General features: G+C 39.6%; 23 protein-coding genes and 3 long non-coding RNA genes across 41 annotated transcripts in view; 11 read left to right on the plus strand and 15 right to left on the minus strand.

Moving 5' to 3' along the window:
- The window catches only part of camk1da (calcium/calmodulin-dependent protein kinase 1Da), a 64,447-nt gene extending 49,696 nt beyond the window's left edge, over nucleotides 1-14,751 (plus strand). For 2 of the 3 annotated variants that reach the window (XM_067581704.1, XM_067581705.1), the window contains 6 exons: nucleotides 1,292-1,367; nucleotides 4,977-5,089; nucleotides 5,735-5,813; nucleotides 5,934-6,021; nucleotides 6,810-7,059; nucleotides 7,861-14,751. In XM_067581704.1, coding sequence (XP_067437805.1) covers nucleotides 1,292-1,367; nucleotides 4,977-5,089; nucleotides 5,735-5,813; nucleotides 5,934-6,021; nucleotides 6,810-7,059; nucleotides 7,861-7,985 — 731 coding nt within the window. In that variant the 3' untranslated portion in view covers nucleotides 7,986-14,751. The remainder of the gene's footprint in view (nucleotides 1-1,291; nucleotides 1,368-4,976; nucleotides 5,090-5,734; nucleotides 5,814-5,933; nucleotides 6,022-6,809; nucleotides 7,060-7,860) is intronic. The other variant, XR_010925723.1, reaches the window with a different exon arrangement.
- An 8,585-nt stretch (nucleotides 14,752-23,336) lies between these two features.
- ccdc3a (coiled-coil domain containing 3a) lies at nucleotides 23,337-33,964 on the minus strand. The gene is made up of 3 exons (XM_067581416.1): nucleotides 33,048-33,964; nucleotides 32,475-32,652; nucleotides 23,337-25,395 (listed from the first exon to the last, which is right to left on the minus strand). Exons 1-3 carry the CDS (start codon nucleotides 33,452-33,454, stop codon nucleotides 25,090-25,092), a joined length of 891 nt encoding a protein of 296 aa, XP_067437517.1. The 5' UTR covers nucleotides 33,455-33,964; the 3' UTR covers nucleotides 23,337-25,089.
- Nucleotides 33,965-36,885: 2,921 nt separating this feature from the next.
- On the plus strand, nucleotides 36,886-44,864 carry optn (optineurin). The gene is made up of 13 exons (XM_067581565.1): nucleotides 36,886-37,042; nucleotides 39,645-39,769; nucleotides 40,028-40,227; nucleotides 40,366-40,527; nucleotides 40,648-40,832; nucleotides 41,040-41,127; nucleotides 41,348-41,463; nucleotides 41,688-41,837; nucleotides 41,970-42,054; nucleotides 42,145-42,303; nucleotides 42,433-42,575; nucleotides 43,628-43,704; nucleotides 43,835-44,864. The coding sequence occupies exons 2-13, from the start codon at nucleotides 39,649-39,651 to the stop codon at nucleotides 43,945-43,947; spliced, it is 1,599 nt and encodes a 532-aa protein (XP_067437666.1). The 5' UTR covers nucleotides 36,886-37,042; nucleotides 39,645-39,648; the 3' UTR covers nucleotides 43,948-44,864.
- Nucleotides 44,865-46,328: 1,464 nt separating this feature from the next.
- On the plus strand, nucleotides 46,329-54,622 carry mcm10 (minichromosome maintenance 10 replication initiation factor). Its single transcript, XM_067582327.1, has 18 exons — nucleotides 46,329-46,740; nucleotides 47,903-47,954; nucleotides 48,041-48,337; nucleotides 48,454-48,669; nucleotides 48,829-48,966; nucleotides 49,093-49,300; nucleotides 49,410-49,575; nucleotides 49,675-49,842; nucleotides 51,070-51,186; nucleotides 51,263-51,462; nucleotides 51,714-51,808; nucleotides 52,116-52,229; nucleotides 52,503-52,988; nucleotides 53,192-53,322; nucleotides 53,508-53,621; nucleotides 53,770-53,915; nucleotides 54,190-54,232; nucleotides 54,350-54,622. The coding sequence occupies exons 2-18, from the start codon at nucleotides 47,948-47,950 to the stop codon at nucleotides 54,428-54,430; spliced, it is 2,727 nt and encodes a 908-aa protein (XP_067438428.1). The 5' UTR covers nucleotides 46,329-46,740; nucleotides 47,903-47,947; the 3' UTR covers nucleotides 54,431-54,622.
- A 2,303-nt stretch (nucleotides 54,623-56,925) lies between these two features.
- Nucleotides 56,926-63,623, minus strand: ucmaa (upper zone of growth plate and cartilage matrix associated a). The gene is made up of 5 exons (XM_067582097.1): nucleotides 63,469-63,623; nucleotides 61,979-62,038; nucleotides 61,789-61,884; nucleotides 59,212-59,310; nucleotides 56,926-57,396 (listed from the first exon to the last, which is right to left on the minus strand). The coding sequence occupies exons 1-5, from the start codon at nucleotides 63,524-63,526 to the stop codon at nucleotides 57,308-57,310; spliced, it is 402 nt and encodes a 133-aa protein (XP_067438198.1). The 5' UTR covers nucleotides 63,527-63,623; the 3' UTR covers nucleotides 56,926-57,307.
- Nucleotides 63,624-68,482: 4,859 nt separating this feature from the next.
- phyh (phytanoyl-CoA 2-hydroxylase) lies at nucleotides 68,483-75,242 on the minus strand. The gene is made up of 9 exons (XM_067581678.1): nucleotides 75,092-75,242; nucleotides 73,547-73,602; nucleotides 72,923-73,033; nucleotides 72,482-72,650; nucleotides 72,195-72,276; nucleotides 71,876-72,057; nucleotides 71,626-71,775; nucleotides 71,241-71,375; nucleotides 68,483-69,336 (listed from the first exon to the last, which is right to left on the minus strand). Exons 1-9 carry the CDS (start codon nucleotides 75,155-75,157, stop codon nucleotides 69,283-69,285), a joined length of 1,005 nt encoding a protein of 334 aa, XP_067437779.1. The 5' UTR covers nucleotides 75,158-75,242; the 3' UTR covers nucleotides 68,483-69,282.
- Nucleotides 75,243-77,324: 2,082 nt separating this feature from the next.
- cdk17 (cyclin dependent kinase 17) lies at nucleotides 77,325-117,217 on the plus strand. The gene is made up of 17 exons (XM_067582328.1): nucleotides 77,325-77,613; nucleotides 97,115-97,259; nucleotides 101,597-101,761; nucleotides 106,939-107,072; nucleotides 110,636-110,761; nucleotides 111,115-111,171; nucleotides 111,288-111,402; nucleotides 111,691-111,785; nucleotides 112,228-112,290; nucleotides 112,509-112,632; nucleotides 112,791-112,911; nucleotides 113,765-113,862; nucleotides 113,974-114,079; nucleotides 114,394-114,436; nucleotides 115,740-115,830; nucleotides 115,964-116,041; nucleotides 116,204-117,217. Exons 2-17 carry the CDS (start codon nucleotides 97,133-97,135, stop codon nucleotides 116,242-116,244), a joined length of 1,584 nt encoding a protein of 527 aa, XP_067438429.1. The 5' UTR covers nucleotides 77,325-77,613; nucleotides 97,115-97,132; the 3' UTR covers nucleotides 116,245-117,217.
- Nucleotides 117,218-119,274: 2,057 nt separating this feature from the next.
- Nucleotides 119,275-130,358, minus strand: elk3 (ETS transcription factor ELK3). The gene is made up of 5 exons (XM_067582329.1): nucleotides 129,858-130,358; nucleotides 126,206-126,441; nucleotides 125,370-126,095; nucleotides 123,837-123,959; nucleotides 119,275-121,609 (listed from the first exon to the last, which is right to left on the minus strand). The coding sequence occupies exons 2-5, from the start codon at nucleotides 126,410-126,412 to the stop codon at nucleotides 121,520-121,522; spliced, it is 1,146 nt and encodes a 381-aa protein (XP_067438430.1). The 5' UTR covers nucleotides 126,413-126,441; nucleotides 129,858-130,358; the 3' UTR covers nucleotides 119,275-121,519.
- Nucleotides 130,359-135,082: 4,724 nt separating this feature from the next.
- hcfc2 (host cell factor C2) lies at nucleotides 135,083-141,821 on the plus strand. Of its 2 annotated transcripts, none has more exons than XM_067581411.1 (17): nucleotides 135,083-135,325; nucleotides 136,331-136,479; nucleotides 136,560-136,720; nucleotides 136,955-137,157; nucleotides 137,380-137,464; nucleotides 137,584-137,687; nucleotides 138,008-138,238; nucleotides 138,349-138,558; nucleotides 138,708-138,772; nucleotides 139,183-139,303; nucleotides 139,646-139,702; nucleotides 139,802-139,857; nucleotides 139,937-140,074; nucleotides 140,249-140,446; nucleotides 140,647-140,944; nucleotides 141,052-141,118; nucleotides 141,217-141,821. In XM_067581411.1, the coding sequence occupies exons 1-17, from the start codon at nucleotides 135,160-135,162 to the stop codon at nucleotides 141,224-141,226; spliced, it is 2,319 nt and encodes a 772-aa protein (XP_067437512.1). In that variant the 5' UTR covers nucleotides 135,083-135,159; the 3' UTR covers nucleotides 141,227-141,821. The 2 variants fall into 2 exon arrangements, with proteins under 2 accessions (XP_067437512.1, XP_067437514.1); XM_067581413.1 differs by having other exon boundaries at nucleotides 135,084-135,325; nucleotides 139,940-140,074.
- Nucleotides 141,822-143,062: 1,241 nt separating this feature from the next.
- On the plus strand, nucleotides 143,063-150,290 carry cep83 (centrosomal protein 83). Of its 2 annotated transcripts, none has more exons than XM_067581415.1 (16): nucleotides 143,063-143,161; nucleotides 144,277-144,483; nucleotides 144,586-144,736; nucleotides 144,910-145,002; nucleotides 145,355-145,486; nucleotides 145,596-145,847; nucleotides 146,009-146,140; nucleotides 146,522-146,636; nucleotides 147,086-147,230; nucleotides 147,439-147,588; nucleotides 147,902-147,977; nucleotides 148,091-148,248; nucleotides 148,372-148,501; nucleotides 148,749-148,852; nucleotides 149,098-149,287; nucleotides 149,808-150,290. In XM_067581415.1, the coding sequence occupies exons 2-16, from the start codon at nucleotides 144,284-144,286 to the stop codon at nucleotides 149,943-149,945; spliced, it is 2,166 nt and encodes a 721-aa protein (XP_067437516.1). In that variant the 5' UTR covers nucleotides 143,063-143,161; nucleotides 144,277-144,283; the 3' UTR covers nucleotides 149,946-150,290. The 2 variants fall into 2 exon arrangements, with proteins under 2 accessions (XP_067437516.1, XP_067437515.1); XM_067581414.1 differs by lacking the exon at nucleotides 143,063-143,161 and adding an exon at nucleotides 143,422-143,447.
- Nucleotides 150,151-179,029, minus strand: plxnc1 (plexin C1). Of its 2 annotated transcripts, none has more exons than XM_067581401.1 (31): nucleotides 177,926-179,029; nucleotides 177,444-177,566; nucleotides 174,755-174,889; nucleotides 174,523-174,620; nucleotides 174,344-174,449; nucleotides 174,090-174,255; nucleotides 173,508-173,610; nucleotides 173,132-173,207; nucleotides 172,116-172,157; nucleotides 171,878-172,011; nucleotides 171,067-171,246; nucleotides 169,501-169,609; nucleotides 168,935-169,114; nucleotides 168,683-168,850; nucleotides 168,428-168,533; nucleotides 168,174-168,275; nucleotides 166,409-166,512; nucleotides 166,285-166,326; nucleotides 166,072-166,196; nucleotides 164,450-164,648; nucleotides 161,115-161,261; nucleotides 156,879-157,047; nucleotides 156,204-156,304; nucleotides 154,511-154,586; nucleotides 154,121-154,155; nucleotides 153,892-153,987; nucleotides 153,571-153,734; nucleotides 153,277-153,424; nucleotides 152,871-153,011; nucleotides 152,707-152,781; nucleotides 150,151-150,973 (listed from the first exon to the last, which is right to left on the minus strand). In XM_067581401.1, exons 1-31 carry the CDS (start codon nucleotides 178,937-178,939, stop codon nucleotides 150,869-150,871), a joined length of 4,569 nt encoding a protein of 1,522 aa, XP_067437502.1. In that variant the 5' UTR covers nucleotides 178,940-179,029; the 3' UTR covers nucleotides 150,151-150,868. The 2 variants fall into 2 exon arrangements, with proteins under 2 accessions (XP_067437502.1, XP_067437501.1); XM_067581400.1 differs by having other exon boundaries at nucleotides 169,480-169,609.
- Nucleotides 179,030-180,637: 1,608 nt separating this feature from the next.
- Nucleotides 180,638-184,553, plus strand: LOC137175626 (uncharacterized). Its single transcript, XR_010925663.1, has 3 exons — nucleotides 180,638-180,979; nucleotides 183,276-183,356; nucleotides 184,416-184,553. It is a non-coding gene; the product is annotated as an uncharacterized lncRNA (long non-coding RNA).
- Nucleotides 181,287-191,594, minus strand: LOC137175621 (plexin-C1-like). Its single transcript, XM_067581410.1, has 16 exons — nucleotides 190,396-191,594; nucleotides 189,910-190,032; nucleotides 187,277-187,411; nucleotides 187,089-187,186; nucleotides 186,910-187,015; nucleotides 186,656-186,821; nucleotides 185,966-186,068; nucleotides 185,590-185,665; nucleotides 184,671-184,712; nucleotides 184,433-184,566; nucleotides 183,584-183,763; nucleotides 183,282-183,390; nucleotides 182,804-182,986; nucleotides 182,553-182,720; nucleotides 182,151-182,250; nucleotides 181,287-181,623 (listed from the first exon to the last, which is right to left on the minus strand). Exons 1-16 carry the CDS (start codon nucleotides 191,404-191,406, stop codon nucleotides 181,565-181,567), a joined length of 2,793 nt encoding a protein of 930 aa, XP_067437511.1. The 5' UTR covers nucleotides 191,407-191,594; the 3' UTR covers nucleotides 181,287-181,564.
- A 2,211-nt stretch (nucleotides 191,595-193,805) lies between these two features.
- LOC137175620 (plexin-C1-like) lies at nucleotides 193,806-203,968 on the minus strand. Of its 3 annotated transcripts, XM_067581407.1 has the most exons (16): nucleotides 202,919-203,965; nucleotides 202,437-202,559; nucleotides 199,613-199,747; nucleotides 199,425-199,522; nucleotides 199,246-199,351; nucleotides 198,992-199,157; nucleotides 198,307-198,409; nucleotides 197,931-198,006; nucleotides 197,010-197,051; nucleotides 196,771-196,904; nucleotides 195,913-196,092; nucleotides 195,611-195,719; nucleotides 195,152-195,334; nucleotides 194,901-195,068; nucleotides 194,509-194,608; nucleotides 193,806-194,142 (listed from the first exon to the last, which is right to left on the minus strand). In XM_067581407.1, exons 1-16 carry the CDS (start codon nucleotides 203,927-203,929, stop codon nucleotides 194,084-194,086), a joined length of 2,793 nt encoding a protein of 930 aa, XP_067437508.1. In that variant the 5' UTR covers nucleotides 203,930-203,965; the 3' UTR covers nucleotides 193,806-194,083. The 3 variants fall into 3 exon arrangements, with proteins under 3 accessions (XP_067437508.1, XP_067437510.1, XP_067437509.1); XM_067581409.1 differs by lacking the exon at nucleotides 195,152-195,334 and having other exon boundaries at nucleotides 202,919-203,968; XM_067581408.1 differs by lacking the exon at nucleotides 199,613-199,747 and having other exon boundaries at nucleotides 202,919-203,967.
- A 2,341-nt stretch (nucleotides 203,969-206,309) lies between these two features.
- Nucleotides 206,310-219,079, minus strand: LOC137175619 (plexin-C1-like). 2 transcript variants are annotated; one of them, XM_067581406.1, is made up of 17 exons: nucleotides 218,912-219,079; nucleotides 216,392-217,508; nucleotides 215,906-216,028; nucleotides 213,066-213,200; nucleotides 212,878-212,975; nucleotides 212,699-212,804; nucleotides 212,445-212,610; nucleotides 211,755-211,857; nucleotides 211,379-211,454; nucleotides 210,369-210,410; nucleotides 210,131-210,264; nucleotides 209,321-209,500; nucleotides 208,198-208,306; nucleotides 207,656-207,838; nucleotides 207,405-207,572; nucleotides 207,013-207,112; nucleotides 206,310-206,643 (listed from the first exon to the last, which is right to left on the minus strand). In XM_067581406.1, the coding sequence occupies exons 2-17, from the start codon at nucleotides 217,400-217,402 to the stop codon at nucleotides 206,597-206,599; spliced, it is 2,781 nt and encodes a 926-aa protein (XP_067437507.1). In that variant the 5' UTR covers nucleotides 217,403-217,508; nucleotides 218,912-219,079; the 3' UTR covers nucleotides 206,310-206,596. The 2 variants fall into 2 exon arrangements, with proteins under 2 accessions (XP_067437507.1, XP_067437506.1); XM_067581405.1 differs by having other exon boundaries at nucleotides 208,177-208,306.
- Nucleotides 219,080-219,580: 501 nt separating this feature from the next.
- On the minus strand, nucleotides 219,581-233,268 carry LOC137176294 (plexin-C1-like). Its single transcript, XM_067582494.1, has 16 exons — nucleotides 232,515-233,268; nucleotides 230,013-231,126; nucleotides 229,526-229,762; nucleotides 226,838-226,972; nucleotides 226,606-226,703; nucleotides 226,324-226,532; nucleotides 225,734-225,836; nucleotides 225,358-225,433; nucleotides 224,374-224,415; nucleotides 224,136-224,269; nucleotides 223,325-223,504; nucleotides 221,615-221,744; nucleotides 221,097-221,276; nucleotides 220,846-221,013; nucleotides 220,454-220,553; nucleotides 219,581-220,088 (listed from the first exon to the last, which is right to left on the minus strand). Exons 2-16 carry the CDS (start codon nucleotides 231,018-231,020, stop codon nucleotides 220,042-220,044), a joined length of 2,847 nt encoding a protein of 948 aa, XP_067438595.1. The 5' UTR covers nucleotides 231,021-231,126; nucleotides 232,515-233,268; the 3' UTR covers nucleotides 219,581-220,041.
- A 130-nt stretch (nucleotides 233,269-233,398) lies between these two features.
- On the minus strand, nucleotides 233,399-243,896 carry LOC137175618 (plexin-C1-like). Of its 2 annotated transcripts, none has more exons than XM_067581404.1 (16): nucleotides 242,781-243,896; nucleotides 242,022-242,144; nucleotides 240,452-240,586; nucleotides 240,264-240,361; nucleotides 240,085-240,190; nucleotides 239,831-239,996; nucleotides 239,248-239,350; nucleotides 238,872-238,947; nucleotides 237,900-237,941; nucleotides 237,662-237,795; nucleotides 236,851-237,030; nucleotides 235,280-235,388; nucleotides 234,741-234,920; nucleotides 234,490-234,657; nucleotides 234,098-234,197; nucleotides 233,399-233,735 (listed from the first exon to the last, which is right to left on the minus strand). In XM_067581404.1, the coding sequence occupies exons 1-16, from the start codon at nucleotides 243,786-243,788 to the stop codon at nucleotides 233,677-233,679; spliced, it is 2,787 nt and encodes a 928-aa protein (XP_067437505.1). In that variant the 5' UTR covers nucleotides 243,789-243,896; the 3' UTR covers nucleotides 233,399-233,676. The 2 variants fall into 2 exon arrangements, with proteins under 2 accessions (XP_067437505.1, XP_067437503.1); XM_067581402.1 differs by having other exon boundaries at nucleotides 235,259-235,388.
- A 1,519-nt stretch (nucleotides 243,897-245,415) lies between these two features.
- On the plus strand, nucleotides 245,416-296,103 carry rerg (RAS-like, estrogen-regulated, growth inhibitor). Of its 2 annotated transcripts, none has more exons than XM_067581419.1 (5): nucleotides 245,416-245,795; nucleotides 258,748-258,901; nucleotides 283,947-284,003; nucleotides 292,004-292,077; nucleotides 294,555-296,103. In XM_067581419.1, exons 2-5 carry the CDS (start codon nucleotides 258,841-258,843, stop codon nucleotides 294,963-294,965), a joined length of 603 nt encoding a protein of 200 aa, XP_067437520.1. In that variant the 5' UTR covers nucleotides 245,416-245,795; nucleotides 258,748-258,840; the 3' UTR covers nucleotides 294,966-296,103. The 2 variants fall into 2 exon arrangements, with proteins under 2 accessions (XP_067437520.1, XP_067437519.1); XM_067581418.1 differs by having other exon boundaries at nucleotides 245,417-245,764.
- On the minus strand, nucleotides 253,286-255,135 carry LOC137175795 (uncharacterized). The gene is made up of 3 exons (XM_067581680.1): nucleotides 254,722-255,135; nucleotides 253,615-254,264; nucleotides 253,286-253,511 (listed from the first exon to the last, which is right to left on the minus strand). The coding sequence occupies exons 1-3, from the start codon at nucleotides 254,758-254,760 to the stop codon at nucleotides 253,364-253,366; spliced, it is 837 nt and encodes a 278-aa protein (XP_067437781.1). The 5' UTR covers nucleotides 254,761-255,135; the 3' UTR covers nucleotides 253,286-253,363.
- A 13,884-nt stretch (nucleotides 296,104-309,987) lies between the features above and the next one.
- Nucleotides 309,988-430,383, minus strand: LOC137176169 (synapsin-3-like). Of its 3 annotated transcripts, XM_067582274.1 has the most exons (15): nucleotides 430,212-430,383; nucleotides 429,907-430,043; nucleotides 419,881-420,337; nucleotides 408,919-408,976; nucleotides 396,311-396,402; nucleotides 380,445-380,601; nucleotides 378,909-378,998; nucleotides 334,795-334,857; nucleotides 326,123-326,265; nucleotides 324,182-324,256; nucleotides 323,926-324,028; nucleotides 317,965-318,096; nucleotides 317,077-317,095; nucleotides 316,814-316,967; nucleotides 309,988-316,560 (listed from the first exon to the last, which is right to left on the minus strand). In XM_067582274.1, exons 3-15 carry the CDS (start codon nucleotides 420,276-420,278, stop codon nucleotides 316,437-316,439), a joined length of 1,608 nt encoding a protein of 535 aa, XP_067438375.1. In that variant the 5' UTR covers nucleotides 420,279-420,337; nucleotides 429,907-430,043; nucleotides 430,212-430,383; the 3' UTR covers nucleotides 309,988-316,436. The 3 variants fall into 3 exon arrangements, with proteins under 3 accessions (XP_067438375.1, XP_067438372.1, XP_067438373.1); XM_067582271.1 differs by lacking the exon at nucleotides 429,907-430,043 and having other exon boundaries at nucleotides 430,212-430,382; XM_067582272.1 differs by lacking the exons at nucleotides 429,907-430,043; nucleotides 430,212-430,383 and adding an exon at nucleotides 423,112-423,380.
- LOC137176170 (metalloproteinase inhibitor 3) lies at nucleotides 359,047-378,810 on the plus strand. Its single transcript, XM_067582275.1, is given in 6 exon segments — nucleotides 359,047-359,329; nucleotides 359,332-359,472; nucleotides 368,970-369,052; nucleotides 370,917-371,028; nucleotides 373,643-373,764; nucleotides 376,164-378,810. Coding segments are annotated over 6 exon segments (924 nt in total). The 5' UTR covers nucleotides 359,047-359,061; the 3' UTR covers nucleotides 376,362-378,810.
- A 4,570-nt stretch (nucleotides 430,384-434,953) lies between the features above and the next one.
- si:ch73-252i11.1 (uncharacterized protein LOC553517 homolog) lies at nucleotides 434,954-450,417 on the minus strand. Its single transcript, XM_067581836.1, has 12 exons — nucleotides 449,960-450,417; nucleotides 447,035-447,170; nucleotides 445,435-446,290; nucleotides 445,206-445,256; nucleotides 444,965-445,091; nucleotides 443,351-443,516; nucleotides 438,848-438,968; nucleotides 438,655-438,751; nucleotides 438,468-438,546; nucleotides 438,204-438,334; nucleotides 437,513-437,661; nucleotides 434,954-436,845 (listed from the first exon to the last, which is right to left on the minus strand). The coding sequence occupies exons 1-12, from the start codon at nucleotides 450,238-450,240 to the stop codon at nucleotides 436,145-436,147; spliced, it is 2,895 nt and encodes a 964-aa protein (XP_067437937.1). The 5' UTR covers nucleotides 450,241-450,417; the 3' UTR covers nucleotides 434,954-436,144.
- A 2,701-nt stretch (nucleotides 450,418-453,118) lies between these two features.
- On the plus strand, nucleotides 453,119-481,529 carry etv6 (ETS variant transcription factor 6). 2 transcript variants are annotated; one of them, XM_067581837.1, is made up of 8 exons: nucleotides 453,119-453,491; nucleotides 457,520-457,649; nucleotides 473,208-473,372; nucleotides 475,930-476,064; nucleotides 478,527-479,126; nucleotides 479,378-479,520; nucleotides 480,640-480,740; nucleotides 480,973-481,529. In XM_067581837.1, the coding sequence occupies exons 1-8, from the start codon at nucleotides 453,462-453,464 to the stop codon at nucleotides 481,073-481,075; spliced, it is 1,407 nt and encodes a 468-aa protein (XP_067437938.1). In that variant the 5' UTR covers nucleotides 453,119-453,461; the 3' UTR covers nucleotides 481,076-481,529. The 2 variants fall into 2 exon arrangements, with proteins under 2 accessions (XP_067437938.1, XP_067437939.1); XM_067581838.1 differs by having other exon boundaries at nucleotides 457,523-457,649.
- A 633-nt stretch (nucleotides 481,530-482,162) lies between these two features.
- Nucleotides 482,163-559,040, plus strand: LOC137175903 (chemokine-like protein TAFA-2). 3 transcript variants are annotated; one of them, XR_010925739.1, is made up of 7 exons: nucleotides 482,163-482,681; nucleotides 525,603-525,706; nucleotides 542,726-542,881; nucleotides 547,405-547,529; nucleotides 548,151-548,208; nucleotides 555,767-556,105; nucleotides 556,722-559,040. XR_010925739.1 is itself a non-coding variant. In XM_067581840.1 (6 exons), exons 2-5 carry the CDS (start codon nucleotides 525,604-525,606, stop codon nucleotides 548,178-548,180), a joined length of 414 nt encoding a protein of 137 aa, XP_067437941.1. In that variant the 5' UTR covers nucleotides 482,163-482,681; nucleotide 525,603; the 3' UTR covers nucleotides 548,181-548,208; nucleotides 555,767-559,040. The 3 variants fall into 3 exon arrangements, 2 of the variants coding, with proteins under 2 accessions (XP_067437941.1, XP_067437942.1); XM_067581840.1 differs by having other exon boundaries at nucleotides 555,767-559,040; XM_067581841.1 differs by lacking the exon at nucleotides 482,163-482,681 and adding an exon at nucleotides 518,157-518,776 and having other exon boundaries at nucleotides 555,767-559,040.
- LOC137175905 (uncharacterized) lies at nucleotides 483,185-542,700 on the minus strand. The gene is made up of 3 exons (XR_010925744.1): nucleotides 535,082-542,700; nucleotides 483,675-483,771; nucleotides 483,185-483,364 (listed from the first exon to the last, which is right to left on the minus strand). It is a non-coding gene; the product is annotated as an uncharacterized lncRNA (long non-coding RNA).
- An 8,386-nt stretch (nucleotides 559,041-567,426) lies between the features above and the next one.
- Nucleotides 567,427-572,500, minus strand: part of LOC137175906 (uncharacterized) — a 7,579-nt gene continuing 2,505 nt past the window's right edge. The window contains exon 2 of the long non-coding RNA XR_010925745.1: nucleotides 567,427-568,406. This is a non-coding gene — a long non-coding RNA (uncharacterized lncRNA). The remainder of the gene's footprint in view (nucleotides 568,407-572,500) is intronic.

Raw genomic sequence — 572,500 nt, forward strand, 5'->3', positions numbered from 1 at the left:
GTAAAACAAAGAGCTGTTTATTTACTCGTTCTATTCTCTGTAATTAATGGTCAAAACCATTTTGACTGCTTAAAAGGCAATTGATAGACATACAGTTGGCATGATTTTGCTGTTTTGCTTCCACAAGAGTGCTGGACAAACATCTGAAATCATATTTTAACGAAGCGCAAATTTTGGCACAATCGGAGGAAACAACAGTTTGTTTGGAAACGAGAACGAACCAAAACAAAAAGTCAAGTTTCGTCAACAAAAAAAATCCAAAGATAAAGTCTCATCCAGAGTCTGACAGGTGATTTGTAGGACGTGCAGTGCAGGAACGCCGAAGCAATAAGCATTTATCAGCAGAAATGTAGTTACTGTAATCAAAAATGAAATGAAAACAACATATTTCAAATGAGTGTGCTTTACCAGATACCAGATTTAGCAGTATTATACCAGCTCTAAATCTAAGTAACATCTTTGACCCTAAACAAACTTTTTGAAGTACTGAGAACCAGACACAATGACCTCAGTGTTTAACAATGTCCTCATTCTGAATCCAGCAAAACAAGAACACACACACTCACACACACACACACACACACACCATCACAATGAGTCAGGGTAGACCTATAAACAAACCTAAGTACTGATTCAGTGCATGTGTGCAACGTTTATATTTTGCCCAAGATATGACTGGTATTTCTTCATATCTGGTTATGTGTATGTGCGTTTGCCAAATCTATTTCGAGCCGGCCTTGTGTGTGTATGTGTGAGGTGATGTTTTGGTGAGCTTACTGTCATCGGTAATTTGCTCTGTCCGGGGCCGGATAATGAGCTGCAGAGGAAGGTCAGGCCAGAGTGAAGCACAGCAAAACTGAAAGAGAGGAAAACGTTCATTGAATCAAGACATTTAGCAGGTCCCTTTTCCTTCAGATCTGTTGGTCGTAACGCTGATCGGAACATGTCGACTTTAGGTTAGATAGTCACAGGTTTCGGAGCTGTGAGAACCTGTACCTCCCGCAGAAAATTTCCCACCATTAACCAAACGGACATGTGATTTTAATTTGAGCAGACGTGGAGAGTCTGCAGCTTTTCCTCAGTTTGCAGGCTTATAAAACAGCTATATTTTCACATTAAAATCCCACTGCAGCTTTAACTGGGCCTCAAGCTGACAATAAAGTCAAACGCTACTGAAAACACAACCTAAATTTTAAGTTTTGTTAAATAACCACAAGGCCACTGCAAGACGGAAGTATGAAAAGCATCACTAACCAAAGCTAACCAAAATCTCTCTCTCTCCCTCTCTCAGCTCCAGAGGTTCTTGCCCAGAAGCCGTACAGTAAGGCAGTGGACTGCTGGTCCATTGGAGTGATCGCCTATATCCTGTGAGTACCATATCTCATCTGAACCGCATATAATCTCACTATACAGCAAGTGGTTTCTAACTGGTATCACTAATAGAGGGCGCACGTGTGGCACCCCAGCAATCTTGATCAATTATTATTCAGTATTTTGGATCTGCATATAAATACATTTTTACCTTTTCAAGCATTTTGATGTCACTTCATATGGACTGTTGTCACAGTGGAACAGTTGGAGGCTAATGTTAGAAAAGCCAGAGTCAAATTTACACCAGGAGCAGATTTCCTGTGACACATCCCTTTACATTTATGACACTATCGTGCACATTCAGTTTTGCGCAGCAGTGTTTTGTTACTTGAATTAGACAAGGGAACAAGTGTGATTTGATGCTGCATTTAAGTGAGGTGGGAATTGCCGCCAGCACCACTTGGCTGAATGCAACAGAAACTTGCAATATTTAGGTGTTGAGTCTTTCCATCAGGATGAAAGTTTTCCAGACACTTTTCATCATTTATGGCCATATTTGTGTGTGAGGTAAAGTTAGACAGGCAAAAAACATGTTGTGACATACGCTAGTTTGCACATGATAGCATTCATTACTTTGTCCTAAAACAGACTAGTAGTGACTTTCTCCTCCATAGTACCTGAATGCTGCACGGGATGAAATGTCAGTCTCTGTGACAGTAAGCCTTTTTCAGAGCGGAATTTTTGTCTTGTCACAAAGCACAGGTATTACTAATAACATTAACCATGGCTCCGTTCTCTTTGAGTGTTCCAGTAAGCCATAACAGTGTGACAGTGAACCATACAGCACCATACCGGAACCCTGAAACTGAAGCAGATAAATAGACTTCAGCCATCATTAATTTAACTATTTATACCTGTGCTTTTGCTACTCTGAAATGTCAAAATGCCTTCTGTGGAAAAAGGCCTTTGGTGTATTCATACTTGTGTTGTGACTTGCCGTGACAGATTTGAGACTTACAGACAGTACATGGTCCTCCACATAACAAATAAAAAACACCTCCCTTCTTCTTCTCCTCCGTGTAGGAATTAGAAAGTGCACCACAGCTCCTCAATAGAAGAGTCAGATACACATTCTGTATGAGACAGTGTGATTCACCTCCATCTAAACACCAGCTGAGGTGTGATGTATTATACACTCAAAAACACCCAACATTAAATTAAAGAGTGTTTCCATTCTTTCCATTGAAAAAGTGTTCCACCAGTTTAGCATTGCACTCCTGTAACATTGTTGGTCTTGCGAGGGACAGTTTTAAAAAAGTACACCAGCAGCACTGCTAGTGTATGCTAATGAGTGCATGGTGTCTAATGCCCTTAAAGGTCATAGACTGCTACCCTGCACTGTAGCTGTACTTAAACCCTCGTCACGTGTGTGTGTGTGTGTGTGTGTGTGTGTGTGTGTGTGTGTGTGTGGGAGCATGTGTGTGTGTGTGTGGGGGCATGTGTGTATTTGTTGATTTTACCCTGCCAGTGTTTGTCTGTGTCAGTGTGTGTGTGTGTGTGTGTGTGCAATGATGATGATGGTGATGTTGCTGTGTGCCGTCATCGGGGCCAGATGGAGCTCTGCTGAATGGCCTTGTATGGACATGGAGCTGCAGGCTAGACTTCTTTTTCTCTGCTTTTTATTTTCTTCTGCTGTGTCACCCCCACCTCTTACCACCCCCCACCCCCCCTAAACCCCCAAAACACACATACACACACATCCACTTGTGTGTATGTAACAGTAAAAACTACAATATGTTCTTTCATTGTGATGTGCCTGAGGTGGATTTAGAGTGTGTGTGCTATGCTTCATTTTGCATGTGTGTGTGTGTGTGTGTGTGTGTGTACATTTTTGAGTCTGCTTGTGCTCGTGTGTAAGTGTGTGTGTGTGAGTGTGCGTTAATGTACTGTACAATGCTGTTGACGCTCAAAGCCAAAACACACCACTTTAAGGTGTGTGTGTCCATTTTTGTGCGTGTGATCCACCTGACACACATTATTATCTTGAGTGTGAGGTCTGATCAGGGGTCAGAGGTCAGCAGCAGGTTAATGGGATGCAGAGCGTGTGAGCATGCAGAGGAAATGGCACTATCATATATATCTTTGTGTTTGTGTGTGTGTGTGTGTGTGTTAGCGTACTGTACAATGCTGTTGGCGCCTAAAGCCAAAACACACTACTTTAATTCATTTAAAGTGTGTGTGTGTGTGTGTGTCTACATTTCCTTGTCCAGTTTTGTGTGTGTGCTCCAACTGACAGAAACATTATTATCTTGAGTGTGAGGTCTGATCAGGGGTCAGAGGTCAGCAGCAGGTTAATGGGATGCAGAGCGTGTGAGCTGGCAGAGGAAATGGCACTATCATATACATCTGTGTGTGTGTGTGTCACAGTGTGTGTGTGTGTGTGTGTGTGTGTGTGTGTGTGTGTGTGTGTGTCCTTGGTCCGGTAAACCACATTTGAAATTTAGCTTTTTTTGTAAATGTGAGTCATAAAAGATTTTGGTACAACCGCAAACTTGGTGGAGAAACGAGTGTGTGTGTGTATGTGTGTGTGCACACACGTACGGAGAGAGAAAGAGCAGCTTCCTGCTGGCAATTAGGCCAATTAGCGATGGGATTCAGACCTTGTTAGCTTTTAGCTGCTGCTCAGGTGGAAAGATCACATCAGGTAATCAGCCATTATAATCACTCGGGATTCTGAGAGTGTGTGCGTGTGTGTGCGTGTGTATATATATGTGTGTGTGTTCATTGGGATGGATGGTGAGTGACGGCTGAGCCTCCAACCAAACGTGAAAGCCAAAAAACAAAAGAAAAGTATCTCTTCACACCAGGCAGAACCCTCCTTTTTTTTCCTGGTGTGTGTGCTTGAATGTGTGTGTGTGTGTGTGTGCTGTGGGTGTGTTCAGTAGAGTGGAGGGTGAGCTGAATGACAGGTGAGTCTTAAACCAAATGAGAAAGCAAAGAAAATAAATAAATAAAAACAAATAGAAAAGCCTTTATTTCTTCACAGCAGGCACAACCTTCTTTCCACTCTTCCTGGTGCGTTTTTCTCGTCTTTTTGGTGTGTATCGATGGAGAACGGCATTTTAATGAGTTTTTATGAAAATCTCTTGGTGCATCCAGGACTCCAGTAATGAGGTACAGATGATGTTTTTGGTTGAGCAGCAGCTCTGCTGTTGGTTCAGTTGGCTCATTATGGAGAATCTGACTGGAGCTTCAGTTAATTTGTGTTCACCAGCACAGTAATGTCATATTAAACGTGATACAGCCAGCTACTGCAAGTAAAGGGACCATCACATTAACCACTGCAGTGACCAAAAATCACTTTGTCACCTGTCACGAATAAGGGCATAACAGTTTACATGGGGTGACATCAAGCTACTGATATAACACCTTACATCCGGGGTAAGGCTGGGCAATATGGATTAAAGTATTCACATATTTTTCTGATATTGATATGTATCACATAATGGCAGATACATGCTAAATAACATAAAAAAACTGAAGTAGACAAAACAGTCTACAGGAAAGTTATTGGATAAATTAGTAAATGAATAAATATACAGCACCAGTCAAAAGTTTTGATACACTTTCCTATTCACTTGACTGTGTGAACCTCTCGTCTGCAGGCTGTGTGGTTATCCTCCGTTCTACGATGAAAACGACTCCAAGCTGTTCGAACAGATCCTGAAAGCCGACTACGAGTTTGACGCGCCGTATTGGGACGACATATCAGACTCAGGTGAGCCTTCCTCTTCCTCCTTTATCTTCTCCCTCATCTTCCTTGGCCGCTCACCCTTCCTTACCTACCCCTCCGTCCACCACGTGGCACATATGGACCACATACCACCTCTCCATCACGGGCCTCTGACGTCATCTGTTTGGAATGGATGTATGTGGGAAAACGTATGTGTGGGGTCATCAGTCACCAACACAGCCATTTGCAAAGCCTGTCTGACAAACCAATTAGAGACTCCAGCCTTGTGAGTTTATGGGCATGTGTGGATGAAATGTCACTTTGTGTGCTGTCAGGTGAAGAGTCTGGCTTCCTCTTAAAGCAAACAAAGCAGATGGTGCTCAGAACTAATGGAAATCACCCAAACCAGAGTTACAAGGGTTTTACCAAACAACAGCTACAGTATTCTAAGTTTGCAGATTGCTGGTGTTTTGTAAGAACTTCATAACTCCAATTATTTATTTTTTTTCTTTGTCACCTCAACTGAAGATGCAGGTCTGTGGTGAAGCAGAAAAACATCCTAACCTGACTGAAATTTTAAAGATAACCCGTGTATTTGTGTCCTTATTTTCTTTTGTGAGTAGATTGGGTAGAATGCGGTTTTAAGTTGATGTTTGTTTGTCTAAAGGTATCTGTTTATGTTTCTTCCAGCCAAGGATTTCATCAGCAGTCTGATGGAAAAAGACCCATCCAAGCGTTTCACCTGTGAACAGGCGCTCAGACACCCCTGGTGAGAAAGACACGCACATTTACAAACAAAGGCTGACAAAAAGGCATAAAATCAATATAGATTTTCACGTACAGTCATAAGTGTTAACAGAGAATATGTGTGTGTGTTTGTGTGTGTCAGGATCGCCGGGGATACAGCTCTCTGCAAGAACATCCATGAGTCCGTCAGTCGGCAGATCAGAAAGAACTTCGCCAAGAGCAAATGGAGGGTAAATTTTGTTTACAGTAGTTTATTATCTGTGGTTTTGGCTCTATTGCAGCAGACTGCGGTACGCTCCAGTGCAACTCCTTCAACTATTGTCTGTGTTTTTTGAAAGATGAATCACTTGGTAGTAAAAACCTGGCCCGCCATACGGTCGGGAGTCATCCACTGATGCTTTCAGGACAAGTGAGAGTAATCTGCAGACTTGAGATAAATTTCTTTAAAAAGTCTTAGCTCAGGTTGTTAATAAAACATCCAGCTTGTGTAATATTTGAACCTCAGATGTTTTTAATGGAAGATGAAGAGCAAGAGAAGGCCGTATCATGGTACTTTTATACTGGTGCCAGTTCATTGAAAGCAGATTCTGGTTTGAAACTTCAAAGCAGCTATGAAGTGAAGAATCACTTTTTTTTCTAATCTTTTCACAGACATAAAAAATTCTCTATATTTTCCCACTCCTACTCCTTCCTTCCAGTGCAGTAACCTCATTCTGTACCAGCAAGTACAAATAAAAAACACAATTAATAAAACCATCACTTATTTTTTTGAACACTTCTGGACCTTCCTTTGTTTCTTTTGCACTTTTGGATGGTTCCTTGCTCTTTTGTCCCACAAAAACATCTCATTTAAACAGGAGACACATCATAAAAGATACAAGATGCCCATAAAGTGCTTTTTCACTGGTTCTCTAAATGCATTTAAGGAACTCAGAAATCAAGGCAAATTGAGAGCTCACTGTTTCATACTCCTCTCACTCTTCCATGATGTCTTTTTCCTTCCTCTTCCTCTCTCCAGCAAGCGTTCAATGCCACCGCTGTGGTTCGGCACATGAGGCGGCTGCAGCTTGGCAGCAGCATGGGGAGCAGTATGGACTCCTCCAACCCACTGACCAGGCCAAGCCAGGCGCAGAAGCCTGGCCAGAGCCAGGCAGGCCAGAACCAGCCAGCTCAGAGCCAAAGCATCGGCCAGGCAGCGCAAAGCACCAACTCAGCTGCCAGCAAAACCTCTTCCATAGACAACAACATAGCAGCTCCACGCAAGGAATGTGAGTATGAGTCAATGGTGTCAGTGGCACCACAAAAACAAGAGAACATATGTGCATTACAAAAAGTTAAAGAATTGAGTGTTCACTAAACCACTTCCCCGAACAATGGTTTTCCAAAAAGCTTAGCAACTGTAATTAGCCTTTCAAGAGTGATTATCCATTAATAGAGTTTAGAAGGTAGTTTCTGGTCTCTTTTACCCTCTCCAAAACCAAAAATACAAGAGCAAATGTGTAAGAAAGGGATTAAACTGTGTTTTTCTGTTTTAACATAAGTTGCAAATGTTAGCATGTCTGCCTAACTAGCTTACCATAGAACAGATGGGGTCTGGGACAAAACAGCACAATAAATAAAAAAGCACAGGCACAGTTCATAATGCATTTAAAAGGGTTCAGACAGAAAAAAGAAAAATAACTACAATTCAAGGTGATTATAGTAATCCCATTTTTCCCAGTATTTTTGAAGACGGCCTTTTCAATCAACGCCAACGTTAGCTTCATTAGCTAGCAACAATCTGCTAGCAAAAGCTATCATTTAATCTGCCAAAAGCAACTTTTTCCAGCTAAAAATAACAAGCTGCTTTTGTCCTCCTCTGAAAACAAGAACCCATTATTTCAAAAATGACTTAAGATTTTTTTCGGGTGGTGAATTTGTCAACTTTCATCATTATAAACTACATCTGAAAGCTTGACAAGAGTGGCAACTTTAGCTAAGGGGGCTGTGGTTTAGCTAACTGTCAATTACAGGACAATAAAAAATCTGCCTCACTGATAATCCAACCGCTGCTGACTCCTCCCTCTCAGGTGTAACCACGCCGGCTACGCCCTGCAGCCTGGCATCTGCAGCCTCTTCTCCTGCTGCGGGGGCAGAGCTGAGCCGGCCACATCCCTCAGCGGTCCCCGCCCCGATGCTCACGGAGACCAAGTGACGCCAGGTCCCGCGGGGAACCAGCTGGGAGGCCACAGCGCTGTGAGGCAGAGAGACGGAAAGAGATGGAGGACGACAGGAGAGGAAGAGGATCACCCTCTTCTTCGTCCTTCCCTCTCCTCACTGCACTTCTTCTTGGATGCGCCCTCCAGCCAGTTCCCTGCCCTGCTCACGAGAGAGCAGAGGACTTAACCTTTACCCCACCGATTCAAGCCACACAGCGCCATACTGTACACCCACCACGCACCCACCAGGACGCTGTGTAGGATTCCTAACTCCTAATCCTGACTCTCACTGAGGATGTTTGTGAAGCCAGCTGTAATTGGTTACAACTAACTGTAGTGATAAATGGGCGTTCGCTGCTCCAATTTTGAGCAGTAATTAGTGGTTCATGGTGGGGCCGGTCGCACTGTATCATGTTATTCAATGTCAGTCAACATCAACTTCCCTCTTGAATCTGGTCTTTCCTGCAACACTTTATTTAGCTTTTTTCCAACTTAGGTTTGACTACTGGCAACTGGATTGTTTTATTTTTTATTGTTACTGTTAATTTTAAAGGTGATATGCGTAACTTTTAAAAAGAAAACATCTCATTGTCAAATTAATAGTGCTACATTGGTATAATTACTGTAAATAAATTAGACCATAGTCAAGACGATTGGTCGCCTCTACCTCATGCCAATTAACAGCTATTGATTGTGCAAGCATTTCTCTTAACTGGGACCCCATTTCCCATAACCCTGTTGTTGCTTTAGCTCTGTTTGGTATGGAAGAATAACGCCCCCTTCCTGTTATGTGCTGTAAAGCAATCACAATTACCTCCAAATCTGACCTGGTGGCTGTGTAAAATGCAAAGAGGCATGATGAACTCATTTGTTTACACTCATTTTACCAATGTTGCAAACTAATGTGACAATGATTTATTCATGTTAAAAAACCCATAGCACCTTTAAGACCTTTTATATGGGCTTGTTTTTCTGTTTGTTTGTGCTTTAAGAAGTGCTTTAAAAGTACCATACGACTGTTGAGATGTGGAAACATGAGTTAGCGCTTTATCTATTTTGCACAGAGAGGGTCAGATATGTTCTCAGACACAGATTTAACCGCCATCCACCTATATTTATCAGACAGAGAGTAGAGATTGTAAACCTTTATAAAGAGTGGATGTCAGAGCATTGTACAACTTCTTTATTGTCTGAAAGAGTCTGAGTTTATTATTTTCTTACTTTATAAGACTTTTATAACAATCACCCTTTAAGGGACACATACAGGTTACTATGGACATGCAGCAGGTTTGGGTTAGGATAGGATAGGAGGTTGGAGGTACATGTTTACTGGAAAACTGCCTCCAGTTGAGAATGTTTGTGATTACACAATAGCTTGCCATTTGACTTCCTAAACTAAGGAGCTGCAAGCAGCGCAATGAACTTTCTAAGTGGCTGAAATGTATTGGTTAGAAACCATCTTTGAGATATTTAACTGTGTGCCACATGGTTTTCTTCAGATCATTTGGCCTTTGTTGAGTCAAAATCCAAGATGGAAAAGCTGTTGCCTGCTGCCGTTCCTTCCCCCTCTAATGAAGCCATGATCTCACCTTGCATCATCAAGCTGCACCCAGTTCAGTAGTGCTCAGGGAAAACTGCAGCTGCACTGTTTGCTGGCGAATACCACTTTCCTGGTTTAGGATTTTCTGTCAGTGTCGCCGTTCCAGGCGTCATGGCATCACAGTTAATGACTGAGGGCTGAAGATGTTGTGTCCTTATTTCAGTATTGTAGTGACTTGAATATAGAAGACTCAGACTTGGGCTCAGATTATCCCACCATCACTCCGAGTTTTGGACTCGATCATCCTGCGTCACATGCCCAACTAGTTACATTATTTGGCCAACAGTTTCTGTTGACACCCTCCCTCCCTGGAACAGCGCAGCTGAGCTCGTTGCTTGACCAAATTGGATGGAACCACAGATCGCCTAGTCCATGCTGTACCCTGCCTTTATGACCCCAATGCTGACAGTTACCATGACCAAAATGCAAGGCTAGGTTTGCGTAGTTTGGTTCTAACGAATAATGAAATTGTTCAATAATAGTGAATGGCCACAGTATTTATGTGATCATGAGTGGCAAAGCCCCCAGTTTGGGAGAGAATAAGTTGAACCAACTTTGGAAAAACAAGTTCACTTTTGGTCAATTTCTGGGCTTCCGAGGTTGTCATATGAAAACAAGTGGAATGACTGTCCAGAGCTTGGAGTCTCCTTTTCAACTGATACACTAAGTTTAATTTGTTCTTGATGGAACTCAGACTTAACTCCAATGTGACCTTCTAGTGTCTCAGACAGGACTACAGTAGCTTAGGTTGTGAAGGCCTTTTATAGTAAATCAGAAAGCAGATCTGTACAACGTTGGGTGCTCACTCACACATATCAGATTGTCATGTCTTTATTAGATGCAATTTTACCTATCCCTTTATTGTGAATTGTAGCCAAAGACTAGTGCTAGGTACGAAGAACATTTGGTAAAACTCGGTGAATTAGTCACAGCTGAACTAGTCAATTATGAAGCTGTTCAAGACACAAGTGAACTAAAGCTAAGGGCTGAACTCAAGCTGCAGATTCATCTGGAGAGAAAGTTATTCATCTTCAATCCCTTCCTAGTAAGTTGCCACCTGCCTTTTTTTTTAAATATATATTTTCATCTCTTCTTCCCAGAGTGCTGCTGAAGAATATCTGCAAATTTTTCATAGTGCGTGTTGATGGCATGCTAGGTGGCTATGAGCCCACATCTGGATAAAAGTCAGATTAGAGTTCACCGCATTGCTCTATGTATTAAGATCCAACTATGTGGGACTAAAGTTGACTAAACAACCCACGATGACATTTGTGAATCTGTCTCTCTACTTTCTCACATTTCCAGTGTGTTTGAATTGTCTGCTATTTTCCTGTGTTTTACAGTCAGTACAGTTTTACATCACTGTCACTTACTTTAGGAGATATCGTTTCTTGTCATAGTTGTTTTTTAAAAGTAAATATTTTATGCAAATGTTGTTTAAAGCTACTGCATGTAGGGTTTAAATATTTCTGACTTTGGTGCCCTCTGGTGGTAATATTAAAAAACATTTTGATAGATGGCAATAGGCTTTTTTTATAGAAGACAATTAAGCTTGTCACAGTAGGGAAAGCACAGGTGTTAACATTAACAATGGCTCCGTTCTCTCTTCAAGTGTCCCAGTAAGTCATGAAAGTATAACAGTGAGCCAGCAAGTGCAGTACCGGGACCCTGATACTGAAACAGCTAAATGGAATTCAATCTTCATTAATTTAATTATTCTCACCTTTGCCTTTCCTACTGTGGTACATCAAAATGTCTTCTGAGAAAGGCCTCCACATAGAGCCGTGGTATCGTTTTTTTTCCTAACCGCACAAATTAGTGTTGCAGTAACCGCCATAAAAAAAATGTAAACCTCAGATGTTATAAAATAATTGGTTCCTAAATACTTTAAACTTTTCAAATGCATTTATTCCTCTTATAGTCTATTCTTTATAGCCTCTATAATCTAAATGTCTATCTTTATTCCAGTGTTGCCATTAAGAGGCCGACTTTGCAGCAGGAATATTGATCGGCATTTGGCAGGCATGTCATTCTTTATGTCAAGCCTGAGAGAATAACTAATATCCCATCACTTGAGCTGCTCACTCAGCAGTGAACCAGTGAGCAGCCTGACTGCGGTAGGCATGACATGATTGCGACGCCGCAGTAATGCCGTTACTGCGGCAGCTCTACCTCTGCACCCTTTCATTGTACTCCATTGAACTCCTCTGAACTCCACACACACATATACACACACTCCATATTAGGTCCATGGTTGTTGGAACGCATAAGCATAAATCGTAGAACTTCTGGATGTGGTGACGGCACTGACATTGAGCAGTTACTTCTTGTCTTTACAGAGACTGATGACCTGTTTTAGATAGGTTTTACATTTTAGGCTAATTGGCTGAATACATTACAGAATATATTGTTTGATAGCAGTTACTTTATGCATGTTATCCTGGCAATTTAGTTGAATAGTCTTGATACATGTGTAAGCAAAGGAGACATGACACCTTGATCTGCAGTATAAACTCTTAAGCCTGGTTTATTTTGCTTTTTCAAATGTGCACGTGTCGCAATCACAAAGAAAGAGGAACCTTTAGTGTTTCTTACTGAATTACAACACCCATATGTCTCCTCTGCATGACTACACAGTTCATTTTTCAGAAATCTGTATTTATTCTGACTTTTTTTACTGGGGTCTTGTGTTACATTCTTCTCAGAGGAAACTAACCCAACTTTGGAGTTGATTTATGTAAACCTGCATTACTGAGGGGAACTTCCAACCATGTAAGGGCTTTATTCCAATGGTCACCTTAATCTGATTATTCACTGTAACCATGTATACAGTACATACCCATTGATTGCTATGCATTTTTTAATACATTTTTCAGTGCGTTTTCTTGTGGGAGCAGGAAACACAAAGGAAACAACATCAGCAGTTATAGTCAAGAAAAAAGATTAAAGTTTCAATTTGTGGGAAATCAATCATTATTATTATTATAGAATGAGCTACATTGTGAAAGTGGTGTACCAGATTTCTCTCCGGCACAAAGATGTTAATGAATTATCAGCCAACACTGTAAGAATATGTTTCATTAAATGTGATGTCGTCCACTTCAGTCTGGACGTTTGGGTTTACGAATGTGCTGTGAGGCAGGCAGAGGGTTCAGGTGCTCTTCTGTGGTTTTGTGTCTGCTGTTTTTGTTTTTATTGAAGGCTTGCTAAAGAGAGAGAGATAAAAAAAAAAAAGTTTTCTGAATGAATCTTTCCATGTTTAAGATGCTACTGTAAATAGATTGTGAATATAAATGATCATTTTCAAGATAATATTTACGAATGTTTTACTGTTCAGGCATGTATGAGTGAATGAGTGAGTGAGTGTGTGTCGAGGGAAGTTGATTGTATCTCTATGGAATGTTTAATGTAAAAAAAAAAAGAAAAAAAAAAGCTAATTTCCCCTTTACTCCCCACTGCAGTTTGCTTTCATATACTGTCCAGCACTGTGTGACTGTCATATGCAGAGTGCAGTTTAATGCCATCAGTGTTCCAGCACCACTTCAGTGTCAGTTCAACTAAAAGTGAAAGCATCGTTTACTGAACTCAGGCTTACGTTTTTGCCATTCTAAAGGAAGAAATCCAAAGCTGTGACCGACTCAGAAACACACTGTTACGGACATGGGGCGGTTAGGATCTGCCGTCGTCCGCTCTTTCCCCTTTGAGCTCACACACCCTGGACCTTTTTTTAACACTACGCAGAAGACGCCGCCGAAGTGCATCGTCACAAAAGATGAAAGCACAAGCATGTCGGAAAAAGTGCTTCAAGAATTCAACTTCACCATGAGTGTTTGCATAATCTTATATGCCCTTGTATGATGTTAATATCTCTGTATTATGTAAAGACATACACAGGTTGAGATGCCTGAGTCCACGAAAACCTGAGTTTACTCAGTGGCAGATTGGAGTTTCAGTTCTACAAACAGCTTGGAGGCAGATATAATCTTATTCGTTATTGCAGTGGGTGTATTAAGAGAACAAGATGGTGCCTCATTCATTTACATGAATGTTGCTCTAATGCTGCTTATTAAAGTGATTTCCTGCTGATTCGCTGCATACACAAATGGCACAAAAATTGTTTTAGAGCAGTTTTTTTGTAACAGCAGTGTATGTATTGGTTTCTTTTAGCCAGTGGTTGTCACGTTAGCTACAATTCTGACTGTTGTTACCACGCTAAAATTGCCTCACAGCCTAGAGCTGTACCTGGGGGCTTTAGCAAATGTGGCTTTGATTTGAAATTAATGACTTTTTAAAAACTTTTTTAATTCATTCGTGACCTTAAAATGTATTATTTTAGCTTACTTAGTTAGCTAGCTAGCTATCCTTGTATGTCTCATTGTAAGGTCAGTTAGGCTAACAAGGATAGCTTTGCACAACTTATTTTTTATCCCACAGAGGCCTGTTGCTAACTCTGCCTCAAAGAAAATTATGTGCATGTAACTATTGAATTTATGTCCAATTTACCAGAGAGATGTTTATTTTACACATAAATTATCTTTGCTACATTAGCTAAGCTTTACTTCTGATGGTATGTGATTGTTGGACTAGACACAGAAGCTTACTTACAAGTGTTTCAATATGAGCCATACTGATTTGTCACCAAATGCTTTGGGAGTCACAATATTGTCTCACATCGACTGAAAAAGTCTATATTTTTTGTTAATATCAGTAAATTTAGTACAGAGCTGTGCTTCATTCTAATGTGAAAAACCTGACCGCCACCCACCTTAACCATTGAGAGAAGCTCTGCCTTTGAAAATTGTTTGTAGGACTAAAACTCTGAACATGCTGCTTTTTGGGACCTAATGTCTCCCTGTGGGTGTCCTCGTCCAGAGCCTGCTGATTTAGCCGGCTGTATTTACTCTCTGCATGTGACCACAACAAACTCCCATCTTGTGCACCGTCGTCACGCCGACGACACCCTCATGTCTCAGAGCGGGCACTGCCCGCTGCACTTATTGTGCTGTGATGATGATGATGATGACTTTCTGTTAATGGGGCTTGTATATCCAATGCCTTCGACAATCATGTGCACATATCAGAGTTACCATGCTGACACAGGCCAGAGCGACTGATTGTGTTTCGTTTCTCTTTCTCCTGGAATAAATCCTGAATGATCATAACACCGCCTTATGTGTTTTTTGTGTGTGTGCATATGTATCTACAGATATAACAATGACACATTTCATATGATTGCCAAAACCTGTTTTCTACATGTGAATATTTGTGTCCCCACTTTGTGTACTCAGTATTTCAACACTTAAACACTCCAGGGTCCATGTATGTGGATATAAAGCAGACACAAGGCACTCTTTACCACTTGACCAACATTTGGCCTATATATATATGGTGTATAGCAGATGTTTAGCAGACAGAAAACAGATGTTGCAAACACTTGAGGCAGATGTTGCCTTTACTAGCACGTTGGGACATTATAAGGGTAAAACCATTAAAAACACACTGTCTACAGATGTTATTTCCCCTTATAAAAATTCAACTTGAACAGATTCTCTTTTAGTTTATACTCCAGTATCACCAACTTAATAATTGCTTACTTGCAGCTAAGAGTTCAGTAAGAGTTCAGATAAAAACACAACAGCTTTGAAAACAAAGGAAGAGGCCACTGACCGGTGTTTTTCTGTGGCAGCTGTTTCGAAATGTCATTCCAAAGATTGCTCCAGCACCACAACAACTGATTCATTTTAAGGGGTTCAAAGTCTGGTATAGTTTACATTTTACTTGCTGTCATCAAATCACATGAAAAGCCTAAAACCAACAGTTGATCCTACTAACAAGTATTGCCTGTGTAGTCAAAGCTTATTCTTCAAGCTTCATTGCTGTCCAAAACCACATCAGTCAGTCACACTGTTGCACTGGGTGACATGTTCCTTCATTACCACTAACAGACACACTGTAGTTTATTTTGAGGTGATCCTACATGCACCATCCTGCTGTCATTAACACTCATCAACACACCAAATCCATGGCTGTAAATTGTCCCAAACAAATGCACAGATCCCTGTGAGTCAGGGAAGTACCGCTTAAAGTTCTCCTGTAGGTCAGACATGTGCTCAACTATGTTCATGCTTCACAGAGTAACTCAGGGGAACACCCGTGTTCTCTTGGTAGGCAGAGAGAACAGGAAACATTGCCAGTTCTCCTGCAGCCAGCTGGGACTGCCATAAACCCAGGTGTGCAGTGAATCCTTGAATTCCATCCTCCAGCTCCAAAATGCTGTTCTCCTTTCCTTGTATTCAGTGTGTTGAGCTTACTGAAAATGTCCACGAGGTAGGCAAATCTTGCCAGCCCACGCTTGTCCTTAAAAATGCTTGGCAAGGTTAGGGTCTTCATTCTTGAGGTAGGCCATGACCTCTTCTCTCAGCTCCCACACTCTCCGCAGAACTCTTCCCCTTGAGAGCCATCTCAGCTCACAGTGAAAGAGCAGATGCTCATTCTCTGCCCCCATTTCCCTGCATAGCTCTGTGAAGAACCTGGATTGTAATTGTCATGTTTTGATTAGCTTCACTACACTCACAACCGTATTAAAAACCACTCCTAGGTCATGCTGTAATGCTTTGCTGGCCAAAGCGTTCCTGTGGATGATACAATGTGTCAGCTTCACATTTGGGACCACTCCACGAACATGAGCCACAAAACCACACCTGCACCCAGTCATGCTCCTGGTTCCATCAGTGCAAATTCCAATACAGTTTATCAATTCCAATTTGAAGTCTTTCAAATTGTGTCCACCACTCTGAAATGTATCCTCTCCTGTTGCTGTTGTGTGCAGCCAGTCACACAACAGGAACTCCTTGATATCCTTACCACTGATGTATCTGGCAAAAACCATTAACTGGGGAATCCCAGCAACATCAACAGACTCATCTAGCTGCAGTGAAAATATTTTGTCTTCCAATATTTCCTCTGTAACTGACTATGAATGTCCGCTGCCATGTCCTTGATTCTGGTTGGCAACAGTGTTATTTGAGAGTGGGACAGACTTAACTTTGTACACTGCTTCCTCACACCAAGAGAGAGACACACATATTTTTTTAAACACAGTTTTATCAGCTGCTCCTCAATGGAATGGGGCTTCTTTGCCTTGGCAATGTGGAGGCTGACTTGATATGATACCTCCAGTGCTGCTCTGTGCCCTTTGAATGCCTGATAGATGAGAGAGAGGATATTATCATTAAAAATCATCACCACATTAGTCTCTCTCTCTCTCTCTCTCTCTCTCTCTCTCTCACACACACACACTGATTTTTTGACATTTGACCAGCATGGAAACTAGCACACATACACACTTAACCAATGCAAACTTAACACACATTACTGACTCTTCCACCGTCTAAACAATGTTGAATAAATGCACTTTGCTGCCTAATCCACATTAAGGGCAAGCCTGCAAGTCGAGAATGGAATGTCATACGTGACTGTTGTGTGGCGTTGGCTGTCACTGCGACACGGAGCCAGTTTGGTAAATGGGAGAACCTTGTGAAAAGTGACATTAAAAAGTAAACAACTTCATGGCTAGCTAGCTAACTTTATTTTATCTCCAATTTGCAGGCTCGGTTAGCAAGATAACTTGATCAATCTAACAAGCTAACACTGACAAGTAACATTACCTAGCTAGCAACATACATACTAATCAATTCAAGGAGTCACCAACTAACTTACAGACACACGAAACAAACAATTCAAATACTACAAACAAATATGACTGTCAAATTGTTGCCTTAAAGTCTCTTCTTTGTACAGGAAAAATTCTTTGGACTAGCCCCGATGCTGTGAGATATCTATCCAATTGTTCATTAAGCTCTCATTACTGAGCACTTCTCCACATAAAACACATTGAGCTCTCTCCTCTGCATTTTGAATGGCTGTGGTGAAGCCAACATTCATAAACTCCTCCTTGTACTTAGTTTCCACATCATGCACATGATTGAGAGTGAGGAAATCACAGAAATCACACTCAACATTACATCATTCCAGCCTACGCTATAGGGCGCCAACACATTTTCATATCCAGGATCGCTAGAAGGTGGTGGGGATGGGGTGAGGTTAACAGCCCTGAGCTGAACAGACCAGCATAGCAAGAAAGAACACTCCTCTTCTATTTTAATTAGGAAAATGAATTCACATATCATAGAATTGTTACACATTTTACTCAATAAATAAAAACATGTCCGTGACCCATTCTGGGTTGCAACCCTAAGTTTGGGAAACAGTGGTGTAGCTTTTCAAAGGAGGAGTAACACATTCTCCCTTGCACAACTGAAAAGTTGAATTCAATAGCAATAAAATGCAACCTTGGTCAAGTCAATACACTCAGGGATTTTGCTGCTACAGCTTACTTGGTCTGGTATGACCAGTAGCTAATTGTGGCTAATGTCAGCTAATATTTGTCAACTTTAGATAGATGCTGCTGTGTTACTGAGGTTATTGAGTTAGTTTGCTGACTTTTACTATTATCATTATCATGTAACTGGCCCCCGTGGCTACAGCTTTGACTGTTAAGCAAAAGTTACATAGTCTCGATTTAAGTGGGTCAAAAATCAAACATGAGAAACATGTTGGAAGATGTTAAATTATTTGCTGAGACCAGAACACATCACAAAAAATCCTGCTCAATTTATAATTGTGGCAAGATGTTTTGTGGTTGCATTGACTTGCATTAAGCTGGTGGGAGAAGTTACATGTTGTTCAGATGAAGAAGTGTCTCTACCACTTATACGTTGGATCTGAATGTACTGAACTGTGTTACATCAAAATGAACAAGTCTATAACACAGGCTGTATTCAGATAGAACACAAAACACATTTTCATCTTCTTTTAATAACATTTTATTATCAAAATCTGTTTTTGTATTCTGGAGTATGTTTGGCTGCAGCTAATTATAGTAATCTTGAATTGTTTGGCTGGAAACTGAGTCAAAACCAGTCAATCCAGCTATTTCATTCATTTTCCGCCAGACCCTCTCCTTTTTGCCTTGTGGCTTAGGATAACCAAAAGTATCAGCTGCTTGGTGGGAATCCCAAAGTCTATTTGTTTTACTGTGTCATATAAATTTCTTGCAAAAACTGAAACATTTTCAACTCAGTAGTCACAGCTTCACCTCATTTTCTGCTGCCTACAACGAATATGCATTTGTTTCTTTGCTTTTCAACCCCCTAGGGCACCAGGTCGCCCCCGCTGTGAATGTTTTTGATTTTGTATGCTTTTGTATATTTGTGTATTATATCTGAACACACCTTAGGAGAAAGTGGGATAATCTGTTGAGGTGTGACGGTAATATGTTGCAGATGGGACAGAAACATTTCAGGTTCCTTCCTGCCCCTGTATGTTCTCTCCACAGTTTCTAGTGCTGAAGGGAATAAGCTTTAAATGATGTTGAGTATTCCCCGCCGTTTGTTAAGTTAGTTTGAAGGTTTGTGTATGCTCATCACTGTTAATATTGGTCCTTTATTAGCAGAGTTTGGTCTGTTGGGGCTTCCTGTGATTCAAGTCATCACACTTCCTCTGTTTTTCCCTCCATCTCAGTTGGAGATTTTCCTCCCGACTGTCTTTCTAGCTTGGTTCAGTACAGAGGAACACACTCACACAAACACACACACACACACACACATCAAATGCAATGCATCGGCTCATTCAAAATTATTCATCCCTCTGACACGCACACACTGAAATGAAAATTGTGAAATCAAAGTATTTCACATCCGTTTGACACTTATTCCCCATACACACACACACACACACACACAGCAAGCCAGCAGAATTGAATTTCTGTTAAATCAAAATTTCCCAGCATTTTCACACACACACAAACAGTGCTTGTTGACGTTGGCTGTCAAGCTGTAAGTGTGCTCGGAGTCACTGATCCCTCTGCTTCTTAAACTGATTTCTCCTCATCTTTAATTCAGGGCTTCACCGTCCCCCAGTTACCCCTCTCTTCTTCAGCCCCTCTCCCGCTGCAGGGTTTCCTCCTCTCTTCGTCTCCTCTCTCTCTCTCCTGCAGAGACGTGTTGTTTTGTTCTTTACTAAGCAGCATATGCGGTATATTCGTTAAAAAAACTAATTACGGGCAGGTCATCTGAAACAGAGAGATAACACTCAGTCTCTCAGGAAATGGAGGTGGGATCTTTCCATGCTGTGGAATTTGACGTGAGCAACGAGCAGCCGTATCATTTGGACAGACAGTTCTGAATGCAAACAGCAGGAGGGTGACATGATGTTACCCTCCACTGTGCCCAAAAGCTAAACTATACTTTCAGCACTGCAGTTATACCAGCAATGACCTCTAAACACAGTTTATTTGAAAGTTACAGAAATCTCAACAGCTTCTCCTAAAAAAAATAAAGAGCAGATAAAAACACTTGGGGCTTGTATTCTGGCAGGTGGCAGTGAAAACAAGCAAGGTGTCCATGGTGCAGCAACATGCTAGTTTACTAGCTATCTAAGTCATGCTGTGTTGTCAGCAACATGTTAAGCCTAAATTACAAGTTGCTCACTCAACACTCAACAGAGTTATGACCTGTCTGTATAGATTAGAGATAATAATTAAATACCATACAATACCATACAATTCATACAACTGCTTATCATACATGTCAGCCCTGCAACAATTTGTTCTTTCAAAAAGGTGGCATTTTTGTCAAGTCATAACTGTCTGATTAAGTGTGATTGAGGAATTTGGAACACTGCAAACTGAGCAGCTTATAATAAAGATGAAAACAAAGTGTGCTCTAAAACCACCTAAAAGTTAATTGAAGCTGGGTGGAGAAGCATACAAATGAAACATAGGATTAATTCAGGTGCAGCATTAAAAGTCACATTAACATTAGCTGACTGGTATCAGCTGCTTCATTCATGCTCATTGGTGAACTGTTTGGCTACCAGCTGGCCAGTAACATGCAATCATATTCATACAGGTGAACAATGTGGCCATTATAATTAGACAAATGTCAAAGCTGTTTGCTGCTGCAGCACCCTCAAAGTTTTATCTTGGAGAGTGCTACTGTATATGTCACAAAAGTCTTTTAAGGCAACAGATGGACCTTTGCAAAATATGATAAAATGCCTCAAGTGATGTCATTTGAGTCAGCATCAGATGGGGCTGAAGAATAGACTATAAAAAAATATGGACGTAGTCACCATGACGTCACCCATTGGTTTGCGAACTGCCATTTCGAAGCCTCGAATGTAGCAATTTGACCATCGCCATCTTGGATTTGGCCGTCGCCATGTTTGATTTTTGGAGCCAGAAGTGACAATATTTAGATGAGAGGGTGGCGCTGAATATAGTGCTAGCTGCTAGATTAGCATGGTGCATTTACAATCTATGGTTAACAGTGATAATGCTAATGCTAATGCTAATTTTCGCTAGCGAAAAACAGGCCTAAAACCATAAAAACAAAATGTACTCACCGGAAAAACTGAACATCCGACTCATTGATGGGTCTTTTATTACAACGAAATGCTGAACATGACTGTTTTTAGGCGACCACAATGTTACAATTAACTTTAGTGAACTGAAAACACACTGTGAATAGCAGCAGCTATGCCTATACGCAATGGTTACATTACTTAAGCAACGTTGTCGCCGTGATAGCAACTTCTCAATCACAACGGAGCCACACCCTAATGCATATGCTGCTTTATTGTCTATTTTACTCTAAATGGGGCCATAATTTACAAAATGAACATCATGCTGTATTTAAGAAGACTTGAAACTAGCAATTGAGACCATAAACTCATTAGGAAACAGTTTACTGAGGTAATGAATCAAGAGAGAATTAGGGTCATTTTCTCATAGACTTCCATACAATTGGACTTCTTTTTGCAGCCGGTGGAGTTGCCCCTTGATGGCCATTAGATAGAATGCAGGTTTTTGGCACTTCTGCATTGGCTTCATTTTTCAGCCCTGGAGGTTGCTGCTTGGGTCGAAGACTAGTTTAAAAATTGGGTGTGGAGTTAGAAAGAAGTGACTGTCAGCTTTTGAGTTGCGTTGATGATTTCTCTGGTTCTGCTGCATCAGTTATGACACTTTTTAAACTGTCCATCACTCTATGCTTTTTAGGGGGGATTGGTTCTGCCAGCAAAATCCAAACAGCAACAAGGACCTGCTCTTTTACAGCTGACTCAAAAAGCAGAGCCTTTTCCAGCAAACTATTTCTGTCTAACTGTATAAACATTTACTTTAAATGGTCAATTAATTGATGTAAGTTTTTCTGACCTGATGTTTAGAATTTCTCAATAACTCACAAAACCCAAGTACCTTTAAAGAAAACCAGTGCAGACGTATTTTCCAGTATGATGCAGTAGCTAAGTTGAGCAAATTCAAGTCTCTGCAAATTGATTTTGATAGTGTACTTAAAAGAACGAGAACCAAAGTGCCCTTAGAAGGAAAGGAAAACTAATTTAATAATTACAGCACTACTTGCATTAATTGGGAAATGGCTGTCGGTAATGTAAGTTGTAAGCACATACTGGACTGATGGTCCTTTAACAGATCTGATAGCATCTCACCAAATTCCCAACGTGCAGGCAGCAATTTGCACATTTAATTTCCTCTCAGATTAAATTTCCCATGTTTCACTTACCAAAATAGACAAAATACTTTCAACCCACAAATGAGCATGCTGGAGCTCAGCAAGACTCACAATTTATGACCGACAATCATTAGTGAAATATTATGCTGTCACCATTTGCAATCTGTGTGTAAACCGTGCTTGCAAATCACTTTTATGAAGTAGGCCCCAAAGTGACACATAGACCGCACCACTTTTTACTTGGATAATCAAATTTTTCTGCAAATGAAAAAGTTATCCCATCAGAGTGATTTGAAAGATGTTATCATTGCTTAAAAATTCTACACATGGCGGCTTAAATCTTTTAAATAATTTAGTCGTTAAGAAAATTGTTACAACTTGTCACCACAGTTACTGCATGTCTCTCAATGATTCTGTGCTCTGCAGCAACATTTCCACAGAAAATCAATTCTTCTCAGCTCCTGATTGGCTGCTGCAGGGTTAGCAAACGTTTAAAGTGTACTCCTGCACCTGTGTGACTTGCATGCTAAGTATAGACCAAAAAGATGATGGTCTGGCACACCTACAAAAAGGAAACTGTCAGAATGGAAAAACAGGAGTGAGATGTTTGTATTCATTTATTGTTTAGCGTCCCTGCTCTATCCTCGCCTCATCATCTCACAGCGTTTGATTTCTCCCACTGGACAGAAACAGCAATTCAGCTTTTGATGAACACATTTCTTTTTCTCCGCATCCACGCTGCCTCTCGTTTTGTCGTGTTTTGGTGATGTGTTTTCCTTGCGGTCACTGTGGTCTCATGATGTGACGGTTGCTCGCTTCCCTCCAGGGCTTTCGGTTTTCCAGGCTGAATTAGAGGAATATTTCAGCGACGCCCCGCTGTTCAGAACACTGCTGCCCACACAAACACATTCCATTCACTTGATGGACCAGACACACATACACACACACACACACACACACATACACACTTTCTCTCCCCAAATACTACACGTACAGTGTCTCCTTCTGACCTTAACCTCTCTTTACACTCGCTGCGTGATGCTGGACAGCTTAGCTGAACCAGTGTGTGTGTTTGTGTGTGTCTATTTATTTTCTTGTATTCCAGTGATCCAGATGTTCATAATCTACTTCAAAACATTGTCACGTTCACACTGATGTTTATCCAAATTCAATTTTATATGCAGAAAAACATTCATACAAAAACATTCACATACAAGCCGATGTTTCATCATCACTGTGGCAACAACAGTCTAATAAATGAACTTTCTCTTCTCAAACATCCCATAATCTCAGTCACCCTGCTCTCTGCTCAAACTGTCATTTGAAAGAAAAGTTGATTAATCACAGCATTGTTAAAATTAAATGTAATGTCTCTTATTATTGCTCCATTAGGCTGTGGTCAGAAAAAAAGTATCTTTTTTTAGGAGTTTTCATTGTTTGGTTGCAGAAGATTGTCATACGCTATGTGTAAAAAAGCGGAAAAAAAATAAAGATTAAAAAAAAGCACTACAATTTGAATATTACTTCTGTAGTGTAATCGGTAAATTCAGTTTGTCTGAAAGTCTGAAAAAAAATTGTGATGTCATTGTAGTTATCGGCTTGAGACTTTAAATTTAAAACAGAAAGCTTGTGTTAAAAACTGAGGTTGGTCAAGTTTGAAAAAATGTGGGCATTTTCCACGTGGAAGGGTCTAATGAAAGATGCTACCAAGTTGCATTATGGGAAGTGTAGGATCTTGGGTTGTTTGGAGTGTAACTCATAGTAAGCACTAAAAATCAAGATATCTCCACCCCTGCTGCTTTTTTAAATCTGTCTCTCACAATACCCTCAACTTTATGAAAGTGACATTCTAAATCGCTGGTGTGCATCTTTAAAGGGCTGTTTAAAGGGGTATCCCAATGAATGAGTATGTCACTTCTATAATGTTAGGCAACTTGCAAGAACCAGATATAAAAAAAGAATGGTCAAAATTGAATCACCAGAGGTCGAGATATCTTGATTTTTAGTCCCTGGCTTGGATCAACCTCCAAACACCTATCCTAATATCCTACACTTCCCAGAATGCAACTTAATAGCATCTTTCATCAGAACATCCCTGCCTGGTAAACACCGACATCTTTCAAACTCAACATCCCCGCTTCAGGCTTTATGTTAAAAATTTGAAGTCTGAGAAAACCCAGATGAGTAAATTTCTGAGACTCGGCACAGCTTCTCCAGAGCCACAGAAGACATTATATTACTGGTTTCACATGCTGAGTAATACTCCCTGTGACTAGTAAATTGTCCTTCACATCTTAAATAGATGACGTGTCCCTTTAACTAAATTCTTAGCTCTTATCGTCTTGCACCAGCATAAGCAGAGCTATTGTTTATTTCTTTACTCAATCATACAGCCAAATGGCAACCGCAATAACACGCCACTCTTTACACCATTAAGCTCCTGCCATGCTTTGTGTTGGAGCAGAGAAACACTCTATCCTGCTGTACGCCATCACGGCTTGAGAAGAGCAGTGAGCAGCAGCTGTCTGTCTCAATTGTAGTCTTTGGTCTGAATCCAGTTGTAGAAGGCAGCAGAGCTAAAGCACTGCTCCACCTGCAAGGGGAATCATTGAGGAAAATAAATGTTTGATTCTCTTTCAGGAAACCTGTTTTGTTCTTTTGTCAGATGACCAGGAATTATCCTGACCCTCAATGTTGTGTTATAGCTATCAGGGGTGCAGAAGAGAGAAAGAGTAGTGTAGTTTATTTACAAGAAAACTATATAGATTGATACTTTAACAGAGTGTTTACTCATATATGTGGCAGTTGATATTTGTTTGTCCCTTGCATAGAGACCGCCCAGCAGTCTCTCACTCTCCACAGCCAGCTTTCTGTCCAGGTGGTTGGCAGGTTGAGGGTGGATGAGATTAGTTAAAGTTGCATGCGCTTGCGTATTGCTTTGCTCGTGTAACGCGCGGGTGGAGGCTCCTCCTGCGTTATGGCGTTGATGTGATGGCCCGCTCTGCGCTCTGCAGCCTTCAGCTTCTCTCGCAGCTCCTGCGCCTCCTGCTCGGCCTTGCGCGTGGCCTTGCGGGCGTTCCTCAGGGAACGCTTCACCTTGCGAACGCGCTCCTTCAGCTGCCGGTTTCTCCTTTCCGCCGCGGTCAGGCGCTCCCGCAGCTTGCGGCCTCGCTCCTCCTCCTCGAACAGCGCCGCCTGCACTGAAGAACACAGCAGCTGGAGGGAAGAGGAGAGGGAAAGTGGTGCAGTAAAGTTACCATACAGGAAAGTTGTTTGTTTTCTCAACAGGCTAACCAAACTGCTTTAACCCACCAGTTGCCATCTCGTCAGCTGGTTGTGTATAGTGTGGGAGCACTGGTGATGTGATTTTCCCAGCAGCCTCTCAGAGAAAATGGAAAAAAACTTTGGTCTTTTGATCTCCCCAGTGCTGTTATTGTTCCCTTGCTCATGTTTATCCTCCTCTGAAAAACCTAACACACTTGGAAGCATGGAGGATGAGGAAATAAATTGGAGCTCCTGACCCTCGTCGTTTAAATTTAACCACAATGCTCCCAACACCCGGTTCAAAAAAACAAGAGGATGATATATGCTGTGCTGTTATGGGTTCATGCACGTGTGTCTAGGCAACATAAATGTATCACCCCACAGACCCCCCCAATCCCTCCCTGACATCGTGAGGATCACGTACTTTGATGTTTCAGGGGCCCTAATTTTCCATCTCATTGGCGGACCAGAGCTGACCTGAACCAGCAGGGTTAATAGGGGTGAGTGCTCTCGTAGTCCCAGTGGGGAGTGTGTGTGTGTTTGTGTGTGTTCATGTGTGACTCAGTGTCAAAGGAACATATACAAACCAAGGAAAATCTTTCAACTTCACACCGTTTTTCACATACAGTACCATCACCCTTTTTGCACACACTTTTTATGGTCAGTGGTAACTTGTGTCCCAGTAGCTTGAGTCCACAGCACCAGTATCCCCATAAATTGTGTTGACACAGTGTATTCTGTATGTGAGTCAGTGTTTGAACTTCTGTGATTATTTGCTTTTCTTTGAAACAGACTGATCTCTACGGTACTTCATACAGACACACAGAGAGCTCTACACTGTGACCTAAGTGCACTTGCAGACTACAGTAGCCCCACTTAGCAATGATGAACACAAACACATTCACATACTGTCTAAAGAAAACTCACTGTGGCCTGTTCACACCAGCCTCGCATGGCTACAGATGAGTCCACTTCAGATCCAACACCAAACTTACACACAATAATTCTAGGCTCAGAGTTTTTCCACAAAAATGTTTTGTATCAGTAGCTATTGTCACATTTTCTAACATGTGTCTTGGCACCAGCTTTAGATTTTCTTAAGATATTAAAGTAATAGTCCAACATTTTAGGAAGTTTGCTTTTTTGCTTTCTTGGCAAGAGTTACATGAAAAGATAGATATCACTCATGTGTGTGTGTGTTGAGTACAGAGCTCAGTAGAGCCCGGAAGCATTTGGTTAGCTTAGCATAAAGACTGGAAACAGGTGGAAAAATGATAGCATGGCTAAGTGCAAAGTTGAAACATATCCACCTATCTCATTTGTTTAATCTTTACACAAGCTGAAATGTAAAAACAAGCTGTGGTTTTATAGGAAGTTCAGTGTTGTTGTTGTTTCCTACTGGTGCAGTGACCGTGAGCCAGGATAGCTGTTTCCCTCTATATCCAGTTTTTATGCTAAGCTAAGCTAATGGACTCCTGGCCCTAGCTCCATGTTTACTGTACAGACATCTGCAAGAAAGTGAATAAGTGTATTTCCCGAAACATCTAAATATTCCTTTAAAGCTTGGGGCAGTTCCTCAATTAACAGGTGACTCAGCTCATCACATTCAGTAACTGATGCTTAACTAAAGGCTCCACAGTGCTGCCTAAATTAGGGTATTCCAAGATCAATGCAGGAGGACGGAGATCTGAGATTATCCCCAGAAATGTTCACAAATCCATCATTAAATTGTAAATTGTAATATAGTTTTAATAATTAACAAAAACTATTACTTTTGAAAAGTTGTGAAAGCACAAAAGGTTTTTCATGTTTCCAAAGTTTACAGAAAGTGTTTGTATTTGTCCTAATATTGACTATACTGTATACATTTCATTTTAATAGGGTTAGTCCACCAAAATGACAGCTAATCAATACTTTGGAACTCTTTTATACAGAAAAAATAGTCTAAATACACTGAGACTACATAGAGAGAGAGGTTGCATTTGCAAACACATTGCAAATACATGGTATGTGCCTTAGACCACTACGTCAAGAGATGACAGCCTACTGATGAAGTGTTTTAAATGCTAAATTTCAATGCTGTGAGTACTACAAACAAAATTTCATTCATCTCCATTTTGTGAGGGTAGAAGCATAAATCTCAGAGATAAATATCTCAAAACCTGGTCAACAAAAATCAAAACCATCTCTGAATAGATAGATAAAGCTAGAGATAGGAAAGAAAATATATTATTATATAATATGGATATAATATGAACAAACCCTTTAAGGGACGTCTTTTTCTTCTTCCTATTCATCTCCCCAAAAAAGTAAGATCCACATTACATAATGTTGATACTTTTTTTGTTACAGTTTGAACCCCTGTCCATGCTCATAGGAAGGCTCTCAGTGGGGCGCACATGCACACACAAACACACAGCACCTGTCAAAACATCCGAGTGTTACCTGCCTGCTGTTAAGCATCATCTGTATAAACAGTATTTAGAGGACATGTGAAGGCACACACATGCATGTGCAAAATGCACTCAATTTCAAATGTACAAAAATTTACAAGGCAGTAACACAGAAAGAAAAACAGACACAGTGTATCCTGTGACAAATACTCTGTATCAAGGCTGCACACTGTAAAAAAAATAAGTATTTGAAATCTACTAAAATGCATTTAAAGCTGCACTAATCTATATTTTTACTTTAACAATGGAATGGAAATGACTATATGTAATGTGAAAGTTGTAGTTGTCGCTCATAGTAAAGAACCCACAGATGATCTGACTTTTCCATTCACTTAGCTCCCTCTGTTTTAGCGTCTTTCAGCTCATTTTTTTTGGTTTTATGGACAGCAACCTCTCTGTTTTGATTCATTCCCACCGCTCTCACCATGGTTCTTAAAAATGAGTGGAGAAATATAACGAATGCAGATGCTTCCACACAGGTGCACTGCATGGTACAATTAAGCAATTAACATCCAATCATGTTCTGTGGCATGTATTAAAATGCTGAGCAGGCCCAGTTGATTCTGATTTTGTGTCAAGATGACAAGAGGAAAAGATCTAAGTGACTTTGAAAGAGGGTTCATTGTTGGGGCAACAGATGGCAGGAGCTTCAGTCACAAAGACTGATCAACTGGCTAGTGTTTGACATCTGCATTACATCTATGGGAAAGACATCAGTAAATATGGTCAGAAATTGTGGTTGACACATTTGATGAGCTTGATGCTCGTGCATTAGTGCGATATGAGAGGAAAAACAGAAGAGCAACTCTTCCTCAGGTGACTGAGAATGTCAATGCAGGACGTGATCAGACTGTGTCAGCAAGAACAGCCTGTCTACAATTACATAGAGAAGGATATTATAGTAGGGTTGCAATGCATAAACCCCTGTCACAATTGTGACAGTTCTTTCACTATGACCATGGACGTCCATGAAAAGAGAATAAAATGAAGAAAACTGACACCGTTAAAAGGAAGAGAGAGTGAAAGGGGAGAAGGAAGTGAGGGGCGTCTTTGTGTTTGTCCAACCTGACCTATACTGTTCGTTTATTTCTGCAGACTGAGCGTTATATCTGAGCATTAATGCCTGACTGGATTTCTTCTTCTAACTTGATATAGAAACTCATTGTGCCCCCCAACTACTCCCACACGCGCGCACACACACACACACACGCACACGCACACACACTCATTTAGTGTCTTTAGAGATTCACTATTGACGTCAAAGAGACAAGCCAGGGTTTCTCCTCTTCTTCCTGAGGTTTTATTTTGCTTTGTGTGTGTAGGGAGGTGAGGTTATAAAAGAGAGACAAAAAGAAAAGAGAAAGTGAGAGATGAAGAGATAAAAAGAAGAAAAAGGAGACGGAGAGAGAGAGAGAAAAAAACAAACAAAGGCGAGACGGAGAAAGCGGAAAACACAAAGAGGCACTTTTCATTAATTTCCACACTTTTCTCCTTTATTTCCCTAACACACACACACACACACACACATGCACACACACACACACACAGAGTCAAACACTGTATTCATCATGAGCTTTAGTATTTAAGCACTGAGTGGAACTGGCAGACTGTGTTGTCCTCCTTTTATCCCTCTGAGAGTCCACATAAAATGTTTATGAGAGTCAGCAAACTTGTTTCAAGGTGTTTACATGACAGTTACAGCGGGTGTTTCCTTACTGTAGTTAGAATAAAATCATTAGAGTGCATGTAAACATGTAAATGTGCTAATTAAGGAGTATTCGTGGAATTTGTCTCTACTTTCCCATCCAATTATATCTTACTCGTCTCAAATGTCACCCCTCAAATAAATAGCTAAGTGCCCGAGAAAGATCTTGAAAAAGACGCAGACTATCAGTAAAAAAGAAATGTGTATTAAAGAGATGAACAGCGGGCTTACGGCTGTCTCTACCTCTGGCCCTTGGTAAAAGCTGCTTTGAGTGCTACTGGTAAGAGGAGCCTCTGAACAAAAGCTAATTGAAGGTTTTGGCAGAGAAGTGGAGGAAGTCTCTTGTCTCTCCTCCTGGAGGGGCGTCTGGTTCCCACGAGGTTGAAACCAGAAGCAAACAGCGTTTTAGGGCTGTTTTATGTTCTGATTCCAGCTGAAGGATGTCTTGAAACCTCAAAGCATTAAGATAGTGATGCAGCCAGGGAGGCACTTTGAAGATCCTTTGGACAAAACTCAAGAATTCAAGATAGCGAAATTAGAAAAAGGCTCCTCCTTGTTGTTTTTGATTTCTTTGTTTTTCCTCAAATTTTTTCTCTCTCAAATTCGAAAGGCAAAGGGCAAGAGAACACGGATCTGTAAGGAGAGACATAAAGAGGACGAAGTAGGTCCTTCCATCGCATACTTCCCGGAGCAAAACACCTGTTTGGCGTCCCACCTCGCCTGAAGGTCACGACCTCTACATGCGAGTGCTCGTCCTCTAAATGAGCGGTGTCTTTAACCCCTGCCTAAATAACCTATGACCTCATACATTAGACCCTGGAGTCAAACCCAGAGAGAAAGGGAGAGGAGGGTGTCACCACCTCCTGCACTTTTCTTGCTATATCTCAGCACGTTTGACTGTTGATAATAAGAAAATGCTGTAAATCAATCTGGGAAACAGTCGGTCATGCCATCCTTTATGAATGCTGCAGGCAGTGTGAGGATCAGTCAGGACCAAGGTGCAACATTAATCCATCTTCATCAGAATTACAGTCTGAGATGACTGTAATAATGCTACTCAATACAAATCTTTTTCAATTGTTTTCAAGTCTTTTAGGGCGAGTCCAAGTCAAGTCTCAAGACATTTAAGACAAGTCCAAATCATCTGAGACAATTCAAGTCGAAATTCCTTTGTGATGAGTCCAAATCAAGTCTCAAGTCCCAAATCAACACTCAACAAGTCTTTCAGGTCTCTGAACACTGACCATCAAATTGACACAACATTTTCATTTCGAAGCTGTGTTCATACTGTCTTTATTCTTTACAGAGCTGAAACCAAGTCCCTTCAATGTACAGGCCTATCTGTTGCTGTCTTATTCATTTTTATTGTTTCAGTGTTTTACCAGCTCAAGAATTAAGATTTTAATGGTTTTGCTTCCAAGTTTCAAGTCAGGTCTTTAAGGAATTAAGTTTCAAGTAAGTCAAGTCTCACAGCAGTCAAGACAAGTATACAAAGACACAAATAAACACGAATACATCCATTTTTAAGTGACAAGATTTATGAAATATTCAGAAAAAGTGGGCTAAAAATGCACATAATTTGATATTATGGCACAGACAAGTTCACATAAAAGCCGTTGAAAGTTTTCTGAATGTATTTTTAGCGTTGATGCAAGCTACCAATTCAAAATCTACTCAACGTCAGTCTCTTGAAATGTGGGGCAAACCCCCAAAGCAGGGGCTTCCGAGTGTCTCTCCCTCCCCAGCCACTGTGTTCTGTCTTGTTTAAAGTGTGACCTGCTTGTCTAGTCAGAGGAGGTGTGATAATACATGCCTGAATCACAGCAGCCGGCCTTCCTCCCTCTGTCGACAGGGTTCAGCTTATCTCTGGTCAGCAGGGTACGTTGCTTTAGACTGATATGGACTGAAGCTACAGAGTGACACACTTTCAAACTGCTATCTGTCAAAAGATGTGGTTCTCTGCTATTTGACCTTTGAGCCTGGGACGGCCAGCGTCCTGTCTACCCGAGGAGCCAGACGGACGGACCTCGACCAATCAGTAATTGCTTTGATCTCCAACTGGCTGACACATGATCACATGGGACCTATCACATGCTGGGAATCTATTAAGAGTAGAATCAATTCTTCTGTGTGGATATGTGTGAGTAGTTTTTTTTTCTTGTATCTTTTATCCTTCTGAGGATCAATCCGGTGTGACGATGTGTGTGTGTGTGTGTGTGTGTGTGTGTGTGTGTAGCTCTGCACAGTGCGAGAGGGTAGTTAAACTGTGTTCCTACTGATCCTCACCACATTCCTGTCAGCGGAGTCACAACTCAAGTCAGGATTAAGTGTTCACACATACACACACACACACACACACACACACACATACACACACAAACCAAGGCCTTGCTCTGCTGCTTAATTTTTCTTCCAACACACACTTCCCTCACATTCTCATTTTTACCCCCTCAGTGGATTCAGGTCCAGCCAGCAGTGAGAATGTCAATGGTTGAAACCCAAACAATACCTGTTAGTCCCCCCCCCCCCCACTTCCCTGCTTCCTGCTGTTCATCTGGACTGTTAATCTGTTATCTCCATGGTAACGAGATGGTGTCAGGTTTGTTTATATGACCTGCAAACACCAAAAAAAAACTGACCTGACTGAAAAAGTGGCAATTATAAACTTCAGAGAGGAATGGGCAACCTGTTTGGGCTTTTTTCGATTTTAAAGAAACAGTGAGCATTACTACAACTATCAATTTAAACTGAGTGGCAGCCCTCAATGTTAAAGAAGTCTCCTTAGATTTAGACATTCGAATGGTTTGTGCACTGCATTGTATCAGACATGACATGGTATGTGTGGCCTCAACAACATGACTGTGATGCCTTACCCTGCTGTCCTCCTGAGTGTCCCACTCGGGGCTGAAGGTGTGGAACGGCTGGCTCCCTTGGGTGCAGTTGGAGAACTGGAAGAGGCTGGAGAAAGTGCGTCTGATCTCAGCCGTGTCAGGGAAGATGGCGTCCTGGAAGTTGACGCCATGGGGGAGGAGGTTGTAGTTCTCATCCATCCTGCAGGAGGAGATGAAGAAGAGGAGCTGTGAGGAGAAATCTAAGGTTGCTGTGAGTTTCTAGACGTCAACAGATGTAGGGAAGTAAAATGTACACATTTTCAAGTCTAACTTGATGGAAATACTTAAAGTCTTCTTAATTATTTTACAATGTTGACGGTAAATCACAGTTTGTTCCAACACAAATAGTGAAAAGACTCAAGAATTACTGGAATGCAAGTTAAATGTGCAAACTTCCAAAATGCACTTTCTGTCTGGCAAAGAGATTTATGGGCAACAATAAAACTTATTTCTGGACTGTTGCAGCCTAATTGCAAGAACAGTTTGAATCAGTATTTAGAGTCTAAATGTCTGTGGGAACTGCTTGGGGAATTGTGTCCAGTCCCTGCACCTCACCTGAGGAAGAAGAAGTAGGAATAGTTCTCCATCACGGTGTGGGACTGGCAGGACAGGTAACCCAGTCCGGTTAGATTGAGCCTGGATCCTGCTGGCACCTCCAGCATGCTTCCCCAGGCCTGATCGCACTGCAGTTCCACCTCCGCAGAGTACAGCAGCCCTTCCTCGGCGCCCTCGTACCCGTACCCGAACCCGAAGGGCAGCGAGTTATACAGGCTGCCCGCCCCGCCGCCCAGGGGCTCGCGGTGGATCGCCAGGACCCGGGCGTACACGATGATCTCCGCCAGCTCCGCCCGGCAGCCCTCGCTCAGCGGCCGCCACTCGGAGGGCAGCTGGCAGCCGTGCGTAAAAGTGTCCAGATGCGCCAAAACGCCGAGCGCTGCAAAGAGGAGAGCCGTGGAAAACATCCCGAAGAGCCCGAAAAAAATCCTTTAAGCAGATTATAAACGCTGTGCTGATGCTTCACTGACAAAAAAATTCAAAATTATCTTTTGTTCAAAATTCACTGTTTTATGCAGCTCAGTCTGTTCAGTGCATCCAAGTCGCTTGAAGTGAGTTCAGCATGTGTGAGAAGTAAACACTTGTGATGGTCACCTGAACGCTTAAGGATGCTGTACTTCACCAAAAGCACAAACAAAAAAAACAGAAAAAAGTAACTTTTCACACTACTGTCCAAATCTTGCACAGACTCAGACCTTCTCGCTTTTCCAAACTTTTAGGAGAAAATAAAACAACGAGATCATTTTGCAGAAACTTCAACAACTCCAACCTGTTGCTGTCTCCACAGTGTTTCCATCTCATCCGTCTGCTGTGGGAGCGAGAGGCTTCACCAGAGCGCACCGATGCTGCGTTTAAGGACTGCTGCGAAGCTCCGACGTGAGCTTTCCATGTGGGCCGGTCAGTGCATTTAAGTGCTATTTAAAAAAAAAAAGCTGATGACGTTGATAAAATTGATGGACATTAAGATTTTGAACATAAAACCTAATTTAAGATAAATAAATATTAATAGCCTATTAATAGCTGTTCTGGCAAACCTCAAACATTACTTCTTTTTTTTTTTTTTTAGTGTTTTTTCCTTTATGTTTAAAGGATTAAAAAGTTGTAATTGAAGTAAAACTCAGAGACGCTGGCGTTGGATGCAATTCTTGTGAGATTTGCTATTAGAAAATCAGTTTATCCCATATAGCACTGAAAGCATCCAGAGGACTATAAAGGGGAAAAACCAATCAATCCTGCAGTAAAGTGGTTTCTGATATGGGAGAACATATTCAGAGGAAGTTCTCCAGGGTTTCTGTTAGGAGGTTCTGATAGGGTGCTTGAGGAGGTTTAAGGGTACTGCAGGGGACATTGTTTGAGTTATAGAGGTCTCTGAGATGGACTTGAATAGGTATCTGGGATACTTAATCCATGGGTGTTTGCAGGGAGCTTTACAGGGTTTGACTATGGTTTCATCACAGAATTGGTTGGAAGTGTGTGTGTGTGTGTGTGTGTGTGTGTTGGGGTGGGGGTGGGGTGGGAGGGGGGGGATTGTTTCTTGAGAGAATTTGATGCCCCCTGGTGGTCTTGAGGGGGTTTTCAGTTCTTGAAGAGGTCCCAGTGTTTGGTTGGGATTACAGTGGACTGTGGGAAGGTGCCAGGGTTTCAAGTGACTAATCTGGATAAATTTCACAGTTGATGACTGCTTGGTATCAATCCATCAGCTGATACTATGTACATACAGTATACTCTCTATTATAGTCTGCAGCACACAGCTTGGCTCAGCATTGCCTCTTTTGAAGCTCTAATCACAAGGACTAATAATTACCAAGGAGGATTTTGTGAGGTTTGGTCTAAGTTTCTGATGTATATAAAAGAAGGAACCTTAACAGGAAGTAAATATTCCTACAATTTGTTTGGCTTTTAAGGGAAATATGCTACCCAACATGTTGATACACGGTGCCTGTTATCTTCTATTTTTCACTTGTCCACAGTTTACTGTTTGTTTGTTGTTGTTGTTTTTACTGTACTTTATAGCTTATTCTGTTTGTCCAGATGTAGTTTGTTTGTTTTCTTCTGTTAATTCTGTTGCTTATGATTCATTGATTTACTGTAGTAACTGGTCCTGTGTGTTATTATGTTTGAATAGTTGCATAATAAAAACTTTGATTACAAAAGAATGCGCATAGATCATGATTTATTGAGGACAAGCTGTCACTAGGATCTTATTTAAGATGTTATTGCTGGCCATGTACTGTCATTTAACCACAGCCTTCACCAAACTTTTAGGTGGTGATTTGGATTTTTGCTTTGACAGCACTGCAATCTAGCGGACACTAATCAGAATAGCAACTAAAGTGAATAAAGGAGGAATAGATTAAATAAATGTTATATAAATTAATTGTATAACAGATACAAATAAATATGTAAGGCTTAATATTTCACATTTGCCTTAATGAGCTACTATATAATAGGGTCGAAAGCAAACGGTGTTCTGTTCAATTAATAATCTAGTAGGCCTATGGTAAACTTGCTGGGTTTTTGTTGTTGTTTTCGCGTTTGAGAATCTCCTCTTTCCTCTCCTGACAAGCTGCAAGGTGACTCCTGAAGGGGATTCCCGCTGTCAGCTGAGGGCTGTCTGGCCTTTACTGGTGCGTAACACATGCGGATGGAGCCGTCAGCCCAGGATCTGTTGATACGCAGCCGCAGTTTTTCTCACGTCCGTTCTCTGCTCAGCAACGCCACTTCATGGAAATTGAAACCTCTGTAAAATCACAACTGCGTCGAGTTGGCGGCATTTAGGCCAAAGTAAACGGGAAGTACGCCAAATAAGCCTTCAAAATAAAAGCGTAAACTTTAAAGGGCTAGTTCGCATTTTTTGAAGTGGGGTTGTATGAAGTACTTGTTCATAGTCCATGTATCACCTGCAGAAGATGATGGTCTGTAACCCCCCCCCCCCAGTTTGGAGAAGCAGGCAGAATTACTAGCACAGGAGCTAAGCAATGTACTGTTGTTGACAGGGACAGTAGAAATATGTATTTTAGCCACCTTAAAAAATCAATATCAGTTTAAGTGCACGCTATATTTAGAATATATTCACCACATTTTCAGCCCTTTCCTTTGGGCACTACATTTTCTCAACTATTAAACTTCCATATTCCCACAGAAACAGCTGATCTGCAGCATAATACAGTGCGCAGCATGTACAGCATTTTTGTTTTGTTTTGTTTGGGTCTCTTTGTTGACTAGAGAAGTAAATTTAAAAGCTAACAATCAGTGTGCTCAATGAAATAATCAGATTGAATAGCCACAAAGGTGTAGGCTGTTTGAAAAAAATATTTTAAAAATGTGTTGCAAATTATCAGCCACATTGTATCAGACCCAAGTTGTGTGTTTTACCTTCTCTTTTCTGTTTTATTGTTACTGTTTCTGTGTATTGTCTGTTAGCGACCCATTTTCAAATTGTTTTAACATGTACTGTAAACTATATAATTTATTATTTCTGGGGCCTATACGATAAATTGCATTGGTTGGGGTTCAGCTGGAAAAATTTGACGTTGCGTACCAAACAGGATTTAATAACATTTGAATCTGAATCTGATGACAATTGTGGGGTTGTTTACTTATATGGCGGGTCACTGTCAGTGAAATCTGATCAAACCACACCCACAGAGTCCTATTTTAAAGCTATAATATGCAGGATTTGTCAGTTGGTGTTTGTAAACACAGCATTCAAAGTTGACCCCTCCTCCTCGGCTCAATGACACCAGAGCGAGAGAGAGAGAGTTTTCAGGAGCTCTAAAATGTTGATATCGTCAAAGTGATTTTAATTTGATAACATTGATAACACTGAGCGGAAGTGCTCTTCTTCTGTACGTAACGTCCCTTGACGCAGCTATAAACCAACAGCAGCCGCAGCAGCAGAGGGTCGATCGGCACATTTTGCCTTCCGGCCGAGTGTTTGTATGTGTTTTTGAAGCGAATATTCAGACTGTGTTTAGTTCCGGAGTTGACAGTAGGTGAGTTCAAATATTTAAACTATTTTAATATTTGATGTGACGCAGTTTGGCTCACATTAAACCGCATTTGTGTTGTGTACGTCGCTGGTTAACTTTTCTGTTTACTAAGAGTCGCACACTGGACAGGCCCAGGTGAAGAAAACGAAAGTAACATTTTACTATAAACAATACCAAAAAATGTACTCTAAACATGTATACAGGGAGACAGTGTGTCTGTAGTAGTCTGTGAGCATGTTAAAGTGGCACTTATCGCTCTGCTGTCACTCACTTATTATCAAATTGAGCCACATACAATGATATCAGCATTATATGAAACTGAAAGCAAAATGTAGTTCTTTACTTGAGAATAAGATATCGTGTGAGGGCAGAGGCAGACCACAGTCTTTATAAAAGCATACTCCGTTATTATGTTAACGTAATGTAATTATCATGTGACCTGCTGATTAGATAATTGCGTTTTACAAGCTGTGTGCTCCTGCTCCGCTGCTTCATGCTGAGGCCCTGAGTCACTAGATGATGTCAGCAAACAGCTGATTTCTATGTATCATTCTGACAACAAAACACACAAGTTAAGACAATGAGACGGAGAAATTTTATATTAACGTCCTATAATATATCTAATACTGATTTGCCATAAAATTAGATAAAATAAAGATTTGGGATTGTTGTGGATATGATTATTCCAAAGACTATATGCAGATCAAGTGAACATTATATCTCAGTGTCTGTAAAAGAAATCACATTCTCAAATTTCCAACAGATTATTTACCTAAGTACAACATTTCTAACAGAGAGTCTGACACATCTTTCAGAGGAAGATTAAGAAGTACTTTCATGGGCGTAGGAAGCATGTGGGTGGGGCACTTTTAACAGGCATCTGGTAGTCCTCCCTCTGAATGTATATAACAAAGTAGATGTCATTTTCCTCTATTCTGGTGCCTTTCAACAGGTGGTTCGATACTTTTATCTATATGCTATACTAGCATGAGACAATTATGGGTATATTTTGTAATTTCTTCCAGAGGAAGTGGTTGGCCGCAGATCACATATTTGAAGATATCAGAAAAACTGAAAGTACAGAAACTGATTTGATGACTCATTCAGAGCCATCTTTAATAACAACCGCTCGTTGTGTAGGTGAACTCTTTCTGCTTGCACGCAACTGCAATTTCTGTTAAATTAAATGATTTGATGTTATCAAATCAATGAGTAGGACACCTGTAGTCATTCTCCAATAAACTACGTCCATCTTCCAATCATTTCTACTACTATGAAGAATCAGCTAGTTAGACAGTTATCTTGGTGGCTTTGTTTACACCCACATTAACACTGCTACCTAGAAACACTCCACATGAATATTTAGGGCAACATTTCATGACAAAATGCATTCATGTAACAACCATTTGCCACCTGTCATGAAAAGCAATAGTCTTGAATTCATAAGTGTTATAGGTTTTTTGGAGTGTGTGTGTGAGCAAATTGATCAAGTTAGCTGGATAACATCATAACAGCTATGAGGCACAGGGCCCTGATATAGGCCTATACTTTTTTTGGCTAAAAATACATATTTGCTAACATTTCAAATAGCAAATAACTTAAAATCCAACACAAAGAACCCAAAATCTCATGAAATATTAAAATGAATGTGACACAATTAATCACCATCAATGACTGAAGGAGGTTGATGCTTTTTGCTGTTTTTTATTCAATAAATTTCATAATCTCACACAATTATCAGGTGTCCAGTTGTATCATGTGCTGGTGGCACTGCAGTAACAGCTATAGCTCCTCCCTGGCTTGGTTCCTCCTTCATTGTTTTCTTCATTAGCCCCATTCATCCCTTCCTTACTTCACTTGTTCCTTCTTTACCTCTACATTTCATCCCTTTCTTTCTCTCCTTCTCTTTTAGTCTCATTTGCCATCTTACTTTCTTCTTTCCTGTCATGTTTCCGTTCTTCCTACCTAACGTTAGCAGTGCGCTCCTATGAGTATGTGTGTGCGTGCTATGTGATAATCTGCCGGGGTACAAGGTAGCACTGAAAGGTGTCATGGAATTTCAGTGATTTGGGCATTCTTTCAAAAAGCAAGCAGAGTGGATTTGATAATGCAGCGCTCTGAAAAGAGGGCAGAGTGAAAAGACTGATGCATTGATTTTCAACATGGTAAAATATGATTAAAATGGGGGGGTCTACACTAATAATTCTCATGTAATAGCTGCAACCCACGTAAACACAGGGAGAACATGCAGACTCCACAAAGAAGCGACTTGGGACGGCTGAGGTTCAAACCCAGTGCTAAACACTGAGCCACCGTGCTGCCCTCAGCTTTATTTATGACTGTACCCATCCCATGTTGAACATAAAAACAAAAAAATCTTCTTAGCTGGATAAACCGCCATCAACAATCCTGTTTCTTCACACTGTAGGAAAATCTTATTAATGTCTACATCACAGACAAGATGAAACAAGAGCTAAAAGGAAGTCACTTGTAATGTCTTTTCTGCTATTGTACTAAATTGTAATGAACATGATAGTCACTGTGTTATTGGCAATGTTATATCTGTATTCAAAGCACTTAAAAGATCTATTTTTCTTCCCGTTAGCATCATGACATCTGGAGGCCCCGTGATGAACGGTGACATCTCTCGCTCTCCCGGTCAGCCTGGCACGCTGGAGGAAACTCTGCTGCAGATGAACATCCTCATCCAGGAGAACCGAGACCTGAAAGGTGAGAGGAGGTGTTCAGAGGAAGGTTGAGGAGACAGTCCAGTCCTCCTTAGTATGGGACTGGCCACACTGTCACGGTTAAAGGTCAGTGGACTTTGTGTCAGAGTGGAGTTTCAGAGTGCATCCTGGATGATTTTGGGGGTCCAAAGATGAACATGGTGCCTGGAACATTCCAGTATTATTGACATTTCAGTGATTTGGCTTGTACGATATTAAATGTAAATAATTCATTCAAATCCTCTCTCTGCGTCTCTCCCAGAGGCCCTGCGTCAGACCAACCTGACGATGAAGGAGCGTTTTGAGGGTCTGACTGTGTGGCGGGAGAAACAGCGGGAGGAGCGGGACTTTCTGGAGAGCAGGCTGGAGGAGGCACGGGGCCGCATGGAGGCACTGACCCTCCAAAACCAGGCGCTGAGCAAGAAGCTGGAGGGGTCAGGAGGAGCTCAGGGGGGCTCACAGGTGAGGGAGTAACCCTGATCCTGCTTCTTGTCCTGCATGATATGATGTATTTTCTGATAGTACTGTGTGTGCAAGATTGACTCATGATCTCAACATTTTTAACTGGTCAATATTCAAGATGAGTAATGTCATCTCCAGGCAGCAGCATCCAATCAGAGCGCAGAGCTGGAAGCCCTGCGTGCCCTCGTGGCTCGCCTGCAGGCAGAGAAGAACGACCTGGTGGCCATGAACTCTGAGCTGCAGCTGAAGGCGGACCAGGACTCGAATGACGACTCCTTCATCGAGGTCATCAAGGTGTCGGTGAGGAGCAACACATAAAACACAAACACATAAAAAAAATACACTTCATATCTTATTCATATTTGTTAAAGATGTTGGAAAATCATGCATCTAACCGGGTGAAATGTAATGTCTTCTCAGGATGGAGGCGTTGACGGTGTGAATGACGTGTGCGGTTCCAAGCGCTACAGACGTCCCGACCTGAGTATGACGGCGTCCCGGCTGGACAGTGAGGAGATGACGGTTAGCCAGCTCCTCCAGTCCCTGAGGAACGAGACGCAGCACGTGGAGCGGCTGCAGGTTGAGCTGCGGGCTTCTGCTGCCAGGTAGAAGACCACCATTTAAAGGAACAGTTCACCCTTAATTGAGAAAGATTGTCATGATCTACTGCCACTGTCAGAATCCAGAGAAGTTTATAGCATCAGGAGACATAGGCTGTGTTCCTGTTTTAATCATTTTCATGCAGTTTTTTTTGATTTATGGATCTTATCTTGTAAAATCTGTCACATTTTCCTCTCACTATTATCCAACAGGATTAGAGAGCTGGAGGACAGGAAGAGTAACATAGAGGAATCAACACAGACTACAGAGACCAAAGAGGATTCTGAGAAGAAGGAGAAGGTATTTACTCAGTGTTTAAGTCAAGTAAATCACATTTATAGCCCAAAATCACACACTTGCCTCAAATGGCTTCAATCTGTAAAGCCTACGACACCTCCCAGTTTGGATTTACTCACAAGCAACTTTAACATTACTGTGATTGATCTGAAAACTGATAACAAAGTTTGATTGCTTATCTTCCTCATTGTAATGTTCGTGTGTGATTGTGTGAATATTTCAGGCGGCGTCTGAGGTGGAGAATCTGAAGTCTCAGATGATGACGCTGTTCAAAGAGCTGCAGCAGGCCCAGAGCAAGCTGGATGAAGCAGAAGGCATGAAGAAGAACCTGCAGGACAGGTTAGACAAACACACAGTCAAATCTCAACCTGCAAACCATCTGGTTAAAAAAAAACTGGCTTTAGTAAGATTTTCATTCCTGATCTGATAAAAACACCATAAGGAGATCTGAGGATCTCTAAAAAAAACATTCCCAAAAATTATGCAGATGTTTCCTCTTTTATCTGATATTCATGTGCTTCTTCTTCATCTGTTCATATTCTGTTTTTTCCTCTTGTGTCCAGATGTCGGGAGGTGGAGCAGGACGTGGTGACTCTGAAGGCTCAGCTGGTGGAGAAACAGGCCGTTCAGACGGAGAACGACCGGCTGAAGCTGCAGTTGGACAGCATGCAGGCTCAGAGCCTGATAGAGCAGAAGAAGGCTGGGGAGGAGAGGTCAGACATTTGCAGATATGTATATGGCACATGGCACATGATTTGCATCGGAAACCCCCATCAGAGTTCATTTCCCAGCAATGATTAGTCTATATGTGGACGGTGAGTCACTGGTAATCCCCTTCCTCACAGGAACAACTTGGCCCAACTGAAGGATGCCTACACCAAGCTGTTTGAAGACTACAATGAGCTCAAAGAGGAGAGGAAGAAGAGAGAGGTAACTTTTTTTATATTTATAGTAAATGAAGACCTAACTGTTGAGAAATCTGAGTCAGGCGTGTTTGACCGTTGTCATCTGGTCCTACAGGCTCAGCTGGTGGAGAAGGAAGTGATGGATGAGCTGCAGGTGCGGCTGACCACTGCTGAAGAAGCCTTGGCTGCTAAACAGGAGCGGATTGATTCCATGAAGCAGGAGATCTTCCAGAAGGAGAAGGAACTGGAGACCATATCTGTCTTCCAGGCTCAGGTCAGTGAGTGAAATTATTTTCACTTAAGTACTTTGTGTATTTTCATTACGCTAACGGACCAGTGTTACATAATGATGCACAGGAGCTTCACGGTGGCCGTCACGCTTTTTGTCGTCTTCTCTCTGCAGGCGGAGGTCTACTCCTCAGACTTCTACGCAGAGCGGGCAGCGAGGGAGAAACTCCATGAAGAGAGGGAGCGTCTGGCTGCTCAGCTGGAGTTTGTAAAGAAGCAGAACACCCAGTTGCAGGAGGAGATGGACTCACTGGGCCGGTACGGAATGAAATAGAGGAGGAAAGCCAATTTCACAAGTGTGGTTTGGTTAATTTGGTCTGGATGAAGTTCTTGTCCGGTTGGTGTTTACACTGGCTTTTTACAAACAAACCAAGAGGAGTAAATTTAAAGTTATAGTGTCTTGTAAGCCCATATGGGCTGGGCACCAGAAAGGTGCAGGACACTTAAATAAACAATTAAATCAATCAATCAATATACAGACCAACAGATAATTTATCATCATCATTGCATCATCATTGCCATGTGGATCCACGTGGGGGAGATAAAACTCTGAGCAAATTTGGATCGAATCACAGCAATGCCTTATGTGTTTCAGTTTAATTTCAGCTCACAAAGAAGTAACTGATTATAAGTATCATTAGATAGTCAAGACTATAACTGGACTGGTGTATCATTAATAGTAAGGAACATGTAGAAAAAGGTCAACAGAGGCATCTTGTACTGTAATATTATGGGGTGATAATTGCTGTGTCATCGCTATGCTTCAATCGTGTTTGATTAAGCAGTTGCTAAAATACATGAGGTAGGACACAAACACAGCACACCTGGTGTATCTCCTTTTCACTTTCTGATGTGTCAGGTAATATCCACACACATGTGTGTTACCATGGTTACCCAATGATTTTTGTGTAAATATATACCGTATGTTGCTTACACAGATGGCTTAGAGGATCGTTTTCTTGACAGTTCACAATCAGCAGAAGGATTTAACAGTAGTTTAGCTATTGAATTTACGCTAAAATCAGACATCTACTATCACAGAATGTTTGGAACTGGACAGAGACCCACTTTTCCAGCCAATCCGGTTCGGTTTGGTCAGGTTGTTTACTTTTCACCAGAGTTCGAAAGCACCCTGAAACCCTTGAAGTGTGTAGAATTTGACTGTGGCGACTCTGAGTGGCACCACCACAAAGACTCTTGGGCAGACAGTAATGCATGCCATTGGGAACAGACTTGAAAAACATTTTACAAGTTTACTGTGAAGTGAAACATTTGTACAATATCCTGACGCGGTCTGTCTTTCTCCACAGGCGGTCACTGAACGAGATGCAGAGGAGACATGTGGGAGGAAGTCCACACGGAGGTGGTGCAGCTGTGGTTGGGAGAGGTACGGGCTGCTTTTTTTTTTTTTTTTTTCCCTAAGCATAGATCTTATACAACAGTCTGGGAGGAAGTGCTGGCCTGAGAGCATAGTTCAGTCTAACTGGAATGTAACATACTGTGTTTCTGTCTTTCAGGCACTGACTGGCAGCATCAGGGGAGTATTCCTGAACACGCTTGTCCAAAGTGCAACGAGATCCTGCCAGACCTGGACTCCCTGCAGATCCACATCATGGACTGCATCAACTAGACTCATCATTATAAGCATTCACAGCAGCTACATTAGCACTTTAATCTAAGTCTTCCTCTGCTTTGACCCTTACATCTTCTCTGATCCCTGTCACGAGACTCCATAGATCCCTGAAAAACTCAGTAACATTCATTCTAGGAAGGGAACACTTTGTTTTGGGTAGAAATGAAGTAGAAGGAGTAGAAGCTGTATTAAGGGATCCAACACATGAGAAGTAAATCTGGAAATAAGTCTGAAAAGAACTGGCCATTTTTAGTTCGTTGTAAATTTAGAAATTGCTTGAAGATTTGAAATAGTGTAGAAATACATTGTATGACACATCTTCTGTAGTTTTTAGCTCCATGTCATCTGGCACATTTCCTTTTTTGTTGCTGTGATGACTAAAAACTAGATGTAGAAGAAATTCTGCAAGGAAAAAGTCTGGAATATCAAAGCAGAAATTTTGATAAGATTTCAGGTTGGCGCTGTCTGCCAGTCATATATGCACATAATATAATCAACCAAAGCTGAGCCTTTGTAAGTTGAATTTGTGTACCAAGTATTTGGTTGCTGAAGGCTTTTTTTAAAAAATTAGTTCTTTGTGTAATCGAAAGAAATTCCTTCTATTTTTTGCTTGGAAAGGATATTTTAGGATTTTCATGATTGAGTTGTTGATGTTGGTAGAAAAAGGGGTGTGCACCACATAGGAACTTTAATATGAAGATATATTTTTTATTTTGACTCTGCACCAGATTATAAGCAGAATAGGAACATAATATATTTAACTTGTTAATCAACAATCATCACTGTTGTGATGTCATTAACAGCGTTTGTATACTCTATGTATGTGCTGGAGGCTCCAACACCAACCGTATTCTGTACTCTATAGATTCCATGTTGTAATTCTGTGTAGGCAAATAAAATTATTTACAAATTTCTGTCTGCTTTTACTCACTGTAATATAAAAAATATCCTTCTAAGTATTTGAAAAACATTTCAGTTCAAACCAATGAAAGTATCCCAAATTGAATCTGAACATAGTGATGTCCAATATCCTTGTATATTACATCCTTTTGCCTTAAAAGCACTCTATGGGTTTTAAACCACCTGTACCACTATGGAGCTCTTTAACAATCAGTGTGCAAAAAATAAAAAGGACCTGAAAACTTGTTAGTATGTTGGTGTTACAGTAGTTGTAAAGAAATTGGCATTCTCAGTTGATTAAAGCCCCTATGTGAAGGATTTTAAAATGTCTGACTTGGCGGCCCCTGGTGGTGGTATCAGGGAAAAAAACTATGCCTGCCATATTACCCTCCCACCACAAATTTTCACATGGTAATTCATCAGAGTAATTTGAAAATGCTGCAAAATTCTACAGACAAATTGCAAATACCTAATATTGCTGCTAAACCTTCTCAAAGCAAACTATGAGACTTGGATCAATCAACTTCTAGGGAGCTGCTGATTTTAGTTCATTTCAATACGGTTTCAGGACTAACAGAAGTCATCCGTCACATACAGAAATTGCAATATAAACTTCAGTCCTTGTGCTTAAAGTAAAATGAACTCTGAATGCAGAATACTTTACATTTAAAGCCGTCCTGTTCTGCCTCTGATTGGCTTACCCTGATATTCTTATCCTAACCCTTACCACTCTCACTCCTCTTGCCTAAACTTAACCAACCCAACCAACAAAAGAAACAAGTACTAGCCATTCAGAGGCAGAGTAGGGCAGGGCATGACTTTGCCATCCTGGGAAAAAAAACTTGCCATCCTGGACATTACCTGGCCATCAGCTGGATGTCCGAACTAACACTGTTTGGATGGTGACATTGTGTCCCTGGCCAAAAAACAGCAACATGCACATGAAACACAAATCCTGGACCTGACTTCAAAAACTTCACATACATTTCAAAGTTTCACTGTACAACACACTTTTTGTTTTTTTCATACAAAAACTGTTATATTTATTCATTAATTGGTTGAGAGCAGATTGTCCTAAAAATTTTCCCAAGTATGTGCAGATGTCCGTTAAAAAGCAATTTGACTTGAACTTGTGATTTGCATTCCATGCGCATGCTGCTGTTTTTGGGGGACCCGCTCCCTCTGTAGATATAAAGGGCTCATTCTAAACTAACGAAAACACAACATTTCTTATTGCCCGGTGATTATACACTAATGAAAACATACTTGAGTATGTTTGAGTATCATGCTCCACTTTTGCCAATTCCGTTCCGCTAGGTGCCACCAGAGACGGTTTAGAAACCGTAAGTTACAGGACATCTTTAATGCCACTAAATTTTACACACTGCACCTTTAAATACCAGGGCAACGTTTTCCCTCGTTTACAGACACGCCCTTTAGATGTCTGAGTACCCCATTAACAAATATTGCAACAAACACACTATCAAGAGTAATTCGCATTGCTTTATTCGTTTTAACATATATGAGTGTTTACCTTAATGCAAGGTAGTCGTTAGACATGGGCCGAGAAGCTTGTCTACGACGCAGAAACCTCTTTTTCCAGTCAGGCAAATCGTCAGGCACCTGGCAGTAACCCTGACAACACAACAGGGTCCTTCGTTTAGCGCCAGTTTGGATTTTCTCCCTCGCTCTACTCTGTGTGAGGTTTGTAAATATGTGCCTAATGTGGCATTTTTATCAAATATAACTGAAATTTTTCTATATAGCTACGTGTAGTGTTAATTACTGGCATACAAGCAATATATTGACGTGTTGGACGTGACTGTAAAAATCAGTCAAAGCTGCATTAAAGCTGGTAAAGGACGCGAAGTTGTTTCTTTACATCCCGGGGTAAGTTGGCTGTCAGATATTAACTTAAACATAACTAAATACAGTATATGGTACTTAATGGTTTAATTAGGTCATTCACGAAGAACATTTTAACATGTGTGACTTTATTGTTTACCACGTTAGACGTTGAACTGTGTCTCTCTAACTCTTTAAAAATTAAATGGGCTTGTTGAACCAAGTCAAAGGGTTTTCTAAGGCTAAACCTGAATCTAATACTGAACTTATCTCTTTCAAATAGATTGATCATAAGTTTTGCCTGCACAGCTTTTTAGTGCTGGACAGACACTGTTTGCAGGGCATTATACACAGCCGGTATGGTGCTGCCATACAGGAAAATAACTTATCACCACAGGTTTTTGTCACTATGCTCTGTGCTTTCAAAAGGCAGTGGTGTAACAATGATGAAACCAAGCTAGATATAAAATAAATGTTGCAGCACATTTTTATGTGGTGAAAGCAATTCCTCAGAAAGTTAATACAAGTACAGTGTCATTTTTTGCTTTTCTTTAGAAAATAGTGGGCTCAGACAGGACTTAATCTATAGTCAATAATTTACAATAGTATGCCATTTAATATAGTGTAATGTAGTGTAATTAAATCCTTGCTCATGTAGAGAACATAAGAATTAGATTTTTGTTATTAGTGCAAGAAGATACACTTATCCACATTTCAAGTGGCATCAGAGCGTTGGGATAATATAAAGCCAAGTATGTGAAATATGGGGAAAATGCACAGTTTAATATGAAACTAAGTATATGTTCTGTAAACTACGAGTACCATGTCTAGAACACATCTGAACAAAAATTTGGGTCGTAACGAAGAAAATAGTGTAAGTACTGGTGAACATCACGTCACTCATCTGTACATTTTGAGTCGAAAACCTTATGTACTTGCAAATACTCTTCACTTATGAAGCAAGACGTGACTGTGCTTTTCAAGCTGTTTAACCTTAATTGTGTGTCAGCTAAACTCTTAAGGCTCAGACTGTCTTGAATAGTTTGGTGAAATTTGAAGTACTGAATTATATTGCAAAGATTAATTTGTTTCTTTTTCCTAGAGAGAGAGCAGGGCAGGCATGTAGAGCTACAATTAATTTTACAATACCAGCTCTCATTTATTCTCAAGTGTCATTTACAATAAGTGTCTGTCTGCCTTTCTGTAGGTCGCCAGGTCATCTGAAATCAGCCTTACTGTTAACATCCCAAAAATGGACAGTAAGTACAGTAGTATTGGATTTAAAACACTCAAGAATACAACTTTATTAGTAGCTCAAGACATAAGTCATGTCTTCTCTGTCCAGGTGAGGATGATCTGGACATTTTGACGTCACTGCTGGCTGAGAGCGAGGGCGTCGGAGAGGAACAGGAAGGTCAGCAGCAGGCAGACGACTTGGATGACCTGTTTGACAACGATGATGAGGAAGAGTACAAAGAGGGCGTCGAGGAGGAAGGACAGGATGTGGAGCCAGAAGAGGCGTTGTTAGAACTCTTTGGAGATGTAGATGACATTGAAAATGAAGAGAGAGACTCTGCTAAAGGAAAAGAAAGTGGAGGAGAAGCCTCTGAGAGCCTTAACAGGTCCAAGGAAGATTTACAAGGTTTGTGCTGCAGCAGTTTCACTTTTAATCTGCTTCTAGTTGATGTAAACTGTAATGTAGTTCAGTTAAAAGTTGCTTGTTGGGTCTTGTTCACGATCGGATCCTCATGTCTTCAGAGGAGTTGAGGCGGATGCAGGAGCAGATGCAGAGGTTGCAGCAGCAGCTGGAGGCGAGCCAGACGGTTCCCACCTCATCCTCCACAATCAGGACTGCAGGGAGCTCTGCTGGTCCCAAACCAACGACCCCCAAACCAAAACCTCCCCAAAAGCCCATTTCCAAAGTGACCCAGGCTAAACCAGCTGCTACCACACAGAAGACCAAGACGCAAGCAGGTAAAACTTTTACCTGCTTGGCTTGCAGAAGTGGCCACTTTTGCTATTTTATTTTACAGATAAAGTGCAGAAGCAATAGCTAAAGACACAGTGAAATAGCTGCACATAAATGCAATAAAAAAGTTATGTGCCTCTGCTTCCTTTGTCTTACTCACACAGCATCTTCATCCACTCCAGTCAGAGGAGGAAACCTGAAGCTCCAGGAGTCCTCTGACTTCTCTGCTCAGCTGAACATCGCTGACTCCTTCAAATCCAAACCGAGAGTAGCTCACCAACCCAAACCCAGCACTTCACCAGGTATAACTTACACCGAATATTTACACAAACAAGAATTCCTGAAATAGCTCTGTAGCCCATTACATATGTTTAAAATGCTTCATGTACATTTATCTGAGAGTATTTTCGTCACTGTTTACTCATCAGAAGACAGAGGACCACTGGTGGAGATAAAGATCGGCAGCTCCTTCCAGCCAGTAGAGAGCACCAGCAAGGTCACCAATCCTCTGCGTTCCCCTCCAGCCTCTCAGAACAGACCGGGTCCAGCTGTATCAACAGGACAGCCTAAACCCGCTTCTCTTCCTCCTCTTCCTAAAGACGTGGCTGTTGAGAGATACTCCGGACTGCGGCTCAGGTCAGGACACTGAAATACAGAAAAATCCTGAATTTGACACACACGCACACAAATCCAGGTTTTTCCGTCAAGCGTTCCAGTCTGAATCTGGACTTTTTCCTTGTTTCAGAAAACCACGAGTTTCCTCCTGCGATATGGACCGCAAGATGGCGGACCGCCGTCTGATCCGTCTGTCGCAGGTGCCGGAGCGTTTGACTCGGGAGAAGCTGGAGGACGTCGACTGGGTGACCTTCGCCGTGCTGGTCAGCAAGGCCACGCCACAAAGTAGCAGCAGTGTAAGTCTATGCCCTTGATTGTTGATGGTTCCCTGCATCACTGACTACCCAGATCATAAAATGAAAACACTGTGCCGACTAACTACTTCCACCTTGCAGGGCAAAACCTTCAGCATCTGGAAGCTGAACGACCTCCATAACCTGGAAGTGTTTGTGTCACTCCTCTTGTTTGGGGAAGTCCACAAAGAGCACTGGAAGACCGAGCCGGGCACCGTCATCGGACTGCTCAACCCGAACCCCATGAAACAGAAAGACGGATATGACGGGGTGAGCACACAGTCTGCACCCAATCTTAACGTCCAGTTAATCACTAGTATAGTTTGCCACTTTATTAATGTGTGAGATAAAAGCTTAAGTTTGCACTAAAACAGCCTCCAGAACCTTCATCCTCAGGTCCCTTTAACTGCCTCTAGTCATGCAATGAAGAAGAAGTAGAAAAAATAGACCCAGGAGAGGAAGAATGAAAAGCTAGTTGCCTGTCAGAAACTAAATCGGGATGAAAGTAATTTAATTTGCAATGATGAATCTCAATTTCTTTCATGCACTGCAGATTTAAGCACCAGTAAAATCACTGCAGTTGTTCTTTTTATTTTTCAGACCTCACCACCTCTATGTGTAGAAATTAGAAGACTGCAGTGATTAAAGTTTCTAAACCAGGTGACATTTCTTCCTGTCTGGGTTAGAAGTAAATTGCGTGTCACTGTCGGCTCATTAGTCTTGAAAATGAACAGTTTTTACGAGCAGTAAAGTGATAACCTTGCTTTTTTTATCTTTTATTGAACACTTGATTTTTTTAATTTTATTTTGCTCATTAACTGGTTTGGCAGCTGAAGTGTTTGCCAATTAAAGCAGAGAACAGACTGTTGGGTTGCTGGTGTCAGCATAGCACGACAAACCGAAATGTTAAGAGACGGATGTGGTGAGGAAGGCCAAGGAAAGCTGTTCACAACTACGCACGCGCACACACACACACACACACACACACACACACACACACACACACACACACACACACACACTTACCACCCACAGATGGCATATTTTGCAACAGTATTACAATATATTTTCTTTTAAAAATATCTTTTAGAACTATCGTTATATTATATTTTAGAACAGTTATTTTCATCGTTGATTAATCTGCAAATGATTGTCTTGATTAAACACATTGTCTATAAAATGTCAGAAAAAAACAAATAATAAATAAATGAAAATAATCGTTATATGCAGCAGTATTGTAATTTTGTTTTACAATCATTTACAATGATAGAAAACAGAGAAAATAAGCAAATTCCCACACTGGAGAAGCTGTAACAACAACAATATAAATCTATAAAACAAATACAATAAGAAGTGTAACAGTCACAAATGGCTCTCAGCTGTAAATATAAGACATTTGAATAAATAAGGCATCAATGAAAAGTGCTTTTTTTATATATACATTGTATTTTAGTTGATCATCACTTGTTAACACCCCTACGTGTTGAACGTGTGCAGGTCAGCCTGACGGTGGATCACCCACAGAAGGTGCTGCTGTTGGGTGAAGCTCAGGACTACGGCACCTGCAAGGCCATGAAGAAGAACGGAGACCCTTGCTCTCAGATCGTTAACTTGGTGAGTCCATCCTCTCCTGCTACACGTTACCCCCGCGCTTTGAGTTCCGTTTGTATATCCGTATTCCTTCCTGCAGTACGAGTGCCAGTTCTGCCAGTATCACGTCAAAGCCCAGTATAAAAAGATGAGCTCGAAGAGGGCCGAGCTGCAGTCATCGTATTCTGGAAAAGCTCCCAACAAGGTGAAGGGGAAGGGCGGCGGCGGCCTGAGGGAACGTCTGTGTCAGGACGGTTTCTACTACGGCGGCGTGTCCTCACCTGCCTGCGCCGCATCGCTGTGAGTGCAAGTTCTTGCAAATGTGTTTTTCTTTGCCTCGAAAATGTTTCTTAGAAAAATCCAGGTCAGTCAGTCATTGAGAAATACTTAAGTCATCTTGATTCACAAATCTTTTTATAGTTTTCAATGAATAATTATTATTGTTAGATGATAATAATGAAAGCACCTATGTATAGGATCTAAAAATGACAATAAACTCTTAGTAGCTGTATCAAAAAGAGACACTTTGTGTGTATGTGTGTGTGTTGCAGAACGGCAGCCAAACCGAACAAACCCGTACAGAAAACTCTGGATAAGCTTTTTGTGAAAGGCTCGGCTCAGCACATCAGTCAGGCCAAGAGGCTGGGTAAGGACTGGTTGTCTCTTTGTCAACTCAGATGTACTTTATACAACTTTGATATATTCTTTTTTTCATCACTGTAATCTTAACTGTGAAACATAAAGGATGTATTTTGCGGAACCCACTTTCTCATAACATGCTTTTATCTACTTTTTTCTAGCTGTTTGAAATGCATGACCTCCAATTAAGTTGTGCACATGTTACAGTTTGATTTTTAATGACTGAAGAGAGAAAACACTGAACCATTAGCTGTTTTTTCTGATTCGGTTTCATTGTGTGTGTTTTTTTTTTTTTTTTCTTCTTCTTTTTTTAGTCATGCAGTCCGGTGAGGTTTCAGGTTGTTCAGATGAATTCAGGGGCTTGATGTCAGTGCCGACACCTGGAGCTCTGCAGCTCAAGAGACACCTGGCTCAGGACAGCCAATCAGGTAAAGAACGTGGTAATATGTCATCGCCTTTGAGTGCTCTGCTGGTTTAGAGTTTAGCTTCAATATCAAACCATTGTTCAGTTAAAGAGTTGTGGATTAAGTCACTGCATCAAAAACACTCACAAATTAAAATAATTACAATCAAAACCTTTATTGAAATACCTTTTATAAAAGCTAAAAATAGCCACTTGTACACTTGATTGTGAGGCACAAAATTTGAGAACAAGTTTTTTTTTTTTTTCTTTCTGTCTTAAATCTGTTTTCCATCCTCAGCCGCCAAAGCTGCAGCTGGAGCTTCAGTTCAGTCAATCTCAGCGTCCGACCTGCTGAAACAGCAGAAACAGAGGCAGCGGGAGCTTCTGGAGAGCCGTCGGCAGAGGGCGGGGGAGATCCAGAAGAAGATGCTGCAGAGCTCAGCTGGGGCCAGACCTGGATCATCCTTACCGGGCTCGGGTCTGATATCCCCGAAAGCCGCTTCTGAGGTCCCCAAGGCCAACCAAAGCCCCGCAGCTCCCAACACCCCCACCCTGGGCCGAGGCTTCTCAGAGGGTGAAGACATCCTGTTCTTTGACAACAGCCCACCTTCAGCACCCGCTCGCAGCGCTCTCAGCCTATCAGCTGCCAAGCTGGCTGCTCTGAAGAAGCTGAGAGCCAAAGGGGCGGGGCTTAAAAAAGAAGACCCCAACGCCGTGAAGAGGAAGAGGTGTGACGACAGTGAGATCATCACCCGGGTGGAGAAGAATCTGACCTCACCAAATGGTACACACACACTTCATTCAGACTTTAATCTTCTGATTTTTTTTTATAATTCAGTTTTTTTTTTCCTATTTTGAGGCATTTTTCTTTTTCTGCTTTTGCTCTATTGTTTTTACTTCCTATAATTAAATGACAACATACTCTTTTTGTATTTAAATTTAAATTTGAAACATTTTTATCACCTGTCCTTTGACTCACCTGTGCAGGAGAATCGTCCAGTAATGAGGATGAGGAGCCGGCTCAGAAGAAGAAGAGAGATCAACTCCGTTACATCCAGTCGGAGGAGTTTCAGAAGATCCTCAACGCCAAATCTCGCCATGGAATCGTACTACAGGCGGTATGACAAGTGACACAACATACTGGCAACACACTGATAAACTTATTTTTCTCGACCCAATTTACAGTTGTTCATACAGTAGATATAAGTCTGATCTGATTTCCTCCTTGTTTTCTGCAAATCATTTCAAGCATAGTTATGTGTGCGAGTTAAAGAAGTTGCTTTTTAAATCTCATCTCTCTCAGGCGGAGTACCAGCTGCAGGAACGCTACTTTGATGCTCTGGTGAAGAAGGAGCAGATGGAGGAGAAGATGAAGGGCATCAGGGAGATGAAGTGTCGTGCCGTCAGCTGTAAAAAGGTACAACTTGCAACCTAAATTTACCCCTATTTGGGATAAAATAACTAATAAAATAAATAATAGCATTGTGGAGATGGTTTGTAGCCCCCGACTGTCTCTCAAAAGTTTGAAAAGTAAGCTGTTATTTCCCATGTTCCCTTGCTTCCAGTGTAATTACACTTACTTTAAGCCGGCGGATCGTTGTGTGGAGGAGAATCATAATCTGAGGTGGCACGACGCCGTAAAACGTTTCTTCAAATGTCCCTGTGGACAGAGAGCCATCGCTCTAGACAGACTGCCAAACAAACACTGCAGGTAAGACTCAGACTGTCTCTCTTGCTCTTGTCATCTGTTTCAAGGCTCCCCTGTGATCATAGAATATATCAAAATATTATGCATGTTTTGAGAGGTTTAATCTAGACAGAAAGGATAAGAGAATTTGATTAATTCTATATGGAAGTTGAAGAATATTCATTTTACAAATAGGTCAGGTCAAGTCATGCTTTGTCAGCGTACAAAGTATGTAGATTTTTTTTCTTTCATGTCTTTCTCTTCTGCTGTAATAATTCATGTTCTTTTATCTTTTCAGTAACTGTGGTCTGTTTAAATGGGAGCGTGACGGGATGCTGAAGGTAAAATTTCTTTCTGTTGCATAGTTTTCTTCTCACTGGAGACATTTTTTTTCCACATTTTACACTTTCGTAGTGAAAGACAACTGAGAGGATGTTTCTCTTTTTGTTTTATCGCAGGAGAAAACAGGACCAAAGATCGGCGGAGAGCTTCTGCAGCCTCGAGGAGAGGAGCACGGCAAGTTCCTCCACAGCAAGTAAAAGCACCTTCATCTTCCTCAGCCTTGACGATGCCTTCATCAGTCGCAACTGCACACAGCTGGTCACCGTTACACTATGAATTATGTTTTTAAATGTAGATATTGTTTTTTTTATTGATTATGGATACTTGAATGTCTGATTATATTGGCTATGCTGGAATTACGCTGATTAAAGTAATAATTTGTAACATTTCATGGGAAATGTCTGTGTTTCTGTTCTGCTTGACTCTATAAAACATAGTAATGATGAAAACCTGAGTGAACAGGAGTTTGCTGCAGATCTGGAAAAAAAATAAATAAATATATATATATATATATATACACACATAGAAAATAATAGTATGATGGCAAACATTAAAATCATGTTTATTCTTAAAATATCAACATTAGGTCACTTTTTATGTTTTGTGACTGAACAGTAATGATTGGTTGATCTATTTAGAGATGAGCTTAAAGGATAGGTTTGTCGTTTTTCAAGTCTGTTAAATCAATCATCAGGAGTCCAAATGAACATTGAAACAGTTTTGCATGCTCTAATAATTCCTCCTCTTCATACTGACTATTAGAAGATCCTCTCTGAATGCTCATAAAGTGGATATTTTCCCCACTTACAGTCTTTAGTAAAAAAAAAAAAAAAATCCTCTGTTTCCTCAGACAGTGTTTCCCTGTTGAGCTGTGGTGGAAGTATAGTGACAAAAAGAGTGACTTTGGCACTAAAAAGACTGTTACATTGAAAGATATCTACTTGATGTGACTCACTTGAATCCTCATATTGGCTTCAAATAAACTTTTAAATACATTTTTGCACAGAAGGAGGACTGTGGATTTTGTCCCCCATCACTTACATTATAAATACATTATGAAGGGATCTCTTAGTGGCCAGTATGAACAGGAGAAATGATTACAGCAAGGAAAACAGGTCAGTGTTCACTTGGGCACCTGACAATTGTTTTAGGACAGACTTGAAAAATTGTGAACCTGTCCTTTATATGTAAAATAAGTTTTAAAAAAGCAAACCTTTCATACTGCAAACCTTACATTTGCAGTATGAAAAACAATGCGTTCCTCATCGTAAACATTCCTCACAAACTCCGGAAATAAAAAATGTGTGGAATTCTTGGTCCTACTATGTCTTTTCTGCTGTGCAGCATGTGATTTGTTTCTGGTTTCTTTGGAACAACTGGGTGGTGGTAGGATGAGTTGTGGTCTGTCTGCACCACTGCTGACAGAAGAGAGCACCACTAATTAATGGTAAGAAGATGAGATGTGTTCAACATTAAATCCAAACATGATGTCACAATTTAGCTATGTGAAAAAATTACATTTGATTAAAGGCACGTAGCTTTTTTTTATGCTATTGATGAGCTGTTAACCTTTATAGCGACTTGCCATTCTACCTCCTGCACTTTGTTAAGTAAACACCTTAAAGGGAAGAATCCAGCCTTAAACAAAAAAAAACACTCATGATAAACTTGATCTTTTTTTTAATTCACTGCAGGTTGTGATTATTGATTCTTCACGTAGACGATGTCACATCCATGACTGGATAGTAACCTGAGAGCAGAAAAAGTTTCAGCAATCTAAACATGTTAAGTGCTGGGTTTTTTTTTTTTTGCTTTATTTTTTTTTAGAATCTCAGGATTTATTCCTGGTGTCAAAATCTTTCATCAAAGTTCAGCAGTCTTACAGGCAGAAATGCATCAGAGAAGAGATGGTTATTTCTACATCCCTGAAATGCAAAGCATATTCAAAGCAGGTTGAGTATTGACAAAAGGAGAATAGTGATCATAATAGACACCTATGCAGTGGAATGATCACACCTTCAAGGTATTTATTTGCTCTACAGCTAACCACATTTGATGAGATGGAATATGGAAATATGTAGAGACAGGCTGCTGTTATACCACTAAAGTACACATTTCTAGCAGAACATTACAGATGATTTATGATTACTTATTATATAGAGATTATGGAAATATTACCACTTCTAACGAGGCCATTACTGTTCTGTATTTTTCTAGCTGAAGGGAATTTGGTTCAAGGGGACTGAACCAGTCTCCAGTGTCAGGACAAACATCCTCTTTAACACACTCCATGTGCTGGAGTGATGATTTGTGGCCAGGTGGCGCTCGCTCAAGTCTCTTGAGCCAATCCACATATGGCCATGAACAGGGAAATTCTGAGGTGGAATCATAGTATAGAGACAAAATAAGGTTTTTGGATCTGAAACTGTGTGATTAGCAAGCACAGAGCGCCATGCCACATCATTTCATAGGGTTTAATTTGAGCTCCTTATCCTGTTGCTGCCCCCCCCCCTTTAACCTCCTTTCTCCTTTGCCTAGTTTATGTCTAATATTTCCACTCTGGAATGTGGAATTCACTGCAGCCTGATGACTTTTGCAGCTCACCTCATCTTCTCCTTTATTCCACACTGCCTTCCTCCCTTTAAATACTCCAAATACCAGATGGAGCTAAAACACATCAGTGGTCTGCGAATCAGGAAACTTATGTTTATTTGACATTTTGACTTAAATACATGAAGTCAGTTTCTCTCCCCTCTCCGGCAAAAAGAATTAAATTCTGAATGTAAAAGATTTATTGCTGCTAACGGCTCAGACTAATATTAACATATAGCTTTTATGTACATGTAAAAGGCAGTAGAAACAAGCATGCAAAATATATAGCCTCCATTTATTATAAAGATAAGCTTACAGTACAAAGTGGGAAGAAAAAAATACAGAGATGACTTTTAGCACTTGCTAACAATGGCTAACCAAGATCACCTTTGGCACAGGGGAAAGGTGATGACAGTATTAATGTACTGCTCAAATAAGAGGCGTTGTAACGTTAGCATGTCCCTCCATGTGACAGAGCACGCTCAGTGGAACCAGTGATGGCGAGGATAGAGACCGTCGTAGTGATACTCTCGCATCTGCTCAGTCGTCTCCCTCGATCTCTCATTTTGCTCTGTGGATTTAAAAAGAGTTAAATTAAGTAAAATGTAATCATGTAACCATGGACAACCAATTCTTGATAAAATATCAGTCCAATTCAGTTCAAATAGCTTTATTGGCTTGACCATGACAAAATATAGTATTGGGTAATAGTGTTAGTGTGTTAGCATTTAGCTAAGTGTACGCTATAGTGTTAGCAATGCTGTGTACTCATCATATTGTACAGACCATGATTACAAACAGCCAAGTAGTAAAAAATGTTCATATCAGTCACATAGTTATAATTCCATGTCAGAGGAGATAAGACTTTCTGATGGCTGTGATGTCTCCAACTTGGTGAAAACAACTACAGGTGTGTCAGCGAACTAGCTACTGACAAAATGGCTGCCAAGCCACTGGCACTGGCAGTTACATTTCAATCCAGTATTAACATTAATTTAATTAATTCAACCAATTAATACAGTTTGTTTCTTCTCTAACATCTCAATGACCAACTGCAAATATGTAAAAAGAAAAAAATAGATCATTTATGCTAACACACAGAGTTTTTTTCTTTGTTGTTTTTTCCCCATTTTACACACATGGAGTGAAAGTGACAATTAAATCCAGGGACAAAAATGTAGGTTCTTACATTTATGTCTTGATGTAAATTGACCAATGAGTCAGTTTCAGAAAAAGATGTGTTATGGTCGAGATCTTTTTCTAGCAGCTCATTGACCCAAACCACCCAAAATACTGTAAATCCGACATATAAAACCCAATCACAACTTTATGATGAGCAGTTCTTAGTTTAGAAACTGTTGTTACTGCAACTATATCACACCGGACAGACAACCGCAGGGAAGATTGTCAGCTTGGGTTTGGCCACAAATGGACACTTTGAAATGGTGTGGAGTCTTAGGCATGCTGCTCTGGCTCAACAGCTCGTGGGTGCCAAGACGTTCATTCAAGATCCAAAACTAAAGCTCTGTCTTCCCTCAATGTGTTTTCTCTTGTGAGGCCTCTCGTTACAGCTGACAATCAAGTAAATCACAGGTTTTCTGCAAGGATCAACAAAGGTTAGCCCTCACGACAAGACATGATACAAAGTTGCCAATACAAAGTCTCTGCGTCATCTTTGTATTTCATCCAGTGACTCTGAGCACAGTGATTTTGAGAAACACTCAATGTTAAGTCTTCTTCAGCTCCCTGTGGAAAATAAGTGATCGATGGAGGATTATTTGTCTATTATTTCACAGAGTTTGGAACCAATTTCTGTTTTGTCTCTCTGCCATCTTGTCATTGAAGCAATTCAGTGATTCTGCCCTCAATTCAAAGGAACACATGAGTCTAGAAGAAAACATTTAAAGATGAACTCTCAAGATACATAAAAACACACTACTTTGAATAATAATTGGTGTCTGATATAGGTTGTTACAGTTTAATTAACTAGTTAAAAATTCTTAAAATGGCATCTACTCCTTCCTGTAAACATAGTTAATTTTAACAGTTTAACTGCTGGACATAAAACAACTCCTACTTTCCACATCACACTTGTGTAAGTCGCATACTGGACCTCGATTGGCTTCTTCTTCTTCGAAACTAGTTGTGATGTCACAGATCATGCTTGTAAGTACACGCCTTAAAGTCACATTTTCGGTGAGCTCAGAGAATCTTTCCTCCTTCAGCAGATTAATTTAAGAAAAGTTCTCTACTGTCATACTTGGCACAAGCATCCTACTGCATAGTGAAGCTTAAACATCACTGTCAGGTGACAAAAAGAAAAACACATTTTTGACTGGAGGGGGATTTTAACATAGAACCAAAAGCAGTTAGGTCCGGGTCTTACCATCACGCTCCTCCTCAACGTAGTTTTCAAACTCGTGTCTTTGCTCCTCATTGTGCTCCCTCCTGTGCTCATTGTTTGACATCCTCACCCTCTGCTCAGCTGTGGAGAGAAGGAGGGAAAGGAGAGCTGAAGGGTAAGCCAATCATTTTGTCTGTATACACTCACTTGTGATACTAAAGAAGCAGGTGGAGCCACTTCTGTTCTTTCCTAAAACACCATTAAACTTTAAACTCTTCTTTCCTCTTACTTTTCACGCACACAAATTAAGATTATGGAGCTCAGCTCTTTGTTGCCATTTGTCATGAACACCTGACTGAACTGCAAAATGACACCACTGCAAACTTGACAACTTTTTCTCTAGATGTAGTTGTTTTCAGGCACGCTCTTAAAAAATCAAGATATTTAATGATCGAAATATAGCACCTCAATCCGATAAATTGTTGGTATGTAAATTTGAATCAGACATCGAATGATGACTTCATCAATGGGATTCTCAGTGATGTAACATCTGCTGAACCATTAGATTATTGGACAACCTCAACACCAGAACCAACACGGGGTAAAATTGACTCCAAAATCTGATAAATGTTTTAAATAAAACATTGATAATTACAACCAAGGTTTCATATCAATACATAGGGTATAAGTCTAGTGAGGTGTTAAAACAAATAAATGAGGGAAACCCATACTACTTACTGTAATGTATTGGAAAATTTGTGGTAACACCTACACCTCCCTCTTGCTCCTTCATTGCACAAAACCAAACATCCCCACCCATGCGGGCACAGGGCAGCTTCTGTATACATTAGACATTACTATTCAGTCTGTGTTTTTCTTAAAGTCTCACATTTAACAACAAAAAGCTGTAGGGATTACATCACAACATTTATGTAAACACGCAGACTTGCATCTACTCTGCAAACGTATTTTCCGTCCAAATGGGCCAGTTATTTGGAGCTTAGCTGTAGAATATATGGCTCACGTCGTAACTTTAATTTCTGCACCCTCACACACAAACCTCACATGTAAACCTGCTTCCCGGTAAACAGGTCCCAGTTTCTTCCAATTTCTTTCTGATTTTCTTGAATGGTTGTTAAAGCTGCACAAAGCTGCTGTGTTTAGAGTTTGAAAAAGCTCTCAATAATCTCAGTCACAGAATCCGAAAAAAAAGTCTAAATAAGTTTATTTTCTCATTACAGTATCCTAAATTGTTAGCAGAAGGCCTAGTCTTGTTTCAGGGGTGTGTAAAGAATTACATCCTTTTTTTCTTTCCCTACCTTTCCTTAACCTCATTAGAAAGAGATATGACGGGAAAAACATATCTGAAAAAAGACAAGTGCACTGAACTCACAACAGGTTATGTAATCGTTCAACATCTGTTGGAGATATTGCATATACCTGATTTATGTGTCTCTACAAGAGGCATTCTGTTTTGCTAAATTATATTAAAAAGGTTCTATGAACCCAAATGAGCTATGGTTGGCGATAGAGAGTCCAGACTGAGGCTATAACTATGCTAATTTGTGAATATGGAGCCCCTGAGCCTTGTATTCCTACCTCAACTTCTTTTGCATCACTTAAGTTGCAAAAAACAAGTCAATCTGTTATACACACAAACTCAAAACTGTCCCCTTAGGTTCTCATGAACCAGGTGGGCAAGGGACATAATCAACCTTTTTCTAAGTGTTTTATTTTTTTCTAAGAATGTGGGCCTGTTTGTTCAGAGCCCAGGCCCCATTTGGTGTTCTGATGGGCAGCAAATGACCCATAGTCTGTCTCTGGAGGTATGTTCAGTGGCACGCAAGGACTTCTCTGATAAGCCTTCCAGCATTTTCTGACAGAAAACAGATTAATTAACAGGGACCTGGTGGTGAAATGATGAAAATCACAGTAGTCAGCAAGCCATTTTCATGCTTCCATGTCAGATAAAGCATAAATTCTGCATTTACTTATCGAAGAACTATTTTGGACATAACAATGTAATGATATATGTTTGCAGGATTGTCCTGAAACAATTTGCATTTAAGTGTTTGTTCACTTGGTTTGAGGTGTTTTTGGCATTGTGTATCATACAGATGCTGGCAGTGGAAGAATGAGCTTATTGTACCGAGAAACAGAGAGAGAGCCTGCTCCATACTACCCTGTGACTCCTTCTGCAGCCTCCAGCTCGTGTGTGTGTGTCTCTCAGACTCGCATTTAAAGGCCGTTCTATAGAACAACACCTGCTTCAGTTTTCAGTCCTCTCTGTCTCTCTTTCTCTGTTGCACTTTCAAAACTTGCAGTTAAAACCTCAAACCATATCATTCTTAGAGTCCTACTACAAACCACTAAACCCAACGTTCCCTCACACACACATACACAAGCTCTATACAGGAGGCCAAGCCTGACATATTTAACTCAGTGTGGCTTCATAAATCACTCGGCACGGTTGGGGTGAATCAAGCTCACATAACCCCAAATATAAATAAACACTCATCCCCTCATCTCCAATCCACAAACCAAACTCTTCACTCATACTGCTGGTTTTCTGCCAGCAGAGATGACAGGAAACCCTTCCATTCATACTGGACAACTTACCTTGGAGCTCTGCATAGTATTGGACTGAGCGCCGACTGCGGCGTTTGAAGAAGTTAGAGGCCTCCGACTCAGGCATGAACACCTGCCGTGCTGCCCCTAAAGGTCAGATGTCAGAAGATGAAGATTACATATGGAGGACATGTGAAACAAAAGTTATGTGAAATTGTTAAAAACGTTGGGCACCTATCACCTTTAGGATCAGCTGCTTTTGAGTTGTCCCGTACGGCTGCACTTTTTACCGCGGTGGAAACTGAGAACAAAAGGAGAAATAATGATTTCTTGTCTTTACTTCAAAGTTTGCTCTTGTCTCTTTATCCCGTTGATAAGGAAGATGTATTTAAAGAATTGACACCAAACTTCATCATGACATTTTGATTAAATTATCCAAGCAAAAAAAGACTTACAAACCATCCTCTACAAGATACTGCTAAATGCTAACAGTTAGAAATCATGTCTTGAGTATGAGACAAGAGAAACAAAAGAAAAAACAAAAGAAGCGAGACGAAAAATATGTGATAGCTGAAAATACAGAGACTTAGTCCCATATTACAGAGGACCTATGTTGTCATAAATATATGGAAGGTTGTGAGGGCCACAATTGTTGCTTTACAAATTATTGATGTCAAGTCAAGTTTATTTATAGAACACATTAGAAAAACAACAAATGTTGACCAAAATGCTTTACAGAGAAATTTAAAATACATTTAAATGAAAACAAAAATAAATAGACAAATAAGTTTAAAAGACAAAATTAAAATGATCACTACTGTAATAATTAATGAAAAACAACTGTACAAAGGTGGGTCTTTAGCTGGGATTTAAAAGTGGCAACAGATGGGGAAGATCTGATAGCTAGGGGCAATCTGTTCCACAGTCTGGGTGTGGTAATGGAAAAAGCTTGGTCAAATTAAAACAAGATTACTATAGCCACAGCTATAATTTTTCTTAATTACTACAAATCACAGGATGTCTAGCTTTGCAAAGCCAGCTACCAAATTTCACTTTATCCTCTGTGGTATGCCAATTCAGATTGGTCTTGCTTATTATTATCACTATCTATGTCACACTCGATAATTCACTGATTAGTCAGGTCCATAGCTGTCGATATTAGTCGATTATTAGCAGATGTACTCCAGACTTGTATCTTGTAGTGAAAACTGAGCTTGTGAGTTTAAGATTCTCTGGAAGACTACTGGACATCCCTCAGCAAATTTGCAGCAAACATACTGTACTTACTTTCCTTATGTTCCCGTACATATCCCCGAAAATATAACTTAAAACTTAATGCAAATATGACCATTTAACTCAGTTGTACATGCAGTGCAACAAACAACATTTGTTTCGGAAAACACTAACTTCTACAATTTGATTCACACTGACCCCAATCAGCTCCCAGATGAGACTGCACAAACAATATGTGTCAAATTAATAAATTGAAATTTAAAAATAAATGAGGAAATTACAAGTAAACTCAATTATGACAATTATGAACAAGTCTAAGGTCATCTGTAAGACAGCAAAATACTACCAGATTTCCCAATATTAAAGGATGACAGCACATATCAGAGCTTAATACCCTCAAACCTATTTAATCTTCTCTATCTTCATCTCACTTAAGGATGTACCCAGAAATAACCCCCATCTCTCTCCCGTTCCTCCACACCCAAGCAAGGTACTCACTGGTGAGGATGAGGAGGGTGGTGAGCAAAGAGAGCACGATGACTCGGGTCCAGGACATCTTGAGAGAGGAAAGGAAGAACTCCACTGGACTAAACAGCACACCTACCTCAAATGAACTGAGAGAGGAGAGTAAGATGAGAGAGGGAAGGGAGTAAGGTGGGAAAGGCAAAGAGGGAGGAAAGGAGTGGGAGGAGGAAGAGGGACAGAAGGTCTCAGGGAGGAGAGAGCTACTGGAATTTCAATGGCCCAAGGGAAAAGAAGAAGAAAGCAAGGAGGAGGAGGAATGATGGCGTGAAGTGAAATGAAGCAAGAGAAAAGCGGAATAGGAACCAGGCTTTGGTGACTGATTTCAAAAATCAATCACTGTTAAAAAAGTTAAAAAGATTTGAACGGTGATATCCAGAAATCCTTGATGTTAGGAAATTGTTTAAAAAAAAGTACCTTGACATGAGGCCTCTTTGTTGCACTTATTGCTAGCTTAAAGTATCTCTTGTTACAATGATAAATTTGCTTTGTTCTAATGACGAAATGCTGTACTTAAACCAGCATTAATAGTGTTTTTTTAATTATTTTTTGTAAACATTGACATATTATCACGTCACACAGCCTTCTTTCTCCATTTCAAATATGTAATTGAGTCAGTGTTGGTATGTATGCAAAGAGGAAGGTGCACATTCCTCTCACTCATCCGATCAACATTTAGTTATTCAGCCATGAAGTTGTGATGTTTAAGAAAGGCTCATTCACTTGTGTTTAGTCTTTTTGCTCACACAGGTTTTTGGTAGGGGGACTTTAATTCCCTGACCTTCTTGACCCTTCAAGAAAAAGGAGTGCACTTCCCCTTTAAAATGTCTTTGTGAGTATTTTTTCCTGCTGTAATGTTAGTCAGTTCAAAAGAAGGTAATGTTTACTTGATTATTGACAATATGTATTTTTTATTGTGCCTCTTGAAGGGGTAAATTAGATTAATATTTTTTGTCACAATACAATTGAATACCATTTTACTCCAAACGAGGGGAGATTAATGCCACCTGAGTTAAAGTGGCACTTATTCCAGAGACCCTCCCTGATTGGCCACAGATAGCAGGTGACAGGGTTTGAAAGGTTTTGGAGGACAGCAAACCGGTTGGTCTGTTTTACCCTCTCCAGGAAAAATAGAGGACGGCCAGTGTTTTGTGGACTGTTTTTTCCACTAATTATCTGCAGATGATGAACCTAATGAAATTGATTTTGTTTCTCCTTTTTGGTGGCCAGGCTGAATACATTTTTCTATTCTAAAAAATCAATGCTTCCCACTCACACTACCAACCATCCTCAAGTGCAACATATCAGCTTAATGTGTAAAGCTGATGTTGCAAACTTGTTAGCAAACAGTTGCCTATTTACACATCCAGCAGACACAGAGAAACATTAGCACTCACCTGGGGGTCATTTTTACTGTTAGGCCTACTGTTCATATTGCTGTCAGGGGTTTGATGAATACATACATACATATATAATTGCACATCTTGAGACGATTAGAAATGCTGATGAGGCCTGTCCCTTACTAATAAAAGGATAGTGTATGTCACTTTTCCCTGTGTACATATATTTTATTTGGAATTGATAGCACACAGTTTGTTGTTAGGTTTCATAATTGTATAATCTTCCCAAATTATAGTCTCATTTCACATAACTATATAGTGTACTGTACATTCATGAAACTGGGAGGACACTACAATGTCTTTTGACCTTTTTATTTTGCGGTCGTCACTTGTCAGCTTGGAGCTTGGGAGAGAGAACAACAATGATTAATACATTATGTTACAGTCATGCTTACAGTGTGCATTGAAATCACTTCCCTTTCTAGTTTCAGGATTTCCAGGTCCAGTTGTATCTCTAGGTGTTTGGTGTACAGACATCCGACAGTTTGTGAATTCTGTAAAACACCTGTCAATTAGCACAGCAGGAATTGTGCATAATGTGGATTTCCTTTAGGCAATACTCACTATGTTTCAAGCCTCACTTTTTCAATTATCCTGGATTTCTGAATTCTGCTTTTGTGCAATAGTTCTCTGGAATCATGTTTCTGACCACAAGCAAGCATTGTTAGAAATGAAGACTTTGTGCTTCTGTTTCTAATTCTGTGAGAGTGAAAAGGGAACTCAGGATGGAATATAACCTGAAGTAACAGGCTGATCTGCTGCTTTTGTGACTACAGTAATCACACCAACAGACACAAACTACACTTTATTACTTAAATTTAAGTTGTTTCTCAGCGACAAGGCGACAAGGGCATTCTAAAATGTTGTTATGTAATATCTGTGGCTCCTCCAAAGTCACTCAGTGTCATTTTGAATGCTGGAAAGCAGCTTTCAGATGCATCACTTTGCTAACATTTGTTCAAATCATGGCACATATAATGTGTAATTTTTGTAAATGCGTTGACACAAATGAAAGCACATCTCTCACCACCAGCCAATCTCTTATCATTCAGGAGGTCAATGGCCCTTTTGTTAGATCAGGTTCATACAGCTTTCCATGTTATGTTTGTAGAGAAGCACAGTGTTTTGTGTATTTTCTGTATAAAGAGCATAACTGAGTTTGCTGGCCAAAGTTCATGAAGCTTGAGCTGGTACAAAGTGAGGTAAGTAGGTCAGTTAATAGTTTGAAGACTCAAAATCATTCCTGAATCCCCTGAAAAGACAAATAAGAAATAAAAAACCCTGCCCTGCAAACTTTGTGACCTCATTTATAATGTAAAGGTGTTGCAAAATACTCCCTACCTAAAGCACTATTAGATAATATAGAATTTAACAAACTGCTGGGCTCAGGGATACCTTTTATTGGCTTTACAACATATTCTATTGTGCATTGTTACTTGTCTCTATATACTGAATGGTGTATATTTACCTTGCAGGCATAGTGTGTGCAGGTATGAACATCTTGTCGCTGTACTGGACCCATTCATTATCGTTACTGGTATGAATGATCTCAGGGTTTAGCATACATACTTTATTCCACTAACCTGTGTTTAATTCTACAACATCCTGCAAACTACTGAACTATATGACGAGTTTTGCCTGAAATGAGAGACGTAAAGATCCTCAGTTGCTGCTGGTTTGTCCTTTGTGTGAGATGTAATGAAATCTGAAATGTGTTACAGTTTCCTCTGAAGGAAACTGGGCAGAGTGATGACTCGCAACTTAGCTTAGAAAAATGACAGCAGATCTGCAGTCTGGGAAAGATTTTGCAGTGAATGCCTGAAGTTAGATGTGTGTCACTGTGTGTGTGTGTGAGAGAGAGAGAGAGAGAAAGAAAGAAACTATTTGCTGTGTGTGCATTTCTGTCCCCATGACTGCTTCTGCTGAAGCTTATTTTGATCAGTTTGTAAGTGTGTCTCTGTTCATTTGAGCATCAATATACAGGATTTGTGTTTGTGTGTGTACTTGCAGTAAGTGTATGTATCACATGTTTCTACGTGCATGAGTGTATGTGCTGTACGTGTGCACTTCAACAAAGGAGCAGCGGTTTACCACCTTCATCTGTACTGATAAAGCCTCTGCTGTATGTGAATGAACTTCCTGTATTTCTGCATGAATGTAAGAGCTGAGCTTCCCTCTGGATTTGAACAAAGACATCGTTTCAATACACCCACAGACACACTGCTGGATTAAGTGTTTTTTTTGGAGGGTTCCAGTGCGGGGAGCCAGGAAATAGCCCGGACCTCCATCTGAAAACAGATGGAACCCTGTTGCAACATCCAGTATTTTATAATTTATTTAGACAACAGATTTTCAATTTTCAAAACTTTTAACAAAAAATACTATACAGATATATATAACATGTAATTCTATGTAATACATCACACAGAAGGTTTATTAGAGCGTCACAGCAATTCATATGTTTATCACTGATTTTGAATCATTGTAGCATTTTAAAATAAAATGATCATTTGACAATAAGGCTGTCAAACAGGAACTAATATTTAACAAAACAGTCTGCAGTGGCCATTTCCTCAAGATCATACAAATAATAATGAGGGGAAAATTGCAATTTATGCAGAGGTCCATATTTGAAACACCAAACTTTCGATATTTCAATCACTTGTAAGTTTAATCATCTAAAACATAGTAAGCTAAGTAATACTGTAAACAGTTTACACTATTGTATTGTACTATTGTAACAGTTGCGTTGCTATATATCGACACATATTGCCTTTTCTATTTCCACTGCTGCCTACTTTTGACATGTATTCCAGTGGTGATGAAATAAAAAGTAATTATGCTGCTCTCCAGGGAAATGTTAAAATATGGAGAAATGCTTGCAAACACATGTTAAGTACTGAAAGTTGTGCCAAAATGAGGTGTCTGGATTCTCAGGACTCTGCACGTGATTTAGTGTTTGCACTTTCTTTATAAGGACAGTATTTTCTGTTTAAAAGTTTAGAGTCAGTTTGGTTCTTGGCATTCGGAGTTTTGCACACTGAAAAATGTGGAAACTCAGCCAAAGCCATCGTAAAATATTGTGCCATGTGTGGAAGGCAAAGTCAGCTGACCGAGGCTGAGAAACTAATGATAACTTCCGAGTTTCATTTTGGTTTGTTTAGCTTGATTTTGTCCAATTCTAGGCTAATTATGGTTGAAACAGAAGTCACATGACTGACAAGCAGCTTGTTTATGAGACAGCATTCTATTTCCTGCCAATCTGTTGGTTGTCGATCCAAAACAAATCTGAGTCTAACACTTTTATGTACACCCTTCTCTGTTGTGACATTTTGTTCAGCTTTCCAAGATATTCTTTCTACCCATAATCCCTCCTGTTTTTGGATTATTCCCTCTGATTACATAATTGTACATTCTCACCTTTCACACAGCATCATTAGTGCTTTGACATACAAAGTGAACTTTGACATACAAAGTGAACAAAGATTTATCAGATAAGTTAAGCAGTAAATAAACACATCTAAACACTGATAATGCATGTGTGTATGTTTCTGTGTCTGAAGGTTGAAAGGAAATGAAAAACAAAAGTGTCATTATTATACAAGCCATTTCTGAGTTTATTGCTATTAAATTGATCAGAACAAGATCCTAAAACAGCATCCATTCACTCATCATCAAACAGTTAAAATCATATCAACAGACACAAGAAAATTAACACTTTGACAAATTTATAAGGCAATATAAGCTCAAGGCCTCTGTTAGTGTTTATTGACAAGTACCACAGTCAACCCAGGTGATTTCTATATTTCTGCTTGAATATCACTTTCATTAAAATCTCTCTTCTCACTCTGCCTCTCTCTCTCTCTCTCTCTCACTCACTCACTCTATGAAAATACTCATTTTTGTCCTAATTAACATGCCACAAATCATCTTTTTCAAGCCTGTCTATCTGTGCGGCTAACATCCCTTTCTGTTAAGGTTTTGGTGTTATTTCAACTGCATTTTGCCCTGTAAAATGCTGTAAAGCAAGTAGCAGGAGGTGAGATAACTGATGTTTTCTAGTTAAATAACAGTTCCTGTCTTTATGTTGTTGGTGAGAACAACACGCTCTATATTATATTTCTAAAATACTACTACTTGCTCATCTCTGCAGACATTTTCCTCTTCTTTGATATATCCTGCAAGACACAGCCCAGCTCCCAGTAATCTAGAGATTACATTCTTCCACTACAAAAGAAAATTAGAAATTGTAGGATACAAACAATTAGATGACAAGATCTTTTTGTAAAAGACCTGTTGCTTCATACCCAGCAACTATATCAATCTGCTCTCATTTCAGCTCAGGGATTAGCTGTGATGTAGACGTAGATTAAAGACGTCCATGGTGACCTCACAGTGAAATCCTCTCTCCTTGCACCAGGCGACCTCGGACAGCCCAGGTATCCTGCAGGAGCAAAAGAGTTAAAGGGTCAGTTCACCAAAAACAAACTGTATGGATTTTCTTGTCTGCAGTAGCCAAATATTAGAACTAATGGTTTCAGTGCTTTTCATGCAATTTGCATTAAACAGATATTCCAGCAATTTAGTATTTCACTTTCATAAACTTGCAAGAAACACATTTTAAAAAGGAATGGTCGAAATAGAAGCAGCAGAGGCCTAGATATTCAAGTTCAAGTTCCAGAAACACTGCATCCTACATTTCCCATAATGCAACGCAATAACATCTTTCTTTAGACTCCCTATGCCTTATAAATGCCCACTTCTTTCAAATCCTGCAACACCACCACTTTGTAATTCTGGCTTTCTGTTAAGTTTTAAGTCTAAAGATATATTGAAAAATAACCCTGATGACATCATCAGGGTTAATTTTTCAAACTTTGGAAAACTCTCTCCAGAGCCGTGTAAGATGTTATAAAACTGTTTTCACAGGCAAGTGAGTAGGACTTCTCGTGACAAGTAAACTGAACTTCATGTGTAAAATCACTGGGAGTGCACCTTTAATGTCTTACTTTTCTCTCTAATTATTACTCACAAGTGTTTCAGTAAAATAATTTTTTTGATGCAACAATTACTTCCATGTCACATGGTAGGTATTAATATGAACATGACCTTTAAAAATGGAGTTTAAAAGGTTTCAACAAAATCACATATTGCATATTAATGCAAATTGGCAAAACATCACACTTCATGCTATGTTTTTTCACTGTTTACATTTGCTCGTCGAATGTGATAAGTTAGCCAATTACCAAGTTAGCCAAATTACTTTTAATTGTGTTCTAAAGATTCATTATTATGAGAGTCTTGCTTTGCTTGATTTCAGTTCTATGTATGATAATGGCTTGTATCAACACTGAAGTCACATGCTGCTGTGTTTCTGCTGAATTGGGCTCCAGGCTCGCAACTACAATATGCTTGTTTCTTTGCGAAGGCTGACCACAAAGTAAATGTAGCTCATGACAGGGACATATAATGGGATATTTTATTACACTCCTCCTTACAAACTGTATCTCCTGCTTGTAAACAATAACAAAATACTGTATAAACTGGTGATGTTATTAGTGCTGCCAGACATTAGTTATAACATGCCACTGCAATTTTACCCCTTCATAAATATCTGTTCAGCTACAAAGATGACTCATTTTCACATTGGTGTACATCACGAACATGTACATTATCTACTTAAGATGTTGGTGAACATCAGGTGGATCACTGGGAGCAGAGTGTACCCTGCAAAATGAGTAAAATGGCACCATATACAGATTCTGAGTTGGCTGCCAGGGTAGCCACTACTTAGCCCACACATAGATGATTACATCTAACAGCTAAACCTGTGTCTAATTTTGTATCCAACACAACTTTAAGGGTTCAGTTTGTTATTGCTGCTCTCTGCTCTCTCATCGCACTAAGCTTTAAAGTATATTCCTACAGGGAGTGATTCGAGATTAGACAGCAAATATCAACACTGTGCATGCTTGCATTCATTTTTATAAATCTATTTTACGGGAACTGCTATAAAAATAGTAAAGCATATGACTTTTGTGAGTCATCAGTGCTCACTGTCATGCCAACAGTTCCATTTTATCAGCCACCTCCACTATATCTGTAGCCTCTGATTCTAGGTTTAAAGTGTACTCCTGCAAGGACGGACACATTTAGAAACTACAAGCCAAATATCAACAACTTACATGCTGTTCATTCTCATAATTATTGTACACTTATGCAAAAATCAAAACTTAACCAAACAGTATCACACACTTAAAACCTTTTCCATGTCATCCATGTTGTTACGGTAACTGTAATAGAGAATGTTTAAAAAGATGAATGAGATGTGAATTTTAAATGTCTCACCTGGAAGGCAATTTCACTGCCGATAGCGTACTTCCTGGCTGCGATCTCCTGCACCTCCTTCTCGATATTTTCCTGCGTGGTTCCCTTCACGTTGATGTAATAACAGTCAGCGCCTGCATAGTGGCAGGAGATAGCCTGAAACACACACACACACACACACACAGTTTAGGTGAGAGTGACTCTCCTCAACATGAAGCCTTTTCATATTCAGCCACTTTGGTGAGTTCTTCTAACCAGAGAAGCTACTTTAAATCTTGAATCAAAGTGTTATTGGTTTTATAATTATATTTCTAATCGTTTCAATCTTTCTATTTTCTTCTGAGTTTTCAGCAAGTTTGCTTCAAAAAATATCGGGACACTGGGTGGATTATGGGTAATGTAGTACCTTGCGGAAGCCCTTTGTCTGGTTCATGCCAGAGCCGTGGATCAGCAGCGGGTGGAAGAAGACCGTGTCACCCTTCTCCATCTCTAGGTGCACCCTGGGGTGCTGCGGGTTGTATCCACGTATTCCGTGGTACATCTTGTTCACCCCACCCTGAAGGACACACACAGTGCAGAGGCAGTGCTTATGTGTGTGTAACTCATCGCAAGTGTAATCATGTTTCGTGTAGATTTTCGTGACTGTGTGTTTGTACCTCCCACTCGGGGTAGTCGTGCTCCTGCAGCGTGCCGGTGTGTGTTCCCGGCAGCACGACCAGGCAGCCGTTCTGCCTGGTCACTTTCTCCATCGCTGTCCAAGAGCAGACAATCCGGTCGGCTGGTCGGAACGGGAAGTAATGCAGATCCTGATGCATCGGGTGACGGGACGTCTTCTTACCTGAAACAGCAGGAGACAGAAATCTCATAACAGCTGAACCTGGTTTAAAAAAACTGAAGAAACACTGTTGTGTGTGGCGTTTTTTCTTTTCAAATATGTGGGGAATCTGTGTCTTGTTTTTTGTAATCGCTTCATACCTGCATCAGGAGGTTTGTTGATCAGCATGGTGTGCATGGCCATGATATTGGGTCCAGTAAAACACTCCACATACTTCAGGATCTGACATAGAATCAGTTCAATGTTCAGGCTTAAATCATTTCATACTTAAGTAGCTTTGCAGATATAAATCTCTTGATGACATCAGGTTTCGTTTGTAGAATTTTATTCATCTCTATGTTCTTTGAAAATAAACTGATAGAAGGTTTGGAAAAAAAAAGTTTGAAGCCCACAGAGTAAAATAAGTGACTTGTGTGTCTTGTTGTACCTGCGGTAAGGAGCAGTACCGGAATAGTTCAGGATCCTCCTGGAAGTCCTGGAGTTTGGAAACCGCTTTCTGATCTGGAACAAACTCTGACTTAACGATCGCCACATCCCTCATCACCACCAGACCAGGAACCTTCACTTCCTGGCGACAGATCCGTTCAAACTCCTTCCTGAAGAACGAACATGGAGAACATTCAGCATCTCACAATTGTAAGGCACTTTGTGTAGCAATATATAAAAGTAGTCTATCTGCAGGTTTTTACAAAAGTTCATTGTTTCACTGTGGAGTCATAGGTTTACTTTTTAAGAGTCACTTTGACACAAAGATACAAAAATAGTAGTATGGAATTTCTGAATCTCAGTTACAAACTGTGTGTTTTTATGTTTATACGCTGGGGTAAACGAAAAAAATCTTTGCAGTTGTCAAAGTTACTGATCTCACCTAAACATGTCGATGTCCTCCTCAGACACCAGATTCTTGATGAGAATGAAGCCATTTTCCTCATAGAAGTGTCGCTGTTCTGGGGTCAGCAGGTCGTTATCACAAGTGTATCTACCAGAAAACACACAACAGTATCACCACGTTATCTACTTTCATTGTTAGTTGGAAAGAAAAGCTATTGTAGACAGGAAATTATTGATAGATGGTGTGCTTGTGAATGTTGCATTCAAGTCACTTTGGATTTACAGTAAATTCAAGCTGATGAGTAAGAAAAAAACAGTCACTACCACCTGGTGGTGATAACAGGAAGGACATATGAGACTTTTTCTGGAACTTTTAAACAACCTTAAAGGTAGGCTTGTTTTGTTATTGTCCTCTGAATAAATGAAACTGAATGCACCACCAGCTGCTAATACACAGATGCACACATACAGTAGAGTGCAGGAAAGTAGGTCATTATGGGACGTGACTGAAGGCAGCACTGGAGAAACTGTGTCAAAGGGGGAATGACTAACACCGATTGCATAATTGTGCATAAGAAAACCTTTAGACTGAGGCAACTGTTGAGGCTGCAAAAATCTATTGGAGTTACAAAATCAACTAAAACTGAAGGTTTGTCCTTACCTCAGCTTGTGTGGGTGACTGTAGGTGAAGGTTTGGGCAGAAGTTGGTGCACCCGCCTGAAGGAGTTAAGTCAAGGAGGAAGGCAGGAAGCAGTAAATATGCTGAGTGAAATGTACAATTTCCACAAGTTTGGTAAAAAATCCAATCACGACTTTCTTTAAGATTTTTGCGTGGGATTGATACATGGCCAGAACTAAACTTTGAGATGCATTACTCCCTTACATTTCTCCCAAAATCCAACAAGTAGCCTTAATAAGCCCATTTACAATATATCTACACTTTTATTTTACACTTCTCCCAAGGTGCACTTTGGTTTACAGTGGTCTGTTTAAGTAAAACTGTATCCCAACACCCAACTGTAAAAATACTCTATTACAAGTAAAAGTCCTGCAATCAAAATTTTGCTTAAGTTAACATACAGAAGTATTAGTAACACAATGTATTTAAAGTATCCAAAATAAAAACACTTGTTATGCTCATTATAGCCCCTTTCAGACTATTATATAAAATATTAGTATTTTTCATTTTCCACTACATTTCAGAGGGAAATACTTTACTGTGCTATATTTTTCTGACATCTAGTTACCTTCATCACTTTACACAGGATTTTACATACAAAACATATAATCTTCTTATAAAATGATGCACTGTTATACATTAAACTACCAAATACTGTAGTATGTCAAGTACCATCCACAACATTAGCAGCTCCTTACATGTTCATGCATCAATAATGATAATAATCCAATAATATAAGTACCATGCATGAGTGAATGTACTCAGTTACTTTTCATCACTGATAGGCTACTTTGTTCATGTGTAGGATCAACATCAACTCAACTTTGTTAAACCTGCATTAATGCTGCATGAAAAAACAGCACGAAAAGAGAAAAGCAAAACACAGAAAGTGTTCTGATTTAATTAATTTACTGGTTATTAATAGTCTTTCAAATCGTATGGAAGCCGAGAACATCCGTGCTTGCAATTATTACTTTATTACCGTTATCTCGACATAACAAAGCTCGTTTTCTCGTGATAACAGGTTAATTGATCTCGTTACTATATTGTACTGTATAGCAATCAAAGAATGGGCTCCATCAGTATAATACAGAAGCTGCACATGTGACAGCTGTGTATCTAATATGTACTGTATATGTAATATGTCACATATGTGAATCTTTTGTAAACTGCTTTGGCAACAACATGTTTTTTTCATGCCAATAAAGCTCTTTGAATATCGACCTTTTGTTTTCTCGAGATAACGGCATTAAAAAACATAATTGCAAGCACGGCCGTTCTCCACTTCCGTACTTTTGAGTGCTAGAAGAAATTCATTAATTACGCATTTATAAACCTATTTATTCGCCTACATTATATCTCTCTATCTGTCCTCCAGGAGGCCTGTTGTCCACCGCGGGACCCCGGCCTGGCACAGCCGAGCTGCCCACCGCTCAGTGTGCAGCATACGGCTACCGGATCAGCCTGTTCCGCTCTGTCAGGCAGAGCTGTTATAATATAGCGGAAAATAGCGGAACAAAAGGATACGATCACAGCGGGTGGTCGATCAAGATGATTGATCAGCAGTCTGAGTCTCTCCGCAGCCCGTGACATTGTCCAGTCAGTTAGTGATCTGGTGATCCCGGTAAACACGGAAAACTATTCCTGACTGGGGCAAAGGGTAATGTTACAGTGATGATAACACACACCCCCTTCCCACTGTCAGTTTCATACAGGTCTGTACAGCCCGACTATTCTGAGGAAAGCGCCTATATCATCCAGTATGTTTCATTCACAGTAGTCTTCTACTGTGCAGAAAGATCTAGTAAAACTAGGTTAGGATTTAAATACCTGTAGCACAGGAGACATGAACACCACAGTATGTTAAAAGGTAAATTTATGCCCACATCACAACAAAAACCTGTTGTATCCACACTATACTGAGGAGATAGTCCCAACAAAAAACAGTAAAGACGACACTAAAGTAAATGCATGGGACAGTTTCTGGAAAAAGATGTTGACGTTAACTTAGTAAAAAAAACCAAAAAACCAAAAAAACCCAAACAGTATTTCTTCTTCATTTGAGCAGAATAAATTAATTTCCATTCACCTTCCTTTGTTGGTTGGCAGCAGACATGTTAGAAACCTGCTAAAATAATACCCAAAATATCTGCATGCAGACCTAAATGAGAAAATATGTTTATTTATTTTTTTCTGTTTTAGGTGAACTGACCCTTTACACATCAAAATTATTAGGAGGAAATACTTAAAGGAAAATCCAATAGTTTATTGCTATAATTAAGTTTATTCAAATTATTTAGATAATTGTATTTATTCAGATTTACGCACAATTTGTATTATCAATGTTCAATAATATTTTTGTGTAATATTAAAATTCTGTTCCTGCAGTTTTTATCCAGCAGGTGGCGCCACAAAATCAAAAATAAACTTATTGGCTGTTGTCTATACTGTTAATTTCTCTTTTCACGCCTATTAATGTTCATTTTTCTATCTGTCGCCCTGAAAACACTTGTTTGCTTGACTATTTATTTTGTATATGTAGAGAATGAGTTTCCTGTCTGCCTTCCAGCTGACTAGAGTTGCCTAGCATTGGAGTGGAACTAAATGTACTTTCATATTAAATTAGATATTGATTGATTGATTGATTGAATGATTGATAGATTTCATTTGAGTGAGGATAACACAATAAAGCCGAAAGGCTTATTTCCATTGTGGTCCCTTTGGGCAGTGGTTCTCAAACTTTTTCACGTCAAGGACCCCTAAATTGACACAAATTAGACCACGAACCCCCATCTGATAAGATTTTTGCTTTTAGATGTTTTATGACAGAAAATTTATGAAGCATGTGACCAAAATAGTCATACATTCTGTCATTGTGTTGATTATGGATGTAATTATAGTGAAAATAAATTATTCCCCTTTTTGCTGGGGACCCCTGGAATCACCTCAGGGACTCCTGGGGGTCTCTGGACCCCACTTTGAGAACCACTGCCTTTGGAGATGTGGGTGTGCAGAGGTCAAGACGGCAGCTCTGACATGGCAAGAATGACAGAAAAACATGAATCAAATCAATAATACAATACACTCAGCAGTTTATTCACTGTACTAACAACATCAATCAGAACCTTGGTGCTTCATTGGACTATGCATGACCCTACTCACCACTCAGCCAATAAAATGAATTAAAACTCTGTACATCTGTGATAAATATATCAATATATCAACATTACTTCACAGCCCCCTCAGCAGATTATATACAAGTCTGGGTCTGTCCATAATAATTAAAATAAATAAGATACATCAAAACAAACCAAGAAAATACAACATACGTCATATGTTTAAATATGACAAAAAAGCACTCTGAGAATGTATGTAGGCAGATGTATGTATGTGTCTGTCTTTATAATGTTAAACATTATGAAATGAGTTATTTTAATCGCTTTTATTTTAAATACTGTGACCGGAAGCAGTAGAAACACATGCTTTTATTTTTTAATGTTGTAATAGAGATCAAATGCTTTTATTTTGAACGCAACAACCCCTCCCGTCTGCCATATTTTGATTTCCTAGGATGGCGAAGTCATGACCCGCCCTACTCTGTCTTTGATTGGCTTACCCTAATATTCTTACCCTAATCCTAACCAATCACATTCCTCATGTTTAAACCTAACCAACCCAACCAAACGAAGGCAACGAGTACTAGCCAATCACAGACAGAGTAGGGCGGGTCATAACGTCGCCATCCTAGGCAAAAAAATTGGCTTCCCGTCTCCTGTGTCGACAGCAGATCTCCTCCTCCAGCGTCTTTAAACTGCTTTCACCGCCTCACAAACGACATTTTTGGGGGTTCGGTCTGCTGCCCTCCTTCTTCACACACCCTTCGCATCTCTCTGCGTGTTTCTGTGGATATTTCTTTCTCTGTCGGAAACCAAACACAGACGGAGCTGTGTTTTTAAGGCTACTTCAGTGTGCGGATAAAGCGGAGGAGGGTATCCGGGCCTGGCAGCTCCGGAGAGTCGGCTTGAAACGACGGAATTCACCATTTTCAGGTAATTTTGCTCTAATGTCAGTTGTAGAGGAACGCGTCGCCTGTCCGATAATGGACTCCGTGACGTTACATTTTGTGCGGTCGCGAAGGACGAGGGCTGAACAGTGCTGTGTGGAAATAACAACACAGAGGAAACGCCAACTGTAAGAATAATGCTGCCAGATTCTCGCTTTATGTCATATTTTACAACTGCCTTCTGTTTTACCCTTCAAGATTATGAGTGTTGTGTTTGCTCCTTTAAACATAAAGCCTCTTATTTTGCTATTTGGGGTGCAGATATTTTGGTTTGTTTACATAACGTATGTATTGGCAGCCAGTTGGCTTCCCCTCAGTGCCAGGAAACCAATGGTACATTATAGAGAAACATTATAGAAAAAATAAGAAAATACCAAAAATACCATAAACATACTGTAAGACCTCATATCACTATTATAGCAATATTGTTCACATTCATCACATCCGTCATGTTTGTGTGCAAGCACTGATTTTCATTTTATCAATGCATTGAGGATTTTCTCTCAGATTTAAAGCAGCCAAGTGTCATTTTTCAGAGTGGAATTATGCATATGTGATTACATGAAGCATCTGTGCCTTCCAGAAAACAGTAACTGTAGTTGTATCTTTCGAAAACAGTAGATGTTTCCTTTTCCTAATATGACTCATAATATCAATCTGTGAACATCTGCTTTACTGCTGATGGAAGTGCCTTAAGTCCTGCTTGTGCTGTGTTCAAGTCATACTGGGAGAAATGGAAGAACCAGCTGTAGAAGACATTTCCTCACATCGGCATGGAGACATCCTTTGGCCTGTTGGAATGCCCTTGTTTGAAATGTTTGTGTTTGGCAATTTAATTGGCTGAAAACGACTTTGACTTTTAAATGATTCTTGATATTTGCCAGTTGCATTAAGCTGCTCTGAGGACCTATCTTGTCCAAGAGTACACTTACTCACCTCCCATCCTTCTCTATCTATCTCTCTCCGTGTTGTTTACTACTTGGATAAAGTAGGAAACATCACTTTTTTGTGTGTTGCTTGGACAAAAGTGTCAAATGAATAAATATAAATGAGATAATGGTGCGCATCCTGCCTCTAAATCACCTCCAAGTAACACACAGAAATGTTTTTCCACTTCCTGTTCCTGACCTGGATTTACTTCCACTGTCCTTCATCTGGAACAACTGGCCACTCATTTGTGTATGTGTGTGTGTGTGTATTGACCCACATTCAGATCTAGGCTGTTGGCTTTGAGAGTGATACACCCCCAGAGGACAAAGTAATTACCCTGACAGCCCCTTCCCCCTGTCTGTGAGCCGTATAGCAGCGCTCGTATCGATCAGTCTCTGCATTATGTCGCATAGAGCAGGAACATGGAAGCTCAAACATATACACACATTCGCTCTTTATCACCATTTTTTCCTGGGATTGATAGATGAGGATACATCCAGCGAAGTGTCTCGCAGCAGAGACAAACTTTCAGACTTGTGATTGGTTTCAGTTTGAGCAGTTAAAGCTCCGTCATGTGATGGAAGTCCAGCGGGTGTCCAGTGACTGGTTTGAAACAAGTATTTACTTGTTAGAAAGATGGACAGTTTGGGTTGCCGTCCAAATTCAGCTATTTCTTCATTTCCTGTTAAAGGGGCATTCCACACATTTTCCACATCAGACTCAGGCTGTAAAAACCGTTAGCACGCTGTAATGTCCTCTGTGGCTCTGGAGGAGCTTTCCACAGTCTGGGAACAACCCTGATGATGTCATCAGGGGTTATCTCCACTTGATTTTGTGACTATCCAGTGTTCAACAGAAAGCTTGTGTTTCAAACTGGGGGAGTGGAAGGTCTAATAGAGAGCCGCTGTCAAGTTGCATTGTGGGAAGTGTAGGCTCCATTGTTTTTTGGAACCTAACTGATACTAGGGACTAAATGTGATGAAATGTTGGCCTCTGCTGCTTTTTTAAAAAAAAAAATCAGTGTCTCGTGAGTCCTCCAACTTTATGGAAGTGCAATATTAAATCGCCGGAGCGCCTGTTGTGAAATGCAGTTGATGACACTACAGTATTGTGAGGCAAACAGCTTTCTGTCAATAGAAATGTTCTCTACACCGCTGCTTGTTCTAGCGTAACGTTATAAGTATTAAACTGCATAAAATATAGCTGCATCCAGACTGATGATATACCATCATGTGTGGCACAAAGCATGATATCCCACCATGCTTTGCAGCAAAGCTGACTGCACCTGCTGAATATCAGCCTCTAAAACACTGTTGCTATTGACAACCAGGCCAGCAGCTTGCCATCTCTCCCTTTCTCTCTCTCTCCCGTTTATATAACTCCGACTTGTGCAATGTTTTATTGATCAGAGAGGTGTACATATGTGTGTGTGTGTGTGTGTGCATTTCTATGTTCTCACACCTCATGGTGGTTGTCTTTTTGTGTGCTCTTGTGTATGTGTGTGTATGTGTGCACTCATGTATCTTTCATTGTGTTTCATTTTATATCACTCGGTCTGTGTGCGTTTGTGAGTCTGTATGTCATGTTTTTATATTCTTTTTTTTTAGATCTCTGTTTTATTTGTGTGTATTTGTGATCATGTATTCTGGTGTGTGATTGTGTATTTATATCCATATTTTTCTGTGTGTGTGTGTGTGTGTGTGTGCGCAGGATTTTTTTTTTTTTTCCTCATGAAGATCTTTTTCTGGTTTTCTGCTGTGTGGGTGAAAACCGTCGGCTCTGTTTCACCTGACAAGGTTTCACCTGAGGAAGAACAGAGAAAGCACAGAACATATAAACGTACATATAAAGCGACAGAGCGTAACGAAATCTGAGAGGAGGACGTGCTGACGGCCCCTGGGGCTGATGGGAAACATCTTCTCAGCAGTGCACTGCCACAGGGTGGACATCATGTAGGTGAAGTAGTAATTATTGGGTTTTTTTGGGGTCTGACTAATTCAAGGGCTTCAGAATGAATACAGTTAGTGTGGGCTTGGAGTAGCATGAACACACACACACACACACACACACACATACACACACACACACACTCTCTCTCATAAGAAAAGTTATGTGAGCCATGCAAAGAATGTGGAGTGCTGTGAGTTCATTCTCTCTTTCTGTGTGTGTTTGTAGTGCTGTTTTAATATGCAGGAGCTTCACACACACACGCACACACGCAAACACACACACAGCCTCTGTCTAGCTCTAAAAAGTGAAAAATGTAGGTCATATAGCATCAAACACTTCTGTCACCCTACTTGTGTGTGTGTGTGTGTGTGTGTATATATGAATTTTTTTTTTGGTGTTAGAAGGGATGTTTGGTCTTGTAGGATGACAGCGTGTGTCTGTTTGTGTGTGTGTGTGTCAGTGGAAAAGAGAACGTGTGAGTGTGTTATAGGACTGAAAAATGTATCACGATAAAATGTTTCATTTCAGTCAATATTGATAATTATTGATCAACCAAAAACCAGTCATACTGACCAGCTGATCCTTTTTTATCAACAGTTTCTTCACCGTCTGCACTCCACGCTGTTTCTGTTATTGTGTCGCATGTCGATGGTGCAACCGAACAACACACCTCTTAAATGATTGGCTGTTTGCGTGTCACTCGTAGCGCGCTCCATTATCAAAGGATATGACAGGCTGTTTATGAGTCAGGGAGGGAGCACGCTTGAGGTTTGTTCGTGCAACCGAACTTTGCGTATTCGTTACCTGCTTTCATGACGGTTTGCATTTAATACATTTCAGTGAAACTATCAAACGTTCTATTGAACAATTTTCTTATTGCTATTGAAGAAGTGTCTGTCGCTATCGTGTCATCGCCCAGACCCAGTGTGTTAGCTTGTCTTTGTTCTCTCACACACACACACACGCTCTGTCTATCATTATTCCTGTGTGTTTTGGCATCACGCCTTGTCCAATTGCCTGGTTAAATCCCATCATGCTTTGCCAGATGTGTGTGTGTGTATGAAGGGTTGAGTTTGGTGAGTGTGATTGGCTCATAATCTGGAGATTAAGCGGTGGCATTGTTAGAGCAGCAGCAGAAGGGGATTATACTCACACACACACACTCACACACACACAGAGGTCACATTAAAATAAACTGGCTAGCAGCTCATTCATAAAGTGAGTTGAAATATTCATCACACACACACACACTAGTGAGGGTCTGACCACAGAAAGCAACTCGCAAGTCTGTTATTTGTGTCTCTGTGCAGAATGAGTCGAGATTTTTCGACCTTGTTTTTTCCGTTCTAAAATAACACCAGAAGAAATTACACATGATGAAGGAATTTCATGCTTTTTTTGTGATTTTCTGTCATTTATATACTGTTGTCATAAATGAATGTCTATCTTAAACTTGCTCAAAGTTCCAAAACATGAGGTCAACAATAAACAATAAATAAAAATGCTCCCGGAAAGTCAGAAGCCAGTTCCCTCAACTTCCCCATCGAACTGACACCAGATTGTTCGCTAGTGCCCTCAAATGACCGTCTGTTCTGTAGCCTTTGTTGTTATGATGTTTCATCTGTTGTTCATGTTGTCCACTTGCATGTTTTGGATTGGATGCATTTTATGTAGTTTATATTTCGAGTAAAGAATGAGGGGGAAAAAGAAGCAAAATCAAACTACTATTGATTGCTTTCGTAGCATCCCAGCACTGACCAATCAGAACAGAGCGGGGCCTTAAAGAGACAGGAGCTAAAACCTTCTGTTTCAGACAGAGGCTGAACTGAGGGGCCAATAAAGAGTTGTTTTTTTAACTGCAAATCATGCAAAAAATATCCCAGTAGAGCCCCAGAATAAAAATATAGATCTTTAAAAATTCAAATCTTGTGTTTCTCATAGTGATGATCTGATCACTTAACATCACCTAATGAACCCAAATGACCCGTCACGTCACTGAATCCAAAACCCCTAAACTCACTGGTTGAAGAAATATAGGCCTCACATTCCTGAGAGGTTTGTCACTCCTGAGATATCAAATTCAAAATGTTTCTCATGATCCAAGTAGGACTGCAACTAACGATTATTTTCATTCTTTCTCCACTAATCTATAATCTTAGTTTTATTTTTTTACTCAGTTATTCAGAGTTTTTGCCATTTTTTGCTTTGAAAATGAATACATACCAATACATTTTCTGTCCGATGAGTAATCGCTTCAGCTCTAATTACAAGATCATAATACAAGAATGTACACACACACACACACACACACACACACACACACACACCAACATACAAATAAGGCACAGTGTTCGTGCTGAGAGTCAGCTGTAGTTGACACTCTGCTGTTCAGTACATCTCGTCCTACACAACTCTCACCATCTGCCCGCTTCTCTAAAAACATTTTTCAACCCGTCTCACGTAATGATAACAATATTACTACCCTAACTGCAGTTTAATTAAATCTGCTCAATTCACAGTCAGATTTAGTTTTTAGAGGACGTTGTTCAGCTCTCATTGGGATGGAACCTACGAGCTCTTGGATTTTGAGATGTACTCTTTCCAACTGCGTCTCTCACCCCGCTGTCTCCTCTAACTTTAAATTCCAGTCTATGTTTCCTTTTTAATCTCGACGAGGAATCTCTAATTATGCCCTTCTCTTCTCGGCGGGTTAATCATTGCCTCACAGACAGGCGTTATCTGCAATCAGTGCCAGCAAAGTGCATCGTGGGGTTCACGGGAAAGTCAGGAAAATTGGACAACCCAGAGAAAAAAAAAACACAGCCGGGCCCTGTCGCCTCTTAATGAACCCGTTTCTAATGAATTCTATTAAGGATGTGGTTGTAGTCCTCACAGGTCCCCGTCCCCCCCCTCCAGACTCTTCTGGTTTTATATTTCAGAAGTTCTTCACCGTATTAGCACCAGTAAGTGTCTCATTCATCATTATCTGAAAGGTCAGATCAGTTCGAGGTCAGTATCTCCACGCACGTTCGTACACGCTCACAGCATAATAATCTGATCTAATCTGATTAAAGCAACACTTGTGCATGAGCAGTGATAGCTGCCGTGACTGAACAGATTAAGAACAGACAGTCTGATATGACAAAAACAGAAAAAGCACTCAGTACAACAGGGTTCGCTTGACGGGACGTCTCTGGAAAGAGCACCGTAGCTGTGAGCAGATGGCATCAAAGATAGAAACTAGATAAAACTAGTAAAGAGTAAACAGTGCTTCCTCGTGAACGCTGCAGAGCTCCAGTCAGGCGAGAAATGGAAAATTCGTCCCATCATGTTTCTTTATTGGCGGCTGCAGGGAAAGATGAAGAGGAGTAGAGAAAGTCCTTAAGTGTTTAAGATAGAGAGATAGAGAGCACATCCACAGACCAATATATGTGAATTCAAGGTGAACTAACCATAACCCTAAAAGATTTCATGTAACATTTCAGGGAATCTTTTAGGGTGTTACCAACTAGAGCGAGCTACAACCATCAGTTTCTCTGTTTTTAGTCTTTGTGCTAAGCTAAGCTAACTGGCTGCTTGCTGTAGCTTCATATTTAGCTCACAGACTGAAGAATGGTTTCAATCTTCTAACTTTCAGCAGGAAAGTGAATATTTGTATTATATGTATTTCCCAAATTGTGGGGCTATTCTTTCCAGTATTTAAAGGCAATGAGCCCATTCGTTCCTTGGTTTAGATATAAGACCTCAAAACCTTTTTGTACTGACTGAAATGTGTCTGTAGCACTGAGTATTGTGTCTGAGTATTGAAAACTGTCAACATTGAAAGTTAGCATCACATTTGTTATCATTTCCACTTATTCATTGATCAGATAGATTCTGATTTACATCAAACTTTTGCCAATTTTGGACTATTTTATTCAGGCAAAGTTCTTGCAGGACAGCTGCTGTTAGGAAAACTTCCCTTCTTTTGTTTAATTGATATAGATATGTATGTTGTATAAGAAGCATGTTTATATTTCTCATAGTAAGATATCAAAAAATGTTTTTGTATCTCTATGGAAGTATTGACAAATTTCAAGCCATATGCATTAAAGAAATTGTGTGTGATTGACATACAGACCATGCTGGAAGTGATCATTTAATTCTTTCTGTTTACATGAACTCAGTCTGTTTTAACTAAGTTAAAACACCTGAAGTCCACACAAAGATATTCTGTGTGTGATGTAATGAACTGATGGGAAACGCTGGGCCGGGACCTGGCTCGGCACAAAGACAGGAAAAAGCCCAGGCCTCTATTGGATGATGTGAGCAGCACACACACACACACACACACATACAAATACACACAAAAATGGCACCTCAGGGACCCCCCAACACCTGTTCCCAAAGGCCTCGGGGAGGGAGGGGGGGGGGGGGGGGGGGGGGGAGTGAATTGAGATGGTGGGGTTTGAGAAAGAGGATGCATGAAGGAAACCCATAAAACAGAAAAAGGAAGAGGAGGAGAGGTGATAACAGAGGGAGGGAGGAGGGTGAAGCTCTGATCTATTTGTGTAAGACGACCTGTCGTTCTTAGAAATCTCTGTGTGGTTGAGCTTTGTTTTGTTTTGTGTGTTGTCGGGTGTGTAGCCGCTGTTGCTATCATGTGACTGTCGAGGATTTTAAAGCTGCAGTTGACAGTTTAGCGTATAGATGAACACAACTGTCAACTGTTTGCTTTTCCACGCAGCTTTTGAAATTTGTTCAGCCGAACATGTTGCATTCAGGGGAATGTAAAAATATTCAGTAAACATCGAACGCTTTGCAGCAAATTCTGTAAACATTTCAGTTATTTAAACAAGAGGATATATTTATAGTTTCTTGTTGCAAAGTTTCACAATGTTAATGAAGTTCTTCTTTTAGTAAGCGTGAAAGTTTATACTGAGACCTTTGTTTTCCTTTCACTCTTTCTATTTCAGTACATTTGCATAATATACTCAATTGGTAGCATAGCGTGTGTGTGTGTGTGTGTGTGTGTGTGTGTGTGTGTGTGTGTGTGTGTGTGTGTGTGTGTGTGTGTGTCATCTTCAGCTTATACAGTTTCCCATCTCTCTCCACTGGAATGTGCCATCTCCAGCTGTGTGTTTGGATTTACCAACCAAACATCCAGACAGGAAAACACACATTCTTGTACATCATATTCATCCAGCTGTGTGCGTGTGTGTGTGTGTGTGTGTGTGTGTATGTGTGTTTGCGTGTCCGTGTCCTACAGACCGGAAGCTTCTCATTAACCCTTGTTAGTCTGGTGTGGATGCACTGGGACAGACGAGCGTTATGTAAGAGACAGACAAGAGGAGGGTGTTGATTTCACAAACACTCCGCAGGGAGACATTGTATACGTGTGCAGGAGCAGCAGCGACTGGAGAAACAAAGACAGGATTAACAGCAGGAGGTCATCTTTTTCCTTACAAAATATATAAATATAACACCAACATATATTAGTGGTTATAATACATACACTATGACTTTTACTGCCACAAAAGGATCGTTATTTTTTTCAAGGCCAAGTCTTCAATATGCTTCAATAAGCTGCAGAATGTGTGTATTTACGTGTTTATGTCTCACTGTCAGCCTGAATAAAACGCCATATACACACAAAACCAGTTAGACACAACACTATGCAGCTACGCACACAGTTAATTACTGCAAGTCACTTGTTTATACACAAACAACATAGTTTAAAAAGCAAAAGGGAACAACAGCGCTGACCGACTTGAACGCTGGTCAAAAAGCGCGTAACCTGGCAACCTGATCACACAATACTCCTAGTAGATCAGACAGCCGTGTAGCTGAGTTCCTGCTGCTGATGGGTGATAGTCATGTAACATCACCTTGAACAAACGAGGACTTACGCTCCTCACTGAATCCGCCTGTTGTTGTAGTTTAAAGGAAAAACAACATTGTGATAAAGCGAGGCCAAGAGACTTTTCACAAGGTTGTAATTTTCAGAAACATTTTTTTCGTCCACTTGGAAGCAACACAGCAAGTGGTAAACACAACACTGACATCTTTAGAGTCCCAACGATTACTTGATTTATCAATTAGCCAACTATTAAATCAATCGGCAACTATTTTGATAATCGATTAGTTGCATTGAGTCATTTCAAGCTTCTCAAATGTGAATATTTTCTGGTTTCTTTAGTCTTTTTATGATAGTAAATGAAATATCTTTGGGTTGTTGACTGTTGTGGACAAAACAAACATTTGAGCACTGACACGCAAACACACACACACACACACGCACACAAAATACATACATAAGCATACAAAGCACAGCTAACCTAGCTTGCACTATAGTCTACCTGCTGCTGAGAGCCTCGGCTCCTAACAAGTGTGTGTGTGTGTGTGTGTGTGTGGGATTGATTACAATGCCATCGTGAACAACTGATAAGAGGATCATCCATCCTGCAGACGATCTCTGTTTCGTAATTGGAAGATAGAGCGTATTGCCTTTGGCTTGACCTCAAGCTAACCCCCCCCCCTCACACAAACACACACACACACACACACACACATCGATACATACACAGTGTGTTGGCTTTTTTTTAACCTCACCCTCCTCTCGCAGCAAACAGATGACACTGGGGTGTCTAGGCGTGCAGTCAAACCTGTGTGTGTGTGTGTGTGTGTTGTGTGTGTGTGTGTGTGTGTGTGTCAGCTGAGTTCCCTGTATGTTTTGCAGCCTGTGGGCTTTGTGTTTGTCATGTGGCAAGAGAGCGACGGGGTAATGGTTCACCACGTGCTGTGTTTACATCTGTTTGTGTGTGTGTGTGTGTGCGTGTGTGTGTATGTGTGTGTATTCAGCTGGGAGACACTGCAGCCTTCATACCTAAAAATAACATCTTCCCTCCAGCTCGCCCTTCCTCTCCTCCATCTTTATCTTCATTCCTTCCATCTCTCCCATTACAGATCCGTGTCCTTTCTCCTCTCCTCCACATTGTTTTTCTCTCTATTCCCGCATCATGTTTTTGTTTACGTCTCTCCTTGATTGATTGTTTGTCTCACACGATAACAGTTTAGCATGTAATGTTTCGGAACGTCGAGTGATTTCAGCGTAAACAAAATTCGAGAAGACGTTTCGCTAATGAACACTTTCATGCGAGCGACCGTGCGTTCATTCTCTGTGCAGTGATTTTTTTTTTAGCTGTACAGTCTCCAAAACACCCACTACTGTCAGTTCTTCTAAAAACAGGAAATAGTTTCTGCTACTTAAAGTCTCCCTCCTGTCAAAAATCCACTTTTTCTTCTCGTTCCTACAGTCGGATGTCTGAGCTTCACTGTGCAGAATGATGAGTGTGCAGAGTTTAACACTAGAAGACTGTTTTCATATTGATCCACTGAGAGCGGAAGTTTCTCTAAATTTTGTTGGAGTTTAAGGTGTGTACCTATGAGCATGATTTGTGACATCACAACAATTTTGGAGCCAATTGTGGTTCAATATGCAACTTACACAAGTGTGATGTAGAAACTTGAAGCCTCCAAAGCTTTACTCTGTTCTACTCATAGATTCTGCATTTTTAATGAGGGAGGAGTAGATGTAATTTGAAGGATTTTTAAGGAAGTAATTGCACTTTTATGAGGATTTCAGACACAAATTAGAGTATTTTTATATGTCTTAAAACATGTCTGTAGGGGATCTTTCATTAAAATATTTTTATTTCTTATAATAGCTTTTTTATCATCGATTTTCTAATCTGGACCTCACAGTTACTCGCTCCCAACCTGAAGCTTCCAATCTTCCATTTCCTGGCAAAGCACCATGACTGAAGTCTTTCTTTCTAGCAGATTTAGTGTATGTTTTAGCACTGACTCCTGTAGAATACTGACATATTAAACAGCATAGCATAACAGACTGTTAAGATTTGGAGCTGCTTGTTCTTTTTTTCACTTTCAGTCCTGCTGGTAGCTTACAGTCACTCAACATAATGAAGTGTTTAATGACACAAGTGGACAAAAGGATGACTCTGGTGTCTATGATACTCTTTTTAAGTAATCAGTAAGCACTTTAGTCTCACTTCTCTTTAAATCTCTCATGTGAAAACTCATGAAACTGTCTTCCCTTGTTCCTCTTCTCTTATTCCATCTTTTTTATTACCCCCCCCCCCCCCCCCCCCCCCAAGACATTTTTCCACTTATGGTCATCGGTAATTTCCTATTAATATTAACATTGCAGCCTTTTGTGCGATTACAGACACACACATACAGGGTTATTTCAGCTCATCCCTCCGGGTCAGTCATGCTGAAGCTCCTTTTTAGTTTTCTCTCAAACAAACAAAGGGTCTTTCAGTGGAAAGCGCCCACTGCACCGGGCAGCAGCACTGATACTCTGTTTGTGTGTGTGTGTGTGTTCTCATAGCCGCACAAACACACGCTTGTGACTGTACTCGGTAGGGTTCAACTGTTTTGAAGGGCAGATGACAGCGCTAATAGTTTAGCAGTGAGACTGAAGATATTTTTGGGTTAGTATTCAGAATATGTTGGTTTTGCATGTCAAATCATTTTTGATAATATTTTCTCATTGAGTGTGTGAAAGCCTCCAAAACACACAATCTAGATATTCATGGGACATCAACGCGGAAAATATTCCTGCGTATTATCTTTATCCGCTGGAAAAATGTCAATCTCCATCCGTGTTTGGAGCTGGAAAAGCATCCAGATCGCTAAAATGCAAAGAGTCAGCGGACGCTACAGTACAGTCATTGTGAAATTGTCCAGAAATTGTTTATTTAAGCAGGTTTCACAGTTGTGCTTGTCAAAGATATCAGATGCAGGGATTCATCCAGCCTGTAGGCTTCAGGGAGGGGACACCCTTTCACTGCTCCTTGTCTTTGAAGTCTTTGTAGCGGTGTACATCATGTAGGATAATGTATACTGGCAACAAGAGGGGAAACTCCCTGGTGTTTGGGTGTGTGTGTGTGTGTGTGTGTGTGTGTGCTGCTGTGATCTCTATGATAGGAGTGATGTAAGTGGGCCTGAGGCAGCGCAGACTTTATTTATATTCCCCTCCGGTCCTACGAAGAGACGTTGGCAAATGAGGAGAAATCAAAAAGTGAGCACCTGTGCGAGTTCACGTTTCACCTTCTAGCTTTTTTTCAGCCGCACATTAGTGTTTCATGTAAAAATGCTTTGATTCGCACGTTTGTCACTGTTTTAGACAAAAGCTGCCGTCTCCGTTCTGTGGTGTGCGTGTGTGGGCCACGAGTAGAGAGTGAGCCACGTTTACAGGACACAATTTGCAAAGAAAACAAGTGTAGTGAAAGTTATTTGTTATCAGGTAGTGATGATGAGCAGGTTGTCTAGTGTGGAGCTGAGCCGAAGAGTCAGACGAGGTTTGGAACTGTGACAAAATCAAGCTAACGTTATCCGCTCCCAGAGGGCGGGGGGTGACTGTAGATGGTTGTGGCCTTCATGATGATTTAAAAGATAAGGCTGGTATTATTCTACATTTTCTTATCGTCAACAAATCCCACAGAAAGTCCAGAAACAACAATGCCATAGCCTGTACTTTCTGACTTCCCTACCCAGTCTGTAGTCTGTGTGTCTCAGACTCAAGCCAGTTCTTTCCCGAGGAAGTGTCAATCTTTCAAAGAAACAGCGTCACAAATATTTAGTTTCATTTTTTAAGAAAGGCTCATTTATTTCCCGAAACAGCTGGGCACTGTAGTGCGTGACTGGAAGAGGGGTAAATATTCCTTTTGGTAGGGACTATTTTCAACCACAGATTGATAGGCATTTGGTGCACTAGTTAGTATTTACACAGGAACATGTCAGCCAGTGCGACAGTGTGACTCACTGATGTGGTTTTAATTGTTTTTGGACAACAATGGAGGTCTATGGCACAGAGGAACAAGCTGTGGTAAATCAGGCTTTGGCTGGTTGGTAGTCTTTGTTGTCACAGCGAGAAATTGGTTTTTCCCTCCACAAACAATACTTATTAGTGAGATCAATTCATTACTGGTTTTGGTCTTTTCATGGGATTTTTTTGACAATTAGAAAAACAGGATATAACCAGTCTTCTAACTTTCCAATTCAGTCATTTAGGCTTTTATAACGTCACATTATTGAGAGTGCTTCAGTTAGACACATCTTTAAAGAGCTGTGGTTGAACAGCTGTCACATTTCAGTTTTAATAATCACTGTATTGGCATTGTTCACAATATGTCTTGTTTACATGCTGCATCCAGGTCATATTGAAGTGGAAGAGTGAAGGGCTGCAACTAACAATTATTATCATATCAATTAATCTGCCCATTATCTCCTCAATTAATTGTTTTGTCAGTAAAATATCAGAATATAGTGAAACATGTTATTATTTCTTAAAGCCCAAGGTGATGTCTGCAAACGTTATGTTTTGTCTGATCAACCGTCCAAAATCCAAAGATCATCTGTTTACTATTATAGGCCTAGATGACACATGATGACACATTTCACAAGCTGCAACCAGCAAATTTTGGGTATTTTTCCTTTAAAAAAAAGACTAAAAACAATGAATCGATTATCAAAATAGTTACCGATTAATTTTCTGTTGATCAACTAACTGATTAATCAACTAATCGTCGCAGCTTTTTGTAGTTCTACAGCATCTTTCACTTGTTTCACAAATGTAAAGTCAAGCATAAACTACAGCAGGTATTCCTCTCTCTCTCTCTCTCTCTCTCTCTCTCTGTCTCTCTCTCTCTCTCTCTCTGTCTCTGGCTGACTGTGCCGTTATTGGTGATTTTTCATACTTCAGACTGCTGACATCACTGTATTGGCAACCATTGTTTTCTGTCAGGTGTTAGATTTATGACTCCAGGTAGAAGATATATGAGCCTGTGGAAAACTCACATCTCCTTCTTGTTACAGTGTCACACAGGTGGAGATGAAGCCTCAGAGTTGGTAAGCAGTGAGCTGAAATTAGTAACATGAGCAACTCTGTGGTATAAACAAGTCTAAAGCAACAAACAAGTATTTAGGGATCAGAAACTCCCACTTTATTAGAGGTGTTAATGTTGCAATTGCAAAAAAAAAGAGTGTGTGTAGGTGTTGCAGATATATATTATAATAAATACTACATTTTGAACACAAGCAATACATCTTGTCGAAAAGGAGAAAAACAAGACCAGGTCCAAAAAAATATCTGGTGTCTTTTAACTGATCAGACACATAAACTCAGAGGGAAATATGACTCAGTAAGCAAAAAGAACAAGAAGAATGAGACACAAATAAAAGTTAATGAATAGATTTCTTTGACAAGTGAGATCATTTTCCCTTCGAGCTCTCTCATATCCGCTCTCCAAAAAGAAAGTGATGGTTCCATCTATCCGTTTTTTTAAGTGGTTGTGATATATGAGTGGGTTTATTTTGAGCGGTGTTATTAAAAACACTTACTGCTGTTTTTTTTTTTTTCCTTTGAGAAGACAGCAGCGCCAGCAACTGTTCACTCTGAACTCTCTGTCTGTTCAAGGATTCAAGGTTCTGCTTGTTTCAGTGTGAGTCACTTATTGATGGTGGTATTAGTGCTAATATAGTAGCTGAGAGTAAGGATCCTGTGCAGGGAAATATTTTTTTTTTTAAAAAGTTTGAACTGTCTCTTTAAATACAGTTTTTATCATTTTTTTTCTTATGATTTATTTTTAATATGACACCAAATTGTAACGCCAGATTCTGCTTCCTGTACAAAGCGGTTTAACTCAGACAATGCACATTTCATATCTGTGTCATATTTGGGGAAATACACACAGTTGAATTTAGACAACCAGTATTCAGTCAGAGCTGGACTTCAGCAACAGACAGCTGATGACCTTTTACATTTAGGAATAGACATCTGTGGTGACAAAATTCAATAAAAAACACTAGAAGTCATGCATTGTCTCCAACCAGACGTCTCTTACAAGGATACAAACAAAACATTTGGTACAAACTTTTAGAGCAACAACGATTAATCAGTTGATCGACAGAAAATCAATCAATTAATCATTTTGAGTACTTTCTACTCGATTCCACCCTCTTAAATGTGAATAGTTTCTGGTTTTTGTCTCTAATATATTTGGGAACCTGTCAGTCGGGACAAAAGAAGACGTTTGAGGATGTCACACTAGGTTTTGGGAAACTGTGATCCACATTTATCACCATTTTTTGACATTTCATAGACCAAACGACTTATCAACTAATCGTCAGATTAATCAGTAAAGAAAAATAATTGCTAGTTGCAACTTTCAACACGTAAAACATTTCCATAGTTGATGCTGCAGACACATTGTGGTCAGTACTCAGAACATATTGAGGTTCAGTACTCGGCACTTCACATGAGGCTGAATTTCAGGCTCACAGCTTGATGATCAGTTTTTAGAAGTTTGGATTTGGGGGAACAATCACACTCCATTGGTCACCTGCAAAAAGTGAATGCTTTGAATCTACCTCAAACACTAAATCTAGCTCCTGCAACCAGATCGCCTCCCCCCCCCCCCCCCCCCTCCCCCCCCCCCCCCCTCCCCCCTCCGACTCCCTCGCTCTCTTTCAGCAGTACTGTACATGCCTGCAGTCACTCGGGTGATTTCATGGCTCTTAACCAAACACAAAGACTCCATTATGGCTCCGTTCACTGCAAATAAACTCACTTTCTCTCTCCCGTTTCTTCTCTCCCTGTTCTTCTTCTTCTTCTTCCTCTCCTTCTTCCTCCTCCCACTGTTCCTCCTCCTCTTCGCATTCACACTTTCACCCACATCTCCGAGATCGAACATAAAGCCACATTTTCCATTTCATTACCTCATTCTGATATTGGAGTGGGAAAAGGAGAGTGAAAAAAAAAAAAAAGTAGAAGAAGAGGGGAAAGAGAGAGGAAGGAAGAAGAGGGACGGAGGTAGGAAGGTGGCTGCGTGTGTAATCATTAGCTCAGTAATTAGGCCTCGTCGTCCGTTGTCTCTCCCCATGGGTTTTGCCCTTTGAAGTCTCCTCCTCCAGACTACCCACAATGCACTTGGGAGGCATCCAGGAGGGCGCAGAGGAGTGATGGAGTGGGGGTTGTTGGGAATGTGGGTCAAAATGTGTGTGTGTAAGAGAATTTCTTGAGATGCTGATGATGAAAAAGCGAGCGGCGGGGCTCAGTTCCCTCTCTGTGTCTCTCAGTCGTTGGCAGATTGCTCGCGCTTTTCATGTTGAATTCCCCACACACACACACACACACACACACACACACATCATTCATGTGTGCCAGATGCTCAATACACGCACACACACACACACACACACACACACACATCACATGAGTCTCTTTGTTTTGGATTGCTGCAGAGATAAAACCCAGCTCTGTTACACTCCTCTGTAAGGGAGACAAAGGGTGCTTATCTTACAGACAGTGTGTATGTGTGTGTGTGTGTGTGTGTGTGTGTGTGTGTGTGAGCGAATGTGTTTGTGTGAGAGTGTTTCTCCAATTCAGTGGTTTTTATATATGTGTTTTGATTTTTATGAGCTGCCTTTATTCTCCTTTTTTTCCTATTACTTGTCTGATAGCTCTATGTGTGTGCGTGCATGTGTGTGTGTGTGTGTGTGTGTGTGTACATGCGTGTGTGGCGTCATCAGATCTGCATGCCGATACAGCCACCAGAGCCAGCATGACACACTTCCCCTTCAAAAGTGGGCTAATCACACACAGGTTACTGGACGGCGCAGCACACACACACACTTTATCAAGCGGCGAGAGTGACAAGTGTTTGGAAAAATACTAAGATTTTGAAATAAGTCGATAACACATTTAGTCATGATTTCTGCTTTTTTTTTGAGGAGTTAGTGGTCAGAGTTTGTGGTGTTTTTATGCAGATATGTCTTTGCAGTGAGCTCGTGTCAGTTGTTCCTCTTCGCTAATGCAGATTGTCTGTTTGTACTCATGATTTCAAGTCTGGAAGGGATCTTTAGAGAATAGGATCTGATTATAGTTTGGAACGAGGAATGAAGATTTTGTCTCCCATTTCTAATAGTTGCCTTACAGGGATATTGCAGCCAGAATGGAGATAACTTTCAGAATACATATAGCAGTTGTGTCTGTGTTGCAAGACAGAACTCTGAACCAAACCTTTAACATCTCTGGTTGTATTTTAGGAGCATTATTTGTCGGTTTTGGATTATTTTTCAGATATTTTAATTCACTGGAAGAGCCAAAAACAGACATTTCCATCATTCTGTTTCTCAATATGAAGAACTTTTTGGATTTAATTTCATCATTTTATATCAATATTTTGATATAAATGTGTTCTGTGACAGAAAGTTTAATCCGTCACCTGCTCAGCTTAAATATTAGTAGAAAAGCAGCTTTGTGAAAAGCAGCTCTGTTGACAATTCACTCTCAACTCAAGGTCCACTTACAGCACTCACTTGTACCGGAGCTTTCAACCTCAACATCATAGGGTCTTCGCTAGCAGATGGAGTGTGCCGATGTGTTGTCATGGAGCCGCAGACGTGTCTAGACGAGCTTGACGGTTCGTTATTGGCTGCGGAAACAGCAGTTGACAATATGGCAAACAGTATAATTAATATTCATGAAATGAAATCTTTTAATTAATAAATTCATCTTCGGTAGCCTGTCGGGCTTTAATTAGACCAACTGCAGCCAGCTGAGAGGAAATTCAGGTCATGTCACCTCTCATACACACACACACACACACACACACACACACACACACACACACAGCTGTAAGTGAAGTGTTTGTAGTTTCCGTTGAACAGAATGAGACGGACAGGTTGTGATAGTGTGTTAGTGTGAGATTGCGGTCGCATGCCCCGACACTGATTGATGAAGTGATTCTCGCCGCGCGGCGTCATGAATGACAAATCGCCGGAGGGGCGTGTGTTAGCAGATAGGCAGATGGTGTCTCATGAGTACGAGGGGAGCTAATGACCTTGAGAGGCAGAGAGAGAGAGAGAGAAACTGAAAGAGAGAAGGAGGAAGAGAGAAAGAAAGCAACGGTGACGGCAGGGGTCAGCTCGCTTTCCGCCAAGGGTCGGGGCGGGACGGGCGGGGCATTCCTGCTGCTGCTTCCTCACTGCATTTCCTCCGCTCACCCAGCGTGCCCCTTTCCTCACACACACACACACATTACACTCGCGCGGGGCGTTGACACAGCAACACAATGAGCAGGGACTGGCATTAGGGAGCTTGAGCAAGGTGTTTCCTGTGACCTGGACGACTTGCTGCTTCAACACAAACACACTCGTCTGGAACAACACTAGCATGTGCTCGTAGACGTGAGCGAGCGAGTGTGTGTATCTGCTGACTGATGTGACTCCTTCAGTTAGAGGTCATTAATCTCTCTCTGTTTCAATGTGAGTGTGTGAGTGAAACAGCTGTATTCAAGTCTGTGATATTCATCCTTTATTCATGCGTCGTTCATGGTTTATTCATGTGCTGTTCAAGCATTTGCAGAGTGACTGAATATCGGATTAAAAGCAGCTTTACGTTATTCATGAGTTGAGATATTTGGGACTGTACGGGGGCCTTTGGAATCTCCCACGCTGCTCACACACACACACATCAGGGCCAAGTGGAGACCTTTAGAGGGGCAGGTGTTCAAAGTTAAAAAGGGGCAACAAGATGTTAAAACACCAAACGCAACATCATAACCTGTTGAAGTACAGCAACACATATTCAAATAGAATGAAACATGGAATTTTACAACTAATCATCATAGTAAATCATAGTCCCCTGCCTGATGAAATCAGAGGGGGACTATGATTCGCTCTTTATTGAATATTGTAATATTGTTCTCTATTGTAACTCTCACAAGAGTTAAGCTTTTGTCATTTTGATAATACTAAGCTATGCTTTCTGTACTCCAACACAAAAAACTCCTCCCAGCACTCCTCTCTCCAACTCTACGGCTGAATATTCAGCTGATTTAGACAACAACTCAACTCTTGCGAGATTTCAGAACAAGACTTCTTCTCTAGTGAGACTTGTTTAGACACAATAACAAACAGACTGGATCAAACTCTGTATGGTCCTTTCCATAATGTTGTCAGACACTGTTGTCCCCATCAGTCACTTAGACACAAAGTGATGGGAAAACAGGGTCCAGGTTAAAAAATCCCAAAGTTTCCCTTTAATTTAAACAGATATCTGCATATGCAAAATGCAGAATCTGTAGACAACGGGACATGATTTTGGTACCAGAAACGTTCTGGTTTCTGTTTGTAGTCCGTTGTGAATTTTTAAAACACAATGTTATGATGGTAGAGGCTCAGTGGTCAATGGCTGTCGGCCCAACCTCAGTCCAAATGACAAAAAGTATTGCTGTGAAGAGTCTGATTTGCAACACAATGAAGTAAACAGTAGAGCGTAATATGAAATGATATATATCGTCATATTGCACAACTCTATTATTAATTGCTAAATGTTCTTCTTGAAAAGGGCCTTAGACATTAAGGGGCAAAGGGGCACTCTGGGCACGTCTGACACACACACACACACACACACACGCACACACAAATGCATGTATTTATATAGTACAAACACCAAAACAGTCCTCTGAATGTTGTGTGAGCTTGAATTTTTGTGGTGAATCATTGTTGACCTCTGTGTGTTTCTGTGCATCCTGCAGGCCGTGCACTGCCCTGCCATGGAAAAGATGAAGAGGATTAAGAAGCGTCTGTCGTTAACACTCCGCTCAAGTCAGACCATCGATGAGTCTCTGTCCGAACTGGCCGAGCAGATGACTATCGAGGACGGCGGCACCAAGGACAATGGTCAGTATCTGTATCAGTCTGAAAAGATCAGGATTCATTATTTTATTGTTATTCACAAAAAATCTTTAAATATATGAGATAAAAAAATCTATGAAATCGATTTTTTTTACTAAGGGACTCTAGTGTATAACCAGCTCTTCACTCTTCTCCTCATTTTCTATTACTGGAGGATTTTCTGAGCTCCAGTGATTAACATCATTTTGTAGCAATCTGCTGATATATACAGTTGATAAAACATCTGTTTAAAATCTGTAGAAAAATCCCTTAAAAAACTACAATTCCATTTAAAAATCTGTTAAAAAAATCCTTTATAAAAACTGCAATAAATTTTAAAAATCTGGTCGACATCTGTCAGAAATCCTGTGTAACAGAGTTCCAATTAATGGAAAAAAAACAAAACGGTTTAAAATATGTGAAAAATCTCTTATAAAAGCTACAATTCTAAAAAATAATTAAAAAAATCTGTGTAACACTGTAAAACAGTATTAAAATGTTTGTAGAGCATCGCTGGAACATTTCCACTAGGACAGGAAACATCAAGCATCTGATTTAATATCTTCCTGTACACATCCATCAGCAGGCATATAAAACTACACACACATAAAGAGCTTTCAGTATCTCAGTAGCTCTCAGGGGTATTTAAATTATGAAGCACTGAAGTTGATGGAGAGTAAGAACACAGTGTGTGTGTGTGTGTGTGTCAGTAACAGCTGTAAAGAACTTCCACTGAGTAGCTCTCTATAAAATTATGTAACTGGAGTAAGAGCAGAGGAGCTACTCGAGCACACACACAGGTAGTGTATAGGCAAATACCCTCTCCTTGACTTCTCTTTGTTATATAACACTCTGCCAGTTTTGGCACCACAGTACAGCGTGTCTCTTATGAGCCGTCGGTTTGATAGACACATGAAAGTGATTGGCTGGCACTTGTGATTGACAGCTGCCAGAATAAATGGACGCACACATCCATCTTTTACACAACATTTCAATCATTTGACTGACGTTCTCTATTCAGAGTGACTCATAATAAATACAGCTGTAGAATAAACTTCAACCCCGGCCACTGGGGATGCACAAGCCAGCACGTTCTTAGTGCCGGTTCCAAGCCCTGGATGAATGAGGAGGATTGCGTCAGGAAGGGCGTCCGGTGTAAAACCTATGCCAAATCAAACATGCAGATCATAAATCGGATTTCCATACTGGCTTGGATATAGGTGGTAGCAGGGGAGAACATTGCTAGGCGGCGTCAGATGGTGGTTTGGAGACCAAGAGAGAATGAAGGCAGAGCCAAGGATCAAATGGTGGAAGTTGAAGAAGGAAGACTGTTGTGTGGAGTTCAGAGAGGGACAGACAGAGGGACTGAGCTGGGAAGGATGTGCAGCAGGTTAGGGTGATGCAGGATAGAAATGGAAAGGTGCTGACTAGTAAGGAGAGTGTGTTGAGAAGGTGGAAGGAGTACTTTGAGGAGCTGATGAATGAAGAAAATAAGAGAGAGATAAGGTTAGATGATGTGGGGATAGTGAATCAGGATGTGCGGAGGATTAGCAAGGAGCAAGTGAGGGCAGCTGTGAAGAGGATGAAGAGTGGAAATGCGGTTGGTCCAGATAACGTACCAGCAGAGGCATGGAGATGTTTAGGAGAGATGGCGGTGGAGTACTTAACTAGATTGTTTAACACAATCTTGAAAAGTGAGAGGATGTCTGAGGAGTGGAGAAGAAGTGTACTGGTACCCATTTTCAAGGATATAAGGGTGCTGTGCAGAGCTGTGGTTGATCAGCCACAGCATGAAGTTATGGGAAAGAGTAGTGAAAGCTAGGTTGAGAGATGATTACTGAGCAGCAGTATGATTTCACACCAGTAAAGAGCACTAGAGATACAATGTTTGCTTTGAGAACGTTGATGGGGAAGTATAGGGAAGGTCAAAAGGAGTTGCATTGTGCATTTTGCGGATCTAGAGAAGGCATATGACAGGGTGCTGAGAGAGGAGGTATGATATTGTATGAGGAAGTCAGGAGTGGCAGAAGTAGATTGTAGATTTGATTTATTGATTGGGACAATGTGCACTTTGTGCAACATTAAAGATGCACTACACCGGAGTTAGCTCGAAGCTAATTTGCATCTGTAGTCCCCCATAGTCAAAACATACAACAGCACAACAACAAACAGTACAAAGCAAAAAAAAACACACAGAACACACCATACAAAATACAAAGCTACACACAACAGCACATCACATACACCCACAATGTCAATTAGAAATTAATAATGTAAACTTGTCAAATTAAAAGCAAGACTACCTGCACTGATGTAAGAGTGTAAGAGCAGTGCAGGATGTGTTCAAGGTGGAGGTGAGATTACATCAAGGATCGACTCCTTTCTGGTTTGCAATGGTGATGGACAGGTTGACGGATGAGATCAGGCAGGAGTCTGTGGGACTATGATGTTTGCAGATGACATTATTATCTATAGTGAGAGTCGGGAGCAGGTTGAGGAGAACCTGGAGAGGTGGAGTTATGCACTGGAGAGAAGAGGAATGAAAGTCATTAGGAGCAAGACGGAATACATGTGTGTGAATTGGAGGGAGGACAGCGGAAAGGTGAGGATGCAAGGAATAGAGGTGGCAAAGGTGGATGAGATTAAATACTTGAGGTGAACTGTTCAAAGTAACGGGAAGAGAGGTGAAGAAGAGAGTGCATGCAGGGAGGAGAAGAGTGTCGGGAGTGATCTGCAACAGAAGAGTACCAGCAAGAGTGAAAGGGAAGGTTTACAAGACGATAGTGAGACCAGTGATGTTGGATGGCTAGGAGGCGGTGGCGCTGACGAAAAGACAGGAGGTGGAACTGGAGGTGGTAGAGTTGAAGGTGCTAAGATTTTCATCGCGAGTGACGAGGATGGACAGGATTAGGAATGAATATATTAGAGGGACAGCTCACGTTGAACGGTTTGGAGACAAAACAAGAGAGGCGAGATTGAGACGGTTTGGACATGTGCGGAGGAGAGATGCTGAAGATGGAGCTGCTAGGCAAGAGGATGAGAGGAAGGCCAAAGAGAAGGTTTATGGATATGGTGAGGGAAAACAAGCAGGTGGTTGGTGAGACAGAAGAAGACGCAGAGGACAGGAAGAGATGGAAACTGATGATCTGCTGTGGCAACCCCTAACGAGAACAGCCGAAAGAAGAAGTAGAATAAACTTTAGTTCCCAGATTAGCTAACACTAGAAGCAGCCAGTAGTAACAGAGGTCAAAGGTCAGAGTCATCCTGTCTTGAAAATAATCATGAAAGGAAATCTGCAAACTATGAATGAACTTTCAAACTCAATAAGAAATTCTTTATTATTTTGTGCTTTTCAGTTGCTGGCAGGGTTTCCGTCCTCCGTCCAGAAATGTAATGAAAATCCCAACTAACCCTGATATACAATATTCACCTCCTTTATATGATTCAAGCGTGATTGGCTTGTAGTTCCGATAAGGCTGACAGGCACCTGAAGGCAGCATAAAGTTCATATGTTGGGTTGACATGTGTGAACACAGCGATGTCTGTCAGCTCAGAGTTTAAAGTGAAGTTGGCATGTGGCAAAAAGGCTTATTACCCGTCACCACACACATATGTATATCTACTCTGTAGGGACTTGGCCAGTCTGATGCAGATCTATCACCATGGGATCATTTCTGACCTTTTCGTATGGGTGTTGCTGGACTCTGGCAGCCACTTTGCGCACAGGGAGAGGTTGTAATATTTGCTCAAAGGGTTCCCTTGTCAACTAGGATTGGAAATTTATTACTGGCTCATGTGTGTGGCTCATGTCTTAATTACTTAGAGTAACATAATAACTTATCAGCTATTAATCTTCCAGTACTGCATCCACATTTCTTAATTCTTGTGCTGTTAGGCCACATTTGTCAGGCGATGTGTTCATTTCAGGTTTTCTTTTGACATAAGTCACTTCAGCTCCGGTGTTTCCCTTAAGTTATTCAGTTTCTTTCTTGAGTATTACAAAAGTTGGAAAAAAACGTCTTATTCCGCTCATATTGAGTTAGTTATTGCAACATTACATCACTTATTTACACATATTTCTCCATAATTGAGCTGGATGTTTAGTATTTCTGGAAACATCAGGACCTGGACTTGAAGTAAAGTTCTGTTGGTTTAAACAAAGCTCGGCCACACAGCGTGCATTTCTAATGAAGAACACGCTGCGAGAGGTTGAAGAAGATGAGAGCTGATATTCAGTGTCTCACCATGTTGGTGCCTGATGTGGGTTCTGAGAGATTTGTGATGCAAAGTCTCTGTTGATTTTAAGGAAAGCAGAAATTCTGACAGTTCTTCTCGTGTTTCAGAGCCCTTCATGAGGAACGGCCGCCCGCCCACCTCCCACAGCATGCACTCCTTCCTGCACCAGTACACCGGCTCCTTCAAGAAGCCCCCTCTCCGCCGGCCGCACAGCGTCATCGGTGGCACCCTGGGGTCCTTCATGGCAATGCCGCGCAACGGCAGTCGTCTGGGTGAGACACACGCACATGTTCGCATACTTACACACACACACACACACACACACACACACACACACACACACACACACGGAAGGAAGTGAGTAGTGGGAGAGCAGATGGCATCTGGGAACAAACAGGAAACGTGTCATGGTCCTGAGATTTCCGTCCTCTTTCCCTAACATTCTCATACGCGATCTTGGCAGAGTGAATGGGTGTCTTCCACATGAGGCAGCTTCTCTATTCGCCCTCAGCAGGGCTATTTTCACCCATGTGACAGCTGGATGGGGGATTCAGTCAAACATGACGCCGTTTCCTGTGTGAACTGGTTAATCACAGTTGATCCGTAGCCGTGTGTCTCATCCTGAGGGTTGGAAGGGAGACCGTGTTGAGAGCAGCAACAGATTTCAAGCTGGGGGTCAGGACAGTCCGGAGGGTGATGAGATGATTCACAGGACAGAATGACACAGAGGACGAAAGTGTTGTGGGTATCGAAATCTAACAGTCTCCAGGCTTTTTTTTTTTTCTTTTTTACTCAAGCAAAGCCTAAAGAGGAGAGGAAGAAAAAAAAAATCACGATTTGGCGGGATCTGGAGGGGATGAGGTCTAGAGCACACGGTTACAGTTAAAGCTTGCAGTTTGTTTTGACCAACAGCCTGGCTGATTGCAATGAAAACATGCTGTTGGTGAAAACATAAGTTGCTGCGCCTTATTAAAATCTTTAACCATATGCATGTGGTTGCGCCCCAGAACCCCTATCCTGTCTGTTAAAGGGGAACGCCGCCGATTTTACACATCAAAGTCTTTTTTTTCAGGTTTCGGGTAGTAGTAGCGGTGGTGGGTTCAAGATGATGTATAAAATGAACAAAAAACCTCTTCTAATATGCTTATTCATCATGTTTGTGTAAGTAACAAATAAATAGCCAGAGGTGGAAAACAGTGGTTTTGAAGATCGCTGTTCTGCACATGTACACCTTCAACAAAGATGGTTATGAGTCAAAAAAATGGAAACTCAATGCAGTACAGAGTAGTGAATAATAAAAAAAAAATGCAGAGATCTTGGAAGTGCAAACTGTTTAATTGGTTTAAACTTCATATTTTAGTGTTTTCAGATTGCTCAGTCACTGTATTCACTGGTGAATACTGTCTGTTTAACATTGATTAAACTGACAGTCAGTCCAGATTCATTATCACAGCCTGTTTGATAAGTTCCACTTCACTCTACCAGACAAATGCTGCCTTAAACCTTCAACAATTCTAGAATCACTTGTGCTGCACAGAGACTGATTTTCTTCTACATGGCCAGGCAGTAATAACAGCATCTGTGCAAACAATCTGTTCATCTTCACACTTGTTTGAAATCGTACACTCTTTGGGCTTTTTATTGGCAATGACATGATGATCGCTGCTTCTCTAAGCTAATTTTTTTGTCCATGGCTGATACTGTGGAGGACCTGTTGAGCCTTGCACTGGACCCTGGCCTAGATAGAGGAACTTGGATCTAAAAACAGGACAGTTAAGTAGGACATCAGTGTACCACATATTGCTTCAGTACTACGTGTGCTTATTAGCAAAGCTGCCCAAAGACAGGCGAGAGAAGGAAGATGAGGAGTGATGAGTAGTAGGGAGAGGAAAAGATCAAGGAGACTCAGGAATGTTTCTACATGGGGAGGGAAGTGTAGGAAGGATGTAGAGGAAAGAAAGATCAAAAATAGGGTGGAGAATTACATCTTTAAAGATTTTTTGAGAAAGGGGGGAAAAAAGTGAAGATCCGAGAGGTGCTAAAGCAAAAAGGAAAAGAATGAAGGAGGAACATTTGAAAACAGATTTTTGGGGCTTTACAGACAGGTTTGGCTGGAAGTGAAGGAATGTAACTTGGGAGAAAGTGAAAATATTATTGTGAGAGGAAGATTTTGAGAGTTTTTGGAGTGGGTGAGGGAAGACATACGATAGCAGAAGATAAAGGAGATGTATGTGAAAGTGAAAGGAGGTTGAAAGGAAAAGAAAGTAGGACAGATGAGATCATTTTGGAGGAGCTCACAAGTTAGAAAAGTGCAGGTAATGGAGGAATGTATCAGATGGGCCGCTGCCTACCAAAACCTTGCACAAGAGACACTAAAGTAGGAGTAAAAGAGACGTGTGTTGAGTGAAACGGAGAAGTGAGAAGCGAAAGGAACCGGTTGGGTTTTTGAAGTGGGGCAAGAAACATGTGAATGAGAGACAGAAGTGACCAAAAAAAAAGGGAAGAGAGATCATTTGGAAGCTTTCAAAGAAGGAACGTGTTGATGAATGAGTTGTTTGAAAAAGTGTTTTATAAAGAGAAAGTAACTGGGGTTAGAAGAGGAAGAAGTTTCTGGAGGGTTTTAATATCATAGGGCCTCATTTATCAAATGCATGGGTCAGAGCTGTCTGCACAAACATTGTGCACTCACCTTTATGCAGTAAACACTGATACATCTCACCTGTTCTCCATCCATCTGCTCGTGCACATGTAGGCTCATTCATAATACTCACTAATACTCTAATAACATTTTTCGTAGCTGCTGAGAACCTAAATACTTTACATGATGATCGAATAAAGAATTGCAGCATCCTTTTTGACAGTTATGTAGCCAATTACAGAAATATACATGGTCAAAGCAGCTATAATCAATATTTGTAACCATATAATTATTTCTATGTTAAAGGTGTCTCAATCCCTTTCAGAGAGCCGCTGTGGTGCATTAAGTTGTTCCACTGTGACCAAACCCAAAGTTCAAATGGAGAAGCAGCAGAGAAACCTCACATCAACCATCTTTGGGTAAACAGCGACAAGCCGAGTGGAATAGAAAGGGGGTCAGCCCAAGAGGAAAATCCTAAAAACATTTGAGTTTCTAAAAGTAGAACCCGAATTTCCTATAATCTGAGCAGACTTTTAACTAGATGACCACAGACAGGTTCACATTCTGGGGCAAAGTGTGCCTTTGGCTTGTGGCTGCACCGCAGAGTAATAAAGTAGGACTTTATGAAGTGAATTTCGTAAAGAAAACATTGACCTCGAGAAGAAAAGACGTATGTTAAAGTGAGAAAGTGCTGCGATTGTTTCTTGACATCTAGACTGATGCTTGTGATTAATCATCTTTAATGTGATGTTTAGAGACATAATCAGGATTATCATGTTTGGAAAAAAATACACACAGTTAATCTCCATCTACAGAAACCTTATAAAGATTTCCTTCTCGTCCCGCTTCTCCGCTCTGTGCCTTCACATTTGATGACAGACTGCATGGTTGGAGGCGCTGACACACTGATGACAGAGAGCTGCTCAGCCATGGCTACTCATTAACTGTGTGTGTGTGTGTGTGTGTGTGTGTGTGTGTGTGTGTGTGTGTTGGGGGGAGGGGGGGTGGGGGGGGGGGTGCATGTGGTTTGTACATTAGTGCATTTGCTCCTGCTGTGCTATGGTAGTGGTGGTAGTTTTACTGCCCTGGAGGAAGTGGTGCAAGTTGCAAGTAATAGTGTTTAATCTTTGGCCTCGGGGGTTACAAGGGTCTGAGAGGAGACGACAGAGGAGGGGTCTGTGTAAAGTTAGAGATGCTTATTTTAAGTCTTTTAAAGCACAGACAAGCTGATATTTCTATCCTATATTCAATTTAAAGTACAATGTAAAGTACTATAAATACATTATCACCACTCCTTTCACAACTACAACTTCTTCTATTATAGCAGCAGCGGTTCCCAAACTTTTTCTGTTAAACAGCATCATTGGAAGCCAAAAATATTACACATAAATTTCAGATTAATAACAATAAGATTATAAAGAACATGAACTGCATGTTTCTCATTCATTTCTGTTGTGAGAATGAAAAATGCGTGTTAAACTTTGCCTAATAACGATTAAAAAAAGACACGAAGCTCACCTGCTATATTGTCAGTGAACTTGAGAGCTTGATAGACTTTGACTTATTGACGTAGACACTGACGTGTTTGCCTGATGAGGACCACCAGTTTTTCCTTTCTTAAGTGTCAAAACTCTTTTTGCTGTCTGAATAAATCCTAATAAGCTGAATCCTGATTGCCTTCCAGCATTCAAATAGCCGTGTTACTTTATTGTTTCCAAATGAATAAGCCTCCCAGGTCTTTTTTTTCCCTGCAGACATTTAGACTTGTCAAAGCACAGGTGGAACTAATAACATTAACGAGGGCTCGGCTCCAGCAATTAATGCAGTGCAGCGCAGCGGTTATTCGTGTATTAGTGACAAAATGTCATCTGATGTGTGTTAACTTAAGTGTCACCGGACGTTTTTGACCCTGGTTATGTGCGCCTCCCTTGCAACGGCTCTACACCCACAGTTTGAGATCCGCTGACTAAAACTAATGATATATTCACAACTGAATACTTCTGTATGGTTGTGACATCTGCTCACAATATCTTGAAATCATTCCAGGTTGACAACCAGTGTAATGTCAGTCCATTCTAGAGCTTAAATGATTAGTCAAGTAGTTGATAAGGAAAATGTAATCAATTCATTAATTAATCAGCAGCACTGCTGATAGTGAGTTCATTGTTTTAACAAATTTATAAAGTAAAAAAGTTCAAATGCTGGTTCCAGCTTCTTAAATGTGGAGATTTGCTGCTTTTCTCTGTTTTATAGGATTGTAAATTCAATATCTTTTGGTTTGGACTGTTGGTTTTTTAAGATTTTAAGACATTCTCAATGGTTCTGGGAAATTTTTATGGCTTTTTTAACTTTTTTCTGCTTTTATAGACCAGACTATTAAAGGGGAACTCCTCCAATTTTACACACCAGTGTCTGTCTCAAAACTGGGGGTGTGGAGTGAGAGAGAAGTGAGCTTCCTAGACCTCTGTAGCTCATTCCTCAACTCTGCTTGAGCCTTACTGCTCGAGGCTACATTGGCCGCTATCGTAACATACCTGAATGTCCAACTGAACCATTGGCAGTCGAGTGTAATTGTGGGTAATGTAGGTGCCAGGTTTTTGACAAAGAAGAAGAATGCATGCAGTCGATATCTCTGGTTCTGCTGCATCGATTTTGTTCTTCTCTTTAAACTGCAACCGATCCATCATATTGAACAGACTAGAACTGATTTGTAATAAAGGGACAACTTCCATCTGATCTATCCAATATCATGTCTACTAACATGTGTTTCTGTGTAATTTAATGTATTTGTTGATTCGTCTTCTCTGTCAGACATCGTGCATGAGAACCTGAAGATGGGTTCAGACGGGGAGAGCGACCAGGCGTCAGGAACGTCTTCGGACGAGGTTCAGTCTCCAACTGGCGTCTGTCTGAGGAACCGAGTCCACCGGCGAATCTCCATGGAGGTGAGACACCCTCATACACACACACACACACACACAAACATATGCACACACTTCACAACACCTACTAAAACGGCTTACAAGGCGAGTCTACATTCCACCCTTCACCCCCTCTCCTCTCCTACTGATCTACTCTTCACCTCCTCCTCCTCCCTTCTCCCTTCTCCATCTCGGCCTCATGGGAGATCTAAGTCGGGAGGAGGTTGGGAGGGGTCTTCGTCTCCTAATGGGCTCTCGGTGCCTGGGGTGTCATGATACTGATAGCAGCTCTGCTCCCTAAGGACCACAGCAGCGGAGAGACACAGCGTGATAATCTGTGTCATAACCACAGTGATGTTCTACATGTAGACCACCCCAGCCAACCAGACAGAGAGCATTCTGGGATAGGGGTCTCCTTTGTTCTTCTCGCAAGGATGCACATAATGAATTTCTGACATACAAAATCATTTAAACACCTGCTCAACATTGGTATATTAGTTCTATTTAAATCAAAATTTCACTTTCTACCCTCTTCAAATAAAATGCAAACTAATCTTTGGCTTTTAATTATTTTCAGTAGACTACTACTGCTGGAAATACGGCACAGTCATATTTTTACTCATTCTAACTAAAAGCTGTTCAGTTTTCAGCAACCAGAAGAAGCTTTTTAAATACTCACTGGGTTCAGGATGATGAATTGGCTTCAGTGGCCTTCAGGAAACAGTAGAAACAGTCACTTACACAAGCGCAGCAAATGAAATGCGAAGAGGACAAATGAGAAAAGTCCTCATGATCATCAGGGGATTCTTCTGCCTGCTCGTTTCTACTTTCACAGTGGTTTTTGTATGAGATATTTTTGCTCCGAGCCACCATTCATTTCCCATCCTTCTGTGGTATTATTTCACACCAGTGCTTATATAAGCTGAAAAAGGTGGCAAACCTCTGTTCCGCTAATAAAATCACACTAAATTTTTGCTTTATGTGGGTTTACACTGCTTTGCATTCAGACGTGTCCTCAATAAATCATCGTCATCTTTATAAATGATGAACCTGAGGGGATGTTTCACGGATGATCGTCTCAGCCTGGACACTTCCTGCCCCCTGCTGGCAGAGGAGTGTGTATGACAGAACCCACCTTGACAACATCACTAAGTGCAGTTCAGTCTCACACACACACACACACACACACACACACCCTGACCTATTTTTCGCTCGTTTGGATTGTTTATCTCATTTGTAGATGCAGGAAACAAGAGGAACTCAAGGATGTGGTGAAAATCAGTTGACCCGCTGCACACACACACACACACACACACACACACACACACACACACACACACACACACACACACACACAAGCATAAGTTACATGAGCATAGAGCTGCTCTTCTTGTGGCTTTTTTTGATGCTGCTGGAGGTTTTAATGAAACTCTTTTGTGTCAGAAAGGAAGTTAAGGGCACAGTATGTGCTCGCTTACTGACTCTTATTACCAAACATCAGCTTTCAATTTGTCACTCGTGTGATGCCTCCATGCTTCAAGGTTATCTACTTACAAACTGGAGAAGAATCTAAACACTGTCACACTTACAGTACACAAACATAAAATCATACAACATAAATGGAAGTATTGATAGGCTGAAACATCCGCTGTACTTCTCAGTGGTAAAACAGTTTGCTTGAAGTTATTTTTACCTCATCAGCTGGTGTGATAATCTGGTGAACAATTTCAGATGCATAGTGTCAAACTGTTAACCAAGTGAACAATCCACTGGACATGGCTTGATATGTATATGAAAAATCCACACAGCTTTACAAATACATACACCCAGTGGGGTTGGGCGATGTCTACAGAATTGGCATATGACGATGTCCACAGTGAAACATCGTGGTGGACGATAGCATCACCTATGGGCCCGACCCTATCACCCAGTGTAACAATGCAACAACTGTGCTGTCAGTTTTCTTCACTATGCACAGTGTAGTGTAAGCCCAGCGAATTATTTATAATTCTAAAACTTTAAATATGAAACTCAACATCACTTTAAAAGTTCTTGTAGTTCACCTCACAGTGAGGGCTCCATTTCCATAATGGAACATTTTTGGTAGCAGCTAAAATGTGTCTGTAACAAGTATCAAAAATTGTACCAAAAGCACCAAAAGCTAGTGCCAATTTATATATTTTTTTAAATTTATATTCTTGTTTGCTATTTCTGTGATCAAATAACTGATTTAAAACATACTTTTTAGAAGTTATTATACATCCGCTTGTGTTTAGACATTATGAGACTTTTAGCATCTTGTATAAAATGACAAAAGGGTAGCAAAACATATTCCTCAAAGAAAGTATTGGAAAACAGTAATGTTTTGGTGTCTGTACCAAAAGTCAGGTATGATTATGACAATAGTAAAGAGAAATGTCAAATGGTATTTAGCCTTATTCCTAGTTACGTGACAAAGATAACTCTAAAGGAGATCCAATAAAAATAGAGGAAATGCTAAGAAGAAAAACGTGTTGGACACTGACAGAAATAAAGAGTTTTGAGACAGCATCTTACATCAGACAGAAAGCTGTACAGAGTCACATTATGTAATAATTCTCATCATCAAGATACGGAGCTTTTATTAGAAGTCTCAGGTGTGATAACTCTGGCAGCTCGTCCGAGCAGCGCTGTCATGAGCTAGGGTAAGATCAGAGAGGATGGTATTTTCGGAGAGGCTAAACTTAAAAGCACGTATGATAACTTTAACTGTGCGAAACACAGACGTGACGTCTTCTCGCGTTGTATTTTTACTCCACTCGCACTTGTTTTTCTCACATCAATCAGCGCTTTGTCAGATGTGGACTTATTCTGATCTCAGAATAGATAACATCAGTCATCTACAGTAAGATATGAGCTCAGTAACATCGCTGAATACAGACTGAGAATATGATCTGTAAACATTAATAAACATGGCCATAGGTGTTTTTTTTTTTTGTATTCTGGCTGTTTGCCAGTTTCACAATTACAATCTGATTTCTGCTCATGTTTTGACGTTCAGCCGCTGTCACGCTTCAGCTCTTATTTTTACCCTCCATAAGATGGTGAACGACCTGATCTCAGTCTTCTCTCTCTGGGAGTAGGAGGAGATGAGAGGGAGTTATTTCAGACACCGTGTGTGTGCTTGTGTGTGTGTGTTTGTCTGTCTCTGTATGTGTATGTGTGTATGTGTGTGTGTGTGTGTGGGTGGATGGACTCAGTAGCCTACATTGTCTTTGCTGCTTGCTGCTGAAACGTGCCTCACACTATAGAGACACAGGGGAAGTAGTGGTATATTATTTTCTCAAGTGTGCAGGGCTCATGTGGTTAACTTAACAACATATGCTGAAGTTTAAATATGCGTATCAAGAATTGAATCTTGCTATCGACCTTTTTTGGCTCTTAAAACAAATCTGTACCCTGTTTTGAGGGTAAAATTGGTCACCTGGAAAAAAAAAACTTCCAATCTGAAATATCTTTAAAAACATCACCACAAGAATGTCAAAACCCAAACTAAACTTACCCCACTATCTAAACATTTTGTGTCTGTATGTTTTTGTGTGTTTTAGGACCTCAACAAGCGCTTATCGCTGCCCGCCGACATCCGAATTCCCGACGGCTACCTGGAGAAGCTGCAGCTCAGCAGCCCGCCCTTCGACCAGCCGCTCAGCCGCCGCTCCCGCCGAGCCTCACTGGTAAGTGTGTGTGTGTGTGTCTGTGCCTCTGTGTGTGCTATCTTTATTGCTTTGCAGACTCCCTCTGTGCCAGTTACCATGGCAACTGGCCCGGTGTGAGCCTAGGATGTATTAATCTGGACTCACAAGCACTCACCTCTTGTCTTTAGCCAATCAAATTAGATCATAACACTCAGCTGTTATGTGATGATTTGCAGCTTTGTTGCAGATTATCACTGACAAGAAGATTTATGTATATCAAAAGCTCGCCAACAATGACACCAAAGCCAAAATAAAGTCATTGAATCCAAAGTATTAGTGGACCTGCAACCTAACTAATGCTTAATTCTGACTTTTTCCTCTGTTTTCCTCAGTCGGAGATCGGTTTCGGGAAGTTGGAGACATACATAAAGCTCGACAAGCTGGGAGAGGTGAGAAAGGCCTGAAATTCCATCTGACTCACCCGTAATGAAAGATATATGTGTTGTTGACGCCTCAACTTGTGTTGAGTCAGTAATATTGAACCAACATTGTGTGTCGCATTCAGGGAACCTACGCCACAGTATTTAAAGGACGCAGTAAGCTGACGGACAACCTGGTGGCATTGAAGGAGATCCGGCTGGAGCATGAAGAGGGAGCGCCGTGCACCGCCATCAGAGAAGGTAAGCCGTCATTTTACACTTTTCACCAACAGAACCAGGTTTCATCAGTATGTTGTCCCCTTTTTAGTCCACTGTCCAAAGGATCAGTTCACCAAAATGACCAAAGACAAATATTTTGCCAATAAACTTGTGTGATATCAAACCATGCAGGTAGTTTTGCTTTTACTTACCAAGGTTTAGAGATAGGTATCCGCTTTTGAGACTTTGGCTGCAATCCCAACACACTGCAGGTGTCTCATTAAAAGGTGTGAAATGTATTTGTCTGTCTGCCTGTGTCTGTCTCTGTAGTGTCGTTACTGAAGGACCTCAAACACGCCAACATCGTGACGTTACACGACATCGTCCACACCGACAAGAGCCTCACGCTTGTGTTCGAGTACCTGGTAAGAGTCTGCTGTTCGTACACACGTACGCCGCAATAAAAGGTATTTTCACATCAGTTTGGACAACTATCGCATATAAAGGTGAACCCGTCACATCGGATCAGAGGCCAAGTTGTGTTGTTCAATGATATCAGGTTATCAGCTTTTACCATTTAGGAGAAAGTCATTGTTTTACAAATTCGGGAACAGCATGGGAGCAAATGTTTTCACAAGATAAAAGCACTGGAAAGTGATCTACAGTGACGTCAAAAACAGGAAGGGAATGTAGGAAACGATCAGAATCATGCTGAAATTATCCTTAACGTAGATATGAGGGAACATTTGATGCATCAGTTGGAGGTGAGAAACAGCAGAGCTTATTAAGATAAAGAGACAAGGAGGAGAATCATAAAACTGTGTCATTGTTCCTACTTCCTGTCTGATGGATCGTCTCTTCCTGTAGGATAAGGATCTGAAGCAGTACATGGATGACTGTGGAAACATCATGAGCATGCACAATGTGAAGGTGACACTCTAACTATTACTGATGATCTCTGCTCTCTTTACCTTGTTATTTCAGTTTTGCACACCCTACTTAACCCCATGTGCTTGTTTTTTTTGCTCTTTTCTGTTAAATATGATGTCATTGATATGAAATGAGATCGCTAGGTATTTTGCCAGGAGCAAATCTTGGCACCTTTATGTTACTGGCTCAGATTCTAATAACATGACATATTTTTCCAGGTCTTCCTGTTCCAGATTTTGCGAGGGCTGTCGTATTGTCACAAGAGGAAAGTTCTCCACAGGGACCTGAAGCCCCAGAACCTCCTCATCAATGAGAGAGGAGAGCTCAAACTGGCTGATTTTGGTAAAAGGAACCTTTATGGCTGTGGAGAGAAGAGGAGCAGGAGTATTTCTGTCATCCTCGCAATAAGTTTGGCAATTTCATGAAAAAGCATCTGGTAATTTCCAGCTGTGCTCTGTTCAGAATCCTAATGTGTCTTTATGTCTTTGGTGGGTTTCCAGGTCTCGCGAGAGCCAAGTCTGTCCCGACTAAAACTTATTCAAACGAGGTGGTGACTCTGTGGTACCGGCCTCCTGATGTTCTTCTGGGTTCTTCAGAGTATTCAACACAAATCGACATGTGGTACGAGCCTCACAATAATACTACTAATACTTCTTTAATCAACACTACTGCTTAGTACAGACATGATTAGTCCATCAGTCAGTGAGTCCAACTGAAAACAATACATACAAATTTTGATTATCAGAAAAACAATCTGTTCTGGAGCTTTTGATTGTGGCGCACCATCTTCTGCAGCACATGAAGTTCTCATGGAATTATAGATGTTCAACTTTTCATTTTTCTACATATTTTAAAGACCTCTTACCTACCTTAAACATTGAGATTGAAAATGGAGCCCGACTGATGAATCAGCTAGATGATAAATGACAGGAAATTGAAGTACAGAAATGCAAAAGATTCCTTATAGTGACAGTAGTAGAAAGAGAATACAGAGTAGTTTTTCAACTGTAAAATGAAAGAACATGTACACAGTATAATGTACATTACAGTTCTTGGTCACAACTGTTAAAAACACTAATTTAGGGGAACCTCATCAGAAATGTTATGTAATGGGTTGTGTGACTTCATATACAGTTTGTAAAAGAAACTCACAAGGTGATAATCAATTAATGTGAATTTATCAAGTAAAAAATACACAACATTTATGTGCTACAGCCTCTGACATTTGAGGATTAACTACTTATCTGTTTCATATCGTATCTACAGTATATGGTATATAAGAATAGTACCTAGTGATGGACATTTGTGTTTATTTTTGACTTTTTATCTACATCTTGTAGACTAAGCAGTTAATATTATGATCATTTTTTTAAATATCAAATGGAAAAGTGAGCATTAGCCTCAGCTGTACAGCCATTAATGCTTTCTCCTGCTGCTACTCATGTAAATATCATGTGTTTGTGTGTGTCTGCAGGGGCGTTGGCTGTATATTCTATGAGATGGCTGCAGGTCGGCCGCTGTTCCCCGGCTCCACAGTGGAGGACGAGCTCCACCTCATCTTCAGGTTACTGGGTGAGTGACTCCAATCAGACCAGATCGTCACAATAACACATGTGTGAAAACCTGTTTAACCCTGTTTAACACGTCGACATGTGCTGATTGGCTGTGACTATGTGACTTCAGGCACACCGACGGAGGAGAACTGGCCGGGAATCTCCTCCATCGAAGAGTTCAAATCCTACAACTTCCCCAAATACAAACCACAGCCGTTCATCAACCACGCTCCCAGGTACTGTGCTGTGTATGAACCGTGTGTATGTGTGTGGCCCTGCACTCTCTGATGTGTACATATAAGTTTTATGCACACAAATCTATTTTTTTCTGTTTTTTTTGCATGTATGCAGCAATGGTATGCATCTGTGTGTGTGTGTGTGTGTGTGTGAGAGTGTGTGTGTGTATGTGTGATGGCGTGTGTTTACCATGGGCAGGAAATCCTGCTGAACATTTCAGAGATGACTGTCCTCTTCCTTCCTTCCTATGAGCCACCACATTCCCATCAGGCCGCTGACTGTAAACCATTGCTCTTCCTTTTGTCTCCTCTAGGCTGGACGGCGAAGGCATCGAGCTGCTGTTGTCTTTCCTCAGAGTGAGTGATTACTTCCCTAATACTACCCAGAATGCACTTCTCTCATTTATGTAGCTTATTTTGCACTTGCTGTTTTTATTTTCTCTTCTTTTTTTTTTTTCTTTTTTTTTGTTACACATTACACTTGTATGAAAAATTGCAAATGTGTTCCTTATTAATGAGATGAATCATACTGGTACAGTCATTTACTTGGAATTATGCACTTTTGATTGTGATACCACTTTCTAATAAGGCCCCGTGAAACACTAGTGCTTTATAAATCAGTTTTAAACCATTAATAAAAACAACTTTTGTGCTGCAATGTTTGTGAAAAATCCCCTCTGGCTCCTGTTTATCATTTCTGTTGGGTAATAATGTGGTTGCAAATATTAAAAAATGCTCAACAAAACAATCATAAATTCATAATCACAGTCACATAGAGATTGCAGTTGTAAATGTTCAGTGCTCAGAGGTTGGAGCTGTTTAAAAGTGTCATGTTGGAGGAGGATACACACCAGACAGAGAGACTTTTCACTACCTGAAACATTCTTATTAATGTCTGATCCATAAACTATCAGTAAATGACTCATTAACTACTAATAAAGCAAATAGGTACAACTTAAGAGACTTTTATAAAGTGAATATTTATACATTGATTTATTTTTCCTGAAGCTCACAATTTTTAATTCATGTTCATTAATACAATTCACTAAATCATCAGTTACAATATATTATATTATTATATTAGAGGATTAGTCTGCTCATATTCTATATTCCTCTTATTGTGAACAAATCCCATAAAAAGACCAAAACCAACATCAATTTGATTAGCTGATGTAGCTCTTTCCTCTGTAACATAGAGCTCCACTGTTATCCAAAAACTGTTAAAAACACATCAGTGAGCCACAGCGTTGCACTGACATGTTCCTACATTATGATGAACACACACGCTGTAGTTTATTTTGACTCAATCTTTGGGAACTTTTTCTTTTCTCTCTTGAGCTTTTATGCTCTTTTTATTAGACATTTTTAATAAACACGCTCTCATTCTAATCATTTGATGCTCTATGACTGCTACCTGGAAATTGTCAGCTCAACATTGTAACAATAATAATGATAGTAATCATATGTTTCTTCCTGTAATTATTAAAAATGTGAGAAATGAAAAGCTAAAGCGTCCCGCCACCACTGCTCTGACGTTAGTACCAGTTGCAGACAGCAGGGGGCATAATACTATCACCACAGTAACCCTTACTGGGAGTGCAGACAAGGACAATACAGAATTTCACAGGATGTTTGATTTTTCCTGTTTCTGCTTCCACAGTACGAATCCAAGAAGAGGATCTCAGCCGAGGAGGCGATGAAACAGTCCTACTTCAGGCAGCTCGGGATGAGAGTTCATACACTGCCTGAAAGTGAGCGAGAACACACACACACACACACACACACAGCTGAATAAAACTGACATCTCTGAGCTTTCGTGGGAGGTTTGTAGCTTTCTATGCCTTGATGTCTTGCTGCAGACTGACGCTCTCCTCTGTGTTGCAGGTGTATCAATATTCACATTAAAGGAGGTGCAGCTGCAGAGAGACCCCGGCTACAGGAACTCATCGTACCCAGAGTCAGGTGGGCGGTGAACACACGCAGACGCTTCAGCACTTGTTAGATCATGAAAATGACTTGAATCAGACAGCAGGAAGTATGAGGTTGATAGAGGGTTTTAATGTAATGATTTATAAATGATATCATAAAGCAGAGATCATTATTTATATTGTATTTTCGTTCCAGGTAACGGCAAGATCAACAGGAGGCAGAGCATGCTCTTCTAGTGTTTGATGAAGAAGACGGTCCACTGCCCAACTTCATCATCACTCCCCACCCCGACCAACGTCTCTCGCATGAGCCCATCTACCCTCGGAGTGACCCCCACTTTACCTACACACACACACACACACACACTCATTAACACGCACACACACACCCCTCTGAGCGAGTGACTCTGGGTTTGAATCTATTTGGAGACTGTGTTTTATTTATTTGGGAGTGGGAGGGAGGGGTAGAATTTTTTGCTGCTAAACTACTACTGTCTGTATTTAACACACCGTGTGTGTGTGTGTGTGTGTGTGCGTGCGTGCGTGCGTGTGTGTACATTACGTGAACTCGAGACGCCACGCACAGTTGACCAGTCAGTAAGGTGACTTCTGTTTTTCTTCTGACTACAATTCTCCGGCTTCGTTTGAGTTAGAATCCCACTGATGTTGATGTCAACGCTGTGACCCAAGTTGTTGTTCTTGTTGTCGTGCTTGGAGACCGAACGCTTCAGTTCCTTCAGATTTTTTTTTTTTATATAAATATGTATATCTATATATACATATATATTTGGAATTTATGTTTTGTTTTTCTTCGAGCTTCCGTGACTGAACTCTACGACATTTCCAGGTTTAGAGGGACTGGGAGGATAAACAGTCTTTCTTTGAGGAGAAAACGGTTTCTCTGGATTCCCTCTGGTCATTTCTCCGAAACATTTCAGATGGACACTTCTAGAGGCCCCGCTGCCGTCGGGGTGGGGGGGGGGGGCTGTCCAATCAAACTAGAAGAACATGAAACTTTCAGTTCTTTTCTGTTCCATTCTGGCATAGCAACGGGACCAAAACTGAGGAGGAGGTGGGGAGGCAAACGAGCGGGAAGCACAGAAGAAGCTGAACAGGAAGTCATGTGACGTCCCACAGGAAGCCAGCAAGCCTTCCCTAAAACCCCTCTCACAACTGCCAGGACTTCACTGCTTTAAAAAAAAAAAAGAAATGCAAGCTACACTTTCTCGCTCTGTGTGCATTTGGAGATCTCACTGCAGTAACTCTGTTTTTTAACTTGCACTTCAGTGTGTTTTTTTTTTTTTGGAATCAGGGACCCCAGCCTCGACATGGCTGAGTTTACCCAACAGTATTAAGATGTATTCTCTGTGTCTGTGACCTTTGACCTCTCCTTGTGAAACAACAGTGTCATTGTGGCATGTTTTTCAGAAAGGGGGGTGGGACAGTGGGGGTCGGGGGTTGGGGAGGGGGATCGGTGGAGGTGGTGCAGTGTCCGTCTCCGCCCTTCAAAGGTGTTCAAAGGCAGAATTTCCACTTGGCGTTGGACCACTGCTCTCTCAAGCGTTTGTACACAAGAAGAAGAAGAAGAAAAAAAAAAAAGATTTCAAATTGAAATTTTAGATTTAACTGCCCGCTGTGTTGTTTGCAACTGACAGTGATGCTACAGATGAAGCCGGTTGAGAAGTCTCACTTTTAACTGCATGTTTACTGAAGCAAATGGATGATCTCCTCAAATCACTTAAACACTTGTAACATGTCTACTGTTGTGCATTCCTGGTGTGATTTAGTGTCAATGTGTGTTTTTCTTATTCCTGCAGACAACTTGACAAAAGTAGATGTATGAAGATATTTGCAGCAGCTACTTAACAGCATAAAGTGTTTTATTAATCTAAAATATTAACAGTTAGTGTCATATTTGAATTTATTATTATGTTGCTCCAACATTCAACAGTCATACAGGGAGAAATCAATCATTGAAGAGGCAGAAAGACCAATTCGTACACTCACAGTAGCACAAAAAGACTGAGTGTAAAGTGTAAAGATCTCCACTCAATGACACCAGGAATGCATCACAGGTTGAACATGTAAGAATTTGACAAGATCTGAGAGGTTTTTTCCTGTTACTGCAGCTCTTTTACAAAGTCTTTCTGAAAAATTCAAGTAACAAAGATTTATCTGGTTACTGTTTGGCTGAGAAAGACTAGAGTTTTCAGTTTCAACACACTGATTGGGTAAAATATGAAAGAAAAGTGCGGTTAGCACTACTTATACTTGACACACGCATTAATAACAGAGACCATTAAGTTTATAGACTTTAACTTGATCATTGTTTGCAGCAAATAGTGTAATAATCCTTTAAACGTACTGTATTTCTCATCATTAGTTGTAATTAAAAACCTGAACAGAATGTTTCCTGTCGAAGTGCATCAAACTATTTTTCAATTAAAGCTCAATACAAACTATCACAACAGAATTAACACTGTAAAACTGTTTACATTTCAAATAATGTCACAAGTATTGTGTTCACAGGAAAAAAGTCATTATATTAATGGTAGTTATCCTGTATTACATTGACCCATTGCCCTATGATTTGTCCCTAGGTAGCTTTAAAATGAGGCAAGTTTTTTCCCTCCCCTCCTAATGTATTTCACACATTCTCTATCAGCTTGTGTGGATGGTTCACTGAAACTTAATCACACACGTGTGCAGATGTAGGATTATCTCACTATTTACTGCAAACCATGTTTATTTTATTTTATTTTATTTTTTACATGAACAGCAGTAACATGCATGAAAGGAGATTTCTACAACAGCTAAATATTTATCATTGTAAAACTGTACTTTTTCAAAAGTATGAATGACCTGAATTTATGTGAACATGTCTGAACGCGTATGTGTGTGTGCGTGTGCCTGATGCATGGAAGGCCTGCTGTGTTGTGAACTCGACCTCTCTGAAACACTGAGCTGCCGGTGAACAGTTGGTGTGTGACTCTTTTTACTGGAACTATTTATTTCTCATAACCATCGAAAGTAAATTTAATCTGTTTCATAAACAGTGTGTGCTGCAGTCATTCTTTCACTGGGAATGTGTTTGTATTGCCAACTAAAATGAATGTAGTAATTCTAAAATGTCTTGTTTTCAAGTAGCGCCACAGAAATCATAGGAAACTACAACTACAAACTACAGAAGTCCTTGTAGTGTATATATAGTGATTCTGAGTTAGAGTATACAGTGTGATGCTTACACACACTCAGAGAACATGGTAATAGCATTCAATGCTCATTTTATTCCAAAAAACAGTAACATTTCTCTCAACGAAACAGCAAAACACAAGCAAATCATTGAGAATACACTTCCATTAATTTCTCTATAAAAATAACCTGGAGTCGTTTTACAAAAAAAGAAGAAAAAAAAAAGCTTTTGTGCAATTTTGACCTGGAATGTCTATTGAAACCTGGTTTAAAGCTTAATAAGTTTACTTACATTATACAAGGCACAGCTGGTACAAGGCTACAGTGCATTTTTGAAAAAGCATGAAACTATACAGGTGAAAAAAAAAAAAAAAGTTCACAGCGTCAAGTACAATTGTTGAAGCATTACAGAAGACTTCCAGAGCGTTTTGGCGCTCCGGCTAGCAGGTGCTCTGCCAGGAGTCAGTGAGGGAATTATCTCATGAGGCCACACATCCCACTCAAACAATCCAGATTTGGACAAATTTATATCAAGTTATCATGAAAATGATCCTGAGAGACTTGCCATGTTATTTTAATCTCATGTCATGTTTTTTCATGACAGATTGGTTTCAGGTTGGTAAATGAGACAGCAGACAATTGAATATTTTGATAAACCAAAATTGTGCACATTAGGAGTCATGGCCTGGGAAAATTAGTGCAGAAAAAAATATAGTCACACTTTACTTGTTATATGTCATGTCAAGGTTACTTTACTGCCCTATGAAGCCTGTAGCATCAAATTATCCAGCTATGGTCCCATTTTAAAGGGGCACTCACAAGATTTAGCATTGCACTTTCATTAAGTATTCACAAGAGAAAGCCTTGACCATTCAATGATCAAAACTGATGCATCAGACACTGAGATTTCCTGACTTTTAGTTCCATGTATGACTCAAGCTCCAAAAACGCTGAATCCTACATTTCCCATAATGCAACTAAGTGACGTCATTCGTTAAACCGTCCTCGCCTGGTAAACGCCCATGTCTTTCAAACTCCACCCTCAAGGCTATCTGTTAAATTTAAATTCTCATGCCAAATTTGAGATAAGCCCTATGACACCATCAGGGTTATTTTCTTATACTTAAAAACAAGACTACATAACTTTAGCTGAACAGCTGCCACATTAGATAATGATAAATGCTAAGACCTATTTTGACAGTAGCACAAGTGGAGAACAGTCACAAAGTCAGTGAACTAACTTAGTAGTGTCAGTCTCACAGCAGTATCTAATTAAAGTTTGCTAACATTAGTACGCTACCGGTCATACCAGACCAAGAACCACTGTAACATCAACACCTGTAAGTGTTTTGAATTTAGTAAAAGAAAGAATTTAGTACAAGAAAGTTTCCCATTCGCTTGTGAAAAGCAAAATGTGTCACAACCTGCAATGTTTTAACCTAGTGAATATTCAGCCTTTGCAAAATGTTCACCTTTTATTGTTTCTCTCATTTTTCTTTAATTAAAGAAGCTGTGGTGGAGTCCACAGGTGAAGTGTCTGCCATTCTATATTAAACTTGTAAAGCTGTCTGGCTAAGTGAGGTCTCATCATTTCTGACATAGATTTCCCCAGGTCTCTTTTGTTTGTCTGAGAGGTGTGGGTATTGAGATTAGTCAGGGCACGGGGGAAAATAGCAATAACATTCATAAAATTGCACCCAGTCTGTATCACTGAGATTTGCACCAAGTGGAATGAGATGAGAAATGAAATGAGATGAAAAAAGTAATGAGTGGTTTGATCATCACTCAGTGTTTCCCGCTGGTGATATGATGGAGATTCCTATCAGAGGGATCTTCAAGAGCCTCTACTGCTGAAAGAACTTAATCAATCTTTTTTTCCTTTTTAACCGGGTCAATTTACAAGACACAAATCTTACATCCATGGATTCATCTTTCTTTTCCATCTTAGTTTAGGTTTAAACTTTTAGTGTGCCATGATAGTCTAAATGTTTGTCACAGAGGCTTTTACTCCCTGAATAGAAGAAATCACCAAACACAAATGTGAAGAACACGGGAAATGATATCAGCTGAACTGTAGTAAACAGAATGAAATGTCAAATGCAAATACTCTTCTCGGAGAGCAAAGCTTCAGAGTGAAGCTCCTGTTTCTTCATATTATAAATGTAAAGGAACAGGTTTCAGATCAAAGTGTTATTGGGCTCAGTCCCATTCCCTGTGTGGTCCATCAACAGAGTTTGAGGCTGATTGGCTTAGTCCTTATCTGGCCTATTTCAGTCTGGTTTGGCCCAGGTCGTTCTTAGGGCTCCAGGTATTATCAGGACTAGTGGGAGCTTGAGGAGAGCAGCAAAGGAGAAGGAGCGTCCACACTGGGCAAAGGCACTGGGATGTGTCCATTCAGCAAGGTGGGGAACTGCAGGGAGACATTACAGTTAGTGGTAGAAATCACCCAGCTAAGACTCAGACATACAAACATACATTTCTCAGAGAAATTTGGGATTTTTCCAAATCAGGGTCATGAAGACCTGGCGAGTTGGTGACTGAGTAATATTTCTGGTAATCTTCCTTTGTGCTGTTTTTGTGGGTAAATCCTGTAAGATGTGTCATATTTCATTCTGTATTCAACCCATGTTTTGCAAAATTTTTCTATGTTCTTTATTTGTGCATATGATAAAAGACAAGAAAAGAAAAGAAATGTACAAGAACAAAAAGGCACAGGTGGGATGAAAAAAAACCCTGACGGCTTGTGAAAAGAACCCACCCAACACTGAAAGTGAAGACAGCTGGATATGCTTGCCTAATATGTTCTTACAGTGTTCCTAATATTTTGCCCTCACGTACGCAAAGGAGTGAACAAAAATATTATGAACACCATTCAATATAATGCTCTCCAGTACACCACCACCCATTACACCCTTAAATAAATAAATATAAAGTAGAATTATCACCTCTGTGACAGTACAAAAACTGGAAATGTATAAGCTTCATAAATGTAGAATTTATAGCAGAGCTGTTGTACTGGATTGCATTAGATTGCACAGGTGTACCTAATAAAGTGGCCGGTGAGTTGTATGTGCTTGCCCATACTATATTGTCATAAGAAATAAAAGGATAAATACTAGAATAATATAGATCCTGAAAGTTTTTGACAAAATATGTCTTACTCTCTGTAAAATACCAATATTTTGGGACTGTTTTCACATAGGGGCTTTAAAGAGAATTAAGTTTGTTTTTGTGTTTGTTTGTTTTTTTTTTGTGGTGGCATACAAAAAACATAGAGTATATTGGTTTATTGAGAAGTGATAAATCAATATTGAGTCATATATATTAGTCACACAACCAATACATCACTAGCGATGTCAGATCAATGATGTTAACCATAATGTTAAGGTTAGCTAATGCTTTCACAGAAGCACTTGTGCAATAAGATGAGGAAAGGTGAGGTGACATCATTTCATGTCTTTGTAGTCTGACTGCTGGTGTATTATGGGAGGAAAGAGTGTTCTTGTTTATGTTACATTGTGAGGACTTTAAAAATGTACCTGTACTCTGGGGACCAAAGAGCTGGTCATTACAAGATAAATGGTTTATTTTGGGTTTTGTGTGTGTGTGTTTGTGGGAGGGGCTCTTGACCAACCGGCCCTCCCTCTTTCCCCTCACCAACAGGAAGTCGCCCCCTCTTCTTGTCCACACCAGAGCGGAAACATCTGTAGCTTATTTTGAAACCCGGGCACACGGTGAAATCGCACATACACGAACATCACACACACAACTGAGTGAAAAAATAATAAAAAATTGGGGAGGTAAATCTGTGGTGTGAAATGACTATAAAGACCCTGTAGTTATGAGGGAGGGAGCTGATGTAAATGGAGATAGTTTACAGGCAGATTCAGATTTATCATCACCACCAAAGTAGGCCACTGTTTTCTCTGTGAGGCTGATACGCTGATACATGACAGAGCGAATGGACAGCTGTCTGCTGCGCTTACACAGCACTGTCCAAACGGAAACCATTAGAGCTTTTTTAGAACACACTTATGTATACAAAGTAGAAGTTTATAGTTTATAGCACTGATCCTTGTTTTAATGTGACCAAGTAGCCATATGTTGAGATTAAAACTCTACATTGTTTCCATTAAAAAAATAAGTATTTGGTTCTATTTTGGCCATTGTGCTTCATTATAATCTGCATACTAAGCCTAAATACTTGCTTTTTGACTTGCTAGTTACATCTCAAAGACTTGAGACTTGACTTGGACCAAAAGACTTAAAAACTGCTCTGGAAAGGTGTAACAGAAGAGTTAAGGCATCAGTATGCTTCAGACGAAGTGCTTGCTGGATCATCAAACAGCATCTGAAACCTCCTCCACACACACGTTTCTGATGTTTTTTGGGGTCTGTATTCAACAATTTTTGTAACTTTCCAAAACTGACATGCTCTTTTTTTTATTCTTCACACAACTACTTCCGGCACTTTGTATGACACCATGACTGCTTTGGAGGAAAAGTTTTATCCTTATTTGAACACTTTTCACCTTTAGATGTATTTGGACAACAATTCATATGACCTAGTGTGTTTCAAGCGTACCCTGGCGGGGACTTTTTTAGTGACAGTTATACCAAATGTTTGCGTGTGGTACCTGGAAGAGGGGGGTGTGGCTCTGCAGTTGGGCGGGGCTGAGGGGTCCCACTGGACTCAGGTTGGACCAGAAGTGGATGTTGGAAAGCAGAGGACTGGGAGTGAGCAACAGACCAGACGGAGTCTGCATAAACAAAACCCAAAATGAAATGTCAGAGGATAAATACACCAAGATGAAACACTAGTGTTTATTTTGGCAATAAGTCCGGGGAGCCATTCATAGTCTGCGGTGAAATTGTCATGTGATTCAGTCTCAGCCAGATGGTGTGTTGTTTCAGTCAAGAGCTCAAAGCCAAGTCTGCCCTCTAGTGAACTTGCATCTACCAGACAGACTGACTCTCATTAGGTCAGGAAACTCCACTTATACATATTTCATGACATCTATTTTCTTCCCTCTGCTGTATCTTTATATTAAACTTAAAAAAATAGTTTTTCCTCTATTCTGTCATGAGAAAATAAGGCTCTGTTCCACCAGAAACCATTTTCTGAGCTTCTTTCAGCAATGCTTAACTGAATGGTATATGTTTAGTTTTGCTTGGCATGGAAATCTTTAAAAACATTTTCTTGAGGCATACTGATGGACTACTATAGGGCTTGGGGTGCTAACCATGTGCCATGGCCACTGGCTCATGTCCAGCTGGGGGTCTTTGTTACATGTCATCTGCCATCTCTCTACCCCTCATTTCCTGTCATCTACCATTAGCTCTCTAATAAAGTAATAGAATTTAAACTTGGTGATGAAAAACTGGCTTATGATTTGTTTCCATGGACCAGGAAGTCACGTTCAGCTCTACTAAGCTCCTACTTCCTCAAGACCAGTTTATGGTGTTATTGTTTGTGTTAGTGGTTTTTTGGCTGGTTGGCCACCAGATTAAGCTCACAGCTTCATTAGCAAAATACCAAAAAGCCCAACAACCACTAAAAACTGGTTTCAGGTGGACTTTTCAACAGGGATAGTTGCAGGGGCTAACCCTGAAACCAAAATCGGAACCACATCTGTCCTGTAGAAAAATGGGGCAAAACTCTAAAAGTTCTGCATTTTGGAAAATTCTTGAGTTGGATAAGTGGCTGTAAATACTTCACCTTACAGCTGAGGTGCTCCATGCAAACACTTTATCATACCAAGTGTTGAGTGATGTTTAAGCATACACAAATATTTTCCGTCAGCAGACGCAGCACCGTATGATTGCTCAGTCTGGATAAGAGCGTCGGCTGAATGCCTCAGTGTAGTCAGACTGTCCTGGTTTGGTCAGTGTGTTGTTGCCAGTGAATCAGGAGCTTCAGGAACATATGGCTTCACTTATGAACCTCCTCCCTCCCTCGCCTCCTCCCCTCTTTCCGCTCACCTCTTTCCATCTCCTCCCTGTCTACAAGTTTAACTTTCTTGGTCCACAGACTCCTCCTTCTTCTCAGTCTTTTTCTCCTATTCTGCCCCTTACTCTTCTTCTCTTTCCTCACCTAAAACCTACTGTATTTACAGAGGGACAATGCATGTGAAATTGCATTAATACATGTGTTATGTGTCAGGTTGTACCTGTGCAGTGAGGAAGGCAGGAGTCAGGGACCCTGACGGCAGTGCCGGGCTGTTGAGGGCAATGGAAACAAGGTCACTTCCTGTCAGGAGGAGGGAGGGAGCGGCGATTTCTAGACCTTTAGGTTTCCTGGTTTTTGAAGGCGCACTATTGGCTAATCCTCTCCTTTCTGGAGTGGTTGTACTCTGTGACCTCTCTCTTTCCCTCTGACCTGACGACAGGTTTAGAGGTTGAGCGCTCTGCTCTGAGTCATCAGTCTCTGCCCCAGGACCCCGTCCCCTCCACAGCGTGTGGGCGGGGCTTTGTGGCGGGGAGGAGGAACAAGAGGAAGAGCGGGCCTGCCGAGGAGATGGCCTGGAGGAATACGAGGTCTCAGTGGAGGATGGGGGTGGAGTGGAGGGGAGGGAGGAGTGGCCACGGTTGGTTATGAATCGGATGACAGAGGAGCTGTCGTCATGGCGATCGGATCTGGGCTCCGTCTTGATCGGCCGATGAGGGTCTAAGGAGTGATGCAGGGAGCTGACGGTGAAGGAGGAGTACATGCCGGAGTGGAGGTACTGGTTTCTCCCACCTCCACCCTCATCTTCAGCCTCAGCCTCTGATGTTGGACCTCCGCTTTCCTCGCTACTCCGTCCTGACTCCACCACTGCAGGGTCCATCTTCAGAATCTCAGGGAACGACACAAACTTGTAGACGAACTTCTGGCCGATGACCTTCTTGATGATGTTCTACAGAGGAAACAAGAATTGATTTTCCTACTTCACACCATTTTACTTAAATTTTCTTTAGATTTTTAGCATTTTATTGCAATCGTCCTGAAGGTGTATGTGTTGCGTACCTTGTCGTAGTAATAGCGCAGCGCTCTGCTCAGCTTGTCATAGTTCATGTTGGTCTTGTTCTTGCGCAGCCCCCACAGCTTTGCCACCTCCTCTGACTTGAGCAGCTTGAACTCACCATCGTTGGACGTCCAGCATATGAGATGTTTGTGGCTGTGGTCGAGCAGCAGCTGCAGCAGGAACTGCCAGAGTGTGATGGAGCTCTCCATGATGGGATGACACCAGAGACACAGGTGATCTGCAGAGGTCAGAGAGAATGAAGACTTAATAAAACCAATTCAGCCGCCATACACAAAGTCATTAGAACATCAATTTTGTGGAAACGAGACCATTACAGAGATAGTCAACCTCTAATTGCTTCTGCTCTCACAGTCAAATTTGGAGGGAAACTGGGTGAATTGGTTTATGACACGACTCAGCAGGAGAGCACTGTTCCTCCAGAAGAAACTGAGTTTCTGGTGAGAACTGATGGTGGAAGAAAAGAAATGTTTAACATGTTTATCCTCTTTAAGGAGGGAGATCACAAAGAATTGTGGTTGATTTGAAGTATATACAGTATGGTTCTCATTTGGAGAAAAATAGCTTTAAAGCGGCAGTTGTTATGGCTATCATGTTAGCAAACGATTGCCGATTTACATACCCAGCAGACATGGAGCATTTGTTTAGAGTCATGTTTCTGTCTGTCTGGTTGGTGCTGGGCAAATAGCACACAGTGGGTTTTTAGAGCTTTTTCCTGAAAACAGCTCTAAGAAGTTGGGGTAAGGAGGGTTGTGAGACTGAAGCAACAGAGTTCAGTCCATAAAACCAAAACAATGAGCTAAAAGACGCTAAAATGCTCCATAGAGCTGAGGGGAACTGCAGAGTTGGGTGATAATTCTCTGTTGGGTTGGTTTGTCAGTACAAGAGACACCTTTTGGATTACACATAGCCATTTGATCCATTGTAAAATGATGCAATTGTTACTGTCTAGGAAACTGTTCTAGGAGAATATATAAGTGAAAGATCATATAAAGTGAAAGAAATAATGTTTTATTTATTCAAAGTAATAAATAAATCATTTCAGACATTCTCATACTGTTAAAGGACTCAGACACCAAGGGAGACAAGAAGGAAGGAAGACAGAAGGAGGCTAGGTTGGCGGGAGGAGGAGCAACAGTTAACGTCAACACAAATGTGCATGGTGATCTTTCCTCTGATGCAAACTGCACTGACAACCACAACCACGTCAGCGGTGACCATGCCCCCACAACCCCCACAAATTTATATCTCACACACATAAACACATACTCTTTTGTCTCATGGATTCGCAGACCTTGGCTGCCCTCCAAAACAAGACAGTAGTAGTAGTAAATAAAAGCTTGAGTGAAGCCACCATTGATGCTCATGGTTACTTCACCTCCTTAGTCCATTTAAATATTATAAAAAACAGGTTTTACATACAGACGAGTGACAAACTGAGTGAATTAGTGGCTTGCATTGGAGTAGTATGTGGTGGCCCAATAGTAATAGGTCTTTCAATTAACTCATCTGTATATATATTATGGTTACTTTTTTTTGGTTTTTTTGCCTGCTAACAGTCAAGATTTTTTTTTTTTTTTGCAGAGCTGATTATACTTTTCAGAATCTAATTTAGGCCACTTCAGTTTGTGTTACTTCAGATTTACGGTATGTTTCCATAATGTCTCTCTTCTGTGACATAGAAAAAGAGTGGGAGAGGGCCGAACGTTGGTTGGTTACCATGGTGATAAAGCAGGATGTGGCCAGTGACCTTGTGCCAAGACAAGCACGGGCCTGACTGACGTGTTTACCTGGAAACCACCGACTGTCTGTGAGCGTCTGCCTGTCTGTCTCCCTTGCTTTTCCTCTTTCTCTCGAATAAATTCAACTCTGTGGCGCCTTATTGGCAGGAAGTATAAAACTACTTACTGCCAGACCAAAAACAACAAATGACTGTTTATGACGAGATTCAATTTGCAACCATGACAATATGACAGTTGAGGCTTTGCAGCTGCATCAGAAATCCCCATGGCAACCACATTTGCCTCCAACGTGGAGAAACATCGGAGGCGAGGACCTCCAACATCACCACCAGAAGTGATGGTTAGTTTACCTACTTCAGTAACAACAACATGTGGTTCAGAATAATCACCCTCTAATTCAATAAAAAACTTTCTTTCTTTCTTTCTTTTTTTCTTTCTTTCTTTCTTTCTTTCTTTCTTTCTGTCTTTTTTCTTTCTTTCTTTCTTTCTTTCTTTCTTTCTTTCTTTCTTTCTTTCTTTTGTTCTTTCTTTCTTTCTTTCTTTCTTTCTTGCCTAAAAAGAAACCCTCCAGCAAAGAGGGGAAAGTGCATCTGGTGCACACAATGCCCCACCACCATGAAAGCACAAACACACACACACACACATGCATATCCACTCTTCCTTTTTCCTGCATGGGTGTGTGTGTGTGTTAAGTGATGGAAGAACTGCGGTGCTGTCTGTCTGTCTAAACCAGGACTTCCTGTCATTCAGCATGAGGGGCGTCTTTCCCCGGAGTAAGACCTTCCCTCTGTGGACGGTAGGACTTCCTGTCACAGTGAACCACACACACATGTGCATGCACAGAGAAATGCAAACACACACAGTGTATGCGTCCTTATTCGTATGAAGATTTGTTATTGTTAATCCTACGGATGCAGAAACTGTCTTTGTCACACACACACACACACACACACACACACACACCCACACACGCACCCACGCGCGCGCGCACACACACACACAAAAATCCCCAACAACATATGGAGAATGCATCTATGTCTTGATGTCAGACTCTTTTTGATCTATGTTGTCTCGGTGACGTCAGGACTGCAGAGAAACAAAGCAGCAGGAAATGTTGATTTATGGATTTTCAGAATGAACGCAGTCCTGTGCGCTGAACCTGTGTCAAAGCCTGTCAACTCCCCCTCTCCATGCATGAGTGTAAGTTTACAAACTATTATGCGACCCATACACAACTCACTCCTTCTCTATAGGTGAATGTATCAGATACACGCTCTCAACACATCAAACTAAAAAGCTGCATAAGACTTTTCATCCATTTACGCTGGGCAAGTTATTTCTTATTTTTGGAAGTATGTGTGTGTATGTATGGGGAAGGAGGGGGGCTTCTGTTGGAACTCAAATGGTTCTTTGTTTTGCACCAGTGACTCATTTTCAAGATGTTGTCTGCTGCCAGCTTCAATCCGGAAGCGCATGGCAATTAGTCTGCGAGGTCCAGACAAACCAGAAAGTCTACTACTAGATTTTAAAGGAGCCACGGCTGATTTTTTCCACAGCAGCTGGTACACTAACCTCTTTTTCTTGTCTATTTATTTCCAAATGAAGCCCAACCAAATTGAGGAAACTTAACGCGTATGTCTGTGCCAAATCGGAGAGTGTCTAATGTATAGCTTGAACACCATTTGCGCACAGCTTTAACGCTTTTTACGCACAGGTTTAACACTTTACGCGCGGCTTTAATGTAGTTTTAAAGCTGACAATGGATATCTGGACCTGATCAGGTTTCAGCAAATACAACAAAACCTAATACAAGTTCTCTTTTTTCCTCTCTGTTACGCACGGGTGCGCATACATAACTCCAGAAAGTTATAGATAGAAGGAAACATGCGCCTACCCAGCTGTGGACGGCCGCTGCTCTTCTGTCCGTCTGCCCGTGCGTTATGTGTGTGTTTGTGTCTTAAAGTGGGGTGTGTGTGTTGTGTTGGGGCTCCATGCTGCTGCGCTGCTGCTGCTGCTGTCTGAAAGCGGATCCGCAGCTTTTCTCTCTCCTGCCTCAGAGCAGGAAGTCGGGACGCGCAGACGGAGAACCGGCGCACTTCCTCTGGCGCAGTAGGCTATTCCCGTCTGTGTAAGCACACACACACACACACACACACACACACACACACACACACACACACACACACACACACACACACATACACAAAATCTCTATTTCCCATAAACACACCTCCTCCCTTTACCTCTCCCCCGCGCGCGCGCACACACACAGACCACAGACCTTTACTCTCTCTCTCTCTCTCTCTCTCTCTCTCTCTCTCTCTCACACACACACACACACATACACACACACACACACACACACACACACACACACACACACACACTCAGACAAATAGTGTAATTCCGACTACACTCAGCGCTGAGCCAACTGACATCTGACGTCATGCACCCTCTTCCTGCTCACCGGGAGGGGTTCCTGTTCCTATACACACACACACACACACACGCACACACACACACACACACACACACACACACACACACGCACGCACGCACGCACGCTCTCTCTCTCTCACACACACGCACGCACACCCACCCACATACACACCCACACACACACCCACACACACACCCACACACTAACGCACACACAAGGTCAAGTTCTGTAACTTAAAAATGTTGCACAACCTTTGATTTCGGTAAATGCGGCAGCAAGGAAAATGCACAGATCTGTTTTCGTTTAATTAATTCAATAACATTAAATTAATTGAATAAAACTGTATATATATAGCCTACAGGTAGGACTATATGTCGCCTTGTGCTTAGTTCGATTAGCTATTTATCAGTTCTTGTTCTGTGTGTATTTCATTGATTTTTTCCCTTCTCTGGCTCTTACAGCCTATTAAGGAGTCTCCAAAGTCCCATAATACAATAGCCTATTTATTTATGCGCAAACATATTAGACCCATTCTGTTCATCTTGAGGATCATGTGAGCATAAGATTATAAGACTAATATAGGCTGTGCGCACAAGACTGATCCTGCACACAAGATATGAACTTGTGCAAGCCAGATAATAACTTGCGGCCACACCATGCGACCTTATCTTGTGCGAACAAGATGGTGAATATTGATGATGAATATGTTTTACGAACATGTTTTTTTTATCTTATCTTATTATATTGACTACTTATGTTTTAAGCTACTCTCTCAGGATTTTGGGAGCTCTGTAGACTCCTCGTGCTGGATTTAGGTACTTATGTTCTTATAACACTCAAAACGTGTAATTGGCTGCAAGATTTTTTTAAAAAATGCATCAGCTAGAAATACCTCGTGCAGTTGATTTAATATTCTAGTTTTAATCAGTGGAGAACAGCAGACCGCACGAAAGGAGCTCCCTAAGATTGCCTATGTTTGAGACATGAACTCAACATAAAGTGGCATGCTTTGTCTAAAATTGCCATTTGAATAGAAAATGATGTGAATGAAGGGAACCCTGGAGGAAGAATCATCCAACACTCAACAGGGCATGAAGGCAAAATCAGCTGTCCTGTCTATTGACCTGGCAGAAGTCAACATTGGTTATATTAGTGATGGAATGATTGAATCCCAAAGTTTTACATAGATATTAATAACACTATTCCATAGTGTTGATATGGATATATATTTCAGTAAACAGATATAATTGGCTGTTCTTGAATCACTGTGGACCTCCACTATTGTCACCAAAAGATGTGTAACCAGAATGTTTACATAATATCCATTCTTGATACTTGTGCTCTTGACGAAAACAGCAATAGTGATAATCCAATAACGCAGAAGTGTCTTCGTACTTTGACTGTCAGGCAGCTGTTTCAACTGACTTTGCACTATATTTGTGCTTATCACCATGGCAACATCTAACATCTTGTAAACATGGTATTTTTAAAGAGGTAGTCCAGTGATTTAGTATTGCACTTTCATAGAGTTAAAAAAGAGTAAAAAAGAAATCTATGCAAAGGCCTTAGTCCCCAGTAAGGGTCCTACATTTCCCACAATGCAGCTCAATAGTATATTTTGTTAGACTTCTGTCTGGTAAATGTCCTCATTTGCCAAACCCAATACCTATACAAGCTTTTTGTTATTAATTTGTAGTTTCCATTATCAGGGTTATTTTTTAGACATTAGAACACTTGTATTGTATCAGTACAAGTAAACTTAACTTTACAGGTAAAATGGTCCCTTCTGTCAAAAGAATGTCTTCATAATAACCTTTAAAACAATAGAGACCGGAGCTGAAGTATCAAAGTTAAACAGAATTTATTTTCTTGTACAAGAAGGAGCGTTTCACAGTGTAACACACAAGATGACGTTTTTTTCATACAGTATAGGTGGGCGTTTCAGTTCTTCTCCTAATTTGTCAAGTACAGACTTCATAGATAACATCATGACCGTTTTCAGTTCTCCTGTTGAGGAGCCAACCTGCAAAACTGACCCCCAGATAACACGTCTCTCCCTGTCTCCAACAATTTATTTTCTGTATCTTCCTTTTTATATGCTAATATAATGCTTAACTTCCTTTAACCTAAGCTGATGTTGCAGAGTTGCAGTACAAAACCGGAACAATTCATCATGATTTGTGTAAAATAGTAACACACATACACAGTGTAATCATATCTTTTATAACACCTTCAGCTGTTCTCTTGAACAGCAAATCGCAGTATTAAGAAACATGAACAGGTACAATTCAAACAGTGTTATTAATCCCACTAGAGGCAATTTGTTTGGAGCAGCTTGTTGTACACACAGCTCAAAAACATACAAACAAATAAACAATACAATATGCATCACACAAAAGGAATAAAAGACACCAGGGAGCTGTATGTGCAATAAAAATCCATAAATAAGATTGATAAATAAGCCGGATAAAAACAACAAAAAGATCAGGTAAAGCATTCTCCAACAATGACAGTGGTGAGACCTGCGGAGCATTTAGTGGTCGATGTGCAGAGAGAATGAAGGATTTAGAACAGTGACAACATAAAGACGCCTTGATGGCAATAGAGAAAATTCACTTGCAAGAACATGTCCAGAAGAAGCCAAGATACTGGAGGATTTGTTGGTTGCAAAAAGAATTCAAATCTCTTTGTTTCACTCAGGTGACCTTTGAACAGATTTTAACAATGCTTTTCAGGCTGTTTCTGTCTTTTACTGTGAGGCTGTGAAACCAGCAGATAAAAGAAAAGCTCAGAAGACTCTCAATAACAGACTGATAAAAACAACAGTGGTGAGTGGACAAAGAGTTCTCTGTCCTTTCCCATAGTCTAAATTTCCCTTAAGTGCACTGAGACTGGACTTTACAGTGAAGTAGGACACATCTTGTGTCCACCAGTTAAACTTTTGAAATAAAAGGTATTTGCATATTCATAGACTCTGGAATTTTTAATGAGGGAGAAGGAGTAAATGTCAGTTTTAATGATATACTATGTACTTTCTATCACATCACCCTAGTCAAAAAGTCCCAGAGGTTTCCAAAAGGAATTTACGATTAAAAATTCTACATGACGGAACCAATCCTATAGGATTTATATATGATTAACGCTACAAAAATCCAATAAGGTTGTCCTGGATTAAGTCTTATAAAAGTCCAAAAGGACCTATAGTTCCAACATTTATACTCCTGTAGGATTTTGATCATTTATAATCCTATATGATTGACTATAAATTATTATAATCTAATAATCAAATAGGATTATGGGTTTGTTTGTCTTATTCAAAATGTTATATGCTTTTTAATCTAATTTGTTGCTAAGAAATTTAGATTGACTTTACACACCTATAATTTCTAGATATTGAAATTTTTTAAATAAATATGGTATAAGCAGAAATACACTCACCCAGAAATCAGTTTCCTTACTTTAATATCTCAAAATCGTTATAGAAACGATAACAAAATAAATCTATCATCCATAGAAAAAAAGAAAATTTCAAACTCCAGACAGAGAGAACGAGAGATTAACAAGATCAGTACAAGTTACAGTGACATCTGTCTGTGTGCGATCATATCAATGATTCAAGGACATATTCATTGTATTACTATTATTATTATTTATATTGCACTTTCTGGCTTTGGTACATTTGGCTTTGTCTGCAGACACCCTTTTTTGTTCCAAGCAGAGTATTTTTACACATCTTAATACTGTCCTTAAAGCCCCCCTCCAGTCAAAAAATGTTTTTCTTCTTGTTCCTACAGTTGGATGTTTGAACTGAATGATGTATGTGCAGAGTTTGACACTAGAAGACTATTTTCACACTAATCTGCTGAAAGAAGAAAGTTTCTCTGTGATCACTGAAAATCCCATTTTAAAGTGGCGGGCCTACAAGCATGATTTGTGACATCACAGTTTGGAGCCAATCCTGGTCCATTATTCAATTTATACAAGTGTGATGTGGAACCTTGAAGCCTCCAGTGCACATAGACTATATATAGAGATATGACTTTACAGTGAAGTAGGAGACATCTTTGTGTCCAGCAGGAAAACTTCTGAGATGAAATGTAGAATCTTGAATTTTTAATGTGGGAGAAGGAGTAGATATCATTTTAAGGATTTTAACAAAATAATTAAACTTTTTTTTGTGGAAAACCCATATCAGACACACATTATTAGTCAAAGTAGATACATCTTAAAAAACATGTCTGGAGGGGATCTTTAAAGGACCAGTGTGTAGGAGAGAGTGGCATCTAGTGTAGAGGTTGCAGATTGCAACCAACTGAATAACCCTCTCCTCACCCTCCCCTTTCAAGTGTTTAGGGGAACCTAAACTTTTTAGCGAAACTCTCGAAAAACATCAAAAGCCCTCTCCAGAGCCAGTGTTTGGTTTGTCCTTTCATGGCCTCTGTAGAAACATGGCAGTGCAACAAGGCCTCCATGCAAGAGGACCCGCTCCCTATGTAGATATAAAGTGCTCATTCTAAGGTAACAAAAACACAACGATCCTTATTTTCAGGTGATTAAACACTGATTAAAACATACTTATGAGTATTATATTCCATTTCTGCCAAGTCCGTTCCGCTAGATGCCACTAAATATTACACACTGGTCCTTTAAATTTTCATACTTGAAAAACGTGGCAGAGTGAGACGTCTGAGCTTTTGTCCCGCCCTCGTCTTTGAAACGTCAACAGCGCCAAATTTCAGGCTCCTCTGACGGGAAAATGGGCACCTGTGTCGAGGAGCCGCAATGGAGAAAAGTCCATTCAGTTACCGGAGTGATACCGCGGTCTAGACACGGACACCGAGCAGCGGCGATCCGGGAGTTGATCATTGTGTTCGGGGGCGGAAACGAAGGGATAGCGGAGGACCTCCATGTTTACAACACTGGTGAGCTAACGTTAGCTGGACGCTAGTGGCCAGGTTAGCGGCTAATGTTTTTAGCATGCAAAACATCACGGTTATTGATTTGTTATTGATAGATTCACTTCAGCTGGTCAGCCTGCTGCAGTAACTACTTATTACATGCTTATTTAGCCCTCCAGCTGTGTCGATATGTGTCATGTTTTGCGAAAGATGACTAATAAGTGAGGGCGTTGTGCCAACTGTTTGCTCAACCTGGCAGCAACTGAAACGGAGTTGAACCTCCATGAGAGTTTCATAAAGTTGTGCAGTTGATTTTGTAGTTATAATCTAAGTATTAGCTGATGTTTATAATTCAGGTGAAAGATCCCCTCCAGACATGTTTAAGATGCATATAAAACACTCTACTTTGAATAATAATGTGCCTCTGATATGCTTTTTCCACAAAAAAGATGTTATCTTCTTAAAATCGCATCTACTCCTTCTCCCTCTTAATTGTAGTCTACAAATTTACCAATATATTTCAGTTTAACTGCTGGACACAATGTGTCTCTTACTGTAAAGTCTATTCTCAGTGTTTGTGCACTGCAAGCTTGTATAGTGGACCAGGACTGGCTCCAAACTATTTGTGATGTCATAAGTTATGCTCGTAGGTCTTCCCCTTAAAATGATGTTTTCAATGAGCACAGAGAAACTTTCCACTTTTAGCAGATAAATGTGAAAACAGCCTTCTAGTGTCAAACTCTGCACATACATCATTCTGCACAGTGAAGCTCAAACATACAACTGTAAGAACAAGAAGAAAAACATGTTCACTGTATAAATGGTGTGTGCTGGAGGGCACTGTGTAGCAAAGGTCACTAAGTTGTTTTGTAGAGTCTTGTTCAGTGGTGTTTGGGGTGATATTTACCGGGCTGCTGCAATAACAACTCTGTAACAGTCAGTTTCAGGTGTGGGCTGTAAAGTGTCTGAGGCAGCGCTCACTAGCGTGTTTTGTTGAATGTAATGACTGATATCTGCTCATTCTTCCAGTCTCAAAGCAGTGGTTTCTGCCTGCTGTGAGGGGCGACATCCCACCGGGCTGTGCTGCCCATGGCTTCGTCTGTGAAGGCACTCGAATACTGGTCTTTGGTGGCATGGTGGAGTTTGGCAAATACACCAACAGCCTGTATGAACTTCAGGTAAAGCCGCCACGTTTCTTTAGTGGTGACTCTTAACATTGCTGAACTTTAAATCTAATCTTTGATCCCGTGTCGCTCAGGCTAGTCGCTGGCTGTGGAAGAAGCTGAAGCCCAGAGCACCCAGGAATGGCTTGCCTCCCTGCCCTCGGATTGGACACAGCCTCACTCTTGTGGCTAACAAGTGTTACCTCTTTGGAGGGCTGGCCAATGATAGCGAGGACCCCAATGGCAACGTCCCACGGTACCGTACAAACAGATGCATACACACAAGTTTGTCTATGCTGTGCTTTTCAGAGTTTTACTTGTTACTAGTGTGAGCCATGTACTTTTCTAGTGTTTAAAATATTACTTATGAAACTTGGCTTCTAACAATCAGTTCAAATGCTCTGCAATAGTCAATTTGCAATTAAAGACATAACCTTCAGTCTGTCCAAGAGCCAGCAGTATAAATTAGTTTGACTTTTTACCATCTCAGGTACATGGGTGACTTGTATGAGTTGGAGTTGCAGTCAGTGTCGGGGGTGAGAGGCTGGAGCATCCCGGAGACAAAAGGTGGTGGTCCCCCAGCGCGAGAGTCCCACACCTCGGTAGCCTACACTGGCCTCGGCTCTCCGAAGCTTTACATCTTTGGAGGGATGCATGGATGTCGGTTAGATGACCTCTGGCAGCTTGACCTGGGTAAGACATCTTTGTTTGTTTTTTTGAGAGAGACTAATATAAATAAACTGCAAATGCAAGTGTGAGAAAGGAAAATTGAAAGCTTAAAGTGACCATCAGATGCTACCTCAGGTTCAAAGCTGTGGTAGGTTTATTTGTATGTCAGCACTTCTAAATTGTATATAATGTATTGTTTGTGTGTGTGTGTGTATATATATTTAACATGAATATATCCTTCTCCAGACACAATGGTTTGGTCAGTGCCTGAAACAAGGGGTTCCACGCCAGTACCCAGAAGCCTTCACTCTGCCGGTGTCATTGAAAACAAGTAAGGGACCCTTTATCGTTAGTGTTGAATCTCTGTTAAAGCAAACGTGCAGTTTGTACATGACACCTCACCTGACTAGACTATCCTCGGTAAACAACAGTATGTCCTTCTGTCTGCAGGATGTATGTTTTCGGTGGCTGGATTCCTGTTCCAGAGTCAGACAAACCTAACGCTTTAGGAACCGAGTGGATCTGCACAAACTCCTTAAGTGTGCTCAACTTAGGTCAGTACTTCTCACTGATAACACCCAACACTCACACACATATGAAAAAAATTAAATTCATAATTCCTAGGCTGTGAAAGGTTTTGGAAATTGCTAAGATTTGACTGATTGTATACTGAATCTTCTGATGGGAATAAATAAGTCATCATTTCAAAGATTTAAAGTCCTGGACAGCAGCTTAGTTGGTCCAGTTTGTGCAAAATTTAACCCCAGACTTTAACACCACTAGGCTGCTTTTGGTGAAATGTAGAGAGATTATGAAACTCTTTTTTTTTTCAGTATGAAACTGAAATTTCCCCTCCCTTGTTTTCCTGTCACAGACACTATGACCTGGCAGAACCTGGGCCCAGATCAGCAGGATGATATTGAGTCCCAGCTACAGAGCCAGGGACCGCAGAGTGACGACCAGTATGCCTGCAGGCCCAGAGCCAGGGCCGGCCACTGCGCCACCACCGTCGGATCCAGGCTTTACATTTGGAGCGGCCGCGACGGATACCGCAAGAGCTGGAACTACCAGGTCTGCTGCAAGGACCTCTGGTACCTGGAGACAGGTGAGGAAACAAGGTTTAAGAGCGACAGAGCAGCTGAGGTCAGCGTCAGGAAAAACAAAACAAAAAGCAAACACGGTTACCCGATACAATTTCCTGTGCTCCGCTCACAGATCGACCAGCCACCCCAGAGGCGGTGTTGCTCATCAAATCCACAGTCAGCATGCTCCATGTGGCGTGGCGCCCTCTGGCAGCGGCAGACTGCTACATCCTTCAGATTCAGCCCGTGCGTCCTCCCAGCTCGGCAGCCAGCAGTCCACCAGCCAAACCAGTCGATCCAAGCGGAGCAGATGGACAGAAGGGGAAGGATAAAGATCCTGCAGGTGCACAGCTGAGGGCAAATATTTATTCTGTCAGGAGCACAGCGAGGAAATCGGAATAGAAAGAAGAAGAGAGAAAATAGAGGATAGTAAAATCTATATGAACGTTTTTTGGCATTTCAGTGAAATGTTGTTTATCTGTCTTTTCTCAGGTGTGCAGACCGTTCAACCTCAAAGTGAAGGCAACACTAAAAAAGAAGAGAACACATCAGCTCAGGTAGATGTGGCTCACTCAACACGCTTAAATCTGTAAACAAAGCTTAGTATGTGTACACACAGGCCTGTTTTAACACCAGATATATTGAACGGACCAACCACAGTGATGTCTGCTGCATTCACACTGAACACATTTAGACATTCAAACACACGACTCTCATGTGTTTCCTACATTAGTTTGGTTCATTCGTTCATGTGAGACTGATGCAGTTTGAAACAGGACAGAGATGCAGACACCAAACCTGAAAACCTGCTGTCAATAACGATTCAGTTAGATGAAGAGACACTTGGGTTTGATATAAAAATAGGCTAATATTGCCCAGACCTTTTATTATGCACTGTTTTGTTTGTGCCTTGCTCCTATTTAAAGCAATTAATTCTTGCGCTTTTAATTCTCTCTCTGAATTTCAGGATGCTTCGATGCAGCAGGAAACTCCAGCGAAATCGTCCAGCGGCTCAGCGGAAACCCGGGCAGACAGAGGGAGGAACGGTGGGAGAGAGACGGAGGACAACTCCGACACAAAACGCTGCGGTAAGTCATTGCACCGTGTTCTGGAGGCTGAATACTCCAACATGCTGCCCTCAGAAAACAACACACACACACACACAAAAAAAAAGGAAAAACAGGGGAGCATCTTGGAAGTAGAGCTGAAATGATGAAATGATTATCATTTATCAAGCAAAAATGCCAAATATTTGCATGTTCCAGCTTCTCAAATGTGAGAAGAACCTTTAGCTCCAGCTGTTTAATCTGAGTTGCCTCCATCAAACTAGTTTTCAACAGTCTTGTCTTCTCACTTCAGCGTCTCTTTCACTGCAGTTTCTCAGCTTCCTCACTGTCAATCTGTGTGTTTTTTTTTTTTTTTTATTGCAGCTGCTCGACAGGAGACATCATCAACAGAGGTCAGCAGCTCAACTCAGCACCCGTCAGGTAACGACGCTCAAACGTCAGCGACCGACCGGAGCGCAGCATGTCGAGAGGTTTTTAAACGGTGAAGTTGATATGAGATGTTCTTTTTCCTTTTGACAGACAAACAATCTGCTACAGCTGACAAGACAACAGATTTCTACGCCCACACAGATGAGGTCAGACACGCTTCTGCTCAGTAACTGTTTGTTCTTTCGCTCCGAACTGAGACTGTAAACTGTTTATCTCCACGTCCAGCAGAGTCCAGACAAAGCAGTGTGGTGTGATGTCGGCGTATTCAAAACGCTCTTCTCTGAGGTCAGCCACTACTTTCTGCCAGCTGATAACGACCAGGCGACTACAGGCGTCAGCAGCCGGCCTCCGAATACTAAAGAGGTAAACAAAACCATCACAGGTTCATTCAGAATGATGCAACAGACTCGTTTTACTGGCATTTGATAGAGTGTTTTCATTTGGATGTCATAAAGATGCCATTGAACCCTCTCTGATACCGCAAACATGAATACTCTCACCCACTCATCTTCTGTCCACTCTTTCCTTTCCCATCAGCCCTTCCCCCAGAGGAAGCTGCCAGTGCCTCAGGACTACCAGGGCAGAGAGAAGCGGGAGCTGGCTCCAGGTCAGACCTACAGATTCAGAGTTGCAGGCTTCAACTGCTTTGGCCAGGGAGACTTCAGCCCAGTCAGCGAGTTCAAGACCTGCCAACCAGGCTTCCCTGGAGCGCCCTCTGCTGTCAAAATCACCAAGGTGACACAAGCTCTTTTCTCATATAAAACTCTGGTGAAGGTTTCCTGCCAGTTGCAAGTAAACACAGTTGTGGGGAAAATCAGGGAGTTAAGATTTATCAGACTGAAATAAAAAGCTGTTGATTAATTAAGAAAGAGTAGTTTTATGTCATAGAAACACCCCCTCTTCATCATTTCCCACTCACTCGTCTTTCTGCGTAGGCCAACGATTCAGTCCACATCACGTGGGAGGCTCCCCCCTCTCCATCAGGCCGCATCCTGGAGTATTCCATGTACATGGCGGTGAAGAAGAGCCGCTCCACCAGCTCAGAGCGTCCGGGTCAAATGGCCTTCATCCGGATCTACCGCGGCACCAAGACGTCTTGCTCGGTCAGCTCCACGCACCTTTACAACGCCCAGATCGACTGCTCCGCCTCCAACCGGCCGGCCGTCGTCTTCCGCATCGCCGCCAAGAACGAACAGGGCTACGGCCCCGCCACGCAGATCCGCTGGATTCAAGGTGGACTGATGAGGAAATTAAATTTCCCCACATTAACATCTGATTCGTCGCCAGATGCTAACTTGATTCAACTTTCTGTTTCTGTCTTTTTTTTTTTTTTTTTTTAGATCCCAGTAAAATGCGAACTTCATCCAAGGCAGACAGCGCTGAAGCCGACCAGGACGCTGCTGACAGGTAGACTAGTTGAACTCTCACTGTTCTTTTTCTCCTCTCTATTCTCGTTTCATTTCTATTAAATTGTCTCTTTTCATTTTTTTTTTTCTTTCTTGCAGCTCCAGCTGAAAAAGTTCAACCATTGCCTTTGTGTTTTGGAAAAAGACTGCACTCAGGACGTTGGCAGTGTATGCCAGTCAGACGCTGTATAATATTTCTTTAATAGTTTTGTTAATTTATTTTTATATGTATTTAATTACTCCCTTGTACATACAATATATAAACATTTTCACAGCATGTTTGATCACTTGGCTATTTTTAGTTACACAGATGTTTTGTTAAGAAATAATATGTAAGTATGATTAGAGATGTCAAACTCTTTAAGGTCGGAGGTGCCTTACTTAGTTTTCCACCTGCTGATGCTTTTATATGTTCTCGTTTTGAATGAAACACAGATGGAAACACATTTTCAGCGCTAATTACATCAGAAAAGAAAATCTTTTATTTTTTTTCTAGCGCGGATCACTTTATAATCCTATCGACTCAGTGAGGATATAAAATATCACTAATCTATCCAGTGGAATGTTAGTGTTGTTTTAAGATTATTTTCTATGATTCAGATTTGGTTCAAGATCTTTGTTAATGTTGTGTTTGGTCACTGTGCACCAGCTATCTGTTACTGCAAGTATCCTCTGTATCCATTACAAAACTGCATCACATTTGATTCATGATTTTCTCAATTTTTTTTTAATTATCATTATCATCAGATCACTCATCTCACTTTAGGTTCCTAATCAGTCCACTTGTTTACAAGTTCAATAGTTTAAAGTAACAAAATAACTCCACAATTGTTGCTGAGTCCAACTAAACAAGAGCACAACACTACTTAAAGGTATGACATACACCACTCATGTTGTCTGAAAAGATTTTATGTGTCATCTCTGATTCAAACTGCTCACCATTTAATCTACAAGAAGCATTCTTCTCTTCTCCCTCCTTCTCCATCATTTCTGACGTCAGATCATTGAGACCAGTACTGTACTTTGTTCTCTCCTCGATTTCTTGGTAAAACAAGATTTCATGCCTGTGCTCTCATCTGTAGTAGATAATTTCCCTCTGTCTTTTATTGATACACTACATATTTTCTGTTGAAAATAAGAGTTATCTTCAGGCTGAGGAAAATTTGACTAATATTTGTTCTGCAAACAATCCTGGTGAACGTCTGCTGCAGGAATTGCACATGGAGAATATTGCTTATGTTTTACATTCTGCATTTGATCAAGATGCAGACTCATTATTTCCCTTGAACTTCAGTAATGGTAAAGTTAAACTTTTTTTTAGCAATCCCTGTTTGGAAATGTGCTCATCGCAAGAGCAAAGTAGCAGGATTCAGAGGGGGAATGGCATGAGCATAAGCACTCCAAAAACCTTTATTGTACCAAAGAGATAATTCATTTTCACAATAGTGAATGGACACTCCACATGCCTCACTATGATGTAGAAACCATAGATGCATACATATACAGTGTATATGTGTAGATTCTCCAGGCACATCGTGCCTCATGAGGCAGATGCAGGTCAGTCTCGGGGGTCTTGTCAGGTGTGCATCTGCTCAGTTGAAGTCTTCCTGTGCGACGGGAGCTGGGTATGCTGGTTTTGGGATGATAAAACTCTATTTTCAGACTTACTGCAATAAAAAAAATCAGTGAAATATATGGATTTTCTCACTTTGCCACGGTTGGTAAAAATGGACAATCTGTAGTACTGATATACTTAACAGTCAATATGTAGAAAGCCACAGGTTTAGGCTCATATAAGTTATATATAAGTTAGTAATGTGCAGTTATAAAGTGTGTGGTAATGTCAATATGTACAGCAAAAATATGGTTATTATTAAAGTGTTCATTTGTAGGGGTTGGATGAAGGTGTCCCGTAACGCAAGAAATGCACTTTGGGAAATTATTCCCATGATTCCACAGTTTGTAGTTTACAGATTAGCTAGCTAGCGGTGGCTAGTAAAGCAGACAGAAGGGCTGCAAGAAAGCAGTCAAAGTTCAACACGAGGTAAGTGGATTTCGGTAATCAACTGCCCAAATCTGTAAAGTGCATAATGTTGTTTAACAATACTTTATGGGTTCATAGTTCGCTAAGCTAATGCTAGTTAGCTTGGTAAATTGTCGCTAAATATAGCTAGTCGCGTTAAGTCGCCGAATATACTTTGAATTTTTTGCACTTGCTTTGCCGCATTTGTCTGAAACCTGTCGACGACCGCTTGATAGTAATGCCATGACTTGTTGGGAAAATACTCGAGAGGAGCGTCCAGCTACGAGTGTCCGACAATGGACGCACGGTTAGCAGCTAGCTAGCTAGCTAACTTGCTAGCATTTTGAGCCGGGGGACACAGAGCGCGACATTTGAAAACAACTCAAAAGCATTTGACGCTTCTGAAACATTTTGAGACGTCAGTGTTAACTCCTGAATGTCAACCGACAGCCAGTCTAAGGATGGCATAAATGTTAATCACAACTGTTGACCCACAATCTGAAATGCGTTTCCAGTTTGGGTGATTTGAGGGGAACTTGATGTTAACAAACCACGAATACTGCATCAAAAAGTTAAATAGTCGTGTTTTGATTCATGACATCGACACAGCTATATTTCCGGATTTTTAAATTAGCCTGTAACTTCAATATATGTTGTGATGCTGGCATTAGGGAAGTTCATTGCTGTGATAATTTATTCTGATTGGGTGACATTACAGATTGATACGATGCTTGATATTCAGTGGCTAAAGTGGTTTGATAGTTACAATCACACTTCCCCCAGACTCTACGGACCCACAGCAGACCAGCAGCCAGGAAGTGGAGCTAACTAATCACTTGAGATTGATTGAGAGACTTGTCTTGACTGCGAAGAGGTTGTGGTTTTAATGAGTGGCTTTGGGACTCTCCTCAAAGCCACCATGGTTACTGACAACAAAACCAGACCTAATTTTTGTTCTCTGAAAGCACCATACAGCACTTGACTACAGGCGGTTTTTGTCACAGCCACATTACTGTTAAAGGCTTGGTGAAGATCTCTTTTGTGCTTTATTTTTTGGGATACAGACACAGCAAATCCTTTGCTTGGTTTACCCAGCATTACTTTATCTCCTCCTGTCTCTGGATGTCCTCCTGCAGAGGTGAGATGACCTCCTCTGCCCTCGGACAGTCGGCTCCTCTCATCCCAAACCTGGAGCCCGGTATGGGGAAGTCTGCAGCCATGCTAGGGTTGTCTGCCGGGTTGGGGGGAGCAGAGATGGAGCTGCAGAAGATGCTAATCGATGAGAGGATGAAGTGTGAAAACCACAGGACCAACTACCGGACTCTAAAGGCTGAACATGCCAGGTAGGTACACCTCTAATCTGATTTAATATTTAAGTTTGAGTGTGAGGAGATTGTAATTTTAGTTGTACGGTGTCAGTGTCAGCCATGGTGTTGCTTTTGCAGCTTGCAGGATGAGTTCACCCGGGCGCAGGGCGAACTAAAGCGCCTGCTCAGCGACAGACAGGCTCAGCAGGAGAAACTGCAGCTGCTGTTGGCTGAGCTACGAGGAGAACTGCTGGACAAAACCAGGGAGCTGGAGGAGCTTCGGCTGCAGGTAAACCAAGCCTGAGAAGGGAGGAAATCACACATGCTTAAACTAGCAGGAATGATATAATCGCACTGCTTTTTTCCCCCAGCATTATGAAATTTAGGTACATTTGTTTCTGATGTGGCTGAGAGATCTTCACCTGAATTTGAAGTATGATAGTTTGTGTGTGTGTTGACCAGGTGATGACCCCTCAGCGGCTGGAGTTGCTCAGAGCTCAGGTGCAGCAGGAGATGGAGGCTCCGGTCAGGGAACGCTTCAACAAGCTGGAGGAGGTCAGTCTGTCTGTTTGTTTCTGTATCACAAGTCACTAATGTCTGACACCAGCTCTGTCTGGTGTGAAACAAAGGCTTTTAACATCTGTTTATAGCAGCATTGAAACTTGCCTCTACTGACGGAGGAAAATGCTGGTGTTGTCCTTTAATACCTTCTATAAATTTAGTGTTAGCAGCTGTGACTGTTAAGTCCATAACAACAGTGAAGAGATTTGCATTGATTGCCTTTTTTGAAAATCATGTAGACGTCTCTGCTCTCAAGGGAATAGCTAATTTCCATTTTATTCTGCTTGAGTGCTCCTTCTCTCCTTTCACTGATTTGTGGCTATCGTGTGCTTGTGGTTCTTTGCAGGAGACAGAGAAGTACAGGTCAGAGTACAACAAGCTGCGATATGAGTACACCTTCCTCAAGTCCCAGTTTGACCACCAGAGGGAAGAACATGTTCGTATACTGGAGGAGCGGAGGATACGCTATGAGGCGGAGGTGTGTGTTTTGAAATAGCCCGTGTCACGCTGGTTAAATGAATGATGTAAAGTAAATACTAATTTAAAAATAAGATCTGTAATATCCTTTTTGTCCTCCCTGTTGTCAGATCTGTCATCTGGAGAAGGATAAGGAGGACCTGATGGCTCAGTACCAGGGTTCGGACCCGCTGCGTGATGGGAAACGAGTGGAGGCTCTGCTGAGGGAGAAAGCTCAGCTCCACCTGCGGCTGAAGGGCCTGGAGGCGGAGGTGGCTGAGCTCCGAGCCCAGAAAGAAAACTCAGGCCAGCAGGCCGAGAACGTCCAGCGCATTCAGATCCGACAGCTCACAGAGTCTCAGGCTGCAGTGAAGTCGCTGGAGGTGAGACGCCATCATGTTTGCATTTGCCTGGAGTTGGACTCAGGATTAAATTGACAAAACTATTGTTTTTTGATGTTGTAAATTTGACCATTTTGTTGTTTAACGGTCAAGTGTTTATGAAGCTGAGGTTTGTCCAATCCAATTGGTTGTTGGTTTTGCAGGCGGAGCGTCACTCATTGCGTCTCCAGCTGGAGCGGATGGAGAGCGAGCTTAATCTCAACCACGAGCAGAACAGCCAGCTCACCGGACGACTGCACAAAGCTGAGAGAGAAGTCAACTCCCTCACCTGCCAGGTACGTACCTCTCTGTGTCCCCCTCTGAGACGTCCGTTTAATTCTTACTTGTCATCACTGAACACTCCTCTGGAAAAAACTGAGTAGAAACAGCAAATTTCAATTTAACTTATATACTGTATGTATGTAGAAAAGACAGTTATAGCAGGTGCTCATTCATAGAGAAACTACTGACGCTACTGAAACGGTTTCATTCTCACAAATGTCTGAACTAATATACACCTGTAAATCACACACAGCTGCAAGAAAAGTAGAATGCTAAGATTTGAAGTGCTCAAAAAAAAAAATCCTGGAAGAATGAGACATTTTAATGAGTGTCCAGCAGATGTCAGTCACAGCGGCTGAATGTTGGATTTAATTTCTTGCTCTTATGGTTCTCAGATTGAAAGCCTGAAGCACTCACATAAACTGGAGGTGGCCAGCGTCAAACTGGAGTGCGCCCGGTCTAAAGGGGAGGTGGAGAGGGAGAGAGACACACTGCAGGGGCAGATTGACGGTATGGATCTTTCTCACTCACACACTCAGCGGTTGATTTTCCTCATTTTCATCTCTGCTTCAGTTTTTCTCTCTCTCTTTCTCAACCTCCTTTAATTTTTTTACATTCAGTTTTTTTATGTCGTCTTTTTTCTACATCTTTATTTTTCCTCTTGGAAAGGCCAAAAGTAAACACGTAAAATGTGGAGGAAAGTTTGTTCATAACAGTGTGTCCACATTGAAGCAGAATTTTCCTATTATAGTGATGTTTACTTCTCTATCTGTGACTATTTAACTGATTAATTTAACTAAAAACAAATCCACTAGTCCAGACCCTCACGTCATGAATCAAAGCTCATGCGTATCATTTAATTTTCCTCCATTAATGAATCCAGTCTACTACTGACTTTGACAGTGAGTGAGTATCACCCTGTTTGCTCTCTGATGCTCATGGTATCTGGTGTGTCTCAGGTCTGCAGGCAGATGTAGAGGTGTTAAAGGCGGCGGTGGAGCGACACAAAGAAGTGCTGGTGGAGAAAGAGAGGGAGATGGTGAGGAAGGTGCAATCCGCCCGCGACGAGGAGTTCCGCAAAACAGCAGCCTTGCACGAGGAGAAGTGAGAATCGATTTTGTTTCATTTCAGTTAGTGATATCATTTGTCTGGTGGAAGCTTAAAGGAAAGAGATTAAAATTAGTGTGCGTGCAATTAGGGGATTTTTTTTTTCTTTAAAGGAAATGGGAAAACAGAAATAAATGTTGCTGACGTTTCAGCAAGTGTACTTTTCGCTTTACAACATTTTCCGTGATGTTTTTCATGTCGTCAGGTTGGAGTTGGAGAACCGTCTTGCAGCGCTGGAACAGCAGAGGGCGCTGCAGGACGCTGCAGACCACTCCCAGAAAGAGGAGTGGGAGGAACGTGTCCGTAATGCCCAACAAGGCGAGGAGGCAGCTCGCAAAGAACTGCAGAGCCTGAGGTCAGCAGCAGAACTTCCCTTTTCTCCCCACGCACCGCAGACAGTTACAAATCTGCATTGAGGTTACGGCCAGTGTCATTTGCAGTCTGAGCTGGTGGTAATATTATCTGCAAAGACAACAATGACATGGCAGTATTTTTCCACTATTATAGGCCCTACACAGTACGTCAGGCTGTTTGTGCAGAACGAAAAGGGGAAATAATAAAATAAATGGCAAGAAAAGCAGCTTTTGTGTGTTGTGGAATATAATTTGATCTCTATATTCTTTTGGGGAAGTCATTGCTCTCATTAATGAAACTGTCTTGTGTCTCAGAATCAAATTACAGCAGCAAAGCTCACAGCTTGAGGAACTTGAGGGACAGAAAGCAGAGATCACTGACCTTCAGCAGGTAAGTCAACGCCCACAACCTCAAAGTCTCATTTGCCAAAAAAAGTAGACGCAAGGATGTTTGTTTCGCTGATATAAATGTGATTTTTTTTTTTTTGTGTTCGACCCAAACAGCAGAACCATGAGCTGGGTGTCCAGCTGGGGACGGTGTCGCAGTCTGAAAGTGACCTGATGGAGGCAAACCAGCGCCTGAAAGAAACACTGGACAGAGTGAGGGAGGAGCTGAGGATGGCTCGAGCCCAGACTGAGAGGAGCCAACATGAGGCAGAGAGGTACGTCTGCCGGCCTGTCTTCTAGTAAATTAGCAGCTCAAATACCATTTAAAGAAAGCACTAAACAGTTAAACTTTATGCGGCTCAAACAACACATTTCCGAGCATCTTTGTCCCCTTCCAGGCTGGTGGAGGACCGCCGTGTTGAGTGGTTGGAGGAGAAACACAAGCTGCAGGAGCGAGACGCCGAGCTGCAGCAGAAATACTCTCAGGCCAAAGAGAAACTGCAGAGGGCAGCGGTTGCCCAGAAGAAGGTACCTGCTGCAGGTTTACTCCCAGATTACAGTCTGAATCATCTCTGTTTTATCTATGTATCAGTTCACAAGTGGATTCCATTAACACATAATCATTTCTTTGTTTATTTTGTCCATATAACAAATACTGTTATACATTGAAATGGTTTTAAAAGAGACTTGAATTTGTCTTTCTGGAAGCTGCTTATAGAATTATATATATATATGTGTGTGTGTGTGTGTGTGTGTGTGTGTGTGTGTTGTGCAGAGGAAAACACTGACAGAGAACAAAGAGAAGAGACTGCAGGATAAAATCCAGTTGCTGGAGGCCAAGATAGAAGAGTTGGAACTGGAAGCTGCTGCAGCCAAGAAGTAATCCTAATGTCTCATTTCATGAATGAAATAACTCTGTCAAGTTGACCTGCCTTAAGAAATTTGCTCACAGAGTGAATATTTTTGTCCTTTTATAATGTTAAACATATCAACCAATCAATGCAGGATGAGTTAACAAAATGAAACTTCAAGTGACCCAATCAGAAGTCTGCTTTTAAAGCCAGTGAGTCTTGTAGTTAGGGTCTGATTCTAAACGCTAAATAAATGTTCTCTCCTCTGTCCAGACGTACATCCCACTCAGAGGAACAAGCTCAACTCAACAGAAGGTTGAAGGAGCTGCAGCGACGACACAACGAGTTTCGGCGCCTCCTACTAGGAGGCCAAGGCCCCTTCAGCGTTGCCCCCGCCTTCCTAACTTCCTCACCCACACCCTTCCTCCTCCTCGGGTCTGAGGGGCCTTTATCCAACATACCTGTAAGCATGAACTGAGATATTATCAGCCTGTACTGTAGATGGATGAAAACATTTAGAAAGTAGTTCAAGGGAGACCAAAACAGCAACAAATAAAAATTCCTTAACAAGAAGAGGCACACAGCAGTCTCTATGCTCACAGTAGCAGGAAATAGAGTGGAACTCAATGAAGAAACCACACATTTTTTGAGAAGTGGAAGCTCCGACTCACACCCGCTTCACACACACACTCACGCTCATAAGCAAAACCACAACTGAATACAACAAGTTCACACCTCCTCTGTTGATGAAGGGCATCCCTTAAAATGTCAAATCACTAACTGAAACGGTCGCAAATCACGAAAATCATGAAGAAGATGAGATGTTGTCAACAAAGTTACATGGCAGAGGTTGGCTGGTTAGATCATGATGACAGTGACGTGTGTAGGAGGGGACATTATTGACGAGTTTTCTTAAATATGTTTGCATAATGCTGTTGTAACATTTCCGTGGTTTTATCGTCTGTCTCCTTCTGTGTTGGCAGGAGGAGCAGCATCAGAGGGAGCTGTGTCTGTTGCGTCGGAGGCTGGAGGACCTGGAAAGCGCCCAGCAGCAGCAGCTGGAGGAACTGGGGTCTCTGGTACAGAGAGACCGGGACGCCACTCCGCAGCCTGACCTCTGACATCCACATGACTTCACATTAGACTTTCAGTTGACTAAGAGTGAGACACTTCCCTGTTTGTCCTAACAAGGACACCAGCAGTGTTTTTTATAAAAATAGAAGCATTATTTATTGGTGCGTTTAAATGAAAATGGATTTTGCACGTCTCTACTGTTGTGTTGCCGGGGAACTTGAAATGCTGCAGCACCTTTTTTTTGAAAAAAAATTGACCATGATGGCCATTACGAGACTTCCTCAGGGTTTGATTTTTGTATGTTTTTGTATGTTTACACACATTCATTCTGAAGCCACTCTGGAAAAAATGATTTATATTGAAGAGTTCATATAAAAGCTCACGACATTTCAGGCTGTGAATCGTATGTTTATACAGACTGTTGTCATTTCCACAAACCTTTACTTGAATTGTATTGAAACAATGATGAACTTTTTTTCTGACATGTCTGTGGTTTTGACTAAACAAAAGCTGAATTTCTCACACACACTAAAATAATGAAGTGGTTGATTTTCACCGCACAGCTGCAGTGTAGAACTAAGTTAAGTCCATCAGACACAAGACGAGCGAGCAGATGTGTCACATACATGCACATACAGTGCATCACTTCGTTATTTTCGAAGTGAAGTTAACTATTTGAATGCCAGAAAGTTCCCTGAATTCAAAGTTTTCTACAGACGTTTCACCTCAGAAGAAACAAAGCTCTCCAGTGACTGATGAAATGATTATGGGCATGGTTTGCAGCTCCTGTCAGTGGTGAGTATTGATTGGTACCATCAACTCCATCTGAATCGCAGAGAGAGGGAACATGCTGGCTGATACTTTTATTTAAAGGCCAAGCTCTCTCCTCAGTCCTTTCTCCACCGCTTCATATGTGCTCCCCTGTCACCACTTCTTTTATAGTTCATTTATAAGTGGAAGGACGGGCAGCTCAGCTCCAGGAGCAGCTCTTCAGTCCATCAAACAAACTTTTGACATGATGTAGTTGCTCTGTCAGCTCAGAGGGGGCGCCGTTCTGGTTCAACTTCTCTGTGATCTGTAGAAAAAGCAAAGAAAAACATCTTGTCAGGCGTCTCAAACTCTTACTTTACCCCAAGTCACAAATCTTTTACAGAAGCAAATTCTGGAGCAAAGTGTCATTTCTACTCGTGTCTTGAAATGCATTTAAATTGAATAGATTCAGGTTTATCAGGTTATGATGAAACCAGATGGAAATATTCTTCCAGCTTGGTGAGATAATAGCATTAAAGTGTGTTTACTGCATGGGCAATGCAGATTAGTCCTCTCATGAGAAAGTGAAACCTGTTTTGAGAACGCAGTTATTAATATTGACAACAAGTGAAACTCCCTCATGAAAGCCTTCTGCATTCAGGTTCAGCGTCTGCATAAGAACCGGAAACAACAGCCTGATTAACCAAGCAAAGGGAAAATCAGCAGTTCAAAAATATCGTTTCCTCTACAGGTGTCACATGTGACTGACTGTGTCAGCTTCACAATTTCCACTGTTGTCAACAATGTGTCTGGTCTTAACCAGGGAGGCCTCAAATGAAATGCGGTACTTGAAGCAGAAACCACCAGTATGAAGTCATTTCTGATATATTTTAGTATCTTCCACAAACGTTTGATGCCACTTATTGTCATGAATATAATGCTGACTCACATAAAAGTTGGATTTTAACACGTAAAAGTGTTAAAATCCAATGTTGATATTTTGTATTAATTTTAACACATAAAAGTGTTAAAATCCAATGTTGATATTTTGTATTAATTTTAACACATAAAAGTGTTAAAATCCAATGTTGATATTTTGTATTAATTTTAACACATAAAAGTGTTAAAATCCAATGTTGATATTTTGTATTAATTTTAACACGTAAAAGTGTTAAAATCCAACAAAAGTTAATTAGACAATTAACTTTAGTTGGATTTTCTCTCCTTTGCCACTCTATTAGGTAGTGTCCATACTACAGCTGATGATTTCTTATCAGTGTGAAAAGTAAAAAGCGCCACAGGCTTACTTTGTAATTCAGCCCATGTATGAGTAATGTTGCTTGTTTGTGACAAATTCTGAAAGTTTTCTCTGGCAGTTAAACAGATAACTGACAGTCTGTCATAGTTCATCTTAAACAGCTGGCAGACACCCACAGCTGCTTTAATGAGAGGTGACTAACTGAACCACATCCTGATTTTACCCATGAAGGTGAGTTTATGCAACGTGCAAAGAATTCCTCTGCCTGTAAAAACAGACTGCGGCTCTGCAGGGAGCTCTCTATAGTTTGAAAAAATAACCCTGATAATGTCTGATTAGCCTCAAGACTTCAAATATATAACAGAGAGCCTGCAGAACAAGTGTGTGAAGTTTAAATGATTTGGGAGTTTACCAGGCAGGGAGTATCTAACTAAAAACTATCAAGTTGCATTATGGGAAATGTAGGATTCAGCTTTTTTGGAGTTTCACCCATACTAGGGACTAAAAGTCAGGACAACTTAACCTCCGCTACTTAGATTTGGACTATTCCTCTTTTTATCTCTCTCTTGCAAATCCCACAACTTTGCGGGACTTTGAAAGAAAGCTTGATGCTCAATCTGTAATTAACAAAAGCAGATGTGGCATTTACAACATTTGAACTTGTCAGTTCATGTTGATATTTTGTATTAATTTAATTCTACATAAAAAAAAAAATCCAAAATCTTTTAACACAACAGAACCATGAAACACATGTGAGCTAGTCTTGAATAAATGGAGCACAGGTGAGGAGGAGTACTGACCTCTGTGAAGTATCTCTGTATGAATTTGAAGAGTTCTCTGAGGGCCGCAGGTTCATTGAATTCATTTTCATGTTTCTGAAATGAAAAACACACAGTCATCCAATTCACTGCTGATCTTCCCAGCAACACTTTTGCTTTAAAATTTGTGTTGAAATAGACGTTACCTTTGACTCCTCCTGCAGGAAGATCTTGAATTCTCTGCTGGTGATTGGCGGCTGCTCTCTGATCTGCTTGTAGTAAGCCTTCACTTCCTGCTTGTACTTGGGAATGTCTTTGGCATACAGGAGCTTGTTGGTTGGTGCGTTCTGGAACACAGTAATATTCAAGATATCATGTTCACATGTTCCTACATGAAACATGATTATTTAAACATCATATGTTCTGACTGTAGGTCACCAAAACAACATCTTGCATCACAGATTAAAGACAAGGGCTCCATGTGCAATGTCTCTAAAGTTTAGATCAGCTGCTTTCACATTAGAGTAGACATTCACAATAGACTCCATCTCAGCCTAGGAAAACCTGACTTCCTGTAATAATAAATTATAAGACACTTGTTTTGTACTTTACCTTCCCCAGCTGGGTCTCACTGAGGGAGAAGGAGTCCATGAAGGCCTGAGCGATGACGGACAGGCAGCCGTCCAAATGTGGAGCCTTCTCCATGTCAAAAACAAACTGAGGGTTTTTCAGGATGTTGACCCAGAAGCGCAGAGGCAAACTGCATAGTAGAGTAAAGTAAAGCAGGTGCGGTTTTAAGATTTGGGCACCACACTAGTAGTATCTCTACATACATTTTATTTGTCCTGACTTGTGTGTTAAAGCTTTTTCACACTGTTCACAGAGCTTTTCACGTCCCAGTCGTACCTGTTGGTCTTCCAGATGTGCATTACATCTGGATCTGTGATCTTCATGTTGTCTGCCTGAGTGTCCAGGAAGTCGAAGAAGTATTTGACAGCATGCGGAGCTCTGCCTTGAGGCATCCCCCAGATAGACCTGAACAGGTTCTCCACAAAAGAATGCACTGCCACCTTAGAGAGAGACAACGAGGTAGCCTCAGGGTGAATTAGCAATGTTGACGCGGAGAGAGAACAGCAAAAGAGATATTTCATGTTCAAATTTGGTTTTAATTCCTGTGGTTTTGTTAGTGCTAGTTTGAGTGGGAAGATATAAAATGGCTCCTCTTGCCTTTGTGGAGAGCAGCTTTGTGAGGTACACTTCTTTCACTTTGAACTTCTTCTTCTCTTGGTTCTTTCTTTGGTTCTCCTCTACATCAGGATCAATCTGCAGAAAGGAAGACGTCAGCCATCACTTTAATTCATCTTCAATCCAAGCACGCCTTAAACACTCAGTGATACACACATAGAAGTGTGGGGATCAAATGATGTGATAATTCATAACCTAAGCTGTCTCTCACCAAGTGGAAGTATTTTCCAGAGAAGTTCTCATCATCTAGTGGAAAAAAAGAACAGAAATAAACATTGATAAGAACCAGAAACAATTAACTTCCTCTTTTCTGTTCTTTTGCATTTGGTGGTTGCAGGTTTATTAAAGCTGCAATATACAATTTTTTTAAAAAAAAAAAAGAAACATTTTAAAGCTCAAAAACATTTTATTTAACACCAGATCAATTCTCATTCTTAAAAGCTCCCATTTATATCAAATAGACTTTTAAAGGATGTTGGGGACATTTTTAGCGTGATGGCTGTGTCAGCAATCAGACAGTTGGGACTACTTTCTGTTGATGAAATTGAAGAAATAGTTTGACATCTGACAGTGTGACAGTGTGTTTCTTTTCAGATCTTACCCTTCAGACTCCCCTGTGGGCTGAGAGGAGGATGAGTCTTTTTAGAAAGCACTTTGATCATGGCTCCGTCAGACACCTAAAGGCATAAAACAGACCGAGAGACCTCAGAGAGGTAAGTTAATGACACTTTGGTTAATTTAACATCCTTTGTTCCAAGATTTAAAGAAATTACACTGCTATGAAATAACTAACAGGGTGCAATGAATCTCTACATTTCAGAAACTTCAAGTGATTAATCTAAAATACATGTAGCTCTATATAGTGTCTTGCATCAAGACCTGACATTAACATCAGACATGGTTTCAATTCTAACCTTCATTGTGGTTTCCTTTCACACAAACACCAAAAACTAAATATAATTACCCACAAAATCTCCCTAGATAAGGTCTATACAGTCCCAAGTGTTCCTGTTGGAAGGAAATGTTCAGGAGACATCATCTTTTTAGGAACTTCCTTAAATTTTATAAATCTAAACATTGTAGAGTTTCTTCAACTTCCACTGCAGTTTTAACCCGGATGTTACAAACATGCCCCCAGACAGCAGAAGTTATGTATGTGGTGGTTATTTCTTGACTAGTGGTGTGCAGTGAGGTTTGCAAACACAGTCCAGGCCACCAGGCTATGATACAACTCATCCGTTTGAGTCTACAGTATCTATCCTGGACCCTGAGGGTTTTCTGATAGATAATAGGCACATGACACAAAAAGACTCCATGATCCCATTATGAAGCCATTACAAAACACTCTTCCTCCTGTATGTCTATACACTTGTTGTCTGCTAGTTTGAAATCTCCACTTGGCATGTATCTTCTTTTTTATTTAGAAATCCATCCTTCTTATCAGGCTTACTGAGAAAGTGAAACTGTAGTGGATAAGAGCCTCCCATGCTCTCTGACTAGACTGACTCAGTTGGTCCAAATTTAATTTTGTTGTTGTCTACAGGAAATGATGAATCTATTTGGCAGCAAAATTTACAGTAAGGAAGGCACAGTCAAATTTTGTCCTCTAACAGCAGTGAACAAGTACTCAGTACAGAGGAAGCTACACTGACATCAGATCATCATCATTCTGTAGATATAACCCCTTACAGGTCACCAGGGTCTGTGTGTTTTTGTGTGTGTCACCTCTTTAAAGTCATTACATTAACATCTACATTTTGCTACTATTCCAACGAATGAAACTGTGTAGCAAGTTTAGCCTTTTTCTGTTTGGTCTAATTAGTCTGCTCAAAATATTACTGGAGATATTTTGCTTTCAAGCCAATTCTTACTTCATTTTCTTACCCCCTTTCTATTCTTGAATTTAACATGCGAAACCTTTCAGAAAGTTCCTTTATGCATGCCCCTCTCCTGTAAGTGGAGACAACAACAATAATACTGAAAGTGAGAGGAGAGGAACTGAGGGCTCACTGAGTTCTGCCAACTGACAAAAGTTCAAACCTACATCCCTGCCCTTGTTTTGACTGGGACTGTGGTTGGTTTTTGTGGGTGTGTTTCTGTAGCATCCTCTATGAAACATACAACTGGCCCACGCTGCAACATAGAGCAACCAGCACACAGACCAGACAGACACACCTGATGAGCTTTTGTATGAGAGAGTAAGTGCAACAGGGCTAAACAGCACTCTCCCACACTGACACAGATTATTTTTCTGTTTCATTTTTCATTTTTATTGTGTCCATTCCTTCTCTCACCTCATAGTGCTTGAGTGTGTTGAGCATTGTCACCTCCCCGATAACCTCTGAGCTAGCATCCACTTCCTCAAGAGGAACAAACGATTGGTCCTTCTCAAACTCTGGTTGAAAGATAAGAAGAGATTATGGTTAAACAACTTGAAGAGTATTTCTTGGAAGATGTAGATGAGTTTATGGCAACTTTATCTTTTACTTTCAGTTTGTTAGTCAATTTGAATGCATAGTCATTAAACATATAAATTATTATTTATTTTTTTTAACCTAGTTTCACCTGTTGGGTTCAAAAGAAAAGGCTGGCATTATTCTATGTTTTTCTTACTGTCAACAACTTTCCAGCTTCTTTGCCCTGTCCCAAGTTCCTACTGAAGATGTAGCTCTTTAAAATCAGGGCACACACACATATATATACATATATATACATATATAGCTCCATTTTATAAAAAGGCTTAACAATCTCCTAAAACAGCTGGGCACTGTGTTTAGAAAATCTTACTCAAAAAAGAGGAAGAGGCACTACTTGTTAGTATATAGAATATCACAAGACGTATCCTTTGAAAAGTGCACAGCAATTAAACCTTAATGATTAGGTTAGAAATGTTTTTATAAGTTTGTATATGGAATTAACCTCCATGACAGCAGTATAATCTCAGTATTGAAAGACACGGGTCTTCTCACCGATACGAACATCTCTGACGGAGGTGTTGTAAGGGAAACCAAACTTGGCTTTGAAGGTAGACAGGATTTTTTCTTTGACCTGCTCTACTGTGTCACAGTCGAGGGCGTCGACCTCCAGAGGTTCGCTGACTTCACCGTCGCTTCCCACTGCAAATAGCACCTTAAGTTTCTGTAGACAATTCACAGAAACATGTATAGAGCTGATACATAATGTAGTTACAGCACCAACAGTAATTCTTATGTTATGTTTATGTTATTAATCAGCCAGCAGATGCAATGCTAGAGTGCATGTGTGGGTAGTAAATACAACTTTTACTTGCACATGCACACAGCTTGCATGCATTCTCATCAAAAACCACTAGAATAACCACTAATGCTAACCTCAGTTTTCTCATCATGTAAACAGTAACTGAATCAAAGCCGCATCAGCTGTTTCAGATGACAACAGATTAAAAATGATTTAGTTGTCTCTCCTCCTGTCATCCTTCATTCACTGGAAAGTATAATGCAGCTGCAGAGATATTTGAAAGGAGGTGTGGTTAATGAAAGGTTTCACAGCAGTTTTTCACCAGTTAAAATATCATTAGTTTCCATCTTATTTCCTTCCTGCAGTTTTGTAGCTAATGCATGAACCCTCTAATGGATGGAAACAAGCAGTAAATTGAGATGGTAGTTTGTTAGATTAGATTACACCTTCATAGGTTGGGTCACTGCAGCAGCAGCAGCAGAGAGGAGAAAATGTAAACGAAGAGGAAACACAGAGCACTGAGGATGTAACAGTCAAGTGTCACATTTAAAGAGTGAACTGGGGATAATTCAACACATTAATCTTTGTATCAGTGTTTGAGGTTTGTAGATGTTTTAGGTTTGTGCAGAACACTCATGTTATCAAATGTACTGTAAATATGTGCATATGAAATGTCAGCAGTTTGTCTTGTCAAAGTATAAACACATGTAGGTAAGCTAACTGTCAAACATTAAATACTCAGCTTGTCTAGAAAAGTTGCGAAGCACACGTGACTATGAGTCAGGTCTACTGAATATGGCCTTTTACTCATATGTGACCTAGTCTTATGAAACTGATGTCACAGGTTCATTTCTGGTTGTCATCATTTACAGACCACAGAAACTATTACAATTAACTTCGCTGCTAAACCAAAGAAAATAGACAGAATTTAATTACATAGCTAAAGTGTATGTTCGAGGTCTCTGTGCTGATGCAAACTAATGCTTGGCCCCTAACTCATATTTTCCTGCATGGGTTCGGACGCCCCAAAAATAAATCTAAGGGGTCGTGAGATGATTAAAAGAATAGGAAAGCAGAAAAATTGAATTTATTTTTTCTAATCTTATCTTCTTGTGAATTGTTATATGATATTATTCTTTAGGACTCATAACTCATATAGACATATGCAACTGTTGACCATGTATCACAAATTGCCATTACTTTATTTTAAGGGGTCACAGACCAAATAGGTTGGGAACCACCGATTTAAAGGATGTTGTAATCAGCTGTTTTCTAACATGTTGTCACTTAAAATCTGCTATCCACTTGTGTCAGCTTAACATGTGAAGTGTTGTTTCTTTTTTTCCACAACTCTACATATTTTTTCACCTCACTTCTATGCTAAAATGAACCAAAATAGTAATTAGAAACAAGTAAATCTGTTTATCTACATCTGTTTTTATTGATGTCCCAAAATTTCTGAGAATTAAGGTGTGATCAAAGGAAATGTGTACATGCAGTATGTGGGCACATTTTTGTGTTTCATCTGATATGCTCAGATGCTCTACTTCCTTGACTTCAAAGTTTTTCTCAAGATTCTGACTGTGAGTAGTTGCTTCCTTAAACAGAGTCTGTCGCAGCCCAAATGTGGTGTGTTTCACTGTTTCTCTTAAGAGGCGGCACATTTATCTAAATGAAAGACAGTATGCAGTGTCTTCACCCTTGTGGCTACTGGCTACTGGCTACTACATCAGGTGGACATGTAATATTGATTACATAAATTTGACCACATCTTGTTTTTACGTCGTAGGACTGAAAGAGCAGCAGTAGTTGAGCAAGCATTCAGTCAACAAAGCTAAGAGTCTATAGCCATGTCAGCAGCTCTCTTAGGTTGACCTTTTGCACAGTGAGCTAAATGCTAACACATCTTAATTTCATCATAACAAAAAGAACACATGAGGCTGATGGGAATGTTGTTAGTTCTGCAAAATTTACATTTTGACCTGATGATGGTGATAGAGGAAATGTTAAGGGATGACCAAACATATTACAGTTCAATTCATCCTGACATTCATGACATTTCACTAAAAACTCCAAATGTCAACCTCAACCACCAAAGTCAGTAGGATTCATCTTCTGGAAACCATGAAGTAGATGTTGAAATATTTCACAGGATAAGTGAAAAGTTTGACTTACAAAAATTCATGGTAATCCATCTAAAAGTTGTTAATATATGTTTTATATATATACATATTTCAGTCTGTATTAAAGTAATTGACCGACCAACATGCTGCTAGCATGGCAAAACTTGTCTTAATGTTTGCATCTGCATTTACTAGGGGTATGTTATTGACCAACTCAGGTCTTGCATAATATTAGTTTCCTGTCAGTATACTTGAACACATCCCTCATAGCTGTCACCAGAAATCTTCCACCGTTATTTTCAGTCTTCCTGTTTGAGAGCTTGCAAATATCAGTAGACTGAGATAGAAATCTCTCCTTGAAACTATGTTCTAAACAGAGGCCATGATAGGTTCATAGATTAAAAATGGGTATTCGATTATAGGTATAGAGAAAATATATATTTTTGTTAGCTATTTCAGGAACCATTTCAGAACAATGATTTGTTCAAGATAACCTGACAACATGCTGTAAATAAAGCAACATCAAGCTTTTTAAAAAGGCCTTGAAATACATGGTGGAGGAAGTGGTTCAGTTCCAAATGCTGAGCACTAAGAAAGCTGCTGTGGTTTATGTTATGGGTGTTTGTTAGTCCCCATTAACAAACAGCCATACTCTCAATGTGGCAAACAGCCTCCACATACACATATTGGGGACGTTTTAATATCAAGATCCTTCAAACAATCTGACCCATTATTATGGAAATGTAATAACCTAGTATACATTTTGATAACAAACTGTGTGTGTTGGTTAATGGAAGTACTGTGTGTATGTATATATATATATATATATATATATATATATATATATATATATATACACACATATATACATACATGTATTTAGTTATATAAATTATTATAAATTAATCACAGTTTTGTAGTAAACCAAAAGAGTAAAAACAGAACTAAGAATGGGGAAGTGTTAATGAATCTTACACATCTGCAAGAATATGTGGCTTACTGGCATAAAGTACTTACAGTATGTAAATGCAGCATACAGCAGGAGTCAGCAATAAGGCTCAACCATGGGCTAGTTTTTATCAGCCCTGCTTACTGGGGGCCGGCATTGCACAGGCAACGTGAGAATCACTAAATATGTTTTAAATATATTTTGTTTGTGTATTTATTTTGTTTCATTCAAGAATAACATTTATAAAACAGTTTTAGGGTTGTATCTGAGGGCAGATGCCATAATTCCCATTAGTAAATGAGGGCAAACACAGTGACAGCAGTTTATGTTAATACTGATTTGACTTCTTCTGTGTTACACTAAGAGAAAAGAAATCTATAATTATCCACACACAGTAAACAGAGGCCTGCTTCAATTATGGTCGAAGCAATGTACTGTTATTGACACAAATCTGTTCTAGTCTGATGAGCCAAATTATGTTGTGTACCTGTGTCATACATCTCGTAAGTTTAATATGCTACAAGGTCATATTTATAGGAACTTACATGAACCTTGTGTTTACATTGTTATCTACTGTGGATATATGAGGTAAATGTAAATGATTGGATGCAATCTGTAAAAGGGAAAAATGTGCTCTTTTTCGGTGGCCAAATATTTTCATTGAAAGGCCAGATTTGGCCCACAGGCCGCCATTTGCCTACCACTGCCATACAGTATACATAATTTGGTAGTTTTTCCATTTGTGTAAAGTAAGTAAACCACCACACACAAAAAGATCTTGTTTGGAATCAAGTAATCCGCTCAAGTGTGTAAATGCCCTGACATGCAAGAAAGAGAGTGTGTGTGTGTGTGTGTGTGTGTGTGTGTGTGTGTGTGTGTGTGTGTGTGTGTGTGTGTGTGTGTGTGTGTGTATGTACCAGGGAGCTGAAGTCCTGAGCCTGCCACAGCAGCCAGTCCTCGCTGAGTGTGTACAGAGCCTTCTCTGTCACACAGTCCACTGGTCCTTTGGCAATCTGCTGCGTGAGGGCGCTCACCATCAGGAACAGGTGCTGGCCAACACTCTCCTGTATAAAACAGAAACAGGAACTCAGTGGGTCAAACAAGGCACTGATGCTGTGCAGAAACTTTCTGTGGTGGATAAGTGGGACATTTGTATTTGATCCTGTGTATTGATAACTGTCACTGACAAATTCATTAACAAGAATGAATATGCATACAGTACAGTATATAACAAAACTGAGTACACCTCTGGTCAATATCACTAAAATGTTAAGTAATTCTGTCAATACAAGTTTACAATTTTACTTGTTTTTAGACAAAATCCAAGAAGAATTAAGCCAATTAATTAAAAAAAAACAGAATGTTGGACTCATTAAACCATAATGAAAGGTCCATATTTAAGAATGAACTGCATCAAAAGTCAGCACACCCTTCATTAGTGAGACTCCATTCTTTTATTTTCAATATTTTGTATGCCAGATTGGATCCTCATGGACATGGATGATACCAGCGTTGCACAAATCTGTGGAGAGATGTTCTGTCATTCTTCATAGATGATTCTTTTCAGCTGCTCTTTGCTGGAGGGGTTTTGTTTGCTCTTCCTTCCACTTTAAAATACTCTAAAGGTGTCCTGTTGGATTGAATGAAGTCAGGGGACATACTATACTTAGCCACGTCATAGTTTTCACTTTTTTCCTCTGTAAAAACTCTTATGTGATTTTTGCAGTGTGTTTGGGATCACTGTCATGTTGGAAAATTCCTCTCCTGCCAAACTTCTTGAGACTGGTAGTCATATTTTCATTCAGTATTTGGGTATACAAACTTGCATGATCTTGTACCCTTTCCCATCTTACTTGTTCAAGCAATTCCTTACCATGCGGAGCCATGCTGCATTAGACACAACTCAGGCCAAAAGTGAGAAAGTTGTGGTGGTCACAGGTTCTTTTATAAACGTGTTCAGGCAATTAATCTTAATTGGAAGTCACAGGTGTACTCACTTTTTTTTCAGTGGTCACCTGTGTACTCACTTTTGTTGCATTGAGGTTGTACTTTGAGGTTTGTATTTTCAATTTAGTCTATCTAACCTGTTTGTTTTTAATTATAAATAAGATCAAGTACCCTACACTCCACCCAAAAAACACTACAATTATTGTAAGATGAAAAAATGTTGAATCCTTTAATATTTAAGTGATACTGGACAGGGTTGTACTCACTTTTGTTATATATGGTATGTATGGTACGTCTGATAGCTGAGTTGAGTAAAAAGACTGAACTGTGAATGCCGTGAGTGTCTGAAATAACTCATCTGCTTGCACGATGGTTGCAAAGAGTTAATGTCTGTAACTATGGTAATGATGAAGCTGTTATTAGGTTATGTGAACAGAGGAAGTTTAGAGAGGACAAGGTGTGGTTTATCAAATGGCTGAAGTGAAACCTACACTTTGTAGGTTACTGTTGGTAAGTACCAGAGAGACCAGCCACCAAACTAATTCCTTGCTCCTGCACAGCAGGAATGGATTGCCCACACACAGTCTTCTTGCATCCCTGGGGCCAGATGCATAAATGATGGGCACACACAAAAACCCTGCATTAGCCATTTCCTGCACATAGAGTGTGTTGTGAGAATGTGTGCACGTCTCACATTCTTCAGACCACGTGTTTTCCTATAGCGACCTGAGGGTTAAGTGATGAGGTGAAGATAACATATAAGCTGAGACGGAATCTTTTAGTAAAGCATTGTTTGTTTCAGTTGACAAAGAGCTGCACTGATTGTGTGATTTTTTTTTTTTTTTTGGTGTTTACACAGAAATCTGTAAAATGCCAATCAAAGTCGCATTAACAAACAAATCTTTAATTGGCACATTGATTAATCATTTTTGTGTGATTAATTTTATCATTCTTTTAATTTACATAGGGGACAACATTGTATTTTGCTGTTAATATTCTTTTTATTTTATCCTTAGTTGTGACACACCTTGTAAAGTCTATTTAGATATGAGAGCTACAAACTAATTATTGATTACATTCCTGAAATATCACTGCCAACAATCGATTACAGATCCATGTGATGAATTAATGATATGGACGCTATAATGACTGTTCTAGCTGTTGGTGAACCTCACCAGTTCAACGCAATCTGTGAAACTGCACGTCTTCTTTCCCATTTATTTCATTGACAGGGGTAGAGCCTGGTGGAGCAGACAGTAATATGAATACAGCTGGTTAAGGGCGTGTCTTCATCCATTTATGGATTATTGTGATAGTGGAAATGAGGCTTGTGCCCGTGGACCCGGCTTCATAATGACTGAGATGTACACAGAACCATGTGTATGCACAGCCTTATAAATCTGATGAAAAGAATGCATATGCATGTTTCTGGCTTTGTGCATACACGCAGTTTTAATCATGAATCTATAGAGTTTTATGCGTATGGCCCCTGGAGTTATTTATCATGTAAACTGGGGAAAACTTTGGTTTCAACACTTGGATTCTGATGCATAACGACTGTGTATTTTTTCTTGGCCTCACAGAACATGTTCCTGTTAATTTCACACACTCGGTGTTGACACACACCCAATATTTCAACAAACGCAAAGCTGACTCAAAAGTAACAAGACTAAGAATCTAGTCATGCTTGCAACTCTGTGAGGCTTCACTTAGGAACATCATACTAACATGCTCATAATTGTGCTAACATGCTGGTGTTTAGCAAGTATGTTTACCATGTTCACTATCTTAGTTTAGCATTTTAGCATGCTAAAAATTGCTAATATAAACCAAAGTTTTGGGGAAATTAAACATTTGATTTACTTCGTTTTACTGCATACTGCGTTGCAGTAAATTTCAGCTTATCTGTTCGATAGAAAGAAAGCCAGCTCTGGGTCGGACGTTAGCAGACTCTATTTCTAAGCTAATGTTAGCTAGTGTTGCACCCTGTTTTTGCTGTAAGGGGATGGGAGAGAGACAAGGCACTGGGGAACGTGCATAAATGTCACATCCTTTGGAATTTCCCAGCAAAACTGTCCCAAGTCCCTTACATAGAAATCAGTCCATAGGCTGTTATAGGCAACCGAGAAAGTCGGGAAAGGTCTCATTATTATTATTATTATATTATTTATTATTATTATTTCTTCACATTCTGTTGATAATTTTATTCAATATTTGAATGTTTTAAACTAAATTTTTTACATATTGCATATTGCATATTGCAAGTTACCATGCAAAGACTAAAAAAGACATAAAAGAAGCACACCCGGAGGAAGCCGTAGAGGCAGATGGACATCCAGTTGGTCAGCAGCTTCTCCACTGTGGACTCGGTGCGTCGCAGCAGCAATTTGGGCTGAGCATTGCTCCTCTGCTGCATCAGAGCCTTCAGCAGAACCTCCATCACCTCTGTCAGGTACGACAAGTTGCTGTGGAGAGCTATGGTCAGTAGAGATGCCAGTGCACACCTGCAGCAGAAAAGGAGAATTCACCTGAACTGAAGGTAACAGAGTGAATGGGGGCAGACAATAAAAAAAAGAAATAATAGACCACAGTAAAAAACGGCAGATAACAATAGAGTTGAATGCAGCAGGCGTGAAGACAGTAATGGGCCTGGACAACAATGGCTGACCTAGCCAAATTTGATCAAAATCAATCTTTTAACAATAAATATAAAAAAAATATTTAAGGAAATAAATAAATATAAACTTGACTTATTGTTGACTTCTTATGTGTGTTGAATTTGTCTTCTCATTAAAACATAACTGAAACAAGTTGTAGGAAGTCTCTGGAATGTAACAGCTTGCACTGGTTCTGACATGCAGACCCTCCTGAGCTGCCTTCAGCCAACTAGCTAGCTGGCTTTTCAGGTGATGTAATGTTAACGCTACACCAATGCCTAAACAAAGTGTTATTTTAAAAAAAGTAGAGGAAAAAGAAACGCCACAGCCTCCATCGAGTCCTTAGTCCGCCAGACTCAACCAGGTTAGCCTGGCTGCTTGCTCCCTGGTGGTATGGTGCTTTCTCTCGATCAGCCTGATGCGAGTTCAACTGCCGATTAATGTGCAGTTGTCGAACCACTTTCACTGCTAAATTTGTAGCTATTTCCCTGCACAGTCAAGAATGGAAAATAAAGGTGCTTCTCATCAAAGTGGGATGGATAGTTCTCTTGGCTGGGATAGAGTGTGGGACGCAGTTTTCTGTAAAATGTGCAGACCTGGTTATTCATGAACTGACCGCCATAATGAAGCAACAATGGCTGTAGGATATAATGAATGCACAAAGGGATATGTTACATGTGTGATTTATGTCTAAGTTCACACCTTCTCTGCTGTTTGGATTTATGTTTAGTTGCCACTTTGTGCCATAAAATTGTTAATAACAGTGCTGTGCGCTGTAGAGCCAATACACAGCCAGTCTTGCCTATGTAAATATACTGTATTTTAGGGTGGATAGGCTATAAATGACTGCTTTGTGTCCATACTGTTGTGTACAACCTTATAGACTAATGCTCTGTTGGTTGAGCATGTTGGAAAGGCAGTGTTTGGTGTTATTGCCTTTGTGATGCAGAACGTTGCAAAATAAAATGATTGCGGATTTTTCAGTTTTGTTTTTTTTTCTTTTTCTAACTTTTTATAAATCCGTTTTTCTGGGAATAGATGGCCCACCCACTTTTGTATTGGTCCATCCAAAAAAGCATTCCTGCCTACGTCACTGGAATACAATTGCAAAGTTGAAGAGCAGAACAAAACAAATAGGGGAGAGGGAAGAGCAGACACATAATAGAACAGAGTCACGCCTGCATTTTACCACACGCTTCTGACATCTGTTGAATCACATTGTATGCAGTCACGCAGACAGACTTTGAACAGTAAAGCAACACAGACTGACTTGTCTTTGATGGTGAAAGTCTTTTGCTCCTCCAGGGCGTGCACCATGGATGTTAGGAAGACCTGGTCCTGGATCAACCTGGACAAAGCCTGGCAGCACTCGTCAAGCTGAACCTTCACAGTGTCCTGGACCCAGGTAAGATACAACAACATCGTCACTTACAGAGTTACCAACACAACACAAACAACTTCAGGAGCTGGTGTCAAACATTACCTGACCAATGTCTTTGATACATGATGTCAGCAAAGCTTCACTCTGGGAAACAAAAAGGGACCACTGTTAATCTGGCAATGATTATGATGTCAGATATCAGTATTTCTTTGTAGGTTCACTTTACCTCAGGAAAAAATATTCTGGAGGCAAAGTGCTTGTAGTCAAGGAAAGGAATCGCCCCGACGTTTTCCATCAGGTCAGCTTTCTCTGTCTGCAGATCCACAAAACCTGTGGGGGACAGTTGATTGAGGGTGTTTGTGTGTTACTAAACCTCATCTGTCATGGCTGAAGAAAACATAATTAACAGCAAAACTGTTTGGAGTTTGCAGGTCACAAATGAAAAGAGGTAGTGAAAAACCGATGCATCTGTAGGATAAATGTGTGCTGCCAAAAAGAGAAGTGAATACATATGTACTGACTCTGCAACACTAAATCTTCTTACATCTCCATGGGCACAGAGCTGATTATTACAAGTGAGGCTGTGCATGTATATGTGTTTATCACATTTATTTCTTTAATATCTACTGTATTTGTGTGACAAGTTTGACATCAGAAAAAGGAACAAGTTTGGCACATTTCATGCCAAAAACAGGAACTGCATGTGTTGAGGTTTAGCTAACTGTAGACAGTCAAGTGGTTAAACAAAGGGGCTAGTGTGATAAGTTTGAATAGTTTATTAAGTAGAATGTGTACAACTGAGGAGTCGTTTTGATGTTCAGTGGATTATAGCAGGCTTCAATGTGGGAAATCTTCACCATGTTATGTTAGTTTAGTGTATTAGAATTCTAACATTTGTTAAGGGAAAGGTTAGTACAGTTCATCCTTTGAGGAACACAAATGTTTGTACCAAATTTCATGGCAACATTGTCATGATCCCAGCCTAGCCCTTGTGTCGTCCTGGTGTTTTCCCTCTTCCTCCCAGTTTATGTGTGTCTGTGTGTGTGTGGTGTGGGTGTGTCTGTTCTCTGTGTCTCTCGCCCTCCACACATGCTGCTCGTCGCAGACCTGCACAGCCGCCATGCATCTAGTCATTACTACCTGCTACAAAAACCCTGCTCAGTCTACTTGTCCTTGCCGGATCGTTGCCAAACAAGTTCCTAGTCTCAGTTTGTCCTGTTGGCATGCTTCTAGCCATATTTGCCTAGTACACTCTACCTGTTTGCTGTGCTTACCTTATTGCCTGACCTGCCAGTAATTCTGTGTCTCTATGTGTCTAGTTTGTCTATCCTGTCTGCCTGTCTGACCTCCATTTTCGATTGCTCAGCTCTACAAACCTGCAAGCCCTCAGCCCAAACCTCCAGCCAGCTCTTCCTCCCACTTACACCCTTGTGTTGGTTAATAAAACCCTTTGTTAACCAACACACCAGTCTGTCTGAGTCTGCACTTGGATTCCATGTTCAGCCCCACACAATAAACATAATTGTTGCTACATTTAACTAAAAAACAAAAATGTCAATCTCATGGTAGTGCTAGATGAAAAGTCAGGGGATCACCCAAATGGGTAGGCTTCATTCTCTGGGGACCATGAATGTCTGTACAAACTTTCATGGCTATCAATCTAATCACTGTCAAGACAGTTAAGTCTGGACTTAAGTGGTGGGCCAACCATCATTATGATCAATAGGACCTCAAAACCTGACTACTTCTTAATGGGGATTAAAATGGCTTTCATAAGGGCTGGATATTGTTGGAAATGTTTTGAATAGGAGTGGTTTGAGAATCTTCTATGGAAGTTATGATAAAAAAAACCCAAAAAAAACCCCAAAACTTTTTCCAGCCACATTTTAAGTCTACAGAGGAGTGCTCCACACTGTGCTGGAAGATCGCTTTAATGTGAGGATTTTCCTTAGCATCATACTACGGATATATCACGAAAATGTGTGACTGACCTTGTCTGATGTCATTCCTGATGTCCATCTCCAGGTTTTCCATGCGCCTGTTCATCTTAGTAGTTAGCTTCTTCTGCTGGCTTCGGTAAATGATCACCACAGCTGAAAGACAAAACCAAGCAGACATACCGATACAGTTTTACACAAAAAAGAGAAAATGGGCATTACTGTTAGGTGTTGACCAGTATGTGCTTTTGAATCCTTGTAGTGGACCAAAATGAGTCAAATCAGTCAACCCTACTCAATGTCCTTACCAACAATAATGCAGGGTATCAGCAGTAGTACAATCAACATCGGCAGGAACATATGTGATGTAGACTTAGTTAGAGTCAGTGGTACTGTTTTGTCTCCATATGTAATCTGTAAAAAAAACAAAACATTAACCACAGTGCATTTAAAGTTACAGAGCAGTGGGTTGCAAATACTTACACTGTACTGTTGTACCTATTTTCATTATAAAATTTTCTATAGTATCGTCAAGCTCGGTGTAGTATGATTGAAAGATTTACCTCCAACTTCTGAAAATTGTTGTCTAATGTGCTATTAATAACACAGATGAAGGAGTCAGTCTCGTTACTTTTGCTTTTGGATTCCACAAAGCATTCGTGAGATTTTCCCTCCTGGATGCCGCATACTGACAACTCTGCTTTGCTCAGCTCCAGTTTGTCTGCCTTTTTCTGAAATGACAACAGAGGCAAATGCTGACCTTTTATGCACCCATGTCCTCTGTGTGTGCATGTGAGCTGAAAAATATGAATTACCTGTATGGTGATGCGGACGGTTCCCCCTACTTTCGTTGATGTGAAGCTAGTAAACTTGGGGTCTGGATAGTAGGTGATGTTTGTGGGGCAGTCCACGGTTGCATTGGCAACTTTCAGAGACACAGTGCTGGTAAAAACCTCCTGAGTATTTTCAGCTGCAGGTATGTCATAAGTTAGATTCTGCAATAAAAAAAAAAAGAAAACACAGATGTATATGATCCATGCAATATATATATGACATTATGTAAACTAATGAGTCAGCATTATGTAACATTATACAATCAATGTGACATTAACATAATGTGACATAAGTCAATGTCAACAACATATGGTAACAAATATAAGACATGAAGGTGATGTCAAGAGCGATGACATGACATTAATATGTTATTATATGACATAAAGCAGCATTACATACAGTATACATACACATGACAGAACATGACGGGACAATTTGACATGATACAGTCCAAAATGTACTATAATTTGGTGCATGTTGTGATATAACGTGACATTGTGCTGTAATGCAGCAATGCATGACTTACTGTGCATGCTTGTGGATCCACCTGAGAGTTTCTGTTTTGAGGAAGCCTGACTTCCTGCAGGGTGTGGCTGTGTATGACCCCTTCCACAAACTCTAGCAGGGATCCCGTGACTTGGATCTTCCTATGTCCACTACAGGACAGAGAGTAGCAGCCAAGCAGAGGGAAGGCATTTTAATACACATATGATACCACAGAAAGTTGTTTTTAGCATGATAACCTAATGATGCAACTTGAGAAATCTTATACGGGTTGCCTATATATGACCTGATTATTTTTAACTGAAATAAAAAGGAACCAAGAGTATAAGTCTAATCTCCACTAGTTCCCGCCAGAATTGGTATCACAACCATGACTGATGATAAACCACCATTCAAAGGTTTTATTTGTCACATACAGGGTTATACAGTGATGCAGGGTTTTGCAGTGAAATGACATTCTGGTCACTGTGTTGGAGACTGTAAAATGATTCTTACTGGAGTAAATGCCTAAGAAGACCATAAAATAACCACAATATTAACTTAAGAGGAATAAAACTGGAAATTCTTTTTCCTCTGTATTATTATATAATGGTGAGAAATCAATGACTTTTGGATGATTCATATTTTTACGTATATGTACATGAATTGTTATAAAGCTCCCAAGTAGCTTGAGTATCATGTCTTAAAATGGTGTGGCTTGGCAGAAACAACAGGCAGAAATGGAACTTTCAGTTGTTGCAACTTAAGAGGGAAGTAGTCTTGTGGTGAAAGACGTTGCTTTTGGGAAGTGGCTTTCTTTCCTCATCAGATGACCCTCAACTTGTAACTGTTCCTCAGCTACTAACATTGTTTCCTTCAATCAGTTTCAGCAAATTTTACTGAAGTCAGTCACAAAGCGCTGAAGATATGTCCAAAAATAGCCTACGGAAGTTTTACTGACCTCTTTGAAGGTTTTTAGTGTTGGAAATGCTGTCTGAAGCATTTGTAATTTCAATATATCTAATAAAAGTGTCAAATTAGTTATGATAACTTGGTATCATCACAGTAAATATATAATATGGAGATAATTGTGCTTTTCAATGATTTAGACATATCCTATCAACCAGCATTTACCTAATGACTCTTTCACTTTGAAATGGGCTGCAGAAGCTGATCTCAGTGATGATGGTCTGGCCTTGTTTGTTCAAAATCACTATTCTACTCATTAGATTAGCATGCTACGTGTGGCATTTTAAATTTGTCTGAATGACGTCATGAGAAGTCATTCTTTTTCCAGTGTGAGAACTGAAAACCTCACATCACCTAAAGAGAGGTTCATGCTAATTACATTGCCAAAATGCTAAATTCATAGAAAGTATTCTTCCTCATATCCTCTTTCACTAATATAAATTATATCAGCAGTTTGTGATGTTCTTTTTATACTTTGAGCTTTAATTTGGAGGAAAATCTGATATTAATCATAGTTTTGAAATGTGTTCTGCAGCGCCGTAGCTGCAGGAAATACTGTATCTGACCTGTCTCGTCTTATCCTCAGAAAAGCTTCTTCCATCAAGTCTGTATGTTTGTGTTGGGAATATAATAATAAAAATACAAATAAATCCATTCATACCTGATCCAGCTGCTGTTTGGTGTAATGGCAGTGCAGGCTGGTAATGACCTGTAGGTGATTTTAGAGTTGCCATGGCAACTACCATCTGGGAGGAGAACACATACTTTGACCACGCCTTTACTATCAGTACTGGGAATGTGGAACGTCAGACTCACACCTGTGTTGTTCCATACAGGAGATCTGACCAGAGAACACAGGATGACAGACAGAGAGAAATGGAGAATGTCATTAATATAGCAAACAACAAAACATTAACATACAGTCAGGATAGAAAGATGGCAAAATCAGCTTAAAAGCAGGTCTATGAAGTCTTTTAATTGTTCTGTAAAAATTGGAAACATCCAAAATTGATCCAAAACTCCTAAAGCAGAAGCACACTGTGCTTTAGTTTTGAGTTGACAGAGGATGTGTCTGAGCAACGATGCTGAGAAGTAAAAGGGCTGTTTTTACCTTATAGGGAAATGCCACAAATTTGACTGTGACACTGTGCTAAAGATAAAAACTGCGGACTGACGAAATCAGTATATGCTCTATTGACAATTAATAACCAAACTGAAGTTATAGTTGTGAGTTATTAACATGTATAAATCACAATATAAGTGGATGTGGTTTTGTGTACATTGTGTGTGGAGCAGAACCACGTTTTACAACACAAATCCAGCTCCTGCACATTCATAAATACTGCCTAGACAGTCACTCAGGCACAATATATTAATGATTAATGTGGGTGAAACTGCCATTTTGAACTGTGATTTATCAAGTAACGTTAACTTTAGACACCTAAATAAATTCAACCTCTAAACTGACTCACTCTCGTGGAGTGCAGTCCATGTCTGCCTGGATCCTCACTCTGGTCACGTCACTGAGGTTATGACCTGACAACACTGCGTGGTTTCTGCCGTAGAAAGACACAACACTGGGAGTGATGGAGGAGATCTCTGGCTTCTGATGGTAAAACAAGCACAATGTTTGTAATGTGTTATCTCCTTGTCATGTCTTTAACCTCAGAAAATGTTAATGAGGGTGATGTTCAGAGAGTTCAGACTCACAGAAAAGTTCATTCCTGACTCCACCATTTGGCAAACACTGTACTGCAGAAGGAAGTAAGAGGAAGAAATTCAGCAGGTTTAACATTCACTGTACTGGTTCAGGTACTATTTGAACTTTAGAAATGTAACTATTTATTTCCGAAATGTTGAATTAAGGACATCTTGGGGAATTTACTAATTTGCTGTCGTACCAAGAGATGAGATATCAGTTGAATCTCTGAGTGTAGTATGTAGATTCAGAATATGTTTAAGCTCATGTTAGTTTGATGCAAACACTTGAAATGAGGGAAACAGCTCGTCTACCTTTGTCAAACTCCTATGCTGTCTTATTCACATGTTTTATGTGTATGATTAACACATGTAGAAGTAGCTAAAATGAGACATCCTCAAAGTGAAGTTGCCATCCTGTTACCCCTTTGTTCTACGCTAGGCCATTAGGCTATGTTAGGCTAGGCTAAACAACGATATCTATACAGAATAAGTAAATCTTTGCATTAGCAAAGCCATGGGCAGCATATAATGTAACATATAAATATTTGATATTTTAAGAATACAATGTTGTTTGACTATGAAAATGATGACTGAATTAGTTCATCTTCTGTCTATAAACTTATTGGTAATATTTACTGTTTGTTTCCAGTATACAGGAAGCTAACATGATTTACTAACTGCTTGTTGAGCCTTTGCTGCTGGCGGATGTCGAGCTGACAGTCTGTTGAACAATATATTCAGTGGATGAATGATGAATATGTACTCAAACATTGCGGACAGTGGATTAAATAAAATGATGTGGCATCTGCCAATCTCTCTGTCTGGTAATAAAAACAAATATCTGCATATTAAGGAAGTGGTATCTAATCAGTATCACTCACAATCTTCAAATTTACAGATGTCTCAAGATGAATGTGGTGATGTACTGATGCTCAAATGTAGCACATGGAAATGTAACATACATGTAGAACATATATAATGTCTGGAAAAGCCTTTGTATAGAGGATGAATACATGTATTCTTACATTCTTTACTCCTGCAGTTGCCCAAGAACAGCCATTTTGGCTCCAGACACATCCGACATCGATACACTGCTGACACCTGAATAGAGAAAACAAATGTTACCACCTCCATTGAGATCAACACCAATGTAACACTCTAGTATGAACCATGATGACTTGATACAACACAAGACCATGAGATAGTAATATACTCTTCCTGATGATGAAACACAACCAGGAAAAATGGCTTTTGTCTAATGATTATGATTATGTGTTGTGTGTATGTACAAACACATATTAGTATATGTTTTTTCAGCTCTATCTTCTGTTAGTTATATTATTAGGTATTATTTGTCCACATTAAGTGTCTTTGATTTCTTGAAAATGTTTGTGAACTTACAAGACAGAGGTAGGTGGTCCTCTGATGTCAGAGCACTTCATTAGCTTCAGTTGTTCCGACCACTGATTCGTCCCAAGTCTAATCTTCACTGTGACAGCCAGGCCTGTTATTTCAAAACATTACAACAAAAAACTAGTTGTAGTTTTCAGCAATTCATGTGTTTATATGCATAAAACAATATTGTGAAACAACACAAATTTGTGAACTAGCAGAGATTTTTTCGTCTCTTCAAGTCAGCTCTAAATTTAATACTAATACTTTAATACTTGTGCTTTTTTGACTAATGATGCAAATCAATGAGTGGGGCTGCTTTTTTTGCACCATTGAATTCATTTATTGAATTTATGGTTGTCAGGTATTTCATTCTGGATTAGCCAAAACACAGATTTTATCAAGTTAAATACTCTCTCTCAATAACTATTAAAAAAAAAACTATCAGAGTTTTTATATCACTATAATATCATGTATATATTACAATAGGAGATTTTATTGATAGTATCCACTTCTTCCAGCTACAGAATTAAATGGACATATTATATTATATATATTATTCTGTTTATATTATACTTAAAAGTCACTGACCTTCAGCAGGAAGCGCACTATTTGAGAGGATGCAGGTGCATTGTGGGAACTGTGGGGGAGGGCCTCCCCTGCTACAAAACTCATTGGAACTTGCAGAGATTTGACAGGCGAAATTAGACGTCGCCTTCTGACCCACAGTCACGTGTGTCTGGATGTTTAGTGTGATCTGAGAAAGGTCAGGATGTGATTGTTTAAAAGAGAAACAAATGACAGTAAGAACTTATTATAAATAAAAGCTTGAACATGATCTGTACCTGCTCAGTGCCGTCCTTTACAACATCGTAGGAAACCATTTTCTGCTGGTAATCATCAGGAATGGATAACCAGTCTGAATCTGGGCATTCATCTTCAAATGTGCAACTAGGAAGAGAAAATTATATTATTACAGAGTTCATAACTGTTTGAAGATGTCATCTGCAGATGTGTGTCTGACCTGTTAGAGCCACACCAGACACAGTGTGGATCCTGTGCAGACCAACATTCCTGCAGAGTTTTGTATGTGCTGCACTTTGACACAGGTACACGCTTCATCTACAACAAAACACAAACATTCAGCAACATTGTGACAGTATGGCTTAACATAAGGCATAGAAAAAAAGCTGTGATGACTGTGATTTAATGTATTCACCACAGCCTTCAAAACTATACATAAGCAATGCACCTACCTGGTTTTGAAATGCCACATAAACATGTTTATGATCCACTTTATCCAGATGTATTTTGGGAAACACTTTGCGGTCATCGCTGGCCCTGTAGAGCACCCTGGGACAGGTGGTGTGATAGTTGTTGTCCACAGCAAGCTGACAACAAGAATATAGCTTTGGTTATGTTTCTGAGAGACTGAGCTGCTCTGATGGTTGATATCACAGGTTGAGGTTTAATGGGTGGATAATAAACATTATTTGTGCGGAAGTTAGCCACAGAATTACTCTGATCAAAATATTGCAGATGTTAATGGCAACAAATTGTTTTTCATCTATTTTCATCCATTTAAGACTGTAGCATTTATGTTGGAAGGGCAGCAGGTTAACCAGCTGTTAGCTTGTATGACTAGTTTGAACTTAAAAGGTTGGCTTTACTAGGCTTCATAATATTAGCTTTATTGTTCCTGTCTCGTCTTTCTTTCAGTGAGCGTCACTTGCTATTATTTAGCCAGAAAAAAAAAAAAATTGGCTCTTTCAATTAAGATTTAGCTCAACCATAAAATAATTTCTTCCCTAAATAACATTATCACTGCTTCTGGCAGTTAGAAGTCCAGTCTCCCAAAAACATTTGCACATGCAAGTGTCTTTACAAACTCCTTAAAATCAGAGTATAATGAATGATTATATCAGACAACACCTGTCCAAACAAAATAAAGGGAACATTATTTCCTGCTGTAATCATTAGCTGTGGTAATTCTAGTAGAAGTAGAGTTGCATTTCCTAGTATGTCTGTGGTTGAGGCATCTCTTTGAGGTCAAGCCACAAGCTAATGACCATAACCATTAGGATGGGTTCTTGAGGAAAACCTTTATTCCACTGATGCATTTTAGTCTAAATGGGAACAATCTGTTCCTGCTCTCACACCAGCACAGAGAGAACTGAAAAAGTGTGTTGAACACTTCATGCTGGTATTTCTGTTTCTGTTTCTATGTCCACATTATGTTACTTCCACTTTGTTGGCTCACTTTAGCACTTACAAATACACAAAATATGATGCAGTTGTCATGCATTAGGGTGAACATTTAAGTAGACATGTCATGATGCATGCTCTGTCTCCCACTTCAGTGTCAGGCTCACTAGATTATGTCCTGGATTTCTTTCAGGTCCTGTCATGCTTCATTTTACCTCCTTAGTGAGTTCCCCTCCTGTGGAGATCACCTGAACACTCACGTGTCTCCACAGCTGAACCTCTTTTCCTCATCAGTCTCAATAAATACTTTTGGCAGCCTGTAGCATTGTAGCCATTTTTGACTTGCTTCTTACCTGGATCTGTTTGCCTGTTATGACTGCCCACCACTGTTGATTGACAGTGCTCAGATTGACAGCTTGGAACTAAGCTAGTTTTACACATTAAAGTGTGTTTACATGTCTTGCGGAGTACTACTGCATATGTGATAAAAGTTGTATAAAGCCTTTTGTGGCTCCAGAGGGATCTGTGTGAATTCTGATAAATTAACTCAAGTGGTGTCCCTCCCACCTCATGAGGTTTCACATCAGATTTGATTTCATGAGAAGAACAGGTCCTTGATGTAACGGGCAGGTGTTGAGAAGTAATATTACACACAGTGTGATCATGTCTGTAGCAAAAACCTTCCATCTGTTCAATTTTTTTTTCCATTTTGTGTTGTCTTTTAATGTGAGGTGCACCAGGGAATCCCTGGCATTATGTTACACAGAACTATTCAATATCGTTTCAGTTTAGTTAACCTGTCTTTCACATCCAAACACTGTAGCTATAAGAACATCACATACTGTAAGCTAGTTTGCTAAAGTAACAGTTACATGATTAACTTGACCGTGGATTATACTGGTGCACCATTTAAGAAAATGAAAATAAAATGATTTAGGTTTGGTTATGTCTAATGATGACTACACACAGCAAAATACAGCAACAAATAGATCATTAGCTTGTATGTATGATCCAGTTAATTATAGGCCTCAACTTGTCCACAGCCAACAGCATCTTGCTTTCATTTTTAACAACAAAATGCAATCGGTTGGTTGGCTCTTCTTGTAACATTTTTTTTTCCTACGAACTATCCAGTGAATCAATAGAAAAGCCATTCGTCTCTGTTTGGCCTCAGCTGCAGAGCTGGAAGAAATACACTTACGGGTTTTAATAACACTTGTGAAAATAAACTCTGCATGAAAGAGCCTATTGTGTCTAGCAGAGGGTTACTGTGGAGTGTTCCTCGACTTATGTTCGATTCTTTAATCATGTGAATGAGGGTGAATAAAGCATATCAACAGAATGTCAATTGTTTTATCAAAGAGATGGAAGGAAGAACGATGTGATGTAGAAGTGATAGAGGAAATAAAGAAGGAGGTGACAGGAAGTTGGTCAGTATCAATCAAGAGTAATGCAATAAATTGGACATTATTTTTCAGGCCCAATTAGGAAGATTTTGAAGATTATGAGTTACAAATTGAAATGTCAACCTGCCAATACCTTCTGCACATAGTTATGGTAGCATTTCAGAGCCTGTTATTGCCAACAGACAATCTTTCTTTTTTCATCAAATACAATGTTGTCCAAGAAAGAAGTACAATGTTAATTTATAGATAGACTACTGGTTAATGCATTGAACGAAAGAGAGAGCCCTTTATACAGGTTTTTAGCAATAGATGTGTAACACTTTTTATTACACACCTTAATGAGCTGTCCATCTCCCGTCCCAACGAAGAAAACCATCCAGCTCTTGTGTCTCACTGCCAGCACAGAGGTCATGTAGTTCTGTCTGAGGAGCACCTTCTTTGGCTTCAGGGTCTTTGGCTGAGAAACACAAACACTGGTATCAGTTATGAATCCAACAGGTATTTGTGGATGTCTGATCTGTTGAGCTTTCAGGCTGGAAACAACAAGCATCAAAACAATTAAAGCATCAAATTACTCAACCTGTCAATTGTTTTCGGACTTTGATTGTGTAATAGGTTAAGCCTCAATCAGCAAGGTTTAGTTCCTCGAATAAGCTTTCAGCGGCTGATATGGCTGCACCTTGAAATTACTGTTTGTCTCCATGATTATTAATTTACGTTAATTTACATGTGGTAATGTCTGTCCTCTAATGCTTAACGTATGTCTTAGAGGTTCAATGCAAGGAGGTGAAACTTTTTTGCAATACAGCGACCAACCTTAAAGTTTCTGTTGTCACAACTAACAGCGTTGCAGAAATCTGGATCCTCATCGGTTCTCAGGGTGAGATCCGGACTGATGTCAAACATGACCAGCTCGGTGTTGGTTTGTCCTCCGTCCACACTGAACACGCCGCTCCAGAGCACCGGTGGCCCGCCCGGGACCACTGAGGAGGCCAGAAGTCTGCTGTCTTTATCTCCACTATCAGAGATATGGAGAGACGCACCCCGCAGTGACCTCATCGTCTGGACCTTGTTCGTTTTAACTTCGAGCCAAATGAGACGAACTTTGCTGCTTTCTGCGTCTTGAGGCACGTTGGAGAAAAGATAGATGATTGAACTGATCTGAAATCCGTCCACAAACTCCGCGACACCTTTAGTTCTGAACAGAGGGGTAGAGGAGTCGGAATTATAGGAAAATATGCCTCCTGTCTGCTTGTTATTGGTATTATAAAGATACACTGCCTCTGAATGAAGGGAGCAGCCGGTCGTTGTGGATTTGTTTTGCTGTAAGGCGGACAGAATATAATAAGTCTCAGGACTTGATCTCTTCACATCCACCAGGAATGTGACGGACGCGCTGCTGCGCTTCACGGGTACCACAAGGATGTGTTCACTGTACAGCACCTTAGAGATGTCTGACAGGTCCAGCAACTCGCAGTAGCCGCATCCGTTGTCGGTCACACCGCAGGTGATCAGAGTGCCATTGTCATCAAACGGCAATAATACGTTGACACTAAAAGTTGCGTTCCACTCATCCCTCTCGGAAACCCGGTAAAAGCGCTGATCATCCGCCCCTTTACCTCCCTTCAAGATTCCTCTCTGGGTCAGACTCTGGACCAGAGTCAGGTCGTGGTTCAGCTGGTACAGCTTCTCGTCAGTAGCGACGTAAACGGTGTTGGTGGACACGGCGAAGTGGCGGACATCTCCATCAAAAATAAAATCTCTATCCTCCTCCAGGCACCGACCTGGTTTTCCCAAGAGAATAAAAATCAGACCAGACAGCAGGATCATCTTCTTGCAGCAGTGGCAGCAAAACGCTCATACTTTGACGGTCTGCAAGTCGCTCTGCACTCCGCCACAGTGTCACTAGAGTCGTGCGTAAAAGCGCAGTGCGCGCCTGTTGAAGAGAGAAGTGCTCAAAGTGGGAGGGAGCGCCCAGCGAAACCGAAAACTATCAGACATTTTCATTCTGAGATATAATGATTTTGCAGCATCTGTCCTTCTTGTTGTACGTTTTCAAACAAAGTCTATACAGGAGTCTCTGCATGCAGTGATGGGCTACGTGCTATGTCTACATCGTGAATAAATATTGATTCTCAGTAAGGCAGCAGGCAGGTCGGATTGTGCTGCTCTATGACCAATCCACATATGAGAACGGTCCCTGGGTATCTGACAATGGTTTGCATGTCATAGCCTATATGATGCCCTCCAGCTAGTCCTTGAAAATGCCCCGTTTTGAACAGCGATTCTGTTACAATTACACAAAACAGGGAAAAAACAGTGAAGGCCCTTTCCTCACGTCCCTCAACAGATGGGACTTTGGACACATTGTCTGGTGTAAAATGTCTCGTCCAGCTGATTTTAGAGACGGAATCCTGACATGAAGGACTAAACTGTATAATGCCCTAAAACTTTTTTTCTATCTCATGGCCAACAGGGTCTGTCCGCTGACACCTTATTTTGAGACCCCATCATCTCGACCCTTCTGCAGGTTGGAACTAAACTACTACAGATATCTGTTGATATCTGAGTGACATCTAGTGTCCGCTTTGTGAATTTCTTTCTTCTAGTTGATGCTGGAATGCAGCAACTACGTTGTTAACGAAACAGGTGGATGCAAATGTATTATTTGCTGAAATCATATAGGCTACTGTACTGACGGTGACGATCGGCGCATGTAGTCCGTTTGGTATTTTAAGGTGATTAAATATGTCTTAAAATAAATGAAAGCAGCAGCGTTTCCCATCTCCAGTTCAGAATAGTTGTACTGACTCATATGAATGAGACTGCCTTATATCACCTTTATATTAATGATAAGAGACAAATCCATGATTGCAGAAAGCAACTTCTTCATCAACAGTAACCTTAACTTAAATGTAAGCTATTTTTGGATTTAATATTTAATACATTTTTTAACCTTAATTTTTCATGTGTAGGTGTGATATATGGCTTCTAGGTGTTTCAGCTGTTTTCATTGTAAACCTGACAAAAGGGGTAGTGAAGAAAAAACGGTCCAACCGAGTTGAAGACAAAGTCCTGACTGATGATAGAGAAGAGAAAATGTACAAAAAGGAAAATAATTGAAAGAAAAATAATATTACATCGTCACAATATAAATGATTATGCATTGAAACATTTAGGCTACTGTGTGCATGTTAGCTAAATGTATTTCTATGTCTATACTTTTTCTAAACAAAAAGGCTAACTGTAAAACAATTAGTAACTTTTTGACTTATTTTCTTCAATGGGAAAAATCCAGCTAATGTTCTACTAAAGTATGTATTTCCTAGTTAATGTAGGCGAAGTCTTGTTGTTTTCTTGTCGTAGTTTGATGTTCCGTTTTCCATTTTTGTTAATTAGTTTAGCTAACGAGAGGCAGGTGTTTACTAGCCTCGAGCGGTCGACATTTCTCTGATCTATGACGTAGTTTTTATTTCTTCACTTATTTCACGTATGTTTTTCTCGTCAGTTTTTTTTTTTTTTTTTAATTCTTCTTAGGTTTAGTGTTTCTTGTGGAAATTTCTATATTGTTCATTATTATTATTCCAAATTCGTGTGTTCATAAACTTTTTTCCAGTTTAACTGCAAAGTGAACTTGAGTCGCAGATAATTTCCATAATGTTTTATAGGCCTAAATCATATTTGCCGGCATTGGAGAATGGAGTCTGTAATTAAGAGATGTATAATTTGTTTTGCAGAAAGTCATGTCTAACGTGTCTCACATCAGTGTTCATGGCTCAACTGGGGCAGAAGTTCTGCACCACAGTGTTTTCGGCAAGATTGGTCTGCTGCTGGATGAAGCTGTTGGACTCAACTCAACATCTTCTACAGGTGAGTGTAAATCTCACTGAGGGTAGCAATAGCAGAACAGGACACCACAGAGGTTTGTCACCTCCAGTATGACAGCTACACAAACTTGTTGATGATGCACAATAGATAAGTTGTGGTTTTATTATTTGTTGGATTATTTATTGACCAATTGCAGCAACTACCAGGAGGTTACCAAGCAAACAGCAGAGACTCCAGGAAGGAGACTCCAAGCAAAAATATTATTAACATAGCTTCAAACGTTGATCATATGATTGCCAGAAAGCTCTCTGATATGCTCTACTCAATAAAGGCAAAATGTACACAAAAGTCTCTGAACATAATAAAACAAATACATTTTAATTCTTCAAGTGGCCTCTGAGATAGAAACTATACCTGAGTTAAATATTAAAACATAGAAAGTGGTTGCAGGATACTGTAAAAGCCCAATACTATACCACACTTACTGCATAGTTAATGTTGCTTCCCTCTACATACACATTTTGAGACTAAAGAGTGTGGTGGAGAAATGAGTATCAATGAAGACTAAGAATAAACTTGGCATATTATATGTCCATCTTGATGTTGGAGTTGCAAAATGTTGGATGATCAGAGTTTGTTCATCTCAGCACTAAGCTTCTTTTGCCACCAGCAGATAATCACCAACACTGAAAGACAAACACAAGCTGAATCAAACCAAGCAGAAAGACAAATAGAATTTCATTCATAAAACAGTGATGAAATGAAGAAGGTCTGTTTGACCTTACTGGGTGTTTGAAGGCAGAGTGATTTAGGATTGAAGCTGACAGATAGAGAAGGAATGTCAATAACTTAGCAAGGATTTGGAATAGACTGATGTTTGTATTTCCCATAAACAAAGGCAGGAAAAAAGGCAGCATTCAAGAGGTCACAGAAAGCAAAAGAATCCCTCATGTGTCTTTTGGGGCCATAAACTAAAGTATTGGATTTTTTTACTGTGACCTGATGATGGTGCTAGAGGAAAGAAAAGAAAAGGGATCATCAAAGTTATTACAATTCCTCCTGATGTGGGCAGGAATATCTGTACCAAATTTCATGATAGCATTGAGGCAATAAATGCTATCAAACAGACGTCATCATATCTATCAGAGATTAATGTCACTGACTGGATCAAAATCATTCAACCCTTTCAGTCAACCCTCTGTAGTGTACTTACCAACAATAATACAGGGTATCAGCAGGATACGCAGCGTCAGAAGCACCTGATGTAATAAAGACGGAGGTCCTAGTCTTACTGTCTTGTCTCCATACTTTATCTGGAAAACAGTGATGGCACTGCATTTAAAAAATGAATTTTACAGCAGGAAGTCTCATCAGAGCAGTGGGTCAAAAAATATTTCCTCTATGTATGATTAATACTTTAAAGGAAAGATCACAATAAAAATGAAAATGAAAGCCATTATGTTGAAATCAATATACTTCTAAGGACTTTGCTGTGATATACGTTAATTTCCTGCTACCTTGACCAACCACCTACAGTAAATATAATCACAATAAAGTCTGGGTTGTATTCTTTATTGTAATGTTTAGCTTGTTGCAGTTTGTTTGAAAGACTTACCAACAAGTGCTGAAACTTGGTGTTGGATGTGCTTTGAATTTCACAGATAAAAACGTCAATCTCGTCATGGTTTTCTTTGGTTTTCATGTTGCAGAAGTAATGCTTTCCTTCCTGGACGCCCCATACTGACAACTCTGCCGTAGTCATCTTCAGTTTGTCTGCCGTTTTCTAAAAGCACAACAGAGGCAAATGCTAGCCTTTTATGAAGTGATGTCATATGTTTGTGCATGTGTGCTGGAAATATGTTGTACCTCTATGTTGATCATGTGCTCATTGTTCCCAGTCCTTGTGGATGTGAAGCTAGTAAACTCGGGGTCTGGATAGTAGGTGATGCTTGTGGAGCAGGTAACAGTTTCATTGGCAACTTTCATAAATACGTTGCTGGTAAAAACCTCCTGAGTATTTTCAGCTGCAGGTGTGTCATAAGTTAGATTCTGCAATAAATTAAAGTCATGGTGACACGGTATATTGTAAACTACAGCAATGTAATGTGACTTCACATTATATGACATTATAAGACTTTCATGAAATCAAACCCTGTTTCTGATACTATTTGTATTCAACAAAAATATAAATTGACGACATGGCATGATTTAACATGACGACTCAATGTAATGTAACATAATGGGACTTTACATAACAATACAAGATGACTGACATGGGTTAATGATAACTCACTGTGCGTTTGTGTGTGTGTGTGTGTGTGTGTGTGTGTGTGTAAAGACCCACCTGAGAGTTGCTGTTTCTGGGAAGAATGACTTCCTGCAGGGCGTGGCTATGTACGACCCCTTCCACAAATTCCAGGTAGGAACCCATGAGTGTGATCTTCCTCTTTCCACTAAGCAACACAGAGCAGCAAAGGAATTTTCATTCTGACACATACTTCAGTTGCACAAGTACTTGTAAGTTTGTAGCTACTGCTTGTAGTTTTAGTTTGTTGGTCGATCTAGATGAGATCACATATCACGGTGTTGTTGTTTGGAACTCATCTTTACATATAATAATAAAAATACAAACAAATCCATTCATACCTGATCCAGCTGCTGCTTGGTGTAACGGCGGTGCAAGAAGGTAAGGAACGGTAGGTGATTTCAGCATTGGCATGGCAACTACCATCTGGGAGGACAACACATACTTTGACTGCACCTTTTTTATCAGTACTGGGAATGTGGAACGTCAGATTTACACCTGTGTTGTTCAATACAGGAGATCTGAGAGAGAGAGAGAGAGAAAGAGAGAGAGAGAGAAACCAGTTCGTCTCACTGAAATCTTGACTCATTTTTTAAGAGGGAACTGGTCTAGAAACCAACATAAGAACTAAGCAGAGGAGCAGTCTGACCATGTTTAATATATATATCTGACATCATATATAGTATATAAACAATATTTAAATAAAAGAAAACCACAAAAAGCATAACATGTCCCCTTTAAAAAAGAAAACATTTCATCAGTTGTTTTTTTTTTTAAATGTACACTAGATATTCTTATTAAAAGAAGCTAGAATCAAATATCAATTTAGTTAAGGCAGTAAAGTCCAGTGCTCTTTGTAGTAAAGGTGCAAATACAACATTATTTATCATTAAGTATCAGGTCTCTATCAGGGGACATGATTTTTAATAGGGTTTGTACATTGAAAATACAGACTTTTACCTAGCACTTGTATTCATTACACTATTTTTATGAAAAGCACAATAGCGAATTTCAGCATGACCTGTTATTTGCTATGTATCTATGTACATTTTTTCATTGTTCATTTTCGTTCATATCTCAAGTCCAGTTTCTGGCTTCATTACTTCAATGAATTGTCTTTTTAGAATTATGAATTTAATTACTGTTATGGGATTGTTTTGTTAACGTAAACAGCCACTAAACTGACTCACTCTCGTGGAGTGCAGTCCACGTCTGCCTGGATTCTCACTCTGGTCACGTCACGGAGGTTATGACCTGACAACACTGCATGGTTTCTGCCGTAGAAAGACACAACACTGGGAGTGATGGAGGAGATCTCTGGCTTCTGATGGTAAAACAAGCACAATGTTTGTAATGTGTTATCTCCTTGTCATGTCTTTAACCTCAGAAAATGTTAATGAGGGTGATGTTCAGAGAGTTCAGACTCACAGAAGGGTTCATTCCTGACTCCACCATTTGGCAAACCCTGTACTGCAGAAGGAAGTAAGAGGAAGAAATTCAGTAGGTTCAACATTCACTGTTAAGGTACTATTTGAACTTTAGAAATGTAACAATTTGTTTCCCAAATGTTGAATTAAGAACATTTTGGGGAATTTACTAATTTGCTGTCGTACCAAGAGATGAGATATCAGTTGGATCTCTGAGTGTAGTATGTAGATTCAGAATATGTTTCAGCTTACGTTAGTTTGATGCAAACACTTGAAACAGGGGAAACAGCTCTTCTACCTTTGTCAAACTCCTATGCTGTCTTATTTACATGTTGTATGATTAACACATGTAGAAGTAGCTAAAATGAGACATTTTGGATAAATGAGCAGTTAGCTCTGCTAATTACTGATTAGCAACAGCTGGGCCCAGCGAGGTCCATGCAGCAACTCAGACTATTCTCAAAGTGAAGTTGCCATCCTGTTACCCCTTTGTTCTACGCTAGGCCAAAGGCTATGTTAGGCTAAGTAAATATATCTATACAGAATAAGTTAATCAACTTATTGGTAATATTTACTGTTTGTTTCCAGTATACAGGAAGCTAACATGAATTACTAACTGCTTGTTGAGCCTTTGCTGCTGGCAGATGTCGAGCTGACAGTCTGTTGAACAATATATTCAGTGGATGAATGATGAATATGTACTCAAACATTGCGGACAGTGGATTAAGTAAAATGACGTGGCATCTGCCAATCTCTCTGTCTGGTAATAAAAACAAATATCTGCATATTAAGGAAGTGGTATCTAATCAGTATCACTCATAATCTTCAAATTTACAGCACATGGAAATGTAGCATACATGTAGAACATATATAATGTCTGGAAAAGCCTTTGTATAGAGGATGAATACATGTATTCTTACATTCTTTACTCCTGCAGTTGCCCAGGAACAGCCATTTTGGCTCCAGACACATCCGACATCGATACACTGCTGACACCTGAATAGAGAAAACAAATGTTACCACCTCCATTGAGATCAACACCAATGTAACACTCTAGTATGAACCATGATGACTTGATACAACACAAGACCATGAGATAGTAATATACTCTTCCTGATGATGAAACACAACCAGGAAAAATGGCTTTTGTCTAATGATTATGATTATGTGTTGTGTGTATGTACAAACACATATTAGTATATGTTTTTTGAGCTCTATCTTCTGTTAGTTATATTATTAGGTATTATTTGTCCACATTAAGTGTCTTTGATTTCTTGAAAATGTTTGTGAACTTACAAGACAGAGGTAGGTGGTCCTCTGATGTCAGAACACTTCATTAGCTTCAGTTGTTCCGACCACTGATTCGTCCCAAGTCTAATCTTTAATGTGACAGCCAGGCCTGTTATTTCAAAACATTACAACAAAAAAATAGTCGTAGTTTTCAGCAATTCATATGTTTATATGCATAAAACAATATTGTGAAACAACACAAATTTGTGAACTAGCAGAGATTTTTTCGTCTCTTCAAGTCAGCTCTAAATTTAATATCTATAGCTGTCTTGTGCTTTTTTTTGACTAATGATGCAAATCAATGAGTGGGGCTGCTTTTTTTGCACCATTGAATTAATTTATTGAATTTATGGTTGTCAGGTTTTTCATTCTGGATTAGCCAAAACACAGATTTTATCAAGTTAAATACTCTCTCTCAATAACAGTTTAAAAAAAAACTATCACAGTTTTTATATCACTATAATATCATGTATATATTACAGTAGGAGATTTTTTTTTTATATTATCCACTTCATCAGTTTGTTTGTTTTAATTTACACTAGATATTCTTATTAAAAGAAGCTAGAATCAAATATCAATTTAGTTAAGGCAGTAAAGCCCAGTGCTCTTTGTAGTAAAGGTGCAAGCCACACAATTAAAACGACATATTATATTATATATATTATTCTGTTTATATTATACTTAAAAGTCACTGACCTTCAGCAGGAAGCGCACTATTTGAGAGGATGCAGGTGCATTGTGGGAACTGTGGGAGAGGGCCTCTCCTGCTACAAAACTCATTGGAACTTGCAGAGATCTGACAGGCGAAATTAGACGTCGCCTTCTGACCCACAGTCACGTGTGTCTGGATGTTTAGTGTGATCTGAGAAAGGTCAGGATGTGATTGTTTAAAAGAGAAACAAATGACAATAAGAACTTATTATAAATAAAAGCTTGAACATGATCTGTACCTGCTCAGTGCCGTCCTTTACAACATTGTAGGAAACCATTTTCTGCTGGTAATCATCAGGAATGGATAACCAGTCTGAATCTGGGCATTCATCTTCAAATGTGCAACTAGGAAGAGAAAATTATATTATTACAGAGTTCATAACTGTTTGAAGATGTCATCTGCAGATGTGTGTCTGACCTGTTAGAGCCACACCAGACACAGTGTGGATCCTGTGCAGACCAACATTCCTGCAGAGTTTTGTATGTGCTGCACTTTGACACAGGTACACGCTTCATCTACAACAAAACACAAACATTCAGCAACATTGTGACAGTATGACTTAACATAAGGCATTACACCACAGTACACATGTACAGTAAACCTACCTGGTTTTGAAATGCCATATAAACATGTTTATGATCCACTTTATCCAGATGTATTTTGGGAAACACTTTGCGGTCATCATTGGACCTGTAGAGCACCCTCGGACAGGTGGTGTGATAGTTGTTGTCCACAGCAAGCTGACAACAAGAATGTAGCTTTGGTTATGTTTCTGAGAGACTGAGCTACAAATAGAATGTACATCTAACAAGATCTGTACAGGAAGTGTGGATGATGCAACATTTCCTGCATCACCGAAAACCCTGTGGTGACTCCATAGATGTAGTGTTGCATATCTTGGAACATCTATGACTTGGCAACTCGTAGAGGTCAAACCACTAACTATGACAAGCAGCATTTAAGTGATACTCTAAATCTACAATCTTTATTTTGATAATCAAACACACATCCCCTGCAGGCCTGAACAGCGATATAAAATTTCAATTTTCTTCATCATGAGGAAAGCAGTTCAGGCCAGGCTGTATATGGTGACAAGTAAAGGTGACACGCTTTCACATTTGGAAACTAAACATAAAAGCTTCGTCTCACACCACTACTATATCATATTTCACTTCTCTACTGTCCATTTGTATGCTGAGTGTATTCCATCAGCAATTGCTTCAACAAAATGTGGCTGAACACCCTACTTTAATTGGAATGTGTAAACTTCAAACTGGATGATAAAACAAATATTTAAAGACTCCCTTGAGACATATAGAGACATATACAGGCTGTCATTGTAAATAAGAAACTGTTCTTAATGTCTTGTCTGATAAAATAAAGTTAAATAAATAAATCAAAAAATATATATGTTATATGTAAAAATACGTTGCTTTGAATTATAATATGTATCTGATATGGTTTTTACACACAAGGTTCAGTTTGTGTTGAATTCCTTTCTTAAAATTACATCTCCCCCTTCTCCCTCATTGAAGAGTCAATGAACATGCAAATATTGCTCATTTTAAAAGTTTAACTAGTAGACACAGTAAGTCTTTTATTTGACTGAACAGCCAACAGTTTTCAATCTGGTTCATGATCTTTAACAACAAAAAGCTACATGGACTGATCCTCTAGAATTGTTTTTTGCAATTTTTTTCCTACCATATCCTGCTCAATTATATATGTAATTTCACAAAAAATGTAGATTTTATTAACACTTGTGAAAGTAAACTGGGCGCTTTTCCACATTTATGTTCAACTCTTTAATCATGCGAGTGAGCGTGTATAAAGAAGCTCTGCAGAATATTAATGATTTCATCAAGGTGATGGAAAGAAGACAGATCGATGATGTGATGTCGAAGTTACAGAGAAAATAAAGAAAGGAGTGATGCAATTATATTTGAAGATTTGAGTTTGACTTTCAAACTGAAAAATCAAACTGGAAACGTCTCCTGCACTTATAAAGTAGTGATTGGCTTGAGGTCAAAATTACATTATGTACCAGAAGCATTTCAGCATCTTACATCACGTGCATAATGTAACAAGAGTCGTTAGCTGGTGAAAACATCACCTTTTCTCCTCACTGTGACTTAAAGTTACTTTATTTAAGATTTTTACAAGTTAATACGTAGAACCAGCGGCGCCGGAATGAGTTTAGTTATGATCTGATCGACGCTATTTCAGCCATAACTCTAATGTATCTCACTTCGTAATGGTCACATCATTTAGTAATTAATGTCATACAATAGAGTGTTTCAAGAATAAAACATGAGACGCCACTTTTGCTAAAAAGAAAGTTGTAAAAGAGGCTATGATGAGCCCTGCTAACCCGACGTCTAAAGACGCAGAATATCGAGTTATTTTGGTGTGTGTAGAGGTGTGTATGATTATTCCGCAGAAGCCTTGTGTCGTTTTCGGCCGATTTAATGAATGTAAACACAGTTCAGGCCGTGCGTAACGACACTGCGCTCTGGCGCGGCACTTCTCAGCGGCTGCGGACATAAGCGGAGCGACCGACTGAACACCTATGGGAGATTCAGGACTGACGATGCTTTAACCACATTAAACGTTATTTTCTGTTTTCTGTGTGTTTTATTTGAAAAGTATTATGTATATTTCAAGCATTAATCCGTCATTGTAGCACATTAACAGCAAGTTTTTAGTTTTCACTTGTTGATAAAATCACCGAAGTGACAGCGGAGTGACTTTGTTCCAGAAACAGACGTGGTTCTGATGTCTGAGACCCAGTTTCCATAAAAACATCAACAAATCGCTTTGCGCTGCTTCGTTGCGCGTCTCATCCCGGCAGTTCGCCGTTTATGCAGCACTTGGCACCACAAAGCAAATTTCAAGGTCAGGAAAATACCAAACTGTCCGTGTGCTGCTTGCTGATGTTGCATTTGGTGATCAAATTATTTAAACTTGTCTGAACTGGCAGCCGCGGTCCTCAGTGTTCTGATTATACGGAAGAGGATTTGGGTCACGTGAAACATTTGAGTTCTGGCAGACGAAAAAGTGGGGACAAAAAGTCTCGTTGTCCCAATTAACAACTATTCTGACACCAGTATGTAGAACAAAATAGGAAGGCCTCACTGCATCATCATCTGTGTTGTTGAATTGTTGATCATTAGTCATTTCTCTCAATAGTAAAAGTTTTTCAATAATGGATAGACTGCATATCACTGTTAATACACACCTTAATGAGCTGTCCATCTCCCGTCCCAACGAAGAAAACCATCCAGCTCTTGTGTCTCACTGCCAGCACAGAGGTCATGTTGTTCTGTCTGAGGAGCACCTTCTTTGGCTTCAGGGTCTTTGGCTGAGAAACACAAACACTGGTATCAGTTATGAATCCAACAGGTATTTGTGGATGTCTGATCTGTTGAGCTTTCAGGCTGGAAACAACAAGCATCAAAACAATTAAAGCATCAAATTACTAAACCTGTCAATTGTTTTCGGACTTTGATTGTGTAATAGGTTAAGCCTCAGTCAGCAAGGTTTAGTTCCTCGAATAAGCTTTCAGCGGCTGATATGGCTGCACCTTGAAATTACTGTTTGTCTCCATGTTTTATTATTCATTTATGTTAATTTACATGTGGTAATGTCTGTCCTCTAATGCTTAAAGTACGTCTTAGAGGTTCAATGCAAGCAGGTGAAACTTTTTTGCAATACAGCGACCAACCTTAACGTTTCTGTCGTCACAATTAACAGCGTTGCAGAAGTCTGGATCCTCATCGGTTCTCAGGGTGAGATCCGGACTGATGTCAAACATGACCAGCTCGGTGTTGGTTTGTCCTCCGTCCACACTGAACACGCCGCTCCAGAGCACCGGTAGCCCGCCCGGGACCACCGAGGAGGCCAGAAGTCTGCTGCCTTTATCTCCACTATCAGAGATATGGAGAGATGCACCCCGCAGTGACCTCATCGTCTGGAACTTGTTCGTTTTACCTTCGAGCCAAATGAGACGAACTTTGCTGCCTCCTGCGTCTTGAGGCACGTTGGAGAAAAGATAGATGATTGAACTGATCTGAAATCCGTCCACAAACTCAGCGACACTTTTAGTTCTGAACAGAGGGGTAGAGGAGTCGGAATTATAGGAAAATATGCCTCCTGTCTGCTTGTTACTTGTATTATAAAGATACACTGCCTCTGAACGAAGGGTGCAGCTGGTCGTTGTGGATTTGTCTTGCTGTAAGGCGGACAGAATATAAGTCTCATGACTTGATCTCTTCACATCCACCAGGAATGTGACGGACGCGCTGCTGCGCTTCACGGATCCCACAAGGACGTGTTCACTGTACAGCACCTTAGAGATGTCTGACAGGTCCAGCAGCTCGCAGTAGCCGCATCCGTTGTCGGTCACACCGCAGGTGATCAGGGTGCCATTGTTATCAAACGGCAATAATACGTTGACACTAAAAGTTGCGTTCCACTCATCCCTCTCAGAAACCCGGTAAAAGTGCTGATCATCCGCCCCTTTATCTCCCTTCAAGATTCCTCTCTGGGTCAGACTCTGGACCAGAGTCAGGTCGTGGTTCAGCTGGTACAGCTTCTCGTCAGTGGCGACGTAAACGGTGTTGGTGGACACGGCGAAGTGGCGGACATCTCCATCAAAAATAAAATCTCCATCCTCCTTCAGGCACTGACCTGGTTTTCCCAAGAGAATAAAAATCAGACCAGACAGCAGGATCATCTTCTTGCAGCAGTGGCAGCAAAACGCTCATACTTTGACGGTCTGCAAGTCGCTCTGCACTCCGCCACAGTGTCACTGGAGTCGTGCGTAAAAGCGCAGTGCGCGCCTGTTGAAGAGAGAAGTGCTCAAAGTGGGAGGGAGCGCCCAGCGAAACCGAAAACTATCAGACATTTTCATTCTGAGATATAATGATTTTGTAGCATTTGTCCTTCTTGTTGTACGTTTTCAAACAAAGTCTATACAGGAATCTCTGCATGCAGTGATGGGCTACGTGCTATGTCTACATCGTGAATAAATATTGATTCTCAGTAAGGCAGCAGGCAGGTCGGATTGTGCTGCTCTATGACCAATCCACATATGAGAACGGTCCCTGAGTATCTGACAATGGTTTGCATGTCATAGCCTATATGATGCCCTCCAGCTAGTCCTTGAAAACGCCCCGTTTTGAACAGCGATTCTGTTACAATTACACAAAACAGGGAAAAAACAGTGAAGGCCCTTTCCTCACGTCCCTCAACAGATGGGACTTTGGACACATTGTCTGGTGTAAAATGTCTCGTCCAGCTGATTTTAGAGACGGAATCCTGACATGAAGGACTAAACTGTATAATGCCCTAAAACTTTTTTTCTATCTCATGGCCAACAGGTCTGTCCGCTGACACCTTATTTTGAGACCCCATCATCTCAACCCTTCTGCAGGTTGGAACTAAACTACTACAGATATCTGTTGATATCTGAGTGACATCTAGTGTCCGCTTTGTGAATTTCTTTCTTCTAGTTGATGCTGGAATGCAGCAAATACGTTGTTAACGAAACAGGTGGATGCAAATGTATTATTTGCTGAAATCATATAGGCTACTGTACTGACGGTGACGATCGGAGCATGGAGTCCGTTTGGTATTTTAACAGATAACTTGGTATTATAAGGTGATTAAATATGTCTTGAAATAAATGAAAGCAGCAGCGTTTCCCATCTCCAGTTCAGAATAGTTGTACTGACTCATATGAATGAGACTGCCTTATATCACCTTTATATTAATGATAAGAGACAAATCCATGATTGCAGAAAGCAACTTCTTCATTAACATTAACCTTAACTTAAATGTAAGCTATTTTTGGATTTAATATTTAATATAGGCCTATTTTTTTTAACATTAATTTTTCATGTGTAGGTGTGATATATGGCTTCTAGGTGATTCAACTATTTTCACTGTAAACCTGACAAAAGGAGTAGTGAAGAAAAAACGGTCCAACCGAGTGTGAAGAGAAAGTCCTGACTGATTATAGAGAAGAGAAAATGTACAAAAAGGAAAATAATTGAAAGAAAAATAATATTACATCGTCACAATATAAATGATTATGCATTGAAACATTTAGGCTACTGTGTGCATGTTAGCTAAATGTATTTCTATGTCTATACTTTTTCTAAACAAAAAGGCTAACTGTAAAACAATTAGTAACATTGTGACTTATTTTCTTCAATGGGAAAAATCCAGCTAATGTTCTACTTACTCCATTTTGTGAGTTCTTGAGGTTAAAGTATGTATTTCCTAGTTAATGTAGGCGAAGTCTTGTTGTTTTCTTGTCGTAGTTTGATGTTCCGTTTTCCATTTTTGTTAATTAGTTTAGCTAACGAGAGGCAGGTGTTTACTAGCCTCGAGCGGTCGACATTTCTCTGATCTATGACGTAGTTTTTATTTTTTTTCACTTGTTATTTCACGTATGTTTCTGTCGTCAGTTTTTTTTTTTTTTTAAAATTCTTCTTAGGTTTAGTGTTTTTTTGTGGAAATTTCTATATTTTTCATTATTATTATTCCAAATTCGTGTGTTCATAAACTTTTTTCCAATTTAATTGCAAAGCGAACTTGAGTCGCTTCCATAATGTTTTATAGGCCTAAATCATATTTGCCGATGTTGGAGAATGGAGTCTGTAATTAACAGATCTATAATTTGTTTTGCAGAAAGTCATGTCTAACGTGTCTCACATCAATGTTTATGGCTCAACTGGGGCAGAAGTTCTGCACCAGTGTTTTCGGCACGATTGGTCTGCTGCTGGATGAAGCGGTTGGACTCAACTCAACATCTTCTACAGGTGAGTGTAAATCTCACTGAGGGTAGCAATAGCAGAACAGGACACCACAGAGGTTTGTCACCTCCAGTATGACAGCTACACAAACTTGTTGATGATGCACAATAGATAAGTTGTGGTTTTATTATTTGCTGGACTATTTATTGACCAATTGCAGCAACTACCAGGAGGTTACCAAGCAAACAGCAGAGACTCCAGGAAGGAGACTCCAAGCAAAAATATTATTAACATTGCTTCAGACGTTGATCATATGATTGCCAGAAAGCTCTCTGATATGCTCTACTCAATAAAGGCAAAATGTACACAAAAGTCTCTGAACATAATAAAACAAATACATTTTAATTCTTCAAGTGGCCTCTGAGATAGAAACTATACCTGAGTTAAATATTAAAACATAGAAAGTGGTTGCAGGATACTGTAAAAGCCCAATACTATACCACACTTACTGCATAGTTAATGTTGCTTCCCTCTATATACACATTTTGAGACTAAAGAGTGTGGTGGAGAAATGAGTATCAATGAAGACTAAGAATAAACACGGCGTATTATATGTTCATCTTGATGTTGGAGTTGCAAAATGTTGGATGATCAGAGTTTGTTCATCTCAGCACTAAGCTTCTTTTTCCACCAGCAGATAATCACCAACACTGAAAGACAAACACAAGCTGAATCAAACCAAGCAGAAAGACAAATAGAATTTCATTCATAAAACAGTGATGAAATGAAGAAGGTCTGTTTGACCTTACTGGGTTTTTGAAGGCAGAGTGATTTAGGATTGATTTTTTTTTTTTTACTGTGACCTGATGATGGCGCTAGAGGAAAAGATAATAATGGATCATCAAAGTTATTACTATTCATCCTGATGGGCGTATGAATATCTGTACCAAATTTCATGATAGCAATGAAGCAATAAATGCTATCAAACAGACGTCATCATATCTATCAGAGATTAATGTCACTGACTGGACCAAAATCATTCAACCCTTTCAGTCAACCCTCTGTAGTGTACTTACCAACAATAATACAGGGTATCAGCAGGAGACACAGTGTCAGAAGCACCTGATGTGAAGAAGACGGAGGTCCTAGTCTTACTGTCTTGTCTCCATACTTTATCTGGAAAACAGTGATGGCACTGCATTTAAAAAATGAATTTTACAGCAGGAAGTCTCATCAGAGCAGTGGGTCAAAAAATGTTTCCTCTATGTATGATTAATACTTTAAAGGAAACATCACAATCTGAAAGCCATTATATTGAAATCAATATACTTATAAGGACTTTGCTGTGATATACGTTAATTTCCTGCTACCTTGACCAACCACCCTCAGTAATTATAATCACACTAAAGTCTGTGTTGTATTCTTTATTGTAATGTTTAGCTTGTTGCAGTTTGTTTGAAAGACTTACCAACAAGTGTTGAAACTTGGTGTTGGATGTGCTTTGAATTTCACAGATAAAAACGTCAATCTCGTTATGGTTTTCTTTGGTTTTCATGTTGCAGAAGTAATGCTTTCCTTCCCGGACGCCCCATACTGACAACTCTGCCGTAGTCATCTTCAGTTTGTCTGCCGTTTTCTGAAAGCACAACAGAGGCAAATGCTAGCCTTTTATGAAGTGATGTCATATGTTTGTGCATGTGTGCTGGAAATATGTTGTACCTCTATGTTGATCATGTGCTCATTGTTCCCAGTCCTTGTGGATGTGAAGCTAGTAAACTCGGGGTCTGGATAGTAGGTGATGCTTGTGGAGCAGGTAACAGTTTCATTGGCAACTTTCATAAATACGTTGCTGGTAAAAACCTCCTGAGTATTTTCAGCTGCAGGTGTGTCATAAGTTAGATTCTGCAATAAATTAAAGTCATGGTGACACGGTATATTGTAAACTACAGCAATGTAATGTGACTTCACATTATATGACATTATAAGACTTTCATGAAATCAAACCCTGTTTCTGATACTATTTGTATTCAACAAAAATATAAATGACGACATGGCATGATTTAACATGACGACTCAATGTAATGTAACATAATGGGACATTACATAACAATACAAGATGACTGACATGGGTTAATGATAACTCACTGTGCATTTGTGTGTGTGTGTGTAAAGACCCACCTGAGAGTTGCTGTTTCTGGGAAGAATGACTTCCTGCAGGGCGTGGCTATGTACGACCCCTTCCACAAATTCCAGGTAGGAACCCATGAGTGTGATCTTCCTCTTTCCACTAAGCAACACAGAGCAGCAAAGGAATTTTCATTCTGACACATACTTCAGTTGCACAAGTACTTGTAAGTTTGTAGCTACTGCTTGTAGTTTTAGTTTGTTGGTCGATCTAGATGAGATCACATATCACAGTGTTGTTGTTTGGAACTCATCTTTACATATAATAATAAAAATACAAACAAATCCATTCATACCTGATCCAGCTGCTGCTTGGTGTAACGGCGGTGCAGGAAGGTAAGGAACGGTAGGTGATTTCAGCATTGGCATGGCAACTACCATCTGGGAGGACAACACATACTTTGACTGCACCTTTTTTATCAGTACTGGGAATGTGGAACGTCAGATTTACACCTCTGTTGTTCAATACAGGAGATCTGAGAGAGAGAGAGAGAGAGAGAAACCAGTTCGTCTCACTGAAATCTTGACTCATTTTTTAAGAGGGAACTGGTCTAGAAACCAACATAAGAACTAAGCAGAGGAGCAGTCTGACCATGTTTAATATATATATCTGACATCATATATAGTATATAAACAATATTTAAATAAAAGAAAACCACAAAAAGCATAACATGTCCCCTTTAAAAAAGAAAACATTTCATCAGTTGTTTTTTTTTTAATTTACACTAGATATTCTTATTAAAAGAAGCTAGAATCAAATTTCAATTCAGTTAAGGCAGTAAAGTCCAGTGCTCTTTGTAGTAAAGGTGCAAATACAACATTATTTATCATTAAGTATCAGGTCTCTATCAGGGGACATGATTTTTAGTAGGGTTTGTACATTGAAAATACAGACTTTTACCTAGCACTTGTATTCATTACACTATTTTTATGAAAAGCACAATAGCGAATTTCAGCATGACCTGTTATTTGCTATGTATCTATGTACATTTTTTCATTGTTCATTTTCGTTCATATCTCAAGTCCAGTTTCTGGCTTCATTACTTCAATGAATTGTCTTTTCAGAATTATGAATTCTTAATGAGTGGCATTTCCCTTTTAATTACTGTTATGGGATTATTTTGTTAACGTAAACAGCCACTAAACTGACTCACTCTCGTGGAGTGCAGTCCACGTCTGCCTGGATTCTCACTCTGGTCACGTCACTGAGGTTATGACCTGACAACACTGCGCGGTCTCTGCCGTAGAAAGACACAACGCTGGGAGTGATGGAGGAGATCTCTGGCTTCTGATGGTAAAACAAGCACAATGTTTGTAATGTGTTATCTCCTTGTCATGTCTTTAACCTTAGGAAAATATTAATGAGGGTGATGTTCAGAGAGTTCAGACTCACAGAAGGGTTCATTCCTGACTCCACCATTTGGCAAACACTGTACTGCAGAAGGAAGTAAGAGGAAGAAATTCAGTAGGTTTAACATTCACTGTTAAGGTACTATTTGAACTTTAGAAATGTAACAATTTGTTTCCCAAATGTTGAATTAAGAACATTTTGGGGAATTTAATTTAATTTGCTGTCGTACCAAGAGATGAGATATCAGTTGGATCTCTGACTGTAGTATGTAGATTCAGAATATGTTTCAGCTTACGTTAGTTTGATGCAAACACTTGAAACAGGGGAAACGGCTCTTCTACCTTTGTCAAACTCCTATGCTGTCTTATTTACATGTTGTATGATTAACACATGTAGAAGTAGCTAAAATGAGACATTTTGGATAAATGAGCAGTTAGCTCTGCTAATTACTGATTAACAACAGCTGGGCCCAGCGAGGTCCATGCAGCAACTCAGACTATTCTCAAAGTGAAGTTGCCATCCTGTTACCCCTTTGTTCTATGCTAGGCCAAAGGCTATGTTAGGCTAAGTAAATATATCTATACAGAAAAAGTTAATCAACTTATTGGTAATATTTACTGTTTGTTTCCAGTATACAGGAAGCTAACATGAATTACTAACTGCTTGTTGAGCCTTTGCTGCTGGCAGATGTCGAGCTGACAGTCTGTTGAACAATATATTCAGTGGATGAAAAATGAATATGTACTCAAACATTGCGGACAGTGGATTAAGTAAAATGACGTGGCATCTGCCAATCTCTCTGTCTGGTAATAAAAACAAATATCTGCATATTAAGGAAGTGGTATCTAATCAGTATCACTCACAATCTTCAAATTTACAGCACATGGAAATGTAGCATACATGTAGAACATATATAATGTCTGGAAAAGCCTTTGTATAGAGGATGAATACATGTATTCTTACATTCTTTACTCCTGCAGTTGCCCAGGAACAGCCATTTTGGCTCCAGACACATCCGACATCAATACACTGCTGACACCTGAATAGAGAAAACAAATGTTACCACCTCCATTGAGATCAACACCAATGTAACACTCTAGTATGAACCATGATGACTTGATACAACACAAGACCATGAGATAGTAATATACTCTTCCTGATGATGAAACACAACCAGGAAAAATGGCTTTTGTCTAATGATTATGATTATGTGTTGTGTGCATGTACAAACACATATTAGTATAAGTTTTTTCAGCTCTATCTTCTGTTAGTTATATTATTAGGTATTATTTGTCCACATTAAGTGTCTTTGATTTCTTGAAAATGTTTGTGAACTTACAAGACAGAGGTAGGTGGTCCTCTGATGTCAGAACACTTCATTAGCTTCAGTTGTTCCGACCACTGATTCGTCCCAAGTCTAATCTTTACTGTGACAGCCAGGCCTGTTATTTCAAAACATTACAACAAAAAAATAGTCGTAGTTTTCAGCAATTCATGTGTTTATATGCATAAAACCATATTGTGAAACAACACAAATTTGTGAACTAGCAGAGATTTTTCGTCTCTTCAAGTCAGCTCTAAATTTAATATCTATAGCTGTCTTGTGCTTTTTTGGGTTATGATGCAAATCAATGAGTGGGGCTGCTTTTTTTGCACCATTGAATTAATTTATTGAATTTATGGTTGTCAGGTTTTTCATTCTGGATTAGCCAAAACATAGATTTTATCAAGTTAAATACTCTCTCTCAATAACTATTAAAAAGAAACTATCACAGTTTTTATATCACTATAATATAATGTATATATTACAGTAGGAGATTTTTTTTAATATTATCCACTTCATCAGTTTTTTTTTTTAAATTTACACTAGATATTCTTATTAAAAGAAGCTAGAATCAAATATCAATTTAGTTAAGGCAGTAAAGCCCAGTGCTCTTTGTAGTAAAGGTGCAAGCCACACAATTAAATGGACATATTATATTATATATATTATTCTGTTCATATTATACTTAAAAGTCACTGACCTTCAGCAGGAAGCGCACTATTTGAGAGGATGCAGGTGCATTGTGGGAACTGTGGGGGAGGGCCTCCCCTGCTACAAAACTCATTGGAACTCGCAGAGATCTGACAGGCGAAATTAGACGTAGCGTTCTGACCCACAGTCACGTGTGTCTGGATGTTTAGTGTGATCTGAGAAAGGTCAGGATGTGATTGTTTAAAAGAGAAACAAATGACAATAAGAACTTATTATAAATAAAAGCTTGAACATGATCTGTACCTGCTCAGTGCCGTCCTTTACAACATTGTAGGAAACCATTTTCTGCTGGTAATCATCAGGAATGGATAACCAGTCTGAATCTGGGCATTCATCTTCAAATGTGCAACTAGGAAGAGAAAATTATATTATTACAGAGTTCATAACTGTTTGAAGATGTCATCTGCAGATGTGTGTCTGACCTGTTAGAGCCACACCAGACACAGTGTGGATCCTGTGCAGACCAACATTCCTGCAGAGTTTTGTATGTGCTGCACTTTGACACAGGTACACGCTTCATCTACAACAAAACACAAACATTCAGCAACATTGTGACAATATGACTTAACATAAGACATTACACCACAGTACACATGTACAATAAACCTACCTGGTTTTGAAATGCCATATAAACATGTTTATGATCCACTTTATCCAGATGTATTTTGGGAAACACTTTGCGGTCATCATTGGACCTGTAGAGCACCCTGGGACAGGTGGTGTGATAGTTGTTGTCCACAGCAAGCTGACAACAAGAATGTAGCTTTGGTTATGTTTCTGAGAGACTGAGCTACAAATAGAATGTACATCTAACAGGTACAAGAATTCCCCTTTGCAACATTTCCTGCATCACCTAAAGCCCTGTGGTGACTCTATATGTGTAGTGTTGCATTTCTTGGTACGTCTATGTTTGGCAACTCGTAGAGGTCAAACCACTAACTATGACCAGCAGCATTTAAGTCATACTCTAAATCTACAATCTTTATTTTGATAATCAAACACACATCCCCTGCAGGCCTGAACAGCGATATAAATTTCAATTTTCTTCATCATGAGGAAAGCAGTTCAGGCCAGGCTGTATATGGTGACAAGTAAAGGTGACACGCTTTCACATTTGGAAACTAAACATAAAAGCTTTGTCTCACACCACTACTATATCATATTTCACTTCTCTACTGTCCATTTGTATGCTGAGTGTATTCCATCAGCAATTGCTTCAACAAAATGTGGCTGAACACCCTACTTTAATTGGAATGTGTAAACTTCAAACTGGATGATAAAACAAATATTTAAAGACTCCCTTGAGACATATAGAGACATATACATGCTGTCATTGTAAATAAGAAACTGTTCTTAATGTCTTGTCTGATAAAATAAAGTTAAATAAATAAATTAAAAAAATATATATGTTATATGTAAAAATACGTTGCTTTGAATTACAATATGTGTCTGATATGGTTTTTACACACAAGGTTCAGTTTGTGTTGAATTCCTTTCTTAAAATTACATCTCCGCCTTCTCCCTCATTGAAGAGTCAATGAACATGCAAATATTGCTCATTTTAAAAGGTTAACTAGTAGACACAGTAAGTCTTTTATTTCACTGAACAGACAACAGTTTTCCATCTGGTTCATGATCTTTAACAACAAAAAGCTACATGGACTGATCCTCTAGAATTGTTTTTTGCAATTTTTTTCCTACCATATCCTGCTCAATTATATATGTAATTTCATAAAAAATGTAGATTTTATTAACACTTGTGAAAGTAAACTGGGCGCTTTTCCACATTTATGTTCAACTCTTTAATCATGCGAGTGAGCGTGTATAAAGAAGCTCTGCAGAATATTAATGATTTCATCAAGGTGATGGAAAGAAGACAGATCGATGATGTGATGTCGAAGTTACAGAGAAAATAAAGAAAGGAGTGATGCAATTATATTTGAAGATTTGAGTTTGACTTTCAAACTAAAAAATCAAACTGGAAACGTCTCCTGCACTTATAAAGTAGTGATTGGCTTGAGGTCAAAATTACATTATGTACCAGAAGCATTTCAGCATCTTACATCACGTGCATAATGTAACAAGAGTCGTTAGCTGGTGAAAACATCACCTTTTCTCCTCACTGTGACTTAAAGTTACTTTATTTAAGATTTTTACAAGTTAATACGTAGAACCAGCGGCGCCGGAATGAGTTTAGTTATGATCTGATCGACGCTATTTCAGCCATAACTCTAATGTATCTCACTTCGTAATGGTCACATCATTTAGTAATTAATGTCATACAATAGAGTGTTTCAAGAATAAAACATGAGACGCCACTTTTGCTAAAAAGAAAGATGTAAAAGAGGCTATGATGAGCCCTGCTAACCCGACGTCTAAAGACGCAGAATATCGAGTTATTTTGGTGTGTGTAGAGGTGTGTATGATTATTCCTCAGAAGCCTTGTGTCGTTTTCGGCCGATTTAATGAAGGTAAACACAGTTCAGGCCGTGCGTAACGGCACTGCGCTCTGGCGCGGCACTTCTCAGCGGCTGCGGACATAAGCGGTGCGACCGACTGAACACCTATGGGAGATTCAGGACTGACATGTTAAACAGCGCTCTCCGCCACAAACATCAAAATGAGGGAATATCTTTTTGAAGAATGGTGTTCATGCGGATTAAACAACATATCAGTCCTGCTGCCTTCAGTTGCTGCAGGGACTTAATGAACTGAAGGGGAAGCTTTTCATGCAGTATAAAGCAGCTGTGGACAGCAGATGCTGTAAGAAGAAGAAGAACCCTCATTCATTTATAGATCAATGCCGATGCTTTAAACACATTAAACGGTATTTTCTGTTTTCTGGGTGTTTTATTTGAAAAGTATTATTTATATTTCAAGCATTAATCCGTTATTGTAGCACATTAACAGCAAGTATTTAGTTTTCACTTGTTGATAAAATCACCAAAGTGGCAGCGGAGTGACTTTGCTCCAGAAACAGACGTGGTTCTGATGTCTGAGACCCAGTTTCCATAAAAACATCAACAAATCGCTTTGCGCTGCTTCTTTGCGCGTCTCCTCCCGGCAGTTCGCCGTTTATGCAGCACTTGGCACCACAAAGCAAATTTCAAGGTCAGGAAAATACCAAACTGTTCGTGTGCTGCTTGCTGATGTTGCATTTGGTGATCAAATTATTTAAACTTGTCTGAACTGGCAGCCGCGGTCCTCTGTGTTCTGATTATACGGAAGAGCATTAGGGTCACGTGAAAAATTTGAGTTTTGGGAGACAAAAAAGTGAGGACAAAAAGTCTCGTTGTCCCCCCTATTCTGACACCAGTATGTAGAACAAAATAGGATCATCATCTGTGTTGTTGAATTGTTGATCATTAGTCATTTCTCTCAATAGTAAAAGTTTTTCAATAATGGATAGACTGCATATCACTGTTAATACACACCTTAATGAGCTGCCCATCTCCCGTCCCAACGAAGAAAACCATCCAGCTCTTGTGTCTCACTGCCAGCACAGAGGTCATGTAGTTCTGTCTGAGGAGCACCTTCTTTGGCTTCAGGGTCTTTGGCTGAGAAACACAAACACTGGTATCAGTTATGAATCCAACAGGTATTTGTGGATGTCTGATCTGTTGAGCTTTCAGGCTGGAAACAACAAACATCAAAACAATTAAAGCATCAAATTACTCCAACTGTCGATTGTTTTCGGACTTTGATTGTGTAATAGGTTAAGCCTCAATCAGCAAGGTTTAGTTCCTCGAATAAGCTTTCAGCGGCTGATATGGCTGCACCTTGAAATTACTGTTTGTCTCCATGATTATTAATTTATGTTAATTTACATGTGGTAATGTCTGTCCTCTAATGCTTAACGTACGTCTTAGAGGTTCAATGCAAGCAGGTGAAACTTTTTTGCAATACAGCGACCAACCTTAACGTTTCTGTTGTCACAATTAACAGCGTTGCAGAAGTCTGGATCCTGATCGGTTCTCAGGGTGAGATCCGGACTGATGTCAAACATGACCAGCTCGGTGTTGGTTTGTCCTCCGTCCACACTGAACACGCCGCTCCAGAGTACCGGTAGCCCGCCCGGGACCACCGAGGAGGCCAGAAGTCTGCTGTCTTTATCTCCACTATCAGAGATATGGAGAGACGCACCCCGCAGTGACCTCATCGTCTGGACCTTGTTCGTTTTACCTTCGAGCCAAATGAGACGAACTTTGCTGCCTTCTGCGTCTTGAGGCACGTTGGAGAAAAGATAGATGATTGAACTGATCTGAAATCCGTCCACAAACTCCGCGACACTTTTAGTTCTGAACAGAGGGGTAGAGGAGTCGGAAGTATAGGAAAATATGCCTCCTGTCTGCTCGTTATTGGTATTATAAAGAGACACTGCCTCTGAACTAAGGGTGCAGCTGGTCGTTGTGGATTTGTCTTGCTGTAAGGCGGACAGAATATAAGTCTCATGACTTGATCTCTCCACATCCACTAGGAATGTGACGGACGCGCTGCTGCGCTTCACGGGTCCCACAAGGACGTGTTCACTGTACAGCACCTTAGAGATGTCTGACAGGTCCAGCAGCTCGCAGTAGCCGCATCCGTTGTCGGTCACACCGCAGGTGATCAGAGTGCCATTGTTATCAAACGGCAATAATACGTTGACACTAAAAGTTGCGTTCCACTCATCCCTCTCGGAAACCCGGTAAAAGTGCTGATCACCCGCCCCTTTATCTCCCTTCAAGATTCCTCTCTGGGTCAGACTCTGGACCAGAGTCAGGTCGTGGTTCAGCTGGTACAGCTTCTCGCCAGTGGCGACGTAAACGGTGTTGGTGGACACGGCGAAGTGGCGGACATCTCCATCAAAAATAAAATCTCCATCCTCCTCCAGGCACTGACCTGGTTTTCCCAAGAGAATAATAATCAGACCAGACAGCAGGATCATCTTCTTGCAGCAGTGGCAGCAAAACGCTCATACTTTGACGGTCTGCAAGTCGCTCTGCACTCCTCCACAGTGTCACTGGAGTCGTGCGTAAAAGCGCAGTGCGCGCCTGTTGAAGAGAGAAGTGCTCAAAGTGGGAGGGAGCGCCCAGCGAAACCGAAAACTATCAGACATTTTCATTCTGAGATATAATGATTTTGTAGCATTTGCCCTTCTTGTTGTACGTTTTCAAACAAAGTCTATACAGGAGTCTCTGCATGCAGTGATGGGCTACGTGCTATGTCTACGTCGTGAATAAATATTGATTCTCAGTAAGGCAGCAGGCAGGTCGGATTGTGCTGCTCTATGACCAATCCACATATGAGAACGGTCCCTGAGTATCTGACAATGGTTTGCATGTCATAGCCTATATGATGCCCTCCAGCTAGTCCTTGAAAATGCCCCGTTTTGAACAGCGATTCTGTTACAATTACACAAAACAGGGAAAAACAGTGAAGGCCCTTTCCTCACGTCCCTCAACAGATGGGACTTTGGACACATTGTCTGGTGTAAAATGTCTCGTCCAGCTGATTTTAGAGACGGAATCCTGACATGAAGGACTAAACTGTATAATGCCCTAAAACTTTTTTTCTATCTCATGGCCAACAGGTCTGTCCGCTGACACCTTATTTTGAGACCCCATCATCTCGACCCTTCTGCAGGTTGGAACTAAACTACTACAGATATCTGTTGATATCTGAGTGACATCTAGTGTCCGCTTTGTGAATTTCTTTCTTCTAGTTGATGCTGGAATGCAGCAACTACGTTGTTAACGAAACAGGTGGATGCAAATGTATTATTTGCTGAAATCATATAGGCTACTGTACTGACGGTGACGATCGGCGCATGTAGTCCGTTTGGTATTTTAAGGTGATTAAATATGTCTTAAAATAAATGAAAGCAGCAGCGTTTCCCATCTCCAGTTCAGAATAGTTGTACTGACTCATATGAATGAGACTGCCTTATATCACCTTTATATTAATGATAAGAGACAAATGCATGATTGCAGAAAGCAACTTCTTCATTAACAGTAACCTTAACTTAAATGTAGGCTATTTTCGGATTTAATATTTAATATAGGCCTATTTTTTAACATTAATTTTTCATGTGTAGGTGTGATATATGGCTTCTAGGTGTTTCAACTATTTTCACTGTAAACCTGACAAAAGGGGTAGTGAAGAAAAAACGGTCCAATCGAGTGTGAAGAGAAAGTCCTGACTGATTAAAGAGAAGAGAAAATGTACAAAAAGGAAAATAATTGAAAGAAAAATAATATTACATCGTCACAATATAAATGATTATGCATTGAAACATTTAGGCTACTGTGTGCATGTTAGCTAAATGTATTTCTATGTCTATACTTTTTCTAAACAAAAAGGCTAACTGTAAAACAATTAGTAACATTGTGACTTATTTTCTTCAATGGGAAAAATCCAGCTAATGTTCTACTTACTCCATTTTGTGAGTTCTTGAGGTTAAAGTATGTATTTCCTAGTTAATGTAGGCGAAGTCTTGTTGTTTTCTTGTCGTAGTTTGATGTTCCGTTTTCCATTTTTGTTAATTAGTTTAGCTAACGAGAGGCAGGTGTTTACTAGCCTCGAGCGGTCGACATTTCTCTGATCTATGACGTAGTTTTTATTTTTTTTCACTTGTTATTTCACGTATGTTTCTGTCGTCAGTTTTTTTTTTTTTTTTAAATTCTTCTTAGGTTTAGTGTTTTTTTGTGGAAATTTCTATATTTTTCATTATTATTATTCCAAATTCGTGTGTTCATAAACTTTTTTCCAATTTAATTGCAAAGCGAACTTGAGTCGCTTCCATAATGTTTTATAGGCCTAAATCATATTTGCCGATGTTGGAGAATGGAGTCTGTAATTAACAGATCTATAATTTGTTTTGCAGAAAGTCATGTCTAACGTGTCTCACATCAATGTTTATGGCTCAACTGGGGCAGAAGTTCTGCACCACAGTGTCTTCGGCAAGATTGGTCTGCTGCTGGATGAAGCTGTTGGACTCAACTCAACATCTTCTACAGGTGAGTGTAAATCTCACTGAGGGTAGCAATAGCAGAACAGGACACCACAGAGGTTTGTCACCTCCAGTATGACAGCTACACAAACTTGTTGATGATGCACAATAGATAAGTTGTGGTTTTATTATTTGCTAGACTATTTATTGACCAATTGCAGCAACTACCAGGAGGTTACCAAGCAAACAGCAGAGACTCCAGGAAGGAGACTCCAAGCAAAAATATTGTTAACATAGCTTCAGATGTTGATCATATGATTGCCAGAAAGCTCTCTGATATGCTCTACTCAATAAAGGCAAAATGTACACAAAAGTCTCTGAACATAATAAAACAAATACATTTTAATTCTTCAAGTGGCCTCTGAGATAGAAACTATACCTGAGTTAAATATTAAAACATAGAAAGTGGTTGCAGGATACTGTAAAAGCCCAATACTATACCACACTTACTGCATAGTTAATGTTGCTTCCCTCTACATATACATTTTGAGACTACAGAGTGTGGTGGAGAAATGAGTATCAATGAAGACTAAGAATAAACATGGCGTATTATATGTTCATCTTGATGTTGGAGTTGCAAAATGTTGGATGATCAGAGCTTGTTCATCTTGCACTACGCTTCTTTTTCCACCAGCAGATAATCACCAACACTGAAAGACAAACACAAGCTGAATCAAACCAAGCAGAAAGAAAAATAGAATTTCATTCATAAAACAGTGATGAAATGAAGAAGGTCTGTTTGACCTTACTGGGTTTTTGAAGGCAGAGTGATTTAGGATTGATTTTTTTTTTTTTTTTACTGTGACCTGATGATGGCGCTAGAGGAAAAAATAATAATGGATCATCAAAGTTATTACTGTTCATCCTGATGGACGTATGAATATCTGTACCAAATTTCATGATAGCATTGAGGCAATAAATGCTATCAAACAGACATCATCATATCTATCAGAGATTAATGTCACTGACTGGACCAAAATCATTCAACCCTTTCAGTCAACCCTCTGTAGTGTACTTACCAACAATAATACAGGGTATCAGCAGGAGACACAGCGTCAGAAGCACCTGATGTGAAGAAGACGGAGGTCCTAGTCTTACTGTCTTGTCTCCATACTTTATCTGGAAAACAGTGATGGCACTGCATTTAAAAAATGAATTTTACAGCAGGAAGTCTCATCAGAGCAGTGGGTCAAAAAATGTTTCCTCTATGTATGATTAATACTTTAAAGGAAGCATCACAATCTGAGAGCCATTATGTTGAAATCAATATACTTCTAAGGATTTTGCTGTGATATACGTTAATTTCCTGCTACCTTGACCAACCACCCTCAGTAATTATAATCACAATAAAGTCTGGGTTGTATTCTTTATTGTAATATTTAGCTTGTTGCGGTTTGTTTGAAAGACTTACCAACAAGTGTTGAAACTCAGTGTTGGATGTGCTTTGAATTTCACAGATAAAAACGTCAATCTCGTTATAGTTTTCTTTGGTTTTCATGTTGCAGAAGTAAGGCTTTCCTTCCTGGACGCCCCATACTGACAACTCTGCCGTAGTCATCTTCAGTTTGTCTGCTGTTTTCTAAAAGCACAACAGAAGCAAATGCTAGCCTTTTATGAAGTGACGTCATATGTTTGTGCATGTGTGCTGGAAATATGTTGTACCTCTATGTTGATCATGTGCTCATTGTTCCCAGTCCTTGTGGACGTGAAGCTAGTAAACTCGGGGTCTGGATAGTAGGTGATGCTTGTGGGGCAGTCCACGGTTGCATTGGCAACTTTCAGAGACACAGTGCTGGTAGAAATCCCCTGAGTATTTTCAGCTGCAGGTGTGTCATAAGTTAGAATCTGCAGTAAAAAAAATGCAGTATATATATGGCATTACGTAAACTAATGAGTCAGCATTATGTAACATTATACAATCAATGTGACATTGACATAATGTGACATAAGTCAATGTCAACAACATATGGTAACAAATATAAGACATGAAGGTGATGTCAAGAGCGATGACATGACATTAATATGTTATTATATGACATAAAGCAGCATTACATACAGTATACATACACATGACAGAACATGACGGGATAATTTGACATGATACAGTCCAAAATGTACTATAATTTGGTGCATGTTGTGATATAATGTGACATTGTGCTGTAATGCAGCAATGCATGACTTACTGTGCATGCTTGTGGATCCACCTGAGAGTTTCTGTTTTGAGGAAGCCTGACTTCCTGCGGGGCGTGACTGTGTATGACCCCTTCCACAAACTCTAGCAGGGATCCCGTGACTTGGATCTTCCTATGTCCACTACAGGACAGAGAGTAGCAGCCAAGCAGAGGGAAGGCATTTTAATACACATATGATACCACAGAAAGTTGATTTTAACATGATAACCTAATATGATGCAACTTGAGAAATCTTATACGGGTTGCCTATATATGACCTGATTATTTTTAACTGAAATAAAAAGGAACCAAGAGTATAAGTCTAATCTCCACGAGTTCCCGCAAGAATTGGTATCACAACCATGATTGATGATAAACCACCGTTCAAAGGTTTTATTTGTCACATACAGGGTTAGTGTCAAATAAAACCAGTCAAATTAGTTATGATAACTTGGTATCATCACAGTAAATATATAATATGGAGATAATTGTGTTTTTCAATGATTTAGACACATCCTATCAACCAGCATTTACCCAATGACTCTTTCACTTTGAAATGGGCTGCAGAAGCTGATCTCAGTGATGATGGTCTGGTCTTGTTTGTTCAAAATCACTATTCTACTCATTAGATTAGCATGCTACATGTGGCACTTTAAATTTGTCTGAATGACATCATGAGAAGTCATTCTTTTTCCAGTGTGAGAAATGAAAACCTCCAATTCAGCTCAGTGCTTCTTTTCTAATGGTTTCAATATTTTTAAGCTGACAGCACATGACACCTGAGTGCCAAACGCACAAAACCCACAAAACACTTCACATTTAAAATAATGTGGGAAAGACATCACCTAAAGAGAGGTTCATGCTAATTACGTTGCCAAAATGCTAAATTCATAGAAAGTATTCTTCCTCATATCCTCTTTCACTAATATAAATTATATCAGCAGTTTGTGATGTTCTGTTTATGACAACTTTGAGCTTTAATTTGGAGGAAAATCTGATATTAATCATAGCTTTGAAATGTGTTCTGCAGCGCCGTAGCTGCAGGAAATACTGTATCTGACCTGTCTCGTCTTATCCTCAGAAAAGCTTCTTCCATCAAGTCTGTATGTTTGTGTTGGGAATATAATAATAAAAATACTAATAAATCCTTTCATACCTGATCCAGCTGCTGTTTGGTGTAATGGCAGTGCAGGCTGGTAATGACCTGTAGGTGATTTTAGAGTTGCCATGGCAACTACCATCTGGGAGGAGAACACATACTTTGACCATGCCTTTACTATCAGTACTGGGAATGTGGAACGTCAGACTCACACCTGTGTTGTTCCATACAGGAGATCTGACCAGAGAACACAGGATGACAGACAGAGAGAAATGGAGAATGTCATTAATATAGCAAACAACAAAACATTAACATACAGTCAGGATAGAAAGATGGCAAAATCAGCTTAAAAGCAGGTCTATGAAGTCTTTTAATTGTTCTATAATAATTGGAAACATCCAAAATTGATCCAAAACTCCTAAAGCAGAAGCACACTGTGTTTAGTTTTGAGTTGACAGAGGGTGTGTCTGAGCAACGATGCTGAGAAGTAAAAGGGCTGTTTTTACCTTATAGGGAAATGCCACAAATTTGACTGTGACACTGTGCTAAAGATAAAAACTGCGGACTGTCAAGATCAGTATATGCTCTATTGACAATTAATAACCAAACTGAAGTTATAGTTGTGAGTTATTAACATGTATAAATCACAATATAAGTGGATGTGTTTTCGTGTACATTGTGTGTGGAGCAGAAACACGTTTTACAACACAAATCCAGCTCCTGCACATTCATAAATACTGCCTAGACAGTCACTCAGGCACAATATATTAATGATTAATGTGGGTGAAACTGCCATTTTGAACTGTGATTTATCAAGTAACGTAAACTTTAGACACCTAAATAAATTCAACCTCTAAACTGACTCACTCTCGTGGAGTGCAGTCCATGTCTGCCTGGATCCTCACTCTGGTCACGTCACGAAGGTTATGACCTGACAACACTGCGCGGTTTCTGCCGTAGAAAGACACGACGCTGGGAGTGATGGAGGAGATCTCTGGCTTCTGATGGTAAAACAAGCACAATGTTTGTAATGTGTTATCTCCTTGTCATGTCTTTAACCTCAGAAAATGTTAATGAGGGTGATGTTCAGAGAGTTCAGACTCACAGAAAAGTTCATTCCTGACTCCACCATTTGGCAAACACTGTACTGCAGAAGGAAGTAAGAGGAAGAAATTCAGCAGGTTCAACATTCACTGTTAAGGTACTATTTGAACTTTAGAAATGTAACTATTTGTTTCCCAAATGTTTAATTAAGGACATTTTGGGGAATTTACTAATTTGCTGTGGTACCAAGAGATGAGATATCAGTTGGATCTCTGAGTGTAGTATGTAGATTCAGAATATGTTTCAGCTTACGTTAGTTTGATGCAAACACTTTGAATGAGGGAAACAGCTCTCCTACCTTTGTCAAACTCCTATTCTGTCTTATTCACATGTTTTATGTGTATGATTAACACATGTAGAAGTAGCTCAAATGAGACATCCTCAAAGTGAAGTTGCCATCCTGTTACCCCTTTGTTCTACGCTAGGCCATTAGGCTATGTTAGGCTAGGCTAAACAACGATATCTATACAGAATAAGTAAATCTTTGCATTAGCAAAGCCATGGGCAGCATATAATGTAACATATAAATATTTGATATTTTAAGAATACAATGTTGGTTGACTATGAAAATGATGACTGAACTAACTAATCTTCTGTCTATAAACTTATTGGTAATAATTACTGTTTGTTTCCAGTATACAGGAAGCTAACATGATTTACTAACTGCTTGTTGAGCCTTTGCTGCTGGTGGATGTCGAGCTGACAGTCTGTTGAACAATATATTCAGTGGATGAATGATGAATATGTACTCAAACATTGCGGACAGTGGATTAAGTAAGATGACGTGGCATCTGCCAATCTCTCTGTCTGGTAATAAAAACAAATATCTGCATATTAAGGAAGTGGTATCTAATCAGTATCACTCACAATCTTCAAATTTACAGATGTCTCAAGATGAATGTGGTGATATACTGATGCTCAAATGTAGCACATGGAAATGTAACATACATGTAGAACATATATAATGTCTGGAAAAGCCTTTGTATAGAGGATGAATACATGTATTCTTACATTCTTTACTCCTGCAGTTGCCCAGGAACAGCCATTTTGGCTCCAGACACATCCGACATCGATACACTGCTGACACCTGAATAGAGAAAACAAATGTTACCACCTCCATTGAGATCAACACCAATGTAACACTCTAGTATGAACCATGATGACTTGATACAACACAAGACCATGAGATAGTAATATACTCTTCCTGATGATGAAACACAACCAGGAAAAATGGCTTTTGTCTAATGATTATGATTATGTGTTGTGTGTATGTACAAACACATATTAGTATAAGTTTTTTCAGCTCTATCTTCTGTTAGTTATATTATTAGGTATTATTTGTCCACATTAAGTGTCTTTGATTTCTTGAAAATGTTTGTGAACTTACAAGACAGAGGTAGGTGGTCCTCTGATGTCAGAACACTTCATTAGCTTCAGTTGTTCCGACCACTGATTCGTCCCAAGTCTAATCGTTACTGTGACAGCCAGGCCTGTTATTTCAAACATTACAACAAAAAAATAGTCGTAGTTTTCAGCAATTCATATGTTTATATGCGTAAAACCATATTGTGAAACAACAGAAATTTGTGAACTAGCAGAGATTTTTTCGTCTCTTCAAGCCAGCTCTAAATTTAATATCTATGGCTGTCTTGTGCTTTTTTGGGTTATGATGCAAATCAATGAGTGGGGCTGCTTTTTTTGCACCATTGAATTAATTTATTGAATTTGTGGTTGTCAGGTTTTTCATTCTGGATTAGCCAAAACACAGATTTTATCAAGTTAAATACTCTCTCTCAATAACAGTTTAAAAAAAAATTATCACAGTTTTTATATCACTATAATATAATGTATATATTACAGTAGGAGATTTTTTTTTGATATTATCCACTTCATCAGTTTTTTTTTTTTTTAAATTTACACTAGATATTCTTATTAAAAGAAGCTAGAATCAAATATCAATTTAGTCAAGGCAGTAAAGCCCAGTGCTCTTTGTAGTAAAGGTGCAAGCCACACAATTAAATGGACATATTATATTATATATATTATTCTGTTTATATTATACTTAAAAGTCACTGACCTTCAGCAGGAAGCACACTATTTGAGAGGATGCAGGTGCATTGTGGGAACTGTGGGGGAGGGCCTCCCCTGCTACAAAACTCATTGGAACTTGCAGAGATTTGACAGGCGAAATTAGACGTCGCCTTCTGACCCACAGTCACGTGTGTCTGGATGTTTAGTGTGATCTGAGAAAGGTCAGGATGTGATTGTTTAAAAGAGAAACAAATGACAATAAGAACTTATTATAAATAAAAGCTTGAACATGATCTGTACCTGCTCAGTGCCGTCCTTTACAACATTGTAGGAAACCATTCTCTGCTGGTAATCATCAGGAATGGATAACCAGTCTGAATCTGGGCATTCATCTTCAAATGTGCAACTAGGAAGAGAAAATTAAATTATTACAGGGTTCATAACTGTTTGAAGATGTCATCTGCAGATGTGTGTCTGACCTGTTAGAGCCACACCAGACACAGTGTGGATCCTGTGCAGACCAACATTCCTGCAGAGTTTTGTATGTGTTGCACTTTGACACAGGTACACGCTTCATCTACAACAAAACACAAACATTCAGCAACATTGTGACAATATGGCTTAACATAAGGCATTGCACCACAGTACACATGTACAGTAAACCTACCTGGTTTTGAAATGCCATATAAACATGTTTATGATCCACTTTATCCAGATGTATTTTGGGAAACACTTTGCGGTCATCATTGGACCTGTAGAGCACCCTGGGACATGTGGTGTGATAGTTGTTGTCCACAGCAAGCTGACAACAAGAATGTAGCTTTGGTTATGTTTCTGAGAGACTGAGCTACAAACAGAATGTACATCTAACAAGATCTGTACAGGAAGTGTGGATGATGCAACATTTCCTGCCTCACCTAAAATCATGTGGTGACTATATATATGTAGTGTTGCATATCTTGGAACATCTATGATTTGTATGATTTGGCAACTCGTAGAGGTCAAGCCACTAACTATGACAACCAGCATTTAAGTGATACTCTAAATCTACAATCTTTATTTTGATAATCAAACACACATCCCGTGCAGGGCTGAACAGCGATATAAAATTTCAATTTTCTTCATCATGAGGAAAGCAGTTCAGGCCAGGCTGTATATGGTGACAAGTAAAGGTGACACGCTTTCACATTTGAAACCTAAACATAAAAGCTTCGTCTCACACCACTACTATATCATATTTCACTTCTCTACTGTCCATTTGTATGCTGAGTGTATTCCATCAGCAATTGCTTCAACAAAATGTGGCTGAACACCCTACTTTAATTGGAATGTGTAAACTTCAAACTGGATGATAAAACAAATATTTAAAGACTCCCTTGAGACATATAGAGACATATACAGGCTGTCATTGTAAATAAGAAACTGTTCTTAATGTCTTGCCTGGTAAAATAAAGTTAAATAAATAAATTTTAAAAAAAAAATGTTATATGTAAAAATACGTTGCTTTGAATTATAATATGTGTCTGATATGGTTTTTACACACAAGGTTCAGTTTGTGTTGATTCCTTTCTTAAAATTACATCTCCCCCTTCTCCCTCATTGAAGAGTCAATGAACATGCAAATATTGCTTATCTTAAAAGTTTAACTAGTAGACACAGTAAGTCTTTTATTTCACTGAACAGTCAACAGTTTTCAATCTGGTTCATGATCTTTAACAACAAAAAGCTACATGGACTGATCCTCTAGAATTGTTTTTTGCAATTTTTTTCCTACCATATCCTGCCCAATTATATATGTAATTTCATAAAAAATGTAGATTTTCTTAACACTTGTGAAAGTAAACTGGGCGCTTTTCCACATTTATGTTCAACTCTTTAATCATGCGAGTGAGCGTGTATAAAGAAGCTCTGCAGAATATTAATGATTTCATCAAGGTGATGGAAAGAAGACAGATCGATGATGTGATGTCGAAGTTACAGAGAAATAAAGAAAGGAGTGATGCAATTATATTTGAAGATTTGAGTTTGACTTTCAAACTGAAAAATCAAACTGGAAACGTCTCCTGCACTTATAAAGTAGTGATTGGCTTGAGGTCAAAATTACATTATGTACCAGAAGCATTTCAGCATCTTACATCACGTGCATAATGTAACAAGAGTCGTTAGCTGGTGAAAACATCACCTTTTCTCCTCACTGTGACTTAAAGTTACTTTATTTCAGATTTTTACAAGTTAATACGTAGAACCAGCGGCGCCGGAATGAGTTTAGTTATGATCTGACCGACGCTATTTCAGCCATAACTCTAATGTATCTCACTTCGTAATGGTCACATAATTTAGTAATTAATGTCATAAAATAGAGTGTTTCAAGAATAAAACATGAGACGCCACTTTTGCTAAAAAGAAAGTTGTAAAAGAGGCTATGATGAGTCCTGCTAACTCGACGTCTAAAGACGCAGAATATCGAGTTATTTTGGTGTGTGTAGAGGTGTGTTTGATTACTCCGCAGAAGCCTTGTGTCGTTTTCGGCCGATTTAATGAATGTAAACACAGTTCAGGCCGTGCGTAACGGCACTGCGCTCTGGCGCGGCACTTCTCAGCGGCTGCGGACATAAGCGGAGCGACCGACTGAACACCTATGGGAGATTCAGGACTGACATGTTAAACAGCGCTCTCCGTCACAAACATCAAAATGAGGGAATATCTTTTTGAAGAATGGTGTTCATGCGGATTTAACAACATATCAGTCCTGCTGCCTTCAGTTGCTGCAGGGACTTAATGAACTGAAGGGGAAGCTTTTCATTCAGTATAAAGCAGCTGTGGACAGCAGATGCTGTAAGAAGAAGAAGAACCCTCATTCATTTATAGATCAATGCCGATGCTTTAAACACATTAAACGTTATTTTCTGTTTTCTGGGTGTTTTATTTGAAAAGTATTATTTATATTTCAATCATTAATCCGTTATAGTAGCACATTAACAGCAAGTATTTAGTTTTCACTTGTTGATAAAATCACCAAAGTGGCAGCGGAGTGACTTTGTTCCAGAAACAGACGTGGTTCTGATGTCTGAGACCCAGTTTCCATAAAAAACATCAACAAATCGCTTTGCGCTGCTTCTTTGCGCGTCTCCTCCCGGCAGTTTGCCGTTTATGCAGCACTTGGCACCACAAAGCAAATTTCAAGGTCAGGAAAATACCAAACTGTCCGTGTGCTGCTTGCTGATGTTGCATTTGGTGATCAAATTATTTAAACTTGTCTGAACTGGCAGCCGCGGTCCTCTGTGTTCTGATTATACGGAAGAGGATTAGGGTCTCATGAAAAATTTGAGTTCTGGGAGACAAAAAAGTGAGGACAAAAAGTCTCGTTGTCCCCCCTATTCTGACACCAGTATGTAGAACAAAATAGGATCATCATCTGTGTTGTTGAATTGTTGATCATTAATCATTTCTCTCAATAGTAAAAGTTTTTCAATAATGGATAGACTGCATATCACTGTTAATACACACCTTAATGACTTGCCCATCTCCCGTCCCAACGAAGAAAACCATCCAGCTCTTGTGTCTCACTGCCAGCACAGAGGTCATGTAGTTCTGTCTGAGGAGCACCTTCTTTGGCTTCAGGGTCTTTGGCTGAGAAACACAAACACTGGTATCAGTTATGAATCCAACAGGTATTTGTAGATGTCTGATCTGTTGAGCTTTCAGGCTGGAAACAACAAACATCAAAACAATTAAAGCATCAAATTACTCAACCTGTCAATTGTTTTCGGACTTTGATTGTGTAATAGGTTAAGCCTCAGTCAGCAGGGCTTAGTTCCTCGGATAAGATTTCAGCGGCTGATATGGCTGCACCTTGAAATTACTGTTTGTCTCCATGATTTATTATTAATTTACGTTAATTTACATGTGGTAATGTCTGTCCTCTAATGCTTAAAGTACGTCTTAGAGGTTCAATGCAAGCAGGTGAAACTTTTTTGCAATACAGCGACCAACCTTAACGTTTCTGTTGTCACAATTAACAGCGTTGCAGAAATCTGGATCCTGATCGGTTTTCAGGGTGAGATCCGGACTGATGTCAAACATGACCAGCTCGGTGTTGGTTTGTCCTCCGTCCACACTGAACACGCCGCTCCAGAGCACCGGTAGCCCGCCCGGGACCACCGAGGAGGCCAGAAGTCTGCTGTCTTTATCTCCACTATCAGAGATATGGAGAGATGCACCCCGCAGTGACTTCACCGTCTCGACCTTGTTCGTTTTAACTTCGAACCAAATGAGACGAACTTTGCTGCCTCCTGCGTCTTGAGGCACGTTGGAGAAAAGATAGATGATTGAACTGATCTGAAATCCGTCCACAAACTCAGTGAAACTTTTAGTTCTGAACAGAGGGGTAAAGGAGTCGGCAATAAAGGAAAATATGCCTCCTGTCTGCTTGTTATTGGTATTATAAAGATACACTGCCTCTGAACGAAGGGAGCAGCCGGTCGTTGTGGATTTGTCTTGCTGTAAGGCGGACAGAATATAAGTCTCAGGACTTGATCTCTTCACATCCACCAGGAATGTGACGGACGCGCTGCTGCGCTTCACGGATCCCACAAGGACGTATTCACTGTACAGCACCTTAGAGATGTCTGACAGGTCCAGCAGCTCGCAGTAGCCGCATCCGTTGTCGGTCACACCGCAGGTGATCAGAGTGCCATTGTTATCAAACGGCAATAATACGTTGACACTAAAAGTTGCGTTCCACTCATCCCTCTCGGAAACCCGGTAAAAGTGCTGATCATCCGCCCCTTTATCTCCCTTCAAGATTCCTCTCTGGGTCAGACTCTGGACCAGAGTCAGGTCGTGGTTCAGCTGGTACAGCTTCTCGTCAGTGGCGACGTAAACGGTGTTGGTGGACACGGCGAAGTGGCGGACATCTCCATCAAAAATAAAATCTCTATCCTCCTCCAGGCACCGACCTGGTTTTCCCAAGAGAATAAAAATCAGACCAGACAGCAGGATCATCTTCTTGCAGCAGTGGCAGCAAAACGCTCATACTTTGACGGTCTGCAAGTCGCTCTGCACTCCGCCACAGTGTCACTGGAGTCGTGCGTAAAAGCGCAGTGCGCGCCTGTTGAAGAGAGAAGTGCTGAAAGTGGGAGGGAGCGCCCAGCGAAACCGAAAACTATCAGACATTTTCATTCTGAGATATAATGATTTTGCAGCATTTGTCCTTCTTGTTGTACGTTTTCAAACAAAGTCTATACAGGAGTCTCTGCATGCAGTGATGGGCTATCTGCTATGTCTACACCGTGAATAAATATTGATTCTCAGTAAGGCAGCAGGCAGTTCGGATTGTGCTGCTCTATGACCAATCCACATATGAGAACGGTCCCTGGGTATCTGACAATGGTTTGTATGTCATAGCCTATATGATGCCCTCCAGCTAGTCCTTGAAAACGCCCCGTTTTGAACAGCGATTCTGTTACAATTACACAAAACAGGGAAAAAACAGTGAAGGCCCTTTCCTCACGTCCCTCAACAGATGGGACTTTGGACACATTGTCTGGTGTAAAATGTCTTGTCCAGCTGATTTTAGAGACGGAATCCTGACATGAAGGACTAAACAGTATAATGCCCTAAAACTTTTTTTCTATCTCATGGCCAACAGGTCTGTCCGCTGACACCTTATTTTGAGACCCCATCATCTCGACCCTTCTGCAGGTTGGAACTAAACTACTACAGATATCTGTTGATATCTGAGAGACATCTAGTGTCCGCTTTGTGAATTTCTTTCTTCTAGTTGATGCTGGAATGCAGCGAATACGTTGTTAACGAAACAGGTGGATGCAAATGTATTATTTGTTGAAATCATGTAGGCTACTGTACTGACGGTGACGATCGGAGCATGGAGTCCATTTGGTATTTTAACAGATAACTTGGTATTTTAAGGTGATTAAATATGTCTTAAAATAAATGAAAGCATCAGCGTTTCCCATCTCCAGTTCAGAATAGTTGTACTGACTCATATGAATGAGACTGCCTTATATCACCTTTATATTAATGATAAGAGACAAATGCATGATTGCAGAGAGCAACTTCTTCATTAACAGTAACCTTAACTTAAATGTAAGCTATTTTTGGATTTAATATTTAATATAGGCCTATTTTTTTAAAATAAATCTTTCATGTGTAGGTGTGATATATGGCTTCTAGGTGTTTCAACTATTTTCATTGTAAACCTGACAAAAGGGGTAGTGAAGAAAAAACGGTCCAACCGAGTTGAAGAGAAAGTCCTGACTGATTATAGAGAAGAGAAAATATACAAAAAGGAAAATAATTGAAAGAAAAATAATATTACATCGTCACAATATAAATGATTATGCATTGAAACATTTAGGCTACTGTTGCATGTTAGCTAAATGTATTTCTATGTCTATATTTTTTCTAAACAAAAAGGCTAACTGTAAAACAATTAGTAACATTGTGACTTATTTTCTTCAATGGGAAAAATCCAGCTAATGTTCTACTTACTCCATTTTGTGAGTTCTCATGGTTAAAGTATGTATTTCCTAGTTAATGTAGGCGAAGTCTTGTTGTTTTCTTGTCGTAGTTTGATGTTCCGTTTTCCATTTTTGTTAATTAGTTTAGCTAACGAGAGGCAGGTGTTTACTAGCCTCGAGCGGTTAGTTTTTATTTCTTCACTTGTTATTTCACGTATGTTTCTGTCGTCAGTTTTTTTTTTTTTTTTTTAATTCTTCTTAGGTTTAGTTTTTTTTTGTGGAAATTTCTATATTGTTCATTATTATTATTCCAAATTCGTGTGTTCATAAACTTTTTTTCCAGTTTAATTGCAAAGCGAACTTGAGTCGCTTCCATAATGTTTTATAGGCCTAAATCATATTTGCCGGTGTTGGAGAATGGAGTCTGTAATTAACAGATGTATAATTTGTTTTGCAGAAAGTCATGTCTAACGTGTCTCACATCAATGTTTATGGCTCAACTGGGGCAGAAGTTCTGCACCACAGTGTTTTCGGCAAGATTGGTCTGCTGCTGGATGAAGCTGTTGGACTCAACTCAACATCTTCTACAGGTGAGTGTAAATCTCACTGAGGGTAGCAATAGCAGAACAGGACACCACAGAGGTTTGTCACCTCCAGTATGACAGCTACACAAACTTGTTGATGATGCACAATAGATAAGTTGTGGTTTTATTATTTGCTGGACTATTTATTGACCAATTGCAGCAACTACCAGGAGGTTACCAAGCAAACAGCAGAGACTCCAGGAAGGAGACTCCAAGCAAAAATATTATTAACATGGCTTCAGACGTTGATCATATGATTGCCAGAAAGCTCTCTGATATGCTCTACTCAATAAAGGCAAAATGTACACAAAAGTCTCTGAACATAATAAAACAAATACATTTTAGTTCTTCAAGTGGCCTCTGAGATAGAAACTATACCTGAGTTGCAGGATACTGTAAAAGCCCAATACTATACCACACTTACTGCATAGTTAATGTTGCTTCCCTCTACATACACATTTTGAGACTAAAGAGTGTGGTGGAGAAATGAGTATCAATGAAGACTAAGAATAAACATGGCGTATTATATGTCCATCTTGATGTTGGAGTTGCAAAATGTTGGATGATCAGAGCTTGTTCATCTTGCACTACGCTTCTTTTTCCACCAGCAGATAATCACCAACACTGAAAGACAAACACAAGCTGAATCAAACCAAGCAGAAAGACAAATAGAATTTCATTCATAAAACAGTGATGAAATGAAGAAGGTCTGTTTGACCTTACTGGGTTTTTGAAGGCAGAATGATTTAGGATTGATTTTTTTTTTTTACTGTAACCTGATGATGGCGCTAGAGGAAAAAATAATAATGGATCATCAAAGTTATTACTATTCATCCTGATGGACGTATGAATATCTGTACCAAATTTCATGATAGCAATGAAGCAATAAATGCTATCAAACAGACGTCATCATATCTATCACAGATTAATGTCACTGACTGGACCAAAATCATTCAACCCTTTCAGTCAACCCTCTGTAGTGTACTTACCAACAATAATACAGGGTATCAGCAGGAGACACAGCGTCAGAAGCACCTGATGTGAAGAAGACGGAGGTCCTAGTCTTACTGTCTTGTCTCCATACTTTATCTGGAAAACAATGATGGCACTGCATTTAAAAAATGAATTTTACAGCAGGAAGTCTCATCAGAGCAGTGGGTCAAAATATGTTTCCTCTATGTATGATTAATACTTTAAAGGAAACATCACAATCTGAAAGCCATTATGTTGAAATCAATATATTTCTAAGGACTTTACTGTGATATACGTTAATTTCCTGCTACCTTGACCAACCACCTACAGTAAATATAATCACACTAAAGTCTGTGTTGTATTCTTTATTGTAATATTTAGCTTGTTGCAGTTTGTTTGAAAGACTTACCAACAAGTGTTGAAACTCAGTGTTGGATGTGCTTTGAATTTCACAGATAAAAACGTCAATCTCGTTATGGTTTTCTTTGGTTTTCATGTTGCAGAAGTAATGCTTTCCTTCCTGGACGCCCCATACTGACAACTCTGCCGTAGTCATCTTCAGTTTGTCTGCCGTTTTCTAAAAGCACAACAGAGGCAAATGCTAGCCTTTTATGAAGTGATGTCATATGTTTGTGCATGTGTGCTGGAAATATGTTGTACCTCTATGTTGATCACGTGCTCATTGTTCCCAGTCGTGGATGTGAAGCTAGTAAACTCGGGGTCTGGATAGTAGGTGATGCTTGTGGAGCAGGTAACAGTTTCATTGGTAACTTTCATAAATACGTTGCTGGTAGAAATCCCCTGAGTATTTTCAGCTGCAGGTGTGTCATAAGTTAGATTCTGCAGTAAAAAAAATGCAATATATATATGACATTATGTAAACTAATGAGTCAGCATTATATAACATTATACAATCAATGTGACATTGACATAATGTGACATAAGTCAATGTTAACAACATATGGTAACAAATATAAGACATGAAGGTGATGTCAAGAGCGATGACATGACATTAATATGTTATTATATGACATAAAGCAGCATTACATACAGTATACATACACATGACAGAACATGACGGGATAATTTGACATGATACAGTCCAAAATGTACTATAATTTGGTGCATGTTGTGATATAATGTGACATTGTGCTGTAATGCAGCAATGCATGACTTACTGTGCATGCTTGTGGACCCACCTGAGAGTTTCTGTTTTGAGGAAGCCTGACTTCCTGCGGGGCGTGGCTGTGTATGACCCCTTCCACAAACTCTAGCAGGGATCCCATGACTTGGATCTTCCTATGTCCACTACAGGACAGAGAGTAGCAGCCAAGTGGAGGGAAGGCATTTTAATACACATATGATACCACAGAAAGTTGTTTTTAACATGATAACCTAATATGATGCAACTTGAGAAATCTTATACGGGTTGCCTATATATGACCTGATTATTTTTAACTGAAATGAAAGGAACCAAGAGTATAAGTCTAATCTCCACTAGTTCCCGCAAGAATTGGTATCACAACCATGACTGATGATAAACCACCGTTCAAAGGTTTTATTTGTCACATACAGGGTTATACAGTGATGCAGGGTTTTGCAGTGAAATGACATTCTGGTCACTGTGTTGGAGACTGTAAAATGATTCTTACTGGAGTAAATGCCTAAGAAGACCATAAAATAACCACAATATTAACTTAAGAGGAATAAAATTGGAAATTCTTTTTCCTCTGTATTATTATATAATGGTGAGAAATCAATGACTTTTGGATGATTCATATTTTTACATATATGTACATGAATTGTTATAAAGCTCCCAAGCAGCTTGAGTATCATGTCTTAAAATGGTGTGGCTTGGCAGAAACAACAGGCAGAAATTGAACTTTCAGTTGTTGCAACTTAAGAGGGAAGTAGTCTTGTGGTGGAGGACGTTGCTTTTGGGAACTGGCTTTCTTTCCCTACCAGATGACCCTCAACTTGTAACTGTTCCTCAGTTACTAACATTGTTTCCTTCAATCAGTTTCAGCAACTTCTATTGAAGTCAGTCACAAAGCGCTGAAGATATGTCCCAAAATAGCCTACGGAAGTTTTACTGACCTCTTTGAAGGTTTTTAGTGTTGGAAATGCTGTCTGAAGCATTTGTAATTTCAATATATCTAATAAAAGTGTCAAATTAGTTATGATAACTTGGTATCATCACAGTAAATATATAATATGGAGATAATTGTGTTTTTCAATGATTTAGACATATCCTATCAACCAGCATTTACCTAATGACTCTTTCACTTTGAAATGGGCTGCAGAAGCTGATCTCAGTGATGATGGTCTGGTCTTGTTTGTTCAAAATCACTATTCTACTCATTAGATTAGCATGCTATGTGTGGCACTTTAAATTTGTCTGAATGACATCATGAGAAGTCATTCTTTTTCCAGTGTGAGAACTGAAAACCTCCAATTCAGCTCAGTACTTCTTTTCTAATAGTTTCAATATTTTTAAGCTGACAGCACATGACACCTGAGTGCCAAACGCACAAAACCCACAAAACACTTCACATTTAAAATAATGTGGGAAAGACATCACCTAAAGAGAGGTTCATGCTATTTACATTGCCAAAATGCTAAATTCATAGAAAGTATTCTTCCTCATATCCTCTTTCACTAATATAAATTATATCAGCAGTTTGTGATGTTCTGTTTATACTTTGAGCTTTAATTTGGAGGAAAATCTGATATTAATCATAGTTTTGAAATGTGTTCTGCAGCGCCGTAGCTGCAGGAAATACTGTATCTGACCTGTCTCGTCTTATCCTCAGAAAAGCTTCTTCCATCAAGTCTGTATGTTTGTGTTGGGAATATAATAATAAAAATACTAATAAATCCTTTCATACCTGATCCAGCTGCTGTTTGGTGTAATGGCAGTGCAGGCTGGTAATGACCTGTAGGTGATTTTAGAGTTGCCATGGCAACTACCATCTGGGAGGAGAACACATACTTTGACCACGCCTTTACTATCAGTACTGGGAATGTGGAATGTCAGACTCACACCTGTGTTGTTCCATACAGGAGATCTGACCAGAGAACACAGGATGACAGACAGAGAGAAATGGAGAATGTCATTAATATAGCAAACAACAAAACATTAACATACAGTCAGGATAGACAGATGGCAAAATCAGCTTAAAAGCAGGTCTATGAAGTCTTTTAATTGTTCTATAATAATTGGAAACATGCAAAATTGATCCAAAACTCCTAAAGCAGAAGCACACTGTGCTTTAGTTTTGAGTTGACAGAGGATGTGTCGGAGCAACGATGCTGAAAAGTAAAAGGGCTGTTTTTACCTTATAGGGAAATGCCACAAATTTGACTGTGACACTGTGCTAAAGATAAAAACTGCGGACTGACGAAATCAGTATATGCTCTATTGACAATTAATAACCAAACTGAAGTTATAGTTGTGAGTTATTAACATGTATACATCACAATATAAGTGGATGTGGTTTTGTGTACATTGTGTGTGGAGCAGAAACACGTTTTACAACACAAATCCAGCTCCTGCACATTCATAAATACTGCCTAGACAGTCACTCAGGCACAATATATTAATGATTAATGTGGGTGAAACTGCCATTTTGAACTGTGATTTATCAAGTAACGTTAACTTTAGACACCTAAATAAATTCAACCTCTAAACTGACTCACTCTCGTGGAGTGCAGTCCATGTCTGCCTGGATCCTCACTCTGGTCACGTCACTGAGGTTATGACCTGACAACACTGCGTGGTTTCTGCCGTAGAAAGACACAACGCTGGGAGTGATGGAGGAGATCTCTGGCTTCTGATGGTAAAACAAGCACAATGTTTGTAATGTGTTATCTCCTTGTCATGTCTTTAACCTCAGAAAATGTTAATGAGGGTGATGTTCAGAGAGTTCAGACTCACAGAAAAGTTCATTCCTGACTCCACCATTTGGCAAACACTGTACTGCAGAAGGAAGTAAGAGGAAGAAATTCAGCAGGTTTAACATTCACTGTACTGGTTCAGGTACTATTTGAACTTTAGAAATGTAACAATTTATTTCCAAAATGTTGAATTAAGGACATCTTGGGGAATTTACGAAGTTGCTGTCGTACCAAGAGATGAGATATCAGTTGAATCTCTGAGTGTAGTATGTAGATTCAGAATATGTTTAAGCTCATGTTAGTTTGATGCAAACACTTGAAATGAGGGAAACAGCTCGTCTACCTTTGTCAAACTCCTATTCTGTCTTATTCACATGTTTTATGTGTATGATTAACACATGTAGAAGTAGCTAAAATGAGACATCCTCAAAGTGAAGTTGCCATCCTGTTACCCCTTTGTTCTACGCTAGGCCATTAGGCTATGTTAGGCTAGGCTAAACAACGATATCTATACAGAATAAGTAAATCTTTGCATTAGCAAAGCCATGGGCAGCATATAATGTAACATATAAATATTTGATATTTTAAGAATACAATGTTGGTTGACTATGAAAATGATAACTGAACTAACTAATCTTCTGTCTATAAACTTATTGGTGATGGTTTCTGTTTGTTTCCAGTATACAGGAAGCTAACATGAATTACAGTCGAGCTGACAGTCTGTTGAACAATATATTCAGTGGATGAATGATGAATATGTACTCAAACATTGCGGACAGTGGATTAAGTAAAATGATGTGGCATCTGCCAATCTCTCTGTCTGGTAATAAAAACAAATATCTGCATATTAAGGAAGTGGTATCTAATCAGTATCACTCACAATCTTCAAATTTACAGATGTCTCAAGATGAATGTGGTGATATACTGATGCTCAAATGTAGCACATGGAAATGTAGCATACATGTAGAACATATATAATGTCTGGAAAAGCCTTTGTATAGAGGATGAATACATGTATTCTTACATTCTTTACTCCTGCAGTTGCCCAGGAACAGCCATTTTGGCTCCAGACACATCCGACATCGATACACTGCTGACACCTGAATAGAGAAAACAAATGTTACCACCTCCATTGAGATCAACACCAATGTAACACTCTAGTATGAACCATGATGACTTGATACAACACAAGACCATGAGATAGTAATATACTCTTCCTGATGATGAAACACAACCAGGAAAAATGGCTTTTGTCTAATGATTATGATTATGTGTTGTGTGCATGTACAAACACATATTAGTATAAGTTTTTTCAGCTCTATCTTCTGTTAGTTATATTATTAGGTATTATTTGTCCACATTAAGTGTCTTTGATTTCTTGAAAATGTTTGTGAACTTACAAGACAGAGGTAGGTGGTCCTCTGATGTCAGAACACTTCATTAGCTTCAGTTGTTCCGACCACTGATTCGTCCCAAGTCTAATCTTTACTGTGACAGCCAGGCCTGTTATTTCAAAACATTACAACAAAAAACTAGTTGTAGTTTTCAGCAATTCATGTGTTTATATGCATAAAACAATATTGTGAAACAACACAAATTTGTGAAGATTGTGAGATTGTGAGATTTTTTCGTCTCTTCAAGTCAGCTCTAAATTTAATACTAATACTTTAATACTTGTGCTTTTTTGACTAATGATGCAAATCAATGAGTGGGGCTGATTTTTTTGCACCATTGAATTAATTTATTGAATTTATGGTTGTCAGGTATTTCATTCTGGATTAGCCAAAACACAGATTTTATCAAGTTAAATACTCTCTCTCAATAACAATTAAAAAAAAAACTATCAGAGTTTTTATATCACTATAATATCATGTATATATTACAATAGGAGATTTTATTGATAGTATCCACTTCTTCCAGCTACAGAATTAAATGGACCGATTATATTATATATATTATTCTGTTTATATTATACTTAAAAGTCACTGACCTTCAGCAGGAAGCGCACTATTTGAGAGGATGCAGGTGAACAAAGAGAGAAACAAATGACAGTAAGAACTTATTATAAATAAAAGCTTGAACATGATCTGTACCTGCTCAGTGCCGTCCTTTACAACATTGTAGGAAACCATTTTCTGCTGGTAATCATCAGGAATGGATAACCAGTCTGAATCTGGGCATTCATCTTCAAATGTGCAACTAGGAAGAGAAAATTATATTATTACAGAGTTCATAACTGTTTGAAGATGTCATCTGCAGATGTGTGTCTGACCTGTTAGAGCCACACCAGACACAGTGTGGATCCTGTGCAGACCAACATTCCTGCAGAGTTTTGTATGTGTTGCACTTTGACACAGGTACACGCTTCATCTACAACAAAACACAAACATTCAGCAACATTGTGACAGTATGGCTTAACATAAGGCATAGAAAAAAAGCTGTGATGACTGTGATTTAATGTATTCACCACAGCCTTCAAAACTATACATAAGCAATGCACCTACCTGGTTTTGAAATGCCACATAAACATGTTTATGATCCACTTTATCCAGATGTATTTTGGGAAACACTTTGCGGTCATCGCTGGCCCTGTAGAGCACCCTGGGACAGGTGATGTGATAGTTGTTGTCCACAGCAAGCTGACAACAAGAATGTAGCTTTGGTTATGTTTCTGAGAGACTGAGCTGCTCTGATGGTTGATATCACAGGTTGAGGTTTAATGGGTGGATAATAAACATTATTTGTGCGGAAGTTAGCCACAGAATTACTCTGATCAAAATATTGCAGATGTTAATGGCAACAAATTGTTTTTCATCTATTTTCATCCATTTAAGACTGTAGCATTTATGTTGGAAGGGCAGCAGGTTAACCAGCTGTTAGCTTGTATGACTAGTTTGAACTTAAAAGGTTGGCTTTACTAGGCTTCATAATATTAGCTTTATTGTTCCTGTCTCGTCTTTCTTTCAGTGAGCGTCACTTGCTATTATTTAGCCAGAAAAAAAAAAAAAATTGGCTCTTTCAATTAAGATTTAGCTCAACCATAAAATAATTTCTTCACTAAATAACATTATCACTGCTTCTGGCAGTTAGAGGTCCAGTCTCCCAAAAACATTTGCACATGCAAGTGTCTTTACAAACTCCTTAAAATCAGAGTATAATGAATGATTATATCAGACAACACCTGTCCAAACAAAATAAAGGGAACATTATTTCCTGCTGTAATCATTAGCTGTGGTAATTCTAGTAGAAGTAGAGTTGCATTTCCTAGTATGTCTGTGGTTGAGGCATCTCTTTGAGGTCAAGCCACAAGCTAATGACCATAACCATTAGGATGGGTTCTTGAGGAAAACCTTTATTCCACTGATGCATTTTAGTCTAAATGGGAACAATCTGTTCCTGCTCTCACACCAGCACAGAGAGAATTGAAAAAGTGTGTTGAACACTTCATGCTGGTATTTCTGTTTCTGTTTCTATGTCCACATTATGTCACTTCCACTCTGTTGGCTCACTTTAGCACACACAAATACACAAAATATGATGCAGTTGTCATGCATTAGGGTGAACATTTAAGTAGACATGTCATGATGCCTGCTCTGTCTCCCACTTCAGTGTCAGGCTCACTAGATTATGTCCTGGATTTCTTTCAGGTCCTGTCATGCTTCATTTTACCTCCTTAGTGAGTTCCCCTCCTGTGGAGATCACCTGAACACTCACGTGTCTCCACAGCTGAACCTCTTTTCCTCATCAGTCTCAATAAATACTTTTGGCAGCCTGTAGCATTGTAGCCATTTTTGACTTGCTTCTTACCTGTATCTGTTTGCCTGTTATGACTGCCCACCAGTGTTGATTGACAGTGCTCAGATTGACAGCTTGGAACTAAGCTAGTTTTACACATTAAAGTGTGTTTACATGTCTTGCGGAGTACTACTGCATATGTGATAAAAGTTGTATAAAGCCTTTTGTGGCTCCAGAGGGATCTGTGTGAATTCTGATAAATTAACTCAAGTGGTGTCCCTCCCACCTCATGAGGTTTCACATCAGATTTGATTTCATGAGAAGAACACGTCCTTGATGTAACGGGCAGGTGTTGAGAAGTAATATTACACACAGTGTGATCATGTCTGTAGCAAAAACCTTCCATCTGTTCAATTTTTTTTTCCATTTTGTGTTGTCTTTTAATGTGAGGTGCACCAGGGAATCCCTGGCATTATGTTACACAGAACTATTCAATATCGTTTCAGTTTAGTTAACCTGTCTTTCACATCCAAACACTGTAGCTATAAGAACATCACATACTGTAAGCTAGTTTGCTAAAGTAACAGTTACATGATTAACTTGACCGTGGATTATACTGGTGCACCATTTAAGAAAATGAAAATAAAATGATTTAGGTTTGGTTATGTCTAATGATGACTACACACAGCAAAATACAGCAACAAATAGATCATTAGCTTGTATGTATGATCCAGTTAATTATAGGCCTCAACTTGTCCACAGCCAACAGCATCTTGCTTTCATTTTTAACAACAAAATGCAATCGGTTGGTTGGCTCTTCTTGTAACATTTTTTTTTCCTACGAACTATCCAGTGAATCAATAGAAAAGCCATTCGTCTCTGTTTGGCCTCAGCTGCAGAGCTGGAAGAAATACACTTACGGGTTTTAATAACACTTGTGAAAATAAACTCTGCATGAAAGAGCCTATTGTGTCTAGCAGAGGGTTACTGTGGAGTGTTCCTCGACTTATGTTCGATTCTTTAATCATGTGAATGAGGGTGAATAAAGCATATCAACAGAATGTCAATTGTTTTATCAAAGAGATGGAAGGAAGAACGATGTGATGTAGAAGTGATAGAGGAAATAAAGAAGGAGGTGACAGGAAGTTGGTCAGTTCAATCAAGAGTAATGCAATAAATTGGACATTATTTTTCAGGCCCAATTAGGAAGATTTTGAAGATTATGAGTTACAAATTGAAATGTCAACCTGCCAATACCTTCTGCACATAGTTATGGTAGCATTTCAGAGCCTGTTATTTCCAACTGAGAATCTTTCTTTTTTCATCAAATACAATGTTGTCCAAGAAAGAAGTATAATGTTAATTTATAGATAGACTACGGGTTAATGCATAGAACGAAAGAGAGAGCCCTTTATACAGATTTTTAGCAATAGATGTGTACACTTTTTATTACACACCTTAATGAGCTGCCCATCTCCCGTCCCAACGAAGAAAACCATCCAGCTCTTGTGTCTCACTGCCAGCACAGAGGTCATGTTGTTCTGTCTGAGGAGCACCTTCTTTGGCTTCAGGGTCTTTGGTTGAGAAACACAAACACTGGTATCAGTTATGAATCCAACAGGTATTTGTGGATGTCTGATCTGTTGAGCTTTCAGGCTGGAAACAACAAACATCAAAACAATTAAAGCATCAAATTACTCAACCTGTCAATTGTTTTCGGACTTTGATTGTGTAATAGGTTAAGCCTCAGTCAGCAAGGCTTAGTTCCTCGAGTAAGCTTTCAGCGGCTGATATGGCTGCACCTTGAAATTACTGTTTGTCTCCATGATTTATTATTAATTTATGTTAATTTACATGTGGTAATGTCTGTCCTCTAATGCTTAACGTATGTCTTAGAGGTTCAATGCAAGCAGGTGAAAACTTTTTTGCAATACAGCGACCAACCTTAAAGTTTCTGTTGTTACAATTAGCAGAGCAGAAATCTGGATCCTGATCGGTTCTCAGGGTGAGATCCGGACTGATGTCAAACATGACCAGCTCGGTGTTGGTTTGTCCTCCGTCCACACTGAACACACCGCTCCAGAGCACCGGTGGCCCGCCCGGGACCACCGAGGAGGCCAGAAGTCTGCTGTCTTTAACTCCACTATCAGAGATATGGAGAGACGCACCCCGCAGTGACTTCACCGTCTGGACCTTGTTCGTTTTACCTTCGAGCCAAATGAGACGAACTTTGCTGCCTCCTGCGTCTTGAGGCACGTTGGAGAAAAGATAGATGATTGAACTGATCTGAAATCCGTCCACAAACTCCGCGACACCTTTAGTTCTGAACAGAGGGGTAGAGGAGTCGGAAGTATAGGAAAATATGCCTCCTGTCTGCTTGTTATTGGTATTATAGAGATACACTGCCTCTGAACGAAGGGAGCAGCCGGTCGTTGTGGATTTGTCTTGCTGTAAGGCGGACAGAATATAAGTCTCAGGACTTGATCTCTTCACATCTACCAGGAATGTGACGGACGCGCTGATGCGCTTCACGGATCCCACAAGGACGTGTTCACTGTACAGCACCTTAGAGATGTCTGACAGGTCCAGCAGCTCGCAGTAGCCGCATCCGTTGTCGGTCACACCGCAGGTGATCAGAGTACCATTGTCATCAAACGGCAATAATACGTTGACACTAAAAGTTGCGTTCCACTCATCCCTCTCGGAAACCCGGTAAAAGTGCTGATCATCCGCCCCTTTACCTCCCTTCAAGATTCCTCTCTGGGTCAGACTCTGGACCAGAGTCAGGTCGTGGTTCAGCTGGTACAGCTTCTCGTCAGTGGCGACGTAAACGGTGTTGTTGGACACGGCGAAGTGGCGGACATCTCCATCAAAAATAAAATCTCCATCCTCCTCCAGGCACCGACCTGGTTTTCCCAAGAGAATAATAATCAGACCAGACAGCAGGATCATCTTCTTGCAGCAGTGGCAGCAAAACGCTCATACTTTGACGGTCTGCAAGTCGCTCTGCACTCCGCCACAGTGTCACTGGAGTCGTGCGTAAAAGCGCAGTGCGCGCCTGTTGAAGAGAGAAGTGCTCAAAGTGGGAGGGAGCGCCCAGCGAAACCGAAAACTATCAGACATTTTCATTCTGAGATATAATGATTTTGCAGCATTTGTCCTTCTTGTTGTACGTTTTCAAACAAAGTCTATACAGGAGTCTCTGCATGCAGTGATGGGCTACGTGCTATGTCTACATCGTGAATAAATATTGATTCTCAGTAAGGCAGCAGGCAGGTCGGATTGTGCTGCTCTATGACCAATCCACATATGAGAACGGTCCCTGGGTATCTGACAATGGTTTGTATGTCATAGCCTATATGATGCCCTCCAGCTAGTCCTTGAAAATGCCCCGTTTTGAACAGCGATTCTGTTACAATTACACAAAACAGGGAAAAACAGTGAAGGCCCTTTCCTCACGTCCCTCAACAGATGGGACTTTGGACACATTGTCTGGTGTAAAATGTCTCGTCCAGCTGATTTTAGAGACGGAATCCTGACATGAAGGACTAAACTGTATAATGCCCTAAAACTTTTTTTCTATCTCATGGCCAACAGGGTCTGTCCGCTGACACCTTATTTTGAGACCCCATCATCTCGACCCTTCTGCAGGTTGGAACTAAACTACTACAGATATCTGTTGATATCTGAGTGACATCTAGTGTCCGCTTTGTGAATTTCTTTCTTCTAGTTGATGCTGGAATGCAGCAAATACGTTGTTAACGAAACAGGTGGATGCAAATGTATTATTTGCTGAAATCATGTAGGCTACTGTACTGACGGTGACGATCGGAGCATGTAGTCCGTTTGGTATTTTAAGGTGATTAAATATGTCTTAAAATAAATGAAAGCAGCAGCGTTTCCCATCTCCAGTTCAGAATAGTTGTACTGACTCATATGAATGAGACTGCCTTATATCACCTTTATATTAATGATAAGAGACAAATCCATGATTGCAGAAAGCAACTTCTTCATTAACAGTAACCTTAACTTAAATGTAAGCTATTTTTGGATTTAATATTTAATATAGGCCTATTTTTTTTTTAACATTAATTTTTCATGTGTAGGTGTGATATATGGCTTCTAGGTGTTTCAGCTATTTTCACCGTAAACCTGACAAAAGGGGTAGTGAAGAAAAAACGGTCCAACCGAGTGTGAAGAGAAAGTCCTGACTGATTATAGAGAAGAGAAAATGTACAAAAAGGAAAATAATTGAAAGAAAAATAATATTACATCGTCACAATATAAATGATTATGCATTGAAACATTCAGGCTACTGTGTGCATGTTAGCTAAATGTATTTCTATGTCTATACTTTTTCTAAACAAAAAGGCTAACTGTAAAACAATTAGTAACATTGTGACTTATTTTCTTCAATGGGAAAAATCCAGCTAATGTTCTACTTACTCCATTTTGTGAGTTCTCATGGTTCAAGTATGTATTTCCTAGTTAATGTAGGCGAAGTCTTGTTGTTTTCTTGTCGTAGTTTGATGTTCCGTTTTCCATTTTTGTTAATTAGTTTAGCTAACAAGAGGCAGGTGTTTACTAGCCTCGAGCGGTCGACATTTCTCTGATCTATGACGTAGTTTTTATTTCTTCTCTTGTTATTTCACGTATGTTTCTGTCGTCAATTTTTTTTTTTTTTTTAAATTCTTCTTAGGTTTAGTGTTTTTTTGTGGAAATTTCTATATTGTTCATTATTATTATTCCAAATTCGTGTGTTCATAAACTTTTTTCCAGTTTAACTGCAAAGCGAACTCGAGTCACAGATAATTTCCATAATGTTTTATAGGCCTAAATCATATTTGCCGGTGTTGGAGAATGGAGTCTGTAATTAACAGATCTATAATTTGTTTTGCAGAAACAACGTGTCTCACTTCAATGTTTATGGCTCAACTGGGGCAGAAGTTCTGCACCAGTGTTTTCGGCAAGATTGGTCTGCTGCTGGATGAAGCTGTTGGACTCAACTCAACATCTTCTACAGGTGAGTGTAAATCTCACTGAGGGTAGCAATAGCAGAACAGGACACCACAGAGGTTTGTCACCTCCAGTATGACAGCTACACAAACTTGTTGATGATGCACAATAGATAAGTTGTGGTTTTATTATTTGTTGGACTATTTATTGACCAATTGCAGCAACTACCAGGAGATTACCAAGCAAACAGCAGAGACTTCAGGAAGGAGACTCCAAGCAAAAATATTATTAACATGGCTTCAAACGTTGATCATATGATTGCCAGAAAGCTCTCTGATATGCTCTACTCAATAAAGGCAAAATGTACACAAAAGTCTCTGAACATAATAAAACAAATACATTTTAATTCTTCAAGTGGCCTCTGAGATAGAAACTATACCTGAGTTAAATATTAAAACATAGAAAGTGGTTGCAGGATACTGTAAAAGCCCAATACTATACCACACTTACTGCATAGTTAATGTTGCTTCCCTCTATATACACATTTTGAGACTAAAGAGTGTGGTGGAGAAATGAGTATCAATGAAGACTAAGAATAAACACGGCGTATTATATGTTCATCTTGATGTTGGAGTTGCAAAATGTTGGATGATCAGAGCTTGTTCATCTCAGCACTACGCTTCTTTTTCCACCAGCAGATAATCACCAACACTGAAAGACAAACACAACCTGAATCAAACCAAGCAGACAGACAAATAGAATTTCATTCATAAAACAGTGATGAAATGAAGAAGGTCTGTTTGACCTTACTGGGTTTTTGAAGGCAGAGTGATTTAGGATTGATTTTTTTTTACTGTGACCTGATGATGGTGCTAGAGGAAAAGATAATAATGGATCATCAAAGTTATTACTATTCATCCTGATGGGCGTATGAATATCTGTACCAAATTTCATGATAGCAATGAAGCAATAAATGCTATCAAACAGACGTCATCATATCTATCACAGATTAATGTCACTGACTGGACCAAAATCATTCAACCCTTTCAGTCAATCCTCTGTAGTGTACTTACCAACAATAATACAGGGTATCAGCAGGAGACACAGTGTCAGAAGCACCTGATGTGAAGAAGACGGAGGTCCTAGTCTTACTGTCTTGTCTCCATACTTTATCTGGAAAACAGTGATGGCACTGCATTTAAAAAATGAATTTTACAGCAGGAAGTCTCATCAGAGCAGTGGGTCAAAATATGTTTCCTCTATGTATGATTAATACTTTAAAGGAAACATCACAATCTGAAAGCCATTATGTTGAAATCAATATATTTCTAAGGACTTTACTGTGATATACGTTAATTTCCTGCTACCTTGACCAACCACCTACAGTAAATATAATCACACTAAAGTCTGTGTTGTATTCTTTATTGTAATATTTAGCTTGTTGCAGTTTGTTTGAAAGACTTACCAACAAGTGTTGAAACTCAGTGTTGGATGTGCTTTGAATTTCACAGATAAAAACGTCAATCTCGTCATGGTTTTCTTTGGTTTTCATGTTGCAGAAGTAATGCTTTCCTTCCTGGACGCCCCATACTGACAACTCTGCCGTAGTCATCTTCAGTTTGTCTGCCGTTTTCTAAAAGCACAACAGAGGCAAATGCTAGCCTTTTATGAAGTGATGTCATATGTTTGTGCATGTGTGCTGGAACTATGTTGTACCTCTATGTTGATCACGTGCTCATTGTTCCCAGTCGTGGATGTGAAGCTAGTAAACTCGGGGTCTGGATAGTAGGTGATGCTTGTGGAGCAGGTAACAGTTTCATTGGCAACTTTCATAAATACGTTGCTGGTAAAAACCTCCTGAGTATTTTCAGCTGCAGGTGTGTCATAAGTTAGATTCTGCAGTAAAAAAAATGCAATGTATATATGACATTATGTAAACTAATGAGTCAGCATTATGTAACATTATACATTCAATGTGACATTAACATAATGTGACATAAGTCAATGTCAACAACATATGGTAACAAATATAAGACATGAAGGTGATGTCAGGAGCGATGACATGACATTAATATGTTATTATATGACATAAAGCAGCATTACATACAGTATACATACACATGACAGAACATGACGGGATAATTTGACATGATACAGTCCAAAATGTACTATAATTTGGTGCATGTTGTGATATAATGTGACATTGTGCTGTAATGCAGCAATGCATGACTTACTGTGCATGCTTGTGGATCCACCTGAGAGTTTCTGTTTTGAGGAAGCCTGACTTCCTGCGGGGCGTGGCTGTGTATGACCCCTTCCACAAACTCTAGCAGGGATCCCGTGACTTGGATCTTCCTATGTCCACTACAGGACAGAGAGTAGCAGCCAAGCGGAGGGAAGGCATTTTAATACACATATGATACCACAGAAAGTTGTTTTTAACATGATAACCTAATATGATGCAACTTGAGAAATCTTATACGGGTTGCCTATATATGACCTGATTATTTTTAACTGAAATGAAAGGAACCAAGAGTATAAGTCTAATCTCCACTAGTTCCCGCAAGAATTGGTATCACAACCATGACTGATGATAAACCACCATTCAAAGGTTTTATTTGTCACATACAGGGTTATACAGTGATGCAGGGTTTTGCAGTGAAATGACATTCTGGTCACTGTGTTGGAGACTGTAAAATGATTCTTACTGGAGTAAATGCCTAAGAAGACCATAAAACAACCACAATATTAACTTAAGTGGAGTAAAATTGGAAATTCTTTTTCCTCTGTATTATTATATAATGGTGAGAAATCAATGACTTTTGGATGATTCATATTTTTACGTATATGTACATGAATTGTTATAAAGCTCCCAAGCAGCTTGAGTATCATGTCTTAAAATGGTGTGGCTTGGCAGAAACAACAGGCAGAAATGGAACTTTCAGTTGTTGCAACTTAAGAGGGAAGTAGTCTTGTGGTGAAAGACGTTGCTTTTGGGAAGTGGCTTTCTTTCCTCATCAGATGACCCTCAACTTGTAACTGTTCCTCAGCTACTAACATTGTTTCCTTCAATCAGTTTCAGCAAGTTTTACTGAAGTCAGTCACAAAGCGCTGAAGATATGTCCAAAAATAGCCTACGGAAGTTTTACTGACCTCTTTGAAGGTTTTTAGTGTTGGAAATGCTGTCTGAAGCATTTGTAATTTCAATATATCTAATAAAAGTGTCAAATTAGTTATGATAACTTGGTATCATCACAGTAAATATATAATATGGAGATAATTGTGCTTTTCAATGATTTAGACACATCCTATCAACCAGCATTTACCTAATGACTCTTTCACTTTGAAATGGGCTGCAGAAGCTGATCTCAGTGATGATGGTCTGGCCTTGTTTGTTCAAAATCACTATTCTACTCATTAGATTAGCATGCTACATGTGGCATTTTAAATTTGTCTGAATGACGTCATGAGAAGTCATTCTTTTTCCAGTGTGAGAACTGAAAACCTCACATCACCTAAAGAGAGGTTCATGCTAATTACATTGCCAAAATGCTAAATTCATAGAAAGTATTCTTCCTCATATCCTCTTTCACTAATATAAATTATATCAGCAGTTTGTGATGTTCTGTTTATGACAACTTTGAGCTTTAATTTGGAGGAAAATCTGATATTAATCATAGTTTTGAAATGTGTTCTGCAGCGCCGTAGCTGCAGGAAATACTGTATCTGACCTGTCTCGTCTTATCCTCAGAAAAGCTTCTTCCATCAAGTCTGTATGTTTGTGTTGGGAATATAATAATAAAAATACAAATAAATCCTTTCATACCTGATCCAGCTGCTGTTTGGTGTAATGGCAGTGCAGGCTGGTAATGACCTGTAGGTGATTTTAGAGTTGCCATGGCAACTACCATCTGGGAGGAGAACACATACTTTGACCACGCCTTTACTATCAGTACTGGGAATGTGGAATGTCAGACTCACACCTGTGTTGTTCCATACAGGAGATCTGACCAGAGAACACAGGATGACAGACAGAGAGAAATGGAGAATGTCATTAATATAGCAAACAACAAAACATTAACATACAGTCAGGATAGACAGATGGCAAAATCAGCTTAAAAGCAGGTCTATGAAGTCTTTTAATTGTTCTATAATAATTGGAAACATGCAAAATTGATCCAAAACTCCTAAAGCAGAAGCACACTGTGCTTTAGTTTTGAGTTGACAGAGGATGTGTCTGAGCAACGATGCTGAGAAGTAAAAGGGCTGTTTTTACCTTATAGGGAAATGCCACAAATTTGACTGTGACACTGTGCTAAAGATAAAAACTGCGGACTGACAAGATCAGTATATGCTCTATTGACAATTAATAACCAAACTGAAGTTATAGTTGTGAGTTATTAACATGTATACATCACAATATAAGTGGATGTGGTTTTGTGTACATTGTGTGTGGAGCAGAACCACGTTTTACAACACAAATCCAGCTCCTGCACATTCATAAATACTGCCTAGACAGTCACTCAGGCACAATATATTAATGATTAATGTGGGTGAAACTGCCATTTTGAACTGTGATTTATCAAGTAACGTAAACTTTAGACACCTAAATAAATTCAACCTCTAAACTGACTCACTCTCGTGGAGTGCAGTCCATGTCTGCCTGGATCCTCACTCTGGTCACGTCACTGAGGTTATGACCTGACAACACTGCGTGGTTTCTGCCGTAGAAAGACACAACGCTGGGAGTGATGGAGGAGATCTCTGGCTTCTGATGGTAAAACAAGCACAATGTTTGTAATGTGTTATCTCCTTGTCATGTCTTTAACCTCAGAAAATGTTAATGAGGGTGATGTTCAGAGAGTTCAGACTCACAGAAAAGTTCATTCCTGACTCCACCATTTGGCAAACACTGTACTGCAGAAGGAAGTAAGAGGAAGAAATTCAGCAGGTTTAACATTCACTGTACTGGTTCAGGTACTATTTGAACTTTAGAAATGTAACTATTTATTTCCAAAATGTTGAATTAAGGACATCTTGGGGAATTTACTAATTTGCTGTTGTACCAAGAGATGAGATATCAGTTGAATCTCTGAGTGTAGTATGTAGATTCAGAATATGTTTAAGCTCATGTTAGTTTGATGCAAACACTTGAAATGAGGGAAACAGCTCTTCTACCTTTGTCAAACTCCTATGCTGTCTTATTCACATGTTTTATGTGTATGATTAACACATGTAGAAGTAGCTAAAATGAGACATCCTCAAAGTGAAGTTGCCATCCTGTTACCCCTTTGTTCTACGCTAGGCCATTAGGCTATGTTAGGTTAGTCTAAACAACGATATCTATACAGAATAAGTAAATCTTTGCATTAGCAAAGCCATGGGCAGCATATAATGTAACATATAAATATTTGATATTTTAAGAATACAATGTTGTTTGACTATGAAAATTATAACTGAACTAACTAATCTTCTGTCTATAAACTTATTGGTAATATTTACTGTTTGTTTCCAGTATACAGGAAGCTAACATGATTTACTAACTGCTTGTTGAGCCTTTGCTGCTGGCGGATGTCGAACTGACAGTCTGTTGAACAATATATTCAGTGGATGAAAAATGAATATGTACTCAAACATTGCGGACAGTGGATTAAGTAAGATGACGTGGCATCTGCCAATCTCTCTGTCTGGTAATAAAAACAAATATCTGCATATTAAGGAAGTGGTATCTAATCAGTATCACTCACAATCTTCAAATTTACAGCACATGGAAGTATAGCATACATGTAGAACATATATAATGTCTGGAAAAGCCTTTGTATAGAGGATGAATACATGTATTCTTACATTCTTTACTCCTGCAGTTGCCCAGGTACAGCCATTTTGGCTCCAGACACATCCGACATCGATACACTGCTGACACCTGAATAGAGAAAACAAATGTTACCACCTCCATTGAGATCAACACCAATGTAACACTCTAGTATGAACCATGATGACTTGATACAACACAAGACCATGAGATAGTAATATACTCTTCCTGATGATGAAACACAACCAGGAAAAATGGCTTTTGTCTAATGATTATGATTATGTGTTGTGTGTATGTACAAACACATATTAGTATATGTTTTTTCAGCTCTATCTTCTGTTAGTTATATTATTAGGTATTATTTGTCCACATTAAGTGTCTTTGATTTCTTGAAAATGTTTGTGAACTTACAAGACAGAGGTAGGTGGTCCTCTGATGTCAGAACACTTCATTAGCTTCAGTTGTTCCGACCACTGATTCGTCCCAAGTCTAATCTTTACTGTGACAGCCAGGCCTGTTATTTCAAAAAATTACAACAAAAAACTAGTCGTAGTTTTCAGCAATTCATATGTTTATATGCATAAAACAATATTGTGAAACAACACAAATTTGTGAACTAGCAGAGATTTTTTCGTCTCTTCAAGTCAGCTCTAAATTTAATACTAATACTTTAATACTTGTGCTTTTTTGACTAATGATGCAAATCAATGAGTGGGGCTGCTTTTTTTGCACCATTGAATTAATTTATTGAATTTATGGTTGTCAGGTTTTTCATTCTGGATTAGCCAAAACACAGATTTTATCAAGTTAAATACTCTCTCTCAATAACTATTTAACAAAAAAACTATCACAGTTTTTATATCACTATAATATCATGTATATATTACAATAGGAGATTGTATTGATATTATCCACTTCTTCCAGCTACAGAATTAAATGGACATATTATATTATATATATTATTCTGTTCATATTATACTTAAAAGTCACTGACCTTCAGCAGGAAGCGCACTATTTGAGAGGATGCAGGTGCATTGTGGGAACTGTGGGGGAGGGCCTCCCCTGCTACAAAACTCATTGGAACTTGTAGAGATTTGACAGGCGAAATTAGACATCGCGTTCTGACCCACAGTCACGTGTGTCTGGATGTTTAGTGTGATCTGAGAAAGGTCAGGATGTGATTGTTTAAAAGAGAAACAAATGACAATAAGAACTTATTATAAATAAAAGCTTGAACATGATCTGTACCTGCTCAGTGCCGTCCTTTACAACATTGTAGGAAACCATTTTCTGCTGGTAATCATCAGGAATGGATAACCAGTCTGAATCTGGGCATTCATCTTCAAATGTGCAACTAGGAAGAGAAAATTATATTATTACAGAGTTCATAACTGTTTGAAGATGTCATCTGCAGATGTGTGTCTGACCTGTTAGAGCCACACCAGACACAGTGTGGATCCTGTGCAGACCAACATTCCTGCAGAGTTTTGTATGTGCTGCACTTTGACACAGGTACACGCTTCATCTACAACAAAACACAAACATTCAGCAACATTGTGACAGTATGACTTAACATAAGGCATTACACCACAGTACACATGTACAGTAAACCTACCTGGTTTTGAAATGCCATATAAACATGTTTATGATCCACTTTATCCAGATGTATTTTGGGAAACACTTTGCGGTCATCATTGGCCCTGTAGAGCACCCTGGGACATGTGGTGTGATAGTTGTTGTCCACAGCAAGCTGACAACAAGAATGTAGCTTTGGTTATGTTTCTGAGAGACTGAGCTACAAATAGAATGTACATCTAACAAGATCTGTACAGGAAGTGTGGATGATGCAACATTTCCTGCCTCACCTAAAATCAGGTGGTGACTCCATAGATGTAGTGTTGCATATCTTGGAACATATATGGTTTGGCAACTCGTAGAGGTCAAACCACAAACTATGACAACCAGCATTTAAGTGATACTCTAAATCTACAATTTTTATTTTGATAATCAAACACACATCCCCTGCAGGCCTGAACAGCGATATAAAATTTCAATTTTCTTCATCATGAGGAAAGCAGTTCAGGCCAGGCTGTATATGGTGACAAGTAAAGGTGACACGCTTTCACATTTGGAAACTAAACATAAAAGCTTCGTCTCACACCACTACTATATCATATTTCACTTCTCTACTGTCCATGTGTATGCTGAATGTATTCCATCCTGCGGGTTAGCGGGTTAGCCCTGCTAACCCGACGTCTGAAGACGCGGAATATCAAGTTTTTTTGGTGTGTGTAGAGGTGTGTATGATTAAGCCTGGTGTCGTTTTCGGCCGATTTAATGAAGGTAAACACAGTTCAGGCCGTGCGTAACGGCACTGCGCTCTGGCGCGGCACTTCTCAGCGGCTGCGAATTTAACAACATATCAGTCCTTCTGCCTTCAGTTGCTGCAGGAACTTAATGAACTGAAGGAGAAGCTTTTCATTCAGTATAAAGCAGCTGTGGACAGCAGATGTTGTAAGAAGAAGAAGAACCCTCATTCATTTATAGATCAATGCCGATGCTTTAAACACATTAAACGTTATTTTCTGTTTTCTGGGTGTTTTATTTGAAAAGTATTATGTATATTTCAAGCATTAATCCGTTATTGTAGCACATTAACAGCAAGTATTTAGTTTTCACTTGTTGATAAAATCACCAAAGTGGCAGCGGAGTGACTTTGCTCCAGAAACAGACGTGGTTCTGATGTCTGAGACCCAGTTTCCATAAAACCATCAACAAATCGCTTTGCGCTGCTTCTTTGCGCGTCTCCTCCCGGCAGTTCGCCGTTTATGCAGCACTTGGCACCACAAAGCAAATTTCAAGGTCAGGAAAATACCAAACTGTTCGTGTGCTGCTTGCTGATGTTGCATTTGGTGATCAAATTATTTAAACTTGTCTGAACTGGCAGCCGCGGTCCTCTGTGTTCTGATTATACGGAAGAGGATTAGGGTCTCATGAAAAATTTGAGTTCTGGGAGACAAAAAAGTGAGGACAAAAAGTCTCGTTGTCCCCCCTATTCTGACACCAGTATGTAGAACAAAATAGGATCATCATCTGTGTTGTTGAATTGTTGATCATTAGTAATTTCTTACAATAGTAAAAGTTTTTCAATAATGGATAGACTGCATATCACTGTTAATACACACCTTAATGAGCTGCCCGTCTCCCGTCCCAACGAAGAAAACCATCCAGCTCTTGTGTCTCACTGCCAGCACAGAGGTCATGTAGTTCTGTCTGAGGAGCACCTTCTTTGGCTTCAGGGTCTTTGTCTGAGAAACACAAACACTGGTATCAGTTATGAATCCAACAGGTATTTGTGGATGTCTGATCTGTTGAGCTTTCAGGTTGCAAACAACAAGTGTCAGTACTTTTAAAGCTTTAAATTACTTGACCCATCAACTGTTTTCAGACATAAAACCAATGAGAATTACTGTGTGCGCTTTGATAGTGTTATAGGCTAAATCTTATTCAGATCCTTTACTTAAGTAAAAAATAGAAATATCATAATGAAACAAAATTCTGTAAAAGGCTTCTTCAAAATCATACTTAAGTAAAATACGTGTTATTCAGGAGAATGATTCCTGTGACTGTTTAATTATTTTATTGTATTAAATGGATTATTTTACTAATATATTCACGTGTGTCAAATTCCAGATTAACTTTTTTCATTATGTTGACACTGGTCTACAGACTATCCTATTGGACTCGTGTCTTCCTCTAATGTTTAACTGATGTCTTAGAGATTCAATTGAAACAGGTGAAACAACTTTTTTTTCTCCAAAACAGCGACCAACTTTAACGTTTCTGTTGTTGCCAAGTTTATAATGTCTGTCCTCTAATGCTTAAAGTACGTCTTAGAGGTTCAATGCAACAGGTGAAAACTTTTTTGCAATACAGCGACCAACCTTGACGTTTCTGTTGTCACAATTAGCAAAGCAGAAATCTGGATCCTCATCGGTTCTCAGGGTGAGATCCGGACTGATGTCAAACATGACCAGCTCGGTGTTGGTTTGTCCTCCGTCCACACTGAACACGCCGCTCCAGAGCACCGGTAGCCCGCCCGGGACCACCGAGGAGGCCAGAAGTCTGCTGCCTTTATCTCCACTATCAGAGATATGGAGAGACGCACCCCGCAGTGACTTCACCGTCTGGACCTTGTTCGTTTTACCTTCGAGCCAAATGAGACGAACTTTGCTGCCTTCTGCGTCTTGAGGCACGTTGGAGAAAAGATAGATGATTGAACTGATCTGAAATCCGTCCACAAACTCCGCGACACCTTTAGTTCTGAACAGAGGGGTAGAGGAGTCGGAAATATAGGAAAATATGCCTCCTGTCTGCTTGTTATTTGTATTATAAAGATACACTGCCTCTGAACGAGAGGTGCAGCTGGACGTTGTGGATTTGTCTTGCTGTAAGGCGGACAGAATATAAGTCTCAGGACTTGATCTCTTCACATCCACCAGGAATGTGACGGACGCGCTGCTGCGCTTCACGGATCCCACAAGGACGTGTTCACTGTACAGCACCTTAGAGATGTCTGACAGGTCCAGCAGCTCGCAGTAGCCGCATCCGTTGTCGGTCACACCGCAGGTGATCAGAGTGCCATTGTTATCAAACGGCAATAATACGTTGACACTAAAAGTTGCGTTCCACTCATCCCTCTCAGAAACCCGGTAAAAGCGCTGATCATCCGCCCCTTTATCTCCCTTCAAGGTTCCTCTCTGGGTCAGACTCTGGACCAGAGTCAGGTCGTGGTTCAGCTGGTACAGCTTCTCGTCAGTGGCGACGTAAACGGTGTTGGTGGACACGGCGAAGTGGCGGACATCTCCATCAAAAATAAAATCTCCATCCTCCTTCAGGCACCGACCTGGTTTTCCCAAGAGAATAAAAATCAGACCAGACAGCAGGATCATCTTCTTGCAGCAGTGGCAGCAAAACGCTCATACTTTGACGGTCTGCAAGTCGCTCTGCACTCCGCCACAGTGTCACTGGAGTCGTGCTTAAAAGCGCAGTGCGCGCCTGTTGAAGAGAGAAGTGCTCAAAGTGGGAGGGAGCGCCCAGCGAAACCGAAAACTATCAGACATTTTCATTAGATAGATTAGATAGATATAATGATTTTGAAGCATTGCTGCTTTCACTTGGCTGCATTTGTCCTCCTTGTTGTACGTTTTCAAACAAAGCCTATACAGGAGCCTCTACATGCAGTGATGGGCTGTGTGTGCGCTCCCGGACAAATTCATCTACTACATGAATAAATATTGATTCTCAATAAGGCAGCAGGCAGTTCGGATTGTGCTGCTCTATGGTCAATCCACATATGAGAACGATCCCTGGGTATCTGAAAATGGTTTACATGTCATAGCCTATATGATGCCCATCCAGCCAGTGAAAACCTCCTCTTTTGGACAGCGATTCTATTTCAATTACACAAAACTCAGAGAAAAAACAATGAAGGATGTCCTTTCCCCACGTCCGTCAACGGATGGGACTTTGGACATATTGTGTAGTGTAAAACGTTGCGTACAGCTGATTTTAGAAAGAGAATCCTGACATAAAGGACTAAACTGTATAATGCCCCCAAAACTTTTTTTTTTTCTATCTCATGGTCAACAGGGTCTGTCCGCTGACACCTTATTTTGAGACCCCATCATCTCGACCCTTCTGCAGGTTGGAACTAAACTACTACAGATATCTGTTGATATCTGAGTGACATCTAGTGTCCGCTTTGTGAATTTCTTTCTTCTGGCCTGCTAGAAGCTGGCATGAAGCAAATGTGTCGTTGACGAAATGGGTGAATGCAAGTGTATTGTTTGTTGAAATCGTAAAAGTCTTAATAAGTAAACGACCAAATACGTCGTTTGACCATGCACTGCAGAACGATACACAGGAGCGTTTTCTAAAGTCATGTTTAGTACTTGAATTCAACAGAATACATATGCACTACTGTGCCTGGTTAGTTTTTTTATTTTAATATAATATTTTAATAAGTCGGACATCATAATGGCATATGACAGCTCAAAGAAGAGCTGGAACAGCCTGAAGTAAATATATAGCAAGGTGTTAAGGAGCAAGCATTAATAGCAAGAATTAACAAATTATTTGACGAGAATTTAAACCACATTTTGGGGCAAGAACTCACACAACAACCCTAAAAGGCTTTTGATTTAAAATCTAAAAAGAATCATATTAAAGGGGCACTTCAGTGATTCGTGGAAAATGTAGGATCCAGTGTCTTAGGAGCTTGATTATAAGTCAGGATATCTCAGCGTCTGCTTCTTCAATTTTGACCATTCTTTTTAAAATCTGTCTCTCGACCTTATGGAAGTACAAGACTAAACTGCTGGAGTGCCCCTTCAACACCATTTACCAAAATGTAACCTGTTTACATGAGTAGCTTTGTTTTGGCCATAGTTAGGCCATTATAATTAGACGCAAAATGATGTTTAAATGTGTGGATTTTCCCTTTATAAACTCGGCGCCTGCACTATCACGTTTACCCTCTAGAGGTCGCTGTCTTCCCTCAGTATGGAGATGCAACGGCATGCAGTAGCCCGGTCAGAGGCAGCAGAGTGTCGGGAACTCCAGCAGCTCCGCTCCGTATATTTCCTCTGACCCTCCGCTTGAAGGATTCATTCATCCCAGTCAGAGCTGCTGCTCGGTCTGTCCGGACGGGATCCCTCCATCTATCCATCCACCCATCCATCCTTCCATCCGTCCATCCAGCTTTCTATCTCTACCTCCATCCAGCGGTGCGCGGCGTCCACATCTACATCTGGGAAGGTCAGACGCATCATTTTTGATCAGCGGACCTGCCAACTTTGTTTTTATTTCCCTCATCTTGAACAGCGTTTTATCACCGGGAGATTATTACTGCATTCAGCAGTCGCTGGTGAGTCTTCCTGCCGGTGTTTTCATGTGAGGTGCGTCCCTTCAGGAGACAGTACTGCAACACTGAGGTGTGGAAATGATCAAATCTGTGGTCAGACAGGCTAAGAGGTTTGATATTTCACCAATAGAGTCAGACCTTTAAGGAAGGTCATGCTGACACTCAGAGACATTCCTCTGAGAGAAAGCTGTCTCATGACATAAAATAATGGGTTATTTCTAGTTCTACTCAGGTTGGTCTTTGGCATTCATGTTATTTTAAATTGAGCTTATTTTGGTTGATGTTCAATCATGTCACATCATGGTGTCTCACTAACATATTTTCTCTTTTTGTAAGATAACTATAACATTTAAAAGTTGGACAAATCTGTCCAGCCAGACATTCCAGATTATCAAATAGGAACAAATTGAAGATAAAACACACAGTGTCAAAATACTACAGTTTTCTGTAATGCAGTCACAGGAGTGTATCTCCACTTCAGTCTTCATGAATATGCAGTTTCATCTTACTTTGCTGCCTGATCTCCCTCCACCTTCCCCTCTTGGGTTTGAGGACACAATTGGCATTCATGAGCTGCTCTGTATGTTGCATAATAGCCCACATCTCAATGGAGTTTAGGGTCGGTCAGCACATCCTACACACGTGCTTGCCAAACTGGGGTCTTTGGGACTCTCAGGGATCCTGAAAAAGGTTGTGGGTTGGATGTCAGCAAAAGTTAAGATTTTTTTTTTAATCAGTGTTATTGCATTAACTTGAAATTGGCAAGAGGAGGAAATGACGACTGAATGAATATCCTCAAAAACAACAAGTTACAGCAACCCTTAGATGACCTGCACATATGAAGATAAAGTCAAGGACGTATAAAGTATTCCAGTGATGTGCAATGTTGATGACTCAGTGTACTCAAGAACTGTATTTAAGCACAATACTGTAATTCTGAGGTATTTGTCCTTGCATTTTTCCATTTTATGCTACTTACATTATACTTCATCTGCACTACATTTCAGAAGGAAATACTGTATTTTTCATTCCACCAATTTATCTGACAGCACTAGTTACTTTGCATCTTAAGATTTTACATACAAATACACAATCAGTTTAAAAATATGATTATTATTACATTTTTATGGACTAACTACACAACAATAACTAGTTAAAATGATCTCCTCTTTGACCAGTGACAACATTAAAATGCTGTTTACACATCAATGCATATAATCAATACTTTTACTTTTGCTGCTTTAAAGGTACCCTGTGGAGTTTTTCACCACTAGTAGTTTTTTGGATCAATGTTTTTAAGAGTGGGCCCCTGAATTGTTTTTATTATGGTAAGAAACACTGAATGTAAACATAACTTTTGTTTGTTTACTAGAACTCCACAAGGCACCTTTAAGTACATTTTACTGCTAATACTTCTCTACTTTTTTGAACAGAGGACTTCTACTTGTACTGTACCTGTATATTTTCTACGTTATGGTATTTCAACTTTTACTTAAGTAAAGGATTTGATTTCCTCCACCACTGATGACTCACATAGCTGTTCTTATTAGAGGTTTCTCAGTTTTCTTCCCTACAACAGAAGAGAAAGACAAAATCCTCTCAGACAGGAGTCCTTGTGATGAAAATATTTGATCAAACAGTATAACAGCATTAGGACTGTCTGAGAGAGACTGTCACCACTGAACACCAGCAGTGTTTGCAGCAGCTACAAAAGGAACTGAGAGGAAAGGAGAGTATTTCTTTTTAACAGTAAAAACACTATTTCCAACCAGATCATTTTTACAGATATGAATGGTGGAAGTAACAAAAAATTAGTAAAAGTTAGTTGTGTATTTTTTGAGGATTAGTCTGTAATTCTACTGAAATACTTAACTCCTCTTGAATGAAATGTCAGTAGTTGTGTTTGAATAGGACATTGTTACTTTTCTCCACCACTGGTTTTACTGGTTTTCCTCCAGAGGCAGTGCACCATTTCAATATATGTATTTTGATGACAAGCCTGTGGTTTGGTGTCTTTGTATAGCCTGTGGTGCAGCAGGTCTCCTCCCATGGTTTGGAGCTCAGAGGTCTGTAATCCTCCTCAACCACAGCACCACCACCCAGATTCATTACTCAGGGTAAAAATGACACAAAACCCAACTGGGCACACAGTGGAAAAAATATACATGTGCCCAGTTTGACAATTTGGATGGAGGCCCTATAGGGCAGAGGATCATGGGTAGAAAAAGCAAAGCTGTGGATCCTAAACAGAAGGGATCAGGTCCATTATTGGTGATATGACTGTCAATCTCATGTATTTCAGGATGAAAGGTCAGTTTTTTTTCTTTCCCAACAGTAACAGACAAGTTTTAGTCACAGAGACACTTCACCTATTTAGACATATGTAAAATAGTTTATCGTGATTGATCAAAATCTGAAGATACAGCAGAAAAGATCCTGAAATCACATTAGTACCTTTTGGCATCAGCCTGAAACGCAGGACCAGTACTTTACACTATAACTTAGAGCTGTTGTTTCTTATTGTTTTCAGTTTGTAGCTACTAATTTTTGCCCTGGCTTCTTGTGCCTCTTTCATAACACTTTTGTTACTACTAGTAATTTGGGGTTATTGCAGCAATGTAGTTTGTACTTTTTGTCTTGAGTGTGGTATTCTGAAGCATATGTGTAGGTGTGCATTTACTTTCCATTCTTTTTGCAGACCAGACCTGCTGCTTTGAAAGTTTAAAATAGTCTGACTCTTTTGTTGTTGTTTTTTTTACAAAGTAGTTATACATCTTGGGAAGATTATTCACTGTTTTGCTGAGAGTTAGATGAGAAGATTGATACCACTCTCAGACATGTGAGTTGAATCGATCTTCTCATTTTACTCTTTGCAAGAAAATGAATAAATGTTGAAGTATTCATTTAATGTAGAGAGGGAGATCAAGAGAGACAACTACTACAGAACAAGGATGCGTCACTCTTAGTTCTTTACGGGGGACCTCATTGAAGGGCTACTTCTAAGTTTATAGTCCACCATTTTGGAAAATACACATCTGGGCCATCCCAGCAATCTGAGTCAGCTGAGAAGATTAATATTTACTGCATTGCAGTTTTAGGAGCAGTTACGGGTTGGAAGTATTTCTTGTCCAACAACCGCAGGTCTCAGTGACTACATGTTTGCTGTTGATTCTACTGACAAAACCCCACAACTGAACAGGAGACTGATCAACCTTCTAGCTGACTAGATACAACATGTATATACATACTAGGTGTTTTTCTCACTTTTAATAAAGCAGCCTCCCCCTGATTCCAGTCTTTGTGCTAAGGTCAGCTAAACCCATCATGGCGTGTTTACCTCTATACTGGGTGGACAGAGATGAAGTTGATAGTGATCATCTTGTTTGACTTTGCAGAGGTGGCAAACATGCATGCCAGTATTTTTCAAAATGTTTGACTGCACCTTTAAATGCATGGCCTGCTACTGGTGTGCAGTAGTGTTGTTTGTCTTGGATCTCTGATGTAGCTATACAGTTTTTCTGCAGTCAGAAGCTTTGTGATTTACCATAACAATGTAGTTATTTCTTTTTCTTGATACAGTAGCACTGGTGTAAGTTAGTTTTGCCTTGAATATTTAGTCAGTGCTTTAGTATAGTAGTCAGTTGTTCTCTACTCCAAAGCAGAAAGTTGAGTTTAAGAGCAGCTTAACTGGAACTGTTAATCCTGTAACTTTGTTAAATGAGGTGTGTGTGTGCATGTGTGTGTGTGTGTGTGTGTGTGTGTGTGTGAGAGAGAGAGAGAGAGAGAGAGAGAGAGAGAGAGAGAGAGAGAGAGAAAGTCAGGATGATGGGTGGAGTAGGTGGAGGCCATAAATGGCAAAACACAAGAATGACCATGTCGGTGTAGGGAGACACTGCTGTGTGTTCCTCTTCCTCCTCTCTCATTGGTGTTTCCCTGCTGCTGCTGCTGTAGCTGTGTGGGAGAGTGAGGGAACACAGCAGTGGTGTATGTCTGCTGGTAGTAATATGTGTGAAAAGTTAAACAGATAGAGAGAAAGAAAGAACGTAAAAGCAAGGATCAAGGCAGTAAGACATCTAAAAAAAACATGTTATAACAGAACAGAGATAAACAAGCTGTGTATGTGGGCTGCTACTATTCCATTTATATTCCTGTTTACAGCGTGATACACAAAGAGACCAAATAATGGATGTCTGACCAATAATGGCTGGCTTTGTGCAAATGTTTCAAAAACACTAGCATGGATTTTCTCCTTTTACTTCAAAACATGAAAATACTGTAGTTTCAAGCAGATCTAGCTATTTTTCTTTCTTCTTGTGTTGTGAAGCTGTGTTTTCAAGCAGTTGTTATACTGTATGTGTCACAAAACTCAGAGTCATAGTTCTATTGAGGCTTTTAAATGTTTAAAATGACCTTTATTTTCACATTACATGATCCTCAGGGTGTAAAATTGTTAACATGAGGTTGCCTAAAAAATGCCATGAGTGCTGTCTCAATCATCTTAATATCAGAATATATTACATTGGCCCTGCTGGACAGTAGAATACTTGAACTACTACTTACATCTGTTGTATTCATCATTTTTTCATATTTTATATTTGAGTGTATATAATTTAGCCTTTAATTGCATTTATTTCTTTTGCCTTTTTGTCTCTGTTTTTGTATTTTGATTTGATTTATGTCGGGTGGCTGCTGTGGCATATTAATCTCCCTTTGGGATAAATAAAGTATTTATCTATATACCTTGAACACTGACACACCGCAACATAGGGTAGTATCTACTTTTATACAAGACAATCTACGTAGTTGCATCTCCTTCCTTAGACCACATTGAGATCCAGTTGGACAAAAAACAGGGCTCACAAATATCATAAATGTCTTGGCAGGTAGCAGTTTTTCTGGTTCATTCCTCATCAGTATGCATGAAGCATGAAATACTATATTCAGTAATTTGAGTACTTCATAGGCTTCGTCTGACCAGCAGCAAATTGGCAAAACCTTTTGCAGGAGTAGAAGAGAATTGCTTAAGTTGCAGGTGATATCCAGGCACCAACAGCCATATCTTTTGGTCCTGTCCACAGCTGGAAGATTTCTGGGCAGGGATTTTTAATACCCTCTCAAATTTACTATATGTGGCAGTTAATAATCCTAACCCTTTGATGGCCATATTCAGGGTGGTTCTGGAGGACTTAAAGATAGCACAGCTCACCAAGTTAGGGTTAGGCTTTCTCTATGCTGCTTGCTTGATGATTGATTCTTCTCAGATGGAAAACGACTGTGTCACTGTCTCATAAACACTGGTTGGAGGATGTAATGGCACACCACAAACATCTCTAAGCCCCCAACCCTAATCTTAACACCTCAAATGTTTCCTATGATATCTCTAACCCTAACCCTTCAAACCTTTCCTAGTAATCTCTAACCCTAAAGGCCTTTACACACCAGGGATGTGACAAATAAACAACGCGAAAATGTGAAATACTCGCCTGCGAACTATTTTGCATCAAAACTATTCATATTGGCAGCGATACGAATTTGCAACACAAATGCAAATTTGCGAAATAATTTGCAACAGCTCATTCTTCAGTAAAATGATGGATTCAACATCATCCAGTGATAATGATCTCCGTCCTGCACTCAGCATCTCTGTCCAGAGACTTGGAGTGTAAAAAATACCCAGGGTGTCTGTCCGGGTTCCTTGTCATACCATACAGGGTGATGAGAAACACAAACAATCAACAGATCCTCCATTGTCATTGGGAGTTGTGACATGACGTCCATTCCACACAACATGATTGGTTGATGCCTTTATTCGCGGTGTGAAAGCTCAGAAAAACCAACGTTGTTCCATAAAAATTTATGTCGCTTTTTCGCTGAGTAATATTTTCCTTCTGTGTGAAAGTACTTATGACAAAAACACAGTTCAAAAAAATATGTTGACGTGCAAATTAATCACAAGAAAAACACCCCCCCCCCCCGGTGCGTAAAGGCCATAACCCTTCAAACCTTCCATACAAATACCTCTGACCCTAACCCTAACACCACAGACCTTCCCTACTCTTACCATAACTTAGAGGACTGCTTTACTAAACTGGAAAGAAGGAACTGTTATTAGCATCACACCATTACTACATAATGCACTGTTTTGACTGTGCTTTCTGGTTGGTGGAAGGAAGTGTGGAGGGCACATTAATAATGGAAAAAAAACCCAACAGTCTTTAATCATGCTGACGGCTGTCATAAAGACCCCAGCTGAGAGAGACAGAGAGACAGATGATCGACCTCCACTTGAGCCACACCACGCGGCACACAGCCACACCATATATGGACGTGTGTGCCAGCACAAAAGGGAAAAGGTTAGCTTAAACCCGGACTGTGTGTGTGTGTGTGTGTGTGTGTGTCTGTGAGAGAGAGAGAGAGAAAGAGAGAGAGAGAGAGAGTGTCTGCAGTAGATGAAGAAGGAAAGCATTGGAAATTTTCCACTTTATAACTTCAGCTAGTGTGAAGTTGGCTAACATGTTTCTGGCACTGACACATGCAGACAGACACACATTTTTCAGCCTTTATTTAACCAGGCAAGGTTTGCTGAACTTGTGATCTGTTTTGAGTCTCCTTCCAACTTTCTTTGCTGTGTCTCCTTTCACCCAACAGAGACTAACAGAGGGATGAGTGAAGAGACTTTCTTGTGCGATTGAATTTACAAAACAGATACACTGACCGGGCAGATGTACTTCAGCAAGATATAGAAGGATTCTCACGACTGCCAGAAATGTTTTTAGTGGAAGCCAGTTTTCTATCACCCTCGATCACTTATTTGGTGTTTTATTATATTGCCTAACAACACAATCGGTATCATGCCAAAACAGGGCAGAAACAGATCTACAGAGCTGACATTCCAAAAGTGGAAAAGCAATTCCAAAAATGGAACAAAAAAGTAGTATCCATGGCATGTACAAATGTTTCAGGATGCAACAAAGTATTTATATTATGACACATATTAAGAACTGCATGGAAAGGAAAAATAGTCAAATAATATCTGAGCATTAATGTTCATTCTTGATCTCTGGGAGCAGTTAAAAAAAACTAGTAAGTGGATGTTTGAGCTTAGATTCTCCTGACCATAAGTATTTACTAAATTTGTCACAGCCGATATAATCATTAAGACACAGCAAAATATACAGTTATACTAAAAAAAAATGGGGTTATACTGTATGTAAAGGAAGTGTGGCCTGTATGAAGGACACATTTATTCATAAAAGCAAACTCTGCCTATTTATGTTGATTATTGGATCTTTCAAACTGATAATTTCTTATATTAAAGTGATTCTTTTCAGTACATTTCAGCAACAAGGTTATGTTGTATAAGGGCTGAAAGGCCCCTCTGTCCCTGGCCAGTAAGAGCTCCTGTTACTATGTGAGTTGGTTTCATTTTAGTGTGGTTCATTTTCTGCATATCTTTAAATTGAAAAGAGGCATATTTATTAAATAGAAGTGTCATTAAAAGGTGGACACATTGGAAAGTGTAACTGAGAGAGAAAGACAAATATTTAATAGTGAGATAAGAATACACATTGAGGAAACATCAACAAGGTTACATTTACTCATTCATCTAAGAATTATTTGAAAACTGTCTCTTCTTTGTGCTCCACTCCTCTGCTGTGGCGTGGAAACCAAAGATGCATCATCTTTGTTTGTGTGGTCACCACTTCCATCGACCTTTCTCCTGGTCCTTTGCTTAGCAGGTCTGTCTGCACTTTTGCATAAAGATGAAATTGAAGTTGAAATTTAAAATTGTATCTCTAGAATCTTAACATCTACAATGAATAATCAGAACAGGAAAATAATATAACATCTACCTTCTGCCTTCAGCTGGATCATCAGCCTCCCGTTTCCTTTTATGCGAAGGCCTTTTTTGGAACTCCGGCTTTTTCCGGTGCAGCATGGCTGTGTTCCACCAGACTCTGGCATCTTCAGTCAGAGTCTGGTTCACTCTGGTGGACTGTGGCTGAACACTGCTGGAGCTTTGGGTGGGAATACATGTAGATTTCTGGCTGCAGGTCTCCTTCACTTGGGTCTCCGGTGCAATCCTCAGAATCTGCTGGATTCTGACAGATTCTCCCTCAATAACCGTAGAGCAAGTGGCTCCAAGGCTCTCCATACAAGGAGCCTCCTTCTCTTTGGCCTCCAGTGTCTTTCCTACAGATGCAGACTGCAGTGCATTGTCCCACCAGAATCTAGTATCTTTAATCAGAGTTCTCCTGACTCTGGTGGGCTCACCATCAATGACCATCGGTATTGGGCTTTCGGTGGGCCTCGATGGGAAGTGAAATTTCCCCTCTTTCAGGACTTTTGAGGGAAGTGGACTTATCATGAGCCGTGCCATGGCTGCTGTGATAGCCACAACACCACTATCCTCTGTGGGAAGAGGACGTGTGTTCTCAGTAACTGTGAGTCTGGCCATGGCATCTGTGACCTCTTTCATGAGGGGATCCTTGCCTTTACAATACTAAGAGAGAATATTTGGATGCATGTTTAGATCATCTGTTATTTTAACCTTAAAAACTACCAGAAAGCTTAAAGCTTAACATTTGCAATAAATATAGAAATATTATTTCTATGTAATAATCGAAGTACTTGTGTGTAAAATTAATAACCCTGATAATAATTGTCATTTATATACACTTCACTCCCACTAATTTCAAAAGTGCCATGTTCCTTACTGACTAGTTATAGTTCTGTATAGTTCTGTGTATGTCTGTGTATTTCCCTGCTAAGGTCAACAGGTCAGTGGGCTCGGCATTTACTATTAGTTAGAACTGAACTCAACCTTTTAAATGATGAAAGTAAGCATTAATATGTGCTTTATGTTTACATTGTAACTACTCATTTACTTGCCTCAAAGATGAGACTTAGTATTTGTTTGTGTTAGAATACAGATAAATGAAGACATTTAATCAACTTACCATGCCCGTCTGAAAGCTGTTGAAGCTTGTAGCAAACATTGTTGTTGAAAACTTGCAAAATATTCAAACACTGGATACTCTCTCTGCGTTTGTACTCGAAGGGTGAAGATGTAGAAATGAAGCGGCTCAAATATCCTGAAGGCTTCTGTTGTGTTTGATTCTAGAACCGTCATGATGTCATTAAGGTTGATGGAACCTTCCAAACAACTGGCTGACTTCAGCTTTACAACCAATAAAATAACAATTACATGTGTATTTACATTTATAATTATTACAACTTTGCAAACTTGTCTGATTCCTGATATTCAGTTGGAAGAAAACCACCAACACAAACACACATCTTCATACAACCTTCAAAGACACAAGCCCTTTGTCTTTGTTGAACATGATTGCACTTAATACCACAGAAATATTTTTTTATAGTGTTTAAACCAGGATGTTCCTCATCGGAAATGGATAGTAACACAAACATGTACATTTTTGCAAAATCAGTCCATTACATGTATTTACATTTGTCATCATAGCATCTTTTTATATTTTTATGCTGATGATCCATTGTTGTACATCTGAGTCAAACTGAATTCATTAAATGAATCGGCCTCTCAGCAAGACTGTTTAAAATGTTATAACTGCAGTAGATGTCAAGGTTTTTCATGATTAAGTACAGTATACTGTATGTTCACAGACTGAATCTTAAGCTGTTACAGAAGGGTATGAAAGTGTTATAACTACATCTTCTGTCCACCCAGTGTCTTTTGGGGCTCCTCAAGGATCCATCCTAGGTCCTTTTCTATATCTATGTACAGTATATATTATCCTTGGGTCACATTACCAGCACAGCATTTCCCACAATTTGTATGCAGACAATAACAATGTTAGCAGACGATCAGTTCTTCAAGATTGTCTTGATGACTTTAAGAAATAGATGAACCAAAACTGCAGAGAACCAAAACTGCAGAGAAATAATACATTTTGCTGCTGAATTCCAGCATTAAAATGACACTGATCAGCACAATGTAATAAAAACCATACATGAATACATTTGCAGCTGAAATGCATCACACACACTGCAAATCAAAGCATTCAACCATCGCTAAATTTCACTTAAATGAAAAAACCCAACATTCTGGATTGTTTCATTAGACAAGTGATGCTTTCACTTGTGGTTTTCACTTTTCAGCTGCACCAAGCCTCGGCCTTGTGTGTTTGTTGTTGTATTGTCTCAGTCAGCATTGCTGATAATTGGAAATACACCATCCTCAAGTCAGTGTATCTCCGGATTCCTCTGTAGTCATTAAGTTATAGATTTCAATTAGATTCTAATCGTTGTCTGCTTGTTTTTGGTTAAAGTTTGGAGCAGCAGCCAGGAGAAAAACAAAGTTGTGTTTGTGTTGTGTTTTGCAGTGGGAGTTTAGAATCAATTACCTTCTGAGATAACTTCACAGTGGGTTGTTTTCTTATTAAACGGACCTGTGCTTGGCTGTTTAAGTTTTAGGGCCGCAGCCCTGTTTTCTTTTTGAATGGACAATTTCAGCTCTCTGCATGCATGGACTAACACTGCTGTCTCTGCACTATACACTGCTTAGTGGTGTTTAAAATTGAGATGTATTGATATGCAGTGCTATTGTTTCCTCTCTCCTGTGGATGGACAGTCAAAGGTGTCAGAGGGTCATCACCTTCTGCTGATTAAACCTCTGTTTCCAACAGACAGCAGCAGGAATAATGACACAGTGTCTGTGTGTGTGTATGTGTGTGTGTCATCTGCACAGTTTAATTTGAGGAACATGCTGTGCATTTCAAAGCGCTGCACCATTGCACACAACTCAAACTGTGTTAAAGCAAAATAAGTGGACTTTCTTTTGTGTTTTTATGCACACCAGACTTATGTCAATTTCACAAACAAAGTTTGCTCTACTCCACATTACTGGCACATGTAAATGTAATGAAATCTGACTTTATTAATCACTTTAGACACAAGAATTTTGACCATAGAAAAAAAAAATATGCTGGACTTCATTACATGTCATATTACTTTAGGACTTATATCAGTATCAAAATATTAGCAATAATATTTTTTTGATATCAGATGCACAGATGTAAGATATACAATATATCACAATTTGACAAATGTAAAAAAGTCACAAAATTATCAAACTGATGTTCAGTGCAATGATGAGTGTTCCGCTTTTATGCATTTTATGATAAATCTCCAATATATAAAACAAAAACTTTTGTTAGTTTTTAATTACAATTCGCTTGAAATCAATAACAGTCTATATAATTAATCTTTTATTATTAATTAATGATTTTATAGATACTTTTTACGTCTAAAGTGACTGAAATTTAATTTTCTCAGTTGAGAATCAAAAGTAAATGGGTATAATTTGCCCTTGAAAGCCTTGTGAGTTCTGCATCATATGTAAATTTGCAACAAATACGTTTAATTTGAGGTGATGTAGGTCTATATTTATGGGACTGCACCTCCCAGAGATGAAAAGGAATTTATTTGTCTATTACTAAAAAAGCCCTCTTACTGATTCTGTCTCAACACATGAACAATGTACTCATTGTGTTCCATCCTTTTCTCTAGATTGTGACATGCTGTGCCAGGATTGCGCTACTGCCTTTCATTACCAAAATTGCTAAAATTGGTTCCACACACCAACTTGTGCATGCTCCCCACATGTGTATCCAGCTCCATGAGTAGAACAATCTCATCATCTCTTAGCCAGGAACACCAACTATTGCTGTGTTATTTATTTATTTGTTTTGAATTGTTCACCAACCTCTCACACACTCTATCCAACCCTGCTTCCTAGAAATTACATGTATTACAGATTTGCAACCATAGCTATGTTTAATTAGATATATAATGCTACATGAATTATGTTTTTTATTACCATCTCAAGAAAATATATCTGCCAAGTTGCAGCATTTTGATGCTGTATGTATCTGCAAAATGTTCACTGACGAATTGCATTTGTTTCCCCTACAATCTCTGCTCTTGTAAAACATTCTCTCATAGAAATTAAAGCATGATTAATCTTCTCTGGGGTCAGTTTTTGGCACTCACAGCACTTGCTTTATGTTAGGGGAAGTGCATTTCCATCCACCAGTTTTGATCTTTTTTTAATCTTTACGCTTATAAACAGTGGAACTAGCAGAATTTTTTTTTAGAAAGTTTAAATATTGCAAAAGAAATTTACCCTTTACTGAGGTGGAATACCTGGTGTATCAATAAAAAGAAAATGTGGAAACAAACTTTACCAAATAAATGATGTCATAAATGAAGCATGTGACTTAAACGTCACTGAAGCTTCCACTCAAAAGACAACAACATCAGATCTGTGTAGACCAATGAGGGGACTGTAACATGCCTCAAATTACTACATGAAACAAACATAAGTGTCATGTTTACATCAGGTTTCCCACATGGCTTTCCATCATTTGAGGTTTGACTAGCGCTCTTAATTATGTCATCTTGTTGCTTTTCTTCTGCAATGGTTTAACAGGACCAGACTGAGAATTAGCGCCACCAACTGTTTAATTTGATAACATGCAAACACACAACAGTAGTGGATAGGAACAAGCATAAATTCACACCTCCTTCTGCCAGTGTTCAGTAAATTTTGTAAAAATTTGAGTTAAATTTGAACAGAACCTGGAGCTTTAACACCCATCGTCCTCCCCACCCCATCCCACCCAGACCACCTCCTTATGATATCTGTGCAGTAAAACAAAGAAGCACTAGTGCCTTATATTAGCAGAAGTGTCAGGCTATGACTGACTGGACTGAAAAAGTACAATGCCTTGCTGGAGGACACTAAGATATTACTGTATGACTCACAAACTGTGGTGGACAAAGAAAAACATTTACTGAGCTGAAAGCACAAATATCCTAAAGGAATATTAGTCTAGTAAAAGTCAAAATCCTGCATTAAAAATCTTATGAAAGTACATAAATCATGTTGTTAGTGATGAAATGTACTTTGTAGCTTATGAACTTGTCCCTCCTTGTTTCCTCAGACGCTGCTTCCTCCTGTGTGAATGAGAGGATGGATGGTTGACCTCAGAGCTCACTGACTGGCTCGCTGAGCTTTGCTGGCCGCAGCTGCAATCATGGCCAAAAGCCCGGAGGTGAAGCTGGCCGTCTTTGGCAGAGCGGGGGTGGGCAAATCAGGTAGGCTGCTCGGTGTCTGTTTGTCAGTGTACATGCAGATTCTTTCAAAGGTTTTTCTCAAGTTCTCTTTTTCTTATTTCATTCATTTTTTGTTCTAGGAAGTTTAAGAAAGTTGTGTTTGGTTGGAAACAGGCTTATTTAACAGCTTTTTACTCTTTGTTTTGGAGCTTAGATTAATCTTAAACACATTTCCAGGTGACATTTAAAAGACTGGCTGAGTGTCTGCAGGTTTTAGGGTGTGTGTATTTTATCTCTTTCTGCCTCATTTATGTTGCCACTGTACGTCTCACCGTGAACTCTGCTGTTTAATGTTTTTCCTCCATCTTCCTATCAGTATTTTTATGGTCACCATAATTTCTCCTCATACTCAGTTTGTTTGCATAGTTAACATTACAGTAGGAGGTTGTTTTGAGTCAGGCTTAAATACTTTTACTCCCACAGATAAGTCAGTTGAGTCATTATCATTTCATTTCAGCATTCTTCCATAAGCTGCAGGGGCTCGGGCTCAGCTGGCGCCCTGTATGTTTTCTCCAGTAGCTAACGCAATAACATAGACCATATGTTTCCTGCCAGCTGCAAATCAAGACAGATTGCTTTTGCACAGCAATCAGCTGTTCAAAAACACGCTTCCATGTCAAAGAAGGCCGTTAAGATGCCTGTGGAGGTCAACGCAAGTACTGTACTGAAAAGTATGTAAAACATGGCAGTGCGGCTGACGATGTCTGACATGTAGGTCTGAAACCTTGTTTCAGAACTGCAGACTTTGAAGCTCCAATCTGCAACTTCTTTCCCTAAACTGAGAAGCATATTCATAGCCCTGCCCATCACCTCCACTCTGAGTCAAGTTTGTCCCCTAAAAACCCGTCAGTTATCTCAGACAAGCTGTCATCTGCCCCTAGCCTTCACATCTTTCTTTTTTTCTCTCTTCTATTTTCCTCTCAGTTTTTACAGTGACTTCCTGCTCTGTGGCTGCCAGCCTCATATTCTCATTTGAAATTCTGGAAATGGTTGATTAGGTTATTGTTCAGGCTTCAGGCATTATGTCAGCCGCTGATTTTCTTTTAAAAATGGCCTCTATGTGATCATTATTGAATTTGAAAACTTGCAAGAACATGCTCACCTCCCATTCAGTTTCACAGCAGCAGGAACAAGACTGAAAAACACTGCTGATGATTTCTTGCAAAATATAGAAGCGGATGGCCGGTTGTGTAGCCCCCTTTGTGACCTCAGCACTCCATAAGTTATTCCATGATTCGGTTAAATAGTGTTCCCTATTCAAAGCTCAGGGGAAAAGTGAAAATGTGAATTTTTTTATTGGTTACCTTCAAAAGTGTTTTTGTGATCTCACAGTCCTTAAGTCTACTTTAAAATGTTTAAATCAACTGAATTAAAACTAATGTCAAAATCCAACATTTCCACAGGCTGCCACAGCTAGTGCAGGGGGACTCAACGTATGTCCAGTGAAGAAGTAGAGCAGAGTGTAGCTGTGGAAACATTGGATTTACACATTGATGTCACCAGGGTAAAGCATTTTATCATTCTGGGAAGATGATAGACATACGTGGATCACAAAAATACCTAACGAGAGGATGTAACCTGGTAATAGTGAAGTGCAAATTTTTCTTCTGGGGATCATTAAAGTCTTATCTTAATAGATAAGAGTCTACAACCATGCTAAGGCTTGGTGAGGCTGTATTAAAGCACCTCAGCTTTAAGTTAAATGCTAACATCAGTCTGCTATATCATGCTCACAATGAACATGTTAACATGTTTACAATGAGTAGGTATAATCTTTATCATGTTGACTTTTTTTTTACCGTTAGCCCTAAACACAAAGTACAGCTGAGGCTGATGTGAATGAATTTGTTTTGCAGTATTTGGTCATAAATCAAAGAATTTAACTTTGTGACGGGCATTAGAGGAAAAGTTAAGGGAACACCAAAGGTATTACAGCTCATCCTGAGTGTAACAGTTAAGATTTAGTCTGGACCAAAGTGTGGTACCAACCGACAGACAGACCAATATTGCCATTCCTAGAGCCACGACGCTAGCGGCTAGTGGCTAAAAATTGATCTATCATCCTCTATTCAACCTAGTTCTGGTCTAAACTCATTATTTGCTCACTGAAAAAAATTCTCTTGAATAACCTGCTTCCCTTTTCATTTGGACACTTTATTTTCACATGTACATTTAATTCATGTAGCTCTGCAGTGGCCTGAACCTCATCTGTCAACCCGCATGCCTCCCTTTGCTCTTTTTTATGCCCAGAAACAGACACACAGCGGGACAGTAGTCATTGTTGTCACATCTGAAGCTACATGTAGCCCCGGTGATCCCTTCAACAATGGACAGCTCTCATCTAAACATAGCCCTTTAGTGGCAGCCCACAGATGCTAATGAATCAGCCTTCTCCTCAATCGGCAAACATCTGGACTGTGGCCGTAAATTATCCTCCCACTTCATGCACAGTATGACAGAGGAGAAAAAATGTACACTAATGTTAAACAGATTTGAGATGTTGTTTTGAACCTTCTGGCGTGTTGGAGTGAGCACTCTTTTGTGGTTCATAAATCTGTATTAACTGTACTTCCATCTCAGCTAAAGAGATTATACGCCTAGTGTTTTAATACTTAGAGAGACTGTGTTTGAAACAGTTCAACCGGGCCACCCAACTGAAGTGCCGTCGAGCAAGACACTAGGGTTCTTTCTATTTGGCTGTCACATTACACAATTTTAGTTTAGCGTGTTAGCATGCTACCATTGGCTAATTATCCCAAAACAGAAAGTACAGCTGATGCTAACAGGAATGTTTATGACTTTAAGAAGGGATTTGAAGGAATATCAAAAACAAAAATAAATGCTCAAAATAAAATCTACACATTTTTCCAGAGTGAGCCAAGATTCACTTCAATGGAAAAGAAGGCTAATGAAAAGGTTGCTGTTGATTTATTTCTACCATGAAAAAAAAAAATCAAATCAAATCAAATCAAATAAAGCTGCAAATGGTGCTGTTATTTCTGACTCAGTGGGTATTGTGCCTAATTTACAATATTGCATTAATGCAATAATGGCACCCTAAATTCTGTCTGTCTGTTCTGTAGCTTAATACAGAGATCTTCCAGTGGTGATCAATACAGTCTCGGAATAATCAATAAGGCAATTGATAGAAAGTTAATTGACAATGATTTTGATATTTAATTGAATTGTTTAAGTTATTTATTGGACAAAAAATGTCAAACATCCACTGCAGCTGGGACGATTTGCCTATTTATCTGTTTTATATCACTGTAAATTCAATATCTCCCTGTTTTGGACTGCTGGTCAGACAAAACAAGCAATTGAAAACAAACTTTAGTCAATAGATTGTCAATAGATTGTTCCAGAGCAGGACCTATGTCCTTTAACACCACAAGCCTAACTTTCGCTGCAGTTGGACTGTGGTGTGTATTTAAAAGGCAGCTCCATGTTCTTTTAGTGTCTCGTAGATAACGACAAGACATCTGTTACCAAGACTGTAATGCACTGGGGGCAAAATGGATGTTTTCCATTCACTGATATTTCCATCTTGACTTATGATAGCAGTGCCTGTGCAAGTGTGTGTTTGTCTGATGCTAATGGCTCTTGTTTTAGTTGGACTTCAGTGTAGTTGTGCTGTTGTAGTAATCATGTCAATCTAGAGGCTGTTTTGTGGAGAAAATGGGAGCAGAGCTGCTGGGGGTCTTGGCATTGTTGGGGGGGGGGTCGCAGAGCCCTTCGTGATGGTCTGACCTGGACTCCTGCAGAGCCAACCAGCACTAATAAAAAGCAGAGTGTATTAACTCAAGTGTGGCTGTTCTGGCACTTTGCAGCTTTTTGGTTTATTGACTCAGTGGAGGGAAAGCAGGGTTGAGAAATAAGATAAATTCGTCCAATTACTGTACCTCCAACTTAGCCCCTGATCCCATAAAGTTGAGTACATACAGGCAGGGTTTTTTAGTGTTGTCAGTGAGTTAGATGAGCAAATACTCTGTCCCATGATGACATGTGAAATAATTTAATATGACTCTATTATTGACAGAAATATGATGAAAAACATGATATTAGATCAATGTCTGAGCTTGGAGTCACTTTCCCCCTATTGTTTTCAGCATCTTTGAGTATTTCAAAGTAAGCTTCTGGCTGTTTACAGTGACAGTTTAATCAAAACTTAATTTGAGACTTTCTGACATTGTTCATACAGAATAATCTATTTTGTTAATGCTGATGTTAAGTTACCTACAAGGAATTATCAGGTGACTCTTCAATTCTCCTCAGCTCAATGGAGCATTTTAGCGTCTTTATATTTGTTGTTATGATTTCATGGCCTGCATCTTTTCAGTTTTGGCTTGCTCCCACTGTAGCTGTTTTCACCAAAATGCTCTAAAAACCCACTGTACGCTACCTGTTCAGCACCAAATGGCAGACAGACAAAGTTAGCAACTAGCTGGTGAACACAGTAGAACATCCTGTGTCCAGAAACACCTGATTCCTGTTGTCTGTCTGCTGGATGTATCATATAAATAGCCAACTGTTTGCTAAAACATTGGTAATACATTAAGGTGATCAGATGTTTTGTGTTCATACCATGTTGCGCTCCTCCAAGTGAACAAAAAGCCAATTAAGCTTAAAACTTAATTTCTGAAAAGCTAAACTTTTTCCAAAATGTTGTTGTGAATCATTTTTTCTATTTTCTATTTTCACTTATAATTTCATAAAAATACAAACTAATAATTACCAATAAAAACTCACATTGCAGCAAATGGTATTTCTACCTGATCAAATTTCATCAAACAATGCGAATAAAATCTGGCTGTTGACTGCTGTGAAAGCATGAACGCGCACACCATAAAAACCATTAAAAAAAAAAAAAAGTACATAGCCACCATGACGTCGCCCATTGGTTTGTGGACTCCCATTTTGAAGCTTCAAGTTCGGCATTTTGACTGTCACCATCTTGTTTTTTTGGAGCCAGAAGTGACCATATTTGGACAAGAGGGTGGAGCTGACCCTAACACTAGCTGCTAGCTGCTAGCTTGGTTAGCACAGTGCATTTACAGTCTATGGTTAACTGTGATATTGCTAATGCTAATGCTAATTTTGGCTAGCGAAAACATGCTTAACGTGCTACAACTGAACCTAAAACATGACTTTTTTAGGTGACCAAAATATTACAATTAACTCTCATAAACTGAAAACACACTAAAATAGTGATGGCTATGCCTATACTGCTATTCTAATCTGGGGTTATGTTACATAACGTATCCAGTGTTGTCATCGTGGTAGCGACTTGTCAATCACAAGGTAGGCACACCCTAAAGCATACCCTGCTTTGTTATCTATTTTACTCTAAATGGGACCATAATTTACAAAATGAACATGATCATGCTGTTTTGAAGAAGACTCGAAACTAGTGATGGAGACCATAAACTCTTTAGGAAACTGTTTACTGGGGTAATAAATCAAGTGAGAAGTTCACCCATTTTCTCATAGACTTCCATACAATCTGACTTATTTTTGTAGCCCTGCTAGCCAGAGAATGCAGATTTTAGTCACTTCCACATTGGCCTCATTTTTCAGACCCAGAGCTTCCCGCTCAGTGCACACACATTCACACAGTGCAGTGAGGTGTGTTTTTAAAGATGGCTGGATGTTCATTTGGGAAATTAACTTTATAGGGTGCGACGCGCCAGCTCATAAAACATCTTGTCTCGTCGCTCTTCGAACATCTCGCTTCCCCCTCCCCCCCTTTTGCTCAGGGCATCTGACGGCCAGAAAGCAGAACAATAACAAAGGAGTGGGCCAACATGTGTCGACCTTAGAAAAACTACTCTTTACCACATCCAACGCCCAAAACAGGGTCATGAATCAGCCTAATGTACATGTCAGTCTGGAGCGTGATGTAAACAGTCATTCAGGGGACAGGCAAGAGAGATGAAGCCACAGAGACAAATACAACACTGGACAGACAGCCGAAATACTGACTGTCACTGTGTTGGACTATAACACAGACAACACGTGTTGTCGAAAGAACAAAACAACATGTTCTTGGTGGACAAAAATAGTCAAGATTCTGTTCCTTCACCCTGAAAGCCACAGTTGCGCCGCTTGGATCTGCCTTTGTTTCCTGTTCATATGAAAATGTTCTAGTCATTTCTCCTCTGTCTAATCCCTTGCAGCTGTAAAACACATTACATTCACTTTTCATTTGTAGCTCTTTATTTGCATTTTTTTACTGTTGATGAATCACTGGTGTGTCATGACAGTTAGAAAGGAGCAAGCAATTTATTAATATGAAAATGTTTCCGATTATTAAACAATCTTACATTCTTTCTAGCTGAGGAGCTTACAATATTACTTACTTATTATGAATGTCTAATTCTTTCCAGTGTTACACAATTGCATGGAAAGGACTGTTATTTAGGAAATGTATAGGATGACAGCATGTCTCTAAATGGTTTTGACAATATTACATTGTGAGCTCATAATAATGACTTTGATGGAGGCTTCCTGCTGAAAGATGGCACAACCAACCATTTACAGTTAAATCACTGCTGCAGTGATCATGCTGCTCCCAAAATCAACTTCCTGTGATGCCCGCTGAAGGAAATCAAAGGCCTGGAATATCAATTAATTATATAATTGATTGGATTTGACATCCATCGGCTTTTCAGTGCGCAGCTCCTTGCTCTGCGCCGCCGAGCAATTAACAGGATTCAGAGGCACAATGACAGTTGCTCATCCTGCTGCTCGGGTTTCCAGGTACATCTTTGGCCTTTGACATCCAAGAGAGCGCACACCTGTGAAGTTGGCTGGCTGTTTGACTTCCCTGATTACATTCTGCATGCCGGACCTGGTGAGGTATGACTCATCAAATGCATTATGCTGAGGCACAAGTGCTCTAATCAGTGTGTCGGAGGTAGATTTTACTCTTTTAGATAAGAGATCTGAAAAGGTTCACGAGTGGCATTCAGAGCGGCTGGAGTGATGTGAATGTTCAGGTGAGGGGAGTGGCTGCTGTATAGAACATTAAGTGACTTTTATGTGCTTTAATGTGTTACATAAGACTTTACTAAACGTAAAGGCTTTATTCTTTTAAGTTGTGCTTATTTGTACAATTTGTGTTAAGAGCTCATGGCATTGTTGCTGTGTGGGTGAAAAGTCAAGAAAGCCCCAGTAGCAGCACAAGCAGGGCCAGGTGCACAAATGAAGAACACTATATTTTCAAAATTGAGCAGGATTCCTGTGGGAGATGAATTATGCTGCTGTGCATTGGGGTTAGAATGGAGCAGAATTGAAATGAGCTAAAAGTTTCAGGGTTATTTTGAGTTGCTGTAGGGAAGCTTTGGATTTTGGGACAGAGTGAGGAAAATGCTTTGGTTAAATATTTTCAGGATGGGATGGGAAAGAAATTTGTTGGGATTAGGCAAGACAGGAACCCGCTGAAGTGAGACACACAAATTGTTAGTTATTTAAGAGTTTTACAAAATCTGTATTCTTCACACAAGTGTTCAATGGGTTTCACCTGAGCTAAGAATAATTTAGTAAACTGGTGCAGAAAAAGAAATGTCAAAGACATCAATTTTTGAGCCTTTACATGTATCTTACTATGTGCGTGTGTACCAGGTATTACTCATGTTGTGGGGGCATAATTCTGTTTACACAGTCACATTTTGGGAATTCTCTCTTCTGGGGACAATGAGCAAGACCTTATAACGTTTTAGGGTGAAGACTTTAAGGTTAAGGTTTAAGTATGGGTTAGGCAGGTGTAATGTAATGTCCTCTGAAGTGATGGAAACACAACTGTGTCTGCATGTGAAAGCCACAATTGCGCCGCATGGATCTGCCTTTGTTTCCTGTTCATATGAAAATGTTCTAGTCATTTCTCCTCTGTCTAATCCCTTGCAGCTGTATGTGTGTGTGTGTATGTGTGTGTGTGTGTGTGTGTGTGTGTGTGAGTGTATGGTAACTCAGAACATGTGACATTAACACAATATATAACACACAATACATTAATTGAAGATAGTGAGCTGTGTCACAGAAATAAGACATTAACAGGATTGTAACACTATTTGTTTCACTTGTCATTGGATTCATTATTATCAATGGTTTATTTTATTCAAACTGTGATAATCCATATCTAGAATGGGTCAAATTACTATGTGTAATGTAAGTAGATGAACCCACACAGAATTATCACCTGACTCTGCTTTTCCACTCAGTACTACTGAGCGTTTTAGCGTCTTTCAGCTCATTGTTTTGGTTTCACATCTCAAAATGTTACTATTTTGGTTCAGTCTCACCACTCTTATTAATCTTACTTCCAGACAAAGTTAGCAACTAAAGAGGCAGATATTTCATTCAGGAGTGTGTGGAGACTTAAATAGATGTAACAGGAGACTGAATTTTAGACTGTCTCTGTCAGGTAACCAGAAACACGATTCCAAATGAATGCTAATGTTGCTCTGTATCTGATGGATGTGTAAGCAGGCAACTGTTTGCTAACACGTTCACAATATCAAATATGTCAGTGTTTTGTTCATTTAGAATTAGATTTAAATTTGTTCTACCCTGCTTTGTATTCATACAGTAGGAAAGTGTACCTGTGGAAGCTATCAAAAACAAGCTGTGAACAAATACTCAAATTATCAGACACTATCAGGCCCTCTGTTAATGCAGCTGAGCAGCTCTAAGGCTTCGTTAAATTGTCAGGGAGCCTAAAGTCCCTTGGTGTGCCTGCACGCTGCTTGTCTTTCTTTCTCCTTCTTCCTCTCCTGAAGGCATTATCTGCTGCCCGGACCTTCCTTTTGTCCTCAGAAAGGAACAGGGTGTCTCTGCCGTTCAACTTATCTGTTTGAGCTCTCTAAAGGCCATCTGCCTGCTTCAGAGTCCAAACCTCCCCGCTGTGTTTCTATTCACCTGGCACTCCTTCGCTCCACAAACACACTCACACTGGTTTAACTGATGTTGGGTTTTGCCAGAAAGGATATATTTCTGGAGCGAAGTTCTTAGTAACCAATGTTCTGTTTCTCCTGTCAGAATAAATATCTGCAAATTAGTCCGTCTTCCCTACACACACTCAAAGATGCACCGGACCCATAAAGGGAAATGATTGTGTCACAGGAAGGTGGGCTTCTCAAGTGGTTGTGCTTATTTCTTCTGCTGAATTATTTTTAGAGCGCACCTCCGACTCTCCTCAGCCTCCACATATTGTCCATTCTCCACTCAGTATATTCTGACTGCTGCCGTTGTCCTCGGCCAGCGTGTGAGTCATCGCTGGTTATTTCCCTCCCGGCTTTTAACAACCTCACTCTCCAGAGATTAGCAGCACTTTTAAAATTTCATGATGGATCCATTAAGTATTTTCTTTTTTGCCTCTAAAGGTGCATTATCAGCCCAGGTTCAGGTTAATGTTGTATATTCAAGGCCACTTTCACTGATATTTGATTTATTGAATACTGTATCTTCCTATATTAAACCCTTAAGAAACAGTTTATTTAATACTTTTTGCTTTCCTTTTAATAATAAATCTTCAAATTTGAATTTCTCTATAAACATTCATTTGTGTCTTCTGGAAGACATTAAAAGGTTAAGAGTTAACAATTTATTAGACCTCTGATTTTCTTTACACAACCTCTTTGATATTTGTGACAGAAGGCAGATTATCACAGTTAAGAAAACTCAGTTACAACAAACTGTACTGATGTATCAGGATCAATCGAGACTGTCCTCAGAAGAAACAACAACAGCACTGCTCAAACGCCTAAAACAACCTATAGACATACTGTCTGTGGATGTAACTCCAGTTCTATGAGTAGGTGTGTAGCCGGCTGTTGCTCTATCACAAAGTAAGATAGAAGTATAAACTGTAGTAAAGTTACTGTAGGAAAAAAAATTTAAGCACAAATATCCTGATCACATACAATACATGCATCTAGTTGTGGTGTTGTGGTGTTGTCATCACCAAACAAAATCAAATGCTGAACTGTAGATCAAGTCCTACACCATTAACTCCTAGTGTCGAGTATAAACCCAGCTTTAGGGAAGATCTTGGGGTGGCTCAAAAGGCCGCTGTTAGTTACCTGTTTCCTACTAACAGTCAACATTAGTTTCTTTAAACCATTACCAAAAGCTTTTCTTGACCTTTTTTTAACCCAAAGACTGAACTTTCCTTTATCTTATCCAATTCATTTTGTCCCCACAATTTACTGAACTTTAAGCATAGCAGTGTCAGACCAGAAAACAATCATATTAATCATTTCTAAAATGGTTCTATGAGGTTTGGAAGGCAGTTACAACTTGTGTTACAACTAAAATATGTGAGGTTTTGGGAAGCAATGATGTACTACCTATTTTCTGTTTAGTTTGGAGGATTATTGCCTCAGATTCATCACAGGCAATGACATTTCTTTATTTTTTTGATGATAAAGTGATACAAAGTAAGATTTCGTACCGTTATCAGCCCTCAACTAGAATTACTTTCAGCCTTGGCTTGGTTTTTCAGGTTTGTTCCATTGTGACATTGGGTTAAAAATGTTTGGATTGTTACACAACTTTACAACATTTTCTGAAAAAAAAGTTTGACCTTTTGATTAAACCTAACTGTGACCACTAGTTATTATAGGAAGGCTGAACAGTAGGATGTTTAGTTGCTATGGTTACAACAAAACATTCAAGATTTACAATGATGAAATCACGTGAAAGCTTCATTTAAAGCTCTACACTGTTAACATTAGCTGCAGTATGGACAAGGCCATTGTATTTAAAGCTGTAATACCCAGGTGGTGAAAATGGGTACTTTTCTCTCAGCTGCTCCTTCACCTTTATGTGTGTAATCACAGTAATACTATACTACTAGTAATCACTCTCTAAGGCGTGGCTTCCACAACATCTCAGCCCTCATCTGCCTTACACATGGCTCTTGATGAATAGGGCTGTGGTGCTATTGTTAGAGATTAAATTAAAGGGATGAATTCCCTTCCCATCCTCAACCCCCATATGCGAGCTTCTGTCCTTTGCATCTTCAGAGACATGAAATCAAAGCCTCTCTGGTGTCCCATTTTACTCAGCCGCAGGGCCCCGAGGGGAATAACCGCCTCCCTCTTTGCCATTGTGTGTTCATGGAGCTTGTCCAAAGTGGAGTGAAGAGAAGTTCGTCTGACCTTTACTGTCATTCAAAGTGAACTTGACACGTACAGGGACTTGTTGTATTCAAACAAAGAGACATCCATCTTCATAGTGCGAAGGCAAAGTGTATTCAACCAAAGGTGTATTGTAAAGTTAAAGCATTATATAAGGCAGACTGGTGTGACACAGAGGGTGGACAAAAAACTTTGAAGTGACTTAATCAATTAGCAAATGGTCTCTTTGAGGCTCTGCTAGCTGTTTCATATTGGTTTGAAAACTCACATGTCAAAGTGCTATTGGCCAAACTCCTTTTACAGCTGACAGATCTAATTAGAATCCAACCTTTGTCGCAGCATTTGTAACACTAGTTAAATTAAGTGTGAATTAAGTCTTTTTCCATGAGGTGTTAAATTATTTTGTCTGCCCTATAGTCACATAGTCATTTCCCAGAGGCGCTGTTCTGAAGACAGAAATAATTTCATTAGTTTAGTTAAACTCTCAGTGGACCACAGGGCAGTTAATGAATGAATGTAAGACCTCTCATACTGGACTATCATTGGTCAGTTAATTCAAAGAAGTGGAACCTCAAATATTGGAAGTTAATTTGTTTGAACAAATTAGAGTAATTTCTTTTGTGAGGGTGCCAGTCAGCATCAAGGACAGACATGATGTAGTTCCTTGTGTTGAAACTGAAAAAGAATTAACCTTTTTTTTTTTCTTTTTTTTAGAAAAGCCATATCAAACAAAACCAAATTCTTACATTGTGTTCATTAAACCTGCATTAATTGAATTTTTGGTCCGACCATAACAAGCTTTAAAGACAATACTGACATATTATAACCTTCACCAACAAAAAAGAAAGGAAAAAAAAGGCCTGTCCGAAAATTACATGATGCTATTAGCTCCTTCATTTATTTAGAGAAAGACTTACCACACATTGACTGTATATAAAGATAGATGGCATGACAGCTTCCCAAAAGGGAAGCCAAAACATCTTGATCACCCCCTGGTAGCTGGTTGCAGTACAGGTTATATGTCCCGCCCACTCCATGTTAGCGGATGATACATGAGTCAAACTAAAAAATCAAAGTACACGTCAAATACATTTTTCCCAAAGTTTCTTTCTGTCACTTTAGGTAATTCTTATCACACTGAGGTATGTTCAAGTACTCATTCTTCTGATAAGTTTGTTTTTAATTAGTTATTTCACAATATAAAATGAGTGTGTGACATCATGATTGACAGCTATGACAGCCGCTCTTAAATCTCCATCAGGTGGCGGGATGGCTCTGGTCACACAAGCAAGATGGCAACTCCTGGAAACAAGATATTTTTGCTTTGTTTTTGCATAGTGGCAGGAAGTGGAGACACGTCATCCATCTTTATATACGGTCTATAGCAAAGACACAGTCTACTCTGTCTGTTCAAACATTTATATGGTCCAGAGTGCTGCTGCTTTTTTTAAAGACACAACAGACTCTCAGAGAATTGAAGATCCCCCCCAGACATGTATTAAGACATATAAAATACTCCTTAAAATGGCATCTACTTCTTCTCCCTCATTCAATCCAATCCAATCCACTTTATTTATATAGCACGATTTTAACAAACACAAGGTTTCCAAAGTGCTGCACAGCAAGATAAAAAGAAAAAAAGAAAAAAAAAACAATAAATAGCACAACAGAACACAATAAAACGATGAAGGACAGAAAAGGATAAAAGTAATAAAATAAGATAAAAACAAACAAAATAAAATAAGATAAAATCAAATCAAATAAGATAAAAACAAATAAAATCAAATAAGATAAAATCACATAAAATAGGATAAAAACAAATAAAATAAATAAAATAAAATAAATAAAGTGCACTGCTCACACAAGGTGCAACACGCTACATGGTGTCAAAAGCCAGGGAGAAGAGGTGGGTTTTAAGAAGAGATTTAAAATGAGACAGTGAGGAGGCCTGTCTAATGTGCAGCAGCAATCCATTCCACAGTTTTGGAGCTGCAACAGTAAATGCTCGTTCACCTCTGAGCTTCAGCCTAGCTTTAGGCACTGTCAGGAGCAGCTGGTCAGCTGACCTGAGAGAGCAGCTGGGAGTGTAGGGGTGCAGCAGCTCAGAGAGGTAAGGTGGGGCTAGGCCATTCAAGGCTTTAAAAGCAAATAAAATAATTTTAAAATGAATCCTAAAATGGATGGGCAGCCAGTGGAGTGAAGCTAAAATAGGTGAAATGTGCTCATACTTGCTTGTGCCAGTTAAAAGACGTACAGCAGCATTTTGCACTAGTTGAAGACGAGCAATGGTGGTAGCACTAACCCCCATATAAAGTGCATTGCAGTAATCCAGCCGAGTGCTCACAAAGGCGTGGATTACTGTCTCAAAGTGCTGTCTCTGAACGACTGGTTTAATTTTTACCAGCTGCCTCAACTGGAAAAAGCTTGACTTCACCACAGCTTTAATCTGGCTGTCAAATGTATGGTCTGTGTCCACTTTTACCCCCAAATTGTACACAGTTGGCTTGTGATAGTGTGCCAAAGAACCCAGATCAACCAGGGGGTCATAGAAGTGCCACCAAAGACCATGACTTCTGTGTTTTTTTCATTAAAATTTAGGAAGTTTAGAGACATCCAGGCTTTAATGTCATGTAAACACTCATGCAATGGCTTAACACTGTAGGAGTCTGACTTTTTTAGGGGGACATAGATCTGACTGTCATCCGCATAGCAATGAAAAGAAATGCCATGTTTTCTGAGAATTGAACCAAGTGGGAGTAGAGAGAGGGAAAATAAAAGAGGGCCAAGCACAGAGCCCTGTGGTACCCCACATGAGAGGGGAGCAGTGGAGGACACAGAGTCATCAAGGCTGACACAGAAGGTTCGATGTGACAGGTAGGACCTGGACCATTCAAGTGCTGTGCCACTGATGCCCACCCACTGCTCCAAACGAGCAATCAGGATGTCATGGTCCACTGTATCAAAAGCTGCAGTCAAATCTAAAAGTACAAGGACAACACAGTGACCAGAGTCAGTAGCTAAAAAGATGTCATTAAAAACTCTTAAAAGTGCCGATTCAGTGCTTTGCAATGTTTTAAAACCGGATTGGAAAATCTCAAGAATATTTTGTTCATTTAAAAAGTCCATGAGCTGAGAATAGACAACCTTTTCTAAGATTTTAGAAAGGAAAGGCAATTTAGAGATAGGCCTGAAATTTGCCAAAACAGTAGGATCCAGCCCAGGTTTTTTTAACAAAGGTTGCACAACGGCATGTTTAAAATGAACACAAACCACTCCAGAGGACAGACTGCTATTAATAACTGTGAGAAAAGATGGTCCAACAGTCTGGAAAGCCTCCTTAAAAAGTCGGGGAGGGACAGTTTCATCTGGAGAACCTGAGGGATTCAAATGACCAACAATCTCCTAAACAAAGGGCAGGGTCACAGGCTGATTAAAAATTAACACAATCACACTTGTGTAAATTGAATATTGGACCAGGATTGGCTTCCAAACTAGTTGTGATGTTACAAATTATGCTTGTAAGCCCGCTCCTGAAAATCAGATTTTCAGTGAGCACAGAGAAACTTTCCTTCTTCATTAGATGAACATGAAAACAGTCATCTAGTGTCAAACTCTGCACATACATCATTCTTCACAGGGAAGCTCAAACATCCAAGTGAAGTAACAAGAACAAAAAAACTCATCTTTGAGTGAAGAACAACTTTAACATTTGCTAGCACTATAGTTGACTAAACTTGCTGGTTACAGTTGTCATGACAGGCAGATAATGTGTTAGCAAACAGATACAACATTAACACTCATTTGGAGGTGGGTTTTTGGCCCCTTGACAAATGTAGGTCCAACATTCACTCTCCATTTAGCTCTATTTTGGTCTCCAACAATTCATGAGGGAAATATCTGGCTCCTTATCTGCTAAATGCTCCACTATGTTCACTAGCTAGTTGCTTACTATGTCATTTGGTGCTGGGATGGTTGTGTACAATGGGTTTATCTTTTTTGCTGAAAACAGCTGCTTGCTACGGCAAGAAAATGTGGTGAGTGTAAACCAAAACAGCAAAGTTTTGGGCTATAATACCAAATCAATGAGATGAAAGATGCTTAAATAAGGGGAGTCGGGTGATCATTTTCTGTGGGTACATCAATGCGAGTGACACCTTTCACATTACACATTCACATTAATTTTGTCTATTGTTAATATTAAAATATTTATTGTCACATATTTTATCATACTTCATGTAGAAGGCAATCTGAATTCCTGTAATAGGGCTCTTTTAATTGTCTACCAATGTGTCAACAAAATGCAAAGATGATCTTTCTGTCTCACCAACATTACTAGCGAATCAAATAATGATGCTCATGTTTGCAGCAAATCCCTCATTAGAGTTTTAGATTTTTATAGAGCAAACAATTTAATAGCTCAAGAGACTAAAACACTGCAAAGTCTGATGGTTTAATTGCAGTTTGATTTATTATGAGGGCTTGGCTTGAGGCAGCAAAACCAATCTAGCTGCCAAAATGCCATCATGTGACGCAGGAAGGGTGTTTACTGCACAGCAAATTTAAATGGTAGGCTGTCTGCCAGCACCAGACTGGAGACTGCTCACACTGAGGGATGTATTAATTTTCACTGCTGGTTTTCTCCAGGGCAACGCATAGTGTTGTATGACTCTTTGAAGTTTTAGAAAGCTATTTGCTTTTCTAATATATGTCGACATCATGCTTCAGCTCAAGTGGTCATTTATTTGGTCTATTTATACTGGGATGGAATATTTGATGGAAACTGGTAATTGGGGGATTATACATCCATACGAAACCCTCACAGCTCAAGGGTTGCTCACTGGAAATATGTAATGTAATTGTTTACAAAAAATAGGCCTAATTATTAATTATCCCATAGCCAGTGACTAATTAACCATGGCAGAAAATGGAAAGCTGGCCTATTATTCTCAGAAGAGCAGTTGCGCTTATTATGCCCCACATCTCATTAATTTAAATGGTGCATAATAACCAGGAATTTGCAAACCTTGGTCATTAATGAGTTGACAGAAGACGAAAAGTGATAAGTCCTGTGCTGTTAATTGGTCAGCTGTAATCTGATCAGGAGAACAAGAGAGAAAATGAGATTTCTTGGTTGTGTATTTTGGGAATAGATATTGTTCCCCAAGGACACATGTTACGCACATCTGTTATCCTCTGATCAGCGTGGATGTCAAAAAGCTTCATGGAGTTGCATTTCTTAAATTCACAAAATGATAATCATATCTCGGGGTGTAGCTAAGCAGCATGGAGGGCAATGACTCACAACAAAAGAAAGTAAAGCAGAAAGCTGATGGCTGGCTGTTCTTTAAGCCCCCTTAGTTACTGCTGCTAAGCCTGCTGAGCTTTCCATTCTCAAACATAGATGTACAGCAGTTTACAAGGATAACAGTAGTAGATTTACCACTGACATTAATTAATGTTTGAAGAAAATGGATTTCAGACAGATTAATTACTTTTGTGTGATTAATTTAATCAATCTTTTAATTTACACAGCTGTTAATATTCTTTTTATTTTATCCTTAGTTGTGACACACCTTGTAAAGGCAGTTTAGAGATATAAGAGCTACATACTAATTATTGATTACATTTCTGAGATATCACTGCTTATGATGGTTAAAGATCCATGTGATGCATTAATGATATGGACGCTATAAAGAGCTGCACAGCTTTGTGTAATGGACACACATAATAACAACTGTTCTGGGTGTTGGTTAACCTCACTAGTGCAACACAATCTGTGAAACAGCACTTCTTCTTTCCTATTTGTTTCGCTGAGAGGTGTACAAACTGGTGGAGCAGGTGGCGAACTGATATGAAAACAGCTGGTTCAGGGCGTATCTTCATCCATTTATGGCTAATTGTGGGAGTGGAAATACACCTTGTGCACGTGCACCCAGTTCCTCAGTGATTGAGATTTATAAAACAGAACCATGTGTACGCCCAGCCTTATAAATCTGAAAAGAATGTGTAGCATGTTTCTGGCTTTGTGCATAGTTTTAGTTATGAATCTAACACAGAGTTTTATGCATCTGGCCCCAGGTTGGACCTAAACTCTGGTAGCATCCAGGACCGGCTTCCACACAGTGAGGAAATACTACAGTGTATATTGTGAACTAGTTGGCTTTAATTAATGTAACCTGTAGCCCCACAAACTAACTGCTAATGTAGACTAGTTAGTGATATCCTCCACTGCCTTGGAAATAACACTCTGTCACAACTGTAGGTAGAAAACTAGTTAGCTGGGCATCCTAATGATTGCAGCTCACATTGTTTGAGTGGATAAACACTCTTTGATACATTGCTTTTTAAAAATGCATGCAGAGACATCCAAAGCTTGACCATGGTCTGCCATGACTATGGTAGCTTAGTTATGATTGGAAAATAGCTGTTTTGGAGAGAGCTTTAACGAACCGTCACTTCAGTCAAAATGCATTGCTACCAAAATGTTCTTTTCATTGCTCATTCTACTATTTTTCTTAGCCTAAAATGGTGCTAAAAAGTTTGTTTTTGTAAGAACTTTGTGCTTCGTCTGCTGCGTCTCACTATTCAGCACAAGTGTTGATCTCAATCTCTGAACATCAGCTCACAAAAGGTAAAATATTTGTTCCTAATTGTCCCAGACAGTGACGCCATCACTTGTGGGAATTGGTATGTTTACTGTTGCCTTGTGTGTTATTCTTACTCTGCTTACTTTAGACTTCCCACATCCCTTCTTATAGGGCATTTGTTAATCCTTGAATAAAAATGAATGGAGCCTAATTGGCAAGCTGTAATCTGATCTGGAAAGGGACACGATGATGAGATGTCTAACTCGATCTCATTTATATTTGGCAGTGGAGGCAGATTGAATATTTCCCCTGATACCATAGGGACTCCCAGCACTCCCTGTTCCATAGACATACATATATTTCCTTATAGTGAGAAATAGGGTTTAAGTCTATACAGGAGTTCCTAAGATGCTTGGTGTAGTAGTGGTTGGGGAGGCAGACATGCCCCAGGGAGAGGCGGGTGGTGAGAGGAACTCTGGGAAAACTCTGAGATTAGGAACAGTGGCCTGACCTCCTGTTCAGGAAGTGGTTTGGGTGCTTTTGTAGCTGATTTATCTGCCTGTTTCTAGCATCAGCATCGTCATTACTCTCTCTCTCTCTCTCTCTCTCTCTCTCTCTCTCTCTGTGTGTGTATGTGTGCACACAACATAATGCAGAGTATACTTTCACAGAAGCAAAAGTACATTACTAACATTTACATTCAATTCTATGCTGACTGAGCTTGGATATCATTTATATACAAAGGGAAAATGTGAAAATAAAATCATGAAAAATTAGAATGTACTGAATGTGAGAGCTCCAACAGATTAATAATGTCACTGAATAAATGTGAACTCTGGAGGCAGCAAACACATTAATCATTCCTTGTAAATTGCTGCACTCTAGCATGTACAAAAACAAGTGATGTGGTCCAGTAGCACCTTGTGTAAATGCTCTATAGATGTTCAAGATTAATGCTTGAGCTTCGACAAAACTGGCTCTGCAAAGCCGTAAAGCTGGCAGGACTAAAATATTGTCCTAATTTTCTCCGTTTTCTTCTAACTGCTGAGAGGATTTGCTGGAAATCATAAATCCATTACCACAGCACAAAGTGGTGCAATCTGTAAGCCTGTTTGTTCTCAACATCTCTAGTAATAAGTGGTGAGGATATTGGTTAAAGATTAAGCCTACAACAAAAAAAATATATCATTTCAGTCATTTAAGCTGGTAAATAGGCTCAAAATATGAAACGACTTAATGGAACAGTTGTATGAACAACATTAAATTTGGAAGCTAAATGACTTTTTACGGTGCACAATTTTGCAGTGTACAGAATAAGCTCCAGGACATATTCACTGCATGGATTTAATCATAGAGGATTCCTCTAAACATCTTATTCTGATGTCTTTTACAAGCCTTTTGGGCCACATTGTGTGTAAACTGTAGCTCCTTGTCTGCCAATACAACAGCAGAACAGCGATCGTCTGCATTTCTTCTGACAGAAATGCAATAAAACCCCAGAAACAGCTCGTCTGGTTGATGATTCACCTCTCTTCTATTCACGTAAAAAAACACGAGAAAAACAGTTTCCTGCCAGCAGAGAAGCAAATTTACATCAGGTCTGATGACATTAGTCAGCACAGCTGAGAGCCATAATCAGTCCAAATTAGATTGAATTCTGTGTACTATTAAATTGCATTCTTCTTGATTATTTTTTATATTATTATGTCTTGCTAAAGACCTTATCACTGATTGATTATTTACAGGTCTTGCATTCTTAATTGTTCTGAGCTCTCCAGAGCTGAATAGAAATAAACATGAAGGTCTTCATGAACTCACTCAGAACAATCAGTCCATGTACAGTATAAATATTGGTCAAGCATCAAATGTATGTGTGCAGAAATAAACACAGTGTGCTTTCCATCAGCACTGCCCTACAAAGTCAGAGAGCAGTTAATACACAAGCAGTGAGGTGTAACGTTTTCAGGCTGGCTGGCAAACTGCGTGACATAGATCAAGGTTGCAATGCCTTCATTTAACTCTAATTTTAGGCCTTTTTAGGGCTTTTTATGGCTTGCTTATTGCCATAAAAGCTGCACACCTAAAAAAAGCAAAAACTGCACACTCTGCCCTTGGATAAACTTCATGTATGTGGGGGGAAAATGCAATATCTACCAAAAAATGTTTATATGTTATAGTAATTAGATGTATCTTTGTTTTGCTAGGTGTCCAACTACTATTAGTATTGATATTGACATCAATAAACTGAATATATTTTTGATTTATTATCTATAAAAGTATGATTTGATTCTAACTTAACCATACCAAATCACATGAATTCCTCTAGAGTTAAAAGTTGACAGCTACTGACACTCTGGTAAGCTAATTAGCTTTAGCAGGAGATTTTTTCTTCGTCACCACTGGATTTAGCTTCTGCCTCATTTAGTAATGCAGAATAACTACTGAATCACCAGGATGTCAGTTCATAAATGATGGGTTATATAATTACAGATAACTGCTAGAGCACAATCAATAAGTACATTTAGCTTTAACCGTGGCTATCTCACCAGCTAGTTTTTGCACGATATAGCTCCTTTGCTTTAGATGTTCTGTTTGGTGTTTCTCTGTGACAGAGTGCAGATGACTAAACCACAGTGTAGTTAATACAAGTTCAAGATTATTTAACTATCATTCCAATCATATCCATATAGAAATACATAGCTATAGCAGAATTTGATGTTGTTCCTCATAAGACCAGCCTGGTAGTTCAGTTTTGGAGTTAAAGCAAATTTAAAAGGATGTTTTCATAGCAATTACATGGCATAATCATTTATATAGTAAACCAGATGTCAAAAATATGACTGAAAACTCAATTTTCACCATATGTAGCATTCAAAACCTTTTTGCTTCTGCTGCCTGAATTTCCAGTCAGACCCAGTCTAACCATTTCTCCTCCACTCTTATGGGCACAGTTGGCCTGTATGACATGAGCTGATGTGACATGGACACAATAGGTACAGAACTTGACTGCAGCTGCACTGTGCTGGGAGAGCTCTATGTCAGTCAGTAAAGAGGTGTTTTTGTGGCCAAAGGGAACCAAAGAGCCACAGGTGTCCGTTTGACGGCTGTGAGTAAATCAATAGAGTCTGTTCAATAAGTAACACAGCGGCAGCTCAGACCAGGGCCACGGACGCCGCTAATTGCTCTTGCTTTGTTTGCAATTAGTCCAACATTCTGCTGCTAATATGATTAGGTCACTTTGGATAAAAGCAGCTTTTGGCAAACACCTCCCGTCGCTGATGTGTTTGATGTAAATCTGAAAACTCAGCGCCCTTCTTTCAATCGGCCCTGTGAAGTCTGAGCAGGAGAATTTGATAAAATCAGAGCAGTTTTTCCTCTCAGACTTGAGCTGCAGTATTTGGTGGGAAGCATCAAGTTGTGGTAAATCATCTTGCAGCTTGAGACTGTGAGATAGTGCACACAGTAGTCCGGCCTCATAAGGCAACAGGGTATTGATGTTGTTAACATGCTAGATACCAGATATTATGTGGCAATAGTTCCAGTTAACATGGCAGGGAATTTTTCAACCAGCCATGAGAATCACACTTAATGTGTTGGAGAAGTGACATCAGCAACAACAACAGTGGCTCCTCCTTCACCCTGATTTTTACTCTACAACATTCAAGATTTTTGTGGTAAAGATGTGACAATGTCATCCTTCCTCCAATGGGTATGATGACAAAATGAGAGTGTGTAAAAAATATATTTTCTGTCAGTTTTCAGGTGGTGAAATGTATCTTGTGTGCATGGTGCTAGTGCTAGTAGGCCTGTCAGTGCAGCATGCTTGTCAAAGTCTCCTCAGATACCTAAACAGTGAACTCTATCAACAAACATGCAGGAATGTCAAGCCATATCCAAATCTGGGATCATTCAAGACCTTTAAGAGTCTGTCAAACTGTAACCGCTGAAATAGACCAGGCATGGACACGACACATCTACCCGCTATACCAACTCTGTCTCGGTCACTGCATGCATATTGAGTTTTGTCAAGTGATAATGCAGTCAGTTATGCAGGGTTTGGAAGCATAGGCTACATTAACTGGTAAGGAGTTAATTAACTAGATTGTTTTAATAAACAGGATCATGGATACACATTGATTTGATTGATTTATTTTAATATGCAATGTAAAAAAAACACCAGGTTGCACTGCTGCATCATATTGCCTCTGGTACAATGAGGTATTTATTTTGGTCATTTTTAAACAGTTTGTACTTGTTTTTTACACACTTCTATGTAGTTTTTACCTGTTGGCCATGCCAGATGTTTTCAGAAAAAAAAGCTAATAAACCCACTGTACACTACCTCAGTGTTTTTTTCCTCATCTGAAACTTTCCAGTTTTGGTTCCCTTGAACTCCAAAGCCTGTCTATTACGGGAGCACTCTAATCTGATCTTAAATTCACAGAATGGAAAACCTGTTTGCCTTGATGCAACATTTCAAAGGAGTTGATATGCTGCTGCTGCATTAATTTAGGGCAGTTGCAAAAGTATCACCAAATGTGGTGAGTTAGGATGTTTTCACAAAGCGGTCATACCCATGGCCATGACAGGTGCAAAGACGCTTCATTTTTTAAACCAGTACTATTATCAGCTTTCCTCTCATTGCACACAGTTAGTGAATCACCTGCCTTTGTGATCTGGTCAGTTCGGTGATACACTGCACATTATTCCCTCTGCAAACCTTTAGTGAATCTGGGCCACAATGTCCATATTGACGCACATTAACAAAGGCTCCTCTCTTCCATGTGTACATTTCTTCCAGTGGCAGTGAAAAGCAGGAGATATAGTTACCTCTAATGAGGAAAAGGACTTCACACCCCATTGGTTGTTCTGTCTACCTGGAATCCAGGCCACTGTAGCAGACACACTCCGAAATACCCTCAGTGGGAAATCCAGGGCTAAACAAGAGAAGTAAATGCCTTTGGAGAAGAAACATGCATGTCAGTCTGCCAGCTCGACAGCATGACAAATTATCTGCTGCTGTTCTGCTGTCAGTGCTTCCAGGGAATAATTGAAAGTTGCATGACACACTCTTCCTTTGCTTGAAAACACATTAAGTGTGTTAAAACGAAAGGGACTGTACATTATGGAGGAACAGGACCAACAAAACAGGGTTATAGCAGGCCACTTCAAAGAAAAACAAAAGCTATTTTGTACCCTACCTGTAAATGTAACATGAAAAGAGCTTCAAAAGACCTGCCTGTCCCTCCATGCCGCATTGAATCTGTTCACCAGGCTCATGCTAATGAACAAACTGATGTAACATTGTGAAGTTAAAGAAATGCTTTGAATAGCAAAACAGGACTCGTATCCAGCCTCGCACAGCTACTCCATGTCTGCAAAATAACTAATTGAAACATTTGAGCACCAGACTTTCAGTCATCATCAAACACTGCCCTGAGCTCAAAGGCTGGACTTGAGTGCTTTAGGAGCATAATGAAACGTGGCAGAGACACTCTGGTCGACATAATAGCTTTTTTTTTTTTTTTAACCCTTCCTTGTCGTGGCTAATTATGAGCAGAAAACAAGCCTGGCCAAGATGGATGTTTTTTCCAGTTCAAAAGCAAAGCTGTTTCCCCATTGCCTCCCTTGTACAAGCAGCAGCACAATACGTTGACATGCAGACACAGATACCCGTCTAGACTCAAGTGGACCACTCAGGACCATTGGAAGTCACTCAGGCACATGACGGCTCCTGCAGAGAAGCAGAATGAAAGTCTGAACACTTGCTTATCGGTTGGGTGTTAGCAAATAATTTTTTAAAAAGCAAAAAAAGGGTTCCTGTAAAGATCTGGAAGGACTTTTTTCTACAGTGTTGTTGTGTTTGCAGATGGCACTATGTCCCATTTGCCTTTTGGGAAGTTAAAGTGAGATATATGATTCAAACTGAAATTGTGATCTTATCTAAGCATAACAGACAAACAAATTCAACATATTAAGTAGTGAGCTTTAGATGTGCTGGTAGGCGTAGTTTTGAACTTTGGTCAGAGCCATGTTAGCTGTTTCCACCTGCTTCTAGTCTTTATGCTAAGCTAAGCTAACCCCTCCTAGCTCTACATAGCTCCATAGTAAACAAACAGACATGAGAGTGGTATCAATCTTTTTAACTATCTCATAGCAAGAAAGCAACAAGCTATTTCCCACAATGCCAATTTCTTTAACATTTACTATATATGTATTTTTATTTATTCCTTTATTATTTAACAAATGAAGAAATAGCTGCATGTGTTTTGCTTATGTACATTAGGCAGCCTTAGATATTCGGGTGTTTTCTATTCCTACTTGAGAATACATTCACCCAGAGGACTGAGATTCTCAGTGGTGCCTCGGTGGCATCATGTCTATCTATTAACTGAAAGAAGCACTGCAGCGTTCAGATAAATGGCCACAAATTCTTTGCAGAAGAGGCAGAACACAGGCACACACCTCCTGCAGGGACCTCCTGGAGGGTGAAGCGGGGGAGTATGACGCTTATTGTTTTAATTGGATTACATTAAGGGCTCAGTTGTGAAGTACTGGGGGCTGATCATTTTTTAATAAGCAGGCATGGAGAAGGTACAGAGGGAGTGTTATTGTCAAATATTGATTGGAGAATGATTTTTTTATTCAGCTTTCAGAATCCCTTCAAAAGCCCTTTCATCACAGTCCAGGAGTCTACATTTCAAATGAGTGTTTACAGGGACTACTGCTCCGACAGGCAGTACACACACTGGTTTGGTTTGTGGCTCTGTGTGAGACACAGGTAATGGCCTCCTAATTCTGTCTGGATGAAGGAGATCAACATTTCCGTGCAGCAGATTACTTGTTGATGGTAAACCATTAAGAGAGTGAGTCACTGGCCTGATGGGGATGTTGTTGTTTTTTTAATTTGTGATGAAGGCTGGTGCTGGTAAGGGCAGGCTAACTATCCCATGAAGAGAAGAAGCTGGTGATGAACTTGGAGAGCTCATGTTTCATCCTGAAGGCTGTTTGAACTCTGCCTTAATGATCTGGAACTGTTCAAATAGCTATTAGCATTTAGATGAGAAGTGTATTAACTTTTGTGTCTTTTGGCCTCTTGGTGGGTTACTCACAGCTGATAAACTATTTAAGTAGACATGTTAGGACTAGAGCCTGATACAATCAGCACTATTATGAACCAATGGTCAAGCACTTTGACTTTATTTTTCATGCAGGGAAATACACACTTGAGACACAATATGAAGAATAATAAATTTTCTGTTTTCATACCCTGAACACATTCCTCTCTGTTGCTCTCTGCAGCTTTGGTGGTGAGATTTCTGACTAGACGCTTCATCTGGGAGTACGACCCGACACTTGGTAAGAAATCTCTATGCAAAACACATGTTTCTATTGCTACTATGACTGTTATTACTACTCTTACACTGGTACCACCATTACTACTGCTGCTATCCTATGACAACTACAGTACTACCAGTACAACTGTATTTACCACTACTGCTGCCGAAACCACTATGGCTTCTAGTGCCAAACTTCCTTCTCTTACCACTTATGTGTTAATTTTTTTATTTTTTTATTTTATTTCGCTATACCAGTCACAGTTAAAGGAATAATTCACATCTTGCATGGCCAATTTCCTACTGGCACTTCTGCACTCTCTAATTAACATGTTATATCTGGTTTGTTTAATCCTTTTAAAAAACGAAGTGTAAAAATGTCATTTTGTGCTGTAACTGTTTCTTCTCCGGGCCAACGTAGATTATATTGTTCCACACAACTGGGCACACAACTACCCATAAAACCACAACTCAAAATGTTCACACTTAAACAAATGAGATATAAAAAGTTAATAAGTGAGCTTTAGAGGTGTTGGTGATTTTTTAAAAACTTTCAAACAGAGGCAGACTAGCCGTTTCCCTCTCCTGGCTGCAGGTTCATATTTAGTTTACAGACATCAGGTTTCTTATCTACAGTAACTTGGTAAGAAAGTCAGTAAGCATATTTCCTTTAAGGATTTAGAGACAAATACCCATTCCAAGAGTTTTTAAAAAACAGCTATAATAAAAGATGTAAAAACAAGGCACAGTATCAAGATTTTTAAAAAAATGACAGCAAATAAATAAGAAAGAACGCAGGTGTGGAAAATAGGTACAATAAATATTGCATCAAAAAAGGTCTAATAAAAGGAATCTCAAAAGTAATTTTATTAAGAAATTAAGTAATGAATTATGCAGTTGATTAGATGATGTAGTTTTGGTTTTTTCAAAAGCACAATTTAAAGTGATGCAACAATGTTTAATGCAGAGGAGGTTTTTTTTCTGCACTCATCAGTGCATAAAGTAGATTTATTTTTATGAACTGATGCAGTTTGAGCAAAATCACGAACACTGTAATTATGAGGCACAAAGGAGCCGCATCTCTGTGAGGTGCTTTTCATTTCCTGGCTTCACATGTCAGCTTCTCTGCCTGTCTGGATCGCTCGCACAGTGCTCTCTACAATAGCACATCTGTTTTCAGGTGCAGCATCTCAGCAGAGTCCTATTACCAGCATAAACAGATGCATTCGGGTGTATATTCCCTTTTGTAAGAATCAATCACCTCTTCATGTAACGACATGATGATTGCAATCTTGTAGCCATTATACCCTTTGTGTCACATCACAATACGGCCGCAAAGTTGCTGGGATATTTTAGATTCTAGGGCGATAAAACAAGAACATGTTTATTTAGAGGTATTGAATGATTTTTAGAACAGAACATACTGTTTCTTCTCAGTTATTTTGTTTACTGCCCTTTAAATACAGAACAACAGTTATATCCTAGACGGCTTTTTTGCTATGAGGTGTATTGTTACTGTGTTTAACAGCTTTATACAACTCCAAGAAGTGTGAATGGCTCAGCACAAAAAAAGAAGAAAAAAGCAAGAAAAGAACGATAACTGCTTCCTTGGTTACCACAAGGGTTGGCGTCACAACCAAGAAAGCACAGCTTGAGGTGCATAATGGGAATAACAGCACTGTTGGAGGGTGTCTGTGACCAATCAGACTGCTCGACTGAAATTACCCATGAAGTGGTCGACACGTTATTAAAACCCTATTATGGGCACATCACACAGGTAGGGGGTGTGCGTGCCGAGTGCTGGTCTTAGAAACGCAGGATTACTGCCAGAACGAGGTCGGTACTTCAATTACATCATTACAGCATCTCCATATGCCTTCCAGTGTCTAATGCACAACTCTCCATTTATCTCCATTCATTATCTACCTATTTATCTGGATTAGGGTCACAAACAAGTTCAGATCTTCTTTTCTACAATAAGGAACACCTGGCGTTCTCAGGCCTGCTGGGAGATGAAGTCCTTTAAGTGCAGGGCTAGACAATCATGTGCTATGGAGAGTTTTGTTTATGTAGAATTTCATTCCAACATAAGACTCATGCCAGCTGATGTAGCTGATTAGCACACCTTCAAACAGAGAGGCGGTACGAATGCATGAAGTCAACTGATGCAGTTAGCGCCATTCCTTGCTCTGGCATGTCCTGGGTCTGCCTCAGCAGTTGGGTCTTATACAGGGTCCCCCTACTGCTGAGCTCCTTATCAGAAAAAAACAAACTAAAAACATAGATGCCTCTCTGCCACCTGGAAAACATTTATACAGTTTTCAATCGAGTACACAATTTTGGGGGGAAAAAAGCATGAGGAAGCAGAAGCAGAAGCTGAGAAATTGAAGGCAAACTGCTGCAGTGTCCTTGAACCAGATCAGTCTGGATGAGAGCATCAGATAAAAGTTGAATGAAAAAGAAACTGGAATGCACACATTGTTGGAGTCCTACTACTTGACAGGTGGAATAGACACCATCTGATGTTGTGCATGTCTGGTCTATCTGGAGAGTGTGTGTTCGTAACAACCTTGGCACTGGCAAAAGCTGAAGACATTGTGGAAACACTAAAGTGCAGCATGACTAATGGCTGCTTTATGCTAACTTTGAAAATCCTCCTCATAAATGATGCAATAAAGACATGAAATGCGGATAACAGGCTTGTCATTTCTACTAAATAATCTGCTGTCTTTGTATGTCTATGTTTTGGGCTGGTGTTAGCAGACACTGCAAATATGCACAAATTCCCCAGACAACACCAGATGACCAGTTGGATCTCATTCCCTGTAACTATATAGGAAATGGGAGCTGTGCAGAATGCAGATGGCTGTAATATTGCAATAGTTATTTATGTCCCTGCACACCAGCCAGACAAAGGATCTAATCTCCTTTGGCTCACAGAATTAACTCTGAGCTACTACTACTGTGGTTTGGTTTGGCATCACAATAGCAACTGTGATTAACAGTGTATCGCATAATGCACGGGGAATTTCTGGTATGAATACTTTGGAAGTAAATTTACTGTAAAGAAAGTGTAAAAGGAAACATTTTTTCAGAATATTAGAGGGGTTTAGAGCAGGGAGCATTAGTGAACTATTCACAAACTGGCTTCTGTTTCCAGTTTTGACACTTGGAGTCAAACGTGACACTTTCTCTTTCGGCCCTCTGCCAAAACAGCCTTCAGGCAGTGAGGGGTTTGAGTTATGAGGGATTAATTGCTTGCTGCCAGGAAAATTACTGCTTTTGTCTCTCGCCAAGATCTTTAGATACAATGGTGTAGCTTGTTAAATCAACCCAGCCCTGACCCCTGTTAGTGCATTTAACAACAAATACACAGAGGGGTGTACATGGACAGTTTGGATGGTGTTTGCAACCAATAGAGTGATGGCTCCTGAAATAGGCTGTCCCACGGGTCACTATGTGAGACTCTGGTTCTCCTCGTCAGAGATGCTGCTCGTGCCTCCAGCCAAACAGCTATAAATCTCCACACTACTTCCGCCTCTGGCTCTCTGTGACATTCATTTACGTCACAGGATGCAGTTTATTCCCCTGGAGAGGTGAACGCACCTGGGACACAGCGGGGTAGACGTGCAGGGACTGGAGCAACAGCAGGCTCCAGATCTGCTATTTTAAACTCTCATTTCACTGAGAATCAGAACATCTTTTTGACAGGTCCTTAGTATCATTGTTTGTGGATTTAAGTTTGTGAACATATCACTTAACTATTTGTGACTACAGCTTGCACTGTACCACATCTCCAGTCTAGCAATTTAGTCATGAGAGGAAAAAGGTTTACCATTTTCTCTGAGTTAAAACTAGAGAGTTTGGAAATGGAAATTTGGACCATTAAATTTAAGGATTTTTCAAATAAAATAAAATAAAATAAAATAAAACTTTAAAATTTAGATGGTGGTCAGAGGTTTATAGTAGTTTGATTTATAATGTGCTGCCCTATGCCTGTACTTCAAAATACTGTATTAGTGTTGCTTGGGAAAAGTTGACTCAGTCAACATGAATAAACTGTTATGCAGCATTTTCATTTAGCTAATAAATTTATGCTAACATTGGCATGATTGATGTGGCTTCCATGTTTTTAGTACAAACTTAGAAGGAGAAATCAAAATTAAATTTCATTCTCACAGTGTATGTGTTACATTTGACTAAGGGTGCCTCGCAGTTAACAGGTTGCTGTATGAGTCAGCAACAAGACAGGAATGGTCTCCTTACTAGAGGCTAGCTCCTAGCTACTTAATAAGTTGATACACAAGACCACAAAGAATTATCACCTAGATTTATTGTTTGATTCACTTTCACTGCTCTCCATAGAGCAGGCAGCTGTTTCCAGAGAAAAAGCTCTAAAAACTGACAAAACATCCGCTGCTCAGCACCATAGGCTGTAAAAAATATGGATGAAGCCACCATGACGTCACCCATTGGTTTCTGAAGATTGGTCTCTGACCGTCGCCATCTTGGCAGTGCCTGACTCCACTTAACTCCTGGCTAATCCAAAATGGGCAAAGAGGTGGAGCTGAGGCAGGCTGAATGAAGCCTAGTTGCAGAAACAAGCCACCTGCCGCTCAAAGCAGCCACGTCCTTAATTATGCATAACTTTACGGCTTAATAACATTTAAACGGGTGAATTATAAAATAATTCACTCCCCGTACAGTTGTCATGAAAGGGGAAATTAGCTATAGCTATAGCTATAGAGACCAAAACGTTTTTTGTACCAGGCTGTAAACATGTTTATTTCTTATGTAAAGTCGGGCATTTTAATGTGGCGGTCTATGGGGACTGATTTGCTTTTGGAGCCAGCCTCAAGTGGCCATTCAAGGAGCTGCAGTTTTTGGCACTTCTGCATTGGCTTCATTTTCCACCCCTGGAGGTTGCTGCTTGCTCAGCACCAAATGGCAGACAGACAAAGTTAGCAACTAGCTAATGAACATAGTGGAGCACTGAATTGGTAAAGAGCCAGATGTTTCTCCTCAGAGTAAATGAAGACCAAGAGAAGAGCTGAAAGGAGAGTGAATATTGGACTTTCATTAGAGACATGCCTCCAAAGGAATGCTAATGTTGCTTCAGGTACTGGCTGCGTAAATAGGCTGCTAACAAGTTTGCTGTATCAGTTTAAAAGGTGATAATGTTGTGTATATAGCTTGATCTGCTGTCTCCAAGTGGCCAAAAAATTGTTATTGTCGGTTTAGGTTTTGTTGAGATGGATAGCTGTTCATAGAGCTAATGGCCTCCAAAATGGCCACCACAAGGGTGAGGATTACATCACTTCAGAATCCAGCCAAACTGTGTAATACAACATCTGGGTCTGACACGTTATGTACACTGACCCAAAAAGCATTTTTCTCCACACACAATCATTGCAAAAGGAGTGGTTGTAAAATGGTGATACATTTTTCTGAGTGTCACAACCCCCACGAAATGACTTATTTTATTATCAGAATTTGATCCATTTGGTCTGATAACATTTGGAAAGTCTAAAAGAGCTGCATGATTTAATTATTTTATCCCCATTCAAGTGAACAAGGAGAAGTCAGACTGAGCGAGAGAAGGACTCTAGCACACATGCTCCATGGGCCGGAAAATGCTGAAGTGTGAGGAAGCCCGCAGAAACATGGTGGAAGAACAGCTGCCTTTTTTGGCTTCATGCGCCACTAAGCAGCTTTCATAAGAATGAATGGGCACCATCTTTGAACACAGTATCCAGTTCTCCTTAATACATCTATGGTTCCAGCAGTTAAAGTCCCACTAATTTCCTACATAGACAATGTTAGGTGACAAGCAGTTGGAGCGCCTCCATGGCTGCATGAAATTCTGGGTTATACATTGTTTAGTTCTTCAAAAATCAAAGGTACAAGCCTGTGAACATAAAAACACAAGATAAGACTCCCAAGGTGCATTTTGGTAAAGTCTTGTGATTTTTTTTGTAATATTGATTTCTTGACTTACTATACTTATGAACAGAACAAAGCTTTCTGATATGATCCCTTCACAAAAGAAGCATGCATCAGGAAATGTCAGCAGAGCAGGCAGAACATGAGTCATGAGCTGAAAGCAATTGCAAAGTCCAGCAGAATCTCTCTTTATATGGAGGGTTTCAAAGGCTTCAGAGCTCTCTACGAGGTGTTTACACAGATGGGCTTTTTACAAGGGGGCAATTTAGGCAGATAACTCCTGTGCTGTCCGAGGTGCAATGAGAGGTCACGGTCATAGTTCACACCTGTGTTCCTGTGCCAGGAATAAGAAGCTCTTATCCTGCTTTTCAAATCAGCAAGAGGTGAAGCTCAGGTCATTTCAGGTCATTGAAGGAGCAAACAGAAAGGTCCATCAAGCTGCTGGAAAACTGAAGCATTTTGCTCCAAAGTACAAGGTAACGATTTCATTAAAAAGAAACCAAGGGAAATGGAAACATGATGTTCTTCTCAAAAGATAGTGTCTGTCTGAACCAGGCAGAAGCCAGAGTATGTCCTTGTTTTGATCTGTAGGAGAGCTTTGGGCATGAAAATGCTTAAACAAGTGACTATAAAAACATGGACATCAGTGGTGTCTTCACCACTCATAGGTTTCTGAAATGACCAAGTGTATTCAGTCTGGCTGCAGACAGGGGTACTCTGCCTAACTTTGAACAACTAAATTGGGCAAAATTTTACCCAGGTTACCCAGTATCAATATTTTTACGTTATGTTTTTATATAACTGTTGGATTATTTACTCAAACTAAAATATGGTTATTTTATATATTAGACACAGCAAGCAGAGGTTTTGGCTTAAAACTGCCACAAATGTATTGATAGTTGAACAAAACAATGTAAATATGACATCGGTTGCATATGAATATTCAGAACTTCAAAGGATACACGTGATTCAATCAGCAACAGTGACATGTAGGGCTGCAACTAATGATTATTTTCATTATCAGTTAATTTGCCAATTATCTTCTCAATTAATCAATTAATGACTTGGTCAGTAAAATGTCAGAAAACAGTCAAATGACTCCAAGTTGATGTCTTTAAATGTCTTGTTTTGTCTGTCCAACAGTCCAAAAACCCAAAGATATTCAGTTTTTTGTCATGTCTGACAAAGAAAAGCATTAAATCATCACATTTAAGAGGCTAAATATTTTGGGTTTTTTTTTTCATTTCTGTGGCTTGCTCTCAGGCCTGTCAATCTTGCACTGAAAGCCTATTACTGTAAGATGCATCATTCATGCAGGTCTCATGAGCAGCATTGTGCGGATGTGACAAGCATTTAGCAATTCTAGCAATATTGAAAGTGCAAAGATAAATCTTAATACCAAAATGTGATCCAGGTGCAAAAGGAGGGAAAAACTGAATAAATTAAAAAAGAAGTATTTTTATGGCTCCATGGAAAGAGCATTCCATGTACATTTTGATAATTGGTGATGGAAAGTTTTCAGATCTCTCACAACCTATGTAAGTGTCAAGCATATGTATATCTGAAAAATACTAAATTACAAGTGAAAGTCCAGTAGGTTTTGCTAAAGTTATTGTATTCGAGGAAAATGTACCTATTTATTTAAGGTCAAACTGTGGATTATAGATTATGTAAAATGTCCCTAATAAAACCGTTAAATTATTTATACAACAGGTAATTCCAGACTCAAAACTCAAAGCAAAACTCTTGCCAAGCTACAGTCAGCTATCTGTTTTGTTTGTTAGAAAATGCTCTTCTGTACTTCTCTGACACCTACTTCCTGTACAAACCAATGCTCTGAATCACTCAAGGATAGTGGGCGGAATTAAATTCACCAACTCGATAATGATGACTATTGTCCACACATTTCCACAACATCTGCCTTCATACTGACATCTAATTTACTAAAATAAAAAAAATGCATTGTAATGAATTTCACTGCCCTGCTATGAGTCATGTCTCACTATATTTAAATGATGAATCATTTTAAACATAATTTTTTAAAATGAACTCTGTTTTGTTGCCTTTTGTGTCTCATAGAATCCACATATCGCCATCAAGCCAATATTGACGATGAGGCAGTCACCATGGAGATTCTGGACACTGCAGGGCAGGTGAGATAATTATCCCTATGTTCTCCTACTCATCTGTCTGTCAAAGATTCTCAATAGCAACTTAATAGCACCTTTTATTAAACCCTCCCTGACTGGTAAACAATAACATCTTTTAACTCCATACCCCCCAGATTGTAACACAGACTTGTGTTAAAAAATGTAGTGTCTTAGCTCAAGCTGAGATAACTCTGATGAACTCATCAAGGTTGTTTGATGAGACTTTAAAAGCTCCTCCAGAGCCACAGAAGGCTGTATACAACTGTGTTCATATGCTGAGTAGTACTGACCATGACAAATAAACTGAGCTTCATGTGTAAAATCGGCAGTGTTCCCCTTTAAGTAATTAGTGACATTAGTGATATCACAAAATATGCAAGAAAATTACCAAATGTAATGCATTACAGAAATCTTTGTGTTCTCTCAAATTCCAGGCAGCATTTACTGAAGTTACTGAATTTTTAAAAATATGGTGGTAAATTTATTCATCATATGATCAAATCATGCGGTGAACTTATTAACTGGCTAACCTAAATGTTTTGTATTTAAATATCCAACTCTTCTTTGTCTTTGTGCATCATTCAAAAAAAAAAAAAAATCTGTTTCTGTTTTTATCTTACTAATGATCCCCCAGTCATTTTTCTTACACCACTGGGATGGTGAGATGAAAAATAAAAAAATAGAAATGAACACACATGAGACTAAATTACATTAAATCATTCAGTATTATTGAAGATTGAGATTTAAACTCTTATTCTTCCTTTTTCTTCTAATAAAAAAGCTGTTTCACTATTTTCTAATGCAATGTCTTCAGAATGCTTAGGTATCATCTTGCTCTTGTTGACATTCTCTGAGATGTTGACTCTGGGACACTTGTTTGTAAAATGTGTAGGAAAGGGCATGAGACCGAATTAAAGATGGTCATTTCCTGTAGTCTGGCAAAAGTATTGCAGGGTCCTCGGCATGAGGGAGAGCTTGTATAAGTTCTCTGGCTGATAAATATGCTGCAGTGCTGCGTAGGTGTTCTGCTGGCGGCTGATTTCCCCTGTGACACTTCAGCCAAGTCATCTCTCTCTCATTACATTGTAGTCTATTTTCAGCTGGCATTACGATGTGTTTTTAATGTTTCCAGACATGGCTACACTGTATCCTAGACCTCTCCTTACTATTGATGGAAACAACGCTGATTGCATAAACGCACTGTGCTAACTCTTTCATGATTTGTGGAGGTGGTGTCTTGATGATGGCTCATAAATTCCTGGTTCAAAAGTCGGTCAGGTATACAAACCGTCAGACTCCCTCATCTGTCCTCCAGAGGAATGCAGTATGTTCTTGAGGCTTCCTCTACCAATAACTATGAGATCAGAATCTGTATGCCTCCCTCCAGTCAGGTTACGATTTAAAGGCTGCCACACGACCAGTTAAGTGCTGTTACAACTGGACGGCTGTTTCTGCTTCAACATGATCAAATTAGGAGCACATGCCTGACTGTTCATATTCCTCAGATGGCTGCAGAATTACATTTCTGACTTAAGCAGGTGTGGGAGAGAGCAGAGAGAAAAAGTTTTCTTTTCTGAGGCAACAGTTGAACTCAAGTGCTGCTGCTCCATGAAGTAATGTGTTAAATATGGGAACATAGGTGAAAAATGCCAAGACTAAACACATTTTTGATGTTCAAATGCAAAAAATGCACAAAAAAACAAACTGTCACCTATTCAAGAGCTAAGAAAAATCCTTGTTTATAGTTTAACAGTTGGATTATTTTTTAGATGATCTGGTTTGAAAAGGTTTGAGTCAAAAAATAAATTAAAAAAAAAGTTTGATATTTTGGATCATTTGCCTTCTTGCCAAAAAGTAACATTGGAAGACTGAAACCACTTTCATACTTGTACGGTAAATATGAAGCTACAGTCAGCAGTTGGTTAGCTTAACACAAAAACTGGAAACAAGGGGAAACAGCTGGTCTTGCTATGTCCGAGGGTAAAAAACCTGCCAACCAGCACCTCTAAAGCTCACTAATTGTATAACTAAATGTTATATCTTGTTTTTGTAATCTGTAAAAAAAGAACTTTGTAATTCCAGGAAGTCACTACATCCAGCCAAGAAATGTTTTACTCCCTGCAAAACAACAAACTTGTGGTTTTTATGATGTAGTTTTTGGTCTAATTCAAGAAACATTTAACATGTTAATTAATGAGCTTTACAAGCGCTGATTTAAAAAAAATCTTTGGACAGAGTCAGTCTAGTTTCCCTCTGCTTCCAGTCTTTATGCTAAGTTAAGCTATGCTAAATAGCTGCTATCTGTAGTTTATTATTCAATAGACAATTATGAGAGTGGTGTCAATCACTCATTTAACTCTCGGCAGGAAAGTGAATAAGCAGATTTCCTAAAATAATGAACTATTCCTTTAGGAATCTTCAACTTTGAGTTACAATTGGACTTAGTGGTTTCATCACCATATGTTTTGTCTTCTTCTCAGGAGGACATCCCGCAGAAGGAGGGTCATATGCGTTGGGGTGACGGATTCATCATTGTGTACGACATCACTGATCGGGGAAGCTTTGAGGAGGTGGCACCACTCCGGAGTCTCTTAGAGGAAGTAAAGAAGCCAAAGAATGTCCCTCTGGTCCTTGTAGGCAACAAGTCCGATCTGGACCATGTCCGGCAGGTCGGCACAGAGGAGGGCGAGCGGCTTGCAGCTGAAATGGCTTGCGCCTTCTATGAGTGTTCAGCATGTGCTGATGAGGGAGGGGCTGTGGCCGAGGCCTTCCATGAGCTCTGCCGTGAGGTGAGGCGCCGTAAAGCCATGCAGGGCAAAGCTCGACGCCGCAGCTCCACCACACATGTCAAACAGGCCATCAACAAGATGCTGACCAAGATCAGTAGCTAGGAAAGAGCTACGCTACTGTCTGATGACACAAGAACAAAAATAAAAAGTGTAACTGTTTCTCATGTAAATGTTTCCAACAATTATTGGCTCCGAAAGGGACGAAATGTGACTGATTTGATGTGGAATGTATTATTTACTTTTTTGCAGATCATTTTCCATTAAAAAGGTCCCAAGTGCAATATATTCCCTCTGGAAGAGGTTAATGAAGTTGTCACTTCAGCGGATGACCTCTCAGCCAATCATTTGAGCTCATTAGGTTCAAAATAATCCCGGACAGAGACTGAGAAGATATGAGGTCTTTCATGTTGAATCAGTAATACAGTTAGGTTTTTTTCTTTTAGCCTTTCATCAAACTTTATTAAAGTCATTAAATAAGCCAGTGGGCAGTCTGAAAATGATGCATGCAAGCTGTCTCATTTAGCATGCACAGAATATAAGCATTTATTGACGAAGATCTGTAGTTTCCTCTCTGTATCTTGTCTGTAGGGGGATATTGTGATGTTCTTTGGCCCACATGTGTTACTGTTCTTTCAGCAGTGGTCAATGAAAAATAAGAGAATCACCATGAGAACCACTATGAGATAAAAGTAGATCCACTGTCCTTCTCCCACAGTATGTCAACCCTAGAGAAGTCCCTGAAGCTGTCAGTGCCTGTTCTTCAAAGTGTTGATCCAACCTCGTGATGAAGGCCGCTATGTTATGTTGACATTAAATGTGCTGCAGTGGACTGTAACTCCCTGTGTTTGTCCAGGATATGTTTGCTCAAGATCTTTTCCTCAAGATTCAAAGCACAGGTTCAGGAAGTCCACCATGTCAAGGCTCATGGGAGAACCTTCTGGCTGCTTTCTCTAAACCTACGAAGGGAAGCAGTTGCCGTCCATCCTAACATGTCACATTCCAGGGATGTTATTCCTGGCTGTAATTTTAATACTGTCAACTGTAAACTATAGTATGTATAATATAGTATATTCCCTTAAGCACTGGTGTGTCTTAGGTATGTACAGACCCCAAAAGCATCTACAGTGGAAGACATTGTAATTGCTGAAATGTAATATCAGTTTTTTCTTCATGTATGTGACCTGTCTTTTGAGCGAAACAATCAGCTGTGCACTTGTAATTAAACTGATATATCCCACCAGTTTCTCTCTTGGTGAGCGTATATGTTTGGTCGACATCACTGTAAATCAAATCAACAAAAGCACTTAGCAAAGTTGGACACCTTCAGCCAGACCATCAAATGTCACATTTACATAGTGACAGTCTCCAGATGGGAAGATCAGTGGCTGTTTAACATCCACTTCATATTCAACTCCTGAAATGTATTTGCAGCGTTGCATATGATTCCTTTTTCTTTAGTTGATACATATACAGGAAAGTTCCCCTATCATGTTACAGTCACCAACAATAGTGCATGGATTCAATGGTGAGTACTCCTGCAGCTCACTATTTCAGCAGTCAACTATCTTCTGGCCACCTTTTAGTTTTTCATTTCTATTGCCTGAAATTAAAACATGTTGAATCAAACTTTTTCTTACTTCCCCATTTAGTAGCCAAGGAAACTACATCTTCAACTAGGGTTACCCACTTCTGACAACGCACTGTATTAAAAAAGGAAACCTCCAACTAAATACACCCTGGTACTTCAAATAGATTGCTGACTCGGGGAAAGGACACAAAAACATAAACTGCTTTCTTTAGTTTGGGTGAAGCAGAGAGGAGTGGCCCATACTATCTGGCAGATAATTACTAGAGGCGAAAATCCCATAATAACCATGGAAAAGAGCCACAGTGCTCCTCCTCATCCTGACCAGTTGGAGACTGCAAAGGACAATTCCAGGTTTCTTTAATGCTTCAGGATGAATTCTCAGTGTTTAAACATGTTTTTGATTCAGTTTTAGTCAACTACAATTCCTAATTAACCTTACACTGAATGGTTTGTTACACAGAACCATCTGAGAAGTTGTTCTTGGAAACTGTTTATCATATTTATTATTATAATTATTATTTATATACACCTTCAAACAACCCAGGCATGTGTTGTGTAGCCACATGACTCAGAGCACACACTTTTCTCAACAGCATTAGCAGAAATATCCAGACTTAAAAATATTGAAATGCAGCTCTGAAATGCAGCTCTCTGTGGACACAAAAAATATGATGACTACATTCCTCCTCAATTTCATCAGTTTGTCATGATTAATGCAGCATTGGTTGATTTTTATGGCCACTTGCAAGCAGCAGAAAAAACTGAAAACACAACATTCATCCATGACTTACAGGTTAATACAACTGCTAAGACTGTCTCCCTCATTTCCTGTCGTCCCTCCACTTCATTCCACTGTTAGCATTCATTTGGAGTCACCTGATGAATATAAGTTCAGTATTTACCTTGTATCTCTGATTTGGTCTCCACCAACCCCTGAGAAAAATGTCTGGTTGTTTAGCTTTTAAATAACTCCACTAATGTCAACACATAGTTACTAACAATGTCAGCTGTTTTGTGCTGAGCAGGCAGTGTACAGTGGGTTTATCAGAGCTTTTTTTGCTCAGAGCAGTTGTAGCTGGAAAAAAAGTTAATGAGAATGGTTAGACAAAACAAAGACAGTAAAGTTGTGGGTTGTTAAACCAAAACAATGAGCTGGAAGATGCTAAAATGCTCCATAGAGCTAAAGGGAACTGCAGAGTTGGGTGATAATTCTCTGTGAGTTTGTCACTACAAACAACACCATTCACCCTGCGTATAGTCAATTTACCCATTGTTAGAACAAAATATTGATTAGTGCAGCTTTAAAGTTGTAATCTTTAAGATTTTAATCGTGGTTGATTTGCAATAGCAATAACTTAATACAGCTCTGATACAGTGTAAAGAGATTGAACAGTAAACAGTGAGGCTGTTATTAATTTGATGAAATTGAAGTGGACTACACGCTGCATCGATTTCCTGTGAATCTCTCATGCTTAAGTAGGCTAAATTCGGTGCAGGAATGGTGGACTCAGGGGCGTTGGCTGGACTGTCAACCATCAGGAGCTGAGCCCAGATTCTTCTCCATCAAAAAAACTTTAAAAACATAGTTCTAAATAGACTGTTTCCTTTTTTTTTCTTGAAGGCGAGGGCTACACATTGCTTAAAAATGTGAAAATTGGAGAAGGAAGGAAGGGTTTGGATTGGATACCATATAATCTGCACAATAATATTCCAGCTACTTGAATGTCTCAAACCAAAACAAGTGTCATATCAGATACCTACTACCATTATTACTAGGCCTACATGATGGAAAATCCTCCAAATCCACAATACAATGGCAATTTCATGAATGAGAATTGAAAACTGCTAACTACTCAAAGTGACTGAGTAAACTTTAATAATTTGGTTGCAAAATCAAGAAAATCAAATCAATATAAGAAGGGAAACAATCATAAGGTTAAATGAAATTAGTGAATTTTTTTGCAATTACAAGCAAAGAAACAAATCACTGTGTTCTCTTCATGACCTCTATCACTGAGACCTGACACTGACCTACAGTGACGTGTGTATGACACATCTAAATCACTTAGATTCAGTGTTTATTTGTTTAATCTGACATCTCTCATGAGTGAGTCAACAACTGACTAACGTTATCAGCTCAGCTAACGTTAGTAACTAAGCTGTGAATGTATGACATGATCAGAAAAAAAGTTGGATTGGTCATAAAACTTGCCTCTGGTGTTATCACTGTTTAAAGGACTACCAGGCTGATAAAGTATCAAACTTTTTGGCTAACCAACATGAGACTAGGCCTGTTTTGTTTCATAAGCCAAGGGGAGGCACAGCTAAGCTATCATTGCTGGCTCAGCATGAGAGGATGTTTGTGCCACTGCTTCAGCTTCAACCTGTTTACTGGTAAAAAAAAATCTTCCATTTATATCCATATCCATTTTTTCCTCACACTGAGTGACTGTGTGAGCTAGCATTTGGCATAGTAACCCCATCAATTGAAGAATTGACAGAGACCTGTAAGCCAATAAGACACAAGTTTTTTCATGTATTTTCCAGTAAACCATTTGGTCTTGCCTCCATTCTGTTCACTGAAGATACAAAATTACAACAGTGCTGTCTTCTTTAGTGACAAACCAGCTCAAAGTGGGGAATTATTCTTGGCTAAAGAAAACATTTTCAGGGCTACGGCCCCAAATACCCAGGCCAGGCAACACCTCTATACTATATAGAGAGATAATTACTGAATATGAATACATTGAATTGCAAAAAGGGGGGGTTGATTTCATAAAAATCTTAAGGACTCTAACTTTAATATCAAGTTTTTCTATTAAATGATCACATGAACAAATAGATGATGGATATAACTCTATTATGTGCATGGCCTTCAATAGTCACACTGTGTTGCTGTGATTGGAGAGAGTAGTGTTTCAGATGCCCCAGAAGGGAGGGGGCTGATGGCTGAGCTGGTGTTTGTATCCTCTCCTCAATTTCCTGTCATGCTGCGATGCTCTGAAAGTTGATTCCCAGTGAGGTTGGGAGTTTAGGGCACTGTCGGCCCACTTGTCGATATCGCTCAGAAGAAACACGCACACACATGGCACCTTTGTTGGAAAGGCCAGCTGTAATGGGGAAGCACAGAAACCAAAAGGTGCTCCATTAAGGCAGTGGGGGGTGAGGGTAAGGGCGAGGGGGTTCTGTCTGAGGAAATCTTTGAAGGGGAATGAATGAAAGAAGCACAGAGGATTGATCCCACACAGTTCTCATTGTGACGCAGGCATCGCTGAACATGAAAATGTGTGACTTCAACTTGTGGTTGTCATCTTTTACATCAGTACAGTGTAGAGACAAGGAGGGGGCAGTCAGACAGTAATGGTGGAGAGTGAGAGTGGAAACAGGAGGAGGAAAAGGCACTTCCAGACTAGAGGAGGGTGTGAATGCCACACTGGGTGAAACTAAATCACGGCGGCAAGGCCAGAAATTTTGTAGGTGTCAAAATCAGTTAAATCCAATCAAATCCCCTGAAGCCTCTTGCTCTAAATAGACTCGGAGAGCTGATGGCATGTGGGTCTGTTGACAATAATGTGCAGTCATATTTTTTGGGGGGCTGAAAAAAAAGAACTGGTCAGATGTTTCAGTCAGAGTCAGATGCAAATTGTTTTAATGCTTACTGTTATCCAGCAGCATTTTCAAATGTATTTCAGTGATCTCACAGATATCTACTGTCTGCCTGAAATGTTTGCATTTTATCATTCTCGATCACAGATTTATTTTTGAAGCTGCAGCTCACTGCCGGATGACAGGTTAAAAATAACATTTTGATTTTCTCCTCAAGGTTTGCATAGGGAACAGTATGTGACCAAATATCGCAGTAACATACAAAGTGCTGAGGGTACACCTGGGGCCAAGGCAGACAACATTTGCATCAAGCAGACACTTAGGGCTAATTTGGCAAATTTCAAAAGGTCTTGTCTTTTTTCAAAATCTAAGAGTGCTACTTTTTCTACCTCTCACCTTTCCCCACCTCTGCTCTTTCCTGCCTGTTCTCGTTTGTTCTGTTTTTATTTCTAGTAAATAAAAGAAGAGAAAATATCCAAAGCTGTGATTTTGTGTCTCCTAAACAGTCAAGTTTTAAAGTTCACTCTTGCCCTTGGAAACAACAACAATCTCACCTCAAGTTCTATTTAGTAGCTGTTGCAATGCTGCTGCATTGGGCTCAACCAGAGGAAAATCAGCACTCTCTGAAAGCACGTAACTATTTCTCTGTTGATGCTTCTAATATCTCAAGAGGAAAACCAACGTCTCTAGAGCGAAAATAACTCCCGTATCCTTGCAAAGGCTGATATACCCATACATCCTGTTTAGAAATGCAATCATGGGGAAAATTAGTTGCACAGTGATATCAGCACACTCATGTAAATAACCACGAGAGCATTATGAGTGACAGGGAGAATGACAGAGATGAAAACACAGGAGAGGATAATTGATTGTGCAGACAAATACAGGTAAAGTAATTGCAGAAAGTCAATAAAAGTGATTTTTGATGTTCATGTATGAACTTATTTGGTATCTGATGCTTTCTTCAGATCCTCTTAATGAAACGTTCCATTATGAAGCAGAGGAGGAAAAACAACACTGCACTGGAGTTTCATAGCAGAGGAAATGAAAGCCCTGCAGAGAGGGATAACGTTCCCTCTGTAAACAGCCCGACTCTCCACAGCTCTTCTCTCCTCTTCAGTCCAATCCCTTACAAACAACACATACTTCTTCCCTGAGCAGGTTGGTGATACACTGACAAGCTGTTTAAGTTGAACTTGAAGAGTTTATTTCCAAAGCGTTGCACGGTACATCCGTTTTGAAAGGAGAGAGACATCATCTGCTCAAGTCCATCATTCAGTGCCTTTTAAATGTTATGAAGTATCCAGTCTGTGAAGATGTAGCATGTCATCAACTTCAGCTGATGTTAGTAGATATGATATGATTAGTAGATCATATCATATCACTCTGTAAAGCTTTTACACACAAACTAATGAATTGAAAGAGCATCTATTTTGTCGAAATATTTTTCGACAAAAATTTTTTTGCATTGTTAGTAGCAAGGCCTAACAATTTGGTCCTGAGAGCTCACCAATCGTGATCAATGTGACATGAAATTTGTTGTGATTATTCATGGTCCCCAAAGGATGATTTAGCAACGCTTTTTTTTCATGAATCTGAAGTTTTCCAAAGAAGTTTCCTAAAAAGAACAAAGAGATTTTGTGACTTATTACGGGAAAAATAGGAATTTCCTTGAAAGAAAAGCTTCATTAACCTAACCTTCACCAAAGTTGAAACTTGTTTCTTGATATATGTTGAATTTTATACTTTTCTGTAGACATATTTTCACATTCTTGTGTGTTCAGCTGACATGCTGTGCACTGACTTGTTATCCTAACAATTAACTGTTATTAATTAATTAATAGGAAGTGTACTGGACACTGTCCCTGTTTTCCCTAAATTTAATAACACATTACATCTTTTTTTTTTTCTCGGAAGCCTCTTGGAAATTATAAGAAAATAAATTGGAAATTTGAGACAGATGATTTCTTAAGATTTTGTTAACCCCCTGACATTTCCTGTAGTGCCACCATGAGGTCAAACTGTTTACTTATACATAGGAAATAGCAAACTATAATCAGAAGACTTCCATTTAAGTTCACTGAGCTCATTCATGCTCACCAGAGGATGAACTATTTCTTCTTTTAGACTCCGTGTCCTTTTGTTTGATGCCACCCTCAACTTTGCACACAATACTGTGTGTCTCAAACTCAGACAGGCTGACATTAAATTTTTATGAACACATTCCTGCTACCAAGCGGATAAAACCCCATGACCAAAACCTCACTGAATGTTGTTTTACATGGATTTTGCCCCCAAAATTGATATACAGTGCTATGGAATAACAATAAAGTGGTGTGCAGTTCACTGCAACCCATTTAAGGTTTAAAATGTCAAATACAACAGTACACAAGCCTTTCATATTTATAGTTAGAGAAGTGGCTGCCTAAATATATGCATAAGGTATTTCACATGATAAACACAACATGAGCTGTGGAGAATCTCCTTTTAAATCCACATCTGCAGTACTGTAAAAAACAACACATTTATCTTGTTAACCCATGGCTGCACCTAGCCATGCAGATAGTTTTGGTTTTTTTGTGTTGACATTTTGAGATATTCATCTCTGAGATTTCTGCTGCCAAGCCAATAAAATGGAGGTGAATGGAATTCATCTGCACAGTTTTCATTCATTTCATTCAACTACTTTCCCTCGAATATAAATAGGCTATGAAAACTGTTAAAACCGAGGTCTGTGGATTATCCTGAGGACAAAAGTAAATCTTCAGCGCCTTCAACACCACAAACAAAATTTCAATGCCATTTACTGTGTGCAAAACAGCCAGAACCTCTGCAGATAAAACCAAAGCTATCTTCATGGCTGGATATATTGGGGGGGGGGGAGATGGGTGACCTGACCCTTTAAACAATCCCACTCCTCATCCTTTTATCCCTCTCTGAAAGCCCATTGCTCTATACTTTTGAGTGACCACCCTCTTCATTATATCCTGCCCTGACATCCCGTTGAAACAGGTAACACATCACATTAAAGGTGGAACATGTAATTTAACTTCGACATCAAGATTGAATCTTGATTGAAGTGACCATAAACATGGACACATCACATGCATTGTAAAAACAACAAAATGAACTGTGGAAATCAAAGTAAAGGATTTCCATCTCTCCATCTCGTACTATCCTTCTGTGCTCTATGAAGCATTGCAGTTTCCATGACAACCAAGCCCTTTCCTTGTTTTACAGATACTCACTATGGCGACCAAGGTGTTGTTGTACAGTAGGCAGGTCTGAGAGGGGAAACCACACACACGCACTCACACACACTCACAAGTGTGCTGATACAGTACACTGACAGGCACCCACCCACACATTTGTGCACATACACACACACACACACACACACACACACTCTGATGCATGCTGAGACCTTCAAGGTCTGACATATAAATTGAGCAGAATAAAACAGAGTGAAGGTTAACTTTAGAGGTGCCAATACACTCTTTAAAATCAATCTTCCCTTTCCTGAGGGCTGTATAGTCACACACTTTTACCTGCAGTATCAAACATCAGCTTTCATAAGAAAATATGATTCCTAGTCTCCAGAGGGAAATACACCACAGAGAAAAAAACGACAAAAGCTTTCATAGCATCTAAAAGTGAGCCTGAACAACTCTGTTCTTCTGAAACTCCCAAAGTACACTACCCACAATCCTACTGTACAATCCAATTGTTATCTTGATGGCCTACGACCTTCAGCCAGATCTTGTACATGCAGCTGCGTCACAATAATAAAGTACAACCTTGAGTGTTTTATTGTGTTTCAACAACAAAAAGTTTAATTCAATTGATTTTATTTTAGGAATTTAGTTCCATCATCTTAGAAAAAAAAATGTTGCTAAGCAACATCCATCTGAATACCTCCTGCATCCAGTAATTGTACCTATACATTTCCCTGGGCAAGATCATCCAGCTAACAATAATTAAGGAGAGGACGTGTTGACAAGTTGAAAATGTTTCAATTAGAGTGACAAATTTGCGCTTATTGCAGGGCTGTATGAATCTGTTTCATAAATGTGCAGAGACGAGAGCAAAAAGAAGAGAGAGTTCTGCAGAGTTCTGAGATCTGTCAGAAGCTGAGCTGCCACACAAAAACACACTGTTAGTGTAACCATTTTTAGCTAGCTTACAGCTAACATCTGTACATTGGCTGTTAGGGGCAAATCATCACAGACTGTACAGATAGTCAAGTGCTCAAATTGGTGAAAATATGCTTCACTTTCTGTCAGAACACACCTGAAGTTAAGCGCCATGCTAGTCGTAGGAAGTTACAAAGAAGATGTCCAGAACATTGCAGCATTATTGTCATTTCAATGTTCTTAAAGTTCCACCAACATCAAGACAAAGTCTTATGAATCTTTTTTCTAGTTAGGACACTACACTGTCCTGTTAGTATGATGAGCATATGTTAGCTAAAAGTTGCCTGTTTAAACATGCAGCAGACACAGAGCAACATTAGCATTGATTTAGAGTTGTGCTTCTGGTCACCTGTCAAATTTAAGGTTGATAATTTGGTTTGGTGTCCACCAACTCCTAAGGAAAATATCTGTGCCTTGGGCTTGTTGGATGTCCAGTCTTCTTTATCAGCTAGTCACTAACTTTGACTGCATATTGGTGCAGTCAACCCCAGCAACTAACCTTACATCATAAAGGAGGTGAAGGACTATAACAGAAAAAACAGGCATTTAAGACCAGTGACCACCTACAACTAAAAACTGTACAAAAGGAGTTGAACCAGAGGCTCAAAGAAGCCAGGGAATGCCATAGGGGGACCATAGAGGAAAACCTCCAGAGTATGAACTCTAAAAAAAACTCTGGAACTGGATGAAAACAGCCACCAACATAAAACCCACAAAGAAATCTTTGCATGTTACAGATGAACTGAATAAAGCTAATCAGCTAAACAGTTTTTATTAGCAGTTTGACAATTACAATTTCTCTTCTGAGTGCGACATGGTGCTAGATGATATTGCTATTGATGATGTTGACAGGCTAGAGATTGACCTGTCAACAAGGTCTTTAAGCAAATCACTGTCAACAAGGCCACAGGTCCAGATGGTATCTCTGCTTTTCTATTAAGAACATGTGCAGATCAATTGACACCCGCCTGGTGTCCCATTTTCCAGAGATTTCCCTAGATTCTCACACTGTAACAATACAATGGAAAAAGGCAATCATCACACGTGTCCACAGAAGAATAATGATTTTAGACCTATTGCTCTAATCGCTGTTGTGATTAAGTGTATGGAGAAGCTCATGGTGAGCAAACTACAGCTGGATGTATGTGGACCCACAGCTAGATCCCTACCCATTTGCAAACACCAGGCACTGATGATGCAACCAACAGTATAGTGCACTCAGTGACTAAACACCTTGACAATCCTAGAGCCTGTGCTAGATTGTTGTTTATAGACTTCAGCTCAGCCTTTAATGTCCTGCAACCTCATGTCCTCCTGAAAAGATTGCAGAAGATAAATGCCAAACCTTTCACTATTAAATGGTATCGCTCATTTCTGACCAACTGCACCCAGCAGGTCAGGGAGAACAGGAGTCTGTCTGAAGCCCCTGACCATCAGCACCGGCACCCCCCACGGGTGTGTTAGTTCCCCAGTCCTGTTCACCCTGTACACCAATGAATGCACATGCAGCACTGCTAACAATTATAAAGTTTTCTGATGACATAGCTATCCTGGGTCTCATGTCCAACACACTATATACGGTTGTATACAAATATAAGCAGAACTTTGTCCAGTGGTGTGAGAACTTTTCCTCACCCTCAACATCAAGAGAACAGAGGAGATGCTGTTTGACCCTAAATCCATTGGAGACCACTCAACAGTGGTTATCCATGACCAGAACATAGCCCAAGTTGACTCTTACAGATACCTGGGAATACACATCGACATCAAACTGACATGGAGTGTATAGGTAGAAAATGTCTGCACAAGGGTCCAACAGCAGCTACACTTCCTTCATAGGCTGAGGGTCTTTGGTGTCAACCAGATAGTGTTGCTCTTCTTCTACCATGCTGTAGCTGAGAGCATCCTGCAATATGACATCTCAGCCTGCTTTGGCAACCTCAGTGCTGTGTGAAAGCCCAAATTACACAGTTAACACAGAGAGCCATGAAAATCATGGGAATCAGGCAGCATCCTACACTCCAGACTGTCTTTGATGAAACAATCATCAGACAGGCCCAAAAAATTATTTAAGACCCCACCAATGTTGTCCACCCTGAGTACCAGCTTCTTCCCTCAGGCAGACGCTTCAGAGTCCCCCAGTACAGGCTCAACCACTTTAAGAACTCCTTTGTCCCCCTGTCCATCAAATCCCTAAATGCCAAGCTAGCCAGAGGCTAACACCTGTAATGCTGCTCACATGTACACTTTATGATGACTCTATGTTGATGAGGCTGCTTTGCTCTTACTGTACATATTATGTACACCATTATGATGACTACAGGTATGATGGGCAGTGTGCAATTTGTTGGTTGATGGCAGTCTGTGCATGTCCTGTAGGGACTGTGTGTGTGCATTTGTATGGGTGACAGTCTGTATATGTACCATATGTATGCACTATGTTATTTTTATTTTTAACAGCAGATACTTCACGTGTCCAAGACAAATTTCCTTCAGGACAATAAAGTCTATCTTATTAAGAAATGTTTGTGAAACTACAGTATTGTCAGTACAGTCAGCCAGTGTAACAGACCAGCATACTAAATAGAAAAGATAAATAAATAAATAAATTTAGATAATATAATTTCATAATGCAGTTTTAATGTGTCAAAATGCTACTAAGAAAATCTGCAATTTGATTAGAATAACATGCAACATGCACCATACTTAGATCACTACAGTTCACAAATCACCCAAAATGTCTCAAAAATGTGTTATTTACCTATGTGCTGCTGTTTTTAACACAAAATTAACAGCGAGAGAAAGAAATGGCAGGACCACAGTGTGTTTTTGAGTACTATAATACTGTAACAAAGTAAAAATCCCACTTTTTGGTGTCAATGTAATTAATAGTACAACTCTGATATGATGGAGGTAAAAAAAAAAAAAAGAAAAGAAAAAAAGGAATTAAGTCATGTGAAATTTGTTTGTGCCGCCTTGTTTGTTGAATTCATCCACCTTTGCTTCTGCGGGTAAATCATTCTCTAGTTTCCAGGCAAAACAACAGACATACTGGTGTTACAGATGAACTATAGCAGTAATGACTTCCTCTCCATTTAATCTAAACGTGTACAATGAACACAGATTAAATATCTTGTCCATGTGAGGAAGGCTATGAAGAAGGATGGGTTTTGTTTGGGAGCACAATGCCCCCTACTGGTTTAATTCCTTTACCTTACTCAAGGAGTCTTCCACACTTGTGATTTCTATCCAGAACAGCCCCACCAGGAAAAGGGTGTTGATGACTTTCCTTTTTTTCAGAACACATTTATAAAGCACTGTGTTGTAGAGATGTACTATCGCATAGCTGCAGGCAGGCAGAGACCTGCGGCAGATGAGAGATTTGACATTCCACCTTGAGAATGCAAGAAATCACACTGGCAGCAGATTACCATCAGGCAGCCAGGGGTCTGGTATGCAACATATGTCTCAGTTTGGGAAACAAATGTGAACTGCAGGAAAAACTGTGAGGAAGTTTATAAGGTTTAGTGTGTCGTAGAGGGTCAGAGGTCAACTGATCTGAGGTTTTGAAAGACAATATGGCCAGATTCCTTTTCTGCATATTTATATTCAGCTCTAATGCCATACAGAAAGAGTGTTAAATCTCTTTCAGGGATTAAATTTACATATACGAGGTTAATGTGTGCTAGCAAATTGTATTAAACTGATTGAAGTTAAAGATAAGACCATTTCCTGGGGAGGCATAATGTAATGTTATGTAATGTTGTATTTTAACTCTGCATCGGGGGGTAAATCAACTGCTGTTGAAGGTAGTCAGGGTGGTCTGCAGTACATACTGTACCGCACATGCTGTGATGTTTTCAGTCTTAACAAAACAGTATTTTTATTTTTACTTGTCATCACATTATGTTCTTAGGGTGATTTCTTAGAGACCAACTGGAAGAAGAATAAATCAGAGGGAAAGCAAACATGAGGAACTGGTGGAGCTTTAATTCACTGACCTGTTTTTTTTTTCCAGGTTAAGTATGTTTAGAGCAGATTCTTATAAATGAGCTTTTCATATTTTACTATTAACTAAGCTTCAAACTATAAGTATATTGTATGTAATACATCTGTATTAGAATAGTTTATCTGTTATAAAAGTGCCACTTTCTGGCCTTTATAAAGGGTTTATTAGCTTTAATTAACAGCTTTATTAGCCATGGCTTTATATATCATTTATAAGCCATTAATAAAAATGACTTTTGGGTTGCCAAGTTGTGGAAAATCCTCCTTCAGCATCAAACTTGCATTGTCTTTTTGGCTCTTTAGTTCATCATGCAACCCCTCCAATGGACTGTTCAACCACTTCTAGAAAAGGGATGCAGGGTATCGGGACCAACTTTTTAAAATACTTGGTTTGGTTATATATCTTAGACCTTTTTACTGATTTCCTGATTTATCTGGCTGATGCTGTTGTTTTCGCAATATTCCAACACCACTTACTTTCTTTTCTACTAGAAAAACTGCACATTTAAAGCTGCACTAATCAATATTTTCGTATTAACAATGGATAAAATTACTATGTGTAATGTGAAAGGGGATGCTCGCATTGACAAACCCATAGAGAATCATGACCCAACTCTGCAGTTCCTCTCAGCTTTATAGAGCGTTTTACCATCTTTTAGCTCATTGTTTTGATTTTATGGCCCACAACCTTACTGTTTTGTTTCACTCTTACTTCTATCAGCAACCTCTTTTCCAGCAACAGCAGGCAGCTGTTTTCAATGAAAAACACTCTGATAAACCCACCTGCAAAGCCCCAAATGGCTGACAGACAAACTTAGCAACTAGTTGGTGAATATATTGGAGCATTAAACAGCTAAAGAGCCACATATATCTCTCAGGAGTCAGTGGAGACCAGAAGAGCTGAAAGGTGAGTTAATATGGGATTATAATCACCAGGTGGTCATTAACACATCTCTAAATGAATGCTAATTTTATATCTGCTGAATGTGTAAATAAGCAACTGTTTGCTAACACATTCACCATATCAACTTTAAAAGGTAATATTACTGAATGTCAGCGTTGTGTTTATCGCTTACAGCTTGATGTGTTGCACTCAAGTACCCAAAAATCAGTTAATGCAGCGTTAAAATATGTTTAAAAAATTGACTAATGGCAAAAAAGAATATCTATCATCTCCATGAACAGCACATCAGTTCCAAACAAGTCATTTTTTGCCATTTTGGAAATAACTGTGAACATTTCAGTTTGACAGGCACATTCAGACTGAGAAGTAGTCTAAGAAATATCTGAGTGATGATGCTATTGTTTGAAGAGTAATAAAGTGTGAGCGTGTGTGCAGTGACATATTCATGACTGAATGTGTTTCATATTACCTCTGTAGCATTAGTGCTTAACACAATTCATTTCAAAGCTTGACGTAAAGTGGGAAGCGGATGAAAGGAGGCGCTGGAGTCCAGCAGGTTTTCTTCTCTGTGGCCTTGTGTTGCCAGTCAGCTTTTAGCACCCTGAGCTTCATGCCAAGAGGTATAAAATACAGTAGTAATCCAAGATGAAGGGATTTTGAGATTATCACTACATACTCTGAAAGTTGCGTATTTCAAACAGGACTTTTAAAAAGTAGAGTAATAGCCAGGACCTCTCTTGCAGTGACCATAAATGGAGAAAAGCATTCAAATCTGGCCATGTGGAGCTCATTGGATGACTTATGAAAGTGGAATGCACAGCCAGGTATAATAAAAGTTGTTACCTTTAATAACAGAAATCTTGATTTTTCAGACAAAAGAACAAATGTACAGAAAACAAAATAATATTGATACTAATAAATTACAGAAACACATGAGATGCATCACACTTCTCACAAATAAGCAGCCAGACATTAAGATCACATGACGACCAAATTTACACACCTGAGGCACACAAGAGGGGTTGGTTTTCATGCCACATTTACACCAATATACAGAAGAGTAACGTTAATACACTTAAAGTACCACACAATACCATCCACCATTCAGCAGAGAGAAAGGGACACACTGGACTGAAAGATCGGCGACTAAACCCGTGCAATGACAGTATTTCTCTCATTTACAAACGCCACATTTAAAGTGGACTAGATTTCCTTGCAGTAGTAGCTGTATTTAAATGGCAAGTCTCTGTGGCTGCATATTGAATTCAGTTTTCCAGCTCAACACACCCACAGTTGAGCCTAATGACTCAACTGTGTCACAATCAAAAGATAATCACAATGTTAAACATAGCAGAGTATTGCCTTTTCTCAAAATAATACATCAGATTTGACAGAAATCATTTCATAAAAAAAAGATGGGGGTGAAGTAATGAAATTCAATCTCAAATTTTGTGAAATGAGCACAACTTGTAGTGTCTGTGACGTCAGCTGGCGGCTTTGGAAATCTAGGAGTTGATTAAATTCAGGGAGGAAGTCTGAGTGGAGCTGAAGCTGTGATAGGCCGAGACTCCTGTATATCAAGCATAAGAGCTTAAAACATATGTCTCTTAAAGCCTAATTATTATCTTAAGAAAAAAAATATTTTCAAAGCTGGTTGTCTCATTCCCACTAGTTGGTGGCACAAAAAAAAGAAAGAACAAAAAAATGAGGACCAGTGCCGGATTAGCGGGCTTGGGGGCCCAGGGCTAAAATGAGCCATGGGCCCCAAATGGCCCACCTGTGCATTGTGTGTGTATCCTGTTGCCTTTAAGACACAGTATGCACAACTGGCTACAAGTGGCAGCTTCATTATATGTACTTTATCGGGCAATTCATGAATATAAATACATAAATAAAAAGCTTCTCTAGCAAATCTGGTGGGATTAAGATCATCTAACAACTGGCTATTGATCAGACATCTTTAAATTGACATCAAATAATCTTTCGTCACTTTGGACAATGTGGACATTTTAAACGCAATTGTACTTAGGAATATGCACCATGTAAGCACAATATCAATTCAAATGATAAAGGTAGACTATTACATTTTTAGATTATCATTATTTCAATTTATATTGTGCTTTAGTCATGCACATAATAAAACAGTTTTGCCCGTTTTTTAAGTCCCATGCTAGGGATGAACAAAGTTATTTAAGTTACTGACTTGAAATGAAATGAACGACCACATACAGTACCAGACAATGATGCTGGGGGCCTTCGGGGGCCCTGACGGTCTGGGAAGCTGTGGCAACAAAAACTTCAGAAAAGCTTTAAAAAAAGGTGAGGTCTCAGTGATGAAATGTGGCGATTTTGAAAATTATAGTTCCACTATGGAGTCCTAAGGTTATGTTTGGGGAGTGTTTCAGTGACTGAGATGTTGTTACATTGTAGTCTGGTTGCTGTCACATGCAAAGCTCTCACAGTCTGCTGCCTCTGCTCTGATGTTTTGGCTCAAACAAGTTGAAACAGAAACAAGCAGCAACTCCCATCTTCAATATCCCCTCATGTTGACATCACAGACATAACGTTTTTTTGTTTTTCTATAATTCACGTATCAAACTAATCCCTTCCTGTTGAGGGAACAGATTCCTCTCACTTTTCATGCACGGATCATATCAATTTCAATCAAAAACACTGCTCATTTCACAAGATATTTTCCAGTACTACCACTCCAAAGTCAGTCTCTGCAAAGCATTGCTGAACTTGAGTTAGTTACTAAACTTTGCAGCTCAGTTCGAATTGAGTCAAATCCAAAAAAAAAATCAAGTGTGTTAAGCTTTAGCAGCTGAATGGGAGACTTTATCTGGCTGAAAAAAAGCAGATCATCATCTAACATGTGGTCACTTATAATAATCTATCCAAAAGAGATGAGCATGAATGTATGACAACAGTTTGATCCCAACTGTCAAACACAGAGAGTGATAAAACTGAGAAATCTGACATCAAAGTTTATCTTTCATCCTGACAGAGGCACTAGTAACAGATCATTGATCAGGTGGTTTGATTTCAGTTACTGTTGTTTGCCTCTGTAGGACAGGACAGTCCACCTCATGTCTTTAAAGTTATCGAACACAGTGATTTAAGTTAATATGTCAGTTTATGAGCGACGTCACAGCCATTATTGCATGGCACATAAGGGATAGTAAATCCTTATGGTTTGGTTATGGCTTATCACACTGCAGTATTAGGTACTAACTGGTAGGCATCTTTACAGTAAAGACAAAACAATGCTTTAAACCTTAAGGGGTCTTACAATGAAATGCAAATTTGGTCCATTTTAACACAGTGCCAAAGGTGATGAACTAGTTGCAAAAGTGCTCAATGACAAGACACTGATTCCACGAGAAAGCTTACTGCAGATCAGGATTTCACTTTTACACACAATCCTCTGAGGCAGCACTATAACAACCAGTGATTGGTTCTGTTTGGATGGAGCAAAAGAATCATAATTTTGGCAAAAAAGGAAAATATCACTGGCAAAGACTTTGTGATGGAAGGTGGGCAGCAAGCTAAGTGTTGTGATTCTGTGGCTCTGTGACAAATTGAGAGTAAATGCAACCAATCAGATTATTTTTGCCTCCAAAGCAGCAATTAATAGAAGTGTCAATACAATCTGAATCATTTCTTAATGTTGTTGATGTTACAGTGAGCACTGTAGTGTGTATTCGTGAAGATAACACTTTATTAGCACTGTGAACAAACAATGTTAAAACAACAGTTAGACATTTAGGGAAATACATGTATCGGATTTCTAGTCCGTTAAATATAAGGCTACAGCCAGCCACCGATTAGCTTAGCTTAGCACAAAGACTGGAGACAAGGGAAATAGCTAGTCAGGATATTTCTGGATATTTTGAATCTTACAAAACCTGCCTACCAGCACCTCTAAAGCTCACTAATTAACATGTTACATCTCATTTGTGTAAGCCGTACAAAATGAAAAGTGTAAAAATGATAAGTTGCTAATAATGTGCTAATTAGTGAGCTTTAGAAGTGTTGGTAGGCAGATTTTGTTCCCTTTTGATAGAGACATGCTAGCTGTTTCCCCATTTCCAGTGTTTATGCTAAGCTAAGAGTCGTAACAATCTTCTTATCTAACTCTCAGCAAGAAAGCAAATAGGCGTATTTCCCAAAATGTTGAAGTAGTGCTGTAAGTTTTTCATGTCACTGCCAGTGAGACTGAAAGGCAAAGTTTTAAGCTTCAAGGTTTTGAATCAAACTTGCATGAAAACCTAACAATTATTATTAACATAATTATTGCAAATATGGGCAGTTTTTCTATTTTTTGTTGTAGTCATTATTAATCATAATGGCTAATTTACAACTATACACACACACACACATACACACCCACACACACCACCATACATTTTATACAGCTTCATGCATTTAAATTATATTTACCTTAAAAAGGGTCCATATTATTTTTATGATTATTATTATTATTATCATCATTATTGTTATGGTTGTTGTTATTATTATTAACAATTGTATTACTTTAAAAAGAACTATAAGAACTTCAGACTTTGGATTAATGACAGGTCCATTTAAACTGCATGTCAACCAGTAGTATATTCATGTCCTCTTTGTAAAAAGAAACTGAAGTCACACTGATATTTCAGTCACTCTGACACCTAATGACACTAACTTTCTCTGAATCAAATATAAAAAAGTAATCTAGGTTTATTCAGGAATTACAGAGATGTTGATAATTTTCCAGCAAAAAGAGCCATAAACTGATTGTTATTGTGCTCTGCACAGAAATCTGAAGATAGAGTCACTCCTGTTTTTTTTTTGTTTATTTTATAACAGTTTTCTTTATGGGCCCTTGCTGTTCCCTTATAATAATATAGTAATAGTAATTTTATGATATGTACCTGTATGTGTTTTTAGGAAGGTTCCTTGAAAAAACTTAATTTGGTGCTAATTATAAAGAAAAAGGAGACAGTATTTATAGTTGGTGTACGTTTAAGTTTTTTCTTTTACTAAAGTACAGTAGTTTTATATACAAAATTGGAAAATAAGATTTCCATTAAATAAAGGAATATTTATATGTATCCAAATGTATCTTCAGTCAGTGACAGTTAATAATGACTGAAAAAAGTGATGGCTACAACATAATGTACGCATGTCTCAATACTGTATCAGGTGCTTCAGAAAGAAGGCAAAAAAATACAATTTACTACAATTTGTTAAAAATTTACTACAATTTGTAGACAATATGTTTTCATCAGTTATGCTATTACTGACGAATACATAAAGTCAAAATGTTGAGGCGTTACTAACTAACTTGGAGCATCAATTTAATGTAGCGATGCCTTTCTTTGGAGGGAATCAACAACCGCCTGAAACTGTGCTAAACAAAGCAACTACTACATCGTTTCATTTTTCTGGATACTTACTATGAGTACTTTCTCAGAACATTGTCTATATCTTTGCTGGAATTTGCACCAAATTAAACAGTCCTTTACAGGAAACTTCCTGGAATTATTATGAAGAAATATTGGGACCCATAAAATAAAGTGTTACTGTTGGTTTTGCTGCTTTAAAGAGTACTTAAGATCACAAGCTTGTGGTGGGTTTCTGTTAGGAAATACCAATTCGACTCTACAACATTCACTAAACGTTTGCATGCAGTTCCAAAGCAGGATGAATATTTGAAGAGGCTGTCTGCTTTTGCTGCTACCACTGCAGATGTTGCATACACATCATTTGACCAAGATGAAAATGAACACTTTCAATGATAAATTATCTGCAGTCTCATTAGTAGTAGAGAATAAAGTTATAGGCTGCGATGTTATACAACCAAACCTCTTCTTTCTCAGTGGAAATTTAGGTTCTTTAAAAGTCTCTAAATATTACGTCCTCATTGTTCGCCTTAAAACACACAGCAATAGTAGGTATGATACAAATCCCCCACAAAAAATATTCCGTAGTGCTATTCACAAAGCACAACACACTAAATAACGAAAAAAGAAGGACTGGAGGAGAAGATCTGAGCTGTGATGGAAGACGATGGCTGTAAGCCAGTACAGCATTTGCACCTTGTGAAATCACAAGCTCAAAGGTTGATTAGCTGTGTGATTGTTTTCTTGACCCAGTGCGTGGGGGATTTTTTTTTTTTCGGTTTTATTAAAAAGCACTTTGGTAATGTCAGGCCAAGGTAGAGGAGTCACTACGTAAGCCAATATGTGTCTACAGCACACGGATGTCTGAGAAATGTGGCTGCTGGCAAGATGCTCAGAATCGCTGGTGAGCTGTGAGGATTCAGTACATTTCTCATAAGTTAACTGGAACAGTTTAAGATAAGAATATTGCCGTAGACATCTGCAAATGTTTCGGAAGCTGCATGTCAATTTAAATAATTTAAATGAATTATAAATAAATATATATATATAGACAAATCAAACATGACCAGATAATAAACAGTTTCACTGGTTGGACAAACTGAATGCAGAATAACGACTATATCCCAAGCAGTACGAGCTAGATTATGATTATTTACTGTAATTATTTACCACTAGAAAGGCCAAGTTGTTAATATCTGACTGCTGATCTTAGTTTTAGGGATCAGTCACATGTTTGGGTTGATTCTTTCTGAAATAGGCTCTCCTCCTACCATGAGCCCTTCAGTGCCGTTCAATAAAAACACAAGGGATTATGGGTATAAGGAGTGGGTTGCAGTTCCATGTCTGCAAAGATTTAACAAGAGAAAGGCTGGACTGATGCTTATATGGATCTATTTCTTCATCTGGTCTTAACTGGTATGAACAGCAGAGAAGAAACAGACAGGACAATCAATCTGAGTAAAAGTAACAGAAATTTAAATGGGGTTTGGTTTGATTCTGACTTTGAGGTGACCTCCTACATCTCTAAGAATCTCCTGTAAGGAAGACAAATATGTCAGTTTAACAATACCTTTACATGGTTTTTTCCAACACCTACCCTCTGTGTGTCTGTTCATAAATCACCAGAAGAAATACAGGTGATGACTATATTTGACATCTTCAGTCAACAGCTTGGTGGCCTTTGTCTCGGACACCTAAAATCAGTTGGCCTTTCAAGTGGTAAATTTATCTGTGGACAGCAGGTGTTAAACTTCACAAATACTTAGGAAAGAAAAATAACAGGAAGCTGAGGCTGTGAGGAGGAAGGAGACTCCTTAACAGATTAACCAGTCAGGTTTTTCTTTTAACCTGACAACTGACAGAAAGCAGAAGCGTCTGAAGAGGCTCTTAGTCGGAGAAGAGGCTGGCAAAGGACTGTCGGAGGCTGCGGATGGTCTCAGCTTTGGCCTCGTCGTCGGTCACGTTTCCTCGTAACGTCTCTGTGAAGGTGTTGGTCAGCGATTGGGATTTGCTGTGTGGTAAACAGAACAGTAGTTTACTTTCTGCTCTTTTTCAGTAAGACAGGAAGGTGAAAGGTGAAAAGTGTTCCTTCTGAATGTAACCTTCACTCTACAAATGTTCATTAAACTGATGTAGTTTTTTTCTGCATGTAAGTGTTGATTTAAAGGAGACAGTTTGTCAGCTGACTCCATGTCTCCACCTAGTAGCAGCATGAGGCATTACATTATCTTTGTGATATTACCGGAACTTCTGTCTGGACCTACTTTAGCTGTGGTGACTGTTTCTGAGCTCCAGGTCCGGCGGTGGGGATGGGCCCAGGCTGGAAGGCCTGACTGGGTGAGGTGTTGGCTGACCGGGCTCGCTGTGGTGAACCCTGGGCTGACTGGGAGGGAGAGGCGGAGGCAGAGCGGTGTCCCCCTGCAGTGCATACACACACACACACACACACACACACACATACGTCAGTTTTTGACCCTAACACAGCAGCAGCAAGTACTGTTATAATAATAAAGAGAGTATTTCTTACCTCGTCTGGGCTGTGTGGTCTGTGGACAGAGGGATAAAGAGAGAAACACACTGATATAGTTAAGACAGTAGAGGAGGTTTCAGATGTATAGCATATATTTCAGAGACTGTTATTCCACCTAATATTGTACTGTTATTGTACTGTTGAAGTTATATTTCCTGGATAAAATCTGTGAGATAGCAGTAATGAAGTGGCACATTAGATGTAGTGATGATGCTTAAGTAATATAGTACCAGCACAAATATTAGCAAAAGTAATCATAGTAGTTACTATATACAGGGCCGTAGCCAGGATTTAAAAAATACTGAGGTTATAGTCAAAATTCCCCCAAGTCACATCTCCCAGATACTAAAAACAAAGATTTCGATATTTTATTGATTCAGTTTGCTGTTCAGTTACACCTTCTGTAGGCTTAATTTCCCAACATGAAGGTTTCTGGTTAGACGCTAACTGCATCTCATTGTTAAGTACTTGTTAAATGACAATCTAATCTGATCTAATCTAATCTAATATTATTGACAGGCTTAGTAATATTATTAGTAATAGTAGCAATGGTAGTAGTAGTAGTAACAGAGGAAAAATCAGTGATGGTATTAGTAATGCTATCAATGGTGGTAAATAACATTTTTGTTTATAATAGGAGTTGAATGATAGCAGTTTTATTAGTATTAACAGCGGCAGTATTAGTAGCAGTTGTGTGTACAGAATGGTAATAATGGGTATAGTAGCAGTAATAGTCATAGTAGTATGATAAGTAGTACAGTTGTAGTAATGATAGTAGCAGTAGCAGCAGTTTGAGGTATCAACAGTACTTTTCATATCAGTAGCAGTAGTTACAGCAGTAGAATTTATTATGGTAACTGTTTAAAGCAAATGTGTCAGATGTACCTTAACAGAGGATGGCTGAGGTGTGGAAACTCCCAGCAGAACCTGCGCCATCTTGTTGATGACTAGCTCTGTGATCAGCTGTTTATCTTCCTCCACATGTTCACCAATCAGAGACATGGAGCTGTCCATCACCTACAGAGAGAGAAAAAACAGCCTCCTGGATGGATGTTTCCTAAATCTACTGACAGCGTGGAGTGACAGCTCTTCAGCTGAGGCCCAACACCATTCCTCCACTAGATGGCAGTGTTGTATCTTTTATTATACAAAGATTAGATATTGTATATGCTCTCTCTCAGGTCCCAGATTATGTCAGTGATAATGGACTCAGTGGAGTCTTGCCAGTAATGATAGTTATTTTATATAGATTACATATACAATAATGTTCTGCTATGTAGTGTGTGACTGTTGAGTTCAGAGGATGCAAGTTATAAAAACTCTGCTGATTTTAAATACAATTTATGGCCGGATGCACTGAGCATGACACTAACTTTTCTGTTTGTTCCCATGCACTGTCATGCTCCTCAGAAAGTCCCTCATTCTACATCTGTCCTACTAAACTGTAGTGAGACCCTGTAGAAGATTAGCATAAGAGATAGTTTTCTCCAATGTTTGCTTTTTTCCCCCTCTTTTATCTCTCATAATTCTCCAGCCTCTCAGCCACAAGAGCCATCAATCACGTGAATCAAAGTAAAAGTGAAACTTAAGTTGTTTACTCTGCATGTGCAGCCTGAGATAAGGTACTGCTACATGAGATGAAAAAGTTGTGAGTCACTGACCTATCCTCCATTTAATGTTGTAGATAAGTGAAATGGCATATTTCAGTGCATGTCTTATCTTTTAAAGTATTATTTTTCTGTGCCACCCTGTGCAAAAAGGGAGAAAAATTAGAATTTCCAGTGAGTGAACGATAAAATGTGACTCCATCTGTAAATATTATGTTGCCCTGGGCATGACTTGGAAGGGCACAGACCACATCCATTGCCACACAAATAATTAACCTCAAAAAAAAAAAAAAAAGAAAGAAAGAAAAAAACAACCAACAACTTTCCCACCACTTCAGCTCACATGCACGTACACGTGTACTGGAGAACCACAGAAGCACATGGAGCTTGGAGACCCGCTGTCCTCCTCCCTGAAGACCAAAACAAACAGCAGCAGAGAAGTGTGGCTGCTGGCACTGCTGGCTTGGATGCAGATGCCCAGTGCAGCGGATGGGGCTGCTGCACCGCGCCCCGACCACAGGCTGTAAACACAGCGCCACGCATGCATGCATGTCCTGATCCGTTCGTACACAGTGTACGCCAAGCACAGCCCGACCATGTGCCACAGAAAGCATGCAGGGATCCCGTTCCAAACAGTGCACCAATTAATTTCACTGAATGGGCTTCCCCATTCTTTCTCTGGTTGAGGTTGTTTTTATTAGTGGCATCAATTCAATACAATTCAAAGTACTTTATTTGTCCCTAAAGTGGCAATTCGTGACAGGCAGGTTTGCAACATAAAACACACAGATCAGGTGGTGTTTGGTTAGATTGAAATGTGTGACCTTTGATGGCACAAGACATTACTGATGTACACAAAGACTTTGCAGAGCCAGGGACTTGCTGTTGCTAATGTTATACTATTAAAATGGTCTATATAGCAGCTGATAAGTTGCACTTGGGGCTTATTTCACACCACAAAAACCTAAGAGGTCCACTTTTAGAACCATTTACAGAACCATTTAAAGGTCAGATGAAATTCGGTTCAGGGAATCTATAGTTCTACTACTATATCTATCCTTAAATTGTAGCCTAAAGACCTCTGAATCACCTCCCACATCTGTAATTTATTCAGTGATTCACTGGTGTTGCACCCACTGACAGCTGTTGGTTGGAGAAACAGTCAACCAATCAGAGCTTTGTAGGCGGGATCAAGAATGTCAATATCATCTTCTTGCGTAGCCAGCTAGATACCTAGCTAGATCCATGAAACATAGTGACAGAAAAATGGCCACAAAAATGACAATAAGCAGGGATGGTATTGATGCTGTACAAGAAATAACAACTCTTACACTCTCATATTTCCTCAGATGTCATGAAAAACCTTATATGCTCCTAGCAACCACTATTACAGCTTCTGTGCTGGCGGGAAGGATACGTCACTCACTACCTCCACTCCCAACAAAAAATTGGCTAACATGAACATGATGTCAGATTGAACAAATTAATTAAAACAAAATGGCAATTCAGTCTGAATATGATATGTAAATCCCACGCTTTTTGGTCTTTGAAGGTGCCAAAGTACTTAATACACTTACCACAGTGTATAAAAGCTACATCCAATAAAAATATGACATAGATTTTGGTTAAGGCCCAGGCAGACCATTCTTGATAAAGCCCCTCCCAGTGCTAAACTCTGTCCCATGATATTGTTTCATGTGGAAACATGGCAAACCACAAAGGAAAATTAAAATCTCCATTAAATTTGACCTTCAAGAATGCATGGAACAATCCAAATCTGGAGAACTGAAAGAGCTTTTAAAATCCCCTCTGTGTTCTTAGGTACCAATGTTTTTGAGATTTTTAGGATCATACTGATCCACACAGAACCACTACCCTTTCCAAAAAACCCTTTAAATCCCTTCCTTTTCTGCGTGTACCCAGATTCTTGGCTAGGGTTTGGCGGTGAGGTGGGGTGTGGCACTGTGTTTTGGCCAGTTGAGTCATCACCACATGGGACTGAGCAGAGGCCTGGCAAACAACCACCAGGCCCCACTTCAAACGGTGTGTGGTGGCAAGCAGAGCTGGGATCCACCCTGCTGATTTATTAGGATACAGAGTCATCTAGCAGAAGACTGGGACTGCCACTGGCCTTTTCAGCACTGGAACACAGAGGTGTTATTCTGCACTTTTATTGAGCTGCACAGTGTTCTGTCTGGACAATGTACCCTGCTGTATGGGAAAGTTCACAAAGCACAACATGTGAAATGTGTTCATTCAAAATTATGGTGCAGTTGTGGTACAGGGATGGGCACAGGGTAATGTTTTCCTAGGAAAACAACTTGATAGTTGCATTTATACCCCTCCCTCTTGCTAGCTTGATGGGTTTTATGATTTATGCTACTTCTGTCTCATTCAAGTAGCTCATGAATGTCATATAATGAAGAGTCATGGCTCATTCTGTCATGAAAATCATGTCATGGTATTGAGTCAAATCATGAACTGTTGTGTGTGTTGTCTTGTCATATCATTATTGAGTTACATTGTTTTTAAAAAGTATTAGCAGTAATGTCATGTCATGTAGATTTTGATTCATACTATTCTCTTCTGTTCTGTGAGGTCTTGTTATGTCATATAATGTTGCATAATGTCACATAATATATATATCATATATGGCATAACAACATCCATCATACGTTAGCCATGCTAAAGGCTCTGTGAGGCCTAAATAGTGATACATGCTGAAAACATCAGCATGTTAGCATTGTCACTCAATGCATGGTAGCACATATTAGCATGTATAATGTTTTGCATGTTCACCATCTTGGTTTACTGTGTGTTAACATGTGTTAATTAGCACTAAACACAGATGAGGCTGATGGGACTGTCATTAGTTTTGCAGGTATTTGATCATAAAGCCAAAGTATTGGACACATCCAATTTTTTACCTAATGTTGGCACTAGATGAAGAGCTAAGGACCTATAACCAATGTTATTGCAATTCATCCTGAATGTTTGTACCAAATTTCATGGCAATCCATGCAATAATTGATGAGAAGTTTAAGTCTGTACTTTGTATATGATGTATCATGACTGATCATGTGCTGTGATTGTTGTGCAATTGTTTCCTATTGTTGTGTTGCACCACATCATATCACTGTTATGTTATATGAGATTATATAATCAAGTTCTGTTGCATTGTGTCATTTTATGCCCTGTTGTCATGTTGTTGGCATAGCTGGCATGACATGCCATTCTTACTGTAGTCCTTGCTGTCATGTCATTTGTCATTAGGCTGTGCAGTGTCATGATGTTGTGGGAAGTCATGTCACAACATCTTCCAATGTCTGTAGGTTTTTTAATTGAACTGACTCAAAGTCTGCCTCATGTTAATATCAGCTGCAGTAAACTGTTAATGAAGCGCCCGTGAGCACCTAATTACTTCCCATTAGGGAGAGGTGTCATGGCTGATGTCTTAGTCTGGAACAAAAAACAGATTCCCACCGTGAAGGGCCGACAGCTTTCTCCCTGTCGCGGTTAATTAAATTCCATCATGCTTAAGTGTTAGAGAGACAGAGAGATAAAAAAGAAGAGGATGAGGTGTTGCTCGTCAGAGAACATTGTTACTTCACTGTGTCACTGGTTTCTCTTTCCAAACAGCCCAGCTCTAAGACCACATATCTCTGGGGAGCTGGTAGATATTTCCTGAGATAGTTTTAAAAAAAGAGGCTTATTTTCTCACTGTTGACCTCACCCAGTGTATAGCTAGAGAGAAGTGTGATGTCATGCTCTCAGTCTAAATATGGCCATGTCAGATGTCCCAGACCAGCCTGTTTCCTCAGATTTGAATACAATTGAGGCTGTTCTAAAAACAAAACTGATGACAGATGATACAACTATTTGTCTCATGCTTCTCTCCTGAGTACAATCCTTACAGGAAAAGTCCTAGTCACATCATTACATCATCTTACATAGCATATCATCAGCCTTTACCATGTGAGAGCTTTCTAAGGGAATGTTAGGATTTGCCTTTCTACTTTTCTCTCAACATTCCTTTTCTACTTCCACTTCAGCTAGTGACTTCCTGTTTTGCAATGACCAGCATACAACAAGACTGGACCTGTCTGAGCATTTTAAGAGTGTTTTTTATGTGCCAGTGGAGAAAGTGACAACAATAGTGATAGCAAAGTGAGAGTTTTTCAATTTGAGAGAAAGCAAATCATGCCCCTTACTCAAAACTCAATCATCTTGTTCCTGCATCACATATTCTAGTCTATTTTCACATCCTGTATGTGTGGAAATTGGTCTCTGCGCATCTTCTATGATGAATTTCTTGAATTTGCGTGACTTCTGAATACTGGGGCAAAATGGCAGCTGTGAAAAGAACCTTCTCTGTCGGAGGGATGATACCATCAAAACCAAAGAGAAATTGGTACCAAAACATCATGGTTTGCTATCAGAGTTCTGAAATATCTGAATGTAAAACCTCTTGCCTTTCTATCTCAAAATGAAACCTGAATTTGACAGTACTTTTGCCTTATAAATCAGGATTCATGATGTTTATATGAACATGACCCCTTTCACATTACATATTATCAGATGATCCATTGCTAATATAAAAATATTGTTTAGAGCAGCTTTAACTTTAACTTAATGTAACGTGATGTTATTCTCTTTGGTAGATCTTTTCATGAGGAATATTACAGACCTTTAAATGCATACGTTTCTAGCATGGGTGGGAACTAAGCCCCCAACCCAGGCAGAGTTAGTGCCTTTGGAGCAAGCCTCCATCACAGCTTGTGTTAGGTCACGCCAGGCAATTTTATTTGTCTACAAACTAGAAGCAACAAGTCCAATGCTTAACTTTACCAGTCGACTCAAATAAACAGGCTGTGTTAGCAGGCACTGTGAGTCAACCGCTGACTCCTGATGTTGTTTTCATTCTGCAGCCTGTGTTTGGTCTACAGACTAATCATTCTTTCAAGGCTCTGATGATCATGTGCCATCAAGTCTGGCTACACCCTTCCTTGTTGACTTTCACCATGACATGAAAAATATTATCGGCAGGAAGTAGACTGAATTCATTGTAACATTTAGATTAAATTTGCATTGTACAATGTACCATCTAACCACCTTTGCTTCAACAGGTGTTGCCTTCGTTTGTCACCGTTTTTGTGCTGCTGATATATCAAATTACAATTGTGCTCTTTTTTATGTTTTCTAAGACTATGGTTAAGGGTTATTTTTCAAACAAACTGACCTCAATGATATAGTCATTGCCATCTTTTCCGTGGACAGCCTTCACTGCACAGATGTCAAGGCCACCAAACATCTCAGCACAGGAGTCCACCCACAGCCGGTATCTGGAACACAATGACACCAATAACTGATAAACCAATAATTAAGGACCCCAAAATCTTTGGAGATATTATTCTTAAATGTGAGATTCAGAAAAAAAGCAGACATACTCTTATATGGAGGTAGTGAATTACTAAATTGGTCTGCATTTAGCTCACCTGTCAGTCATGGCAATCTGTTCCAACATGGCAGAGCCTGTGTTAGCCTTCCAATTGCCAGAGATGGATGTTCTCCTAAAATCAATGGAAAAGTTCAGGAAATGAATCAATACGCCTCCAGTTAGAAAGCTTGAACGCTCCACCAAGAGTTAGTCACTCGCAACTTTTTCTTGTGCTGCTGAATAGAGAATCTCACGGGAGATGCTATCGTCAGTTCATCAGTGATGTTAATTGCCATCCACACCTACATTATGTTTGTGTCAGAGCCATCTAAAGACATGCTTTCATGATGAGGCCAGGGGAAAACAAGATGAGATAAGCTTGGCTACTCTGTTCCTCTGCTTTTGGTCAAGTAATTGTTTAGATACAGAGACTTGAAAGCTAAGAGGGTGTTGACTCATATTCATTGTGACTGTACGCTCTGCTAAATTTACAGAACAAGGTCTCTTGCTTCCAAATGGGTGTGAGGGTTTGAGGAGAGAATGGGACCATGACTATCTGCGAGTGAAAGCACTGTTTCGTCATTGCTAAAATCTGTTTGAAATCCCAAAACTTCTAATCTGCTTTACTGCATTGTAAAGCACTTTGTGAAAAACAACGTTATTAAAAAAGCTTTAAAATTGTATTTGAATTTAGGGACTAACACAACTTGAAATCACCAAGTTTGTGAACCAACACTAACTAATGAGTACTGGTCCTTAATGGTTGTAAACTGCATCCTTTTCAATGAAGGTCAAAGCTGGTGTTTTGTAAGTAGACGTTAATTAAGTGATAGGATAGAATTTGGTTTATAAATAAAGAAAGAAGGTTAGGACCATCTGAACACTGCTAAAAAACAGTTAACAAGATCAGATATTCTCCCTATGATTGGTATTAAATGATAGTCTATATAATATATATAGTGAATTTCTTGGGGGTAGTAACAAATATTTGAAGTTGTTTTGCATGAAAAGTTCCTTTGTTTTGTTTTTTTTTTGGTTGTTTTTTTTTTGTGCTGTATCTCAGAGTTTCTCTAACACTGAAAAGGCGGTGGGTTATAGCTTCTGCCTTACAGATAATTCAGTTCAGTGCTGATTATATGACAGTTTGTTATCTGCTGCCTATGCTGGCTTTATCTCTGTCAGTCTTTCTGGTTAAATGAAAGTCAAATTAAATGAAATTCTTCCTGGAAAACTTTGGTGCAGTTTCCACTGCAGGAACTTTTCCAGGAGTCCAGGCACCATTTCAGGAACTCAGGAACCTTACCTGTGTTTTGACCAGAGGAACTAGAGACTAAACTTAGTTCCTCACCCATAGCTCCAGGAACCAAAAAAACAACCCCTGGTCTGAAGGTAGCACTTCCTGGTGGTTCAGGAACTGTTGGGGCATGTGAAAATAATGCCTGAAATGTCAGCCTCCTATTTAAGAAGTTATCAGACTAATTTGAAGCAGGTGTGCTGACCCTGATGAAGGCCACAACCCAAAACGCATTGGTCTTATAATAAAGTTCTTTATACTATAAGTGTTCCTGGAGTTTTGAGACTTTGTTTTCCTCCTTCATGCACCTTGGACGTAGGTGAAGTTGTGCCAGAAATCCCTACTTTGCTTTTATCAGATTTATTATATACTTATATGCCCAATCGTGACAGTTCTTCAGACACAGTCGGGAGGCAAACAGAAATAAGTTCTTGTTTAGTTCCATAGTTAGTTGTGTGGTTGAAAAAGTCTGTTAGTGAGTGGAATACTGTCTCATGAAGGTTTAAATGCTGTTTCAGAGTGTTTTCCACTCTGACAAGATTAAAACGGAATTTCTGACATGAAAATGTCTGCCTCAAAACAATAGCTTTATAGGCAGCTACACTACATTTGTACTAGTGCTGAACCCTACAAGCGGTTACTACTGTTTGACTTTGTAGGTCACTCCTGTCAAATGTAGGATGCTGGTAGTGTGAAACATCTTACATGTAAGCCTTGTAGTTGTTGCCGATCTTCTGGATACGGATATCATACTTGGACTGGACGTAGGGCTCAGTAGTGGCATAGGTCCCGGCCAAAGCCACCACGCTAGTGATGTCCTGGAAGTCCTGTTGGTTTTCAACTTTGATCTGTTGGAAAGACGCCACTCGTTAGAGAGCTGCTAATTACAAAGCCTGCCGTCAAAGCTGGCAGTGGTCGGTTAGAATCCCACAGGAATTTCACACTTGTGCACAGGCGGGATAATGAAGGGTCTCTGGATGGAAACATTTCCAGCAGTGGCTTTGAACTACGTCACCTCATTCCCATGAAGTGATTAGACTGCAGACTGTCAACACAGACTGAGGGGAAATTACGTAATGGCAACCCATCGAAACAAAACATGGCTGTTACATAAAATTCAGGTAAACTAACTTTAATTCTCTAACAATGAGGTTTGTCATTGTAAAATAGGAAAAAAAACACCTAGTTGTCATTCATTCAGTCTCCCATTTGAAGAAGTGCTCGGCAAGATCCAAATTTATTCTTCATTTTAATTCCACCTTTGATACGAAAGTTGACTCTGTCAATCAAACAACCTAATTCTGATGTTTTTTTCCTACAGTTTTCTGCAGATGATGTTTGAGTTTCAGTGGGTGGCACTCTCTTCTTTGTTTCGTCTTTGATTGTGTTGCACAGATTTACGTATTCCACCAGGTCATGGGAAACAGGGCATTTTGGCAGTCAAACCTATCAAGCTTTAATGTATGGCAGACTGTGCTAACTGTCTAAGATGCAAAATGATTCAGTCCAGAGCTTCCACTCAATCATCATCATCCCTCGCACTGGTATCATTACAGTTACACAGAGGAACCAGTGGTAACTGTGGCGTGCCATCACATGAAAGAGAAACCAGAGCGAGAAAGAGAAACCAACAAAAGGAGGAAATATGATGAAAGTTCTGGTCATTGTATTGTATATATAATGTCAGGAAGCTGTGGTTCACCCTCTCCAGGGTTACAACTCTTCACTCTGTTTGCTCTACTGAAGATGAGTGTAGTTTGAAGTGGGCTTATAGTAATGGGTTTGAATGACTTCAACACACTCTAAAATGTTATGGGAAAGTGATTTCAGTCTGTTCAAACTGTTCACTTTGTTACTCTCATACTGTATCATTTTTGTGCCTCAAAGACAAATTAAAGTTTTGGTGGCATTTGAAGAATTAAAATAATATAAAACAAAATATTTGTATCGTCACATATGCCTTACATCTGCATAGTGTATTGAATAGCACAGAGCATAAATGGGAACAAGACACTTGCATCTACATGTGACAGTGTGAGGTCTCACAATAATGTTAAATGACCTGTTTTAAAGGTTTTAGGTTTAGTACACTTTCACACACAAACAAATCCTAAAACCCGCTGAAAAAGAAACACAAACAACTATCAGGGTGGAACAAAGAAATCCCAAGGAACTTTTAAAAATGAGGCAACCCTCCCAAAAATGAGCCACAACTAAACTGACAATGGGAAAACAAATAAAAAGAAAACTGAACAAGGATGAGAATGGTACCAAAACAATAAAATAGTTTTTATTGCTTAAAAGAAGGGTGGGCAGCTTTGATAGTACTGTAAATGTGGTCAAATAAACAATGTTGTCACTTTGATGGGTAATAACATGAATATGCTTGCTGGAACCCACATATAAAACAGTTGTAGAGAACTGTAACACCAAGTTAATCCATTAGTTTCTCAAATGAGCTCATAAGGCAGAGTAGCAAAGAGATAACTGATGAGCAAAAAATGTAAGAACTATTCTTTCCTGAGCTGCAGCCAAATAGTGCAGTGCTGGTGCAGTAAAGACATCGCTTCTATAGGATCTGTGTGGTGTAACAAGGATGTCTATGTTGGTCACTTGGGGAGCAGCTGTTGAGAACAACAAATTGTGTCTATAAACATTTGTACCGTTGCTTTTTCAACAAATATCAATTGATAATTTATTATCTGATTGATTTTTCATGCTGAAGACACTTTCAATTGCCACAGTTTACAGTATCTCAGTGTAGTTGAACTATGGATAACTGATGAAAAAATATTGACATAGAGCCTCAGAAATCTGCATAGAGACTCCTTATGTCCTTAAAGGGTGACTATGTAACTTTTAAGGGAGGAAATAACTTCCTCTTTCCTCTTGCAAGTGAAAAGTTTAATTTCTAAGGAAGGAATAAAATACACTCTTGCTCATTTCAGTAGGCCCACTCTCAGGTGAATTGCTGTTACTTGGTCTGGGAAGAACAGTAGCTTATGTGGCTAATGTTAGCAAATTTTAGATATTGCTGTGTATTTGATATTTCTGAGTAAGTTTTCTGATGTTATAACCCCTCTATACTTGCTACCACTACACTATGTGTTACCATGTCACAGACTGACATTTCAGAGGTGTTATTAGGAAAGTTTATTGAAATGTTCAACCCCTCATGACAAAAGTAACACATTAGTAGAACAAAAAGTAATTAAGTCACCAAACTAATTCAGTATATACAAAGAAATATCTTCTTAAAGTTTGCTACCATTAGACACCATTAGCTAATGGTCATACCAGACAAAGTAAGGCTCATTGTACAGTGTAAGCAGTATCCTGAAGTGAGCAAGGATGTGTTTTAATGCAATGAATTCAACGTTAAGAGAAATAATGTTTTCTTTTAAAAATTACATATTGTTGCTTTAACTTTGTATTGTGTTTGAAATTTGTGTTATGATAATAAGGTCACTCTGGCCGGAAGGCTTCAGTAGTCTTGCGTCAATATAATGTTAGTTTGCAACAAAACAATCCATGTATATTATTTGTTTATTGTCTTTCATATGATTTTATAAATTACACAAAGTAAAGTATGTACTACAAAGTTATTATGAGCATTTCGGTAAATTCTTTCATATTGTGAGTGTTGCTAACAGTGAGCTAACAGATGGACTAAAGTATTGAGTCAGAGTACTGAACCCTGCCAGTTTACAGCAGGTGGGCAGAAGTTGAAAGAACAAAATCAAATGAATGAAGGGAAGTGACTCACAGTTCACATCTTGGCTCTAGAAGTAGAACCTGATAGCTAGTAGCAGGTCCAACACTGAGCTGTACACATGCTAATCCTTTCAGAGAATTATGCAATTCCTCTAAGTAGCTAAACAAACCATAATGGTGCAAACAGAAAGTGAAAAGGTATCCCAGAGAAGGTGAAACACTGGCATAGAGATAAAGAACCACACCTGGTGGAAAATCTCATGTCATACTGTCAGTGTCCAGATCAAACGACATGCAAGAGTCTGACTGGTTTAAAAACATGTAATGGGAAAATAGGGTAGTGAGCTAAATAACAATAATATTCATAATAATATCTTTATTTATACAGAACTTATCAAAACTAAGTTATAAAGTGCCTCACGCAGAATCACATAATAACACACAGCAATAAAATGATGAACGTGCCAAATGAACATTAAAAAGCCATCCTGACATTAAATAAATTAGTGAAACCCACAAAACAGAATAAAACAAGCATCAAGTAAAATCAGGGAAGGCTATGCAATAAAAGTACGTTTTGAGCTTAGATTTAAAGTAGCCACTGACTCAGCCTGCCTTATTTCCTCAGGCAGGGTGTAACAGAGCCTCTGGGCTCTTATTTCAAAAGCTCTGTTCTCCTTAGTCTTCAGCTGAGAGTCTGGAACAGATAGAGGGCCCCTGTCTGAGGATCTCAAAGTGCTAGCAGGGTCATACAGCGATAAAAGGTCTGAGATATAATGAGTCAGACCAGTGCCTTGAAAGTAGCACGTTAGCAGAGCAGCAACAGCACCTTCAGTTCTCAGTCTGTGGTTACAAAGGAGGTGTCCAATCACAGTATTGAGTGTTGGTCACCTGTAATTTTTGATTGGTCCACAACAGTGAGGCCAGCCTTATAACAGCGAATGTCCCTGACTGACTGACTGACTGACTGACTGACTGACTGACTTAATATTGTTTCAAGTGACAAAGCAACCATTTAGATTCTCAATACGTGGTCAATTAATCCAAATAACACCTATTGTGTTTTCGGAGATGTGAGGAGCAGCTGATGACACATGACTCTGCTAGTAGTACATACGCTGCTTTCAATGATAAAAAGCATCTGTATTATGATTAGTATTGGTCATTCTGGACCTGTTATTACATTTTATCAGATCAGAACCTCATTTTTGAATATGAACTATGAACTACAAGAACAAATAATTTAAAATTTGCTGAGGACATCTTTACTTCTGGTCTCTTTGTTTAGTACAATCCAGCTCTGCATTTGATCAAAAAGCACCAAAACTAGCAAACCGCTAAAAACCTTTAATGTTTTTGTGGTGAGCACAGTGTTAAGCTGATAAAAGAAGTTAACCTATTTACTTTTTAGTGATACTATGTAAAATACTCACTGTAAATCTGAGTCTCTACAATTCAAAATTAATTTAAAATTCAATTACTGATAGACCACAGAAGCTTACTGTACATGCAGTATCAGTACCTGCGTACAGAGATGCTGTAACTGGGAGCTCTATTTTTGTTTTAGAAAAACTGGAAGTGACGCAGAGGAATTACAGTCATTGTGGTGAAGGTTGGCGTTGTGACCGCACCGCCTGGTCTTCATAGACAGTTGAGAAGCTGTGAGTACAGAGTAGTCGTTCTCTGGCTGCAGCCCACTGGAGCACAGGAGGTGTTATCAGGTAATTCAAGTATTACTATTTTATATATATGTTACATTTCAACCTCCAGTTTTGGCACTCTCCCTCTCTGTAGTATACACAGCAATGGAGTATTATAAAAAATAATACTATTGCATTTTGATATACGATATAATAATATAATGATATATGATAAATGTTGGTCTCACAGATGAAATCTAAGACTTGTAGCTGTCACATTAGTTTGTCTGAATGTAAAGTGAAGCTTCATGTTTTTACTGGACAGAACAACAGTGCTGCCTCTGGGGCTCTATATGTACACATATCAACACATTTCAGTAAATATAAATGTATTAAAATGAACAGATCAGTCCATATTAAATTTTGTTTTATTTTATTAAGCTACATAACAGTTTGGATTTTTATTATAGCTACATTACAGACTGAATAACATAATTTACTGCATCTCTCTGTCAATCATGTTATTTTTGTGAGAAAAAATGTTTTACTGGAGCTTTGATTATTTTGTCAGTGTACAGTCAGGTAGGTGTGTTGAAGCTGAGCTGCTGCTGTTCAAATTGCAGAATGATTGTACTGCGTCCTCCTGTCCTTGGACTTACTTTGAACTTGCCAAGTCCGAACTTGGCGTACTTGGTATTGAGAAAAGCCCTGTGTCAAATTGGCTTCAGTCAAAGCCATGTTATTTTTTCCCACCCACATTCTGCAAAGATCTGCCCCTACTCTGCCTCTGATTGTCTCTGACCCTGATATTCTTACCCTAATCCAACCATCTCACTTTTCATGCCTAAACCTAACCAACAAGGACAACGAGTACTAGCCAATCAGAGGTAGAGAAGAGTGGGTCTTCGCAGAATACAGGCGGAAAAAAATGAGGCATCAAAGCCCGGCGCATTTCCAGGGGACTTCGTCACCACGTGTTGCCACTTCCCGTATCTGTCGTTTCAAATTAAAAACCCTGTAGCATTTCATACCCAGTCTAGCCATACACTAGGTTTTGACCTAGTCTTGTTATCACTGTAGTTACGCATGTAAATTGGAAGAAAATTGATTTGAAGTGTAAAAATACAGTTCGGGATGCAATTACGCATGCAAAGCATGGGTGAAACTCATGCCGTTATGCAGCCTGTATAAACAGCTGTATTGATTCAAATAAAAGCGTATCTGTTCTGTCAGACACGTGTGAGATGGATGACAGTCAAGGCTGTCAAGCCTCAGCAATCTATACATTACTCTTTGACTTGGTCCAACATTGGGTTGCAACCCAAGCTTGGGTTTAAATCAGAATCTTTCCAGGACTATGCCAAGCTTTCTATTAACATAACTACAAACTTGCTTGCTTACGTATGATACATTCACTACCACAGCCTAAAGCTTGGCTTAGCTAAGGTTAATATAGACGATGCTGTGTGACCAAATCACAAGTAACATACAGAGGTCTATACAGAGTTTGAACACAATTTCCTCCTGTCCTACTGCTTATAGTCCAGAATGAAAGTCTAATCTAATCTGATAAAAATGGCCTTCTTTAAGGATGATTTTGCAGGTTTGAGGTTCTTATTGGACTACGTGGCATCAGCCAAATGTGGAAACACTGTAGATTTCCCTCCCCAGAATGAATGCGGTTATGATTTATTATGAAAAAATGCTACATCTAGCACCTATAAATAAGCTTTATGTATTGATAAAGGTGATAACTTGGATGTTAATTTTGTATTAGCAGGCTGGAAATGCACATTTACAGCTCCACTTACTAAGGCATTTCAGGTTTCTGTCAAAAGCAAACAAAACATCAATGGCCTAAATCCCACATGTTCCTGTCTGTTCTCCGAGTTCTGTGAGGTCTGAGGGGTTGAATGAGGTCCTGCTCTACAAGGGCCTGCCAAATTCCCCCAGAGACTTATGGGAAACTCTATAGTGTGTCTGGCTCCTGAACAGGAAACCAAGCCCATCCAGACAGACGAGGGCAAAAGACATATACACTGTAGGAAGTGTCCCCTGTGAATCTAAATAACTGGCGGGAGAAAGGCACAGAGATACAGTACATGTTCAAGAAAAAGTATGTGAACTTTCTTACTGCTGTAGCACTCGTCTCATTCTGTATTCAACAGATGATAGACATCAGTCCACAGTTACTTCCATACAGAAGTGTACCAGACTGCTGTGTAAGAGAACAACAAACAACAAAACTTAAAGTATATCAAGATGAGACTGATGGACTGTGCTCAGACCTTATCAGTGGCGTGTGTGTCTGCTTGCTCTTCTTCTTAGAAAAGATCAGATATCCGTTCAGTGAAAGTAAACCCAGGAACACACTACACACTTCACAGCCTGATTATGACTGTGATTTGGCTGGGCTGCCCGCTGAAAGTTGATGAGTTGAATCATCCGTCGGGGACCCCTCAGTCAACTGAGATTCTTTAAGTCAAGCAGTCGAGTTTTTTTTTTTTTTTGGTCACTCAGTGTGGATTAAAATAACAGATAGAAGCTTACTAAAATGCACAATACAGTAGCCTAATAAGCCTATCCTGTTGAAGACGAGAAGTTATTATTTCAAAGCAGACAATGCAGTGAATTATTTTAAATTTGCAGGCCTGCTGTTTTTATTTTATCTAAAAGTAATTCCAATCTTACATCATTTGATTCATTAATTAAATATGTGCTTAAAAAGACAGGAGCTAAAGCCTGTTTCAGACAGAGGCTGAACTGAGGGGCTGCATGAAGAGCTAGTCAATAAGGAGATTTTTGAACTGTGACTCATGCAAAGCTACTGTAGTGGAGTCCCAGAATAAAAATATTGAGCTGGAAATTAGCATAATAGGTCCCCTTTAAACTGTTTCAATTGTTTATTCATTTACACATTGTTTTTAATGTTTAAAGTGAAATAAACAAATTAGGCTATAAGTGCTTGATTTAAACAGAAATTCATGTGTGCTGCCTGTCTCATTATTCTGACAAATGCTTATGGTAGCCCAACATTATATGTCAGCAATTCAAATAGGCCACAATTCAAATCTTGCATCATATGCAGCTGTCTTTTATTGATTTTTAAATGCTCAAAAATATGTTCCCATGACTCTGTTGCGTTTGACTACATTAATGAGGTTGAACTCATCACTGAAACTCATGCCAATGGATTTACTGTTTGCCAGATAGTCTATATGAAAAAAGAGGAACAAATAGTCGAATCTTCCTATTGAACAGCCAAATCTGATTCGGGCCCTAGATTTGACCATCATGACTGATTTTCAAGATGATAGAGAAACTGGTCCAGTCTGTACAAACTAGGACAGAAGGGTGTTTAGGTTTCCAATCTCTTACCTACTGTTTGAACCTCAGACCAGTCAAAACTGGCGTGATAAGATCACATGTTTGATTTGCATGACTGGGATCTAGACAAATCTCAATGTGGTCCCATAATCTGAGCTCGTAAAGATTGAAATATGTAACTTTTGAGCTTGTCTGCAAAAGTGCTGTTAGTGTGACGCAGGTTCAGACATTTCAGAGTCTTTTGAAAATAGATAATTTAAAAGTACTCTTGTGTTCCTCCTGGTTTAAAGGAATAGGTCTGCATGTTGGCATATATGCTTCTTTGCTTTCTTGAAGGAATTACATGAGAATATTTATACCATTCTTATGTCTTATGTCTGCTAAATGTAAACCCAGAGCTAAGAGATGGTTAGCTTAGCTTAGCATGAGGACTGGAGGCTGGGGGAAACATTTAGCCTGGCACTTTCCTAAGGTAAAAAAGTCTGCCTACTAATTTTGCCTAATTTTAACCTTCACCCAGCTGTTTCCCCATGCTTCTAGTCTTTATGCTATGCTAAGCTAACAGTTTCCTTACTGTAGCTTAATATTTAATGTACAGATATGAGAGATGCATTAATCATCTAGATTTAGGGTTTGATACAAATACATTAGTGTGAATGTGAGGGTGTTTATGTCTGTATATTTCCAGAAACTCACCTTTCCCATGCCGGCGTGCGCATGGCCCATCTTCACCACCACAGGGTAGGAAGGGGCTGTAACCTGAAGAAAAGGACAACATCAGATTATTAGCTGGGGTGATAACTACTGTCTTATCACAGGTGTGTGGAGAGTTTGTACTTGTCTTCTTTGCATCTAAATAGCATTCCTATTCAAAAGCAACAGAAAGGTCAAAGGTCAAATACACAGCTTTTTTAAAACTTTTCTGTTTGAACCTGCACTAACTGATTTTTGTGGCCAGCAGAAACCTTGACATTTACTTATTATCACCCTATTAAGTTGATAAGGTGAAGATTAGCATACATTTGGAGTCTTGTTTTTGGCCACCTGGCAGATGTAAGTCCAATATTTACTCTCCTTCTTGCTTTGGTTTGGTTTCCACCACCTCCTGAGGGAAATATTGGACCTTTTAGCAGTTATGCTAAATGCTTACTTTGTCTGTTTGCTGCTTGGTGCTGGTCAGGTAGTGTAGAGTGAGCTTATCAGAGCTTGTTTGCTACAAACTGCCTGCTGCATCTAGAAATAATGCTACTTAGAGTGGTGACAATGAACCAAAGCAGTAAAGCTGTAGGCTATAAAACCAAAAATGGGCAAAAAGACCTTTAAACACTCTAGAAGGCCCTGTGGGTTCATGATGAGCTTGTTCATGAGCGACACCTTTCACATTACAAGTAGTCATTTTTATACATTGTTAAGATGATGATATTGATTATAGTGGCTTTAAATAATGCATTAATGTTGATATGTTGGAGAAAGAATGAAGAGAAGTAGGGATAAACCAATAGAGTGACCTGATAAGCACTACATCGTGAGACGACCAAGAGCAGAAAACTATTTCCTTTGCAACTGATTTGAATGTGTACATAAAGTATCTAGAACTGCCTTGTAAAGAAACACGTTGGCTCTCATGCCGTCACCCTAAATCTAAAGCTTAGGGTGACAAAGCTTAGGAGGCCTGAGGTGGAGTTGCAAGAATGTTGGGTTTATTACACAAAAGAGGGAGATTCTGGGAAGCTGGCTGGAAGACCACAGCTCATTGGGATGGATTTGGACAAACCAACAGACCGCAAACGTGCTGTTTCTCATAGTTTTGCAGAACTGAAGTGGATGAAACATCAACAGATTACTTCAAACCTCCCTGTGGTTTAAACACCCCTTGATAAATCTACTGATATGATTGTAAATGGGACTGTAATCTAAAGAGGGACTTTTCCAGTTTTCCCTGTGTGAAATAAATCTAAGGCAGCAATGCCAGGTTATGTAAAGGGCCCCTGAGTCAAAGTTTACAGCAATTATGATGCTGAAACACATGTAATCACTTATATCGAGGTATGCCATAAGATCAGGTGATATTCAGGCCAGAGGCACAAGGCCAAATTATGCATGGAGAGCTCAGACCTGCGAAGAGGAAGAAAACGCCCTGGCCAGCTGCTGTCACTTCATCCAAACCCTCCCTAACAGTCGACAAGACTGCACATCCTTATGTTGCTGTCAGCTTGTTTTGTGCAGAGCACTGAGCAGACATCGCGCAGCTAGAGGGTGTGAACGCTGCCTCTGTTGACAGATTCTAACAGTAGAGGCCTGGCTGACACGCTGCCAAGATAAAGTGTACCCTAATTGTCTCTATTATCACTTTACAAGAGCCAGATTACAGAAGGGAGGTGAGACTGTACTTGGAAGTCTACTTTGTAATTCGATTCAAGTGCTGTGCTGTGTATATGAATTGTTTATTAAAGTGTAAATTAAAGAAAAGAAGTAAATGCAAATGAGAAGAATATGGATATAGGAACTCATGACGTGAGACAATAGAGTCATTCTACAGCAATGGCAAACTGAATGATAAACTTAACATAACTAACTTATAAATGATAAACTGAACAACAAACTGAACAACTATGATTCGATTCCAACAACAGATACAAACAAAATCATTAAGACACTGGAAGTCATCCATAAAGTGTGTATTTGGACATTGTTGGCTCTGTACCCCACTACACTGGTTTAAAATGAAACAATGGCTATGATGTTAAAGCTCTGACTTTCCATTTTAAGGCAGTTTGACAAGGCTGGTTTTCCATTTAGGCAAAGTGGGCAGCTGCTCCAGGGCCCCAGATCTCCGGCGTACCCCAAAAGGTCCAGGCTTACTGTGTGTCCATTTGATTGCAATAATTTAATTTAACATTTGTTAGGAAGTATACACCACAAAAGCACAACATCAACTGACATGATAAGGGTCTAAATGTGGGCCCCATTTTTTAAAATTAATCTTGAGGCCCTATCCTGTAGATAGTTCCTGTGTCAAAGTCTACTTCTAATATCCTTCAGTGTTTTGGTTTTCATTTGCCATGCAGCAAGTCTTTGTTGTAACTCAGTTTGTCACAAAGACTGTAAAATGGCGATTTGTAGTTTTTACACTTTGTTAGAAGATACCACGTGTTAATTGGTGAGCTTTAGAGATGCTGATAGGTGGACTTAGGTTAGTCAGCTGCTAGCTTTATATTTCCCTAAATGTCAAACTTTTCCTTTAAATTCTTACATCATCATATGTGGCCAATCATCTTACTGTCACCTAGCCATCCTCTTACCACCATGATCTTAAGGATCATAATCTGAGAGGCCATAACTGTTACTCCATTACAACCAGGGCCCTGACTCAGGGGGATCCTGTCCTACCTCCAGTCTTCACAAGAGTACATTTAAGGACGATGCTACAGGTTAATGGAGTCTTTTTCATTTACATTTCCTATTGATCTCTCCATATGGAAACATCAGTCACTAATGATCTTGTACTTGCAATCAAAATGATAAATAAATTGTGATGTTATCAATTCAAAACTGAGTGAAAAAATATTAACTACTGTAAATGTGGCACACAATTAATGTCATATAATGTGTCTAAACTGTCTTTAATGAATTAAGCTGAAAGTGCATGTTCTTGTGGTTTTGTGAATCAAATAAGAAAACAAGGGAGAGCACACACCTTCCAAACAAAATGAGATAATAATCTTTGTGTTGTACATCAGTCTGGTGGGAAGTTGAAAACTTCTACCGCAGTTGCGTGTCATGTGACGAACGATAAAATTCCTGAGGTTTAGCGAGTATCTGAGAAGAGCCCAGTGGCAGCACTGTGTGGGTGTCTGTGTTTGTCTGCAGGAGAGGGTGTTTTGGGTGGACGGAGCTGCAGCCACCCACTCTGTCTGAACATGTTCCTTCCAGTCATTCTCATCAGTGTGGCAATGACGGCAGACGCTGAACATGCCGGGGAGAGACGACCACATCCTGTTCTCCTCCTGAAACTGGAGCGTCAGACAGAAATGTGTGCTCTCTCTTGTATTCTTTTTTGATTCACAAACCACAAAAACATGCACTGTCACCTTCAGTGCTTTAACACTATTAGGGGAGGAGAACATACACATACGATTGCCTTATTTAAGAACATCAGGCCAGAAATTCACTGACATTTAGTCACCATATCAGCCAGATTGTCTGGAAGATAGCAGCAATTCCACTGAATGATTTCACCATAAAAAATTGCATATTTCACTGCAATCTTCCACTTTTTTTTTTACAGAATTCGTTTTGTGTATTGGTGTTTAATCCTTATTTTCAACTTTTAAGACTCTGTTGCTAATATTGTAAATACATAAAACAATCAGCTAAAACAGATTCTATGTCACAGGTGTGGATTATTGCTGGAACCTTCCCCTCAGACATAAAGGAAGTTATTTTATGGGAAGTGTCTTTATTTTACAGTGATTTGATATTCTTGAGATGGTTCAACAAAACAAGTTTCCATCCTTAAAAAAAAGTCTTGGTGGCCATTAACGCTTGTGAGCTCTCAGATGTGGAACTTTTGGTTTAAAACTTCAGCTTTCTGTTTCATCCCAGCTGCATGAGCGCCACACGGCCTTTTGTTCCCAACATATCTGTAAAAGGCATCGGGTGTGGTAAAGACGTTAAGTAGTCACATGCTAAAAAAGCTTAATATATGGTGGGTGATTTCACTGGTCACATTGGCTCCCTTCATTTACAGTAAATGTTCTAGACGACCTGGCAAATTATGGAAATACTTCAGGGAAGCCCATCCAGCCCACACACACCCCCTCCTTCCGGCTGTATATACCAGGCTTGCTGTAAGTGAGTCACTACAGGTCAGTGTCTGAGGGGACTCATGCTTCCCTAACTTCAAAACACCTTGAGGCATTCCAATCCCAAAAAGTTTTTTTTTTAGTGTAGTGGAAGTTTCCAAATCCCACTGTGCACATTCAAAACATGAAGGGACCATTAGAGCATGAAGAACAGCAGGTCCAAACTAGCTGTATTTCTGTATTTTACTGTTTTAGGGCCAATCACAACTAAAAACATCTCCACTTGCTGACAAATCAGTTACTACAAGGTCAGTTTAATAGCTGTTGTGGAACTTTTGGTCATATCACACAATCTTCCTTTGCAGATATAATATATGTGATAAAAAATTTAAAAAAACTCCACAACAGCTACTAAATTAATTGTGTGGTGAGAGTGTTCTTCAAACTTCTGTTTCCAGACCTATTTCAATCTGAAATCCCTACAAGCAATAGACCTTTTTCATAGCAGACATATCAAAGTAGGGAAAGCACAGGTGCAATTAATACCATTAATGGTGGCTGAATCCCATTTAGTTTTTCAAAATTCATGACCCTGGTATAGTGCATGATGGTTCCCCAGTATGGCTTCCTTTGACACTGGAATGAAACTGAGCCATCATTATTGTTATCAGTTATACCTATCATTTTTTTCTGCTATTCCAAGTCAAACATTAGACAATAGATGAGCTCAAATGATAAAAATATTAATAAGTACAGTTCTAATTGTACTGTGACCTTCATGTTGATCTATAGGTAACCAGCAGGAATTACAACATTGACCAAACTAATTTCTACTTCTTCTGCACCAGTTGAATACTGAATTACCACTGCCTGTTAGTGACTTAAGTATAGTCACTTTGTAAAAAAAAAAAAAAGAATAAAACTTGTGTATTTCTAAGATAAATTACAGGCCTGACTTTTTATCAGCAACTCTATCAGTCCCTTCAGATTATCATCATTTTGTGCTATGTGGGGCAATACAACTTGTATTTATTGCCAATCTAATTCATATGATAAAATAAAATAATGTAAAGCCCACTCTGTTACAAGTATTAAACACAAAGCCAAGGAGTTGAATCAGTCTTTAGGGGCTTGTGCATTATCCAGCAAAACACATGGTGCATCCATCCTGCATTTATGATCTCTTAATTTTTATTATGGCCACTCAAACCTGCCACATCAAGGAGAAGACATGAGGCACAATGGTTTGGGCAGACGACAAGAGCAGGGGACCCTGACCCAGAATCCTTTTCAAGAGTCCGACCGCAATGGCACCAAAGACAGCTTGCCCACATCAAACCCAGCCTGAGGATTAAGTGGGCCTCAGGAGACCAATAATGTTTATCGTGTAAGTCTGTGCTGAGTTACTGACTGAATTCACACACCTGACAGGAATGGATTCAGCTTTCTTTGAAAGTGTAACCGTTCACCTTAAAGGGGTATAAAAGTGGATATATGGGCCTTGGAAATAAAAATTCATTCTGAAAATAGTCCATGGGAGGGCATATTTTACACTGTGATAATGGTTACAAGAGCTCAGTATGAAGGGCTTATGAGTATTATGGCTCTTTTAGCCACACTAGTGGCTCTGTTGGTCTGATGGAGGTCGGTCCACCACTTTGGTCCAGTGCACTGTATCTTAAAAACAATTGGATTGCCATGAACTTTTGTACAGACATTCATGGTACCCAGAGCATGAATCCTAATGACCATAATGACTTTTCCTCTGGCGCCACCATGAGGTTGACATTTTTGGTTTTATCTCTACACTTGTTAGACGGACTGTCATCAGATCAGGATGAATTGTGATCACTTTGGTGATTGGTTTGGTTTATGACTAAATTAATGACATTCCCATCAATCTCAGCTGTACTTTGTGTGTTGTGCTAATTAGAAATATTAGCATGCTAACACACTAAACTAAGAAGGCGAACATGGTAAAAATGATACTGTGCCTGCAAAACATCAAGTTAATATTTTTAGCATTATTTGTCAGCATATTAGCATGCTAAGATTAGCATTTAGCTCAAAACATCGCCTCCCAGGACCGCTCTTAGTCTTTTCAACACATGGAGTGTAGTGCTCCAACTGTCTGAACATACACAGTATGGAGCAATAAAGACAAGAAAAGCCAGGAATGGTGATTTATCACCTAAGCTGTGAACCGAGAAACAAAATGTTTCCAGTTTTACAAACAAAAGGGAAAAGGGAAATATTTGCGTTATCTCACTATGGAGTACAAATGTGGTTTACATGGTAAATTGATACTGCTCATATCTTAACAGTAATATGAGCACCAAAAACCACCTGTAAGCTCAAATGTGGCAGGGTCTTATTCAGATTATCATGTTACTCATTTATTTGAGCAGCAACCACTAACTGGAGGTAAACTGTCTATTACTGTGAAAAATTAACCTTCAGATCTAAATTTAAGCTTCAGCTACCAGTTTTCACATATCTCCCACACTCCTCATACTGTATTATTGTGAAAGACACTCCGCCTGTGTTTTACCGCAGATGTCAACATGAGGGAAGGTTTTGATGTATTCTGTCTTAAAATAAGGACTAAGAATTATAACATCTGTTCTCATGTCTACGATGTTTCATTTCATAAATTGAAATGAGTTTCAAGTGAAAAATATAAAAAATTTCAAAGTGTCCCTAAACTCAGTGTCATACTGTGTGCATGACACATTCAGGAGTTCCTGGATACACCCCCATAACAGCCAGTTTGTCATGGTAACCCCTTAGGCTGACATCCGCCCAAAACTGCAACTTAGATGCCCATTGTTTTAAAGTGTATACAGTAGAGCTGTCTAATGGGGTATGGTAATTATTGTTGTGGAATTTAAGCTCATCTGGCTTCCATTATGGTCCGTCCTGGTGTATTTCCATGAGGAAGACAGCTGTCTGGAAAACACAACTTATTCTTGAGGATGGAAGTTTCCAGGGCGGACTGTTCCTGACAACACCGAGGTGCTGATGGAGAAGTTACGGAGATGATTAGTGGCATCTTTAGGTGGTCAAGCCACCTGCTTTGTCATCACAGCTTTCTAAGTGATCGAAAGTGGAAGTAATGTACAGTACAATAGCTGAGATGAACAGCCCTTTTTTTGCTCCCTTCAGTTGCCAAGAAATACCATACAGTACAAGAGTGATTCAATCTACAGTCATGCTTTGGGAGGATCTTTGCTTCCTGGGAAAATGGAACAACAACCATTTGTTATTAAGTCAGATTTAGATTAAATAAGCAACCATCTGTACAGAGTATTACAAGTTGAGTTAATGTCAAATTGCCAAAGCATCAGCTACATATTACTAAATATGTCCCCAAAATTAAGAACAAGAATCTTTTTTAGTGGAAGTTGCCATGACCGTCTGTGTCATTCTGGAAGTTTTTTTCAAATACAGGATGTTTCATCCACTTCTAAAAATAAAGCTGGCAGTATGTACTTATTGAGTCAAAAACAAAATAAACAAATAGCAGTGCATACTGCCAAAAACCTTAATATAGTAAAGCATAAATATTACGGTGTGCCAAAAAATGATTCATCAGTGCTTGTCTCTTGTATACATAAAACGTGATTATTATTATTTTTAAATAACTTAACACTGAACAAGCAAATAGGAAGGGTAAATACATGTGCTCAGGTCTGTATATCTATATTCTACCTGTACTAAACTAGGTTTATAATGCTTTACTTACTATTGCCATACAGTAATGTGATTACTTTTCAGCAACAGTGTAACGATTAGAATGTGAAATTGAGCAATTACATTACATTTACTAATCCCAGTAATGCTCAATTACTTAAACAATTTGGGGATCAGCTTGTTTGCTGATTTACCAGGAGTTTGACAGTGAAAAGACTTTTCTGGTAAGGTGCTGGAAGTTGGGGAAACAGCTAGCCTCCGCCACAAGACAGGAAATTGGACATTGTGTTAGCTGGCTTGCTAATGTTAGCCAATGGAAAGCCTACATTTAGGAATCAGCTGGGTTTTGTTCAGAGTTTGAAGGTGTGTGAGCCCTGCAGTTTCACTGAGGATGAAACTTCCGGAGTGCTGCATGAAGGGCTAAAGTTAAGCTAACTGTCAATGGACAGTAAATACCTCCAAACTATTTCTACACCTGTTAAATACAGAAGATGCGACATGTGAGTGTGAAGTCTTTGGAATTGCTTAATGGCACCTTTGATGAAGCTGGGCTGAGTAATAAAAGTACTGTAAAGAGTAATGTTAAGTAACGTAATTACTTTTTAAATGAGCAATTGTAATTTTCAAGTAACTTGCCCCATACTGATTGTATGTGAAGAGGTCATTTAATGCATAAGTTGTATTCCCCACAGTAACTGTGTTTGTACTCTTCCATTTCCTTTTGCTCATTTTACTCATAGAACTGGAGTTACATCCAGGTAACCGCACCTTACTGAATACAGCCATGTTTACATTCTTTCATTCACAATGACAGAGTCGCGATAGCAGTGAGCAGAGGGTGAAGATGGCTTAGCTAGATATGTGTTACTGAGTCTTTCTTCAACTTAGTCACTATTCATCAAAATCTCCATCAGAATAAAAAAGTTGTAGGAGAAAACAGCCCAAGATGACCAGTCGCAGGTCTTGCAGTCTCGTCATGGTACGTCTGTACAAAAACTGCACGTATAAGAGTTGCTTGTAATTATTCAGTGGTCTCACAGGTGGTTAATATTACAGATGGTTAACCAATATGATTTAATAACAGAACACAGCCACCGCTTCAGTCCAGTCTGATCATTTTAAATAAACACAGATTTGTTTGAAAGTCAGTGTTAAGTACATGTCCAGACTGTACTAAAGTGGAGCTATTTCAGTTCAGCTTCTATGTGGTCGTGGGACCTGGACAAGCCTTATTAGCGCTAATCAATTCACTAACCTACATTCCTGCTTCAGAAGAAGGAAAAAAACAAGAGACCCGCCGTCAGCAGGACAGACGGGCCTCGGGCGAGCCAATCCTGCAAAAACCATCAACGCTGTGCCACATTCCTCTCAGTCTAAAAGGAAAAGTGATGTTTCATTCCCATTTTCCAGGGGCTCCTGCAGTATTAGGTCTTGGAAAAGGCTGAGCAGAAATGAGGTGACTGTATGCAGTTTTGGATTCCCTGTCCCATGATCCATGGACTGAATGGAATCATTCAGTCAATACCTTCAGCTTAGTGATGTTGGCGAAAACAATCACAGATCCAAACCTGCATCTGTGAGCAACCTGACAGAAAAGTGTATGCAAACAGGAAGAAAGCTTTAAGTCAAATTTATTTTTTGAGACACTTTAGAGATCCCATTTTCCACAACCCAAGGGGGTCAGAGGTCAGGGTCACACATTTCTGGCTCTCCATGAAAGCTGCTCAGCTGCCGACAATTCAGTCGCCTTTCTGTCACCACAAGGTTTCCAAGAAAACGTCTATGCAGCCTTTCTTTGAATAATTCCTTCCTGTTCTATGTCCCGCCCCAATATCCTGTTTCCACAGAAAGTACATTTAATGAAGGAAGCTGGATGCTCTAAACATGCAGCTTCATTGTAACTCTCAGGATGTAAAGCAGATGTTGGAGTCTGGATTTGATGGAGCAGATGGAGTGTTGCTTTAACTACCGTTACACTGGGCTTCACTCAGTGGTTTGCCACAATTTCATGCAACATTGTCAAGAAAATTACAGTTTGCCAAAGCTTAAATTAAATCCCACAAACTTAGTATCAAGTTATTTTCAAAAGCAACAACAGGCAGAATGGGAAGTCAAACTGGTCAAACAATGAACTCACTGAATGTACTTCACCTGTAAATCATATAATCAAGAACATGGAGTTAAAGTCATTCACTCTCTCCAGAGAGTATACATTTTGAATGCCAAAACCACAGCCATGGATTTCTAAAATAGTGTGATGTGTTCTTAAGTTTGGAGGTTAGAAAAAGGTTAGAGAAGACACCACATGAGTGTAACAGGTGCAAACTCAGAAGCTGGATTCTAGATTCAAAAACGCACAAATCAACTGCAGAATGCTGACACTTTCACTCACTGTGAATGTCACTACATGACAGTAAATTTAGGACATATTAGGAAATGTCTCTAGCTCTCTGTTTCTGATAAGGTACACTGAGTGAAGGGATACATGAGGCAAGAGGAGTCAGCAACTTTTTGACAGCGGAGGAAGGAAAGGCGGGCTGCTGCAGAGTGCATACCAGGGCTCAGCCCAAATGTCAGCACCGCCACTGTTTCCAATTAAGACACGGTACATAGGGAGGAGAGAGGAGAAACATCAAGGAGGAAGATGTTTTGGAACAGCTGGATGTGGCAAAGCAAGTCTGGATTTATAACGGCTGTGCAAGCAGCAGAAATGGGTGGTACTCTGTAATACTTTACTGCAATATTAGAGCAATAACTGTATTATACTTTGATATCATGAATAACATGAAGGCACTTAGGCTGTACAATCATCTAATGATATTTTAATGACGGGAAATGTTAAGGAATGTGTAATCTCTATCTGGATTTGCATCAAAATAAACATGGTGACTAAACATGTATGCTGATTGGCTGATGGCAGCCATGATTTTTGGATAATACTTATTAGGATTTTGTACAAGGAGGAGAAACTCAGAACAACAGTTATGTTCATTTAAATGTATCATGTTGCTGTACACTATGTGCCGTCAAAGATGTAGTTGATGTGTACTTGATAATAAAAGAACTTGGCAACTGTAGGAAAATGGTAGGGGTTTGAAAATAACAACTTAATAAAGAAAATAAAGAATTGTCTTGCACCAAGAAATCCAGTGAATTTTGCTTCTATGCCTCATGTCTCAGGAGTTATGAGCCATAATATAAAGTATATCCTTTATAAATGACAATGTAGTCGTGTTATTTACACCATCCTATCCTATGATCAACTAAATTTAGTTGTGGAGATATCCTGATAGCTAACAAACAAAGACAAGAATATAACTAGCTTAGTGTATGTAATGAGCAGTAATATTTGTTGTCATTTGTGTTAATACCAAACTTTTCAAATTATATAAAAGATTAGTATATCTCTTTAGAATCAACCAACTTCTATAGTACTACTAGTATCAACTATTCTAAAATGTTGGTGCTGGCCCTCAAAAACCCAAGTTTAGTAAACCCCAGGGCAGTGATTCTACATTTTTTTTGCTTTTGACCTCTTAATGCAAATCAATGTCCAATTGTGACCCCTTGCCACAGGTTGGATGTATAAATTGTGAGCAATTAAATTGTAGAGAAATGTATCCTTTTTACAATTTTTCATTTAAATGCAGATTAAAATTGTAGTCCTGAACTATACGGTGTTAAACTAAACATTGAGGAAAAAGCAAATATTATAAAAATGTACCAAAAAAAACAACAATTTTGTGTGGTATACTTTTGTTTTTGTTTCTTACACCAGTAATAACCTTTCGACCCCTTAGATTTGTCTTGTAAACCCGTTGGGGGTTCCGACCCTCAGGTTGAGAACCATTGCTCTTGAGAAATGCTGACATGAAACAACCACTCCAAGAGAGAAGAGATTGTGCTCAAGATTAAACAGCACATTTGCATTAGTTCAACAAATGAAATTGTAAATGAAATTCAGGTTTTGTTCATCTCCAGGGGTTACAATAAAGGAACAAACACAACAGAAGGTCAAGTGTTTGTGATATGACTCAGATAAGGCAGAGATCCCGTGTCAATGTTAAACAAAAACGCTGTTATTATAAGCTATCTAAACACTATTATGAATTTCTTAACAGCTAGAAAAATAATTGCGTAATGTGACTGTGTTTCCATGCTGTGCATAAATGTTTGTGTAGAGTCTCCTGTCTGGTTAATGGGGGATTCCAGCCGTAAAAAATAAATGTGGGATGACTTACCTCCTACTGCGGTTTGTCCAGCAAATCATGGTCAAATAGTCAACAAAGCCCACACCCTCTGGTCTCAGCCAGGGGAGGGTTCATCACCCACAGAAAGACTGAGTTTTAATGGAAAACCCGCCCTTAACAGTTTGTCATAGCTCAAAACACATATTGGTGAAGTATGTCCATTGAGATTGGTGTATTTTATTTTCTTCTCCTGGGAGACTAACAAATACACATGATGTCACATGATGACATTCACTTAGCAGAAAATGAACAGTGGTTCCCAACCTGGGCGTCAAGACCCTCAAAGGGATCCCAAGAAAAGTCATAGGGGTAATGAGATCATATGGATAAACAAAGAAAAATATAGGGATTGTCTTGGTGGCCTAGCAGAGGTCCATGAATCAGAATGTCCCCAGATCAAGTCCCACTGGATACCTTGGTCATTCCCCATCTCTATCTTCCTTTATTTCCTCTAAAACGCCCAAAAATCCTTTAAAAAAGAAAAACATACAGAATGTATCTCTTAGAATACTTTCACTTTTTTCAAGCCTCTAAAAATCCTTCAAATGAAACAGTCTGACAAGGACAAATCACTCTTTGGTTGCACTACTTTTTCATTTTAAAGGGGTTACCAGCCAAAACATATAGGGGCCACTGATCTTAAACCTACAGTAATTGATTTTTTTGGCCACCTGGGTGCAGTGCAACAAGCTAGAAACACAACACTGCCATATTATCACCATATAAAGGTGTTACAGCGAACATGTTTGCAAACAACCAACAGACACAGAGGAATATTAGCATTCATTTGGAGGCTTGTGTTTTAGGCACCAGTTGAATGCAAATTAGCAGTCTAAAGTTTGGACACACCTTCTCATTCACTTGAATAAGAAAGTGTGCCCAAACTTTTGACTGGTACTGTTAGTTCAGTAGTCACTCTCCATTTATCTCTGTTTTGTCTTCAAACTCCTGAGGTAAATATCTGGCTTTTTAAATGATTCATTAGGTTCATGAGTAAGTTACTCACTCACTGCTGTTTAGACAGGTCACAGCGAGTTTATCAGAGCCTTTTTGCTGGAAACCTGCTGCCTGATGCTGCTAGAAACAAGGTTGATGAGAGCAGTGAGAGTGAACAGACACAGTGAAGTTGTAGGCCGTAAAAACAAAACAATGAGCTGAAAGACACCAAAAAGCTTTGTATAGTCAAAGAAAACTACAAAGTTGGCGGATATTTCTTTGAGGGTTTGTCACTAGAAGCAACATCTTTCACATTAAACATAGACCAATTGTTAATATAAAAATATTAATTATTGCAGCTTTAAAATATCAACAGTAAACACTACATAAGAAATAGAGCTGTGTTTTAAAGCTGCCATTTTATACCAATGTTAAACAATCACACAGATAGAAATCCACTGTGAAAGAGGCACAAAGGCAGTATTGCTTGGATTTAGTGATAATCCATAGAACTCAGAAGATTTTGTTGTGTTTTGTTGATGTTTAATGATAAATAGTCATTTCTGTGGTATTTGCCACATCCCACAGAGACACTGAAATGATACTATTTTTAAAACAATAATTCTTCTTTAATCAAAGGTCAGATGACTCATTATTTACAAAAGTAACTCGTTAACTGCTTCAGTTTCCTGCCAAACATCAAGGGTAGATAACAGAGCTTTCGAATGGTTTTGCAGAGAAACTCTATACAGTATATGCTTCAACAAGAGGGAAATTAAACTGACAGGGGTGTCCTAACACTGTGATGCCATTTCTAAATTTAACCCTGCCTGAGTCCCTCCACCCTCGCAGTGTGTGACGTCAGCATCCTGTGGACCCTGCTGACACCCTTGACCTCTGACCTGTTGGTGACTCACTGGTTCTCCCCTCTTCCCTAAATTAACTCTCTCTGTCCTCCTCCCACACACACCTTCCCTCCGCTGCTCAGGTTTCTGGGAAACACTATCTTTTTACAGTTCTCTCAGCGGAAGAAACACTGGTACAGTTTACTGTGTCTTCAAGATGAACTCTGCTTAATTTAATTGGAGCACACTGTGATACTTAAAAAGGAATAACACACGGGTTTATAGGGTAGCGATATGAGTAAACACACTTCTCAGTTTGTGCTCCTTTCTAAAACAACTTAAGTGGTTGTCTGAGACAAAGTTATTGCTTTTAGTTGATATTTCTAAGAGCTCATCACAGAAAATAATGTGACCAATACTGTAAATATCAGCTTCCTTAGAAGGAAGTGAAAGTCATGAGTACAGTGGTATGCAAGCATCAACACTTGCTCCAGCACATGTTTTGTCCAACACAAAAGTTAGCATGGCAATTATTAGCCATGCAGAGCCCTGGTTCTTGTGTTTGCTAAGTGGGTGTAGCTATACATCGCATTATGGTGTCAGTCAACCTCAGCCAATATTGGGTGTATATGAAAACTTTGTACTTCTTATCCAGGGTTTCCCCTGCCTATCAAACTCAAAGGGGGGCCACCTTTGCATTACTGGCTGCCACCTTTGTTGAAAATTCTGGCATGTGATGTTGACGGAATTCCTACCACAACGGCAGTGCTGCATCCGGACCGTCTACAGCGTGCACGCGCTAGCTTTACCTTGTTGTTCAGTTTCAAAAAAATGCAGCTGTTGTAAGCATTTTTTGATTTAATGACTAAATAACTACCTTTGCGAGACAAATATATATTGTATATATTGTTGACAAATATATAAGTATATTGTGAACTCTCTACGCCGTCACTCAGAGACTAATGTTAGCGGAGGGGAGTAGTGAACTTCAGCAGAAACAAACAAGACCGGCTGACCAACACACACTGCAGCATTAAACAACGTAAACCAACTCTGTTGCAAAGAAAATAACTCTGTGCCCAGTCTGTTTCACTTCAAAAACCCTGAGCTTGCTCACCGTGTTGGACAGCAATGTCTTTCCCCGGAGCTAACAGTGCAGCAGAGAGGCTGCTCTCCACTGCTGGAGACATGACGTTAATAATAACACAGTGGAGCACTCCACCTCCCCCTCATTTTGTTATTCGCATACAGACAGGAGACTGTGAGATGCTTTCAAATGAATTAATTCAATAATTTATCTTATCTGCCAGTTCAATTTCATATTGTATTTCAGTGGACTAAGGACACCAGTGAATGGTTTGACACCCAGTATACTGAAGCAAGAGACTGAAAATAGCACCCATTTTTCTATTCATTCAGTCGAGAATCGGTATTGAATTGAGAATTGATTCTGAGTCGAATTGGCACCCAAGTATGATGATAGCATTGAATCAGGAGATAAGCATAACGTCCCAGACCTACAAAATAAACACCATCATTTGTCACAGCCTTTATTTTTCATCTTTCTGTTCCACCTTGGTGTAAAATTTAAATCGATATGGACACCTTCTGTCAAATCATGATTTTTTTCACTTTGTCACTTTCACCAGTGCACAACACTCTAAAAGTGTGCACTCAAACTGTATACGTCACACCATGCATGTCCTTTGAAGCCTTTGCCACCTTTGTCTCAAAAAAAATCCAGGGAAAACCCTGTTATCAGTAGTATTAGTTTATTTTTTTCAACCACTTAGGGACAGCAGAAAATGCTGCAAACACAACACTGAAATATTCATAGTTATTAGTCATAATATTCAACTTGATATGGCAAACGTGTTAGCAGTTGCTTAGTTACCCATCCACCAGACACAGAGCAACATTTGCATTTATTTGGAGTCGTGTTTCCGAACACCTGGTGAATATGAGTCCAATATTTACTCTTCTTTTAGCTCTGTTTTGGTCTCCACCAACTTCTGATGCCTATTTAGCTGCTAAATGCTCCAATATGTTGGCAAGCTAGTCACTAACTTCTGCTGTTTGGCACTTGGCAGTAGTTGTGGACTTAAATCCATAACAATGACCCAAACCATGCTACCAGGTTCCATAGAGTTAAGGGAAACTGCAGAGTTGGATGCTCATTCTTTGTGGGTTCATCACTAAGAGCAACAACTGTCATATTACACATAATCCTTTGACCCACTGCTAATATATAAAAGTAGTGGATTTTATGATATGATTGGACACCTGATACCACTTACTGGTGAGTCAAGAACAGAAACCTTTCCACATTGTTAATTCTGCCTTTCCGAAGAATGGGTGTAATTGTCAAAAATAGATTTATTCTATAATTACAATTATTATAATTATTTTAAAAATATTTTATATTTTTCAAAAGTTTATTCACATGGAAATCTAACAGATCATTGCTATGATGACCTAGTTTCAGCGTTATATATATATATACCACTATAAAATCTTACAAAACCCTTTTTTTCACTGTGCTCAGCATCAGACCTTGTTTAGGCATTCCCTCAACCTTAAGGAATTCCTCAAAGCTATTTCCATGCTGTCATATGCCCGTGTTTATGGTTAGGCCTGGTGTCTCATTGTCTCATGCTGTAATGCAACATAGTCATTTTGTGGGGTTTCCTGACCGCACACACACCAAATATGTACAGTAGAGTACAGCAGGGGACCCTGCGTCTGTGCAGCAAGCGCTGTGGTTGCATTTGGCCTGCCTGAGTAGGAAGTTACTGACCGTTCATCATATTTTATTGCAGGGGGAGTCCCATTGTGAGCGGGATCATGGGTCAGGGCCATGTTTGTGTTTCCTTCTCTGATGTCTTAACTCCACATCAGATGACAGACGTGCTGGAGTTGAAAAACAGTGAGCATCTGTTGAAATGTTCAGTGGAGTGGACAGACCAGGCCTTGATATCACTTCCTATTCAACTGAGAGGGTGGGGACGCGGAAGCCACCCAAACAATCAATATGTCACTGCACTGACAGCTCTCAGATACTGAGCTTTGAGCTCATTTCCAACTATTCAGCCTGCATTGTTCAGATAAAAGCTACAAAGATATCAAAGGATAACTAATGTCACATAGCTCCGAACCAAATTAATTCTGACAGCACTTGTGTCCATTCTGTCTTAACCAGGCTTTTATGCTGCTTTCCTATAGTAATTATTTTCATTTATATTCATTCTGTCTCCTCCTTCCTCCAACTGGTCCACTGATGTGCTGGCCAAGCAGGGTCGAATTGACCACTCTTTGTGTGGTCAACTTTAAATTATTGGGTGAAATGGAGTGGAATGAAACATTTTCTGAGCAGTTAAGCAGTTTGTAGAGAGCACCAAATAATAGCACTGAGGCTAGCATAGGCTATACATTCCTAACTATGTAAAGACATGACAACAAAATATACCCGATAAAGGAGCCCATCTTTTGTTTCTTAGTAATTAATCTTTGAACCTAAAAAATGCAAAATGATATTAAAGTAGCACATATTTTATAATAACAACAGATGTGAGGCCTTCTCACACCTGAAAGTACGAACCAAAGTCTGAACCAAGGTTCAAGTTTTTGGTACATTGTATACATTTGATCTGGTTAGTTTTGATTTCACATTGCAATTATGTGAGCGCACTTAAGAACTTTACATGATATACGTATGTCAGGTCATCATCACCTTCGTGGGCTGCGTCCCCCTATACTTGACATTGATTGGTTTGTAGAATGGCGTGCGTCTGTTGTCAGTGTGTTGACAGTTCGGCAGTTAGCCTTCTATCCATTTTAACTAGTTAATTAAAATTAATTGAGAAAATAAATGAACAGATTCATTTCATTGCCACTATAACAGTATTATGACTTACTTTATCTTCAGGTGGCATTGCTGTCCTGTCCTCTCATATCTTCTCTCTCTCATCCTCTCTGAAAATACTTTGAAAAGTGTTGGCATTTTAATGAGTTTTTTCCAGTTTATTTTCATAACTTCGTCAGGCCATATTTCAATTAAAAACTTGGTCTCCTCCTCTCCCCATGTGCTACCACGGCTTTTTCCTTTCTCTGGTTCTGACGATAGCCTGCCGGAACTGCCTGTAATTGGTCCGAAAGTTCAAACCATCCAAAAAATGTTTTCACACTAGAAATGAACCAAACCATTGTTCAGTTTGATTCAGACCACCTCTTTTCGTCAGACTGATGTTTGGCTGTCTGGTGCGGACCGTGGTCGGGGAGAGGTTTCACACCTGTAATTTTGGTTCGGATCAAAATGAAAAGTCTTAAAGTCCAGAGCAAATGAGGTAGGTGTGAAAGGTCCTTATATGACTACATGTAATGTCAAAGACGTTGCTCATAGCGACCAAATCACAGCCAATTGTCACCCAACAGCTTTTCCTTTCAGGTCTATGGAGTGTTTTTGCGTCTTTCAGCAATTTTTTAAGATTTTACTGCCACCAACTTACTGTTTTGCTCCACTCTTCTAGATCTAATTAACCTAATTTCCTGCAGCTTCAGGCATTTCTGATAAACCCAGTGTATACTACCTATCAAGTAAATTTTTCTTTGCAATTTATACAGCATACATTTGTACGACATACAGCATACAACATCCTCTATCCTTAGAACCTCAATTTGAATAAGGAAACGCTTCCCCCAAAAAACCTCAAGAAGAGCAACAGAGGAGGGATCCCTCTTCCAGGATGGACAGACATGCAATGGATGATATGCTTACAGAATAGACCAAAATGGAAAAATTACAGTATACTTGTCCAGCACCAAACACCAGACAGACAAAGTTAGTAAAGAGGTGGTGAACATAGTGGAGCATTTGGCAGCTAAACAGCCAAATAATACCAGCGAGTTGGGCCAAAACAGAGCTAAAAGGACATTTAATATTGGACTTACACTTTTGGGTGGCCAGAAACACAACTCCAAAAATAACCTAACACACAAAAGAGGGCGAGAAATTGTGCTTTTACTTTAACATTTGTAAATATCCCAGAATGGAATATTTTATTGCACATACTCTGATTATCGTGATAAAGTACTAAAACACGATCTGGGAAAATCATATTATGTGATATCACCATCCTACCAATAACCACATTCAAAAGCACTTTGTTGGCCATTAGTAGTGGTAGTCAGTATTCCAGACAGGTGTTTCCTCTCTGATGATGCAGCCACCCAAGAAGCTGGAGAGAGATCCAATGCTAAACCACAAGATCCCAAATCCTCCTTACGACCCTAGAAGTGAGGTCACAACTCTTTGCAACTAGGAAACATCCAATTACTGTTTTCCTCCTGTGACATGACTTCCACTACCCGTCTCCTTGCAGCACAGCGCTGCAGAGCAGGGGTCGTCCTGTCTGTCCCACTTAACTAGAATGGCATGTGGGCCGAACAACAGGGCCGAGTGAGTCAGGGCTGGACGCTTTCCCTCGGTGACCGTCGCTCCCGGCGGTGCTATCTTTTCAAGTTTCGCCTCTTCCTGTGTCTCTTTAGCGGCTTGTCAGTTGGATGAAAGGTATTTCCTCTGAGTCACTGCTCTGTTCTCTTTTGTCAACCCAGAAGTACGCAGGCCTTAAAGACCTCCAGTACACAATGCTGTCGTCTGCTCCCCCGGCGGCCGGCCAGCCTCAAAACAGGCCTTTTTCTATAATTGGACTTTTTTCAGATGAAATGTACTTTGCTCTGCATTATGCTTACAAAGTGGTGGCCTAGTTAGGAAACATCATTTCCAGAGGGTCCTCAGTTTTTTCAGTTGCGTGGATCAAGTCATAGTGACAAGCTGTGACAGACACACATAACCAGAATATTCTGGAGACTCTTCCGTTTTATGTTGTCCCATTTCTGACAGTGAAGTTAAAGTAGAGCATCCAGTTTTGCACATAACTGGCCAAAGATTTCACTAGTAAAGCAAAGATATTCAAATGTAGTGATCTTCTTGCTGAGCTGAAAAATAGAGAGGAGGACTTCATCTATCTTATCCTGTGAGGACAGCTGCATGCCAAGAAGACACAGTGATCCCACACACATATGGTGAGCAGCTCTCCCTATTCAACTGTTCATTCTTAAAGAAAAATACTCCTTCATACTGTATACTGTTACACAATAAATTATTTCTTCTTTCCATCAATCTGCCTCGTAAAGCTCTATTTCAGTTTGTGACTTCCTACATTTTCAAGAAGGCCTGTTGACAGAAACCAGAGAACGAGGTTGAACTTGGTGCTTTCTGTGCAGATTAGAGAGAGTATAAACAGACTGAATGGTGAGAGGAGAGTGGTGTAAGTTCAAGTCCATTTATAGCTCTTTATCACATGAAAGTCTACTGAGGACTCTAGAAGGCCTAAACATTTAATGAGTCAACAATCAATCACACAACAAAATGAAGCGATACAGAATCCAAAAACATGAAACGCATGGCAGAAAAACAAAGCACAGAACAAAGAAAAGCACTGTAAAAGTCAAAATGATATGTGGCCCTGTTGCCTTCTGGCCTATTTTCTGCTTTTGTGGGTGTACAAATTGGTCTATGGCATGATGGATTTCTCCCTGTATGATAGTTGAGCATCAGTGAAAAATGGAAGCTCCTGAAAGAAACCATTGTGCTTCGAATCTGTACAACTGATATCCCCATCTGGGGACCTATTTTAATCACGCAAATGGCAAGTGGTAGGTGTGAATGTCTCCAAAAGTGGTTCATGTATGTGCAGCAGCACAAAGTGCAAAAAAGCTGGATGAAGTGGAATATAGATTGGAGGGTGTGGTGATTAATAAATATACTCTCAGCCAATCACAGCACTGGTCTGATAGCTCTGAAACAGTTGAGTTGATCACAGTGAAGTATGACAATAGTAGTTCAACAAATGGAAATCATATTGGTACCTGGAAAGTGCAGAGTGGCATGACATGAACACACAACACCTCAACGTGTTGCTTTTTTTTTTAACGATTAGTACCACGACAACAGAAATAAGAGAGAAAAAAATTGTTTGGTGAAGTTGTTTATATGATCGGATCTATCCATGTTCTGACACAATAACACTTGCACCACAATGATTTCAATCAAACATGAAACATTGGAAATGAAGAGAGTACTGATGCACAGGATTAATGAGCTCCAGTATGTTAATGTCTCCAACATAAACCGGCAGAACACTAAGTTATGACCAGACGAAAGTGTGCAGAGGTATGTTTGGTTTTTTACTAGTAGCCTGGTGTCATTTGCATGTGATTTAATCGAGGTAAACAAAGTGAACAGAGGCTGCAGATTTATCAACATATCTCCCCTACTGCTGTTAGATGTTACAGGAATTTAACGAACTGAAGAAGAAGCTTTTCATACGGCATTACACAGCTGTGGACAACACTGTAAGAGTGGACGACACAGTAAGAATCAACCATATTAATTCATAGATTAGTGCAGGCTGCTTTAACCACATTAAATGCTATTTTTGATGTCAAGTGTTCCACTGAAATAATTTATTGCTGCGCATTTGCTCCTAGTATTTAGTCTGGCAGTACCTGACATGTGGGCGTGACATCACATGTTTTACATTTGGTCAGTTATTGACTGGAAGACAGATGTCACATCAAACACATTAGTGGAGCCACACTGTCACTAAAATCTGTTCATTTGTGTTAAAGGAATCGTTTGACGTCTTGGGAAATATGCTTCTTTGCTTTCTTGAACAGAGTTAGATGAGATTAATACCATTCTCATGTCTGCATGCTAAAAATCAATCCAGGAGATGGTTAGCTTAGCTAGTATAAAGACCAAAGGTAAAAAAGGTTTTCCACCTGCCAGCACTGCTATCTCATTTTCTTGGCCAGGCCAAGAAATGGATTCAGCATGCAACTCGAGATGTAACGTGTTAATTAGTGAGCTTTAGAGGTGCTGACAGGTGGATTTTTTTGTACCTATGGACAAAGTCAGTTTCCACTCCTTATGCTAAGCTAAGCTAACCATATCCCAGCTCTAGCTTTATCATTAATCGTATCAGTCTTCCCAACTAACTCAGCAAATAAGCTTATTTCGAAAAATGTTGATCTATTCCTTTAAAGGGTGAACTTTCCTTTAAAGCAGTTGATGCAATAATGTATTCCCTTATTAGGTCTGCTTCCTTCTTTCTGCCAGATTTATGTTGTTATCTTTGTGGATATACTGTGTGTGAGGAATGCGGGGCTGTTTTGCCTCTTTATGTATAAGTGAAGTCATATGTAATACTGACTGAGTGAATCAGTTCTCTCATCAGCCTTCCTCTGACCTCCCATGAATCTGAACCTTCCTGTCTTCATCACAAATTTAAATCCACCTGTCACGCATGCTGCTCCACTGTCTAACTGAGGAATGTTGCATATCTGTTGGTTCAGACTTTAGTTTGGAGGCTGAAATAATATCTGACTGGGCATTATCAATGGTTAACGACAGCCAAGCAGCTGACGCATTTCCGCTTGACGTCTGTTGGAGCTGTTACAGCCATCCAACCTGCTCTGGACCTTCAGGCGAGACCGTACCCCTGATTAAACATGACTTTCAGGATGATGATGATGATGTTGATTTTCCACAGATGTTGTACTTATCTGTATTTTGATGTACAGCACCTGAATGCACCGCTGAATAAACAATGGCTTGTTATCGTGGTTATAGTGAAAGTACTAACACATAGCAAAAGATGAATTCTTGATGTGACTCTGACTCATGGGTCAAGGGTGAATGGAAACTGTGAAAGCATTCCAGACATTTTCCATGTGCAACATGTATACAGCAACATATCCTGTTTGTTTCATTATTACCTGAAGTTTATCTTTCTAAAAACAGTCTTCAAGTGGCCGACCAAGTACCTAATTTGCCAGACGCACTAACATCAAATTCATGAGAAAAGCAGTCTGAATTCCCAACTGTTACTTTGAACTGAATCCTTTCACTTTTAAAACAGAAGTTTGAAAATTTGAGCAATATTACAGAACATGCTTATCAATTCCATGCAAAATAAAGTCTTTAGCCTACCATGCAGGTACTCTAAATGGAGATAACTGTTAATGAAGACACATTAAGGGTCATAATTCCTCAACCTGATTATTTCTGGCTTGGTTATGTAACTGTTAGTAGCGTCAGCCCTTTACATAGCTCCCTCAGTCTCTGCAGATAAGCCTCTGCAGCGATAACGCAGCACCACTCAGGTCCATGAACATAGTCCGAAAGAGGAGAAAAGAGAGTTTACTTGACTAAGTAGACTGATCGTGCCCTGCAAGTAACTTGAATCAATCCATTTCAGAATAAAATCTAAATGAGGCTGTGAACGCTGCCTGCAAGCTCAGGCACAGGTAGTGGTAATTGTCTTTACATTAGATATAGGGTCATCCACGATGAAGACCCTACGTATATCTGAAAGAGAACCAGGACCTTCATTTGCCTTCACGGCTATTGTTTCTCACAGTTTCTCACAGAGAGTAAGCAATCTTCTGGTTGCCACTGATTGGTGCTGCAGACTGAAGGAGTCTGGCTGCATGTATTGACTGTAAGTATTACTAATTAAGGGGGCGTTAGAGGGTGGGCAGGATGACTAACTGAGGCTCCTCGGTGAGATGTGAACAAAAAGAAAAGGCTTTTTTAACTAATCTATCTATCTATCTATCTATCTATCTATCTATCTATCTATCTGGCCCCATCCTAATGGTCTCAAGATAAATCTGATGGGTAGAGATAAGATGATTAATGGGATAGGGAAGAAGAAAAAACAGTTCTGCTACACAAATTTGTATTTTTAATTTTTTTTTTTTACATTCCTCTTATCTTTGTTTTTTTGTGAAATACTGGATAATTTAACCTGTTTCGGCTTTAAACTCAGTCTAAATAAAAGCATGTGAGAAGTTAAGAGGGGAAATGTCTGTTTGGTGGAACTGCTTACAACTCAGAGACAGCCTATAAACAGCTTTTTTGTAAGTGGTCATAAACCAAAAAGGTTGGGAACCACTGGTTTAATCTTTAACTGTGTGTTGTATTTCATGAGTTTATATGTTTTCAAATGTAAAATCTTTAATCTGAAAAGTGTTTGCTGCCAAATAAAATTTGTGGAATGAAAAGTAAATCTATCTATGCTCTATTCTAGTCTAATACTGTATATTACTACACTACATACTGTGGGATATATGTCATTTATAGTTGTACTATGCTTTTGTTATTTTATTATGCAATATGGAAAAAATGACCGGCAAGTTCCAGCATGCACAAATAATATTTCCCGCCAGTCTTATACATTTTTATTTCTGTGCTCCCTTGAAACATTCTGCATGTCTAACCAGGTTTTTTTCATACTTTTTTCAGCCAGTCTGGGAAAATAAGACGAAGCAGGGTAAAGTTCCAGTATGTCATCGCGTCTGTTATTTCTGATGGCATCACCGGCCGCTGATTGGCCGCCCCGCCTGCGACTTGCAGAGGTGGAGAGGGGCGTGAACGTGTGTCCGGGCGCGCTATATGTACGGCTGTGCGGCTCTCCGGGATCAGGGAGAAGCGCTCAAGCGAGGCGAGAAGCAACTTCGACAACAACCAGCCAGAGCCTTGGACATTATATACACAGCCTACTACCGCAGCAGAGAACAGGAGCGGACCCAGGCGGACTCCATACAGTTTATTACAGTAGCAGCAGACAGCACTTGGAAAGTTTGGAAAAATGCAGTCAGTGTACCAGCACCTGATCAGCCTGCTGTTTGTCTTCAGCAGCCTGCAGGTTAACCAGCTGACGGAGGGCTGCTCGTGCGCTCTGACGCACCCGCAAGACGCCTTCTGCAACTCCGACATCGGTGAGAAACAGATTAATGTCGACCTTGTTATTGCTGTAACTCAGTGCATTTGAATTTTAACCCCGGTACAGAGAGCAGATGTTGAGATATAAGTGCTGCCTGTCAGTCAGTAGAGGACAGAAGACTGTATGCACGTCGTTGAAGTTTCAGGTTGTCAGTTAAATCTGTCTTGGCGCTGCGCAGAAAACATAATATGTTGCAATGAGGTTCTGTGGGGACACTACTGCGTACTTTCACTCACTGTTTACACCAGAACTTTAACTTCTGCTTGTTTCATTTTCAGAATAGTGTGTGTGAATAGTGTCGCATAATATACTGTGGCACATTAGAGTCAAGTGCTTTTTCACTATTTAATGGAACTATCTTAAAATATAACACACATTTAGGGTTGGGTGATATGGACAAAATTCAAATCACGATTTTTTTTTTAACCAAAGACCAAATATTGCAGGGATGACTATTGGTGCTTTCACAAAATATTTACACAATGAGATTTTTGATAAATAATCATCAGTTATGTGGGTAAAGTCAAGTAATTGAACTGCTGGTTAGTAAAGCCTTTAAAATCAGGAGAAGACAACACTTATGCCACATCACGATATTGTGATATCCAAAATCTAAGAGATATCTAGTCTCATATCATGGTATTGATAAAATATCAATATATTTCCCAGCCCTACACACATTATATATTTTTAGTCAGTAACACCAGTGATGCTGAGGCAAACCTTTTCAAGCCAGATCCCTAAAATGACCCAAACTGATCACGTTTTGATTTTATTTAAGACATCAGGACATTCCTGATGGATTCCTGGAGACAGTTCAGGGACCAGTTGTTTATACTTTTCACCAACCTGATTTAGTTCACAGGCTTTCAGGACTTGCACATTAGCAGAGCATGTCACTTCTCTTCACTTCCACTGCCACTCAGCACTCTGATCATGTTTTTTTTCCCCACCCTTTCTGGCTTAATGACCGTAACTCAACATTCCTGAGAATCTCTTACACTGATGCCTAAAAATTGTTACTGCGTTTGGAGGTAGCAGCACATTAGGTTTGGTTTTCATTCTCATCAAAGGTTTTTGCTTTTGGCTTGGCAGAACATTTACATCTAACTAAAACTGAATCTTTTCATGCTACTGGATTGTTCTCTGTGGTAGCATCAGCACATGGTGTGAATTGACACAGTAAGCTTAGATGTTTTAAATCCTGGTTATTTATCTGCACATTCTGGTATTTCTCTGCCAGACAGCCACCTGGTTGTAACTCAGATATTCCCATCCTCTGGTTCATAAACAACGAGTGAAGGGGGTTAAGATGGCTTGTTTTACTGCCTGCTTATGCTTTCACTGACTCCCCACAATAATATGAATTAAGGATTCGGCTTAGCCTGGAACGCCAGTCCAACCTGGCCTCTGTTTTTAGAAAACACTGGTAAAGACCTGGGGATTATCTGATCTGCCCTGTTGGGAGAGATGGTGTTTTGGGTCATCTTGGGGGCACGTAAATCTTTCAGATGGGATAGAAGGGCTTTTGATTTCTTGTGTAGTATCATGAGCTTCCCTGATTAATCACCTGCCAGTTAAAGCCACACACAGGACAGGAACACACACACATTGGCAAAGGCAGGCTTTTTTTTTTTTTGATATTTTACTTATAATATAATTTGACCCCAAAACGTGAAACCATCATGAGGCACTTTAAAACCCTAACCCACAATCAAACAATAACCTCTCAGTCTAAACCGAGCACACACACACACTGCAGCCATGTGTGTAGCCCATGTGTTCGCCCTATCGCCTAGTGTCGACTCACAAGGGAAGTGCTACTTTCTGCAGCAACTCCCCCTTATACACACAGACACAGACACACATAGACATAACTCATGTCACTTCTAATGATGTTGCACTTACTACTGATCACCACTAGAGGCTGATAATGGTGATAGATTACAAATGCTTTAAAATGATGAAATGAAAGACTTTTTCATGTTTAGATGCCTACAGAATAAGAATTTTTTTTTTTTTGTAATTCTATGTGCAAATTTAATTTCTTATTCTTTCAGGTACCATTGTATCCTTAAAGGAATAGTTTGACATTTTGGGAAATATGCTTATTCGCTTTTTTGCAAAAGTTAGATGAGAAGATTGATACCATTCGCTACGCTAGGATAAGCTAGCTTTTACACTTTGATTTTTATATGAATTAAAAAAACAAGATATAACTTGTTAATTGGTGCACTTAAAAGATGCTGGTGGGCGAATTTTGTTGCCTTTGGCTAGCCAGGCTAGCTGTTTACCCCTGATTACAGTCTTTATGCTAAGCTAAGCTAACTAGCTGCAGGTTATTTTTAACTTACAGACATGACAGTGGTATTGATCTTCTCATCTAACTTTTGCCAACAAAGAGAATAAATATATTTTCTAAAATGTTTAAGTATTGTTTCAATTATGACCTCACACCATAGGAATAGGTGAAAATTTAAACCCTTGATAACTAACGATATAACATATGTCTGAACAATCTTGCCTTTATTACCCTTCCTGTGAGATAAAACCGCTTTTCCCTTCCTAACTGATCCTCTGTTGAATAACTCTTTTGAATTATCGCTCCGCACCAAGACAAAATACTTGACATTAAAGTCACAACATGCCTTCAAAATACCATTTCATTAGCAGTGGCCTATTTCAAGACTCAATACATCATAGTCGCTCTAAAAGGCTTTCCTTTTCCAAAGGCTCCTCCAAATGCTGCTGTGAAAGGCTTCTTTTGCCCAAATTTGGAGGACACAATCAGTGTATCTTTTGTTGGTGTTCAGTCACTTCTTTCAGTTCTGGCATTGGTTGGAACTTATGATGATGCTTTGGTGAATCTTTTGGTCAATCTCAGAGGGGAGGAGGTGCAGGTTCAGCTTGCCAGCCTTCAGTCACACCTTTTTATAAAAGGAATCCCCTCAAATAGTACACAGATATTGTGACTTTAAGGATCCAAAACGGCCACTCTGTGTCTCTTGCTCTTTGGTAACCCTCAAGCCTGCATCTTCAGCCAAGTGACCTGTTTGGAGTGAGTGAAAATGCAGCTTCCACAAAGACTCATGCAATGCCTTTCAAGGTCTTTCAGATCTTCAGATAGCTCATGGTGTTGGCACCAGCTGAAACTTGCCAGTGTAGAATCTAGGACTGACTTCAATGGGGGCAGTGATCAGTTAGGAGCCCCACAAATCCCATTTCCAAGGTCCCGGCTTAGCTCAAGGTGTGCTTTGAATGCTTGCGGTTCCCTCTTATACATCTGAGGGAAACACTTCTGAAACAGTAGTGGGACGCAGAGCAAAAAAAGGTCACACAGATAGTAACATTCATTAATCTGGGTCAAGAAATCCTTTTTCCTGGACTTCCTTAACTGAAGTAAACAAAGGTCCAGATTGTCATGATCTGTGCTGGAAGCCTGAATGGTTTGATCTAGCCTTTGATGATGTTGTAATTTCATCATGTTTGGCTGAAAATACTTGTTACATCCCCGGGCTAATGATTTGATTTGCATATCCTTGACATATTAAACTTCAGGTGTCGCAACTAAAACTTGCAGTTCTGTTTGCATCACTAAACTTGGTTAAAACATGAAGAGGTGGAAAACAAAAAAGTATGGGGTTGAAATGCTAACGCAGCACGGGAGAAACCCTGTAATTCTCACTGTCGACATCAAAGGCGACAGGCCTGAATCTTCCCAATTTAAAAGCCGTTGTTCAGTTCAAAGCGTTTTGCTCTTGTTTTCTTGGCCCTGACCCATAATCATCTGCAGGCACTTCAATGGATGAATCACAATTAGGTTAAAGTGTTAGAAATTTGGTTATTGGAGTTTGTCTCTCTTTATTTGAAAATTTTAAATAAAAAATATTTAACAGTTTTTTTTGTCTCTGAGCTCTAATAACAGACTGCTGTAGTGTCTGCTCTTCCCTTGGTTTGCTGGCCTGGAATACATTTGAGTAGATTTGTTTGAGTTGACATTTAAGTATTCACTCGTAAGATGTAATTTTTTTAAATTTTATTTAGAGAAATATTAGAGGGAAAGGTTCTGCGGTGAATTTGATTGGCTAAGCTCTGTCCTGAACAGGGTCAACACATCCAGTCTGTTTCCCTGCTACATACCTGAACACCAGGCAGTGACCTGACTGCTTTCTTGTGCAGAGACCTAGTTGGCTGCTATTAAGCAGCTGAGTTAAAGCGGCCCATTCACAAGTGGAAATGAACAGGGCTTGTTTTTCCATAGCTCACCGAAAGCAAGATTAGAGGCCTGGCAGTAAACTTTGACCCTGAGATTTAATATCACTCCATAACGACGCTCGTTCCCAAGCGCTCGGGGTGACAGGAGCAAACCTTTACATGCTTGCACCGTGAACCAGGTCAGTTGCTGAGGATTAGCATGATATGTGGTTATGCTCGGTTTAGGATTGAGGATCACACATTGAGAGAAACAGATCCTGCCCTGCTGCTGGTATTTTGCTCTGTATAGAAGAGCTTTGTCAAACAAGTACAGCATAGTGGGTTTAGAGAGTTGCGTGGCCTAGGGCTTTGTGACGGCACTCGCCTGGTACCAATACATCCTCCTCCTCCTGCTGTTAATGAGTTATGTACTGTAGCGTTTACTTAAATCACTACTCCCTCTGGCAGGCGATCTCCACTTCATCATTTGCAGGTCAACAGGTGGCAGGTGATAACCTGAGCGAAGCCAGGACTCCTATGTTATGAGATGCATTATGTAAGCTTGGATCAGATATCCACGGTTTTCCCAAAAGTGTGTTAAAATACGTTGAGATGTGAAAGGTTCTGGATTCCATACAAGCCTGAGATGTTTGTCCCCTGAGCCAGGCGTATTAAATCTCCAGCCCAGCCCTCCCTTCTCTGATGACCACACAGCCGCTCAGGGTTTCACTGTTTCAAGCAGGAGGCCAGCAAAGGGGAGATGGACATCAGCCTAACACATACTCATGAAAATACAAGCACTAACCCTAAACAGGGGATTTTAACTGCATTTAGTTGTATTTTTAAAGGTGCCATTAGTAATTAGTGACCTATATCAACCATCACTTATATCTATGGTGACCTATAAACTGTAAAGTCAGATTTTTACAAAAGACAGCAGTATGCTAGATAATCCAAGCAAGACTACAGATTGCAATTAATTTAATATAACTGACACTGAAAAGGTTATGTAATCATGTGACCAATTGGTCTAAAAAGAAAAGGAGACAGGCAGCCAACGAGCAAGAGATGCAGCAAGTCAGTGAAAGAGATAAAAAGAGAAGGCAAGATAATAAGAGAAATGCAAAGCAGAGGTAGCAGGGATGCAAAGATGGGGCTGGGCCAACTGACAGAGCTTGAGGTGTTGGTTATGACTCTTTTTCAGTGCACTCATGGATACTCTCTAATTTGGAGACAGGCCTTTGTTGTGAAGCAATTCATTTAAATTACTTTGGCCAAAGCCTACTAAAGGCACCAATTTTAGCATCCACAACTAGCATTTTGCAGGTCAGCTAGCATGACATTTGCATTTAAATGACTAGTTGGTTAAAAATTCCCACGCTTTGATACAACAGAAACATGAAGTGAAGAAGAAACATATAACCTCACCAAAGAAGATAAAAGTAAATATTTTATCTTTTGTCACACAAGACTTTTGTCACATTGTAGCTAAAATGTGTAGCTGTTTTTTTACCCTTTTCTGTATGTAGATTTGATTTATTACAGAAGTTGATTTGATGAACAAAATGTGCTCTTGCTCAATTCAATACACTGGTATTACTTGGTTCTGGTACTACGTGTTCCGGTACGACCAAGTTAACGTTAGCTAACGTAACACAAACTTTAGCTAACTTAAATTATTTGTGTAACTGAATTACTCAGCTGGCTTTGACTCTTTTCTACTTGTTGCACTGTTACACTGCAATATGTTCATCAAAAGTCACAGTATAGTCTTACTTTAAATTGTCTCTAGTGTGGCAGAAACAAGCTTCTGTGGTATCAAAGGTAGTGATGAGAACTGTTTGCTTCAGACGCTACCTTTGCATTTCACCGACCAGTAAGTGTACGTAACAGTCTTTCCACTCCAGCATTTTCCATCTGATACAAACCTCTACAGCAGGGATTCAGTTTCAGTGTTTATTTTTGAGCGTGGTAGTGTGTCGTCCTGAGAATTCCTCTTCCTCCCACTCACCTCCTCAAACTTGGACCACTTTCTGCATACTAAAATCACCGTCACCCGCCCTGTGCCTCGCTTTCTTCCTCACTCTCTCACACACATAGACACACACACAAATGAGAAACCTTATTCTTGTCATGCCTACAGTTTGCAACATTGTACGTAGGCTGAAATGAATGTTTAACTAAATTACATGCTCAATTTAAGATTAAGCGTTTGCATTCACGCTTGTGTAATCCCTTGCTTTAGGCAAGAGATACTGAGTGAAATGAATTCACTTCCTTTTTTTGTCAGACCCTGGTTACCTCTCTTATCACGAAAAAGCCTCCCACTCTTGAAAATGTGTCAGGTCCTCTGCAGAAGAAGAATCCTTGTGCGTCACACCACTAGCCTGTAATTCCTTGTGTTAAACAAAGTAAGAGGGAGAAAGACATTACAGTGTGGAGTAGCTGATAGATATTTCAACTCAACTATACTATTAATTAGGTCATTTGACCCCAGTGGTACCCTTAACCTTAACATTAACTGCATAATTTCAAGTTGAAAGACAAACTGAAGTGAAAACAAATTTTTCGCATAACTTTGGCAAGGTGGTAATTAATCAAAATGACTCAGCAGGTGTTGAAATAACATGAAACAAAGATCTAGTGTTTGTGTTCTAGCAATGTAAGCACTCAGATTTCAGTCAACCGCTGCCAAGGGAAATGCCTACCCAGAGGCTTGAAGCTTAAGGACACTAAAAAAACAAAAATCTGATCAGATTATCGTCTCTATGGGGGAACAGTGATGTCAATAGGAGTTCAATAAAATACGAAAGTAGGAATTGGTGAATATAAATCATTTATGAGGTAGTATATAAAGAAATATGTACATGTATAGGTAGTTTAAGTACAAGGGGTATGTAAAAAGAGGTAGAACAGACTGAAGCAATAAGACTCTTATCTACACTAGTGTTGTCATGATATCAAAATTACGACTTCAATATGATACCTGCTTCATATCTCGATATCAATACTGAAATGATGCCACAGCAAAAACCTAAAACATCAAGAAAAGTAATGGAGTAAAATAGAACTTACATTTTTTTAAATGTTTTTTATTATTAATGGGGGGTATTGCGATACCTAGTATCGGTATACTGAGCAACACTGGCCTACACACTATGTCCATAGTATTTAGTTGAATAAGGTGACGTGAAATCACTTTATGAAACTGGGTTAGATAAACACTCGTAATGTAGACTTTTTGACGTGAGCAGGCAGCCCTTAGGTTGTATGTAAATATAACCGCTGAATGGAGAGAAGGCCAAGGGGTCACTCAGGGGGAATGACACAAATCCTCTGTCTCCGGAGCAGCTGAGGCCTTTCACGCATTCCTTTGGGTGATGGCACCATCACTGGCCAATTAGTGGCTGCCGTCCAACAAGAGGGGTCCTATCTGGATGTACTTCAGTTGAATCAGCTGACCTGTAGTCCTTCAAACACTAACATTTGTTTCTCCTGAGGGTGGTTTTGAGGTCAGGGCAGCATAGGAAACTAGACTTTGGGGTGACACTTGAAAATAACGACAGCAGTGTATTTAACGGAGGCAAAAGTATCCTATTATATCTGCACATTCCTCTGTAATTGTGCTCTGGTTCCTCTATAATTGCTCCGCCAAACATCTGTCAGACAGAATTTAGGTAAATTTAGCCAGAGGTCGATCAGGTAATAGCACTCCTGGGTTCATATTAAGAGAGTTGACAGATTAATGGATCAAATGCTCTGCAGCAATTTATTATGACAGTTCAGAAAGCGGAGGGCAGACGGAAGGTCGGTACATTGATACCGACAGATCTGAAATGACCTGAATTTTACTTGGCTGTGTGTGAGTTCTTGTGAAACTGTCAGTAAAGTTTGTGATTGATAATATATTGCTGGCAGGTGGAAAAAAAAAACACCTCCACTAAAGACTTGGACCGTCACATGCAGTTTGAAAGCTTTTTCCGTTTTGCAGTTCTGTAGTGCTGCATTTTTAATGGATGGTTGAAGCTAGATTTTAGTCTACTTCATGAAAACAAAGAACTATCCCCAGTTTTTTGCTTTTTCATCAACGATCAGAAACATTTCTCTAATATTACCAAATTAGAGAACACTCTGTTAACTGCTGGATGGCTAAATTTCTTTTATTTGTTCATACTGGCTAAAAATAAAGACTTTTGGGGTTATTCAAATAAATTCTTGGTTCAAATCTGGGTCTTCATGTCCAAAACAAATTGTGGTCACCACTTTTGGGTGGCCATGCTGTAACTGCTTCCTGTTTGAGTCTTATTTTTATGCCCATTTCCATTTGCCTGGAAGTAGGGCAGCTAGACAAATACAGACCAAACAGAAGATGCCACATGCCTCATTTCTTTCTCCAGTCAGAAAGAATGAAAGGCTTCTCACTTTTTTCATTTCTGGGGAATGTGAGCCCCCGAAGAATGTGGGAAGGAAATTCCACTGTGAGGAGATAACAAACATGGCCAGTGTTAGTTGTGTCTGCGGCTTCCTGGCTGTGGGCAGCAGGTGAACTTCACAGAGGACTGATCGCTTATGCAGGACCCGCAGGTCTGCTTAGGCTCTATTCACCGGCTCAAATTATCACTCATTTCTACACTCCCCGCTCCCAGCCTTCCACAATAAGCCCCCTTACTCCAACATGAGGGAAAGCAAACAAATCAAAGTCGCCACTGAGCGTTTCCACCTCGCCAACGTTTACATGAGGGTCCTGCACACAGATAAGATCTTTTTCAAGCCCTGATCCCAGTATAGAAGGCAGTCTGTTTAAACAGAGGAGACACACCATGCAAGTTCTGTTGTTTTTAACCAGCATAAAGCTGATTGGAGTCACGTTTTTCCCAATTTTGATCTGGATAATAAATCTACAAAATCAAAACCAAGGTACAAAAAGTGGATGTGCTGTCTCTTGTACTGTGAGCAACAAATCAGCACAGCATGAATGAAGCCTTGCTTTTATAATACATGGACAGGGCCTCTCCTCTAATTTCAGTATCACACTCAAACATCCCTTTAGAGTTTTTTTTCCCCATTTGCCCTCCTTGGCAAACAGCAGTAATGCAGAAAATCGGATAAACGGATTAACTGTGGTGCCAACCTGGTCCTGAAATGGTATTTATTTGGGGGGGGGTTACTAATGCCTCCTACTGGCCAAGGCAGTGTGTTATTTAATGGATTGAGGAAGACAGCTCGAAGTCAAAGGAATGTGACAGTTTGTTCTGATCATCTCAAAGTGGCTGACCAGTCTCTCTCCTCTCTCCACAGTGATCCGTGCTAAAGTGGTGGGCAAGAAGCTCCTGAGAGATGGACCTTTTGGAACGATGCGCTACACAGTCAAGCAAATGAAGGTGAGAGCTTGAATCCTGTGCTGAGGTGCTGCTGAGCAAGACACTGAATCTCTTCCAGCTTTAAAGAATTAGTTTGACATTTTGGTAAATGCATTTAATCATTTTCTTGCCAAGAGTGAGATAAAAAGATTGATACCACTCTCATGTTTGTGCAGGAAGTATGGACTGCCAGAAGGTGATTAGCTTAACATAAAGACAGGTAGCAAGGGGAAACATTTAGCCTAATCAACGCCTATAAAGCTTGGTCATTAAAATGTTGTATCCCATAAAACCACAACTTTTTACAGTTATGTTTATTACATTATGATACAGTGTTTTAATTAGTGAGCTTTGGAGATGCAGGTAGGTGTAATTTTTGAACTTTGGACAGAACCAGGCTAGCTGTTTTCACCCTGCTTCCAGTAATGCAGTCTATGCTAAGTTAAGCAAACTGCCTTTCGGCTTTAGCTATATACTTGGTGCCCAGACATGAGAGTGGTATTGATCCTTTCTAACACTCCGCAAGAAAGCGAATGAATGTAGTTACCAAAATGTCAACTATTGCTTTTAGAAAAGCTGTTCTATAGCAGACCTCCTGACAGATCACATTGTTCACATTTACAACCAAGCCTTGGTTGCATTGTTGTGGACATGTGTTTGAATTTTTAATTGGTCTGCAAACTTAAAAAAAAATGTAAAATCTTCTTGAATAAGAAGTTAAACTTCAATTGTTCAATGAGAGTTGACTACAGGACGAATACCCTGCTGAGTGAATATTATATGTGTGATTGTAACCACAAGGTCATTGCATAGAAAGAGTTGATTAACATGAACCTTATTTTCCTTCTGTCAAATCCCAGTTTTTGGTCTCCTGTTTAACCGCACAGGCAGATATAACCGGTCATACACTGGATGTTGCAGGAACTCTTTAGTTACAAGACTGTCTCTCCGCCCCCTCAGCCTCTGTGTGATAGCTGAAAAGCAGTTTGTGGTACTTAGCCTGAAAGCCTGTTCTTCACTTCCTCTATATTCTTACATAACGCTGCATATTTCTGACAGATGCTGACATGGGCTTGCTGCTCAGACAGGAGCCAGGCCGAAGGATTAGTGGGCTTACAGGCATTACAGCTCAACCAAACTCCTCACTCCGAGTATAAACATTTCAACAGAGTCATGCACTGCATCACTACAATCCCAGTTAGTAACAAAAGTATTAAGTGGCCTATTGTTAGTAAAGCACACCAATCATCACTGTAAGGATTATCCTCAGGAATCAGATGTGACCTTTGCACCTCTTGGGTTATTTGTTTGTATTACAGTCTGCTGTTTTATAAAGCAAACAGTGGTTTTACTTGTGGGCTAATAAAGAATGCAATTCCCTCCAAATTTCAACAAATCCTATGAGACAAACGCCTTTGGCTTTCCCCAACCTCCACAGTTCTGGGCTTAAGTAACAGTTTGTTCTGCTTTTCTGGGAGCGACACGTCTAAACAGGGATTTCCTGTTGTTCCTAGACAAATAAATTACACTGAAGAAAACACAACAGTTCTCAGGGCAAACCCTGGCTTCTGGCTCTGCATACCTGAGCTGAATAGAGGGGGATGTGGTCCATGGTTTAGCAATGACCTTGCCAAAACAGCATCAAAGTCAAAGCACATTACACAACGTAATCATGTTATCTATGATTTAGTTAAGGGCAGAGCCTAATACTCTTTCTCCCGCGAGGCATTCCTTGAGGAATGTCATCTGATGAAGCCAGCATGCCATTTTCATTCCTGATTATTTATGTGTAGAGGTTGAGTAAGGGGTGCAGTGCCAGGGTGAGGATACAACATGGCACTTTTTTCAGGTTTTTAACTTAAGACATCGTTCTCATGTCTTGCAGATGTACAAAGGATTTGAGAAAGTCCAGCATGTGCAGCACATTTACACAGACGCCTCTGAGAGTTTGTGCGGCGTCAAGTTTGACATCAACAAGTACCAGTACCTGATCACAGGTAAGATATCTGTCACATATCCTTGAGTGTTACTTTACGCTTGTATGTGGATGATTGAATCTTTATTAAAGGGGCACTCAACTGACTTTTTTACACACCAAGTCAATTCACCAGTCACTGTAAATATTACTCAGCCCATGGAGACAGTTGTACACCACTGTCAAGTATGAGAAATGTAAAGCCAGTGTGTAATGTCTGCTGAACTCTGGCCACTGTGGCCACAAGAGACAATTACAGGATAGCGGTAAATGCTAAAACAGTGTAGCAGTAGCACAAGTAGAGTCATTAAGTCAGTGAGGTGACTCACTAATGTCCCTTACACAGCAATATTCATCTTAAGTTTGCTAACATTAGCCACCATAAGCTACTGGTCATACCACATCCAGTAAGGCTGTAGCAGCAAGAAGTATACTGAATTGAAGAAGGCTGTACTGAAGTGCAGTACTAAACCATTTGAGTTCCCCTTTAATTATGGAAATGATGTGTCTATCACAGCTTATTTTCAAAAGTCAAACTAATATACTTTTTCAGATACTAACCTATCTGTGGGAAAATATTCTTAAATCAAGGTTCAGTTACATTTGACCACATCCCACAGACTTCCTCAGTTAATGGAACTGTCTCAGGTGTCATCATGTGACTGACCTAAACACAGATCTTCGGTCACATGAACAGAATGTTTCATTCACTGATGCAGACTGTGGGCCTATAAAACAACCTGTTTTTCTTGTATTGTTAAACACATATATTTAGGAAACTCACCTGCTCCTGTATACAATAAAGAAACATGAGGGCACATATTTTCTGTTCCCTGTTCCTGACTGCTTCTGTAGCAGTCTTGAAAGTTGACACGGATACTGTGGACAAGGTGTTTTGGGGGTTAAATATTTTAAAACGATTTTTTTAGAACTTATAAGTATATGATATGACACAACTCTCAAATCGAAATCCATTTCCACCCATTTCCCTTAGCTTCTCAGGCCAAAAAAAGCAGAAAGCTGTTTTTTGTTCTCACACAACTTGTAATTAACAGCCATAAGGAAGTGGCTGGCATTTTCCTGCAAAAGCACTTTATGAGTTGCTATTTCCAAGAGAGGTGCAGTTTACTTTGGACCCTGCGGTGCTTGGTGTATATAACTGTCGCTAAGTCCCGACCTGTAAATACTGTAACTACACCCCACAGTGCAAGTGAACAAGCTGGCGTTGCCAGGCAACAATGGCTATGTTTACCCAGTCCGGGTGCGAGTGACATCACCGTCGTCTTTCGCTGCTCTTAGGGCATCTATAATAAGTCCTGCATATGATCAGGAGTGCATTACGAGCAATTTAAACTCACCAGGGCCTGTGAAACGAGCTGCTGGAGTCTCTTTTGATCAAGCCTTGAGTGCTCCGGCCCTGATTAGTATTTTAGGAGCATGTCACACACTCAACACCATATAATAAGCCTGCAAGTGACTCCAGTAATCCCAGTGCGGGGATGTGGGTCGAGCAGGAGGTTCAAGCAGGTCGAAGAAGCACATATTTGTGAGCTGCCAAATTCCCACGTGGTGACAACATGGTGAAGTAGACGTATGGTGACAAATCATGATGTTCCTGAGTGCTCGCGGGCCGCCGCAGTGCACCTGTCTCAGGAGTCGGTAAGCCGCAAACGGTCCGGCACTAAAAATAGACGTCTGCTGACATTTGGATATTCAGAAATAGGGGTGTTGGTTTAATATGGGCTTACTGTTTAAGATTGTCTTACCATACATAAACAACTTGGATAGCTGGAGTGGTGTGTTTACAGTATCCAGTGTTACATGTGGAGGATTATGAAATTAGACGAATAATGAAATAGCACAAGTGCATTCGTAGCTACAACGTCTGCTCTGGTTCCTCGTGGCTCAAGTAAAAGAAATGATTTTTTTCCCAAAATGAGACAATGTGATGTCAGCTTTGTTTAAGTGAATGTCAATGACATTAAGATTACTAAAGTTATCGGCTTCTTTGAGGCCTTGGAAAACACTATAATTCTGGTGGATGTCTCAACAGCTATTGGATGGATGGGTGAATACAATCATAGTTTTTTTTTCCAATAGTTTGGTTTAAACCTGCAGAACTGTGGTTAGTGGTTAGTGCTAATTAGCATATCTAACATGCTAAACTAAGATGGTGAACATAGTATTATACCTGCTAAACATGAGCATGTTAGCATGCCATCCTTAGCATGTCGCTCTAAGCATCACCATGCCTAAGTACAACCCTCACAGCGCCATTAGCATGGCCGTAGACTCTTATACTAAGCAGAAAACAGCAGGTCATCAAATGTGTTTACTTTCAAGTTGCATTTTTATAAACCAGGAATGTGAGTTTAGTCAGCACCTGTCTACAGTTGTGTCTACAAAAGAGTCCTTGATAAACTAGAATCAGGTGTTAACCCTTAAATCAAAATTTAAGAATGAAACTCCCAGAATCACAATTCATGAATGAAATGCCAGGAGTCTCTGAAACAGCACCAAGCTGCCAAGTTTTCAAGTGGCTCTTTAAAAATGCCCTTTTTCAAAACTAAATATAGTTTATGGATTTAACTTGTGACTCAACATGTTAACCAATTCCCTTGATTCTTTTCCCTCAGGGCGAGTGTACGATGACAAGGTCTACACAGGGCTGTGCAACTTCAACGAGCGGTGGGAGCGCCTTTCATTGGCCCAGAAGAAAGGCATCAACCACCGCTACCAGCTGGGCTGCAACTGCAGGGTGAGTGGAAACCAGCAGCCGCCTGGCAAGGACAAGGAGGCCAAACGGCCGCACAGAGATGAGGGAAGAGGAGGCAAGAGGAGGATCAAGAGGAGGAGTTAGAGCTAACATGAAACCGCTGCAATGGGTTGACTGCTTATTTAAAATCCACTAGAGAGCTTATTAATGATTACAAGAGGAAGGAAATACTTTAAATATTCTTAGTACCTCTGTAGGTCAAGAGTCAAACCAATTCAGACTCTGTAATGCTACTGTTTAACTTCGATTGAAAATATGACTAGCCAAAAAAATAGATACTGAAGAATCATTTACTTATACTTAAAACAACCTTCATGGTTACATGGCTGTAGTGGTAGCTGAACTCAAGAGTATTAAAGTTACAGAGAATGAATTATGAGGTCATTTCAGAGCATAATTTCCAGTATTAGACTTCTTGGATGTACAGCAGAGAGAAAACAAGTTTTATTACTATCATTGGGAGTTATTAAATATCAGCACTGGAGTCAACCCAAGTCCTCAATCCCAGTTTTATGTGACTGAAACATGTAGCCTGCCGCTGTGCAGCTGCTGGCTCGCCTTGTAAACGTCCTACTGTACAGCCGTATCCTGGACATCTGCTAACACCATTGGCCCCTATCAATTTAAGTGGATTAGCAGAGAGACCTATTTGTTCCCAGTGCGGGCCAGCGCCTGTAAACCGTGTTCGGTGTATACATGGCAGTACATGGCAGCAGCCCAGAGGCATCCAGAGAAGGCCATCGATCAAGCGAGGCTTCAGTGTGAGAGTCAGTAAGCACAGGCGGGCATAAACATCATCACACTTATTAAGCGCACTCCCCCGTCCTCCGCATTCCTCAACAAATAATGATGAACGGCGCAGAACGCAGGAAGCGTGTCGTGCCGGTTAGAAAATTGTTCTCCACAGATCATTAAAACCACTAAAACCAGGAAGTTATGTCGAACATCTCTGAACTGTAGAGGACAGACTCTCTATCCAACCTTGAATAACAAAAACACCCAAAATGGGAAGTGTACGTTTAACTTGCTAATTGAATTTGCAGGCTCATTCACATCCAGATAAGTGCAGCTCTTGGCAGCTGATGACTTCGTGTTGCTTTCACTAAACACAGCGCTTCCGTTCATCACCTCTCCGAGCAGTTATGTGAATCTTCCTGTCAGTTCATGCTGTATATTCATTTTTGTGAGCTTTTTGTGTGAGCACCTGGAGGTGTGACGCACGAAAGCGTCTGAGTAGAACCTAAACTAATAATTTAGAAACTACAAAAACACCACTGCTTCAGACGGCTGACGTTCATTTAACTTTCCACAGCGCAAAGAATCCAAATGCCAGCGTATGCTTACTGGATAGTTTGAAAATGCTGAGCATGTTTTGCACTTAGTTATTTCAAAAGCTGCCTTTTTTTTTACATCTGATCTGTCAATCTGCTGCAGTAAATGACTGAAAGCAAGAGCTGGAAAAAGGAGAAAAGCAAAGATGAGATTTCATGTTTTAGATGTTTCACCAAGTGCATGTTCCCCATTTACTATTCCAACCAAATCATTGACTGTATACTCACTTTCTTTCTAAACTCTTTTGTCTTGTACAATTATGATATTCTTTCATATGATAATGGCTCATTAAGCTAATTCTACTTTGACCTTTGCACAAACTTCTAGACTGTAGACTCACTGTTGTTGAAGGTACATGATACTACTGATCACATTTAGCTTCAGCAAGAAAATAAGCTCAATACGTCCTTCAGCAACATTGAAGGAATGTCTTCTTACCAAGATTTAGACAAGGAAAATGATACCACTCTCAGGTCTGTATGCTAAATGTGAAGCTACAGTCATTACTTAAGTGTAAAGACTGTAAGCAGGGAGAAGCAGCTAGCTTGGCTCTGTGCAAAAAGAGCCAACCACCAGCTCACTTATTAACATGTTAAACAAACAAGGTACAACTTGTTAATTGGTGATAAGGTATGTTGATTTTATAACTTTGAAAAGCACTGGACTAGCTGTACCCATCTTAAGATAAGTGAAGCTAACTTGCGTGCTGATTCTACCTTCATATTCACTGCGCAGACATGAGAGTGGTATCGATCTTCTTATCTAACTATCGCCAAGACAACCTATTTCACAAAAATTGTAATCATTACTTTAAAGTCAACTTGATTTTAAAGTGTACTTGAATTAAATTCTTTTGAGTTTGAAGGTACCAAATGATCTTATTAGGGAGACATGCCAAGAAAAGGAAAATTGGGGAAATACACACCATTTAAAAAAAAAACACACACACTGTTTATTAAAACACAGTGAGTCTTCACTAGTTGTGGCTAGCTTCCAGTTTTGTTTCCTGCTTCATGGCTACATCTTTAGTTTCGCCTGTGTCTCTGTAGATTAAGCCCTGCCACTACCTGCCCTGCTTCGTGACCTCAAAGAACGAGTGCCTATGGACGGACATGCTGTCCCACTTCGGCTATCCCGGCTACCAGTCCCGGCACTACGCCTGCATCCAGCAGAAGGAGGGCTACTGCAGCTGGTACCGGGGATTGGCCGCCCGCGACAAAACCACCATCAACGCCACCGACCCCTGAACCCGAACGCACCCTGCCCGAAACCCACTGCCGCCCTTTTGACTCCGTCTCGTCCCTGATCACTTCTAGAGTATTACAGGACTCTTAAAGCTCACTGGCCTGGGTGACTGTCCCTTTTAAAGGAGCAAAAAAAGAGAAAAGAACAAATCCATTACAGTGCCTGTTTCGTAGCACTTCTGATAGAAAACAATACCTTTTTTTTGTTGTACAGATTGCCCAGTTGAAGTCTATGATGTTTTTCCCAAACCATGAATTGCACCGAACTGTCTCTTTAGGGTTCAGTAGTAATGAAAAGGCGACAAAGACAGAGATTTAAAGGGCCAATAAGAAAAGTATGACCTTGATCAACATCTATTGATCAATAGAACTAATCTCAGTAGGTATCAAAATTTGTGCAAAATTTTTACTTATTGCCCCTTTGAAAAAGCAAGGATTCTCATAACAAAGTCATGAAGAATCACATGAATTTCAATCTGAAAATAAGTGCAGTCAACAGTATTCACTATGTAAATTTGAGATCCAAAGTTATAACATTGTTGCTACAGAACTGCACTTGTGAAACATGCGATTCATGCAGTTCTGCACATCAGCAATGTAGAACAGAGACAAGAATCTTAACGAGAACACAGATCGAGTGCCAATGTGAGGTGTGATCTCTAAAAATTATACCTCTTTATTTCGGCTACAAAGCGATTTTGAAAATGGTATTGTTTCACAGTGAAGTATACATCGATTATGTTCACAGTTTTTACTGTAACATGTGTCTTTATGGATGGTAGTATCTCTACTTCCCTGAATGTTTGTAGTTTAACTATTTTTGCAGTTATATCGCAAACAACACCCTTTCTGTTGAGCACTGATGAATATCAGAGAAATGTTAAAAATGTATATTACAGTGCCAACACAGGGAAGAGCTCATGTTTTGCAGAGATGGTGATATTTTATTTTTTGTTGTACATAACATAAGCTACAGAAATGAACTATCAACTCAGCTGAGACCTCTGTCCTATCTTTATTTATCTGTTTATTGGATCAAACAATAGATGTGCAGTATATTTACCCCTCCCCCACCCTCCCCCCCAAAAGAAAAAAAATTACAGGCCACATCCTGTGCAACCGTCCAGAATGAAGAACCAGCAACTGCAAGTTAAATATTATGGTACTTCTTTTTTTTTTTAGCTTGATCATAGTTCAGCTGACTGGTACTCCACCAATCCAATGAAAGTACAATACAAGCAGAGGTTTCAGACAGTGAGATATTTTTTACGTGTATATTCAATTTTTTGTATTTAACTATTTGAAATGGACATATATATATATATATATATATATATATGGAAGTAACAATATTGTCACTAAATTCATTCTTCCTCACCTGTTTTATTTCTTATTTCTTCCCAGTACAGTATCTTCAGTTCATTCCATTAATAGACACAGATTTGCCTCAAATGGAGTTAACAGGCCTTTTATTACTCACACTAAAAGAATATTACATCGCTAACGCGCACAGCACTGAGGATACAAACTTTAGCTTTCACCAAGCAGGTTTGTGAAGGCCAACAGGTGATAATTATTAGGTCTTATAGAAATAATTTGACATTTTGGGAAATGTACCTATTCCCTTTCTTGCCAAGAGTTAAATTTTTCCATTTCCATTCCAAAATGACAAAAATTCTGTGTTTTCCCTCTGTTTTTGTTTGTAAGAATTCCATTTAGACCCTCATGGGACACTGAAACTCTCACTGTAGTCAGATGAGAGGAGGAAGACAGCAATTGGCTTTTATCTGATACTCAAGAAAATGTCAAAATGCCTGATCATTTCATAGTAATGTAATTTCAGTGACTTTAATCTACCCTATTTAATTAAATGCCAAAGCTGAGAAATTAATAAAAGTATGCAGCTTTCAGCAAAAGATGCCTCAATCCATCTTAGTTTTTAACTCTTTAATGCTCAAATGTTTGTTTTTTTCAAGTTAACTTATTATTTTTTTCTTTCTTCAGCCTGTTGGCCTCTTAATAATGAATATTGGTTTTGAGATGCAACATACAGAAAGTCATGATGAGGCATCATTATGTTTTAAGAGATCACAGGAAAAGCCAAGACAAAGTTAAAAACTACAAACATTTTTTCTACAAAAAACGTTACAAAACGTCTGCATTCTCTCTTCGTATGCAGTGACGAGGCTCTTTCTCCAGCTGAGGCATTTCTGTGTCACTATTTCTGTGGTTCATGTTTGTGTAAATATACTGTCTGCTTAACACAGAAATTGTTGGTCAAGTCTGATCCTTAAAAAAAGAAAAAATCCAATCAAGGAAGCTGTGTACAGTCTGTGTGTAAACACTGATTCCTGAAGTGTGGGTGGGGGGTGTTTCCTTGTAGGGGTTATAGAAATGTTTGACTTAATTTCTGTGTTTTATATTTTTATAATAAAGATTTAATGAAAAACGGGCCACAGGATATCTATGGTGATTTGTTTGTGTGTGTGTGTGTGTGTGTGTTTGTAAAAAAAAAAAAGAAGTAAAAATTAATATCTGCACGGAACTCACCATCTGTGTGTGGTTGGGATAGAAGGTTTGTTCATTCAGGGGAAATTTCTCAGGACCAAGGGAGTGGTAGAGCTTAATCATCTGAGAAAACTGTAAGCAGACATAAACAAGAAAGTCAGATGTCATTATTTAAGCAGCGAAGGACAGGAGAGGCTAGATAGATGCTTTTGGAAGATACATCTATGTTCACAGCATGACATTCATAATTGGAGGACACACAACGTCATGTATGATGAATGGTCTGGGACTCTAGAGGCCACAAATGTGATGGCATGGGAGAAAATATTTTTCCTTTCCTTACAGATGCTTATGAGATGTGACCCAAAGAAGCAGCACAGTTAGACCCAACACCTGTTTTGCCTCACCTTCGTCAAGTTAATAGTTTTGAACTTGTTGCATCCAGCTGTGGGTTAATGTAACAGAAGTAAAAATAGCTTGACATGTAGCTTCATTGTACTCTGAGCTATGATTGTATTCTTCTGCTACACTGGATGTTAAAATGTCTCTGCCTCTCTTAAGATGTATGTTTCCCTCTAAAAGAAGCAGCTCTGAAAAGAAGCCCTTACTCTCTTACTCAATTTATATTGCTGTTACCAAACTAACAACAAAATAGATCTAGAAATGCAAAGTTCAAGTAATTGACCTTCAATTTACATTATTGCCAATAATTTTCCAAACATACCAAAGCTTTTTAGATTGATTTCCTGTATTCCAGGCAGCCATTTATTTTTGGTAATATCAATATGCTATGAAAAATTTTTAAAAAGTTGCTGTCAAGAGTGTAGTAATGCAGAAGGTGAAATTCTCAAAGTAAGGGATGCTGAGGCATTGTATGGGGGAGAACATGAGTGACCACTGGGAAAAAGACGTGGAGTGGGACAAAAGAAAAATGAATTTGATACATTTGGGAGCAAAAACTCTGATGCTGGCAAGGTTATTAAGATCTTTTAAGAGCAAAACAACATGTAGCTTACTGTACAAGATAGACAGACTTTTGAAGAAAAAAACGTGATTTAGGTGATTAAATATTGATTTTGATGACGTACCTATCGCAAGCAACATTCAGATTTTTACCATTTGATTTTCACTGACCATCATAATAAATAGAATAGAAACTTGACTATCTAGAAAGCAGGAGAAAACATAGTCATCTGAAAATGTGTGGTAAAATATGGGCTAAATGAGTTAAAACATCCAGTGTTAAGTCTGTTCTTTCACAAAATCATCAAAGCATGTCTGTTTTTGTCTCTTATGGAACATAAAACCTCCTTTAAACGTAAAATTATCATTATGAACCCATGCAGAGCCACATTGACAGCCTTTTCACTGCAGTCCTGTAACTTGTTTTCTCTCGGTACAGAGTGAGTAATAATGTGTGACTGTGGAGGCCGCCTGCTCCGCCAGCTCCAGAGACAGGTGTTACAGCTCCCTTTAATAGCCCAAATAAATCAGTCGAAGGCAGCCGTCAAGGCAGGGACGCACGACACCTTTGTGTGGGTTAAAGTAGAGCAACGAGGGCCATTAAAGATCACTTACCACCCAAGGTTTGCTGCAGAAGTTGTAGATGGAGAAGAGAGAGTTGATGCTGGGGACGCCACCAAAATGCAGGCCAATTACAAGGTTCCTGAAGTCCTCTCCTGGGATCATGCTGTAGGCGTGCTGGCGAATCAGGACAAAGTCAGGCTTGAAGGACCTGCAGCCAGATGGACATGAAAATGAAAACCATCAGTTACTGCATTTTGGCATGATTTAGATCTTGTGTGATGAAGTGAAAGGTAATTTAGAGGTATAATAAAACAGGGCAGAATTCACCAGTACAAGAGTTTAATTTTTAGCCAGGCTAGCAACATGGCTATCTTAACAGCTATTTGATGGATGGAAATGAAAGTTTGTACAGACATTCATGCTCCCAAGAGAATGAATCCTAATGTTTTTGGTGATCCCCTGACTTTTCCTGCTGCGCCACCATGAGGTTGACAATTGTATTTTTGAGTGAAATATTTCAACAACTATTGGATGGATTGCCATGAAATTTGGTGCACAATATTCTTGTCCCCCTCAGGATGAACTGTACTAATGTACTGTACTGGTGATTCCCTTACCTTTTCCTCTAGCATCATCATATCATCATCATCATCATCATCAGGTCAAAATTTAAATTCTTCTAATGCTTCAGTTTGTGACTGAAGCTTGCAAAAATGACATTCCCATCAGCTTCCCTAGATAGCAAAACTAGTTTGCGTTCCCTCTGGTCCAGTATACGCCCGGTTCCTCGGCCTGAGCCTGGCCCATATGCAGCATGATTGTCAGATCAAACATAAATGGGCCTGATCTGTCCCAATGCGTTTCACACAATAGTAAAAGACTATGGTCCAGTTCTGATCCACATACTGTAACATTCCGTATTTTAATAATTTGGCCCACCTGTACTTTGTGTTTAGCGCCAATTAGTGAGTGTTGGCATGCTAAAACACTAAACTGAGATGGTGTACATGATAAACGTTATACTTGCTAAACATCACCATTAGCATTGTGAGCATGTTAGCATGCTAGTGTTAGCAATTACTTTAGTACAGCCTCACAGAACTAACTCTGATCTTGTCAAGTAAAAAGAAAGAAGAAAAAGTGATGAGCTGTCACCTGTCCAGTGGATAAGGTCTCTAAATCCGCCACAGCCACATGGAGCTTCATGTTTATTTTATTTCTCCTTTTACTTTCGACCACCCATATGACACACATACAGGAGAAGGTAGTTTACACCACTGAATGTTCTGAACATCATTTTAAAAGCCAATGTCAGGAAGACAGGTGCACTTGGACTCATACACATATAGTGATAAATATATATCATGACTTGTTTTCTGAGACTGACCTCTCTGTTAAACACCTTTAACCTGACCGAGCTTAAGTCAGACGTCTCCACCACGCCGGCTTCTCCCGGGCCGACAGCTCTGTCAGCACATTAACACACTGTATCTGGGCCTTGTGTTTACAGTCAAGGGCTCCATTATTCACTGACTATGTCGGGCTGAAGGGGTGAAGAAATGCTCCTCGAAGCACCTAATCTTTTTGGACCATCTATTCAATTAACACAGGCTAATCCTTCCTTTACAAACTGTTCTGGGAGCAGGGCCAAGTGACCCATCAGGCTCCTGGAGGGCTCCTTTAAACCAGCCCGCATTTTACATTAATGCAGGAAATTCACTTTGACTGCAGTTATTTTTTACCTATTAATGTTTTCATTTTCAATTCAGGTACTGTGCAACTGAGCATGTTTCATATTCCTGTCATTAATTGCACTGTTAACCTGCATTACTTTAGAGTTTTACAATGTAATTCTCTTTTCATATCATATATGTGATAGGAAGTAACATTTACAGTACATACTGTTATGGAATTTTCCATCTTTAGGGGTTACAAATTGGATTACATTGGGTCAAGCCTGGGCCTTGAGGTCACACTGTAAAGCTTATGCAGGAAGGAGGCTCCAGCTGTCTGTGATGTTTTGGGGAAAGCAGAAACCTCTCTGATAGAGGGTAAATCAGCAATTCCAGGGTCACCAAGGTCGGAGAGGGCCTTCCTAGACAACACAGATAGGTGGAATGTGTAGCCAGGATGTGCTAACAGTGACCTGAAGTTCCATGCAACATGACCTGAACTAACACGGGTAAAATGCAGTTCCTTGTTTAGAAACTAGTGTACCAATTAGACTAATTTTTCATATTGTAGGCTGATCTGCTAAGGTTAAAGACTAAGGGTCAGACTTTCAGAGGGCAGAATGGAAAGAGACAGCATCCGAGTTGCAGATGACTTCGATGTTCGCTATTTCAGTTCTCCTTGATCAAGTGCTTCAATAAACATTTTCAGCTTTAAGACATCAAAGACTCGTGTTTGCTTTTCTCCATCACTCAAAATATCCACAACACATCCTATACAGCACTTTCTAAATGTACACATACTGTACAATACAAGAGTATTTTGCTTACATAATTATAGACTCTTATACAGACTTAGCTTCACAGTTGTTTGTATTATGCCAGTTTAGTGCAACACACCTATATGTTAGCACACAGTAGCAGTAGTAGCATAAATAGGTTTTATATTTGACATGAATTTAGTCTATTTTGAATTTAATTAATATGGGTTTCAAGTGAGACCTTAAAACAATAGTTTGACATTTTTGGGAAATACACTTTTTTAGAGCTTTAAACAGCTGCCTGCTGCAACTGCAGATGATGTAAGAGTGAACCAAAACTGTAAAATGGCAGGCTGTAAAACCAAAAAAATAAGCTGAAAGACATTAAAAAGCTCCATAGAGCAGAGTCAGGTGATAAATATCTGTGGGTCATCACTACGGGTGAGAATTTTCACACTACATAAAGTCATGTGATCAACTGTTAACCTGCAGAAACAGATGAGGAGACTTGCACATCACACATGCAGAATAAAAGTATGCATGCATATGTTCACAGGTACACACACAGTATAGTAGTTTCAGGGCTGCAGGTTGTAGGCTGAAATTACAGACAGGCTCTTGAGCAGACTCCGGGTCCTCAAGTGTTGCTTATGTTAGACGGGATGGCCAGGACTGGCAGGATGACTGAGGAGTGATCTGGTCTCGGCGACAGAGCGACTACAGCTGTTCCTCCCTGCTGCTGCACTCAGCCGCAGTGGCAACAGACCAAAGGCTCTGCTATTTATACTGGATGAAGCTGTTTATTGAGGCTCCAGAACCAAACCAGACTCAACGGTTCATGTGAAACACAAGTTCCTTATAAAAATATGGGCTGATTCATGTAGCGTGCAGTTTCTGACAAACACCCGATTTTAAATGAGAACAACATCATGTTGAACTGTGGGCAGTTTGACACTGCACCAGTCAAGACACTCATTTAAAATACACCTGTCTTATGAGAGTAAAACAAAATGTGCTGCATCCAAGAAGAGCTTGCCATCCCTGATGAATGATGCTACAGATTCTCACCATCTGCTAAGGTTAAAATCCCACATCAGGTAGGACTATCCCTGTTGGACACTATATCCTGGTATCAGTAACCTGAATACACTCCTAACCCTATCAAAATGAATGTGCTACCTGCAATACTCTCATAGAACCTGGGAAACTGTGGAATGTGGAATAAATTAGCTTTGTGCGCAGGTGCATCATCATCTTGTGGTTTATAGTATTTAGTCAGTAAAACATCCATCCCTGACAGCTGAGTTGAAGGCAAGATTGGAAGCAGGTGGGTTAGTATTTTCATGATCAATTAATCTGCAAATCATTTTCTCAACTAATTGTTTAGAAAATGTTAGAAAACAGTGAAAAATGCTCATTGCAATTTCCCAGAGCCAAAGGTAACATCTTCAGATTGCTTGGTTCGTTTGACAAACAGCCAAAAACCCAAAGATATTCATTCAACATTTAAGCAACAAAGATTTTTAGAGATTACTGACCAATCTGCAATGTGCCCATATTATCAAAGGAATCACATTGATACTCTTTCAATGTATTCTTGCTTCCATTTTCAACATCTCACAATGCATTTGTACATTAGTCAAGACAAACTTTTATGCCTTGTTTTTATATATTAAGATCTGGGCACTACTACAAACTCGGTGCTTGGTGCATGCGTGCATAAAAACAAAAAGACCACACCTCTGCGCTACCTCATTACCACTGAAAGGCCCGATGCAGAGGACGTTCAGCTCAGTGGGATGGCTTTCACTAGGATACAGTTAATGGAGGCAGTGCCCTATAGCAGCAGAGCATTACCGAGGTTTGTCACCCATTAACTTTGTTTTTCTGTCTCTTCACTCTGACTCGTTCTGCTGAAGCAAGGCTCCCTGCGGGTCGTGGATTACACTGAAGCGGCACTTTTATGCTTTACGGTCCAAATCATTCGGGCCCTACAGTCATCAGTTCACGGGCGATATGCTAATGCGCCCTTTGAATGGGTTGTCAGTGGTGCAATAAAGGCTGATAACAGGCACTGATATGGGGATAGCAAGGTTATAGATTAGAGCATGAGGACAGAATGGATCCATGTGGAATAATGAGCCCATTCATGACACATGAATAGTAAATTGAGGAAGATGGGGACAGACGTGCTGGAAAAAATATCCATCTTAACAAGTCATCCTTAAATTCATCTCAAACTAAACCTGTGAGAAGGAGAACATTATTTTATATTATTTAAATTAAAGTTCTTAGGAACAGTTTGTCTAAGGTGTCTCAAAACCAGGTGATTTCTGAATATAGCCTTACAAGTGGGTAAGTCAACTAAGAAGATACATGAATGTAAGACAACTTTCCTGGAGTCACATTGCTCCTCCTTTGATGGCAGCTAATCACGTTCCCACACTTGCAACCCCCACATGAATTTATTATGTACCAGATCAGTCTGTCCACTGAATACACAGAGACCAAACTGATACCAACCCTCCATCAAATTACCCTGAATAAAGTAATCAGTCATATTAATGTGTTATTGCCCAACACTGCTGATAAGCCCACTGTACCCTGCCCTAACATTATGGTGAAAGGTAGGTAAGGCCCAAAAAGCCAACAAACATTTTTAAACCCAGAAAGAAATTCAGTACACATTTTACCTGTATGGGTTTTGACTCCACTGCAAGCCTGACAGTGAGAGTATCATACAACATACTGTGCAACAGCACCAACAGGATGTTTTCATCAGAATTCCTAGAGCAGGAAACTATTCAAACCAAGACAATATGCTGCCATTTTGTTCTCCACATCCATTTATCATACAGAATCTCTGACCTTCTAACAGGCTCCACAGGGATGTCTGAATTGTGGGGAACATTTGTCCTCATAATGCCCCTGTGCCTGGCTCAAAGGCAAGCAAGGGCTTTATCTTCCTCCCATTAGTCTGTCTCTCATTGATAAGGATAATCGGGGTGGAACTCAGCGGGAATGCCACAAATGTCAAATAGTACATACCGAGGATCTGCGCAGCACTCATACACAATGGTGCTTTGTGCCAAACTGGCTCTCCGTCATCGGTACAAAATCCACCTTGGAGAGAAATATCTTTCCTGTGAGGAGGACAGACACTCATAGCAAGGACTCTAAATAGTGCCAAAACATTGCCGTGTCAGCTAGCAAAACAGAACTCTTTCTTTGCGTTTTGGGAGCATTTGTTTTCTTAGAATTAAGTATGAAGCTGAAGCAACTAACCTAGCTTAGCATAATGACTAAAAGCAGGGGGAAACAGCTAGCTTGGCTCTGTCCAAAGCTAAAAAAAAAAAAGCTCACTAATTGCCTAGCAACACAAAATTGGCAGCACCAAATGGCAGACCAACAAAGTTAGCAACTAGCTAATGAACAGAGTAGCAGCTAAGAAGCTGAAGAACCAGATATTTCCATCAGCAATTAGTGGAGACTGCAAATGTAAATCAGCAATCGTTTGCTAGCAGGTTTGACGTATCAATTTACAAGGTGCTGCCCCTAATTGACAATTTGTATTCCGAACTTAACACGATATACTATATGTTTTTTGTTAAATCTGTACACAAATAGCAATGTAAAAACATCAGGTAACTACACTTTGGCAAACAAAAGCCTGGCAATACTTGCAGGAGTCTTGTTGTCTCAATGAGGTTGTCTGGCTGCACAATTAATGAAAAGCACAGATAAGAAGAAATAGTTAGATCATGTAACTCTTGCTAAAACTACAAAATAGTTTTATATTTCTCTTTGTCTATGAATTAAACAAATGAGATACATTGTGTTAATTAGTGAGCTTTATAGCTCCCAGTCTTCATGCTAGGCTAAGCTAATAGCCACCTGGCTCTAGCTCTGTGCTTGTCGCACAGACATATCAGTCTTCTCACCTGACTCTCGAAAAGGAAGTAAGCGTATTTCTATAAAATTCAATATTTTGATAAAGTTCTCCAGAAGGTACAGCTTGAACTTTAATGCTGAAGAATCCCACAATGTGACATCAGTAAACTGCAGACGGGACTGGACTTTAGTGAGCTCACTTTTTTCTAAATGGCGTTCTCGCTCCACTCCCTGTTGCAACCTCACTTTGTCTTCATGGCAAACAAAGCGGCTGTATTTTTACATTAGTAAGTAAGTATGTAAAGCTTTATTTATATAGCACTTTTTAAAACACCGTTACAAAGCCCTTCACAAACACACATGCAAAATTAAAACAAATCGATTGACAAAACAGTGTAATTTACAGTATAAAATATAACACTGCACAGAGAGACAGACCAAACTGAAATGAAACAAGACATGAGAACAGGAAAGGGCGTCTATACAAAGGCTTGTCGATATGAATGGGTTTTTAGGCACCGTTTAAAACAGTCCAAAGATTCAGCAAATCTAATAGATTGTGGAAGATGATTCCATAGAATTGGGGCTAAGACTGCAAATGCGTAGTCACCTTTTGTTTTGCGGTTAGCGCAGGGGATAGATAAAAGGCAGAGATTTGAGGATCGATCGTAGTGGTCGAGAAGTGGAATGAGGAACAAGGAGGTCAGAAATGTAGCTAGGGGCAAGGTCATAGAGTGCTATATATGTAATCAGCAGGATCTTTTATCAGCAGGAATTTTATAGGACGCCAGTGGATAAAATCTTGCCTTGTGCAACTTTGGGAATATAATAATTGTTGCAAATTGTTGCAAATCCAAAGCAATTAAATGAATCATTAAAATATGAGACAGATTGCTTTGTTAAATTTTTGGCAGTGCAGCAGCTCTTACATTTATGCAACAAAATGTTTAGTCACATAAAACATTAAACATAGAAATTAGCTTTGGGATTTACTGTAATACTTGTATTGGCCCTCTGCTAATGATAACTTTGTATACAGTATTTTGTTAAAATCAATCCAGAATCCCCCTCCATCCAATCTGTCTAATTTTGAGAAAACGGTTTTGAGCGTTTTAATTGGTGGATTGAGATTCACTTGGCTCACAGTAGGGGAAGAAGTGAAGTTTTTGTCCAAAGTTTGATAGAAGGTGATCGATTTGAGTTTTTGAAAAAAAAATTCTGAAACGTAAACAGGTTATTAAGCCTTGCATCTACAAATACGTTTTTTTTTAGAACTGTGGCTCCTTAATTTTATGTAGGCAAGTGAGCATATTCAAACAAAACAAAAAGGTCTTCAATTGGGTTTTCATCCATACTGTACACATACAACTATCATATCCAAAGAACCCTGAAGAACCCTCTGTTCCCTCTGTGTACAGTTACTGGCCGAAGCTTAGTATCATGTTGTGGTCCCCTGGCCTGGATCTAGGTCTTGTTGTAGTTGCGGCGGTGGCTCCAGGCCCAGTGGCACCGGAGCGACCTGGCAGGGGCTCAGATCCTGGGCGGTGGCCCGGTCAGGGCTGCCAGAGCCCGGGATCGCCTCCAGCCGCGATCACACTCCAGGGCTCATCTCCACACCACACTGAGCACAGTGAAGGTCACACAGAAAACAAAGAACATGCGCCAACAACTAAAATAACAAAGAGTTGTAGATTAATTTGAATTACACCTCTGAAATACAAACAGGAGAGGGTGTAACTTAAGCACATGTGCTAGCAAAACATATTAGAGAATGTTTAGTTGCTTAACAGTGATTGTGTTGAGGATTTGGAGAAGAGTCCCATGGGAGTCGAATGTAATGAGGAAAGGAGCTGCAAGAGCGATAGAGCACCAAATGACCTCTGGCAGAGGGGGAAATGAGTGTTGTTATGAGTTTGAGTGAATTAGCGAGGCCATTTGTATTCATGGCTGTATTACAAAAGCAGGGATGGTGGAGTGGGCCTCATAGCCGCTTTATGCTTTCATTACTGTCTCCTAAAGGAAACCACCCTCAGGCACCCTAAAGCCATGTCTGAACTCAGCATGTCTGTGAGCAGGATTTATTTGCTCGGTAACAAGATGAACCTGTCTGAGGTATTAGGTGTTGAGGCTGCTCCAGGCAGACAGTTCTTTCACTGATTAAAATGGGTTTTCAAGGGGTCAAGGGAAAAGGGGGGTTAAGGCTTGTCTTTGTGTATGTGTGTGTGAGTCTGAATCGTCTCTGTGTGGTCTGAGCAGTAAATCGTCACCTGAGGTAACCAAAGGAGGGGAGCCTTGTTATGTGTGCTGTTGGGATTGGAAAGGAAAGAGGAGTGGTCCCGTCTGGCTGAGACCGGTAGCTTTCAGGATAGAAAATTAAATAGAAAGAGACAAAAAAAAAAGGAATCAGACAAGGATCTGCTAATGTAATCTAGCTGCCTCCCTCCATCTGTGGGGCTGAGAACAGTGTGACGAGGCAGTTTGGCCATGGCAGGGAACCCCATATGGCATGAACACCCATCAGTGTATTAATTAATCAAGTTTAGGGAACTTCCTGAAATCCAGTCTTGACTCTAGTGACACTGGATATTTCACCTACACTGACAGAATATTTCTGAACTACATTTTGTGTTGAGAGCTAAAATTGTAGGACATCCTGTTATGGTGGCTTTCAAGGAACATAAATGTAACTGACTTTCGACATCTATACACTGACTTTTACCCTTAATGCCAAAACAACTTGATGTTGAGACAGCTCAGTTTAAGTGATACGTTGTTTATGGCCCGTGCCTGTGGCGTGGGGATGGCAGTTCGGTTGGTTGGTCCATCGGTTGGGCCAAACTGAAAAATCTCAGCAACTATTGGATGTGCTGCGATGGATTTTCGTACAGACATTCATGGTGCCGAGGAGACGTATCCTAATGACTTTGGTGATTCCATGACGTATCAACTTCAACGTTCACTTCTACTACATGAGCTGGCACAATAAATTGGTTATAGCTATTCATGGTTATTCATGGACAATGTATCCTAATGACTCTGGTGACTGCACCACAATGGGGTTGGTATTTTTTGTTTTTTAATTAAATGTCTCAACATTTATTAAATGGAATGGTATGACATTTAGTACAGACATTCACATCCCTTTAGGAGGAATTGTTATTGGTGATCTCCTGACTTTTCATCTAGTGCCATCATAGGGTTAAAATTCTAATTTGTCTGCAAATAACTACAAAACTGAAATTCCCATCAGCCTCAGTTGTACTTTGTGTTTAGTGCTACTTAGCAAATTATAGCAATGCTCACACGAACAAGAATATTATGAGCATGGCAAACATGATACCTGGTAAACAACAGCATGTTAACATCGTCATTGTGAGCTTGTTAGCATGCTGATGTTAGCCTTTAGCTCAAAGCACTGTTGTGCCTAAATTCATTCTCAAAGCTAGTACTTTAACCCAATCACTAACAGCTGACTATTAAAGTGAGACTTACATGTAAACTGGCTTGCATATACAGTATGTAACTGTCAATCTACATGCATCAATTATGAGAAAAATTAGCTAGCGTGCTTGGTTACAGCATGTTTTTGAATGTTGTTATGGCTATTAAAGCAACATGTTTGCACCAAGTTTGGATGTGTCCCACTCTCCAGAGAGTTCACTACACCCTTAACCTCTATGAAGTCAGAAAGGTTAGCGACATGGTTTGACTAAACTAAATGGTAAAAGTTGTTGAGTAAAGATTTGTTGTTGTTATTTAGTGTTGTTATAATGCTGTTATCAGCCCAAGTAATTGCTGTCAATTACACAGAACATTTCCAATATTTCACTGATTAGTTGGATTACTGTTCTGTAATGAACCATCATATTTGACACCTTCAGAACTGTCATGAATGTATTTTTAACTAGATTTTTTTTGGCGAACCAAAAGTTTTTGTGTATATAATCCATCATAAATCTTAAACTCATTTTTAGATTGTTATTGTTATTCTAAAAAAAGTGTCCAATCTGTCCACATTTAAAGCTAAAAACAGACCTTGATAGACAACTTAATGGAAGTTAATAGAGGAGTGGTTGGGTTAATAGCAGACATAATGATTGGCACAGTATTTTATAGTGTTAATTAGGCCCTCTAAGAGCAATAAGTTTTTTTTTATTGAATACTGATGTTTGGTGTTCCATATGGCAGAAAGCACTCCCAACAGTTTAAAACCTCCTCCTCACATTTACTTTTACCTTCACATTTTAGGCATCTAGCTGACTTGCTACCCAAACCTACTTCCAGTGAGCGTCACAGTAAAACAAGCTTAATAAAATCCTCAATCACTAAGAATTAACACATCCACTGCCCGACGTTAATCACCACTAATTAATCAACGGGTTTTATTAACCACAGGAGGAGGGCTGTGCAGAAGCAGGGGATGGGGGGAGGAGAGAAACACTCTGTGGCTTATCATACTTGGCTGCTGTAATCTGTCTTTCAGCCAGACCAGTGTTCCCACTTTGAGCTGAGCAGCTCACTGGAGGTTTTGGCAGCAGAGAGCAGAGAAGCCAAAGGGCTGACTACAGCAGTGCAGCAGAAAAAAACATGTCATAACTACTGTACCTTGTGGCATGTCGTTCTGCTGTACTGTAGGCTGAGCATGCCACGTTGCACGTAGTGGTAGCAAAATTATATGCAAACTTCACTTTTTATTTGATGCCCTGTGATACTAATTCACAGTAAATTTGAGGTTTTGATAAACAGGAACCTGCAGTCATGGATTTGTTTTCTCTTCATGCCCGAAGGTTAGTGTGATACTGTTTGTGACTCATAATAATAATAATAATAAAAAATCCAATAAATTCTCAAACTGTTGTTAGTCATGCTAGCAGCATGGCACTATGGAGGGCAGTGCTGGTCTGTCGTCAGTCTGTTGATCAGTCCAACTTTTTGGTTGGACTGAAATATCTCAACCATTATTGGATAGATTGCCATTAAATATGGTACAGACATCCATGTTCATGTTCCCCTCAGGATGAATTATAATCACTTTTGTGATCCCTTAACTTTTCATCTAGCACCATCATCAGGTCAAAATTTTAATTTGTCCAATACTTTGGTTCATGACCAAAACCTGCGAAACTACTAACATTCCCATCAGCCTCCACTGTACTTTGTGTTTTGTGATAATTAGCAAATGCTAGCATGCTAACATGCTAAACTAAGATTATGAATATGGTAAACATTATACCTGCTAAAGTTAAACATGTTAGCATTATCATTGTGAATATGTTAGCCTGCTGAGGTTAGCATTCGGCTCAAAGCACTGCTGTGCCTAAGAACAGACTCACAGAGCCCCTAGCATGGCTGTAGGCTGTATTCAGACTAAATCAGGTGGTGTGGCCCACCACCGCAGGGTTGAGTGGAGGTGTGTCGGGGTGTGGGCATGTTTATTTGTACTCTAGAACGTAACCACTGTGAAATAATCAGAAAATAACATTTTATTGATCTGATTCACTGGATTTCTTGCTACCAGTGCTCCTTCTCTTCATTCACTCTCCAGCTCACTTGACCACATCTGCTCTCTCTCTCACTGGTGCTCTCAGCTCTCTCTCTTTTTCTCTCATCTTTTTTAAAAAGAGTCAGGACAGCAAAGTCTAACTTTACTTTTAACGTTATCAAACAAAGAGAAACATCCTCCCCTCGTCCTAGTAAGGTCTTTGCACTCCCTCATGGCACAGTTTACAGCCTTGATCAGTTTAATCTGCATCTGTGATTGGCTACCGCAGCCTTCAGCCGCAGTGACGTCAGGTTGCATTTCTCCAAAAGTTGACTCTGGCTCAACTTTCCGGCCACAGTCCGGTGTGGCGCTGCTGCAGCCATAACACCCACAACGGACACGCAGTATCCCCATTCAAATGAATGGGAAGACAGGTATTTTCACTGCACCACCTAATCTGGTCTGAGCATGACCTTAGTCTTGTTTCTAGATCTGGGGCAGTGATTAGTTTCCAGCTCTCATTTTTTAGCTCTATCTTACTAGATCACCCTCAGATTGCTCTAGAAAACCATTTGTATGCATGGTCTGTACTAGCATGTGTAAGGTGCGCACATGACATGTACGCATGGCTGTATAAAATGGGTTATGCATAGTTTTTGTGCATTCACATAGTTTATACGTCTGCAACTTTACAGCTCAAATTCAAACTCACCATATCATTTCATTTTTCATTTCCCAACCGAAATGCTGCCACGCACATAACTTTTGTCCATGAAAATTGAGCTCTCTTTTATCTTCTTTCATCTTGCTATCTCAACTGCCTGTAGCTTGTTGGTTGTGTGTGGATGTGCACCCAAAAGTAAATTCTTGTTTATGTAGATCTTGCATTTCAATTACAGTAGAGCTGCTTTTACTTTGATGCTAAAGTGGCCAAATATTTAGCTGATTGCTTCCAAAGCTGGTTTGGATTACTGGATCTTTACATTTACACCTGCCTATCATACACAAGATCTGATTACAGAGCAAACATTGGATGCACTGTAATCAGGATGCATGTTTATATCAGGTGTAAAGGCAAACTAAATCTATTTAATCACCACTTGTAATCTGAGACAACAGTCTGCAAAAGATAACCAAGATAAACAAAAACCTCATTCACACTCAATACTGTGTTATATGCTTCTTGCCTGGTTTAGCTTCTTTCATATTAGTTAAGTTGTTATGTGAAATACATTGTCATTGTTGATATCTTTAACCATATCACAAAAGAATTATTGTTTTATTGTATAGCAAACATGACAAAAGTGAGAGAAACCTCACTGCATAAACAACTCTGAAACTACAGAACTGTGAGAAAGTGTGCCGCTGCACTGAGCCAACAGAGGAGATGTGTTAAGCGAGCATGCCTGTGGACAGAGGTCAGAGATCACAGCGCTGCGAGCACAACAGTCATAGACACGTGGAAAAGCAGGAACTGCTGTAAATATACAGTGTAAACGTGCCTCTAAGCATGTGTGCAACCCTCCCAACAACACTCACGCACACGGAAAAATGTCATCAGACAGAGTGCATTTAATTTGTGCTTGGGAAATTGGTGTTGTGTCTGTCCTCTGTCTATCTGTCAACATATTACAACATTCTTGTGACTCAGAATGAAACACTTTGCTATCAAAGAAATAATACATTTTCATTGGCCATAATCTAAGACAAAGACAGATTCAAGGTCTGTAACTGATTTTTTTCATCCAGCAAAACATTCAGTGTCTTACATACAAACATAAAAACTTTTAGGGGTTTAATTGGGACCTTCCATTTAAAGAACAGTGTTTCCAGCCACTATCAACCAGAGTGCTTGCTAGACCATTGCACTGTTTGTAGTCAAGCACAGAGTCATAAACCACAATCTAAACCACAACAATTTGGCGATGAATGTCAGTGTTTGTGAACAAGGCAGCAGTCACACCATCTGCAACCAATTTGGCCTTTCTATCATTACAGCAATATCACCAAAAATATTCAACCTGCACAATAACCTCAGTGTCAATTTTGACAACAAGTTGCATTGTAACATCGGTTGTATTACTGCCCGTGGTCTATGATTATCCTCCCTTTATTTCACAGTGCACTGCAAGGCAATGGTCAGGCCATTTCCGGTACAAATACTACTTTCAACACCGATAAGAAGGTTTTTGCATAAAACTGTGTGGAGCTGAGGCCAAAACACAGATTACTTGATCATTCTCCAGGGAAGCTGTGAAACAGAATGAAGACTGGTGGGCTGATGCTGGATGGCATGCACTTGGTTGGCTGATCTAATCGACCAGTCGCTATGCAGAAACTCAGCAGCTTGGAGAATAAGAAGCGAGGGATTATTCAGACTTTGCAGATATAGTGTATGTGACCACTCCTTAAGCAAAGGCAGTTGATGCCATGTCAAACAGAGAACTCGCTGGGGCGGTTTAAATCCTGCATTGTTTACATCAACGCTGCTTCTTCTTTGTCTTTGTTGGAGCATTATCACCATCAACTGTCAAATATAATCACACAAGAAAAAGACAGCCAGTAAAGAACACTGTGGTACAAGTGTAGATGAATGAATAAAAAGAAGTATTTCCAATTTTTTTAGCCAGAATTCACTTGTCCGAACACTACTAGTTACAGCAAAAACATTGATCTCTATACTCATGTTTTTCTATTATTCTTCAACTGTACGTTAGCTAAAGTTAAGCTAACGTAAAGTTGAAGAAGTTGTTTTAGTTGTTTATCTGCTTAACAACTAAACATTAATAGCATTCATGGAATGATACAGATGATTCAAAATTGTTTGTTTTACCAAATGACAAATAATTCAATTATTAATTATTAAATTAGCAGTCTTGTTTTGTCTTATGTTAGTTCATGCATTGCTACATTTGTTACCATGTTACCAGGGACCCACTCATACCAACACTGCTCTACAGCGCTACTGGTGGTCAAAAACTCCACTGGGTACCTTTAATAATACAGATGTAAAGTGTGCTTATTACCAGTTTAAGAAATACAGTTTGCAAATTTACTAACATTGATTAAAGTTGTACATTTTAGAAGTACATTTTCTCTGAAATTGTGAAAATATTTAGAGAAAAATTTAGCGGAAAATTTAGATGATACATCATACAGTTTAGCAACATTGTTACTTAATTTGATTGTAATCCTACCATTCAAAATTCAAATTCCATACATACAATACATTAAAATAAAAAAAGCACTGATGACATTCATAGTGTAGGTTGAAGAGGAGCATGAAGTTATCTTTGCCATCCAGATCAGCTGATCATCACTGATCTCCTTGAGCCCCAACTGAACATAACAGAGCAGTCTATTTAAACACCCAGCTTCACGTGTCCAACTGCTGCTGCTGCTGCTGCTGCTAGAGGAGCTGCTTACTGGCCACCACTGCCACTGCAAGACCATTTCTATTTTTCATATGTACCAAAAATAACCCAAAATGTTCAGCACCTGCCCAAAAATGGCACATAAATGACTTGTGTGTTTAGTTTGATAGAGAGAAATTACTTTTCACTTTGATTATTTGCATGAAGGTGATGCATAAAGTGCAAGCGGGTGTCAGCATTAATGAAGTGTAATAAGACTCAACAGTAATCTGATTTCTACAGAGTGATTAGAGGTGCATGTGCACAGACTGAAAAGCTTTGTAAAAATGGGTATTAATATACCTGAGCTGGCAATACAACCAGGTGGTTTTATGGGAATTATCAGTATTGCCAGAATGCTACTTTGCTTAAACTCCTGATTGTATAACATGTGTTTTGCAAGACTGAGTGGTGACATTAGGCTCAAACTGTGCTCAGAAAGACTGAATGAAGTGATTAAATATTTGCCTCTTTTTTCAACATGGTCACACGAATTTCCCACCTGGGTTGAACATGGATAAGAAGTCCTATTTTTACTTTTCCGAATGCCTTAATTTCTCTGAGAGGCAATATACAGCTCAATGCCACTGAGAGAAAAGAACTGGAGTCTTTGTGCAAGCTCACTGAGGCAGATTATAGATTGTGTGGGCAAATGCACAGTAGAAGGACTTGAGTTCTTTGTCGACCTCAAACATCTTACCTGACCACTTTGGTGCCACCTTTGTTGACTTGCATATCCACCATACATCCTGAGTTGACGTAGGAGGCCAGGTTGATCTCTGAGAACTCCGCCTGAGGAACACAAAGAGGAAACACAATGAGATTAGATGTTACATCCTGTAACAACCCATCAGGTCAAGTGTGTGTACAGTAATTGAACTCTCTGACTCATTGCAGGGTCATGTGGTGCTGTAGAGCACTTCAGTACTCAGATGCATAAAAGATCTTCTTGTTTCCTTTGGCTTTCTGACAGAAATGTATTTATTTTAAAAAGCAAAAGTAAAAATGTTCTGTTGTGGCACTAGATTAACCACAGTGCCTTTGACTCGTGAAAGTCAAGTGATGAAGCACTTTTACTAGACATCTTTGCCTTTAGAGGAGAAAAATTATCAAGAAAAGTAACTAAAACCATCATTTCACATTTCTGCATAAGCTGAGAGAAAAAGACAAGAGTCAGAGCAACAGAAAAGAGTTGGTGAGAGGAGGCAAATTAAGTTATCCCCAGTCTGTGGCCTCCCGGACAGTGAGGGCCTTGTGAAAGGCCGTAGCCTGGCTACCTTATGACTCAGTCAAACTCCCAGAGACACTCGAAAGGAGGGGCGACAGTCGACTTCTGGGAATGGACTTTCTGGATGGACGAGGACAGAGAGGGACAATTCAATTTCCCCTCTAATGGTTGTCACTGCAGTCTAGAAATCTATTCATGTTAATGCTTCCTGTTAAACTGCAGGAATTTAGTCTTCCTGAAATGAACTTTTCTTCTGTCACATTAATGATTGCGCTATCACAGAGGGGTGCTTATTCAATAGTGAAAGTGCAATGCAAAAAAAAAAAAAAAGAGTGTGTCATCGGGTATAGCCAAGGGGCATAGTTTTGTCAAGTCAGTGATATCAGTCATATTAGGTTCTTTAAAAAAAGAAGTTCACTTGATGTTCAATTCTATTGTCCTTATAGGAGATTATTAAAATACACATTGTCAACTGTAACGGTAATATTTTTTTCTCAGCAAACATCTAGATGAGGTTGCCGTTGTTTTTTTTACCTTTGAGTAGTGTGTGTGGATCTTCCTCTCAGGCTCTATGTATCCTGAGAGCCAAAACCCAGGGAAAAAAAAGAGTTAAAAAAAAAGCTAGACTTCCTAAAGGTTATGGCTATGAGCACATAGTAATAATGCAGGCAACCCAAGTGATTGTATCATCATTTTTTATGAACTCAAAGCTTCTATCATCTGGATTATGACAGCTGGACAGTAACAAGACACTGTTTAGAGAGATTTTAGTGAATAAATCAATACTCATCAATCATTATACTGTAGTAAAATTAAAGTATTGCTTCAAACTGTGAACTTTACCTGTTAATGAAGTGTTCATTATAATAAATACATGGATTCATCTGTGGTATTTGAGGCTAATATAATCAAGTTTGTAAGGAAATGCATTACAATAAAGGGCTTATGAATGATTTTCTCAAGGGGACTTCCAGTAGCCACACTGCTTAAAGCTGCTGTAGTTAATAATTTGATGTCAATGATGGATCAAATGACGATGATCAAATGCTGTGTCCCTCGTAGTGACAAACCCACAGAGAATCATCTCCTAACTCTGCAGTCCACCTAAGCTCTATGGAGTGCTTTAGCGTCTTACAGCTCATTGTTTTAATTTTCTGACTCACAACTTGACTGTTTTAGTTCACTCTCACTGCTCTCATCAACATTGTTTCCAGCTGCAGCAAGCAGCAAGTTTCAGCATAATAGCTCTGATAAACCGACTGTACACTGACAGTACACTCAAGCTCTCAGAGGGGAAGTGAAGGTATTGTTGAGTGCTGGGCGGCTCATAGACAATGGTTTCAACACATTGTGGGATCACACGTATCCCATGTTCCCTGACAGGTTCCACCTCAAGGCAGCGTCATCTTAAACTCCCATCTGCTCCAGGTACAGAAAGCCCTGGAAGGATGCAACAGCAGCCCTGACCTCAGGCATGAAACTGTTGTTTGTCAGTCTTCACATCACTTTTAAGTATGAGGAGTGACATTAATGTAGTGGACTTAATGGACCCTAAACAAGCAGCCTGCTGTGGAAAAACAAAAATTCACTTTGACGTGACTTGGTCAACTACCAAACAAAACACTGCAAAAAGAACATGGCTGCATTTCATTTGTCTGTGAGTACCTTAAACGTGAGTCAGTAATGGGTCAGATTCAATATTTCACTCCCTATTAACACTGAAGTGATTAACAATAAACTTTACTCAAAGGAAAAAATAATAAAATGAAAATGTCATCCATAGAAGTGCCAAACCAAGGCTGTTATTAGCATGTGAAAAAACAAAAGAACAAAAATTCTAGTTTGACTATCAACTTTGATTACTTCTGTTGCATTAAAGGTGCAGTGTGTTGTGTTTTCGTTACCTTAAAATGAGCCCTTTATATGTACACCTCTTCCACGGAGCCCACCATATTGCACCGCCATGTTTCTACAGTAGCCCAGAACGGACAAACCAAACACAGGCTCTAGAGAGTGCCTTTCACATTTTTTGCTTCATGTTTTTGTTTTTAATTTCACAGCCATCGTAGCTTCTCCTACATGCTTGGAAGGGGAGGGTGAGGGAGAAGTATTCAGTTGGTTGCAATCTCACCGCTAGACGTCACTAAATCCTACACACTGCACCTTTAAGGGTTTTATGCTATAGAGATCTTTAAGGTATTCAGTTGAATTTTGGGGAACAGGATGATTTATGCTATGTGAACATTTCCCAAGGACACTCAAGGAGCAAAGTCTGTCTCAGAAGGATAAACTACATTTTGGAGTGAAGCCCTGCACATGTGCACAGCACATGGCTAATGGTATATGGCAGTTAGCTAATCAAAGAAATAGGTTTCTGACTGGAGGGTCAATGGATGAAATCCTGGAATGCCAAGGTAAATAAATAAGGCCTGATCACACACACACAGCTATGACCTTGTGACTAACCCTTCCTCTCAGTTCAACGGAGCATTTTAGCATCTTTTAGCTTTGTTTTGGTTTTGAGGTCCACAACATGACTGTTTTGGTCAGTTTCATTGCTCTTATCTACTTTGGTGCAGCAGGCAGCAGTGAAAAAGCTCTGATAAATCCACTGGACTATACCTGCCTGGCACCAACCTCAGACAGACAAAGCAGAGCTTTACATAAGGAGAATGAATATTGGACAAGCTATGTTAGTCAGATATTCTATACTGTCAGACTTTATAATGAATTGCTTTGTGTTTATGATGAATTTGTGATTTGCACTTTAGTTTTACAGCTAGCACAATAAAGAGCAGCTGACTGACTGACAGTTGATCATTGGCTGATACTGTAGTGGCCTTGTGACAACCCAAACATAAGCTGCTCTGCTTTGTAGGCTTCAACAGAACCCTCAGTACAACACGCCTCATATAGATCAGTCATCAAAAATGCCAACATGGATGGAGATGGAAGCAAATCCTCCACTTGACCCTCTTCTCAACCCATCTCCTGCCAATTTGCATAGCAAGTTAAGTCAATTGCTATCTACCCATTCTCATGCAGCAATCATAATTTGAGACTTTAAGCCTGCTTTACCAGGCTTTACATGGGCTTTCATCTACATAAAAAGGAAATATTATCAGCAATTTTCTCTCAGAGATAATTTTTCTTTCATCCAGTGCTGTGGCCCATGTAAACTCTGTATGGGGGAGTGAGTCGGTTTTAAAAAGAATGTGCCAAACTGGGTTTTTTTGCCAAGAGAAAAAAAACACCCACCTCTTTTATTTATTGTGTTGCACTCTCGAAGGAAGAGCAGGGGGCGAGTAAATGCCATAATCTTATTTAGGGGACAACGAGGCGCCACTCACACTCAATGTGCCTCAAGGACATGCACTTGGCTCCCTTCCTTTTCTCAGCTCTTCTTTACTGATACCCGCCTCTGAAAGAAACATCTGTGTGCTCAGCAGCACATGCCTTGCCAAAAAAGACACTTGAATACATAACACACCCAAATGCACGTACACAGGCACAGGAACACACACATCCTCCATCATTGCATCTGCTAAGCAAATCCCATCCCAAACACGGGGGCTTACGTTGACTTTTGCCACGACAAGAGAGTGGGCAAAATTTTGGCAAGAGCCAAGCATTCCTCGTTGTCTGTGATTGGCTGGTTCTGGGTAAGAGGAGTGCTAACGGCCACTGTCATTGGGCAGTAATGGATGAAGTGGCTGGTGCAGGGCACAGGCCCAAAAGCCAGGACAGGAGGCTTTTCACAGTCCCATGGTTACCATCACGGTAACACATTCAGACACTTGTCTTGGAGCAGCTCTTGCCCTGGGAAAGGAAAACAGGAAGTGATGCATGGGACAACTGTCTCCAGAGCTGATTCTTCTCATCTGTTGACCTGCATTCAGGGTGAATTAAGAATACATTTCAGCCGACCTGTTAGGAGGGACAGAGTAGCAGGAGAGAGTAGGCTTGTGATTAGGTTCAACCATGTCTCAAGCTGAATTTAACAACCCAAATGTAAAAAGTTCCATCTTACTGAGCTTGTATTTCTGTTATTGAAGTTTCTGCCAGCTAGAACTGCTCTCACTGCAATTAGAAATATAAAATACATTATTTTCTCTGCACCAGATGGAAACAGCTTTCATGGGCTTAATATGTGCTGAATCACTGTGGTGTCACACAAAGGAGCACCGCACCACAGACATTTATTCACATGAAAACAGCCCTTTAATCAACAGCATCTTGTACTTCAGTCAACAATATCTCATACCTGACAAAACTGTACTATAGTGCAAGGCACTGCTCCAGTATGACCACAGACATTTAGAGGCAAGCCTCATTTATCCCTGCAGTTCTGTGTGAACTCTGCCACGACTGCCAAGCCATGTGAACCTGCGGACAGTACAGTCAACACCACTTGACAGTAGCTCATCTGGAATCTTTGCGAGTATTTTTAGATTTGCACAAACCCGTGTCACTGAGGTTCAGGTGGTTAAGGTGCCTTTTGTCATGAGTCAACTTGTAAACAGGATCTTTTGTCCTCTGGCAAAAACAAGTGGGAATGACCATTCAAGCTACACTTGCACTATAATCTGCAGCTTTTTTCTAGCTAGCTAAAAAAGGTTTATAAAAGAAATTGTGCGTATAAAATTTCAGGCACTGTAAATATTTTAAAATGTCTTAAAATAATAGTTATTTGCATGTGAAATATCATATGGGAGTTGCAGTGTTTAAGTTAAACACTTAAAGGAGTTGAAGTGTTAGTGTAAGTTGGTGCACTTAAATACTTTGAATTGTCAGTTGAAGTGTAAGTACTGATAGGAATTGAGGTGTCAGTTGAAGTGTAAGTACTGATAGGACTTGATGTGTCAGTTGAAGTGTAAGTACTGATAGGGATTGAGGTGTCAGTTGAAGTGTAAGATCTGATAGGACTTGATATGTCAGTTGAAGTGTAAGTACTGATAGGAATTGAGGTGTCAGTTGAAGTGTAAGTACTGATAGGGACTGAGGTGTCAGTTGAAGTGTAAGTACTGATAGGACTTGATATGTCAGTTGAAGTGTAAGTACTGATAGGACTTGAGGTGTCAGTTGAAGTGTACGTACTGGTAGGAGTTGGGGTGTCAGTTGAAGTGTAAGTACTGATAGGAATTGAGGTGTCAGTTGAAGTGTAAGTACTGATAGGAGTTGGGGTGTCAGTTGAAGTGTAAGTACTGATAGGACTTGATATGTCAGTTGAAGTGTAAGTATTGATAGCAATTGAGGTGTCAGTTGAAGTGTAAGTACTGATAGAACTTGAGGTGTCAGTTGAAGTGTAAGTACTGATAGGAATTGAAGTGTCAGTTGAAGTGTAAGTACTGATAGGAATTGAGGTGTCAGTTGAAGTGTAAGTACTGATAGGAGTTGGGGTGTCAGTTGAAGTGTAAGTACTGATAGGACTTGAGGTGTCAGGTGAAGTGTAAGTACTGATAGGACTTGAGGTGTCAGTTGAAGTGTAGGTACTGATAGGAGTTGGGGTGTCAGTTGAAGTGTAAGTACTGATGGGAATTGAGGTGTCAGTTGAAGTGTAAGTACTGATAGGACTTGAGGTGTCAGTTGAATTGTAAGTACTGGTAGGAGTTGGGGTGTCAGTTGAAGTGTAAGTACTGATAGGAATTGAGGTGTCAGTTGAAGTGTAAGTACTGATAGGAGTTGGAGTGTCAGTTGAAGTGTAAGTACTGATAGGACTTGAGGTGTCAGTTGAAGTGTAAGTACTGATAGGACTTGAGGTGTCAGTTGAAGTGTAAGTACTGATAGGAGTTGAGGTATCAGTTGAAGTGTTACAGCTGATAGCAGCTGAAATAAACTGAAGTCCAATTCCTGAAAACATTTGAAATGAAAAATGTAAGCACTCAAAGTAGTTGAACAAAGTTTGCAAGTATAAACTGAAAGGAGATGAATTGTCAGCTGTGATTTAAGATAACTGTCACTTTAAAAGTTACAGATGAAAGTTGAAATGTCAGTTGAACTGTAAACCATCAAAGCAGTTCATTTCAGTTGACGCACTAGAGATAGTTGAAGTGTGCACTGTAAAACGTTGAGGTGTCAGTCAGTATGTGAGCAGTTGTAGTAGTTCAACTGTCAGCTAAAGAATAAGAATCAGTTGACATTTAGACACTGAAAGCAGTTGAACGTCAGTTGAACTAATTCAATATTATATGGAAAAAATCCTGTATGGAAATGTTATACTGTAAAAATTGCATATACAATTTATGAAACATTAAAAAAACAACAATAAACATTAAATATTGACAATAATGTTGACTTACATTAATTATAATGGTTTACGCTGATATTATAAGTTTACACTGATCACAAATACTGTAAGATATCACTAATCTTACTGAACATTCATTCTCCTTTTCCTCTCTACAAATGCCCATTATATTCCTTTTAACACTGACCTTGTTTCATTGACAGGTGTTTTATTTTAGTCCCCGGTAGAAGCCCAAAAGCTGTTGACAAAGCTCGTTTTAGCCCAGATGGAGCCTCTTATTGTGTGGTTTCCTTTCATTTGAAAATAGATGTTTTTCTGTGGCACAAAGTGCTTCTTTTATTGCTTTACCTCTTACGTTCCAATGTAGAAAACCTTAACCAAGCAAAAATTGGATCAAAAACAACAAGAAAATATGCATGGATGCATTCATTTGCATTTGTTTGAAATGTTACTAGTGAATAAGAATGTGCAAATAATTGTCTGTCAAGTGGTAAATTGACATGCTGTTATATGAGGTACTGTACAGCTATTCAGTTTTGTGTACAAATGTTCCGAGAGAGCAGACTGTAGTGATTTAATTTTTAGCTGCAGGACAGATACTTTTTTGTTGACTATCCCAGAATTTTTCTGTATTTCTTGATAAGCTCGGTTGAATCACAAACTGATGCAATCGATAGGTCTAAAGTACAGTGGGCCATTCATGTGCACCACAGAGAGGTATTTGTCGCTAATCACTACCACCTTGTACAACAGTGAAATAATCCACTGAGGCACTAAATGTTGAGATCTAAGACAGATGCTAAATGCAACAGGGCAACATAAGGCTTTGGAGCAGCTGGATCAGTAAAATGTCTGCAGCAAGTACTGAACCAAATGATCCATCTTTAGCAAGTTCTGCATAGATGCCCTATATAGTTGGCAAGCCAAGACAGGGTACGGATAACATACAGCCAACTGCCTGTGAGCTGCCATGACTGCAGCAGAAAGGAGCGTGGACAGCGCTGAGGTCATACGCCTGCTGAGCAGATGTTGCCCCACACGACCCAAACCACACATGGTCCAGCAACCCTGAAGAACTGGCCCTTGTTCTTTCACAAACAGGCCTCTTCAATTTTAACTGCTTAATTTGTCCAATTGTGTAAATTGCAGTGTTTATGACTCTGCAGTGCTTGTGGGTTGCAAACAGGCAGTTTGTTTGGCAGCCTTTCAGTAGGTGTCATCATGTCTGTGATCAGCTTTGTCTGCAACACTCAAATTTTCATTTTAACATTTTTCACAATGTGCCATCATAATTTTGTCAGACATCACAAGCAGGGTGCACTAGATCTCAGATGAAGAAGCCCTCAGCTCGGCACTGCCACTGTGCTCCAAGATACTTCAAAGGCATACAAAAGGCATTGTAGGCAATACCTAATCCCCTAAGCTGCATGGATCGCACCACTATTCTCAACCAAATCTCTGGGTCAGAGTATAAAGTGGCAAGCTTATGTGTCAGGATAAAAAACTGTTGGCCCGAAATATCTTCAGCCACCTACTGTGAGATAAAACTCCCTGAGGAAATCTGTAAAAAATAAAATATGTGGGTCAAAAGCTGGGGGTCAACCTTTAAAGTGAGACTGAGTCACATTTGAAAGAAGAAATAACACATTTTTTCTCTTACCAATAAAAAGTTGAATGCTTAAACAATAAAACGCATCCTTGCTCAATTCAATATGCTCAGGGGTTTTGCTGCTATGGTCTTACTAGGTCTGGTATGACCAGTAGCTTAAGGTGGGTAATGTTAGCTATCTTGAGGTAAATATTGCTGTAAAATAGACATTACTTGGTCACTAAATTTATGACTTGTCTCCAGTTTAGGTGCTGTAACAATATGTATTAGGATTTATCTCACAATTTTCACTTGTGGTTGCAGTTCAGCAAACATTATTGTACATTATCTTGCCCCATCTGGCCCCATCTGTTATTTTTTGACCATATCAACTAGGGCTAAATTTACAGCCATAATTGAAGAGTTTTACAGTGCAAAACAATGCTTATCAATATGGGAGTGACAAAAGGTTCTAATCCCTATTCTTTTTCATTGTGTGTATTCTGTTTTGGTGGTGGTTGGACAACGCTGTTGTTAACATTTGGATCACTGATTGTGCCTTTAAAGGAAAAACATTGGGTTAAAAATGCATATTCACTTTCTTGCAGAGAATTAGGTGAGAAGATTGATAACAGTCTCATGTCTCTTTGTTAGAGTGGAGTGTGTAGGATTTAGTGGAATCTAACAGTGAGATTGCAAATTGCAACCCACCGAATACCCCTTGCCTCCCCCTCCCCTTCCAAGCATGTAGGAGAACCTACAGTGGCCGTGAAACACGAAAGATCCTCTCTAGAGCCAGTGTTTGGTTTGTCCATTCTGGGCCACGAAAACACGACAATTCTTATTTTCAGGTGATTATACACTGATTATGAATATTATATTCCATTTCTGCAAAATCCCTTCAGCTAGATGCCACTGAATTCTACACACCGCACCTTTAAGAATAGAGCTGGAACTAGGAGGAGGTTAGCCTAGCAAAGTATCAAGACTGGAGGTAGGGGGAAACAGCTAGCTTGGCTCATCCAAAGTTAAAAAAAATAAATAAAAAATTCTACCAGAATCTACTTTTTGATTAATAAGAAACAGTTTATGCTAAGCTTAGCAATTAGCCTCCTAGCTCTAACTCCTAACATATTGCACAGATGCGAGAATGGTATCGATCTTCTCCTCTAACTCTCGGTAAGAAAACAAGTAAGCGTATTTCTCAAAACATCATTGTGACATTGAGATTGCAGTACCAGTAAAAGGTTTGGACACACTTTCTCATTCAAGAGAATGGGAGGGTGAGTCCAAACTTTTGACTCATACTGTATATGTATATACAGTGCATCAGCCCCTGTTTTGTGCAAAGTTTTACGAGTTGTGCCTCAGATATTACACTTATGTTAAGAATTTTGACCTTGAATTTTGATCTAGGTCAGTGCTCTAGGGAAGTCAGTGTTTTATTTTATCCAGTAGTTTGGTTTATGATCAAATACTGTAACTGCAAAACTAATGACATTCCTATCATCACCGTGAGCATGTTACAGTTTAGCTCAAAGCACCACTGTGCCAAAGTACAGCCTTAGCTGACTATCAAAACTTGTCAAAACTTTTACCAAGATTATGATTGTTTGGTTTAAAAAAAAAAAAAAAAAAGGAGTACAACTTGTGTGTGTCACAGGCTCATGATATATGAGCACTGACCTAATGTAACAGCACATTAACTCCCTTTAGACCACAAGGGATTAACTGAAGAGAATGGGAGTGAGAGAAGTACAGCTCCCAGCTCTATCCATGTAAAGTGTATTATGGACCTTTTTGTATTTCTCCCTTAAGTGTCAGAAAGGAACCTCTCTTCACATATTTGGCTGTGTTTTTCATTTGGAATTGAAAAAGGTATGCTGTTACACAAATCTGAGGATCACATGTATTTGGCACTAAGAGCATCAAGAATCATTACTGAACATATTTCATCATTTTGCAAGAAACCAATGACTTCAAGCCTGTTTTTATTTCAGTTCAAAGAATGATCACCAGTGCTTCCACAAGCATCTGTGTAGTGGTTAAAAAAAGAGTTACTCGGTGGACACAGGACTTTAAGCGTCTGCCAAATGTACCTTCAAAGTGGGTCAAGTAAATGGGGGAATGCCAACAACAATGGGCTTACAAATCTACTGTCAGGCAGTGGTTTTGGAAGGTAGAGGTGCCAGAGCATATTACACCTTAGAATCAGAGCACCCTGTCTACCTCTTTGTCTTCATACAGACTGGCATCAGATCAGGCTTCTCCACTGCAGCATCACATGGTGTGCTTGACTCCAAAGATGGTACCTTATATGGCAGCATACAAGCAAGCCAGCAAAGAGTTATGTTAGTTTGGGACTCGTGTGCTGGTTCAGTGAGCTCACAAAGCATGAACATGACAGCAAGCTAATGTTGGCCAGGTTCAATGTCGATTGAAATACAAACAAAATGTTATAATAGTGCAGCAAAAAGTCACACTCAAATAAATGCAAAACACAAATTTAGGTAGAAACTACAAGTTTGCTTTAACCTTAATGTTAATGCTGTGTCTCAGTGTTGTTGCAGGCCATTGTAAAAAGACTATTCAATGTAAAAATGTTTGCTGGGTAGAGATGTTAAAAGCCAACAAGAAAGTGGGACTAAAGAGAGGGGGAAAAAGTGCAACGGGCCTCTCTGCTTTTATTGTCATCCCCTAAAAGGGTTCATCTCAGCATGTCGCTAACTTTTCACACAGATATTGGGTTTCCATCATCCTAAGGCTCTCAGCGAGGTGCACAAACAACCTATGAAGAGTCTGGCTGCTGAAGGCAATTAGCGACTGACTTGTTAGCGGAGGGCTTCTGGGAAAAAGCAGAGGGTCCAACAAGATCTAAGTAGGTCAGTTGGAGCTATAGCTGAGCTTTGGGGGGCTCATATGGTGCGACACCCATAATGGTCCACCTCACTGTCGACTAAAGGGGCCTAATTAAGTTTACCACTTTTTATTGGGGTTCAATAGCTGTGACACAGCAAGATAAAAAAAAAAAAAGTCACGTCACATAGAAATATCTAGACTCATATTCCAGCCCCAACCCCTCCCAGAAAGAGGATGTGACCACAACAGTAGAGAGTTGAGCAAACAGGCTATAAAATCACCGGTCCAGCTTTTTGTGGTGCCTTTTTCCTTCTCTCATAAAAACCCACCACTCCATTTCAAAGACAGATCCAGTCTCAACAATGGCTTGCAGATGTATGACTGAACAGTTATTTGAGGTAAATTAGATGCCATCTACACACTGTAAATAGTGTATGTCTAGACTTATAAACACATTTCTATGCATACAGTATGTAGTGGTACAATTGTGATGAATCAGAATCGAGCTGCCTTGAATTAATATTTAGACATTTTGGGAAAGACGCTCATTTGTTTTCTTGCTGAGAGCTAGATGAAAAGACCTCCATGTCTGCCCATCAAATAAAGCTGGGGCCAAGAAATGATTAGCTTAGCTTAGCATAAAGACCAAAAGCAGGGGGAAACAGCTAGCCTTGCTCTGTCCAAAGGTCATAAAATACACCTACTGGACTAACTAAAGTTCAATGATCAACATGTTTCATTTCATTTTAGTTTAACCAGTTTTGGAATTTAGAAGTTATTTTAACATATCTGTTCATGCACAAATTAAACAAACAAGGCCAAACATCTTAACTGGTGAACTCTTAGGACAGAGCCAGGCTTGCTGTTTCCCCCTGCTACCTGTCTTTTTGCTAAGCTAAGCTAACAGCCTCCTGGCTTTAGTTCTGTAACACAAGGACATTGGAGTGGTATTGATCTTCTCATTTAACACTTCAGTTTTAAGATACTCGCCCCATTTTTTGATGCTCTAAAGATTCAGAGAGTGACCATAGTATAGGCCTAAGTGTGATAATGCACTCTGATGTGTCCCAATATAGGAAATAATACACTCAGACTAATAAACTTTGTTGTGCATTATCACTGTCTAGTTTGTGAACTAGCTAACTTGCACTGAATAAGGTTTACTTCAGCCCGTTACTGTACATTATTTCTGCCTCAGAAATAATCTTTTAATAATATATACATAATATATATATACTTCAGAGCCAGTTGCAGGCAGGAACTTGTGAGGGTCATCCACAATACTATCTAATTTAAGGCTGACTGAATAATTAAATCAATTTTATATCTTTTAAGTTATTATTTTCAAATATCTAACTAAGCACATATATGTTAAATCTACCATACCTGTTCTACGCGGATGTCATACTCTCCATTCAGCTTCTTGCCTCTGAAATACTTCGCCCTGCAATTAAACAGGAGACAAACTGTTAAGAAAATGACAAAAAAATATGCTTTACATTTACAGTAAAGGCCTTTTATTTAGGTAGTAATCTGCAGACATGATATTTCATTCAACAATGGTAATAAAGTTTTTGAGACCAATCAAAGTGTGTATCACTGTATTACATAGATTGATTTGTCAGCTTTTGGGTCATATGTGTACTTCAGCATGTGGTTTCCTCCCCTGGACCAACAGTACTGTGTGCTCCAAACACTCCTAACAGTCAAAACAACCTTAAAATATCCTTTGTTTATTTAATTGAAGGAGAGCTGAAATTTCAACAGACCTTCCAAAATACCTTGTGAACCGGCAAAATAATGACTCATATTTTCCATGATTGCAGAATCTGACCTTTTGGGGCTTCAAGTAAACAGAATCCCCTGGAAAACAGTAACTAGTGAAATAAAGAGCTTTTATTAAAGTGTACTTGTCAAAGGATCCCTGTGTTTTGAATTTTTTAACCTGTAATATTCCAGTGTGTGTGACAGTAGTCAAGGTGAATTGGAGACTCATACTCTCTTGAGATAATGGTATTATGGAACAAAACTGTTTTGTATATTCTTCAAATGAGCCAATATGCAGTGAAATGACATTCATTCTCAGCCACTAACAACATGAATGTTCCCTGGTTGCTACTTTTGGCCACTGATCTCTTATAGTACTCTAAAAGTAAGGAGCCATCTGACAATCACATGGAAAAAATACAGGACATTCTCTCCTTTCCATCAACCAGCACTGATGCACTTGTTTTCTTTCTTTCTGAACTTGTGAACTCCCAGTTACTGGAAGAGTTATCTTCTAACCATCACACCTGTGGTATTTAGATTGAACGATAGACATGTGTGGATTCACTGTGCTATTTAAAGTTGGCATTTGTATACAGAAAAGCCATAGTGGAAAATTAGCATCGTTGTACTTTTGTTCATTTGAATGAACACCGCACAACTGGACTTGTTTATTGGTCTTTCACTAACATGCCACCACCATGTTTGTCTTCTTTGCACACTTCTTCTCCTCTTATGTTCAAAGAGTTAACATGACCATGAGTCTTCAGGCACACTAGCAGCTCTGTGAAGATGTGCTTAGGCCCAGCAGTGCATTGAGCTAAATGCTAACATGTTCACAGTGACAATGTTAACATGGTGTTTAGGATGTGTATTGTTTACCGCATTCACCATCTTAGTTCAGTGTGTTAGCATGCTAGCATTTGCTGATTAGCACTAAACAGCTGTTGTGCAGTACAGCTGAGGCTGATAGGAATGTCATTAATTTTGCAGGTATTTAGTCATAAACTAAAGTATTGGACAAATTAAAAATTTTGACCTGATGATGGTGCTAGATGAAAAGTAAAGGGATCACCAACGTTATCATAGTTCATACTGAGTGGAACATGAAGATGTACAATCTAGATCAAAGTGGTGAACCAACCAGCAAACCAATATCATAAAGCATATTTGCCTGATCCTATTGTTTCTTCACTGTCTGGTAGAAAATGTTCCAAGGCTTGGTAACCACTGCTTTACGGCACAAAACATGTTGTTCTAACAGTGCCAACTGAACGGAATCTTTCACAGTTTTTATGACAGTTTGGTGAAAGGATTGAAAGTGGATGGAAAACATTATTCAGCCTGACCATGCAAGAGGGTTAATGGGAATTATGGTCTTATTTTGGAGAAGCACTACTACTAAACATAAAACTGGTGTGAGACTCTACCAAGCATTTCCACTATAACCCCATTTGATTACGGTGTTAATTTGACAATGACATAAATTCATAAATTGTGGTGTATTTCCCTACACATTTTTGGCAATGTTATTTTTTTGTCTTTATAGCCATGTTGTGTCCCAGTGCTCTGAGGGTCTCAGTATTGAACTCTCACCCCTTGCAGGCGTAAGACAGTTAACAATCTGTCGAGGGCTTAAGGCTGGAGCTGTGTGTAGTTGAGGATCTAGGCTACATGCTAGAGGCCTTCGGTTACTGGGACAGGCTGTTTGGGATTTAGAGTGCTTCTTGACCTACTCACACCAAAACACATTTTCCTTTGCAGAATTTTTCTCAGAACCTCTCACCAAACAAAGACTCTTTACTCCTCCACTTGTCTTCCCTATGTCCGCCTCTTTGTTTTTCATGCCCCTACATCTGTCCTTTTAGGTCCATTCATTAACATTCATTACGGTCACTGAGGGGGATCTTGTTCTTAACATTTGCCAGCTGTTGGACTTTAAAGTTTTGGGTCCCTAGCTGTCTCATTCTCTGTAATTTTGGAAGCTGTGAATCTTCAGCATGACTGACCTACATACTAGACAGGCAATGCCCCCTGTCACCCTGGACCACCACCTTCACAGAGTGTGAGGCAAACCCTGCAGGCTCACCGGCTAAAAATGACTGGTATGCGTTTCAAAATATTGCAAAACATGTCGTCACTCCAAGTGATCAATTTAATTTACAGGCTGCTTGGCTCTCTGGTTTGAACAACCGCTTTACATGTGTTCTAACATAAACATTCAGCTCTGCAGAGAGGTCTGGGCTTTCCCTCTCCCAGTCGTGTACACACCCACTATATAAACACCATAGAGCTGAATGCTTTTTTTTTTTTTTACCATGAGAATATGTTCCTTCTTTTGTGTACCACTAATAGGAAGCGTATGAGTCACGTTTGCGGACAAAACAAATTGCCCTGCCAGGTTTTTTTAAACAGTTATTCCTGCTTCTATTTGTATCCATTCACCGCACTAAACCTGATGTTGTGTTAAAGCTGCTGTGTTTACAAAGGAGATTTTCAATACTGGCCACGTATTTTTACATGCAGATTAAATTCCTGTGTGTTGGTTTTGCTCATGTTGTCTCTTGAGGGGCGCAAGCTTCCCAGTAATTAGAAACAGTTCAAGTTTCATCATAATCGGGTTAGTACAGTATAGCTTGTCATGGTTAATATTTTGCTTTGCAGCACATATCTATTAGGCCAGAGACAATTTAAGAGACAATTACTTGGACATTAACTGTAAATTAAAACTTTTTTGTGTTCTAATTGGATCAATTAAAAATTTGTTGTAATATGACCAACTAACACAATTGCCAGTGTTTGTAGTGGGAAGCCAGTGAGGGATCACATCCTTGTTGGAGCACAACTGACTCCCACTGGTTGGTTAAGGTAGTTGGTTTTTTTGTTGATTAATGAGCCTTATCCCTGTCAAATAAACAAATAAAATAAATTATGCTTGAATCAAACTAGGTAGTTTGATGTCATTAAAGGCAAAAATGTTTATACTGAGGCCTTTACGCCCTTCTGAAGAGTTGAAAATAAGCAGTTGCCACATGGCTGTCTACACCTTCCCTACACCAGTAGAGTTAGCAAGGACAAGAACTGCAATACAGGGGAACTGGCCATTACAAGATGGGGAGATAAAAAGGGCAAAAGTGGGAAAAAATTAGGTCATTTGCAAGGATAGCTGGATGTGTGAAGTCCATTTTGTGTCAGTCGGACATCATCGTCTGCATCAATCCTCCTATTGGTTTAAGCTGAAAATGTTGACATTTAATTACAGGGCCCCTGTGAGGCCATGAAATACATTTGAATTCTGAAAATCTGACCAGAGATCCTGGGATGTTATGTTTTATGGATCTTCCTGGTGATATACACATAATACATATGCAATGCCATCAAAATAGACAGCTGGAGATAATGGGAATAAGTTGCTCTGATCATGTTAAACTGAGTATTTTTATGTTGGCCTGCTGTTTTTTGCACTTTGCAGTTTCTGAACTTTCGCCCCGTTCGTGAGGCTCAGCATGGATGTTCAGCAGAGTGTGGGCTTCCTGCTTTTTCTTTAGACAAAAATGAAATTAAAACCTTCTACATATGGCCCAGGGCAAGCAGAGGTTCTCATAGTGCTTGGCGAGGTACAAGAAGTAAACACTTCGCTAGAGAAGGGCTGAATTGAGAAATCAGATGCTCATATCATTCAGAACACAGAGCAAACACACTGACAGCTACTTGGCAAAACGTCATCAGCCTGAGGGAGAGGGAGAGGGAATGAGGGAGAGACATAGGGACAGAAAAGGAGGGATTGTTGGTGGTGGCGGTGATGCTCTTGAGGACTTTGCCTCAGTGCTGTGTACTGCTATTGTGCGTCAGTCATTGCTGGAGGCCAAGCCTGTCAGGACAGAGCAGCGTTTCCCCAGAGACCCCAGCCTCTCTGCTGGAATGCCCAGGAGGAAATTCAACCCCAAGGCAGGGAGCGATAGATGGACGGACACCCTCTTCTTACACTTTGATATGTTCACTGTGCCTTTGAGTCAGGACAGTTCAGAGAGACTGCACAATCTGATGAGCAACCTGCATCACAGCAAATGTTCAAGGAAAGGTTCATGACAAATGAACATCGATAAAGATTTCTAAATACACTGTAATGTATATTAACATCAGTTCAGAATGATTTCAAGCTCTCACATGGTGATGTTTTGATGAGTTTAATAAAACTAAACCATTGTTGGTTTGTTTTCAAGGCATTTTGCACTTTTGTAAATCTTGCTTTGCTATGTATCCACATTATTGGTGCAGCATAATGAGTCTTAGCTGATACATTTCTATATATTTTAAGTACACCCTTTTAAATCCAACTTGCAGATAGGTGATAGGTGATCATTATAGAGCTAATTATAGAGCTAAAACTATTTGTAATTTGGGCTCTGGCAAAATGTGATGGTATTTTTCACCATTTTCTGACACAGACTAATTGATTAATTGAAAAAATAATAATCAGTAGGTTCATCAATAATGAAAATAATTGTTATTTGAAATCCTAAATCATCATATGGCTTGAAAAGCACCTGAGACTTTGATCGGTCACAATAAGGTCAGTGGAGGGACTAGGGATCAACCCTGATCCATCAACTCTGAAAAGCAATTGACGACAACTGGCATCATATTCAACATTCAAACAACAGAATAAGACCTGGATGACTTATCAGGACCATGACTATAACAGCTGAGGATCCAGGGAAGAAAAGTTTTTCTAACTTGAACAAGGGTTGATAATGCTGTTTTGGTTTAAAAAGAAAAAAAAACAAAACTGCACTTAATGCCATCGGGCTTAGCAAATTTAGATATTTTTTTGAGTTTTTCCATAAATGCTCATGGGTCTGGAGAAAAATATCAAGCTTACGTCCCTGCCATGCACTGACTGCAGCTGTGTGGTTGGCTTCGTTGCTGGGAGAGAATAGTTGCTGGTGGATGGTTACAGTTTATTGTCATTACTTATCAGCTGGGCAGTTTTTCCTCCAGATAAAATAGTTTTGTTGGCTGCTGTGGCCCCAGTTAAAATGTTGCCCGCAGATGGATAAGATCAGTGTTGATTTATGTAAATGCATGAAAAACATGCATCTGTTTAGAAAGTGACTGTTGGAAAACACATAGCAACTTAAAAAATAAAAACAAGTTTACATCTGGAATCAATATCGGGCCATAAAGTAGATTAGACATTTGGACAGTGTGGCTGAAATTTATAACTTAAAGGTATACTACACAGGATTTGTTGCTTGGTGTTTGTAAACACACAGCATTCAAAGTTGGCCCCTCCTCCCCGGCTCAGAGAGAGAGAGCAGCAGTGGTTGAGCAAGCTAGAGAGTGAATGAAGAGAGAGAGTGGTGCTGGTGAGAACAAAGCAGTGAATCAGATAAATAAAAAGTTATTTTCTGATTGTTTCACAGCAGTCACGTTCTAGGGCACAAATAAACACACCCAAACCTCCACACAACTCCACACAACCTTGTGGGAACGTGCCACATTACTGGATTGTGAATGCAGAGCTTCATCCTGTCCACTCTGGCCTCTCTGCTGTGTGTGTGCGTAGCTCAGCCCTGCCTTCGGTCAAGCAGACACACAGACCTGCAGCTCTTTATGCATCAATGACACAGAGACAGAGAGCAGAGTGGAGCAGAGGAGAGAGACGGAGACAGCGATGTAACCTGGTTGCTATGGTACGGAGTCCCGACCTCACACCCTGTGCACTGTTATTGGCTGGGGGCTACACACCCACTGCCTAAACTTTGACACCCAGAAGCGTCTAGAACATAGCAAAATAATAAGAAAATAATAAAAAAACAGTCAGAGGGCAGGGTCTCTGCAGATAAATACACCGCCACACACTTCCAGTGGGTCATCAGTGATGATTGAGAGGGATTACTTTTGTATGAGTCTATACATTGTTTTTTAGGAAAATCTTGCATAGTGTACCTTTAACGTTTGCCTTTCCACAACATACACAGCCAACAGATTTCAACAGCAAAAAAGCATACAGTACACCTGTTTCCTAATATTTCTTGTATCAAGAACTGTGAAAGGACTCAGTTGCCTAAAAGCAGGTTTCACATTGTCCTAAAAGCAAACACTGTGACAGAAAAAGCCAACACCGCGACACAGACACGTTGCCAAAGCAGCAGCCAAATATTTGGCCTTTTTTACAAGTTGCACTTATCTCAGGGGGTCGGACGAGCTTTAACTGTTCAGCTGCTGCTTTCTGCTTTACCTTTCGCTTTTGAAGTGACCTCTGAGGCTCAATGACAGTTCCACAGTATATTACACTTAGATTAACTCAGATTTGGAGTCATGTTTTAAATGAAACACTGCCAAAGATCTTGAGGCAGACATTTAGAGTTTTGATTTCAGTGCTGCTGATATCTTATCTTTAACATGAGCAGCATAACAGATGCTAACATTTGTCCCTGATGTCTTGCATATGAACTACCCCAGAAAAGGTGGATATGGAGATAAAGTAGAAGAAAGTAACAATCCACAGCAGACAGTGAGGCTTCTCTTATACTGTTATAAATAGACACTAAAGTATTCTCCTGTTTATTCCAAACAAACCGATAACTGGCAAAAAACCTCAACCAAACACGTCAAGAATGAGCAGCAACCACCAGGTTGAAATACAGAAGACGATACAGCCCTATGATACCCTTCCTAAAACAACCACTAGATGCTATCTTCTAGAAAACGCTGACTGTATTGAAGTGACTGAGAAAACCCCCAGCGTCTCTCTCAGAATACAAGGCCAATAAAATGTTGAACGACAAGCTGGGATCTCAATAATGTTTCTTCTTCTAATGTGTGACTTTTTGCTGATTTGTATTTCAGGGAATGTTTGTCTGATTGACAACAAACTTCGCCTCTAACAGTCATCTGTAAAGGTGTTGCTTGCTCATTGAACCTTAGCTCCAACCAGGCGTTTTCACTGTTGACCAAATTTGGGTTTCCTGAACCCATCGACTTACTAAAATAGTTTGTTGGAGTCAAGCTTAAGAACATCCCAAAATACTACTGTACAAAGGAAAAAGCTTGAACTGGATAGAGGTGGTAAAAATAAGTGGACATTTCCAATGCTATCATTACTTTCAAGCTACATTTTTACACACTATATAATTACAAATAATACATAATTTTCAATGTTAAATGGGAGTTAAACAAATTTTGCATGTTAAATAAATGGAAAAGCATTAAAAGGTTGGTCTTAGAGATAAAAATAAAACCAACAAAATGAGAAAGACAAAGACAAAGAACAAAGATCCAACTGTCTCTGGTTTAAAGTTGATGTACTCAGTGCTAGGGTAAGGGTTAGCAATAGCTATGTAGTAGTGCTGAAATCATTCATTACTTAAGTTCACATGGAGATATTTCCAACCAGTCACCATGGTGACATCGGAGGTTAATATGGACACAGTGAACAGGGTCTTAGCTAGTGGAGATGGGGCAGTCTGTCCTATTGAAGCCCTACATCAAGATCATGTCTAATACTGCTGCCTAATTCAGCTTTTTTCTCATTTTCAAAATAAAATAGAAGAATAGTAAAATATTTCTATCCGTGCTTGTGGACATCTTCCTGCTTGCAGAGCATCTGCAAACTCAAACAGCAGAGGAAGAGTGTTTTCTATAAACCCTCAGAAGCAATCAGACATCACCATCTGCTGGCCAAAGCTCTTCACTTCTACACAGAGACACAAAAGCATGAGGGGAACCATCTGCATCTCCAGATGAACTACAGCACCACTTGGTGGTCAACAAAGGAAAATGTATATTCATACATTAAATGATCTTTTTTGGCGTCTTGTTCAGTGGCCATTTCGTTTTAAGACAACTATCCTTGGATTACCAACAGTGCAAGTGTCAGACATCCTTCACTGACACAGACCATTAGCTGGCCCCTATTCAAAAAGGCTCACAATACATGGGTTAATCAGCACTACAAGCACTAGGCAGCTGCATCTCTCACTTATCATCTCTTTTTTATGCTGCTTTTTATCTTGAGTAAAAACAGAAAAAATCTGGTGATCCATTTTCTAAGTCTGATCTAAATTGTTTTCTCTCGTGTTTGTGACTTTTATAAGTGTTTGTTGTAATACTCATTTCAGCCACAAGCGGCTGACATGCAGCACTACCTGATGTTCTAAATAGGACTAAAATCATTTGTTTTCTTACAGGTGAGTTTTAATTTCTCCATTTACTCAAGGTATATATATTGTGTGTTAGTAAATTATGTAAGATTACTGTCATGTCTTTCTTTTGTCACCTGGAAGAAAACATGAATGCTTTTAGTCCTATATAGAACATGTATAGTGGTGCACTTCAGCCTCTTGTGGCCAAAATCAGTATTACAACAACAAACACTTCGAAAAATAATCCTGACCAAAAAAAAAAAAAAAATCTCCACATCTACACCCATCAATCAGCAATAAGAGACAAAAGAAAATAAATGAATTACTTCTCCAACTACTCTAAACATATAGTGTAGAAAAGTACATGTTCAGAACACACAGTAAGGCTACACTTTGGAATGCCAAACATAGGGAGCACAGAAATGTTAATTTATTACAATACAATTTAATCCAGAACAATAACAACATAAACTGTGTCCAAAATGTCCAAAGAATGTAATCAATCAGTTTTTAGTCACAATCTCAACAAAAAAATTCACACAGACAGGATTTATTACAGGACTGTTGCACTGGATTGCATTATCTCATATGGTACAGGTGTTGCTGTTACTGCATCGACCCAGACTCCTTCACAAAAACACTTTCTTTCTGGTAAATGTGCAGAAAGAGTAACCAACCACTTTCATCCAGCATCTATTATTCTCTCTTTATATAAGTAACTGAGTTTGTTTAGGGGTGAATAAAACCCCCCGCTGTTCTCTCAATAGTAAGGACGGTCCCTCAGAGAGGCTGAATGAGCTTGAATGCTCCACATGGTGGATGATCCTCTGACAATTCATTACAGAAACACTGAGATGTGAAGAGGAACGGGATCCTTTTGGGATTTCAGCCAGCCGGATTAAAGAAAAGAAGCCGGTCGTCTTTTCAGAAAATTGAGAGCAATCTTGGTGCTTTTGACACGACTGTCAGCGGGGCGCTTTAATTTAGTGATCATTTTTAGACCTCAGCCTGATCTTCCCGCAGAGCCTCAGATACAGATGCTATGGTACATAATGATCCCTGCTAATACTGTAGATAAATTCAAAGGGCTGAAAATAGCTAATAGCAGCTTCACTGAGGTCGATTTACCAGCAAATGTCAGGCAACAGAATAACAATTCATGAAACGGAAGAGTGGTTTATTGATTCAGCTTGACAAACATGATAAACTGACTGCTGCTTGTCTTGACTGCAGTTCTGAAAATCAATTCCTCCACAGCGAGCAGCAAAAGGCAGCTGATGAGCCTCTAACATGCATGCATGTGTTGTTGGTGAATGATGAACTCATCTCTTCTCATTAAAGATCGTTTATTTTTCTGTCATCTCTGGAGCAAAGGACCTTCCTCATGTTACCATGACAATTTCTTAGCACAGAGAGACATAGTATAAGCCAAGGATATACGGGTCTATCATAAACAATAAGATGTCTCCCTCCTTTCAAAACTGAACCTGAAGAATGTTTTTCACTTAGCAGGAGCTACAAAAACAAAGGTAAGTCAAATAAGTAGTGTAAAAACAAACTTTTCAAACCTCTGCTACATTTTCTTCACATGCTAATGGGTTTTAATGGCATTGATTAGTTTAGTGACTCAGTGACTAACTACAAGGACACTGATTGTTGCTTCCAAAGCAGAATTTTAAAGGAATAGTTTGTGGGAAATACATGTACTCGCTTTCTTGCCAAGAGTTAAATAAGAACTTTGATACCACTCTGTCTCATGACTGATTGTGGTATTGATCTTCTCGTCTAACTCTCTGCAAGAAATTGAGCGTGCATATTACTTTTTAAATGACTTATGAAAAACCACATATTGGCTAGATATCACATTGAATATATAAAGTATATGTAATTTTAAAATGGATTAATAAGATGACATCAGGCCAGTTGCCCCCCTTTCTAACAGCTACATTCCACACAGGTTGATCTAAAGAAAGCCCAGTGATATGTTAAGGAAGTGTATAGTTTAAACATACTTACCTTCTGAAAACAAAGGTTGACCTGTTTTTTTTCCATTTGCAGAAACTGCTTTGTGTAGCAGAACTGTGGTGATGTTACCTCCAGTCCATAAACACAGTGAGCAAATACACTCATTGGTTTTTATTGTGCATTGTGGAAATTTTCAAGGGAGTTAAACTTCAAATGAACTGGAAAGACTTCGGCAATGGGGCACTTGAAGTCAAATAACTCACACATTACTTGCATTGGAGTTATTTGTAAGCCTAAATGGGAACTGATTTGAGACAAACCACAAATTGTGATAAAAAACTCAAATATCTCCAATTTAAATGATTTCTCTTCTAGACATGAGCAGCAGAGTTCAGAAAACGTGCGGCAAAATGTGAAAGTATACTGTTTGTGGCCACACTACACACACTTATACATGATGACTCACCAGTCTGTGTGCTGATCATCGATGACCAGCAGGATCTTGGGCTTGCGTATGACAGGTTTGGGTGGCTGACTGCTTCCTGCTTCAGCAGCTGTTGCTGCAGCAGCTGATTTAGCGTGTGCAGCGGCTGCAACGTTCTGGGCCATCTGGGCGCTCTTCACCACGCTGGAGAAGGAGCTGAGGAAGCTCCCCGCGCCTGAAGCCGAGCCTGAGGCCGAGCCTGAGGTCGAGCCCTGGGTCTGGCTCGGGATGCTGGGCGGCTGTCTCCTCTCTGTGGCCGGGGAGGCGGGAGAAGACGTGGATGAACCTGGAGGGGTCGGCCTCTGCAGATCCATCATGTAGCCATTGGGTAGGTTAGCCACAAAGCTGCTGTCTGACAGACGCCGGCGAAGGTAGTTCATGGTGACGGGCTGGTGGGTCGGTCAGGCCAGAGGAAATGAGGGGAAGAACACCTGTAATCCTACACAGGAGACAAAGGAGGGAAGAATCTGTTCAAGGTTTAGTTCTGCTGAACTGTTAATATCTTATTATTTGTGTCACCCCTGAAAAAATATTAAAGCTGCAGCACTCTTTTTTTTGGATATTAACATTCAAAAAATAACTATATATAATGTGAAAAGTGTCCCTTGTAGTGATGAACCCACAGAGAATTATCACCAAACTGTGCAATTCCCCTAAGCTCTGTTGTGGTTCAACGTGGTTAGTTGAGCTGGAGGAGACTAATCAATCAATCAATGCAGAAGTTGTGTTCATAAACAAGCTACTCTATATATATGTATTACTCAGGATCTGATTTTGTAGCAGTGTGTGTAGTATTTAGTTCAGATGGAAACTGTAAAATGAAATGTGACGCTCTTTCTGAGAATCACATGAATTAGCATACATCAGATGTGGAAAACTAAGCTCTGATGTGTCAGTGTAGCTTCAGAAGGCGCTAAACAAATGCTGAAATACCATTATTTAGAAAGTTTGCACTAAGGCAGGTTAATAGCAGCTATGAATCTGCCAGACCTGATTTGCATGAGATTAAGTTACCCAGACAGGGTGGGACAGTAACCGCTGGCAAATAATTTAGTGACACAGCAGTGATGATGCAAAGTTGGAGCAGTGATTCACAGCTCATTTCTTTGTAAAGCAGATAGAGCCCCCTAGGAGAAAAGACGCCATTATATAACACATGGAAGCCAGCGTGGCAGAGAAGAGACATTCAAACAGATTAGCTATCAAACTGCAATGAAGCAAGCGTACCAGCACAAGGGTGAGGAACCCCTTAAACCTGATTAAAACTAGGCTGCTCTCAAAGTAAATGGAGCTTGGATGAGATGAAAGCGCATTTCTTATTGAGGCGTTATGTCTCAGGCGGATGTGCCCGGTGTTTGCAGCAGTGTTTTGGTAGTTAAAGGGGGAGGAGGGTCTAACAAGCTTGCAGCAGAAGGAAAAGGATGTAGGGCAAATGTTTCATCTTGACAAGTTAATGTAGTCAGACGATCCCAATCAGGAAGTCTTCATGCAAAGTGAAAGTTGTAGCTTCTGCCTGAGCATCTGCAGGCAAGAAACTGAACTTGCCTGCAGATGCTCAGGACCTGTGGCTGGACATGAGCTCTGATGTCCATGGAGGGTGTATTATTTTTGTAGTAGTAGTAGTTTTTCCACAACTGTAGTCTCCTGAGGCTGGACCTCAAATCTGCATTGGGTGGCTATCACTCAAAGGTTTTTTCTTTCTTTTTAGTGATGTTTATTTAAAGATTTATTCAGTTTTTAAATGTTTTTCTGTTTGAATCGCAAAAATGTTAATGATGTTCTGCTTGTAATTTAGTTTAGAGTTAAATTCCTCATAATACTGGACTGGTTTTATTTCATTTATTTATTTTGTTGGCTAAGGCATCTGTTAGATATCACTATATGTGTCATGCTCAATTTTGATTTTTCAACCAATTTACTGTATTTCTAGTTATGTATCAAATGAGAGGCTAAGGTTTGTTATTGTCTACCAAACTCACGGAAAGACCAAAACCAAAAATGTTTATCCATCTCTTAATTTTGCTACCTTGTCTGTGAGACAAAAATCTTAAAAACAGTAGGAATTGATTTCTTGGCCACTTGAGAGCAGCAGAGCTAAACACACTACTTACATATCATCACCTTATAAAGTTGTTGTGGCTAACGTGTTGGCAAACAGTAGTCTATCTCCAGTACACATCCAGCCACCACAGCGCAACATTAGTATCATTGTGGAGTTGTGTTCCTGGCCACCTCCAGCACATAAGTCTAATTCTCACATTCTTTTTAGCTCTGTTTTGGTCTCCTCCAACTCCTCAGGGAAATATCTGTCTCTTTAATGGCTAATTGCTCCACTATGTTCACCAGCAAGTCGCTAACTAGAACACCTGCAACTGGAAACAGGGTGGATAAAGCGGGTGAGACCAAAGCAGTACAGTTACATGCCAAAACAATGAGCTGAAAGATGCTAAAATGCTGCGTTGAGCTGAGGGGAACTGCAGAGTCAGGTGATAATTATCTGTTGGTTTCTCACTAGGAACGACACCAGTCATTTGACCCACTGTAATATAAATATATTGATCAGTGCAGCTTTAAAAACAGGTTACAAATATATAGTTTCATTTTTTTTTCAAAAGGCTCAGCTGGGCACTGTAGTAACACTTAGTGAGTATTTACAGCAGCAGGACACTGTGCTGTATGTGGGACTGATTGATTAACTATAACGCCCATGTTTATTGTAATGAAGGAACATGTCACCCAGTCTTATGATGTGGCTAACTGATGTGTTTTAATAGTTTTTGGATATCAGTGGAGCTCTATGGCACAGAGAAACATCAGGCTTTGGCTACACAGACAATACTTGTTAGTAGGATCAGTTCAGTTAGTTTTGATCTTTACATTGTATTTTTTGAAAATAATAAAAATATAGAATATTGCCAGACATATTCTTTGTACTTGTGTTTGGAGATTCATTGCTTTGCCCAAGGGAATTTCAGCAAAGCAGATGCACGCTGTCACAAGTAATAACACCAAAACAGAATATGTAATATACCCTCCAGCAGCCAGGATGAACAACCAATACTATCACCGAGTGGGGCATCCCCAAGGGAATTATGCCTATGTGTCAACCCCAACAAAGCTCTTACAGAGAAAACTAGCAGGGCTTATGGCAAATGATAGAAATTTGCTAGAAAACAGACAGAATAAAGACGAACAACAAGCAGTGGCAATTACATTCACACGGCCACTGAATGCCAGCTCAGGCCTCTTTGTAACGACTTGATCCCCATTGGACAGATAAGGAGCTGTCTGCTGAAATGCTGGAAATCACTATCTTTACACCACTGGCACATTCCCCACTTTCTCAACACCCTATAAGCTGCTTTCTCTCCACGCCTAAGCACATCTGAAGCTATTAAATCCTTCAGGGCTTTGCCTCTTCTTTCTCCCCGCAGTATATCCACAGTGGGAGGAAACCACAGGAACCCCAGGCTCTGTTGCTGCTGACCTGGTGGCAAACATTAGTGATACGAATTTCAGTGAGAAGAAGAAAGAGAGACAGATAGATACAGCAATAGGACAAAAAGAACACCTCAGGTTATCCACATATTTATGATCTTTCTATGATCCTTGTGTGGCGGTTGTGTTGAGGTGAAAAGCAACAGAGAGGACAAAAATCTAATTTGATGCTTAATATTTCCAGACTTTGCTCCACCCAGACAGAAACCTATGATTGAAGGCTGATGAGTGGTACAGAAAGCAGTGTATAAAGGAAATATTAGATAAGTCCTTAAACTCTAACAGCAAACAGGACTTTTTGCTCAGCTGTAATCACATATAATGATGGGGAAGAGCAGGATAATGTAACACCAGTGTGTGTTTGTGTGTGTGTTTCTCATTCTATATTTAAAAATCTAATCGGCTCCTTCCTGCCTGACTCAAATCAACTTTTTTTTATGTTTCACTACTCATTTTTTGCATCCTGACTGTGAATCTGTTAAATCTATCACATTCTGAATGACTTTGCACATCAAGGCATGACAGAACTGTCGACTAATTAGTGGAGAACAAGCAGTACAGTGTAGCGTTCCTGATTTACACCCACCATTTCCATTTTATGCAATAATAACTAATAGCCTATGTGTTTGCAAATATTACAGCAAGCACGCTAAATGTTTTCCTAATGAGATAAATGATGTGAGGCATACTTGAGGGTTACTTCTGACTGTAATTTGAAAGAAGTGTTCCTAAATAATGTTTTCAAGTATGAGCCTCTCATAAATGTGTATAAAAATGTTAAACCGTGTGTATTACTTTTAGGAAGACTGTGAAATTTAGTGAGGGATCTGAAAGTGACAGGGAAGCCACTGCTTTTAGTATCCTTACTTGGAACTGCATTATATGTAGTTCATGCTAAAACACACATTTAAGCACTGACATTGACATTAGTAGTTTTGAGTGAAATGTCTTGATTTTATTTTAGATTTATGTTCCCCTCATGATAATTTCAAGCACCTTTTGAGCACCAACATCAGGTCACATTTTTAATTGGTCCAAAACTTTGGCCATGTGACAGTTATGGCCAAATATCTGATAAACTAATTACATTCCTAACAGCTGCTAACACATTATGATGATGGTGACTGGTGACTGTGCTGAACAATATACCTGCCAAACATCAACACGTTAACATTGCCATTGTGAGCGTGTTAGCATGCTGATGTTAGCATTAACTTCAAAGCCAAAGTACAGCCTCACAGAGCCACTAACATGGCTGCAGACTAACACAAAACTGGCAAAAATTAATTGGTTTCAACCACCGACTGTATATCATAGACTGTGTATAAATATGGACAACGCGTCTCCACTTCCTACCGCTATGGAATAGTGAAGCCAAAGTATCTCCTTTCTGGGAGCTGCCATCTTGCTTGTGTGACGTCATTTGGAGTCAGAGTCTGCGCAGTAGAGTCGGGCGGCGGGATAACAGTCATGGATGTGTGATAACGTTCCGCGGCGTGACGGAGGTTTGAGAGCGGTTGTCACAGCTGTCAATCATGACATCAGACCCCCATTCTATATCGTCAAATAACTAATTAACCTAACTAACTAAACATCAGCATGATAAGAACTACCTGAGATGACAGAAACCATCTTTGGGAAAAATTTATTTGACGTGTACTTTTTAGTTTGGCTCATGTCCCATCCACTAACATGGAGGGGGCGGGACTCATGACCTATACTGCAGCCAGCCACTAGGGGGCGATAAAGATGATTTGGCTTTACTTTTGAGGAGCTGTCATGTCGTTCATCTTTATATACAGTCTATGGTTCAGTTTATCAAATGTAAAAATTGCAGGTTTTCTATTAAAGTAAATCGAATACCTTTGGGTATTGGACTGTTGGTCGGACAAACAAGCAATTTAAAAATCGATGAAATTGTGATTGTGGCATTTTTCAATAATTTCTGACATTTTATAGTCCAAATTATTTATTGATTAGTCAAGAAAATACAGTACTCCCTTCCCAAGCACAACCCTCCTCACAGCACCCCAAGACACACATACAGACAGTCATTGTTCAACACTGGTAAACAGTAACAAGCTTAAAAGGATCAGTGTGTGTCTCCCTGCTGCGCAACGTGTCACCACGAAGAGTCTGACATGGCTTTTATTATTCATGGCAGTCTGAGCTGAAGGGCTGGGGGCTGGAACCAGTTAGAGCGGAGGGTCGCTGGACTCAAGTCAAAGTGAGGAAAATTAAATTGAAGAGAGGTGGGAGAGCGGAGATGAAACGCTGGGATGGGAGGTGGCGTTTAACCTGCCCCAAGGCATTTTGGGAGATTATAAATAAACGTGTAGGACTCGCTGCCAGATGGATGTTCAAGAGCTCATGACAATTGCTGTCCCGGAGTTTTACTGTAAAAATTCCTTGGGAACAAAACTGTTGTCATGGTTACCATAGACTGTATTTTTAATCTCTGATGTTAGTCAGTTAGTATATAGTAGAACAAATAACTCCCGCACATTGTCTTCTTCACTTGCAAATTGAACAAAATTTCAGTACACAGACCTTCATCAGGTCATTTTCAGTCATTTTCGGTCAGTCTCTCCATCTGGCTGTCCAATATATCTCAACAGCTACTGACTGGCATTGGGTATGAATATTCATGGTCCCCAGAGGATGATTTCTATGGATTTTGGTAACACCCTGTCCTTTCCTCTAGCACCACCATTAGGCCAAACTTTTTGGTCCATGTGAAGGTATCTGAAAAGCCAACATTTCTACAGAAAGCAGAAAATAGCTAAATATAATAAGCAGGCTGGCATTAAATTTACTGAGCCCCTTTCTGCTCCTCAGATCCTTTTGAATTAGGTTTTTCCTTGACCTCTTCTGTAATTCCTGTCTGGCTCCAGGTTCTAAGAATAACAAAATCATGAGTACATTTTTGTTTCTGTCCAATGCTTCCGCCTTCCTTCCTTTTCCTTCCTTTTAGATTATTACTCATGTTTCAGTTAAAAGCAGTTCGCTGGGGTTACTATCAGCTTCCTCCTATTTTTCCTCTTGCCTTTTTTAACTTCCGTATAACACACAGTATTTGATTCCATCTGCCTTGTTCATTGTACTTTGCACATGAAAGGATTCAGATTCTAACGATAAAATGATCCAATGACATCAGATGACGTATTTCTGCAGTCACTTAGCAACCTGCTCCTTATTTTACTTATGGTCCTACATGCAGAGCAGAAGCTCAACTAAGTAACACATGGCTCTTACTCTTTAGAGAACAGTGATGGCAATATTATGACTCATCATTGTGTGTCTAGCACTCTGCCACCTTCCCAATGTTGCTACTACGAGTGCACTAAGAGGCTAAATATTCCATGAAAAAAGCCTCTGGGGAGTTTTCTTCCAAGAAACTGTCATCATACTCCAGTCTTGAATAAATGAAGGAGTGACTAGAATAATCTGGCATCTAAAATGTTGTAATTAAAGCTAACAATAAAAAATTGTTAGATAATGAGTATGTGAGAGTGTGTCGGTAACATGAATTATTGAATTATGTGACCTTCATAAGAGTCACATAGTATTTGAAGTCATTTCTGAAAATTCTCTGTAAAATAGCATATTTGTAATATTCAATGCTGACATTCAATACATTTTATACTGTCCACATTGACCTACACAGTGTGCAGAACCTCAATAAACTTCAATTCAGCTTCACCAACATTACAAGCAACTACATTTCATTTTGTGCCAATATTTAACATCTTTAAATCTGACCAATTTCATAGAAAACATAGTAATATTCAATGTTTCCTCCAAAATTAAATCCTTAATACTATTTGGAGCATCATGATACACTAAAACTCCTCACTGAATTCCACGTCCTGCATGTTGTGACATCTGCAACCGGGCGTCTACAGCCAAGATGGTGTTGAGTTGTTGTGGGAGGTTGTGTGGATGCCTGCTGCTTATTTTAATCAGCCATAACAAAACTTGTAAAATACCAACTTGTGAAGACACTATTAGACTTAGACTGTTTCAGTGTGTGAAAATGGAAGCTTGTTGTGAAATGCTTTCAGTGCACAGTGTTTAGTACAGACTTCACTAGCAGGACAAGTGTAACCAGACGAGTGCGGCACGACCTGATAATAACGGGGACACACATTATGATTACAGTACTTCACCACACAGATCAACCTACAGTTTAAAAAAACAAGGAGGCTTTAAGCCTAATCTGAAAATCTTGATGCTTTTCTACACTTGCAGAAAAAACCCAGGAGGAATGAGAAAGTCATCCTTGAACTGTGAACCTACAGACGACTGCAGAGACAGAATGCACTCAGCGACACTGAGTGTCTGCAGCAACAGTGACGAGCTGGTGAGGCGAGGAGTCACAGCCGAGTCACCATGCAGTGACCTCACCCCACTTCTCACTGCAGACGCCACATTAGTATCCACACAAACAAAAACAGACAAAGAGGCGGTGAGGTAGGAGGAAGGATCCAACTTCATATCTGTCTCTCTGCCCCTGCATACTGGACCACTGCAGAGGTTAGACAGGTTCTCTCAAAACTATCTCAAGAAGCTTTCAGGTTAAAAATGATAACTTCTTTCAGCTCACAAAAGAGCCAGAGGTTTTTTCATTACGGCCTTTTTTCATTGTATTAGTCAAACATCAGTTCATTATCAATTTATTGTACTGAAGCTCAGAAGACTAGACAATAGGCAAGAGAGAAGGAAGCACATGTTTTACCATTTTCATGCAATAATGTATGAGTTTTAAGGATGCAGAATAATAAAATGTTGGCTTTCAGCAATGCAAAACAAAACTATAGCCTGACTTACGACATTACAGTATCCATCCAATCATTTTTCATTCATTCATCCATTCATTTTTGAGTTATGAATAACAGGCTGCTGATGAATCATTTCCATATAACCAACATCAGCTGCATATTGATCCAAAGCTCCATTCAAAAAAAAACCCAGCCCCCTCATTACTACAGCTTGTTTCTACATCATATCCCCACCACTAACAAACTGGATACTTTTCTCCATGAAGTCTGGTCCACTGTAGCTACTTCTTGGGACGAAAAGGTCAGTGTTCTTTTATCAATTCATCATTTCACCAGAGAAAAAGGGGGGTCATTAGTGGCTGCAGCCAGCCTTTCATGCTGAGGAGCATCTGTTGGGAGACAAAGTAGATAACTGGTTATGGAGGGAACATTTGTGTCAGCCTCCTGATTGCCTGATTAATATTTCATGGTGTTTATTTGACAGCATGGCGTCATTATCGTCAATATTCAAAGCTGAACTGTGTCCACTGTATGCCTAGAGGTATAGACGCTTTTGAGCCAAAAATTAAATACAATAAATATGAAGTTATCAATCTGTACGTTTAAACTTAAAGCCCCTGAAAACTATTTAATGTTTTTAATATTACATATTAATGACTAAATAAGCAACAATCAAAAGTTAAGGATTAAGAGTTATTAATTACATTTTGATTAAATGTAGCTCTGACTGGTGCGTGGAAATTTATGACATCACCTTTGTCATACTGAGCCCACCTACTTCAAACCAGTGAGAAGAGCTCAGACAAAACAGCACAAAAAGATTCAAATTTAATAATAAAAACTGTTGTAAATTTGGCATTAAATTGTATATTCATGTAGGACTCCATTGCTCGTAGTAAGATGATGATTAATATAATATATTTACAGAGCCTTTAATTGACAAATTAAAAGGAATGCTAATGCTACTCTGTATCTGCTGGTAGTGTAAATCAGCAACAGTTTGCTAACACATTTTCGCCACATAAACTTTCTAAGTTGACATGTCAGTGTTGTGTTCACGGCTCGTTTCCGCTGCCCACAAGTGGCGAAAAACAACTGTTATTGCAGGTTTGAATTAAAACAACTGTAGTGACCATTTATTTATATATACCATGATATGGATATAGCTTTTTCAATATTGATAAGGTAATAATTTAAAGTAGGGTCCGGGGACCCCCAGGGGTCCTTCAGGGTGTTCCAGGGGGTCCCCAGCAAAAAGGGGAATAATTTATATTCACTATAATTCCATACATAAGTAACACAGTGACAGAATATATGACCATGTTGGTCATGGGTTTCATGCACTTCCTGTAATAAAACATCTAAAAGCAAAAATCTTATCAGATGGGGGTCTCTGGTCTAATTTGTGTCAGTTTTAGGGGTACTTGATGAGAAAAAGTTTGAGAACCACTGGTTTAATATATTTAATATAGGTTGTTGAATTTGGGAACAGTTTGTAAATAAGGGTTAAATATAAATATGTCCATCACCTTGAGGCAAACAAGCATTTAAAACGCGGCTCAAATAAAAATATTAGCCTAATTTACCAAGATTTTTCCACTTGCTGCTTGTCGTATGCCTCAAACTGCGACCAAATTGACTTGATGATCCAGCATCTGCCCCGGTCACAATCATGTAATGGATACCCCCTCCTCCCTCCTCCCTCCACCCTCCCTCTCATGCAACGCACCGCGGAGGAGTGACTGGACTGTCGGCTGCAGAGACATGGCTGAGGGAATCCCTGCAGAAACCTGCTGTACATCACCCAGCTGCACAGCCACAGCAGTCTGACACAGCAAAACATCACCTTTACAGGTCAAACAGCATCTAATCCGGAGGGTAATGATTAAGAAAAATGAAAAGAGGAGCTTCATTGTGTGAAGCAGCTGATTTCTCCTGAACCAGTAAGAAAACACACACACACACGCCAACAAATGCTGGAAACAGAAGGTGGGGATGATGCTGGAAATAAACGCGTAAATATGCACAGTTTACCTGAGCGGTCAGTGATGAGCAAGTGTCGGATGATGACCCTTCTTCTTCTTCTTCTTCTTCTTCTTCTTCTTGTGATGATGCTGCTGCTTCTTCTTCTGCGTTCAGGTCCACGGTCCTCCTCAGCCTCCCAGTCAAGCCCCCCACCCTCTCTCTCTCTCTTTCTCTCCTCTCCCCGCTCTGTTTTTCCACAATGCATGCCGGGAACGTGAGGGGTGTTGTGCATTCATTACCGCAGTAGGTCCATGAAGCTGATTGGCCGACAGCAAAAATTGGAAGAGCGTCTCTCAGTAAAGCAAAAGGGAATCAAATATGAAACAGAGAAAAATAAATAAATAAATCATGATAATCTAATAGGCCTATTCTAATAATTTAATATTGCTTATAAAACAATATTTTCCTGTTTTATTTACACCATCAAATTTAACTGAAAAATTATCTTACAGGTATTTTTCTTATTAAAATAAATATGAATCAGCTAATTGATATTGCCTACATAATCCTCTCTCTCACACACACACATTACATGTTGATATATGATCCATCTAAACATAATCTGAATGTCCTCTTTAAAACTGCACTAATCAATATTTTTTATATCAACGATGGCTAAAATGAGTATGTGTAATGTGAAAGGGGTCATTTGTAGTGATGAATCCACCCTCAGCCACAGAGTTTTAGCATCTTTTAGCTCATTGTTTTGGTTTTACGAGCTTTACCGTTTTTATTCTTTCTCACCTCAGTAGGCAGCCGTTTTAAGGGAAAAGCTCTGACTCACTTGTCAAGCACAGCTGATAAAATTGACAACTAGCAGGTGAACACAGTGGAGCATGGAGCTGCTAAAGAGACAGATGTTTGTCTCAGGGGTAACTGAAGACCAAACCAGAGCTAAATTATTGGTCAGATGGCCAGAAACATGATTCAAAAATAATACTAGTGCTAAGAGTTCACCTTCTGCAGAACTTTAAGCATTGAAAAACAATTACATGTAGCTTTCTGGATCAGATTTTGGGACTTTGATGCAGGTATTAAAATTGCATATATGATTCTACATGATGTTGTTCTGCTTTCTGATATTTAGCAAAAATCTAAATTAGCTGAAAAAGCTGTAATAAACCCAGTGTATGCCACCTGCCCAGCATCATACAGCAGCCAGACAACGTTAGCAACTAGCTGGTGAACATATTTGAGCATTTAGCAGCTAAATCCAGATAATTCCCTCAGAAATTGGTGGAGACCAAAACAGAGCTTAAAAAAAAAGGAGAGTGAATAATGGACTTAAATTAATGAAGTGGCTGGGAACACGACTCCAGATGAATGCAAATGTTGCTTCGTATCTGCTAGATGTGTAATATGTGCTGACATTGTTTTAACAGATTGTTCAGCTGCCCCCAAGTGGCCAAAAAAAAATTGCTGCTTCAAAGGTGACCTCTTGGTTTTTGCTTTCCAACATGACTAATTACCGCCTCTTTGACTGAAGAATTAATGGAAAAAACATACAATGAAGTTAAATGATTGAGATAACTGTCATGCTGGTATCAGCAGAGGTAAATATTTGATGACGGCACTCAGGCGCAGAAGGAGAACACGTCGACCCACAGCTGTCACTGATGTAACAGAGTGTAAGAACAACATCATTAATCTCTTTTAACCCACAGAGTGCTGCCATGAAGCCACTGAACAGTGCTGCTACACATGTTTGTTGAGGGTTGGCTGTCCTGAAAATGTCTACATGTTAACATGCAGAGTCTAATTATGACGCTGCAGTCTCCACTCAACACATTAGACAATATGATCATAAGCACAAAGCTGGATTTAGAAAACTTTAAATTAATTCATAGATAACTGAATGAATGAATGTACAAATTCTTGGATTGTGTTGAAGCTAATTACACTTTAATGAGACGCTGTGGTCCAGTTTCCAGTCCTCTGGAAGCAAACAGCACATTCACAAATGCTGCGATAGCAATTAATTAATTCCACTATTTTATGTTGCACTGGCATGTCATCCTTCGTCAGCATGAAGTTGGACGTTATGGACAAATATGTGAGTCCAAATCAGCTTCTGTAGGTACGTTTTCGTCGCTACATTAATGCATTTATTGCCCCTGCTCGCTCTTGGAGCAATGAAACAGCTGTTGCAGAGACAGAAACAGAGACACAGCCTGTACCCCAAATATGTAGCTGCAAATGTCATCCAGTCTTAGCAAGACACATCTGGATACAGCAGCTGTGCAAAGATAAATCAAGTTTCAAATCAAGTAAAAGTATTTTAGTAAAAGGCACAACAGTAGCGAGTGAAATGACATCAGTAGTAAAAAGGCACAAATATAGTAAAAAGGCACAAATAACAACAATGAATGGCAATGATAAAATACAGGGTAAATATGTGTACAAATGTAAAACAAAACCGAATAAAACTAAGAGCAAGCAAAGGTCATTGAAAACATGTATATTTTGAGTTTTGTCTTAAAAGTATCAATGGAGGGGGAACACCTGATCGAAAGCAGAAGACTATTCCAAAGCTTTGGAGCTGCAGCTGCAAAGGCACAATCTCCCTTACCCACTAGCCTCGATCGTGGAACAGTTAAAAGCACTTGTTCTGGTCTAAGTGGCCTAGAGTTGGAGTAGAGGCAGAGAAGTTCTGAAATAGAAACAAATATGAGAGTACAGGCTCAGAGGATTGTCTCTGTCTCACAGCAGTTTTATTATAAGTGCAAGTTTTTCCAAATTACAGTAATTACAGTAAGACAGCATTTCCCATTGTCCCATTGTGCCTGTTGCAGAAAATATATATAAATATATATTTGTTTATATAGCACATTTTATTGCAGAAAACTTATTGTGCTTTACATTAACATGCACATAGTGGCACGTAATACATAGATGTCACTACACTCTTTTATTAGAAGGTTTTTTACAATTAAATTTGGATATATACACACGTTTGTTTGCATGTGTGTATCAGTATGTGTATCTAAATATATAAATGTATATACTGTATGGGTATTGGTAGTTATTTTTGCTTATGAATATCGATAAGGGATGGAACAAATAAAGACTTTTTTTCTAGAAATGCTTTTGCTCTATTTGCTCCGGTCGAGCAACGCCCTCCTTCAGTTCTGTGCCCCAAAGCAATCCAGCTGATTCTGTGGCTCAATGTAAAATTCCGTGTACAAACTGAGGTTAAGATATTGTATGTCAAGCACCTTTAAAGACCTATTCATGTAGGCACTGGCAGTCTTAAAGAGAAAGAAAATAAAACACAGTTGTTACTATACACCTTTAATAATTAACTGGTCAACAGGTGTGTTGTTGAACTGCAGGGCTGGAAAGAGATTCGCTGACTGCAGCTGTTATTTAAATCACCACAAACATTTCAGAAACTCAACAAAAACTTCTCCTGCCTTTAGCCCAATAAAGATCTGACTCACTTCCGCTCACCCCGGGGTTTTGCCGCCATAGCATTCTTCCATCAGCTGGAACAAAACCACCATGACTCAGCAGAAACATAAACACCTCAAACACCAGAGGGTTGCACACAAACAAAAGGGAAAAGACTCATACTTAATTCATAAGCTGTTGCAATGCACAAAAAACAGATTTTCCAATATGCTGAGGCCTGGAAGCTCCTCACAGCCAGTTCTGTAGGATCTGCTGTCTACAAGGAAACGATAGCCAGGGCAAGAAACAGCAGCCGCTGTGGGCACTGATCAGACAGGAAGTGGCTGCTTAGGCTGGTTAATGTCAGTGGATATTTACTGTCACTGGGTGGGCTGCTGCATCCTGCAGGGCACAGCTGCATCTCCCATAGGACAGCTCCATCTTAATGGGCAGCAAACGCATAATGAAGCACAGTGCCGGAGAAATGGATGCAGTGGTAGTGACAGCAGAATCCATTTTCACCCTGGGAATTCTTTCTTTGTAATCTACTGTACAATCAGGGCTGCTCGAATAGTCTGTACAGGAAAAAAAATCAGCTTTAAGCTTTGAGCCAAAGGGAAATAGATTCCCAATAGATTACTAAAAGCAGTACTGAGAGTTTTTTGGTCACTTGGCAGCGGTGGAACAAGCTGTAAACACAACATTGTCTTATACCAAAGGTTGACATGGCTAACGTGTTAGCAAGCCATTATTCAGCAGACATAGAGCAACATTATTATTGATTTGGAGTTGTGTTTTTGGTCACCTATTGGATGTAAGTCACATTTTCACTCATTTTAGCTCTAGTTCAGTCTTTCTACAAACTAAGGAGACTAAAAGGAAATATCTGGCTCTTAAAAGCTAAATGCTCCACCTTGTTCACCGGCTAGTAGCTAACTTTGGCTGCCATCTGGTGCTGTGCAGGTATCTTGCAGTGAGTTTTTAGAACTTGTTGGTTAAAAAGATTCAAAGCCCCTGAAGTCCTGAAAGATATATTTTTTATGTTGTAGACGCTTTACGAGGTTGATGAGAGCAGTGAGAGTGAACCAAAACAAGTAAAGTTGTGCCAGGCTGAAAGACACTGAAATGCTTCGTAAAACTGCAGTCGGAGGATAATTCTCTGATGGTTTATCATTATCACTGACACCCTTCACATTGCACCCAGTCATTTGATCTATTGTTAATATGAAAATGTTGATTAGTGCAGCTTTAACTGACAAATTTTCTTTGGTTGGAACTAAATCAAAAGTATTAAGACTGTTTATATTATAGACTGTTTAGTATTTTAATGTCTTGTAACATAAACCATTTCAAGCCAGTCATGGCAAGTGTGAAACTTTAGTTTAATCACAGCATTTTCTATAACATGTAGTATGATTCAATGTAAAAAAAAATCTGTCTGTGTAACTGCTGCATACCTTCAAACTGCATCTTAACATGCAAACATATTCCCATTCACACTGCAGTTTGTCGGGAAAGACAACAGGGGGCCTGTGTGTATGTGTGTGTGTGTGTGTGTATGTCTTGAGGGAGGGTGATTTGCAAGCCTAATGTCTAATGTCACAGGAAGCACCAGCAGCCATATTGATCATTTTTCATGTCCTGCCTCATTTCACTAAGAGGCCCGACCCGACTGCTGGTGGCGTTTTCAATTCACTTATGAGACTGAGAGAGATCGAGAGAAAGAAAGATAGATACAACCACAACAGCAACAAAGAATACCATATAATGTAATACTGAAAATAAATCAGTGTGTCTGTGTGCACTTAAAATGAATATTACATTTATTTTCAAAGTACAAAATCAATGGTGATTGCAAACAGTACAATAATTAGGGAAATGGCAATATTATTAATTGCAGTGGAATCTTAATGCTAATCAAATGAAACACACAAAATTAAAGTGGTGCCCTTAACATTTTGCGTGAAACAGAAAAACGGCTCAGCTATTCTTCTCAAAACCTCATTTACATTTTGCGAATGAAGCAATTAATTTCCATCTTATTTTCGAATGTCGATACAGGATTCTGTCGCCCTCCGCTGGTTGGGGAGCTGTACAGCAGAATTACTAAATATGAAGTGTTCTTTATTACAAGCATTAAACATGAGTATTCATATAGTGATGTGTAAAATTTCCTGAGCAAATGTATAAGATCCACACTCAGGCATGTCTGTGATACATTTTACCAACTGCAGAAGACTGACAGTGAAAATGTATTTTTTATGTATTTAATGTTAATTCCCACCACCACGCCCTTATGTGATTAGTTGCTGCTCGGCTAGCTCTGTCATTAATAATACCTGTTCACTGCAGTTTTTTTTTTTTCCTATTGGACTTTATTTTAATGAATTAATCATTTTATAGTGTTATTTTTTTGTTTCACATAGATAGGCACTTTAAATGACATTGTCATGTTCTGCATAAAAGCAAAGCACTGCACACCTCAGTGGATATTATTACTACATGTAATCAAATCACCAAATTAACCAAAGAGGTCTGTGTAACCTGTAGCATCAAGCAATGACACAAGAATCAGACTGTTTCTTTTGGGCTGGGGGTGGTGAGGAAGGTGGAGAAGATTGCATGGGTTGGTAAACTGTTCTGGGTTGGTATGATGATGTGCGAGTTTGGGTAGAGGATGTGCTGGGTTGGTAAGACGATGTGCGAGTTATGGTAGAGGATGCGCTGGGTTGGTAAGAAGATGTGTGGGTTTGGGTGGAGGCCGCGCTGGGTTGATAAGATGATGTGTGGGTTTGGGTAGAGGATATGCTGGGTTGGTAAGACGATGTGCGAGTTTGGTATGTGGATGTGCTGGATTGATAAGCTGATGTGGTGGTTTGATAAACTGATACATTGGGTCGATAAACTGGTGTGCTGGGTTGAGGAGCTGGTCTTGGTGCTGGTACTGGTCTTGGTTTTGGTGCCGGTGTTGCACCATATAAGTCAACAAGCGGGTGTGTGGTCTTGTATTGCAGCAGGTACTCAGGGTAGATCTGGTGCTTCTCAAACACAACAAAGATGGAAGGGTTTATGCAGTCGTCCACACAGCTGTCAAAGAAGTTTATGTCCCCGCCATCCTTAGAAGGAGGTCGGCGGTAGTCAGAGGTCCCTCTCGTGTAGTCCCCCACCAGCACCCGTGAGATGAACATGGACTTGACATCAGAGTCACCAGTGTAGCTGTGGGAGTATCTGGCATCTCGGGCAAAGTAGCTACCTGGGTTTTGAAACAGGAAGAGCTTTTAGATTTTGGATACTTATACTGTATGTAGGGCTACAATTAGGGATTGTTTTATTATCAATTAATCTGACAATTATTTTCTTAAATACACAATTATTTGTTTGGTCTTTAAGATGTCACAAAACAGTGAAAATCTATTTTTCACAAGTATCATTTCCCAGCACCCAAAGTGTCTGAGCAACAGTCTACACCCAAAGATATTTAGTCTATCACATACGACAAAGTAACACAGAAAATTCTCACAATTGTGAAGCTGAAACTGGCAAATCTTTGGCATTTTTGTTCAACTTATCAACTCATCGTTTCAGATTTAAAAGAAGCACTTTTGTTTTTTAAAAATGTATTTTTGGGGCATTTTAAGCAAAACAGTAAATTGAGATACATTGTCTTGGGAGGAGTTATGACCAATGTCACTCTAAAACAATTGATGGACAGCTTCAACACTGGATAAGGAGAAAAAGAGTCCCAGGTTTTTGGGTGAACTGTCCCTTTAAATTTGTATGTGAGCAATGTTAAGATTTAAGATTGGTTTAACATGATGTGCCATCTCAGAATAAATTTTCTTTTTAATTTAAGACAACATCGCCCCATCTTTTGCTCCCCACTCAGCACATAGTCCAGAATGAGTATTTCTTTAACGCACCTTTGCCAAAAGCAGTTCCATGAGTTCCACAGATTCTCCAGTCAAAGTTGGTGAGGCAGATGGCATCTACATGTTTGGAGTCAGTGCCATGAAAAAGCTTTTTTTCTGCCACACTGTGCCCACTGTTGTTCTTCATTTGATTCTTCTGCCTTTATATGGGAAAAAAATAAATCAGAAAACTTAAATCAAGCTGGTATGTTTAGTAATGTGCACAAAAGTAAAGTGAGAATATGTAACCGCAGCCTTTTTGAACACAAGTGGCATTTTCAGGATAATGATTAATGTCAAAAATGCAAAATCTTTTTCAGTAGAGAAAATAAAGTCACTGAACTGACAGTAAGGTCAGTTACACAGCAATGCTTACCTAAAGTTTGCTAACATTAGCTAACATTAGCCACCAGAAACTACTTTCTGTAGCAGCAAAATAAATTGAGCAACAGTACGTTTTACTGCTTATTTGTTCAACTTTTCATTTGTTAGAGGAAGAATGTGTTATTTGTTGTTTAAAAAGTTACATATAGTCTCTATACAACCAGACAGTGGAGGATATCGGAGCAGATACAATGATTACTTAGCTAAGACGATATAATTTAAACACACAGCCTCTAAGATGGCTGTGTGTTAGAATGTTAAGTTTCAAGACTGAACACATGAAAATCACATTTCAGCACGTGCTACTTGAAATACGCACCACTGAAAGACTTCCCAAAGAGCTCTGTTCTGAATCCTCTCGAGTTTGACGATGTCAAAGCCTTTCATGGTTTTACAGAAAAGGGCTTCGATCTCCTTGAATTCCTCTGAGGAGCGCTGGAGGGAGACACGCTGGAAAACACATACCACAGAGAAAGGAAATTATTTTTGTAAATTTGTAGATTTTTGAAGCATTGGAGACTTTTAAGGTAAGTTTATAACCAAACTCATCATCAAGTTTGAGGGTGTGATTTATTCACAATACCGTGTATCCTTTTTGAGGAATCTGTGTCTTGTCCCAGTGGTCTGGTATAGTGGTGAAACCTTGTTGACCAGGAGGCCTTCTGTGGACAAAAATCAGACTAGGGTTCAGGGGTAGTTTTATTACAAGGTGGTTTTTATAAAAAGGTTGGGAAAAGACAAGGACTAACAGTATAATTGGGTTGTCATACCTCTCTTTCGCTGTTCGGACGTCAGCTGCGGAGACAAATCGAGGCCGTCTTTTCACAAGCCTCTTAGTGCCATACCGCTTGTTTGTTTGTATCATGTCTGAGGGGAAAAAAAGACATCATTATAATAATTCTTTAATATTTCAACATGCAAACAACTGTAAACATAGAGATCATTCGCATATTCGTTGTTTACCTTGGAAACTGAGTGAATATGTCTGTGAACCAGCGGTGAACTCCACCACATCTTTGTCATTTTCCAGATATTTCTCCTCCAGTTTAGCGCTGTCCATGTCTGCTGGGTTGTGTCCACCAGTCTGTCATACAAGACAAAGTAAGTCTGAGTTTACCTCAAAAGTAAATGACCAATCAGGTGCCAGTTTGTATGACATGTTGACATTATTGTCTACAGAAACTGTAAATACATAAATGTGAATTCCAGTCAAAAACATTACTGTTCACTGAATACAGCAATACACCATTCAGTGTTGTTTCTCTGCCAAATCAGGGAGCTGTGTCACACAGGGCCCTGGTCTTCATACATGGATAACTGAGTTAGCTTGATTTGATTGTTGATGATTTGACACAGGCCTGGATTGTTTAGTTCTTCAAAGCTGGCTAAAATTTATCTGGGGCTGGTATCATAGCAACAAGTCCTAAAACCCAAACCTGTAAAAATACAGGCCTTTTTGTATGGGCTAAAATTAGGGTCATATGTACGGTAGCTGTGTATCACCATATCTCGATGTTGTTGAATCACTGCAGCTAAATATTACCCGAATTACTTCACAGGGATACACTCACTGTGAGTGATTGAGTGATTCATGTCATTTGTTCGCAGGAAGAATGGGGTGTGTTCAAGACAGCAAATACACAGCTGATTCATATTGAATTCATAAATTTCCAGTGAACTCAGTTTTTAAAAAATGCACAGAAATTGTATTGTATTGTATTCATGTTGTAAGCACATGAACATTTTTGCTTTCTTGGGACAGTCCTATACACTTTGTGCAAAAAGTAAAATGTACATAGCAGATGTGCAAAGGTTTATGAATTCAAATCAGCTATCAGTTTATGAATCAGCTATGTATTTGCTGTCTTGAACACACCTCATTCCTCCTGCGAACAAATGAACAAACTTGAATCACTCACTCAGTGACAGAATGTATCCTCCCTGCAAAGTGATTTGGGTTGCTAATTTTTAGCTGCAATGATTCAACAACATTGGTCTTGGATTGCAATCCAGACATATGACAACATTATCTATATTGATTTTATATGTATGGGTTAACATTTAATGTCACTAGGCGTAGTGCCACACACACGCACACACACATTAACACACATAACGTTACTGTTTTGAAAAGAGGATAGCTATAAGGATACACTCACTGAATGGGGCATGTGTGCTACCTTTCAAACCAGAGTTATAAGGTGCTTCACAAAATACAATATAGATTAAGGGGCTTTTCTGAGTGGAAGTTAGCCGTTAGCTGTGGCGTTTGCCGTTGGCTTTGCTAGCTGTTGGCTTCGCTAGCTGTTAGCTCCACTAGTGCCAGGGATCATGAGGAATATATACCATTTGGCCATGTTTCAGTTCAGTGAGTGGGACTACGCAGTCGGAGCTCCAGTCAATCTCCAGTCAAGAACAAATTTTTTTAATGAACTGATCCTAGCGATTCAGTACACAGAAAAGAACTGCTTTGCACATCACTAGCAATATACCTCTTAGCAGACTGCAGGGAAAAACTGCTAGAAAGGCTCGCACCCTGGCTCTGTGATTTGAAAGTGAAATGATGATCCTGATTGGATAGTCAAATAATATGTAAATATGAGCATCCCATTGGCTATGCAGGAAGAAGCATCAAATGTGGGACAAAAGTACTTGCATCCATAGGTTTGATTTGTAGCTGTTAGCCTGGGATTCACACATACAATTGAGTTGTGTGAAACTTTTTTCACCTTCAAACACATAGATGTGTAATTGCAAACATTTTTTGTAACTTCAGATCTTTGTGCAAATCTTTATGCACTCACACATTGGATATTATTTGTGAAAATCTTTTTCATTTGTTCACTAAATGTCATGCACAGCTTGATCAAAATGGTTGTACACATTCACACATTTGAATGTATTCATACAAAATGTTTTCACACATTCATATATGGTGATACACAGCTACAATACATGTGATCCTAATTTTAAATTCTCCTACTTCTGAAAAACTGCACTGTCAAAAAGCTGAAAGCAGGGTGTTTTTTCAGCTCATGAAAAGTTGATGTTTAGGGGATATATTAAAATAAATTATTCAATTATTTTGTTTTATTCAAGAAAAATGAAAATCAGATGATAGAGTAGATCTACTTTTGCTCACAGTTCAGACAGTTAAGGTTTAACATTACTTTAATTTTGACAAACTTTTGAAACCTGCATGAATTGCTTTTTTTGGTCATTCGGGAGTAGCGGAAACAAGCTGTTAATATGTTAGCAAACAGTTGCCAATTTACACATCCTGCAGACACAGAGCAACATTAGCATTTATTTGGAGTCCTAAGTCAAATATTCCTTCCTCTTTTAGCTCCATTCTGATCTCCACCAATTCCTGAGGGAAATATCTGGTTCTTTAGCTTCTAAATGCTCCACAATGGTCACAAGCTAGTTGCTAGCTTTGTCTGTCGGCTGTGTAACTTTGTGTTGGGTTTATCAGAACTTATAAACTGAACACACTGCCCGCTGCTGCTGTAAATTATGATGATGAGAATGGTGAAACTGAACCAAGAATAGTACAGTTGCATGCCATAAAACCAAAGCAATGAGCTCAAAGATGCTAAAACGCTACATAGAGCTGAGAGGAAGCAGAGTTGGGTCATGATTCTCTGCAGGTTTGTCAATACGAGCGACACCTTTGACATTACACATTGTCAGTTGATCCATTGTTAATATAAAAATAGTGATAAGTACAGCTTTAAGTTAAAACTTTACATAATAAGAAATATAATCATTATTATGCTGTGTTCATGTGCTGGTGGGAAAGTCTAGCATCTGTAACTTCCACACTTTTTGGAAGTTTTTGGAAATTTAAATCAAGGAAGACAAAGAGTAAAGTGTTAAGGAGGGTTCCGCTTTGAAAGTTAAAGAATTGATTAGCTTTGCGCTCCACCAAATGCCATCAAACTTATTTTTCCTTATCCAACAGTCCAATATGAGCATGACAAATTCAAATTTATGCAATCTGGCAACAGTATCTGCTGTCAATCTCTTTCCTCACAGATGCTACCACACATCCTGTTCTCACGACTAACGAGGCAGTGTGGCAGCCTCTCTGCCTCCTGATTGTTTTGTGTGAACGTAGCTCCGCAAAAGATATGATTTTTGCAATTTTATGAACTTTAATGATGTGCATGGGTAGCAGCTTAAGCAACAGAACACAGCACGGTGAGAAGAAAAGTCTAATAATGTAAACAAAATGAATAAAAGAGAATATAAAGAACTACAGGGTTACATAAACACATGTAATCGTCAGTTCAGCACAGGTTTAGTAGCTCATGAGTGGGAAGGATGACGTGGGTGGTTCAGTCCCAGTGTGATTTGAGTTTTTGACTTTCTGTCCTTTTAAATGGCAGAATCTGAGACCGCATGCCTGGGTCTAGACCTTTGAATTTGCCCACTCCACCATGTTGAGTTGACAGTTCCAATATCAGGCAAGAGACTGCCTGTTCCACCTTGACTGTCAGAGTCCACATGGACCACAGCCAATGCAGAGTGTTATCATTAGAAGGCTTATATCACTTCACTTCTTTCTCATCATGAGCAAAATTTATTAGAGTGAGTTTTAATACCACAGACACATTTAGGGTTGTGGTGTGTCCATTCAAGGGACCATTTTTAGCCCATATCCTCCCCACTAGCTTCACTTGCCGAGGCATGTTGTCAGTGTGTATATCTTCATTTGAAACAGCTGGCGGCTGCTGCTATCTGAAACCGCTATGTGTTAGGAATTGTATCAGTGTTTCATCAGCTGTCATTGCTGTAGAGTAATGACTTCAAACTTGTAAGTCATGCTTCTGTCCACCTGATGAATTTAAGTCCAATATTCACTCTACTTTTAGCTCTGTGGTTGTTTCCACCAACTCCTGAGGGAAATGTCTGACTTTAGCTGCTCAATGCTCCACTATGTTCATCAGCCATCCATCTGTTGGTTGGTGCTGGGCAGGTGTTCTATAGTGGGTTTATAAGAGTATTTTCGCTAACAGCTGCCTGCTGCTGCTGGAAACAGGGTCGAAGCAAAACAATAAAGTTGCAGGCCGTAAAACCAAAACAACGAGCTAAAAGACGTTAGAACGTGGCAATATTTACTGACAGTAATAATCTTCTGTGGGTTCATCAATATAAGTGACCCCTTTCACATTACACATGGTCATTTCGATCATTTGCTTCTATAAAAATATAGGTTAGAACAGAATACAGAAATGAGAATACAGGACTTCAGAACATACTGGAACTGTTTAACATATGCTGAAATGTTGTCAACATTTAATAGTCCTGAAAATAGTAATATTTTGTGTACGGGTGTATAGTCTACTGGTCACTCCAAATCATGCTCTAAATTGTGACATCCAGTGAAAATATCTGGCGTTTTGTCATGCATCACCACCACTAATCCTGACTACAAAATGGACTCTGACTGCAGTTACTCACAGCTGAAGCATACAGGTTCCACTTTCCGAACTCATCCTCCCAGTACCAAACCCACTCTGTGGTGTGGATAAAGGTTGGCTCCTTTACAGAGTTAATGGTAGAGAGTCGTCGCACTTCGGTCGCCCCACGGGTCATCGTATCAAAATGCACAGGTGGGCTGCTGGAACTGAAGGGATGACAAAGACAAAAGCAAAATAAAGATAAGTTTAATTTTACATTTATTATTTGACACTATTCTCTTAAGTTGAAATGCACATTTTAGATGTGGTCTATGCAATGCAGACTTTTTTCACTCTTGATTACAGGTCATAATGCAAATAATTCAATGAAAGAAATTACAAAAGAATTACTATTTATTATATAAAAAGCCATCACTACTTCAGCTCATGCTGTACTAGTAAGTGGCAATGTAATAACTGATATTATATCTAGCTGATTTACCCTGATTGATCCCTCACTGGTTTATATCATACCCAACAAACCAGTACTGTATCAAAATATAGAAGCAAGATCCTCTCAAAATCAATTTTATTTGGCCTTGGCACATGGGTCAGTGTGACATAAATTTCATCATCTGTCCACTATGTCCACAAAGGTTTGCCCAATATTTGTGACCATGCTGACAGTACACACTGCAAGCACACTAACTGGTTCTCCTCTCTTGCAAGAGTGTACTAGATTTACCATACTTGGTCCTATTCTTGTTTATATAGACACTTTTCTTTCTTTGACTTTTACTTGTTGTTCAGCCAAATAAAACAATCTCCTCTTATTGGTGTCATGAGGTCCTCATCTTGTTTTCCAATGCGCATGTCCGTAGCTGTCTGTGTTCATACTGAAGTGAGACCAAACTTTTAGTTTTGTGTGTTGGCATATTAACATTTGCGAATTAGCACTAAACAAGAAGTACAGCTGAGGCTGATGGGAATGTCATTAATTCTGCAGGTATTTGATCACAAACCAAAGTGCTGGACAAATTGGGATTTTAACCAGTTGATGGCGTTAGATGAAAAGTCAGAGAATTACCAAAGTGTTTACAGTTCATCCTGAGACATACATGAATGTACCAAACTGTATGGCAATCCATCCAACAGTTTTGAGACATTTCACTCAAAACCCCTAATGTCAACATCATGGTGGCACTCAAGGAAAAGTCAGAGAATTTCAAAAGTTTTTACAATACATTCTCTGGGAACCATGAATGTCTGTACAATTTTTTGTGCCAATCCATCAGGGGATAACCAAAGACTGTAAGAATCATCCTCTATGCACCAAGGATATGTACCAAATTTCATGACAATCTGTCCAACATTTGTTGGATATTTCAGTCAAATCCAACGGACATTGTCATTCTTAAGGCCATGCCACTAGCATGGTTAAAAATTGACAGTTGATCCCTCAAAGGTGTAGACTTTTGAAGACTTTTTGCACTCAGAGGTGCTGTGATTGTAGAGGATTGGGTTTACTGTAGTTATAAGATTAAACTTGCTTACTGTATATATACATCGCAAGATGGTTGATTTTAAGTATAATCTCTTCCCAGAACCACAGTGTAGTGACTGAGCATGAAAGACATGAAACACAGTACTCCAATTGAATGCCAGTACTAAGTACCTGTATGTGTTTTTAGGGTCACAGTAGTCCTTTTCAATTGTCTCGTTATCAGGCAAGGCGTTCCAGTGGTCACCCTCTTTGATTTGCCATCTGTATGGCATCTTGTCATGAGCCTTAAAACACCGATCTGGAGCACATCAGTTACAAAGAGAAGATTAATGACACCTAATCAAAACAAAAAAACAATGTAAGTTTTGTATGTATCACCACTTGGAAGCAATATATTTCACTGATTACTCACCTTCATGTTTACAGTATCCTTTGATGAAGTACATACATATCTCAGTTTTTTCTAAAGGAAACAAAAAAAGTACACTATTAAGTATTGTTTTGTGTTGAAACAAGTTTTTACACATAAATATAACTCTTCCCTCCTTACAGGACATTTCTACATGACTTTGCAAATAAAAAAGGACAGTTCTCCCAGGAGACAAAACATACAACAAGCTTTTTCAGCTGCTGTAGTTTACCTCTGACAGGCCTTGGTCTCTGTCTTCTGTTTGGCCCATCATCTGCAGCGTCGACAGCAGCAGGAATGTCATTAGTAGAACGGGTTCGTTGCAGCTGTTGATAGTTACCTCTGTTACCTCTGTTGCCCTGGCTGCCACCTCTCCCTCTGAAAGCATTATTAGTTTTATTCGGATTCCGTGTTTGTTTTCTGTTCAGACCATTGTCGCTGCTCGCATCACTGTCATTGGCAGCAGCAGAGACGTCACTGGTGGAAGAGTTTTGCTGCTGTTCACTGTTGTCATCGTTTGGATCCCAATCGCTGTTCACACTCAAGGAACTGATTGCAGACAGGATGTCACTAGTGGAGCAGGTTCGTTGCTGCTGTTGATGGTTGCCCCTGTTACCTCTACTTCCCCTGTTACCTCTATTGCCTCTGTAGCCTCGGTTGCCTCTGTTGCCCCTGTTGCCTCTGTTGCCCCGGTTACCACCTCTCCCTCTGGCGGCCATTGGATTTATCCCATCACATCCCCACTCCAGCACTCCATCGTCGCTGCCCGCATCAGTGGCATTGGCAGCAGCTGAATTGTCACTGCAGGAAGAGTTTTGTTGCTTTTGACGATTGCCTCTGTTGCCCCTCTTGCTATGGTGCCACAAAACCTGTTTATTTGCATAAATAGTCTTCAAGGAGCGAAAGAGGTGGTCAGGCAAGCCTTTATCCTGCAGGGTTTTTAATGGCTGTGGAGCACTGAAATCATGAGTCCTGGAGCAGTAGCAGTCGCCTCTCAGGTACCTCTCACAGATGTGCAGTCTCTTGCAATCGTCACCTTCCTGACACCGACCGTACACCCCATCACCGTTGTTGTAATCGTGACATATCTGGATAATAGAAGGAAAAGCCACAGGAAACAAAATTAACTCCAAGAGAATCTGCAACAGGGTCTCAAAATATCTCCCCCCTCAAACCAAGTTAAGTGTCACTGCTAGGTGTCAGCTTCTACTTTTAGATAACATAATGTGTGCTCTTGATTTAGCAAACTTATAACCTTTATGTCTTGTCTTGCGTGTACACTTCACACTCTAACTATGGGTCGCTTGGATTTAATACTGTTAAACATATCGTTGTGTGATCTTTGCGATGCCTCACATGTATTTTATAGAATAGAAGACTGTGCTGCGCTTCATAAATATCTTCTTCGCTGTCTTCTACCAGCTTACTAAATGTGCTGCACTAAAGACATCTGCCGCCCTCTACAAGAGAGGAGGAGACAAAATATATTATGTGATATTAAATCCAGGGCACGAATAACTAAATGTGCCCACAGTTTTGTTTTTTTTTACTCTATGATACCTCCCGAACATCATAGTTTTGACATCATGAATACAGGTTTTACCCAGCAAGATCTGACATTGGGAAAATATTCTGGTTATAAAGATGAAAAAAAGTATTAATCAATAGAAGAGCAGGAGCTTTTAGAGAATGCTTTGGTGCTAGTATTGATACTAAGAGAATCACCATGGCCAGAAGAATAGACCATACACTGAGGGCACAGTTTTTACCACAGATCCGCACCTTGACCTGTTTGAATGACTCCTGTGCATCTTGTATGTTGTCAGACTTACAGAAGGCAGGAGTGTGTGGTCGCTCTGCAGCAGCAGTGTGCACAGCTCCGTCCTGCTCAGACTCTCCAGCTCATGCTCTCTCAGTGTCTTCAAATTCTGGGCAGAGTCCAGCACATGAGGGAAACTGCATCCTCTCCTGTTAAAAAAACCCCCCACATAGTTCAGTCATAAGTTTTAATTAAATATACAGTTGCTCAGGAAAAAAAAAAGTTCTGTATGATGTTTTGTAAATGCAGTACATTTAAATTTAGCTAAAATTACACATTACTGAATTAATATGAAGGCTTATTAGGCATTCACGCACTAGTTGGAAAATGTGAAACCCAGGAAGTCAGTTGTAGCGTTGCTATTACAAAAGTCAAATCTGTTAGGCAAATGATAGACAAGCATAAAGCTAACTCTACCGAAGCATATTCAAAAAAATATTAGTTCTATTGGCTACTGCAAAAAGGTATTGAACTTGTGTGTGTTTAATGATTTATTGATAGAAATGTACAATTACATGTTGAGAAGACTAAAGGTCACTATTGCGTCAGAACTGTAAAAAACAGATGACGCCATATCTGACATGCTTTGATTGCCTGACTTAGAATGGAGTTCATATGAAATTTCAAAGTAGAAAATGCATCCTAGATTTAGTAATTTCACTAATATACATATACATATATATATATGTTCACTCAGTGAAACAGTGAAACAAGCAGACAGACAATTTGTTTATAACTTTGAAGCTACCAAAAAATATTCTAAGGTAACGTCAGATTTAAACTTCTAAACCTCTAAACAAGGTGTCACATTAGTTGATGTCCTTGTTTGTTTATCGTTTGTATTCCAGGTTTGCTTTTATTACAGAGCAGCCAGTTAAAGGAGCACTTAAGTGATTTAGTATTGCACTTCCATAAAGTTGGGGGAATCACAAGATACACATTTAAAGGGACATATTATGCTTTTTGTGATTTTCTGTTGTTTATTTACCGTTATAATGTCATATATATATGCTAAACATGGTCAAACTTCCAAAACTTGGGGTTAATGTATAGAACATAGAAATGCTCACTGCAAGTTAAAAGCAGGGCTTCAGCCCCCCCCTAAACACATTGTTTGTGATGTTTTTTTCTACTTTGCCGACAAGATGACATCGGCTTGTCGCACATGCCCATAAATGGCCATCTGTTCTGTAGCCTTGGTTGCTAAGGCTGTTGCTAAGGCCATGTGTTGTTCGCGTTGTCTGCTTGCAAATTTCAGATTGGATTTCAGCTCGAACATATACAGATGTATTTAGGAGACATTTTTGAGTAAAGAACAAGAAAAAGTAGTGAAATCCTATAACTATAGTTTGTTGATGGAGCCTCCAAGCAGCCGGAAGTTGGCTGTGACGCTTCTGGAAGCTAGCCAACCAGAACAGCTCATCAGGAGCACTGTTGGGCAGTAAGGCATTATTTGTACCATATTACAGTAATATTATTACTTTTTTCAGTAACAAGTAGTATAAGGGATTACAATTTGAAATTCTTATTATTCTTATTTTTAAATTATATTACGGTTATTAATCTCAGTAACGCTCTGTTACTTTTACACTTGGGGGGTCGGCGTGCTCGCTGTCTTACAGGGATTAATGGAGGATTGATATCAGTGTGGTCTCTGCGTCCAGATCACAGACTCTCCAGAGGGGGAGAAATGCGACTCGTGGATATTCCACAGTTGTCTTGTAGTTTAGCTGGCTTGCTAACGTTAGCCACAGGTACGCCTACATTCAGGGGTCACCTAACACTAGTTTAGTTCAGAGTTGGAGGGTGTGTGAATCGAATCGTGCAGCTGAGGTCGGGACTTCTTCCAAACTGTATCCTGCCTGCTTGTTAAACCACAAATGTCTCATTTTCTATTTCTGCATGTGTTAAATACAAAAGATACAGTGTGTAGGTGTGGAGGAGTTGTTTAAAGGCAACTTTGACAGAGCTGATGGCTGAGTTACGAAAATAAATTAACAAGTATATATTTTTGCTGCGGAGTAATAAGTAATTTAATATAATTACTTATTCAATGAGTAATATTTAATCAGTAATTAATTGCAATTTTCAAGTAACTTGCCCAACATTGATCGGGAAGGGGGCCTTAAAGACACAAAGGCTAAAACAGCCTGTTTCAGACAGAGACTGAACCCCAGAGTATGAAAATGTTCATATTTCCCCATTAAAAAAAAAGAATGGTTAAAATCATAGCAGCAAAGGCTTAAATATCCTGACTTTTAGTCCATATTATAGGTCAAGCTCCAAAAAACACTCCAAGCATTGGATCCTACATTTCCCATAACGCAACTCAACAGCGTATTTTGTTAGACCTTTTTCTGACTGATAAAAGTCCTCATCTTTCAAACGCCACAGCTCCAGTTTGGGTGTCAAGCCAAACGCTGACAACATCATCATGGAGGTGTTTCTCAGACTTATGGAAGCTCCCTCTGAAATCACAGAAGACATTAAACAGCTGATTTAACAGGCTGATCTTTATGTGTAAAGTCGGTGGAGTTCCCCTTTAAATGAGCCTGTTGCACTGCAAGGTGTCCTTCACGGTATGGCTTGCAGGGTTGTTTTCATGACAGAACGGCAGGTGAGTGCTGGTGTAATATCGGATTTTTCCAACAGTGCATGAACGCACCACGTGTGGCCTTCTAAACACACAGACATTTAATGTACTCTCATTAAATGTAGCTACAACACAGAAACAAACCGGTGGTAGTATCTGTCTTCATTGAATATCTTTAAACACACATATATAAACACCCAATAAAGCTTCCTTTTAAAAAAAACAGCTATTGGTGAAGCCACAGGCCTCTAAAACTGCCAACCCAGCACTAACAATCAGGCAGACGGGCCAGTTTAACGAGCAATGACTCACCTTAGGCCTCATTCAGTAAGCAAACATATTTACCTCAACTGAGTGAACCGGCAGGATCCGTTGAGGAGGAAGTTTTTACACAGGTGTAAACCACTGCAGGATCCATGACAGTCTCTGGCTCTGCACAGCCTCAGTCTGGTCCACGCCACTACCTTCGGCTGTCCGTTTGGATGGCACAAAGCAAATTTATCTTGGTTACAAATGATCGCCGACACATTCGTGGAATCGCCAAAGCAGAGATTGTAGATCAAATCATCAGTGTTTACTGCCCCATGATTGGCGCAGATGAATTTCAGTATTTCGGTCTCCATCATCGTGCTGCTCTTCTTCCTCTTTCTCCCTCCACCTTCAAGAAAGCAGCAGCAAAAGCAGCAGCTGTGTGACTGCTCGGTTCAGCTGAGCAGGGAAAAAGTTCCTATCGTTTCTGATGATTGGAAACCGAAACTTAACTATTTTTAGCCGAGGTTGATGTTGTAACGCTGTTGTCTTCCGCTTGGGGGCGTCACCGTGTCATATGACTTCATACAGGCCTGGAATCATGAGGACAGAGGAGCCAATAACAAATATCCGGTCTGTTAAATATCACTGTCTTGGACTGTAAAGACATTAATATGGGTAAATGTATATATATAAAAATATATCTGCATTTAATTTTTATATAAAATTGATTTTAATGGTAAACTACACCATTAATCCAAAATGAAACGGAAATTACACTGCAAAAAATATCCAAATCACTTGCTGTCATATGAACACTATTAATTTACTGAATGATTTAAGTCCTTGTATCGGAAAAATAAAATTGAAAAACATTCTATAATATACAAATGATCTCTGTATTTCATGTTTTTGACCGGCAGCAATTATTAACTTTTCTTTCAGTGTTTGCAGTGGAATTACTGTGGGTGAGTGAGTGAGTTTACATTTGCCACTTTTTTAATCTGATTACAGTAATCTCTTTAATGTAATCTGTCACTCCCACCAGATAAAAACCTACCTCCACCTACCTTATTGTGTCTTGCCTGCTGGTTCTTTGTGTTTGGGGGAAATGCACTGATAGTTTTATTCCTACAGCGATCTCATGACTTACATTTTCCTTTACTTGAAAATGACCTCATTCTAGTTGCACAAGGGACAGAGGAAATTAATGATACTTTTTACTTTAACCCATTTTTCAGACCAAAAATACAACAAATCTGATATGAATACTTCCCAGTGACTATGAAAATACCTTTATGATGTATCTTTTGAATAACCAAGTTTACATATATCATTTCAAAGACGGTTAATACTCATGCAATCACTTATTTGGTGTTTTAATTTTAAAATTAGATTTTTTTCCTGTTGAATGTGGTAAAGAAAAATCCTAATTACGCCTACTGTGATTATTTTTTATAAAAATAAAGTAATGCAGATTTACTGTCAAATCTGACCTGGATGTTCACAGTGGTCAAGTATATATGCAGCATATAGATGCATACCATGTTATCAAGAGATGTACAGTTTGAGTCCAATAACTTTTGTCGTCTGCCAGATGCAGGGCAAGAGTTACCGAAAGGTTTGATACCACGACCTTCATGTCCATATCTCAACCCAACTGAATACTTGTGGGAGACTTTGGACAAACGTGTTAGAAATCATCAAAACACCAAATGAAGGAATATCTTTTGGAAGAATGGTGTTAATCTCTCTAGAGATCTTCTGCAGGTTTGGAGAATCTAATACCAAGGAGCATTACAGCTGTTCTGGAGGTTTGGGGTGGAAAAAAAGACCTTACTAAAACAAAATGTTGTGTTTTTTGTGTATGAAATGTGCTGAACAAATAACTCACCTGAAATTGTCACCCGTCCGGTTAGGTTAGTTAATGCTGTGAAGATACTGGTCAAAACTGAAGCAACAGAGCAGCAATTATCCTGACTTTAAAGGTGCCCTGTGGGGTTTTCTTGTAAACAAAAATTATGTTTACATTCACTGTTACTCACCAAAACTCATTGTGCGTATCCTTGTGATTTAACAAATGTGTTGAATCCATTTGCTTCCTCATAAAATATTTGCAAAACTATTTTGAAATGATTTTAAAATCCTACATTGTTTACATCCATATTAACTGGTTTTAAGTCTTCTTCCTCTCTGCCTTTGTTGGCGCGTTACACCCACCTGTAGATCAGTGGAATATGGTGAAACAATTGGTAGGGCTGTGTATCGCATCACCCCTGTGGATGTGTGCGTACATGTACGTACTTGTGCGCATGCACAACGCAAACAAAATGGGGACCGACTCATAAAAAAAAACTGCTCCATAGAGCTACAAGAGTTCACAAACTCCACAGGGAACCTTTAAGTCTCTAGGATGGGTCGTATACCTCCAAAAAGACTGGATCCTACATTTCCCATATTGCAATCACAGTGTATTTCATCAGACCCTCCCTGCCTCCTTCTTTCAAACCGCACTGCTCCAGTTTGTAACACTGTGTTTCTTAGTCAAACTTGAATCTCAAGCCCAATCCCATGACATCATCAGTTATTTTGTACAAACTTTGCTAGGCTCTTTCCTGAACCACAGAAGACATAAACCACCATTTCACAGGCTGTGTAGTAGGCTACTTCTCATGACAAGTCAACAAAACATCATGTGTTAAATAAGTGGAGTGCCCCTTTAAACACCCTTTAATGTGGCTTTATATTACATTCCCTGAGTGAAGGTCAATAGTTGACCTTAAAGCGACCTTCTCATACTTTAGCAGTTTAGGAGTTTAGTTTGTGAACAATATGCAATACTTAATTACTGATATTATTACATTTAGTCCCTAAACGCCTCTTTAATGAGTTACACTGTTGCATTTTGCACTATATAATGACTAATTAAAGCATAGCGGTTTGGCCTATTGTATAACCGCATTTACATTAAGCTTTGACTAAAAAATAAATGGAAAACCAGTGTGTGTGTGTGTGCGTGTATCAGTGTCTGAGCCTGTGGTTGAGTCTTGTGAGTCTGCAACGCGACCTGCCGCGATTTCCTGCTTCGGGTTTCCCTTTAAAAGGGGGCAAGGCTCAATGCTGGGAATTCACGTCATTTCGCCGTTTTACACACATCCAGATCAATGAGAGAGAGAGAGAGAGAGAGAGAGAGAGAGAGAGAGAGAGAGAGAGAGAGAGAGAGAGAGAGAGAGGCAAAGAGAGAGAGAGGCAGAGAGAGAGAGAGAGAGAGAGAGAGAGAGAGAGAGAGATATGTCCGTAGCTCTCTCTTCAGTCTTGCTCTTCCAGGAAGGGATTATTAACCAGCGCGCTGCCGACATGTGAAGGGAAAACACACGCAGACAAAAGAAGTTTTCACACCGACAGCCGCGCTGCGGACCCGGCCAGCAGACAGAGAAAACAGCAGGCTACATGAACAAAACAACTTCTCCCACGACAACAAGCCGAGCAGTCGGACTGCCGCCGCTGCTGCGCCGCTTTCTATAGGAGAGAAAGGGAGATAAAGAAGAGAGGAAAAACGGAAAAGTGGAAGGAGAAGGAGAGAAGTTGACGGGAGATAATGTCTGAATCCTCCTCCGCTGCGACCAAGGTAACCCTCGGGCTCCTTTCTCTCTTTTTTTTTTTTTTTTTTTTTTTTTTTTTGTTTTCACTTTGCGCTGTGTTAGTGTCGCTGTGATATTCCTGCAGGGATTCACAGTGTTGCATATCAGCTCCTGCAGACAGGTAGCAGGGTATCTGGTGGAGGCGCGTTTGTTTTGCTTTGCCAGTCATCTGTTGCTCAAGGCTCCACGCTTTTAGTTCGCCTCCACTCTCTCTGATGGGAAGTCGTGACTGTCTGTGACACGATAAACGGTTGATTTAACCCCCCCCCCAAAAAAACCGACCCCCACTCAAAAAAAAAAAAAAAAAAAAGTGATCAGAGCAGGTGGGCGAGCATGTTTATAAGGATGAGCAGAAAGTGAAGCATCAGTAAGACAGCGGCTGGAAGGATGATCAAACAATAGGGATATACTGTGTTGTAGGATTTTGCAGTTATTAAATTCACCATTGGAGAAGCTCATTGCACAGTTAAGGAATACTGTAATGAGATAGGAGTGCTGCCATTTACACATACTACAGTTTAAGTGACCCATCATTTCAGTGATTTAACACATAAAAATATTGCTAAAATTGACAGGTTTTCTGTTGTAGAACTGGAACATTAGTCCATTAATTGATCAGCCAATCAACAGAAAATGAATTGACAGCTATTGTGATAATCGATTAATTGTTTGAGTCATTTATAGAGCAAATCTTCCTTAAATCCAGCTTCTCCAATGTGAAGACTTGCTGCTTTCCACTGTTTTTTATTATTGTGAACTCATTTTTGGGGTTTGGGATTGTTGGTTGAACAAGTCTGAACATTACCCCTGAAACTATGATTTATGGTTTTTCTGACATTTTATGGATGAATCAACTAATTGATTCATCGGAAAAATATTCAGTAGATTTATCGATACAGTGTTTTGAGACTTATGGCTGCTGGCCACACTGCAAACAATAACAAGACACTTTGACCATTTAGTTTACAACACGTCAAATGTAATGACACACACCCGTCACAAGCACAATCATTCATTAATCAGTAATGAAAATAATCCATAGCTGCAGCCGAAGGAAAAGGAAAGCTGTAGGAGATTGAAGTCGATAATGATCGCTTGTTAGTCACTGTAGGAACTAGACCTGAAACAATAAGTTGATCAATTGTTTCAGTTGTTTAATAAAGCAAAAATAGCAAATATTTCACTGGTTCTGGCTTCTCAAATGTGAAGATTTGCGGCTTTTTGTTTTTATATGAATTCAAATGAATATCTTTGGGGTTTGGACTGTTGCTCAGACACAACAAGACATTTGAAGATGTCATCTTGGGCTCTCAGAAGTCGTGATGGGCATTTTTTCATTCTGTTTCTTTGACACTGCATAGACTTGAATTAAAAGAAATCATCAGATGAAATGATAATTGATATAATTATTAGTTGCAGTCTTAACGGGGACACTATATTATTTGGGATGAGGTCAGCCTGTGGTGTTTTGTTTATGAGGGATGTCTAGTCATTACTGAGTCTGATGTCATTCTTCAGGACGCGGTTGCATCCTGGAGAATGATCTTCACTCTGAGAAGTTTCCACCACAGCAGCCGGTAGACAGGACAAACTCTCACCTTCATGCTGCAGCCCAGTTCTGTCAAGAAAAAAAAAAACACTTTCCCTTTTTCTGCAATGTCTTTATCATAAGCACAGTGTCGTCTTTCCACTAACCTGACCCAAAGCAGTGAGTCCCAGCTGTGTGAGGACTGCAGATGCAGAAGCGAGGGAGACCGCTTCCTTTTTTTTGGACAACAGAATATGTAGAAAGTGGCTCAAAAGGTCTGTCTGGACGTCAAGCGAAGCCAGGGGGGAGAGAAAGCCTTTCGCTTCTGAAAGGAGGAAATAGAAGACTGAAAGATTATTGCTTGGCTTCCACAGGAAATTCCTGGTACATACAGTTGGTGTGCAGCAGGTCTCAGAGTGGCTGGGTGGTGACAGCAGGCTGAAACGGAGGAAGAAATGGCAAACACTAAGCTTCATTTCCTCAAGAAACTGAGGTAGCTTCAGGTTCTGCCCACGTTTGTAGGAAAGGAAACCAGTCAACAGAGAATGACCGCAAACTGGAAAACCTCATACCTTAACCCAGATTCAATAAATGTGCTGCACAATAGCAGAGTTAGAGTGTCTGAAACCTCAGAGTACTTTTTCTGGTTGTTTTAGTCTAATACAATGTTTAAAAAAAAGTTTAAAAAAAAAAAACCCATCTCAATATCCCAGAGCCCAAGGTCACATCTTCAAATTTCTCATGTGGCTCACCAAAAATCCAAAACCCAAAGACATTCAATTCACAGTCAAATAAAACAGAGAAATGCTCACATTTGAGAAGCTGAAAGCAGAGACTGCTTGGCATTTGTTTCTTGATAAATGATGGAAATGATTGATCGATTATTAAAATGTCCAGTCTGATTTCCCACAGAGGCACTTTTTCAGTTGATGGTTTATATTCTTCAAAAGGTCCGAACACTCATTTGAATCTCCTCACTTCAGAAATGGATGGTTGTACACGTGTGACTGCTATTGCTTAAGGTGTTTCTGTAATAACAAAAAGTGATATTTTATGTATTGCAGTTGTTAGCTACTGCTGTTGCTACCGTATCTGGTCTGTGTGGACTCATTAAAAAAACAAAACAGTGCCAAAATACAGACATATTTACTGACTTTTTTCATGATGGCCCCACTTGTTTCTTAAGGTTTTCCACCCTGGAAAGAAAAAACATCTGGAAATAGCACTGAGAACTTCTAAATGTTTTCTCTGAAGTTCCAGTTCAAATGGTACTTGGAATGAGCAGTTTTCCATGACCAGGTTAAGAATGACCCATATTGTAATCACTATTGAAGTCAGTAGTTGAGTGTTTAAAAAAAGTCAGAAAATAGTGAAAAATGCCCATTACATCCCTATTCCAATAACATTTTTTTGTCCAAAACCCAAAGATGAAGAAAAAATGAAGTGACAAAGTCTCACGTTTGACAAGTTGGAGCAATCAAATCAAAAAATAACTTCAGCAGTAGACTGATTATGGAAGGAATCCCTTATTTGACTGATTGTTTCAGCTCTAAATTAGTTGATTTTTTTTAAAAATTTAATAATGATGCAATTCTGATGTATCAAGCAAAAATGACACGGAGACAAATATATTCTGGGACTTGATACATGTCTGTTAAATCATTGTAAATTTAATATGAGGTTTGGACTGTTGGTGAGAAAAAACAATTAGGCTAATTTGAAGATGTTTCGTCAAGCATTTGTGATATTGGATAATTTCTTAAACTTTTAGAGACAAAGGGATTCATTTAAACAATAATCAAATCAATAATTAGTCGCAGCCATAGACTGCCCTGTATATGTGGTAATTAAACCTTTTTCACTGCAAAGACAAGGCCTGTTAGGGCTGAAACAGTTAAGTGATTACTTAATCAAAAAAAAAATTAACAATTTTGATCAGATATCGAAAAGAAGGACAAACATTTGCTGTTTCCAACTCTTCAAATTTGCTGCTTTTCTCTGTTTTATATCACTACAATGTAACACTTGTAGGTTTTGGCCTGTTGCTCGGACAAAACAAGCTATTTAAAGATGTCACCTCAAGAAAAAGAAACTTGTTTCACTATTTAATTACATTTTATAGACCAAATGATTGATGAAAATCCATCTGCATTTTTTCGGAGCCACTAAGACATCTGAGGGGCTGAAGATACTCAGATGAACATTTTTTTACCAGCAGTGCACTGGTTATTTTAGGGCTCAACTGCACTGGGAAGCAACACATGTGCTAAAGCATGTATGGCATTCTGGATTTCCACAGCTTGACAGGCCTACGTATCAGTTTATTAGGAGCACACACTCCTCTGTCTGTCGAGATGAGACTGAGCCTAGCCGCTGTTGTGGGTGCACGGCGAGGTGAGGCGAGTCAGCGTGGGGCTGTTTGGGTTCAGGGCCGGTGTGTCGTGGAGCTTTGTGAGCCATGCTTTGTGTCTCTGTGTCTATTCATAGCAGGAGAGGAGCTCTTTCAGTCCTTCCGCGAACCCGCTGCCAAACTCCACTTCCTCCCCCGTCCATGCTCCCGCCGCGAGGCCAGCCAGCCGAATGGAGGACGAGCCTGCCAGGCTGCCTGCGCACCTGCGTGAGTCACACACACTCTCTCCCTCTCTCTCTCTCTCTCTCTCACACACACACACACACACAGATGAGCAGTGACTCCTACTCGCATTGATCAGTCGGTCATTTGAACAGGACAGATTGATTTTCGTCAGTGTTTTTAGCATCTCGCACAGCAAATGTTTTCTGTTCGGTTGAAGCGGTAATGTGGGAAATCGTATTTTTATTTAGTCTCATCCTAGAAGTCACCTGTCAATCAAGCCATGTGGGTGGGTTTTCTGTAAACACAGTCTAAGCTTGTGAAGGTGGCGACATCAGAGTTTAGAGCAGTAAACGGATGTTACAGACAGTGTTATCAGATTCTAAAGAACCAACATGTATAAACTGTTGTGGACTATCACTTTAATAGTGAAAATCCATCACATCCGATCATGACAACGCACACACACACACACACACACACACACACACTCACACACCATTATGAGTGCATGAGTGCCAGCCCAGTCATGCCGTACCTCTCAGCTGGGAGGCGTTGAAGCAGATCTGGGGTCAGACACCTGAACCATACACACTTCCACTGGGCCAGAACTGACAGACCTACCGCACTGGAATAACCATCAGTTACGCAGCAGTGAGGTATAGATAATGTGCAGCAGAGAGCAAATGGAGGGGGGGGAGGAGGGGGGGGTTTAGAAGAATTTGGGTTAACTTCAAAGTCAGCATGACATGATCAGTTTATCTGAATTCTGCAGTGTTTCCTCCTTTAGTTTGGCTCTTTTGTCTAATTGAGGATGCGGCTATTGACTTGGTAAGGGTCCAAATCACCTGTGAATTTCAGGAATAAGAACACAGTCCCAGCCAGTTACAGAGAACGACCCCAAAAACCCAAATCTAAGACATGAATGCAGCTTGTCATAGTCTGAAAGCCAAACAGAGCAAAATTATGCTGATGCTTATATTCATCTATATCGGCACATTTTCCTCTTTAGGATCATGTTTCAGTTTAGCTCTTTCAATACATAACACTATTACTTTACATTATTCTGACCATTGAATTAGAGGCGCCCTTGAACCCTTTTGAATGCGCCAACAAGGTGAATCAGTCTCTGCTTTCAGCCGCGTGAACGAATAAATGACTTGAAAAATAAAGGTGGTGAAATGTTCAGAATTATGTGTGATGGAATTCTAGGAGCTGAGTAATTCAGAAAATACCAGAGAACGTTGGATGTTCTTAGCAAAAGAATTTAATGACAATTTTAAGGACTTAATGGGATACCGAGCTGTGAATTTTTTGTAGCATGGTGAAATTAATTTAAATGAACTTTTGTGTTAAAAATTGTATGCCTTGGAAACATTTGTATAACTTCTCAATGGCTGCCTACGTCTCAGGTTTCTAAAGATGATTTACAAAAACAGCTATTAAAGCAGGACTGTAACTCAGTTCATGAAACTCAGGGGTTTTGCTGCTTCAAATTAACTTGGTCTGGTATGACCAGTTATGGTGGCGAGCAGTGGCCAATGCTAGCAAACTTTATTTACATTACTCAGCCAGCTGGCTTGATGATGTTGTACTATGTTTTAGCCTGTACCAGTTTCAGACCGTTGTTTAGCAGAAGTTAAATAGCCTGCTTTAAATTGATGTATTTCTGCGATCGACATGAGAAACATTAAGCTAACTGCTCCTAGCAACTGCTTTTTCCGTGTCGTCCGAAAATGGCACTGACAGGACCAACATGTCACTCATTAGTGATTAGTGAGGGCAAAATATAACAAATGTAACTCCCATTTCCCAAACCAAAAATGGCTAAGATGAGAACGATGACGAGTGGCTACTTCAGTCTGAATATCAGGCTAAAAACGGCCCACAATAATAAGTGTGCTTGATTTGTAGTTAATGGGCTATATCACAAAAAATAAAACAAGTATCGTCCTCTTCTCTGCTGTTCATACCAGTTAAAGAACAGATACATTTGTCATGATTAGCTGAAGCTACAGTAGCAGGACTCCGACTTGTTTTAGATGAGACCAGTAAACGGGCTAATTGGAAGTCATGGGGCTTTTGTTTGAAAGCACTAATTGTCTAATTGGCTAAATAATTTAATTGGCCACTTTGAATCAGCGCAAAGCAAATATGGAAATACAACAAGGACAACTTTCCAATTAGGTTCAGACCAAAGAAAACTAACTGTAGATCTCATAGATACACCTGATTTTGGCCAGCACTCGACGCTACCTGCACTTTTCTTTTGTTCATTTAGCTTTGAGTAGAATGTTGATTGACCCCAAGTCAGAATCAAGTGAGTCAGTGAAGGAAAAATCTGTTGAAATACATTTTGTAAAGGTGTAATTAAATGAAATGAAGCAACACAATGACTTTCACGGCTGGCCAAGGCTTCGGTTTGGTTAGATTGGCTAACCATTGCTTAACCAATGAGAGAACAGGTGGGGCCGGTGCGCTGCCAAGAGATAGACTCGATGTTCAAAGAGTAACCTTAAGCTGCTTTGTCCATGCGTCTGTCAATATTTAACCAGTTTATTTATTTTCTTGCAGCTAAGTGTGAAGTTCAGGGCTTTTGTGGGGCGTTGGGCTGGGTGGCTGTACAAGCTGAAGCTGGATGAGACGCACAGGAAACTCCCTCAGCCCACTTCCTCTTTTGTATTGTTGCAGAAAAAGGAAGAACGTTCAACAGGTCCGCGTTGAGTTTCCTGTCGAGTAAACCGATGGGTCAGTTCACATCCGTAGACTTGTGGAAGTCCTCTGTTTTATTCAGATTTCAAACAGTTCCTCACACAGACTCTCACACATCTGCAGTTCAGGAAAATGTCTCTTTCTCTCTTCAGTGTTTAGTTTATGGCCGCTCCTGGTCGGGATCCACTGTCCTCCCTCAGACAGACAGCGACATGTCTTTGTCACTGCACTCACAGTGCAAAACACCTCTGCTCGTCCTTTCTCCTCCTTCCTATCTAAACACACGTGTTGGAAAACAAGTCGTCCATTAACCCCACACTCAGAGGGAGTTCTGTCCTGAAGGGGGGAGAGGGAAGGAAGAGAGCAGGAGGGAGGAGGGAGGAGGAGAGGGGAAAAAAAGACAGAAAGAAAAAGAATGAGGGAGGAAATTGCAGTGTGGGCAGAAATCCGCCTTCTCCATTTCCTGGGGAGGAAGTGGATTAGATCGGGGAGAGTTGCAGCCTGCTCCTCACACTAAAGAATGCTACCAGGCTCGATTTTAACCCTTTCAGTCACTATAACACACCACAAACCCTAACCCAATGAAGGCAGGTTTAGAATAAATAATTTATCACATCCTAAAAATACACCTTTTATTATCTTGCTTTACTTTGTGGTTTTTGTTATCTTGTGGTTTTTTTTTTTTAGTTTTTTTTTTTTATCAGGGTTTCGATTATGTTATCTGTTTGTTGTTATTCCAGTGAAGCACTGAGTCCTCAATGGAATGATTCGAATAATTCTTTCCAAGTATAAGAAAAGACATTTCAGTGGAAATGAGTTGGGGTTTGTGAAGTGAACTCTTACAAAAAGCAGTACAGAAGAATCTGAGTCACCATTTCTGCAATGGTGCAAATTGTAAACTCACCTCGTATAACAGTGTCATGTATAGAAGGGGTTGTACTTCTTAAGCGCTCTTGCCAAGAAATCTGTCCAAGACATCTTGTAGAACCTTTTTACTTTTCATTTTTTTTGTAAACAAACGATTTATAACATGTACTTTTGGACAGAGCTGCAGCCCCCCAATGCCAACTTCAGAAAGATAACGAGGGAGAGTTTTTCCGAAATATTCCTGAAGCTCTTCTGATGCAGTATACAGGCGCCTCAACTCCAAAAATAAACAAAGAGCATGGACTACAGCGTTTTATATTAAATGGGTATTTTCATGAAATAGACAGAGCCTAACCCCCTAAACCTAACCCTAACAAACATTAATTACACATTTGTAAAGTTGGTTTTTTTTTGCCTGCTGTTACATACGTGCTCTTAGATTATTACATTAAATCAGGTAACAGTGTAAAAAAAAAAATTTTTTTTTATTCAGTTGTGGCTTTAAAGAACTCCACATGAAACAGCTTGCGTAAGGAGTCATCTAGGAAGATGAGTCTGTGTGCAAATATGTTTGCAGCTTTAAACAGCTAGTGGAGGAGTGCTGTCAACCACCCATGATGTTTTCTTTGTTTGTCTGTATGTGTCAAAAGCGAGACAAGAACTAAAAGGCCTGGCAGAGTTTTGGCCAGCACACACAACAGAGCAGTGCAGATGCTAACCAACGAACTGGATTTGTTGGGCTTTAATTCAGTCGCGACTCCAGCAACATTGCTCGATATGACGGTTACATACTCTCAATATGACGCAACTGAGAGTTAGTCACAGAGAAAACACTTCATTATTTAAAGGTCCGAAACACAAAGCCTATTATTTTTCAATAAACGTGCATGAAATACAAAGAATAACAGTGGCTGCAAGAGCAGAAATATCTGACTGGATGATTAAAAAAAATCTATGTCCATGGAAACAAGACTGGCTGGTTTCCTTGGTGTGTGTGCACGCATGTGTGTGTGTGTGTGTGTGTGCTCACAGCTGGGTTTTGCACTATGCATGCTTGTATGAGTGGGTGGATGAGTGTGAGTGAACCTTGTGTCTTTGTGTAAAGCTTGCCAGAGGTAGTGTAGGTGTATAGTGTGTGCGTGTGTGTGTGTGTGTGTGTGTGTGTGTGTGTGTGTGTGTGTGTGTGTGTGTGTGTGTATATGAGTAAGCATGTGTGTGTTACCGTACATGACTGCAAACCCCCCGCCAGCTTCCTTTGGTCTCTGCTCTCTCTCTTTGTGGTATATTACCCATTTTACTGTGTGGGGGAATTGGTGTTATAAAGTGTGTGTGTGTGTGTGATTGTGTGTGTGTGATTGTGTGTGTGTGTGTGTGTGATTGTGTGTGTGTGTTTGGTCTTTCTGAGGGGAAATTTCCTGCCCCTGGAAGCAGCTCTTGTCCTCAGGAATTTCCTGAGTGGGCAGACGGCGCTTCCTGAATAAATGTTGTTGTTGTTGTTGTTGTGTTGTGTGTGTGTGTATGTGTGTGGGTGTGTGTGTGTGTGTGTTTGTGTTTAACTCGCTCTCTTTTCTCCTCTGAAAGGGAAACTGTTCTCACATGCCAGCGAGTGAGCTGAGTGCAGCCCCCTTCTCTTCCTGTTCGCGACACACTCCACATGGCATTTAAAAGAAGGGGGGGGGGGCATGGGGGGGGGCTTTACTCCCAACGTCACAATGAACACACACTCATGTTACAGACTGGTGAGTGTTGATTTCAGGCTTTAACAGGAAAAGTCAGAAAAGCACAATTAAGTGAAACTGCTCTTCTTCTTGTTAAATATCCAGCTCATGAAGTCTTTCCCATTCGCTTTTCTCAACACTTGGTCTGGTGGATCTTTCCTGCCATACAGGAAGTGATGTGTTTTTTATATTTCCGGTATGTTTGGAATAATAATAATAATAAGGAGAAGAAGTGGAAAAACTGGGTATTTAGCATGAGCAGTGATCGCTACCATGGCTTAACCTGCAGAAACTCAAACCTCAACAACAGATAATCAGCAGACAACACTGTTTTAATGGCTTGCTCCTGCAATGTAGTATTTGCACTTCCATAGATAAAGGGAACTTGAGAGAAACACATTAAAAAAAAAAGGTCAAAATTGATGCAAAAGAGGCAAAACTCCTGACTTTTAATCCCCAGTATGGGTTCAAAAGCTCAAAAACACTAGATCCTACACCTTGATAGCATCTTTTTGTTAGATCCACCCTGCCTTGTAAATGCCATGTCTTTCAAACTCCATAGCTTTGCCCCAATTCCATACTGCATACTAATTGTGTACAGTATGTACTAAATTAAACTTTACAGTTACAGTAGTAAGTTAACATACTTGATTGTTTTATACTAATAGGAAATAATACAATACAACGCCACTGGACGACAATCAGATTGACACCAGTTTAACTTCCCAATGTTAGTATTTTTTTGCAGATGTGAGTAGGGTTAATATTTTCTTTCAGCTTTGCATTATGGGATTGTATGGTACACCAACGGCACACTCAAAAACACTCAAATGTTTGTCGGTGTGCATGGTGCATTTTGAGTATACTTTTCCAGTGCAAGCAGATTACAGACTCAAAACCTGCTTAGAATTAGTATGTAGTTTGGAATTGAGACATAGTGCATGACCTTAGTTTTTACGCAGGTTTTCTGTTACAAATTTGAAGTTGTCAGGCCCAAGCTGAGGTTTTTTTTTCTCAGACTTCACAATGCTCCTCCAGAGCAGCAGAAGACATTATCCAGCTGTTTCACAGGCTGAGTGGAACTCCCTGTGACATGTAAAGTGACTTTGACATATAAAATCAGTGGTGTTCCTGCGTAATTGGTGAGTTCTGGGAAATGCAGTGCTGAAACACCGCAAACAAAGATGGAAACAGTATCCCAAACTTAGGATCTGACAGATTTTCACTTAATCCTGCAGTACATTGAAACCCTTTAACTCTACAAATTGTGTGAAAAAATTACATAAATTAGTGAACAGTGGTTTCCCAATCTGTGGAAAGATTAGGAGAGGTAAATGAAAACATGTTTTGGTTACAAAAAATGTAATGTGTAGTTTTACCTTTTGAAATGTATTTAAATGAAACAATCTCACAGTCTAAGTTCAGGATTTGCAAGTAGATGTTTCTTTTATTATATATATATATATATATATATATATATATATATATAAGGTTGTGAATTGCTGTCGTAGACGCTTTGCATTAGATGTGATCACTTAAGTGTTATACTGCACAAAATGCTGACTTCACTTTCTCTACATGGAAAAAAAAGTATTTGATGCTTTCAGGGTGTGTGTGGGTTTCAGACAGGCAGGGGCCTTTTTGATTTAGTTAACAAATGTCTTTGAAGCTTCTGCATTTTAAAAAAAAAGAAAAGAGAAAAAAAAAATTGGCTCCTGAACAAAAGGAAGAGTGGCAGTTGAAACTGGATTCAGGAACTAACCTACAAGAGCCGGCTTGCTCCTGTGCTCAACAACAAGCTATCAAAAACAGGTCGCGCTACTTCCTGGCCATAAAAGTTCCGTGTGATTGATGATCTGTTTTATGTTTGTTTTGGCTGGATGACGTCCAGTTTTGCTGGACGGGGACAGGCACGTGCATGCCGGTGGAGGAAGTAGAGGATGAATATGAGAAAAGGGGGGGATTTCTCTTGACTGAAAAGTAAAAGTGTGTGTGTGTGTGTGTGTGTGTATGTGTGTAGGTGGATTTTCCCCTGCCGCACCCACCTGACAGGGAATCAATGTACAGAGAGACACAAAAAGTGAGAGGAGATGAGTAGTGGTGTGAGGATTGACTGAGGAAATGTGTTGCTCTCATACCCACATGTCCCTGAGTCAGGGTGTCAGAAGGTCATGGCTAGCCCTCCTCCTCTTTCCTCCTTCCTCCTCCTCCTCCTCCTCCTCCTCCTCCTCCTCCTCCTTCTCCTTGGTCTGGAGAAAGAAAAACCTTTACTCTATTGAGATAGCAAGACCAATATCCGCCTACTTCTGCTTCGAGAGAAAAGGCAAACATTGACTGAGGAACTGAGTGAGTAAGGAGCTTTGAGTTTGGAGAGCAAAGTCCCAGTTTTACTGATGCAGCCATGCTTTTTTTTTTTGTTTATTTACTTTCAGTTCATTGAGGCCAGGCTAAGCTGTAATTCTCAGTCTGAGATTTTTATGTGGATAAGTTCGTTGTGTATATTTAGACTCTTGAAAGTCAGAAGTTTCTGACAGAAAATAATATCTGAGACTTTCAGGTTCCAGTATGACTCAAAGTACAGCGTCTGTGCAGTTTTGTTCCAGATTTGCGATTAAAGACAAAGGAAGCAGACAGAAATGTATGACGCACCAGAAAGGCTGAACATGTTCACTCAAAACCTGTTTTCAAAATGACTTTTGCTAGCCCTCACTTGTTATGCTACAAAATAACTATAGGAAACAGACATTAATCCCTTGTGACTAAGTTACTAGATGAAAATATTCCCCAATGAGCTCCATAAAAAAAGATATGTTTTTGGAATACTCACATCTTCAGGGTCCTTATGTTGAAAGGGTTAGCAGGCCCCAGGTTAATAACCCTCCCGTCATGCGTGCTTGATATCTTCATCAGCTACAGCACATATAGAACATCATCTACCTATATATGTTTTGCACTTGTTGATACTCTCCCACAGCTCAGTTGAACCCTGTTGAAGTTTAGCTCTTCATATAGAAAATGATAATCATCCCACGGCACTTTTTTTTCCACTACCGTGTGGCTTTTTCTGTACATCCAAAATTTAGTAAGCCGAGAAATGTTCGTCAGAAAATTTTCTATACTGTAGATTTATAGGCTTGCTAAATATTTTGTGTATATAAATGAATTGTTTTTATTCAGTCATTTACTTTTTACAAATGATTTCATAAATCCAGCTACCGATTTATGAGAGGCGATAAAAACGTTGTCAGGGTTTTCCTTAAGCTGTTTCTGCGATGTTGGCTCATAGGATAAGATCTATGCTGCATATCTGTCATTGCTTGCAAAGAAAGCAGTGCCCATGCAAGTTACTGTCTGCCTAAACTTTGTCTCGAGCAGTTGTGTGCATAAGCTACACAATGGACATCATATACATGTATTTAGTCAGTGTTCAAAGTGTGCTAGTATGACAGTTAGTGTACAGAAGTAGATGTTTGCTACCATTTTAAATTGTGATAACTTCAAGAAGAGTTCACACTGTTTTTTATTTTTTGTTACTTACCTATTTAAAATATTACACCAACATTAGTAATATTTAGACTTTTTGTAAGCTGTAAGTTATCAATTTTAATTATATTGGGTTATGGGAAGATATTCCTGAACCCGACACTCAAAACTCAAGCAAGTTTAGTAGCATATTTCATGTGCTCAAAACATGGTTAGAATCAACATACTGTGTTTATACTGTAGTTGGGATGTCTGAACTGAAACCGATATCTAAACACGAAATCAATCAAAAGGATTAGTAATGGTTCCCAATCAGAAACAGATAGAAACTATTTTTCTTGTATCTGTTCAGACACATCTGTTATCATGGTTATTGTTAACAGACACAGATCTCCAATATGGCCACCAGAGGTGGAGGTTACATCTGTTAAATCTTTTTTTGTCAGTCCAGTTATAAATTGGCAGTTTTTAGCGAGTGAAACCTAAGCAACTCGGACAGCAGTGTGTGAGTGTCGGGGTGATGTGTGGAGCTAAACTGTGATTCTGGACGGGACCTTTAAGCTTCACAGCAGGACAGACCTCATTAACTCGTCTGGCTGAGAGGGGAAGTTGAGGGCTTCTGTACCGCAACAACGAAACAAGATACCGGTGATCTCATCCTCCTCTTCTCTTCATTCATCCCAAGCGCTTATGAGTTGCCTTGGCAACTTGTGCACTCTGTGTGTGTATGTGTGTCTTAGTGAGCATGAGCGGGGGCCTGAGAAACCACAGAGTGAAAATTATGTGTCATCAGAGAGGATTAGGAGCCCACGGTTTAGTCAAGGGCTTGGGATCCTACTGCTGGCATGCTTGAGGGTGTTATTCAATGTAAACACACACACATGCATATACACACTCATGAACACTGTGAACCTGAGTTTGCACTCAACAAAATCAGAGACTGATGACAAGGAAGACTGAAATTGATTTTCTTACTGTAAGCAGCAACAAATGTGGAACAGATTCTCTGACAGAAAACAACCAAAAAGGACAAATTTATCAGCTCTAGGAAGTGTGTGAACACATCGAAGGTACAGAACGTCAGGGTCGAAAGTGCTCTCTTTCTTCTCCTCTCACTCCCTCTTCATGCCATCCGTTTTCCTTTCCACCTCAAAGTAAGCAAAGGATGTTTGTGTCTCAGTGGCCGCGCTGCAACTGAAAGTTTCCCAGTGGTGTTTAGAATCAGTTCCCGTTTATATTACATGGATACGAGATAAAATTTTTAAAAAAAAAAGACCCTGAAACTCGCAACTTGAATGTGACTCAGTTTTTAATGCAGACATCAGGAATGATCAACATTGACAAGACGAGACTGCAGATGGAAATTAGCTAGCAGCTCAATCTGGTACAGTACATCTCTTCCCCTTGTGTGAGATGAATGTTTTCTTTTGTACATGGTCCCTGACAAATAAATGTAATAAACTAAATGACAGATAAATCTTCCATGATTCAGCTACATCTGTCCAGTTGGCGGCTTGCTGAGCTACGTTAGCAAGAACAAAAACACACGTCAGTGGAGAGAAAAAAAGCTATTAGTCACTCGATCTGTATTTGGGCAGAGACTTAGTAGTTTTTGTCGAATCCTTGGGTTGGACATGCTAACATTCATTTTTATACAGAACCATGCTGCAGTAAATACTCATCTTAGATGGACAGTGGCACAAAATCGTTTTGGTTTGTTTTCTCTATCATATGGCTAGATTAACCTGCTGTTGGGCCCAAAGGCAAAAAGAGCTATTGTCCCTATTGACCTCCTATTCCTCACACTCTGTTTGCACTGTATATGTACCCTGTTTGGTTTAAGTACCCATTAGGTCAGCTGGAATACTATCTGGCTCTGGTTCACAGTGTGTCAGTACATTTGTGGTATTACGCACCAGTGTTTATTCAACTGAAAAAAATGAAAGCAGCTATGATCAATATTTTTACATCAACAGTGGATAACATAACTACTTGTATGTGACAAGTGTGGCTCATAGTGATGAACCTACAGAGAATTGTCTCCAACTGTGCTCAGCTCTACAGACAGACAGCTTCTCTACTAACAGTTTCAGCATCTTTCAGCTCATTGTTTTGATTTTACTGCTGGCAAGCTTCCCGTTCTGGTTCACTCTCATTGCTCTCATCAGCGTTCTTTTCAGACACAGCCATTTTCGGCTAAAGACAAAATCTGATAAACCCACTGCATGTTACCTGTGCAACATCAAACAGCAGACAGACAAAGTTAGCAATTAGCTAATGTACACAAAGGAACAATAGCTGTTGAAAAACACAGTTATTCCCCTCAGGAGTTGGTGGAGACAAAAAACTGAGGTAAAAGGAGCTCATGTTGCTCCATGTCTCCTCAATGTGTAAATAAGCAACTATTTGCCAACACATTCTGCACTATTTGAACTAGATTTTCACACAGGTTTATACAAGACAGGACATAATGGGTAAAAATGCAGCAGCCATCTTAAGGCCCTTATGATTTCAGTTTATGTTGTGCTTTAGCCTATTACCAGACAATCTATTGATCAATCATATCACAACAAACCAATTGCTAGACAGCCTTTGGACCACCTAAGAGTCTGAGAACCAGAGGCAGTTGCCTGCTTTGCCTGGTTGTTCTTTTTTTCCTCCTTTTGTATCATAACTTTATTTTGTAAAATGAATCCTTTATCTCCTATCTGCCACATAGACCATACTTATACAACCGCAAGTTGCCAGTGATGTAGATGTAAACATAGTCAGTCCAAACTTGCAATAAGACATTTCTAAACAAAGCAGCGGTTCTTATTCATTTGGAACCAGTCTCCATTCAAACCCACTTATCCTACAACAGTCATGAATAGTCGGAAGAGTCAGATAGTATGGATTCAGGACTGAGCATGATGTCCCACTCTGTGAACTTGATCTGAGTACTGGCTTAGTATCTGTTTCCCTTCCTGTTTGTCTTCCCTGTTTGCCTTTCCTTCCTCTTTTTACGTCTTTGTTTAGTCCTCTTGTTCCTGCTATTTTACCTCATCTGCCCCCATGTTTTTCTGCTGTCTTCACACACTATCCCCCGCTGCTCTCATCACTCTTTCCTCTCCGTTTCCACTCTTCCTTTTCTCTCCTCTGTGTTGCTGCTGTCTGTTAATAAACCTCCCGGCGTCGCTCTCTAACCTTACCGCAGGAAGTTTCCTGTGCTGAAACGGTGCCCACGCTGGATTGCTTCCTGCCAAAGTGCGTTGTGGGACACGTTTGTATGGGCCCCCTTCTTCCTCCTCCCTTCTGCTCCCCTTGTTGCTTCCTCCTTTGGGCTCTGTGCAGATGGCTGAGGCCAGCAGACCGGATCTTGGAGGGGTTTTGGCAGAGCAGCACCTCTCTCCGGCCCTGGAGAGAGCATACCGCAGCCATGACCTCGCGACCCGGACTGCACTGCTGCCTGCCCGGCCTCGCTGCTCTCACAAGTCAGCCACGAGAGACGAGCGTACAGCTGGTGCACGCAGCGCAGATGGCAGCTTGATTCAATATTGATAGAAAGTCAATGATGTAGTCAGTTAGGAGTATTCACGCATCGTTGATCTATTCCTGTTATTTAGTACAGTTAAAATTACACATAATGTGATTTCTGAAAAACTACAAAACAGACATCGTCACTCTTCTGCCTCCAGACAGTAATAAATATAACCTCAAGGCGGAAATCTTTAGCAGTTTGAATGACACGGAACATATGTTTGATATTTTCTATCACAAATTGATCCCGTTGTGAATCAACCCGTGGCCAGTTCATCTTGCATATGAAAACTTCGGATTGCAGTTAATTTTTATCTTTTTCTTACCTTTTCTGCTTATGTCCTCAACGGATTAATATTCCTATTAAAAACGTATTGTGTGTATATTCATAGCTACATCTACATACAGTATATTACAGATAATATAGGCTAGAGATAATGTAATCTAGCCATGATTTCTACACTCCGTGTTTGAAGGCCTAAAAAGCCTGTGAAGAAATGTAGTTTCTTATCTGCTTATCACTAGTTGCTGTGGTTGTGGTTGTGAAACACCTGTATCCCATTCCCTGACACTTTCTTTGGACGTCTGTTGACAAGTTGGGGGTCAGAGTTTGACAGTCTGTAAGCTGCCTGTGCTTCAGATAACCTAGGCCTTCTCAAGCTTATCGGCAGCGCTCGTGCCACTATCTGAATACAGAGGACTAGAAGGGAGGGAAGAAATGGGAAGCTGACAATCTAGACAGGGTTTCATTTTATATTGATTGCTCTCTGTGAAAACTTCCTTTGTTTGACGGGCAGGAGGGAGCTGAAGGGGGGAGGCCTGAAAGCGAGCACAAGGTTCCTATTACTTGTGTGACAGTGACATTGGCGGCCAAAGATAACAGCTGTCCGACTCCCAGAGGAAGTGTTTGAGGTCGGGTGATAAGTGAGAAGTAAGAAATGAGTATTTATGCTCCATGTGGATGTCATGGATGTTCTGATCAGAGCTACACACTCTCGCAATTCTGTTGGTATGTGTGTATGCGTGTGAAAGAGAGAAGGAGATAGAAGAAGAGAAGGAGGTGAGCCTGAGTCATACTGCAAAACACTGAGACACACTGAGTGCAAAATGACTCGATGAGGTGGCAGTATCTGTGTTAACTGGGATAAATAAGCATCAAAAATGTTTATGTGTAATACTAAAAATATACATCCTGTTGTGTCAGACAATATCAAGATCAGAGTTTGAGAACTTTTCAGAAATAATCTCAGTGGTGGAAATAAACCTCAGAGGATGGAGCCAGAGAACAGTACAGTAGTTCATCAGGCTTAATAAAATTTGACTAAAATTCAGTGAATGAAATGATGAGGAAGGAAGGAAAAAAGAGTAGGATGCTAATATGATCAAGCCTAGCGCACTGCTGCTAGCTGAAAAAAAATATTTTGCCACAATTAGTAATGTATATTAGCTATTTAGCTTAGCTGACCATACCAGTTCAAATCAAAGACTGAAGAAGATGGGCATAGTGTCAGATGCTTTGCCGCTTGCTGACATATTGTCATTTAGTGAAGCTAGAAAACCCAAAATATAACCAAAAAAGGGAATGCTGAATGACTGATATTTTTTTAATAAACCAGTATTTTGAAAATTGTCACAAAGACCTACTTTTGAGAAGTGAAGTTAGCTAATGAGATCTTAACTTTTTGTTTAACTTTGTGCTAACTTGAGGCAGTTTTCTATTCAGTCACTTTATTACAGTCTGAGTTTAGACTGTAATGAAGTGATTTAGTGTATGTAGAGTATTTGAAATGCTTCCACAGTAGCCTAAGCATTTAGCTATGGTGGTTGCTGCTGAGGTCAGGTTAGCCACGTTCTTCTAGGTAAGTTAGTTAGTTAGCCCTCTAATACATAAATACATTAAATACTGTAAAATGGTGTTGCTTTTTATATATCTATCTTGAACAGTTTTCTTTTTTTGTGATTTAGCTAGCTAGCTTGTGCACCAACATTACCAGGTACAGAAATGAAAATACTCGCACAAAACTCCACATTTACTGTATTTTAGGGCAAGCTATAATATATTAAATTTCCAAACTTTATTAATTTCCAAACTGCATTGTTTTGTTTAACAAAAACCAAAAAAGAACAACAACAAAAAAAAAACAATTGACTTTGTATTTCTGGGGTTAAATTGGGTGTGTTTTATGGGACTTTAACAGAGTTTTTATTGAGGCCTTTGACGTATCTGTTTGGCTGTTAAAGGAGCTGCACTATAACATATGAGCCTTAACAATCAACCATGGTCTTAAGTACTGGGTCAAATTAGCTGTACAACTGTGTTGCTTTGTAGGTCAACCAGTAAGTTACTAAATGATTGATGACTCAATTTGTATTTTTATGGGGTTTCTTTTTGTCTTTCTGTTAGCAAACTTGTGCCCTGAAAAAGTAGCTCCTCAGTTCTGTCAACAGAGGTTTAACACCAATAAGATTATTTCTGCTTGCACTGCAGCTCTGAACATTTTTTTTCTACAACTAAAAATTTATTCTGCACAACCTCCAGGAAAAAATTTAGCTTTTGTTGAGGCTTTTTTTCCCTCATTTCCACAGTCTTGTCTACAAATGCTTGTTGGTCACCAGTGCAGATGTTTTACTCTCATGTTCCCACGGCAGTGAAAGAAACATTTCAGAGAGCGAGGGAGGAAAAAAAAAAGAAAGATACTGTCATTCCTGTTTCCTCTGCTCTCTTTTCCTCCATGTGTCCTTGTCCGTTTATACACAGACTAATAAACTGTCCGTCTTCTGATGTGCATGTCTAGAGAGCAAAGAGCAGAACAGATCAAAACAGATAAAATAAAATAGCAAGCTGACCGTCTTTCTCATATCCCCCACCCACTCCCCCTTTATCCTTTTGATTCATTTTGTATTCTTCCCTGTAACCTATCATCTTCTAATCTTTTATTCTAACCTCCTCTCCCTTTCTGACTCTGCCTCCTCCTTCATCTTTTTTTCTTTATCTTTGCTGCCGTTCCCGTAATCACTCCCTCCTTTTGGCTTTTATCTTCACTTCCTCAATATCCTTTTTACTGCCTCTGCCTCCTTCCTTCCTCTCCCCCCACCTCCCCTCCCTCCCTGCCCTTCTCCCTCCCCTCCTTCCTGCCTTTCCTTCTTTCTTCCTTCCTTGCCCCCCCAACCCCCACCCCCGCCCCCGTCCTTCTGCTTCTCCTTCACTGAGCTCATCCTTCTTTTCTATCCTTCCTTTTCCCCTTCACCTCCATTTTGCTGCCTCTTCACTAAACCCCTTTTCTTCAACTTATTCTACCTCCAGGTTTGCAGCCAGTGTTCTGGAGCAGAGAGGATGTGTCCCAGTGGCTACGATGGGCAGAGAAGGAGTTTGCCCTGCGGCCCATCACCAGCGGTTCTTTCCAGATGAATGGCAAAGCACTGCTGCTGCTCACCAAGGAGGACTTCCGCTACCGCTCCCCCCACTCCGGTACTCCACTTCTCTCCACCTCTTCATACATTTCTTGAAAAGTAGTGTATGTGACGTGTACTCCAGGCTGGGAAAACTGGAGACATCTGTGAAAAGCAAAGAGTTAAACAAATGACTCACTTTAGTTGATTGCATGAGATGATTTCTCAGCCCAACTGGAGCAATTCTCAGGCTGGAAAACAATACTAACCAACCAGGAAGTAAAAGCAGTTTTAGATAATGGAAACACTCTGACTAATTGCAAAAAAATCTTAGAAATTTAGTTTCTATGCACAAATTGTCCAAGGGCAAAAAGTGACACCTGCCTTCACAAAATGACTGGATGATGGGACTAAATAAAATTGAAAATGGATAGTTTGGGGTCTTCACAGAGGAGTGAAATACTTGCTAAATGCACAACCATGACCACATTTGATCTTATAACAGAATTAATTTGGGACAAACACCATGAGCCTTTATCAGCTGCAACCCTGTTGTGATTTAAACCTATTTTAGGGCTTATTCACATTAAAACCTTTGCAAATACAGATTTAAAATCATTGTTGTCACACTAAAACCTAATAAAGAAATCAATAGTCAGACTGTGGCAGGCAGCTGTTACAGTGAGGTGGCTGGGGGAGGAAGTAGGAGACGGTTAATCAGGAAGTACAAACCAACCTCAACTGTCGCCCCGGCAACGCCAGTGGCCGGGCACATGAAAAAAAGAGAAAACACACTATTTTCCCAGCAAAGTTTTGATTTCTATTTTAAAAACGAAACAGGATTTGTGTCCTGATTATGAGTAACTGTGTAGAGTCCTGGAAATTTTACACTTTCACAGTGACAAAGTCAGTGCTGTGTGGTGTGGTTCGAGGTGATAGTCATCAGAGTGGGATGAAATGAGTATTGGCATTGTGAAATATAAAGATAAGACAAACAATCATTCACATTCTGGGAAAGCAATTTCTGGTAATTTAGGTTTTAAGTGTTGGGACTGTATGGAAGACTGAAAATGACTTATTTGTCAATAAATAAACGAGCACATGCATAAATAAATACTGAATGTGTTTACCCAAACTGAAGTCTGGGGAAAAATGTGATTCATCTTCACAGGTTTTATTAGTTGCCTTTAGTTGTCTCTCATGTTCGATGGAGTCATTCTGCTCCAAAATGGTCTCTCAACAGCTTTCCTTAAAAAAGGGCTGTTGAGAGATAAAGCTGACACATTATAACATTAGTAGTTGTTTTGGCCCTGTTGTCAGTGACATCAGTGAAAACGTCATTTTAGGGAACAGAGCTTATTTTTGGGCTTGTCTATTTCCTCGTTTGGGGGAATGTACAGTAAGGGCTCATTTCCCATCATACCCTGCTGGTTGCCATATTTTCTTTTTTGGAGGCTCTATAAGAATCCTCTTAACCTCACTTTAAATAACCAGCCACTCAGTTTGTAAAGCTATATTACAGTGACACGTTTCTACCAGAATATGTTTAATGAGAAAAACGTACAGCCAAAGAAGGTGTTTTCATGTAAGCTCCAGATCACTGCCCCACTGAGTGTGATTCTTAATGATTAACAAGTCATTGTGAACACAAAATGTGACGCTCTAAGTTTAAACTCAACATGCTATAAATCAAACATGACTGCATCAGGAAGCAGGAATTTTCCCTGCACTGCGACTCAATGCCACAGGACCTAAAAGTGAGAACTGAAAGGGGTGTGTGTGTTTGTTTGTGCGCGCGTGTTCACCATTACTTCCTTTGTGAGAATCATTTCCTTGTTATGGTAAGCCCTTAAGAAATTCTTTGAGATAATGTGTGATGGCAGTAACTCGGCTTTGTTAAAATCCTATCTACCGTGTCTGTGATAATTTGTTAACCATGTAAATGTTTTTTCATGTTAGGAGAGGAGCAGTTTTTGTTGGTGTTGAAGCTGAACAAACCATTGTTAATCATTCAGTGAACTTCCTGCTCAGGCTTTGTACCAAATGTCACCACTACTGTATAACCACTCTAAGGAAAACGCCAGGGTCATATAGAGCTATGGCTCATTTACTTATGTCAACATCTAGTTCAACTTGTTCACCAAATAGGCTGTGAGGCATGTGGTAGATATTTAGTTTTTATAACATGTATTCGTGCTGTTTTAAGTCAAAACTTTACAAAGGAATATTTAATGCAGATTAAAATGGTAGTTCTTTTAATTTATAATGACAGATTATCTTATCTGTGGAGGTGAAAAAAGTTTGAAGGAGGAAATTGGGTGCAGTCACCTGAGAGGCATTCTGCACTCGCTGGGTCATCAGGCCAGGTGGTGAATATCTAGGAAATGTTTCTAGTACCAAACAAGCCTTGATGTTTCATGCCGCCTGTCCTGACACCATCACTCTAACATAGCGTCTTATTTTGACTGTTCCATTATTGCTCAAGCTCACTGCTGCCTGGAAAGCAGAGAGAAGTTCCTATCTTCTGTACGGGAACCTGATTCTGTACATGATGGCATTGCTAATTTCCCATTTGGTGCAGACGTAAAATGCTACCGAGTGACGTATAGTAACCTCTGACCTTTACCTCTCTGCAGGGGATGTCCTGTATGAGCTGCTGCAGCACATCCTGAAGCAGAGGAAACCCCACGTGTTCTACCCATCTGCCTACTTCCCTGGGAACTCCTTCCACTCGCTGCCTGAAAGCGCTGTGCATCACCTGAAGCTCGAAGGTCAGTCAAATAAACATAGTTGCTGTGGAATTGGAGTAAATTTCAGTAAGCCAAGGCATCTGTCTCCACTTGATGTGGAGACAGATGGTGTTGTCTAAATCTAGGAAGCACTGTAGCCATTTTCCTTAACACTCAAGTCATTGGAAACCTACATTCTTCTATTGGTGAGTCAAAAATGACCCATGTTAGAATCAATAGTGTTTATTCATATTAAATATATATTATAAATAAATAGAAAACTCTTCCTTGTCCAGCATCTGTAAGACCATTTTAGCAAAGAACAAAGAAAATGTTTTGAATAACACATAAATCATAAAGGAATGTGCAGATGTATGGTGTTCATGTATACATATACAAACAACTGTCAAACTAAATCTAATATGTATATACAATCAATAATACCAATCATCAAATTAGCAAGCTAGCAAGTATTAGTTTAGCTAAATAGCTAACGGATGAACAGTTCCTATAAATGCACATAGTGAATGTATATGGATCATTTTGACCCACTTTTGGAAAGTTTGTGGAACTTGTGGAAAAATCTATAAAAAGTTGATTCTCTTGTGAGCTAAGAAGCAAGGCTATTAAAGTAGCTTAGTTTTAAAAAATACATCCACAACAGTAATGTTATCAAACGTTAGTTAGCAATAAATTCGATTATAATACCAGATAATAGGACGATCAGTTCCTGTAAAAGTCCACAGGAAATGAAACAACAAAATTTTTCTCACAAAAATAAAGACAGACTTGCCAGGTTATTTTTGACCCAACTATCCAAGTAATAATGTTGATTTGAATGAAAATGTTTATATTTTTTGCTATCTGATCTTTCTGTGTATATGGTGCTGAAGAGTAGCAGTCAGTCTCTTTCTATCTTTAGCAACACAGATTTCTTCACTTGGCATCCGTGTTTGTTGTAATCAAGGAAGTAATTATAGTGTTCACTGAAATACCTGAGACAGTTTTCTGGCTCCGATCTGAGGAAATGTGACACAGCAACAATTAGACGGGGCTGAGACGCAACTTTGCAAGACCTCAAATGTTGACAATAGAACTTGTTCCACAAGGAAATGCTGTTTTAATTAAACAAGCTGTGGTAAAGGACTACACAAACTGCTCCAGTAGCTTATTGGTCCGCTGGTATTTGTTACTACTGCCTTCCTGGTGTTGCGTGCCTTTTTGGAGAAGTGTTTTAACAAACAAACATGAGGTTTTTTCCATCACTTGTGAGTTAAGGGAACCGAGCAAAATTCAAAAGACTTCAGGTAAAGCCCCATAAGTTATTTTTGTCAATGTACCACAAGGTTGATACCACTACCTCCAAGCCAAACCAGAGATTTTTTACTAAAACTCAACACAAATAATCTAATAAACATGCTCATTACTCAACTGTAGGAGATTAGTGACACCTAGTGGACTTTTCAGTGTGAAGCCAGGAAACATACAGTAACAATCAACATAGTGGTGGTGGGGACAAATCACAGCACTGGTTCGAAAATAGCGAAATGATTGAAACATAATAAAAGCTATAATACACATCTTAATTTCTGGCTTTATTAACCATATTTTCTGAAAGATTTATGTATTTTATTGGCTGTTCTGCTACTTTGAATGGCAGGCTGTAGGAAAAGATAGGCTCACTTCACCCTGAGGTACTATGGCTACATGAACAGGGGATGTACAAAGCGATAGGAGAATCCTTAAACATAATGATAGCCAATACCATAACCCTGAAAATAAGTATGTACTAACTTTGTCAAGCTTATAATATTTAATTTGTATTAATACTTGGTCAGAGAAGTGTTTATTCAGATCAAGGGCCATTTTTGTCACAGTGTTGCACTGTTGATCGTTTCTCACTGGGCTTCCTATGCCCTTCATGTCATTTTCTGCTCAGAGGCTGCCAGTATCACCTTGAAAGCCATTATCTGTTTACTGTTGGCACACCTGCATGGTAAACACAGGAAATGGTGTACACCCAGAAACTTTGCCAACATTACCGCAAAGCTGCCTTCAGGCTAATGAGGGAATTTTGTGCTAACCACTCGGATTCACAGACACAATGATAATCTGTACTCCATTAAAGTTAGTCAAAGGAATAATTATTTTAACTGGCTGCAACTAGCAATTATTTCCATTATCAATTAATCTGATAATTTTATAAATTAAACTAATTGTTGAGTCTATAATAGGTCTGAAAATAAAAATGTCCATCACAATTTCCGAGAGCCAAGGATGACGTCCTTAAATATTTTTTTTTGTCTGACAAAACAGACAGTTTGAAACCTAAAGATATTCTGTTTCATATGATGCAAGACTACAGCACTTCTTGGATGCGTCATATGTTTGGTATTTTTGCTGGAAAATAACTTAAACAAAATTTGTTGCAGATTAATGTTAATAGCTCTGTTTTGATATAAGTTGTAGATATTAATCACATATTGTATCTTCTGTGACTTTAGAAACGGTACGGCGGGGACCACGTGGTACAGAGCCACTCCCCCAGCATCCACCAACCATTGAATTGCGGCACCGCTCCCGCTCCCCCCACCACCCAACACCTCGACGATCCCCTCCAGAGCCAAACCATCCCCGCCCCACCAATGAGGATCACCTCCAGACCTTCTCCCAGCTGCCCGACAGCAACCACCACCTGCCTGAGGACATGTACCCTCTGTCGGTGTCCCCGGCTGCCCCGAACGGCCGCTGCGCCACTCCCCGAGAAGCCCCCTGCCCGGGCAGCCCGGGGGGCCAGGAGGCGGGCCCTCCTCGCGTCATCCAGCTCATGCCCAGCGCCATCATGAACCCTCTGCTTCTCAGCCCGAGCAGGAGCGGCGGGGGTGCCGCCATGGACTTCAGGCACAGCCGCGGTGGACCCCAGTCTCAGGCCACACTTGAGAATGGACGTGATGGGAAAGTCCACGGCCACCACCATCAGATACCACTGGCCCAGCAGCAGCAGCATCTACTGCAGCAGCAGGAGGAGGCACTCTACAGGAACCATGTTATCATGCCTGTGTCACCTCCAGAGGAACAGCAAATGCCCATTGGGCGGATAGCAGGTACGACTGATGAGGTTAAATGTTAAAGCTGTATATCTATTTATTTTGTGCCTTTTGGTATTAGTAAACGTAAATTATGTGTGCCGTTTACTAATGTGATATTTTTGCAGTTGTGGGTGCTCAAAATTTTTACTCAAGGTGCACTGCTACTTCGTGCAGCTTTTAAGGACAGAAAACTTCCACGAGAAGTTTTTCAGAAAACGACAATCTTGTTCAAGCTCACTCAGTGCTTCCCTGTTGTGTCCTTGCAGACTGCAGGCTGCTGTGGGACTACGTCTACCAGCTCCTGTCAGACAGCCGGTACGAGAATTACATCCGCTGGGAGGATCCAGAGAGCAAAGTCTTCCGCATCATGGACCCCAATGGCCTGGCCAGGCTCTGGGGCAACCACAAGGTAAACACAAACACACACACACACACATACTCTGCAGGCTCTAGTTGTTCATCTGTTGTTGTCCTTTATTGGGCTGCAGGTGGTTCAGTGAGCAGGGAGATCCAGATCCTGGAAAAAAGTTATTGCAAATCTTGTCTGTGGCATTTCTGTTTGCAGACAAGACATTAAAGCTGCATTAATCAGGCAGTGGTTAGAGAAGCGACCTTCTTGTGACCAGAAGGTTGTCAGTTAAATCCCCAGACCAGCAGGATGAATCTGGGTGGGGAAAGTGAAAAATCAGCACTTGCCCCTCCCTCATTACCACCACTGAGGTGCCCTTGAGCAAGGCCCTTAACCCCAGCTGCTTCAGTGGAGCTGCTCAGTGTTTGACAGGTCAGACTGTGGTTGTACTTTGCAGCTTCCAGGTGTGAGTGTGTGTAAATATGATCAGGGTGTTCCTGCAAAAGAAAAGCTTCCTCTTAGTGAAACTTCCTCGAATAAATAAAGATTTAAAAAATAAAATAAATCAATATTTGTCCTATTAACATCAGACCAAATGACAATGTGCAATGTAAACAAGATTGTTCATAGTGACAAACTCACAGAGAAGTATCACCTGAATATGGAGTTCCTGTTTGAGTTCATTGTTTTGGTTGTATGACCAGCTTTACTTCTGATTTACTCGTATCATTTTGTGTTATTTCTGTTTACAGACAAAACATTGAAGGCGCGCTTGTTACTATGATAGAATCACTATGTGATATGAAAGGTGACAAACTCAGAATCATCTGTGAGTTCAGCTGATTCTCTGTGATGATTCTCAGCTCTACATACTGTAGCTTTTTAGTCTCTTGTAGCTCACTGTTTTGGTTTTACAGCCCACAGACTGTCCGCTGTATGTCCAAATAAGCAACTGTTTGCTGACACGTTCGTCATGACAAATTTATAAGCTGATAGATATTTGATATAAATAAATATGTCAGATGTTGTGGAGTTATTCTGCCCCCAAGTGGCAAAAAACAATGAATGCAGCTTTAAATGACAAAGAGCATTAGAGGATGTTGAAATTGTTTTTTGTTTTGTTTTTTGCAGATCAGTATTATCACATGAATGACACTTTTGTTTTTGTACCTCTTACAGAACAGGACCAATATGACGTACGAGAAGATGTCACGAGCACTGAGACACTACTACAAACTGAACATTATCAGGAAAGAGCCTGGGCAAAGACTTCTATTCAGGTATATCAACTCATAATCAATCATCATTTTTTAAAGAATCAGTGAAGCCATTCATGATATATTTCAGATTTTTGGATCAACTCTTGCTGTGGGTTACTGGCCAAACGTCGACAACACAATACCACCTTCAGATGTAATATTTCCAGCAGCCACAGAAGAGTTTACAGTTGAATCTTGATAAAAACACGATTTTCTATAACATATTCCGTTGTCTATGTCGTGTTCACTGCAGGTTCATGAAAACCCCTGACGAGATAATGAATGGGCAGACGGACCGGCTGGAGCACCTGGAGTCCGACACAGACGAACAAATCTACATCAAAGAGGAATGCTGAGGAACTCTGGAAAAGCGAGTGTATGAACTACTACTACTACTACTACAGCCGCTGATGCCTTTCAGAAGCAGCTTGAACAATCATTATTGAACCCGGACAACTCACGTCAATCCCAAACAGAGAGACATGAAATCTGATATCTCTAAAGATTGCCTTAGGATACTTTCCTGTAGTTTAAAAAAAAGACAAAAAAACAAAAAAACAGCATCAGTTGTTTTGATTTTCCTGAGGGACAGAGCTAAAAGGACTTTTTAAGTGTTCCCTTTTTATTTCTGAATGAACTGCAAAAGCAAGCCAATCACTTTGTGCTTAAGTCACTTTTATGATTTTATTTTATTTTTTGTCTCCTCACATGCATTATATGGAATTTTGCTGTTTGTAAAAAGAAGTTGGGTGTGTCCGTGTGTGACAGGAATGTTTTCACCATGGAATAAACATTTTTGATCAAACTGTATACTTTTAGTGTGAACACTAATCACCTTTTTGTCCAGTATTTCTTGTCTCTTCTGGGTGAAGAAAGTGAGTGAAATACGTAAAATATCCACATGATGGCACTACTGGACAACTGTTGATGAGAAAGGACAAGCAGTGGATGTTCACAGTTAACTAAACTGTGAACATCCACCCAATTACAGCCTCATTAAAGAAGAAAATGTGCTTACAGATCACGAGAAATGTTAGAATATGGAAATAGGTATCACATTTTTGTGAATTTCTAGCTTTTAGTGGAATTCTTGATGTCTCAAGATCAGATCAATGAATCAAACGCAACACTAAAGTGTTTGCTTTTCACTCCCAAAATTAGTGATTTTTAAAAAAGTTTTTTAGTTTGAGAATATCATAAAAATACCTATTTTTCTGCCTGTCCTTATCTTGCTAATTAGATTATTATTGATTATGACTTTATTCATTTGGAGGTGATGACAAAAGCAGCTTTCTCTTTCAGCTTCTTTTCGGACGGGTCACGGTGACATTCAAATCAAATCTGAAGAGTAATCTGAATATGACACAAATCCATTACAGTAATCCGATTACTGTAACGCGTTACCAGCCGAGCAGCAGCTGCGGTGCGCTTTGCGCTCTCGGAGTCTCCATAAAAGTTAGTGCGCACAGAGCCGAGCTGTCATACTGTGAGAGGAGACGCGGCGGAGCAGAGACCGGAGGCAGAAGTGATTGATCGGGATCATTCTCACTTTGAGAAACCAATATAATCATTTGAAGTGTGTGGTCTGATCCTCTGAGGGACTGTCAGCCACGAGAGACGCACCATCAGGACGCATTTACACCATATTATCCGCCCGATTCTTACAGGCTGCTGTTCGGTTCTGGACTATCGGAATAAAAGGACAGAGGAGGTTTGGATCCAGAAGTGTGTCGGCTGTGCGGCGGATGAGATGCCAAAGCTGACGCGTTAAAAGACGAATAATCGTGTCTGATTCTCATAAGGCTGTTTGATTTCATCCGGAAAGCCTCCACTCACATTTTTTTTTGCCAATCCAGGACGCAAATGTCTCCACATCACAAACACACTACTGGATTGTAGCAGCGGCCCCACCGATGGTTTAAAAGGGCGTTAAGGTGCGGGAAGGGAGTGGGACAATTACAGGTAAGAGCCATTCAAACATCCCCGACAGTCTTTTTCTGCCCTCTTTCGGAGGCTGTTGAGAGTTTCCCCGCCGGTGAGGGCGCACACAATCAGGTGCAGAAAACCACTCAACCACTGCAAGTGGCTATTTGTTGACCATCAGCGCCGCATCAATATGTAATCAAGACTGAAACAATTACCGCAATAACGAGCATAGGCATGGGTTAACTGTCAGTCACCCGCTCTTCTCCTACAGAGGGAAGAAACATACAAAAATATTCATTTATGCCTGCCGCTTATCTGTAATTTATTCCCGAAAATCTGACTTTTCTCACAGGAGGTGAGGAAAACACCTGAGACTGTTTTCCTTGCTTTCACTGTAGGCTGATTTGCATTGCAATTGTTTTCTTGCAGTGCCATTTTCTGACGTGCTTACAGTGCAGTGACGCTTCATTTGAACTTGTTTCCACTGTAAGCTTATGTTTAGAAAACTTGCATGATCTATAAACAAGTAAGAGACTGTTTTTCATTTAATTTTACTTTATTCCAGCATGTGCGAAGTTGTGAAATTCTTCCTGCAGCTGTATTTGGTACTTAAAATGAAGCTCCTGCATACAAGCTGATCTGAGGTGACTACAAGCGTTGCCGTTGATAAGAGGAGTTTTCCCAAGTGTCAGGTCCTTTGATGAAGCATTGCAACCAGGCTGAGCAGAGGGAGATCACACTGTGTTAAAAGTATGCAGTCAGTCACTAACAATGAGACAACAAGTTATTTATTGGGAATCTGGACATGTTTACTCCTGCTGCATGACCTTTTTATCTCTGTGGAAACTCAGCAGTGTCCAGAGCTAAAAGAAATACAATAATATTTTCACGCAGCTTATATTATGTGTTTGGGTAAGTGTGGCAGGATTATCACCAGTATAAATGTTGCCAGTATATCTGTGTGGAAATCAGCTAATTTAAATAGCGATTTACTGATTGGACCTCCTGCACTGAGTCTTGTCAGCTCACCTGAAGCAAATAATCGAGTGAGTCCTCTGATGATGAAATGCAGTGACACAGTGAGGCAGCAGGCTGATCCAGACACTTCCAACTCCACTTCACAATACTGAAGAAAAAAAACAGATGAAAAACACCAGGAATACACTGTAGATGGACCAGATGTAGCCTGGAAATTACACACCAAAAAGTGTGTAGATTGTAGATTATTTTTAAAATGTGGAGTGCTCTGATGGACAAAATCAGTGTTTGAACTTAAATGGAAAAGAATATAAATGAAAATGCCAGTAATGCTCATTCATTTATTAATGGTAGAAGGCCAGCAGATAATGCACATGCGGCTGTAATTTCTGTTCTGTTTCTCAGAGCACATTATAACATCAGTTTCCTCCTTTAGCTCTTAGCTTTTCCCTGACATTTAGTCTAACATCACATACGCAGAAAAAAACTGTGGTTGCTTGCCTACAATGCAGCTCTGCATTAAACTATTGTTTGTTAAACAATTAAAACTCCAATCACTGCAGCCAACTTAATAATTGTATCTCTATTCTACAGGCTCCTTGGTAACAATAGCTCTAGCAACAAATCTAGTTGCTTTTTTTTAAACCACAGGGAACAACGTTAATGCTTCAACTCCTAAAATAGTCCATGCTGACATAAATAAATGTGCACAATTTGCTTGTCTAATCAAAAAAAAAAACATATATATATAATTAATGTACTCCTGTCTCTCAGCATAGAGCAGAGGGATGCAACAAATCACAATGACGTCATCTGGCAACTTCCAACAGTCAGTAGCTGCTTTCCTCTAACAGAACTGGCAGTCCCCAGTTAGCTGGAAGCATTAGCAGCAGCTCCTCCACCATGAATGATCAGGTTTAAAGCTCTGGGCCGACCGCCTCAGGTCAGACTGGTCCCCCTCCAGCTGGGCGACCTGGTGCGGAGTGTCTGGCCAGCGCCAGCAGATCAGCCAATGTCACCTTTTTTCGGTGGGTCACGTGACCTCGTCCTCATGCTGCCTCACCATTGATCCAAGAAATGACACCCAGGTTTCATGGACCGCTGCTCCTCGCCAACCAGGCCGACTTATTGTGCAGCCTCTGAACAGTGGTGATATGCAACACAGCAACAATGGGGGGTCTTTGAATTAGTCTGTTTTTGTGGGTGCCTGGGGACTTTTTCTGAGAATTTCTATTTTTGCTGAGTGCTTTGAAAAGTTCAGGACAGTTAGGAACACTTCAGAAAAGTACAATAACAGAACTATGTTTGCCCTTATTAGTAAATGTAGAAATGTGATTTACTTCTAGATATTAGTTTATTACTTTTGAATAGATAAGTCATGAAAATTAATGAACTGGAAAAGCTACACTTGAAATGCCCATAGCTATATCCTAAAAGTTAAGATGACAGACTGTAATAATATGGTATAAGGGGAAACTGGGAAGATTCCCACTGTGTTGCAGTTAAAAAGAGAATTATTGGCTTCTGGGGACAAGCTGCTGGAAAGTAGAGAAACTAAACTCATAATGTACAACTATTAACTTCACTTGTAAGTCTCCTGTTATGTATAAGTGTTACCATGAATTTTGCAGATTAAACAAGATAGATGACTGTGGTTTGCCTTAGCTGGCTGCCGCTGACCTTCAAACGATCAGGTTGAAGGTTGAATGATCAGGTCATACAGAAGTGGCAAAGCAAGCTGCCTATTTATGTATATGTATATTATTCATATTTTTTAATATGAACAATGGATCCCATGACAATATGTACAGTATGTGAAAGTTGGTGCTCACAGTAATGAACCCACAATGATTTATCACCCGACACTGCAGTTTCCCTCAGCTGTTCAGAGCTTTTTAGTGTCTTTCAGCTCATTGTTTTGGTTTTAAGGCCCGTAACTTTACTGGTTTGGTTCACTACTGTTCTCAAAGCACTGTTTTTGGCCACAGCAGGCAGCTGTTTTCAACGAAAAATTTCTAAGAAAAAAAAACACAGGCTACCTGCCCTGTGCTAAACAGCAGACAGACAAAGTTAGTGACTAGCTGGTGAGCATAATGTACCTTTTAGCAGCTTAAGAGCCAGATACTCAATGTAGCTCTGCATCTGCTGTATGTGTAAAATAAGCAAATGTTTGCTAACAAGTTCTCTATATCAAATTTAAAGTTCTCTATATCAATTAAATGATAACATGTCAGTGTTGTGTTCACAGCTTGTTTCTGCTGCCCCCAAGTGACCTAAAAATCAGTTATTGCAGATTTTAACAGGAGTTTAAATTACAGACAAGCTGACACCAGATTTCCTGAGTCCACTGTTAGATTTAAAGGCCTGAATAGGCTCAGAGGGTCTGCAACCTTTGTAGAGACAATAGTATCACATTTTGCTTGCGTGTAAGAACGCAAGACTAACAGGAAAAGCAATCTGACAAAAGTATTATTTAAACTATTCATCAATGTTTAAAATGATTTTGTTGAATTTTGTAAATGAGATGCCTTTTAGGTGAATGTTCTAGCTCTGCAATTTCTGTTGCACGTATTTCTTGATGGGTGCATTGTTTTCTTATTATATTACATATTTTGTTGGCGCGCCACACCATATGACAGTGGTCTCAAGTCTATAAAATCTGATTCTGAACCAAATTAACAAGCTATACAACACCATGAAGGGACACAAAAATGGAATATATCAAAATATATTATATTATTAAAAAGCTTCTTCTTATGATTAGATTTTTGCCTGCTGACAGTTTTTTGGCAGGGCCCTATTTTGACTGCTCCTTTTACTACTTTTCATATTTTGCTGCTGTGGGCTTTTTTTCCCCCAGCCAAATATGAGATAAACTGTAGCTGCAACCTTTGACTTTCTCTCACTACATTGCTGTAAACACACTGTGACCTGGAGGTTGCTGTTTCAAATCCCATCACCTAGTGGTAGAATTACACTGTGAAATACTGACAAAATGATCATGTTGCAAATACTTTACTGAATATTGCAGTTGCAGAAATATATAACATATAAATAATAATGTGTGGCCGAGTGTACAAACAGATTTTTCGTTATTTGTTGGGTTTTGTGCAGGCCTATCAGCAGAAGATGATAATCAGGATCCATCATGAGAAGCCAGCATTAATAAAATTATAGCAGCAGATCTGAAAATTAAAGTAGTAGCTCATATTGTAATTTTCCCTCTATATTAATTCGATTCACAGTTCGTGTACCATGCATGGTGATAATCATGTTGTGCAAGCATGCAGTTTTAAAATGCAAATGGCAATAGTAGCGACAGATAAAAGATTGTGTCGTCTTTTGTTGTCACTTTCAAATATCTGGTGCTTAGTTTAAAACCTGTCCAAAATTCTGATCGCTCATATTGTTTGAGACCCTTTTGCTTGACAAGAGCAATGAGACTGTATTGGATGATTTTGCAAAATGCCTGATTTTGAATGTCTTTCTTTCTATGATATCTGCTCATGGCAGCTATGTGTGGTTAATGTCAGGAAAAGATTGAGGTTAAGGTTAATTTAAAAAAAAAAACAACATAATTAGAAGTGTGTGACAGGACCTCACCTACTGTACAGTCTCCCACATGAAAGTCAGACACGCTACACACCTATCAAGCATCCATGCCCTTAGTTTTCGCCTCGCTACATAAAGGACACAAGGATGTTCTCACCTCTCCAGGTTACAGAAATGACATTGGTGTGTAAAATATTATTCCGACTGATAGGAATGGGAGCTAAAACTACCAAAAGAAGGTTGTAGAATACTGAATATTCCTTTAACCTCTTAAATGATCCAGTGAACATTTTCAGCAACTATCTCCCCTACAAAGAAATGTTCATTTAGCTTTCCCACAAGCGGTAAAATAATGAAAAAAGAAATTAAATTACTTCAGACTGCTCTAACAGCAGTTAAATCTTTTGTGTTGCAGCTGTGATCAGCAGGAAAGTGTAAGTTAATGTAGAGTACAGGGCTGCCCTGTCTCCAGAAATTAAACCTTTATGTTTTAATAGACTAGCATGGTTTTGAGGGTCTATATTTCATTCTGTCTATTGCTGTCCCAGAATCCTCCTCTGTTGGGAAGGCCCTGTGCTGGTAGTTTTATGTCATCCTCCCCCTCATTCAAAAGTCCTCCTTCAGTTGACTGTGATCCTGTTTCATGCAGAGAGAGAAAAGGAGGAGGAAGAAGGGGGGAGAGAAAACGGAGATCCGCTGGTCTGTGTCCAGGTTTTTTCCCCCTGCGTGGCCGTTTTATCTCTTCAGCGGCGTCTTAGTGTTGCTCCATGTGTGGCCCAGTGGCTTATAAACATGTGCCCGTCACGCAGGATGACTCTAGCCTCTGAAAGCCTCCAAACAAACACACCAACACACATTTTGGACAGCAGAAACATCTTTCTTTCCCTCTCTCCTCTCTTCCACCCATCCCTTCCATTTCATTTCGATGGCTGATGGTTTGTGCAAAGCTGTGGGTCTACAGTACTTTCATGATGTGAGCCAAACCCATCTGGGACTCAATATCCTGTTTACCAGCTCTCAGCACTCTGAAAACCACAACAATACTAAGCTGAGGCAGAAGTTCAGAACTCATTACAGTTTGTTCAGGTCATGGCCAAGGTCAAAGTCTTCTCCTTCTCCGTTACTCATGTTGTCTGAGAGCACACTATGTCATCGTTGCGTCTCTCCCCTTTTTCCAATCTTTACATGTTTTCATGTCATGTTTTTATCCCAGCAACCACATCTGACGTGGTTATGTTCAGAGGTCCACTGAATAATTGACTAAACTAAGAAAAAGTGAGCTTCCTAAAACAGCTTGTAGATTGATTTGTCACGTTATTAGACAAAGTAAAACTATCTGATGTGGTAGATTTGTTTCAAACTGTAGTGTACCAGGACACAGGTATTGTACCTTTAGTAGATACATCTCTTACCTTGCAAACCTCCAGCTCAGTTAGTGATTTACTGTATTTTTGCAGAATGCCTCTCAACAATACTATTTTGTGGCAGCGTTCTTTCTTTTTTATATTAATACCAAATAATATTCTGGTGTCAGCTATTGTATTTGTTATGACTCTGATGTCTGCTACATTACCAAATTAGACAGTAGGTATAGACTGAAAGAATAGAGTAGGATAATGGAAAAGACTAGCCAAGGGTAGAACATAACAGACATTGCCAAGAAGAAGAGTCACCTCAACCGAAACAAACTGTTGCTAACTAGCCACAAGCTCATTTAGAGAAGACAATGATGTTAACATTTGCATGGTTATGCTACCTTCTTCTTCATAGGCTTTGTTCAAAATCACTCCCTCTTTACTATACAGTACACTATATTTACTGCCCACCATTTTATTTTAGTGTCCAAATTCTGTGTGTAAATTTATCCACTGTATAGTGTCCATGGTACATAACCGACACTACTTTTCTATGAATATGTGTCCATGCGAGTTGAAAATGTTTTAACTTGAGCAAAAAATGTAGGAATGTGCTTCATGAACATACAGATAGGAGAGGAAAAAGGAGAGAGACTGGAGGGAAATAACAGAAAGAAGTCTTTTGTGAGTTCTGAGTTCAGTCTGAAGCTGAACCTACCACACGCCACAGACACGCTCCATCGCTAGCTAACTTACAGCTAATGTAGCTAATGCTCACTGCTGAGTAAAGTATTCAGTCTCTATTACATAGGGAGTAGGGAAGGAGTGAACAAGGGAGTGATTTCAGACAACGTTAGCTAGCGTACTTAGCTAGTATAATGAAAAATTCTAAAATGAGATTAGTCTGTCTCTCAATACTCTCTGACTTCCCTGCCTGGTCTGCTGCAGACTTAATCCAAAACAGGTCACTAATATCTATACATATATATATATTTTTTAAAAAGACTACATAAACAGCTGGACACTGTAGTTTTTAGCAAATGTTACTCAAACAGTAGTTTGAATAATATTTACAGCAGCAGGACAGTGTATGAGGGATTTACCACAAATAAACTACAGCATATGTTCATCATAATGAAGGAACTTGACACATATAGTGCAACAGTGTTGTTCACTGATGTGTTTTTAGCAGATTCTGGACAACGATGGAGCTCTATGTCACAGCGAAATAAGCTACACCTGGCTTTGGCTACACAGATAATACTGGTTAGTCGAATACATCCATTTGTTGGTTTTGGTCTTTTTGTTTTATTTTGTTTGCTAGGAAAAAAATAGAATATCGCCAGACAGCCGATGTAGAAATTTTCAAACTGGTTTGATATCAATCCAAATACTGGACCGATCCGGTAATGCCGAATTTAACCATTAGGTGTCGCACATGACTCTGCCTCCCCCGAGTGAAACATACTGAGAGCCCATGAATGAGAGTGTAGTGGCACGACAACTAAGTGAAACATTGTGTTTTTATTTCTCACAACAACCATTTACCTTAACTTTTCTTCTACTAAAATTTAAACACAAAATAATAAATAAAATAAGACTTCGGTCTAGTGCATCTTGAGAAACTGTTAGTAAAGAGTAAAAATATAAAATAGTTCTCTGTAACAAAGAAACTTCAAACAACAATTTACATCGCCATAAATTGGTAACCTACTCAAACCTTCGCAACCAGAATGGAAAATGTAAATGATCTGTAAACATCGACATTGAAAGATCAGTCAAAACTAACTGTCCGTCTGCAGCGAGGTACAACATGAGAAATGCTTTAGGCCAACACATTATGTTCAAGTAGAAAAACTGTTATGCATAACAAATATAAAACAAATAACACTGCAAACTATGCAAAGATACAAAATAATGCCATTTAAAGCCTGCATGGCATAGGTTTAGTCTAGATTTTGTCAGGGCGTTAATTGTCTACAAATTCTTGGCCAGATACACCAGCATGTCCACTTTTGCTGGCTTCAGAAGAGACCTTTGAGGCGTAGCAACATGGCCCGCTGTGCTAAATGTTCTCTCTGATGAAATGCTTGTTGTGCAAATGCATAAGTACTTGCATGCTACGTTTGACAACAATGGAAACCAAGAGTTGTTGATTCTCCACCACTCTAAAGGGTCGGCTTCTCCATCAATCACTGCTTCCTGTTTGTAGATTACCGTCTCTGTGGCAACTTTCTCCTTGGTGGTTTGGGAATGGTTTGGAACTGAGAAGAAGAAAAGAAGTTTCTTTTAGGGGTTGGTGGATGGGCTGGTTAATCCCCCTCCTGCCCCTCCTCCTCATCTAATGTGGTGCATTTCCCTTGCCAGAGTCACCACCTAGTCCTCGACTTCGAGCTTAATGCAATCCAAATCTGCTTCAGAAAAATGGATCCCACAATACCGTGGATCATTGAATGTGGCCATGCACATCAACTCTTTGAATCAGTCGTGTCATATTTCGACTCTAGTTGCATCAAGATGCCAGCTTTCAAATCCTTGGTGATGGCTGTGTCCTTGTCTGCCTCAGCCAAAATCTCATTCTTGATAAGCTGGAGCACTGGGAGAAGAAATGACGTGGTGACATAGTTCTCCGCTGATAGAATGTCTGTAAATTCTCTGACTGGCTCTAGGGCTTTGTTGATGGAGTCCAAGACATCAACATCTTGCCAAGTGAGAGGGATGTGGGCGTTGGTCAGCATTTTGAACACGCCGGATTGTGGTGCTCTGCTCGAGAATTCGCTCATTTTTTGTTTTGTGGCCCCACTGAGCTGCACAATCCTGTTGGATGATAATACTAAATTAGTAGTAGGAGTAGGCCTTAGTTTGGGTCTAATTGGAATAGGCTAAACATCGATAGTAATTGTGGGTTCAATCAAGTTTATTATGCACTCATTATGCATGTATATCAACATGCAATGGAATGCATATGCCCTGGCTCTCTCAGCTTACACAATAAATAAATAGACATCACAAGACATATGTACAAGAATCAAGGCCATCACATGATGTGTGCATTTATTGATGGTTACATGAATGTGATAGCCTATCGTAATTAGAGACCGCTCCAGTAGACCAAGCTCTTGCTGTGCTTTTCTCAGGGCTCTTTTTTTAATGCTGCGGCAGACCCCCAAGGCTCGTTCTGTGCGTTGCCTTTTGCATGAGACTGCGTTGGTCACAGCTAGATTGAGATTATGGCCGAAGCAATTTAGCTATTGCCAGTCCAATGTCCTAATTGCAGCTACAATATTGGCTGTGTTGTCAGGTGTTATCGCTGACAGTTTGATCTGATCCAGTTGCCAGTTGCGCAAGGTTCCTTCAAGCACCTCAGCCAAGTTTTCTGTCATGCGGTTCTCAGGGAAGAAGCTTGTTTGGAGGCACTTTGATACCATCTTCCATTCTTTGTTGATGAAATGAACTGTCAGGGAAATATATGGTGTCATATCAATATTTGGCCACATGTCCGTCATCAGCACAAAGTGATGGCCCAACGAAATCAAAACTTGAACCTCATTTATCCGTCTATTGTATATCTCAGGAATGGCAACTTCAGAAAAACACTTTTGACCTGCTGGATCATACTGATGGTCAAGTGTCTTGAGCAGTGATTTAAAAGACGGTTTTTCCACTGTATTGAAAGACACCATTTCTTTAGCAATAAATGTGGTGACTGCTTCAGTGCACTCCTTCCATTTAGCACTGTCTCATTTGTATTTCAAGCCCTTGGTAAATACTCCTTCTATGGATAGTTGTGTTTAAACAGGCCCAGAAGACTGTCCCCCTTTCGCTGTGGGGCCCATCTGTGCAGCGATGGAGATATGATATTTTTGTAGGTGGGATTGCAAGTTAGATGTATTACCACCTTTTGCCATGACTTTTTTCATACAGTATTTACACATTGCCTCATCTATATTTTTTGGGTCACCTCTGTCATTGGCTTCGAATCCAAAATTTTGCCATATTGGCGCAGTTTTTGTTATCTTTGACACTATCTCTATCAAGACTATGTCTCGTCTTGTCACCCCAAAAAACACATGAACTTTCTAGTAAACAACACACCGTGTGCCGTGCGCATCCTCCTCCCCCCCACCGACCTTTGATTGGTCTACTGAAATTTGATCTCCTTGTTGCCAGGCTCGGCACTAAACAAACATAATATTATGTTAATCATGTTGTCATATTGCTTATTACTAATACAATACAAGTTGGATTTAGCTCCATTGGCACAGGTTGCTGATGTAAGCTACTTTTTAATTTGCCAGAGCATCTCATAATGACAAATGCCAGTTCAGTGGGTTTGCATAAAATCAAACCAGTTTAAGCTCGTTCACCAGACCGGACCGGCGAAACCGTAAACAATCCTAACCCTACCAGACCCTACCCTACTCTAGTGGTTAACCACTATATAGAGTATTCCTTACATAATAAACACAATAGCTTACTCTATAGTGAGTAGTAAATGGAGATCTCGAAGATTTATGAACCATCATCATTTTGCTCCATCGATGACAGGTGTATTGCATAGCAGACAAGGAGGATGTTGAGGTGATGGAAGGAACACAAACAACGTTGGCATGAGTGTATCTGCAGAGTTACTGTGAGTGTCATCTTATAATAGCGGCGCTGCACTCCACAGGTGGATCTTGGTTGGACCTTACAGCTGGTCAGCTGGTAGCCAAGCGGCTGATGAATGAGTCAGTGATTGTGAAGCATGAATGAGGCAGCGGATGCCAATCAGCTGATGCAAGTGCACCGTCAGTGGTCTGCCTGAACTAACGCTATACTCAGTTTACACTTCCCTGCTTTTGAGCTACATATTTTGCTCTGTGTGGGAGTTTTTAGGGTGCTACATACTGCATACATTATACATGGATAATTTAGACACCAAATAAAATGCTGTAAAGTAAATAGTGCACTAAGTAAAAAAAAATAGCTATAACACAGAACTGAGACCTACAATATGGCTATCAGAGTGCTAAGTTAACCTCTCTGTACTGATTATTTTTATTGCGATGTAGACAAAGCGAGTGTTCCTGTGTATTTTAGTCCCTGAATAAAGTATGTTTGTGATTGTGTTGCACCTGTCAGCCTGTTGAAAATCAGAGCTGGAAACAGGCTTTGATGTACAGATATGAACTGCTTCACAAAGAATGTGGTTCCTTCATTAGACATGGACATAAATTGTGAATATTTCTTTCAATTCAAACTGTGCTCACCTATCTACTTCCACATACATACAGAGTAGTCTTTGAACACAGAATGGCATCCTCTCTATATATATATACCCATCTTTATTTATGATGATGCTTAAATATTCATTTCGGTACATGTTGGTTATGTGGAAAACACACAGTGTCTTGTGTGTGTTTCCCTCTGGCGGAGTTTCATCCCTGCAGAGACTCACACAGAGCTGCATGCCTCGTTTGGCTCACTCTGCTCCCCTGGGCTATTTAACCCGGGGCTGTAACCTAAAGACCTGATACTGGCAGCCTGTGGCTTTCAATCTGACCACTCTCCCCCACTTATCTGGCAAATAAGCCGTTTTAATTGCTTACACACAGAGCCCTATCAGGCCATGTAGTGAGCATGGAGATAAGGGTTACACAGAGTCAGGCATTAGTAACAGGATGAGAGGACCGCAGAAAAACAGAGCTGTGGGGTCCCAAGAGGAGGAAGAGTCAGGAAATAGCTATGGCCATCCTATTAATTTCAAACTCATAGAGCTGTTCACCAGCTTACTGCAGGGCTCAGGAGACGGCTGTTGTTCACCTAAAACAAAGCAAATTTGAGTTATCTCTTTAAGATGATAGTGTGCAGTGTACTGACATTATCAATCAGCAGATTGAGTAAAGAAATGAGTGTAAAAAGAGTAAAACAGTGCAAAATTATACAGGTTATTGAGTAAAATGACCTTGAAGATCTCTGCTTTTTTTATGCTTTCATGCACGTAAAAGAAAAGAAAAATGTGGCGTATTTGCTGTTAATTCAGAATCTTAATTAGACCAGCTGCCCGGAATTTGTCATGCTGGCCATCAGTGCAGAAACACTGACAACGTACAGACACTGACAGTACACAATACTGCAAGGACACAAAACATCACAAATGGTGATGCTTCAAATTTCTTACTTGTCGTAACTTCAAATTAGACCACATGGGTAATTTAGAAAGGAATGTTTATGGATTTTTTTTTTACATTTCAAAGCTTTATGATGGCATTTTAGTGATTTTTAGTCAACATCCAGTCATTTCGCTGGCTCCAGCGGCCTTCCTTCCAAAGGCAATTGGGATTGTTGAAGTTTCACCATGTATTGTTTTGACCCATGTGCCCTGCATGAAGAGCTAGTCAACACAGTGGCTGGGTAAATGTCAGCTACACTAGGCTTCTAATGAGACCAGAGACTAAGGAGAGGGCTGACACCATCATAGGCTCTGCGCTGAGAAGCTCATTTACATTCTACCAGGCGACAGCTGGAGATATGAGGGGAGAGAGGGAGGAATGGAAACAGAGAGGAAGGGAGAGAGAGCTGGGAAAACATGTTAGATTTAGGTCTGCAAACATTTCTCAAAGGCAGAAATGAAGTCAGTGGTTGAGTTGAACCTCAGTGGGTGGAGCTGTAGATTCATTTGTTTTTCTAGTTGACGCTAGAAATTATATTAATTAACAATGAAAAAAGTTCCCCTCAGCTATATGACACATTTTAGTGTCTTTAAGCTCATTGTTTTGGATGCAACTTTCCAGCAGCAAGATGCAATGGTTTTCGTTGAAAAAGCTCTGACAAACCCACAGTACACTACCTGCCCAGTACCAAACAGCAGACAAAGTTAGCAACTAGCTGGTGAACATAAAGGCTATGTGCTAGCTTAAGCTTAAGCCAGATATTTCTCTCAGGAGTCGGTGGAGCCCAAAACAGCTAAAAGGAGAGTGAATATTGGATTTACATTCACCAGGTGATCAAAAACACAACTCCAAATGAATGTTGCTGTTTTTGCTGAATGTGTCAAAAAAATCAATGCTGGTTTAAATATCTTATGAACCTAGGAGTAGGTGTTAACCACAAAATCTGATTACTTTATTTAATCACTTATTCTTCTGAGGCTGATGTACTATGATGTAGGGAGAGAGCTGTGTGTCACAATTTACTTGATGTACTCTTGAATACATTTTCATCCCCACCAAATGATTTGCTAACATGAAGCATTTCTTTTTATTATTCTGTTGATTACTCACTCAGTCAGATACAAGTGATGCTCCTCTCTCCTTCACTCACAAATGCAACTATGTGTGTCTGAGCTATTCAGGTGGGGTCAACAGCAGCAGAGAAGCAAAGAATACTGAAAAGTGTGTTTATGGGTGTTTTCACACCTAACCTGTTTGGTTCAGTTAAAATCAGCTGGTGCTTTTTCCCTATTAGTGGGAAAGCTGTCAATCAGAGTTTGGTGCGGGTCAAACAACTGGACCAAGACCAGACCAGTCACCCAAACTGTCCAATCAGTGAGTTACCTGTCAGCCTGTATCACTTCACGTTTACTCCTTGTGGTTCATTTGTTAAAAGCCAGTGTGAACAAGAGCTGAAACAGAACAAAAAGGCAATAATGTATTTTTCCCCTTTGCTCTGAACCAAATTAACTGAACTACACGTGTGAAAGTACCCTTAGTGTACAGAATGTGATCTACTGTAACATCACACTTTTAATTGCAAAAGAACAATGTTTGGAGAGGCAGTTTCTCTCAATTCTTTGATGGAAATAACAATGGGTACAACACAGGACAGAGAGAGAGAGAGAGCATATCAATAATCCTAACATTAGTATTGATACTTTAGGTATTGATCTGCCAAACCCTAGACTAAACCTTGAGAAAAGTTATGACTCAAGTGTGAAGAAAGCTAATATTATCAGGTCCTGCTACTTAATGCAGCAGACCTTTCAAGTTCAAGCCAACCATATTAGCTTACAGCTATTTAGGTAATCTAGTTTTATAGCCTGCTGACCTTTCATGATCATGAATGCCACGATCATCTATGAATAATAAAATAAGTCATTGTATTTCTATATATACGTTACGTACTTTGACCAGGGTTTTTACTTCTGCTCTCAAGCTTCAATTTTACGATGCTGCTTCTAAAAAATGAATGTAAAATTAAAACTAGTCTGTACTATGCCATATCTGCTCCACTAGGCCTTTTGTGTTTATTCAAATGTCACTGTATCTAAGTGTGATATTGTGGTCTTACATCAGCTGCCATTCTTGCAATCTGAGAGAAAAACTGAATTTCTGATGGAGAGAATGGAGCAGTGGAGGCAGTGATGAATAAACTCTACATCACATCCTTACCTCTGTAGCTCCCTATCCACGCTGGCTAAACATCAGCTACACTTGTGGGAAAGAGGGAAAAAAAAGAGAAGTGCACATTCACATTGGCTTGTGAGTACAGTGACATGCCAGAAATGAGTAACAGCAAGCCTTCAGACTGCAGAACCCACTGAGCTCCAGTCTCAAGGCTCTGGGAGATGTTGATTTGTTGATGTACAAGCCAGATGTTCCAGGTGCCGCTTGAGATGTTTACCAATCTGTTATAGTTGCCGAACAGATTCATGTTCTAATTATTCAATTAGCACTGCGTTTTGGCCTGTGGATAATATCGCAAATATTAGAGAATGAGAAAGTGGAGAAATAGAAATAGAAAAGTGGTAAATAAATGAACTTGATGAATTTCATCAGTGAACTGAAGACAAAGAAAGCTCTGATAAATCTACCAAAGCAAACAACAGACAGACAAAGTTAGCAACTAGCTAGTGAATATAGTGCACATTTAGCATCTGTAGAGCCAGATATTTCCCTTAGGTTGTTGGAGACCAAAACAGAGCTAAAAAAGGGGGTGAATATTGGACTTATATTTACCAGGTAGCCAGAAACACATCTCCAAATGAATGCGAATGTTGCTTGCTGCCATATCAACTTTACAAGGTGATCATATGTTAATGTGTTTACAGCTTGTTGTTCTGCCCCCCTAAAGCCCCCACCATATGAATGGTGAAACTCAGTGTCTATACAACTTCGAACTGAAGTAAGAGAAATTATTTTAATGAGCGATTTGGAGGGAAATCTGCTGACTTGCTTTACAACACAAAACAGGAAGAGGACACCGTTTTTCCAGAGAAAACAGAGCCAAAGCTTTTTAGAATCTCTGGTGATGGCAGATGGTGGAACAAGTGAAAGGCCAGTGGAAATATCACCTCATCATAGGAAAGAGATAGGAAGCAACACAGCATCTGCAGAATGTGGTTTCATTTGGACGTTCATGTTGAAGTTGTGACATGTGGCACCATTTAATCTAGACATATACAGGAGGTATTGTGCATTTCATACTAGTTATTATCGGGTTTTTAACACCAGAAGACTGTCTCTCTTTAAAAATCTGTTCAGTCCAGTTTGTTTTGGAAGCACCAGTCTTTATCTGGTACAGCAGATGTAATCTGTGGACAGGCTGTGGTGAAATCCAAATCCAAAAATAAGTGATATACTGCATTGATGTAAAATGTCACAGTTGTCAGTAATAGATGAAAGCCACACAATGCCCTGTGACCAGTCAGTGCTGGATCTGACTGTTAGAGAAGGCTGACCCAGTAAGCTTTTCAGCTTTCTTCCTCTTAGCCTGACTGCCTGAACACATCAGTGAAGAATTGGTTTGCTCCCGATAGCTCGAATATTTCCTTTTCAGTCACAGTGAAGGACACAGTGCAAATCAAGCTCTCAAATAGCCAACTTTAATGAGTCTAAGGCATAGGAACCAATTACACCATCAAGCTCAAGGTGCAGACAGCTAATTACAAAACATGGAGTGAGGAAACACTAATGAGCAGTCTATCTTCCTCAGACAGCTCACCTGACTACTGAGAATCATCATATTCAGACAGCACTGTATGTGAAAATGCACACCTCTTATCAGTCTAAATTGCAACAGAGGAGGTTTTCCCATCCTGACTGCCATTTTCCCAAACAAAATTCTGCTGATGGGCACTATCTGTAAGCTTCTCTGCCTACAGGGAGGAATGAATTCAACCATAAAGGGTCTGTGTGCTACTTCAGCCGTGCTGCTGAGCTCCTTTACTAAGCAATATGAGTAACAACAAAGCCAAAATACACCAGGAGCTGGATGGACCAGCTCCTCATGAGTTCCAACTTTTGCGCAAGTTAAAGTTTAGATTTTATAACACTAAATTAAAACAGGTTGCATCCCACATACTAGTTCTAACATAGAGATTAGTTGTTAGTAACTGTCAGGTGTGACTGTCAGTTAAGATGCTTGCTGTCCTCCTCCTCTCAAAAATGCAGCTTTTTGTGCAGCTTTTGACACTAGAAGGCTGTTTTCACATTCATCATTCATCTTCAAATCTCAGTTTAAGATGTGTACCTAGGAGTGGCGTCACAACTAGTTTGGAAGCCAGTCGTGGTCCATTATGCAACTTACATAAGTATGATGTGAAAACTTGAAGCTTCCGGTGCACAGAGAATGGATTTTTTGTTGAAAACCTATATCAGACTCAAGTATTTATTCCAAGCAGAGCATTATGTCTTAAAACATGTCTGGAGAGGATCTTTATTGCTTTGTAGACAGCACTACAGACGTTTCCTAGCAACCAGTTTACACATCACTAAGGTTTTTAGTGGCTAAGATGTTTTAATGGTGCACCTACATTTAGTAAATCATCAGTTTGTGCTAGTTACTAAGAAGTTTACTATACACACAAACACAGTGATGGATTTACAAAAAACTTAAGAATCTATATTTTCCTCTCAGCAGTTTGAGATAGAACGTAACAGAGCAAACAAGTTTACAACAACCCAGGTATAATATCACATATTTTCACCACAGTTCAATTTGTTTCAGGATATTTTAAAACACTAGTCACCATCTTAGTTCTAAGCTATAGATAATGTTGATGTGATACTTAACAACTCTTGAGAGAAGCTGTATGACACTGTATGGCAAGAGGGTGACATGGAGACATAGTTGATAGACATAACATAGTTGGTTTCCTCTTTGGTAGAAAAAAACTAGTGATGTCACCCTTCCTCTTCAGTTTTACAAGTGTCTCCTACAAGATTCAGGGTGACAATGTTTTTCCTTTAATAGTCATGATTAATAACGGTGTACAACTTAACACTGAATGTTGTGGAAAATTTGAGTGAATGTGTTGTTTTTCACTTGCTGTCCGTTTCAACCTCTTGCAGCCCCTCAATGTTTTCCAACAGATTTCTGAAACAAGATTCAAAGTGATCAGTCATTATGTCAATGCGAGCTGTCTTTAAGGGTTTAAATTGGCTCCTATGTAACACCAATTGTGTCACTTATACTCTATGTGAAGCCACATAGGTGTTGCCAATGATCCAAGATATCCAGTGTTTATCCAGTAACGCTGATTAAACAGCAAAAGTCCTTTTCTCTGAGTTTCAATTAGAAAATGTGGTGAAAGTGAAAACTCTCAGGTAAACTTTGAATGAACTGTCACTGCATTGCTGACAAATGTGGCTTTTTGTTTGTGGCTTGGAGTGAGTAATTTTAGTGCTTTTTAAACTTTTAAACATTTTTTAAAAACTTTTCTATGTTGCACTTGCATGACTGATCTGAAACTTGTACATGTTTGTCTGCAGAATGAGCAGTTTCAGAGATGTTGGTAGCTGCAGGCACTCATAAGCATGGGTATTTGGGTTTAGACAGGTTTAATCCATCCTCTACACAATCAAACACAAGTTTCTATTACTAAACAAAACACACTTCAACAAAACAACCCCGACACTATACATCTGTATTCTGTATTTCTACTAGTGGAAGTTGGCAACCCTACACACACATTTAGCAGGAACCGGGACTGGGAGAAGCTGTACAGAAAGCTGCTGGGCCGGTGAGAAAACAGAGCTGCTGCCCGCTGCAGGGACAGCTAGCGGCAGCATACATAGCTCTGGTAGAACCTAGGAGTCTATGGGGAGCATCATCTCTTGCTGCATTCACTTGCACTTGGACATCAGAGTTTCGCTTTTGTAAATTTCCGACCAGCTACAACTTTTCACATTGATATTTTTGAATTATATGTCAAAAACTGGGATGGCAGCAGGTGTGGCAAGGCATTTTTTAAGGGTGGCAGCTGCTACCCCATGCTACCCCAGCAGAGCCGCCCCTGCAGCAGGCAGATTGGGGTGAGATTATGAAAAACTGTGATCTGAGGACAGAAGAGAAGACTAAAAGCCTTGAAAAAACATAAATGTTCTTTTAACATCCACTTCATGAAAGCACTCAGGGCACAATTTGCAGTTGCTTCCCAAGGTGTTGGTTTTCTTCAGCAGGCTTATTCAAAGGTGTAAGATTGGATACATACTTAGGAGCATCTGCTCAGCATCGCACTCTCTGTATTTGTAATGAGACAAGGGATGTGTGTGAGTGTGCACATGAAGGTATTAGAGTCATGTAAACAAGGACACACTACTATTCAAAGCAAAAGAAAAGCCATTGCAACTAAAAAAAGAACAACTTGGCAAACAAGTGTCTCTATTGCTTTTGCTCAATTTTGGTTTGAATTTAAAGAGAATTGCTTCAGTGATATATGCACCATTTGAAAAATATAACATCTGTTCTGACATTATTTTCTGCATGTGAGTGAAACTCATACCAAACACTGCTGAAGTTGTTTTCTCTCTTGAAGCTATCAGAAGATGTCATATCACAGAATACATCTGGTTTATTAAATATTAAGTGCTGACCACCTGACAATAACTTTCTCTTCCAAAATAGAGAAACTTTTTTTGAAATGTAGATTGATATGTAACTAGCTGCCTGGTTATCACAAGAGCTGGAATAGAAGCTAATTTAGCATTGTTAGCTCTGCTTTGTAGGAGTTATATATAGGATGGTCAATCAGATTGCAGTCTGTAATTCCTCCACCACACTGTTTGACTGCTCACCTTGATGTTGTTAGTTGTTATCAACTTAAACACTTTTTTGGTATATTAATGATAAGAGCCAGTTATGGTCAGTTAAGTTAAGTTTGGATTCACTTTTTTAAACTTTGATTAAAAAAATATACATGTAAATAGTTATGTTATGATGTCATGGATGTGGAATTGCATGTGATGTCATCTAGGGACTTTCTTAGCAGGCTTCAGCTACTTTCCACTGACAGTAGATGGCAACTCTCCCTTTCAGTTTGGCTTCTCCAGAGTAAATAATCCCAGCCAAACAGTTCTGACAAAGTCGTCTTATAAATGTGTAGGACTGTTCTCTGATCCCAGGCTTGCTGCCTGTCTGAGAGCTTAATGGTGCCTCCCAGTCTCAGTGTTGTGTACAGAAATCAAATCAGTCATCAGAATTGCATGGCTCAGTAGTGTGACATGATTCTAGGGGCTGTAAGTAATTATCACTTATATTGACTGCTATAGGCAGCAGCATAAGCTGCAATAACATTGATAAACTTTATCTCTTCCAACAAGTCTTGTCCTTAAGCCATGGCGGCCACACAGACAAACTGTCAGTTTTTTTAACTGTAGAGGAGTAAGGGAAAATAAAACAAATAAATACTTAGTAAAGAATAGTAAATAGAGTGTTTTAGAATAAGGATTTTTGGTCTTTGAAGGAACATATTTTCAAACTATAGCCTGACCGATACTGAATTGTTTTTAGGGCAATACTGATATAAATATTTGAGAGGTACAGAAATTCAGTATAAATATCAGCTGATATTCTTATTTACATAAACACATAACATTACTTCAATTAATTTTTGAAGAAGTTTGACCAAGATATATACTAAGCGAAACAATTCTCATAGTTGAGAAAAAACGTGTCTGTGCTCTCTGGTGGACAACCTGTGTAATGGAGAAATTACTGCTAACATACCTTTGACGTTTCACTAGTAGAATTTCTTCTTACTTATCGGCTGACATACACTGATGCTCATTTATGTGACTTAAGCTAATATACATCAGCTGGGTTGAAATCAGTCTCAACACAAGTATCATCACTCAACGCACTGTCCTCCATTATTGAGCAGTATTTGCTGTAAGGCCATGTTTGGCTCGAGAAAAGCATTACGTCCAAAAATACAGGCTCCTCATTCATTTCGATGAGAGCTGAGCTCACATTTTGCTGCATTACGACTGCAGTCCAATGTGTTGGCCAATCATCTGTGTGCAAGCACCTGTGCCAGGTAGCATAAAGCAAAGTTTACCTCACAGGTATTGCTGCTACTGTTGTATAATCCTACCTTGCAGTGTCTTGGCGTCTGATAAATCTAAAAACTGGACTTTCTGGTTAGTACTAATTCTTCTCACAGGTGTACTTAAGCAAGTGTGTTTTGCTGGATGGTTATATCCGGTTTGAATGGGTACATGTGTTGCATCCTGGTAGGTCAGTTTGTCAGCCTCTGCATCTGACCTGAAACCCTTTTCAATGTCACCCAATCTTTATGGTCTTCTTCTACTTTTATGTTATAAAGACAAAAATAACCAAAAGAGTTACCTAATGACAAAGCAAAAATGTCAGCCAGAAGGTACAGTGCTTGGGTTTGTGGGGTGTTTTAAACTCCAGTAAGTATGGAGTGTCAAACAAAGCTCAGGCTGAAAATATCTGGGACAGAAATCTGACACTTGGTGAAGTATTGATGGCTTACTGAAGCTGATGAACAAGCCTGTTATCTTCTGTATAACGAACACTTTGTGCAACAGGGCAGAAAAATCCTGCCATCTCCAGTTTATATACAGTTATTTGATATGCCATATGTGTTACCATCTGTGAGTATTAGCATGAATTTGAACCTCTGTGATGAACCTCATGCTTGCCACATGCTGAGCGCAATCATTTACCTGTCCAAACAACCTGTCAACAGCTCGCAGAGTGACAGGTCCTTTAACGTCAGCATTTCAAGAGATTTCAGTTGTCAGTTCACCAAATACATAGTCATGTATGTCCGTGTGATGTATAAAAAATGAAACTCTCTGGTCAAGTCTCTGTTGTGTTACAAGAGAGCCCAGAAAGCAGAGTGTACTGTTGAACTGAACATACAGAATGCTTAAAGCTCACAGTGAATCTTCCAATCCCCTAACCTCGCCGTCTCAGGGCTATCTTGCTCTTGGAGACAACCATGGCAACCCAAACCAATACAAGAAGATTCCTCGTGAGGACACATCTTATCATTTCGGCTGGGCCCAATGAAGTTTACCAGAAAACACATAGCTTTGAGCGTCATGAATGACCCTGGCCTAACAGAGACTAAGCTTCTCAGTACACAACTTGAGTATCTCAGTAAATTCCCACCACACTGTGGAGGTTTTTAAGGGGAACGTCTGAGTGATAGTAATGAGCTGTAGGAGACGGCAGCTCTGTGGTTGTAGTCGGCACACCGTCCAATTATCCGCCGGTACCTGTCGAAGTCGGCCGTGGCTATATGGAGTGGCGCTTTCAGACGGCATGCATGCAGTCCCACCCCCTCCCGCTTTCTACTCTATGTCCTCTACTCTCTGATAATGAGAGAGGGTTGCTTTGGCATGAGCACACTGAACACTATATTCTAAAGTGGCTCACTGGGAATAAGGCTTCACTTATTTCTGAATTCATGTTTTTAATGATTTTAAATGCGTTTTCAAAGTAAGGCCCATTTTTCGTTTCCATTTAAAGATGAACATTAGAGGTGGACTCGGCCCTGATTGGCCCTGCTCACTAAAGGATGACTGACATCAGCCCACTCAATTTGCAGCATTTGAACTCCCACGTAGCACTTTTACCTCATTTGAATGGAAATAGCTGCTGTTGACTTCCAAGTCTGGAGATGACAAATAATAAGCAAGCATGAATGTCAACTTAACTATTTGATTAACTTTGTTTTTTACAGATCTTTTAGATTGAAAAATGTGACCATGTATACATATATACACATGTAAGCAGGTTTCGTATCAGCTTTTGACATGTAGGCATGTGCATGACAAACACTTGAGAGAAGGAAAGTATGAGCGACAGCAGAAAAGGAAAGATTATTGAATGTAATGACTGAATATGTGCATCCTTCGAAGGAAAATAATTCCATCTGAGGTCAGACTGAAACTGAGACAAAGAAGCCTCTATAAATCTAAATAAGTTAGTTTCCACTGCTTAACAGTCAATGATTTGATCAATTCTGACACATTCACACATTGTAAAGGCAAGATGCAGATTTATGCTAACCAGTTACAAGTAAATGCGTTTTCTGATTTCCTGCATAACCTTAATACTCTAAGTAACTTGGGTCCCCATCTGGTCTCTTACCATGAAGGTGAACTTTCCTTAACCATGTAGTTTCAGTTGCCTAAATTAAACCCTAGGAGTTGTTTTGGAATCCACTGACAATCAACTTGTTGTTGGATGAAGTATAAATCCTAAACGAATCATGTTTATAACTTGGCAAATAAATTTGTTCTCTGCCTGCTAATGCCTTCATGTCAAATTTGTAACTCGTAGTTTTTTAAGTCTGTAATTTGTACTTTTGAATTTAGTTTCACTGACTCTCTGTCAGACTTACAAATGCACACACACACACACACACACACACACACACACACACAAACACACAGCCCTCCCGTGTTCCATTACTTTGTTGATAGATGATGTAATAACTTTGTGAAAGGTAATAAATTGTGTCTTTACATGGCTTGAAAATGCAATAAAGTCTGTCCAGGCAATCAATTCTCAGATAACATAACAGCACAGTATTACATTATGTGCTATTATATCTCCATGTGAGGCATAACATAATGTTAACAGATGATCCAATAATAATAATAATATAATATAACATAATAAGGGCTGATAATGTTACGACAGTTATTAAACTCTTCTATTTTCTTACAGCTTGTCACATTTTATGCAGCATTACTGCACCTTCAGCGATGTATGTGCTGAAACATTTACTTGCAGTAATTAACACCACTAATTAATAATCTTTTTTTGCTTTTTTTTCTCCTTTAAATTGCTGAAATGAATCATGTCAATCTTTATGATGCTAATCCGCTCTTTATGATAATTAATCATAAAGGAAGGGGTAGATCACTTCAATGTCATCAGGAAAATAACATTTAATTCAACTGAAGTTGTGCTGCTTCGGGAAAACTTTCTCAAAACTGTTGTTTCATAGATTTCTCTCGCACACCACGTTCTCTGCATCCATGTCGTTCCCAGCGCGATGATATGCATTCAAATGGAATATATTTTCCTAATCTCTGATCTGAATTGTGCCCTGAATTCTCCACAACGGTGATGGATTCTGTAAATGAGGAATCATATTTTAGCATTCATTGTCATATATTACATTTTCTATGACAAAAGGAGGACCGGGGCCACCATGTTCTTAATCACTTAAATCCACGATGCAATCTGGCTCAGCCATCTTAGCCAGGGCCGTGGATCCATTAGTCTCCTCTCATTTCAGGGGGGAGCTGCCAACCCATTAGTTCTGCTATGCTCTGCTAGATTTCCATATTCTTCCATTTCAGCATTTTCTGCAAGAAAATGGGAAAAGTTGTGGATTAATTCTAGCTAATCCTCCATTTTTCTATTGCCTTTAATTACTTGTTCCAGCCTCTGACACTCTGAATGGTCATCAGCAATAAGTTGACTTAGGATGTGTCCCATCTTATTGTTAAAGAAAACCGGCTTGTGTCTGTGTTTAAGGGTATATCTTGAGGCTTTAGCCCGGCATGAATACCCCCTCCACACACAGACGCACACACATTGCTTGCTTTGATTTCTTTCAACTGGATGTTTTCTTCTCACGACTGAGCCATGTTAACACCACCACAGTCGCCTCTTGTACCCTTTGATGGATTTCCACTCCTGCAGAAAACCTATTTTCTCATTCCATGGACCTTTAGTTCAATTGAACTCTTGTCGTTGATTATAAACAAACTAAATTCAGACTATGATTAGACTGAACAGTCGACTGATCTCAGCTGTGTTGGAAGTTTCCCCACACTGAGGTCACTGCAGCTCCACTTTCGTACCTTCGGCTCAATTCTTTTCACTTGTTCTCTATCTGCAGTGAGAAGATTGAACACGACTGTTGAAATATGGCCTCCGAGAGCTGCTGCCCCCCCCCTCCCATTCCCTTCCTGCTTCCACCCTCAGCAGTCACACAGCATACAAGTCAATGTGACCGCTAAGGCAGAGCAGCCTTTTCATACCGCTAACGTTCAAAGCATGCCCAAACGACCCGATGAAAGCAATCTAATACCACAAATTAGCCTGTCACTTAGCTTGGATTATAAGCCTCACGAGGGCCATGGCTAAAATAACTTGAGCCTCCTTGTTCTGTGATGTAAAACAGAAGAGAGAGGAGTGTAACCAAAAAGAAAAAAACAAAAAAAACAAAAACAGGTGCCATTTAATTTTAAAGCTTGTGTGCTCTGCTCAATTGCTTTGTGTAATTAAATTGATTTTTTCCCTCCTCCCCTTCCTCAGAGTCTTGCTCTGGCCATTTCGTCCCTGCAGCCCCCTCCAGCCTTCGGACAATGGAGCTGCCCTAATCAGAGCCGGCGAGGGTCCACCTCTGGTGCTCGCCGCTATGCTTCCACTTTGACATGCAAGGTTGACATGAGAGCAGTTGATAAAAGGACACCGGGCGCTGTTGATTTATGGCTCATGTCGGTGGAGCTTGTCATTCACGTCGCATTCGTGACCGTCGTTGGTGTTGTACTACAAAGACGGTCGGAATGTAAATACAACCTGTACAGGAGCGTTGGGGATCAGTTATGATAAACTGGCAGGGCTGCCCAATTGAATTCCTGTCCGACACACACACACACACACACACACACACACACATTTGTCTTACTACAATTACAAAAGCTTTTATTGGCTTGACTACACCTCAGTTGTAGTTCTAATTGAACTAACCCTAAATATTAAAGAGTGCCTTAATGCCAGGCTGAAAAGTTCACTGTCCACTCTTGTTGGAAGTTTCCGGTCTGTTTCAGCTCTGACTGTTGGGTGTGGTCAGAACACTCTGTTGCACCTGTAACCACACCCAACAGTGATGTCACAGTGTACTGACATATCCTGGAGTACACTGTGACATCACTGCAGTAAGGCGAGCTTCTGTTAAGTTGCTCTTTAAGGGAAACACACTGTTAGACATCATCAGTCTGTGATGCAAGGATCATTTAAAGTTTATCACAACTTGGGTCTTGTTTTACTTCACTTAGCGCACACACTTAAATTGACACCTCAACTTCTTTCAGCCCCTCCATTTTATCTATCATTTCAGCTTCCTTCAGTAATTGTATTTTACCTGCCACTCAGTATTTCAAATGCTTCAACTGCAAATTTTCAGCAGCACAAGGAAAATCTAGCTGATTTGGGTTAACGGCACAAATGATGGTGATAAAACTGTTGTTTTATCACTGCTTCATCCATCTTATTTAGTGACTTCATACATTTCCCAGAATGCCTTTCAGAGAAGTGGTGTGAAGTTGTTGCAATCACCTGCAGGTTTTACAAAAAGATACAGCGAGAGATGAGAGTGATAGTGAGGAATTTCCCAAGTGAGCCTGGCTCAAAACTCCACCTGTCTTGTTGCTGCACTGCATGCAGGTGTTTTTCTGCTGCTGTGGGTGTATAAATTGGCCTCTTTGCCTCTTCCGCGATGGATTTCTCACTGGATGTCTGTTGAACGGCAATGCAAAATGGCGGCTGTAGAAAGATACCCTTGGTCTTTAAAGTTGACGTGTTATATCAGTGAAACATTTATTTTGCCCCAGCTCCTTTGTAGCTGCTGCTCAAACAGGATGACATGTTGTCTCTTTGCCCAGTTATCTACAGTGGGGGAAGAAAAAAAACTTGTCCGCATGAATGATGGCAGTGGTGAGAGAGGTGATGAAGAGTCTTCTTGTTCTTTTGTTGAGGTCTCACGCTGTTCATTTTCCTCCTACGATTTAGTGGGTGAAGATAGAACTTCACAAGTTTCCACCTGGAAAGTCCTTCACTAATATGTCATACGTATTTCCTTGGCTCTTTGACATAAAACCTGGTTAGGAGGCATCAAACGTGATGTTCAGTGATGATAATTGGTTAACAGATATACCAGAGCTTGGGAGCTAATTAAAGACTATCATAATCACCTGTCAACTTCTCTCCTGTCATCACTGCAACACTGAGAAGTTTCATTAGACACCTAAAAATAGATTTCCCCCGTGCTCCGACACCTCACTCCTCACCTTTTCTTCTAATCAAAGCGTGCGAGAGCCTACTCTATTCATGTTTCCCCCACGCTTATTGGTTGCGACTAATCCGAGGTGGGAATTTTGAGGTTTCCGATCACACAGACTGAAGGAAGTGCACTGAGCCTGAGCAAGCTGAGCCTGTCACCAAAGAAAACATTTATAGTCGCAAGTGAAACAGCCACCATTATTGCTCTTATACAAGAACATGGCAAAAAAACCTGAGAACTCACACCGGCTCCTTTTCATATCACCTTGTCTTCCTCTGTGTCCCTCACAGCTGTGCTGATCACTTCTGAATTTAGACACATATTCTCTCCTTGGACAAATCAGCTCACTTTATTAGCCTATTTAGCTTTACAGAGTGAGGCGGCTGCAGCCTTGACAGCTATTTCACACTGAGTGCGCAAATATAACAATGTTTTGATTGACACTCTCTTCTCCTGTGGCTCTGTTGCTAAGTTTTTATATGCTTTCCATTTTCCTTCAGCTCGATGTTGAGTGTAAATACTGCTGCATGTCTCCCCTCTGCAAAAACACAGCCAGGATTTAAAGCCAATTATACCAGTTTAGACTGTTGACTAAAAGCCCTCCCTTTTCTCATAATGTTGCTTATTATTATAATTATTACTATTTCACAAGGCTCATCTAGGTGCTGCTAGTTTTTAACTTGTCAGGGACTAAAGGTAAGAAGGGGCAGAGGGAGAAAAAATACCCTCTACGCTATCAGGCACGCAGGCTGTTTGTTTAATAATGATGATAAATGGCGGGCTACCTCAGAGTGTAATGTATTCCTATTCTCCTATGTGATTTCTTAAATAGCTTTCTCTCCCCTCCCCTCTGTATTTAAAGAGAAGTCGGCCCGCTGTGACTCTGAAATGAATAGCAGTTGTGTTACAGTAGCAGTGATCAGTCCCTCCACACTGCAGTCATGATTTAGCTGTAATTTGATTGTTTCACTGGTTTACGCATACACAAATGGCATGAACCGCAGTGTGCAGTACAGCCGCCTCTAAACAAAACTAATCTCATCAGGTTTTCATTTGGTGTTCACAAAAGTATATTTTCTCTCAAGAAAGTGACAAAACTCAAACACAGCAAAGCAATCGGCCTCATCGAGGATGTTGTATTAGATTCAAACTAACATTAAAGGAAATCTGATTCAGCTTCTGACTATGAGCAATTGGGTCATACATGAATACACAATAGTCTGCTAAAGTTACAACAGTTTTGGTTATTTTATAGGAAAGATTTCTGTGTTTGTTTTTTTGTTTGAGCTCTTTTTACTGGTTTTAAGTAGGCATGGGTTTAAATTCTTAATAAATAACATAAAGACATATAAATAATAAAAATGTTATTTTCCAAACTTTAATTTTGATTTTGCAGATTTAGTCAGGAATATTTAATGTTATAGAGAAATGCTTCAGATTTAAAACCAAACTTTCAGGGGCTTTAAAAGTGTGTAACATTATGGCAACAAGAAATGAAACGCTTTTAGTTGTGGTGTTGTGTTTTTGCAAAGAGGGAAAAGGCAGAACTTTGTGCAGATAATTTTTGGTTAAATTTATTTAATGCAGGGTAGATCTAAATAAATTCACTAAAATCTGTTATAACAATGGATGAAATAAGTTATAACACTTTTAACATAAGTAATACTACATCCTTTAATAAACAAATACTATATGAGAAATATAATATAATATATGAAAACCCAAAGCCAAACATTTCAACCCAAACATCCTGCATTTGAATCTGACATAAGAGCTTTGTTACATGTCACACACACCTCTTTATTTCTTGTCACTCTTTCTGCTGTCATCCATCTAATAAACACAAAATGCTTTAAAAAATAATTTCTAAAAAGATAACTTGCACTATGTTTAACTTGTAAAGCAGATGTCTGCTATCTGTCCTCTGATACCGAATGCAATTTCTCCACTGTTATCAAACTGGGACAAAAGAAAATTGCATTTAATATTCTGACACATGTAAAATCAAAAGGCCTGTGATTCAGCTTTGGCTTATCACGTAACTGACAGCAGAGCTGAGGGACAACAAAACAGGATCTAACTTAAGTTGCCTTGTCCTGTTATATCTGCATTTTTTTATCCAAGGATTCCAGTAACTGCCACAATATAGTAATGATTATTTTCTTTGAGAAAGACAATAGACAATGCAGCCAATTGCATTTAATCAAATCAAACATCCACCACATTAAACTGTAATAGCATGAAACTGTGACCCACGAAACTGAAATTAAATCAGACTTTGAGCCTCCTGCTGACTCCTACACACCTGACTGGCTGTCAGGGATAAATATAATATTTCATACATAATTTATTTATCATCCTCCATGTTGTTCTACCGTCATTGAGCTGACACACTCATCTACAGCGACTTACAGTGACAGCGTCTCGCACAAGGACACCAGGCTATCACAGGGATCAAACCTGCGTCCTTCCAGTTACAAGACAGTCCGTGCGGCCAAAGGACCAGTGTGTAAGATTTAGTGGCATCTAGCAGTGAGGTTGCAGATTGCAACCAAATGAATACCCCCACACCCCCTTCCCCTTCCAAGCATGTAGGAGAGGCTATGGTGGCTGTGAAACTCATGAAAAACACAAAAGGCCCTCTCTATAGCCAGTGTTTGGTTTGTCCATTCTGGGCTACTGTAGAAACATAGCGGTGCAACATGGCAGCCTCTATGGAAGAGGACCTGCTCCCTATGTAGATATAAAGGGCTCATTCTAAGGTAACGAAAACATAACGATTCTTATTTTCACTGATTACACACTAATTAAAACATACTTATGAATATTATATTTTATTGCTGTCAAGTCCATTCCACTAGACACCATTAAATTCTACACACTGCACCTTTAAAGGAGCTGACAAAATTCTGCTCAGTGATTGAACCTAATTTAGACCTTGATGTAGTTCTGACAGTTTGACTTCATTTCCTGCACGTCCTCCATAAAACTGTCTCAGTTTATGAAATTTGACACTTACTGCATATTTAGTGAATGCTGTGCACAGACCTATTTTACTTTTTTTTTTTTAACTTATATTTTAGTACTGAAGCTAATGTTAACTGATATTTTGTCCTGATAATCCTTTTATAGACAATTTCTTTCTATTTTGTTGGGGGAAAGGACAAAGTTGTGGTGGTTCTCCTTCCAAGGTGGAAAAGGATCTCCACTGAATCTGAGAATAATGAAGTTCATTTATTGTTGGCTTTATTGTTTTATTATTCATTGCTAGAAAGCTATGTAACTGCTCTTTAAATCACAAAGAAAATACATTTTCAGTACTAGTTTTTCACATTTTTATATCTAACGCTGACTCTTGGTGGTGGAATAAGTATACAGATCCTTTACCTAAGTCCCACTGTGTAAAAATACACAAGTAGAAGTCCTGCATTCAGAATTCTGTAAAAGAAGTGACAAATTACCAGTATCAAAAGCAAAAGTCCTTGTTGCAGAAAAATGGCCCGCTGTGATTGTAATGATATATTATATTATTTGTTTGTTAAATGGATACCCCACTGATTTTACACTCAGTACTCAGTCTGTTGTAAAATGTCTTCTGTGGCAATGAAAGGTGTTTTCTAAGGTCTGAGAAAATAACTGATCATGTCATCATCAGCCTTTAAATTTATTTATTTATCTGCCTGAGTGTTTATCAGGCACGAAGAATCTAATGAAAGATAATAATAATAATAATAATAATAATAATAATAATTTATATAGCGCTTTTCAGGATACTCAAAGATGCTTTACAAAGGAAACAATATAGCATATAGCATATAGCAATATAGCATTATGAGAAGAGTAGGATCCTGGGTTTTGGAGACATCGTTCATATTTGGGTCTAAAAGTCAGGAGAGCTCAGCCACTGCTGATTTGATTTTTAACACTTTTTTGTCTGTCTCTTGTATTTGGTCAAGATGGAGCTAATTTGAACTTAAAAAAAAAAAAAAATACTGTTGGGTAAGCCACAGCCATGTTTACACCTGACATTAAAATGTGTCTTTGGTGATCTGATCACAAGTGGACAGCTCTAAGTACAGGTGTGAATCATTGACTGTATATAAATATTGACGGCGTGTCTCCACTTCCTTCTGATATGCAAAATTGAAGCCAAAATATCTCCTTTCCAGGAGCTGCCATATTTCTTGTGTGATCTCATTTGGAGCCAGAGTCTCGGCAGTAGTGTTGGGTGGCGGGATGACGGCCCGTGAAACACGTCCCCTCAGCTGTCCCGCTGCCTGACGGAGGTTTGAGAGCAGCTGTCACAGCTGTCAATCATGACGTCACAACCCCCTTTTATAATCATCAAAAAACTAATTGAAAACAAACTTATCAGAAAAATGAGCACTTGTACAAACATCAGCGTGATAACAACTACCTAAAAAGACAGAAACCATCTTTGAGAATGAGTGCAAATTGGATCAGTGGGAAATAACAATTATTTCACGCAAATGAGTGCGAAATAACAAGAAGAAGCCACAACAGGCAAAATGGATTCTCATCGATGGAGTACACACAAAACATGCTATGTGATTTCCATTTGGGCTAAAGAGTTTTGATCTTTGTCTTTGCAAACTTATTCTTATTCTTCTTTTAATTTCTAGCAGACCAGGCATGAGAAGTGCATTGCTCATTTGGTCATTGCAAACAGAAATGATGTACAGCTCTATATGCAAATAAACATTATTTGCATATAGAGCGGGGAAGTGACATCTGATCACAAGTGGTCACTTGAGACGCACGTGGAGATACCTGTTAATGCCAGGTGTGAACAGGGCCTTTAACAACGAATCATATTTTGTAAGATTATCTCATTTTTAAATGCTGATTTTGTTACATAATTTCATATGAACTTTTTTTTTTTAAATCATAAAAGTACAATAGTTAGTAACTATGGTTGTCAAAAAATGTAATGGATTAAAAGGTACAATATACAGTAGTACTGTAAAGTAGTTTGAATCTAAAATACTCTAGTACAAGTACCTCAAAATTGTATGTCCATACAGTATATAGTACATGAGTAAAAGTACTTAGTTACACTAGGTACAAATAAAAATCCTGCATTCAAAATTTGAAAAGTACAGAAGTATCAACAAAATGTGTTAAAAGTATCAAAAGTAAAATAACTCATTATGCAGAAAATGCCCTTTGTGAGTGTTAAATTATTATATACTGTATAATGTCATTGGATTTTTAATACTGATGCAGTATTGTATAAGCAGCATTTTAACTTTATTTACAACATATTTTATAAACTAATCTAATTTACAATCAGTAAAAATTTTTAATCTGAAAAGTAACTAGCAACTACCTATCACATAAATGAAAAATTATGGAGTAGGAGTGTAAAGTACCATAAAATAATACCCAAGTAAATGTAAAAATACCTCAATTACAGTACTTGAATAAAAATACCTAGTTACATCCAAAATGATTGATACTGACCCAATATCTCAGTCTAATCCTCATTTTTCTGAAATCTAATGTGACACAAATGCTCTTATTTTTACTAAAGTGTTTAGACTGTGTTCATTGATAATTCATCAAGCCTCAGCTAAGAGAACAGTTACAGAGAAGCAAACAATAGGCAGTTTTGTTATGAGATCTTAACTATAAAAAGAAAGAAGAGGAGACGTGGGTTTTAGAGCGGTACATTGTGATCTTTATGAATGCTTCGACCTGCTGATGGTGCCAGCCAATATTTGAGGGTGGGGGTTAGACTGAAATAGCACACTGGATCATGAGACGGTGATGCAAAGACACTTTGATCAAAGGAAAACTAAGGTTGAGACTATTTGGCTGTTGTGGTTTTGATGAGCGCGGCCTCTCAGATAGCATCTCTACGTGTCGTTACGGAAGGTCGTTTTGGTGGTTAACTCGCTGAAAGGGCACTCAGCATCAGTGTCGGGTAACAGCGCTGATATTTGCTCTAATAGGCTTCTTTGGTGAAATTTGAAATCGAGGCCCCCCTCGCTCGGGTTGCCATCAGCTTTCCCCTCATCACATGTGACTCAGAGATTATATTTTATAATCAGCGTGAGCAGTGAAAAAAGCTGCCTGGTGTCACTTTTTCCACTTTGGAATCAGATGATGTTTGTATGTTTGCTCAAGCAGATCTCACAAAGTCATAATTTCTGCACCATGGCAGCTTTGCAGAGCAGCGTGTTAGACAGCTAGACACTGCAATTAAAAGCAAACCAAAAAAAAAAAAAAAAACATGGCTTGTGTAGTGATTGGGTCTGATTCTAAAAAATTCTGTGAAAACCCCAGCACTAAACTGAAATCTGTGAGGAACAAGTGAATAAAACAAGACCCTTTTTCTTCAAACCACAGAGCTGTCAAGTCATTGATTTGTGATATGGATTGCTTCCTAGAATTGATATGAACAGTCATCCAAAAATAATCAGATGAGCAGCAAATCAGAAGTGAGCATGAAGGCCTGAGGAGTGAACTGAACCACTTAGAGTCTCTTATTTCCTGCCTGAAATGAAAAGAAAAAATCATTTGGAGTTGCTCTGTACAGCTGCAGGCTTGTGTATAATGCTTTGATTAGCAAGTCATCAGGACAATGTGCTAAAGCATGGCTCCATTTATAGCCTTAAGTTCATACATCAACTTCAACACGGCCATGACAGCTGCCTTGTGTTGTTTATGACGTGAACTGAGCAGGATTTGTGGCAGAAGCTTCAGAGACAGCGTGACAAAGAGTGGGCAAACTCCCTTGTTTGGCGTGACAGGGTTGAGAGCTTCCCTCCTCAACTGTCAGAGGGGAACATCTGTGTTTTGGCAAATGAGCAATGTTTGTTCTCCGACGGAGCAATCGGCTCCCTGCAGCCGTCCGAGGTGACAGTCTCTGTCATGGTCCAAGTAAAGAGTGAGATAGAGATGGAGGGGAAGCGGGGTAATCCCTGTATCGAATCCAGCTGCAGAAACAGAGAGGGAAAGTCCAGCTTTTTATGGTTCTCCACCCGCCCTGCAATCACTGTGATACTGTGGATTACACACTTGCCTTGTGCATTTCAAGGGAGACTCTCCCTACTGTTGAGGAAAAATGAAAATTGAATCTTAACACTTATAAAATGATTACTGGCATGAAGGTAAACCACATTAGGGTTTACTACTAAAGCTGCTTTACAGGCAAGATACTATATTTATAGAAAAATACACCATACTTATGTACATAAATCACAAAAAGTGGCTGAAACAGGGAAGAACTTCCTACTTGCACAAATTGAGACACTTAAGAGAGACCATTTGGGTTTAAGTCTGGTACAAAAATGGTCAAAGGCTCGGATCAGATACAGAACTGAGAACTTGACCTTGCTGTCCAAAGAAAGATGAACTTTCCAGTGATTGCTGAACTTCTTCACCACTCTCAACCACTACACACTGAGAAGATGACATTTAGTTCACTGATATTACTGCACATACTGAGTGTCTGGCTAATGAATCTCTCCAAAGGAGGCTGTGAATAGAATGTGGTCAGAACTAGGGCTGGGAGCCGAAAACCAGTTCCAAATAAGAGCCGAATCCAAAATGCAGAGAACTGGGTACCCATTAAAAATTTTGAATTTCGGTTCTGCTTATCAGTTCCTAAATGCGATAACCCTTTATTATTGCAAATTGAGGCTACATATCCACAAGGATGTGGCTACCTGCCAGGAACTCTCTACATCATGCATCAATGAAAACAGCATGTCAATTTGATTACTTACCAGCATGCACGGCTAACGTCACAACAGTAGTGAAAGATGGACCGCAGTAAATGCTCAAAAGTGTGGCTTCACTTTATTAAAGAAAACAACAAGGCAAAGTGAAATTCATGTGGTAAGCTAATTAGCTGTAAGTCAGGTTGCACATCAAATTTGACCAAACATTTAAGGCAGCACGGCATTGATCGGAAGAATGTCAAGTGTTTGATGTCTGGTGGTCTCCAAACCCAAGTGTGTCATCCGTCAGCTCTAGCACCTCACTAGCACCTCCAGTAGAGCCAGGGATACCTACCTATTTTGCGCTTTTTATGTTTCAATGCAAGGATACACTTGCAAGGAAAAACTAGCACAGTGTTTTTCTATGGCCCTAGTGTTCCTCAGGGCCTTGGTGACTGACAGACATGATTAGTTTATTTCACTTTCACATTGGCAATGCTTTATAGAACGACAAAATTTTGAGGTGGTCGAGCATGTAATCTGTCCTTCAATAAGAACCATACTGCTCCCTTTTTCAGTCCTTTTTCATAGAAGTATGCAAATACCACAGCATCCACAAGAAAATGTATGTACTGACTGTGGATCATGTGTTTTTTATAGTATGTATTCACTTTGAGAATGTTCAGTTAAAAAAAACTGTGAATTTACGTATTTTAATGAAACAATTAAAGTCAAAGTAAACACATATTTTTGTTGTCTAAACATTTGACCTTTTGGGAACTGATAAGAACCAGAATCGAATAGCAGAATCTTAATTAATAAGATTCAAACGATATCTGACCCTAATCACAACCCCAAATGTCAAATCCTGCAAATTGTAGGCTCATTATTTGTTGAGTGTTATTCATATTAAACCTATAACAATTAAAATTATGTAAGTATAATTACAATGCTTTATATTCAAAATGTTTTAAATATACCATCTAGCCTTCTAAATAATGTTGATTATGCCATAATACACACGAGCATCCAGACTTTTATGTACTGACTTTAAAATATAAACAATACAATACAATATAGTTCCGCTTAATAAGAAAAAAAAAAATCAGACTTCCTGACAAGCTGTTTTTCAGTTTGTTTTCTGAAAACAAAGAGAAGAACTCCTGCACACTTCCTCCAATGCACCTGTCACATAATCAGGTATGCAGAGTTTTTTCAGATGGTTTGGTATTTAAAAGCCTGACATCCTGAAACTCTTTAAAATGCTGTCACTTGCTTGTTTTACAACAGCACAATATCTGACACCAAAAATTAATTTGGGCAAATAAGGAGAAAACAGCATCTACAACCTTTTATTTAGGGGAAATGGGACAAAACAGAAATGTGATTTTTTACATAAAAGATTGACAAGAGCTTTACAAAATAGAAATATTTTATTTGCATTGTAGTATGTTGTTTTTGCCATTCCTCTATCACAAGAAGAGTTCATGGTAGGAAAGGTCTGTCAAAATTGATACGTAACATTTAATAAAGCCTTTGATTGTAATCCACTGTCTCTTAGAAAAACACATTATACACAAACACATTATATTATTGTATATTACATATTACCTTTAAAAATGTATCATGCAATGTTTGCATGCTGTGGAAATGATTTGTATTTAGTTACAATTGCCTTGAAAAGTCTCCCTCAGCCTGCAGAGAGCAGGTGAAGAGTGAATTCCACATTTACTATTAATAGGCCAAGGTCGATAGAGTCTTTAACTCGCTAATGAAAAGTACTGTGTCTTTGTGCAAGCCCATCAAAGTAGGAAAATAAGTGACACAAATGGGACAACAAGAAAGAGAAAAGAGGTCAGAAACTCGCAGTCCTTGATTTCACTCACAAAGTATTCAGCTTTGTTCTTGTGCCAAATAAAAACACTTTTAAAGTCTCCTCTTACATCTCAAAAGTAGTAAGACTATATAAGATATTACCATTTTTCTTTCCCTGTTTTATAAACAGTAGATGTTTGAAGCTGTTCTTTTTTCAGGTTGAATTTTACTGAAAAATCTATTGTTTTTTGAGATATCTGTTAGCGCCAGTGTTTTGGCTTCAGCTCCAGTCAAACAAAATACAGTACTCAATCTAAATCATTGTTAAGCCTTCACCTGCCTGTGCATACAAACATGGGATTTGCAGACACAACAGAAATCTGCCACCAGCCAAGTTTGTCTCTGTCATAGAAAACCAGTGTAGAAAAGGTTGTTAGTTCATTATGTCTAACAACCAGCTAGAAACAGACAGTGAGCAAGGTACCGTAACGTTTTTCTTTCCAAATGTCGGTCAATATATTGAAGTAAACTGCCATATCCTAGTCACTACTTCAAAACAACCTGAGTTTGCTTGAGAAAAGTAAGCTAATGTCATAACTTGAACTGTTAGCTACCTGGCCTACAGGCTCATTTAACAGTAAGACAAATGTTAACATGCTAACGCTACCCTCAACTAGCCAAATAAAAATCATCTGAAATTGGTGATAACATTTTGAACATAGCTGCAGTGTGATAGCTAATTTATTAGCATATGCCCAAATCTTGTGAGTACAGTGTAGAAATGTCCTGTTTTACTAAATGCCATAATAGTACACTGTCTTCATTAGTTGTGTAGACATTTGAATATAAGCATGGAATAACTGACATGCCTATCAGTTTGTCTGAATTAGACGTTAGCTAGTATGCTATGACCTGTTAAGAACTGAATACTCTGGCCTTCAGGAGAACAAGTGGATACATAGCTTGAAACTTTTTTGATTTCTCCATTTTTTTGTCTCCATGAGAAAAAAAAATACTGGGCATAGTGTCAAGGTTATGGGTTGTTCACTGTGTCTCTAGGCAACAGTATATCAAATGTTATTATTTCTCTATCGACAGCAATAAAGTGAGAGTAAACTCTGGGCAGCGCTGCACTTTGCCCTGTCGAAATCTTTCAACTCAATTGTTTTTTTCCAGCAGTAAAAAAAAAAAAAAAAAAAACCTTCAGTGAACAACATAAACTGCCGAATGTCATTTTTAATGTAAACTTTTACTTTACAGTAACTATATTTTTAAAAAAACATATTAACCTTATTAATGGTAAATCATACCTAAAGATATCTAATCTGCTCTGTTCATAATATATGTTGAGTTATTGGACAAGTGCAATGAGGTGTGTGTGGTGCAGGGATATTACTAACAAAGATATGGTTGACAACATGACTGCAGTATGCAAATGCTGCAGTGTCTTTTGATTTAGCTGCAGGTGGAACGTGCTGCAGTTGTTGCAATAAGATGTTTCCGCTTTGTGTGTGTAGGAGTCGAAGCGACGGTTCCTCGGCTTTGGTGTGCGCACTCATCAAGGTCAAGCCTCGAGTGGAGTCTGTTTAAAGCGGGCACATTGGTCTGCTGCCATTCAATTTGTTTCACGGGGAGGAAGGGAGTGGGAGGGCAGGACAAAAAGACGGAGACGATCAGAGTTTTGGTCAGAGATTGGGATTTCCTGCTTCATTCAGTTTTAAACAAATTCACTTTGTACTCTTGAAAGGAAATCCAATGATCTACACCGCAGGCTTGTACTCTGAGCAACAGAGCCAACTCATAACAAAGGGATAAAAGTCCAATCTCTGGATAAATCTGAGCACACAAATCCAAGAGAACTACTGAGGTGCCACTAGTAAAAAGAATATGCATTATTCCTCAATAAAGGTGTTCATTTGCATTTGAAAGTGTTCTCAAGTGTAGCGCGCAATATACTGTAGATAGGATAGTGTCTTGTCTCTGCTGGCAAGAAAAGAAATAAAGCTCTCCAGACAATCAGAGGATAATTACACATTTCATTTAAGCCTCTGTATATTAGTATTTGTTTTTTCATTTGCTATCCTCCAAACTTCTATGAGCGGATCATGTTTCATGCTTATGGCAATCATCTGCATACTTTATGGGTTTCACTCCAGGGCCTATTCTCTGACAATAGGCATACATTATACATGAGGTATTGTAAGAGTAAAATGCACAATTAAAACTTCCAAACACTGTAGACAGTCACTAAATCTTGAGTTTGAATTTGTTTCTTCCCAAAACTCTCATTTGAGTCTTTGTTGTGAGTCCCTGGTGGCAATAAAAGCTCCACTGTTCAAACAGATATAAAAGGAATAAATAAAACCTGTAACAATGGTCTACTACTTGAGCAAAGAAATTATTGCTATGAGTATGTTCTTTATTGTTTTAAAAGCTCTTTTATAGCAGTTGTCCTCCTGAACACATGAAATTTTAGGAAATATAATCAAAGAAAATCTGTGATATTTAGGGAACCAAATGCAAATGATATCAGAGCTGATCATACTGTGCTTCAAGATAGTTCACTATTTTGGAGAATACACTTCATGCTTTCCTTTTAAGAGCATGTCTGTGTTAAGTACAGAGTTGGAGTCAGGACGTGGTTTGTGTAACTTAGCATAAAAGCTGGAGGCAAGCAGAAACAGCTAGCCAGGCTCTGTCCAAAGCCAAAACAATACACCTGCAAACACCTCTAAAGCTGCCCCATTTACACAATGCCTCTTGTTTGTTTTCACTCATACTGTAAAAAGGATAATTTGTGATTTTAGGGAGAGTTAACGTGGCAGTATGCTTGAAACAAGATAGTTTTTGTGTACGGCCTCTGATCACGTCTGAAAGGAATGTTTTTATACTGTAGCTGTTCCAAACAGAAGACTTTCATCATAGAGAGGAGCAAGACATGATAATTGTTGAAATATGGGGATAAAGGTACACACAGTACCCCCCCTACCAATTCTGATTTGGGAAAGGTGTGAAGAGAAGGGGTTTCAGAAACTGTTCAACCATCCAACAAACACTTCGAGACTGTCCTCCCAAGAAAAATGACACAATAGGTTGTAATGTTGCCCAAAAATAACATATAGTTACATTTGAGTGACAGGTGCCATCTAGCAGTAGTAGTAATTATGACCTGGAGCAGTGCCTCAGTTGAGATGACATATGGTTGACAAACTTGTGGTGGAGTGGATGTAGGCTGTAACCAAACAGTGGACTTTGCCACATTTCCTGTTTCTGACCACAATTGTCACTTTTCCAACCTCAAGTCAGGACATTTTTTTTTTTTTTTAAAACATAACTATGATTGTCCCCACTTTAAAAAGGTCCAAACACAATGAAAGTGTCTGATGCTCGCATTTTAAAGTACACCTATTGTTTTAAATGACCGAACGTGCACCAAAAACGTGATTTGGCGCGTCAAACTGCCTTGACGCCCCTACTCCAACCATGTTTCAATTTTGGAGCATCAAATGAGGACCCAGCGACCAAAGCTGTTTTTTCTGCGGCTTTTTTTGCAAGCGAGCTGAGAGCATGAGCGAGCGGGAGAGAGAGAGACAGTGCGGCAGTGGTCGAGCGAGGACAGGGAGCAGAAAGCCAGTGAATGAGAGAAATAAAAGGTTATTTTCTGATTGTGTCATGGCGGGTCTGTTCTAAAGCACAAATAAATAACCGTCAAACACTCAACAGATGATATACTGTGGAAACAGATGCTTTTAGTTTCATTTTCCTCCTCTGCATTTCTCCTTTTCATTCATTCATTACGTCCAACTAATGCAGCAGTAAATACAAAGAACAACAGGACAAATCTGTGTTGGTTCTGTGGTATTGGCATTTTAAATTTGATGCCTGCAGTGCGCCAAAGGAGCATCAAATGACGTGCGTCAAATGAGGCGCATCATTCATTGCTTTCAGTGTGTTTGGCCCTTAAGGACGTAGTAACTGCAAACCCACACCACATTTCTCTAACCTTAACAAAGTCATCATTTTAACCCAAGCCATGATCTGACCTGAACCATGACCCTAAACATAACCAAGTGGTTTTTGTGTCTAAACCTAACCAGACCTTAACCACAGCACTGTCACATCATTGAACTTAATGATTTTGTGATATGTAACAGTTTTGGAAAACACAGACAAACTATGTCGTCCAGTTGATTACTGCAGACAGGGATGCCAGATTAGAAAACACTCCTGTGTGTTATTCTGTAGTGTATGGTCAAACAACCTAATCTGTCATTTTTACGGGTCAATTTGTAGGACTTTGGTTGATGCATACTTACATCTTTATGTGCTTACTATGTATACAGTAGATGCAGTTAGATGGGCTCCGAGATAAGGAAACTATGGCATGTGAGTGGAAGACATTCGTTTCCACGATGATAAAATTAGAAAGACAGGATTAAAGGTCCTTCCAGTAGCTGTTCTGGAGCTTTCAATTGTATAATTTTAATGGATTTTTCTGAACACCTTAGGGTCTTTCCCATATTGGCCAAGTAGGTTTTTTTTTGTTTTTTTCTAACCTTAACCTAGTAGTGTTTCTTCCTAGTGCTGGCAGAGCAGAAAACTTTCATACTAATCATTTTTGTGACATGAATAATTCTGTCATAAGAGTTTTCGAAGGTGTCAATTTAAAATGTATCACTTCCTGTGCAGCAGAAAAGAGACTGCTTAAAACAGCAGATGGAAAAACCTTCATTAACTGAAAACCGTCTGGTTCACTTTGTTGTTATATCAGAGACGGGAGAACAGCAAGACAGATATTTACCTGATAGAAAATATGGTGATGACCTAAACAGCAGGTAGTTTGTATTCATACTGCAGTAATTTTGTATTTTTGCAGGAGCTTCTAAAGGAACCTCCGAAACAAGGTCAAGATGTGAAATAGCCTTAAACTGTAACAAATCTTCAGCGGCTCGCTCTGCCGAGCACACCGCTGCACCAATGACAACACAGCACATTCAGGGACAATGAGATGTCATTTATAGAATTGCACCCTTAGACGGCACCCAACAAACGATGCTGTAGCAGTCTGCCCTGCACTCTGTCACGAATGACCCTTTCTTCACACACACTCTCATTGCTGTGAAATGAGCAGCAACATCAACTGGCCACCATTTCAACCCAGCCTCCAATTCTTCGGCTAACCACCGGCTATAAATCTGTCTCCATGAAGGTGAACATTAGAACCCGCTGCTCTAATACGAATACCTAGGTGTACAATCTGAGGTCCATTAGAGCAAATTCATAAACCTCACCATTATGTTACTATCACACTCAACATTTGGGTGAATTTCTTTCCACAGGTCTCTCCAGTTACCTTGAATTGTGTCATAAAGCTGTAAATCTTGGTCTCTACAGAGGTTTATATCACCGTGTTGATGGAAAAATCCACCAGAAAACTCTTTAGTTGTTCTGTGTTTTATGCTTCCTTCTGTGGATAAGTGGCTAAATAACATGATGTCCAGATATTTTCAGCATGCCCAGAAGCATTCAGGGGCATTATGGTTTTTAATGGTGTTAGAAAGTCTGAGGTGGAAGCAGTGTGAGAAATACAGGGGGTCTCCTTAATCAACACTTACCTAACTAAACTTCCAAATACAATTTCTGGTGGGTCTCAAAAAATAAGATAATTATTCTCTATTTGTCTGAACATGTGGAAACACAAGCAAGCATGATTTTATTTTTATGATTAATTTATTTCCTCTGGCCATAGTGTACTTTGGCACCCAAAGCGTTTGCATGAGACTTTTTGAATATGAGTCGGGTCTGGTAGCAGGTTTTACCTCAGTGGTTCAGGTCAGGATTTGATTTCAGAATCATTTCTGATAGCGGGTTGGTTCTGGTACTGAGCTTTGCTGGTACAGGGCAGGTATAAGTCTGCAAAACTGTACCTGTGCGGGAGTCTAAGCAGGAGATATATGCAAGTTTTCAATAGCATCTCTCAGTAACATCTTATTTTTTTACAGCACAGATGTAATTATAGGGTATACACTACTCTGTTTTTGAAGTACACAGCATGGGACCCCCTGATTGGGTTTTTGCACATTGGTGGAAAACTAACTGATCAGAGCATGTCTTTCTTCTCCCTCTATATGTTCTCAACTAATTTTCTAAAAGTTGAAAACAACAAAACAATGGTTTGAAAGTTGCTTTTCTATGTGCGTACACTGTATATGCAGACAAGCACAGAGTCAGCCACTATGAGAAATTGCCATGTCATAATGATAGACTTCTTCCTAATGATTTTAGAGGACACTTTGAACATGTGAGCCCCTTTTGTTATTGCTGGTGCTATTCTGACACGTCACTCGATATTAATTCCTGTGTGACACTGGCAGGTATGAGAGAATCTGGACAAAAGGTCACGTTCGCTTTTCCAAAATAAACTTAATTACACAAATAACCTGAGAGTCCCAAAGAGGTTTAGCCAATCTATATGTCAATGAGGCAGGCAGATAATAGGCGGGAGGTGGTAAATAAGGCGTAAACGCAGCTTGTAACATTGCACGCTTGTGCCATACGACACCATGCCTCTTCCAGTAATTACCGTACTGCTCCTGCATCCCTGTTTGAAATTTGATCGCTGTCTGTCAATGATAACACACTGTGCCAGATGGTTTATGCAGTGTGGCCCAGCTTCACCACACTTCATTAGAGAGAGGGAGTGCAGAGGAAAAAGGTATTGCGGAGGGATGGATTAGCCACTGCTGTATAGCCTTGAGAGGCTTGTCGAAGCCTGTTGGGGCAGCAGAGGGTCTTCACCTTCTGTTCTTGTTCCCGCTGTAAGATCCTTCTGTTCAAGGAGAGACGAGAGGAAGTGCAGGGGAAGAAAGAGAGGATTTGGTGACAGTGATCTCTAGGGCACATTCGCAGCTGTAGTTTGTTTTGAAAAGCATTACAAGGAATAAGTGCCTGTATCTCTTCTTGATAACAGCAAATATGCATTCCAGCAAAGTAAGCTATTGTGAAGCTAAACTGTGAGCTAGTACAACAGCACCCTCTTCCTGTTCTGTGCCACAAAGCCTCCAAATCCATCCCAGGGGCTCACACTGTGAAATGGCAGGCTGACAGAGATGCTAATAGATGATGTTTGGTTAAAGTAATTAATATAATTGTCACAGAATTAATGTGCCGATAACTGGTGTTAAAATATTTATAGATGCTGCTCTACAGGAGGCAATGTTAACAGTATGAGTTTACTTAAATGTGTTTAAACTTCTCCTGTAATAAAAGACCTGCTCAAGGTAACACTTCTCTTTCTATTTGTCAGGATGAGTGAGCGATACACGCAGATCGGAAGCAAAGGGGCTCTACTTCTAATGGTGCTTGTGATCAGTGTCTGGGAGATGTCTGTACCAACAGAAGGCTCGACAGGTGAGTACATTTAAACAGAAGCAAAATCTGGTTTTATATTGCTCCTTAAGTGTCTTTTTTCACGTCTCATTACTGTGACTTCTCAGGTGTACCAGTGGAGAGGTTCAAATGCTTTTACTTACTGTATACTTACTCCAATATAAACCTGTTTCTTTTCAGGACAAATAAACATTCCAGTGTGGCAAGCTAATGTGAGGTTAAAACTGTCACCTCCTGTTTCTGTTTTTGTGCTAATCCTCACATCATCTTGTGGAATTAGAACCTAAATATCTTAATGGTGACACTTAAGAAGTTTTAGAAGCATTATTAGCATATCTTCTCACAGACTACCATGAGCCTACTGCCTTATTACTGATTTTGGCCCCAGGCTCTGACTGAATCCATGTAGTGGTCTTTAGCTAAGATTTATGGCAAAACAAGCTTGATATTTATATGAAATCATGTATTTTTTGCAGCTATTGCTTGGTAATGGAGTATTTTCTTATTGTCAACAAACCCCATGAAAAGACCAAAAGCAACAATGAATTGATTAAGTATTGTCTGTGTAGCCAAAGCTTGATGTAGCTGATTCTCTGTGCCGTAGACCTCCATTGTTGTCTAAAAAAGGTTAAAAACTTATTAATAAGCCACACTGTTAGACTGGGTAACATGTTCCTTCATTATGATGGACATTGGTACTATAGATAAGATCAGTCCCACATGTATCGACCTGCTGCCGCAAAAACTCAGTAGCACAGCAAATGTGCATTAATGCGCAGCTGAAAATAGTCCTCCACAAATGCACTTTTTCCTCCAGTTTGAGTAAAGTTTGCTAAACACTACAGTGCCCGGCTGTTTTACTGAGCCTCTTGAAAAGATAAAGCTTTATATTTGTGACCCACTTTTAAAAATGTACGTCTTTGCTAGGAACTAATGTGCTTGGGGCTGTGAGCAACAGACTGCAGAGAAACACATTGCTGGGTTTGGTCTTTTGAGAGTGCCAGCATTTTCCATAAATCATTTTTATCAATGCCATATACCCTATAGTAGCAAGGCAGAAAGCGGCAAAAGTTTTCCATCAATCCCAACAGCAGATGCAACCATTTTAAAGCATGGGTTTTTAAAAGGGCACTCTAGCAATTTAATATTATATTTCACCAATAATATCTTGACTTTAGTCCCTAGTATGGGTCAAGCCCCAAAATGTTTGCTGATACAAGTCCCATAATGCAACTCAACAGCGTCCTTTTTGTAAAACTCTCCTTTCCTGGTAAATTCCCACTTCATTCAGACTCCATGCCCCCAGGCTCTCTGTTAATATTTGTAATCTCCATGTCCAAGCTGAGATAGCCCATGACATCTTGACAAAGCTCTGCCAGAGCCAGAGAAGACATTTAACAACTGGTATATGGGATGATCATTGTGCTTTATGAGTAGTAAACTGACACTGATGTGTAAAATTGGAATTCCACTTCAAGGTATTTAATCCAGTAGCTATAAGGAACTGAAAATCTGTTCAGGAAACAAGGAAAAGCAGAAATCTGATGAAGGTCAAAGACCATTAAATCTTTTTATTCTACAAAGGATTCAGAAGAGGAGACATTTGCTTCAGTGTCTCAAAGAATCATGCTGAAGATAGTTTGGTTCTGGTTGTGTCAGTCTCATGATTTGCTCAACATAACCTATCAGCCAGGTGGTCCAAAGCAGCTCAAAATAAGGTCAACGTTCTCCTTCACATCTAGACATAAACAACTTTCTGTCGACGAGCTTGTTGAGTTTCTATTCATCTGTTCATTCAGCTCTGCAGCAACCAGTTGGACTTGTGGAGGCTTAGTGTGAACCTCACCTTTCCATTCAACAGAGAGTGACCTGCTGCACCAATACAAGGAGAGATGCGGGGCAAACACACTGAAGAGTGGTGCCACAGTGGCGGCAACTTCTCATGTGAGGTGTTTGGAAAGGAATTTCTTACTATACAGCATCACAAATAAAATGTCACAGTAGTAAATGGGGGAGTAATTGGATTGAAACAGCTATTTTGGAGGTACGAGTCAAACTTGTCTCCCCTTGCCTCATTAAAAGTGTTGTCAAGTCGTCACCAGTAAACCCAGGGAGATCAATTATGGCAACTCAGCAACATTACAAGTGGAGGCCAACCCACATGTTTCATCACTTCGGAGTCCCACTGACAATACACAGCCTCAGGTAATTGGTGGTGTACAGGCAGTGTTGCCACTGGACAGGATGTCCATTTGTGAGCATGATAGAAATCGCGCATACCTCTCTTCTCTTTGTCGACCAATTAGATAGGAACGCAGTGCTTTGATATGCGAGCCTTTGATTGGCAGCAATCTACACTCAAGGCGCTCATCATTCCAGCAGGAAGTGGATCAGAATAATCTCACACACATTCAATTTCTCTCTGATAGCCACCGCAGCCCCTAATTTCCCCTGGGTGTTATTTCTGTTGCTGTAAACCTGTTATCATTCAAGGGATGAAATGAACCCAGAACACGTCCAAAATAGAGAAAATGTATTTCTTCCCAGAGAACACAAGAGGAAGAAGAAGAAAAATAAGCCTACTCTCTGAAGCGTGGGGCAAATTTAGTTCATTTCATCAAGGAGACAAGTTGATTTAGAAATACACATATGAACTTTCACTTCTTTAAATAACTGGTTTGTGTCAGCAAAGACGGGATCAAGTTTGCACCATCAAACATGCTTTTCTACTCGCTGACAGTTATGTAAATACATTTTATTTCCACTCTAATTTATCAAAAAAAGAAGATTTGCTTTCACGCTCCCTTGTCATGCTGTGATACTGTACGCCTGCCGCAAAAAACTCTGTCCTTTACTACTGTGGAAGTTTACAACACAAACTTAATACGTGTCAATGGTCTTTCTGTTCATCTTTGTCCTTTATTGACCAGGAAGGAGGCAGAGGAGACGAGTCAGACAGGATTCAATCCCAGGCCAGCTTGGCACATAAGTTGTGGGGACATTTCATTTATTTTAATCTACTGTAATCGACCTTTTGAGATCCTTATCGGTGCTTGTACATGCCTCCTTACAAATGCAACTTGTTGTTCCTTATTTTTACTCCTTTGCCTTGTCTGTCTCAAAAAAAAGAATAGTTTGACATTTTGGGAAATACAACTATTTGCCTTTTTTTTGATGAGTAGATTGATACCACTCTCTTATCTGTAAATTAAGCTACCATCAGCAGCCTGTTAGCTTAGCCAAACAGGAAACAAAAGACAGAAAACAAAGGAAAACAGCTAGCTTAGCTCTGTCTAAAGGTAACAAAATCTGCCTACCAGCACCTCTAAAACCCACTAATTAACATGTTGTTTAATTAATTTGCACAAAAAACAAAGTGTGAAAACAACACGTTTTTTGCAGGGTTATGTGCCAGACTATTTCCTGGAGTCTTGTCGTCAGCATGAGGTTGCCAGGCAACCAGTGAGGAGGTGACTATACCTGGCCAAGAAAAGCTAACCAGCTTCATATTTACTGTACAGACGTGAGAGTGATGTCAATCGATACTTCTGAAAACGTTGAACTATTCCTTATAGGTATGGTTAGGGTTAGGCAACTAAAACACTTGCAGTTAAGGCACGCTACTTCCTGCATTAGCACTGAATGGTGGCATTGGATGTAAATCCCGAACATGTAAATCCTGAACATTTTCAATTTGGAGAAATCAAATAATGCAAAGATTGAAAAGTTTAACAAATCGATGCACAAAAAGACAATGATATAGTCAAATTGTTGCCAAGTATGGCCTTGATATGCTAAAGTTACAATTTGTGACTGATATGTAAGAGTTAATCCTCAGTGAAGTAGGTGACACTAGCTCAATGAACACACAATTAATCAGATATGTAAAAATAAACTTTACATCATCTGAAAAATGGCAGGGATACATCTCTAACTGACTTTATTAACGTAACTATCTCTGGACGTGATATTATGTAGTTGCCCAAGTGTGTAGAGGGTTTAAATTTTGACCTTCAAATTGTGTTGGTGTGATCCCTGCAGAGACATTACAGCTTGAATATCAGTGTCCACAATGGGAAACCACTTAGCAAGAATCAAAGCATACAGGTTGCTAAAGGGAAACTTGAACCTGAGTGGAATGAAATGTATTTGATGGTTTCTACTCAGTATTTTTAGACGTGTAGCTCTCAGGTAGTACAGGTGTAGTTTCAGTTTGCAATATGTCATTAGAGGTTCTTTCCTTGCTGTTGTAAATGTTGCCCTGACATATGACCTTGATGTCTGACTTACTATACATCCTGTGTTATATGTATCATAGATTGTTGCTTGCTCTGCACCTTCCATTTTCTGCACTTTGTAATAAAAATGACTTATATGTTGCATAAGAAGCATCTTGCCAAGAAAGGAAAACACTACTTGCACCCTTGAGAGAGCAGTAACTAACAGTCAGAGGCACTACAGCATCTCCATGTTAAACATAACATCAATCCACTCAGTATTTTACAGTTTGTCTCCTTGTATCTGATTTGTAATTGTGGCTGAAAGATTGTGCTTTCGCAAAGTGGTTTCTCCTGTCACTCCTACAAACTGCTACTAAAAAAGTAAAAAATAGTTTGAGGGGAAAACCTGTTTATCACTATTAACACCACACATCTACATGTTGCACCTCATTACGAACACTGTAAAATATTTGACTGTGAGTTTAGAGTAAATTAATGGCTACTGGTAGCCTACTTTCACAGTAAGCTACTGTCACACTCTCACAGTAAATTACTGTAAAATACAGCACCATCAAATTACTGTAATGTAGCAGTATGTTGCTATAGAATTACTGATTTCACAGTAAAAATGTCCACCAGATAACTGATACAGCAGTATGCTGTTGTGTAAATACAGTATATAATGTAAAAGTATGCAACTCAGTAGCCAGTAATTTACTGTAAATTTACACTTAAAATAGTTTACCCAGGGGAAAATAAAATACTGCAAATTTGCTGTGTTCACATTTTTTTCTGTTAACCCGCATTAAACCTATAACATAAAAAAGTTAAATTCAAATATCAACACAAACAAACTAATTTAAGATTTATTTAGCAATTTTATATACACTTTACAGGTCAGTGCTACTACTGCAGGGCAATGCAATGATTTTTGTAGGTTGACCTTGCATAATCTTGGAAGCTTGAACATTAACAATAATAATAATAATAATAATAATAATAATAATAATAATAAATTCATACTTGAAGTTGGTTTACATCCCAAATTTTGTTTCATGGGGTTTCAATTTAGAAATGTATTTATCAACACAATGTAAAATAGCATATCTGCATTTACAGTAAAATTGAGTACACTACCATATATGAAAGGAAGGGTTCACATTTTTTGAAGTCTGTCTGAAAACAATTCTCACATGACCATTTGTATATTTATTATTCATTTATACTTTGAGTTAAACTAGCCACGAAGAAATCTCCTCCTGATGGGAGTCCAATACAAGACATGAGGGACGAAGTCCTCATCCTGTGCAGGAATTACTCCCAAAGTTCAGCTGAAGATACTAATAGAATTCATCGGTATGAGTTAGTACAAAATTCCCTCTGTGTGACAATCCTGCCACAGCTCAGCAAGGAAACATTGTGGAAACAAAATGAGGGAATATTGCACTAAAATGTTAATAAATAATAAACCAACTTGATTTGTTTAACTCAAAATGCTGAAGCCTTACAGTATATTAGCTTTGGCTGAATGTTGAAATTTTTGCACCGAGTGACTATAGATTTTGTCCCCTATCACATACATAGGAATTGTTTTAGGATCGCTTCTCTTCCAGTGTGGATGGAGGGAACAATCATAACCACCAATAACTTTTTCAAGATACATGTGGACATGTCAGTATTGTTTTATGACAGACTTGAAAAATGTATACCTATCCTTTAAGACCTGATGCTGGACAGTGTAAGATGTGCCTTGTGTATGTCTGGAAGGAAACTGATAACAATATAGTGCTACTAAAACTGAAATATCTGTTAAAGACACAAATTTGTATCAGAAAAGCATATAAATAACTGAAAAGGAAGAATTAACTAATATCCCTGATAATATTTTTGCAGTTTTTCTTCAACCTGTTCCATCTTGGTTTCACTATCAGTAAACACTAATCGAAACTGAAGATGAGCCTCACTATCAACCTCTATTGAAGATAAATCAAGTGGCACCCTCTAATTTCAAAAGGTTGCTTCTGTCTATCCAGACAGTGACAGTATACTGTGACTTCATGGAGTATGGTAATCCAAATGTTCATCAGGGCTGTTGCTACGAGTTTGTTTTGTCATCTCAGTGGTCACACACTCCCCTAATGAAGCTTTAAGGGGTATAGGTACTGCAAGGGTTCATTCAAGAAAAGTGAACAGTGAAACAAACACACAAAAACAACCTTGTGTAATCTTTAAACCACTCATTTTGACAAAACACCAAAGGAGGAAATCTTGTGCTACATGCAGGTCTGCACTGTCTGTTACAGGATGTTTACAATGGCATCCACTCAAAGTCCTGTTTACTTTTTTACTAAAGGTTGTGCCTTGAGAGGAAGTTGTGTGTGAGTGAGTGCAGTAGTAAGAGTGATGAGAGGGGCTTAGGACAGAGAGGAGAGGGGGGAGAGCTGCAAGAGAAGGGCTTTATTTTCAAATTCTTTTTTTTTTCCTTCTTTTTTTTCTTTTTCCAGAACACTGGAATTAGACATTAGATATGAGCCCATTTAAACTTAAACTTTAAACTTACTGGGGGAACAATTAGCTTAGCTACTGTATCTCTGTCTGCCAACTCTTTACTCCTGCTTCAAAAACACACATATTATAAAACAGCTAATGCTAGTTAAGTTACAGGGTAAAATAATATACATTATCAGATCCAAAACCCTGTTGATTAGTGAGATAACAAACCTGATTTCATTACTCACAGTATCTGAACCAAAGTCCCAAGGTAAACTCTAGATTGGATGGGCTGGAGGGACGAACTGTCACATGTTAGGGTTAGGCTGAGGTTAAGGTTAGCGTACAAATCTCCGAAGAGCTTTGCAAATCGTTCCTCCAGCCAATCCAATCTAGCACCAACTAAGTCCCAACCATGGATGTATAATAAGATACCAGACTGAAAATATTGCCCATTCAGTCCAATAAGAATTGCTCAGCTGGGGCATACACCAAAAAATGTTCTTAGCTTCCAGGTTTGCTTCTGCATTCTGAATATGCATAGTAGTGTTTCCCCCAATGGTTCCCTCTCAGCCCATAGACTTTACATTGTGATGGTGTCACAGATTTTTAAAAGTCACTTTTCTCGGCTGGAGGAAAGTTACAAATATAAAACCTCCATGGATCAAAAATTCATAATAGAAAAAGTCTAATTGACCTTGTTTGCAGTGAGAGGTGTCCTGTCAACAGCTTTACAGATGTCTCTTTTATAATGGTGGACTATGGGGGAAAATGCTTTTTGGGCTGCAGGGGTATTTTCCACTGCAATACTCTGAGTGACCACTGGGAAATGTTGGCTGCAAGTCTGAGCAGCAGAGCCCTATCTATGACCTCTATCTATGTGTGATGTTCAAATTCAAATTTCACAGTAATTTCCTGTGTAATGTCCATGCCTACATTGATTTCAAAGTAGAATTCAAGATACAGTATTATACTGTGAAATATTACAATGAAATCTTGTGAAATAATTTACAGTGTATCTTTGCACAGATGGAATTACATTCAGTGAGCTTGTCATCAAAGATAATTTGTCTATATGAGAGTTGGCATTTTGGGCTACATAACACTTTGTTTCATTCACAACAGCTCCATGAATGATATAAAGTATGCATCATTTGCAGTTCCCTCACTGTCCCCAGAGACCAACGTAGAGTATTAAAGCTTTTCAAGCTGAGTAATTTCAGTGCTGCACGGATCATCACTTCTCACTGAAAGCAACTTTGATTCAAAGGATTCTCTAAATGGAACACATGCCTGGTAAAAAAAAACATAATACTGTCTAATAGTTAGCAGCAAGTGTTTGGAGTTCATGTAGATGGTCTTCCTCAGGATTTGATCCAAATTTGATTCTAGGCTGCTTTTTAGGTTTTACATTAACATCACATTTGAGGGTGAAAATGAGAATGTAGCCTTAATCACACATCAGTGTTCAAAACACAGAAATTTAGCAGAAAAATCTATTTATTTTAACAGAATTGTCTCAACTATTTCACAAAGTAAATCAGCACAGTTTTAAAACGCGCTTTGAAACAAATTCACACCAACCAATTGCAAACCATCTTGAGGGAAGGGTGAGCTGGAGAGTCCAAAACACAGGAAGCTATTGTAGCTTATTAGCTGTGTTGCTCCATCCATTTTCCCTCTTCTGTCAGAATATAAACTGCCTTTCAAAATAGACAATAAGTCAGTAATAAGACAAGAGTCAATAGAACAAATACATGTCTTATTAATAATAATCGTGTGAATATATTATCCTGTTAGCGAAAGATCTAGCTAGCTTGTTAAATGACAGTTAACTGACTAGCACTAGCATAATCCAGGTTGGCAAACATGTAAGAGGTTGGTTCCGTCATGAATAGCAGAGCAGGTGGACCCAAATGCAAAGACTGCTGGCTGATCAAGGCTGAAGGAACTTCTTTTATTCTGAGGCTCGTGCAGACAAAAAGCAAAAACTGGCTGAGCTGAGCAGAATACAAGACACAACTGAACAGTGAAAACTGAGCAGAACATTGGATCCAACAAAACTGAACTACAAATCAAGAATTAAATACAAACTGAACTTATCAAACAACAAGGAACAGGTGGCAAGACACAAGGGCAGGCGGGGAGCTGATAGGCTGAGGGAAACACTGGGAGCAGGGCAGGGCTGACGAGACTGATACAGGGAAGGTGTGAAGGAAACAGCAGGCTGGGGAAAAACACTGAGAGCAGGGCTGGGCAAACGAACTTGATGCAGGGCAGGTGTGGAAAAAATGGACTGAGGAGGAGTGCAGGAACACATGAGGGAAACAGAGCAACAGAAAATCAAAACCCAGAAAACACAACACTCTTAATACAACCTAGCATCTGTTAAACCATCCAAGAATAAACATGAATATAAACTCAAGTATACAACACCATAAGATAACCAATAATGCAAGGCAGTCCTTCAAAGATACATCTCAATTCATAAAAGAGCAAAATCATATGACCAAAGGGACTGGACAACAGAAGTGTAACCAAGAGAAGAAAAACACAGAGAGTCCAAAAACCATGAGTTCACCAGCTACAGTTTTTCATCAACTAGCCCTGCAGTGGTCACTTCGTCACCACCTATTCCAAAGACTCATGGATGAAACAGTAATAAACAACAAATCAAACAGTTTACCCTTTGGTGTCGTCTCGACGTGGCACAACTTGACATCTCTACCTTCGCCCTCCTGCCAACTCCCAGGTGTTTAGCACCAGTGACTAATAATACGTCAGGTCGCCCCACCCAACCCTACCCCGTGTGATGTCAATACTGACCCTCCAATAGGCTTTTGAGGCTCATGAAAGACATGTGACAAGTAGGAAAAACACAGGTGTAAATTATGAAATTAACAATGGCTGAATTCCATTTAGCTATTTGGTTTCAGTTTCCCTGTATTGCTGGCTCACTGGGACACTTGAATAGAACAGAGCCATCATTCTGTAAAAAAGGCCCTAATCTACCAAACTAAAATACTTATCAGAACACTTACTGACACAGACAACTTCAAAATCACAGTTGGGCTCACTCTCAACATGATGGTAGGAGATGAGACTTAGCACTGATAACAGTAACCTCTGATTCTTCTTTACACTCTTAATATCGTAGGCATGTTTAATGCGTGCAACATGAATTTAAATTCTTAGTGCGTGGACCTTAAAAGCAAGCAGTAGTAAAGTAATGTGGTTCAGAGCCACTGGGCGATATCTTGTCTTTTCATGTAGCTACACAATGATTATATAACATAAAGGTGCAATGAAAAGAAATGACAGAAATTAGGGTTAAGGACAGAAGTAAAAAGGTTTTTTCAAACTTGAAGATAAGAGCACTTTAGAGCAAGTAGAGGAGGACGATATGGCAGAGGGATCATTTATGAAGGAAAAAGTGTCCTTTCTTCCTTCAGAGTGCTGCTTCAGTTCTTTTCAGACTTTCACTTATTCAGATTTAATAATATCTGTAATATAAAGAATCTTGAAATTAGGGTTTTGTTAAAGAACAGCATTTTAGATGATGAGTCATGTTGAAAGTCATGACACTTTGCTTAGTAGTCTTGGTCAAGAAATGATAGATTGTCATTGGTACTGATCAACACCCTGTCAACAAACAGCAGATATATTGTACTAAGTATTTTTTTCTGTTAAAACCTTAATAATTGTCCTATTTAATGGAGGCAAAACATAAAAACTGCCAAAATATTATTATTATGGCGATTAGACATTTAGAGTAGGGGATGTCTACATTTTATACTATTTCTGAGGGAATTTTTAGGTATTATGATGTCATAATCCGGCTCCTAGGCCATGACAAATTTGCAAATGGACACAATGGCGTGTGTCAGTCAGCAACATCACTGATGTAAATGTGAATGCGTGAGCAGTGGGGTGTAAGGTGTTGTAAAGCGAAAACAAAGCTAAAGTCCAACAAAGGCAAAAGCAGCAGCTGCTGGCTTTGATGAATCCAAGTGAGAGAGAGCCAGAACAACGCTGGGAGTTGGCCTTTTATCCTATGGGAGCGTTAGACCCAGGTGCTCTGAATCTGGCTGGCAGCCACAACCGCATTCCTCTAGTAACTTTATAGACACATAGGAAAACACAGTATCTCATAACCACACGTGTATCAGTACAGTAGGTTAGGTTAGACGAGGGCTGTCACAATGTATAATATTGGACTTTTCTGTGCAAATGTATTATATTTGCACTATTAATTATTATGTAATTACTACAATGATGTAATTGTTGCTCAGACTATGCTATACTTTTCCAATATGACCCTGGTATTTATTTTAAAACATATTTAGTCTGCAGTGGAGTTCACAGCTGTGTCAGAATGATGGTGGAGAAACTGTCGGCCTTGAGGCTCAAACATGCCAGATGTGAGAAATAATGTGTCATCAGACTCTATTTTTTTCAGCCTGTACAGCACACTGTGTTGTAGGTGGACTGATGCATTAGCAGCACTGCATGACCGCACCACGGACGATTGTCACATCTTCTTTTTTAGGACTTTACTACACCAGACCTGAAACTATACACTACTTATACAGTGACAATACCTCTGACCAGTTTTATGCTTCCTGTCAGATGAACCAATTATTTTGCACTCGCTGCATCACATTTTAGTCAGTTTATCCTGAAACACAACAGGTCGCTAGTCAGTCTGTTTTCAGGCAGGTTCCTTTTTTTTTAGCGAAATGACTGATGCTTTGACACGCTGGTTGCAGGTTTTGAAAGTGTGTCTTCATTTTCAAACGCAATCTGTTGATGAACATCGTCAAAAAAGAAACATCAGACCTTTTCACTCAGGGTAAGTTTTACAAAAGGATTGGTTGAGTTGCAGGGTGTCTGTGAGGAGGCAGGGATTGTATGAACCCTGATGTTTTTGTTGACCTACTGTCTGTGAGATATTTAGTGTTTACATTAGTTTTCCTATTGTACAGTACTCTCTTTGACCTGCAAGTCTGGAACTGATAAATATTGACCCGAGTGCAGACAATTACATTGTTTTTATTCCCTGAGATAACTTCAATTTTTCAGTGCTTGCATTTCCAAAGGGCAAGTCTCTGTGTGTTTGAAATCTAATAATTAAGACACAAAAGGTACTTCTTTTGTTTCCTTGTTATTTTCTGGAAGTACCTCTTCACTACACATGATTTTCTTCCTTTTATCTGCAGGCAGGGCTATGTAAAATGCCTGGGGGCTGTTATTTGTAACTGTAGTTGTGCTGCTTTAAATTCTTTTCAAGTGCAAATATATTTTCCTTTTTACTCTGAAACTTTAAAACTGTAATAATTTAGTCAGTGGTTAAATTTTTGGTTTTCTTTAGTCACATTTTTACTCTTAAAATGAGAGATAATTACACTTGTTTTCAGGCAGTGTTATGTGGATTTCTGTTTCCAACAGAGTGTTGTTATGCCCAAAACCACAAGAAAAATCTTTGAGTTACTTCAGTTGCACTGGAAGCAAAAAAACTCATGGTACCCCCAGATTTTATTTTTCTGTTTGAAGAACAAAAAGGAATATAAACCTTTATATAAGATGAAAGACACTTCTCAGGATGGATTGGAGAATAGAACTAGGGCTGGGCAATATATCGATATTATATTGATATTGTAATATAAGACTAGATATCGTCCTAGATTTTGGATATTCTAATATTGTGATATGGCATAAGTGTTGTCTTCTCCTGGTTTTAAAGGCTGCATTACAGTAAAGTGATGTCATTTTCTGAACTTACCAGACTGTTCTAGTGGTTCTATTATTTATCTTTACCCACTTAGTCATTATATCCACATTATTGATGATTATTTATCAAAAATCTCATTGTGTTAATATTTTAAGAAAAGCACCTATAAGAAAAGACTATAGTCATCCTTACAATATTGTCTTGATATCAAGGTTTTTGGTCAAAAATGTTGTGATATTTGATTTTGTCCATATCACCCAGCCCTAGTTAGAACTGCAAAAGAGGAAAATACATTTTCGTGATTTAGAAAACAGATAATCAAACTAGGTTAGTGATTGTAGAAAAAGAAATCTGTCATACAAAAGCAAAAACAACTTGTTGATGGTCTAGCGACTACCAGAGGCTGTCTGGTGTGTGTCTGTGGGAAGTGCCAGTAAATAGTCGCAGCCATGTTGTTTTGATTGGTTACATTAATGTTACTGTTCGTCAGACCTGAATATCTAGTGAGGTGAGATTTGAAATTAAGAGCATGCCTTCTCGCTTAAACATTAACAGCTTCTGCTCATTTCGCCTGGATTTCTGAAGTTACAGTAATATTTCTACACATGCTTATAAGTTGACAGAAGACGGTATTGGTTTTTATTTCTGCGATAGAAGTTAACTGTAAATGTTTTGGGGTGAAGTTACTTGTTAGTTTAGTTTTGTTACTAGTTTAAAAAAAAAACCCATCAAAAAACTTGTTGCCCTGAGTTTCTGAATGAAACTGAATGATCTGAGTTAAAAGTACAGGTCACACTTTCTTTCTACCACAAACTACTCACAATTTCTGGCTCAATTTCCTCTACCTAAAACTTTTTTATGCACGGATACAAATGTTTGGGGCATTTTGCCTTTGTTAGATAGAGACAGTTAAGATAGAGACAGGAAACACGGGGAAATAAAGAGAGAAAGACAAAAAATGTTTCCAGCCAGAATCAAATCAGGGAGGTTGCAGTTGTACAGGATACACCTTAACCACTAAGCCATCAGGACACCCGTGTATCGTCATATTTAAATTTCGTGGCATCATGCTTGCCTTACAAAACTTTGAAAGACACAAACCTACAAAACACAACCGCAGCAGCAGCAGCAGCAGCAGCTGCAGGGATCCTCTCCGTTACAGCAGTGCGCTGCAGGTTTAAAGCGGACTTTGGGTTTGCAGGACAGACAGATTCCTGAGTGAAATGCTTCCCTCTGTATCTGCTTGCAGGGAAAGCTAAGTAGGCATCCAAGTAGAACTCCAAATCCAGTCGGAAACACTACAGCCTCTCAGTGTGAAGCACGTCCTTTAGAGAGATACTGGCAGCACTTCTCTTACAAACATCTAAGCAGCTCGGCTTACTGTGTGTTTGTCTTTCATGTCTTCCTTGTTTGGGGCAGAGCGTGAGTAAGCATTCCGCTACTTTTGGGCAACTACCTGCATTTTTTTTTTTTTTTATTGATGTAAGATGAAGGACAGAGGGGGATTGTTAGAGCAGACATGCTATCAAAAATTGAGTGCATAGTAAAAAACGAACTTCCCTCTCTTCTTTCTTTTTTTAATTTTTTATATTTGACTTTTTGTCCTTTTCTACCTGCTGTTTGCTTATATATTCTGGTGTTTGATGCTATCCAAAAACCCTGCAGTATATTTCTTAGGGGTAGAAAAACATGTGGTGTAAGAAATATTAGATTCTCAGCTAATTTTAATGTAAATGTCATGTTTTCTGAGCTCTATAGCTCAACTATACACTTAAAAAAATGACATCCCAGTAATGCTCAACAGTTGCTGAACAACTTTGTCAGTTTTAATATCCTTCAGTCTCATCAGTGCTGCTGATTCTGTCACTGTCCTCCAATATAAGACACAGTGAAACTGTAAGTGACTACACTTCAGTACGGACAGTTAGGCCCAGTTTCACGCAGTCATTTCAGATTTACTGTTTACCGCAGCAGCAGTGAGTATTTCTGCAGGACACCTCATGAAAATGTCACATGCAATTAACAGAGAAAGGAGCAGTTCGGGCTCTAAATAATTCAGACAATGGAGCGTGATCTGGAAATTGGCTCCAAATACTGCAGCGCTGCACTTTCCCCTTCACATATCTGAATTTTTCTTAAGGGCTGCTGCTTGTTGTGTGGAATCTGGAGTGCTATCAGTTCCATTCATTACCATATCACACTTGTGCTATTATTTATTTAAAAGGTGCTGTTTTTGTCATTTTCAAAAACACTGATGGGGATAAAAATAATGTTGTTAATGATGTTTATAATGCCAGATCCTGATTGGCTTAAGGAGCTACTAACAAAATTGAATCAGTCTGGTTTCAGTGGAAAGCTTCAGTGGTCCCTTGATAGTCCAACAGGGGCACTCCACCAATTTTACAAATGAATCTCAAGCCCCTGTCAGACATGCACCCCTTTATGTGAGCTGATGGCAATTTAACATCTTGGTCACATGTCATGTCACGGCAGTGTGGCTTTATGTAACGCACATTTTGCAGAGAGAGAGGGAAATGTTTGTCTTATGCCTTCTAACATCACTGTAATAAATGTAATATCTCAATCATAATTTCTTATGCACAAAAGTGGTTTAAGAAACTAGGAAAGAGTGTGAAAATTTGAAGGCAATTTGAAGGCACTGAGGAGAATGATTTTCTCGTGTCAGATCAGTGTGTAAAAAATATTTTTCCCTCCACACTGCAACTAGAGCAGAAGAGGTTTAAAAACCCCCTAACAACCATGGTAATAATCAGACCAGAATACCCTCTCTATATTTTACATTTTCATTCATGTCAACTGTCGAATAAATGAATATCCAGTGAAACACAAATAAGAATTAAAGAGTAGCAACTTAAAATTCAATGTGCATGTCAGACTATAAAACATGCAGTAGAATTCACTCTAATAATGTTAAATGATAAAGTTGACAGTAGCGGCGTGGCATGCACCCCTCGTGCTCACAATATTATTAATTAAAGTTTTAACATAAAAATACATTTTAAAATCCATCAGTGATGCAGACTGTGAAAGGACAAAAAAAACTTCTTCCCTGCTATCACAACATTTTTAACTCTGCTCTCTGTTTCATGTTCCCTCTCGTGCATCAGGTGCCAAATATGGTGCGAGCATCGTCTCTTTCAGTAAATGTCCTGTCATGTCTGAATGAAGCCGTAAGGAACATTTACATAAAAGTCAACAATGTCTGAATGACAGAAAGGCATCACTTTAACAAATAGATGAAGACAGAGATTTGTCAGCTAAGCATGTGAAAACAGTTGTATGATGTCTTTTGTGGCTCTGAAGGGAGCTCTCTAAAGTCTGATGTCATCAGGTTTCTCTCGGATTGAGTTTGTGGAGTTTTCTTGTAAAAAACAACTTATGTTCACATTCAGTGTTTCTTATCAAAACTCACTGTGTGTGTCCTTGAGGCCTTAGAAACATCCCTCCTTCTTTATATCCATGTTTACTTTCTAGCAGTCCTCTTCTTTACCAAATTTAAAGGTGCACTGCTACACTTCTTTGCATGTGAATGACACCAACTGGTGATCAGCAGAATAGCTTGAAATGATCAGCAAGAGTGTGTATCATGTGTAAGAACATGGCTCCATACCACTACTAGCGGGCAAAAACTCCCCAGGGTACCTTTAAGACTCCAAATTTGTAATTGAGAACGTGTTACAAACTGGAGGTGTGGGGTTTTAAAGAGCCTTTATGGAGTTGCATTATGGGAATTGGTTTCCATTGCTGTTGGAGCATGACTCATACTGTTTGAGAGGTTTTACATCCTGATACCGGGGGAATTCTGAGGGCAACACTAAATACTTTTGGGACACTCTATATGATATGTTTAGCACTTCTCAGCCTGTAAACACTGTTGTACAATGTCTTCTGTGGCTCTTGAGGAGCTTTGTCAAGTCTGAGAAAATAACCCTGGTTATGTCATAGTGATGTCAACAAAGCTACATTGGCCTGGGCTTGGAGACTATGAATTTGTAAAAGAAAGCCTGCATTACAAAGTGGAGGTGTGGAATTTGGACATTTACTGTAACAGGGAACATCTAACAAAAATATTCTATTGGTTGTATTATGGGAAATGTAGGATCCAGCATCTTTTGAGCTTGACGCATACTAAAACTCAGGATATGCTGGCCTGTGCTGCTTCAATTTTGATCCATTTCTCCTTTCAAAATGTGTCTTTTGTGAGTCCCTCAACTTTAAGGAAGCAAAAATGATATCATTGAATACCCCTTTCATTTCTAACCATGAAAATGTTCAAATTTAAAGATAAAGAAAACCAGTATTCACCATCAAAAACTTTTAGCCTCCCAAACAAAATTTTATCCACTGTTATTATTCTACAATAAAAGAGCACTTTTAAGAAAATTGGTAGTCTGCTCCCTTTGGTAATGTCTTCATTATTGAGACAGATGAAAGGGATACAATGCAGGTATTATAGACCCAAGAGAGTTATTCTTATGGGACTCAATCCAAGGCCAGAAGTGATGAGGGTAATAACTATTGCACCACCGCTGGATTGAATCCACACTGATTGTTCCATCTTTCCTGTCATCTCTCCAGCAGCACACCATGTCCGAACAGGCACCTGTGAGGTGGTGGCGTTGCATCGCTGCTGCAACAAGAACAAAATCGAGGAGAGGTCACAAACTGTGAAGTGCTCCTGCTTTCCCGGGCAAGTGGCCGGCACCACCAGAGCTGCCCCGTCATGTGTAGATGGTATGTTCCAGCAAATGAATATTTCATAGGATATCTACTGTCTCTCTCTCTTTTTTTTTTTTTTGCTGATACTTCTTTCCACAAATCTTGAGGATCTCATTTTTGCTGAGATCATCATCAGTGTTTTAGCACACACTTCCTCACTTTAGTGTAATTACTTCTAGAGGATGCTGTCAGGGGGCAACATATCATAAGAGTACTATGGAAAAATGTCACAGTTTGTTGTCTTATCAGATTAGAGAACAAGACCAAACAAAAGAGCCACATCAAGAAGCTGAGCAAGCTTGAAATTGATGATCAAAATGCTTGTCATTGAACTCACAAAACTGACAAAGCTGATCCTGTTCTTCAATATATAACGTCCTAACTTGACACGCCAGATGGTTTGTCACACAGAACCATCTGAGAAGTCCTCCTCAGAATCTGTTTGGAAAAGGGCAGGCACTTTCAAAAAATACTTGGCAGGTGATTGGATGAACCATCTGTCTATCATCGTCTTACCTTGTGAGGCAGCTGGATTTGCGAGAATCCTCAAAGGACACTGATTGGTCTGAACCACCGGTGGTTCACAAGTGCATAACTAGAAGCCTGACAAGATGGATTCTCGCATGATCTTCCAGAATGATGTATCTGCAGAGTTTGACGCCGGACGGATGTTTTTACATTCATCTGCTGAAAGTGGAAAGTTTCTCTGGGCTAACTGATTTTAAAGGGCGGGCCTACAAGCATGATTTGTGACATCACAAATAGTTTGGGGGGCAGTCCTGGTACAATATTCAATTTACACAAGTGTGATGTGGAAACTTGAAGCCTTCAGGGAACAAACACTGAGAATAGACTTTACAGTGAAGTAGGAGACATCTTGTGTCCAGCAGTTAAACTTCTGAAATTAACAGTATTTGCTTATTTATAGATTCTGAAATTTGTAATGAGGTAGAGGGAGTAGATTTTAAGGATTTTAAAGTGGTAATTATAATTTTTTTGTGGGAAAAAATCTTATCAGACACACATTATTGTTCCAAGTAGAGTATTTTTATATATCATGTCTGGAGGGGATCTTTAAACTATATGTTCTAAATTTTGGCATATTCCAAATCGCATTAGCCCATTTTTGTTTAAACAGATGACAAATAAAATCTTGATCTAACTTAATGAAACCAATATGAAGTTTCTTCTTTCAAAAAGTAGTAGTAATAGTAGTAGTAATAGCAGTAGTGGTTGTAGTTGTAAAAGTAGAAGACATGTTTTTAATGTTACTGTAGTAATAGTATCAGTACTAAGTAATTCAAGTACAGTAAATACTCTTATCCTTATGATAGCAATATTGTTGTTAGTGCTTTTCTCACTTTTTGGTCAACATTACCACACATATATTAGTCAGCTGATTGACATTATAAACCGTATTAGCCTGACATAATCTTGCTAAATTTGACTGTGCACACTGTCTGTTAAATCTACAAGCATTACAAAGAGGCTCTTGAAGGTTTTTTTAATCACCTGTGAATGAATGTGTAGCTGTCCACTGCAGACTGTAAAGTCAATCACCCAGAGGGTTTCTTAGCATGCTAATGTGTCAGACCCCCGACTCGGCAGAAGTGGTTGCTTCACTTTTCTTCTGAGAAGCGCAGGTTTCTGGCTAAACTCTGGACCCAATCGTGTTTGACCTATTCCTTGACATTTTAGTATTGACATTTTCTGCAAATTAGAGCTGTGAGCCGCTGGCCTCAGTTTAAAGCTCCACGGGTGATCTCAGAAAAAATGATCAGCACTTAACCTTTTAATTATTCTTTCTTCTACAACCAGGGATTACCTTTAGCTCCACTCTGTGTGAGACAATCTCCTCTTTATATGAAGATAAATGAAGCTCAAGACATCTGAGAAAACTTGAATAGATTTGAATGTGTAATTCAGAAGAGGTAGCCCCAGAAAATACCTGTAGATTTTATTGAATGAAGTTTCTAAAAAAAAAAAAAAAAAAAGTGCCCTGATCAAATAATGACTTTTGACCTAAACACACATTTGAGTTGGACCCCAGACATTGAGATAAAAGTAAGAAAAACTTAAAGGGCTCCCAACCTAGTTCTTATGCTTGCATATATAATGAAGGGAAACTGTGTCATAAAACTACATCATCACAAATAGAAAAAAACTGGTATGCATTGGCTAAGCCTTTGTTTTCCTTTAAAGGGAAGTAGCCTATTGATGCCCTCAGTATCTCCACCTGTCACATGACAGATCACCTTGCAGGTCGAAGCTGTCCCTAAAGAGTCTAATGTACACTGAGTGTTCAAACTATTTGAACCACATTTGCTTCTGATTACTCAAACTTGAATTACATTACCACTCTGTGTGAGGTACAACAGGCTTAAATATGGGAGAGAAAGTTATACTGAGCATCAATATCAATGTAAAATCAACACATCCTTGTCTGTAAAAGTACTGTAAGGTGACATGTGACAGAGCTACCAGGTTTGGACTCTTATTCTGCTCTTAAAGAGGCACTGCTAAACAAAATTAGCAGTGTACTTTCATAAAGTTAGGAGACTTGCAAAGACAAATTTTTCCTTAGTCTCCAACCCCAAACCAAGGTTACCCTAACGCTTAACTCCAGAACCTCCTGAAGACATTATTCAACTGTTTTTTACAGGCTAAGTGCTCCCTGAGATGAGTAAACTGATGTGTAAAATTGGGGGAGTACCCTAACAGTAAAATTACAACTTACTATCCACTGTACAGTTTGAGTTAGCTAGGTTCCCCATCCTTGCTAAAAATATATGCTTTGGCCAAACTGAAATGAAGTATCAATGTGTGTTCAAGCAACCATTACTGATCATTTATGAATATGAGTTCAAGGTCAAAGCAAAAGATTTGCAGGCAGCTTTAACACCCACAATCAAAATAAATGAATAAAAACTCTGATCCATTTTTTGCTTCCAGATGTTTCCAGTCTTTGCTGCCTTCATGTTTTTAAAGCATCATTAACCGTGAAGTGAAATGTACCCCATGTCCTCAATGTATGTTTTGGTATCAATATCCCCATTTCATTTCACGAGAAACCTTTGTGGCTTTTTAATAGCTGGTGTTGCACAACCACCATCTGCCTGTCGTTGACCTGATGCACTTCTTACACCGTACTGCTGCCATAACCATGGCTGTGTGATACAAATTGATTCCCTTATGTTGTAGCGTATCCATTCTATGCAATTTACTCTAGTGGGGCTCCAGTGTTATGTGTGGATTATAATAACCATCCTCTTCATTAGGAAGAACACTAATGCTGGTGGAGGGGGATGTGGAATGTAGATAATGACCTTTGTAATATGACAAATTTAAATGATGTCTTGTACAATGGAGTAGCATAAGCTTAATGCTCTCTTTTATGGAGGCAAATGAGGCAGTGTTCTTGCTGCAGCTGAAGGTTTTCCCCTCACATGGAGTTGCATCTTTTTTCAGTTCTTATCTTGAACACGTGGATATCTACAGTATGTATGACAAGGATCCTGAGACTTGTGTGTTTGAATACTCGGAATGCATTACATTTCTCTTACATCACTTACCTGAGATAGCTGTCAAGATATGACAAGACATGATAAGAGGCAACTATGATGATTGGATTGGTACTTGAGAAGACGTCTCATTTTAGGCTCATACTGTCACGGAAATGCTGTTCTAAAATAAATAAAAGGTCATTCTAAAAAATGTAAATTTGTGCAGAAGTTTGGATTTAAGCAGCAAGCAGCTGCAGACAGTGTAAACAAAGATATTTCCTTCTGTTTGCTCTTTGACAGTTGTAGAAGTATTCAGATGGTTTACTTAAAGCTGCAATTTTTATATTAACAATGGACCAAATGACTCTATGGAGCATTTTGTCATCTTTCAGCTCATTGCTTTGGCTTTGCAGCCCACAACTGTTTTGATTTAGTCTCACCACTCTCATAGTGTCATTTTAAACTGCAACAGGCAGCTGTTTTTTTTGTTTTGTTTTTTTTTGAGCAAAAAAGCTCTAAAAACCCATTGTAGACAGCAGACAGCCAAGTTAGTGACTAGCTGGTGACCATAGTAGGGCATTTAGCAGTTAAAGTTACAGATATTTTTGTGGAGAGCAAAACAGAACTAAAAGAAGAGTTAATATTAGATCAGATGGCCAGAAACAAAATGAAAGCTAATGTTCCGTGTCTGCTAGGCACCACAGCTTGCTGCTCTGCCTCCAAGTGACCAAAAAAATCTATTTATGCAGTTTTATGTAAGTAAGATTTAACAACAGGCTTAACAGTCTAATAATTATTGTAAAGGAAGTGCAAGGCTGGTTTTTACACAATTGAATGAGTGATACCGGCCATGCTGCTAAACCAAACTTTCAAACTAGCACACTATCAACAATATCAACTAATAAGATGATAATAATATGTAATAATATGTGAGTGCTGTGTTGATGCTGCTGCCCGTAAGTGGCCAAAAAAATCAATGCAGGTTTAAGTACAGTACTTGAGTAGTGCTGTTTGACCTCCATGTCTCTCTTTTAGCCTCGATAGTGGAGCAGAAGTGGTGGTGTCAGATGCATCCGTGCCTTGACGGGGAGGAATGCAAAGTTCTTCCTGATCTGAAGGGCTGGAGCTGTGCTACAGGGAACAAGATCAAAACTACTAAGGTAAGTTTAAGAAATAAACAAGTCTCTTTAATGATACAATATTCAAACCTGTTGAATCTGACCTAACGCTCTTAGGCTGAACTATTCAAGGTCAACAAGTCGGGGCTTCTATTACTGGTATCAGCAATGGCTTTACGTAAAAACAGCTAATGTTTGCAGTCAGTGCCCGGACCCCCAGGGGCCTGTAATCAATGGGCTGCCATGTCTCCTTAGCACTTTCAAGCCACTTTGAGCACCCAAACTGGCCAATTACTCACTCCAATTACCTGCTTTTAACGTAGTAACACGATGCCCGTATCCTTCACTGTGTTATGACGACCCATAGACTTCAGTTCTGCCTCTCTCCATGTACTTAATTATTTAAACTGCCCGCACCACACCTGCCTGGAGCCAGGAGCCTGGAGCCTGGGGCTATTGATTCATGGACTTGTCGGGACCTCAAAATGGGATATATATATATTTTCTTTTCTTTAAGTGGTCCAGGGTTCTGAAACAAGCCCGAATGTCTGATGGTGTCTGGAAATAGATTTTGGTAATTATCAGGTCTTGATAAGAGTTTGATCTTGAAGTATGAAAGCTAAACATCTTTTGTTGTCTTCTTTCACATGGACACCTGGAAAGATTTCTGCGGACAGAGACCAGCTTTGGTAATGTCAAGATACTTCACAGCAGAGTCCAGGTGATTCTTTTTTTGATTTGATTTCTTTTGTTTTGTTTTAATGTTGACATATTTCAAACATTTACTTGCCTTTAATCATTGTGGTAATAACTTCCAATGGATTCCCAACAGGGATCAATAAGGTGTCTTACTTTATTGTACAAAAATAAAGTTGATTTATGATTTATAGAGTCATTTCATATACCGTCACCGTTTCGGTGCATGCAGTCGTATGAGGAATACGCTCTGTGACCTGATCAATATCTGTCAAAATAGTTTGATAATCCATTTACTCTGAAGTGCGGAACAATAATTCTAGAGTGAGAGTTCCACCCAGAACATTCTGGCAGAGCACCACTAGCATGCTCATGGGTATGTTAGCCTAGCAAAGGTAACATTAGCCTGGTTACCCCGGTTACCCTGTAATGTTGCTGCCGTCAGAATGACAATGAGAGACCCATAACACTGACCGAGTGCAACGCTATTATTAAAATATCTCTGCAGTGAAACGATACTGCGTCTCCCTGTCCCCCTCCCCTCTCTGTGACGGTCGGCTTTTCACTGGGCCTTTGAGTGAAGTTGTTCAGAACAATGAAAAATGTAGTAAAAAAGTAGTTAAAAAGTATTGCAGTAAAAGTAGTGGTTTGGTCTGGTCTCTGACTGATATATTATTATATATGACATCATTTGATTATTAATACTGAAGCATCAGTGTTTATGCAGCATGTTGCTGTTGTAGCTGCTGGAGGTGGAGCTAGTTTGAACTACTTTATATACAGTTAGACCGTAAATCAGCATAAAGAAACTGTCAGCAGATGTCCTGACAGGCAAGAAACATAAAGGTTGTTTTGCTTTTTCCACTGCAGCACAACTTAACTGTTTCGGTAACAGTTACGGTCAATGAGCCATTGTTGGATGTTTACATTTTTTAAAATGAAAGACCAAAATGTTATTTTCTACCTTTCTTTTTTTTCCTGCTGCACCAAACCATGACCCCAAAACCGAGGTACATACTGAACCATGAACTTGGTGTACCATTACACCCCTAATATTTGAACTATAACAGTGTGTTCAGACAGAACACAAAGCCTTGTGTTACTTGCGCCAGTTGGACCACTAGACCATTTGTATTTATTCACCCCAAATAGCCAAAATACATCACTGTATATTAGCTGTAAGCTAGCTAGTAACAGCAGGCACTGACTGTGTCTGAGGAGGGTATCTTTGTGTTTGTGGTCAGTTCAGCCTCTGACTGAACTGAGAATTCACCAGGAACTCTGCTTCTTTCTGTCATTTCCCTCCAGTCTCTCTCCTCTTTGTACAAGTACAGAGTACAGAAGTACATTTATAAAACTCTGTCATACGCCCAAATTTTTTGCTCATTTTCAACTTGGCAGACACGTATTTGCATCTTTGCATTTACTTTGAATGTAATCGCACCGTGCTAAAAATTCGCTTTGCATTTGGTCTGAACACACCATAACAGTTAGGGCAAATGGTATTATTAACCACATTTCCCCATAGTGTAACTACACTGGAGATAGAGAGAGGAGTGAAAAGAGGTGCACAATCCAAAAAGACAACAACCTGTTCAAAGCATCACCATTACCCAACGGATTTATCTCGCACACCTTTGAACTCAGCTGGAGAAACAAGTTTCTTAAGTTTCAAATCTTTCTGCAGGCTGCTTGAAGCAGCAGGGGGTCACGCTTTCTTCACCTCTTCTGAGCTTTTGGGAAAACAGCACATACATGAACCTGGAACTTCCAGCTATACTGACCTCTATCGCTCTGTGTCATAAATGCATTCATGCAGACTGGAAACACCTTAAGAATTTAAAATGTAAACAAAGCAGTGACTGGCTACTATGAAGCCTTGGACCCAGTGGCAAATACAGTTTTTCAGTTTGGAGCAGATCTCTGAATGATGAATAGCGTCTGACATGCAAAGATGTCGATCTGTAGCCTTAAAATTTGCACATTTGCAGCCCCAAATGGCAGCGAGAGGAGATGGTTTAAATTGTGTCTTATGGATGTGTAAACATAGAAATCCTTGAAGGTGACATCAGTACACCGCATACAGTCTGTGATGCTTTATACCAGAGGAATGAGAGAGAATAAAGAGGAGCACTCACTACAGTTTACAACACTGTTTTTACTGCTCTCTTAATTTTAAATATCACAATTTAATTTGGGCACATTAGAAAGTGTGTAGTGTGCTTTGGGTTTGTATAAAAATGAGACAATTCCTGTGAGAATTGGTGCAGTCTATGTATTTATTTCAGTCCATTCATCTCTCAATGTGGCTTCCTGCTACAGTCTTTTCTGAAACTACCACTGCGGGGGCGCCAGAGTCAGACATTTTTAAATTTTATACAAATTTTATACAATTTTATACATAGTGTCATACGCCAAAAAAAAAATTCACACAAGTATCTCATCCAATCAATTTAGATTGTTTCGATGAAACCAATTTTTTCAATTAATTTTAGATGGTAGGTATAGGGTTGGGGTTTGAGAGCATTTCATCAATTCCACTTAGTGAATCCGAATCCTATCAAATCCCTTATTAAATTGGATTTGGTTAAGCTGTTAATATTTTTCAAGTAACAAAAGTTATAATTTACTAAAACTCAAAGATGTCTAATCACCTTTCTCAGCTGAGAGAGCAGAAACACCATAGTTTTTAGAGGCAGCCTAATTATGACACCTTATTTCCACAAGCTACAGTACATGATCCAAACACTGGATGTCCCAATGTAGAATTATTAAGTTGATAAACTTAAATTACTGCTATGATATTCAGAGAGGTTTAACTAGGAGTTTTAAACTCCTGAAATTGACATAATGCAATCAGCGAGATCATTTCTCTTGAGGAGAGTCACTCTCTATTGGTCTTGTTGAAAAATAAAAACAGTCTATTTGCAGTTTTAGAGTGATGTTTCTCTTCCTTCACAAATTATCTTTTGCTGACCACAGACAGCGGCTAGCAGACCAGACAACAGCAAAAAAGTTTCATTTCAGCTGTTACAAACTAAGGGCCCTATCTTACGCCCAGCGCAGAGCGGCACTAAGCGCAAGTCTCTTTGCTATTTTAAGACCGATGCAGTTGTCATTTTCCCGTCCAGCGCCCACGTTAAAATAGCAATGGCTCTTGCGCCCATCAGTGCGCCCATGGAAGTGTTGGTCTAAAAGTAAGGTGTGGTCAGAAGCATTGCTATCTTGAGGCAGCAGAGAGCGATTGTGCTATTGACCAACAAAAACATGGTCTAAAGTCAATGGCGCAATGTTTCACTGTTATTTTAAGGGCGCATTATCAGGACAGTAATATGCACCTACACAGGTGGGTGCACAACATACACTCTGCTTGTTACACACACAGGACACGCAGCAGCGCACAAACATGCAAAAGGTAACAAATAAAAGGATTACAATGTGAAAGATTATTATTGTGTATATTAATATACTTTAAAAAAGTCATAATGCTTAGTCATAATATTTATCAGAATTAACTAATCGCAGTAATGATGGATTAAATTGTTTAATTATTTGACCAAATCGTGGCAATACACGGATGTGTTTAAACAGGCGGGCAACAACGGATCAGACACAGATCGACTTTCCTGCTGCATCAATACATGATGACATGAGGAAATAAATGAAGTGAAAACAATGATTAAACTAATGAAGGAAATAAATCTGCACAGCTTCTCGCTGCTTCCAGCAGCAGGATCAGGACCTTGGAGAGCTGATCAAGTCCTGATAATTGTGTTGATGATTCTTTACATGATTGAAATGAATTATTTAATTTTTGAACAATATTTAACAAATATTCTTTAACATTTTTGAGAGTACAGTGATCAGATTTCCATACTTTCAGCAAGTAAAACCCTGCTGATTTGACCTGTTACTTCATGACTGAACAAAACGATTTTACAGAAACCAAAGCTGTAATTAAAAAAATAAACCTTTTCAAAAACTAAACAAAGATAAATTTGCAACAAATGAATGAACAGGATCTTCAACTGGTGGTCTGTGGCTGACCATGGGAGGGTCCAGGAGCAGCAGAGGCCAGTGTGCTCGTTATGGATCATGCTCTTTCCCTTTGCGCACGAGCAGATCTATTGCCTCTGCAGAGAAGCGCTCCTTCTTACTACTTGGCAAATGCGCCATCATAATAGCAATCCGCCAAGGAGCAAGCGCACCTGGCTCTTAAAGGGAATGGGAGATGACACTCTGATTGGTTTATTGCATGTTACGCCGAAAACACACCCATGATTAATTACGAGACTATGGACAACCCCTTTTTCCGCCGTTAAAATAGCAAAAGTGGATTTGGACACACCCTAAATGCAATTACGCCATGCGCTTCAGACCATGCGCTTTAAATCGTTAAAATAGGGCCCTAAATCTGCTGCCAGTGATGTTTGTTGTAATTGGCAGCAAAGGTGACAGTCAGCGCTGGCTAAAAATGACAAGCCTGCTATCCAAATGTTCGTCTTCATCTATATTTGCAAGAAAAAAAAAGAACATAACATAAGATGAAAAGTTCAATGATCGGGATATGAAGTGGAGCTGGCTATCAGAATCTTGGTATGAACCTGCCTGTTGAGAGACTATATTTAGTCAGCTGGTGTCACCAGAGGACTTCTGAGATGTGAATCCGTTAAACTTTCAAAAAAAAAGTGTTATCTCTTGTTGCCACTTAGGGCAGCCGAGGTGGAAAGTTTCCCAGAGCAAATCCACTGCAAATATTCAGTGACAACAGCTCAAATGATCCCAGTGCTATGACTGAAAGCACTTTTTTCTTGTGGGTGTTTGTAGCAGATGCAGGTTTTGCCGTCGCAGTAATAAGTAGGCCTGATAAATGAATACTGAATGTTTTTTTCTCCTACTAGCCTATCTACTCTTTGATGCTAATCTGCTGAATCCATACACAACCATTCAAATGAATGGGGAGTGACATATCGCCAACGTATTTCATAAGTTTTGATTTGTGATGTTTTCTGTTGATATGAGAAATATGAGATTCTCGCCTAAAAATCTGGCCTAGTGCAGCTTTGAAATGGTCATACTACTATATGAAAATCCCAGCCTTGGTAGTTACAACGCAAAACATATTGCTGAGAAGGACACAGTGGTGTGCCAATTACACGGCTGAATTACACAAACACAAGCCTGTGCACCTGCTGTGTTAAATCTTTCAGCCAACCTTACTTCAGGCACTAAATGGAAATGCATCCTTTGCCAGTTAAATTAGCACTTGTCAGCCACCAATTCAACAAACGCAACACCCACTGAAGACTTAGTTTTCCTCTCAGTATTTTTAGCATTGTTTCAGACAGTCACTCAAATACTGTTAATGATTTTCCTCCCCTCCTGAAGTGAGACATGGTGTAGATCAATCTCTGAAGACATTTTCTCTTCTGACAAGGAGCAGCCTCGCTGTTTGTCTTTTCAGTGTGGAATTATTCTCAAATTAGTGCCACATTAATCACAGTGACAGCTCAGAATGTAAATGACTCTGTAAAGTGAAGAATTTATTGCAGCCTGCTCAGCGACCAGTAAAGTGCTGCAACAAGTTAAATTTATGGAAACTCTTTACCCTGTGTTTGATATGATTATATGGGTTCTCTTGTCAATTGATGGCCTGATGGTTTTTGGATTGTTTTGCATTACTGCATAATTGAGGATGATTTATATGACACTGTGCAGTGCCACGCTGCTGCTTTGGACTGTTCTGTGTCAAACAACCTATTTGTGAATTAATCTAACCAGGCTGTCAGAGCTGTCTGTTTCTTATCAAAAGTTCAACATCAATAATGGATCCTTACAAGTTTGGCGACGGCTTCCCGCAGTCCGTCAAAGCTACGTGGCGGCTGACAGAGGGTTGGAGTCGATAGCGGATGTTGTTATGAAGGTTGTTCCTCGAGAGTCTTTTCCAGAATGTACTTTTTGGAGGAGCAGAGGAGCTGCCAGTCAGCCACTGGGCTTCATGACAGGCAATTTAATCTCAAGGAGTATGGAGGTCTTCAGAGTATCTGACAGCATCAAACTCAGAGAGAAAAAACCTCAGTCTGGAGCACAAACCCAATTCACCAGCATCCTTTATCCTAAATGCTGTGTAAAATTCTCACAGATGAATGTGCTGATACCTCAGGCCAACGTAGGTCTTTCATTAAGTACTGGAGTGACACCGACTCTAAATTAATTTTCCAAAACCACCAAACTACATTGAGGTGTTTTGTATCAGTTGATTTGATTTCCAATCAATTAAGATGATGTAGAAATCATTGACAGGTTGACAGTAAAGCCCCTCTAAACTTGGCTCCAAGTTTTCATGACTAAATCAGTAACAATCAAAGTTAAAATTAGTGTCATTGCTAATATATTTAAGTTAAGTTTAACACTTGCAAACTCAGCTAATCTGCTTCAGCAGGACTGTGTGTGCATGGTTTGATCACATATGATTGACAAGGCATCCAGTTCAAACCATTTTGAAAAGTAATGACAAATAGACAATTGTCTCTCCAATCTCTTGTGAAATAACCAAAACTGTAGAAGTACCTGAGAAGTGATTGAGAGAGTTGGGTTTTTAGGGCCTGCGGTCTGTCATTACACAGCAAGATGTTGATAACAAATGTTCTTACTTTCATTTATGTTGATTGGTGTGAACATACATGCTTTCCAGAGGATGAACCCCAATGCTTTTGGTGACCCTTGACCTTTCCTTAAGCACCACCATCAGACTCAAATTTATACTTGCTCTCAAGAAATATCAAAATCTAATTGCAGATTGTCAAAATTTAGCACTTTCACACTCCCAGTGGATGAACCATTTTCAGTTTGGCCACATTATACATGGTCCTGTAGCGCCACCTACAGGTCACTAGGTCAACTTGATGCACAAGATATTTAATAAGGAGATTGTCATCATATTTGTGGGGCACATTCATATTTCCAGTGGGATGAACCCCTTCAATTTTAGTGACATAGCCTTTCATAACACCCAACGCAACAGACAGAAAAACTTAACATTTAAGTCCCATCACTGGTAAGGCTCTGCCAATAGCATAACGCTGTTTGTTTCATCCACTTCTACCGATATAACCTCTAAGGGCCACCAGTAGGGGGTTTTAGACTTTTGCTCTTATTTTTCCTTAGAAGATAATGAGTTTTCTCACAGTGGCAAACATGAAAAGTAAACTGCAAGAATGAAAAGAGGCTTCTGTGATGAATAATGCATCTGTTTCTGTAGATGCTTCGCCAACATCTTTGACATGTCAATCAGTGTGGGCGGGAGTCTCATGTCTTCTGTCTTGGATTTCTTTTGATAAAGTTAAGTTTTTATTATTGCCGGTCAAGCTCTTTTCTTTTTCTGTTCAGCCATTAAATCTATCCCTGCTCAGTTATATTTGTGTTATAACGCTCAGACAAGGAGGAGGACATTTATAATATATACAATATGTGTGAAAATGATATCAAGTATTATTAAAACACACTAGAATATACCCAGTGTTGCTTGTTGCTGTAACTTTGATGGCTCTGATTTCATTCTAACTTGTTTTCTTTTGTCACAGGGGAATCAACAGTTCTTTGTTGGATCATCAAAGGAGAAGAGAGCAATGCAAAGGACCTTTCTGTAAATAAAGACTTCCTTTCTTCTGGACTGCAATTAATCTTTGGAAAACTCTGAATGCTTCTTCTTGAACTCTACAGACATCCAAAAAGAGGAGTAGATCCTACTGAGCACTTCTTTTTGAAAGACTCCATATGATTAGCCTTACCGGACAACAGGATTTACTCTCTGACATTGTACTGCTTGTAGTGGAATACAATGGTGAACTTTGCCTATATGTTTCTAGAGTGATATGTCCTTTACTGGGGATTTTTTTTTCTTTCAACCAGGGTGACAGCAGGTCAGTATGTTGTAAGCATTGCAAACATTCAATACAAAATGAAGTGATTTTGTTTTATCAGTCAATTGTGACTTTCATCTCTAACAAAGTGTAGTTGCAAAGGTTCAAATATAGATGGAAATATGTAGTTGAGCAGCGGATATTCAGGGTGGTTTTCAGAGAAATACACAACCACATCACAGCATCAATGCTTCATTCGCTCTGTGTGACTTAACACACAAAGTTTGATGTGATTATGCCAGAAAAACTAATTTGATTATTCAGTTTGAATCCCAGCATATATTATATATTATATGTCTCCCCTGACAGTTTTTTTTTATAAGCGAATAGACATATAAATTCAAAAATAACCTAGAGGTGAGAATAGATATGGATAAAAGATATGTTCATATGCCAGAATGCAACATCATCTCAATATTACTCATATCTCATAACTACAAAAGAGATGCAGTACAATGTCAAAACAAGTGAAACTACCAGCTGTTAGCAGACAGAAAGTTGGATCCAGTTGTGGTTTGTTTTTCTTCAGAAAATCACTCTGCCATTTCCTACTGCTTCTGCCAATTTGTTTTTTTGTTTGTTTGTTTGTTTATTTGTTTGTTTTTTTCAATCCCAGCTCTGGAGTTCAGATCTGACCAACCTGACAACAGGCGTGTAAATTAAACACACAGCATCTGGTCGCTGGCTGGGTGACGACAACAACGTTCCCAAAACTGTTTTCAACTCAAGTATGACTTGCTGATCACCTTTCAGTAGATATCGCTGACACTTCCTTCGTCTATGTAAGTGATGACAACAGTAATAAACTATGGTTGTGTAACTAAAGGTTTGTGTGTTTTAACCATCTGTATGCTAAGGACAACCATTTAAAAACAAATTAATGTTTCAGGCCCAAGAGTATATTGGTAGAATCAATAATGCAGTAGGTATAATGACAAAGTGATCAGGTTAGCAGGGACACTAAATCCAGTACCTTTATGAAGCCTATCAGGCTTTGTGTTAGTGAAGTGTTGATTCAGCTGGTAATTTTGGAGGCTATACTTTGTTGTGGTGTTGGGTGGACTGATTTGTACTGAAAGGTGGTTCTGTCACAGGGATCGATCTTAACTCTCTAAAAAGGCAACATACAGGCAGAGAGTAGTCGTAGATGTTAATGATGGATGAATTAATTGTGCAGGCCTCACAAAGTGCAGATTAGTGCAACAAAAAAGGAAAAAATAAATAAACAAAACCATTTACAATAAGATATGTAATTCAGTAAAGCTGGAAGCCTCAAGTTTCCACATCACACTTGGATAACGTGGTTTAGCTATCTGAGGGTCATGCTAATCTAGCATCTTGAACAGAAGCAGCTGCTTGGTTAATGCAGGCTGAGAGCTGAGTGTCAGCCAGCAGGACTCTAATTACACGTGCTTCCAACAAAATCAACACAAAAGTGATGAACTGTATAAGCGACACTCCCCTGCTTTGAGTATAAATGTATTTTAGTGGTGGTAGTAAATGAACTGATACAGTTGGAGCGACAGTATTTGTGCATCTGTTGCAGCTGAGCAGCTGTTTCCAGCAGCTGGACAAACGTTAGCTACAGTGAACACACACATCATTCCCTCATGTAGATCAGGTATGAAGGTTATTTCATATTAAAGCAGACAGACTGAAGGAGAGATTTTGGGGGAGATTGGGGTAACATGTTTTATATTTATTCAATAGCAGTACAGGTTAGTTACGATAAAAGGCTACAACAATTTTGATTCAATGTTTATTAATTGTTAGATATGTCCAACACATTTAGTCTGATCTAATTATGTCCTCTAGTGTCCTCTTAGCCAGTTGATGAATAGATGGTGATAGATGGGAGCTCCGCAATTTTAAATAAAGTCATTATTTTGTGTTATTTAGTTTCTCATTCAAGTAACTTGGTGTTTACTTGATCTGTTCTTTTAACTATTAATATACCCCACTCTGATTTTGTGTTGAACATAGGTCATGTCAGGGGTTAAAACGGTTTTATAATGGAAAGATGTCCAACATATTTCATAAATTATTGATTAACTGATAATCGATTGTTAAGGCGGTGGTATCCCTACTGCCAGCTAATGTCAATCAAACAAGCCTCTGACACACCTCTCCAGCCGACTGAGACAAAAAGGAACATTTCTGATATTTTTCTAAAGATATTTCTTCATTCAAATTAAAATGTGATTTCAGTTGGACTTCAACTGATGGTTAGACTATTCACTTTTACTACTGAATGGTTCTAATGCCACACAACATTTTTTGGTTTCCTACTTCTACCAAGGCTTTTATAGTACTTCTACTTTTTCCTGTGCAGAGCCAGTTTTTCAGAAGAGCTCCATGATGAAGTCAGTCTTGGTTGATATGAGATTTTTGATAGAAATGTAATCTCTTGGGATCAGAACCACAGTGCCTATAATATATTTTGGTGAGCATATGATGGTTGTAATAGAGGTGGTAAGAAATTAAATTAAATACAAGGAAGGGGCAGAGGTTGAATGGATTTTTTAAGGATTCAGTTTCATTATGTTTGTTAGCTGACACAGTTCAGACTATATCAAAATCCTTAATAAGTTCATGGTTCACGATGACACTGTCTCACCTACAGATTTCCCAATATTGCACATAATTTTGTTGCCTAGATGAGATCTTCTTAAATGTTTAGCCGAGGACCCCAGTGAGAAATTAGATTTCCTTGCTCTGGGAAACAGTCTTATTAAAAATTCTCATATCCTCGTCATAAAGGGACCTACCAGCAACACGCCTGTAAGTCAATTTGGATATCAACCCACAGTTTAAGAAGTGCTGCTCCAGATTACTGTTGAGGATTTTCCACACTTTGTTGCAATGCTGACACCTCTCAATTTTCACTTCTCTTTTGGGAAATTACAAAAAAAAAAAAAAAAAAAAAATTCCACAACAGCAGAAATAGTGTAATCAGGGGGTTATTCAGCTGCACAGAGAAATGGGACATTTAGAAATAAAGGACCCGACAACTTTTTCATGTATTTATCATTTTGCAACATGCCCTCTGCGCTTGCTGTAGACACTGTTGCTTGTCTCTGCCTGTCAAACATAGTTACACTGAATGACTCTGTTTCCCAGCCTGCTATCCCTTTCCAAACAGCCAGTCTGTGAAATGTGCTACACAAGAAACAGAAGACAAGTGCCGCCTTGAGCATCTCTCTCATGTTTTACAGCGTCTAGCAGAGGAGTGAGCGCCTCTCTCAAACATCAACCTCTGTCCGCCTTTACAGAAAGCATCCGTTGGCAAAACTGCAAACACAAAACTCTCTCCACGAATCAAAAGGCCGTGAAACTGCTGGCCTTGGTGTGTCAAAACAGTTTGACATTTCCAGGGTCAATGCCAGACTCCCTGTTGGTAACTGAGTCAGTTTGGAGGAGCCGGAGGAGTGTCCGGGGGTGGGGGAGCTGCAAATACAGAAAACCTTGCTTTCAAAGCTTTGATTTCTTTCAAAAGATCCAAATGAAGTAAAGGCAGGCAATTCTCTCTCTTCTTTTTTTCTTTTTTGCTGCAGTCATTACAAGAGCACATCAAAGGAATCTCCTCCTCTCACCATATGCTGTATAGTTTCATAATCTAATGAGGGTTTTGTAATTACACAGTCCACCAGGGGAATGGAGCTCATCGATTCTCTGGGAAAAGAAATTTCATTACAGACCCACTGTAAACCGTTGATGCTATCAACAGTTTTGTACTTTAATTTCATGTAATTGTTTTACATAACAAAAGGACCTGCCACAATTACATGTTACAGAGTGAACTACAGATATGAATGTAAATCACACGCTGATGATGGAATTTGCAGGACAGATGAAATATGTTGAAAAGTGGAGAATGTCGCTTGTTAAGGTGCCAACATACTGTACAGGAAATATTTCATCTGATCATGTAATTTGTTTTCCTGGTGCAACACAATAGGCTGTATGACATTTCAATATATGCGTGATACACAACTAATGAATGCTGCAATTTTTTATGATTTCGCCTCAGAACCAGCAATAGGAAATCCTCTGATGCATTCATCAAGCCAGCAAATGACAAATGAGACTCACCAGACACCTGGTGTAGTGGAATTATTTTTACGTTTCTGTGGGTATAATAAAGGCTATAGCTGTTAGAAGTGTTGATTTGCAGTAGCCTTCTCTCTGCTGTGTGTTGAAATCCTTTTAAGTAAAGCCTGGGAACTCCAGTCTGAAACTTTACTTTGTCTCAGCTGTGAAACCTACATCTGTTCGTGACTTGAATGCAAACAAACAGCAGCTTGTGAATTTCTTCTATATATCTAGAAAAGTTCACAAAAGTTAAATGATATTGAATTTTCACTCATCAGAGTAACCAGTTCTAATTGGTCTTCATCTAAACTCAGATGGCCACAACTACAACCCAGTGATCTGCACTCTCCTCTCGCATCTTGGATCAGGCTTAAACTAACCTAAACTTGAGTTTGGGTGCCCCGGTAGCTTACTGGTTAAGCATGCCACATAACTACGTCAATGTCACCGACTTGTTGCATGTCATACCCCTCTGTCTAAACCTATTTCATGTCTCTCTGCACTTTTGCCTATCAAATAAAGGAAAAAACATGCTAAAAAATAATCTTGAAAAACAAAACAAATCTTGAGTTGGTGGACAACCTCACTTATTAAGTCAGCCTCATCAGCAAAGACAGTGTGACACAGAAAGACAAAGGAAGATTGGGGAAAGCCCAAAGTACATTTTCCCAACTCAGCAACATCTTAACATCCAAACAATACAGCTCAGAAACAAAAGTCCATCTATATAACAGCAACATCAAGTCCATCCTAATGTACTGTTCCGAATGTGAGCGGGAAATTGAGGGATGCCTGAGAAGGCTATATGGTTATAATTTTAAGTAAGTATTTTAAGTAAGTGAGCTGTTGTGGCAAATGTGTTAGCACACAATTGCATATTTGCACATCCAGCAAACATGTACAGTAGCATTTATTAATATGAAGTTGTGTTTCTAGCCAGCAGCCGAATGAAAACCCAATATATACTTAATTTTTAGCTCAGTTTTAGTCTCCACCAACTACTGAAAACAGCTTCCTGCTGTGGCTTGAGACAAGGTTGAAAAAACGAAACAATGAGCTGAAAGTCACTAAAACACCCCATAGAGCTGAACGGAAATGTTAATATGAAAATAACTTACTGATTTATACAGCTTTTATCACTACAACTGTATTTCTTTAGTTAAATTTGAGATTTTTAACTGCAGTTAAATTTTCCCAACACTGTGAAAACTGAAGATCCTTGCCTTCATCAACTGTATATAAACTCAACCCATGAAATTATTTGCTACTCTGTCTTCTCTAATCTGTCTTAAACACAGTTGAGGATGTTATAGATCAGTGTACAAGGGACAAACCAGTTGTTTAGGTAAAACTATTGTAAAGGTTGTGTTGTGAAAAAGTCAATTACCACACACCCACAAGCTCCCAGACGATTCCATTATATCTTAAACTCCTGTAGGACTTTGTATATGAGTAGTGCAAATGAATATGATGTAGATGTCTGCTTTCATTATTGTACTTTTGTTATAAAACAAATGGTTACATTGAATTACAGCTTTGATAATGAATTCTTAATATGCTACATCACCCACCTTGCAAATCAGCATACTCAGATTATTGCACTCGCTTTATACATTGTGATTACTTCTGACAGGTGCAGTGGGTTTATGTGGGCTTGAAGATGATTTTCACTATTTGGTTTTTCTGAGATATCGAACAAAAGTTTGAGCTTTTGCTTTAAGTGGTTTCAGTATGTTGATCTGTGCTTGGTTTATTTTTGTTTCTCTTTTTGATGTGAGTGCTCATTATTGTTTATGCACTGCATTTCCCACAAATCACCTGTCAAACAAACAGTGTGGACGGGGCTTCCCGTCACTTAAAATCATTCCTTTAAATGAATCTCTGCTACGTGTTGTGGCAGCTGGGCACATGGTACTGTAGCTGTGAAAAGCTGAAATGGAAAAATAAAATGCTCAGAATAAATATGAGGCATGGCTGCTATTACTCTATTTAATCAACAGGTGCTGTAGTTTCATCCAACAAATGTAATTGCCTAAAGACGTGTTCACCATACTGATGATTTCCAAGCACACTGCTGTAAAGGAAACTTTTCAGTTAGACCACATGCATTGGTAAGCGCTGCTTAAATGATGAAACCCCCCTGAGGACATTCATATAGGTGCTACAGTGATGCATCGCTGTTGTACCCATTAATGTCATTAAGACTGCCCTCAGGGGTGTTATCGCTATATTTAGTTATCGGAAATTTGATGAGGAATAGATCCTAGAGCACGTACACCAACCAAAGCTGACATTATAAACAGTATCTGGTCCTTCTCACGCCAATAAAATGGAGACATCTCTAATTAGCACAAAGATGGATTACGCCTGTTTGGCATGTTCCCCTGAGCTCGGTGAAACATCCCTCACAGTGCAGGCTTGGATTACGTGTGGATAAGACAAAGGAAGCGGGAGGGATGCATCCCGGTTATACTGTAGATGCAACGCTTTACTTCCTGTGGCTCTGTGTCAATATACATCCCCTGCCCTGCTTAATATATCATCACAACAACCTCTGATCTCAAACATCCAAGGGAACGGCTATAAATAATTAAAGGTTACAACATGGGTCATATTATTCCTAAAGTGGCTTAGATCAGAGAATGCACCGGCTTCGCTACAACAACCAAGTCCAACAAGGAAATAAAAATGGTCAGACGATCATGCAACAAACACCAATTAAACCAGAATATCAAAAGTGATTGCACCTTTAAAAGCTACTTGCATCTGTATACCATCAATAGCACAAAGTGAAGTGGCATAAAAGGATTCAAACCCCAACCCCCATGTCTTTGCAATCTTGTACGTTTATCCAAAAACTTAATTACTGCTGGCTCATGAACTGCCGCATATCTCCCAAAATTTTAATCTTTGCAGTTTGCAGCCTTGCTGGGAATTGCCTTGTTGGACCCCGAGCCAATCTATTCCTCTTTCACCTTTTTAAAAAACCCATTGGAAACCAAATAGTTAACATAAATTACATGAAGGCAGCAAGTACAAGAAAACAAGACCTTACTTTTTCCACCCATACCTGACCTATGACCTCCAGATTTTGCTGGTGATTTAAAAATATTCTTTCAAATTGAACTATCCTCTGAAATAATGAAATGCTCCAATGCATAATGTAGATTCAGCTCTTACAGTCAATCACAATCACAAAATTTAGAGGACAATCAACTGACATGAAGGCAAAAAGTAGGAAGTTGTAGCACTATTATTGCTAATTCTATACTCACCGATTCATATCAGCACCAGTTTTGTGAAAAAAAAAAAAAGTTAAACCTTTGCTTTCAGAGAAGTGAACAGCTTTGCATTGTGCTCCAGTGAGGTTTAGCGACCAAATTAAAGAGGTATGGATACAATGAACACTGAGGCATCTGGCACTGCATAATGTCTGTAGAAATAATTTTTCCTCAAAGCCGTCTCCTCATTGTCTGCCTTCAGACAGAAATTTCTGATTCTATTGTGAAGCTAAAAATTGGTTGAAAATTGGTAAAAGCAAGAGCAAATTAGATGCTGCTGAGCATTACATCCACTACAACAAAGCAGACAAATGGATGGCATTAATGATTTGAGTGAGCCATCAGTGTCATCAAACGTACCTGTGTGTGGAAAGGCAGACAGCCACTAGATAAAGTGCAGTCTCTGATAGTCATTTGCTTGGCCATTGTGTCTACCATCACTGCTACAGTTTTATTATCTGGGCAGCCTGGGATGAATTTGTGATCATAAAACCAGGCTTGTGACAACAATAGCGAGAGGAGATTGACAATAACAAAATAACACGTGAGTGAGAAAACACAGGCTTTCCATAAAAGCAAGTCATTTCAATAACTGTCAGATTTCTGGCGGAACGTCAGAACTGAACGAATGTGTCTTTTGTCAATTTTGTCAGCATCTTTGTTTCCTGACAGTGTCTTTATCTGACTGATCCAAACATGTCGTCTAGGAATGGCTTCGTATTCATCCAGCCCCGGGTGAGATATATTCTCCCAGTATGACTTGCCACTGTATCTGCCCGGCTACAGAATAATAATAGAGTTTCTCCCTCTATTCCCTTGTGGTTGATTTTCTTATTTAACTCATTCAATTATGAGGAATAAAATATGGTATTAGATATTTTCAAAGCTCTTTTTCCTCTGTGCACAATCCATTTTATTCCTTACAATTTCACGCTTTGTGGAATTTTCTAGTCACAAGTTAATTAATCAGGTAGAGACGGTGGGGTTACTGCATCTCAGGACTAAATGACCCATATTTAGTACAAAGAAAAACCTCATTCTAAGGTATCTGAAGAAGAAAAGCTATCCCCCACCCAGCACTGGAGGCCTGGCCCTTAGTGTTCAGCAACAGTGGTCCCTGTTTCATCTTAGGGCCACTTTTAACGAGATAAACCCTCTACTGACAGTGACCTGAGATGAAAGTAGGAGACACAAAGCCGGCGAGAGTTCAGGGAAAGTTCTTGAACGTACTGCTTACCCACCCACTCACCCCGCCTAAACCCCTCTCAACCCCAGTCCTGGTGCTGCTGAGAGACTGAGATGGGAGGGAAGTGGGCAGGGTGGCGGAGTGCGGCGGTGGACTAGAAAAGTTCCTTTGCCTCTATTACAACTTTGTTGTTGATCCCACAAGGAGGCCTCGCTAGGTGCTAAAGATGCCGGGATTGACGGCTCTAATCTCGTCGACTCTCTCCGTCTCGCTCGAACTTGGCCTCTTCTTTTGTTCTTTAAGCCCCGGATTCTCTTGTTTCTACAACTCTATTTGGACGCAAGGCTGGTTTCTGCAGGGGGGAGGGGAGAAGGATGCTGCTGCAGGAACCGCAGAAGCGTAACAGAGGTTGCTGCCACGGTTGAGGCACAGGTTCAACATCCTCTAAAGAGACAAACTGGTGTGAGTCCACCAGCTGATCCATGTGAATGACTGGGATTTTGATTAGTTATTTTCACAGACCTGACATCACAAAACAAATAGTATAAATGAAAACATCTTACCATAAGATCAATATATTAATTATTTTGTTTAATGTTATATAAGTGGTAATTCAGTGGTTCTCAGTCTGGCTGTTTTTCATTCTGTCTAATCAGAGAATATATTACATCTGGGATGCAAGTGGAATGCAATCAACTACCTGCAGCGGCGGGTCAGAACAGCAGAGGCACTTTGGGATTTAGTGCATTAATAACATCTGGCCAGATGAAAACAAATTTGTTTTGGCTAACACTGGCATATTTTTATAAACGCAGTTTGTTTTATAGAAAAGCTTGTAAAAGTGCATTAAAGAAGTGATTCTAAAGATAACACTGTTGTCAAAAGCACAGTCCCCTTAAGTGTGTCTGAACTTTTCTCCAGTCTTTCTTTATTTAACAGCCAAGTATCAAGAGCAAGCATAACACACTAAGGGCCTCACCTGGATAGCACATATTGAGAATCATTTAAGCCGCTGGACCCCTGGCCATTTACTGTATTTTGAATTTAAACTGAGCAGCATAATAGGTTTATGGCTCTATCTGGTGAAAGACTGAATTATTTTGGTCTCTGCACTGACAATTCGCCTAAAAATGTAAATTCCTATTGAGCTTTGAAGGCAAAACAAGCTAAGATTTGTAGTCTAGTTTGGTGAGGCTAACGTCAGATTGAAGCCCAATGAAAAATCTAGGATTTAAGAGGAACATGCTAATTCTGTACCCTTGTTATCTACTATAACCTAGGAAAATGCAGTGTAGCCACCCAGTTAGCTTGTTCGCTCAGAGAGCTCAAACTCACTATGCTAGCCTTAGCTCCACAGACGTGGCCATATTGAGTTGACTGACAGATTGCAAATTCAACTCTTTCATAGCATTCTTGTCTTTATAATACATTGCTAGTGTGCTGAAACACACCATACTTTTCCTATATTTACTAATTACTTTGTTGAGAACTACCATAACTGGCTAGCAGAAAACAGATCACCTTTTTTATTCCATGCATTCTCCTTCCTTGTCAAAACCTGGCGCCCACATTATCCACAATGCAATTCAACTAGATTCACTCAACTATACAGATTTGGGTGTGTTGTGGAGCAGCTAATATAACCTCGAGCTGCTAGCTACCAGAGATTAAGGAGCTGGTTACAGATGTTTGGCAAACTCACTTCTTTCTAACTTCACACCACCAGATTTTTTACATTTTCAAACTTGTAGTTTTCAGCCTCAACATATGCTGCCTCAAGTGATATCACTTCATGCAGCTTACTCTTTTCACCTATAAGATTTGAATTAAATTCGGGAATATATCAGACTTTAAAACTCAATCCGGCACATGTATTCATGCCATTTTGTCCAAAGAACATGGAAGTACACGTGTCATTTTTTATGAATTAGACACAACCAGATTGAAGGTGACTGATGTCAGCAAGAACGTGTACTCTAGTGAGACCATGTTTATACTGAGTAACACGGCAGCTCCTCATTAACAGTGTTTGAGGAGTTGGACAACAGGGTTGCTAATGAATATGTCCCCTGCTGCTCAAACCAACATACGGAGGAATGACATTAAATCCCGACCCCCTTTTACTAACCCTTTGTTCGCTGTCTATTCATGACTGCGTGAAGCCATGGGATTTATTTAGAGGCACAGCTTTCCAGCATTGATTCCCTCACTCCAGCAGTCAGCCTGTTTGTTTTGCAGACAGAAACCTTGGCGAGCAGCGGCGCTCAAGTGGACACCAGGCTACAACTGTGATACATTAATGACCGCTCATTTCCACAGCGCGCCGGCTCTCTCATTGAGAGTGCTGCATTATAAGCACCTGTAAGCATCAGCCAAATGACAAGATATCCCCTTCTTCCACCCAAACACACACACACACAATCAAACACACCACAACAGCTCAGTCAAAGGATTCAAACTAAATACAGCCACTGGAAATGCTCCTTATGATTCGCCATTTCAATATTATCAAAAGCCAACGTTGCCAGGATATATCCTACCCATCACAAAATGATCCAACCTGTGAAAATTAAAATAATGCTCCAGCTAATGAATCTTATGCATGTTTTGAACCTGCACTCACCTGCATGTATTCTGGGAAGCTGTGTTCAGACTTAGACCCTAGAATAACTTCTCTGAAGCACTACCCTTGACTGTTTTCTTAAGTTAAACCTGTTGGTCAAATTACACAGAAGGTTTTAGCAACTTCAGGGACAGCTGCAAAAAGTTACGGCTTTTATTCCTTACTTAATTTAGTAATTAAGGACATTGACGACTGATTTGCATGCTTGCTGTGCTGGATTTGTGGCATTAATTATTGCAGTACCTAAATAAAAAAAAGTATGAACTGAGTGATGGGGCATCCTGATGGCCTAGGGGTTTAGCCATGTTATCACAACATACTGGATCTTTGTTGCATGTCCTCCCTCCTTTCTCGTCACTTCTCTTCTGGCACAAAAATGCCCCCAAACTACTTAGAAAAAAACCCCAAAAATACCAAAAAAAAAAAGATTTACCATAACTGACTGAGTTAGCTACAAGCAGTAGTGGTCTAGGTTGGATTATTAGTGTGTGGAGACCATGGCTGTGTCTAAAATCACATGATACTTCACATCAAACTTTCCAGGTATAATATTGCACAACTGTAATTTTTTTTATAATAATTATTTGTAATTATCATAGTATCTAGCATTCTCTGAGTTATTCAGAGCCTACTTGTTATTTATTAATCAATAAGCAGTTAGTTCCTGATTTGTGCCTTACTGGATCATTGGTAATTTCCAGTTTTGTGAAGTGTTACAAGTGAGCCAGACCCTTATCCAGTAATCCCCTGTTCAGACTTGAGTGCAGGTCCTAATGATGTCCTGGGATGTCCAAACTTTCAGGACCTTTCCACAAGAATGACAAGACTGGATTACTTTATTGGCTTGCCTCTCTCGTCTCTGCAGCACTCTCAGTTAAAACCAGAAGGCACATTGTCTTACCCTCCTCAGCATTTTGGAGAGAGGAAGGAATGGAGCCCACTGCTGGCTGGAGATGACTGTCAGAGCCTGACTGGAAGTGTTGGTGCAGCGGTGCTGTGTGTTATCTCTGTGATCGCGCCAGGGAACAGGAACTGTCTGGCCAAAGTCACAGATGGTGTTCGGAGCCGTTGGCGCTCTGCAGTCGCTGAGACTCAAGAAGCTCTCAGCTCTGGTGCTGTCTTTATTGTGATTAAAAGTAGAAGCAGACATCAGCAGTTTAGCACACAATATTACAACAGTGGTCAGGTACTTCAAAGCAGCCTCAGTGACTTTTTATGTTGACAGGCAATCAGAATTCCCTTCTTAACCTGGCTACTTAAAGCAGTCAATCAATATTTTTATACTTAAAATGGGTCGAATTGTTATGTGGACCGTGATATAAAAAAAATATATGGGCTAGTAGAGGCCCATTAAACCTACTACTAGGTTGTTATCACCCATTTATTTCAGTGAGCCAGTGTTGATGGAGCCCAGTAAGCACAGAAGGCCTGTTATCAGGCATGTGCTGTCATGTGACTGTCAAGTTTCTTTCTATGTAAACAAACAAAAAAAGGCTTCCACTCCTTTTATTCTCAGTGAAAAACGCAATACTTTAAGACAATTTTGGCATTAAAATGCATTGTATTCTGAGAAGCTGTGTTCAGACATAGACCCTTGAACAACTTCTCTGAAGCACTACCCATGACTGTTTTCTTTAGTTAAACCTGTTGGTCAAATTACACAGAGGGTGTTTAGTTTGTCAGTTATTATGTGTTCTTTCCAAGTCAAGACCTTTCCAACAATGTATTTGGTTTAGCTCTAGGACAAGTTCTGATTTTTGTCATTCCATGGATACAAGGCATTTCAGCCCTAGTTTCAGAGATATCTGAATATCTCAATATTGGCTCAATATATAAAATATATAAAATGAAGCTTTTTGTTTGTTTTTTTCTTTTTTACTGGAAATAGTGACCAAAATTAGTCACCTTTGAAGATTACAATACTGCTGCCAAATCTAGGGCATTACCACAGGTTTGGAGGAAGGCCTGAAGTGGTTGCGTTAGGGTTAGGGTAGAGATGTCAGATTCGGTTAATTTTACTTTCGACACCCATCAACTGGTAACTAACTGGTTAATTTTTAAGAAAAGTTGTGATGTAGCTTTTGTTTGTGGGAGTTGTCTAGCAGTCAGTGGTTAGAGCTAGCTTTGCTGCCCAGGTTAGCTTGACTTTTAGCTCATCCTTCTTCTCCTCAAAGTCTTTTTCAATGTGTTTAGTCACAGTAGCATAACATATTTGTGCCGACTAGCTCTTTCAATCCTTTGCCCTCTACCACACTGATTGGTGCTAGTACCGTATTGGCCCAAATATAAGATGACCCTGATTATAAGACAACACCCCCTTTTCCAACAACTGCAACTGGAAAAATAACGTTAACATTACTTTTTGAATAAAACTTACATCATAGCATAGTTACATACTCACACACTTTCCTACCAGGCTCTTGGAAGCAGTCAAAAATAATTTTCTCCATCAGTTAGCATTTCTACAACAGCCTGTTTGTCTTTTTGAGTTGCTTATCATCTGTCACTGTGGTATTAGGCAGCTTGACATATTCCGTTTCATATTCCACTTTTTTTTTTAAACAGTCGACTCAGAGTCAGCACTTCAGACTGATGTAGACCAATGTATGGGGGTGACGTGCATTCTCATCTGTATGTACTGTATATCTCTCTATATTTACCTTGTTACATACATGTTCTTATAGTTCTAAATATTTTCTTCAATACAGCCTCCCGTGAAAAGTATTATTCATGTCTCTGCCCAGTTACTGCAGTTACAGTAAAATCAAGCACACATGCAGAGCAACTGCCCCACACTAAACTGATATAATAGCCTACATGAGTCTCATGTCTTACCTGTAAGATTTGTGTTTTAATTACTTTTTTAATCATTTGTGACATGAAAATGTCAGATTATCACACAGTCAGAAGTAAAAAGTGTGCGCACTGGTACTAGTTCAATTATAAAATCCAAGCATAGCATAGAACATCTCTTCTGCCAGCTGCTGACACCGCTGTCAGCTGAAGAGTCGGTCACACTGGACAGTAGATGAGGCTGTAGAGACGCTGGTACGGTTAAATGTATTGCATTTCACACCAGAGCTAAGAGCTTGGAGCAGGAAACAGTCAGTCCATTCCAATCCAGTTATGTATTGAGGTCATTTAGAGACAAGAATCTAAAAGTTTACAGCCTGTCATGCTGTCACCCTGTCTTACTCAGAGTATGACATGGCACGATAAGAAGAAAAAGACCCAGTGATTCAACAGACCTAACACGAGTCGACTGAGGGGCTTTTCGACTGATGCATCGACTCGGTGACTTTTAGGGGGCAGCTGTAATGGCCCACAACTTTACTGTTTTGGGTCAGTGTCATCGTTCTCATCAAATTTGACTACTGGACTTACATTCATCAGGCAGCCAGAAAGATGACTCCAAATGAATGTTAATGTCTGCTAGTTGGCAGCTAGTAGGCTGCTTGTTGTGCTGTGCCCAAGTTGACATATTTGTGCAGTTTTACATAATTAAGCTTAACATTAACAGATTTAACAACAGGGTAAACATTCTACTAAATATCCTTCAAGGAGTGCAGGGCTTGCTCTTACTCAGTTTTACCTGTTTGAATGAGTGATACTGATCATATTGCTAAGGAAAGCTAGCATGGCGAGCCTGTCTTGTCAAACCTATTTTTCTAACTAACTCAATTATATAATGACTTCCATGTTTAGGAAGAATACTCAAAATGTAAGTGGACAATTTAAAAGATTTGTTCATGTCTAATATAAATATTCTATCTTTCTTCTGTCATTAGTATTGTTATATTGTATATTCATTTTATCTAAAGGTCTGGAAAATATAAGGCGATTTTGTCAGGTCTTTCTTTAAGGCCCCGTCTGACTCAAGAATCTCCTCTGCCCTGTGTTCAAAAGGATGCCATGTGCTAAAAACTGTTGAAAAGGACTAAAGCAAATCAAAAGCTTGTAATTTCATGAATGTTCTGGAAACGCCATGGTTTCTCCGTCCTCTCTCAGTCGTCATGATCTCCATGTCTCCAGGGGTTTTCTTGTCTCTTTATCATACATACTGCCACTGCTAGGGACAGGGAGTCAAGAAGGTTCAATAGGGATGGTGGCACCTCACGGAAACCAATTATACACGGGCTCCGAAGCCTTCATTTCTGTGCCGGAGCTTTGAATGCTTTTGATATTCCATGATGAATTACCACGACCAAATGAGAAGGAGGGGGAGGGGGGGGGGACAAGAAAGCGAGAGAGCAAGAGACTGAAAAAGAAAATCCAGGAGGAATTCTTTGCCTTAACTCCCCCAGGGCATTCAGTGTGTTGGTGGAGTACTGTACGTTTCTCTGGCAAGCGTATCTCCTCTCTTCCACCCACGCGAGTCTCTCAAACCGAATGAAGTCCCAGCGGAGGAGTTCCTTCATCCAGCCAGAGTGTGCGTGCTCTTGTGTAGCACACCTCCTCTTAATTAAACAATGGCAAGCACTGAAAACGTTGTTTGACAGAGACTGTGGAAATTAACTTTGTCTGTGAAAAGGAAAATATAAAAAAATAAGCTGACGCTAATCTCACAGGATGTAAGTTCATTAAGCAGAGAAAGTTGGACCAGCTCTCTCTCGTCTTCAGGCTCATTGTGCCTTACATGTCACTTCTGGTTGGTTCGACAGTGTTCTAACTGAGCAGTAGACATCATTTCAATGTGACTTCTTTGCCTTTGCTTTCAAGTAACCCAGGATCCTTTTGTCTATGTATACACCAGCTTATATTGAGCAGCAAATACATCATTATTCAAACAGCGCATAAATAGCTGTATACAGAGTCCTCTAGAGACAGCAAGCATCCGAACCAATGCCAATAAGAATTCTTTTTATCAGAATAATCAGCTTGGAACAAAAATCTGGGTCTAACTGCATATTTCTTTAGTGCAACACTCACCGAGTGCATTTACATGCACACAAGATTCTGTATACCCTGCTCACTGGCAGTAATCTTCTGTTTTTTTAAGTGTTTGAACACTGCACAGTTCAGAGTCATGTGATTTTTCTAATTAGTTTTCACCAGTTTATATGGAAATGATGTAATAAACAGTCTAGCACTCACCACTGCACAGTAACGTGGTTAGAGTTATAACTTCATCAACCAGGTTCCTGTGTCTAGTGATGACATATACAGCAAAGGCATCCACTGTACAGAAATAGAAAGAGTAGGATTCTAGATCA

This window comes from Thunnus thynnus, chromosome 23 (assembly GCF_963924715.1).
Source record: "Thunnus thynnus chromosome 23, fThuThy2.1, whole genome shotgun sequence".
Taxonomy (NCBI): domain Eukaryota; kingdom Metazoa; phylum Chordata; class Actinopteri; order Scombriformes; family Scombridae; genus Thunnus; species Thunnus thynnus.

Coding starts and splice junctions, on each gene's coding strand:
- si:ch73-252i11.1 (XM_067581836.1), bottom strand. CDS start 450,240: ATGATGGAGACCGAAATACTGAAATTCATCTGCGCCAATCATGGGGCA. Junction 438,752..438,847: donor ATATTCACTCAGTTTCCAAG/GTAAACAACGAA, acceptor TTTTCCCCTCAG/ACATGATACAAACAAACAAG. Junction 437,662..438,203: donor CTTTGGGAAGTCTTTCAGTG/GTGCGTATTTCA, acceptor TCCCATATAAAG/GCAGAAGAATCAAATGAAGA.
- LOC137175621 (XM_067581410.1), bottom strand. CDS start 191,406: ATGATCCTGCTGTCTGGTCTGATTTTTATTCTCTTGGGAAAACCAGGT. Junction 187,412..189,909: donor GAGATGGACAGCTCATTAAG/GTGTGTATTAAC, acceptor TCTTGTTGTCAG/CTTGCTGTGGACAACAACTA. Junction 187,016..187,088: donor GTCTGGTGTGGCTCTAACAG/GTCAGACACACA, acceptor TTCTCTTCCTAG/TTGCACATTTGAAGATGAAT.
- hcfc2 (XM_067581411.1), top strand. CDS start 135,160: ATGGGCACCTGTGTCGAGGAGCCGCAATGGAGAAAAGTCCATTCAGTT. Junction 135,326..136,330: donor CCTCCATGTTTACAACACTG/GTGAGCTAACGT, acceptor TCATTCTTCCAG/TCTCAAAGCAGTGGTTTCTG. Junction 137,158..137,379: donor CCTCTGGCAGCTTGACCTGG/GTAAGACATCTT, acceptor ATCCTTCTCCAG/ACACAATGGTTTGGTCAGTG.
- elk3 (XM_067582329.1), bottom strand. CDS start 126,412: ATGGAGAGCTCCATCACACTCTGGCAGTTCCTGCTGCAGCTGCTGCTC. Junction 126,096..126,205: donor TGCGCTATTACTACGACAAG/GTACGCAACACA, acceptor TTTCCTCTGTAG/AACATCATCAAGAAGGTCAT. Junction 121,610..123,836: donor GCCACACCCCCCTCTTCCAG/GTACCACACGCA, acceptor GTCTCCCTGCAG/TTCCCCACCTTGCTGAATGG.
- phyh (XM_067581678.1), bottom strand. CDS start 75,157: ATGTCACGGGCTGCGGAGAGACTCAGACTGCTGATCAATCATCTTGAT. Junction 71,776..71,875: donor ACGACTACCCCGAGTGGGAG/GTACAAACACAC, acceptor TGTGTCCTTCAG/GGTGGGGTGAACAAGATGTA. Junction 69,337..71,240: donor GCAGTGAAATTGCCTTCCAG/GTGAGACATTTA, acceptor TTGCTCCTGCAG/GATACCTGGGCTGTCCGAGG.
- plxnc1 (XM_067581400.1), bottom strand. CDS start 178,939: ATGATCCTGCTGTCTGGTCTGATTTTTATTCTCTTGGGAAAACCAGGT. Junction 177,567..177,925: donor GTGACAACAGAAACTTTAAG/GTTGGTCGCTGT, acceptor TGTGTTTCTCAG/CCAAAGACCCTGAAGCCAAA. Junction 154,156..154,510: donor CCCACAGGGGAGTCTGAAGG/GTAAGATCTGAA, acceptor TTTTTCCACTAG/ATGATGAGAACTTCTCTGGA.
- LOC137175795 (XM_067581680.1), bottom strand. CDS start 254,760: ATGTTTGCTACAAGCTTCAACAGCTTTCAGACGGGCATG. Junction 254,265..254,721: donor ACAGCTTTCAGACGGGCATG/GTAAGTTGATTA, acceptor ATTCTCTCTTAG/TATTGTAAAGGCAAGGATCC. Junction 253,512..253,614: donor GATCCAGCTGAAGGCAGAAG/GTAGATGTTATA, acceptor TTTATGCAAAAG/TGCAGACAGACCTGCTAAGC.
- cdk17 (XM_067582328.1), top strand. CDS start 97,133: ATGGAAAAGATGAAGAGGATTAAGAAGCGTCTGTCGTTAACACTCCGC. Junction 111,172..111,287: donor AGCTCGACAAGCTGGGAGAG/GTGAGAAAGGCC, acceptor TGTCGCATTCAG/GGAACCTACGCCACAGTATT. Junction 114,080..114,393: donor TTCATCAACCACGCTCCCAG/GTACTGTGCTGT, acceptor TGTCTCCTCTAG/GCTGGACGGCGAAGGCATCG.
- LOC137176169 (XM_067582274.1), bottom strand. CDS start 420,278: ATGAACTACCTTCGCCGGCGTCTGTCAGACAGCAGCTTTGTGGCTAAC. Junction 408,977..419,880: donor GATGATCAGCACACAGACTG/GTGAGTCATCAT, acceptor GTTTAATTGCAG/GGCGAAGTATTTCAGAGGCA. Junction 318,097..323,925: donor GCAATGACTATATCATTGAG/GTCAGTTTGTTT, acceptor CTCTCTCTGTAG/GTGATGGACAGCTCCATGTC.
- optn (XM_067581565.1), top strand. CDS start 39,649: ATGACATCTGGAGGCCCCGTGATGAACGGTGACATCTCTCGCTCTCCC. Junction 41,838..41,969: donor AAGAAGGCTGGGGAGGAGAG/GTCAGACATTTG, acceptor CCTTCCTCACAG/GAACAACTTGGCCCAACTGA. Junction 42,055..42,144: donor AGGAGAGGAAGAAGAGAGAG/GTAACTTTTTTT, acceptor CTGGTCCTACAG/GCTCAGCTGGTGGAGAAGGA.
- LOC137176294 (XM_067582494.1), bottom strand. CDS start 231,020: ATGATCCTGCTGTCTGGTCTGATTATTATTCTCTTGGGAAAACCAGGT. Junction 226,704..226,837: donor ATGTGGCATTTCAAAACCAG/GTAGGTGCATTG, acceptor GTTTTGTTGTAG/ATGAAGCGTGTACCTGTGTC. Junction 224,270..224,373: donor AGTCAGGAATGAACTTTTCT/GTGAGTCTGAAC, acceptor TTTTACCATCAG/AAGCCAGAGATCTCCTCCAT.
- mcm10 (XM_067582327.1), top strand. Junction 48,338..48,453: donor GTCCAAGGAAGATTTACAAG/GTTTGTGCTGCA, acceptor TCATGTCTTCAG/AGGAGTTGAGGCGGATGCAG. Junction 54,233..54,349: donor AGCGTGACGGGATGCTGAAG/GTAAAATTTCTT, acceptor GTTTTATCGCAG/GAGAAAACAGGACCAAAGAT.
- LOC137175618 (XM_067581402.1), bottom strand. CDS start 243,788: ATGATCCTGCTGTCTGGTCTGATTTTTATTCTCTTGGGAAAACCAGGT. Junction 242,145..242,780: donor GTGACAACAGAAACGTCAAG/GTTGGTCGCTGT, acceptor TGTGTTTCTCAG/ACAAAGACCCTGAAGCCAAA. Junction 237,942..238,871: donor CAACTGCAGGAGTAAAGAAT/GTAAGAATACAT, acceptor TTCCTTCTGCAG/TACAGTGTTTGCCAAATGGT.
- LOC137175903 (XM_067581840.1), top strand. CDS start 525,604: ATGAGTGAGCGATACACGCAGATCGGAAGCAAAGGGGCTCTACTTCTA. Junction 525,707..542,725: donor ACCAACAGAAGGCTCGACAG/GTGAGTACATTT, acceptor TCATCTCTCCAG/CAGCACACCATGTCCGAACA. Junction 542,882..547,404: donor TGCCCCGTCATGTGTAGATG/GTATGTTCCAGC, acceptor TCTCTCTTTTAG/CCTCGATAGTGGAGCAGAAG.
- etv6 (XM_067581837.1), top strand. CDS start 453,462: ATGTCTGAATCCTCCTCCGCTGCGACCAAG. Junction 476,065..478,526: donor GCATCACCTGAAGCTCGAAG/GTCAGTCAAATA, acceptor CTGTGACTTTAG/AAACGGTACGGCGGGGACCA. Junction 479,127..479,377: donor GCCCATTGGGCGGATAGCAG/GTACGACTGATG, acceptor GTGTCCTTGCAG/ACTGCAGGCTGCTGTGGGAC.
- LOC137175620 (XM_067581407.1), bottom strand. CDS start 203,929: ATGATCCTGCTGTCTGGTCTGATTATTATTCTCTTGGGAAAACCAGGT. Junction 199,352..199,424: donor GTCTGGTGTGGCTCTAACAG/GTCAGACACACA, acceptor TTCTCTTCCTAG/TTGCACATTTGAAGATGAAT. Junction 198,410..198,991: donor TAGTGCGCTTCCTGCTGAAG/GTCAGTGACTTT, acceptor TTGAAATAACAG/GCCTGGCTGTCACAGTAAAG.
- ccdc3a (XM_067581416.1), bottom strand. CDS start 33,454: ATGTTTTCCACGGCTCTCCTCTTTGCAGCGCTCGGCGTTTTGGCGCAT. Junction 32,653..33,047: donor TCCTACTTCTTCTTCCTCAG/GTGAGGTGCAGG, acceptor CTCCTCCTGCAG/GATGGATGAGAACTACAACC. Junction 25,396..32,474: donor ACACTCAGGAGGACAGCAGG/GTAAGGCATCAC, acceptor TCTTCCCTCCAG/CTGCTGTGTTCTTCAGTGCA.
- LOC137175619 (XM_067581405.1), bottom strand. CDS start 217,402: ATGATCCTGCTGTCTGGTCTGATTTTTATTCTCTTGGGAAAACCAGGT. Junction 213,201..215,905: donor GAGATGGGCAAGTCATTAAG/GTGTGTATTAAC, acceptor TCTTGTTGTCAG/CTTGCTGTGGACAACAACTA. Junction 211,455..211,754: donor GGACCACCTACCTCTGTCTT/GTAAGTTCACAA, acceptor TTCTCTATTCAG/GTGTCAGCAGTGTATCGATG.
- rerg (XM_067581419.1), top strand. CDS start 258,841: ATGGCCAAAAGCCCGGAGGTGAAGCTGGCCGTCTTTGGCAGAGCGGGG. Junction 258,902..283,946: donor AGCGGGGGTGGGCAAATCAG/GTAGGCTGCTCG, acceptor TGCTCTCTGCAG/CTTTGGTGGTGAGATTTCTG. Junction 292,078..294,554: donor TTCTGGACACTGCAGGGCAG/GTGAGATAATTA, acceptor TCTTCTTCTCAG/GAGGACATCCCGCAGAAGGA.
- ucmaa (XM_067582097.1), bottom strand. CDS start 63,526: ATGTCCTGGACCCGAGTCATCGTGCTCTCTTTGCTCACCACCCTCCTC. Junction 62,039..63,468: donor CACCCTCCTCATCCTCACCA/GTGAGTACCTTG, acceptor TTTTGTTCTCAG/TTTCCACCGCGGTAAAAAGT. Junction 61,885..61,978: donor AAAAGCAGCTGATCCTAAAG/GTGATAGGTGCC, acceptor TCTGACCTTTAG/GGGCAGCACGGCAGGTGTTC.
- cep83 (XM_067581414.1), top strand. Junction 146,637..147,085: donor ACTGCAGGGGCAGATTGACG/GTATGGATCTTT, acceptor GGTGTGTCTCAG/GTCTGCAGGCAGATGTAGAG. Junction 149,288..149,807: donor GGCCTTTATCCAACATACCT/GTAAGCATGAAC, acceptor CTGTGTTGGCAG/GAGGAGCAGCATCAGAGGGA.